Raw genomic sequence first — 576,716 nt, forward strand, 5'->3', positions numbered from 1 at the left:
GTATTTATTGGGAGAACCCCAGGGCCACAAGGGGAAGAGTCCGGGCCAAGGTGACCCAGCAGGCAGACGCACCAACAAGTGCACTCCGGCTTCGGGGACGTCACCGCATGCTCGCCGCCGCAGCCTCCCGCCCGCGGCCTCTGGCGACTCACTACTCCCGGCCCTCAAGGCCCTAATTTCAATTGCTGGGACCCAGTGGCGAGGGGTCGGCGGGCCGCCCCCTGGAAGTCAGACCGCCCCACCCACCTAGGCGCCTGCGGCCCCGCCTCCCAGCGCCAGCTCCGCCCCTCTCCCCGCCCCCTGACTGCGGGCCCCGCTCTGGAGACCCAAGCCTGGTCCCGCCCCGGCGGCCTTGCCCCAGCCTCGTCGCCGGCAGGCGCCAGTACTCGCGCGCCCCCTTCCCCCGCCCTCCCGGGGCCGCGCAGCGCGCACCGGCTCTGGGCGGGGCCCTGCAGTGGCAGCAGGGCTCCTCCTCCTGCTCCTCCTCGACCTCCCCCTCCGGCCCTCTCGCGCTGTCCTCCTCTGGGGCCCCTCCGCCTGGTCCCAGCCATGGTGGCCTGGCGCTCGGCGGTCCTTGTCTCCCTCGCTTTCTTCTTGGCCATCCTGGTCCAGAGAGGTAAGGCGTGCGGGGGACGCGTGGGGACCCCGCCCTGGGGGCCCTGGAGTCGTTCTGTGCCTGAGCGGCCCGGCCCCCGCCTTGCAGGCCTGCGGCTGACGCGCCAGGCTGTGCTGGGCGGAGGTGCGGGGTCCGACCCCGCCGCGGTCAGTGTAGCTGGAGATGAGGCATGGGGCCCCTCTTGGTGCTGAGCTACAGACAAGGAGATTGGACTCCGCTAAAATCCTGAACAAGCAGGTGTCACCACTGGTGACAACAGCTGTTCCCACGAGTTTACCTTAGGGAAAACCTTGGAAACAGCAGTCATTTTCAAAATTTGTGTGGGGCCACCTGCAGCAAAAGCAACTGGGGAACTTCCTGGGCAGATTCCTACACCCTTGTGTTGGGATCGCCTTGGGGCTGGGGTGGGGGTGGAGGGTGGAGGGCGCGACGTGTAGGTGTAACTAGCTCTCTAGGTGATTTTGGTGTCTGCTTCAGGTTTCGAGCCTTTGGTCATATTTTGCCCAGGAGGAGCAGAGAGAAATTTCGCTGAATCAAGGGTGCAAGTTTCTTAGACTCTGTACTCAAAGTGTGGTCCAGGGCCCAGCCACATTGGCATCACCAGGGAGATTGTTAGAATGCAGCATCTTATGCCCTGTTCCTGACCTTCTGAGTCAGATTCAGGGTTTTGTTTAACGTTTTAACTAGGTCCCTGGGTAATTTGAAGGCACATTCAAGTTTAAGAAGCATTGTCTTAGAATAAATGCAGTCTGTGGTTAAAAATAGGGTCCTAAACATGTACCAGCAGAATCTTCTTACACTTATTTATATCCCATCTCCACATCAGAAAAGTGGTCTAAGGGAAACACTGCAATTTCAGCACTGAATCATGCTTTGAGCTTCTTGACAATGAAGGTAAATCCAACGAGTGAAAAACATGAGCTCAGAAAAACAAAGCTTTGACCTGGTATTGGATTCTACTAAGATTTATGTTACATATTGGGAACACTGGAAATCAGTGGACAGTACTAGCCAAGGTAGATTTGCAAAAGATTTAGAAATGTTTTCTTGTGGTCTACCCTCCTGGAGTTGATACAAAAAACCATTCAACATTCTTCAAAGGTGGTAGGCTTGGTTTTAGGAACTGCTGATGCAGAAGTGAACAAGACTGAGACTGACTTCTGGAGCTGACCTCCATGTAGGAGGGAATAAACAAGTACACACATCTATAGAATATATGTTAGTGTTATGAAGAAAAATTAAGCAGGTTATAGGGACGAAGTGTTCTTGAATTTTCTCTTTCATTTTCCACTTTGAGAATGCAATCTATTCCATCTAATATGCATCTGTGAAGAAAAGTGTACAGTTGTGCCCCTCTTATCCTGGGGAGATAGATACATTTCAAGTCTCCCATTGGATGCCTCAAAGCACAAGTATTACTGAAGTCTGTATATACCACGTCTTGTACCGTATGCCAGGCAGCATTGCCATGGAGTACCAAGTTAATCTGTCTTTCCATGTCCTATGCCCTGCTGCCTCATTTTTTCTCTTTCTACATTTCTACATTTGTACATAATAGTTGCACTTAATGATGGGATTTGTGGTTATATGTTGGTAAATGCACACCATATAACAATATAATTCGACCAATATTACTCCCCAGCACTTACCCCCTGTCTCTACTCCTCCCACCCCTTGGTCCATTTCCTTTATTGCTCTCCCTTTGATTTTCACGAGAACTACCCCCACCTTTCTTTTCCTTTTTCCTCTCTAGCTTCCACATATGAGAGAACACATACAACCCTTAACCTTCTGAGTTTGACTATTTCACTTAACATGATGGTCTCTGGTTCCATGCATTTTCCTGCAATTGTCATAATTTCATTTTTTATGGCTGAATAAAACTCAATTTTGTAGATATGCCACATTTTCTTTATCCATCCATCCATTGGTTGATGGACACCTAGACTGGTTCCATAGTTTGGCTACTGTGAAATGTGCTGCTATAAACATGGGTATGCATGTATCACTGTAGTGTAATGACTTTAATTCTTCAGGGTAAATACTGAGGATTGCTATAGCGGATCATATGGTGGTTGCATGCTTCGCCTTTTGAGGAACCTCCATACTGATTTCCATAGTGGTTGTACTAGTTTACAGTCCCACCAACAGTGCAAAAGTGTTCCATTTTCTTCACATCTTCTCCAGCATTTATTATTATTTGTATTCTTGAGGACTGCCATTCCGACTGGTGTGAGATGAAATCTCAGTATAGTTGAATTTCATTTCCCTAATTGCTAATGATGTTGAACATTTTTCATATAGTTGTTGGCAATTTGTATTTCTTCTTTTGAGAAGTGTCTAATTCATTTGTCCATTTATTTGATTTTTGGTATTAAGTTTTTTGAGTTGTTTATATATTGTAGATATTAATTCTCCATCAGAAGAGTAGCTGGCCAAGATCTTCCATTCTGTAGGTTCTCTTTCCACATTCCTAATTGTTCCCCTTACTGTGCAGAAGCCTTTTAATTTGATGCATCACATTTATTAACTCTTGGCCACATCATTACTCTTCAACTTTTTATTAAGTAAAATAAGAGTCACTTGAACACAAGCACCACAATACTCCACTGTTGATGTGATAACCCAGGACAGCTACTGAGTGACTTTTGCGTGGGTAGTGCATACAATTTCAAACTTGAATCACTTATTTCTGGATTTTCCATTTAACATTTTCAGTCCACATTTGACCACCAGTAACTGAAACTATGGAAAGAAAATCCTCAGAAAGTGAAATGGTAGATAAGGTGTGTGAGAGGGAGACTATTGTAATCATTTGATTGAATTGCCACTAATAGCATGGAATTTTGAAAGATGAATATAAATGATCAAGCATTAGCTTTTTATTGTTTTGAGTTATACCTAGTTGATTTAGGAGGTACTGAAGGAGACAGAACCAGTGCAACCATTTTACAAATGAGAAAAGAGGCACAGAGAGGTGAAGTAACTTGTCTCAGATCATCCAGTAAGATTAATTGGCATAGTTAAGATTTTATCCCAGGCATACTTGACTCTACAAACACAGCCTTTAAGCTCTAGATATTGTAGCTTTATACCTGGAGCTGTTCCACTTCTAATACTTAGTTGCTTTGGGAAAATGAGTTCTCTAAACCTGTTTGCTCAACCACATAATGCCTAATAATTCACAAAGGTATCTTGGGATCAGGAATGTGTCACTCTTAGATCTGAAGCCTTGCCACCAGCTACCACCTCCTGCATGCTTGCTGTGTGACACAGATATCACATAACTTGTTTTTAATTGCCCCAATAATTTTGCAGGTTACATATTATCCTTGCCTTCCACATGAGGGGATCCTGGTCACATAGCTCAGAAGAAATAGACCCAGGATTCAACCCAGATAGGACTGCTACCCAGTGATCTTTTATTGTTGTTTAAATTAAGAATGCTGAACCAGATACAGGTTCGTTTCAAGGTAGGGACCCAGTTTTCTGGGTCTTTCTCCAAAATAAGATTTTTGCATTAGCAGTCTGCTCCAGAATCTGGCTGGTTAGCTTCAGCTGCTGTATGGAAATGAAGAGACACAAAGCAGGTGTTCAGTGAGGCACTGGCTGGCTCTCTTTGAGTGCAACTTCTTCTAGGTTCTAGTCCTCAGTAATGGGTACGACTGAACAACCCCAGCAGACCTCAGAGAGCTCACGGGACATCAGGGCATGATTTGTGAAAACCCTCCAGGCTCTGGCAAGTAGAGACAGGCATAGGCTCCCAGGAATTTAAAGGGCAGTTAACAAGTCATCCTGGTTCTAATTACAGAGGGGTATTCAGTTCACTGTGTATTTTAGTGCTTTGGTTCTTTTGAGCAGCAGGGAGTAGGAGCTCCATGGTGTGGGTGGATAGTATTCATAGCAGCTTCCCATTTCCATACGCACGTACAGGTGACATACCCATCCTCAGATCAAGCAAGCCTGCCTTGTGCCCTGGTGACTCTGTGCAATCTGCTTAACTGCTCTTTGCCTCATTATTCCCATCTGTACAATGAAAATAACAACACTATCCACCTCATAGCATTGTTATTAGTATTAAACAAATAGGAATACACAAAGTGCTCAGCATGGTGCCTGGCAGAGTGAGATCCGTGTTAGTGTTAGTGATTATTACTCATATTACCAAAGATGTGCCAGGCCACATTTTAAAAATGCACATTGCAAACCTTGAAAGCATCATTTATACAAAATGTCCATACTTGGCAAGTTCATAGAGACAGAAAGTAGATTAGTGGTTGCTAGTGAGTAGGGGAAAGGAGTGGGGAGGGACTGCTTAATGGGCGAGAGGTTTCTTTGGGGTAATGAAAATGTTCAGGAACTAGATAGAGGTGATGGTTGCACAACCTGTATATGTACTAAAAACCACTGAATGGTACACATTGAAAGGGTGAATTGTGTAGGTGTGAATTATATCTCCATACAAAAATTCACTATGTAGTCTAAGTAGAACAAATGTGAGAGGTGGCAGTATATGACCCTGGGTTGGGACTGGTCTTCGGGACCCTTGGCCTGTTCAGGAGGGGTGAGACCACAACAGGCCACAGGTATTGGCAGTGCTCATTTGCCAGACTGGGATCTAGGCACAAACCTGAGAGATGACTTGAGATATCAGGTCTAAGCTAGTTGGGCCCCTGGGGCACTGAGGGTTGGCCCTGAGCTGCTTATCCTGCTGCCTAAGTACTGGAATGGTCCAAAGGAATCCAGCATCATGGGGACAGGGAGAACTTCCCTTTCCTGGATGGCTTTATAGGTCAATATTATGTGTGTCAGTTTGTCACTTCACAGGGCCTGAGCATTCTTACCTTTTATTCTCACATGCTTTGAGTGCTTTGCTGTTAAGGTCACCTCCCCAGCCCCATCCTTTCCATCACACTAGATACCAGTTAGCTAACTAAAATGTCCTTTGAATATGTTTTAAAACATACACACACACACACACACACACACAAAGAGAGAGAGAGAGAGAGAGACCATCCAAGAGCCAGCATCTGCAGGCACTGAGGAAATGCCTGAAGTTGTCCCAGTAGAGGTGACACAATAAGTCCCCTATTTTTGGCTCTTCGGAGGGATATGAGTGTGAGAGCTGGGCTTGGTCCTGGTGAGTTCAGAAAAGATGCCTTCCAGATATGCTGACTTTCCTGTTCCCAGCTCTGTTCCACACCTGGGGTTTTTGCTTTTCTTGCTGCTTACACTCTTCCATTTTGCACTTTGCATGATATTCCTCTCCTGCTCTACATGCTGAGGGGCCTGGCTCAAGGGGTTCCTGATCTCCAATCCAGAACTGGCACTTCCTGAGGCCGACTGAGAGGTCGACTGATGGGTGAATTGTGGTTTTCATGTGAAAGCATTAAGTCATCATAAACAGTTTTGAAGAGCTGACAGTGAAATATTTCCCATAGTTAGTTTACACACGAAGGGGAATTACTTGAGGAAGCAGGGGGAATTAAGGTTGCTAGATGTCTGTCCTTAAAATAAGGTTATTCTGGATTATTCAGGTGGGCCCAATGTGATTACACAGGTTCTTTAAATATGGAAGATGGAGGCAGAACAGTCAGTGTCAGAGCCATGCCATGAGAAAGCAACTTGACCCAATGCTGGCTTTCAAGGGGCCAGGAGCCCCTTGAGGAATGTAGGTGGCCTCTAGAAACCATAAAGAGCAAGGATTGGTTTCTCCCCTGCAGCTTCCAGAAGTAACCGCTGGCATCTTGATCTTAGCTCAGTGAGACCCAGATTGTACTTCTGACTTCCAAAACTATTAAGATAAAAATGCATTGTTTTAAATCTTTAAATTTATTATATTTTGTTAAAGCAGAAATAAGACAAAAAAGAAACTAAGATTAGATATTAACATCCTCTTCATCTTTGAAAACTGAGTATGTGATGTTTCCTTACATTGTTGTAATTTCACATGTTTAAATCAATCACCAGTATGGTCTAACTTCAGGATTTTGAAATAAATGTTATTGGCACAGCAGCAAGTGTTCAGAAACACTTTGGAGAGCAGTTGGGTTTCTGTTACTTAGTTTGATTCAGAACTATTTAACAAGGAGACTAGACTGCTTTTTGCTTTGGATTGTGGCTCTTGCTGTAGGCTACCTGCAGTGGGGTTCTAGATCTGTGGTCTAGGGCCAGCAGACCATAGGTTTCATTTGTCTGAGCCATGCTTGCCAGAGGAGGAGGAGGAAGACTGTGTTCACCTTTCTGGCTGCCTATGTGGCTTTCCCTGCCTGTGCTGACTTCCTGTTTCCCAAGCCTGGTGAGGGCAGAGGACCAGGGCAGGAGTGTGTGCACCTGAAATCCTCTCTAGCTTCAACCACTTTTGAGCTCTGTTTTTTTTTTTTTTTTTTTTTTTTTTTTTTTTTTAGCTTCGTACAGCTATAAAATAGCTTTGAAAACTGTGGTAGTTTAATCTGCAAGTATGAGGCCTCTATTCAGTGAACCTCTGTTCAAAGAGAGACTAGAAAACACCTGGCTGGCATTGCTAAGTGGATCTATTTGGAATTCTTTTCCAAATAATAGGTGATGCCCTCTGCAGAAAGTATTGCTGCAGTGTGGAATTCATTACCACTGTAACAGTGCCAAGACCCAGCTGGGGCTCATTTTGATATTTAAAAACCTTTAGGGCTGGGGTTGTGGCTCAGTGGTACAGTGCTTGCCTAGCACATGTGAGGCCCTGGGTTCAAATCTCAGCACCACAGAAAAAAATAAATAAAATAAAGGTATTGTGTCTATCTACAACTAAAAAATATATTTAAAAAAACCCTTTATTCCCGTTTCATCTAGCCTGGAATGATGGAACTGTTAGGTATTTCTTTTGCCCTAAGGACACTTTGAGACACTGAGGGAACCTAAACCCAACTGGAAGCCGGGAGGCAAGGGAACCCACTGATGCAGCTCATACCAGTCAGACAGAGAGCCCACTACATATCTGCTAATGCCTGAATGAGTGGTGTTAAAGCAGGCCCCATGTGAGGTCTCCTCTGCGTTTCACCCCTCTACCACTCTGTGGGTGAAACATGGCTAAATCAGGCACTTGCTCCAAGAGCTTAGAGTCCAGACAGCTTTGGAAGCAACAATCCATAATAACTGTCATGTATGTCTTAAGAGACATGAGGATTCCACTGTTACTGCAGTGCTATCTGACTAGAAGGCCCCCTTTCTCTTTCGGTTGTCATCTGCTGCATAACCAACCTCTGCAAACCCAGTGGCTTGAACAATGCCCATTTTACTATGTCCATAGATTTCATAGGTCAAGAATTCAGAAGAATGCAGTAGGGATGGCTTGTCTTTTCTCTGTAGTGTCTGGGGCCTCAGCGAGGAAGTTGCCTCTGTCTTGCCAACCAAAAATGACTGCAGACATTGTTCAGTGTGCCCTAAAGGGCTACATCCTCTCTTGGTTGAAAACAACTGCTATAGAGAAGATATCTCCCTCTCTCTCTCTCTCTCTCTCTCTCTCTCTGTTTCCCTCTCTCTCTCTCTCTCTCTCTCTCTCTCTCTCTCTCTCTCTCTGTTTTCAGTGCTGGGGATGGAAACTAGGGCCTCTTGCATACTAGTCAAGTACCTACCACTGAGCTATACCCCCAGCCCAGGACAGCCATATTCTTTGTAGTTCCCCTGTCTTTTCTCAGTATTCTTCATGAATCACTTAAATTTTTTATCATGTTCGCTTTGCCTCAGGATAGATGTGTTGTAGGAAATCACAGGCAATCCTTGTGAACTGGCATCAGCTCCACAGACTCAAGGAATCTGCCCTAAACTCAATGAGCTTTGAGTTCCTCCTGGTTAGATCAGGTCTGTCACCAATCTCCTCAGGTAGTTAGTTTTTTTCTGCCCAGATTTTCACAGATGGCTCATCTCATCTGTTTCATGTTGAACCTTATTAGTTTCCATTTTAGATGACAACCTTGTCCTTTTTAATATGTTTGATTTTTTTTCTGAGAGCCAGAGAAAAAGAGTAAACAGCAAAATGAACCAAAGACATACTCAGGCAGTTCATAAAAGAAGAGATCAAATTGGACAATAAACATATGAAAAGATGATCAACCTCATTAGTAATTGGAGAGATGCAAATTAAACTATAACAAGATAAAATTACATGCCCTTCAGTAGGCTAAAAATTATAATAAAATCTGACAATACCAAATGTTTACATGATTACAAGGGTAATATGTGTTCTTTGTGGCAAATGTAGAAAATACAGAAAAGTGTGGAGAAAACACAAACCCCATAGTCTAGGGCTAACTCCTGGTACCATGTTGGAATTCAGTATTTCAATAGTTTTTTCTATGCAGAAAATATGTGTTTCAAGTTACTGATGTTAAATTGACTACTATATCCCTTTCTTCCTTTGTTGTGAAATAGAACATATAGAAAAATGTACAAGGCTTATATGTACAGAATAACAGAGAAGTGTAAAGTGAAAACCTGTATCACCATCAACCAGGTAGAAAAACAGAATGTTGAGAACACCTGGGTGACTCCTATGTTCCCCTCCTGATCACAGTACCTGTCCTCCCACCTCCCAGAGGTATCCACTACCCTGATTTTAGGGCGGTTATTTTCTTGATTTACTTCATTCTTGTACTGCCTATGTATGCAACCCTAAGTAATGTAGTTTTACCTGGTTTTTGTTGTTGTTGTTGTTGTTGTTGTGTGTATGGTTGGGGGATGGAATCTGTGATCTTGTCTATGGTCTTACTCATGCTCAGCAAGCATTCTACCACTGAGCTATATACCCCAGCCTCAGTTTTTCCTGTCTTTCATTTTAACTTTATAGAAATGAAATTCCACTGACTGTAATCTGTGTTTTGTGTCTTTCCCCCACTGTTGTTGATGATCTGTTGTATGTAGCTCTCTTCATTCATTTTCATTGCTATGTATTCCACTATTTGAACATACCACAAATTTTGGAGGTTTATACAAATACATTCTTTTATAAATGGACATTTGCATAGTTTCCAGTTTGGGGCCATTTCAAGCAGTGCTGCCAGCATTTTTATGCTGATGTGCCCAAGTTTCTCTTGGGCAGAAATTCTCAAACTGTGGCCTGGAAGCCTTCATGGGGATGTGTCCCCTTTCATGGGTCCACAAAATCCAACTATTAACTATTTTCATAGTAACACTGAGGTGTCATTTGTGTTTTGCACTTTCCTTCTCTGATGAATCTATAGAATATTTCAGAGGCTATGTGATGTGTGACAGAATTTCTCTAATAGCTGATGGAATGTGTGCTGTTCTGTGCTTTAAAAATATGTTTTAGAAGCCATGCACAGTGCTGCACACCTGTAATACCAGGGGCTCAGGTGGATCTTGAGTTCAAAGCCAGCCAACTTAGCAAGGCCCTAAGCAACTCAATGAGACCCTGTCTCTAAATAAAATTAAGAAAGGGCTGGGGATGTGGCTCAGTGGTTAAGCACCCTTGGGTTCAATCCCTGGTACCAAAAAAAATTAGTTTCTAATATGATAAGCAAGAGTAGATATAACCCACACAAACAAAGCTCTTTAAGTTCTTCAACAGTTTTTAGTGTAAGGGCAAATAGTTTGAAAATTGCTGCTCTAGGGATTATACCTAAGAGTGGAGTTTCTGGATTCCACAGTATTTGTAACTTTGGTTTTATTAAGTGGTGTCAAACTGCCTCCTGAATCGATTACCTGTTTATCTTCCCACCAGCAGCTTATCAATGACTGTTGTGCCACCACCTTGGCAACACTTGGTGTTGTCAGAGTTTATTGTGATATTAGTCTCCAAGTGGGTTTCTAGTAGTATGTTATCATGATTTTGTTTGCATATCTCTGATTACTATTTATCATCCAGTTTGATTTCTTCTTTTGTGAACTTCCAGGTCAAGTCTCTGGCTCATTTTCCAGTTGGCTCCCACTCACAGTGCTTTATTTTTTTGTGTTCTTGGTTGTAGTTCCATTGTTGTTGTTTGTTTCTTAGGACTGTGTACTGCTTATTGCCATTTGAATATGTACATAGGCAGTCTCTGAAGCCTGGGGTAATTATACCATCTTCCAGAGATTTGTGTTCAGTTTCGTTAGTTGCCTGTGTGACTAGTCTGGCCCACCTGAGTGAGACAGATTTCTTACCTTTTCCCTTGGTTTCATCAGGACCAGACAGTCTTCTTTGCAGTCCTCTGGAGTTGAACTTGGGAGGGTGAGGTTTGTTTCTGAGTCATGCTTACCCCACTGGTATAATATTTTAGGGTTCCAGTTAATATGGAAAGAACTTTATTACATTCCTTCATTTAGTGCCCCTAAGTCTGGACTTCAGTCCTCTTTGCCTGTCTTGGAATGTTTCTGAAATCAAAGTCATGGTTTGTCAGATGCCCTTATAGCAAGTGGATGGGTATGTGTGGGCTCCCACCTCTCTGAATTTCCTGCTGTCTCATAGGTTTTGTTGTGGTTATTTTTACCACCTTGTCAGTTCTTTAGCACTTTAAAATATTTTTAAATGATGCTTTAAAAATCAGTTTAGGCAGTTTAGGCAAGGTGTGGTAGTCCACATCTGTAGTCCCAGCTACTGTGGAGACTAAGGCAGGAGGATCGCAAGTTCAAGGTCAGCCTCAAAAACTCAGCAAGACCCTGAGTCAAAATAAAATAAAAAAAAACACACTTTTTTTGGTACTTATTCAAGATAAGAGCCCCCCCACAATTTTATTTTTAACTGATACAAATTATGCATATTTGTATTTATGAAGTACCATGTGATTTTTAATATGTATGTACATTGATTAAGATTCCAGTGAGTGTAAGCACATCTATCTCCTCATTTATTTCTTTATGGTGAAACCATTTAAAATCCTTTCTTCTAGCTTTTCAAAAAATTATACAGTATATTGTAGTTATCTGTGGTCCCCCTGCTGTGCTTTAGAGCACCAAAATTGCACTTGAGTTGTTTTTAATGGGAAAGTTGTTCCAAATAATCGATTTTGCCATTAATAGAAACACACACTGTATGTCTTTGTCCTGTTTATCTGTTTAGCCTTATGTTTTGAATTTTTCATTATATAATTAAAATTGCTTTGAATATATGATTTTGGTGAATATTTATGTTGACTCTAGGTGTTCGTTTTGTGCATGATATTTGGTTGAGTGTAAGCTATCTGGTTACAGGGTAGCAGGCAGAAAGAAGCAGGAGAGAGGGGGATCTAAGACCTTAGTTAGTATTTAATTAATGTTAACTCTTGTTATCATTATCATCACATGTGCCCATGGAATGGCTGAGGGGGTATGTGGTGCATTCCCGCCTGATGGCCTCAGCCTGTTCGGTGGAGGAGGAGACAGATAAAGGGAGCCAATTCAGAAATCATGATTGCCAAGAAATCCTGGGACCTGGCTCCAGTCACATACCCTGAACTAGAAGCTGGTCCAGTGCCAGTCAGCATAGTGATATGAGACTTTCTTCTGCAACACAGAGGATGTAGGACAGATGAGGCTGGACACCCAGGGAATTTTCAGGAAGCAGGTTTATTGGATGCAGTGTCCAGAGGGGCTGTCACCTAAAATTCTTTGGATCTTGAGTCTAGAAATTCTTGGAACTTTATACCCAAGGCACGGGGAGACAGGGCCTGGAGGTTTACATTTTTATAGGATATACATAAAAGCATTTTTTCTTGAGTTCACAGAAAGTGCTTTTTATCCCATTTTTTACATTAGTCAGAGGTTTTATGACAGAAGCAAAAAGAACATCATGAAGTCTGCAGCCAAACGTAGTTCTTGCAAGATGGAGTGACTTAGTCCTCACAAGAAATTGGAAGTCCTATCCCACACTGAGTTTTTTGTAGAAATTTTTGCTGATGTTCTGTTATAAAGCTTTCTGACAAGAAGAGGAACTTCTGTGTTACAAATACGGTGGAGTTTCTGCTTAATTATGGTAAGGGCCTTCTCGGTGGGGGGTCTCTGGTGTGCTTCTGTGGCACTGTTCCAGAATGTAGTGGGGCCAGTGGTGGGGTCCTTGTGTGCCAGTCAGTTCCCTCCAGGAAGTGTCAGTTGAGTTCTGCTTATGTGTCAGGCACCTTGGTTGGTGCTGGGACAGTGGAGACCAGGCAAGCACTGGCCCTGCTTTAGTGAACTCCCAGCCCAGTGGGGCGAGAGGATGGATTCTTTTCCTAGAGTTGGGGATTGACCAGGCATGGGTATAGACCATTGTGACATGGATTTACTAGAATATCTGTGGTGATCAATTGCATGGATAGACAATTACATACTGTTTATCTGTTCTTCACTTGATGGGCATTTGGGTTGTTTCTACTTTTGGCTGCTATGAATAATGCTGTTATGAACATTTGTGTATAGGGTTTTATGTGGAATTAGGTTTTGCGTGGACTTAGGTTTTACTTGGGAATTACCAAAGCATGTGGTAACACTATGTTTAACTTTGTAAGAGACTGCCTGTGTTACAAAACTGCTGCATCATTTTATAATTCCACTAGCAGTGGATGAGGGTTCCAGTTTCCCCACATCCTCACCAGCATTTCTTTTTCTTTTCCTTTTTTGATTCTTGCCATCCTAGTAAGTGTGAAGTGGTAGCTCCTTGCGGTTTTGATTCACATATCCCTGGTGACTAATGAAGTTCAACCTTCTCCATTCCTGTGCTTATTGGACCATGTGTTCTGGAGTGAAAATCTATCTAGTGCAGAGGGTATGAAACTAGAATCAGTAGACCCTGTCCTTACCCAACCTCATTGTGGGTCCTTCATGGGTTGTTTTTCTTTTTTTTTCTTTGTGAACTTGTTATTCTTCAATAGTAAGTCCTCCTCAAGAAAAGAGACTGATCAGATCCATCATGTCTGATATTTTTTGGGGGGAGGGTAATGGGGATTGACTACAAGGGTGCCTAACCACACAGCCACATCCCCAGACATTTTTTATTATATTTTATTTAGAGACAGGATCTCACTGAGTTGCTTAGGGCCTCACTAAGTTGCGAGGTTGGCTTTGAACTTGTGATCCTTCTGCCTCAGCCTCCTTAGCCACTGGGATTATAGGCATGTGCCACCGTACCCAGCTGTTCTGTAGTTTTAATCAACCCTCCTTCACATTTCCTTTCACTTACCAACAACTTGCTCATTTCCCTTCATCCTGCACCATCTCTCCTCTAAATACCCCATTTCTGTCCTTCAAATCTCCCTTTAGTTTCTCAAACTAGACTGTGGCTTCTGTGTTTGTCCCATTGGTGTACTGAAAGCTTTGAGTAAGGCCACTAGGATACAAGTACAGATTGAGCATTTCTAATACAACAATCTGAAATTTATAATGAACTAAAATTTGGATTTTTGATTTTCAGATTGGAGATGTTGTTATCTGAAATGTCTATGCACATATTCCAAAGTGTGAAAAACTCTGAAATCTGACACAGTTCTGGTCCTAAACTTTTTGGACAAGGATACTCAACCTATAATTTTAAAAGTTGATTGTTGCAGTAGTAGGTATCAAACCATTCACACCAGTGATCTCTCTGGGGAGTGGAATTGGAAGGAAGAGGACAACTCTTACTTCTCATTCTAGAGTTGTTATTTAGAAGAGTATATGCAGGGAGCCTCTTGAATTACCATAGTAGAGAGCAGGCAAAGGAAGTAATGGGGCTTTAGAACTCATTACATAGAGTTGGTGGCAGGAGATTTCTAGACTAGTGACATCCAAACAGCTCCAAGGACCTTTGATACAATATTGGGATGAAGCATTGTCTGCAAACCCAGTCAATGATGTAGATGGGTCATACATATTCTATAATTTTAAGAATGCATATAGATATTGCTCTTACTAATAATGAATTGTAGAAATTATGGATAGGCCTTTCCAAAGGTACTCTTATTTTTTGTGAAAATTTTACTTTCCCTCTGCATTTCTTCCTCATATACTTTACAGTTAAATTTCCAAGTACTTTTTCTTTTATGTGAAATCCATTTAGATTTCATGTTTGTGTGTGTGTGTGTGTGTCTGTCTGTGCTGAGGATGGAACTGGAATCCAGAGCCTCACATATCCTGGGCCATATACTCAGCCTCCATTGAGATTTTGATTGGAGTTGCATTGGCTGTATATATAGTTTTTAGGAAAATCACCTCTTAATACTTTTATTTATTTTTGACAGTATTGACTTTTTCCCACCTAAACTCAAGGTAGCTATTTCGTACTCTTATATTTGTGTTTTATAATGTTCATCTTCATTCTCTACATTGCTTGTTAGAATTATTCCCAAGTGCTTTATAATATCTATTCTTGATCTATTTCTGTTGTAAATGGAATCTCCCCCTGCCTCATTTTCTAGGTGATAATTGTTGATGTCTGAGAAAGCCACTGATATTTGTATATATTTTTAATTACCAACCACCTTACATGAACATTTCATTTATTTATTTATAGAGAATGGTGTCTGTCTGTGTTGCCCAGACTGGCCACAAACTCCTGGACTTAAGCCATCCTCCTGCTCCAAGTAGTTGGAACTATAGGTGTGTTCCCACAGTGACTGGTTGTCCAACCATATTTTAATTTCTCCTAGTTTTTCACTTGATTCTCTGGGCATTCCTAGGGATATAATCATATCACCAACAAATAGTGATGCTTTTGTCTTTCCCCTTCCTTTTAATCTCTTACCTTCTTCTACTGGCTACCACATCCTTGGCTTTATTAAAGTAGTAGTGGTCCTAATGGGTCTCCTTACTTTTCTGTTTTTTTTTTTTTTTTTTTTTTTTAGTACTAGGGATTGAATTCAGGGCCTTGCAAGTTAAGCAAGTGCTCTACCATGGAGTTACAACCCCAATCCTTTTTAAAATATTTCTTTTGAGACCAAGTCTCCCTAAATTACCCAGGCTGGCCTCAAACTTGTAATTCTCTTGCCTCAGTCTCCCAAGTAGCTGCATTATAGGCATGTACTGCCATGCCTACCTTCCTTGCTTGCTCTTGACTTTGTCTTGTGCTACACAGTGTTATCATGGTAAGGATAAATCTCTGTTCCTTTTTAGTAAGGATTTGGCTTTTGAAAAACTCAGATATTAATTTTTATCAAGGGTGTTTTGGTGTCTTGAGATGTCTCCACCCCTTTAACCTGTTAATATTTTGTAAATTTTAACTACAGAGTATCCAGGTAATCCTGTGTAAGCCCCCTATGGTTTAGATGTGTTGTTTTATTTATGCCTTTTATATCAATAATCGTGTGAATTTAGACAATAGTGTACTTTTTCTGTGTTACCTTTTCAAGGTATCATGAGAACAAGTGGGAAATTGTTCTTGTTTCTCTGCTCTGCAATATTTAACAGTAGAGAAATTAACTGTCTTTTGAGAATTGAAATAATTCTCCAGTGGATTGAGTCTCCTTGATTATTTTTGGACAACAACTAATCCATTTTTCCCCTTGACATTTGGTCTTTTTAGGTTTTCTCTTTCATCTTGACAAATTTTTGAAAATTCATATATTTGTAGAATAATATCCATATAGTCAAGTTGAATATAAACTCTACAAAGAAACAATTTTTGTCTGTTGTTGAAATTGCTATATCCTAAGGACCTAGAAAAGAGGAGAGTGCATAGTAGGTGTTTATAAATGTCTATGAAAAGGAAGAGGGATTCAGTTAATAAAGTCATATTTCTCTACTTATGAGCACAGAGCTATGTAAAGTTTTGTCTATTATTTTGATTTCCTTTATATCAGTAGTTACTTCTGTCTTATTCCTAACTATGTTGGTTCTTTCCTACTCTTTTTCTTGGTTAAGTTAGTAAGGCAACTGGCCTCTTTTTGTGACTTTTTAAAAAAAACTGAAGTGGAAGGAGCAAATCACCTGTCAGACAAAAATAAGTCAGTTTGCTTCATCCTTTATTGGGACAGTCTCTAGAGGAACAGTGTGTGATTTAAGTTGTCATTCTCATAGTGGCAACCCAAAGGGAAAATGTAAGACTTCTGTACCCAAACATTCACAGTAGCTTTATTTGTAACTGTCAAACACTGGAATGAGTCAACATGTCCCATACCATGGAATACAACTCAGCAAGGAAAAAGAACTAACTAATGATACTCACAATTTGGATGGATCTCAGGTGTGTTATGCATGAAAGAAGAATACAAAATGAATGATTCCATTTACATAGCATTCTTGACATAACATCATTATAGACATAGAGAACAGATTGGTGGTTGTTGGGTTAGGGACAGGTGCATGGGCATAGGAAGAGGAGAGGTGGAGACAAGTGGGTGTGCTTGTATAAACTGAGCAAAAGGGAGCCCTGTGGTGACAGAATTGTTCTTTTTCTGGACTGTGGTGGTGGTCATACTAATCTACATATGTTATAAAATTGTTTGAAACTTACTAAACACCCACAAATGAGTGCAGGTGAACTGGGGAGGTCTGAATGAGATGTATGGTTATATCAATGTGCACATGCTGATTGTGATAGTATACTCTTAATTTTGCATAATATGACCTTTGGGGAAAACTCAGCAAAATGTATGAGGGATTTCTTTGTATTACTTCTTGCAACTCTATGGGAATCTGCAATTATCTCAAGAAATTTAGTTCAAAATGTCCTTTAGGAGGTACATGTCACTCAGGAAGCTTGGAGATATCCACTTAATATCAAACAGCCAAGCATGAGGCAGTTCAAAATAATGTACTCAGAAAAGGAAAGCCAGGAAGGACAGAGTTGGCTGTGAACACTGTGATATTTAAATAGATCTCAGGCTAATAAATCAGGTAGAGAGCAGTGCCTGGCACGAAGCCCTGGGTTCAGAGCTCCAGAGCCACTGTGAGTGTGGGGGATCAATGAAAGCTGAAATTATAGGAGCATGTGGAGTTCTTCTGGGAGAATGGGGTAAATGTGAAGGCATTCTGGGGAACACCAAAACTGGAGACAGAGTCTTATCATTGAAGGAGACTGAGAAATGGTGATGAGTGAGATAAGGAGAGAAGGAAAATATTGTGGAGATTTGAGACGAAGTATTTCAAGGATTCTTGCTCAGGGGCATCAATTCAAGTAGAGGGATGAATGAGGCCAAAAGGATGAGAACTTCTGCCTGCCATGTGCAAACCCAAGTGTGCTGTTTCTCCAGCAAGCTAGCCTCTGCTGTGCTTCCCAGTTTGGTAGATGGTGCCACTATTCAAGCCCATGTGCCAAGGGACCATGGAGCTCATCCTCTTTACCATCTCACCCCTGCAGCCCCTCTTAACTAGGTCCCTTGCCCCTCCCCAGACTGGCTTTCCTCCTCCACCTTCCTCTTCTTCGGCCATTCCCTGACAAACACCGTTCTAGCCATACCCACTTTCTTTCCTCCTCACCTGGGCTCCCTGTGGGCTGTGACAATGGCATGCTCTTGAAGTGCTAAGGTCTGCTCAGGAGGTTTCCCCTGCCCGAAAGTCCTCCCCTTCTCCTCTTCATGAGCCTGTCCGGGCTGCCACCCATTCCCTAAGGCCTGTCAGGCAGAGCTGATCACTGCTGCTGTGGTCATAGATCCTCATTGTTCAAATGTTTCTGCCCCTTGGCTAAGGAAAAGAACTCTGGTTTTCTCATCCTTCAGTTTCCCCTAGTATCTGGTGCCTGGTAGGTCTTCAGTATTCGGTAACTAAGTCATCCCATGCTTGCTTTTTGGTTCTAGAATCCTATGAAGAGCACACACTGCAGAATTTCCTTTAAATGCAAACCCTTTAGGTCATTGGAAATGGGAACAGATGTGCAGAAAGTTGAATCACAGCAGCAGGACTGGGGCTTCTGTTGTGCTCAAGCAAGGTACACTAGTCCTTGGAAGTACACCCTGTTTCATGTTTGCACTGTCAGGCTCAGACCTTGGTTGGAGGCCAGGTGTATTTATAGTGAACAAGACATCTGACCTACCTCTCCTCTTCATGCTCTGGGCACTTGGCTGCTTCTCAAGACTCCTCCCATTTCCTATTATGCAGGCCAGACCTGCTTTTCCTTGGGAGCTAGCTGACTTCTGCCAGGCTCCCTGTAGTGTCTGATAGAATCTTCTTTATGAACATGGAATCTGGAAACGCAGTTTTCTTTTTTAAATGTCTTTTAAAAATGAGAGATAATTCACATATCATATGCTCACCATTTTAAAGTGAACAATTCAGTGGCATTTAATACAGTCAATAGGTCATGCATCCTTTATCAGTTCTAAAAGCTTTACCATCCCCCAAAAGAGATTGCACCCATGAAGTGGTCACTTGATGTTCTCCTTTCATCTCCCAACCTTTGCTAGCCCCAGGATACTACTAATGTCCTTTATCTCTATGAATTTGCCTATTTTGACCATTTTGTATAAGTGGAATCATATAGTAGGTGTTCTTTTGTGACTGGCACTCTCAGTTAGTATGTAGCAGAGATCAGTGTTTCACTCCTAGTTATGGCTGAATGATATTTCATTGTGCATCTGGACCACTTGCCCTAGAATTATACTCTGTGATGGCAACAATTGTAGCCACCTTGTTCCAGGATGTTTTCCAGGGCTGGCCACCTGGTCATGCTTACTGGTAACAGTTATGGAATGAATGAAAAGAGGTTGCTGGTCTTCCTCAGTGTCTGGTGGTTCTTGGTGGTTTTCCCCAATGGCAGCAGCAGGGAGTGAGCTGCAGGTTGGGAGGATGGGAATGGGTGCACTGTGGAGGGGCAGCGTGGGTGGTGAGGGGAACACTTTCTCAGCTACCCTCCTCCCTCTCCCCCTTTCCTCTTGTCCACGATGGAGAAGGGTGGGGACCTCCAACCCAGCCACCATGCCTCCTGGGAAGAGACTGTCTAAATTTGGCTCCTTCCCATCTTTCCCTGTTACAATTTATATTGGAAACATATCCTATTTAGAAATTAATGCAGAGAAATGACAGCAACCTCCTATCTTCTACCTAGTATGTCTTTCCATTTGTTGAAGTCTTTTGTATCTTAGGCATTTTTTTTTCTTTCCACAGCATTTATTGGTGCATTGTAGTTGTACATAATGATGGGATTTGTACTTATCTATCTTAGGCATTTTTTGAAGTGTAGTTTACATTCAGGAAAATGTTTAAATATTAGGATCTTCAGTAGTCTTTGGTAGTTTGTCACACAGTTCTGGTATGATTTTAAAATATTCTTTTATTGAGGTAAAAGTCACATACAGTAAAATGCTAAGATAGTAAGATCATTAGGTTCAATCAGCTTTGATGAGTGTGTATCAAGACAGACCATTTTTTATCTCCCCAGAAAGTTCCCTTACATTATTTCCCCACTGCCCCTACCCATGCAATCAGTAATCTGATTTTTACCACACATATTATATAACTTCTAGGTTTGTTTTTTCTTGAGCATGCTAGGGAAGCATTCCACCACTACATCCATGGCCCTCACTCCAAGGTTTTAATATAAATGAAACCATACCATATTGTTTACTGGCTTTTAACTACAGCATAATGTTTTCAAGGATCATCCATGTTTTACTGTTGCTCAACATCCCTTTTTATTGCTGAGCAGTTTTCCATTGTATGGGTGTATTCCATTTGGCTATCCATTCTCCTGTTGATGAACGTCTAGGTTGTTCTCAGTTTAGAATGATTATGATAAAGCAGCTGAACATTTGTGTTTGAGGTTTTTCATAGTTGTATATTTTCATTCTCTTGGACGCAACTCAGAAGGGAGTTGCTGACTCATGGAGTATGAATGTAGTTAACTTAGGAAACTGCTGGGTTGGGCATGGTGGTGCATGCCTGTAATCACAGCAGCTCAGGAGGCTGAAGCAGGAGGATCTCAAGTTTGAGGCCAGCCTTTGCAACTTACTGAGACCCTGTGTCAAAATACAAAATGAAAAGGCCTGGGAATGTAGCTTAGTGGTGAAATGCCCCTGGGTTCAATCCCTAGTACAAAAAGAAAGAAAATAGAGAAGGAAAAAAATTCTAAAAAAACAACAAACTACTGCTGGAGTTTTCCAAAGTGGTTGTAGCATTTACACTCCCACTAGCAGCAAATGAGAATTCCCATTTGTAATATTTGGTATTATGTCTCCTCTGACTTGATTGTTCTGTTGTTTAGATTTCATCCATCTTCATTCTTTGGGAAGTTCATCTGAATCTTTGCATCACTGATGTCCTACCCACTTGCTCCTGTGCCTAGTGTTTTTATGAATGTACTTGCGTGCTCCTTTTCTGAAATTTTTCTAGGGTTTTGAGAGAAAGGAAGTCAGGACATCATTTTTTAGTTATCCAAGTGTCTCTCATGAAGTCATAGCTTGTTCTCTCTAAAACAGGGCCAACTTTTCCCATCTTCTCTTTTCTGCATTTTGTTTGCAAAGCAACAAATAACAAAAATAATGATTCCTTTTTTACTCCAAGCCTGTGATCAAAGGATATTAACCTTTCAACCTCAGCCTTACTGCATGTCCAAGAATAACTTATAAAAGGAAATGGGATTGTTGACATTTTACATGATTTTAAATATTAAACATCTTTTTGGGGACCAAATGGAAAAAGTCTTGTGTGTGACACAGGATGGAGAGTGAGAGGTGGAAGTGTTTCACTGGTTCCCTTGAATGCTCAGCCCCCAGCCAGCACACCAGGTTGCAAGCGGACACTATAACTCCTCGAATTTCTCCCTCTTTTCCAGAATGTGCGCCCTGTTTATTCCATCTTCAGGAAAATTACTGCTTGATTCCTTTTCTTCCTTCCTGGAGCAAAGCAGGCCTTCCCCAGAGGGTTTGGGATAATCATGCTGGTAGGATGGGGGCATGGCGCAGTGGGGTGAAGCAGTGACTCTGGCTATCACAGCCCAGGTTAAAGGAGGACTGTAGAAGGTGGAGCCTTTCTGGTGGCAGTAGTGCCTGAGGATGAGGATGTCTTTTGTGACTGGGCACTGAATCATGCTTCATAAACAAAACCTGTCATTTGGGGCTCTGATTTTTTGTTTAAATGATATAAAGAAAGCTACAATGCCCCCGCTGCCCCAGAGCAGAATGCACACATTTGCATGGAGCTAAACTTTCAGAAAGCAGTTTCAGAAGCTTCCATGTCTCAAAGCATGGCTCAGAACCGCTGCACTCAGGAATTCATCCTCTTGTTGGCAGTCTGTTAGTCTGTCAGAGATGTGTGGTAGAAACAGGAACATGGTTTTGGAAAGGGACACTCCAGTGTAGGAGGGAAGCCAGACTAGGCTTGTCGCCTTTAAACATCCTTTTCAACCGAATTTATCATAGCCACAGAAGCTGGGGTGGGGGTGGGCAGAGTAGTGAAGAAACCTAATTATGCAAATTTTGATCTTAAAGCTTTTTTCCTATGTTTCCTGGCAGGCTGTTCTTTAATCTCAAGAGCAAGATTGCTCAGAATTACCATATATTCTTGTTAATTGCATTAAAATGATAGCAAAGGTTGTTTTTGCCATAATCAAGAGTGATTTTGATTAATACTTAGGAAATGAAACGCCTCACCAGTGGTGGGAATGAGAACAACCTTCTCAGTCAGCTGTCCTTTCTCTTCCTTCCCTCCTCTTCTTTCAAAAGGCCAAAGATGCAAACATATTTGAAATCATTTTTTAAAACCTATTTGCTTATATGGATTGTCATTTTGAAAGAAAAGTTCTCAAAGAGGGAATCTGATTCTTTTTCTCTCTCTTTAATATGAAGATTGTAGAATATCTCCTATTATGTGTAATAATAAGAATATCTCTTATTATGTGCAACTGTGATACACTAATAAAAACAAAAAAATATTTTCTCGCTGGGTGCAGTGGCTCACGCCTGTAATCCCAGCAGCTTGGGAGGCTGAGGCAGGAGGATCACCAAGTTCAAAGCCAGCCGCAGCAACTTAGCAAGGCCCTAAGCAACTTAGTGAGACCTTCTCTCTAAATAAAATATAAAAAGGGCTGGGGATGTAGCTCAGTGTTTGAGTCCCTGGGTTCAACCCCTGGTACACACACAAAAAAAAAAAAAAAAAAAAAAAGGATATATATCTCACTAGTTTCCAGAATTCAAGGTGTCAGCAGGGCCATGCTCATTTGCTCTTTTACACTCTGGGTAGAATCCTTCCTTGCCTCTTCATAGCCCCTGGTAGTGACCATCAGTCCCTAGCAATCCTTGACATGCTGCTGCATTGCTCCACTGACTGGGCCTCCACCTTCACAGGGAGTTCTTTCCTGAGTCTGTGTCCAAATTTCTCTCTTGTGAGGACACTAGTCATTGGGTTGAGGTCCACTTTAATTCAGCATCTTAGCTTGATTTTAGCTGCAAAGACCCTTTTTCCAACGAAGGTCACATTTGTCAGGTTCTGGTTGCACATGAATTTGGGGGAACCAGTACTATGATATAGGCAGATTTCACTTCAACAAATAGAAGTACACAGAAAACCACCCAGAGAATGTTGATGCCCTGTTGGTGAGTCAGTGTTGCAAGATCCAAAAGGAGGTGTGAGACAGAACCCCCAACTCTCTTCTTGACTCGCTGCCTTTGATTGCTTTGCGATTTAGTCTTCTCATCTGAAAATGAGAATGTGATCAGCCTACCTTTACATGAGTAATGTGATAATTTGCAAGATTTACAAATTGAATTCCTTATGGATGGAATTGATTCCTCCTGGAAGTTCCTTTCTGTGTTTGGTTTGGGGGCTATTTTGCTCAGGTAAATATAAGGCTCTGGTGGTTGGACTGCCATCATTTGTCACCTCACTGCACACAAGTGCCCCACAAGTACAATAATTGGGAGAAGCTGTGCAAATGACAGAGCCATGGTATAATGTTCACAAATGCCAACATGTAGCAAAGGCCTAATAATATAGTAGGTGTGAATTATGGGCCATAATTAAGGCCTTTGTCAGTCATATTGCCCAATTAGAATATACATAATTGTATGTAGGACTTGTTTTTTTTAAGAAAAAAGAATAATTGTGTGTTGAATGTCTGACATTAAAGAGTTAGCAGAATAGGATCTAGAAAGGTTTCCAAATGAATACTGCAAATCTGTTAAGAACAGAGTGGGTGCTTTGACATCATTCAGATGTCAGCTAGTCTGGAAACTTCTCTGATGCAGGGAATGTGATGTTCATGCTTTTCTCCAGACCTAGGATGGTGTCCGGATGGACAAGTACATAGAGGAAAGGAGTAAATAGTCACATTACTGCTATAACTAATTGCCATGAACTTAGAGGCTTAAAGCAATACAAAGTATATCCTTCACATTCTAGGTGTTGGAAGGCTGACAAGGATCTCACTGCTAAATCAAGGATTTGGCAGGATTATATTCCTTTTAGAGGCTTTAGAGGTGAATTTCTTTCCTTGTCTTTTCCATTCTCTGGAGATTGCCTGCATTCCTGGAACTGTGGCCCCTTCTTCTCACATGGCCTCTGGCCCTCTCTCAACCCTCTTTCTTTATATGGACCCTTGGGATTACATTGGGCCCACCTATGTTATTGAGGAGACTCTCCCCATATGAAGGCCCTTAGTTTAATCACATTTGTGGTCCTTTCTGCTACATAATGTGACAAAGTCAAGGTTTTGGGAGTTGGAATGGGAGCATCCTTGAGTTATTCCATCTATAGCAGGAATGCTGGGTATTATAATAGTACTTTTTGTACTGTCACATTGTCTTTTTAAATATTTTTAGTTGTAGATGGACACAATACCTTTATTTTATTTATTTATATTTATGTGGTGCTGTGGATGGAACCCAGGACCTCACACATGCTAGGCAAGCGCTCTGCCACTGAGCTACAACCCCAGCCTGTCACATTGCTTTTTAAAAATAGTTTTAATCTTGGGCTGTGGTTGTGACTTAGTGATAGAGCACTTGCCTTGCACACGTGAGGCACTGGGTTTGATCCTCAGCACCACATAAAAATAAATAAATAAAATAAAGATATTGTGTCCATCTATAACTAAAAATAGCTCCAATTTTGAATATGAACATAATATATTCCTAGAAAATGGACAACTACTAGTGACATTTTGATATGTATTATTCCAGGCTTTATGAAAACAAGAAATGGAAAAAACTCAAATAGGTCAGCAAGGTGGGGGGTAGATGGTGCAGATCCCCAGAGACTATTGTGTGGTTTAGGCCTTTTTTTTCTTTCTCTAAGAGGTATATAATTTGTTACTGTTTTTAACTTCTTTATTGAAGTATAATGGACATATAGTGAACTGCCCATGTTTAAATTGAACAGTTTGGTCAGTTCTGGCAAATGTATGCAACTGTGATATCATTACTGTAGACAAAGTCATGAACATCTCACTCAGCCCAAAAAGCTTCCTCACAACCCAGTAATCCCTTTCTTTCCTCCTCCCTATAGCAACGTAACCACTAATTTTTTTTTCTCTCTTGCTGTAGGCAACTTCACATTTTCTAGACTTTTGTAGAAATGGGATAATACATTATGTTGCATATACATTTTAGGGGGTGGGGTGTCTGACTGTCAATCAGCATAATTCTGAGATTCATTGATGTTGTATGTATCTATTTTTTATCCATTTCTCCCCTCAGATGGAATGTTTTGATGTTACTAAAAACGTGCTGGGCTGGGTGCCTTCATTTGATGGGTATGCTGAGTACACAGTGAGCCTGTGCTATGGTGAGCCTGCTTCAGTGTCCTGGCCTCAGGCTTTTTGGGTCTTCTTTGTGCAGAGAAGTTAGAATTCAACTTGCTGAGACATAACATGACAACCAGGAGGAAGTGATCCTTTGCCTTGAAGGGTGGGCACAGGCTTTCTGGAAGACATGATACTTGACTTGGGTGCTCTGGGTTCAGGAGGTGGCAGTTATCCTTCAGGAAATCACCCCAGATGGGGCATCCAGAGTGTATGCAGTGAGGAGCAATAGGGAAGAATCTAAAAGTGGTAGGTTGGGGCCAGTCTGGGGAGCAATTTTTGGGTCAGACATATGCTTTTTTACTCCAGTAGCTATTGGAATTTTCTGGAGCTGTCCTGATGAAGTACCACAAACTGGATGATTGCAAACAACAGAAATATACTCTTACATTTCTGGAGGCCAGAAATCTGATATCATGGTGTTGGCAGGGCACACTCCTGAAGCCTGTAGGAGAAAACCCTTCCTTTCTTCCTTTAGCTCCTGGTAATTCCAGTCTGTTTTCTTCCACACATGGCCTTTTTTCTATGTGTCTCCTGCTATTCCTCTTCCTCCTCCTCTTGCTCTTCCTTTTCATACTGGATATTGACCCAGGTCTCATGGATGCTAGGCAAATGTTCTACTACTGAGTTACATTCCTGGACCTCTCTTTTCTTCTTGTGAAGACCCCAGTCCTATTAGATTAGGGCCCACCCTAATAACTTCATATTAATTTGATTGCCTCTGTTAAAAATGTATCTCCAAATACAGTCACTTTTAGAAGAAGTGGACTTCAATATATGAATAAGGGGGCACACAGTTCAGCCTGTAGCAAAAGTATGAAGTGTCACTCTTTGCCTTTGCTGAGGAATAACTTTTCTCTGTAGATTAGCTACTAAAAAGTCTCTTTTTTTTTCAGCTTACACCCAGGGAATTCCTAAGCAGTGTGGTGTCTTGTTATGAGTGGCTATAATAAAATGACCCAAAATGGGGTGGAGGGAACAGAGAGATAACAGAGATGAGATAATTTCAGATTAAATTATTTCAAGAGTGGCATGCTATTGGGAAAACTGCTTGGTATGCTGCTTGTTTTATAAATCGAATGAGAGTCCAAGTGTGTGTCCCCCTGGACCAACCTGTGAGCTTAGGGTTAGAGACAGGACTGACCCTTTGCTGCTCCCATAGACTCATAGACTTCAGTTGTGGGGAACAGCAAGAGACCAAGGTGACGATATTGCACCCTGTGTTTGGGGTGTGGAGGGGCCACATCAGGGAAGGGCTCCTCACGGAGGCATATCATGGCTGTTGGGCTGTAACTTTTTGGTTCCTCAACCAACCTTTCTTTTGGTACTTGGGTCCCCTATGTACCTATGTTGGCACATCTCTCAGGCACATGCTTCTCAGGTGCATCTCCAGGCTTTGCAATAGCAGTGATTGCCAGGTTGAGGGCAGGGCCTAGGGTTGTTGTTAGCAGGTTGAGTATAGTGCCCTTGGTTGCTGCAGCTCAGTGGGTCTTGCAGTGATATGGGTACTATGGAAAAGGCCTACCCCTTCTCAAGTTGTCCTCAGAAGGGTTTTTGTTGTACTTACACCACATGTCATTAAAGAGATCACAGCTCTGAAACAGGTCCACCCGCTTGAGTGACCTGACTGGGCCTGCCTTTGCAGAGCTGTAAACTGAGATTTGGCTGACCTTGGTCTCTGAAGATCCTTGAAGGTCCTAGGGAAGGGAAGGACCCAAGTTCTCTTGCAGAACCCTTGCAGGAGCCCCTTTGGCAGGCACTGCATTATCACCCCCACATTCCAGGTGAGAAAACTGAGCTGCTGAGCAGTGAAGTGCTGGGGCCGGGGCAGAGGCAATTCTAACCCCAGTGTTCTGATTCTAGCACGCGTGCTCTTTGTGGCCCTATCCCACATAGCACGAATGTCAAAGCAGGTAAAAGTGTCCAGTGACCTTTCTCCCTAAAGAATATCCCAGTATGTGTGGGTAAGACTTTTCCATTTCTTGCCTTTATCCTTTTTTCCCTCCATAGTGGTGGGCATCAAACCTAGGGCTATGAGCATGCTAGGCAAGTGCTGTCACTGAGCTGCATCCCCAGCTCACTCTCATCCTTTATACATATCATTCTACTATTACTGGAGTGTGTGTAAGTGTGACACATCTCCACCTGGAGACACAGGTTGGGTGACATGGCCTAGTGGCTGTGAATGGCAGAATAGTGGTCCCCTGCCCTCCTGAAGACCAGGAGTTGGGAGGAGATGGTTGTAAGCAGCATGAGAGTATGGCATGAAATGAATTAGAAAATCAACTTGGTGATTGCTTATTGTATTTTATTGTCAAAAGTAATAATTCTATTCCTAGATACATGCCTAAGATGATTGGAAACATGTCTATACAAAAACTTGTACATGAATATTCATAGAGGTATTCATTTTCATGAATATTCATTACTATTTATAATATCAAAAGGTAGAATTGACCCAAATGGTCATTGACTGATAAATGGCCAAACAAAATATGTTCTGTATACTCAATGGGCTTATTATTTAGCCATAAAAGGAATGAATTTCTGACACATGTTTCTATATGGGTGGAACTTGAAGACATGTTGCTGAATAAAGCAAAGTAGTAAACCAGGTGCACTGGCACATGCCTGTAATCCCAGAAAATTTGGAGGCTGAGGCAGGAGGATTGGTAGTTCAAGACCGGCCTCCACAACTTAGTGAGGCTGTAAGCAATTTAGTGAGACCTTCTATCCAAATAAAAAATAAAAAGGACTGGGGCATAGCTCAGTTGTGAAGTGCCCCTGGGTTTAATCCCTTGTTTGTACCAACAAACAAACAAACAAGGTGGTCACAAAAGATTCCAATCATATGAGATATCCAGAACAGCCAAGTCCATGAAGACAGAAAGTAAATTCATGGTTTCCAAGAGGTGGGGGGAGGGGCAATGAGAAATAGCTGCTTAAGAGGTTCAGGGTTATGGTTATTTCAGTTGACGCAGAAAAAGCGTTTGACAAAATACAACAGCCCTTCATGCTCAAAACACTAGAAAAAATAGGGATAGTAGGAACATACCTGAACATTGTAAAGGCTATTTATGCTAAGCCCATGGCCAACATCATTCTCAATGGAGAAAAACTGAAACCATTCCCTTTAAAAACAGGAACAAGACAGGGATGTCCTCTTTCACCACTTCTATTCAACATTGTCCTCGAAACTCTAGCCAGAGCAATTAGGCAGACCAAAGAAATTAAAAGGATACGAATAGGAAAAGAGGAACTTAAGCTGTCACTATTTGCAGATGACTTGATTCTATATTTAGAGGATCCAAAAACCTCCTCCAGAAAACTTCTAGACCTTATCAATGAATTCAGCAAAATAGCAGGCTATAAAATCAACACGCATAAATCTACAGCATTTTTATACACAAGCAATGAAACAGCTGAAAGGGAAATGAGGAAAACAACTCCATTTGCAATGGCCTCAAAAAAAAAAAAATACTTGGGCATCAATCTAACCAAAGAGGTAAAAAAATCTCTACAAGGAAAACTACAAAACATTGACGAAAGAAATTAAGGCAGACCTTAGAAGATGGAAAGATCTCCCATGTTCTTGGATAGGCAGAATTAATATTGTCAAAATGGCCATACTACCAAAAGTGCTATACAGATTCAGTGCAATTCCAATTAAAATCCCAATGACGTCCCTCACAGAAATAGAGCAAGCAATCATGAAATTCATCTGGAAGAATAAGAAACACAGAATAGCTAAAGCAATCCTTAGCAGGAAGAATGAAACAGGGGGTATCACAATACCAGAACTTCAACTATACTACAAAGCACTAGTAACAAAAACGGCATGGTATTGGAACCAAAATAGACAGGTAGATCAATGGTACAGAATAGAGGACATGGACACAAACCCAAATAAATACAATTTTCTAATACTAGACAAAGGTGCCAAAAATATGCAATGGAGAAAAGATAGCCTCTTCAACAAATGGTGCTGGGAAAACTGGAAATCCATATGCAACAGAATGAAACTGAACCCCTATCTCTCACCCTGCACAAAACACAACTCACAATGGATCAAGGACCTTGAAATCAGACCAGAGACCCTGCATCTTATAGAAGAAAAAGTAGGTCCAAATCTTCACCTTGTTGGCTTAGGATCAGACTTCCTTAACAGGACTCCCATAGCACAAGAAATAAAAGCAAGAATCAATAACTGGGATAGATTCAAACTAAATAGCTTTCTCTCAGCAAAGGAAGCTATCAGCAATGCGAAGAGAGAGCCTACAGAGTGGGAGAATATCTTTGCCACTCATACTTCAGATAGAGCACTAATTTCCAGAATCTATAAAGAACTCAAAAAACTCTACACCAAGAATACAAATAACCCAATCAACAAATGGGCTAAGGATATGAGCAGACACTTCACAGAAGAAGATCTACAAGCAATCAACAAACATATGAAAAAATGTTCACCATCTTTAGTAAAAAGAGAAATGCAAATCAAAACTACCCTAAGATTCCATCTCACCCTAATTAGAATGGCGATTGTCAAGAATACAAACAACAATAGGTGTTGGCGAGGATGTGGGGAGAAAGGTACACTCATACATTGCTGGTGGGACTGCAAATTAGTGCAGCCACTCTGGAAAGCAGTGTGGAGATTCCTTAGAAAACTTGGAATGGACCTACCATTTGACCCAGCTATCCCACTCCTTGGCCTATACCCAAAGGACTTAAAATCAGCATACTACAGAGATACAGCCACATCAATGTTCATAGCTGCTCAATTCACAATAGCCAGACTGTGGAACCAACCTAGATGCCCTTCAGTTGATGAATGGATAAAGAAACTGCGGTATATATATACAATGGAATATTACTCAGCTCTAAAGAATGATAAAATTATGGCATTTGCAGGCAAATGGATGAAATTGGAGAATATCATGTTAAGTGAGATAAGCCAATCTCAAAAATCCTAAAGATGAATGATCTCACTGATAAGCAGATGATGACACATAATGGGGGGTGGGAGGGGGGCAAGAATGGTGGAAGGAGGGAGTGTATAGAGGGAAAAGAGAGGTGGGAGGGGTGGGGGGAGAAGAAAAAAATAACGGAATGAATCAAACATCATTACCCTATGTAAATGTATGATTATGCAAATGGTATGCTGTTACTCCATGTACAAACAGAAACAACATGTATCCCATTTGTTTGCAATAAAAATAAATTAAAAAAAAAGAGGTTCAGGGTTTCCTTTTGGGGTGATGGAAATGTTTTTAAAAAGTGATGTGTGTGATGATTACAGACCATTGTGAAATAGAAACCACTGAATGTCATACCTTCAATAAACATGTTTTAAAGAAAGAAAGATAGAATCTGAGGTGCTGGAGCAGAATTTGGTGAAGGGATGAGCTGAGAATAGTTTTCATGGAGAGGGACCCATGAAGACCCTGATGAGGGGAAGAGTCCAATGAGGTCTAGTGACCAAATGAATTCCAGAGGTCTGCCATGGTAGGGAGCTGCCACCCTGTGCTAAACCATTGTCCTCATAGGTTTGGCTGATAGCCATGACTCCCCAATTGACCTCCTGCAAGCAGATCTCCACACAACAGAGGGATCTTTGAAAAATGTCAGTCAGTTTTACCAGATGTGTTTGCCCAACTGAGTCTGCAGAATTGGTCCCTTTTAGTGAAAGTTAACCTCACAGACAAGTTCTCTGACTGCCCTACCTAAAGTAGATTTTCAGTGCTAAAGCAAGTGACATGAAGAGCTCTTGTCACAAGGGACTTGATAAGTCAAAGAGGTAGTCAGCAGAGCCACAGAAAGACACGTGATGCCAGAAGCAGAGGTTAGAGTGATGTACTGGATGCAGGCAGCCTCCAGAGCTGGAAAAGTGAAGGAGACACACTATCCCTTATAGCCTCCAGAAGAGACACAGCTTGCCGGTGTCCTGATTTTACCCTAGTGTGACCCACTTCAGACTTCTGACCTCTGGAACTCTAAGAGCATAAAATTTTCCTTTGAAGCCACTATGTGTGTGGAAAATTGTTATAGCCTCAAAAAAAAAAAAAAAAAAAAAGGTAATAAAACTGTCTTATCAAAGCACTGGACTGCTGTAGGGCCCTGTGGGGCAGAATCAGATCGACTGGCCAAATGACCTGGTACAGCTGTGCCTTTCTGAACCCAGCTCTGCTTTGTCAAAGACATTGCTCATCAGCACAATAGTAGCTCACTGACCTTTGGGGTGTTGTTGCCAATCACCTGCCATGAAGACTGGCCAATCCCAGGTCCTCAAGAAATGGTCATTTAGTTTTGTCACCTAATCCGATATCTTCCTTCTATAGAATGGGAATATGGAGGCAGAGGGTGGAAATAATTTGCCCAAATTAGGAGACACAGAAACAAGCCTAGAGTTCAGATGCCTGTACCTGGAGCGCAGAGATTTCTGGTATGTTTGGTTAGTCACAATAATCTATCATGCATTTTCTTTATAACTGGGAGAGAGGAACTTAGAGGTGCCAAACACAAAGAAATGATGAGGGGGAAAAAGAGAAAAAAGTAATTATGAGGAGATGGAAGTGCCAATCATTTTGATTTGATAAGTACGTATTGTATGAATGTATTGAAATATCATACTGTACATCATATGTGAGTACATTATATGTCAATAAAATGCTATAAAATATTTAAGGATATGGATATGCTATTCTGATCTGTATTACACACTGCATACATGTGTCATATTATTACATAGTATCTCATAAATTTGTACAATTAAAATAATTTTAAAAATTAGAAATTAAAAATTAACAAAAAATGCTTCTGACCAAAGTGTTTCTTCAATCTGGGCTTGGCTATCACTATAAAGCACTTGCTTCTCAGGCAGGGTCTCTACAGCATTGTTGCAGTTGGGTGTCCACCCATCAGTGGGCTGTGCAAGCAGCGTAGTGGGTTGCAACTAGCCTTCTTCACAGGAGACATGGTAGATTAGAAACCAGTTAGGTCCATCCCCAAAATAAGGGCAAGCATCCTTTTGTTGTACTGTTTGTTTCTATGACTATCACTTCATTGCAACATGTGTGGTGTTTTGTCTAAGTTTGTCAATGTGTGCTCATCTGCAGGTGCCTGAATGGACTAGGTGGCAATGTGAAATGTGGGCTCCACATTGGGGCAGCTGGGGGCTAAACATGCTCTGCTCAGCTGATGAGGTCTTTAATGGTGAGTGTGCACACAGCTAGGCTGGCCTTAATGATGAGGTGCCTGCTGCTAGCCTGGCTTAGTTCCTGTCTTAAGGAAACATTTGGGCTGAAAAGAGGCTTGGAAAATGAACACTTTAGGGCACACAGGAGACTTTCTTTGGGCTCCTTCCTCTTCCCCCTCCAAATTTATCAGGCACATTCAGTAATCTAGACTTTCAGGATTCTTGTCATTTCTAGTAGATTTCAAATTGTCTTCTTATATCCTCAAAATGTCTATCTCCTCAGCGCTTCCAATTATTACTCTTCTGCTCAGAGATGGAAATACAGAGTGCTAAAAAGGGGAAAGGGCAGCTGAGCATCAGTGACTTTATTTTGCACAGTATTAAATAATGCATTTCATTTATTTTCTCCTGTACAACTAGCTGATTTAGGGATTTAGTTGGCCAAATCTAGTAGGCACAAGCCTGGTGATTTTCTTTGAAATTGCTATCTAGCTCAAGACACTGATCTCTCCTTTCCTGCAGATAGGGAAACCATGGGGTCTTCCTTCCTTTGAGGATTTGTGTTGTGGGATGAACCAGGCTGGTAGCCTGCTCCAGTGATAAGCCAGCTCCAGAAGGAGGTTGGGGAGCAGGATGCATTTCTAGCCGAGGACTGGCTCATTCTCTCTTTGACCCTGTTTACCAAATCACCAAGTCTGTGTTTGTAGAGCACCATACAAGTGCCACAGACAGTGAGGACTTTGTCCCCTTACTGTGTACACAGGTATTGAATTTGAGTGTGGTTGTTGATAGAAGCCATAGTCTTCCATTGGTTGGGTCAGGGAAGTGGATTGAGCAAGCCACTTCCTGGCAGTATGATGCATGTGAACAAGTTCATAGAGAAAAGTTGCACAACTTGAAGGGCAGAGGGTTGAAGAAGTGGGAGCAGCAAGATCTCTTAGTGCTGGTGACCAGTGATGCTTACCACAGGATTTACATATTATGGGATAAACACAAAAAAAGAAGTTTCTAAAAACATGACTCTGCCAATGAATGAACTTCTTTAAATGCACAGTTTCAGAGAGAAGTTGTTCTAATCCTGGTCATCCTGCCCCCAAGTTGAGAATCTCTGCATTATGCATTAGAGATGAGTGTGTTACATTCTAAGGAAGGTTGATGACATTTCAGGTTGTGTCCAAAGTTAATGTGCCCTCTGAGAGGTGACTTTGTGAAGTTTGTTACTAAGAAGCCATTGATTGCTGCTGTTGTTTTAATTTGAAGAATAGTGAAAATCATGCAAAATTTACCATCTTGAACCATTTATCAGTGTACAGTTAGTAATGTTAAGTATATCTAGCTCATGCAATCAATCTGTGGAAAACTGTTTTCATCTTGCAGGACAAAAACTGTCCCCAATAAACAACCTCCCATGCCCTCACCTCCAGCCCCTGGCAACCCCTATTCTACTTTCTGTTGCTGTGAATTTGACTAGGCTAGGGCTCTCAAATAAGTGCAATCATACAGTATCTGTCCTTTTCATGACTCTTATTTCACTTAGCAGAACCTCCTCAAGGTTCACTGTGGTGTAATCGCTTGCTTATTTATATATGTATTTATTTGACTCTGAGACTTGAAACCAGGGTCTCATCTGTGCTAGGAAGGTGCTCTACCAACGAGCTACACCCCAGTAAAACTCTTTGCTGTTACTTTATTTCTTATTTTTTAGGATTTCTACAGTGGACATGCATTACTTGAAAATAATCATAAAAGTTACATGAAACAGTGAGAGGCCTAGTACAAAGGGGGCCTGTAGGTGCCACATCAGACAGGATTGGTGGCTTGGCAGGCCATAGTTAGGCATGTGCAGTTTATAGTCCATATAGTGAGGATGACTTTGAGAGCTTTAAGCAAGACAGGTGATGTACTAGGATGTTTGTTTAGAAAGGAGGAAGGTGTCTCCCTGCCTGTGGGCATGGAGAGTGGGTTGTGACCTACTCCCCACCTTACCCATTCTCCTAGAAGGCCTAGGCACATGGCTCTTGTGGTCCAGGGGAAGGATATTTGCTTCATGGGCTAGATGTGGAGAAGTAGGTGGACCTCAGGCATGTCGTGGAAGCAGAATTAACATTTTCTGGTGATGGGGTGGCTACAGAGTGTGGGAGAGAACATGTCCAGGATGGCTTGCAGGTTTCTGGCTTTAATGGTGGGTTGAGTAGCAGTGCCATTCAGTGAAACAGATGGGGAACTTGGGCTAGAGAGGCAAGCTTAGGCATTTGGCTGTGAGATATTGGGAAGTGATTCAAAGGGGGAGGGAATGGAGTATGCACAACCATTTTTATAAGTTTGCTCACGAAGAAGGGGAGAGAAGGCAGCAGTATTGAGATGGGTGTGCACAGTTAAAAGAGGGTTTTCTAGCTTAAAACGGGAGAGATTTGAGCATGTTTAAAAATAGATGGATGATACTTCCCAAATTGATCTACAGATGCAATGCAATCCCCATTAAAATCCCAGCTGCCTTTTTGCAGAAATGGACAAGCTGATCCTAAAATTCATATGGAAATTCAAGGGACCTAAAATAGCCAAACAGACTTGAAAAACAAGAACAAAGTTATTGGACTCCCACTTCCCAATTTCAAAAGTTGATATGACACAACAGTCATGAAGACAAAGAGCTGGAATGATGATTACTAGTGTGACAGGGAGATGGAAGCCAGTTCAGGACATGCTTTCTTGGAGGAGCTGTGAGACTATCTCCAGTAATAGGACCTGTAGGATTGCAATTCTGAAGAAAGGTCTAGTTCAGGGACATGTAGGAGGTGCTCCTAGTGCGTTTCTACCTTTGTAAGTGACCTGGCAGGGTGGCAAGACCAAAGTCTTTCTTTTAACACTAGAGATTAAGCCCAGTGTTTAACCACTGAGCCACATCCCCAGCCCTTTGAAAAAAGATCCTATTTAGAGATAGGGTCTCACTGAGTTGCTAGGGCCTCACTAAATTGCTGAGGTTAACTTTGAATTTGTGATCCCCCGTCTCAGCCTCCTGAGCCGCTGACATTATAAGTGTGCACCACCATGCCTGGCAAGACTGAAAGTCTTTCTGGGGCCTGGGAAGTGTATATTTGGATTCTACTTCTGAGCCGGCCCTTGAACACAGACAGGAAAACCCCTAGCTATTGCTGGACCTTGTGACATGATTACTTTACTTTGCCTTGCCTTATAAGCCATCTGGGTTAGTTCAGGCTCTGCCCAGGCTGGCCCGTTGGGGCCATGGGGCAACCCAGGCTTCGTCCAAGTACATCTGCACTGCAAAATGAACTTTCTTATAATAAAATATCCCGTTTTTGTTTAACCAATTTGAAACAGAACCTGAAAAAATCAGTCTTTTTTCATGGGTGCTCTGCCTACGTCTGATTTCTTTCTTTCTTCCTTCCTTCCTTCCTTTCTTTCTTTCTTTCTTTCTTCCTTTCTTTTTCTTTTTTTCTTCGAGAAAGGAGAAAGAAGGTTTATTGCTTTACTAGCAAAGGAGAAACTCCTGTCCCAAAGGCTGTGATTCTGCCCATCAGCAGTAACAGGGGCTTTTGAAGAGGTGATACAAAGGCTACATTCCACGTGCTCTTTGTTGGAGTTGTAATTCACTTGTTAATTTGGGAGACAGCCATTTCTGAGATCTTCTGGTACTGTCCCCAAAGTCTGGAATACTTCTTTCCTATGGTGGGTGTGTGCTCAAGGAGAGATAAATCTGCCTAGGATGAGGAAGAAAGGTAATCCTTTTTCCCCTGGATTAGGGAGGGGGAGAGATTAGGGAGGAGCAGGGAGAGAGGAAGAGAAAGAAGCGTTCATTTTAAAAATAAGTTGCAGGCTGGGGTTGTGGGTAATATTTGAGGGATTCCTATGTGTCAGTGGTAGAGCGCTTGCCTCACATGTGTGAGACACTGGGTTTAATTCTCAGCACCACATATAAATAAATAAGTAAAATAAAGGCACACCAACAACTAAAAGAAAATATATTTAAAAAAAAATAAGTTTCAGTGACAGAGCAGCAAGGGCTACATTCAATGCATAAAGTGGACCATTGTTACATTTCCCCACTATCAATTTCTACATTCCATTTGTATGGAAAACTGGGTGATGGCATCTCCAAACTGCTTCCTGCTGAAAGAAGGTGAAATTGGGGGAAATAATCCAAATTCTTGTTCTCTATCAGGTCAGGCATGGGCAGTTAAGAGCATTCAGCAGTCCAGAGGTCCACAGTGGCAGATGGCAGGTGACTGGACAAGGCATACAGAGGGCAGGAATCAGGTTAAGACAACAAATGACCAAGGTTGTCACAAATTTACTGAGTTCAGTTTCCTTTTTCTCAAAGTGAACCTTATTGGAGCAACCTGTCCTGTTCATGGAGAGAAGGTAGGAGTTCACTGAAACAAAAGGAGCTTCAACAGCTGCGGGGATGGTTCCTCAGTCCCTCCCTTTACTCATAGGAATCCCTGATTTCAATATATTCATGTATGCAGCAGTGACCAGACACAACTTCTCACCTTACCTAAGAAATCACACAGAAAGCCACTTGTTTAGGTTGGCTTCAGGAGAAGGAATGCCATATGTTATATCATTAGTTGAGAGACTGTGACTTAGAAGTGTTTGGGTATGGCTGTATACAAAGCACTAACATTCTTATTTGGTTTCCCAGGCTTATGTCACAACAATAGAATCTAAAGGTTCAACAGATACTGGGTGGGTTTATATAAGAATGTGTTTGCAAAAAATTAATTAAAAAATAACTATGGGTAAATGGCAGGGAGATCAATAGAGAGAAGGGAGCAGGGGGTGGGGAGAGGGAAGGGGAAGGAGAGGTCCTGGGGTCTGAATTAGAACAAGATCTATTCCATGTTGTGTAATTATGTCCAAATGGATTCTACTGTCATGTATAACTAAAAAGGACCAATAAAAATGTGTTTGAACATTTTAAAAGGATTTACTTATAAGCTATTTACTCATACATAATTGATGATCTTCTACTTACTAGTTGATCTATTAATACAAAATATAATAATAATAATAATAAAAACAATGGGTAATATTTGAGGGATTCCTGTGTGTCAGATACTATACTAAACCCTTTGTACAGAATGACTTACTTCTGACATCATTGCACTGCAGTAAGTTCTGTTACCTCTAGTTTACACACAAGGAAACCAAGGCCTAGAACCATTAAGTCCCTTGCCCAAGTGTCCCTGCTGGTGAGTGGTAAACTGAGATCTGCATCCAGGCTTTGGCTCCAAAGTCAGTCACCAGTACTGATATGCTCAGGTGTTTTCCTGGGACAGCCTTGGACCTGTTCTCCATGTGATAGCAGCATTGTCACCTTCAGCATGCTTAGTACTTGCACTGCTTCATAGAAACTGCAGACCTGAGAGTAGTGCACCTGTAGTCATGGGGCTATCATGAGACCTTAAGTCTCCTGAAGCATCATGACAGCACCTGGTTTATCCATGGTCGTTTATTACCATTATAACATCCAGCTTCTCCTGTAGGGGGAGGAGTAATCAGGTGTGATACCTTTATTTCACATATGGGAAACAGGTCATCCTATGGGGTCAAGTAATTGCTCTTGGGTTCTCAGGTACTGAGTGGAAACTGGGACAAATTCTCGCATCTCCTGGTTTGGGGGCCATTTCTATTTCTACTACCTAATGATTAGTTGCTGTGGCCCCTGGTGTCCCACCTATAAAAGGAACATCTGGTTAATGAGGTCCCAGGGAAAGTACATGGATATAGCTACTCCATATTTTGTTGAGATATAATTCATAGAACACAAAATTTACTATTTTAATTTCTGTAATTCAGTGTTTATAATAGATTCACTATGTCCTACAACCATCACCACTATCTAATTCTAGACCATTTCTGACACCCCCAAAGAAACCTCATACCCATTAGCAGTCTCCATTTTTCTCATCACAAGTCCCTGGCACCTACTATATTTTTCTTTCACTAAGGAGGTCCCTAGCTCTCAACTCTGACTTCTACATGAAAAGGTTATCCTTGTAGACATTCAAAGTGCATTTAAAGTTTCCTCTCTGAGCATCTATCAGACAGTTGGTTTCTGTGTAGAAAGGAAGACTTTTCATTACAAACTTATCAGCAAAGTGACTTCTATGATTCCTAAACAAATCCTTTCCCCACATTGAAGATCAAGCCACTGGCTATGTGAGACACTTAGATGGTTCCTGGAAATGTGTAAAAAGACTTTCAGTCCTGGTACCTGCATCTGAAGGATCCCTGTTTACTGAATTTCCCTTTCCCTAGTGGAAATGGAGGAGGACAGCACTGTGCATACTGGAAATTAGCTGCTAGCCCTGACTCTGCAGCGGCCACTGCAGTTGGATTGATGGTGGTGGTAGACTGAAATGCTGATTCCTCTCTTCACGTGAACTGCCTTTGTGTCATTATTGTCCTCTCTGGGAGTGCTTGGAATTTACTCATGAAACTAGTTGGAGCTCAGGTGGCAATAGCTAAACCATTTAGTAATTAGAATAAGAGGCAGGTCATTTTCGTGTTCCCTTGCGATGCTGCAGCCTAACTAAGCCAGAGGATATTAATTACTCAGCATGCTTTGAGGTGTAAAAGTATAAATTTATCAAGATAAATGTGTTCAGGTCTAGATTGAGGCAACAAGTTTAAAAGGGTGCAAAATTTCAGGGAAATTGGGAAATAATAGAACTAGCATTTTTGGTTACCTTCCTCTCTTGTGTAGCAAGAGTTGAGAGAGGATACCTACTTGTTTGCATGAAGGGAGAGAAATTATTTTCAGCAAGACACCTTTGGAAAATTGACCATGCATACCAGTTACTTTGCCACATAGATTTCTCACAAAGCAATTTTTAGTAATGTTTCCATAGTAGGTAGGGAGGTGTGAACCTGTTTCTCTGACCTCTAGCCTTTCCTTTTAGTAATTGTGGCCCCAGCAGCCCTTGCCAGAGAGCAGGGGGAACATCAGGCTTTACAAGCAGATGCACCAGGTGAGGGTTTTATGCCATTGTAGTGGAAAGTCTTTATCATATGGCTTATTTCAGGTTAAGTTCAGGTATTCCCCTTACCCCTCTATCAAGGCTTCACCTGTTAATAGAGGCCAATGTTATTCTTATTCCTTGAACCCAAATGAACAAGAGGTTTGGGCCATAGTTGTGTTCTTGTGGGTCATGATTTGATCCCTCAGGTCTGGTTTTGAATCTAGTCTCTCTTGTAATGGGCTTTCTTTGCATTGGTTGATGGTCTCCCTGTTGACAAGTCTGTTTCCTTTTTGATAAGTGGCTTCATGCCCTTGGAGTTGTGTAGACAGACACTAGCCCAGATGACAGACAGGTGAGTAGCATCATGGCCTTCCTGGGCACACTTAAATATAGTGTGGGAATTTATGGAAACCACCATGAAAGCAGATAAATTGAAAATCTGAGATTACACATCTACGATTTACCGGACTAAGATGCCCCTGGCATTCTTCCTTATTCACATCCTTGGAAAAGGGTCAAGATTTTAAAATTTGAAAACCGAAACAGTTCGGGTGAGTATATATTCATTTAGGATTTATACTAGGTCCTTTTCTGAAAGAACTGAAAACTGCTTACATGTATAAAGGAAAATGGTTGAATAGAAACCATCCTTAGAAAGCAGGAGAATGGATGTCAGTGGCCACATGAGAGGCACTGATCTCCCTGCTTGAATCCTGACTTTGCCTCTGAAATCTTTGTAGTTCTTCATCCAGCAGCAGGTAGCAGACATGTTCCTCTGCATATGTATGGATTTTGTCACAAATTATCTGTTACTATGTGCTGTTAATTCCTAGGAACAGATCAGAGATCCTGTCCCCACATGGAGCCAGAGTTCGGGTAACCCAAATGAACATACCTATAGGGAATGCTTCCTTACTTCCAGGTCTGTATTTGGCATTGACATGGAGATTACCAAGTTGCTGCCCTTGCTATCCTGTGGGACTTTTTATAAGGATGGAAATGCGCTCTATCAGTTGTTCAACCCAGTAGTCACCAGTCACATGTGGCTATTGAGCACTTAAAATGTGGTTAATGCAACTAAGGAGCTAAATTTTAAATATTTACTGGATTTTAATTAATTTTATTATAAATAGCCACATGTGGCTAGTACTTACCATGTTGGACAGGGCAGGTCTCGGGAGAAGATGCACCTAAACGCTTATCTGGAATGGGTATGTAAACAACAAAGGAGGGGGTGATTAATCAAATCCAAATGAAAGGCTACTTAGGGCCCATTAGATGGTGTCTCTCAAGGAACAGACATTTCCATCAAAGCTTTGGCAGATGCTGACTCACTGCCAGTTCATGATGGAATTTTCTAATAAGGACTGGTTGTGCCTTGTTTTACAGCCTTCATTAAAATGCACGCTTAGCTTCAGATGCCAGGAGTGGTGGGTCAGGTCACAATATGAGGTCAAGTTTGTGTTCCCTTCCAAAGTGACATAATCTTCTGAAGGCAAACCTTGGCCACTGGGGGTGTCTGTATGTGGAACCAGCACTTTTCTTATTCAATAGGTCTTCTCAAGGACACACACACAAGCCTGTGGGCAACATTTCCAAAGTTCTGCAGTATATGAAAAGAATTTCCAGACAGGTATCACCAGTTCACTATGTGACTTTCCCATGAAAAGAAACTCTTTGTGGCCCTCTACAGTGGAATGAGATAACATGAATACTGTCCCCTCATACAGGAATTGGAGGTTTTGAACTGAGCCAGGGATGAATCAGTTGCTTTTTAAACTATATTGGTGCCAGAGAGAGAACTTGTGGGATTCTTGTCTGCATCCAAAACTGAGTAGTTTGGGATGGCACAGGAGGGCTATAGAATATGAACCTATTTGAAAGAAATTTGAGTTATGGTATCTTTATAAGAACATTTTTTTCTTGTCTTGGATTTAGCAGCTGTGATTGGTTGTGAGATTATTTTCTTTTTTGCAGGTTTAGGGATGGAACCCAGGGCCTTATTCATGCTAAGCAAACACTCTACCACTGAGCTATATTCTTGATCCTGGTTGAAGGCTTCGAGGAAGTCTTAATAGCTCAGAATCTAGTTTGAGATTGAATGGTTTTTATCCATAGATTGTTCGTATCTGTTGAATCCAGGGTCACTGAAGGATTTATAAATACTACAAAATTAGATTATGTTGCTCTTAACTCTTTAGCTAATGACATGTAGCAGGATATTTGACAAACAGTAAAGGAATAGCTGGGGCTGTGAGCAAAATGTTGGAGGGGCATACTTTTATAATTTTGGAGGATTTTGGATTTCAGATTTTTGGATTAGGGATACTCAAATTATTTTGAAATCAGTGAGTATAATACCTCCATATTTGTTTTTTTTCCTCAAGATTGTTTTGTCAATTTAGGATTGTCTGTGATTCTATACAAATTATAGGATTTTTTTTCTGTTTCTGTGAAAGATGACATTGGAATTTTGATAGGAATGGTATTAAGTCTGTACTCTGCTTTGGGTAGTATGAACACTACCAATATTAAGCCTTCTATCAATGAAAATGGGATATCTTTCTAGTTATTTATGTCTTCTTCAATTTATTCCATTTTTTTCCCCGATTTTCCTGTATACATCTTTTACTTCCTTGGTTAAATTTATTCCTAAGGTTTTTTTTTTTTTTTTTGGTACCAAAATCGAACCCAGGGCCTCACTCATGTTAAGAAAGCAATCTGCTATTCAGCTACATCCCCAGGGCCTCATACATACTAAGCAAGGATGTTCTACTGAGCTACATATATAGTACTTCCCAAAACTATTTTAAAATTTATTTCAAGATAAGTTCTCACTAAGTTGCCCAAATTGACCTCAAACTTGCAATCCACCTTCCTCAGTCTCCCATATAGCTGGGATTGCAGACTTGAGCCACCATGCCCATCATCCTAAATGTTTTTGATAGTATATATAGGATTGTTTTATAATTTTTTAAAGCTTATTTTGGTCAGGCGCAGTGGCAAAGGCTTGTAATCCCGTTGACTTGGGCAGCTGAGGCAGGAGAATTGAGAATTTGTGGCCAGCCTCAGCAATTCAGAGAGGCCATAAGCAACTTAGTATGATCCTATCTTAAAATTAGAAAGGCCGGGGATGTGGCTCAGTGGTAAAGTACCTCTGGGCTTAATCTCCAGTGTCAAAAAAACAAAACAAACAAAAAAACCCAAAAAACACAAACAAAACAAAACATTTGGGGTATACAGAAATGTGACTGATTTTTTTGTGTTTATTTTGTAACCTGTAATCCTACTGAATTTATCGGTTCTAATTTTTTGGTGACTTTCAGGGGTTACTATGTGTAACACCACATCATTAGTCAAGAAAATTTCAATTCTTCATTTCCTATGTGGTTGCCTTTTATTTGTTTTTCTTGCCTAACTGCTCTGATTTTTCTGCACCCCATAATTTTTGGTGAGCTGTGTTTCCATTTTTGTTTGTCTCAAGATACTTTTTAATTTTCTTTTTGATTTCTTCTTTGACCTATTGATTGCTCAGGAGCATGCTGTTTAATTTTCACCGTTTGTGAGTTCTCCAAGATCATTACCATTATTGATTTGTAGTTTCATTCACTTGTGGTCAGAAGAGATACTTGATATGATTTCAGTGTTCTTAGATTTGTTGGGACTTGTTCAGTATCCTAACTTATGATCTGTCCTGGAGAAAGTGCTGTGTGCATTTGAGAAGAATGTTTATTTTGTTGCTATTGTATGGAATTTGATCTAAAATGTAGTTTAAGTCCATTGTTTGCTTATTGATTTTCTGTTTTCTTCCCAATGTCGAAAGTAGGGTTTTGAAGTCTCCTATTATTGTATTACAGCCTCTTCATATCTATTTATATTTGTCTTAAAATTTAGATGTTCTGATGTTGATTGCATGTATATTAGGATCATTGTAGCTTCTTGGATAATTAGCATTTTTTCATTATATAATGACATTTTGTCTCTTTTTATAGTATTAGACTTAAAGTCTATTTTGTTTAACATAAGTATAGCTACTCTCACTCCCTTGGCTTCTATTGGTAGAGACTATCTTTCTCCTCACTTCATTTTCTAAAGAGAAATTACTACATCAAGAAAATATTTCAGTATTATTTTGTTTCATGCAAAGATAATTAAACTTTTTCAATTCTCTTTTCATTTTTAGGATCTGGGGACTTTGATGACTTTAATCTGGAGGATGCACTGAAAGAAACTTCCTCAGTAAAGCGTGAGTAGTAAATCAAACCATTAAACCCAAACAATAGTGATTAATATGGACTATCCACTCAGAATATACCCTCAAGAATAACAATAGGTAGTCTGTATTATACTTGATCAGATTAAGTATGGTTATAAATTATATTATTTTGAAAATATGAATATTTAAATCCTTTGTTGAGAAAACCTAACAGTGTCCCCAAGAGGGAAGGAACCACAGCAGTCTGTGGAGTATGTTAGATTTTTGTGCTGTTCTGTCAATTTATCGAAAAAAATAAGTTGGTATTTTTTTGTTTTCCATTACATGTATAGGGTTTTCTCATATAGTCAGATATGTATTATTTTACAACTGGCTTTTTTCGTGTTATATCTACTGAATACCTAAGGGAATATCTCTCTATATTAGTTTGTTCCAGTGGCCATAACTAAGTACCACATGCTGTATGGCTTCAAAGATCAGGACTTCATCTTCTCACAGTTCTTGAAGTCCTGTGTCAAGGTGTCAGAAGGGTCATGCTTCCTCAAAAGGCTCTGGGGAAGAATCTGAGGCTTCGGTTGGCCCCAGGCCCTGCTTGACTTGTGGCTGCATCACTCTGATCTCTGCCTGTCTTTGCATGGCATTCCTCTTTCTGTCTCTTTTGTTCTTTTACAAGGACACCTGTTGCTCAATTTAGGACCCACCTGGATAATTCAGGATGATCTCATCTTGAGTTCTTTCACTTAATTGCATCTGTAAAAGTCTTTTCTCCAAATGAGGAAATATATATTACATATATTTATGTAAAATCTATAGTATATATGCACACATATACACATGTACATATATACCTGTTTCTTTTGTTGTTGTTGTTACCAGGGATTGAACTCAGGGGCACTTAACCACTGAGCCACATCCCCAGCCCTATTTTGTATTTTATTTAGAGACGGGGTCTCACTGCGTTGCTTAGTGCCTTGCAGTTGCTGAGGCTGGCTTTGAACTCAAGGTCCTCCTGTCTTAGCCTTCCAAGCTGCTCGGATTACAGGTGGGCACCACCATGCCGGGCCTAGACCTTTTTTGTTTTTGACTGCTGCTTAGTATACTACAGTATGTATTCAGCAAATATCTGCGTGCCAGCTTTGTGACAGTTATTGTTTTAGGCACTGGGGAGATAAAGCTATGAACAAAGCAGGCACAAACTTGTGCCTCTTAGAACCAGCATTCCAGTAGTATGGATTTGGCCATGGTCAATAATGACATTTATTCACTGGCAGATATGTAGTTTATTTCCTTTTTACATAATTACAAATAGGGCTGCAGTGAACATTCTTGTCCTTGTCCTTTGTACCTTTGTGTAATGAAACTGCTAGGGCAAAGTATATGTGTATTTTACATCTTAGTAAATTCTGCCAAATTGTATTCCAAAGTGGGTGTGTTGTATTACTACCACTGATATTTTCACAATAATAACGATTTTCTCTGACCTGCTACAACAACATTGGATTTTACCTATCAATATTTTCCCAATATGATGGACAAAATAATATCTCATTGTTTATTTTGCATTTCCCTGATTATACTGAGATAGAACATCATATCACATATTTATTGACCGGTTGCATTTCATCTTTGATGAACTATCTATTCACATCCTTTCCCCATTTTTCTGCTGACTGATTGTCTTTTTAAAATGAATTTAGAGGGTTTCTTTGTATATTCTTTGTTGAGAAAGTCAGGGGCTCCGAGGCAGACCCTTCCTAGGTTTGAACCATGTTTCTGCCATTCTATTGCATGTGGATACTCAGTTGGATTAGTCAACTGATTTCTCTGCACCTCCGTTTCCTCATATAATAATAATAATAATAATTATGATTATAATTATGATAATTATAATCATAATCCCTGCCTCCTGGGATAATTGTAAGGATTAGATGAGATGATCCATGTGAAGCATTCAGGAGAGTACTTGGAACAAGGTAAATAACAAGTGTTAGCCATTGTCATTCTTTGATTGGCTTGGTTGCAATGCCTGTGACTGGGCCTCAGGAATAAGAGGCAAGCATACACGAGGAGCACACACCTGCCTAAATCAACTGACAGACTCAACACAGTTCCTGCCAAGATTCCAGCTGGACATTTTACAGAAATGGAAAAGCTGATTCAAAAAATTCATATGGAAATTCAGGGACCCAGAATCATCAAAACACTCTTGGGAAAAAAAAAATGAAGGACCTACACTTTCAAATTTCAAAAACTTAATACAAAACCTACAATATTCAAGGTATTGTGACATGGGAGTAAAGACAAATTTAGAGATCTGTGGAAGAGAATTGGGAGTCCAGAAATAAACCCTGACATCTATGGTCAGTTAATGGTTTTTACACAAATGCCAAGATCATTCAAAGGAGAAAGAACAGTCTCCAACAAATGCTGCTGGGACAACTGGGTATCCACATGTAAAAGAATGAAGTTGGACCTTTACCTCACACCACATACTAAAATCAACTCCAAAGGATAACAAACCTAAAACTACATATCTCTTAGTAGTTAATGTTTGCATATGGTGTGAGATAAGAGGTTAGAATGTTCTCAGATCTTTCCTGAGCATACACACAGTCTTATGCATGCAAGTGGCCTCTTAGGTTCTCAGGAAAATAATTTATTAACCATGTTGATGTTAATGAAATCATTAAAAAATTCTAAAACAAAGAGGACAAAAAATATTAAGTGTAAACAGACTCCAAATTAATATTAATTTTTAGTGGGGCCTTTTTATGTGGTGCTAGGTATTGAGCCCAAGCCTTGTGCATGCTAGCCAGGTGCTCTATCACTGAGCTACACCACAGCCCTAAATGGGGACTTTTAAATACTAATACCCTCTTCTGAGTCATGTGCCAGGTCATCTAATTGCACCCCCTAGGTAACCATCAACCAGTATGTCTGGAACTCATAGGGTCACCAAATGTCATGTCTGTGGTTGAAAGACAGCTCTCAGAACCACATCATGCTACCACCTTTTGTTTTCTCCTTTAGCTTACATTTCATGTAATTGAAGTTTCAAAGACATGGGCCTGTCCACTTGTCCTTAGTCCAATCATTTATTCCACAGAGAATATTCCCCTTTGTACATTGTGCATTCCTTCTCTTGTTTAAAAAATCCACAAATCACCTAGCTTGGGGTACCCTTGTCACTGACCTTTGTCTATTCATTCACCAAGATTTCATGGATACATGCCTGCTACCAGACACAGTACTAGGTGCTGGGCATACAATGTGGACAAAGTCATTGCCCTTATGAAGTTGTTTTCTCTGGGAGGACACAGGAAGCACATAAAATAATTTCAGACATTGCTGATCACTCTGGAGAAAAGACAACAGGATGAGGGGAAGGTGGGGTCCCAAAGAGGTGGTAAGGGGCAGCTTCTTCAGATAAAGTGGTGAATGTTCTCAGAGGAGAGGTGTTGTGCAAGGGGTCATGCAGAGTGGGGAAAAAGCCTTTGAGGCTAAGGGATCAGGTGTGAGAACTCTGAGGTAGAAAGGATCTGGGCTTACTCTGGGGCCTAGAAAGCAGGCTGCATGGCCGAAGTATGGAGAGAGTTGGAGAAAATATAAAGTTGTCAGGGAACAGACCATGTGAGATCTTTCTCATAGGGCACAGTGGTGACTTTATTGTAAGTGTAAGAGGAAGCTCCTTGAGGATTTTTGAATAGCTTCATTGGAATATATTTCATATTCCATAAAATTTACCCATTTCAACGTGTACAATATAGTGACTTTAGTGTACTCATAGGATTGTGACCATGACTGTAGCCATTTATTCTTTTTTGTGGTGCTGAAGATGGTACACTAGGCTTTGCACACACTAGGCAAACACTCTACTATCAACCTACTTTTATAGCCCTCAGTCAGTTTTGGAACTTTTTTACAACATCATAAGGAATAAGCCCTGTACCCTTATGTTAATTCATTTTCTATGACTAACTGAATATACAGACTGGATAAAGGTTGATTCTTACAGGATAAAGGTTGAATTGGTTCATGGTTCTGTAAGCTGGGAAGTACAGGAGCATGATGGTGCTAGAATCTTGGGAAGGCTTCTTGCTGCATGATGACATGGAGAGACAAAGCGAGTCAGGGCTTGCTTTTGTAACAAAGTCACTCCTGCAATGATCATTATTTCATTAATCCACTCCTGAGGACAGAGCACACATGACCCAGTCACTTCCTAAAGATCCCACCTCTTAGCCTTGCTGCATTGGGGACCAAAACATGAGCTTTGGGGGACATCTTCAAACCACAGTAACCCATTAACTCACTGCCAGTCCCATGATTCTTCCTGATCCCATCCTTTACCCTTAAGCAACCACTAATCTCTGTCTCTGTGTATTTCCCTCTTTCGGATATTAATGGAATAATTTCTTTTGTGGACTTCATGTCTGGCTTCTTTCACTTAGCATAATGTTTTCCAGGTTTGTCTGAGTTGATTTCAGAATTTTTTTCCGTGACACAGTCTTTAGCTGTCTTGGTGTAATACATGTCTGCTTTTGTAAAATAAAATGTTTTATCATGTGGGCACAGTGGCTTGTGCCTTTAGTCTCAGCTACTTGGGAGACAGGTGGGAGGATCACTTGAACCCAAAAGTTCAAGGACAGCTTGGACTAGATAATGAATCCCTATCTCAAAATAAAACAAAACAAAAATTTAAAAAATGTAACTTTTTATGAGTGTCCTTGTTTCCTGGAAATGCCATGGTCCCTGCCTTAGTATATTTGGTTTATTGTAACAAAATATCTTGGACTGGGTAATTTATTTAAAAAGCAGAAATTTATTTCTCGCAGTTCTGGAGGCTGGGAGGTCAAGGTTCCAACAGATTTGATGTCTGGTGAAGTCTTCTTTTTGCTTCATAGATGGTGCCTTCTATCTTTGTCCTCAAAGGGTGCAAGGAACAAAATAGCTGCCTCAAGCTTCTTTTATAAGGGCACAACTGCCATTCAAGAGGTCAGAGCCTTCATATCTAATCAATTCCAAAAGACCCCACCTTTTAATACTATCACTGTTAGGGTTAGGTTTCAACACCTAAAAATTCAGATCATAGCAAGCACCATTATTAAAAAACACTGCAGGAGGATTCTCCCAGTTTTGTTTATTGTGTTGTTGCCACACCATATTATAGAGAATCACTCCTGATAGGATTACCTTGATGCTGGAAGCATTTGCTGAACAGCCAAGATTTTTTAAAGTTTGTAGTTTTAAGAAAGGCATCACAGAAAACTTTGTTTTGTTTTGTTTTAATGTTTAGGTGCTCACTGCTTTGAAGAAGTTGACCTACTCTTCTTAGTCCTTGATAAGTAGTTAGACTCTCCTTATCTCAATTATGGATGACAAAAAATCCCAAAATCTCATGACAACTCATGACAGAAAATCTGTAGTTAACAGTTTCTTTAGAAGTGCATAATTCCAAGCTCATGTTCTACATCACTACAGGCTCAGACTCTGACAGAGCAACTGGTTCCACATGAATTTAAGAACGGGGCTCTCTTGAAGTGGCACCTGCAGATCTTCAGAGAAACAAGACTTTTCTATAGACTGTGGCTTGGCAGGGTAGAACTCCACAAAACTACCATAATTAGACTGTGGTACTCGCATAATGTAGATAAATGGGACACAATTCAGAGTCCAAAGATAAATCTTCATATGTATGATCAATTTATTTTTAAAATTTTCTTGGTGCATTATAATTATCATATAATAGTGGGATTCACTATGACATACTTTTGCATGCAATAATTTGATCAATTTCATTCTCCAGTACCTTCCCTTTCTCTCCCATCCTCCCTCTCCCTGATCTCTTACTTTACCTTTCTGCCCTCTATTTTCATGAGACTCCCCTTTTTCCCCTCTTTTTTCTCTCTAGGTTCCACATTTGAGAGAAAACACATGACCCTTGACTTTCTGAGTCTAGTTTATTTCACTTAGCATGATGTTCTCTAGCTCTACCCATTTACCAGCAAATGAAACAGTTTTGTTCTTCTTGATGGCTGAATAAAACTCCATTGTGGATATGTACCACATTTTATTTATCCATGTATCTGTTGACTGATAGTTGGTTTTATAAAGATGGATAAAACCATAATTTTACACAAAAGCTGTTTGAGTCATTCAAATTTTAAACTAATATATACATAAGTGAAAATTGCTTTTCTAACACTTGTCCAAATAATGATTTCAGTAATGTAATTCTTCTCCTACCTGTGTACATCACTATAATATAATATATGTCAAGGGCCTAATTTAGATAGGTAGGCTACACTCCTTTATTTGACAGTAGAAAGTCAAATGGAAATTATATCATCTCTCAACCTATGATGAGCATTTATTATTTAAAGTATATATGTGTAGCCGGGCACAGTGGTGCATGCCTGTAATCCCAGTGATTTGGGAAGCTGAGGTAGGAGGATTGCGAGTCCAAAACCAGCCTCAGCAACTTAGTGAGTCCCTAAGCAATTCAGCAAGACCATATCTCTAAATAAAATACAAAAAGGGGCTGGGGAGGTGGCTCATAGTTAAGCACTCCTGGGTTCAATCCCTGGTACCAAATTAATAGATAAATACAATATATATGTGTGTAAACTAAAACCAGAAACAGATTATCAGTGTGGTTCTTTTGTCATAAAAAATCCATGCACTGGTGTGGTGTTCACCTGGGAGTATGTAGAAGGAAATGCAAAACTTCCTGCGGAGTACCATGCAAGTGTGAACACATTAAGAAAACTCTGTGTTAACCACTTCCATTATAAGCCTGTTACTAAAACTGAACTGTGAGAGAGTGTGCATGTAGTTATGTTATGGTCTCCCTTTGCAATCACTCTCTTTAAAAAATATTGAGTTATAATTCACATAATATAATATTAATCATTTTATTTAATTTTGTTGGAGTAATTTCTGTTTTTTATTTTGTCATTGATTTCTACTCTCAGTCCATTATGATCTGATAGAACACAAGGCAGTATCTCTATTTTTTTGCATTTCCTAAGGGCTGCTTTGTGGCATAACATATGGTCTATTTTCGAGAAGGTTCCATGTGCTGCTGAGAAGAAAGTGAATCCGCTCGTTGATGGATGGAATATTCTATGTATGTCTATTAAGTCTAGGTTATTGATTGTGTTATTGAGTTCTATGGTTTCTTTGGTTGGTTTTTGTTTGGAAGATCTATCTAGTGGTGGCAGCGGTACATTAAAGTCACCCAGAATTATTGTGTTGTGGTGTATGTGATTCCTGAAATTGAGAAGGATTTGTTTGATGTACAGGGATGCACCATTGTTTGGGGCATAAATATTTACTATCGTTATGTCTTCCTGATTTATGGTTCCCTTAAGCAGTATGAAATGTCCTTCTTTATCCCTTCTGACTAACTTTGGCTTGAAGTCCACTTTATCTGATATAAGGATGGAAACCCCCACTTTTTTACTGAGTCCATGTGTGTGGTAGGTTTTTTCCCATCCTTTCACTTTAGTCTATGGATGTCTTTTTCTGAGATGAGTCTCTTGTAGGCAGCACATTGTTGGGTCTTTCTTTTTAATCCATTCTGCCAGTCTATGTCTTTTGATTGATGAGTTTAGGCCATTAACGTTCAGGGTTCTTATTGAGAAATGATTTGTATTCCTAGTCATTTGGCTTATTTTTGGTTTTTAAGTTGGCTTGGTTTCTCCTTTGAGTGGTTTTTCTCTAAGGTAGTTCCTCCCTTTGCTGACCTACATTGTTGTTTTTCATTTCCTCCTCATGGAATATTTTGTTGAGAACATTCTGTAGTGCAGGCTTTCTATTTGTAAATTCTTTTAACTTTTGTTTATCATGGAAGGATTTTATTTCATCTTCAAATCTGAAGGTTAGTTTTGCTGGGTGTAGGATTCTTGGTTGGCAACCATGTTCTTTCAGAGCTTGAAATATGTTGGTCCAGGCCCTTCTAGCTTTTAGTGTCTGGGTTGAGAAGTCTGCTGCTATCCATATTAGTCTCCTCCTATATGTAATCTGATGCTTTTCTCTCGCGGCCTTCAAAATCCTATCTTTATTTTGAATGTTAGGCATTTTCATTATAATATGCCTTGGTGTGGATCTGTTGTGATTCTGTGCATTTGGCATTCATTAAGCCTCTTATATTTGATTTTCCATTTCATTCTTCAGGTTTGGGAAACTTACTGATATTTTTTCATTGAATAGGTTGTTCATTCCTTTGGTTTGTATCTCTGTGCCTTCCTCAATCCCAATAATTCTTAAATTTGGTCTTTTCATGATGTCCCATAGTTCTTGGAGATTCTGTTCATGATTTCTTACCATCTTCTCTGTTTGGGCGACTTCATTTTCAAGATTAAATATTTTGTCTTCATTGTCTGAGGTTCTATCTTCCAAGTGGTCTAATCTGTTGGTGATGCTTTCCATTGAGTTTTTTATTTGGTTTATTGTTTCCTTCATTTCAAGGATTTCCATTTGTTTTTTTTTGAGAATCTCTATCTCTTTGTTGAAATGATCTTTTACTTCCTGCAGGTACTCTTTCAGCTTATTGGCATTATCATTCATTGCCTGCATTTGCTCTCTTATCTCATCCTTTGCTTCGCAAATCATCTTAATCATGTATAATCTGAAGTCCTTTTCTGACATTTCTTCTAACATACTGTCATTGGATTCTATTACTATAGAATCTAGATTTGTTTGGATCATTTTCTTCCCTTGTTTTTTCATGTTGTTCATGTATCTTCCCCTCTAGCAATACAGATCTGGGGTATTGCAGATTTCCCCCTATAGGCTTATAGTGGCCCTATAGGTCTCCAAAACCCTTTCTTTAAGGGGAGATCAATATTAACAGTGCCCAAATCAGACACTATGCAATCCTAGACCAAATAGCCCCTATGAGGACCATAACAAAATTGTCATAATAAACAGAATGAGTTCAAATATTATCTTCAGTAAAACAAACAGGTTTGCAATAAGGTCTGCAGTTTCTAATGGAGGACAAAGAGGATGCAGAGGGATGTAGAATGTGGCTGTTAATGGGATAAGAAAAGAATATACAGAAGTTCTAGATAATAGAAAGGGTGAGAGTGTAATCAAAAGAAATTGGATGTTAGCATGCAAAAAAAGGGAGAAAAAGACTCTGAGGGAACAGTTAAACAAACGGAAAAGAGAGCAAGAAAAGTAAAGAAATAAAAACTTAAATATTTTAAAAAGGAGAAAAAAGACAATCTACAGTATAACAGTCATATAGTAATGAAACCTCCCAGTGTTCAGTAGCCTGATGCATGAGAAGTACCTGACAATGAGCTCCAAGCCTCCAGCAGGCCTCTCAGGATGGGATTTGCCCCATCCAAAGATCGGAGCTATGGCTTCCAGGATTATCCAAGATGGCCGCTCTGGCTTCAAAATGTGTTGGCAAATGGGGAGCTGCAGCTCAGGGTGTGGCCGTGCTCAGGCAGGGGTCCTGGAGGTCGGGTGTGTTTGGTGTGGTTGTGGGATCCTGGAGGCTGGTTGCAATCAGTCAGTCTGGGGTCCTCGTGATAGGGCGCAGTCAGTTGGTCTGGGGGTCCTGGCAGCAGGGAGTAGTCAGTCGATGTGAGGGCCCCAGAGGCAGGGAGTGATGGGTCGGGCTGAGGGATCCTGGAGACGGGCTCAGTCAGTCCGGCCAGGGGTCCTATGGGGCCTGGCTGTTGTCTCAAAATGGCTGCAGCCACATGTAATCAAACCTGCAGGTAACTGTAACAGTGAACTTCCAGGCAACAGCAGGCAGCTGGTGCTCCACTGGCGGTTGGTGATCAGTTTGCTGACTGTTGTTGGATGATTGCGAGGTGAATCTTGTGCATTGGGTGATGGATAGGTGTAAGGCAGGCGATGGACAGGCGAGAGGCAGGCAAATGGCCCATTTTATTTAATTTTAAAATAATTTTTGTGTATATGTGAGGTATACAACATAATGATGTGTGGATACTAAAATAGTTACTGTAGTGAGCCAAGTTAACACATCCATTATATCACTTTTTTTGTGGCAAGAACAGCTAAAATTTCATTTAGCAAAAATCCCTAATATAGTAGAATTTTATTAACTTTTGTCCTAATGTTGTACATTAGATCTCTAGACTTGTTTTATCATATGTATCTGCTACTTTGTATTCTTTTAATAAAATTAAATATTTCATTTAATTCAATAACTTATTTATTTCTTGTGGTAGTGAAGATTGAACTCAGTACCCTGCACATGCTAGGCAACCTCTCTACCATTGAGCTACAATCCCAGCTTTATAATTTTTTAATTTTTAATTTTGAGACAGGGTCTCCCTAAGTTGCCAAGCTGGTTTTGAACTTGAGATCCTCCTGCTTCAGGTTCTTAAGTATCAGGGATTACAGGTGAGCCCCACTGCACTTCTCTTTGATATGCATTTTGAAGGTAAGGATTCAGTGTGGCATTCTAGAATAGTCAAGATGTTGTGTAATCACTACCTCTATCCGGTTCCAAAATGTTTCTTACTCCAGAGTAAAATCTCTTAATGCATTTCACTGCATATTTAGCACAGATGTTATGCCACTTTTTTTGCAAAAAAAAAAGTGGAGTGTGACCATTATGTGAAGCTTTTTAAAAATTGTGCCAGTATTACTTAAAAGACATTTATTACCAAACTGTGTTTGGTAAAAGATTGGGAGGCGTGTAATACTCGTGAATATATGATAATGTGGTGGCAAGGATTATGTGGTGAAATCTGTTATCTAGTTTCTCCTCATACCTCCCTTGTCCCAATGTAAAGTAACCACCAGTCTACTTTCTGTGTTTATGAATTCAGTCTATTTTGAATATTTCATATACAATCATGTATCATATAAAGATGTTTTGGTCAAGAACACACCACACATACAATGACAATAGTCGCATAAGATTTTCCAGGAGTTGAAAAATTTCTATTGCCTATTAATATCTTAATGTCATAGCATAACACATTGCACATACAATTATGTACAGCACATGATATTTGACAATAAATAATTCTGTTGTTTGTTTGTTTACTATACTTTTTATAGTTATTTTAGAGCATAGTCCTACATTTAAGTTTATAGCCTCAGAGTACTAGGAGGCTGTCCCGTTTACGCTTGTGTAAGTACACTCTGTGATGTTCTCATAATGAAAAGATTGCTCAGTGACACATTTCTCAGGATGTAGTCCCCTCATTAAATCAAACCTACACATCTGTGTGACCTTTGGTTTCTGAATTCTTTCATGTAGCATAATGTTTTGGAGGCACATCCATGATTTCAGTGGAAATTACGATAAAAAATACTCAGGGAAAAATTGTGTCTTTACTGAACGGGTATAGACTATTTTTCTTGCCTTTATCCTTAAATAATAAGGTGAAACAACTATTTATTTAACATTCACATTATCTTAGGTTTTATAAATAATCTATAGATTATTTCACATACATAGGAAGAGGTACATAGATTACTAGTCACCCACAGATACCAAGGGATAACTCTATTTTGTTTCTTTCTGTGTCTGAGTAATAGTGGATTGTGTGGATATACCATATTTGTTATTCATCAATTAATGGATCTTTGGCTGTTTCCACCTCTTTGCTATTAGGAATGATATTGCTGTCAACATGCTATGTCCATTTGTTTGTTTGAACCCCTCTTCATAACCCTTTGGGGTATATATTTAGGAGTGGAACTGCTGGTTCTTCTGTGCTTAACTTTTTTACCAACTGCCAAATGGTTTTCCACATTGGCTGTGCCATGGTACATTCCCATGAGGAATGTTCCAGTTTTTCCACATCCTGGCCAACTTACTATTTTTTGGTTTACTAAATATTGTTTTTATTAGTGCATTATAGTTTATTTTGACATATTCACAAATACATATAATTCTTTTTTGTACCAGGGATTGAACCAAGGGGTACTTAACTACTGAGCCACATCCCCAGCCCTTTTTGTATTTTATTTAGAGAAAGGGTCTCACTAGTCACATAGGGCCTTGATAAATTGCTGAGACTGGCTTTGAACTTGTGATCCTCCTTCCTCAGCCTCCTGAGCCACTGGGATTACAGGCATGTGCCACCACACACAGCTGCATATAATATAATTTTCCCAGGTTTTAAAACCATCTTAGTGGGTGTAAGGAGGAGCCTTGTGGTTTTCATTTGCACTTCCCTGAAGATTGAATCTTCATGTATGGATCAAGTAGGGATTGCTACCATTTTGTAGATTCTTTTTCCTTTCTTGATAATTTCTTTTAAATGAACAAAAAGTTTTATATTTTGATGAAGTATAATTTATCTGTTTTTTCTTTTTAAAAAAATTTGAATTCACATGCTATGTGTACATGTTTATGGGGTATAGTACAATAACTCGGTATATGTTATACAAATTATACAAATCAGGATAATAGCATTTGCATCTAAAACATTTATCTTTACGTACATTAGAAACTTTGGTCTCTTTAATTATTTGTCATAGACTGTAGTTACCCTACTATGGTATAGGACGCCCAAACCAATTCTTATGCTAACGTATTTCGGTACCTGTTTTCTAACCTCTCATTTTCTCATTTGTTGCTCATGCTTTGGGTGTTAAAGTATCCATTGCCAAATTGAGGTCATGAAGATTTATTCCTGTGTTTTCTTCTAAGAGTTTCATGTTTTTAGCTCTTACTTCTAGATCTTTGATCCATTTTGACTTAATATTTATATATAATATAAGATAAGGGTCTGCAGGTTAATTTGGGAAATATTGCCAGTTTAACAGTATTGGATCTCCTTGGATTTTATTCATTTTTATGTCATCTTTAAGTTTTAATTATTGATGTTTTATAACTTTGAGTGTGTATGTCTTCATGCTTCCTTGTTTAAATTTATTTCTATGAGTTTTGTTCTTTTAATTGCTATTATAAATGGAATTAAGTTCTTATTTTCCTTTCTGGATTGATTACTGCTAGTACATAGAAATACAATTGATTTTAATTTTTTTGCCTTTTCTTTCATAAAATGGGACTTTTTAAAGCAGCAAAATTAAAGATTTACTTTGATTAGAATAGGTTCACATGTAAAAGGTAAATAAAATTAGAAGTGAGATTTTTAAAAAGTTAAAATATAGATACATTAACTTGTTTTTTATTATTAATGCATATTGTATGAATTGATTTTGTATTTTCCAGCTTTGCTGAGCTCATTTATTAGCTTAATCATTTTTAAATATTTCAATGTAGATTCTTTAGGGTTTTTTTTTTGTTAAATTAAAAAATTTTTTAGTTGTAGATGGACACAATAGTTTTATTTTGTTTATTTATATATATAATATATATTTGTATATGTGGTGCTGAAGATTGTACCCAGTGTCTCACATGTGTTAGGCAAGTGCACTACCATTGAGCCATAACCCCAGCCCTCTAGGGTTTTCTATATGTAAGATTGTCATTTGTTTTTAGAAACTGTTGGAGTTCATTCTTTTCAATATGGATGATGGTCTTTTTTTAAATCTTAACTAATGGCCCTGGCTAAAAGTTTCACTATAATGTTGAATACAAGCAATGAGAATGGATATCCTTGTCTTGTGACTGATTCTAGGAAGAAAGTGTTCAGTATTTCATATTTAATTTATACATTCAATTACACATTCTTTGTAGGTGTCCTTTGTCAAGTTGAGAGCATTTCCTTCTATTTGGAGTTTATTGCAAATTTTCTCATGCAACAGTGTTGACTTTTATCAGATGCCTTCACTGTATCTAGTGAGATGATCATGTCTTGTTTCAATTCCATTAGTATGCAATAATTACCTTGACTGATCTTATTATGTTGCACCACCCTTGTGCTCCTGTTTCCTCTTGGTCATCATGTATAATCCTAATATGCTACTGGATTTGGTTTACTAGTACTTGGCTGAGAATTTTTGCCTCTATCTCCAAAGGTCTCTAGTTTTATTGTGGTGTATTTGTCTGACTTTGATATTGGGGTACTACTGGCTTCATAGAATAACCTAAGGAATATTCCCTTCTCATAGTTTTCAGACGTTTGAGAACAAATTTATAAATTTATTTTTGAGCACTGCTTTCACTAAAACACATAAGTTTTGGTTTTTTGTTTTTTTTTTGCAGTACAGGGGATTGAACCCAGGGTCTTGTGCTTGCAAGGCAAACACTACCAACTGAGCTATATCCCCAGCATGTTTTCATTTTTGTTCTTAAAGTATTTTTATAATTTTATAATCTCCCTTTTGAATTTTTCCTTGACCTATTGTTGGTTATTTACAACTGTGCTCTTTAATTTCCATATAATTGTGAATTTCTGCAAATGCACTTCTGTTATTGATTAATAATTTTATTCCATTATGTTTGAGGAACATAATTCATGTTATTTCAATCCATAATTCATATGATTTCAATTGAGACTTAGGGCTGGGGATGTAGATCACTGACAGAACACTTGCCTAGCATGTGCAAGGCCCTGGGTTTGATCCCCAGCACCACAGAGACATTTAGTGAGACTTGTTTTTGTCATTCACATATGGTTGGTCTTGGAAAACATTTCATGTACACTTGAGGAGAATGTGTATTCTGTTCCAGGTTGGTTTATTCCGTGATAACTGTTAGGTCTACTTAGTTTATAGAGTTGTTAAAGTCTTTTTTAAAAATTGGTTATTTTTAGTTATATATGACAGTAGAATCTATTTTGATATATTTGTACAAGCATGGAATATATCTTTTCCTAATTAGGATTTCCTTTTTCTGCCTCATTATTTCTTCTATAATTGAAAAGAGGGTATTGAATTCTCTGCTTATGTTAAATTATCTATTCTTCCTTTCAGTATTGTCATATTTTGCTCCATGCATTTTGGATGGTTTTAGGTGCATATATGTTTAAAATCATTTTATCTCCCTGTTGAATTCATCCTGTATTCACTACAAAATGTCAATCTGACTCTGGAAACAATTTTTGTTTCAACATCTGTTTTCTCTGATATTAGTACAGCAACACCAGCTCTCTTACTGTTGTTTGTACAGTACACCATTTTCCATCCTTTTTGCTCTTAACTTATTTCTGTTTTTGCTCTTTGTCTTCTAAGTAATCAATACCCATTGAGTACTTGCTGTATACAAAGCTGAACTTGTTTTGTGTCTGCCTTTCCCAATACTTAAGTCTTCTTTTACTCTACTTCTTCTGACAGTACGGAAACATGCATCATAGTCTAGATTTCTGTGAAAAGAAATTATTAGAAAACTCATGCACATCGTGTAATTCTTGTGGATGATATAAATAATTTTAAACGAATATGCTTGAGCCCAAAGTCCTAATATTTATAATGGTAACCATTATAACCATTAATTAAATATTGTATTCATGTGTTTTGACTACTTTTGGTGTATGAAACACCTCCATATTCCATTAGGAACATAACCCCAGTTTGTCCCTGAGCAGTATTGTCTACAGTTAATGTGCCAGGATGACAGTGTGGAACAAAGGTTTGTTGGTTTCAGGGATTAACACAAGGAAACTTACTCACGATGTGGCTTCTCCAAGCCATGGAGTAGTTGCTGTGTTTGGTTACTAAACATGTTCCCCTTGATGTCCTCCCTCCCCCTTCTAGAGAGATGGGACCACCTGACCACTACCACAACCAGGAGGCCAGGAACAACCAGAGCTCCAGCATATCCTGCAGGTACCTGGCTGCCCTGAAGAGAGCAGTAAGGAGGGGCCTTGTCTAAATAAGCTGGGGCACTGACTAAATAAGCTCTGTGTACTTTTTCCCCATGTGTGCAAAGCCAACCAAGTCTTCTGTCTAAACACTGGGTTTCACTTAATAAAGTGCATACCTAGCTGATCACTGTGCTTTCTGTGTTTTATAAAAAGTTCTGTTATGGAAATTTTAAAGAGAAAAATGTATTTGTGTTTCTTCCCTTATTCAACCATTTCATAATCTAAAATCAGATAAAATGTATTTGTAATTGGTTAGGCTTTATGAAGCCCATCAGACTTTTTTTTTCAGGCAGTGAGAACATTTTGGAATGAAATTTATTTTATGGGCTTACCTTTTAGGAAAGGATTTTGGAACTCAGTGCTTCTTTATGACTTTTTTACAGTAATTGCTTGAGCCTTTATTTAGTTGGACCCTTTTGCCATTTGGACATCTTCACTGATTTAAAGAAAAGCTTGACTTTAGGAATTGTAGGCTCAGTCACTGCTTCTGTTTGGTGACTTGTTTACAGTACTTTGGGGGGCATGCTGATACCTTCCATTCAGTGGAGAGCTACTTTCCTTTCAAAGAGACAGTGATGACCCAAGAGAGTCACTGCATCATGTATCATCAATGTCTTCACATTTCTACATTCAAAGGGGTATTTTGTGACCATGTGATCTTTTTTTTTTTTTTTTTTTGGTATCAGGGATTGAACCCTGGGTGCTTAACAACTGAGCCACATTTCCAACTGTTTTTATATTTTATTTAAAGACAGGGTCTCACTAAGTTGCTTAGGGCCTCATTAAGTTGCTGAGGCTCGCTTTGAGCCTCCTAAGCCACTGGGATTGCATGCATGCACCACTGTGCCCAGCTGTGGCCTCCCTTTTGATTGTCCAATTTATGGACTCTGCACATCTGGTTTTGAATCTTGTTAATACCTATAATCAGTGAATATACTATTAAAATGATCCAACTGCTGGCCAAAGCAAAGCATCCATAAGAATCTAAATTAATTGCAAAATAGTAATATACTGCAGAATCAGAAAGCAGTAACTTGCTCCATCCTGTGGGTATTTTCATTATCAATGTCTATTCACAGAGATTTAAATTGAAGTTTATTTTTTTAAGTCATTGTTAGTTCTAATCGGTTGAACCCATGGGTATTGTTTTGCTGTTTTTGGCGTCTTGCAGTCCATTGTTAATCAGTTGGTTATTTCCTTTATGTTTGGGGCCCACTGAAGGTGATTTTGATTTGTCTGAGGCTTTGGGTGATGGAGATGATGGCCGCAGGAAACCAGGTGCAGGAGGAAGAGCTAAGTCCTAAGTGGTTGAAACCACAGGCCTGTTTCAGAACTCCATGCAGGATTCTACCCTGTGATGCTCTTGTGAAGCTAGGACACTTCAAATCACAAGAGAACCCTAACATAAAGTCATACCCCAACATTTTAGCCTTACTACTTCTTAAACTATTGACCTTAAGAACTTTTGTTAACATGGGTCATTTTTTATCAACATATATCATCTGAGAAATTAAATTAAAAAAACTATTAATCAATCCATAGTAAATACCATTAAAAACCATACATATTTACATAAATTAGTATTTTTGGTATTTCTTATTCTTGAGATTTGAGAGGTCTTTAAATATTCTAGATTCTAATCCTCAGATAGATGTTTCCCAAATATTTTCTCCTATTCTGTAGCTTACCTTTTTGATCTCTTAACAAAGTATTTTTTCAGATCTTACGTTTTAAATTTTGACGATGTCCAGCTTATCAGCTTTTCCTTTTATGGATCATGCATTTGATGCCATGTGTAAGAAGTAAGAACTTTTTGTCTGCTCCCAGGTCCCATTGGTTTCCTATTTTTTCCCTCAAAGTTCTCTTTCTTGTGTATGAATCTTTAATTGCCGCAACTGTTAGTTAAAAGACTATTCCTCCACTGAATTGCTTTTGAACATTCAAAAAAATCGAATGGAATATAACTCTTTTTGGATTTGGTGTGCTGGTATTTTTTGAGAATTTTCGCATCTATATTCATAATGGACAGAGGTCTGCAGTTTTTCTTAAGATGTCTAGTTTTGGCATCAAAATCATTCTGGTCTCATTGAATGAATTTGAAAGTATTATCTTCTGTTTTCTGGAAGACTTTTTGAAAGATTGCTATTTATCCTTTAAATGCTTTGTATAATATACCAGTGAATCCATATGGTCCTGGACTTTTCTTCATTAAAGTTTTTTGATTATTAGTTTTATTTACTTGATTTGTTTTACAATGCTGAGGATTGAATCCAGGGTCTCATGCATGCTAGGCAAGCTCTTTACCACTGAGTCACAACCCCAGTCCCTAGTTATGTTTACTTGTTATAGGTCTATTCAGATTTTCTATTTTTTCCTGAGTCACTTTAGAAGTTTGTATCTTTCAAGATTTTTTCCATTTCATCTAGGGTACCAATTTGTTGGCATACTTTTGTTAATAGTATACCCATTTTATTTCTGTTAGGTCAGTAGTGATGTTTGTGAATTCCCGTAATTTTTTCCATCATTATTTGTCATTGTTTATTTCTTCTTTTACCTTTATCAGTTTTTGATTCATGTTTTGGAGTGTTTCAGTGCCTGTAATTTCAAAATCATTACGTCTTCCGAGTGAGTTCATCCTCTTATCAGTGTATTATAACTTTCTTTTTCTGTAATTTATTGGCTGTGACATCCCCCTGCTATTTTTGGCACTGGGGATTGAACCCAGGGACACTTAACCACTGAGCCACATCCCCAGCCCTATTTTGTATTTCATTTAGAGACAGGGTCTCACTGAGTTGCTTAGCGCCTTGCCATTGCTGAGGCTGGCCTTGAACTCGCCATCCTCCTGCCTCAGCCCCCCAAGCGACTGGGATTACAGGCGTGTGCCACTGTGTCTGACTGACATCCCTTCATCTGATATGAATGTAACTATTCCTGTTTTCTCCTTTTAAAATTTGTTCTAATTCGTTATACATGACAGTAGATTAATGTTCACATGCAGTTCCCCAGACCTGAAAGTCGTTCTTAAGGTTAAGTGAATGTCACTGGACTCTTTTACCTCCTGAATAGATCATTTGTCCATTCATGATTTTGTTTTTGTAAAGTCTGTTTGGAAAATATTAGTGTACTGAGTTGCATTGGGCCTCTAAGTGATAACACGTTTCCTTGTGCAGTACTGAGTCACCCTTGTTACTATCACCAATCTCAAGGGGACAGATTTTATATCTTGAGAAACTGTCAAGTTCATGATGCTGGATTCATGTTTCATAACATTTAATTTTTTATTTAATTTCACTTTTTTTGAGATGGGGGATCTCTCTGAGGAGCCCAGGCTAGTCTTGAACTTGGAATTTTCCCACCTCAGCTTCCTCAGTAGTTGGGAATACAGGCATGCATCACCACATCCAACGGAAGTTCTGATTCTTTTGAAGGTTGAACTTATCTCAAATACTGTTAGTTGATTCCCTTGAAGTGGCAGACTTATTTCATTTTTCCAGAATTTTAACAAATATTCACATCTGAATAACTGTGGATTAGTTGTGACTCACTCTTTCAGGTAAACTTAGTTTTCCATGAAGGGAAGAAATTGTGATCACATCCACTCAAAACTACAATTAGGTGCTGGGGCTGGGCCCAATGGTAGAACACACTTTCCTAGCAAATGCAAGGCCCCAGGCTCCATCCCCAACACTAAAACAAAATAAAACTGAAATACTTACACCAGTGACTTTTCTTGAGTCACCTTTTATACTTGGGTATGCAACAGAAATGCTTTAAGCACCTTCTCATTTCATTATACAGAATGGTAAAAGAAATGTGTACTCGAGGTTGAGTTCTAATAAAATATTTTTTCCTGCTCCAATTACCATAAATTTAGTGAATTAAAATGATTTTCCATCCACTCCATTTTCATTTCCCTAGGATCAGGAATTTGGGTCCTGTTTAGCTAGATCCTCTGCTCAGTGTCCCCTTACAAAGGTGCAATCCAGGTGTCAGCTGGGGCTAGGGTGTCATCTGAAGTCTGAGGTCACATTAGCTTCCTACTCCTGGTATAAATCAATGACCATAAACTCGACTATGTAAACAATACAAATTTATCCTATAATCATTGAGGTCATGAATTCAAAATGGGTCATGCTGGGTTATGCTAGCAAGGCTGTATTCCGTTGGAGGCCCTAGGAGAGAATCTGTTTCCTTCCCTTTTCCTGTGTGTAGAACCACCTGTATTCCTTGGCTTCTGGCTACTTCCTCCATCTTCCAGTCCAGTAGAGTAGCATAGTTGAAGCTTTCTGATCCCCATCCCTGCTTCTGTTATTACATCTCCTTGCCTCTCCTTCCTGTCTCTCTCCTTGCAAGGGCCCTTATGATTACATTGGCCTGGCCCAGATAAGCTCCCTGTGTCAAGGCCCTTAGATTAATCACATCTGCAAAGCCCCTGTCTTTGTGTAAGGTAACGTGTTCAAAGATTCACAATTGTTAATAGAATTCATTTCCATGAAGCTGTGAAACTCATGGCTGCATATTTCTTCAAGGTCAGCAAGAGAGTGAGAGCTTCTGCTATCTGTGGTGTCACTCAGAGAAGGCCTAAGTGCACTTTTCATGAGCTCACCCGATTATGTTCAGATCACCTAGAATATTCTCCCTTTTGACTAATCCAAAGTCATAAAGCAAAATCCATTCACCTCTGTCCTTTAAGAGGATGACCTTACCAAGTTATATGGCATCAGAATGTTTTCCTTTGAGATAGTGATCTGGTCAGTTGGTGTGCAGTGAGCATGGATGGTGGTGTCGTGGCAGGCAGGAGGCTTGGTTTAGATAGGTGTCTTGTGTTGTACCAAGCTGTGCCTCTACAATTTCCTTTTGTAGACAGTAATATGTTTCCAGTCTTTTGGGAGGGATGTTTGACAGATTCTTTGAATAAACTGTTCTGATTCAAAGTGTTTTCTCCTCCAGGTACACTTATGCATATACATGTGCACAGAGGTACACTTGAAATGATGCTTGCAACTTTCTTGTGTTGTGTACCAGACCCAAATTAAACATCCTCAAATCCCACTAGTGAAATAGATAAATTCTCAACCATTCATACTCTGAATATGAATAGTAAGGTAGATTTCTGGAACTGACACAAATAAAGCAAGTCCCAGAAAAATGAATGAATTTCTGTCATATATAAGTAGATGTGAGCACAGGGACACATACAGAGCAACCTCCTCTGGGGATAGACTTGAGGCTGGCTTTGTTATTTCTTATAATTCTATACCATTGGTAAAGGTATTTTTAACACTCAGCATGTATTAACTTTATAGCAAATTTTAACTTTAAAATTAAAGCTGTTTTACTAAGGTAGAACTCCAGGTATCAGAATTGGAGAGGGACTTGTCCAAGGTCATGCTGCAAGCCAGTGGACAAATGGGCAGGATTCCAGAGATTCTAACTATCTGGAGGGTCTTTTCTTCTGTAATGTGTTGCCATGAGAAGTGTTTGTACAGAGAGGTATTGATGACACTGTAAGTTTAGAGTGGTAGTTCCTTATACATTTTAGATATTAACCCCTTATCAGATATACAGTTTGAAAATATACTCTTCCATTCTGCATATTATCTCTTCAGTCTTAAATTTTTTTTTTACATAGGGTAATGATGTCTGTCTTATTCCACTATCTTTCCTATCCCCACCCCCTCACCACTTCATTTCCCTCTATACAATCCAAAGTTTTCCTTGGTTTTTCTCTTACCCCCTGCTGTTATGTATCATTATCCACTTATCAGAGAAAACATTCGACCTTTGTTTTCTTGGAATTGGCTTATTTCACTTAGCTTGATATTCTCTAACTCCATCCATTTACCTGCAAATGCCATAATTTTATTATTCTTTATAGCTGAGTAATATTCCACTGTGGTATATATACCACCATTTCTTTATCTATTCACCTATTGAAGGGCATGTAGGTTGTTTCCACAATCTAGCTATTGTGAATTGTGCTCATATAAACATTGATGTGGCTGTATCTCTGTAGTATGCTGATTTTAAGTCCTTTGGGTATAGGCCAAGGAGTGGAATGGCTGGCTCAAATGGTGGTTCCATTCCAAGTTTGCTAAGGAATCTCCATACTGCTTTCCAGAGTGGCTGCACCAGTTTGCAACTCCACCAGCAATGTATGAGTGTGCTTTTTTCCCCACATCCACATCAACACCTATTATTGCTTGTGTTCTTGATAATAGTCATTCTAATTGGAGTTAGATGAAATCTTAGGGTGGTTTTAATTTGTGTTTCTCTAATTACTAGACATGTTGAACACTTTCATATATTTGTTGATTGATTGTATATCTTCTTCTGTGAAGTGTCTGCCCAGTTTTTTAGCCCATTTGTTGACTGGGCTATTTGTATTTTTGGTGTAAAATTATGTAAGTTCTTTATAAATTTTGGAGATCAGTGCTCTATCTGAAGTGCATGTGGAAAAGATTTTCTCCCACTCTGTAGGCTCTCTCTTCACATTGATTCTTTCCTTTGCTGAGAGAAAGCTTTTTAGTTTGAATCTATCCCAGTTGTTGATTCTTGCTTTTATTTCTTGTGCTTTGGGAGCCCTGTTGAGGAAGTCTAACCCTAAGCCAACAAGTTGAAGATTTGGACCTACTTTTTCTTCTATTAGATGCAGGGTCTCTGGTCTGATTCCAAGGTCCTTGATCCATTTTGAGTTGAGTTTTGTGGAGGGTGAGAGATAGGGGTTTAGTTTCATATGAATTCTCAGTTTACCCAGCACCATTTATTGAAGAGGCTATATTTTCTCCATTGTATACTTTTGGCACCTTTGTATAGTATGAGATAACTATGTGGGTTCATCTCTGTGTCTTCTATTCTACCATTGGTCTACCTGTCTATTTTGGTGCCAATACCATGCTTGTTTTTTTTTTTTTTTTTTTTTTTTTATTGGTACTGGGGATTGAACTCAGGGACTCAGGGGCATTCAACCACTAAGGCACATCCCCAGCCCTATTTTGTATTTTATTTTAGAGACAGGGATTCAGTGAATTTCTTAATGCCTCACTTTGGCTGAGACTGACTTTAAGTCTATTGATATGGTGAATGACATTTATTGATTTCCAGATGTTGAACCAACCTTCCATCCCTGGGATGAACCCCACTTGATCATGGTGCACTATCTTTTTCAGACTTTTTTTTTTTGTACCAGGGATTGAACCCAGGGGTGTTTTATCACTAACCTGTATCCCCGGCCATTTTATTTTTGATATTGAAACAGGGTCTCACTAAGTTGCTGACACTAGCTTTGAACTCCTGCCCCAGCCTCCCAAGTAACTGGGATTACAGACATGTGCCACCACCCCTGGCTGGAAGTACATTTTTAAATTTAAATTTCTGGGGTTGGAGGTGTAACTCAGTGGCAGAGCTCTGTCTTACCATGTATAAGGCCCTGGATTTAATCCCTATTCTGCAAATAGAAAAGGAATAAAATTTCCAATCATATGGAAGGATGATATTAGTTTTGTCATTGATTCATGATTTTATTCTACTGCAGCTCAATAACATGGTCTGTATGATACCAATTATTTTTCTGTTTCTGAGACTTCTTTTGTGGCCTAGGACATTGTGACAATATTTTAATAAATGTTTAAGGTGAACTAGAAAAGAATGTGTAGTCTCTATTTTGGGGATGCCCATGAAATTGGGCTTATTCAATTTTTCTATATTCTTACTGAGTTTTGTCTTCTTGAATTACCAATTCCAGTGAGATGTGGAGTAATCTATTGTGGAGAGTTTATTAATTTATTAAGCTTTCCTTTTACTGCTACTTTTTTTTTTTTTTTTTTTTTGCTTCACATTCATCTGATCAGAATGTTGAATACTTCTCAATGAACTATTTCTCATTCGGCAATCATACCTTTAGTTCCTAATAATGATCTTGGCCTTGAACCTGACTTTGTCCAACTTTACCTTCTCTCCATTACCTTCCTTTGGGGCAGTATTTGCAGGTGCAGGTATGTTTCTTTTCATCTTTGTGAACTGGGGTTTGGTGGCAGACCACAGATCTGTTCTAGCTATGTAAGTTTTTTTTTTTTTTTAAGCGTTCTGTTATCAGGTGAGGATGACTTCTATAATCCAGGGAACAAAACAAATCCTAACTTCAAAATGCCACAAAAATGTAGCTTTAGCCCCAACCGCAACCTGAGACCAAGCACCTCCTCCCAGGCTGTCTATACTGCAACTTCAAGCATCACCTGGCTGAAATCTTCACTCTTGATCGCTTCCTTTACTCTTCAGAAGTTTTCTAGTTGGATACAGTCCTGTGCATGTATTTTGCCTTTGTTGCCTATATTTTGGGGTTGTATTCCAAAAATTCTTTGCATAGAGCCGTGTTCAGAAAGCTTTTCACCCATGTTTTCCTCTAGCAATTTTAGAGTTTCAGGTCTTACATTTTAAGTCTTTAATCTATTTTGAGTTGATCCAAATCAGATGAGAGTCCAGTTTCATTCTGATTGTGGCTATGCAGTTTTCCAAACATCATTTTTGACAAGGCTGTCCTTTTGCCATTGTGAATTCATGGCAACTTAATTGAACATAAATGTGTGGTGGGCTTTCTTTTTTTTTTTTTTTTTTTTTTTTTTTTTTTTTTTTTTTTTTTGCGGTGCTGGGGATTGAACCCAGGGCCTTGTGCTTGCGAGGCAAGCACTTTACCAACTGAGCTATATCCCCAGTCCTTATTCTGGGCTTTCTGTACTGTTTGTTCCTTTGGTCTGTATTTCTGTTTTTATGTTAGTACCATGCTTTTTGATTACTGTTGCTCTGTAGTACACTGAAAACAGGTTGTGTGATGGCTCCAACTCTGGACTTCTTTCTCAATATTACTTTGTTATTCAGTCTTTGGTGATTCTAAACAAATTTTAGGATTTTTTTTCTCAACTCTGTGAAAAATGCCATTGGAATTTTTATGGGGGTTGTATTGAATCCATAGATCACTTTGAATTGTATGGACATGTTAACAGTGTTAATCCTCCAAGTCCATAAACATGACATATCTTTCTACTGCATCTTCTTCAGTTTATTTCAGTAATGTTTTACAGTTTTCAATGTAATGGTCTTTTAACTCCATGGTTAAATTTATTCCTAATTTGTTGTTTTTATTTTATTGCAAATGGGATTGTTTTCTTGAGATCTTTTTTTTTGAAAGTTCATCATTAAATATACAAATGTTACGTTTTCTTTTATTGAGTTTGTATTCTGCAACTTTACTGAATTTATTTGTTTTAACAGTTTTTAGGTGGGTAGAGTCTTTAGATTTTTATATACATAAGATCATGTCATCTACAGACACAACTGAACTTCTACCTTTCAGACTGGGATGCCTTTTATTTTTGCCTAATTGCTCTGGTGGGGACTTCAGTACTATATTGAATAGAAATGGTGAAAGTCTTGTTCCTGATCTTCTAAGAAAAGTGATCAGCTTTTCACTGTTGAGTATGATATTAGTTGTTGACTTGTCACACACAGCTTTTAGCATAATGAATTACCATCATTTTGTACTTAATTGGAGAGTCTTTTTTATCAACTGTTTTTCCTGTGCCTGTTGAGATGATCACATGAAGGTACACCTATGTCTGATGTGGTATACTGTGTTAATTGATATGAGTATATTGAACCATCATTGCATCCCACACATAAATCTAACTTGTTCATGGTGTATAATCTTCATGTGTTGTTGAATTCTATTTGCTAGGACTTCATCAAGGATTTTTGGTTTTGTGTTCAGCAGGAATGTTGGTCTCTAGTTTTCTTGGTGTCCTTATCTGGCTTTGGTATGAGACTGATGCTTGCCTCATAAAGGTAATTTGTAATTATTCTCTCCTTTTCAGTTTTTTTTGAAGATTTTGAAAATGGTTGGTGTTAATTTTTCTTTAAATGCTTGGTAGAATCCATTAGTGAAGCCATCTGGTCCAGGGCTGTTCTTGGTTGGGAGGTTGTACTTTGTTTAATTTATGAAACTGGGGTTGGAACCCAGGGGCTCACAGATGCTAGGCAAGCATTCTACCAGTGAGCTTCAGCCACAGCCTTTAATTTTTTTTAATATTGAAACAGGTCTCACCGAGACTTACCTTACACTTGTGATCCTTCTGCTTCAACCTTCCAGGTAGCTCAGATTAAAGGTGTGTGCCATCTGGCTGTTAGAATTTGGATCATTGTTTCAATTTCCTTACTCATTGTTGGTCTGTTTCTGCTTCTTCATGTTTCAGTTGTGATATGCTATATGTTTCTAGGAATTTATCCATTTCTTCTAGGTTACCTGATTTTTTGGTATATATAATTGTTCATAGTAATCTCCTATGATCTTTTCAATTTCTGTAGTATCAGTTATAATATCTCCTTTTTTCATTGATAATTTTGAGATCTCTCTTTGTGGAGCTAAAGGGTGCTCAATCTTCTTTTATCTTTTCAAACAACTCTTAGGTTTGTGAGTGTGTGCGAGTGCTGAATACTGAACCTAGAGTGTTGAGCATGCTAAGCATGTGCTTTACCATTGAGTTACGTGCCTAGCCTATCAACTCTTAGTTCTACTGATCTTTCCTGTTGTTTTTCTTGTCTCTATTTCTTTTTTTTGGGGGGGGTGTTGAACCCAGAGCCTCATGCATACTAATCATGTGCCCTCCCAGTGAAGTATACCTTCAGATACCTGTTTCATTTTTTCTTCTCTGATGTTTATAATTTCCTCCCTTCTACTGACTTTGGGCTTAGTTTATATTTGTTTTCTTAGTACTTTGAGCTATAAATTTAGATTGCTTAAAGATCTTTCTGTTTTCCTGAGGTAAGGATTCCCTCTTAGAACTGCTTTTGTTGCATCCCATAATTTTTGTTTCTTTGTTTCCTTCTTTTTTTTTTTTTTTTTTTGGCTACACTGGGGATGGAACCCAGGGCTTCATGTATGCTAGGCAAGTGTTCTGCCTCTGAGGTACATCTCTGGTCCTTCAGCTCCATTATTTAATTTTCCTTTTCATTTCTCATTTGACACATTGGTTGTTTGAGACCATCTTGTTTAATTTTCATATATTGGTGAATTTTTCGATTTTCTTCTTAAAGTTTCATGTCATTGTGTTTGAAATAACTGCTTGCTGATAGCTAATCATTTCTCCTCTGAACTTTCTTGCATTGTTTCACACATGACCTTTTAGGGGACACCTCATATCTAAACCATAACATATTTAATTATTCCAGTACCTTTTGCTGAGAGAACTTTCTTACGCTGAATTGCCATTGCACGTTTATCAAAAATCACTGGAGCATGTTGAGGTCTTCTTGAGTTCTCTATTCTGTTCTTCTGATCTGTGCTCATCTGTCCCCTCAGCCACGTCTCAATTACCGTACCTATAAAATAAGCCTTAAGGCTCATAAGAGTGATTCTTCTCACTTCATTTTTCTTTTTCAAGATTTTAAAAAGTTATTTTAGGACTGTGCCTTTCCATACATATTTTAGAATAAATTTGTCTATTTGTAGTAAAAATTCTTGCTGAATTTTAATAAAATGTGTTACACATATAGATCAGTTTGGAGAGAGTTGACATTTTTTTAATATTTGGCAGAATTCTTCAGTGAAACCATCAAGGTCTAAAGAAAACTTCAGTTTCAATAATAGCTATAGGAATATTCAGGATGTGTATTTCATCTAGATTGAGTTTTTTTCTTGTAGTAAACATATATAACATTAAGTTTTCCATCTTAAGTGTATATTTTAGTGCAACCATCATCACTGTATACAATTTCCAGAATTTTTCATCACCCAAAACATAAACTCTGTACCCATTAAAAACAACAACAACAAAAACTCCTCAGAGTGGGAGGTAACTTAGTGGCAAAGCATTTGCCTCACATTCACAGAGCCCTGGGTTCTATCCCCAGTTCCAAAAATGAAAATACAAAAAAAAAAAAAACCACCAAAAGAAGAAAGAAAGAAAGAGAGAGAGGGAGGGAGGGAGGGAGGAAGGAAGGAAGGAAGGAAGGAAGGGAGGGAGGGAGGGAGGGAGGGAGAAGGAAGGGAGGGAGGGAGGGAGGGAGGAAGGAAAACACTCCACATTCCTTGACCCCTCTCCTCCAGTAACCTGTTTTACCTTCTGTCATTAAGCATTTGCCCATTCTAGGTACATCCAAAAGGATAAATATTGTATGATTCTACTTATGCGAGATACCTGGCTTCCTTCAGTTACCATAATGATTTCAGGGTTTGCCAGTGTCATAGTATGTATCAGCATCTCATTCTTTTAAGGCTGAATAATACTTCATTGTACGTATATACCATGTTTTGTTGATCCCTATGTTGTTGGGTTCTTTCTACATTTTGACTGTTGCAAATAATGCTGCCATGAACATTGGTGTGCAAGTGTCTGTTAGAGTCTTGACTTTCAATTCATTTGGTGTATACTTAGAAGTAGAAATGCCAGATCACATGGTCATTCTGTTTTATTCATTCTGTTTTTCACATTTTGAGGAACTACCAAACCATTTTCCACATTGATTGTATTGTTTTACATTCCCATAAGCAACATACTAGGTTTCCTATTTCTTCATGTCTTCATCAACACTTGTTATTCTTCATTTTTATTTTGATAATAGTTACCATAATGGATGTGAAGTGGTATCTCATTGCAGTTTTTTTTTTTTTTTTCTTTTGGAATCAGGTATTGAACCCAGAGATACTTGACCACTGAGCCACCTCCCTAGACCTTTTTATATTTTATTTAGAGACATGGTCTCACTGAGTTGCTTAGGGTGTTGCTAAGTTGCTGAGGCTGCTTTTGAACTTGCCAGGCACTGTGCCAGGCCTCATTGCACTTTTGATTTGCATTTTTACAATCTCTATTGAGCTGAGCATCTTTACATTGGCCATTTTAATGACTTCTCTGGAAAGTTATCTAGTCAAGTCCTTTGTCCATTTTAAAAGCAATTTGGTTGTTTTGTTTTGTTTTTTGTTGTTGAGTTGTAGAAGTGTCTAATAGTGTATGGATAGTATTTTGTTTTTCGTATGATTTGTAAATGTTTTCTTCTATTCTCATGTGTGGTCTTTTTACTCTCTGAATAGTGTTCTTTGAATAAATCTAAAAATTTTTCATGATGACCAATTTATCCTCCTTTTATATTTTGTTGCCTGTGCTTGTAGTGTCATGTCCAGGAAATCATCCCCAAATCTAATATCAAGAAAAATTTCCCCGTTGTTTTCTTCTAAGATTTTTTAGCTCTTATATTTAGTCCTTGATCCTTTGAACTGCTACTATTATTACTATTATTTTTATTATCTGCAGTACTGGGGAGTGAACCCAGAGGCACTCTACCACTGAGCTACATCCCCAGTCATTTTCTTAGTTTTTATTTTGAGCTGGGTTTATGCTAAGTTACTGAGACCGACCTCAAACTTGTGATCTTCCTACACTCAGTCTCCCAAGTACCAGGGTTACAGATGTGTGCCACCATTCCCACCTTGAATTAATTTTTGTGTATGATATAAATGTCCAACTTCATTCTTTTACATGTGATGTCCAATCCCAGCATGATTTGTGTTTATTATTTGCTTGCTTTACTTTTGTTTTTCTAGTATCTCAGGTTAAGAACTTGGGTTATTGATTTTAGATCTCTATCTCTAATTTAAGCATTTAGTGCTATAAACTTCCCTCTGAGCATTTTTTAGCTGCATCCTACATATTTGTAGAGAGTGGGGGAACTACTTAACTGAAGTCATACTATAATCCATTTTGTGCATGCACATTGGAATTTTAACAGAAATTGCATTAAATCCTGAGCTCACTTTGGACAGACACTATGGTCATTTTAACAATATTAGTGTTCTGATCCATGCATATGGGATTTGGTTGTTTTGATAGTTGGTAGTTTTTGTGACATTGGTACATTTCTCCCAGGTTGTCAGATACATGAGCATAAAGTTGCTCATAGCATTCCATTTTCCTTTTTAATGTCCTTGAGACATTTTTTGGTTTTTATTTTATTTAGAAATATGCTGTTTAACTTCCAAGTGTTTATATATGGTCTTGGGTGTTTTCTTTTTCTTCTTTGTTTCTAGTTTGAATTCATATTGTCGGAGACACCTCTCTATACAACTTTAATACTTTTAAGTTCGTTGAGATTTTTTCTAGTCTAAGATATATCTGTTGGTGATTATTCGATGGGTGCTTAGTTTTCTGTTATGCTATGATTGAGTAGTGTCCTTTTATGCCAATTAAATCCTGTTGGTTAATTTTATTTACTTTTGCTCAGGTAAGTAGTTGAAGACCTGAGGTAAATTTAAGTCCACAATTACATTTTGGGACTTCTGTCATACTGTAGTATTCCCCTTTAATTCATGTTGAGAACTATTGGGTATTTTTTAATACATTGAAGAAGAATTTGACCTACATATTTTAATTTGTGCATAATAATTATACATAATAGTGGGGTTCATTGTGCCTTTTCCTCCCCTCCTCCCTCCCTCTGATCTGTTTGCTTTGTTCTACTAATCTCCCTTCTGTTATTATTTTAATTAGTGCATTAATTATATATGCATATATATTTATATACATGTGTATATACATATATTTATAGAATTCATTGCGGTATATTTGTACATAGACATAGTATAATTTGGTAGATTTCATTCCTGAGTACTTCTCATATCCCCCTCATCCATACCCTCTCCCCATTAATTCTCTTCTTTTGATCTGTATTTTTTTGATCCACAGAGAACACCAAGGCCCTATCCAAAAAAGATAGGCAATGTATTTTAAATGGCTATGGGAAGTTTGGGGATCTCATCGTTATTTTTTTGTGTGTGTGGCCCTGAAGATTGAACCCAGGGGCACTCATTCACTGAGCTACATCCCCTTCCTTTTAAAAAATAATTGTTTTTTAGTTGTTGATGGACCCTTATTTAATTAATTTATTTATTTCTATGTGGTGCTGAGAATCAAACCCAATGCCTCACACATGCTAGGCAAGTGCTCTACCACTGAGCCACAACCCCAGCCCTGCCCAGCCCTTTATTTATTTGTTTGTTTGTTTGTTTGTTTGTTTATCTATCTATCTATCTATCTATCTATCTATCTATCTATCTATCTATCTATCTATTTATTTATTTATTTAGAAAGGGTCTTACTAAGTTGCCCAGGCTGGACTTGAACTTGGATTTTCCTGCCTCAGCCTCCTGAGTAGCTGGTATTGCAGGCATGCACCACCATGCCCGCCTGGGGACCACATTTAATCTGCCTACTCACTGATGCTTTCCACACAATCATTGCTGTTTCTCTTCTGGTTGCTTACTTTGGACGGCTCTGTCAGTGCCTTTCCTCTCCACTGTCTTCAATAATAGGAACAATTATGACGTTGTCTTCTAAAGTGCAAGAGAAGAGAATATGGGAAAATTGTGATGCCATGCTGTATAACTGATGTGAAAGCAGTCCCTATTTTTAAAGGATCTGGTTGCATCCAAAGACCTAATATTTTAAAATTTATTCTATATAGTTATACATGACAGTAGAGTGCATTTGTACACTTTGATATATCATACATAAATGGGGTATAATTTCTCATTTTTCTGATCATACATGTTGTAGAATCACATCGGTCATGCAGTCATATATGTACGGGAGGTAATAATGTCTGTTTCATTCAAAGACCTAATATTTTAATAGTAACCATACTTGTATAAAATTGTGTGTATGTGTTGTAACCACTTTTAGTTAGTAAGACGCTTCCACACTTCACAGAGAATGTTACCATGGTCCATCCTTGGCAGTTGTCATCTCTGGTTCAGGTCCTGGGTGGCAGTAGTGGAAACCAGGGCAAGTAGCTCTCAAGTTCTAGAACTTCCTGGCCATGCAGTCATCTCCAGCGGATCTAAGCTCAAGTCCTAGCTCTCCCACTCACCTGGTCACTCCATTCATCTCCCAGTCCCCTTCCCCTGAAGTAAAGTGAGCAGAACCCACCATTTCTAAACCCCTTCCATCTCAGTGGGATTCTTTGGAGGTCATATAAGGGCCTGAAGGTCCAAGACAAGAGTACTTTATTCATGAAGTGACTTTATTCAAGAGTACTTTATTCATGAAGGTATGAAGTGGGTTGTATAAATGTGTACCCCTTGCTGTCTTCTCTCCTCTTCTAGAGAGATGGGACCACCTGACCACCACCACAACCAGGAGGCCAGGAACAACCAGAGCTCCAGCAGGTAAGTGGCTGCCCCGAGGAGGGCAGTAAGGAGGGCCTTAGGGAACCCTCTCTAGGGCAGTGTCCAAATGAGCTACTTATAGTTTAACCAGTAGACTGTATTCTTTTCTTTTGGGGCCTCCTGAAGTAAATGATTTTGACTTGGCTGATGCCTTGGATGATCGAAATGATCGAGATGATGGCCGCAGGAAACCAAATGTAGCAGGAGGAGGTAAGTTCTAGCCAATCAAAACCATAGACCAGCTTGTAGCTCCCTCTCTTGTTAACTACAAGAGCCAACAGTGCCACTAGTGGCCTGGTAGAGCCGGGCCACTTCAAGTCACAGGAGAACCCTGGAACAGTAGATCATATATGTCAGTAATTACCATCTGAGAACTTAAAGCTGAAATTTAAAATGACTAACATAGAGTCCTACACATTAACAAAAATAGCATATTTTAATGAGAAATAACTCTATTCAGCAAGACAAAAACACCATATAGTGACAATAGTGGCTTTATTTTACATTTTTGCAAATTTCCCTAATGTCTGGCTTGATAGGAGACAACTGGATTCTCACATCTAAATTTCTATTCAGTTGTGATATGTTGTGGTTAAAATATATGAAGAAAACCCATTTCACAAAGATATGTAGGGAAAGGGGAAAACACATTAATGGACTTTTCCAGATCAGTGTGGATGTTTTTCTTTAGTAGCATACCAAAATGCAATTCCTGGTTGTTTACTGGTTATGTACATTGTGAGAAACTGTATCTGTGAACTTTCCTCCCTCTCTCCCATTGAATCCCATGGGACTCCCTTGCCCTCTTAATGGGTATTTTACCCATTTGTCATTTTTTAACATTGCACATTGGTCATTTGGAAAATATTAATGTTCTAAGATTTTTCCAGGTTCAAATAATGCCACACTTCATTATTCAAAATCAAATTTGTTAATGTTACCACCTATGTTATTAGAAAAAAATCTTTGAGTGTTGGGAAGCTGTTAAATCACAGTGGTGGAGATAGGTTTTTCAGAATCCTAAATTTTACTTGAAACCATATTCTTAGAAAAAAATACCATCAGTGGCCTTCCCAAATTGACAAGCTCATTTTATTGATTTTAAAGAAAACATCAATTGGCATAACCATAGTTGGTCCATCATTCATTCTGTCCAATAAAAGTGGTCTCCTGTGACACAGAGCAGCTAAGACCTTAGAACTGAAGCAATCACACAACTGCTTTTGTGAGAGAACGATAGTACTTGAAGTACTATAAATGCTGTAAGCATTTACTGTAAGCATACTTTCCATTTCACCACGGAATATTCAAGAGGTGTATGCAATGGTTGAGCTATATATAATTAATTACTTTTTTGCTTCCTGTATTAGCTTTCTATTACTGCATGACAAATTTTCAGAAACTTAGTTAAAAAAAGTAAGAGTGAGTGAAGATAATCCCGTTTGCCATCTTGAAATTTCCTTTAGTCGGTTAGGAAGCTGAGCTTTTTCTGTTCAGGGTCTTGTAGAGCTACAGTCAAGGCTGGGCTCAACAACCAGGGCTGGGGTCTCAACTTCCAAGTTCATGTGGTTGCTAACAGTATATTTCCTTTCAGCTATTTGCTTCTTCAGGACCAGAGGAGAAAGACATAGGAAGAGGGTCGGAAGGGAGAAGGGAGAGAAAACTTGCATTTGTGCTTCTGATGTCTGAATTCAAGGAAGAATAAAACCTGAGTTTAAGGGGTTACCTGATCAAGTCAGGCCCACCCATGATAATTTTCCATTTGATTACTGGTTCTTAATTACATCTGTAAAATCCCTTCACCTTTGGCATGTAATATAACCTAATCAAGGAAATGATATCCATCCTCTTCATGGTCCCACTCACGCTCATAATGATTCACTGGTGTACAGGGCATGTACACCAGCAGGGGGCAATCTTGGGGTCTTTTGGGGATGTTGTCTACCATCTTCATCAGGGATTCTTTTTTTTGGCGGTGCTGGGGATGCAACCCAGGACCTTGCACATTCTGGGCAAGTACTCTCCCACTAGGCTACACCCCCAGCATTTTCAAGTGGAACTGACAAAATCTCCTATGAATGTTGGGTAATGTTAACTATTATGTTTCTTGTTGCTGAAAGGTTTTGTCATTGAAATGTATATTTTATTTTTCTAGGTTTCTCAGACAAGGATCTTGAAGACATATTAGGAGGTGGTGAATACAAACCTGATAAGAATAAAGGTAGACGTGTTGATTTGCTCAACCATGTTCCTTATTCTGGTTAAAAGGTGATTGTGCAGCAACCAGGCTAATTATGCCATTCTTATTCAGTCTCTGGGAAATGAGAGCACACCCAGACACCCCGGCTTGCAAGTTGGAGTTCCCTTGCAACAACATGGACCATGGGACTCAAAGGGGCAATTATAAGCCATTTTGGAAAAGCCACGCATTTCCCTTACTGCCATTTCAGTCAAGGTGCTGCCTGGGCTGACGTTTCCATGCTAGCAGCAGTCTGTTTGTGAGGCAGTGCCAATAATAGAATGACCAAGGGCATAACACTCATCCAGAATGACCCTCCCATGTGGAAAGCCTGCCCCTCCTCAGTGGTCAAAGCAAAGCTCATCATGACGCATTTTTTTAAAGGCCCCTAGCAAGTCAGATAGCTTTATAAATGTCTTTGTTGAAATAGTTTAAGATTCGCAGGAAGTCGTAACAATAGTTCAGGAGAATCCCTTCTTGTGTGCCCTCTACCCTTCTCCCCAAGGGTTCTGTCATACAGAACCCCAGAACATTGTCCAAGCCAGGAAGCTGGTATCTGTACAATACTGTGAAGCCATGGACAGGCCTTATTTAGATTTCCTGTGTGTGTGTTTGTGTGTCTGTGTGTGTGTTTAAATCTGCAAAATTTCATCACATGTATATTTGAGTAGCCATCATCACAATCAGAAAGCAGAATGGTTCTGTCACCACAGAGAATCTCCGTATTGTCCCTGAATAGTCACGCCCTCCCCGAGGCACTTTATTTTTTGTTCCCCACAAGCTGCCAATGATTTACTCCTTTTATCATACTGCATGTCAAATCTGATCCTAAGTATGGTGGGGATGTCAGCCAGACTTGTTGAAGTGGCAAAACAAGTTAGTGTTATAACTTGTTGCTGTAACTTGCTATGACTGTAACTTGCGGTTATAACCTGTTGTGGCAGTAACTTGTTGTGATCACATTAGAATGGCAGATGGTGGTGGTTGTAACACTTTGGTTCTAACTGGTTGTGGTGGCATGTTGTTGTAACAGGGTAGGGGTGTGACAAGTTCTGGGTGTAGCTGTAACCCCAAGGTGCCTGACAGTCCTGACTGTGGTACTGGCATTTGCGTGGGAGCTGTGTTCTCTCCTGATTCAGATGCTATAGTTAGATTTACCCTCAGAAATCCCTTTCCAGACAGTGTCATCTCTAGAAAAAAGCCCTAAGAGCCACTAAATGAAACTCACAGGTGTCAGGAGAACATGGAACATTTAAAGGGCAAACCCCGGAAATTAGCCAATTACTTCTGGGTGACAAATGGTATTTCCAGATGGGGAGATGAGGGCAGTAGTTGTGTGTGTAAGCATGCACGTGAAAGAAGATCTGGATGACATGTCAGGGGCTTTTTCTTATTAAAAGTGCTTGCTTTAGCAAGGAAGAAGTGTAAGGAAATTCTTTAATTGGTTCGTATTGGAACTTCTCTTGTAAAGAATAATCAATTGTTAGCTTCAGTTATATCCTCTGTCATTATGGGTGTCAGTAAAAGAAGATCAAGGGGTCCCACCAGACAGGACAAGTGTGAAACTGAAACATGATTATGCTAAGCACACAAAGAGCTTCTCAGACAGTATCCTTTACACAAAAACATGCTCGTGCTGGAAGCAAAGGTAAAGAATCACATTTAAATAAATTATAAACTTCAGCATAAAAAGAACCTCAATTAATGCATTTCCAGCCTCAAGTCCTAGGGACATGGATTCAGCTATATGTTAGTGTATTTGTAAAATAATATATTTCTTTTATGTATTTGTGCTCATGAATCCTTTTTCCCTGACCCTTTAGGAACCCCATATTTCATGTGGGTGAAAATGCCAGTCATTCGTCAATAGGTTCTCTTGCCTTCTCTAAAAGGGCGAACCCTCCTCCTCTCCCTTCACTCCTTCCCTGCTCAGCCTGGACTGGGAGTTTTCCCCATTTCCCCATTTCATAGCCTCTTTTGTTATTCCCCTGTCATTTATATTCGAGTGCATGTAAACTTCTCCCATTGTGTTTCCCAGTGACATAGTGATGGTTACAGCTTTCTGTCATGTGTGACCTAGGTTCCTGGCCTGTAGCTGGCTGCCCTCTCACTGTGTCCTCATGTGGAAAGCAGAGGAAGGAAGCAAGCTCTGTCTTGTGTCTTCTTATAATGCCCTAATCCCATCATGAGGGGTCCATGCTCAGGACCTAATTACCACCAAAGACCCACCTCCTAATAGATCACATTGGAGGTCAAGAGTTCAACATGTGGATTTATGAGGGGGATACAAACATGTGACACGTAGCACCAAGTATGCACACGTATCTATAGTTTCATATTTAATCATCAATAGTGATCTTAAGCTAAACATGACTTCATATATCTGTCTACTTGAATCTAGTGCCAAAAGGTTTATTTTGGTCTTTCTCACTTGCTTACCTGTAACTTGCCTCTCTGACCATAGGAACCTGGTTCCTACCATCTGTCATTCAGTTTGTTTCTTGCTTATTTCAGGTATACCTGCATAGCAATAGCAGAATTGTCAGCCCATGCCCCTTTGTTTCCCAGTTATTTAGACCATTTCCTCCCCTCCCATGCCTTCATTATGGTTTTTTCATGTGTTTATAATGGGTTAAATTCATTTGTCCGTGTTGACATTCCATCCTGGGATTCCTCCACCCCCTTAGTTCATGTTTTGTTTTGTTCTATTGTAAGTTCTTCCTACACATCCCCTTCTGTAATCCTCAGCCACTCCTCCCTCCTTCATACCTAGTCTGTCTTCTATTATTGTAATCACTGCTCTGCTTACCATCTCTCGAGATGTTCCCTTTCCAACATGCCATGTAATCACAATCATATAGAAAAAATACAGCCTTTTCTGACTGGTGTTTTCACTTCGCACTGAATAACATCCCATAGCAGAGATATACAACTGTTTCTCCATTCACCTGTTGAAGGACACCTTGGTGGCCTCCAGCTGTTGGTGAATATAACTCAAGCTGCTATAAATATTTAAACATTTACCTACAGGTTTTTGTGCAGACGTAAGTTTTCAGCTCACTTGGGTAAATACCTTAGGTGTGTCGTTGCTGAATCATATGGCAAGCCTCTGTTTAACTTTGCAAGAGACTGCCAAGCCTTTCTCTCAAGTGGCTGTACTACTGAACATTCCCACCAGCAATGAGTGAGAGTTGCTACTACTGTACAACTTTGTCAGCAATTGGTATTGTCAGTTTTTAATTTTTTTTAATTCAGACATTTGAATAGGTGTGTAGTGGTTTCTGGTGATTTTCTTTTGTATTCCCTTTGAGAGAAATAATGTTGAGCATTTTTTTGCAGTGCTGGAGACTAAAGGCAGGGTCTCACACATACTAGGCCTCACCACTGAGCTACACCCCCACCCATTTTTCATTTTCTTATTTTATATTCTTTGGTGAAGTTTGTTCATATTTTTCCCCAATTTAAAATTTGGGTTATTTGCATTCTTATTGTCGACTCTTATGAGTTCTTTATATAATCTGGATACTAATATTAGGTATATTATTTTGTAACTCTTTTTCCCAGTCTGTGGTTTGCATTTTCCTTTTCTTTCTGGGATTGTTTACAGAATAAAAATAGTAATTTTTTTAAAGTTCAACTCATTCATGTTTTTTTTCCTTTATAGATTATGCTTTGGTGACTCTTTCCTAAGTCTTTCAGCCTTACATTTAGGACTTTCCTCCATTTTGAGTTCATTTATCTATGGGATGAGGTTAGGATACATTTTTTCTTTGACACATGGCTATTCAGTTATCTTAGCACCATTTGTTGACAAAGCTATCCTTTTCCCCTTGGAATCATCTTGCCTTCTTTGTTGAAAACCAATTGACATAAATGTAAGAGTTCGCATGTGGCCTCTCAGTTCTCCTCTATTAGCTCTACGCTTGCCCTCATCCAGTAGTAGGCTCTGCTGGGCATGTGTGTAGCTTCAGGACCACTAGGAATATGTGAGGACTTTCTTAAGCTCTCTGCAGCTGCTTCACCTCTGCATCTCCCTATTAGATCCTAGTTAGGCGATGGGTTGGTGTCCTGCTCAGGTGAAGAAAATGGCTGGCCCTCCCTGTTCACTTGCCTCCAAGATTTCCATGTCAGTTGACAGTGCTCCAAGTCAAGTGAGTCCCCTTTGGCAGCTGCTGCACAGTTGCTAGGTTTTATGGTCCCCAGAGAACAATCTGTTGAAGGACTTATAGGGAGGAGAAATGAGGGCAGCCCTGAGCAAAAATGCCCCAGACTCAAGCTGCTCTCGCTGAAAGTAAATCATTTTCCAAGGAGAGAATTTGTTCATCTCCCCACTCTCTCATGCCAGAAGTCCTCTCCCTTTGTATCTTTTGAATCTGGAATATTCTTTCTTTTTACATCCCCTCAATTCCAGACCCTCATCTCCTCTCCATGGGTTGTCTCTTAACCTCTCATCTGGTCTCCTTGATCCAGTTTGCCCTCCATGCAGCTTCCAGAGAACCATCAAGAACATGAGTCTGATGATGTCATTCCTCTGTTTAATACAACTGAATAATAATGAGCAAATAGTACAGTTAAAACTGAGTTAAGATTTGAATACACACTTCACAGAGGAAATTATGATGTATAAAATCACTATTTTTCAAGGAAACGCACATTAAAATCACAATAATATACTACAACACAGCCATCAGAATAGCTAAAATTAAAAATACGCTGATAATATGAGATGTTGATGAGGGTGTGAAACAACTGAAATACTCATACATTGTTGGTAAAGTTTCTTAGAAAACTAAACATAGATCTACATAGTGATCCAACAATTATAGAAATGAAGCCTATGTAAAAATAAATAAGTCTATTGACCTCTGATCCACATTAGTGGTGGGATCCTGGCATGAAGCATGTGAGGTAGCCCAGGGCCCTCTATGTAGGTGGTAGGTTAGGGTGCAGTCTGAGGGTAGGTGGACCATGTATCTGACCTGTAAACCCAGCATTCTCCCAGTTGAACTCTGGGGTGACTGTGGGAGATGGGGGAGGAGAAGTAACAGGAAGTTTCTGTGTAGTCTCAGGCCTGTCCTGTAGTACACTGAAGTCCTGTCCTTAATGGTGCTGGTATACTTGTGTAGTCTCTTCATAAAGTGGTTACATTACCTTGACCTTCTTCTGGTCCTTGTGTGTGTTCTCAATTGGTAAAGAACCTAGCTGGGAGGAAGTGTGTCATTAGCAACCACAGACACACTGGTATGCGAATCAGAAACCTCTTGCTAAGTTGACACAGGGAATCAAATGGGGACAGGAGTGCTGCTGGGCTTAGGGAGAGAGTGGGCTGGGAGGGAAGTGTGGGTGGAGAAGCCATTTGCTACTGCTTTCCGTTCTCCATGGCAACAGTCTTCCTGAGAGTGTTCTTTAGGGGTTAATCTGGGGCAGTATCTCCATCACTGCTCTAGATGTTTTCTCCTCTCCTTCATTCTCCCTGGGCTTTTCCTGAACTTCTGGTCTGCTCAAGGTTAGAGTTTTGGTGACCCACTCTTTTAAGGGACAGTACTGGCAGTCTTGGATGGTGGGGACTAGGCCTGTTCAGGATGGGTGAATGAACCTTTCTTCTGCTTCCAGCGCAAACCTTCCCTCATGGCAGAGAACACCCTACAGGGACCCAGCTGCTCCCACTGCCGGAACTGTCCCTGTTGGGCCTAAAGCTGAAACTTTAGCTCCCAACACTTCACTGTGCTCATTCCTTTTCTTTGGGTCACCACCTCCTGCCACTGGCTTTAGCAGCTGACATACCAGTTTGCTTGGTTATGTATGCTTGTCCATAACTACTATCAACACTGCCTCATTTTTCTTAATCAGAAAAAACTATTTGAAAATATTAGAGACCCACTGCTCTCTCAGACCCCACTCTCTCCCCCAGGCCCCCAACATACATGCTGGAATGTGGCACAAATGTGGTACTTTGTCTGCAATAATGTCCTGGGGGCTTGGCATAGGAGAGTGGGGGCTTTAGGGTCCCATATCAGATTGAGGCAGGGTTGTCTGGAGGGTATTCTCAACCCTGAGGTGGAGAATGAACAGGACCCGATGGGCCTTGGAGACTTTCCAGAAGAGTGAGGGATGCCTTGCCCAGTGGTTAGCCTCAGTAGCTGTGTTTCAGCATATTTTTTCTGTTCAGTTTGATATGGTAACTGTGGGTCATTTGAAGTAACTTTTTTTCCATATCTTTGTGTTTTAGTCAGCTTTTTCTCTGCTGTGACTTAAAGACCCAACCAGAACAATTGTAGAGGAGGAAATTTTGTTTGGGGGCTTACAATTTCAGAGGTCTCAGTCCATAGAAGGCCAGCTCCATTCCCTGGTGCCCAAGGTGAAGCTGAACATCATGGCAGAAGAGTGTGGTGAACGGAAACAACTCATATGATGATCAGAAAGCAGAGAGACTCCACTTACCAGATACAAATAAATACCCCATAGCCACGTCCCCAGTGCCCACCTCCTCCAGCCACACCCCACCTGCCTCCACTTACCACTCAGTTAATCCCATCAGGGACTAACTCACTGATTGGGTTAAGGCTCTCACAACCCAGTCATTTAAATCTCGGAACCTTCTTGCACTGTCTCACACTTGAGCTTTTGGGGGACACCTCACATCCAAACCAGAACACTTTGTTTATTCATTTTTTAAAATTTATTTTTATTTTGCATTCTACCATTTGTTTTTAGATAATAAAAGTACATTTAAAAAATATCTGAAAGCCCAAAGTCTGTCTCATTGAAGTCTAGAATACTCACAAACGTACTTAAATACTGGAACATCTTCCTCTAACAGTTCTAGATACAGTCGTCCTATTGTTATATGACTCTCTGTGTCCTTGGCAACCAAATGTGTCATTCCTTATCATGAGCCAGAGGTTGGACTGCCATCAGAGAAGGCATTGTGTCCTTGCCTCCCCAGGTGTGTGACTGTGTAGAACTCAAGGCTGACGTGTATGTGTGCATTGTTGTCTTTGTATTTGAGATACTCAGGAGTCTGACACCTTTGTCAACAATGGGGCTTACTCACAATGTCTTAGTCCATTTTCTATTGCTCCCAGAGAATAACTAAGAATGGGTAATTAATAAAGGAAAGATGTTTATGTGCCTTGCAATTCTGCAGACTGGAAGCTTGAGATTGAACGGCCCCCTCTAGTGAGGGCCTCATGCTGCATTATAATGTGGCAGAAAAGCAGAGCGCAAGTGGACACCTGTAGATGAGTCAAAACATACTATAGCAACCTGTTCTCGTGCTAACTAATCCATCCCCAGGGCAAAAGACTTAATCCTTTTTCAAGACCTAATCATCTCCTAAAGGCCCCACCTCCCAACACTGTCAGTGGCAATCAGATTTCAACACCAGTTTCAGAGACGAACTGTGTTGGAAATCAGTGCATACAGCTTTCTCAATGAGGTACTGCCTCCTGTTCTACAGGGTCCCTATAGCTGTGGTGGTCACCATAGCTGTAGCTGTCCTCATAGCAGTAGTGGTTGCTACACCTACAGGGTTCCAGTAGGTCTGGGACCTGATATGGTAGTGATCACTGTTGCTACAGTGGCTACCATTGGAGCAGAGGTCCCGAGAGCTAGAGCAGTCTGTGCCACTATTTGTGTGCCTAGGTATCTGTGCTGGAAGCAAATCACAGCATGAAGTACACTGTACAGGGAAGTTCCTGGCATGATAGAAGACTACCATAGTCCCTTAGGTATGGAAATTATGAACTCAGAAGGCAGGTGGAATAAAATGTACTATATTAGAAAATGAAGAACTTGCCAATGACTTATGAAATAGCCTCTTGGAGCTGTACCTCCAGGTGTGGGGAAGAGAATTAAATAGATCAGCTTGGGGCTTACATATTTACAACTTTTCTAAAACTGTAAAAATTTACATATGTAAAAAATTATGTAAAAAATTGTTGTGTACCATCTAGGGAGAAGGGCCAGTAATACTTTGAAATACATGCTGGGAACTCTTTTCCTGTGCATAAATATGCATTTGTAAAGAAGTGTGTGGGGGATTAGTCTATTATTTTACAACCAGTTTTCATTCAACAATACTCTATCATTGAAATGTGTTCTAAAATACCCTGCCAGCAACTACATAATATTATGTTATATAGTCATTTATTTAATCAGCTACCTATTTTTGTTGAGGGAGGTCCCCCCAGCTTTTGCTACTGTGCACAGACAGTGCCATGATAAACATTGTCATGCTGAATATGCAAAAGCACAGTTGTTTCTGTCAAATTCCTAATAGTCATATTGCTGGGTCACAGGAGGTGTCCATTTTTAACGACGAGACTCCGAGTGGCACTGCTGAGTAGTATTCCATTAAGGTTGGACCAACTTGCATTTCCACTGTGGGGAAGCAAGAAGATACCTGTTTTCTCACACTCTTGCCTCCACCAACATTATGGTTTTGTAACCTCTGCAAATTCATTTGGCGCAAAACACTATCCTGTTCAAATCTGCATTTTTTTAATTAAAAACAAGGGAAACTTTTTTAATATGTCTTATCAGACAATGTACTTTGTGAATTGCCTGTTCATGTCTTGGCCCATTTTTCTCAGTGGTTTGTAAGGCCTCATTTTACATTAGGGGTTAGGAAGCCCTTTTGCATGTATTCCAAAAACATTTCATTTATCCACTCATAAACAACTTTGTGTTTTTTTCTACTTTTTAGCTTTTATGAATGATGCTGTTATGAATAGTGGCATACAAGTTTCTATGTGGACATATGTTTTCATTTATCTTGGACATATGTCTGTCTTGGTCTGTTTTCTGTTGCTGTGACTGACTAGCACAGATTGGGTAATGTATTAAGCTAGAGGTTTACAAAGGCTGAATGTTCTCTCTGATATGTGTTCACTAGAGGCTGGGGATATGGCTCAGTTGGTAGAGTGTTTGCCTTGCAAGTACAAAGCCCTGGGTGCAATCCCCAGCACCACAAAAAAAAAAAAAAAAAAAAAAGAAAGAAAGAAAGAAAGAAAGAAAGAAAGAAAGAAAGAAAGAAATATGTGGATGCTAACCCACGACAAGGGAGGCTAGGGAGGGGAAGAATAGAAGTTCATTGTATTAGTCAAAGGGGAATGAAGAGAAGGGAGCAGGAAGGGAATAGGAAAGACAGTAGAATGCATTGGAGCATCACTTTCCTGTATTCATATGTGAATGCACGACCAGTGAAACTCCACATCATGTACACACCCACACCCACAAGAACGGGATTCTAACTGGAATAAGTTATAATCCATGTATGTATAATATGCCAAAATACATTCTGCTGTCATATGTAACTAAAAATAACAAATAAAAATAGAGGTTTATTTAGCACATAGTTCTGGAGGCTGGGAAGAGCATGATGCTGACATCTGCTCACTATCTGATGAGTACTTTCTTGCTGGGACATGACATGGCAGAAGACATCATGTGGCAGGACAGAATAAGCATGGTAGCATGGGTCTCTCTTCTTTTTTAATTTTTTATTTGTTCTTTTTAGACATACATGACAGGAGAATGTACTTTGACATATTATACCTGCATGGAGTATAATTTATTCTAATTAGGATCTCATTCTTGTGGTTGTACATGATGTGGAGTTACCCTGGTGATGTATTCACATAAGAACATAGGAAGGTTATGTCCATTCATTCTACTGTCTTTCCATTACCATCCTCCCTCCTTCCCCCCATTCCCCTGTGTCCAGTCCGATGAACCTCCACTCCTCCCTTCCCCCTTCTTCTAATCAATCCACTAATGCCATCATGGGGGCCTCACCCTCCTGACCTCATCTAATCCTGATTACTGTCCCAAATACCCCATCTCAAAATACCATTGCCATATGACCCTGAGGATTAAGTTTCCAGCACATGGATTCCCGGGAATACTTTCAAACTGTTGAACGATTGTCCCCACAAAGGTATGAGAATTTCAGTTTCTCCTCATCCTTTCCTTTTCCCTTTCTTCCCTTGTGTGGTATTCCATTATGATTTGGGGTTGCCTTTCTTGAGTTACTTGGACTGATCTTTGAGGTGCTTATTGCCTATTTGCATGTCTTTTTGGCCATTTCCCATTCTGTGAGTTGTCTTTCACTTTCTTGATAATGTCCTATGAAACACAGAAGTTTTTAATTTTGATGCAATTCAATTTATGTTTTCTTTTGTTGCTTGTTCTCTTAATACTAAAGTTTTTACATTTGGTACACTCTTTCCTATTTCATTTTCTGCTTCACGATCATGTTTGAAAGTCATTCCTTACCCCTAAGATAATATAAATGTTGCCCTAAAATTTCTTTTAGTGCCTTTATGACTTCATCCATTTTATTTTTATTGGGAACTCATTTTCCTGGATGGTATTGAGTTGTATCACTTTATTTTATGCCAGTGGTTTTTTGCTTGTCCACAAACCATCTTTTGGGCAGAGTGCATTATGTAGAGGAGCTAGATTCAGCTTGAGCTCAGATAAAGTGACCAGAGCTCAGTAGCCAAACAGCCACCAAAACCATGACCTTGGCTTGGCTAACTCCAGTAACAAGCCCATGTGGCTGGCTTCAGTTTAACTTCATACAGCTCAACTGGACAGGATTCGGGTGATGGACTTTATTTTCCTGTTTTTCTCTTGCCTCACAGGATGTGACCACTTTTTGGAGGGGGGAGAATCACATTTTTGGTCAGTGTTCCCTGTAATCACCGCTTGGTGGTCAGGAGCCTGGAGACAGGAAGTACTGAGCACTTGGATCTGTTGACCATTCTCTCGATACACCTGTGGGGCAGGTGGGCAGGCTTGCGACTACTCAGCTTCATGCTCTCTTGATGTAAACGAATTACTTAAAGGGTTCAAAACCTGGAAATTTAGTCACTGGAACATGTTCACGGGGGTGCCTGTGTGGATGTCCGCCATTACCCTTGGCAATAGCCACCTCCAGAACAGCAGAGGGGACCAATGACAGGCCAGCATTGTGGTTCTGCAAGCACTCACTGGTGACCTCATTGCCACTGGCACATAGTGCACATAGTGACTCCTGCCTCCCTTCCTGTTCTGCTTTCTCCAGCAGCAGCAGTTGAGGTCTGTGAGAAATGCAGGTGCTGTTTGTTTTATGCATAGCCATTCCTAGCCAATCAGAGGTCTTCATCAGATGCATCTGACTCCAGAATTCAGCCCTAGGTAGGAACATACATCTCATTTTCCCCTGCCCTTTGACTCTTTTTTTTCAAAAATAGACTTTATTTTTTGGAGCAGCTTTAGATTCACAGAAAAAATTGAGTGGAAAGTACAGAGAGTTCCTGTATAGCCACTGTCCCTCACCACTTCCCCTGCTTCTAACGCCGCCCCCATGTTACATTGTTTACATTCCATTAGCCTGCACCCCCAGACTCTTCAACTAGTGAAGACTTGCCAGGGCCCATTGCCTCCATCACCACAGGATGGTTTCCCCCGAGAACTCAGGGACCTGGGAGCACCATCTCCTTCCATCAATGAGCATTTGGTCTTAAAAGGAAGAGGGTGACAAGAAGACAAACTCAGAGCTAATTAACGTCCTGAAATGGTACCAGTTGCTTGTCAGGGAGTGTGTGTGTGTGTGTGTGTCTGTGGAGTTACATTACAGGTATTGATTTGTGTTACCATTCCAGTTCTGACACCACAAGGATTCTCCCTGTCACTCAGTTATAAGTACAGCCAACTCCCTCCCCACTATCCTCAACCCCTATCAACATTCCTAGGGGACACATGGTGGTGTCATTCACAGTCAGGCTCACCTGGCCTGTGCTCAACCTCTGCTGCCTACCAGCTTCTGCTCCCTCCGTCACAGTTGGGGAGCTGAGTGCAGCTGCCCCATTGAACAGCAAAGAGAAAAACTGGAGAGCAAACATAATGGTGAACAGTTCCACCCTGAAGCCTGGACTTTGCAGGTAGCAGGCATAAGGAAGTAGGCCCTACCATCCATCTGGGTGCAGGGACCCACTAAGTGTTTTTGTCCTTTCTCCAGGTGATGGTGGCTATGGCAGCAGTGACGACCCTGGATCTGGTGTGTATCTTTGCCCTGAGGTTTTGTTGGAAACCTTAAAGAAAAATGGTGTTCCCACTCTGGTCTCAGGGTGTGCCCTGCCCTTCCCCTGAATGTTTCCAGCAGAGAATCATAAGGCAAATAGCAGAAGTGTGCAGTCTTTAAAAGGAACAAGCGTGAAGATCTAGCTCCCAGGGGAAGTGGTCCAGTGGGGAGCTGCTGGCTCAAGACCCAGAGCCCTGGCTGGGCCTCAGTAAGCGAGGGGACAGTACCATTTCCATGTCTATGTTTCAACTTTCTCCAAATGCAAGTCTTTATAGAAGACCAAAAGCACTTGGCAAATCCAAGGGGCACTGTGTCACTGTCATGCCTTGGACATACGTGGCTTAGCCTTCTTGCATAGTCTTGGGGGTTATGGCATCTGAACCAGGTTAGCTTGGGGCAAGTGGAGAAGCCCACTCCTGAGCTAAGCTGTGGTGCTCTACATCGAACCCAACTCAGCTCAGCTTTCCCTCTTTTTCTGTGTCCAGGCATGTCAACAGAGACTGGCACCATCGCTGGAGTGGCCAGTGCCCTGGCCATGGCCCTGATTGGTGCTGTGTCCAGCTACATCTCCTACCAGCAGAAGAAGTTCTGCTTCAGCATTCAGCGTAAGTGCACCTTGTCAGTGAAAGAGTAGGGCCAGAGTAGATTCACATCCCTTCTACAGCCTGCCTCACACCAGCTCCTAAGTGGACTGTCTGGGTCAGAGTATAGGGTACACTTTTAGAAATCCATAAGGACAAATTGAGGTCCAACTGAAGTGTACACCAGCCTGTGAGAACAGATGGGACTGTTCCAGGTGACCTTCAACTTGCAGGAACCCCAGCACCCAAAGGCATAGGGAACAGAGCTCAGTGACCACTGTGATATTTCCTTCCCATAGAATGGAAGGGACCCTGGGATATCCTTATGGCCTCTGATCACTTCCAAGAGGATGTGGGGCCACCAGAGGCCCTAGGTCAATAGCTCCCTCTCCTGCTGACCAGAAGGCTACAGTGAATGGGGGCTTTTAAACATAGCAGTGAGTGCCATTGGGCAAACCAGGTCTCTTATGGTTTCATAAACATCCCTTTCTGATCCTAAAAGGTTGCTACGGGGCCATACCCACTCCTGCCCTCACGTGCTAGACGATCTAAAATGTATGGAATTATGAATTGTTTTAAGGAATGGGAATGCAAGAGGGAGAACAGTATGTACCTTTTCCCTCAACCTTCACCTGCCAGGTTGGTGGAAGGTGGATTGCTTTATTTGGGGGCTGCTGCCTTGAGTGGGAAAGTAGCAGGTGAATTGAATAGTTACAAAGAGGCTCTCTTAGCAGGCCACACAGTACTGGAGAGCCCACGGGGATGCTGCCAACAGTGAATACACTTGGATTTATCTCCACAGCATTGACATGTTGCTGTCTACCAAGTGGAATATGTCTCTAGTTCAAGGCTGAGGAATTTTAGTTCAGTGACAGAATGTGGCTCAGCCATAGTTCTCTGTCCTTTCCTTCCTCAGCCCCTTTAATGTGATGCTCCTCAGCTTTCTACCACATCAGAGGGGCTCACAGGGGCTGAGGAACAAGGGGCCATCTCTGTGGATCTTGCCCAGCCTTTGTTCTGGGCCATTGCCCTTATTTCTAGCCTCGAGCTGCACTCCCCAGGGAACTAACCTGGGTCCTGGGACACTTTCAGTGTGGGTAACAGTGAAATCCCCAACTGTTTCTTCATTTGGCCATCACATTTGCTGGTTTTGTTCTTGTAGGGCTGCTACATACTGGTAACAGGCTGGGCACATCAGTACTTCAGGGGCAGCATTCACGTCTCAGTGCACAGCCCACACAAATGTTCGTAGCAGCCTTGCTTGTGAACCCATCTACCCACCCTGGAGCCAGAAGAGTTGAGGGGGACTGGGAAGGGTCAGGGCTAGGGGCTAGATTGTCCTTACAGCTCTCCATTCCCTCTCAACTCAAAAAGAGAGAAACCCTGTAACTGGTGAAAAAGATGGGAGTCCCCAACCCCTTATGACTTTGCCATGGTATTTGGAGGGAGACACTGGGCGAGGGGGCCATGTTTGGCATGGTGTAGTGGGGGCATGTTTATATCAACCTCCTGGTCTATGCCTAGAGCATGGAGCCTAGGGCAGGCAGGCAGGTAGTCATATCAGTCAATCCACAGCTTTGTTCTTATTGCCTTTGGAGAGAAAGAGCACCATAATATGGGGATTTCAGTCCCAGGGTGCCCCTTCTAGTGACTTAGAATGAGATGGGGATTCTGGAACATAGCTCCATCCATGTGGTCTTCTCTGTGGCCAGAGAATTATCATTTGAAACTGCTTTGGGGGCTGGTATCTCTCCTCACTCTTTATCTCCTCCCCATCTGAGGGAAAAGGGAGCAGGTCCTTGGCTAAGGGTTCTTTGAGAGAACAACTCAAAGGTTCCTACTAACCAGAGGAGGAGGCAAGATTTTGGATAAGCATCTTGGTTCTCAAGATGGCCTTTGGGAAGAGGTAAAGGATCTCATTTGGATTAACCCTGGGCTCCTGGGCAAAGGTGGGAATTCCTGAGAGAATAGTATATCATGTGCATGACTGATTAGTTGGTAAATAAAATTTCACTTATCAAATACCTGTTTATTAATCTCAAAAAACTCCATGGCCAGCAATGCTCTCACAGTCATAAGGTGTACTGTTTTAGTCAGTGTTTCACCTCTGTGACTAAATGACCTGACCAGAACAACCGTAGAAGAAGAGGAGTTTATTTAAAGGCTCATAGTTTCAGAGATGTCAATCCACAGATAGCCAGCTCCCTTGCTTGGGGCTTGAGATGAGGCTGAACATCATTACAAGAGTGTGGCAGAGGGAAGTAGTTCTCACATGATGATCAGAAAGCAGAGAGACTCCACCCTCCAGATACACAGATATACCCCATAGCCACACTCCCAATTCCCACCTCCTCCAGCCACACCCTACCACTTCAGTTACCACTCAGTTAATCCCTATCAGGGGGTTAATTCACTGGGTTAAGACTCACAACCCAATCATTTAAATCTCTGAACCTTCTTGCAGTGTCTCACACGTGAGCTTTTGGGGGACACCACATCCAAACCAGAACAGTGGACCCAAGAACTAGCTGGAGGTCTTCACATTTACTGGAGGTCTAGAAGTACCACATAGGATACTTTGTCTTGCTGGTCTGGTCTTTTTCCTTCCTATGTGGATGGGGAAGCAAGGAGAAGAACTGCCACTCTAGACTCGGTCCTCGGCAGTGGAGGATTTATGAGCACCTCAGACAAGAAGCCCTCCAACTTGGAAGGCAACAGGGTTCACCAGCAGTGTTCACCAAACAGGCCGTCCCGTCCTGCACAACTGTTGCAGTACCTGTGGCTGCTGAAACAAAGAACCCACAGGCTGAGTAGCTTAAAGCAACTGAGATTACTCTCATAGTTTTGGAGGCTGAAAGTCTGAAGGCAAGATGTCAGCAGGGCCATAATCCTTTTGGAGGCTCCAGGAAAAGATTCTTCCTTGCCTCTTACAGTTTCTGGGGGTTCCAAGTGTTCCTTCCTCTCTGCCTTCATCCTGAATTTAGAAAGAGCTCACCTTGAGAGCCTTAATAAGTAGTAGTGGTGTTCAAACTCTTCTCTTGGAACCCTGGGACTTATAAGAAACTGGTGGAACAAACCTAAGCTTCCCGGATGTATAAGGGCCTGTGACTGACTAGAGCAAGGAACGCCTGGTCAAGTTGTGTCTGTGCTCAGGAAAATGCACCTTGGAGTTAGGAATGGTAGAAGCAGCACTTAGCTGAGAGCTCGCTCAAGTCCACTCAGGTCTGTGCCCCAGAAGAACCCAGCCATTCTGTGTTGTTCCCACTTGAGGGTGAAGAGGTTGGACCTGGGAGATGAACTGATGGGGTCCAAGCCCAGGTGGATCCTGACAACCCTATTTTCAAAGGGCTAGAGTTGGGTGAGCTCCTGTACTCCTTCATGCAGATCATTCATTCACACCCAGAACCCTCCCTTCAGGCAGCTCTGTGGGTGAGAAGCCAGCCCTGTGGCCCAGCCTGGAAAGAGCCGACCAACAGATGACCAAGAGTCTTGGGTGGAACAGACAGGGTGGGCCCTCTGGACCTCAGCTCCATGAACACATCATGCAACCAAACAAGAACAGAGACAGACTTGAGACCGCTCAGGCAGGAACAGAGAGGAGGAAAATGGGTCAATTTCCAAAGCACAGAATAAATGTCTTGGTGGTATCTATTTATGGGGACACTAAGGTAAAAGGAAAATACATCGGTCTTCACACTTGTTTAACACATAGGTGTGAGGTCTCACACACTGAGTTAGCAGGCCAAGCAGACTGGCTCCGCAGGGAACTCACCCCACCCAGATGTTGATCTTGGACTTCAATGCCCTTCGTTATCAACCCACCTCTTGTCTCTCCAAGCTAAAGGCCTGGGATTCCCTCCTGCGCCCCATCTCCTGTCAGTGCACTCCCAGTCTAGGGACCTGTGCCACCCAACATGTCTCCTCTTGAGCCACAGCTCTCCCTGACTTTTGCCATGGCCACTGCCTGTCCAGGCCTAGGCTCTTCTTCCATCCCCCAGCTGGGTGGCCATACTTCACCCTCTTCCAGAAGGACCCGTTTAATGCCTGGACCTTGTGTGCCCCGCTGCCCTCAATGTCATATTCCAGGTCCTGAGCTTGGCATTTAAAGCCCTCAGTGCTTTGGCTCCTCCTCGCCCCGAAGGCCTTCTCTGCAGCCATACCCTTCCCTGAGTGCCCAGCTCCCTCCAGTGTGTAGCCCCTGCTGTTTCCTCCCCATCCAGCTCCTCATCCTTCAGGCCCAGGGCATTCCCTCCTGTGAACCCTCCTCCAGGACCATCCTGTGGCTGCACTGGCTGTGTTTTGGCGTGCTGCCACAGCGCCCCCTGCTGACTTTGCCGGAACCCGTGGGGCCGGTTTGGCCAGTGGGCTTGTGTCTGACTACACCCGCACCCTGCGTCTCTCTGGACTGTCCATTCCATGGGGACTGTGTGTGCTTCATGTACTGATGTGCCAATGACATCTAGCCCAGGCCAGGATCAGGAACGGTCTCCAGGATATTTGTAGGGTGGCTAACCTCATAAACACTGTTTCTGTGGAGCCTTTCTAGAGTCAGCCCTGGTCACCAGCATGAGGAGATTGGGGAAGCCCCAGGGAAAAGGCAGGTAACTGCTAGGAGGGCCTGTCCCCACCCCGCTGTGGGCCTCAGGTGCTCTTGGCCTCTATTGCTACCAAAGGAGCCCACGCTTTGGAGACTGTCGCTTCCCCTGTCTGCCTTCAGTGCCAGGGTCAGTGTATCTCACAGAAAGCCCAAGAGTTTGGTTGCCAGGAGCTGAGTTCTTACTCCAGGGTTCTAAGCTTCGTGTCTTGCCTTCAGATGCAGCGGAAGGTCAAGGTAACGATGCTGTGCTTTGACTTACTTATGTTCCTTGTGCTTTGTCCTTGGACACTCATCATCCCTTCCCCTCTCCCACCCCATCTTGCTCTTCCTCATGCTTCCCACCCCCTCCTCTTCCCTGGCACTCACCAACTTGGCTGCAACCACAATCATCTTTAGCTTTCCCTGATATATGTGTGAGGATGCCACCTGCCAGACCCTCTGTCCCCAGGACTGTTTTGGCTGGGGTCAGGGGTGGGGGGGAGCAGAGAGGACACTGAGATGCCTCCTAGTGGTCATCCCTGAGGAGCAACTACAGGCAGAAGGCAATCTCCCAGCCGCCATCCATCAGGGCTGAGTCCCTTACCTGCCTGGCTTTGCATGGGGACTGGCCAACCATGCCAAAGAGCAATGACTGCATTTTTTCAAAGGCCCTGGCTTCCACCTTGAGCAAACCTCAGTCTGGAATGCCAGCGTGACTTGTGCCAGTGCCTGGTCAGTTGGTCCTTTCGAACCATGGCCCAAGTTTCCTGCAGGCCGTGGGTTACCGAGAGATGAGGCAAGGTCCGTTGACTCTCCTTCAGCAGCAGCAGGCATGATGTCCACTCCAAGTCCTTGGATGAGAGCCTCTGCTGGCCTGAGGATGCTTCGTAGAGTCTCCACATTCCAGTCTACCAACTAGACCAGAGCAACTGCCAGCAGGCCCTGGGCCCTCCCAGCTTGGGTGGGGACAGCAGTTATTCCTGCTGCCAGGAGGAGACAGTTGGTTTCTCTGTGCAGGTGCTGCTGGGAAGGCCATATGTTGGCAGGAGGCTTTGTTGGCATCTCCACAGTGAGCCCCATTCAGCCATCTGCCCCCTCCCTGCGCTGCATCCATCAGTCACTCATGTGGCACTTGGTTCTCTCACCACCTCCCTGGCCCCTGGGTCACACATGGGACCCGTGGATGGTGTTGAGACCTGCTGTCTGGTGCTTCCCCTTCTGGGCAGAGCTGCCCTACAGGGACAGGGTGTCAGTGGCCTTTGATGCATGATATTTTATTTCTCAGACAGTGACAAGGACTCCTGAGCAGTGGAGTTCTAGATGGATAGTTTTAACTGAGATAAAGGATATCCAGGGGACCTAGGACAGAGGTCTGAAGTGGGCAGCTACTGTAATGGAGGACTTGGTCAGGAGTGCTCAATCACAGGGGCTCTTTATTTCCATGCCCATCACTAATTCTGCTGTCTGCCCTTTCCAGAGGGTCTCAATGCGGACTATGTGAAGGGGGAGAACCTGGAAGCCGTTGTGTGTGAGGAACCCCAAGGTGAGGACATCTTGGTCACTATTCCTTGCTGAAGGTCTTCTAGTTGGTGGCCCCAGCACTGAGCAGAACTGGGTTAGGGAAGCATAGAATGTCCAGCCAGAGCAGTAGGCCACAGATGTTCAGGTGTGCCTGATCAGCCAGCCTCCTGGCTTCATGAGGCTGAGGTTGCTGGAATGACAGCCAGAACATCTGGTGCCATGTCAGTGGCTTTTGGACACTCCTGCTACTCGTGCTCATGATTGATCTGAGCTGGAGCACCAGGCACCTCTGCTCCCTGTTGGCAGAAAGGGACACATTATGTCCTGGGCACATTTGGACAGAGCTGTGGGAAGACTTTTTGCCTACACCCATCACCTTTTGATTTGAAAATTGCCAAAGGCAGGGGTTAAAGCCCAGACCTCCATAGCCTTCCCTTCCTTGCTGAGTGAGCACTTTTGGGGTTCAGGAACTAGCAGCAATTTAAGGCCACATAAGAGCAGGCCACTGGCCTGGAGTGGCCAGCTTCTCCAGGAGGGTACAACCTGTGGCCCCAGAATGCCAATGGAGAGGCCTGGCAAGGCTTCAGGAAGCAGAAGGCAAGCCAGCTTCCTATCAGCTGAGGTTGGGACAGCACAGACAGGGAGACTGGCAGAGCGCAGCTGTGTCCAGAGCTGCAGGGCACCAGCTATTAGGATGGGGCCAGGGAGATCAGGAGGGACTTGGTCCCATGTGTTATGTAATGGGGAAGAAGGTTCCCGTGCCATCATCAAGAATGCTTATCTGGGAGCGCTGTACCAAATAGATTAAAATAGCCCAGAGTCCAATTGTGGAAAAATGGGTTCCGTGAGAGGTAGCAGTCACTATCAAGTTTAAGACTTTAGCTGCCATTGAGTGAGCGAACCCCTGTACAGACCAAGTGCTGTGCTGAGTGAAGCTTTATTTAAAAGAATCCAGTGACCCCACCAGGAGCATTCCAGATTGTAGGCAAGGAAATGGAAGCTGCCCACCTGGCTTCCCCTTTCTCGCCACCTTCACCCACCCGGACCACCATATCCAGGGCCCAAGGCATCTCCAACAGGGCAGGTAGTGGGCCCCAGAGGAAGTTTGCCTGTGTCGGGCTGAGCTACACCGGTTCCTGAGCCAACACACAGGAAGCACAGTTCTGTCCTAGCAGGGTTTCGGGTGCAGCTGTGCCTTCTGTGCAGGGTACAGGTGAGGCCGCCTAATGGGTGTCTTCTTCCCCTAGTGAAATACTCAGCGCTGCAAACACAGTCCGCAGAGCCCCCGCCACCCCAACTGTCCTGAATCTGAGGCCCCATTCAGCAGCAGGCACACATGAAGGGTGCCACCGCTTGCGCCGGCTCCTCATGCCATGTAGACCCCCAGCTGCTGTGCTGCACTTCCATGTCTTTGGCTTCTTATTGTTCTGAGTGTTCCCGACAAGCTCTGGTGTTCGTGAATTTGGTTTCTATGCCCTGCCTGCAGGGTGGGGCATCTGCCCTGCCCCACGTGCTCTAAGAGACTTGGTACTGAGACTCAAGACCCAGCTCCAGCAGATTACCAGCACCATCCTCAGAACCTGTTGGGTCACCAATTCCTCAGAGCCATCCTGTCCCAGCCTCAGCATGGGGAGGAAAGACTGGGGTGAGAGCAGGCAAGAGGACACTGGGGACACCATGGAAGGAGAGCATTTCTGCTTTGGAGTGGCTCATTGTGGCAGCAACCTCTGAGAGCTGTAAGTAGCTGGACCCTGCTAGCACCCAGTTCATTTGGAACCCGCAGGGGGCAGACCAGTCAACAGCAAGCAGTACCACATACATGGAACACCCTGGGCAGTGTTTTTCTTTGTTTTTCTTTCCAGTCCCAGATCTTACATTGCTGGCCTCGAGAGTTGGTCCAAGTGGAGTGCAAATGTGCATCTCATGATCATCCTTCCCTGAGAGTATAGGAGAGAAGTTAGAAGCTGCGACTTGCAGCCCTAATTCCCATCAGGTTCCAGAGGGGACTGGGGGTAGCCTTAGGCTAACCAGGGTGAAATTCTTAGGAGTCATTTCTGCATTGGAAATGAGTTTTATACTGGGTGGGAGGTGCTCGCTCTACCCTTCATATGAACTCATTTGGGTACCAAGAGCTACAGCCAGACGCATGCTCATAGAGCTTGCCTAGAAATGTATAGGAAGGCACACACCTGTAATCGCAGAGGCTCAGCAATCTGAGACAGGAGGCTCACAAGTTCGAGGCCAGCCTCAGCAACTTACACTAAGCAACTAAGCGAGACCCTGTCTCAAGGAAAAAAAAAAAAAAGACTGGGCATGTGACTCAGTTGTTAAGCATCTCGGGGTTCAATTCCTGGTACCAAGAGAAGAGGAAAACAAAGAAAAAGTAATGTATGGGAAGAAGGAGAAGGAGCGGCATCTGCCTGTGTAGCTCTGTAGTTGTCCTCCTTGTCCATTCTGATGAACAGCACTTGGGACCCTGATGACCTGTTAGACATGGGAACCCAAGGACTGGCCCCTAACCTGGCCCCAAGTTGCCTGGTTTGGGCTGGAGCAGAGCTGGCTTTGTGAACTATTCCTTTAGCCCTTGGCCCCAGTGGGCTCTGCTGTCAGAGGCTGAGCTAGAACGTAGAGCACCATGTGCTGGTTTTCATTTTCCCTGGTGAAAAAGCATGTTTGCTTTTTTGCCTCTTGCTGGGCAAGCCACACCCCCAGCCTCCCAGCAAGCACTTCTGAGAGCAGAACATAAGTCACCGGGCAGGCAAGATTCTGCTTACGACACTTCGACACTTCAGGGCCTCCTTGGACTGCATGAAGGCCCCACGCATTCTACATGCTGCACGTCTGCTCCTTTGCCGAGCTGGGAGGAGGCATTCCCATTTCTTAAGGAAACCACTGAAATCCAGGCAGATCCCACCCACCATCTAATGCATGCGTCACGTGTGTGTGTGCTGTTTTCAAAGCCTACTCACAGTGGAGGGTCTTCAGGGGTGATGCTGTGTCTCTTGGCAGTCTGGCGGGCCCATTCCCAGTGAGTGCTTGCGGGCTCCCACATGCTCCCTCTCCTGTTTGGCCTTTGGTCCCAGAGTCACCAGCACTGGGTCTGAAAGGCGGGCTGGAGCACAGGGGATGCAGCGCTATGAAGGAAGGGAAATGTGGCCTCAGGAAGTTAATTAGCGAGGGAGGCACTATTTGCAAGAGTTGCATGTTTCTAAGAACTCCCACCCTGCTGGTGAGAATATCATCAATTTTGTCGGATTTGTGCCTCCCTGACACAAGGACATCAAGAGATGATGGCCCCACAGCCTGGCCATTGCCGCGCTGGAGGTGGCTGAGAATTTTTGCATCTCTGGTCTGTTGGCACCTAGATAGGGTGACCTCAGGGGTGTCGTCCACCCTACCTTTATGGAGAGGACTATCTGATGACACAGACGTTGAAACCCTGCAGCCATGATGTAAAATTAATGCTCTCTGTGAAACCATTTTCTCAGTCGTACTGACTTCAGTGAAAAGAGCCCTGTTTTGCTCTCCTTTAGCTACCTCGGTGCCTTCTGCATAAAGCCCTCCTGCATAAAACCCATCACTTGGCCCACAGGCGCTAGCTTCAAGTGCCTGGACAGGCCTGGGCAGTCCCTTGGCCTCCTGTTTGCAGAGTCTCATTCCAAGGGCTCCTTCTTCACACTGCATTTGACAATTGCTGGGCGCTGTGGCCTGCAGAAGCCCTGGGGACTCCTCTCATAACTGTCTGTCTGAAGGCTGCACTGGCCAACTCAGGCCTGTCCTGGGTGGTAGAAGAAAGGGAGTGATCTGGAAAGGCCGACTGAGAACATCTGCTCCCTATCAGCCAAGCGTGGCAGGGAGAACAGCGTTTACAGTATCAGCTCTGAGTACATGCAGGGGAGCTCACAGCTCCACGCAAGATTGCCAAGAGGGCCCGAAGGTAGGGACCTTGGTGGGGAGGGGCGTCCTCCTGCTGTGGGGCAGGCCCACTGCCTCAGCCACTTGGATTGGGGTTAGTATCAATTCTCTGTGGAAGAAATGCTGGAGACTGATCTCAGAATCCTCTGTACATCCTTTCATGTGCTGTGTCCAAGTGTGAACTGTAAAATGTCTAGTGTGCATTAAACGAAGTGGAAACTCGTACTGGGATGGTGTCGAGGTGCTTTTGTCAGATGGCTCTCTTTTCCTACAATAGTTGATGTGGAGCTGGGCTCATTCCCTTCCTCCCCAAAGGTTCTCTCCGGGTTGAGAGTTCTTACAGCCTAGTGTCAGGGCTTCTGGGGGTGGCCTCCCTCCTACAGGAGCTGCAGTGTGATATCCCCATGTCCTGGGGCTAGGAAGGCGGAGGCAGGAGCAGAGCCTCCGGAGGCTGCCCTCAGGCTTCATGAGTTGCTGGGTAGCATCAACTGCTTTGGGAGGATAGACGACGTCGGCTACACTGCAGTCACCAGCAAAGCTTCTACTTATGTGCAGCTGTTTCAGGCAGAGAGAGCTGAGCAAGAAAAAGGGCCTTGTTCCTATCACTTGTTGCAGCCCTGTGGAGAGTGGACTGTTGGGGATCAAGTCCCAACAGACCTGTTGTCAACTCACAGCTTGGACTTGTCAGTGTGAACATGCAGCTGAACCCTCTGCAGTGTTCCACATTGATGTCATTTTTTTTTTCAGTTTACTCAACTAGTCTGGTAGTGAAACAGCACCAAATCCTCCAACTAAAGCCCATATGTGACTCCCCTGCACAGAAGCTCTATATGGCTAGTGGGGGCCTGGCACAGTGGCCTTTCCAGCCTTCTGCGCTGGTGTCACTGCTGGGAATAGCTGCCTGGCAAGTGGTCTCACTGAGCATTCTCTGCCCAATACCACCAGGTTCTCTCACTCGACACTGATTTGCTTAGAGAGGATCAGGGATGTCAGGACCTAATAAGAAGGTTGACCTGTAGGGGGCAGTGTGATCTCACCCGGGCCTTTATGGCGCTCCAAAAATGAAAGTCCTGTAGAATTGGCAGAGGGCCGATTTTAGGCCTTAACGCCTATGTACGAGGAGGACCCGTTCCTTGACTCTTCGGTGTTTCTGGTAGCTTTCCTGCCTTCAGCATTTCCTCAAGTTTATGAGCAAGGGGAATTTCTGATTTCAAAATCAGAGTACTTATCTGTTCCAGCCCAAATACTTAAGATTCCTAATGAATTAATTACATTTATGACTTAGTGAGTCATAAATTAAATTGCACACAGGTACTTTACATATATTATTTGTGGTTGGCATATAGTAAACATTCAAGACATGTTACCTTATTATTACTAATTTTCCCCAAGGGAAAAACCTACTGAAACACTTAGAGACAACGAAAAGACCAGGGAGCAAACATATTGTAATTTTAATTACAGATTGAAATACAGTGCATCAGATGAGGCAAATACAATATTGTACCAGTTTTTAAAAACCTGAACCGTAAAGGTTTTACATTCTAGTACACTTAAATAAAACAACAAAAAAAGATGCTTAGGTAATAAAACTATTCTTCAAGTTGTTTTAGAAACAGTTCTGTTCTAGGAACATACAAAGGGAAACGCTCTGCTGTGCTTTTTTAAAAATCAAATGGGAGTTTCTAGGGATCCTGCTGGCAGAGACCACCCAGGTGAGGGTGCACGCATGCAGCTTGGCAGGGGCCAGCTCCCATCCCACCCACACCAGGTCGGCCCACCTCACCAAGAAGCAGCCCTCCCAGCTTCTCTGGTTCTGCCAAAAGCACCATCCACTCCATAGTATGTTTAACAGTCCTAGTACTGCTGGGAAATTAAATTATATTTTTCCAGGGGAATAAAAATGGGAAATGTCTCTCTATTTTAAAAAATCAGTACATTAATGAATAATAGTTTATCCATAAATCAGCTTTTGGATATGTTGGGAACACAAATCAAAGCTAGCATTAATTAGGCTATGATTTAGAAACAAATCCCCCAGAAAATAAAAATGGAGAATTAATTTGAGGTTATCAAATTATCTTCAATAAATATTTCTAGTATCTTCGAAGGATAATTTTCTGTCAGAATCAGAAGATTGCAAGTTGAAAGAAAATCTATTCTCTATATTTGACCATAGAAAACCATTTTCAGGAATATACTTTAAAAAGAAAGGTCAGCATGTAGGACTGCACGTGGCATTCAGTGACTTGACACCACCCAGAAGAGGACACAAGGCGGCAGCTCTTGGGCTGGCTGTCTAAGCTTCTGAGAGCAAAGCTTACCACCTGCTGCAGGTCAGAGTCTGGTGACTTGCAGAAATAGGCACCCCACATGCAGGAGCTAAGAACTGATCATAAATTCATTCTTGCAAGGACTTAGAATCACAGAGCTTAAATTCATTAAGTGAAGGTGCAAAACCACATGGAGAAGCCTGCCCCACTGAGGCTGGCTCTGAGAAGGGAGAGCCAAGGGAAGTGTGTGCTCTGCTCAGACAAACCCCAGCCGCAGCACAGTGGTTGCTTTAAAATATGGACAGGCAGCTGTGTGAGTAAACTGATTTAAGGGATTGTGGTAAAATGACAAGCAGTATTTTGTACCAGCAAATCAAAGCAGCCTTGCTTTGACACAGATGCCTGGCATTTGTCAAGAGGTGGTGGGCTGCGCACACAGCCTAGGAACTACCGACAGGCGCTGCTCTTGAAGGAGCTGTTGGGAGGCTAGCACTTAGGCACAGCTGCCTGAGTCCTCAGCACTCCTAATTTGTGCTGTCCTGAGGCACCCACTGCTACCCCTGTGAATGGGCTGGGCCACCTCAGGAGACAAGTACAGAGTGTGGTTGAGGACAATAACATCGCCATTGAAATGACCATATCCCAAGACTTACTTTAAATGTACCACACAAAAGTTAGCATAAAGTTCATTGGGAGAAGAATTTATGTCATAGTCCAGTTAAGCAGTTCCCTCCTCAGGTGACTATTCTAAACATAAAAAAGGACATAGGAAAATAAAGGCATGTTTCTCTTTTAAAAAATACCTTATATGTACACAAGAGTAATTGGTGCAGGAGGACCCTTGCATGAAGATAACTGTCAACTAGATGGCAATGGTCTGTATTCCCCCAAATATTTCATTTAAAAACAGTTTTCAAGTTGTGGCAAAGAGCTGAAAGAAGCCACATGCCTGGCAGTGTGGTCTTTCAAGTAAACGGTGTTTTTTCTAATGAAGGGTTTAACTGGGAAAGAAGTGGCATGAGATGGTCTTAAGCCTAAGTGCTGTGTTGCATCCACTTGAGTTTCCCCCAAGCTGTCCACAGTAGGGGAAGGTGGTTCACAGGGTGTGTGTGACACGTGGCTCCCCCGTGAAACCGCTGATAGGAGGGTGGCAGGCTGTTCACAAAACAAAAAGCACTTACTGACAGTGGGAGCTGCCACCTAGCCACACAGATGGTCCCTGGGCCTAATCCTAAGAGACAAGATCACAAGCTACAGCCCTGACAGCAATGGCCAGGTCCTGGAGCCACCCGGGAGACGGTGGAGCAGCAAGATGGCCCGAGGCACCAGCCTTGCTCATCAGACTGACGTGTGGACAGGAGTGGCCGAGTGGGAGGGTGAGGAGCCTCGCTCGGAAGAGGATGAGACTGCACGTGTGGCCACCTCCCGCTGCAGGTCCTCCACCCGCTTCTGCAGCTCAGCCCTGACAGCCAGCAGCTCCTTGAGATTCTGATGAATTGGCATCTGGTGGCGAGCAGAGACAAAGCCGCGTTATGGGGCTGCTCTTGGAGCACCATTCATTTCAACCTCTGGGCCCTCAGCTTTATGGTTACCTCATCACCCAGAGTACTGTGCTCACTCTCCTGCCACTGACTGATCTTTCCCCAAGTGTACACTGATCCCACCCACGAGCACGTGCTTCAGCTGCCACCCAGACCACCCTGCCACTACTGGCATTGAGCCAGGCCAGGCTGGGCACTGTGGCAGGCCTTTCTTGCCCTGTGCTCTCCTTCCAAGGCTTCCAGTTCTCAGGATAAGATGCACAGGCTCAGGTGAAACCGCAGACCATGAATGAACCAAGGCTGCCAAGTGCAGCTTCAGCCGAGCAGTTTGCTCAAGTCGTCAAACACAGCGGTGCTTCCGGGCTGCCCAACTACACCATGTTCACCAGTAGACCCCCGCCACCTCCAGCAGCTCTGCATTTGTGCATTTTTATAAATAGTTCCCCTGACTGAAGATACATCTGTTAGATCAGCGCTTTCTACAACTTGGAGTTGTGTTTATTTGCATGAACTAGAGCATAAGGCCCCAGAGAGGGGACCAGCCCCTCACTCCCCACTCAGTATCACTGAAGTGCATTACCCCAGTTATCTTCTCTTTTAAACCCACTGCCTGGGAGTGGGGTAGTAAAGAAACTAGAAGGTTGCTATTTTGCAGTGATAGCACCTAACTCTCCAAGCTACCAAGATGGCCTCAGCACCTACTAGAAGCCCAGAGATCAAAGACCTGGACTTTCTCGGGCTGTGAGCAAAGCTGCCCAGGGAGGGAGGCCACTAGGGAGTTGAAAAGAGGCACAGGGTGGGGTCTGGGTGGGTCACAAGCCTCAAGCACACCTAGTGACACCATGTTAATACCCTCTAGTGGCTTCTTCCCCTTGCCCTGAGAGTGACATCCTGACCTTGGCCTCCAGGCACCAGCCTGCTTCTCCATTTCATCACTCATCAGGTCAAAGACTTGAAGCCACACCATCATGGTGCCCAGGTGACCAGCCCTCCTGGGAGGTTGCAGGGAGACCAAGAGAAGGAGGAGGAGTAAAGACAGGGTATCCACATGCTTCCAGTATCACAGGGTGCTCAGTAACCAGCACCAAGGAGGCTAAGGACATGCTTCCTTTCGCAGGCCATGGGAAGAAGGAGGTAGGGGACAGCAACATCAGGGTCTTACAGCCACGGCTGATCCTAGGGGCCACTGTGACGATGACAGTAGTTCTTTTCTTACCCTTAGGATCTCTCTGGGATTTTGCTCATCTGTGGAATTGTTTGATTCCAGTCAGATGAGGGAAAATTTTGCAGTCAAGCCACACACACAGACATGAGCTTTCCAGAGCAGAGCATGTAGAACAGGCTCCTGCACACCCAGGAAATGAGCCCTGAGCTGCCCCGGTGTGCAGCTATCACCTTATGGCCTCAGGGAGCTTTCTGTGTAATTTCTCATGTAGCAGTTTCATTTGCAACTAAGCAAGAGTGTGCCTGAAGAGCAGACAACTCAGGCTGAAATACAGGACTGTGTTACGAGGGAAAGGCCTGTGGCATCTGTCCCATGTGTGCTGGCATGTGCGAGACACAACCCGAGGCCCAAAGGAAAGAGGATGCCCACTGGCCCTTGGCCCCACTCTGCCATGCTACGATGGGTTCAAAGAGGGTGCCCTTCTCACAGCAGCCAACCTTGCCTTTTCCTTCTCAGAGCAGAGGCCCAATAGGCCTGTGCCCCCACCTTTCCTCCTGTCCCACCCTCTCCTCCCAGCCCACGTAACTGTTCCAATCACAGCACACCCACAGCAGCTGCTCACTGCAGGTTGCTTCCCATCCACCACCCTGCAGCCAGACGGAGGGAGCCTTCTCCATCACACACCTGGCCTTGTCTTGCAAATGCCCACCTGCCTCCCGAGCATGGGATGTCACCATGGCCCAGCCAGTGCCCCAACAGGCCATTTGCCCAGAATGTTGTGCTTGTGGCGCTGAGTATAAAAGCTGTGGCCAAGGAGATACAGCATAGGGGGAACACAAAGAACTGGACACCCACTTTCCACCCCTCCCAGCACTGTGGCACGTACTTGGCATGGATCTGCATCATGCTCACACCTTGCTGTGAGGCTCAGGAGTGAGTCACTGCCAGAGACACAATTTGGGCCTAGTGAGATATAGCCTTCCACAACTGCATGCACTGAGTGGAAGTCCTGGATGAGTTTTCTTACCCTTCCCTTCATCCTCTGCACTGTGGGACTGACATGAGCATCACAAGAAGTTACAGGCACAGTGCCCAGTGGCACACTAGAGGACCTCAAGTTATGGCAGCTATGGTCATGTTCCCTTGATCATCTTCATGCTGAAACTAAACGCACTTCCACAAGGAAGAATCAAGAACAGATCTTACAAAGGCTTTGGTCCCTGTCCTCACTCGTTTATAACGGAAAGTGAGCATAGCAGGGTGTGTGGCTGGGCCTGTGGCACCTGCAGAAGGAGCTAGGACAGTGCTTCAAAGGGATGCTGCTCACATTCCTTCAAGTCTGAGCCTGGGGTGGGGGTAGGAGTGGCTCCTGCAATAACCGAGAAACCCCTCTAACCAAAGGGGCACCAAATGCCTGGACCCTGGAGTCACCAAGCAGACTATTTAGTGGCTCTCTACACAATTTAAAAAAAAGGCATGATTTTCCCATTCTACAGCCACCCAGCAAAGAAGAACTCAGTCAAGTGCCTGTGGGGGCAGAAATACACAAAGGAGGAAGCTTCTGGAAGCAGGGGAGGGGTGGGGCTCTTAGGTACTGCAGTGAGGGTAGACAGAGTCATTCTGGAGCCTGAATTCCAGCGAAAGGATAGCAGTTCACCCTTTGCTTCCACGTCTGCAGAGCTTCGAGGTGCCACCTGTGCTACTTGGAGCTACCAGCCCCAGCCTGGGAGGAGGAGAGGCCACAGCAGAGGTGCAAGCAACAGGGAGCGCGGGGCCTAGCCCAGAGAACTATGTAAGTGCTAGGCCCAGCGAACCCTGATCACAACATTCTAGAAAACACTCTCAAGGTTATTATAAGGCAGCAGGGCCAACTCTCAGGACCTAGAGGAGGAGAGGGCTTTTGCAGCCAAAGCCTCATGGAACAAATGGAGCAAAACAGCAAACCATCAGGGAAACAAGCAGCAAGTATGACCAGTGTGGGCTACAGCATCGGAGCAGAAGATCCAGGAAGGAGATGGGTCGCAGCTGCCTGGGGCAGGCGAATGTGCATGTCAGACTAAGCCCACAGCTGAGGCTACATGTGAGTGCACTGCCAGCCCCCGGGGGTTAGTAAAGGGAGTTCCAGAGCTGAACAGCTGAAAGTAAAATGAACAGGTGGAACTTGCCCTGGTTTGTGAGACTTGGGGCTAAGATGGAGAGTGTGAGGACATGAGAGGTCCAGATGGAGGAGGAGCGCAGAGAGGGCAGGCAGGCCTCATCACTGGCTGGCGGAAGGAAGCAGTGGTGCTGCTTCCTTGGGCAGCATACTCCTGTGACTGCCTGCTAAACCTTGCTTGTGCTAATCTTAAGGATAAACCTCAGCACAAAGCTCTCTGTCCACAGAGGCGAGGGCTGTCTCCTTCCCTCTTCTCCACACCCAGACCCCACCAGGCCTGGCCACCCATGTAGAAGATATTGGGGTGGAGAGCAGGGCTGAGTCAAAACCCATGGTGAAGCCCCCCAGTTGGGGGAGTGTTTCAGAACAGGCCACGTGGGGCCTCAGCCACTAAACACAAAGGACAGGCACAGGCTTGGCTGACTGACTGTGGCTATGTACTGCTCTCTCAGTTTTTATAGCCTTGGAAGGAATTACTGTGAAATAGTCTGGGATGGTGGGGCAAACATTGCCCCTTCCTGGAGGGGGTGCTGTTCTGTGACTCAGCCCTCGCCCTCATTCTGATGTGCTACCAGAGCCTTTCCACCAACTCACACATGCATTGCTACAGCAGGTCTGCTCCACCCATAAAGCCTCTGAGCAGTTTATAAGACTCAGAGCCAAACAGTCAGAGAGGGTTCTCTGTACCTTCCTCAGTAGAGGACAGAGGGGTGAGGTTTTCAACTCTAACAGCTTGGGGCTGGCCTGGAGGAACATGAATGCAAAGAACTGCAGTACGTCAGCACCCACCATGTGCACACTTTATAACATCATCTTCACCTGGAAAGAGATGTGCTCCTATGAGGAGAATAAAAACAACAATACCTGTGGTCTCATCCGTGGATTCCATCGTACGTAATAGTTCACCCATAATTCCAAATGACTCAGACTAGCAACAGGATATAACACGTGGTTTTCATAATTCACAAAGAAGGGATTAGAAAATTCATCTAGCTGGCTATTGATATAAGACCATAAAGATACAGTCTTTGTATATATATCCTGAAAAACAAAAAAGGAATAATTGAAATAAGCTCTTATTCACATCCCAAGAATGAGTATTATGTAGAGAAAAGACTGGAATAATGAAATAAAATCAAAGAGTTACTAGGCCCCACCCCCTTCCTCCCACCAGGTTTGGCCTCATGCTGGGGACAACATGGGAACATGCACTGCTTTCTGTCCTGGAAAAACATATTGCTGAAATTAGGCAACATCCTCCAGCAACTATGCTTGTGGGAAGGCGGAATGAGAACTTTCTAACAGCCACAAGATGATAGGGCCCATCAATAATAAATACATTTTTTATTCTGGTTTAAGGTTTGCTTTTGTGACTGTTCATATTGAAGAATGTAGGTAGAATTTACAGTTAAGATCCCTTGCAATGGAAAACCACATGTATCTGCAGAATACTGTGCCATGATGGCAGACTGGAAAAGCTTCCTATAGAGAAGTATATACTTCATTAAGTCATATCTTCCCCTCAGTTTCACAGTACGCTGCTTAGAAATGCTGTAACAATTTGCATTGCTCATCTGAATGAAAGCACCCCAAATCTGTGGGCATGGGGACAGGATAGATAAGCATTAAACACAGTGAAAAATTCAAATGAAGAAAATAGGTCAAGAGAATGTTCTACTGTTTTTTGCTCATAAGAATGTTTACTTACTACTGAAACATTCAATTATGACCATTTAAGTTCTTACATGTTATATTTATATGAGAAATATCACCAATAATTCAAAGGATCAAGAATAGCCAAAGTAATCTTGAAAAAGGAAGAACAAATTAGGAAGACTCATATTTCCCCATTTTCAAAACTTACAATAATCAATACCAGTGTTGTGGTCATAAGGACAGACATAAAGATCAACAGGACAGAACAAAGAGTATACTGGGGAATGATACTGGCCAAATTACATCATGTACATGTACAAATATATAACAATGAATCTTGCCATTATGTACAATTATAATGGATCAATAAAATATGGGAGAAAAGAGTATTAAAGTAAACTCTTGCATTTATAGTAAGCTGATTTACAGCAAGGGAGGAAAGACACTTCAATGGGGAAAGCTAATCTTTCCACCAAATAGTGCTAGATACACAATACAAAAGAATGCAGTTGGACCCTTACCTCACAACATATAGAAACATTAATTTAAACTGAATCACAGACTGAGATTTAAAAGTTAAAACTGTAACATTTTTAGAAGAAAACATAGGATCAAATCTTTGTGACCTTAAGCAATGATTTCTTAGATATGATAACAAAAATATAAAGTACAAAAGAAAAAAATGGACTTCCTCAGTATTAAAAACTTTTGTGTTTCCAAGGACATCATAATGGTAGTAAAAAAAAAAAATCCACAGAATGAGAGAAAACAATGCAAATCATATATCTTATTAGGGACTTGTATATATAAAATGTGTTAAGGAACTCTGACAACTCAATAATAAAACTGACAAATAACCCAGTTAAAAAATGGACAAAAGATCTTAATAGACATTTCTCCACAGAAGATATACACATGGCCAATAAGCACCTAAAAAGATGCTCAAACTGGGCATAGTGGCACTTGTCTGTAATCCCAGCGGCTACAGAGGCTGAGGCAGAAAGAGAGCAAGTTCAAAGCCAGGCTCAGCAATGATGAGACACTAAGCAACTCAGTGAGACCCTGTCTCTAAATAAAATACAAAATAGTGCTGGGGATGTGACTCGGTGGTCAAGTGCCCCTGAGTTCAATCCCCAGTACCTAAGAAAAAAATTCTATCCATAGAATAGAATATTGCTCAGCCATAAAAATGAATGAAGTACTGGCACATGGATGAACCTTGAAAATATGTTTTCATTCTGAAAAAGGAAGTGAAGGAAGTCTGTCACAAAAGTCCACCTACCATGACTCAATTTACATGAAATGAAATCAAATTCATAGAGACAGAAAGCAGATTAGTGATTGCCAGAGGTTAGGGAGTATGGGGTTTCTTTTTGGAGTGATAAAAATTTTATGAAATTACATATTGGTTATGTTGTTCAATCTGTGGCTATGCTTAAACCACTGAACTGTACACTTTAAATGAGTGAATTTTATGGTATATAAATTAAATCATAAGAGAGTAGGCTTTTTTAACAGAGTAAATATTGTAGCCCCCCCAAAAAAATTAAATGAAAGCATAGTTTAAATTCTATATATGAACTTCATTCTGCTGCTGGGTTTTTCTTTGTTTTAAATACCTTTATTAAGATATGATTCACATGCCATAAACTGTATTCTTTATTTTTTCCCTTTTAAGTTAGCAGGGCTCAATCACACTGAATGCAGAGGAGTACAGATTTGTCTTACTCCTGAGAAAGTCATGGGCTCCCTGGGTCCCAACCCCTATGAAGAAAGAGGCTCATATTAGACATATTTACTGGAGCTGCCAGAACCCTGTGAGGGCATCTAGTACAAGCCCCCTACAGAGAGCAGCAGGGCCAGAAGTCAAGTCCTCCCTTCATTCACACTTTCTTCTATATTAGCCCTTTTTGGAAAAGGTGCCTGAGCAACATGGGAAGCAAAAGGCACTTACCTCTTTGAGTCGTTGTTGTTCACAGTTGCACAGAAAGGTCCCAAAGAGACAGCTATAAAGGTGATCCAAAATTGTAATCAAGAATAGTTCATTAAACTCGAATGCTGAAGGAAACTTAAATGGAGAGAAAAACAAGGTTGTCTTAAAGTCCAATTTCCAAAATAAAGTAATACCACTTTTTGTGAAAGACAGCTAAATCACAGTTGGGAATGTAGTCAAAGATTAAAAGGCAGTCCAATCCTATGTCTTAACTATCTAAGTTTCAAGTCCAAGGTGATCCGTCTAGCTCAAAAACAACAAAATTTGTTGCATTTTTCTATGCCTAAAATATTTTATGTTGCTTCTACTTCTCACAAGGTAGCACAGAGCTGAAGTTCACCCTTCTGACAGAAACAACTAGAAAACTGGATAAAATATATGAAACAAATGTTTTGGGATATTGGCAACAGGCAACAAGAGACTATGACCTTGAGAGAAGGCAAATAAGTGAGGGGAACAGTATTATTGTTCCAGCTTCCTATCTGGAGGCACACTGTAGCCCATATAGCAGGAAGGGAGACCCTGGGTTCAAATACACCAAAAGTGCCTCAAGAAGAAATAGAAGGTTTCAAGATGGCGGCCTAGAGGGTGGCTGCATTTCATGTTGCTCCAGGACTCAGGATTCAAAAGAGGAGATATTGAGACACTTGGGACCAACTCAAAGCAGCCGGGTGACCCTCACCCATTGGGAAGGCGTCCCGGATGGGACGGTGGTCCCGGAACGCAGGGAACTTTGTGAAGTAGAGCTGCCGGCGAGACGCCCCTCCCCCCACTGGAGCAGTGAGCTCGGACAACTGGGAGCGCCGTAAAGGAGGCCGCTGGGCACAGCGCTGGGATTCGGAGCAACCACTGGGGCTCCGGCGGCTGCCCAGGGGAGGAGCGGCGAGGAGAGCTGTGTGGACTCAGGACACCGGGGCCTGCCCTGAGGAGGAGGAGCGCGGCCGCTTGGATTCGGAGTAACTGCACCAGAGCTACAGGCGGTTGCCAGAGGAGAAGCCGCGCGGCGAGCTGTTTGGACTCTAAGCGACCGCTTCTGAACACCGGGGCCTGCCCTGAGGACGAGGAGAAGGAAGAGGAGCGCTGCCGCTTGGATTCGGAGTGACTGCACCAGAGCTACAGGCAGTTGCCAAAGGAGGGGCTGCGTGGCGAGCTGTTTGGACTCAGGCCACTTCTGAACCCTGGGGCCTGCCCAGAGGACTAGGAGGAGGAGGAGGAGGAGCGCGGCGGGTCGTTTGGACTCGCAGTGACTGCATTAGCGCTCCAGGCGGCTGCTCAGAGGAGAAGGTGAGTGATGAGTTGTGTGGACTTAAAGTGACAGCTCCTGAACACAGGGGGGCTGCCTGGAGGAGAAGCGTGGTGGGTCGCTTGGTCTTGAGTGGCCGCACCAGAGCTCTGGGTGGGAGGACCCGTGCAGCGGGTCACGTGGATTCAGAGCCACTCAGAGCGACCGCTCCTGAACACCCGGGGGGTTATCTGGAGGAGGAGGAGGAATGGGGAGGGTCACTTCGACTCGGAGTGATTGATTGCCCAGGGCTACGGGTGGTTGGTGGGAGGAGGAGGCACGCAGTGAGTTTCTTGGACTCCTAGTGACCGCACCGGAATACTGGGCGGCTGTCTGGAGGAAAGGCGTGTGGCGGGTCTCTGGGACTCAGAGCGATTATACGGGGCCCCAGGTGGCTGCTCAGAGGAGGGGCCGCATAGCCAGGCGATTAGGTGCCGAGCAGGGTCCCAGGATCTAGGAGGCTTCTTGGTGGAAGAGCCGCACACAGACAGGCTTAGGGCGGAGCGAAGGTTCCAGGCCTGCGGGCAGATTCTCTGAGGAGGGGCAGACTAAGGAGATTCATCTGCGAAGGGTGAGGCTCCCAGGCCCAGGAGGTAGGGCCAGGCCCCTGGGAACTTTGCAGAGGAAGGCAGCCCAGCCCAGGCGGTAGCTGTAAATTGAGGGGAACCTCTAGGAGGGAACTGACCAGCAAGACCTCCCCACCGGGTGAGTCTTCCCTGCCGGGTGAGGTTTCCCCACAAGGATGGTAAAACCAGAGACTCAGGCCCAAACAGGCCTTGCCTCAGCCTGCAGCCTAGGTCCCCTTTGGATGACCACTGGTCAAAAGTGGAGGCACCTCTGCCCACTAGCAGGGATTATACCCCACCTGAAGGCCACCACTCCTAGAGAGGCAGCTTCCTTGTGGAGCACCGCATTATCAACTTCCTCCAAGACTTCAGCATACCGAAGGCTAAGGGGGGATATATATAGAAATCTTCAGGGACATTGTAAGTCAATAGAGGAAATCTGCAATATCTCAGTGGTCCACTGATACCTGAACAATATGAGAAAACAAGGAAAGAAAATGCTGCAAACAAATCTAGATGTTACATCAATAAAACCCAATGACAGCAGGGCAGAAGAAATGACAGAAAAGGAGTTCAGAATGTACATAATTAAAATGATCAGAGAAGCAAACGATGAGATGAAAGAGCAAATGCATGCACTGAATGATGACATGAAAGAGCAAATGCAAGCATTGAATGATCGCACCAATCGACAGTTAAAAGAGCAAATACAGGAAGCAAAAGATCATTTCAATAAAGAGTTAGAGATATTGAAAAAAAACCAAACAGAAATCCTTGACATGAAGGAAACAATAAACCAAATTAAGAACTCCATAGAAAGCATATCCAATAGGATAGAACACCTGGAAGACAGAACCTCAGACATTGAAGACAAAATATTTAACCTTGAAAACAAAGTTGAACAAACAGAGAAGATGGTAAGAAATCATGAACAGAATCTACAAGAACTATGGGATATCATGAAAAGGCCAAATTTAAGAATTATTGGGATTGAGGAAGGCTTAGAGAAACAAGCCAAAGGAATGAACAACCTATTCAATGAAATAATATCAGAAAATTTCACAAATCTGAAGAATGAAATGGAAAATCAAGTTCAAGAGGCTTATAGGACTCCAAATACACAAAATTACAACAGACCCACACCAAGGCACATTATAATGAAAATTCCTAACATACAAAATAAAGACAGAATTTTAAAGGCTGTGAGAGAAAAGAACTAAATTACATTCAGGGGGAAACCAATACGGATATCAGCAGATTTTTCAATCCAGACCCTAAAAGCTAGAAGGGCCTGGAACAACATTTTTCAAGCCCTGAAAGAAAATGGATGCCAACCAAGAATCTTATACCCAGCAAAACTTACCTTCAAATTTGACGATGAAATAAAATCCTTCCATGATAAACAAAAGCTAAAAGAATTTACAAAAAGAAAGCCAGCATTACAGAACATTCTCAGCAAAATATTCCATGAGGAAGAGATGAAAAACAAACAAGCAAATCAGCAAAGGGAGGAATTATCCTAAAGGAATTGCCAAATAAAGGAGGAAACAAGTTGTGTCAAACAAATAAATAAATAAAATTTTAAAAATGAACCAAATGACCAGGAAACCAAATCATATCTCTATAATAACCCTGAATGTTAATGGCCTGAATTCATCAATCAAAAGACATAGACTGGCAGATTGGATTAAAAAGAAAGATCCAACAATATGTTGCCTGCAAGAGACTCACCTCATAGAAAAAGATACCCAAAGACTAAAGGTGAAAGGATGGGGAAAAACATACCATGCACATGGACTCAGCAAAAAAGCTGGAGTATCCATCCTCATTTCAGATAATGTGGACTTCAAGCCAAAGTTAGTCAGAAGGGATAAAGAAGGTCATTTCATACTGCTTAAGGGAAGCATAAATCAGCAAGACATAACAATCATAAACATCTATGCCCCAAACAGTGGCTCATCCATGTATGTCAAACAAATCCTTCTCAATTTCAGAAACCAAATAGACCATAACACAATAATACTAGGTGATTTTAACACGCCTCTCTCACCACTGGACAGATCTTCCAGACAAAAATTGAACAAAGAAACCATAGATCTCAATAACACAATCAATAATTTAGACTTAATGGACATTTATAGAATATACCATCCAACCAAGAGCGAATACACTTTCTTCTCAGCAGCACATGGATCCTTCTCTAAAATAGACCATATATTAGGCCACAAAGCTAATGTTAGCAAATACAAGAAGATAGAGACACTAGCATGTATTCTATCAGATCATAATGGATTGAAGTTAGAAATAAATGAAAGAGTAAAACACAGAAACTATTCCAACATCTGGAGATTAAACAATATGCTATTATATGATGAATGGATAACAGAAGATATTAGGAAGGAAATTAAAAAATTCTTAGAGGTAAATGAGAACAAAGAAACATCATATCAAAATCTCTGGGACACTATGAAAGCAGTACTTAGAGAGAAATTTATTTCATGGAGCGCATTTAATAAAAGAAGTAAAACTCAACAAATAAATGACCTAACACTACAGCTCAAAGCCCTAGAAAAAGAAGAACAGAACAGCACCAAAAGTAGTAGAAGACAGGAAATAGTTAAACTCAGAGCTGAAATCAATGAAATTGAAACAAAAGAAACAATACAAAAAATTGACAAAATAAATAGTTGGTTCTTCGAAAAAATAAACAAAATTGATAAACCTTTAGCCACACTAACAAAGAGAAGACGAGAGAAAACCCAAATCACTAAAATTCGGAATGAACAAGGAAATAGCACAACAGACAGGATGGAAATTCAAAACATAATTAGAAGCTATTTTGAAAATCTATACTCCAACAAAATAGAAAATTTCGAAGACATCAACAGGTTTCTAGAGACATATGAATTGCCTAAACTGAACGAGGAGGACATAAACAATTTAAATAGACCAATTTCAAGTACTGAAATAGAAGAAGTCATCAAAAGCCTACCAACAAAGAAAAGTCCGGGACCAGATGGGTTCTCAGCCGATTTCTACAAAACCTTTAAAGAAGAGCTCATTCCAATACTTCTCAAAGTATTCCATAAAATAGAAGAGGAGGGAACCCTCCCAAACTCATTCTATGAAGCCAATATCACCCTGATACCTAAACCAGACAGAGACTCATCAAGGAAAGAAAATTTCAGACCTATATCCTTAATGAACATCGACGCAAAAATTCTCAACCAAATTTTAGCAAATCGCATACAAAAACATATTAAAAAGATAGTGCACCATGATCAAGTGGGTTTCATCCCAGGGATGCAAGGTTGGTTCAACATCAGGAAATCAATAAACGTAATTCACCATATTAATAGACTTAAAGTCAAGAATCACATGATTACTTCAATAGATGCAGAAAAAGCATTTGATAAAATACAGCCCCTTCATGCTCAAAACACTAGAAAAAATAGGGATAGTGGGAACATTCCTTAACATTGTAAAGGCCATTTATGCTAAGCCCATGGCTAATATCATTCTAAATGGTGAAAAACTGAAAGCATTCCCCCTAAAAACTGGAACAAGGCAGGGATGCCCTCTTTCACCACTTCTATTCAACATCGTTCTTGAGACTCTGGCCAGAGCAATTAGACAAACCAAAGAGATTAAAGGGATACGAATTGGAAAAGAAGAACTCAAACTATCCCTGTTCGCTGATGACATGATTATATATTTAGAGGAACCTGGAAATTCCACCAGAAAACTCTTAGAACTCATAAGTGAATTCAGTAAAGTAGCAGGTTACAAGATCAATGCCCATAAATCCAACGCATTTTTATACATAAGTGATGAATCTTCAGAAAGAGAAATTAGGAAAACTACCCCATTCACAATAGCCTCGAAAAAAATAAAATACTTGGGAATCAATCTCACAAAAGAGGTGAAAGACGTCTACAATGAGAACTACAGTACACTAAAGAAAGAAATTAAAGAACACCTTAGAAGATGGAAAGATCTTCCATGTTCTTGGATAGGAAGAATTAATATTGTCAAAATGGCCATACTACCTAAAGTGCTATACAAATTCAATGCAATTCCAATTAAAGTCCCAATGACGTACCTTACAGAAATAGAGCAAGCAATTATGAAATTCATCTGGAAGAATAAGAAACCCAGAATAGCTAAAGCAATCCTTAGCAGGAAGAGTGAAACAGGGGGTATTGCAATACCAGATCTTCAACTCTACTACAAAGCAATAGTAACAAAAACGGCATGGTATTGGTATCAAAATAGAAAGGTAGATCAATGGTACAGAATAGAGGACACGGACACAAACCCAAATAAATACAATTTTCTCATACTAGACAAAGGTGCCAAAAATATGCAATGGAGAAAAGATAGCCTCTTCAACAAATGGTGCTGGGAGAATTGGAAATCCATATGCAACAGAATGAAACTAAACCCATATCTCTCACCATGCACGAAACTAAACTCAAAATGGATTAAGGACCTCGGAATCAGACCAGAGACCCTGCAGATTATAGAAGAAAAAATAGGTCCAAATCTTCACCTTGTTGGTCTAGGATCAGACTTCCTTAACAGGACTCCCATAGCACAAGAAATAAAAGCTAGAATCAACCACTGGGATAGATTCAAACTAAAAAGCTTTCTCTCAGCAAAGGAAACTATCAGCAATGCGAAGAAAGAGCCTACAGAATGGGAGAATATCTTTGCCAATCATACTTCAGATAGAGTACTAATCTCCAGAATCTATAAAGAACTCAAAAAACTTTACTCCAAGAATTCAAATAATCCAGTCGACAAATGGGCTAAGGAAATGAATAGACACTTCACAGAAGAAGATCTACAAGCAATCAACAAACATATGGAAAAATGTTCAACATCTCTAGTAATAAGAGAAATGCAAATCAAAACCTCCCTAAGATTCCATCTCACCCCAATTAGAATGGCAATTATCAAGAATACGAGCAACAACAGGTGTTGGCGAGGATGTGGGGAGAAAGGTACACTCATACATTGCTGGTGGGGCTGCAAATTAGTGCAGCCACTCTGGAAAGCAGTGTGGAGATTCCTTAGAAAACTTGGAATGGACCCTCCATTTGACCCAGCTATCCCACTCCTTGGCCTATACCCAAAGGACTTAAAATCAGCATACTACAGAGATACAGCCACATCAATGTTCATAGCTGCTCAATTCACAATAGCCAGACTGTGGAACCAACCTAGATGCCCTTCAATTGATGAGTGGATAAAGAAACTGTGGTATATATATACAATGGAATATTACTCAGCCATAAAGAATGATAAAATTATGGCATTTGCAGGCAAATGGATGAAATTGGAGAATATCATGCTAAGTGAGATAAGCCAATCTCAAAAAGCCAAAGGACGAATGATATCGCTAATAAGTGGAGGATGACACATAATGGGGGGGAGGGAAGGGTTAGTGTTAGGGTTAGAGTTAGGGTTAGGGAGGGGGGCAAGTATGGAGGAAGGAAGTACTGTATAGAGGGTAAAGAGGGGTGGGAGGGGTGGAGGGAAGGGGAAAAATAACAGAATGAATCAAACAACATTACTCTATGTAAATTTATGATTACACAAATGGTATGCCTTTACGCCATGTACAGAGAAACAACATGTATCCCATTTGTTTACAACAACAAAAAAAAGAAGAAATAGAAAATATCAATAGCTCTTCTATCCACTAAAGAAACAACTCATAACTAAGAACTTTCCCACAAATACAACCCCTAAACATATATCCGTGAATTCTTACTGATTTATGAGCAACCTGAACCTGGCAGCATATTAAAAGGGTAATACAGACTTGATGTGGTGGCACACCCCTGTAAATCCAGCTACTCAGGAGGCTGAGGCAGGAGGATGGCAAATTTGTCCACAGCCTGGACAACTTAGCAAGACCTTGTCTCAAAACAAAAAGGGCTGTGGATGTAGCTCAGTGATATAGCACTTGCCTAGCATGTGAGAGGGTGGTGGTGGGGTTTTTCTTAGGAATGCAAGGCTGGTTTAACATCTGAAAATTAATGTTACCCCAGAAGCCAAATATTATAATTTGTCATATTAACAGAAACTATACAACCAGCTCAATTATTTTAGGTAATTGATAATAGGGCTTTGCAGAATTCCAACAAAGACTATTAGCATTGCCAGCATGTTCTAGCCAGTAACTGGCATTTAGTAGCCATGACTAATCTGAAAATGATAATAATGATCCCAGCAGCAGCATGTACTGGGTACCTGCCATATGCCAGAATTCTAATTTAAAACAGTGAAATATTCATCACCTACTGAATGAAGCAGAGCCAACTAGAACAAAACCAAATAGAACTACCTAGTGTATCTGTATTTAAGTCAGTTTATATGAAAGACCTATTCTCCAATCGGAGTGATGTTTTGCACACTATTATGACTACTCCTGATATCTCTAGAGTGACAATGAAGATCACTGAAAGACAAGATTACTTTTAAATTTGGCTTTACTAATTTACTAGACTAGGAATAGGCTTTTCAATTAGAAACAACAGTCAAATCATGACAGTCCAGATTCCACCTGAAATTGTGATTTTCTTCACCAAATTATTATATTAGCTGACTTAAGGAATTAAGTATAGCTACCCTGAATAAAGATTTGCCTCTCTCCTTCTCAGGCACTGTTCTCATAGAAACACACTTCTTTCTCCTTAAGGAGCCCCAGCAGAATGTCAATTCTTCAGAAACTTCTGGAACCTAGCTCTGGTGATTATCCCTGTCCCTAGATTAATTAAATCAACAATGTGATGTCTCTGGCTGAAATACTAATAAAACCTACTAGTGAATTCTCTCCTGGGCCTTTAAGGTTGTCCACTGCAACTCTGATAATGGCCTCACATTCCAAAATGGCTGCTCTGTTGTTGTTGGTTTTTTTTTTGGTATTAGGGATTGAACCCAGGAGTACTCTACCACTGAGCTATGTCCCCAGACCTTTTAATTTTTTTTTTCTATTTCGAGGCAGGTTCTCACCAAGCTGCTGAGGCTGGCTTGGAACTTGTGATCCTCCTGCCTCAGCCTTTTGAGTTGTAGGGATTACTGGCATGTGCCAACTGCATCTGGCTGAAATGGCTGTTTTTATTGAAGGTCAAGCGTGTTGTGTTCATTTTTCTCATCACCTTGTAATTATACCACTTAGTTATGCCCTATTCATAAATTATTTGTACCACAAAATTCATTAATTTTAAGCAAATATGTGTATATGCATATTGATGCTTTATTAAATCAAGGATAGGAATGTAAGATCTAGGGTTTTGCCCTAAATTTTATTTTCAACGATTTAAGAATAAACATTCACTAACAGACATCAAATTACTGATACATTTTTAAGCCAAATGGTGCTACTGACTATTTGTGTCCCTCAAAATTCATATGTTGAAACCCTAACCTCCAAGGTAATAGAATTAGGAAGTAGGATTTCTGGGAGGTAGTTAGGACATGAGGGTATAGCCCTCAGGAATGGGATTAATGCACTTACAAAAGAGACTAAGAGTGCTCCTTTATCCCTTCCATCATCTAAGGTTACAGTGAAAATGTGTTGTCTATGAACCAAGATGTAGATCTTCATCAGACAGAATCTGCCAGCACTTTTAGACATCTCAACCTCCAGAACTTATGAGAAATTTCTGTTGTTTATAAATCATTTGGTGTGCAGTATTCTCTCATAACAAATAAGCATTCTTACTGATCCCCCAAGCCTGCATGCTGGATTTGGGAATGTGGGTAGGTATGTTTCAGTGCCACTGACAAGCCTTATTGTGGTCAACTGGGTACCAGGTATGGGAGGGCAAAGTGGGGAGGGTTCAATCCAACTCCACTGGCACCTGTTAAAACCAAAAAACAAAGGCTTCATCTATCCATACCCACTTTGGGTCACTGGGTCAAGATTGCCATTCATGCTCAAAGGATATTGTGGCATTAAGTTCAACTCAGAAAATAGCTCTCTGTGGGAAGTAGTAGCAGCTGGGGCAATACAAATAGCAAAGTTTCTGCCATTCAGTATGTTTTGACCTCTTCACCTGGAAGTTATACCATTTACACAAAAAGTACACTCTCAGAATATCCACAGTATTCTACAATAAAATTCTGCACCTCTTCAACACAAATTTATCAGTGACCTATCCCAAAGAGTAAAGGTGCTATTAAACTATGGCTATTATAGAAAATTGATGAGACTATAGATTCCCTTAATCATTTTCCCTCAGTTCCTTTTCTAACAGTTTGTTCAACATACAGACTAGTTCATTTCATTCTGAGATTTCTAATAACTTTACACTTACTTAGCTTACTTCATTTAACTTTGGGCAACCTAAAATAAGCCAATCTTGTAATATTAATGCATCATTTACTAACTTCCACCTACTTCAATCATTTGTTAATTAAATAATAAAGACTGATCATTTATTTCTCCTAATGTATGAGCAATACACACCTTTCATGAACAGAATACTTGAGCTGTGGGAGGCACCCAAAATGTTCTAATCCTAACCCCATATATTCTTTCTTAAAATCCAAAGAAATGATTAAGATTAGGAAGAGAAAGCCTACTGAATGGGGGAAAATCTTGACCAGCTACTCCTCCAATAGGGGATTAATATCCATAATATACAAAGGACTCAAAAAATTTAACACCAAAAAATAATAACCCAACCAACAAATGGGCAAAAGAACAGAAACTTTTCAAAAGAAGAAACACAAATGGCCAATAAATATATGAAAAAAGTTCAACATTTCTAGCAATCATGGAAATGCAAATCAAAACTACACTAAGATTTCATCTCCCTCCAGTCAGAATGGCAATGATCAAGAATATGAACAATAAAAAATGCTGGCCAGGTTGTAGGGGAAGAAGATATAACTTACATTGTTGATGGAACTGCAGACTATTGGAACCCTCAAGAAAACAGTATGGAGATTCTTCAAAAAACTAGGGATGAGGGCTGGGGCTGTAGCTCAGTGGTAGAGCACTTGCCTAGCACCTGTGAGGTGCTAGGTTTGATCCTCAGCACCACATAAAAATAAATTTAAAAAAGGTATTGTATTCATCTACAACTAAAAAGAATTAAAAAAAAAAACAACTAGGGATGAAACCACCATATGACCCAGCAACCCCCCCACTCTTTGGTATTTTCCCCAAAGATCTAAACTTGGCATAGTGCAGTGATACAGCCACCTCAACATTAAAATCAGCATAATTCACAATAGCTAAATTATGGAATCAACCCAGACACCCATCAACAGATGAACAGATTAGGAAATTGTGATACATATATACAATGGCGTTCAACTCAGCCATAAAAAGAATGAAATCATGACATTTGCTGGTAAATGGATGGAACTGGTGAACAGCACGCAAAGTGAAATAAGACAAACTCAGAAACTCAAAGGTTGAATGTTTTCTCTCATATGAGAAAACTAGATTAAAATAATGGAAAGGGGGAGGGAAGCATAGGATAATATAAAGAACCAAATATAAATTAATAGATGAGTGAAAGGAAGTCAAGCAGAGTAGAATAGAGGAAGGAGAACACAGGAGGGGAGGGAGGATGAGAGTTTGTTGGATGAATCTAACTACTATGTATCCCTATAAAGCTCTAATTTAAAAATCCAATAAATAGTACAAAACTAATAGATTAGACAAGAAAATAGGCACTAAGCAGTATGAAGAACAGAAATCAGTTTGTTCCTATAACCCCCAGGCATTCAGGAGGAATAAGCTACTTTACATCAACAAAACTGGATGCTCTGTGCTAATGGGTACTTATCCCATCAGTGGCATCAGAATTATTGTTTCATATGATGATTTTTCTAAGATGTGCTTTATACTTTCTTGTCTTAAACTGAATGTAACAATCATTTAATTCTGTTATTGGCTCAGCATCAATACAAATAGCATGAAGTAGGACTTGTAGCCACCTCCCTGCCTTTTGAGCCTGTCTTTGCTGTTGCCTGTCACTTGTACAGTCTGTGTGCGACCATTCTATCCCCCACCAGCTCTCTAACTGGCTACTTTTAATCTACTGTGGCCTGGCTCTCAGATAAACATGAGACCCCAGTCAGCATGTTGATGCTAGGTCTAAAAGTATATGATCCAGATATCCCACTCACGGGTATTTATCCAAAAAAACTAAAGTCAGCATCCTATAGTGATACAGGCATATCAATGTTTATAGCAGTGCAATTCACAATAATCAAGTGATGGAACTGGCTCAGGTGACCATCAACAGGTGAATGGATAAAGAAAAATGTGGTATATATACACAATGGAGTTCTATTTTTCCATAAAGAAGAATGGAATTATGGCATTTGCCAGTAAATGGATGGAACTGGAGAACATCATGCTAAGCGAAATAAGCCAGATGCAGAAATTCAAGGGTTCAATGTTTTTTCTGCTATGCAGATACTAGAGAGAAATAAAGGAAATTTTACAAAGGGGGGGAAATCCCACGAAAACAGAAAGGGAGATCAGTGGAGAGAATGAAAGGGACTGAGAGAAAGAAAAGGGATGGGAAAAGGGAGGAACTGCAAAATGAAATTGATCAAAATGGTCTGGGTTTTAGCTCAGTGACAGAGCACTTCCCTAGTCTGAGTGAGGCACTAGGTTCAATCCTCAGCACCACATAAAAACTAAATAAATAAATAAATAAAATGAAGGTTACATTCGTTAAAAAAAAGTAATTGATTAAATTATGCTACGTGCATATATGAATATACCACAGTGAATTCCACACTAATGTATATCTATAAAGCACCAATTAAGAAAACAGTAAGTAAATAGATGGAAGACCAAGAGTAGAGAAAAGGGAATGTGGGAGGGAGAAGGGGAAGGGAAGGGGAGGGGAAGGGGAGGGAAAGGGGAAGCACTGGGGACTGAAATGGAGCAAATTATATTTCATGCATGTATGATTATGTCAAAATGATGCCCAGTATTATGTATAAGTATAATGCACTTATAAAAACATTTTTAAAAAAGGAAGAGTCCATTTTAAGTGAGGATCTGAGTATTCTGTGATGTCTATCTTGGCTACTCAGAAATCCCCCTTTTGTTTCTTATCACTGAAGATAGGTCAGTGTTCGTCTAGACCCTTGCCACAGTGTAGTCTGTGAACCCACAACATCACCCTGTGGAATGAGCATTGCTGGCTCCACCCCAGACCCACAGACTCAGATTCTGCATTTCAACACCACCACCAGGGGATATGTCTCATTAAAGTTCCAAACTTAAGCATACATCAGAATCCCCTGGAGGGCTTGTGAAACCAGAGTGCTAAGCTCCACCCACAGAGTATCCTTGGTCTATGGTGAGCCTGAGAGCTAGCATGGCTCCCAAGCTCCCAGGTGATGTTGCCTGGGAGCAGTCCCAGCTAAGGGGAAAAAGGGCAGCCAGAGTAGTAGAGGTAGTGCAATGGTGCTCCATCTTCCTTCTGCCCCAACACATGCTCCAATCAGTAACAGTAGCTCACAATCAGAAACACAAGTGACATTTTACAACTTTCTGCAGTGGGGAGGCAGTTGTACTCTGAAAAGGCCCCAGGGTGACTGTGGTAAGGCTGCCAGGAGTATCAAACATGAGCATCGTGACTGCTGGAGGAATCCCTTACAGAATTTCAGCAGCTTTCTGGCTGATTCCCTTAACCCTTACCTGAAGCAGCCATAAGCCAGAGCTCCATGCAGGTGCACAGGAGGGACAGCACCCAGACCCTGGTTCTCAGTGCCCTAGTTTACTCTTCCTGACAGCCCCTCCTTCAGCCAGGCTGGACAGCAGGCACTGGGAAAAACGAATCTATTTTACCTCCTCCCTCACTTTCTCTGGTTCCAAGTCCATTTCCCTGACACTATCTCTTATCCCGAGGTTAAGACCACAAACTCATGCTTGGATACTGGAGATGAGGGGAAAAAAGTACTGCAAATGCCCTATGGTCTGCTCTGAACTGAAAGCCATGGGACCTAAGGGAAGTATCTATGCACAGCTTCCTTGCTAACCAAGGCCCTGTGCACTGGGGTTTGAAAACTAAGCAATAGCTGATGACAAACTACTACACAGTTTCCTCTCTGCCACTGGTTCTTGCATATATACTTCAAAGCCTCTGACTTTCAGGTATGAGGGCTGTTTTCTAGATTAGAATGCCTAGATTCCTAGAGTCTCTGGTCTACCCCATTTACTAGCAGTTCAACCACATCTGTATTGCTAACATCTGGTCACATCTTGGATTAAGTGCCCAGCAGGAGACTGAGCAGTTTTCCTTAATCTGACAAAAAGGGAGCACCAGAAGCAGAATGGACTTGAGGAGCAGGGCCCTGGTTTGCACAGCTGGCGTAAAAGAAAAAATCACTTGCAGAAGAAAGTTAACTCTGGGTGTGAAATTGTGAAATTTCTAATTTTCAGCTTATGTTTCTAAGTGAATAAGAATCAAACTGTGTTAAAGAACAATAAGGGGTCTTATTTTACACACACACATTCATTTTGAATGAAACAGCAATGGAAGTCTACCCAATTTTCACCTTAAGATATATGTGAATCAAGACTATATAGGTCAGAAATATACTTGAAATCTCTCACCTGTCTTGTCATTTGCCAAACACAATCAATAAATTGAAGAAATATAGGAGAACGGTCAGGATCAGCATGGTTGTCATCACCATGGCCCACTCGCTGCAAAGAGAGCAAAAGAAACATCTTCATGTATGCTCTCAAAAGTCATTTTAAATTTCTTTGGTGATAAAGTAATATCTTATCAGGCCTAACAGGATTCCTAGCACATAGCAGGCACTCAAAAATGTTTCCAAAATTAAACTGACTTCCATTTCTTTTAGGAAACCAAAATACAGCTTGCTATATTTTTACTTGTTGATTGCTTTTGTAATTTCTTTTTAATATAGTTGATTTCTAGAAATGATAACCAGCTGGCTAGTGAACTTTTCAATTCAAATAATGGGTTCAAGATCAGTTACCAGCAGGTGCTGGGGAAAGGGAAGGGAAAGGAGAGATACTGGTCTGAGTTAGAATAAGATATATTCCATGCTTGTAAAATTATGTCAAAATGGATTCTACTGTCATGTATAACTACAAAGACCCAATAAAAGAAGATCAGCTACCACATTAAGCATAGTTTTATCAACGTGGGAGTAAGTACCAATTAGCAGCTCACAAGCACATCACGAATGTCATTTTCTCTGTAAGTATAAAAACATTTTTTCCATTTTTCAGAAATGCCAGGAAGTCTGCATATCAAAATAGTGATTAATAATCTATAAGTTTTAACCAATTTTCCATCACTCAAGAACTCCAAAATATTACTGTTTCTTGCTCAAGGAAGTCTGGTATTACATTTCACCTTTTGATATTTTATAATAATAGATTCATACTTAAAGTTCTTACCCACATAAACATGACTGCCAAAAACACTGAAAATGTCATGAGTAAAAAGATAGCTAAAGAGTGAGCATTCTAAAAGAAGCTTAAAAGAATATATGACTAAACAAAAGGTGAGGAAAGACAAAAAACCACTGAGGACATAGAACACAGTCACCACAGTGGGAAAAAAAATACTTCATCTACGAAATTGCTATCAGGAAGACATAAAAACAAGGAAACAACCAAGTTCATGTCAACATCTCAGAGTAATAAAGTATTACCTTCTTTTTATTTTACATTGTGGTAAAATGGAAATAATAGTTACCATTTGGGCCATTTTAAGTGTGTAGTCCAGTGGCTTTAAGCACGTGTACACTGTCATGTAACCATCACCACCATGTGTGTCCAGAACTTTTTTATCTGCCCAAACTGAAACTGTTCCTGTTAATCACCAACTCCCTATTCTTCTTGCCCTCAGTCCCTGGCAACTACCATTCTGATGTTTCTATGATTTTGACTGTTCTAAGGACATCATGTAAGTGGAAAACATTCACTCTATATACCTTTGTGACTTGCTTCATTCACTTATCACATCTTCAAGGTTCATCCATGTTTTAGAGTGTATCAGAGTTTCTTTCCTATTGTATTCCATCGTATGGATAGACACATTTTGTTTATCCACTCATCTGCTGGTGGACATTTGAGTTGTTCCACCTTTGGGCTATTGTTAATAATGCTGCTATGAACACTGATGCACAAATATCTGTTTCATTCCCTGCTTTCTCTTCTTCTAGGTATATGCCCATAAATGGAATTGCTGGACCAGATGACAATTCCATTTTTAATTTTTTTAGGAACTTCTATACTGTTCCATAGCAGCTGCGTATATTGCCTTATTTCTGTACTTCCCCTACATAAAATAATTTGTAGTGCCTACTCTTCAGTATTTAAGGTACCTAGGGAGCAGTTCCTCACTGATAGTTCACAACTTAGGATTCGTTCTTTCTATTGATAGACAGCCACTGCACACCTATGGTGTGTGCAAGGCATCATGCCTGGCCCTCAGAATTTCAGGCATTTTCATGGAATGTAGTGGAGGCCTAGTCTTTGGCTAGGCACCTAGATACAAAGCCAAACTGTGCTTGATATTAATTCATTTGTGGTCCAGTCAAGGGAGAAAGGCTTGTAAATAACAAGGGCAATTAAGTATTATAATGGCTTCTATGTGTGCAATGCAGTGTGGGCTGAGAGGAACAAGTGAACCATCCTAGGATGGGGTTAGAGAGGGAACAAGGGGAGAAAGTCATAAAAGTCACAGTCACTCAGCCATAAAGAATAATAAAATTATGGCATTTGCAGGCAAATGGATGAAATTGGAGAATATCATGCTAAGTGAGATAAGCCAATCTCAAAAAACCAAAGGACGAATGATCTCGCTGAAAAGTGGATGATGACACATGATGGGGGTTGGGAGGGGGGCGAGAATGGAGGAAGGAGGAACTGTATAGAGGGAAGAGAGGGGTGGGAGGGGTGGGGGGGGGAGGAAAAAATAACAGAATGAATCAAACACCATTACCCTATGTAAATGTATGATTACGCAAATGGTACACCTCTACTTCATGTACAAACAGAGAAACAACATGTATCCCATTTGTTTACAATTAAAAAAAAGTCACAGTCATGGTGGAGGTCTCATTTAAACTTTGAATGATAGGGAGATGCCTTTTTCCTATTGGCCAGGAATTTATTATAAGCAGTGGAAACATGGGAGGATGCTAGGGGACTCATGTAACTGGGCATCACAGAGGCTTGGGGGACAAGCAAGGGGAGGGATTTGATGGATGAGGCCAGATTGGTGGGCCAGGGCCAGATAACCAAAGGGTTTGAGAGCCCTGCTGAGGGGTTGCCCATGATCCTGGAGGCACAGGAAGGCACTGAGGGATTCACACTGGGCAGTGGCAGCATCAGATATGTTTTTAGGGATGTTCCATCAGGTTACAGGGAAGATGGATTGGAAGGGGACAGGTTGAAAAGAGACTACTTAGGAGACTTTCTGAAGGAAATGATGAGACCTGAATTAAGAGAGCAATGGAGGGGATATGACAACTTTGTATACATGTACTCAAAATTGTGGGACTGCCTGAGATCACTCAGGGATTAAGCACACAGAGTAGGAATCAGCGAAAGACTGAGCCCTGATGTACCCCAACATTAAAAGGTAGGAGAGATGAGGGGAGGACCTGACAATGAGAGGAAATGTAAAAGTTTATAGAAGTCCAGAAGCCTAGTGAAGAAAGTGCTTCCAGAAGAGGGGAAGAATCAATAGCATCTAATACTCAGGACAAATAAGAGAAGGACTTAGCAAAGTGGCAGTCACTGACAACCATGACAAGACCAACTGCAGGAGACAGGGCACTGTGAAAAAGAAAGCCAGCTAAAGTGAGGTCAAGACAGACTGTAAGGAGAGAGGTAGAGATAGTACACATAATAGTTTTGAAGGGTGTTGTAAAGGGGAACAGATAATTGGAGTGGCAGTTAGAGAGGGTTGAGGTCAAAAGGGTTTTTTTTGAGGACATAATAGTGTGTTTCTATACCAAAGGGAATGATCTTGAAAGAGTAGGAATGGGGAAAGGATGGGGGGAGAACATTCAGTCCCATGATAAGGTCCATGAGGTAGATGATGGAAGCACGTGGGAAAGGGCAGGAACTGGCCTCAGGGGCTCAGATGGCTCATTCACCGAAATTCTAGGTAAAGCAGGGTACAGGGACCCAGTGGGTAGGTGGTTGCAGGCTTGAAACCACGGTTGAAATGCTGGCTCTGCCCTAACTAACAGTGTGACCTAGAGGAGATAACTCACACTTTTGAAACCTCAGTTTCCCCGTCTGTCAGTGGTAGCACCTGCCTATCAAGATTAAACAAGATGATGCATGTGATGGTGCTAGACATACACTGGTGCTCAGTAAATTGAGGCCATTATGAATCCTATGGTCACATCACCTTCTCTGTGGCCATGGTATGTGAGGCCAAGCATTAGCAAGGAGGGACAGGAGTGCAGAACTGTGGGCTCTCTGGACACATGCACTCCTGGCCAGCCCGGCTGTGTCTGTCATCGCTTGTGTCTCAACAGACAGCCCTTACCACTGCCCATGTGAGAGAGGTCACTTGCCAGCTTTACCTCATACATACAGTTTGGGAAGGAAAGGTGGAAGAGAATGGTTTCTGAATATTTAGAGAAGGCAAATTGCAAATATTTGGAAAGATTCTACACTCTTTCCTCCCTCCTGAGCCTAGCCCTTGATGAGGAGAAAGAAACAAAGGTGTTTATGATAATGTTTTAAAATAACCACAAGAGGTTAAACTTGGCTGGCATTTAGCAGGGACCCTTGTATCTAAGTACTTGATACACCCATGCTCCTTCCCCCATACCACTCCATTTCAGAAGGGAGGAAACCAAAGCAAGAGAAGGGAAGGAATGTGTCTAAAGATCTGACAAGAGTTCCCTGGGGCATGGGGCTCAGAGTCTGTAGACCTGCCCTTTCCCTCTGTGAGGGCCTCTCTCTGCTCTCTGCCCTGTGTGGGAACTGCTGGTACACTTGGCACTCCCACATGGAAGCCACTGAAATCTTCACACTGTCCATTCTACCTTCCAAAGTTAGTCTCTCTGGAAATCTGGGAGTCTTCCAATCCAATGCATGGTGAAGACAAATCCCCAAGACCTCAAAAGACTAGGAATTAGCTGCCAATTGGATAAAAACACAAATGGCAGCCCCAAAATGCCCCACTAGGTGACCCAGCAATTTCACTCCTGGGGATATGTTCCCCAAATTGAAAGCAGGTTGCTTTGGGGTGAATTACATAGCTTCCAAATTGAAGTCCTAACCCCTAGTACCTCTGAATATGGTGGTATTTGGAGATAGGGCCTTTAAAGAGATGAAGTTACAGTGAGGCCATTAGAGTGGGACCTAACCCAATATGACTGGTACTCTTATGAGAAAATTTGAACACACAGAGAGACACCAGGGGCACATGCACTGAGGAATGACCATGTGAAGAGGCAGCAAGAGGGCAGCCATCTGTAAGCCAAGGAAAGAGGCTCAGGAGAAACCAAGTTGTCCTGCTGGCAACTTCATTTTCGAGTTCCATCCTTTAGAACTGTGAGAAAATATATTTCTGTTGTTTTAAGGTGCCCAGTCTATGGTACTTCATCATGGCAAAAACTTGTACATCCATGTTCACAGCAACAGGTGGAAGCCCAAGTGTCCATCTACAGATGGATGGAAAAACAAAATGTGGCATATATACACACTGGAATACCATTAGCCATAAAAAAGAATGAAAATGTGATATTTGTTATAATATAAACCAACCCTGAAAACATCATGTTTAGTGAAATCAGGCCATTATGGGAAGATAAATTTTGAATGATTCCTTTTATATGAGGTACCTAAAATAGGTAAATTCACAGAGACAGAAAGCAGACTAGTAGTTGGTAGAGGCTGAAGGGAAAGAAAAATGGAGAGTGACTCCTTACGATATGTAGAGTTTCCATTTGGGATGATGAGTGTATTTTGGAACTAAGCAGAGGTGATGGTTACACAACATTGTGAATGTCCTCTAGGACACTGAATGGAGCATTTAAAAATGGTTAATTCTGTTATATAAATTCTACCTCATTTTTAATAAAAAGGCATAAGTATGCACCAAAAAGAAGCCCTGCCATATAATGTTGAGGTCCATGGTATTCTATTATGGCAATTCAGGTTTGATACAGAGGAAAAAGTTTGCACACAAGTGTGTGCACACATGTCTGTATGTGCTACACATGGCAGGTACATGCACGTAACAAAGCAAAACATTCAAGCATAGGCCACACCATCTCAACTTACCAGTGCAAACCTATGCCCGAAGCTTATCCACTCCTTTTCTACAAGAGTTTCAAATCCTTTAATGGTCCTGTAATAACTGTCCAACATCAGCATCGCCAGAGATGTGAGCTGGGCTGTTCGGTCCCAACCATCGCTGCAGTGCACCACCACAGAGGTTTTCCCAGATTCAATTTTATCAGCAATTCTTACCGCCCCAGCAAGAAGCATCTTCAGAAAAGGGGATATATTAGACAACACTACACTGAATTTCAATTAGTGCATAAAATAATTCTGAGGAGAACTTTGGAAGTTCTGGTCAATAAACCAAACAAGAATGCCATGCAGGGGCTAGGGGACGAAGCTCAGTAGTAGAACTCTTGCCTAGCATATAGGAGGGCCTGGGTTCCATCCCCAGAACCACACATACATACACAGAAGAATACCATGCAATCAATGAAGAATCACTAGGAAATGGTACCATGATTAAAAAAAAAGTTATACAAAGAAAAACTACAGCAGTAAATAGGGTCTTTTACTAAAGAGTCACAAACTTCTTTTACAACCTGCCTTGAGGCAAGCCTTATCCCCTTTTGATTATCACAAAAGCCTTCTACAAAGACCATAGTCAGGATGCTGCCTGTGAAAACTAAGAAAGCTCATACATGAAGGAAAAATGCACTTATTTGTGATACCAAAAACCACTTGGAGAAATTTATGACATGGATGGGGTGAAGTCTTAACTGGAAAGAAGATCAGACTGGACCTCTTTACCCTTATATATTCCAGCCAATGTGTCCCATCCACATTGGATAGCCACCGTGCCTCATCGATGGAAGGGTACACGATCTCTTTTAATTTACGTAGTGACTCTCTCATCACATGAATGTTGTGGATCTCCAAGAACACAAGCTCTGCGTTTGGGTAAGCACTTTCACTTTCATATCCTCCACCCTTTGCCTGTGAAAAATAAAAGACATACATCATTTTTCTGCAATTAACTTTTCTATCATTTCTAGTGCTACCAGATACAGACCACTAAAGAAGCAACAAAGTCTTTCATTAATAAACCTTGTATATACTGATCTGAGTGTCCCGAGGTTGCCAGAAAAAAGTATCACAAACAGTAACTCAAAATAAGACAAATACATCATCTCACAATTCTGAAAGCTGGAAGTCTGAAATCAAGGTGCCGACAGGGTCATGCTCCCTCAAAAGCCTCTTGGGGAGGATCCTTTCTTGGGCTTTTCCAGCTCCTTGCAGCCCCAGGCATTCCTGGTTTGTATACACATTACTCTAATCTCTACTTACATCTTCACTTGACCTTCTTCCTTTTGCTTGCATCTCCACCTCTTCTCTATTCTTATAAAACTACTTTTCATAAAAAATTAGGGCCCACCTCAAAACAATATGACCTCATCTTAATTATACTTGTAAGAACCCCATTTTGAAATAAGCTCACATTCACATGTACTAGGAGTTAGGACTTCACATCTTTTCATAGGTACACAATTCAAGTCATAACATTCTTCTTCATCCTCCATCAGTTTTTAAAATACAAACAATGACTTATTTAAGAATTAGATACTGGGTATGGTGGAGCACACCTATAATCCCAGTGACTCAGGAAATTGAGGCAGGAGGATGATGAGTTCAAAGCAAGCCTTAGCAACTTAGCCAGGCCCTAAGCAACACAGCAAGATCCTGTCTCTAAATAAAACACAAAAAAGGGTTAGGGGTGTTGCTCAGTGGTTAGGCGCCACTGGGGTCAATCCCGGGTACCAAAAAAAAATTAGGTTTAAAAAGGTATTCCTTATGCATAACTAAAAAGAGCCAATTATAATAAAACTCATTCAAGAAACTGAAAACAAACACAAAAAGGTATCTTCTGTTAGTGCCATCTATCTGAAAAGAAAAAAAGTTGCACTGCTATAAAATTTCTATGTAATAAAACAATTTGGAGGTCTCAAGACAAATTATGACATTTATCTAAGCAATTTAAGTAAAAAAATACAAATGTAACAAAAAAGAAGGATATGGCCCACTCCCTGGTGATTACTCAAGAAGTTAAACATAAAATTTCCATATGATCCAGCCATTCCACTTGTGTATATACATCCCACAAAATTCAGAATAGGTATTCAAAGAAAAATTTGTATACAAACATTCATAACAGCACTATTCACAATAGCCAAAAGGAAGAAACTATCCAAATGTCCATCATCAGATAGCTGTGTAAACAAAATGTGGTCTATCTATAGAATGGAATATTATTTCACCATAAAAAGGAATGGGGTACTGATGCTAAAATGTGGATGAACCTTGAAAACAAAGTGAAAGAAGTCAGGCATAAAAGACTACATATTGTATAATTTCATTTATATGAAGTGTCCAGAACAGGGAATCCATAGGAACAACACTAGTGGGTCCCAGGAGCTAGGAGAAGGGAATGGGAATTATTTGCTAAAGGGGATGGGTTTTGCATTTGGAGTGATGAGAATGCTCTGGAATTAATAGTAGTGCTAATTAACAACACTATGAATGTACTGGGAGTCACTGAATTGTAAACTATGGAATGGCCAAATTGGTAAGTTTTATGTTATCTGAATTTTATCTCAATAAAATAAATAAAAGTAAATATATCTGTGACCCAAAAACCACACTTTCAGTCTCCAATCATTTACCATGTAAATATGAATGCCCACTCCTGGGGCAACAATGATAAACAAGTAGGGACACTGGTCTTTCAGGTCCCCAAAATCTGGGGTTGATAGGGGAGAACAGGGTCAAGGGCAGCATAGGGCTATGGGTCTTCTGCTCTGGGAGAACCCAGGGGGCATCAGGAGCACTAGCCAGGCCTGTTCCACCAGAAAGAAGAAAGCTACAGCTCAGGGAGAAATGGGCAAGAACACCCAAGGTAAAAGGGCCATGGAGATGGACAGTGACACAGCTTCCTGAGAGGGGCATAAGAATTTCAGCAGACAGAAATCTAGGGCAGCAGCAAGAATGATGAACAACGAGACCAGAGAGCATGCTGGGACTCAATGCCAGGAATGAAGAGGGTTAGGCAATAGAGGAATCACTGGCTCTACTGGGAAGAAGGCACTGGAGGTGGGTGAGATCTTTCGTCACCTTCCCTCTCTGTGTCTATTTCTATATGGCCTTCTTATAAGGATACTGGTCATTGCATTTAGGTCCTACTCTAATTTGTTAAGATCTCATCTTAAGTGATTACATCTACAAAGACCCAATTTCCAAATAAGTTCTTATTCTGAGGTTCCAGGTAGACACATATTTTGGGGAAACACTGCTAAATCCACTAAAGAGGTTCAACATACAAAAATCAACATAATGTTGCACATTAACAGAATGAAGGCAAAAACAACCAAATGTACATCTCAATTGATGCAGAAAAGACCTTTGACAAAATCAAATATCTCTTCAAGATAAAAACATTCAACAATCTAGGAAAGGAGGTGTGAAAAACCCACAGTTCATATCATACCTAATGGATGAAAACTGGAATACTTTCTCTTAGATTAGGAACCAGACAAGGATGCCTGCTTTCATCTGAGATTCATCATTGTGGTACAGGTTCTTGATAGGGAATCAGGAAGTAGCTATGAAAAACATCCATACTGGAAAAGATGTGGTCAAACTCTCTATCTGCACATGACATAATCATATATGCAGAAGAGTTGATGGGGACTTAGACAAATGAACTAGACATGTAATTTGGTGTCCTGCTTCTATCTCTTCCAAACAGGGTAGAATACAATGAAGTGCCAATTAGGTATTCCGAAAATCACCTCCAAAAGATAGAAAACTATCCCATTCACAATTGCCTTTAAAAAATACTTGGGAATCAGTCTGGATTGCTTTCTCAGAGAAATGCACCACTCTCTTTGCAAAGTGAAAGATCTGCCACAAGAGGGCACTGTGCTTCCAGTTCATTCAAAAGGAACCAACTTTCCCAGAAACGACAGCTCTGTCCTGGCACATCCCGAAAAGTTTTGCTGTTGCAACAATTGTATGTGATCATTGCATGTGGCTAGAGATGGAACAAAGAAGCCATTGTGAGCTCAATAGTTCCAAAGGCAAGACACCAAATGTGACAACACTTGGTCAAATCTCAGTCAAATTTCATTCATGCCGCACGATGGCACATCTTTCTCAATTATAGTCAGCATGAGCCAGTTGTCAAATTTTTCAGAACTTTGTGTTGCCAGAAAGCTGTCATTTTGAAAATGGGGTAAATAAATTGATGCTTTATTAAGAAACTCTGTAAAAAAGATACTTGGGAATCAAGCTAACAAAAGAGGTGAAGGACTTCTAAAACGAAAACTACAGAACACTAAAGAAAGAAAGTAAAGAAGACCTTAGAAGATGGAAAGATCTCCCATGTTTTTGGATAGGCAGAATTAATATTGTCAAAATGGCCATACTACCAAAAGTTCTATACAGGTTTAATGCAATTCCAATTAAAATCCCAATGACATTCTTCTTAGAAATAGAAAAAGCAGTCATGAAATTCATTTGGAAAAATAAGAGGCCCAGAATAGCCAAAGCAATTCTTAGTGAGAAAAGCAAAGCAGGAAGCATCACAATACCAGAATTTAAATTATACTAAAGAGCTATAGTAACAAAAACAGCATGGTATTGGCACCAAAACAGACATGAAGACCAATGGAACAGAACAGAAGACACAAACACACATAAATACAGGTATCTCATACAAGACAAAGGTGCCATAAACACACATTGGAGAAAAGATAGTCTCTTCAACAAATCATGCTGGGAAAACTAGAAATCCACACGTAGCAAAATGAAATTAAACCCCTATCTCTCACCCTGCACAAAAATGAACTCAGAATGGATCAACGACCTTGATATTAGACCAGAGACCCTGTGTCCACTAGAAGAAAATGCAGGCCAAACTCTCCATCACGATGGCTTAGAAATCAACTTCTTCAACAAGAATCCTAAAGTGCAGGAAGTAAAATCAAGAATCAATAAATGGGATGATATCAAACTAAAAAGCTTCTTTACAGCAAAGGAAACAAGAATGTGAAGAGAGAGGCTACATAATGGGAGAAAATCATTGCCACTCACACCTCAGATAGAACACTAATCTCCAGGATACATAAAGAACTCAAGAAATTTAACACCAAAAAAACAAATAACACAATCAATAAATGGGCAAAGGGACTGGACAGGCACATTACAGAAGAAATATGAAGGGTAAACAAATATATCAAAAATGTTTAACTTCTCTAGCAATTAGAGAAATGCAAATTAAAACCACACTAAGATTTCATTTCACTCCAGTCAGAATGGCAATTCTAAAGAATACAAGTAACAATAAATGTTGGCAAGGATGTGGGGGAAAAGGTTCACTCACACATTGTTATTGAGACTGCCAATTGGTGCAATCACTCTGGAAAGCAGTATGGAAATTCCTCAGAAAACTTGGAATGGAACCATCATTTTACCCAGCTATCCCACTCCTCGGCATATACCCAAAGGACTTACCAGCATAGTACAGTGATGCAGCCACATCAATGTTTATAGCAGTACAACTCACAATAGCTAAGCTATGGAACCAACCTAGGTATCCTTCAACAGATGAATGGATAAAGAAAATGTGGTATATATACACCACGGTATATTACTGAGCCATAAAAAAGAATGACTTTGTGATTTGTGCTGGTAAATGGATGGATTGGGAGACTATCATGCTAAGTGAAATAAGCCAATCCCCCAAAACCAAAGGCCAAATGTTCTCTTTGATATGTGGATGCTATCACACAATAAGGGAGGGGGAGGGAAGAATAGAAGTTCAGTGGATTAGACAAAGGGGAAGAGAGGGAAAGGAGATGGGATAAGAAAAGGAAAGACAGTAGAATGCAGTGGACATAACTTTCCTATATTCCAGTATGAATATATCACCAGTGAAATTCCCCATCATGTACAACCACAAAAATGGGATCCTAATTAGAATAAGTTATACTCCATGTATGTATAATATGTCAAAATATACTCTACTATCATGTATATCTAAAAAGAATTTTTAAAAAATTAAAAATGAAGAATGTACCTTGTTGGTATCAGCTACACTGTTTTGTCGGGCATCAAAGATGACAAGTTTGTGGGACTGTGCATTAGCATCCATTATTGTTTGCAAGTATTTTTCATCTTCTTTGCAGCGTTTATCATTGGGACCCACCAGTGGCTGGCTGCAACGGGTAATCGTTGCCTGACTCTCCGGATGAATCCATGACAATACCTAGTGTTTTTAAGTAAAAATATTAGTATAATTCCTAAAGTAATATATTCTCTAATTACTTGGGACCCAAAGCATAGTGTCTCCCTAAGATTTTCCTCTCTGAGCACATTTTATTTTCCTTCATGCGACAGTGGATAATCACGTGGCAGCATGTGCAGCAGCTTGTTCAATATGTGTTTCTCCTAAGCCAGACAGTTGGCCACATCTATCCCCACAGCCTAGCACACACCAGCCTGGTACATGGTAGGTACTCAGGCACCAAAGGCACAAGGTACTCAGGTACTGAGGGCAGGTGGCTACTTATTTGAGATAGAAGTTAACAGATCTTGCAGAGACTAGGATTGGGGAGGTGGCAGGCTGGCTCATCAGAGCTGAAAGAGCAGTACAGTGGCCAAAGGTCCCACTGTTCTGGTCAGGTTGTAACACTTCTGACTAGATGAGCTCTACAAATCTCCTTTCACCTCAAACATTCTATGAGTCTAAGAAAAGCAAAACCTAAATCCAAATATCACTGAAATATATCCCCAATCCTATTTAATTGACTAGATACTCTTTTCTCCTAATTAAAAAAAAAAATCTTTGTATCTCTACAGTAACATATGTGGCAGGGTAAGGACAAAGTGAATACACAGTCTCTTATAAAATCTTAAATTCTGCCACCAAACCTCCCATTTTCCTCCAATGGCCAAGTGACTCAGAATTATAATGGATGCAAACTCCAGGGTAAAACCATCACTCCCTGCTGGCTGCAGTTGTTTCTCTAACAGTGTCTTTCCCATGCAGCTACAGCATTCCACTCAGAATGAAGAAAGAATCTTTTCCAGGACACTTTGGTGAAACCAGTGATTATAAACTGTTAATGCAACATCATGCCTTTTTTTTTTTTTTTTTTTTTTTTTTTTACTGTGCCTTTGTTAAGTTACCCTTGCACTTAGAATGGAAAACTCATGCAAAGGGGAGACACAGCACAAAGAATGTTTATATCATTAGGTATTTCTTTTCTTTTCTTCTTCTTTTTTTTTTTTTTTTTTGGTGGTGCTAGGGATTGAACCCAGGGCCTTGTGCACACAAGGCAAGCAGGCAAGCACTTTACCAACTGAACTATATCCCCAGCCCCTCGTTAGGTATTTCTTGAGAACCAAAGATATGTTCATGTTTTTTAAAATATTTTTTAGTTGTTGGTGGACCTTTATTTTATTCATTTATTTCTACATGGTGCTGAGAATTGAACCCAGTGCCTCACACATGCTAGGCAAGTGCTCTACCACTGAGCTACAACCTCGGCCCGTATGTTCATGCTTTTAACCTTTTCTTCTACTGTCCACTTGGCTAGATTGTTTTTGCTTTGCATCTTTCCATAGTACATCAAACACAGTACATGTTTCCATTGGAGTGAAAATGTTCATTCATTACTTACAGGGACTCTGCCTTTTGCTCGAAAGGCTGCCACTTTTGAAAGGTCATCATCTTTTACACTAGTTGGCACAACAATGATGGCAGGGTAGGTGTCACAGAACTCATAATTACTGTTTATTTTGGATATTTTCCAACTCTCATTTGGCAAGCCCTGCATGGTGTTAAGAAGAAGGGAAAAAACATACTTTCCCACTTTGAAAAAGTAATAAGCATTAATCACATCTGTTTCTTATTTTCAACAAAAATTCATTTACACCTGTTTATTGTTACAAGTTCATATGTGTGTGTGAATATATATATACACTTATATAATATATGTATTATATACATAAGAGTGTGTGTGTGTGTGTGTGTATATATATATATATATATGGTGTGTTTGTATGTATGTGTATAAAATCTAGTATAACGCATTTCCTAGATATCCTAAAAATCTAATGAAGCACGAGGTTTTCCAAATCATACTAAAAAATTAATACTCTAGAATTCCAGTTCTATATATTTCTTATCCTGTTTTCTACAAATAACAAGCTTAGTGTTGTTTCTGAAAATGCACCCAAAAATACCTTAGAAACATAACAACAAATGTTGAAATTCATATACAACATTACACCAAATATAAGGTCTAGACAAAGATTAAATATCATGAAAATAAGATCATGCTGGAATAACGTGAAGCTGACAATGCACTAAAGAGCTCCCAAACCCAGGAGCACCACCTCAGACAGACACAGTCTCAAACTGAACTTAATCCACTGCTTTAGATCCTTAGCCATCCACTCTTTAACAGGGCATCTAATAAAAACCATCTGGAAGACCTGGCTTTTAAGTCCCCATCCTTGACCCCTTGAAAAGGATGAACAACCAGTAACAGAGTAAAAGTTTTGGCAGAGGAGAAGATGGCATCACAGGAGATGGAGAACTGATAAGCTAGAGAAGTTGTGCCTATGTACAACTTACAGCAAAGTTTCTTTTCTCCCACTACATTTCTAACCTTTTAGAAAAGAAAAAGATGTTCAACTTATTTATTTTCAGTCTGATAAGCAACATTCTTTACCTGTCTCTTATATTCAGACACTGGATCATAAACTTTCCAGCCATTAATTGGAAATTTTTCTTTATAGCTGAATGCAAATTGTGCCTGGACACAAAAACAACAAAACAGATACATCAGTATATATATTTTTACATCGTACCATTATTAAAGCTTTTCATTCTGACATGAGCTGAATGTTTGAGTATTCCTACTCTCAACTTGGATTTTGAAGCAACAAATTGGTAGTATCTCTTAATCATTACAAAGAACTGACAAAGTCCAAATAGTCTAATATTAGATACCAACAGAAGAAAAAAGAACTGAACGAAACCTCTGGAAAACAGAATAATTAAGCACAAAATTATTAGGCCACTTTGGCGTACTTACCTGCCCATTGGAAAGAGGAAATGCATATTTGTAGAGGTTTTCAAATATTCCGAGTTTACGCTGTTCCTCCTGTTTATAAGCAAGTCGCAAGTTCCTCATATCCTGGTTAAAAAAAAAATTAGCAGAACTCAAGTTACTCAACATGTACTGAGGATCTATGCCATAAATAGATAAATAAAATATTTTATTAATCTCCCATTTTCTACTGTCTCCCCAACTAACAAAAAGCAATTTAACAAAAGCACCTCAAATGAGATAAAACAATTAAGTAGGGAAACTATAACACAGGGAACATACTATGCAGGCAATCACCAGATGTAACAAAGAATAAGGTTTGTACACAGAATTTGTGCCATCAAGTTCTGTGAAGTTACTGAACATGGTGTGTCATAGAATTAATTGTGCATTTTAAGCTACTGAAAAAACCATCTATACAATTTATACCATCCATAAAACAAAAATGCCTCAGATGCTTCCCCCATGCACTTACAGAAAGAATTCTATATCATGTAGAGACAGTGACGTACTTACAGCAACATAATGCTGTTTCTCAAGATCACAGTTTCTTGAAACACCTCCCCACAATGCCAGCTGATGGCCAAAGACCAAGCACAAGTAAATGGGAAAAATCCCACCAAGCCCAGCTCTGATGGTGTTACTTCTTCCCATGACAATGTTTTAAGCATTGCCTCACAACCTTTTTAAAATTATGTCCATGTCAAATATAAAAATATCATTCTCCAAGATTATATGAAATTTGAAAATAAATGTAACTGAAAACAAAGGAATCAGAATTTGGGAAGTGAAAAAGTTATTGTTGTATTATTTATAACAGCAAAAGCATGGGAATAAGCTGTCAGTAGGGGCTGTAGTTATATAAACTATAAAATACCTAATGGGACACTGAAGAGTTATTAAAATCAAGAAGTAACTTTGTACACTGATAGAAAGAAGTTCCAAGGTATACTGTTAAGGGGTAAAAGAAAGGAGAACGTTGTATATGATACAGTCCAATTTGTATCTTCAAAGAATAACTAGACATACATGCTTGAAGAGAGATACTTTAGGCATTGGTAACTAGGGTGCTAGCAGGGAGTGGAACAGGGACATTGGGAAGAGGAAGACTTACTTTTTGCTACATACAATTTTTGTACTTTTAAATTCTGTTCCACCTGTTAAAAATAAATCCCACAATTTGCATGGCCTTTATGCGTGAGCTGGGAGGGTTAAGAGCCTGGCCAGAGTGCTTTTAGGTTATAAAACATTTAAACTAGCTGTTAGTAAATGTCCAGTCTACCATAAAAATATCTTGGTAAAACAGTCACAGGACACCTGCCAGAGCAGCACAATTTCCTGACACACCCTCTTTCAGAGCTATACTGGCTACACACACACACACGCATACACAGACGCACCTTGGTAGCTAAGTGAGTTGGCTTGCTGTTTGGGAGTACTCAGAAAGAAAAGCCTCCCAAGCCTGGAGAAGCATGTGCAATGATACTGGTGTGGGGCTTGGGGTATAGCTCAGTGATAGAGTACATGCTTACCAAGTGTAAAGCCCTGGGTTCGATCCTCAGCAACACAGAAAAGAAAAATACTCTTGGTATATGTGTCAGGGAATGGGTTGAAGGCAAGCAGGAGCATCTAAAGGAAAGCCAACAGGACTGGGAGGCAAGAATGAGCGCAGGATGGCTCCATAGGAAGCTGCAGAAGCAACTGAGTCTGGTTCAGACATGTGGGGCCTTGACAAGGAGTGTTTCCCTTAGCCTGTGAACAATGGGAAACTACTCAAGAGTTATGAAAAGGGGAATGGCAAGTTTCAAAATCACAGAACAAGTTCAGGCTTCTGCTGTAAGTTCTACAGCTGCTTGCCACTGTTTGCATGTGGAACCCTAAGAGGGACAATTGCAATGTTCCATGTAGTCCCTAACATGAGTTCAGTAAGACAATTTGGAAGAGTAAAAGGCTCTGTGAAGAACCGTATTTAACTGCGGTCTAAGGCCAACCAGGGGTAGCCTTCCTAGGAGATCTGATCAAAGCAAAGAGATTGGCAGAAATCCAAACCCCAAATTTGGAAAGGACTTTGACAATTCTGCAGGCAGGATACTTTCTTGGTACTTTAGGCAGGTTTTTAGTATTATATGAGGTACACCCACTGGAAATAAAACATACCCATTAAGGGTATTTCTTAAGTGACTATTCATTATTAAATTTATCACATACAATTCTACTTAACTCATTGGAAGAAGGGTATAAAATAAAAAAATGAGCACTTTAAGGTGAAAATTAAAACATCACCAAAAATCTTTAATCACAGGATTTACATAACACTGCTGACCCTTTAGCAAGTTTTTGACCATCCACTATTCTCAAGAGTAGTCTTAAAACAATGAACAAACCAGGTGTGGTGGCGCACGCCTGTGATCCCAGTGGCTGGGGAGGCAGAGGCAGTGGGATCGAGAGGTCAAACCAGTCTCAGCAACTTAGTGAGACCTTGTCTCTAAATAAAATATAAAAAATGGGCTGGGGATGTGGCTCAGTGGTTAAGTACTTCCGTGTTCAATCCCTGACATGAAAAAAAAAGGGGAGAGGGGGCTGGGGATGTAGCTCAGTGGTTAAGCACCCCTGGGATCAATCTTTGGTACAAAAAATAAAATAAAATAAAACCTCCTGTCCTGACCCCCTGGCTTTCCTGGCTGAAGGACAAATGAGAGAAAACAGATTACCCAGGTTCAGTCCCTGGTACAAAAAAGAAAAACAAGCATGAGAAAAAAAAGTATTGATTTCTGCTTTCCATTTGCTTTCTCTGAGATATAACAAAAAATAAGTTAAAGGTTACATTAACTACGAATACATCAAAAGAGCTGGGTTTGGTAGCACATACCCTGTTATCACACCAGAGACTCAGAAGGATGAGGCAGGAAGATTCAAATTTGAGACTAGCCTAGGCAATTTAGTGAGATCTTGTCCCCAAATGAAAAAATTAAAAGGGGTAGGGATGTAGCTTGATAGAGCACACTTTCAATCCCCAATACCAAATAAAAAAGAGGAAGACAGAAATACTTCAAAAGGATTAATTTAATGAGTTACACAATGGTTGAAATCTGTTGATGTAAGATTCAAAGGGATCTCTGCCCTGAAAAGATACTGAGGATCTGAGATACTAACCGTACAAATGACTTTTACTAACCAAAGATCACAAAGGCTGAGTCAGAAAAAGTGCTGAGCCAACTGCCCCTTTTTAGTTTTCTCATGTGTTTGCAGTTTACCTTGCACACGATCTCTATACCACAGGAATTGTCCCCATGGCTCTGCACGCCAATCTTCTCAACTCTGCTGATCACTCCAAGGGGAACATCAAGGATGAAATGTGGATCCTACATTTAAAAATTAGGATTAATACCTATCAAGGTCAGTCACGTGAGTTTTCATGTCTTAAGTCTTTGAAGGGTTACAAAATATATTTGTTCTACATTTACTCTTTGTTCCAGCTAAGAAACTGAAGGGACAATTATGGCATACCTTCTGAGGTCTCCATTGAGACTACAGTGAAACTTCCCCTCCAGGTTTAAGTGGTATTTTAATAGCCTTTTGGTCAAAATGCAAAATGTTTGCAAATGTGATATCTTAAAACTCCCCCTCTGAAATTAAAAAATAAAAATAAAAAAATCATCCCTCACCCTCTGGTTATCTCTGGGTGATAGGATTTCAGGAGACCATTTACTTTCTTCTTTTATTGTTCTGAAGTATTTTTTTAAATAAAACACACTTTTAAAAACTCACTGTCTTGTACTAGGGACGGAGGTCAGCGGTAGAGCACTTGCCTAGCATGTTTGAGGTCCAGGGTTCAATCCCCAGTAGAGCAAAATTAAGTAAATAAATAAACATTAAAAACTCACCCTCTCTACATTTTTGAAGTACATCTTAAAGTCCGTCACTGTCAGGGTTCCACTCACTGCTCCCATAAATGGGCAGATATACATGACATCTTTCACTGAAAGAAAAAACTGAAAGTAGCAACTACTGCAATAGACTTGTGCTTTAATACATCTTAGCATGAGTTTCCAAAATATGTATGTGTGTGTGTGATTCCAATTTTCTAGGAATCTTAAACTCCTAGGATTTTATACATTATTATTTTAAAAAAGACAGATGGAGAGTCTTCTAATAAAGTTCAATTGTTTAAAACAAAACTCTGATTTGTTACTTAATGAGGTTTTAAGTAAAAGGTCTCATAATGTTAAATTTCGTGATTTTTTTTCCAGGTAGTTAACATTTTCCCTGGGAGATAAATTAATCACATTCAAAACATTAAATTCTGAAGACAGTGGGCTTTCCTTTCATGAATTACTGCTACTTAAATCTAGTGGAAGTTGAACACTAACTCCAAATGCTGTTCCAAGACAAACTGATTTACAAATGACAAAACTATAGTCACTTCAATGAAGCAGAAAAAGACTTGTTTCAGGGTTGAGGGTGTAGTTCAGTGGTAGAGCACTTGCTTACCAGGCATGAGGTCCTGGATTCTATCCTCACACTTGGAAAAAGAAATTCCCATTTTCAAATTCCTAACCAGCTTCCTTATCGATTTTAACTTTCTTTTTATTATCAATCAAGTATAAAACATTTTAATTCCTATGAGTGTTAAGAAGTCCACATCTACCATAAAGATCCTACATTATTATTTTCCAAAACATATCATTCCACTAGATTGACAAGAATATACACAGCTACAGATGTCTCCGAGTGGAATAATTAAAAGTACTAAAGTTAGCCTAGCATGGTGGTATATGACTATAATCCTGGTGACAAGGGAGGCTGAGGCAGGAGGATTGAAAGTTCAAAGTCAGCCTCAGAAATTTAGCAAGGCCCTAAGCAACTAAGTGAGACCCAGTCTCTAAATTAAAAATAAAAGGGCTAGGGATGTGGCCTAGTGTTTAAGTGCCCCTGGGTTTAATCCGTAGTAAATGAAAATAAAAACAAGGTAGTGTGGGGTTTTATAACATAAGTAAGAGTAAAATGGATGAGAATCATAGCATAAAGCCTGGGAGGAGACAAATGAAAGGTTCTTATCCTATACATGAAGAGATTTAAAATCAGTAGAAGTCATCTGTGGTAAGTTAAAGATGTGAAGCAACCAGTAAAATAAGAAAAAGTGTTATAGCTACAATGCAAACAAATGATATGAAATAAAATCTTAAAAAGTCTACAACTAAACTAAAAGATGAACAAAATGAGGGAAAAGGAATCAGAACAAATGGGACCAAGAGAAAACAAACACCAAGATTGTGCATTTAAAACTAATTATATTAATAATTATATAACGAGTAAGTGGTTTCATATTAATAATATATAACATGTAAATGGCCGAAACACCTCAATTAGAAGGCAAACTTTATCAGACTGAAGACAAAAGCAAGACCCAACTATATGTGGCTTAAAAGAAACCTACTTGAAATACAAATAGTTTGAAATTCAGATGAAAATAGGTATATCGTGTTAATAGTAATTAAAAGAAAGCTACCATATGTATAAAAATCTCAGACCAAGTAGATTTCAGAGCAGAAACTATTACCAGGAATAAAGGGGTCAATTCATCAGAAGGACATACTTAAAAACACTTAAATACCTATTAAGAGAACTTAAAAAATGGATGCAGCAAAACTGATAGAAGTGCCATGAGAAACAGACACATCCCCAATTATGTGAGATTTTAAAACCCCTCTCTCAATAATTGAGAGAAGTAGATGGAAAAGAGTAAAGGCACAGAAGACTTGAACAATGCTGTCAACAAACAACCTAAAGAAAAATTCACCATTATAAGGAAATTGAACAACACCCTCCAAAATAATCCAAGGTTCAAAAAGGAAATCAAAAGGAAAACTTAAGCATTTTCAATTGAATGAAAGTGAAAGCATAGCATCATAATTGGTGAGATACAACTAAAGCAGCACTTGAAAGAAAATCTGGGCTGGGCGCAGTGGCGCACACCTGTAATCCCAGCAGCTCAGGAGGCTGAGGCAGGAGGATAACAAGTTCAAAGGCAGCCTCAGCAAAAGCGAGGCACGGAGCAACTCAGTGAGACCCTGTCTCTACAAAAGAAAGAAAGAAAGAAAATCTGAACACCTAGAGTAGAAAAGAACAAAGGCCTCAAATCAATGACCACAGCTTCTACCTCAAGAAACTAAAAAACAAAGGGAGAATTAAACCCAAAGCAAGCAAGCAAAAGATAGGAAACACTAAGGATCAGAGTAGAAATAAAACAGAAGACAAAATAATGAAACCAAAAGCTGATTCTTTGAGAAGATCAATAAAACTGATAAACTTCTAACCCAAGGTTTAATTAATTTCTGAATATTAAATCTACCTTGAATTCCCAGGATAATATCTACTATTATATAATACCCTTTTTATATATTGTTGGATTATTACAAGTTTTCGGAGGGCTGGGGTTGTGGCTCAGTGGTACAGCTTTCGCTAGCACATGTGAGGCACAGGGTTTGATCCTCAGCACTGCATAAAAATAAAGAAATAAAATAAAGGTATTGTGTCCACCTACAACTAAAAAACATTTAGAAATGAAAACAATTTTTCGGAAGTTTTACATCTATATCTATGACATATTGCTGTGTAGTATTTTCGCAATGACCATCACATTTTCATATCCTTTCTACTGCTAAACAATCTTTCATTGTAAGGATACACGACGACAGCTTACTTATCCATTCATTTACTGATGGATGTGTGGGTTGTTTCTATTGTGACTGCTACAAATAAAGCTGTTAAAACACTTACATAAAAGTCTTTGGATGTGTATTTCCTTTTCCTTGGGTAAATATCTAAGGAATGGTGTGTCTGGGTCATATAGTAAGTGTACATTTAACTTTTTAAGAAACTTCTAAAAAGGTATCTATTTTTTAAAAGGTAAATTAAGTGTTGGCAAAGAGAAAAGCCATGCACAATACAATATATAAATGAGAAAAGTGATGCCACTCCAAATCCTATGGGTATTAAATGAATAATAAGGGGATGTGAAAAACAACTGGACAATAATTTGACAACTCAGATTTAATGGGCAAATTCCTAGAAAGACATAAACTACTATAGCTTACTTGAGAAAAAAAATACAACCAAGTAATCCTACAACTACTAAAGACACTACATTTTTACTTAAAACCTTCCTACAAAAAGACTCAAGATTCAGGTACCAAATATTTGAGGAAGAAATAAACTCTTACAGAAGACTTAGGAAAACAGAATAATTTCCAATTCACTCTACAAAGATAGCATTATTCTGATGCAAAAACTAATAGTCATTACAAGAAAACCACAGAGCAATATGTCATAAAAACTGATGCAAAGTTTCTAAAATTTTTAATAAAACAAACCCAACAATATATAAAAAACTATAATACATTATAAGCAAATAGAGTTTATCCTGGGAATGCAAGATTGATTTAACATTCAGAAATTAAGTAATATAATCCATCATATTATAAACTAAAGAAAATCATGATTATATTAATCAATACAGAAAATGCATTTGACAAAATCATTACTGATAAAAACTCTTAGCAAACTAGGAATAGAAAGGAACCTCAGCATGATAAAAGGCATCCAAAAGAAGCCTCACAGCTAACATCATATTTAACATTGAAAGTATGAAAACTTTCCCAAGATTAGGAACAAGACATGTATGCTCACCTCTTTAACATTATACCGGAGGTTCAAGCAAGGGAAATAAAGCAAGAAAAATAATTAAAAGGCACAAAGAACTGAAGAAATGAAATGCTCATATATTGCTGGTGAATGTACACTGGCTTAACCAATTAACAATTTAGCAGTTTCTGTTTTAAAAAAAATGTGTATATATATGTATATATATATATGTATATATACATATATATATATTAGATATTGATGGACCTTTATTTTATTCACTTATTTATATGTAGTGCTAAGACTTGAACCCAGTGCCTCACACATGCTAGGTAAGCGCTGTACCACTGAGCCACAATCTCAGCCCTAGCAATTTCTTAAATGGTTAAATGCACATCTATCATATGACCCTGTTACTCCATACCTTAGGGATATTTACCCAAGAGAAAAGGAAATATATGTTCAGACAAAGACTTGTACATACATGTTCACAGCAGCTTTATTTGTAGTTGGCAACCAACAGAAACAACCCAAATATTCACCAATAGATCAATAATAGATAGCCAAGCTGTCATGTATTCATATAATGAAATACTATTCAGCAACAAAAAGGAATGATTGTCAACCCGTGTCACAGTATGGATATCAAAATATGTACTGATTGGAAGAAGCTAGACAATAAAGAATATATACAATGATTTCATTTCTAAACATACTAGAAAATACAATCTAGTCTATAGTGCTTGAGGATAGGGAGGAATATGCCAGGAGTAGGGAATAACAAGGGGGCATAAGGAAACCTCCGGTGGTGATAAATACATTCATTACATTGACTGTGATAATGGCTCTCCATGCATATACTGTCTCAAAACTCTTCATATTCCAACAGTGACAAACTAAAATAATACTCCATGGGAAATATTTTACTTTACAATGACCTACTTTAATACTTTGCCTCCAGGAATATATTATATTTAAAAGTAGGGGTTAATTTACTTACCCTTTGAAAGCCACTGGAGGAATTTAAAGTATACTTAAATCACTTAAGGATATGCAGATATCCTTAACATATATTTCCAACAATTGGGAGACAAATGGGGCCAGGAGGGAGTATCTCTCTCCCAGAGTTCCATTTCCAGAGTGAAAGGAGAAGTAAACAGGAGAAAAAAAGCACCAGGACTTCAGCTGGATCCACTGAAGTCTTCTCTTCTTAAAAAAAAAAACTGCAAACTTGCAATCCAAGCTTTTATAACACTCTCTACTAATTTAAAATGTGTCTGTTATACAATGTGATCAATCACCTAGATTAGCTCTAATCTCTTCTAAGTAGACTTTGACCCAGTGATAAAGTAAAAAACCCCTCTACACATTGTATACTTTCAATCTGTTTGTTAATGTCTGGAGAAAAATCAAGGGCATGACATGATTAGCTCACATTTTAAACACATCACTCAGAAGGCAGCATGGAGCAGGGCTGGAAGAAGAAGCAGTCAGAGACCACCAATGGGGAATCGAGTTGCAGAAGCCAAGGAAAGAAAGAGTTTTGAACCAGGAATGGATAAGCCAAGAGTCACAGACTGGGATATTCAGCAGAAAGAGTTATTTGGAGACCCACGTAGAAGAGCCTGGCTACCCAAATGTTCTTGATACAAGATGACCATACTATGAAACTAAACACATATCTTTGGGAGGGAGCCATGAAGAAAGAAGGAACTACACAGTCTTGCAAAGCAGATTGTCAAACCTGACAAACTGATGGTAGGAAAAGGTGGCACCCACCAGCAATGTGTGAGTGTACCTTTTTCCCCACATCCTCACCAACATTTACTGTTGCTAGCTAAACTATAAATCAACTATATGTTGAGGTGCCCTTCAACAGATGAATGGATAAAGAAAATGTGGTATATATACATAAAGGAATATTACTCAGCCATAAAGAAGAATGAAATGATGACATTTGCCAGTAAATAGATGGAACTGGAGATGATCATGCTAAGTGAAATAAGCCAATCCCAACAAACCAAAGTCCAAATGTCTTCTCTGATATGCCAATGCTAATGCACAATGGGGGGGTTGGGAAGAAAAGAAGTACCATCCATTAAGCAGAGGGGAGTGTAAGGAGGGGAGCGGGTATGGAGGTAGAAAAGATAGTAGAAGGAATCGGACATTAATACCCTATATGCATATAGGACTGCACGACCAGTGTGATCCTACATCATGTACAACCAGAAGAATGAGAAGTCAGATTCCATTTATGTGCAATGTGTCAGAATGCATTCTACCACCATACATAACTAATTAGAACAAATTTTTAAAAAGAAAGAAAAGGTGGCACCCATTTGCCCCTCCCATCCACCCATAGCATAAATAACTACCTCCTAAAATGCCTGGCAAGCCAACATGGAGGGATACGGGAGCACTCATGCCATTAACTTTACAATCCCGGATGGTAACACATGATGTCCTTTTCTTGCACTAAAATTAGACTTTTTGGAATCCTATAATTCACTAAAATTTCTTTGCAAAGTTCTTAAAACTGTTATTAAAATACAATATAGACTGTCTACCAATACATTTTCTATATGGTGAAAGATTCCAATAAAGTAGTGAACTGACACTACATTGAGTGTCTAATCAGCTCTTGGTTCATCAGGAAAAGCTGGATTCCTCTTCTCTTGGTAATGCCAACTAATACTCAGTTAAATGGGATCCTCTGCAATTTTCTCTCTCTTAAGGTCAGGACAACACTAATAAGAATGAATAGACCTAGTTCACTCGTCCCCTAATTAATTTGGTCTGGCTGATATCCAGCATATATAAAACCTGTGCTTGCAAATAAAGTGCCATTTCATCTTAGGGATCTCTGTAAGCAAGGTATACATGTTAAACTTACCAACAGCCTTAATTGATTCTCCTGGAAAAAGCGGTGCTTCTTCCATCTGTGCCAACTTATTTCCATCCCTTAGAGCCTGGCCAAAAAACCAAACAGGAGTAAATCTTACTTTACATCTGTACACCTGAGAAAAACTTTGGTGTTCTGTGCTCTCTACAAGGCTATGTAAGCGTGCACAACATATGCCCCCTCCCTTCAAGACAATTTCAAAGCTCAGCATCACAGGACATCATGCTGCATATTCTAGCAAATTATTACAACATATTTACATTTCACAGTTAGAAAGCATTAATACAAAAGGGGCTTGACATGACAGATAGATACTATAATCACTACACAGACAGCTAATATATAAGATGCCTCCAGAATTTGGAAATAAGGTCAGAAAAAGGTTACCTTCTGAGCATGAAACTCATAAAAAAAAATTAGATGCAGGTGCTTAGCTTGCCATAGAAATAACCCAACCTATAGAGATAGTTTAGGAAACCCCGAACCCTAATCGAATAATCAGACAATGGTCTCAGAACATAACTAAGGAAAGTCCTAGTCTCTAGTACAGCAGCCCAGCCACATGTGTGTGTGCACACACACATATACCAAGTATAAGACAGGGGACATAGAAGGTGGGATTTTTCAGTTTACCCAATCCAGGCACAAGAAAGTACACTCATCTAGAAGAAAAGAGTATGGGTTGAGCATGTCTAATAAAAGAAAAATCCCCAATCTGAAATGCTCCAAAGTCTAAAACATTTTGAGCACTGACACGATGTCACAAGTGGAAAATTCTACACTTGACCTTATGTGATGGGTCATGGTCAAAACACAGGTACTAAAAATATTGTATGTTGCATAAAATTTCAGGTTATGTGTATAAGGTATACATGAAAGATAAATTTCATTTTAGACTTGGGAACTCATCCCCAAGATATTTTGTTACGTTCATGAAAATATACCAAAATCCAAAAATTCCCAAATCGGAAACATTTTTGGTTCCAAGCATTTTGGAGAAGAGATCCTCAACCAGCATTCCAGACTACACTGCGGAGCAGGATATGCTCATCAGGCATTCCTCAAGTCAATTCACTTTGGCACTAATTTCATGCTCACCAGGAAAACTGCTAATGACTTACTAGTTTCCTGTCTGGCTACAATGATACTAGAAGGATGCCTTGATGGCTGGCACATTTCGCGCCCACACTTTAAAATGAACAGACTGGCATTACAGCCTAGTAGCCAGTTTCTTATAAGCTTGGTTGGATGGTGCCAGATAGCTCAGGGAAGGTCCGAAAGCAGCGCACTCTTGGAGTACAGCGCTAGGAACTAGAGCCTAAACCTGGGGCCTATTCCAAGGCACCACCATCTCTGTGAGATGTTGCCAAGGAAACCACTCATTTTCATCTTGGCATATATGACATAATGTGTCATAAATAAGAATAAGGTGATCAAAACCCTAGCAATTCCCAAGGTATGCTTCACAGAGCTTTAAATTCCCAAGAAATGTGAACAGATCTTAAAAAAATAAAAGTTTGGGAAATGCTGGATTAAACAAAACAAGTTAAGCTATTTGTTTAGTGAGACAAGTCTTTAGTGTGTTAATGTACACCAAGGCAGCAAGAGGGCGCTACAGTATAATAATGCATGTCTCATACCTATTTGAACATGGGCTGCATTTCCAAGGAATACCTGTCAACACCGGGAGGCCACTGGTGTTCAGTGGAAAACAGGTTGAACAACACCAAGTTTTCAGCATAATTTTGTAAAGCAAAATGGATGTCTTTTATAACTCTAAACTAAATTATTGAAAATTTAAAAATTACTAATGATTTTTCATAGTTATAAGAATATTTCAATCTTTCATTAAAGGGACTGAAAGGTGAATTTAGAAACATTATGCATAGTACTTTCATGGATTTTTTTTAAATGAAGGAAAATGTTAAAAATAAATAGCAAATTCAATGCTAAAATGTTGGTTGGGTATGCCTTCTTTTCTGGGAGGGAATAAAATGACATGGTCCATTTTTCTCCTTATGTAAAGATATATAGTTAATATAGTATACATTAGAATCCAGCATTACCTCTAAACAATTTATTCCATTTAATTTTAGTATAGATTGGTTAAGACATTTTTCAGCCAAAATTTTTAGGGCATTAACACATTAAAGGGAACATGGAGAATCATTTTAGATTCTATGCTCACAACTGTATTAGATTATATCTTTTATGCAACAAAGCATAAGCCAGAATGTATACTTTTAAATGCCTGGTTTTAGAAACATTAAAATATCTTAAGGGATGCCTTAATTTGAAAAACTGCTTTAATTAATAGTCTGAACCAGTGACTAATTTTATAGCATAGTTACAAACTAGGAGAGATACTTTAATCAATGTCATATTTTTCAATTACTTCAAAAGATATCTTGCTAAGGCTTATTTTAATATATATTATACAGACTTAAATTTCTTAACTTATACTTAAAAACAAATGGGGACAGATTATTTTGGAATATATTTATGAAAACAAGCTGTTCTGATGAATACAATCTGAAGGGGATTAGGGAAAATAGAATTTCTGCTAAACTTTACAGCAAGCCACATAGAACACTGTAAAGTTCTCAATCCAAGAATAGCTAATGAAAAGTTGCAGGTGGGAGACAGTGGCGACTGAACTATTTGGAGAATGCACAATGCTCTAAAGATAGAGACTAAGGAGCAAACCTTTCTCTTCTTTTCCCATAGTCAGGTCAAGTGTGGCTGGAAACAACCTGTGCATTTACATGAGGCATAAATGTTTTGGTAAAACAGAGAGAGAGAGAGAACCCTCATTTGTGATAATTAAATCTAGGGCATGCTTTTTAAATGATGAAAAATCAAGTATCACAATAAAACAAAGAAATGACCCCACTGTGTCCGATTTCACCATAGGAGGTTCATTTGTAACAGGAACACATTTAGCTTTAGCATAGAACTCAAGAGAAGAGCAGTTTTTAAGGGTTTTTTTTTTTTTTCCGTTAAGTACAGTAGATTCCCTTTATGAAGCTGGTGTTAGGAGAATGGACTCACACTTGTGCTATATTAAGCTTTTGCAGCAACTACCAGGTTGCACAGGACATGATTTGATCCTTGATTTATCCAACCCATGTATTGTACAATCAAAGGATGGAGTAAATTTGACCTCATAATCATACCCATTCCTCTTGGTGCCTTTTGCACAAAGTGTTGGCCAGATAAGGAACTCCCTTTGATGACCTCATCTTAACCTTGTTCTTGTGACCCTGAAGGTCCAGCTGAGTTCTGCAGCTCCCTGACTTTGCCCTTGAGGGCTCTAGCTCACAGGGGTGACCCTGGCCTCTCCACTACTTTTCTTCTCAGCCTGAATCTAAGCTTCCAGGTGAACAGTTTATGTAACTCTTGCGGGCCCAAAACAGTGGTTTTAAAATTGAGCTCTTTCCCAGGGTCTCCAATGGAAGGTGGGGCTAGATGGTGGAGGACAAAATGCAGCTAAACACCTGGGGCTTGCTCTCCTATGGGTCTCACACATTAAGGCAGCAGGGAAAGGACTGCTGCCTTGAGACTCTAGAGAAGGTCCAGAGGCACTGAGCAAAGATGAAGTACTCCAACAGGAATGATTTTATATTCTGATTAGTAAATATAAAATTTAAGTACTCATTCCATAAACGCTCACAAGGTACCAGGTACTGTACCAGGCACAGCCCATGCAAATTTGAATAAAGCAAAGTCCACGCACTCAAGGAGCCCCACATCATATGTGTCTGTCCCCTCTAGGTTTCTGCAAATATACTTTAGAATCCTACAGTGATGGACAGTCACAAACCTCATCAATAACCCCTCTCTGGGGGAACCATGAAACACAGGGGAACAAATTTCTAGTTGACAAAATGTTGGATAAACCAATTTTTGCAAATAATGTCATAATGGAATCTACCAAATTTGGACAGGAGAGCGCTAATATAGTGGTAAGAGCATTTGGAAAGCTTTGCTTATTGTCTAGAAATCTAGTATGAAATGGCTTCTAGATACACGATCCAAACAGATGAACACGTAGAACTTGCCACCTGATCAGCTTCAGCTTCAGAAGGGTAGCCATTGTGTTCTTCCTGAATCTCCTGCACAGCACCAGGTGCATGGACAAGAAAAGGCAGAGAAGAGAAAGAGAAACACGTGCAAACAGACAGGTGAAAGGACAGAATTTCTTTTTTAAAGAGACAGTAAGCATGTAAAAGTTGACACAACTTTGTGGCTTTGCAAATCACAACATTTGCCCCCTTGGAGTTAAGAAAATAACATGTAGGCCATCTATAGCATCCTCGGCTTAAAATGGGAGTATCTATTTTGCTTGTGTTGGAGTAGAAAATGTAAAGCAAACAACATAGATTTCAAAGAATGCACTGTCTTTTTAAAATCAAGCAACACTATAGCATGTAGCAAAGAAATTAAACAATGGGAACATCATGTGCTCATAGAAAATAAAGCATACCACAGAAACCAGGTAAAGGGCAAAGTCAAGCCAAAATACAAAGGCAGTTCATAGACATCTAAGTGTGTGTACATGTTAGAGTATACTTACTCACGTACTCAAAAGAACTATTATTTGTCTCAAGGTACAATTCCACTGCACACATGTGAATATCACAGGCTTGAGTCTTTTTAAAATTTTTTTTAGTTTAGGTAGACATAATACCTTTATTTTAATCTTATGTGGTGCTGAGGATTGAACCCAGGGCTACAAGTGTGCTAGGTGAGCACTCCACCACTGAGCCACAACCCCAGCCCTCATGCTGGAGATTTTATATATACATATGTACATATATGTGTCTGTTTCTTACTGCTAAATATTGTGACTTATGAGTCGATAACATTAAATATTTCTAATCTCGGTATCAACAACATGCTTCCAAGAAATGAAAAGGTCACATATCCTTCAGTTTTTTCCAATACCTGTAAAGGTACACCTTTTTTTTTTTTTTGGCAGTGTTGGGGATTGAACCTAGGGCCTTGGGCTTGCAAGGCAAGCACTCTACCAACTGAGTTATATCCCCAGCCCTGGGTAGACTGTTCTTAATTTAATTTCTTCACAGAATTAATTACTTTTTGAAGCTTTAAAACTTAACTTTTAATTCAGTAGGCTAGGTATAAAGAATATGAATACTGAAAACATCAAAATTATAAAACCTTTTAAGAGTGGTATCAAATCCCTGAGACTAAAAATACTAAAGTTTAACATAGATATTTTTATTTCATGAAACTTTTGTTCCAGTGATTAGATTTCTTTGAAAGTGAAGAAGTAGCAAAGCTTTAAAAGAATTTACTCTTTCCTACCTTTCAATTTGGTCAATAAAGTACAATAACTACTTATCACATTTTATAATTTATCATCAGATTGAATTTAGTACACAGTTGGTATGGCTAACTATCAAGGTGGTGTAATTTTTAAATGTGGTCAGTTTGAAATTTCCATTTTTGAAATACAAAGAAATGGAATTATTCTTTGATTAGATTTTTAAAAAAAACAGAAAAAGGAATAAACAAAAAAAATACACAGCATTTCAAAATCCATGCAAGTGTAAAGGCAAACACTAATATTTAACAATGTGAATCAATGAAAGAAACGATTACCACATACAAAAGAAAACATGATGAAAACAAGATTAAAAAGGTAAACCAATTAAAAGAATTTGACTCAACTGATTATTTTTGTACTACTTCACTGGCTTCAATAAGATTAAAAATTTTAAACTAAAGTCAATAAATATATTGTCAAATTCACATTGTTTTCATTGAATGGCAATAGGTTAATTTTCAATGTCTGATGCTGAGTTAATTGCATGCATATTACCAATCTTTGTCTTGCTTTATGAATATTCTGAAATAAATGGAAGGAAAATCATGAGGAAAATATAAGCTATAATCTGTGTATATATTTTAAAAAATACTAATGGGGACAAATTTTACTACATTTTTTAAAGAATAGCATATCCTGCTTTTTTGATTCAACATGCAAACACAAACATGACTCAAAACTTAGTTAGAATGGATGGACAACATTTGACCATTTTATTTCATTTTATTGTGGGGGGGGGTGCTAAATTCCTTAGCATGAATCACATAGTAAGCAAAGTTAAAAGAGGCCCCTGTAGGTGGAGACTTAAGATCCCTGCCCTGAGCATTCATCTGGTCAGAGTTCATGTAGCACAAGGACCCATCAGTAGTGCACACTGGTAACAATTTTAGCATCCTGCCCTCACACACACTGGCTTTTACTGCACATAAAAACATTGTAACAAATAAAGCATTTCTATGAACACTTAAAGCTATAACACAGCACAGCAAATTGATCTGAGTGACTCAAAAACCAGTGAGAAGGTAAAGAACACTAAATAGACACACAAGGAAGAGGCCCATCTGCCGAAAGCCAAGTATCCTTACCCTTATATCAGGCCTCCTGAAAACCTGTTAGTTAAAATACAGAACATCATCATCATGGACATCTTACTATTGACCTGTAAAAGATGCCGTTAGGTTCAACAGCCCACTCCCTAAGAGACATCATAATCCTCTAAATAAAACCAGCAAGATCAATCCTAACACATTTGCCCTCCAAGTTTCATTCAATATCAAATCAATCCTAATATATTTGTCCTATAATTTTCAGAGACGTGTATGATTTGAATAAATGCATCACTCCTAGGCTAAGACAAACTACATTATCGTAAATACAAACCTCTTCTGTCAAGTGTTGTTATGAGTTATCTCAAACAGGCTGTGTTTGAAAAGTCCATTTGTGTTTCTATTTGGAATACTGAATGCATTTTCCACATAGAGGCAATGACATAAAAAGGCAGTTATGCTCTCAAACCAGACCACAAAAACAAAACAAAACCACAGAAACTCCCACAATGGACCCAGAGCACAGCTTGGCTACAGTATTAACTAACAGTATCATAAAACTGAGGTAATCACAAAGTTTAAACTGACTTCTATTGAAATAATATTTCCAATTCATACTTGGGACTCTAGAATTAAACTCCTCAATGTAGGCATGCCATCGAGAGTAGGGTGCCTGCTCTGCACTCCAGCATTGATGGACATGGATGGCTTATCTTAGAGGGGAAGCCACACTATTCAACTGAGACACTGATTTCAGCAACATTATTCCTGGGCCTGTGGTCTATGACTCCTAATTGAATATGCAACACACACATCTGGAAAACCCTGGTCAGAAGAAATGGCTCACAAATTGATGGAAGTTTTGAAAAACAAACAGTTGTAATAGTCTTGGGAAGACTTTATCTCTGTGTACCATTCCAAAGGCTGTAATCCTAGCCTCTAAACAGTGGGTGTTCTATTAAAAGCATAGCATCAAAAGAGACAATCACCACTGGTTATTAGCTTTATGGTTTAACTCAGAAGTGATAAGAAAATCACATGAATACAAATATACTACTTTAAAAAATCACTATATCATCATTAAAATACCTAGTGAAGTCAAAAAGGTATTCTGAATTGAGTGATCCTGTATCTCAAAAAGAATTAAAGCCCAAAAGTTCCTAAACAGACTATTTAGATTAAGAAGTTTAAATGTGAGCTGGGGTTGTAGCTCAGTGGTAGAGTGCTTGCTTAGCACATATGAGGCATTGGGTTCGATCCTAGCACCACATACAAACAAATGAATAAAATAAAGGCATCATATCCATCTATAACTAAAAAAAAAAGAAGCTTAAAAAACGTGGCTTTTTGGAGAAAGGGGAAGGGGTAGATGTTTATCTAAACTGCGATGATGGTTTCATGAGTGTGTACATATGTCAAAACTCATCAAGTTGTACACTTTAAATACATGAGGTTTATGGTTTAACTACACCTCAAGAAAGCTAGCAAAAAATAAAAACACATACTTATGGTAATAAACACCTTGAAATAGAAAGTCTCCCCTCCCAGAGCTTCATTCCACAGAGACAACCACACTCAACTAGACCTATTTTTAATTCTTCTATTTCCTCCATTACTACAAAATGGCTCTACTTCTCTTTCTTGATTTGTTACCTTTAAACAGTATTCACTGACTTCCCATTTTAAAAGATAAGAACATAAACTTTCTCAAACTACTACTTCCTGCTTCCTAGTCTCTGCTGATTCAAAGTTTAATTTTTATTTCTTCTCATGTTTTCCTTCAGCAGCAGCTGCATCATAAAAATAAACTCAGGGCTATTGTGTTCCAGCCACTCCTTGAAGCACTTTAAAAAAATAAACTCATTGTATTCTTAAAACAATCTTGTGAGATAAAAACTACCATTGGACCGAAAAACAAAACCAAACCAACACAACAACAAGACATTATTATTGGTCCATTTTTTTGGACAAGAAAACCATGGCATAGTTAAGTAATCTCCCCAAGTTCAAGTTAGCATAGCTAGTATTTAAACTGATTCCAGATTTGTGCCCCTAACAACGCTGCTCTTCTGCCCTGGTGAGGGGGTCTCTATATTTAGCCCTGAAACCCTGCTTTGACCCTTTAAAAGTACACATGCTATTTCTTATCTCCCTTTAGGTTTGCTGAAAAAACCAACACCACTACCCTTTCCTCCACCTCTCTTCCCCTCTCATTCTCCAATCCTCCACTCCTGCTTGATAAATTATTTTCACATTTGTTCTGTAACCACAATTGATACTTTATATGTAAATAGACAGTAAAAGTTGAAAACTAAAAAGCAGCATTCAATGTTATTTTATGGAAATAATATCCACTGCGGAACCAGGTAGTGCAATCGAGCCTCCTCCATGGAAGACATAGAACATATGGAAGACATATGAAAGACATCAAACCTTCACTATTAGTTTGAGACACTTAACTTCGAAATTTGGAAAGGGTAGCATACTTGGCCTTTAAACTCACATTCATTACCTACTACAGTGAAATCCTCAGTGTTCTTGGTATGAGAAGGAGGTCAGTGGTGGCTTACCACAAAATCTCATGTGTGAAACAAAGCAAGAAATTTTAGAGTGAAATGATTGGGTTATGAGAGCCTTAACCCAATTAGCGCATTGATCCACTTGAATGGATTATGTGGATAGTAACTGTAAGCAGGTATGGTATGGCTGGGGCAGGTGAACCACTGGGGGCATGCCTTTGGGGTATATATTTTGTTCCTGGTAAGTGGAGCTCTCTGATTCCTTGTTGTCATGCCCTTCCATCTTGATGTTCTGCCTCACCTTAGACCCAGAGCAATGGAGTTGGCTCTCTATGACAGAACTCTGACATCATGAGCCCCAAATAAATTTTTCCTCCTCAACGTTCTTCTCAGGTCTTTTCGTCACAGCAGCAGAAAAGCTAACTAAATCAGTTGTGTTTCTCTCTAGTTCACTCTTATTTCAGGCACACACAATTTAAATTGAGTCCAGTTCTGACGGAAGTCAGAGGAGAGGGGAGTGCTTTTGAATCAAGGCCAGGGAAGATTCCAGTGTCTAACTTCTGGGTCTCAGTTTCTACACAAAGAAAATGAGAGGAGGTTGTGGGATGACTGCAAGGTCCTGACCAGTTTAAAATCCCAGGAGTGGGATTATCTAAGCCTCCTTAGAAGCTTTCAGAAAACATCTCCCAAAGTGAGGTGCAGGGAGGCAAACCCACACAGTGGTTACAAGAGTGAGCCCAAGTCAAATCTTGAATCCACCACTTACTTACTGGCTACAAGACCTCGGATGAGCCATAAGCCCCTCAGAGGCTTAGTCTCTTCTTTAAAATGATGATGCTAAGTCATCTCCCTCACAGCTGTTGGGAAGGTTAAATCAGTTAAGGTAATTGTGCCCGGGGCAGAACAATTAGTTGATGGGTCTCAGCTGCCCAAACTTGTACCACAATTATCTCCATAGGGCCCACATTCCTCCCTCACCTCCTACACATGCCAAGAACCTATGTGAAGGCATAAAAAAGTGATTTTGATCTATTCAATAAAGCTAGCATACCATCCAAAGGTTAACTAAATTTTACCTGCCCTTACCAACTCTATAAATGGCTTTAACCAAATCAAGTAAGAGAAACAAATGTGTGTGAAAGTTTCTGTTAGTGGTAAACCTCCCTTCCTCTGTCCTTGGATTCCCTGTCATCCTTCCAGGCACTTCCAAGCATAAGGGCAAGTGCTTCCATTGATCATCCACTTTAGACAGATTTTGGAGTGGAGCTGCATGTTCCACATTGGCCCTACAGGATCTGTTTGCTAGGGAGACCCTGAGGGCACAGCCTGCTCTCCTCCAGCCCAGGGTGTTCGCTTGTGTGGGCCTTGCCCCAAGAGAGGCCCACAACTGTCCATGGCTGCATTTGGGTAATTTAACCATGGTGGGTGAATGAGGCAGACTACTCTGCAACATACCTAAGCCAGACCCCCTAGCCAGTTTTCACCAATTTATAAAGCTGATATTTTGGTCTAAATCTGGCTCCTGTCTTAATTCTTGACAAGGTAACAGCTGATAACCCTAGACCCCCAAGAGTGTGAAAGAATCTTAGAAAGTTTTCAACACAGCCAGTATTAGTACTACAAATGATACCAAGCAGTTGTTGAAAGCTTAAGCTACACTACTAACTGCTTCACATGTGTTTTGTCAACCCTCCAACCCACCCACCCATGTGACAAATGCAAAAACTGAGGTAGTTTGTGATGAGGCAACTTGCCCTAGCCATAAGCCAGCAACAGCAGAGCAGGGACTCAAACACAAGCTGGATGGCTTTAGTGCTCTTGCTCCTGACCTCAACAAGCCCTCACTGACATCTGTTCCCCTTCTGCAGGGTGCTGACAACGACCCTCAAGTCTTAGCTCCCAGAATGCCCTGCTCTGTCCCCCTTCTTCCTTCCACCACACCTGTTTACATGTCTATTTTAACACTCACCATGGTCCAACTTGTACCATAATTTTCCACGTCTCTGCCTGACTAAATTCCATGTAGCCCAACCCAGAACAGGTGCTCACATCATGTTTCTCAAAGTAGACTGGTGTTCATCAAGGACAATATACTCCTCTTGCATTTGTTTTCACACATAGAATTTTTTGTAGTGGCAGTATGTAGTAAATTAGCATTTGCATGTGTTGCACTATTATAACATTCATATGTTGCACTACTTAACACATTCAACCTCTGCTACAATACTATTATGCAGATGAGGATAGAGGCTCAACAAAGTTAAGCAACTTTACAAGCAGCTAGTCAGTTACAAAACTGGAATTCAGGGCAAGAAGTGCTCTGATTCCAAATTTTAACATCTTTTGCATTAATCACATAAGATTTTCTAAGCCAAAAAATCATTTTTTGTAGTGGGGATTGAACCCAAGGATGCTTTACTACTGAGTTACATCCTCAGCTATTTTTATTTTTTTATTTTGAGACAGAGTCTGGATAAGATGCTGAGGCTGGCCTCAAACTTAGAATCATCCTCCTGAGCCTCCTAAGTGACTGGGATCATAAGTGTGTGCCACAACACATGGCTTAAAAATATCAGTTTCTTATAAATGAATTATCATTCAGCTTATGCCTTAGATATTTCTTTTTTAAAAAGATTATAATGTTGGAATAAAAATACCACTGCTTTCTGTCTTAGGTATAAGGTTTATCAATAAAATAATATTGCTTTAGCAATCAGATTGCTACAAAATTAATTTTTTAAAAAGAAGTTTGAACCATTAGGTCAGGAGATGGTTCTTGCTAGAGTAAAAATGAGCACATTCGCTAAAGCCTCAACCATTAAAAGTAAATGCTTACCAGCTGGTCTGAGTCAGAGGCCAAGGAATGGTCAATACAAATCTCAGCTAGCTGAACAATCTTCCCCATGCAGTTTTCAACATCATCAAAATAAACCCTGGTCTCTGAGAAAAGCTGTACCTGAACCTTGCCTGACAGCCTCGGTCAAACCCTGACTGAAACAAAGATTGAATAAAGCCCTTTTAGAAACATGGCAAATGAGGTGTCCAATTCCATCCTGGCTTAAGTATGCCATCCCAATTTCCACTTACAAAAGAAATAAGCACATTTGTAATTTAACTAATAGAAGGATAATTGTTGACATATTTCCCTTAATTCTAACATCTCATTAGCATAATTATATTTTTCATTTAAATAACACTTCCAATATATTGAGTTGTTATAAATACTAATCAAAATTTTACATGCAGTGTAGCAGTCTTGAGATCATGTAGATTTATTCCTTCTGCTTTACTCTTTTTCAAAATTGTTCTGGCTATTCTAGTTCCTTTGACTTTCCATATAAATTTCAGAATAATCTTGTCTGCATCTCAAAGAAAATCTTTCTAGGATTTTGGTGTTGTACTGACCCATATATTAATTTGGGAAAAAGTAACATCTTTACTATATTTAACTGTCCAACAGAAGCTTGAGTTATATTTTGGTGTGGATTTTTTTTTTTTTTTTTGGATGGGGAATTCTCTTTGGAGTATACTCGGTTTCTTTTATCCATAGTCTTTTGTGCCACATTTGGGGACATTTTTAGTCATTAATTCTTCAAGGGACTTTTAGTCCTACACCCTTCTGTTCTTTGGGCCCTTGATGACACAAATGTTAGATCTTTTGTTATATCTCCACAGGTCCCTGAACTACTCATTTCTCCCTTTCATTCAGACTAGGTAATTCCTATTATTCTGTTTTCAAGTTCACAGATTCTTTGTCCTCTTTATTTTGCTTATTGAATCCATCCATTGAGTTTATTTTGGTTATTGTATCTTCCCATTTTAAAATTTCTACTTGGTTCTTCTTTATCTCTTGTATTTCCTTGATGAAACTTTTCTACTTCTTCCCTCTCACTTTCTATTTATTATTTCAAGCATATTTATAATTACTTATTGAAGAAATTTTATGGTTTCTTTAAAATCTTTTGCACATAATTCTAACACCTTGGTCATTTCCATTTTGACCTATGTTGACTCTATGGTATTTTTTTGTTTTGTTTTGTTTTGTTTTTAATGGTGCTGGAGATGGAATCCAGGTGCATGCTTGTGCATGCTAAGTGAACAGTCTACCACTGAGCTACATCCCCAGCCCACAATGATTCTCTTTTTTTTTTTTCATTACATTTGCAATCTTCCTCATTCTTGGTATGACAAGTAATTATCAATTGGAATTGGGACAGTTCAAGTATCATGCATGAGACTCGGTCTTATTTAAACCTTGTTTTAACTGTCCTTCTCTGACAGTGCTCCAGCAGAAGGGGTGCACTGCTTTATTATTCCCAAGCATGGTGGGAGTCCAGGTTCCCCACTCAGACCTCCACTGACATCAGAAGGTAGAATGATCCTTGTTGCTGCTGAATAGGGGCAATAGTTCTAGCTCCCAGCTAGACTTCTATAGAAAACTTTCTGATTGATAAAGGAAAGGATGCCTCATTACTGAACCCTAGGTGGCCTTCACTGATACCACAGTGGAGCAGGTAACCTTCTCATCAATGGGAGGTATTGAAAATTCTAACTCTTCACTAAGCATCCTGTGACATTACTCCTGCAGGGTGGTGTGCATCCTGAAAGCATGGCAAGTCTCCCCAACTGGCTTTGCTGGTGGGGTGGGCATGAGGTTGCAATATTTTTGGTTTGGCTGGAATTGCTGGAATACAGTGGTTAGTGTGTAAAGTTTTCTTTTTACAAGACTGCACCTTTCCTGGTCCTCTACTTAATCAGAGGAGTTGGTTTTTCTTGTGTGCACCTATTGGCTATTTTTTGTTGTTGTTGAGTCAATGTTTTCTTCAGCAATGCCTTTGGGATTTATGTGGTAAAAACAAAAGTCAAGGCACTCAAGACCATGACATTCCTTGAGTCCTAAAGTAACTAACCAGTTTGCTTTCACCTCTTTGTCTTTCAGACTATTCTTATGTTTATTTTATAGATAACATCTGGGGTTTTCAGTTGTACTTAGTATGAAGAACAAGAGAAGGTTCATTGTTCCATCCTTCCAGAAGCAGAAGTTCAAGGCTTGTCATTTTTAAGACATAATTCTTTCTCTTAAGGACCCTGGTAGTTAGAATAGCACTTTTTCATCTATTACAGTGGTCATAAACTTGAGGTCTACTGCTCAGACCAGCAGTAGCAGGATTTTTTAAAAATTTCTTTTAGTGGGGCATGATCACTATCCAGTTCTCTGCAGGACTCCCCTGTGTCTGACCAGCTTGATAACTGTCACATGTGGTACATGAGTTGGCAACCTCTGATGTAATAAGTAACAAGGTCAGGCAATACACAATGGATTAGTTATGGATTCTGAAAAAATCATGCTCAAGTTTCCCTTTTCATAGACTAGTACCCAATTTAAGAAATATTACTGGGCATGGTGATGCACACCTGTAATGCCAGCAACTCAGGAGACTGAGGCAGGAGAATCCTAAGTTCAAAGCCAGCTTCAGCAACTTAATGAGGCCCTGAGCAACTTAGCAAGACCCTGTCTCAAAATTTCAAAAAAAAAATTGAAAAAGGACGTTGGATGTGGCTCAATGGTTAAGCACTTTGGGTTCAATCCCCAATGCCAAAAAAATAAAAAAGGAAGAAGAAAAAGAAGAAGAAAGAAGGAGGAGAAGAAAGGAGGAGGGGAGGAGGAGGAGGAGAGGGAAGAGAGAGGAAAGAAGGAGGAAAAGAATGAGAAGGAGAAGAAGAAATAGAAATATTAACCAAGATCTTGCTCCAGATTAACGCAACCTTTCCCATATGTTGCTTCCCCCTTCCCTCCAAATTCCTTCTGTAAAATTTTGTTGAGGATCCAAAATTTAATTACTGTACTATCTTGTTCAGTGATTAAACTTTGTGTATCACATCTTTCCCATTTTCTCCTTTTTCTTCAGAATGTTTAGAGAAGACTTCTAGCTTCTGGGTGTATATGGTGAGGAGGTAAGAAAGAGGGGCAAAGGACCAGAGAACAGTGATAAGAGCGACAGAGTCAAAAGACAAACACATTAAATCTGTAGTGTCCTAATTTCCATAAGGTGGCCAGAATCAAGTCTTTCTGGACAGAGTATAACTGAAGAATGTTCTAGATACAGAGATATTTAGAGGCTTATAATCTAACTTAAAAATGTTCATCCTTACAGATAAAGAAACTACCCTCAGAGATTATACAAAGTCTCAAAGCTAACCAGTACTGTTTGTACTCCTCCATCAGGCTCCCTCTTCTTGGCCTGGTTCTGCTTTCCAAACAATGGAAGCTTTGATCAACTGTGTCCTTTCTACTAATAGTTCCTAGAAATGTTTCATTATAATCTGCGACTATATTATTTCACCTGATCTACAATTACATTCAGATCTTATTCTTATATTGTTTAACAAATTCTAGAGAGAGAGTGTTTAACTTTGTTAACATAGTGAAAATGAAAATAACTGAGTTGGTGTGGGGGAAGCAAAATATTTTATTACATTTCTTCTAATAGTCACTTATTGGACTAATCTTCAGGATGACTTGGTATTAAAGCATGCATTTATTAATTTAGTTGACCTACAATTCAACCTAATAGCTGTCTACTCTTTCAGCTGGGACAATGATTGCCAAATTTCTGTCAACTCACAATACCAACTCTACAAGTTTGGCTTGTTCTGTCTTCATACTACTTGCACTGATATTAATATTTGTCCATATATTGATATAAAAATCCACTCTTTTTGTATGTTTTGTTTGTTCTAAGCAATAATGTCCATTAAATCATAAGCTTGATGGGCTCCTTTTTCTAATATATAATAAAATAATTACATAGCTCTTAAAATACATCCATAGACACACCATCCAAACTCATCTCATACAATACCAGTGATATTCTTACCACACTTTGGGTGATCTGATCCTGGGCTGACTGACAATTGAAAATATAAGTAAAGAATAAGTAATTGTTCTCAACATCAAACATGAGTTGTTAATTATTCCACTGTGTAGGAATGTATTGGAAATGCTTGGTCCCATCACCAACTTAAACAGATATAAACTTAGGAAGCCTAGGTTGTCTGATTTAATTGTACACAAGAAACGTGGAACACTTAGTTCCTTTCCCTGAGATTCTGGTTCACTAAGTTCAGGTGGGGACCAGGGAGCACTGGTGCAGGAAGGCAAGAGTGCCGCATTTTGAAAAACAGTGGATGGGAAACAAAATTTTAAATTACTTTAGCTTTTCAATAATGATTTTGGTTCAAATTCCAAGCTAAACTGTGTGCCTTTAAGCAAGTCACTTAACCTCATTAGGCCTCAGTTTCCTGATCTGTTAAATGATGATTACAATAACAGCTAAACTACTGGGCTGTTTGTTGACTTAAACAGATGACATGTCAAAAAAGTATTATAAAATCGTAGATCCTTATATGTGCTAGAGTGTGATAATGAGGATGATGATGATTGTTATGGTTTTGGATGTGAGGTGTCCCCCAAAAGCTCACACGCGGGACAATGCAAGAAGGTTTGGAAAAAAAATGATTGGGTTATGACAGCCTTAACCTAATCAATGAATTAATCCCTCATGGGATTAGCTGAGTGGTAACTGGGGGCAGGTGGGGTATGGCTGGAGTGAGTGGTTCATTGGGGACATGGCTATGAGGTATATATTCTGTACCTGACCACTGGAATCTCTCTCTTTCTCTCTGCTTCCTGATCAAAATGTGAGCTGCTTCCCTCTGCCATGCTCTCCAGCCATGATGTTCAGCCTCACCTGGAGCCTGGAGGAATGGAGTGGGTCTTCTATGCCTTCTATGGACTAAGACCTCTGAAACTGTGAGCCCTCAAATAAACTTTTCCTTCTTTAAAATGGTGCTGGTTGGGTCATTTAGTCACAGCAGCGAAAAAGCTGACTAAAACAATGATGATACAGAACCTCTCCTAGCAGCCTACAACTCAGAAGGCAACAGCCATTTCAAATAAGATGGAAGTGGCCGGGCATGGTAGCACATGCCTGTAATCCCTGCGGCTCAGGAGGCTGACACAAGACAATCACGAGTTCAAAGCCAGCCTCAGCAACTGGCAAGGCATTAAGCAATTCAGTGAGACCAACTCAGTGAGACCCTGTCCCTAAATAAAATACAAAATAGGGCTGAGGATATGGCTCAGTGGTTGAGTGCCCCAGGGTTCAATCCCCAGAACCAACCCCCAAAAAAGGATAGAAGTGATCTGTTCCACACAAACATATGTTTCCATTTAATTCTTGACTTGAGTTTAACCTGTAATGAGTTAACCCACAAGTTAAGTGTGTATTTCAAAGATGAAATTTACATAATACATAATTTCAAATATTATCAACTAATGACTACAACTTAAACACTCAAGAAACTGTCATGCAATGGCTCCCAAGCCAGAGGGCTCTCAGGCCCAGCTTGGTTACCCTGATTTTAAGAATGGCTTTATAAGGAGCATGTATAATTACCCTTGTGATTTAGAACTACTTTATGCTTCTGCTATTTTTTTTTAAAACTCTCTTTGAAGAAGCATAACAACTCCAAATTATAAATTTAATATCAACTTTGTAGATTTGGCTACAGGGCAAATATAACAGAGACAGTTATAAAACATGCTGTCTTACAATAACTCATCAAAGGCTTTAGCTATAATCTGATGCAGGAGCAAAATTTTTTTTCAGTCTTTTTTTTTTTTAATACCATCTGTTACACCATCCCAATATGAGCTAATTCTGTTACAGAAAATTTGTAAATAGACTAAAATTGATAAACCTTAGTTGCTTCATGCTAAAGTACAGATTCAGTTTGACCTATTAATATATAGTTTAGAAAACTATGCACACAGTCAACATCAGTCTTTTACAGAAGTCACACAACATAACTATTCAACCATAATGAAAACATTACAATTATCTCATAATTGCACATAAAGAAAATCACCCCAAGGTCAGAGTTTTCCTCTGTTAATAAGGGTCCTTGAGCGTCTCCTTCAGTAGACAGTTTCTCAGGTAAGATGGGGGCAATTGGACAACTGATCTGCAGATGCTCAGTGGCCAGCCACCCAGGCATTGGTGATGCAGCAAATGCTTCTCCCAACTGGACACTGTGTTTGCCCAGCCAGTTTTTGAAGACCAGGAGCTCCAGCTACCCTTTTCTGGGAAAACATGAAAACCAGGTAATAGGGGACACTATTAAGGGATATACTGTCACTCTTCTGATGGGAAGATTATCCAATTTCCACTAATCCACTGCTATGCCTTCCCCTGATAGGCATACTCAACAGCATCTTCTGGCTTGGATGAAAAAAGAGACAGCACCATAGCCAAATCTCAATTACATGGCCTCTTGAGTCAATTTCTGTACTTGCTATGTTATGAGCTAAAGAGGAACTGAGGCAATTAAGAATTAATTAGCATCTTTATTGTATTCTTAAACTATTTGTAAGATTTGATGTCTGGCAAGGATCATGATTTTGAGAGACTGTTAACTGATTGGAGTCCAGGATACCAAATTTATTTTGCACATGCTTATACAAAATCAATCACATCTTCCTAGCAGGCAAAAATAATCATGGTAAACTGAAACCTCAATTCAAATAAACACCAAAACTGAATGTAAACATGGTTTCACTCAGTGTACCTGTTAATAGTTTATTGACATTAAAATGATGGGGCAAGATCATAATGATCATCATGAACAAAGATGGAGCAAGTGATTTGGGGCTTGTTAATTGATTCAATAAGTATTTACTGAGTACCTATTCTGCTCCAGGATTATGCTGGGAAACCAGTGGTGAGCAAAGGAGCCCTGGTGTCTGCTAATAAGGAACTTACCACACTTAACGTTAGAATAAGTGAAGAGATTAAAATGAACAAGCGAATTTAAAGTAAATTCAATTTTTCACTTTAGTAAGGACTGAAAAATGATGCTGCCCATACAACCTTCTTTTGAATTTTGTAATTGCTTTTACATTCTAGTTACACATATTAATGATGCATACTCACAGATAATACTGAAATACAAAAACAAATTGTCAGCTTAAGAATATCTACATTTTTTGAAATAAAGAATAGTAACGAAGAAAATATATGCATTTCTTTTAATAAAATGGAACTTGAGTTTTAAAAGAATGATCATAATCTAAAGACTGTTATTTCTTTCAGTTATAAATATATGACCATATATACTGGATACTGGTAAAACTTATAAATTTCCAATTGAAAAACAGAGAACCTCTGTCCCCATTCCCAGTTTAACATCAAGATGTCAAAGTCTCACTTGAAATAAAACCGCAAAGCCGCTTGGCTGCTTAGTTTACTGAAAATGAATTAAATACTCAATGTCACTTACCTTATAATCTCTGGATACATTTTCTGATGTCACTGAACCTGAAATCTGACTAGAAATTGTAGCAGCTATAAGCTGTTTACACCATTCAACATGTGACCCTGTAGGACTAAAAAAAATAGCATGATTAAAAAAAATAAACAAAGGCTCCTGTAAAAGAGCACTGAATATAGATATATACATAATTTTAGAGGAGTGAATTTTTGTTAAAATATTTGGTTATCTCTACATTTACTGTAAGAAATGAAATACTGACTAAAAACTAGGAAGCAAGATTAGGTACTCGAACATTTTTAAATGAACCAACCAAATTTTTTTCAAAAATTTTAAGATTCTAGGTGTTAAGCATGCTATTCTCTAACATTTAATGGAATTTTATGGTGTTACAATTGTATGGAAGCAAGATTCTTAATGTAGCCATTTATAGAAAATTCTTAGGTGAGATATTTATCTTGCAGCATGTTTTTCAAAAATTCAATTTCACGTTGGCAGTTTTAATCTAAAAACTAGTGTACTCTTGAGTGAACCAAAGAAACTATTAATGGAGGAAAGCTGATTGTGACTTTTAAGAGAACAGAGTAGAAAAATGGCATTTTGTGTATAGTAATAATGATACCTTGCATTTCTGCTAAGTGCTCTGCCAGAACATTTAAAAGATGTGTTTCCAGTTGTTAGGCCAGAGCCCCATAACCACTGTGTGATGAAAAGGCAGAACAGGGACTAGCCAACTGGTTTTTGAGAGGAGAAAATGGAGGCACAGAGGTGTCATGCTTTGTTAGGAAGTAGTCATCCTTCCAGAACATGGCACAACTGACAGTGATCAGCTTACTGAGCTAAATCCAGTACCACAGATGCTAGCCAACTGCCTTATGTGAAAACATAACAATGTGGAAAAAATGACATCTTCCACTTCCTCAATGCTCTATCATGTTCGAAGCCATTTCCACATATGTAGTCTTACCCAGTGTCAAAGTGACCCATTTTACAGATGAAAAAAAACTATCCTCCAGTTTGGTCCAAGGTCATATGACTGCTAAGTGGCTGGGCTATGCTCACCTGACCTAAAGCACCACAATAAGCAAACTAGGCAGTGGTAGAATTACAAATTGTCTCCAGAAACTGTGTTCCTCTCCTAATTTGTCAAAACCAAAGAAATTAAACAAGATGGCAAAAGATGCTTATGAAAGTTTACTGTGCAAAGTTTACTTTCACTGACTATTCTAGATCTTTAGAAAAAACCCACATGACTAATTAAATCCACACTCATGTATTAAAGGAAAAAAACACATGAAATCACCAGGAAATATGTAAATAAGCTAAATAATAAAGATGCTGTTCTGTCCTAATGATCTAAAAAGCAGTTTCTGATTAAAACAGTCCAATGGTTTAGCTGTGTGGTTGAAAATAAAAGCAAAAACACTTGCTAATTGGGCAGAAAGTCCTATGATACCCGAGGAATATACCATAATTTCTAAGAGGGAGGAGGGGAAAGGAGGGATTTTTGTTTCCCCTTTAAAAGCTGTCATCTTTATTGCCTGCTTTTACCCAATTTTTTGTCATTGCGCCTTTTTCTCTGTCAGCACCCATCCCTGATTGCAAAAACAGGGAAAAAAAAAAAAAACTGTAGAAACCCAACTATTGACCATGAGTGACCTGGTGCTACCATCTGCCCAGCATCCCTTTCCCTATTCTTCTGATTAGAAACTTCTCTTTATGGAGGAACTGTAACCCCTGCCCCCTTACTTCAGGGGATTCTATGGGGGAGAGGAAAGGGACGGGCTGATCCCTTCTTCCTCCTGCTCCCACTTATAGGGGAATTACTCAGCCCCACCAATCCTAAGTTTGCTCTTAGATCCTGAGCTCTGTGGATCTTCCCCAAAGCTTCTAGAAACCCATGACCAACTCTACCTCTTAAAAGAACCCACAGAGATAAAAAGCAAGGCAATAAAAGAAACAAGAGATGGGCAGTCCTGACAGCACTGTTGCAACCCTGGTCCCACCTATGTGCATGGGCATCTCCCCCCATCTGGAGCAGTTATGTGAACCAACATACCTCCTCTGTGGCTTAAGCTCAACTGAGTTGTGTTGTCACCCACAAGAGGAAGAGTCCTGGCCAGCGCAGTCACACACAAAGTGGTATAATGGTCTAGCCTGGATTTCAGTCATGATCTGTCACCAGCCAGCTCTGTGACCTTAAACAAGCCACATCCTCTCACAGGACTGCAGCTTTGTTATCAAGAAGTACAGTATTAGGAAGAGGGGTGAAGGTTCCATGTTCCAAGAAGCATGGCCAAGCCAAGCCCATAGAGCCAGGTTCCACTCTAGGGATCACTCTGCAGAGAAAACCATGAATGGAAGCTTGTGGAGATGGCAGAACTGAGATTGGAGGCCACACTTCCTCTTCCTTCTCTCTTCCCTTTAGTCTGTGCAACTGCCTTCCACACTCCTGGCATCAACAATCACTTGCAGGCTGGAGGCTCTGGTTTGCCAACCTGTTCTTTCCTGGTCTCACTGACCAACCCCACATAGCTGAATGCTCAGTAGATCATGTCCCTCTTCCCTTCTAGGTAACTTGAAAATCCTCCCTGTCCTATTCCTACTCCATTCCCTTTCTAGAGCCCCATCATTCTGTGTTCTCTTCCTGCCTCATGAATCAAAGCCCCATCTAGATGTCAAAGACCCACCAATTTAGGTCTCCAGCCCAGGTGCCACCCCTGAACTCCAAGGTCATGTAAACCAACTGCCTTTTTGACATCTTCTCTGGGGTATATAAGTGGCGTTTCATAATTGATATGTCCAAAGATGAGAGCCTGCTCTTTCCCAATCCTGCCTGCTTGCAGACTTCTCCATTTCAGCAACACAATTTTCCCACGGCTGAATACATTGGAATCCTCCTTGATTCTTCTTTAATACTCAGCAATCAATCTTCAGCAAACCTTACTGGCTTTACACTGCCAGGTCTTCTTCATACCACATACAGAATCAGACCACTTCTCTCCTCCTCTACTCCATGACCCTAAGCTGTCATCCTTTCATGTGGACTAGTACAATGGTCACCTACCTGCCACATCTCACATGAGTGAGGGAAGGGTTAACTGCTGGAGGATGGTGTGCTGGCAATAAATCAATTAATTACCAATAAACCTATCTAATGAATAAACACACAAGAGCCAATACTCTTCTCAAATGGGATGGGGTGTGATGGATGGGGCCATACCAGATCTGGCCTCTAACAAAATGGACTAGCCCACCTCTCCTATATTTCATAGTCACACAAGTAAAGTGTGCCCTGACCAGGAAGGGCTTCTTCTGTAAGGAACAAAATGGGGTGGAGCTAGGAAGCCATTTGCTCAGGGAACTACCATATCAATCAGATGGTAAGCCACTTCCCCACAGGGCCACCTATTTCCTAGGCTATCTGGAACAGTCTAATATGGCTGCCATTTCCTGGAAGTCAGGCCTCTATATTCCATGGCTCAACCAAATCTGATTCTGCTATACATGGATGACTTTCCACAGACTCCTTCCCCCCTCAGCCTACTGTCCACACAGCACCATGACAGCCTACTGAAATATATAACAAATTATGTCACTCCTCTGCTCTGAAGTCCCCAGTGGCTCCCTATGGCCTCCAAGACTCTCCACCCCGTGGCCTCTCTGACCTCATTCCTTAGTTCTCTGCCAAGTTCCCTTCTTACTGTCTCCTTGCTGGGCCTTGAATATTTCCCTCAAACTCCCACCCTAGTTCCTCTGCACAGGCTTCTGCCTAGAATGCTATCTTCCCAGACATCTATATGGCTGGATCTGCCTCCCGTTTCAGGACATTACTCAGATGTCACCTTTCTCAGTTGGGCTTTTCTAAACATGCTACCTAAAATTCCAACCACTGCCAAAAGCACAGACCCCAACACTTCCTAGCCCCTTCCCAACTTACTTTCTCCCTAGCACCTATCACCATCTAACAGAGAATATATTTCACTTCCTTTTTGTCTCTCTCCTAACAAACATACTCTCCCTAGGGGCAGAGATTTGTGTTAGTTCCTTGCTATATGCACAGACTCAATGCATTACTGGACATAGAGTAGGCATTCACATTTGCAGAATAAATGCATACGTGATTAAACATTTTGACAATCCACTGACTAGACTTCCAGTTCCTTTGCCACACCACTACACAGCAATCATTCTAAGATGTCAATGGGATCTCATAGTTCACCTGATTGAAATCCTTTTGTGGTCCTCAAAGCTAGGATGACCATATAATTTCTTATCCAAACCAAGAAAAAACTGAGTTTTGAAGAAGTATGTTAATAATTATACTGGCCCACCAGTATAATTATGAGAAAAACATCCTTCTAACTCAGATGTGAATAGACTAGATTTAGGGTGAGGCCCAAGAATCTGCACTTGCACTTGAGATGATTCTGATGCAGTGATTCCTAATAGCAGGATAATGGCACAGTTCCTTAGGAAGGCTATCTTCCCACAGGAAACAGGCCTTCTCACTTACCAGGTCCCCACATCCCTGTATTACCTACATGAATGCACATTCTGTTACATGGCCAAAAAGCCCTCTCCACCCTGTGCCTTGGCTAACTTCTACGCAGTTTTCACTATTCAGTTCCAGTGTCAGGTTTCCTTGGAAGAACCTCACTTACAGCCTAAAAGACCTGGCAAAATAATTCAAGTAGCTCATCTCCATGTACCCATAGTACAGTGAGATCACTACTGAGTCTATAGAGCTTTTGGAAAATAATAATTCCTGGGCCTTCCCCAAATCTCCTGAAGCAGACTTCATAGAGGTATGGGGCCTGGTCAATTTTAGTTCTTAAAAAGCTCTGAAGAAGTCAGACATGGTGGCACATGCCTGTAATCCCAGTGACTTGGGAAGCTGAGGCAAGAGTTCCAGGTTAGCCTCAACAACTTAGTAAGGCCCTAAGTAACTTCAAAAGATCCAGTCTCTAAATAAAAAGTGCTGGGGATGTGGCTCAGTGGTTAAGCACCCTAGGTACAAAAAGGAAAAAGGAGGGGGGAAAAACGCTTTAAAGGAAATAAGAATGTTATATCTTAGGGTAACACATTTTGGCTCCTTCGGCTCCTTAGATGATTCAGTCACAGGCCCCATCCTGAGTATGCTTTCAAGTTCACCTCTAGCAGAGCACTTAATCACATTCAATTTCAATTGTTGGTTTGTATTCTCAGCAAAATGGTAAGTGGGAGAGCAAAAGATATCTTGTATTACTCTCTGAATTGCAGAGACCTCAAACATTGTTGAATATTTGCAGATAAGTGAAGTTCTAACCATTTCAAGTGCTGTCTGTGTTAGCTGTGATTAGTTTTCAGTGAAGCTGATCTCTTGGGTGATTAATTTATTAAAGTATACTGTAATTACACTGAGCTAGAAGCAAAGTGAGGGAGTGTTTCCTGTTGTTCCTGTGCCTTTGGAAACTCCCAAAACTTCAGTACACTGGGATGACTAAGACAGGCAGGAATGAACATCTGAAACTGAGCTACATCACAACAGTGTCTGTTGCCTAAGCCACTCCAGCATCAGGGAAATGGTCACAAAGTGGGCAAACTAGATGTTCAGGCCACAGGACAAGCCATCCCTTGTCCTCAGAATATGGGGTGGACCTTACCAGGTGGACATGGTGGGTGGGTTTGTATCCTTCTAACAGATTTCTCTTAGTTCTGCAACTGCCTTAGAAGCTGTAAGCTCATGCATTAAAGAAAACAATGAGTGGGTCCCGCTGAAGTGTGAAGAACTGAAGGATTCTGTGTTCTTGCCGCATGAGCAGTTTGGAAGTTTTCCAGTCCAGTTTTTCAAATCAGGGTATCTTTGCCTTCATCTGCACCAGATCCCACGCCTAGGGGATCTCCCGTCCCACAGTCCCCAACTCAGACATCAAAGACTCCAAGGAGCGGCAGCAGGATTTGTCTTAAAACGAGGCAAGGTGACTCAAAAGAGCACAGCCGTGGTGAAACTGCCCCAGAGGATTCGTGGCCCCAGCAGTACAGACCAGGGGTCGCCAAGGGAACCTTAGTAGGTATCTAGGGAAGCGGTCTGACAGCTCCGAAGGCCGTCAGAGGGCCGGGAGAGCTTGGCTGGTAAGGCGGAAGTGGGCCAGGTGCACAGCTTGGGACAGGTCCGAGGGTGCGGCCCAGGATGGGGAGCGGGGGTCTTCTGGGACGAGAAGGGGACAGTGAAGGGGCCCTCCGTCCGCGCCTCGGCGGCGAGCGGTAAGCGGGAGGGGTGGTAAGGCCCCTGGGAGTCAGAGCGGCCCGGGCCCCTCTTACCTGTCCAGGGTCTCCACGCTGGGTTGCCGGGAGCCGGCAGCGGCGCCCCCAGACGCCCGAGGGGGCCTCCTGCCACTCGCCGGCCCCGGGCCCGGGCCCCCAGCGCCCTCGCAGCCCGCCGCCGCCGCGGCCGCCGCCACTGGCCTATCCATGGTGCGCCGAGCCCCGGCGGACCCCTGCCACCCCGGGGAAGCTGCAGTCGGACGGGAGCGGCGGCCCGGAAGGTTCCGCCACGCGCCTCCTGCAGCCTGGCTCCGGCGCCCGCCTCAGGCGGCCGTCGCCATTAACTGTCACCTGGCGGCCCCGCTTTACCCACAAGGCCGCGCGCGCGGGGGCTGGGGAAGGGGCGGGGTCGGGACAGGAGGGCGGTGCGCAGGGCGGGCGTCTGGTCCCCCCGACCCCGCCCAGGCCCCACCTGGCGCCCGCCCCCAGGAACCTGAGATCTGGGGGCTGAGACGTCCTGCCTGAGAGACTGGGCACATGCGTAGGGGGTGGGAATCTTCAAGCGCTTTAAGCATAACGTGCTTTGCTCTGTAATCAAACCAGGTTGACTACCGAGATGAGGGGTATAAAAAAACACGTTTGGGGAAATTCAAGTGTTAAAAACTATTTTCTTCCTCAATTTTGTGGTGCCCAAAGAAGTTTTTGAGTGGGGACTGTCCAGGCTCCGTGGGTGTACCTGGTCTTGCCATCTTGAAGCATGAGCAATTGCATGCATTTTAGCAATTATTCCTCACTCCCTTCTTCCCTCTACCCCCTCCCCACACGCAAATCCTCTTCCCTGCCATCTGTACGGCAACCAAGTGTCCGATGCCACCTTCGGAACTTCCGCCTTTGGTTTATGGTTTATGTTAAGAGTAACATTTAAGCTCTGTTGATTTTACAGTGCCACTATGAAAATTATGATAAAGGGATTTAGGCCATGTTTCCTAGCTACATTTATTACCCCGCTCATTCTGCTCGGGTTCAAATACGCAGTGGCTTATCTCGTCTCAGCACTCCCCTGATTTTGTTGATACTAGATTTGGGAACCCTGAGCCCTTCTGTCTATGATTACTCTGGGTATGGACAATAGACCTCTGACCCAGATTTGGCTAAGGACATATAAAGGGAACACTTCCTTAAAGGTCTGTTAAAGGCAGACCTGCAGACAGTAACCCACACCCACCCCAGACTCATTCAGTTCTACTTTCTTAATAACATCACACTGAGCCTTGACAATGCCATGCCTGGAGCCCCAGCAACCATCTGATATCAAAGAATGGGGGAGCCTAGGGTAAAAGGTTGACAGACTGAGGAGGGATGGAAGGAAATAAGGGAAATCTCCCAGGACACTGGAAAACCACCTCCTGCAAGATTCTTGTTTTCTAAAATCATTAAATAAAGTGTTAAACCCAGTGTTAGGGATTGAATGTTTGTGTCCTTCCACCCAAATTCACATGGTGAAAGTCCTAACTACCAATGTCATGGTATATAGAGATGAGACTTTGGAAGGTAATTAGGTCCTGAGGACAGGGTGTGGGTTTCACTGAATTAGTGCTATTACAAAAGGAACACCTGAGAGCTTGATCCTATGCCCTCACATGCATGCACCAAGAAACCCATGTAGGGGCTGGGATGTATAGCTCAGTGGTAAGAGTGTACGTCCAGCATGTGCAGGGCTCTGGGTTCAATCCCCAGCAAGAGAGAGAGAGAGAGAGAGAGAGAGAGAGAGAGAGAGAGAGAGAGAGAGAGAGAGAGAGAGAAGCTCATGTGAGGACACAGCCTGAAGGCAGCCATCTGCAAGCCAGGAAGAGAGCCCTCACTAGAAGTCAAACAGCTGGATCTTGCACTTTCCAGATCCAGAATTGTGAGAAAATAAATGTCTATAATTTAAGCCCCCAGTCTGTGGTATTTTGTGATGGCAACCTGAGCAGACTAAGACACCCACTTTCTAAACATTTTTTTTTTTTTACAAATAGTTGTGAATATCCTACCTGCTCTGAGATTTGTCCAAAAGAAAATAATTCAATGCAATTTAAAGACTACTTAAAATACTGCAAAGAGGATTAGGCCAAAGAGGAATTTGCTGTGACACTATTAGTCTTTCAAATTAGTTAAGCATACATAGGTTTAGGTGACAAAGATTAATCTGATATATCCCTGGATATGACGTTCACAGTTAAGTGAAGGAGACAAAGAAACATTGGTATTACAAGTTGGTAAGTGCTCTGCTGGAGGCAATCACAAGTACTATGGGAACACCTACCCCAAACCATGGGAGAAGAGGAAATTAGGAAGACTTTCTAGAGAAGGTGACATAATGCTGAATCCTAAAAGATGAGTAGTATGTCCTTGGCACAGTGATGTCAAGTCATTCCAGGTAGAAGGAACAGTTAAGGACACAGGTATGGAGTAGGTTAATTGCCTGTGCGAAAGGGAACTTCAAGAACTAAGTGTTGCTGGAACATAAATTCAGACGAGTGAGGTGGTCAATGAGAAGTCAGCAGGGCCAAGCCATGGAGGATTTGGAATTCTGAGCTAAGAAGTCTGGGCATTGTTCGGTAGCTCAGCAGAGGGCTTCTCAAATGTTATTGTGAAATGTTATTGCCTCCAATCTGCATTTCCAGTAGGTGTTACAGGGATTCTGATGCAGGGCTCACTGCACTTGGAGAAATACTACTACAGTATATTGTGTTTTCAAAGCCAGCTGCAATAATACTTCCCATCCCACATGCTCTTTTGCAAGGTGACCGTGCCTCTCATACATCAATAGATGGAGTCTATTTCCCCTCCCCTTCAATATGGAAAGAATGGGGGTAGAGGTGATGGTGCACAGTTTACAAGACTAGGCCATAAGGCATCTGAAATTTCCACTTTGGTTTCTGGAAATAATCCTTCTTTGGACTCAACTGCTGTGTTATAAGGTAGCTCAAGCATCCACACAGAGTCCCATCTGAAAGAGAACTAAAGCTCCCATCCAACATCACCCAACCAGCACATCTAGCAGCCAACACTGTCAGTCATGTGACTGAAGCCATTTCAGGTCTTCCAGTCATCCCAGTGGCTTATCCAACACCATGTGAAGCTGGACAATCATTCAGTTGGTCCAAAGATTTTTGATATATAGTAAGCTGTTTTTTTAGGCCAATAAATAGGTTTGGGGGGTGTTTTGTGCAGCGACATCCAACCTAGAGAAGTAAACTTCCACTTCCTTAGTTCTAATCCCCACTCAGCTAGGAATCCAGGCACAAATCACAGCCACTCTCTAAGAAGTGTGCTCTGCATTATTAGGTCAGAAACTCTTATGGGTCTGAGATTTATCCCACTAGCAGGCTAAAATTATAGTTGGCCCCCATGCTCTAACAGAAAACATGAGTTCTCAGGGTCAGAAAGAAAGATGGTTTATTATTCACAGCAAAAGATGCAGCCAGAGAAGTATCTTGAATCTACACTCCTGGCCCCAGTCTCCATGGGTAAAACATGCTCTTTTGTAATGCAACTTTGCCACTCCCACAAGAGGTGTTATCTATTTTCTATCCTCCTGAATAGGCTGGGCACATAACCTCTTTTGTCCAACACTGGAACCGATGGTATCTACCTGCATCACAGGAGAGGAACCACAGATTTAGCGAACTCTGATCTTGTATTGGGTTTCTAGTAAACTGTGCATTCTCCTTTCCAGAGAGAACAAATACTCATCAACTTGGGCTATAAGCAAATCTCTGAAGGGGAGAAGGAAAGATCTTTACCTTTACTGCCCTGCACTGACTTCAGGGAGGATGATAGCTCTAAGGTCTACTATTTTTGAATGTTTCCTCAATTTTCTTAACTGGGCTTTTGTTTGTTTGTTTGTTTTGTACCAGGGATTGAACTCAGGGGTGCTTAACCACCAAGCCACATCCCCAGCCCATTTTTATATTTTATTAGAGACAGGGTCTTTCTGAATTGCTTAGGGTCTCGCTAAGTTGCTGAGGCTGGGTTTGAACTTATAATACTCTTGCCTCAGCCTCCCCAGTTGCTGTGATTACAGGCATGCCCCACCCTGTCTGGTTAATTTGGCTTTCTTAACTTGACTGCTTAATACATTCATTCAGAGCTGACCATGCAGAAGTCTGAGATATTTATGGAGAGTTGTCTCCCAACACACATGGACCCCGCCTCTCCCTTTTGCCCTTCAAGGTTCACGTGAGAACTTACCCATAGTTGTTGGATTGATTACCCTGCATTCCCAGGAATCACTGTAAGGGAACTGGCACATGGCTCCCAGATGTCCCCCTGGAACTGGAGTTGCATGGTGAGGGGCAAGGTGAGAAGTAAATTCTTACACTGGTGCTCACCGGGCCATAGGCAAGGTCTCCTGTGTGCTCCCATCTTCATTCTGAAGTTCCTGCTGGGGAAGTGGAAAATGTTTATGTTACATATTGCAAGTTTATGAAATGTTTATGCAGTATACTGTAGAATGCAGTAGTTGTCCAAAGTACATGCAGAAAAATGATTTTGGGTATCCATTAGTATGCAGATTGATGAGTTTCACTGCAGACAATCTGAGGATTTAATAGCTTGGTGAGGCAGGTGCTGAGAATTCACATTTTTATAAAGAAACTCAAGTGATTTTGATATGGATGACCTGAGAATCACACTTTGGGAAATAGTGTTAGAGGTGACAAGGGGCTGCAGAAGAGCTCGGAGAGGGATGAGTTGATCATATATACACTTTGGAAAGATAACTGGGGTTGCATGATGGAAGAGGAATTGAAAGGGGGAAATGTAGTGGTGGGAAGGTACTGCTTACCAAGATTTATAATGTGTGAGGGGGCCAGGCTTTGGGCAGTTCTTAGTAACTGATGAGCTGTTGGGAATGAATAGGGAAGGAAGAGAGATGGCAAGATGGGTTACAGTTTTCACTGAGGTTTCAGACTTAGATAACAGGGTAAAAGGAGATATCAGTCCCTTAGATAAGGAATTCAGGATGATAAGCAAGTGAAAGAAGTGAGTAAATGGTGAATTAATTATGAACATGTTGAGTTTAAACCATCCCAAGTCTCAGTCCATATAGTACCATTGTGTGCAATAGAGAAGGCCACACTTCACTTCTTTTTGCCATAAAATTGTCACAATATATTTATTTTGTTAGAGCTCAACTCTTGAATGCCAAGAAATTGCCATAATAGATCTAGAAATTTATGAGGATGTTAGTAGAATGGTCCTTGTCTTAGTCTGTTTGTGCTGCTATAATAAAATATCACAGAAAGGGTAATTTATAAATAATAGAACTTTATTTCTCACAGTTCTGGAGGCTGGGAAGTCTAAGATCAAGGCCCCAACAGGTGTGGGCCCAGTCTCTCTGCTGAGAGAGAGAAAAAGAGAGAGAGAGAGAGAGAGAGAGAGAGAGAGAGAGAGAGAGATTGAGATCAAGAGATTTTTAAGGAACTGGCTCATTTGATCGTGGTGGCTGACAAGTCTGGAATCTGCAGGAGTTGATCTTGCAGTCTTGAGTCTCAACACAGTTTGGAGAATTACTTTTTCTTTGGGGGACCTTAGTCTTTTCTCGTTTTCTGTTTTGTGTTGTTTTGAGGTGCTGGAGATTGAACTCAGGGCCTCTGGCATGCTAGAGAAGTGCTCTATCACTGAACTACATCCCCAGCCCATCGATTCCTCTTAATGACTTCCTCCAATTGGATGAGCCCCATTCACATTATGGAGAATAATCTGCTTTACACAAAGTCTACTGATTTAAATGATAACTAATCTCATTGCAAGGGTTTCAATCCTTCCCCCCAAAAGTATGGTTTGGGAACCTTAATTTGCAGTGTAACAGTGTTGGGAGGTATGGCCTAACTGGGGACATTTAGGTTATGAGGCCTCCACCCTCATGAATGAATTAATGTCATTAATATGAGGGAAATTTATAAATAAAAGAGTTTAGCCCTCTTTTATCTTTCTCTTGCTCTCTCTCTTGTTCCTCTACCTTCTGACATGTTATGACACAAGCTTTTGCCAAATGTAGGCCTGTCTGTCTTGAATTTCTTGGTGTCTAGAATGATGGTCCAATATATTTCTGTTAATTTTTATAATTACCCAATTTGTGGCATTTTGTTATAATGGCACAAGTGAACTAAGACACTCATCTAAAATACCTTCAAAACAATATCTAGAATGGTGTTTGACCAAACAACTGGGCACTAATGGCCTAGTCAAATCGACATATAAAATTAACTACCATCACAGAATCCAAGGGTCCTTTGGTGAATTGAAATTCTCAATGATACTTCAAATAAGTACACCTGATTAAGTGGAATTATTAAAAGGGTGCCTCCATCAGCTCCATAGAAAACAACATAGATGACTTAAGTTTGCCTTCAGAAGTTCTCTGGAAGGTTCTTGGCTACAGGTTCAATTACTTTCAAGTTTGAAAACTGGGTTGGGAGGCTATTGCCATTATTCACCATCGTCTCCACTATCTTTTTTGACTTTGAAATAACCATATCCTCAGTCTTCTGTCAGGTGTTCTTCAAAGGCAGCATCAAGCTGTTTTGCACACAGAAATTGCTGTGCAGGGACCCCAGATTCCCAAATCTTCAAATGATCTCCTTGCCTCAACCTGCCAAGTGGGGTCTGGAGACACACATTTTGTCTCAGTAAACACGTCGCTAAGTTCCCCAAAGATAAACTCCCATAAGCAGCCATATTTAAGCAAGAGGCTGAGGTACAGTGATCTGCAAAGGAGTGAGAACATTCAGAAACACAAGGAGGTCTAGGAGATGAGATTGCTGTGGAAGACGAGGGAAGAGCAAATACCATCTTCAGATCGCCAAGGAGCACCAAATCTAAGCTGCAATAGTTCCTCTAGAACTTCCATTAGGCTCCACGCTCCAGTCCCAGGGTACTTTGGGAAAGTGATTTCTCTGTGCCTCAGTTTCCTCTTTTGCCAAAGTGGATGTGGGCAATGCTGGGTCCCTGAGAAGATTCATTTTATCAGCTCTTCCCCATCCTCCAGCTGCTGTGAATATTGACTGTTAATCCTTCTTTAGAGGAATACCCTCTGTGAAATGGGAGCTATTTTTCTAGAGGGTTACACACACTCACCACTCACTTCCACCCTGGGCAGCTTGTAACCAGTGACTAACAAGGAAGAACAAAATTCTACTCAAAACAAAACCAATCATTTGGTGGATTCCCATCCATAGCTCCTCATAGGAGCAGGTAGAAGTAGGATTCCTGCTGCCACCATGTCCTAGGCCAGTTCCTTCCTCTGTTCTTCTGTTGCCTCATTCCTTCTCTCCTGAGAGCCCTTCAATACATAACATGTCCTTAGTCCCTGGTTGGGTCTTTATATCTAGGAAACCTGATGAAATACAGACATTAGTAGTTAGTGCTTTTGGAATTGGAATGAATTCCAATTGGAATTCCATCTGACTGAATTGGAAAACCATCTGACTCAAATGCTTAACTGCACCTCAGGGAGGAAAGGTATATATTGAAGAAATACCTACAGCCATGCACTAAGGCTACAACCAAGGTCTCAACTCTGTGTTCCTTGCTCTTCCTACTATACACTAAGGGGCTTCATTTTGAATACAGTGCTAGAAAATACTAATATCAATATAAAAATATGAAGTCCTAAGGAAGTCCTAACTCAAGGAAATAAAACTGCAAAAATGAATTCAAATTTCAGGATCTCATCTCTTTCATTTCCTTCCTTCCACCCTCTCCTTCTTTTCTCTCTGTCTTTCTCTTTCTGATTCTGGGGATCAAACCCAGGGCTTTAGGCAAGGGCACTACCACTCAGTTACATTCCCACTCCCTGAATTTCTTGCCATTAACATAGTATTATTTTATGAGAACTTCAGTACTGTAGCATTTTTAATCTAATAGAAAAAGGTAGAAAATTATGCATTCATTCACTTAAATGTTATTGAATAATTAGTATATGACACACATTTTATTAGATTCAATGGATATACACAGATTACTTGTTTTCAACTGGACAGAAATGGAACTTCAGGAAATCCAGCGGTCTGAGACTCACCAAGATCCTTACGAATGAGAGAAAGCCACTCTGGTTTCAGTATCAGGAATCGATGTTTTTCTCATAACCACTGATTTAATTTGTATCATGGGGAACACTGAATTATGTAACCAATATCATCCGTGCTTTGCTGAAAGCTTCAGAGACAAATACATGGCACACTACTGGGGAGGCTGCAGAATCTTGAAGCCTGAATTCTAGCTGATTACCTCATCTATTTTCCTACTTTCATTTTCCTGATTAACTCGTTTTTTGCTATCTCATTTGTATTTTGTAAGTTGCCTGAAATTGTTTTTCTTTAATTATTTTGGAGATCATATATAAAGAAGTAAAAGTCAAAGGTACATAGTCTCTGTTTTTTTTTTGTTTTGTTTTGTTTTGTTTTTTTGTTTTTGGTTTTTTTCCCCCAAATCAGGAAAACTCCATTCTAAGATACAGGATACGGATCTAATACATAGACTCTACAAATAGCGTGCCATTATTCAGCTTTCAGTTAATCATGTGTGGCAAAGATGCAAATCTTCTTATGATAATTTATACTCAGTTTTGGATTGTTTTTAATTCAGGAGATAGAAGCACATCAAGTTCCACAGCTTTCTACGATTCTTTTGTGCTTTGTACTACATTCTGGTACTATAACAGAAAATTGGTTTCTGCTGCAAACCACAACTTCCTCCTCTCAAACACTCCACAAAGAAAAGATGATTAAAATGATTATGAGACCTAGTAGACTCTCAGTCAGGGCTGGATCATGGGACAGAGGAGTGACAACATGCGTCCTTTCTGTGCTTGGCTTATCTCAATATCCTCCAGTCCCATCCATGTTGCCACAAACGATATGATGATTCCATCCATTTTGTGGCAGAATCATATCCAATTATGCATATATACCACATTTTTGTTGGTGCTTATTTATTTTACAGATGCTGGGTTTTATTGTGGCATCTTGTTACATGTATATAACATAATTTTATCAATTTCACTCCCCAAGACCTCTCCTTCCCTTCCCCCATGTCCCTGTTCTTCTACCTTATTGGTATCCATTCTACTTTCATGATGTCCTTTCCCCCCACTAGCTTTCACATACCAGAGGAAACATACAATGTTTCTCTGAGTCTGGTTCACTTCCCTTAGCATGATGTTCTCCAGCTCCACCTATTGTCCTGCAAATGACATAATTTTGTTCTTTTTTTATGACTGAATAAAACCCCATCATGTATGTATACCATGTTTTCTTATCCATTCATCTGTTGATGGGCACCTGGACTGGTTTCAAAACTTGGCTATTGCGAATTGTGCTGTGATAAACATAGATATGCTTGCATGTATAATTCTTTTGAATAAATACCAAGGAGTGATATAGCTAGATCAGATGGTAATTCTGTTTTTCCTGTTTTTGTTTTTGTTGAGGAACCTCCATACCGATTGCCACAGTGGCAGTACTAATTTACATTCCTACCAACAGTGTATAAGTGTTCCTTTCCCCCTCATCCTCACCAGCATTCATTGTTATTTGTATTCATGATGATTACTGTTCTGACTGGAGTGAGCTGGAATCATAATCTAGTTTATAATTTTCATTTTTCTGCTGACTAAAGATGTTGAACATTTTTTCACAAAATGGTTGGTCAATTGTACTTCTTTTGAGATGTGTCTGCTCAGATTATTTGCCAATTTACAGATTGGTTATTTGCTTATTTGATCTCATGTTAAGTTTTTTGAGTTCCTTACATATTCTGGATGTTAATCCTCTGTTAAGAAGAGTAGCTGGCAAAAAATTTTCTCCCTTCTGCAGGCTCTCTTCACTCTGCTCACTGTTACTTTTGCTGTGCAGAAGTTTCTTACTTTGATGCAATCCAATTTGTTGATTCTTACTATTACTTCCTGAGTTTTGGAGTCCTATTCAGAAAGTCATTGCCTGCACCTATATCTTGAAGTGTTTCCCCTATGTTTTCTTCTGACAGTTGTTAAGTTTCTGGTCTCATATCTTTATGCATTTTGAGCTGACTTTGTTACAGGTATACCACATTGTTTTATTTATTCATTTGTTGACGAAAATCTTGGTTGATTCCATATCTTGGCTGTTGTGAATAACGATTGCAATGAACATATGAGTGAAGGAACCAACACAGAAAATGATTTTTTAGGAGACTTAAATGCTAATTAATCTGATTTGATTATATATTACATACATGCTTTGAATTACAATAGTATGCTCCATAAATAAGTATTAATAGTACATTCAGCTTTTTTTTTTAGAAAAGATATAGAAACTACATGATCACGTGAACAGGGGGAGTTTATCAGAAGATGTATTAAAAGATTAGAATAACATGAGTTTGAATAGTAAGATGTAAAGAGACCTCAAGAGAATACAGCAATAGCAGATATAGGAAGCAGCACCTGGGGCTTAGGTAGAGTGACTAAGGAAAGTTCTCCTCCCAGCCTCAAGCCCACGGCCTGGAATTCTGTGGCTTGCTGGAAGGTGGGAAAATGCTGACGTACCTGTATGATGGGACTGTGGGAAATCTGCTCTCTGATGTGCAGCAAGGGGCCAACTACAGGGAGGTGTTCTCCGTGGAACTCATAATAAAGTTGACCTAGGGAATGGCAGGGAAGGATACTCACAGAGCGCTGCCTCACTGGTGGCACATCATTGGAGACTGTCAGAGGAGATGGCAGGGGAAGCTGCTGGCCAGTAGGCACTGCTGGCTGCTACCTGCGATAGAAACTGAGAGCTGGAGAAACCATCCTCTGCAAAAGCCAAGTGTTAGAAAAGCCTCATTCTGCAAGAGCCTAGTGCAGGACACACTGAGTTGCATCCTACGATATTTTAGGTTTTATGGTTGTTTAGGTCTGGTAAGGTCAACAGATCAGGAAACCATGGCCATGGAAGACAGTTTGTTATGCTCACAGATCCCTTCAGAAGGGGACCTGCAGCACCACTAGGGAACCACATGGGAAAATACTTGGTTTAGTCAGGCATAGACAAGGGAACTGTGGGCAAGAGCCTTTATCATGATTTTGGTGGGAAGGAATACATGAGGCAGGGTAAGCAGGCTTAGTATTGGCTATTTTGATAATTACACTTGGCTTTGGGCACAGGTCTTTGGTTGTCTTGCATTTGGTCCTGAATGACTAGAGCAACTAGAGCAGAGGGATAGTGGCCCAGAATGTGAGGGCCCAATTAAGGAGGTGGTTGGAGAAGTGGACTCTGGACTGGTTGGTTTACATTTTTAAAGCCCTTGCAGTTCAGTTATTTACCATCACTAGGAATTGGCTAGTCCTTAGAAGGGCAGTCGCTCCAGGATCAGCAAGGCTCCAAATGTCCAACCATCAGAACACAGACAATACAAGACATGGTTAGTATATGTAGAAATCTTGCACAAAAGAAAATATGTGCTTAGGAGTCCAGCACTGCTGTGCAAGAGGCAAACAACCCTTTTTACCCCTGGTGTTTCTCCAGCACCCCCTACTGACGAGGATTCACATTTGCCAAGTGGTAAGGGAGAAATACTCACAAAGCCCACCTTAACTATCACAGAGCAGTTGAAGAAGAATGGATTTGAAGCAGAGATGTAAACATTGATAACTGATACAGAGTTCCGCAGACTTACAGGATTAGAAGACACACTGAGGGGATTAAGGTGTTTTTGTGTTTCCAATCCTCACTCCACTTGATTGACTTTCCTGTGTAAGATCCTATCACACACTGCTTCTACAGGTGTAGATGCAAAGAAAGAAAACTCTACATTTCAAGCATATTTCTATTCAAAGTCTCAATAATATAACAAGGCTTTCTAAACAAACATGACTCAGGACCACTGAAAATTTCAATGACATCTTTCTAAGGATGTCATTTGACCACTATACACGTATTGTCTAAAACAGTCATTTCTAAACACTTGGTGCTGGACTAGGTGCACAAAATTAACCTGGGTGCCTCTATGAAAATTAATATTCCTTTTCAGAAAGACAGCAGAAAGTACAGAGAGTTTTCATATACCCCATGACACCATCCCCCTTCCTCATAGTTTCCTTATCATCAAAATCTTGCAAACCTTCCCCTAAACTTTTGGCAGTCTCATATCTTTTTACTGCCTTCATAGTTTGCCTTTTCCAGCACATCATGTAGTTGGGATTATATAGTGTGTATCCTTTTCAGGCTCACTTCTTTCACTTAGCAATATGTATGTGAGATTTATTCATGTGCTCTCATGATTTGACAGCTCATTTTGTTTTAGTGCTGAATAATATTCCATTATCAGGATGGACCACAGTTTTGTTTATTCATACCTACTGAAGAGCATCTTGATTGCAATCAAATGGTGGCAACTATGTACAAACATGTGCCAACTGTCATAAACATTTGTGTGAAGGTTTTTTCCTGGGCATGTTTTAAATTCATTTGGGAAAATACCAAGGTGTATGATTGCTGGACCGTATGTTAAGACTGTATTTAGCTTTGTAAAAAACTGCCAAACTGCCTTCCAAAGTCGCTGTACCATTTTGCATTCCCACCAGCAATAAATGAGAGTTCTTGCTCCGCATCCTCACCAGAATTTGGTGTTGCCAGTGATTTGGATTGAGCCACTTTAATAGGTTTTAATTTGAATTTCCCTGATGACATATGAAGTGCAGCATGTTGTCACATGCATATTTACCATCTGTATAGATATTTTTAGTGTCTGCTCCAAACTTTTGCATATTTAAAAATCAGGTTGCTTTCTTATTGTTGAGTTTTAAGAGTTCTTGGTTTATTTCGGATAACAGTTTTTCATCAGACATGTGTCTTGCAAAATTTTTTCTCCCAGTCTGTGGTTCATCTTCTTGTTCTCTTAAAAGTGTTTCAGAGAAATTTTCATTTTAGTATGGTCTATCCTGCCAATTTTTTCTTTCAAGGACTATGTTTTTGGTGTCTTCTGAAAATTCATTGCCAAATTTAAGGTTATCTAGGTTTTATTCTTCAAATATAATATGCATATTGATTTTATAACCTGCAGCCAGTGATGTTCTGGGGGGTTTTAATTATCAACTCTCTGAAGGGAAGCATAAAACATCTTGTAGCACTTTCTGATTTCCGTGGCATAAATCTACCTACCTCGGACAATTTCAAACTGCCACCTTGATATCACCAAGTACAGGATTGTTTTTCTGTGAGCTATTCATTTTTTTCAGAAAATGACTAGTGAGAATTTTTAGAGGGCTGGGGAGAAGGTGTGATACTCTAGAAAGCATCCGGGGGCATCGTAAGTCTGGTGCCAGAGGGCTTTGAACTACTGAGGTCAAGTAAATTTGGACTACATGCCAGAGAGCTCACTCCCCAGTGAGTACTACTTCTTGGGCACTTTAATCTTCTACCCTCTCTGCTATGCAAATTTCCTGTAGCCCTCTGGCTTTGGAGCGTGCCAGGAGATATGTAAATAGAACATTGAGGTCATAAAGTCTGAGCCTGCTCACATTCTCTAACTATTGCATTAATTTCTATGGATGCTTTAACAAATTGCTCAAACTCAGCAGCTTGAACAACGAAGTCAGGAGTTGGGACACAGGTCTCTGTGCTAAAATGCAGGTATATTCAGGGCTGCATTTCTTCAGGGGGCTGTAGACGACAATCTGTCTCCTGGATTTGCTTGGCAGCTAGAGGCTGCTGTGCTCTTTGGCCCATGGCCAGGGAAGTCCTCACATGGCAAGACTCTGACATGAACTGCCTTCTGCCTCCCTCTGCTACTTCTTTCTCACCTCCCCTTCCCAGTGACAAACTCTCACTCATTGATTTTTCAATTTGCCTCTCAACTTGTCTCTACTCCAGATTCAGTCCCCCAGCTTAGTCAGCTCCAGTAGCCTCAAACTGGCCTTTGGGTCTGCAGCTTGCTGCTCTGACAAGCCCCTGCCTACCTCTTGGTCATCTCCCCAGGCCCGGGCACATCGCAATCCAGGAGCACCAACTTCGTTTGTGCTCTACACACACTGAAGCTCCTTTAATGTACAGATGCTTCTGCTCATACTGTTCCCTTCTCCAGTGATGGTTTCTTTGCTCTTCATTGTTGTTTTGCCATGCATACGTCCATAAATGAGAATTCGATTAATGTTTGAACTTAGAGGAATGGAATACTATTGAATATATTCTTTTAAAAATATTTTTTAGTCGTCAATGGATCTTTATTTATTTATATGCAGTGCTGAGGATGGAACCCAGGACCTCACACATGCTAGGCAAGCACTCTACCACTGAGCTACAACCCCAGCCCTGAATACATTCTTTTGTTTCTTATTTCTTTCAATCAAATGCTTTTATCTGTGTTGTGTGTAGCTGTGGTTTAGAGATTTTATTCCCAGTTGTGCAGTATTCCATTGTCTGAATATGCCACAGTTTATCTGTTCTACTGTAGATGGGTATGTCCAGTTTGTTGTTGTTACCTATTACAAATATGCTACTATAAATATTTGTGTACATATCTTTTGGTGCAGTTTCTCATTTCTCCAGGCTCTCTCTATCCAAGAGTACAAATGCTAGATCATACGGTAGGTATGAACTTCACTTTTGCCACATCTCAAATATTCTCTGAAGAACTGTACGAAGTTACTATGGTCTACAACCTTGCCAATGCTTAGGACTGCTGGACTTTTAAAAGGCTAGCAGTATATGGATGTGGGGTCGTATCTCATTGTGGGTCCAATGTATATTTCCCTAATGACAGAAGTGACTGAATTCCTATTTTTCCTCTCTACAGAACCTTTAAAGTTATTTTGCTCTATATATTTGAGACATATCTGATATTTTTGGTACACACATAGGGAATGTTATATTCAAGCAAATTAACATATCCCTCATCTCATAGTTACTTTTTATAAGAATACCTAAAATCTACTATTCAAGTAAAAATCCACAATACAATATTTTAAATTATAGTCCTCTGGACTTCTCCATCCTATAACTTTTTTGCCCTAATGCAAGGCGATGTAAAGCTCCAGAACATCCCTGAGTTTTCACAGCCAGCCAGGGTTTCCTTCAGTCACTTGAAGTGGTTACACAACACATATACATACACGATTAGAAACTTCTTTGAAGTGACTAGACAGGAATGATCCTGTCAAAGCGAGAAAACATTTTCTGTCCTCAGGTTGAGGTGTCTGTACTAGGTCAGCTGTCACCAGAGTGCTTTTTCCTGAGGGTCCCTACTTCTAAAATAAAGATACTGGGTCTGTCAGTGGACAGGAAATTCAGCTGGCCAGTTACCAGTCAAAAATGGACACAATGGTTGCTAGTAAAAAGTGTGTGAAATAGATCAGAACATAAGATGGGAACCATGCACATTTCAAACACATACACAGTTATATTCCTGAAAATAGAGCATTAGGTTTTAGTTAATATATTTATTACAGCAGGTCTTTAGTCATTTTTGCCATGAAAATGTTTTCATGAAATTTCACAAAATCCTGTAAGCCATTAGTATTAGCTTTCTTCTTTGTATGAAGTGACACTTTGTTAATTTATGAAATATTTACAGCGCTTACAAAAAGCAAGAGAATGTCTAATAAAATTGCTTATACTTACAAAATTCATACATTATACCACTATATTTGAGATGTCTTATTTGGTAGACCAATTAAGCTATGACATAAAATAATTTACAAAGATATATTTAATCTCTCTGTATCATCGAAAACAAACCATATTAGCTATAAATAGTCCTTTACAAATCATTGTAAAACACATTGTTTTATCTCTAGCCTTAGCTTTTACAAATATACTTACTAAATGAATTAGTTCATATATCAAATAGAACTGTGCATTTAAAATTTTACTTAATACAACAAAATAAAACAAAACAAAAAACCTGAAAAAGCAAACTGCCCAGTACTTCAAGTAAAAATTTGTAGAACCAGTTTTTATGCACACTTGCAGGGAGGGAAACCCAACACCATTTAAACCAAAATACATAAACATAATACTTTGAAGAATACGCTCAACAAATGTACATCTGGGGCATTTATCTCAAAGAATGATTCTCTAGCAGTAGCTATCCACATCCAAGATAGTGAACCTACATTTTGGCAGATCAGCTGCATCAACTAGAGCCATGTTTGCTGAAATATTCACCTAAAGCAGCAGAATGCACCTGGCATCCTTAAACAGAGTTATATATAGGGTCTGCCACAACCTGAAAACCATTTCAGAATTTTAGGCAAGCTCACGAAAGAATTCACAAAGTAGAACTGGCAAAGTGAAGGAAAATATATTTAACTGGGCCTCACTAGTTTTTTTTTTTTTTTTTCCAAATATAAAAATATGCTTCTCTTGAAAATTAGGGGAAAACCTTTAATATTTCAAAATTTCAAAATAAGGAAAAACTCATCTACACAGCTATTTCTCCTTAAGTCACCATTTATTATGGCATAAAAGTTGGCAATTATTTAAACACCTTACTTCTGAATAATGCCGAGGAAGCTGAGCTCAATTTGGTTTTGGCAGTAAACCCATCTTTCACATTTGGATTCATTTTAGATAATCCAAAGCAACTATTCTAAGCAGCCTGAGGAAAATCCATTTCACCAACATATTCTCCCCCTCTGATGAAAATAATGTTATCTCAATTAAGCCCACAAATTACATGTTGTATATGTAGTATTTCTATAAAGGTAAACCAAATTTAAATTTTATCTTTCCAAAAACTGCTTTTTAAAGGTGTCAGGATTTTCCAGAACCTCCTCTTGGCTCCTTTCTTCTGATTGCCTTGTGGACACTGTAGTTTCTTGTAATATGTATTCTAGAAGGCACATATTCAAGAGTTTAAGATAATGTTAGTTTAACTTCTACATGGAGGCAAATACTTTAATCTACTTTGTACAGATGCCCCAAATGAAAGTCAACTAATTCCTTTATTTAGAGCTCAAAGGCAGTGCTGGGGTTCCCCCTCAGAAGTGAGTCTGCACATGGGACATCATTTGTGAAGGACTGGAAGGTGATGTTGGGGGATCAGAAAGCTTGGCAGAGTTGGCAAGCTGCAATTCCTCAAGCCGCTTTATGTAATCATCACGCAAGGCCAAGAGCTCCATGTAACGCTGCTCCACCGGATTTGGCTGCTGGAGAGAACCACAGACACTAGTTATGCATTAGGCTGGCTGCAGCACAAGAACACATCTGCCCATATATCTGCCACAGCCACTGCCTTCTGAAGAAACCCTTCTGTCAAGGGTTAACACTACATCATTCACACGTGCCCCAAAGTACCCAGAATCCTAAAACACCTAGCTATTTACCACCAACACCAAAAAATAACTAATGTACACATCTCCTTATAGGTGAATTGCCATTTAAAAAAATCAACTTAGACAAAGTTCTGGTCTCCATGTTGCTTGTCCCAGACCCACTGCCCTCTTTTGCTCTGAGTGAAAACTGTTCTCAGGCTTGCAAGTGGCCTGCCTTCCTGTACAGATTTGTGACACATTTCCTCTAAGTGAGCATCTTGACACAAGATGCAGCAGGCATTACTGTATACTTGTCAAAGGTTACATCACTGGTATTACTGTGTATTTATCAATTAACATTCTGACCCAACATTGTGTTTTTTTGAATTCAAACTTTACTGAGTCCCTTTGAGGGAATAAACCAGTAGATCTATCATATCCCCATGCTAATGATCATCAGTAATTTCCAGGGCTCCTCAGTAGTACACGTGATGCACACAAACAATTGTTTTTCTCAGGAATCTTTATAGGTGTGGGATCCATGAGAAATAGAGTATAGTCTCCTCAACTTCACTGCCCTCAAGGTGGGGATATCACTTCCTTCTTCCTTTGGTCAGTGATACCTGGCAGTTCTACAGCTCAGGTTCCCCATCAGAACTTGGGAGCATAAATTATTTTTTTGCCAACATGGGGGCTAGAGCATGGTATGCCATGGTATTGCCTTGCTCTGCTCCACCATCTTTCCATGTGCTTATTGCCCGTGTTAATCCATGGCTGAGAGCTACAGCTCTGATGCAAGGCTGTTCCCAGCAAAGCTGTGAATCCTGTTGACCTCTTACCAGCTGTGTACCTCAACATCCTGTGTGGCTGTCCACCTATCTATAAAATGGAGACTAAAAATAGCATGGTCTTCCAGCATTGTTGTGAGAGTGAAGTGAGTTAAATACGGTCTGTTTTGCTATATTTTCTCTGGTGAGTCAATAGGGGATTATGCTCATATGAAGGTGGAAGTCATGCTGAAGCATAGTGTGATTCTCCCCAGCATGAGCATTTTTGAAACTTTTCTTCTGAGCTATATATCACACACAATGCACAAATCTTAAAATGTTGAGCACAATGAATTTCTACACAAGTATACACTTAAGCAATCAGAATCCAGGTCAAGATATACAACAGAAGAGCTTCCCACAAAGTTAATGTTTTCAAGCAATTGCAAACAAGCTTTCTAGAAGGCTTGAGCAACATAGGAACACATCAAGAAAAAAAGCCCCCACAATCTCTCAAGTGCCTTTCTTTAGCACATGTACTGGCTTCCAGAACTTCGCTGCATTCGAATGCATTCAACTATGTGCTAAAGCTGTGAGCACCAATGAGAAAGCTTCGAAAGCAATGCGATGACAAAGGCTGAGGAGAGCGGTCTCTAAGAGCGGCACACATGCCCCCGGCCCTGCACTCAGAAGCAAGCATGGGTCTTGGGCTTAAGGGTGTGGTATTAGTTTCCTGTAGATGCCTCAACAAATTAATATGAATGTGAGGGCCTTAAAACAACAGAAATTGATTCTATCATTGCTTTGCAGGACAGAAGCCAAAATTACAGGTGTCAGTACGGCCATGTTCCCTCTGGAGGCTCTTGGGGACAATCCTTCCCTGTTTAATTCAGCTTCTGATGGCTCCAGGCCTCTGGAGATCATCACTCTCACCTCTGCCTCTGTCTTCACATGGCCTAGTCCTCTCTGTGGTTGTGCCCCAAATCTTCCCCTTTGTGTTATGAGAACACCATCACTGGATTTAGCCTTCATGGTAAACCAAGGATGGATCTCATTCTGAGATACTAAACTTAGTTATAACTATAAATACCGTAACACGAATAACGTCACATTCGTATTTTCCTGGTGGATATAGCTATTTTGGGGTGAGGCGTCATTCAGCCCACTACTGGCCGCCAAAGTGTGGATCCACTCAGGTCAGGTCCAAGTGTAACCACACCCGCGTTTCTATTGGGATGGTTACCTCCATTAGTGCTCTGGTTACAAAGGTTCAGAGGTTTGCAGAGGTCTCCTCCTCCTAATCCTATTCTTCCCATAATCGTTGCTATTTTTAGTGAGGTACTTTGAAGTGTGAGGTTTTTCAGAAATGCACACGTGGCCTTAGAGTGAAAATGCTTTGCTGCAGCATGTAACACCCAGTAAGTGCTGTTCATTAAAATCCCTTGCCCACATTTCTGTGTTCAACTGAGGGTCAGATGCTGTTCTAGGTGCTCAGATCAGTGAACTAAGACCGTTTTCGTGGCATTTATCTTCCAGCAGGGGGAGACAGACAAACGAGGAACAAAACAATCCCATGAATTATTAAAGAGACAATGCTTGAAGGCAATCAATACTAGGGGTGAGAGTGTACATAATCAATACTAGGGAAAAGCAGAGCAGAATAAGAGCATGGGGAATGGATGGACCACTGGTTCCACCCTAAATTGGGTGTAGAGAGTGAGTCACACTGAAGAGAACTGGTGATTTTGGGGAAAGGCTCGGGAGAGATGAAGAACATAGCCAAGTAAATATTGGAGTGTCTGGGTAAGAGCAGGGGACAGTGTGGCTGAAGCACAGTGTGAGAGAAAAAGATCTTGTTGAGGAGACTGAGAGATCAGAGAGGTCAGGGGTGGGGAAATGGGGGGGTTACTGTAAAGACTTTGGCCTTGACAGTAGGTGAGGCGAGCAGCTATCTGACCAGTTTTGAATAGAAGAATGGTATAGTCTGATGTCTGCTTTTCAAGGACTGCTTTGGCTGCCACATGAGGGCGGAGTCAAAGGAAGCAAGGGTAGCCTCAGGGAGTGCAGCTAGCTGCTAGGAAGCTACTGCCCCCGTGTGGCCGCACCAGGGTGGTGTTTGGACTCCAAAGGTTTTGAAGGCAGAGCCCAATGGGCTCTCCTGACAGATTGGACCTGGGTGGGGTGTGAGAAAGAAAAGGAGCCACGGATGACCCTGAAGTTTCCGACTAGAACAACTAGGATGGATGGAGCTCCTATAAATTGAAACGGGGAAGATAGGAGGAGATCTTTGCAGGGAGGCTTCAGGAGCTCTGGATTGTAGTTTTTGCAGTCTCAACACCATTTACTGAATAAATACTCCATCCTTTCCCCTGTGCACTATGGTGCCACCATCTTACTACACCAACTCACTATATCTACATGGGTCTGTTTCTGGACTCAATTCTGTTCCATGTTAACTCTTGATATATAGTAGGACAAGTTCTTTCTCAATATTTTGCTCCCAAATTGTCTCAGTTTTATTATTAAAACCTCCTCTTTTCATATTAATATTAGAATTCAGACTTAGAATTTAGTCAGTTTAAATATTAGAATCAGTATGTGACAAGAATTAGATAAGAAAAAGAAATCAGAAGTAACAGTCATTTTAGATGGCATGAATGTATAAACCTGAGACAGTAAGCAGAAAAACTATTAGAAATCAAAAGCTAATTCAGTCAAGTAATGGGTACAAAATATGTAGAAGTCATTAGCCTAGCGATAAACAAAAACCACTTAGAGGACATAACAATTTAAGGACAAGTGACTTTAAGTATTACACCTCAACTTTTGACCTGGAAAATGACTTATGAAGCAAAGTATGCCAACTCAGTGTGGTAAAGAAGAAAGGTCATCAGCTAGTTATGGAAGTAATTTTAGGCTTCAAAAATTTTTCATTTTCCTTTTAAAGTCCATATGCCTTTTAACTTTTCTATCAGAAATTACTTAAATACTATATAGGTCAGCCTATTAATATCTGACTGTTCCTGTTCTCATCCTTCAGTTCCCTCTACAAAATCTGAATGTGTTCAATGGAGCACAGATTAACAGCTACATGAATGCAGTGGTTCCTAAAGTGCTCACTGTATGAGGCTCCACTGGAGCCTAAGTTCCTACTCAGGTTTATAATGTGACAAACATAAACTTTTGCTTTCGGCATGAATAATTTTCTCACTTCAAAAGTATCAAATCTGCTTATGATAGCTCATCAAATGGAAGCACTGGTCTTTCCATAAGCTCTGCTGAGTTGTATATCACAGCAAGGGCTGGTGAATTTTGCTTTTAGAGACATCCTAATCCTGTCTTCATCAAAGATAACAGCTCATTATGGGGAGGCGCTGTATATTCTTTTGTGTCTTTTCAACACTGATGGTATACCATTGTGTTGTAACTATTTCAGGTGTCCAGTAATTGTTGGCATCCCTCTGGGTCACACAATTGCATAAAGATTTAATTTTCAAGTGCTTAAGTACATTCTTAGAAGTTTACATTATATGATTTCAAAAGTCGTAATTTTACTTTGATCTACTTCTGTATGCAGTACTATTCTACACCAGCAGATCTTTAAGAAAATCTAATGTACTTAGTTCACACCTCTATTATTGAATTCATCCTTGTGCATTACAACCATCACCTTAGGTTACTGGCTACCCCCACTAACCTGGGGGCTTCTTGTGGGTGGGGACCACCTCTTCCTAATCTCTGTACTACCCCAGTGATGGACAGGTAGGAATATTCAGTACTGGGTCGATGGAAATATAATATTATATGCCTGAGGACATCAAGATGTATGTAGGACACTTCACATTTAGAAAATTACATAGAGAGGATATTTTATTTTTGAGTAAATGTCAATGGATCATAATATAAAGTTAAAACCTCTACCAGAGCATGAGCATTTCTATCTGGCCCAGTTCCATTTTACTAAATCCTATGAGAATAAAGGGAATGAATACATTACAAGAAGTTCTAATGATGTGCCTTCAAAATTGATCTTTCAGAAGGAGGAAAAAATAGCACCCAGAAAAACACAATTATCATCATTACCTTTATAGTCAGAAATGAATTTCTCTAAATTTCTTGAATTTGAAGAATTTTTCCAAGTACAAATAGATCAAAGAAGACTGCAGATTTTGTACAGAAACTGCCAATGCTTTCTAACTACCAATGATTTTTTTTAAAGTCATGATAAGTACAGAAAAGGCTTTTTTATAGGACAAACAGTGCTCATTGATTAAAAAAATGATTAGGAAAGGAACGTTCTCTGTAACAGCAGTTAGAACCCTAGAAAAATCCCCACCTACTCTTTACTTTCTATTCTAAAGTCCAGAGCTACTGCTTAGTAAAATCCCTCAATATGCTTCTCAAATCCCAAACTAAACAAGTCAATGTTGTCAAGCCCTGGAACCTGTCTCTTTCCAAAAGTATACACATTTCAACCATTGCCAAACTACAAAGGCTCTCATGCAGTGGCAGAGACCTTGAAATGAGGGTGTTTTCTCCCTGAGAAGAGAGAGAACAGGCTGGTGCACACCCATCGTCTGAGTGGAATGAGCAACCTGAGAGATACTGCAGCCATAGGACCCTGCTGCCACCGGCCCCACTTCTAGCTGGATTAAGGTCAGTGCTCATGCCAGGCTGCACTGTGACAACAGGTAGTGGACCATTCTAACCCAAAGAAAAAGTGAAAACCTTTACCAAAAGCCATCACAAACACTGAGTATTTATAATGCTTAGAACAAATCAGTGAAGGTACTACTGAGCCTGTACAAACAGACTGTTTTTTTCTTTGGATTTTGGATGGGGTGGGGGTAGGAGAATGGAAAGCCTAACTAAATGTCTTTAATAAAATACACAGCATTTCCTTCAAATACCTTTGTTTCTATTTTATGATCGACAAATGGCCAGCTGAATTTCCTCTCCACTGACAGACCCAGTGTCTTTATTTTAGAAGTAAGGACCCTCAGGAAAAAGCACTCTGATGACAGCTGACCTAGTACAGACACCTCAACCTGAGGACAGAAAATGTTTTCTCGCTTTGACAGGATCATTCCTGTCTAGTCACTTCAAAGAAGTTTCTAATCGTGTATGTATATGTGTTGTGTAACCACTTCAAGTGACTGAAGGAAACCCTGGCTGGCTGTGAAAACTCAGGGATGTTCTGGAGCTTTACATTGCCTTGCATTAGGGCAGAAAAGTTACACCATTCACATTGGCAGAGGGATTTCATTTCAAATTTCATGGTTTAGTAATTAAAAACAAATTAAGTTGTATTTAAAAACAAGTGATTTTTCAGCTTTTTTTCCTCATAATGCTTAAACAAACATACAAAAAACATTATCTAAGCTCAGAAGTAAACATTCAGTTTCCATGGCTGTCTTTGAACAGTGCTACTTCACTTACTTGTTGCTTGATTCTGGGGTTCCATCTAATGTAGTAATTTACCCAGAGTTCCAAGTGACGCATGCTGGCAACTGGATATAAAACTCGATTTATTTCTTTTGTGTAGAAGGGGTTTTTGAATTTTTCTTTATTGACATTGATTAGTGACCATAAAGAAACTGTTCTTTCTGTAACTTTCTAGAGAGAGAAAGAGAAAGCAGAGAGCCTAAGTAAGCATGCACACAATCACATAAACCATTTTGTAGCCTGTGACAATCCAGTTCAGCATCAACTTGAATCACATATTTACATTATCCCCATAATAGCTCCAAAAGCGTCAAGGGCCAGTGAGTGCTCACAGCCACTTGCAGACATTTGCGTAGATAATGGCCTAGCTTGAGAGCCACTATTTCTGCCAGAAGAGAGGGGTGTAGGATGCTGCACCATTAAATGCAATTCACTGACCTAAGAAGACTATTTCTGGCTAGGTAAAACATTTATGAACAGATGGGTAGTACACTCTTTTTAATTCAAAGAAAAGAAAAATAATCCTAAGATCCCACTGACTTTTAAAATTTTTGTTTGTTAGAAGTACAAAATCTTAACCTGTGTCTACTTGACACCAGACATTTAGACAGGAAGTCATTTTATTTTAATCAACCATCCAGATGCTTAATCCACCTCATATTGACATGCAGATATTTGAAAACATCTGGATAACTGACCACAAAGTCTTCACTTTTTAACCTGGTATCCATTATCTTATAAAAATATTCATATTTTCATTGTTTTTTATTATAGCTTTTTACCCAAATTTGATCATCAACTTGGGAAAAAATGAAGCTGGGAAATTAAAAATTTAAGAATTCAAATTACCAACAATGAAGTTTTAAACAGTTCTTAGTAATGACTTCAAATAAAGAAGGAGCAATAAACTAAACCTGAAAACTAAAAAGAACACCCCAAAACAAGTGACTTAAGATTCCTTGGTATAGGTGTTTCATTAATGGGAATGATAATAACGATAGCATCATTTTGCCTTCCTCTGATAAAACTAAAACTTCATTTGTGTGTTTCTGGTACCAAAATCTATATTGTATTGGTTTATTTGCATTTTGCTTTTTTTAAATATATGCACATAGTTTAAAAAGCCAAACGGTATCGACATAAATACAAGTCTCACACATTTTTCTAGAAGCAATTTTATTTTTTCTCAGCTTTATTAAGGTATAATTGGCAAATATAAATTGTATCTATTTAGGTTATGCAATTTATATTTGATTTTTAATCTTTTTAGCAGTACTGGGGATTGAACTCAGGGGCACTCAACCACTGAGCCACATCCTGGGCCATTTTTTATATTTTATTTAGAGACAGGGTCTCGCTAATTTGCTTAGGCCCTCGCTGTTGCTGAGGCTGGCTTTGAACTTGCAATCCTTCTGCCTCAGCCTCCTGAGCCACTGGGATTAAAGGTGTGTGCCACCACGCCTGGCTGATTTTTAATTTTTTAAATTTATATTTTTGAGACAGGATCTCACTATGTTGCCCAGGCTGGTCCTGAATCCTAGACTCAAGTGATCTTCCTGCCTGAGCCTCCCAAAGTGCTGGGACTACAGGTGTGTGCCACCTTGACCAACCAATATAATGTTTTGATATATACACACTGTGAAATAATCACCACACTCAAGCTAATTAACATATAGGTCACCTAACACAGTTACCATTTTTCTGTGGTGAGAGCAATTGAAATCTACCTTATTAACCAATTTCAAGTCTATAATATGGTATTATTAACTGTAGTTACCAAGCAGCACATTAGGTCTCTAGTAATACTCATCTCTTAACTGAAGTTTTATACCTTTTGACCAGTATCTCCTCTTCACCCCTACCCACCTAGAGCCTCTGGTAATTATCCATCCACTATCTGTTACTATGGGTTTAACTTTTGTTTAGATTCTATACATAAAAAAAGATCCTACAGTAATTTTTTTCTGTGCTGGTTTCTTTCACCTTACGGGATCATCCATGTTATTGCAAATGTAGGATTTCATTCTGTTTTATGGCTGAGTAGTATTCCACTGTGTATATATACCACATTTTCATTATCCATTGATGGATACTGAGGTTGTTTTCATTTCTTGGCTCTTAGGAGTTGTGCTGCCTGAACATGGGAATGCAGATGTCTTTGATATATTGATTTCATTTCCTTTCAATATATACTTAATAATGAGATTGCTGGATTATATAATCATTGTATTATTACTTTTTAAAAAATATGAATCTTTACATTTTTAACTGACACATAAAATTGTACATATTGGTGGGGTTCCATGTGATGTGTTGATATACATGTATAAAGTATCACCACTGAGATCCCCTCTGTCTTGCTCTATTCAGGTTTACTGTTACTGTGAAGTGTATAAACTTCAGTTATTCCAGAGAAATGGTGTAGCATGGAAGGCATTCATGAAGCTATGTGTGTCTAAGAATATTTTTATTCTACCTTCACATTTGGTTGATAGTTTAGCAGCTATAGGAAGCAAGGTTGAAGTCATTTTCATTTAGAATTGTGAATGCAATGCTCTACTGACGTCTTATTTTCAATACTGCTATTAAATAATCCAAAATTTTCCTGATTTCTGTTTGCAAATACAGGTTGAATATTACTTATCCAAAATGCCCAGGGCCAGAATTATTTTAGGTTTAGGATTTTTTCTAGATTTTGGACTATCTACATATACATAATAAGGTACCTTTTAGTGATGGAATTCAAATCTAAACATTAAATTCATTTATGTTTCTTATGTACCTAATAAACAAAGATTAAAGGTGATTTTTTTTTACAATATTTTGCCCATACTTTGACTATGGTCAGTCACATGAAATAGGTGTGAAATTAAACTTGTGTCATGTCAGTGCTCCAAAACTGTTTAGATTTTGGAGCATTTCAGATTTTGGATTAGAGAAGCTCATCTCATAACTCATTCATTTTCCCTGAGGGAAAAACTGTGGGATCTCGTCTTTGTCCCTGGTGTTCAGAAACTTCACTAAGATGTGCTTTAGTATGGGTCTCTTTTCATCCACCCTGTTTGGCACTTGGTGAGCCTTTAAAATAACTTATCTATTTCAATTCTTAGAAATAGTCTTATTTATTTTAGTTAGCTTTCTTCTTTCTGGATTCCCTATTTTCTCTTTTCCCCCTATTTCTCCTATTAGTTGGATATTGGACCTTCAAGACTAGTCTTTTTTTCTTATCTTCTCTCCCTTTTCCCTGTTTTTATTTCCTATTTTCTTTTTTTTCATAGTTGAATAACATTTTTATTATATCATTATTTCAAAATTCCATAAAAGGTTATAAAAATCAAAATGACAAATTATAAACAAATAAACCTTAAAAGCATAAAAAATACATATCCATGATAATGGGAATGAAAACATTCCCTATTTTCTAGGAGATATTTTTCTTTCTTTTTTTTTTCAGTTCCTTAGCCCATTTATTGATTGGGTTATTTTTTTGTGTGTGTGTTGTCTAAGAGATATTTTTCAACTTCATTTTCTACCTCTTCTGAGTTGTCCATTTTTGTTGATAGCATAAGGGTTTTTTGTCGGGGGGGGGGGGGAGGCTAACTAGGGATTGAACCCAGGGCTGCTTAACCACTGAGCCATATCTCTAGTCCTTTTTATTCTGTATTTCGAGACAGGATTTCACTAAGTTGCTCAGGGCCTTGCTAAGTTGCTGAGGCTGGCCTTGAATTTGCAATCCTCCTGCCTCAGCCTCTCAAGTTGTTGGGATTAAAGGCATGCCTCACCGTATCTGGCTATTATCATGTTTTTAATTTCAAAGTTCTTTTCTGATCTCTAAATGTTTTTTCCAGGTAATATCTCCTTATTTTCTCCTTCTCAGTTGTCTGCTATGATTCCACATTAGAGGAGTAAATAATCCTTTGGGAACTCTGAAATCATAAGGCTTGTCAATTGTGAGCTTTATTGTAGGGATCCTCTAGTTGTTGGTATTTTTAGGTCCTCCTTCCGAGACTCAGAGATAATTTTTTTATGCTGAGATAAAATTCACATACCACAAAATAAAGCATTTTAAAACTGTGGAATTCAGTTCATTCACAATGTCATACAGCTATCACTTCTACTGAGTTCTAAAACATTTTCCCCATCACCGCAGATGGAAAGCCCATGCCCATGAAACAGGCACTCCTCATTCTCCCCTGCCTCCAGCCTCTGGCAACTAATGTGCTTTCTGTCCCTATGGGTTTACCTATTCTGGAAATTCCAGGTTATTTTATGTACTCTTTTGCATCTGGCTTCGTTTTCCTTAGGACAATGATTTCAAAGTTCACCCTAATTGTAATATGAATATTTCCTTCCTTTCTATGCTGAATAATATTTTATCGGGTGCATAGACCACATTTTGTTTTCTTCATTCATCTTGAAAGACATTTGGGTTGTTACATTCTTTTCTCTATTGTAAATATACACATGTGTATTTTTTGTTTCAACTCTTATTTTCAGTTCCTTAGAGTATATCCTACGAGTGAAATTACTGGGTCATAGGATAATTCTATATTTTGCTTTTTGACGAACCATCAGTTTCCCATAACAGCTGCAGCATTTTCCATCCCAATTAGCAATTTAGGGGAGATGCATTGTCTCACATCCTCACCAACAGAGATGGTGCTTTTGTGCTCCCATCTGAATGATGAAGACCTGGTTCTAGAACACAGGGAGTGAGTGAGGGAAGAGGTGGGGCTGTCATAATGCAGCACTTCTTTATGCACCCTCTCTTGGCAGGAAACCTCTGCCAGAGTCCTTAGTTCCAGAGAGGGATGCAGGGAATCTGGATAGCTTATTCTAAACAGATCTTCAAGGTATCTTCCTTCCTTTGCCACCTGGTAGAGTTCATCCTGGAGTTGTCCAAGGTTCCTGCAATTCAAAGTGGCTTGGATCTTGGTTTCTCCACTGCTGGTTTGAGATCTTGGTTTTCTCAAGATAAATTATTAATCACTTATCTATGGGCTTTCCAGCTTTTAAAAGTTTATTGTTGTGTCTCCTTTCTCCTTTTCCCTATTCTTACAAGTTTATGACCTTTCCAATTCATTTTACCAACATTTTCATGGATTTTTGGGAGGGAAAACCTGCATGCCTTTACAGTCATTCCTACTCCTGTGGGCAAAGTCAGTGTCTCACAAGCTATCATATTCTTCTTCTTTTTTTTTTTTTTAAGTTGTTGATGGTCTTTTATATTATTTATTTATATGTGGTGCTGAGAATCAAACCCAGTGCCTCGCACATGCAAAGCAAGAGCTCTACCACTGAGCTACAACCCCAGCCCCTATCATATTCTTCTTAATGCATGGCAGACTAGGTACGTTTTGGCAAGCCTTTACAAAAAGATAAGCATTTTTACTCACCTGTCTTTCTCGAGCAGATTCACAGTTGAATAGGAAAGTACCGAATCGGCAACTGTATAGATGATCCAAAATTGTAATCAAAAACTGTTCATTGAATTCAAAAGCTGTAGGGAACTAGACAAAAACAAATAAGCAAGCAAGGCATGAATGCATGAGACTAATATTTTATAGAACTGAAAAGATGCATGTAGGAGGGACTAAATGCTACTATACTGTTGGGTTCTGGGAAGGAGAGCAGGGGCTGCATTTTATACAGGAATGAGAAGTTTCAATATGTGTCAAGTAAAGGCAGAAGACAAAAAGGTGTCAGGAGGTTCATTTTCTGGATTTTCCTGGGCAGAAAGGATACCTGAATCCTTTAAGGGATTAGGAGTTAGCAGACATGCCTACATCTAAATGCCTGTGTAGAATGCATAAAAAAGACAACTTGGTATTGTTAGTTATATTGATCCACTAGCAGAAATAATGCAGATAAAATTTAAACTTGAAAACTTTATTATGGGGGATTTCAGACATATGGATAATAGTTGCAATAAAAAAGTGAACCCCTGCATATGCATCAGTTGGATTCAACAATAATTCACACGTGGCTAATCTTGTTTCATCTCTATCTCTGTCTTGCATATTTTGGGGGTAAATCCCAGGTATTGTGTAACAACATATTTAATTTAAACATTAAGTTGACTGTATTTTAGTCTCATATACTCCTTACCTGTTTTGACATTTGCCATACACAATCAATAAACTGAAGAAAAATAGGAGATCGGTCAGCATCAGCGTGGTTTTTATCACCATGACCTATTCTCTGAAATGAATTGGTGAAGATGACTTGTTTAATTCACAGGTATAAAACTGAGAAAGCATATGAGCCACAAATTCTGACTATACAACTCAGCAATCTGCCTTCTAAATGCCAAGTTTATCAGATAGTTAACAGTATATATTTCCATGGAAATATAAATAATAGAAGGTTCCATTATAATGGAAATTAGGTATATAAACTATAAAGTACCACTAAAAACTGGTGAAACATCATAATACTATGTTATTACTAAAATTATTCTATATAATTGCAGTTTTGTAGGAGTTGTAGATAGCTACAAATAGAAGAGAGGACTGGATTACCCTGAGCACTGTGGTACAAGATATGTAATGTAGTTATTTCTGTCATAAAAGAACCAAGTCCAAAGTTTAAAGGCTTGAAATCATGTCCAAAAACTGTGATCATTAGAATTAAAACTTTTTGCTCTTACAGACAAAACCAGCAACTTCACAATGCATTCATTTGCTAAATCACAATGCTTTCTACTTGAAGATGTTATTCATACTACTGATAAAATGTGGCTGAAGGCTAAAAGGTGACAAAACAGGGTTCTGAAAGTGGGAACTCTGGGTTCCCTTCCTGAGAATCAGAAAGGAGCTGGTTAAAAACACTTATTCAAAGACATCATGAAGAAAGACCTGAGAATACGAATTTTAAGAGATTCTCTTGATGATTTAAAATGTATATCAGAGAATAATAATAAAAAGCCTCAACTAAAATGTGGCATTTCTATAAAACATTTGGCCTTATTAGCTATAATATTAGTTTACACTGTCATCATATCTTCCCTCTTCTGTGAAATTTCAATTTAAACATTTCTATGTAGACTCTATTACTTTCAAGTGAAACTATAGAGTGCAGATGGATAAACATGTCTCCTAAAACAACTTTTATCAATCTAAGGCATCACACATTTTCAAACCTGTAAAGTGTTTTTTATTTACTTTTCTCAGATTTTCATTTTTGTACTGAATACATGGCTAGCAATTAGTGTTTCAATACCAAATGATGGTGTTTGATTTTGTAAAAATAATTAGTTTTATTGGCTAGGCATGGTAGTTCACACCTATAATCCCAGCAGCTCAGAAAGCTGAGGCAGGAGGAGTGCAAATTCAAAGCCAGTCTAAGAAACTCAGCAAGGGCGTAAACAACTTAGCGAGACCCTATCTCAAAATGAAAAATAAAAAGGGCTGGGGATGTGGATCAGTGGTTAAATGCCCTGGGTTCAATCCCCAGTACCCCTCCCCCAAATTAGTTTTACTGTTAACTTACAGATGCAAATTTATGTCCAAAACTGATCCATTCTTTTTGCACCAGTATTTCAAAGCCTTCGATGCTCCTGTAGTAGCTGTCCAACATCAGCATGGCCAGGGATGTCAGCTGAGCAGTCCTGTCCCATCCGTCACTGCAGTGCACAAGCACTGAACTCTTCCCTGAAGAAACTTTGTCTGCAACTTGAATGGCTCCTGTCAGAACAAGCTGTCAGAGAAAAATATGTGAGTGAGTAGGCAGCACTAAGATACTGCTTAAATTTAAAAGTATTATGTTTTAACTATACACAAAGTTCTGCTTTAAAATATCCGTCAGTGTCTAGAACAGAGTGAAGAAAATGGAATCCTGGGAACTGTGGGGTCTGTTTATCTTCCTCTGTCTACAGAGACTGCATTCGGGTGTGTCTAGATGTTACAAAACAAAGCCATACTGCATTTTGACAGTATTTCCACGAATGTGACTGAATAGTTTACCAAGGCTGCCATTACAGAGTACCAAAAACTGGGTGGCTTAGACAATAGAAATTGGTTGTCTCACAGTTCTGGAGGGTGGAAGCCTGAGATCAAGGTGTTAGTAGGGCCATGTTACCCTCTGCAGGAGCTTGTTGCATGCCCCTCTCCTAGCATCTGGGAGTTCCTGGGCTTGTGGCAGCATAACCCAAATCTTCACCTGGCATTATCCATGTGTGCATGCCTCTGTGTCCAAATCATCCCTTTTTATAAGGACAGCAGTCATGTTGAAGTAGGGACTTACTCCTTAAGCCTCATCTTTTAAATCATCACAAGGCTTTACCTCCAAAAAAGGTTGTCCTTTGAGGTATTGGGGGTCGGGACTTCAACATATTGCAGGGGTACCACTCAACCTACAATAGTGATGGTATTAAATGTAAAGTCTATTCTAGACCTTAAAGGTCTGACACAATGGAAATAAGCTCTTGGCCTTTGAACTGACAAAATATGGCCTCTTATTTGGCTTAAAAACAGAATACTTATTCTAAAGATAAATATTTAATTGAAATTTAAGATATGTGTCTTAAAGATAAAAATTTGAGACTTAAAAGCACCACTAAATTTTATGAATTATTGCTATGATGTCACTTTTGATGATGCAGGTATTTAGAGAGAATATGACAAGAGTTGGCAAATTCATACAATTGTGCTATTGTCACCACAATCCAACTGTAGTAGTCCATCACCCCAAAAGTTTCCTTGTACCATCTGAGGTCAATCTGTGCTCCTGCCCTCAGACCCAGACACCCACTGATTTGCTTCTTGACTCTACAGTTCTGCTTTAACAGAAATTTCATGTACATGGAATCATATGCTATGCAGCCACTGTTGTCAAGGTTCATCCATGTTGTAGCATGGATTGGTGCTTTTTTCCTTTTTATGGCATATAATATTCTATGGTATGGAGAGACCACATGTTACTTATCCATTCATCAGTTGAGATACATTTGGTTATTTCTCATATTTATTTACTACAAATAATGATGTTGTGAACTTCTCCAAACATGTTTTTGAAAGGACACAGCATTTTCATTTTTCTTGGGTAAAATAGCTAAGAGTGTGATGATTGGAATCTATGGTAAATGCATGTGTCATTTTCAAAGAAATTGACAAACTATTCAAAAAATTGTTATACTATCTCACATTCCCACCATTGTAGAAAGGTTCCATCTTTTTATGTGCTTATCAGTCATCTGCATATATTTTGTCAATTTGAGTTGTTTATTTGTTTGGTATTTTGTAGTACTGGGACTGCAATACCGGGTACCAGGGACTCTTGGCAAACACTCTACCACTGAAGTACATACCTAGACCTTTTTAAATTTTATTTTCAGACAGGGTCTAAGTTATCCTTGCTGGTTTTGCACTTGTGATCTTCCTGCCTCAACTTCCTGAATAGCTGGGATTAGAGGTGTGCACCACCATGGCTGGCTTAAGTTGAGTTTTTAAAATTTTATTCCACAGAGCTCCCAAAATTCTAACAGTCATGCTTAGATATGTATCACTGTCATTTTTAACTAATTCAAGGAAATTGAAATACTCATTTTTAAAACTAATTCAAGGAAAAGTTGGACCATGTGAAAGATCTGACATGCAGAGAATTTTAAAAGAAATGTAAACTTATTATTTTACATAAACAGGGTTATGAGAGATAAGTGGACAAAGTGGTGCTGAGAAGGAAAGGTTAGGGGCTCTAAGTATGATAAGCCATCAATTACTTGTACAAAACTCATTGCTTCTGAAATGACTAGTGCAGTTCATTTCCTGAAGCATATTAAGTGTTGTTCATGCAATCCTGTTTACAAATTTTAATTTGAGGTACTTCTGAACAAAGGGCTGTTGAGAAGCATTTTTACAGAGTGCAACTCTCACCCTATATACTTCTCTCACAATAAAAAAGGGACTCGATCTCCGTTATTTTTTTAAATGAGATATTTTCCAATGATGTATGAATTCCCAGAATTAATTATGACAGGAATAATCAAATTTCAATTTTTAAAACTCTACCACTGAAAATGTAAATAACCCAATAGACTTGTGGCTGGTGGGAAGAAATGACAGGCATCAAGCAGTACGTGTGGCTCTGGGGTCACAGGACTGTCTCTGAAACTTTGTTCCACCACTTTGGAAACTCAGTCCTTAGTCCAATCATCCAGCTGAGGTGTGTTTCCCACACAAGAAGAGGAAGGGTACCTGCACTTAGTTATCTTGGACTAAAAGGTAATCCCTCCCAAAGTGTTGATGTTGCACATTCATTCAATGACTACTAGTGGCCAGATAGCTGCCATCCAAGTAGCCCAGTTAATGTGTCACTTTAAACTAGGAAGGAGCACTACAAGCAAAGAGCACTGAAAAGGAAAAGGGGAAATACAAGCTCCAGACACCACAGACTCCTCCTTCCACCTTCTGGGGGTTCTGTCAGTGGAATGGAATAAAGATTTGGGAGGTGTGTCAAGGGTGGTGGTCTTCTCACTGAAAAAGGCTTGTCCTGAGGACCTGCACTGAGTGGTGGGACCGTTTCCCCAGAGTGCAGGTCAGTGATGGCCTAAGCATGCCTGTCACATTCCCAGCATGGCTGGAGCATAGAGTGGAAGCCTGGATGATGTCCAGGTCTTAACCCCTGGAACCTGAGAATACTACCTTACGTGGAAACAAGGACTTTGTAAATATGATCAAGGTCATGATTTTGAGATGGAGAGATTATTCTAGACTATCCAGTTAGTGAGGCCTAAATTACACAAATTCTAATAAGAGGGAGATGAGGGAGGTTTCACACACACAAAAGAAGAAAAGGCAACATCACCACAGAGGTGGAGGTTGGAGGGATGCAGCGGGAAACCAAGGAATGTCAGTGGCCACAAGAAGCTCCAAGAGGCAAGGAACACATTCTCCCTGAAAGCTTACAGAGGGAGCACAGCACCCAGTGTCCCACCTCATCACACTGCAAGGCCTAGCTAGCCCAAGGCGACCCGTGTGTCTGCTCCACTCTCTAAACTGCTATGATTACACTGATGCCACAGAAGCTGCACTGGATGTTGTTACGCATGTCCAGCTGGGCTCCATAGAATCCTCAGATCTCCTCTGGTTTTGTTAATGGATAGTGATGGTTTACATTTTTTTTAATCCTCCTTACTGCAGATAAAACTACAGGAATCTTTTACAATATTTTCCACATTTCTGAAGTCCTAACTTCCCATCTTCCTCTTCTGCAGATGGCCTTCCCACCTAATTTCCTCAGGCTCCTGAGCTGTTGAATGGTACCTACTGTGAAAAATACCCTCTTCCTTCCCTCTAGCTTAGAGTACAGCTTACCCACTTTTCCAGTAACTCCCGTACTTGGACTTTGCCTTTTAAATAAAGTCTTTCTGCCTTCTTTACTGAAGTAATATATAAAATCATGAAAAATGGAGCAAACAAAAGGACACAAAAGAAAAGAAAAATGATCATAATCTTATTAGTCAGAAAAATAAATTTTACATGTTGCTTGACACCTTTTTAAACTTCTCTATATACAAACGTATGTCCCCCCTTTTGGCATCAGGGATTGAACCCAGTAGCGCTTTACCACTCAGTCACATCCCAAGTCCTTTTTATTTATTTTTTTTATTTTGAGGCAGGGTCTTCCTACATTACTTAGGGCCTCGCTAAATTGCTGAGGCTAGCCTCCAACTTTGGATCCTTCTGCCTCAGCCTCCCAATCTGCTGGGATTACAGGTATGTACCACCAGGGTCAGTCCTATCTTTGCTTTATTTGGGGTTTTGAAGCATTTTCCACTTTTATATACTAAGCATTTCCTCATGTATTATATACTATATTACATAATCTTTAATGGTCATACAGTATTTAATTACATAGATATAACTTTACCTGCATATTTAATTTGTTTCCAATGTTTTTCCCACTCCTATAAATATCCTGTCATAATCATTGTTTCAGACCTGTGTGATCATTTCCTTTAAAAATGCCTAAAGTGAATCTTTTCTTTTGTCTGCAAAACAGACTGAAGCATCCCAAGACTTGAAATGCCCTTCCCATAGTCACATGATCCTCAACCCCCAACTATTTAGCTTTTTGAAAGCATAGTCTACTAGTCAACTGTTGCCTACACTTCATTGCTAGATACCCATGAAGGTGTACTTTCAAAGTCATCAAGGATCTCCCCAAACTTTGAAGTATCACTGACCATTTCTTCTTAGGTCTGTTCTTGACATTCCAATACCTTCTTTTGATTTCCTAGTATCTCTCTTGTGCCTCCTACACTGAGCTCTACTTCTCACTTCTGTCCTGGATAAAGATATAATCAAGGCACACTGTTGCAAGGATTCTGATCTTCTCATTCATCCTCTCCCTCAACATCCATACTAGAGGCCTTGGCTTGAGTACATTTCCCCACAGCTAATTCCCAAACCCACATGTCAGTCTTAACCCTTGAGTTCCACTTCACTTGAAAACCTGCCTACTACTAGACATCACCAGGGGATAATCTGCCACTACCCCAAATGCACAGATGCTGACCAAGGTCCTGATCAGGACTACCCTTCACCCGCAAATGGTGGCATCATTCTCTCAGCTAGGCTCACACTCTAGGCATCATCCTCCATTTCTTTAGGTCCTGCATTCAGTTAATCATCAAGTATCACAAGTCCTTCCTTAGTGTTATGATTTAGATAATAGGTATCCCACAAAAGCTCATGTGTGAGACAATGCAAGAAAGTTGAGAGGTGAAATGCTTGGGTTATGAGAGTTGTAACTTAATCAGCAACTTCATCCCCTGATAGTGATTAACTTGGTGTTAACTGTAGGTAGGTAGGGTGTGTATCAAGGAGGTGGGTCTTTGGGGGCATGCCTTTGGGGTATTTATATTGTTCTAGTGGAGCAGAGTTCTCTTTCTCTGCCTCCTGATACCATGTCCTGACCTGTTTTCCTTTGCCACATTCTTCTGCCATGGCGTCCTGCTTCACCTTAGGTCCCAAGGAGTGGAGTCTGCTATGGACTGAAACCCCTGGAAATGTGAGCCCCAAAATAGATCTTTCCTCCTCCAGTTGTTCTTGCCAGGTCTTCTGATCACAGAGGGGGAAAAACTGACTAAAACTCTTGGCAACACCTTGTGTCTTTGTGCCCTTTTGTAGTCCCCTCATCCCTGCACTGGCCATTATTACCCCTCATCTTTGCACTCTTGAGATGGTTCTGTTTTCTCTGTCTCATATTCTCCCCTCTCCTGTCTATTCTATAAGCAGCTGCCAGAACATTTTCCTAAAGTACACTGCTATTCCCAAACCTCATGGGCCTCTGCAGAGTCTACATTGAGAGTCAAGGCTCCTGACCAGGTCTCTAGATCACCTGCATCCACAGAAACCCCCACTCTTGCTAACTCAGTCTCAGCCATTTCTATTTCTGGGCTTTTGTCTTAGCTGTTCACTTTTTCTAGGATGCATTCCCTTATTCCTCTGCTTTCTTCAAGGACCAGATCAAGTCCCACTGAATTCCAAAGGGCCTGTTCCTTCCATTGACTTTGATGTGAAGGCCCATTTGGTATGGAGCGTATGGTACACTAGAATAGTTGAATATTATGCTCCTCAACCACATATGAACCTTCTTAGAAGCACAAAATTCATCTTCTACTTGTTCCCATTAACAGGGTCTAAAGCAATAAGCACATGATCCCTGCCCCCACCTTTTTTGTTTTTGGACTGGGGATCGAACTCGGGCACTCAACCACTGAGCTACATCTCCAGCCCCTTTTCATTTTTTAAATTGAGAAAGGGTCACACCAAGTTGCTGAGGGTCTCACTAAGTTGCTGAGGCTGTCCTTGAACTTGTAATCCTCCCGCTCAGCCTCTAGAGTCCTTGGGATTATACATGTGCACCACCACATTTGACCATATGATCCTTTTTCTAAAATAAACATTTTAATTTTAGAATAGTTTTAGGGTCTGGTGATGTAGCTCAGTGCTAGGGACCCTGCCAAGAATGCCAAGGGCCCTAGGTTTGATTCCTAGTACCTAAAAAAAATAACAATAAATAAGTAAATAGTTTTAGATGTACAGAAAACTTATAAAGGTACTATAGAAAGATGTACTATTGAGCTGACTATATATTCAGCTCAATTTCCCATCTTATTGACATCTTACAGTACACTTGTTACAACTAAAGTATATCATATAATATCATGTTTGTCACAACTGAACCAATATTGATATACTGTTAACTTATTATTAATAAGCTTATTAACTTATTATTTTAAAAGTCCACATTTTATTCAGATTTTCTTAGTTTTGAACCTAATGTGCTTTTTTTTGTTCCAGAATCTTATCCAGGATACACCTTACATTTTAGTTGTCACAATTAATTATTTTGCAATTCATGTTTTAGAATAAATTCTAAAAATTGAAAATTAAAGAGGTAAAAAACAATTGATATTTAAGTAGGGAAATTTAATTTCACTAGAGAACAATTTATCTTAATAATTCACCTATTTGAAGTAGGTTTTTAACTTCTTTGTTTACAGAATTAAAATGGTTTCTAAAAATGTTAGCTCCTTTAAAGAGCTTCAAATACTTTTAAGAGTAGAGGATTTTTAGGGCTGCCAGAGTAGCTTAGTGGTAGAGCACTTGCATACCATGTGTGAGGCCCTGGGTTTAATCCCTAGCACTGAAAAAAAAAAGTAAAGGATTTTTGATGCTCTATCATGATGAAGAATTGGACACAATAGAAATATAAAACAAATTCTTTAAAATTAGTCAATTTGAGATTATTTTTTTCAAAAAATTACCTCTTTGGAAGTCCATGGGGGACATACCCAATAATGGTTAGATAATAAACTGGTTATTCCTAAATAAACCTGCATGAAAGACTGAACTATTTACTACTGACAAAATTGAAAGACACATCTCTCCAAACTCTAAAAATAAGCTGAAGTGATGTTATAAAACCTTTAATTTAGGTAAGCAAATTATAAAGAAACATAAAACTGTCAAATGTAAAGTCGTCTACTATTTATAGTTTCACTGTTCAATTTTTAAGTACATAAGGAAATATATCCTGTTCCACTAAATAATTATTTTGTTTTACATACACAAATTTTTAAAAATATACTTGCCTTGATATGTTCTAACCAATGAGTAGACTCCAAACTGGACAACCAATGAGATTCTTCTATATTAGGATAAACAATGTCTTTCACTTTTTTTAAAGATTCCCGCATAACATGAATATTATGAATGTCTAAGAAGGAAAGTTCTGCATTATGATATGCATCATCACTTTCATATCCTCCTCCTGTTGCCTAAGAAACAAGACATACAAAACAATCAGTTATTTATATTCTATTAGTAACTTGTACAAATATTTCAAGAGTTATTTTTCTTCTAAATCTCAACCCAAACCTCTCCAGTTTAAATAAATAATTGATGTGACTTGACTTCCTAACCAATAGTAAGCCTCAACAGTAGTTGTACTTTGAGTTAGAAAAACAGATGGAAGGCAGGCAATTTTCTGGGTACTCAGTATTCATGAGTCAAAATTCTTCAAAGTACACTGTAATTACTGCCTGCCTTTCTAGATATGGAAAGGCAAGAGCAGGTTCTGAAAGGTCTTACCCCTCCCCATCAGCTTTGTAGCTATAATAGTACTTACTCTTCTGGGGAGGTAGAAGCAGCCAAATTGGGTGGCAGCAGGCACTGCTGGCTATGTCGCAGTACTCACACAGGACAAGATAAGTTAGGGGAAGATGACCGGCTTTGGAGTCAAACAGACCCAGGCCAATAATGAGAAAACAAAAACTCAAGAGATGCTATTTAAAGCCAGTGGAATTTAAGTCTAATGTACCTTCAAAGCTGCACCTTTTCTACTACATCATGACTACCTCTCTACTATGCAAACAGGAAGGACAGAGCACTGCATGTAGTATGCCCTCAAAAAACACAAAGTTCCCAGAGGTGACAAGATCACCACTACTCAAATGCAGCATCTGCAAATATTAACTTCCCAGGGCAGGTTTTGGTTCACTTCTACAGTGTGGTAGAGAATGTCTGTTTTCCACATTGACAGAAAGAGATATGGTGGTTTTGTTTAGGAACCTGGATGCGCTCTGCTTAAATGTTTGCAAATGCCATAGGACACATGGCCTCTGGCCCTTTAAGAAAAAGTTAAACAGTTCTGAGACTTGCAAAGAAAGCAACAGTTCAGACTGCTGGTAGGAAGAAAGCAGGGAAACACCTGCATGGGACTGAAGAGGAAAGCGGAAGTTCGAAGAGAAATGTGCATTCACTACAACATGACTCTTTTCTTTTTCTTTGTAACAGTGGAATGAATATAGGCTTCTATCCAGGTTGGGAAGGGACAAAGCAACCTACAGTTTTGTTCTGGAGTGGGGGTAGTCACAAAGAAGGTTTCCTACAGTAGAAGGAACTTACAACTTGGAGACCTATGTGGCCAGCCAGAGGCCTTGGTCTCTGGACTTCAGGTGAGAAAATATATTAAGGCAAAAATATTTCATTAGCACTTGCTCTAAACAGTGTTGGTAGTAAGTAGGCAGTAAATCTTCACTTTGGTGTTTTTAAAGAGCTGTTAGCTAATAAATAATAGACAAATGGACCAACTTCCTGGCCTATTGGTTATCCAGGCCTCAGGGAAGAGTGCCAGCAGAGGCACCCCTGTCATCCTGGCAGTCACTTTTGCAAAATGCAGGCACAGAATCTGGAGGAAGGGGCCAGCCTATGTTTAGATAGCTTTGCAAGCGTGTAATGCAATGACACATGTCAGCTTCCCAGCAGAGGACCTGCTTCTCTGCAAGTGTGCCTTTTAAATAATTATGGTGGTTTTCAAAGAGATCCTTGACACTGGAGTTCCTTTCATAAAAAACTGAAAATGTTATATGAGAAAAGGAAACTACACTTTTTGCTCATTGCCAAAGTTTCTGGCAAAAGACATTAATAAACTTCTACTTTAATTCATCATGTCTTGCCACAAAAATAGAAGTGGCTTGGTGCTACATCTGAGTGACCCCTGAGTTTTGTTTGTTTGTTTAATTTAAAACGATGTCATGTTGTAGGCTAGATCGTGGGTTGCAGATTTCTAAATATTCACAAGGGAGGAGCAATTACGGTCAAAGAGAACTGAAGTCAGGAAGGGTAAAAATCAATTAGTCAAGCACAGTCTGAGTTCCCCAAAGTTCAAATTCTCCAACTCTGGTTACTTTTGAAATCTTCTCTTTGGTTTTCCTTTCTTCAACAGAAACAATCCAAATACCTAGTATAATGGCATGAAGGTTCAAGGGCCTATTACAACAGATGTATACAACAAGGAGACAGATATGGTTGGGGGAGGAGGAGAACCCAAATGTGGTTTCTGAAAGAATGATCCAGAACTCTTTAAGGCTTAGTTTTTTTCTCCTTAATATTTTGTTTCCATTCATTCCTAGGAGGACTAGAAACAGAGGCTCATTTCCCAAATGTTGAAAGGGCACTCAAGAATTCTATTGTCAAAGAGTTAATATAATGAAGGCATTCATCTCACACATTTTACTATCTTAAAATATTCTTTTTTCCATTTTATTTTTTATTTGTACTAATTAGTTATACATGACAGTAGAACACATTTATGTATTTTGATAAATCATACAAAAATGGAGCATAATTTCTCATTTTTTGATTGTACACATTGCAGGATCACATTGGTCATACAGTCATACATGTACATGAGGTAATAATGTCTGTTTCACTCTACTATCATTCCTACCCCATACTCCTTCCCCTCCCTTCACTCCCCTCTCCTAATAAAGTAACTCTTCTTTCCTATCCCTCACCTTATTGTGAATATGCAGATGCTAATTCAAAATTTCTTTCTTAACACTCATTTTAATGTTACATCATATGTATTTCAGACTAAATACATGGAAATATTGCATTTACACATATACTCAGTCCAAATTATATATGAAAGTTAATAGAAGCATAACTATATGAAATTAAGGATAATCCAAGAAAACAGAATTAACTTCCTAAATATTTTATTGCAATTCTTAATTGACTTATTTTAACTTCCTGATTGCTTTCCATATAAGTTCAAAATAATTTCTGGTGTACTTTTTGGGTTTTTTTTTGGTGCTGGAGATCGAACCCAGGGCCTTGTGCTTGCAAGGCAAGCACTCTACCAACTGAGCTATCTCCCCAGCCAGTTCAAAATAATTTCTAAACAAAAAGCAACTGTGGTAATAGCTTGTCTAAAAGTACACATGTGGTGGTGGAGGCTCTCCAGGATTAAATGTATATGGCAGATGATCCATGTGCAAATAATGCAGAGCTGAGCGCTACACTCAGTCTGACACACCCTAGTGGAGACAGACATCACAGATTCCATTTAGGAAGATGCTCCATCTATCTGGGCTGATCAAGGACTTGCTTTGCTTTCAAGTTCTTGTCCTGTGTTCTGAATAATTGAAGATGTCATATAAATGACCTTGTAATAAGCAAAGTATTAAAGATGATGAAATTTAAGTGTACAGCTGATGAGAAACAATGAATCTGAAAGGCAGAATGAGAGTGAGAAACTCAGGGCAGGCCCACTGTAAGCATTTGGAAGTGACAGCTGACAATGATAGGAGTAAAAAGTAAAAGTAAAAAGGAGAAATCAAAGATAGAACGACCATTTAGTGCAGAGGCAAACAGCCTTCCACCATGCAGCAGCTTCTGAGGCACTATCAGGCAGTCACTGATGTTCAGTGATGACCCTAATCAACTTCAAGTACATTTGGCTTATTCTGTTTAAGCAGGTAAAAAGACAATTGACAAGGATTTGTTTGAAAACATTAAACTTCTGTGTATGAGCGACAGGAAAATTCACTTGTATGGATTTATATATTTCTAGAATTTTATTAATAAGAATGCACATTTGAGTGTGTGTGTGTGTGTGGTTTCAATAAAGCTACAAATTTATGATTTTAATAACTGCATCTTTCCACAATTCCTTATAGATGCCTCACTAGTACAATGAGAGTGATAGACCACTGCCAAAGAGCTCCAAAGACATTCTAACTTGCCTGAGATCCCAGACAAAACCCAAGTTCATTATAGTTCTAGATGCGCCTATTTACCTAAAGTTTATTTGATTCATTTATTTATTTAATGAATTTATTTAATTCATTTGATTATATATATGCATATATATGTGTAGATATAGATATAGTTATAGATGGACTCAATGCCTTTATTTATTTTTATGTGGTGCTAAGGATTGATGTGCTAGGAAAGTGCTTTTCCACTAAGCTACAACCCCAGCCCTTTCATTTGATTTTAATCTAATTTTTTAATTAAAACTATTTTCTATTTAAGAACACTAGTTTTCTTAACTATTAATTTAAATTCAGGTGTTTATAGTCCCAGCTAATTGGGGGACTGAGGCAGTAGGATCATTTGGGCCCAGGAGTTCAAGGCCAGACTGGAAAGTATAGCAAGACCTCATCTCAAAAAATAAATAAAAGTAACAATAAACTCATGTATTGATATACCATTGCAAAATCCTTCAAAGAAGACACTGCAGTCGACATGTGAGCTAAGTTTCCATCATATCATCAAATGCACTCACCTTGTTGGCCACTGCGTTAACACTGGGTCTTGCATCATAGATTGTGAGTTTAGAAATCTGTCTATTAGTCTCCCTGATCACATCAAGATATTTCTCATCATCTTTATTTCGTTTACCGCTCATACCAACAAGAGGCTGACTGCAACGCACAATGACCGTCTTGTTTTCTGGATGAATCCATGACAGCACCTATGGTTAGTGTAGAAAGTTCAAACTGTCAAGAAACCAAGTCTCAAGAAAATAATTAAAATGAAAAAAATAAAATACTAACAATCGCGAAGAAGTGAGTCTGTTTGCAATTTCACTGTGTGAGTGCCCAGAAACACATGTTGACACTGAGGACTACCTGGAATCAGAACAAGTTAATTAGCACCAAGAAATCACATGTTTATCTCAAGAAAGTTTTATCACCTAAAGGTAATAGAAAGCCTCTGATATTACTTTAATTCCATAGTTCTTACCAGATTTGTTATCATATTGAAATATCTTCAGCAAAACGTGACAGGAAACAGTCTCTGGTATAATGTGTATAATCTCATGATACTAATGCACATCTACAGGTCATTTCCCCAATAGTCTCAATTGCAGGAAGAAGAAAACTTCAAGGAGCAAAGATCTTGGACTGTCAAGAGAGCTGCCAGTCTCCACAATGAAGTTTGGCAGACTTCTCTAACCTTTTTGATACCCAGCTTCCCAGCTTACAGCACATGAGAAATGAAACATGTGAAAAGAGTTAATAACACAACATCCTGAAAACTACTGGGTTGTACACCTAAGCTGGGGAATGCTCAGAAGGAAGTCAATCTCAAGAAAACTGTTGAAAATGGACAGGCCTAGTTTCTAATATTTTCTAGGAACACAGGATAAATATAATGAACAAGAACTAATCAAATATTTCAAAACAGCTACTAGAGAGGATATCAAATATTCCCAGCACAAAGAAATGATAAATGTCTGTGATGGCAGGTCAATTAACCTGATCAGATCACATTCTACACACATATTGAAATATCACATTCTATATACATATTGAAATGTCATACTGTATCCCATAAATGCATATAATTACTATGTGTCAATTAAAAAGGATGAATTATATATATACATATAGATGTATATACACATATTTGTATCTATACATAATACACATGCACATATGTGTGTATACATATATATAGATACAAATATGTGCTTATTTATATATATGTATATATAAAAACAGGGAGCTGGAGAAGTATGGCATGGTGGGACATAATATGTGGGCTTTGTGAGCACTAAACTCAGGCATTTAACTCACATCCTCTCTGGCTTCCCACTCCTCTTTGGTCCAATGGGGAGAAAAACAGTGACCACAGAGGGCTACTGGGAGGACTGGAGGAACGGCCTTAAGGTATGCAATAAACACAGATTCACATTAGCTTTCAGAGGTACGCTCAGCAGCTAATAAAGTCATTCCAAAACCAAAATGCAGTCGCAAGAATGAAAGAAGCATAACCATTTGGGCTCACTTAATATAAAATCAAATACCCTGACATTTCTGAAGTCACCTCCCTATGATGGCAAGTGGCAAAAACAAATGTTTATAAAGACATGTTTTCTTATGACAATGGGCTTCTGAGGAAAGATTATGATAATAAGAATATTCATTCATTCTCAGAACAAAAGGCTAAGACCTTCCACCATGCTAGAGACCAATTAGACACCATTGTAGCCTCTGCCTAGAAGTGCAGAGGCTCAGGACCAGGGAGTCTCAGGAAAGGCACTGACCAGCCCTAAACCTCCCCCTCTTAACCTAAAGTGCAAACACGAGCCCTGTTCTGCCTCCTATGGCCCTTATATCCAGAGATGTGAAAGACATGAGAACACCTGGAGAAAAGCCAATTGCTCCATACATGAGAAATTTACTATTTGAGAAAGTCCCTCATAAGTTTGAATTTAACTCGGTCAAAGGCAATAGCACTGTTCTCTGCCAATGCCTGCTCTTCCCCCATCATACTTTCTCTGTGGTGCAATGTTAGGAAATGCCACTCCCAAGAGTTGTTTCATCTCATAAATACTTTTGGGGGCATTCTGATTAGATTTTTAAAAGGATGCTTATTATAGAGATGAATGGGTACAAATAATGCTCATTTTACAGTATCGCCTACTATGAGTTCTCTTAAAGTGTATGGTACTATATTATTCTTATTAAAATTAATATTTAAAATCCACAGACAACTAAGGAATTTACACAAAAACTTAATGACTAAAAGATGTTTACCACAGCACTGTTTAAAAAGGAAAGCATTAAAAAGAATGTAGATATCTCACAACTGAAAACCAATTAAATAACTCATGATAGTTCTATGCACTAGCATATGAGCAGATCATATTTATCAACATGGAAAGGTGGTTACAAGATATTGCTAGGCAGAACAAGTAGATTGAGATTCAAAGCATGGAATAATTCCATTTTTTGGATAAATAAATAAATGCAAGGAAGGAAGCCTGGAACTATATGTACCAAAATATCAGTGCTCTCACTAGGTGGCAGACTCCCTTTTGCTTATCAGTATCTTCTAAAATTTCTGAAATCAACATGTACTACTTATAAAGACTTCCATAAAATTAAGACAAACCTGTTTGAGAACAAAAGAATATACATCCACTAATGGAAAAATTAATGCATTTCTACTGTTTTGTTACTCAATGATATTTTGTACTGTATATCTTATTTATATGTAAAATAACAAGCTATTTTTTAAATCTTTTTTGTATTTTTATATGGACTTTAAAAAAGAACTTCCAGGGCTGGGTTGTAGCTTAGTGGCAGAGGGCTTGACTAGCATGTGTGAGGCACTGGGTCTGATCTTTAAAACCTCATAAAAATAAATTAATGAATTAAATAATTATATAAAAAAAGAACTACCAAAAACAATTGATTTCACACTAAAGACACAGGTCTTGAGAGAAAGCTCTGAGACTTACATTCAAGAGTCAGGTAGTTAGTGAGAATATTGGAAAGAGCATATTACCAGGTTTAATAATATCTAATAGTAGAGCATTATAAATATGTAGCAGTGATGGGCAACATTGCCTTAATATTGGTTTTTAGAAAAAATAAATTGGTAGCCACTACCCACAAAGTTAGAATAATTAACAAAATAGCTAGATAAAAAGAAGATTTTATTTGCTCTGCAGTAGAGTCTAATTCATTCATTACAATGGGGACCACTGGATCAAGATGGCAGAACAGGCACAGTGGCATAGACACAGTTGTTTCCTTTCCTCTCCTGTCCCACCTCCCATGAAATGCACACACGTATGTGCACACAAATCTTTGACACAGCAGATGTACAATGAACACTGAATGAATAAGTGACAAAAGCCATCCACACTACCCTATCCCTGGTTCTTCCTATGGGTAAAGCATGTACCAGCAAGACAACTGGCTAGAGCAGGGATGTGGTCTGTGGTTCTGGCACAGGACAACATGTCGAAGCAGAGCACAAGCCTGCAGAACCAGTAACCTTAGCTTCATGAGCACTGATTTTCTAATGAACTGAATATACTTCCAAGTACAACATATAACATGAAGATATGAATGGACACTAATAAAAAAACAAAGAGAATTTTAAAAGTTACAACTCATTTTAGGTTGCCAGTATACCAAAGTTTTGCACAAATATCCTTTTAAGGACAAGAATGTCTAGACTTGGGAGGTAAAGGCAAGGTGACATCAAATCTTAATTTCTTCAAGCTGTTTTTAAAAATCTGTTTTGAAACAAAACCCAAGATAATTATTATGACAGATCCTGACAAGTATCTGAGAAAAAATCTCTAAATTTTTAGTGAACAAAATGTATGTAGAATAGTCTGACATATTCATAAATATTTAAGGACTAAAAGGAAACTCTGTGAGGAAGGTTCAATGACATGGTACACAGGAAGTCTGGAATAATCTGTACTTGACTGTAGTTCCATAAGGTTATGTGCTGAGGCAGCCTGCACATGTGATGAGGACAAGCTCATCCTAGCGACCACGTGGGTATGTAAAAGCCCGTACTTATATACTCTACAACATAAGATAGTGTGCACTTTCCATCATGATTCATCTAGCATTTATAAAGAGCCTGTGACAGGTCAGGTATCATGTCACAAAGAAGGAAATCACAAAGGGCCTGTCTGGTCATCCTTCCTTCCTTCCACACAGCACTTGGTTCAGGTGTGGCAGCATTGCTTGTGCCCTCTCCCACAGAGAGCTCTTTACCTCAGTTCCTCTCAACCCTTGATTTGCAGGTGTTGCCTTATATCTTTTTCCTGTTTGACAAGGTGCTTTGCACTCAGAAGGCACTTGGTAATTATTAAATGGAATGAAATTTCAAAAAGAGTGTTTCTCTGAATTACCTGACTACTGTTCTTTCAGAATAAAAGGCATGCATTGAGAGAAATGTTAATCAAAGTACTCACTGGAATTCGATTTCGGGATCTAAAAGTTGCAACCCTCCTGAGGTCATCATCTGAGGCACGATAGGGAACCACCAAAAGAGCAGGGTAAGTGTCACAGAGCTCATAACATTTATTCACAAAAGTTATTCTCCAATGGTGATTGGGCAAGCCCTGGGAGGAAAAAAGAAAGTCTCAGTCAGCATGGCATGACTTCATCTCTGGAGTTGACTTTGGATATCTTTTCTCCCGTCTAGAATTATGTAGACATGCCTCTTTGACTACAGGGTGATGATGACCTACCTATTATTGTAATAAGGGTGTCAAATCAAGAATCCAGACAACGTAAGAACACGAGACAACACACTGGTGGTTTCCATGATTCTAAACTATCTTTTGTAAATACAGACGTTTTGAATTTGAGGTCTTCCTTTATTTCATGTCAATATATTCATTATTACTTGGAGAACACAAATAAACCCAAGTTCATCCCCCACCCGTGCAACTACTGCCCCAAAGAAAAGTACCATATGCAATATTAATCTGTGTCTAACTGATGATAGAAAAGAGATCAGGCAACTTCCTCGCCCTGCTCAAAACAGAGAGAAAGCTTCATTCTGTTCCCAAGAAGAAAGTGGCTAGGCTCATGAAGAAAATCACAGAGGGGAAGTAAAGGAAAACCCCTCTGGGGAGGCTCATTTCGCCACCTCCAATGAGTTTCTTAAATCGAGTTGTTTGGGATTGATGATCGCTCTATATAGGTCATGTGAGAAACACAGTTATCTGCATTTTAAGCACACTGCTAATGTGATAGGGAGACTCAGAAGACACCTTTCATCCTATCATCTCCCCGCAAAATTATGTCTACTATGGACAAGATGCAGAGGTGGTGGAATATTCTCTCCCCATACTCACAAATGCACAAATACACACATGAAAGTGAGCTAGGTGGGTGTTTGCTTTGGGGACAGACATTGTACCTTTTCTTTAGGTCTGGCCCTACGTACCACGGACCAAACAGATGCTGAGTCTGATGCTGAGTCCAATTAGAGTTTTAAGTCCCATCAGAAAGTTATAAGAAAAAAAGATTGAATATAATGGCAGTCTAGAACAAAATATCTTCAACAGTTCATATATGCATGCAATCTTAAAAACAGGAACTGTTTTATTTTAAGCTACAAGTTTTGAACTAAAGAAAAGTTTTAATATTATCAATAACGCTCCAGAAATACAGTAAATTGTTTTTATATTTAATGTTAAAGAGGGGTCCAAAACATGCAAAATGTTTTAGTGGTCTTCCTTCTACCTCATTAGGTGGTCTAGAACAGAGATCATTAAATTAAGACGTGTACATAGCCTTCCCAAACTCCAACAGTCTCAAACTGATTTATGGAAGCAATAGGGCATACTATATCACCTGAATCCCAAAAAAATGGAAATCAACTCATGGTGGGGGAAATAGTAGCTAGAAGGCTCTTCTCAAGCCTATGGCTCTGCAGTTTTATTTTACATTTATGGCCTTTTCAAACAAAGCATGGGGGCTTGATCTGATTTTTAAAGTTCATTCAACAAAATTTTCCAATTATGTGAAGAGCTTTATAGAAGAATTATGAAAAAAATCCATTGTGAAATTCCTAGTTGTCCTACAGATTTGGTTATACCAGAGGTCAAATTGTGACTTTTGTTACATTATATGCTACTGATCTTCACAAAAATACTGTGAGAGATCTTTGTCCCTGAACAGCAGCAATGTTATATCTTGCCTCCTTATTATAGAAAATAAACATGCATGTAGGTGAGATTTACATAGAAGAGCAGTAAGATAATTATAACATCCACTCAACAGTGCTCTCATGGAAGACAGCCTTATAGGAAGATACTCTGAGTTCATTTGAATCTTCAATTCAGAATGAATGTGATTTAAATTTCATGGCCAGTAATAGTTAATCTCCCCAAATTAGAAATACATAGCAATAGGAACCCAAGTAAGGTATAGAGGTTTGACTTTTCTAGACCCTAAGCATTTGATTCATAAACAACACAAAACCAATGGTCTTCATTTACGGAAAGAAACAGTTGGAATGTGGCAGTGGAACAAGCTTATAAGTTACACAGTGATAGAATGAGCTACACGCCATTAAAAAGGTATTTAGCACAGGCTGGAGTTGTGTCTCAGTGGTACAGTGCTTGCCTAGTATGTGTGAGGCACTGGGTTTGATCCTCAGCAAGCATTGCATATAAATAAATGAATAAAATAAAGGTCTATTAACAACTAAATATATATATATATATATATATAAAATCAAAAAAATATTTAGCAAGGATGTTATTGGTTCTTAAGAGGGCATGACTGATGACACTGTGCCACTATGCATGTTTGAGATTCAACACATACCAGACAACAGTATTTACCAACTTACCTGCCTTCTGTATTCTTCCACTGGATTATAAACAGTCCACCCATCCACATTAAACTTTTCTTCATTTAAAAATGCAAATAATGGCTAGAAAGGCAGAAAACAACAACAAAAAAAGAATTTAAAGTTCAGTGTAAAGGAGCAGTCTATTAATAGTACATCCTTTGATTTTTTTTCATGAAACAAATTTCACCAGATTTGCTGACCATGAAATTACAACCCAAACTGAGACATATAACAAAGAAACAACCATGGAAAATTCAAACCAGGCTTACACTATTTTTATCTTGAGTAACAATTACTTTTGAAACTTCAATTTTCTATGGCTTCAAACATCTTTTTTGTTTTTTAAATGCCACTCCAAAAAAATCAGATTTCCAGACCAAAATGTGCATATTGATTTTAAAGAGTATTAGCGATTGATAAGCAAAAGAAGAAAAGGACATTCAGAGTGAATTTTAAACAGTGCAACTGTCTCAAGAGTACACTGACACATTTAGCTATTTAAAGAGAGACAGGACATTAGGAATGCTCTTAATTAACTGCTCTCTGAATTCTGAATCAATGTGCTGGTCTCTGTGAAATGAAAGGACACAGACCTCTCATCACCTCTCTCTATGCTCACTCTCAAGGTGCTATTGATGGATTTCCTAGCTTCAAATACCATCTGTACCCTAGCGAACACTGTCTATTGCTCTCTAGCCTCCCCTCTGAACTCTGGACACAGCTATCCAAATGCCAACCTCACAACCTTTCAGACTGTCCTGAGGCATCTGGGGAACTCTGAAGCTAACACACCCAAAGCCAAATTCTTGACTACCCATCCTGCTCTTCCCAGTTTTCCCCATTGTAGTCAATGATAGCTCCATCCTTCTAGTTGACTGAGCCAAAAACTGTAGAGTCACTCTTGTCAGTACCCAGCTACCAACCTGGTTTAAGCCTAAACCATCTCTCACTTGGTTTATTACAATAATCTCTGTATCTATCTTTACACCTCTAAGGTTAGAGTAATAGTGTCATAAGTCAGATCAAGTCATTCCCCTGCCAAAATCCTCCTGTGGCTTTCCATCTGGCTTAAACTAAAAGTGGAAGTCCTTCCAATGGCTTACATGGCTGTGTGCCATCTGGCTACCAACGCCCACACCATGTCTTTACTCCTGACACCGCTTACTCTACTCCAGCCACACTGACTTCCTGGGCCACTCCCTTGAAGGAACAAGCACACATCAGTCTCAGGGCCTCGGTACCTGTTGTTCTACCTGCCTGGAATCCTTTTCCCTAATGGCTTACTCTCTTAATCCTTTCACAGGTCTGATCAAGAATAACTATAATCAGGGCTGGGGAGATAGCTCACTTGGTAGAGTGCTTGCTTTGTAAGCACAAGGCCCTGGGTTCAATCCCCAGCACCCCCCCCCAAAAAAAAAAGAATAACTATAATCAATGACCTTCCCTGACATATTACAGAAAACCAACATACCACACCCTTACAAGATCACCCCCTATTATCCCTCCCCTGTTTTACTTCCCTTATCACTTATGACCATTTGACATATATGTACTTATGTACTATTGGACTCCACTGTCCCCTCACTAGAACATGGGCTCCACACAGGCAGACACTTGCTTTGTTCATCTCCTCTATATCCAGTAATAAGGCAGCACAGAATTTGTTGAATGAATGACAACATGAAACCCTTTCTCCAGAGGTGCCAGGTCTGCTCACTTTTCCACTAAGTATCTCCTTCCCCTACTAGCCTATTGCTTTGCCTACCAGCATCCTCTCCCCTATATCACAGGGGCTTTCTGAAAAACCATTACCTAGTGGCAATAGTTTTGAGTATTTGAATGACAAGTTTAAGGTAAAAAACTGATCAAGAACGTGCTGGGACATATTTTCTTCTCAAACACTCCCAAGCATGCAGCACCCTTAGCAGGTCTCAACTTGGTCAGTGCTAGGCCTGAGTGCTGTGTGCTCCACTAAGGCCCTCACCTGACACTGAGTCTACAGCAAAGCTCAACTACTCAGTGCCGCTGGGGAAAATAAAAGATTCCTGTTAACAGAAGCTTAACTCAGTGACTCTTGGTGAAAACAGCACTAAAATGTTAGGTGTGCTTTTTTATACATAAATGCAATCTATGCAGCATTCCTAAGCATTCTCTTGGTGACATCACTTTGAACATCTGATACTATACTGGTAAGTACCTGGAACAAGTAAATGCTCAGAATTGCTGAATGCTGTGTTGTTGACATAGCTGTAGATGGCAGATGGTTTGAGATATAAGGATACACAGTCACTCACTTTAGCAGACCTCAACATGAATATTTTGTTCCTTTGCTTTTTAGTTATTTGCATCTTTGGCATGGAACTCAAGAGAATATTGCCACCTTTTAAAACAAAGAAAAAAAAATCCTGTTCCTAAATTAACAGCCCAGATAAAGTTTTTCTCCAGCAAAATCATGAAGTATAGTAATAGTATCACCGTCCTTCAACTTGCCAGCAGTTTTTTCAAGTTAATTTATATTTACCGATTGCTTATATTAAAACACTTTTTTGTTTTTGCTTCAAGCTTTCTTTCTAGTATTTTGTAAGACACTTACCAATAGGTTTACAAAACTGTTATCAGAAGATGAAGGCTATATGACCCAAATCAAAGTTATCTCCATAATGTCCTCAATATGCTTAAGAGAACTTAAACACAAACAACATTAATTGTTTTTGTCATTAGCATGAGAATGAGACAGTGTCCCCATGGAAGCTATGTATCAGGTGGTCTTCCTCATGAAACTACTTCTACAATGACACTTCATACTATAAATGAGGTACAGAGGAGGCAATGAACTGGCATCCTTTATCCTTGGAACATGCCTATGACAACTTGGTGACAAAACAGCTCCCAGTTGACTCTTCAGGCTTGGACCTTAAATATTCCAGGAAAATTTGTGAATCACCTGTCAAATATTTTTCATTGTCAAATAATATGCAATACATCTAACATTGCATCCAAATAAATTCACTTCTAATTACAGAAAAACATATTTCAAAAGCATTACTGGTAAAGGTTTACATGGTGGTTTTTCTTTAAAAACTAGGCTTTCCATAAACTACCTGGCTCAAATGAAGCAAGCATTACCCAAGAACTAATGCTGATATTTTCTAAACTAAAATGTACCAGATATTTTGATTTTCCCTCTTTTTCTTACTCAGAAAAAAGAACAAAGCAAGAATCTTCAAATATAAGCTGTCAGTGGAGTAACATAAAGATGGATTATTACAAAAAACAAAACAAATATTAAACATTAAAGCAAGGCTAACAATATCCATTCATCTGCACCTCATTATTAAACAGTGCAAAGCTCCCTGCAAGTGGTGACTCGTGACAAGCCTAATTAAAGCTCCTGTCTGAAAACTATTCAAACCTCAAATTAATGAGTTACATGTCTTGAAGTTTTTAGCTGCTATTTATTTTCTTTCCAGACAAGACATTTTTAAGGCTTTCCGTTCTTTTAGTACTTTATTAGTGGTTTGACATTCCAGCAATTGTTCCTAGATGTAGCCTCGGGTGAATCTGTTTTGACCCTCCATTCTTGTGGAGAGAACTGGTTGTGGAGTGTTTTCCATTGCAGTCACCAAGCAGGGAGACTTACTTGCCAAGTGGGTAATGGTAAAGTCCACCCATGATCCCTCCAAGTGCTGATTTCATTTCTTGCCTACAGAAAACTCGAGAACAATCCTTCCAACCTAGCAAATCTAACTTAGAACAGCGAGGGTATTCTGCTGAGTGCTGGCAATCAGTAGATGATCAGTGTCCCCTTTGTGACTTCCTTCTAGGGCTTGCTCCTTGCCCAAGTCTCTTCCTCAGAATTGGACTGGGCTGGGCCTGGGCCCTCTTTCAAGATGCCATAGGACACCTGTGCCCCACCTCACCTGTACTGAACCAGAATCTCTAGGGGATGACCTACCTGCGCCCTGGACCTTGGATATATCAGAACCCTTAGGAGTCTGTAATGAAGCTATTGGGATATTGGGGGGTACCACTTTACTTATATTTAAAATGATTTTGAAGTAATTGCTGATTCATAGGAAGTTGCAAAGAAATGTATGAGGAGAACCCATGTACCCTTCAGCTAGCCTCTCCCAATGTAAACATCATTTATAACTAGAACATGTATTGAAACTAGGAAATGAGCCTATTATATCAGAAAACATACTCTCAAATGCTCGGCCCTGGCTTCCCTGAGTGAGCAGGTCTTTATTTTCCTATTAATGTTGGGGCATGTCAAAATTTTGATACTGACTAGTCAAAGAGATACCACGCATGGAGACTTAAAAAAAGCAATCATGTACATTTTCCCCTGATTAAAAATAGCACAATGTAACATTTGAAAAATGTTAAAGGACAAAGTTGAAATGAAAATCTCTGATTTCACACTAGGGATAAAAACAGCTCTGACATAGGGAATGTAACTTGTCATTTTAATTTAGCTACATTTAGCATTGTTGTATCTTGTAGGGAAAAACTCTGAAATGTAACAGATTTTACTTTTCACTTAATTAGCTATTATTTTTAAATAGCACCTATATAAAGATGCACTGATTTGTTTAAACATCTAGATTGGTGTTTTTTTAATTTAGCAGAATGTATAAATCTGAAACAACTCCTGAGCAAGGAGAGCTTTCCGTCAACAACTCAGGATTCCTCCATTTCACACACAGCCCCTTCCTCAAAGACATGCAGTATGAGGTTAAAACTGGAGGTTTGAGAGTAAGATTGGTAACCATTCAATATCATTTCAAATGGGAGACAGTTCAGAAGAAAAAATCATTTTTATAGTATTCAGAGGAAGAAACTGATCAGTTATGTACATTTAAAAGTGTTTTCTTTTAAAGGATGTTACTATCACTCAGTAGCTACTCATCAATGGGCATGATTTTCAGGAGCATTTCCCATATTTCATGAAGAAACAAACTTGTCTTTGAATATCTAACCTGAAAATTTCAGAGAAACACTAACTACTTCTTTTCTAATTGATCTCTTTCATATCTGAAAAAGAATTTAAGTGAGTGGTTTTTTTTTTTTCCTAACTAGTTGATCAGATTGGAGACATTCACCTTTTTAAAAGCTTTCATCTACAATTTAAAGGCGTGGCAATGTATAGTTACCTCATTTTCATCTTTTAGATTATGCTTAAGAAAAAGAACATTTCATATAAGAAAAAATCACTTTCATTAAAGTTGGAGAGGCTAAAAGTTTTAAGAACCATAGGAGATACTGAAATTTGACAAGGTATAATTCTAAGATCTTATTGCAGGATAATGCCATTGGTATAAGTATTTCACATGACTTGACATAGCAAGGTCATTTAAATTAGTTTGATGCAGTTATTCCAAAATCTGATAATAGTTTCATAGGTCAAAAGTAGTAGCACCTAAATTATCATTTATACTTCCATTTGCATAAATAATTCTCCTGATCCTATTTCTACCACTGACTAAATCCATAACCCTGGGCAAAGTGGTTTAATATTCCTGGTCAGTTCCTTTATTAAAAAAATACACACACACACACACACAATTGAAAGGACCACAAAAGGATGTTTGAAATGTCACTTGAAACCATCTACAATCATAATCACTTAAGGCTGACATTTATCAGGGTCTACACATTGCACCTCTTCTCACTGTAATTCTCTCTCCTGGCAATTTTGACCACATCTATGAAAATGCCAATGATCACATTCAATCCTATCAGGTAATCCTCTGCCCACCCCCGAGCCCAGGGTCTATAGAGTAACCTGCCTCTTAGATCTCTATACCTGGTTGTCCCACAGACACTTGTGGCTCAGCAAATGTGAAGGGAAACTCACTATATTTCCCATCTTGATCACTGGCCAAACTATCAGCCTGGTTATCTAGGCTGGGCTCTTCCCTCTCTATCACTCCATTCCTTTTCACAACTACATTCAATCATCAAATTCTACTGATCTTAAAATCTAGATCTTTCTGAAATCCAGTCTCTCCTGTTCCTCTTATTGTCCCATTTCATCACAGAACAAGGTGATTAACAATGATCCCCAGAAATGGTCTCTTTTCTGCCTCCATTTTTGTCCTTTAACCAACCACCCCTGCACACAGCAGCCCACCTAATCTTTTTGAAAAAGAAATATAATCATGCTATATTCCAGCTTAAAACACTTAAAGAGCCAGGAGTAGTCTATAATCCTAGCAACTCGAGAGGCTGAGGCAGGAGAATCTCAAGTTCAAAGCCAACCTCAACAACTTAGCAAGGCCCTAAGGAACTTAGCGAGACCCTGTCTCTAAATAAAAATAAAATAAAATAAAATAGGGCTGGGGATGTGGCTCAGTGGTTAGGTGCCCTTGGGTTTAATCCCTGGTATCAAAAACCAAACCAACAAACCAAAAAAACCTTAAAACGTTCCCCTCACATTAAGATAAAAAGCAAGACTTCTTGATAAAGCAGGTTAGGCTCTGCAAACTTTGGCCAGGCCTTTCTCTGCACTACTTCTCGCTCCTTCCCCACGCACACATGTGCCCTGGGCACCTTTCTCTTTGCAGGTCCACTCTGGTTTTTCACATTTGCACAGACTGCTCCTTCAGTTTGGCATGTCCATTTCTGCCTAGTGAATGCTCATTTTTTTTTTTTCAGAATTTTCCTCCTCAAAGAAGCCTTCCTTTAATACACCAATGACATCACATGTGCCACTGTACCACATGCATCTGTGTGCCCACATCACTCAGGAAAATGGGGCTCCTAGGGGATAGGCAATAGGTATCAACTCTAGATCCTGGGCCTCATCCTAATCAATGCATTCTGTAAATGCCTCAGCAAAATTAGAGATGAAAGAATTGAAAAAGAAGAGCAACAAGGGGAGGTGTGCCCTACCAGACAGTGCAACATCTTATAAAAACTTCAACAGCTGGAATAGAGCACGAAGAGAAACACCTAGACGTCAGACCAAACCAAACCGGCAGAGGAATTGAGTGTGAAATACAGGTGTATTTTATATCAGTGAACTAGTCAACAAATGGTGTCACAACACATAGGAAGAAAGGCACAGATCCACATATACACTTTAACCCTGGATAAATTTCAAATTGAAAATAAAATTAAATCTTTAATAAAAAGAAACCAGAATACTGCAGGAGCACAAGATAATTCTTTTATAGCTCAGACTGGAGAAAGACTTTCCTAACTCGTATACAAAACCCAGAAGCTATAACAAAAAACTGTACATAAAAACAGTAACATCTAAGATTTATTCTGTATGTTAGTTCATATTTGTAAAGTGCTACACAATATCTAACACATACTAAGCCCTCAATAAATGTTAAACGATTAAAAAAAAAAAACAGTACCATCACAGGCCTGGGACTGCTCTCCTTGGGAGGGCCTGCTTACATGATTGGCCCTTGGCTGACACCTGGGAATCTGGATTTTGGAACTGTTCCCTTCATTCTCTGATAAGAGTGGTTTACTGTGCCTGAGCTGCTCATGTAAACAATGTGATTCATGATGAACCCTGCATTCCCTTCTGGAACTTTGGAATTCAGGTTACGTGCTAGGCAGTGGGAGCCTATGTAACTAACGCCCAACAGAAAACCCGGATGCGCTCGAGCGTGTTGCCACAACTTGTTCCCAGAAGGATTAAGTGCATCTTGTCTGACTCCACTGAAAGGGAATTCTGGAAGTTTATGCCAGATTTCCCCTTGACTTTGCCCATGTATCTTTTCCCTTTGCTGGTTTTGGTCTATAATCTTTTGATGTAATAATACCTGTGAATTCAACCATATGTTGAATCCTGTGAGTCTTCCCAGTGATGCAATGCACCCAGGGGTGGTCTTAGGGACCCCTAACACTAACATATATATCCTGTCAAATAATTATTTCAAAGATTTTCCATGGGAAAACCACCATTGTGTATAGTCAAAAAGCATATGGAAAAATATTTGCAACTCATATTGCAAGTCAATGTAGCTATTATCATAGAATACCCAAAATTAACAAGAAAAATACCAAAAAACCCTAAATAAAAATAGGCAGAAGATTAAGAAAATGTAGAAATAGAAATACAAATGTTTTACACCAAAAGATATTCAATTCTACTCAAATAAGATAAAAACAAAACTATGAATCTACATTTTCATCTGTTAGACTGGCAAAAATCAAAAAAATTAGAGAACAGCCACAGATATGGTGGCGCATGCCTGTATTCCCAGTAATTTGGGAGACTGAGGTAGGGGAATTGCAATTTCAAGGCCATAAGCAACTTGGTGAGACCCTGGCTCAACATAAAAAATAAAAAGGGCTGGAGATGTGGCTCAGTGGCAGAGCACCCCTGGGTTCAATCCTCAGTACCAAAAAAAAAAAAAAAAAAAACCCAAGAAAACATATTGAGTTGGTATGGTAGGCAGAATAACAGCCTCCCAAAGATGCCCAGGTCCTAATACTTGGGACCTGTTATGTTACTATATATAGCAAAAGGCATTGAGGTTCCAGGTGGAATTAAGATTGTTATCAGTTTATGTTAAAAAGGGGAGAGCACCAAGGATTAGCTGGGCGTGCCTTGTAAGGTCCTAAGAGTGGAAAAGAGAGGCAGAGAAGTCAGAGTTAGAAAAGGAGAAATGATGATGGAAGCAAAGACTGATTTAGTGTGAGAAGGACTAGACCCACTATTGCTGACTCTGAGCATCGGGGTAAGGAAGGCAGGTGGTCTCTGGAAGCTGGAAAAGACAAGGGAACATTCTCCCCTAGAAAACATATTGAAGGAATATGTTTTCCTCTGGAAGGAATGCAGCCCTGTTGACACTTTCATTTTAGCCTAGTGAGACCCATTTTGGATTTCTGATCTCTAGAACTGTAATATGATAGACTGAACCACAAGTCTGCGGTAATTTGTCAGAGCAGCAATAGGAAACAAGTACCTTGGAAAGGCTGTCTGGGAAGAGGCACTGTGACTGCAATGGCAAACTATGAACAAGGTATTAAGTGAAGAGAGAGAAAAGAAAGATGTGGTTAAACTCTCGAATGAGCTAGAAATTCTCCCAAGGAAAGAGACAAAGAGGGAACAACTAAGAATCATGTTGAGGAAAGGTAGTTAAGTGTCACAAGTGGGAAAGATAAAGTACACTGGGATTGTGCCAAGGTGCTTCCTGACAGACAGGGCTAGAGGGACAATGATGACATCTGAGCTACTCTGAAAGATGTCATTACAAGAACTAAACAATAAAGAAGAATAGTTTTAGGGGGAGTATGAGAGAGTAATTTTAAACAAGCATTTAGTGTCACTTGAAAGTTACACAGCAGCTATGGAAAAACATAAAGCTATAGATTTGGAAATCATGTTCACAAAGGCAATACTTGTAGATATGAGAGTGAGAAAGATTGTTGTTTCAATTTGGTGGTAAAAAGAAGCAGAGGAACCAAAAAAGAAGTGAGAGGTAGAAGGAACATGAGATTTAGGTCTCAGAAGCTACAGGGAAAGATAAGTTTCAAAAAAAAAAAAAAAAACAGAAGTATCTGGGAATATGAGTCTAGATGGTACCTGAAGACTTCTGCTTAACACGTTCACAAGCGCCAAATGCAACAGAAGCATTTTTAAAAATGCACTAATGGGCCCAGAATCAGGAATGCAGAGAGCAAGAGAATGTACTGGCTTTCCCCTTCAGGGTACTCACAGAACTGGATTTGATGGCCTCTTGGGGTACTGGAGATAAGACATGAAGTCTCAGGCCTACCAAAGACAGAATCAAATTGGAAGCCTGGCCTTTCAGGTGTTACCACTCAGGAAAGGGATGAATGGGAAATAACCATCTTGAAGCTCTAAGAGAACTCACCTGTCTAGACTATTGGGGCTGAGCAAGGGAGGAAACAATTTCTCCCACTGTCTGCTACCAGGAATTTATAGCCATAAGTCAGCCTTTAAGTAGCTTGTAGCCAAAATCACAAAACCCAGATGGTCCCCCAAAACATCAAGTGGAGAGTTAATTTATAACCTGGTGGTGCCCCAAGATGTCTGGCAGATAAAAATACTGATTTTTCAGTAAAACTGCCTTCAATTTCAGCCTCTGAGTATTCTGCAGATAAAGTTCCAAGGAACAGGAGTTTTCGGGTGATAATCAAAAAACACACCAGGAAACAAAGCACCACTCTTTTGTAGGAAAAGGCCACAAAGACATTGGGTTTTGTACTGATTAAATGCCTACTATAAGCTCTGTTTAATATACTTAAGGAATAAAAGAAGGGTGAAGATAAAGAATTTGTAAATAATGGACAAACAGGTCTGAAGAAGAGAACCAAGTAGAACTTCTATAACATAAAAACATAATAATGGGCCAGGTGCAGTGGCACACACCTGCAATCCCAGGGGCTCAGGAGGCTGATACAGGAGAATCACGGGTTCAAATCTAGCTTCAGCAAAAGTGAGGCACTAAGCAACTCAGTGAGACCCTGTCTCTAAATAAAATACAAAATAGGGCTGGGGATGTGGCTCAGTAGTTGAGTGCTCCTGACCTCAATTCCTGGTACCAAAAAAACCCATCACCCCCCAACCCCCGCAAAAAACAAACAAACAAAAAAACATAATGGAAAGAAAAACTCACCAAATCAGATAAAGTTGCTGTAGATGACAAAACAGAAGAAATTACCCAGCATGCATCCCAGGGGTCAAAGGGAAATTCCCTCAGTCAGTATTCTTTATATTTTACATATGTTTTGTAAATGTTCTTTGATGTCCACTCAACATTAAAATGATACAACTTTGAGAGAAAGGAGTACTTGGAGTCAAGTAACTGTGCAGTTGAAAAGGACAAGGCCTAAGGGACAACCAGGTTTTACAAGTTGCAAGGTATGAATGACACTCAGAATAGTTCTCCTTGAGTAGGAAGGCTAGAGTTCTGGTTCAATGCATTATGGAGTGGATCCTGTGGGGGTGACAACAGGCAGGGATCTGATGCTTCTGAACCATGCTGGGGGGAGGGGAGATTAGACAAGAACTCCCTGAGACAGGCAGTGGGGAGAAGGACCAATAACATTCAAAGGCTTAGAGGGACATGGCAGAGCACAGAGAGAAGTCAGAAAGAACAGAGGGCCAAGTCTTGAAGGGGGCGGGAAGAAGATATTCAAAAGCATGATTAATTCTTCAATTAGCCAAGTTTACTGCTTATTCAAGAAAAAAGTCCTAACCCAAAAGAGAATAGACAACTAAGACATGCTTTAGTCCTAAGGCCTTATCTAGGTGGAAAGCAAGGAAGCATGTGCAGGCACTTCGCATTTCAAGCCCCACATGAAAATGAGTTCTTTTCCTTTTATCTATTAGTTTGTTAATCAGCCCCCAAAGTAAGGGTACACTCAAGTTCATCCTCATTTAAAATGTCTACGCAACTTCTAATACTTTTCCCATTTCTCAGCAGAGCAACAAAGGCACTGGAGTTGTGGAAGATTTCACTCCCGTCCTTTGGATGGGATATGGTGCGACGCCATCAGTTCCTGGAGGGCTACTTGGCACAGCAAAGACCTTGCAACCCAGTTACTTCTCTCCTGAAATTTGAGTCAGCAGAACAAGGCCCCTCCTAGTGCCCATTTCAACCAATGTAAAAAGATTAAATGTACCACCCTCCCAAACAAAAACAAAAATAACAGTTTCATGACTGGAACCACCTCATAGAAGATAACAAGCAGGAAACACTGCAATACTAAGGAACTTAATCCAGAATTTCACTGAAAAAGGCAAAGTGCCTAAACACAAACCTGACCAAGCCATGTTCCCCTGAAATCAGTATGCCTGAACAGTCAAAGATGGAAGAAGAAAATGGAAAATTATTTCTGGAGAATTCTGTCCATTACATAGCACAGATTTCCACATTTCCCATTTCTAGTTCAGTTGCTTTCTGGACTTAATATTGTGAAATTGAAAACTTTCAACCAATCCTTTATCAAAGTACAACCTGTAGTTTATTAATAATACTAGTAAACTTCATGTAGCATCTTTCTTTTAAAGGGCTTACTGTTCCACGTATTATCACAATTACTTTATTAATAGTCTTGGGGGAAAGTGTGTTGGGGTAATCATCCTTATTCCTTATACTTGCTGGGAAAATGGTGTGTTAATAATAGAAGAGCTGATATTTATTGAGCACTTATCACATGGCAGTCAGTATCATAAGCATTTTACAAACCCTATGGGATAAGGACCATTATTATCCCCATTACAGATAAGAACACTGAAGTACATAAATACGGGACTTCCAAGGTTGCAAGTAGGGAAGTCAATGAGTCGAATTCACACATGGGCCACTGGACTCTGTGACCCACACTAGTAACCACACACTGGACAGGTTCTCAAACATGTCCTTCGGAAATCTCCCAGGCAATAGCTACTATGAACCTGAACCTAGGTCTCGGGCTTCATTTCTTCTAGCTCTCGACTTCCTGTGAGTGTGCATCCCATGTGTTTATTCACAAACACAACCTTCACTTAAAATTCAAGAAAATCCATGTATGCCTACAGCTGTAAAGATAGATTTGAGCTTAATAATGCTGATGTTAACTCGAAATGTATTTTATTCTACCATTACCTAAAATAGTGTTTTTCAAACTTTCTTGACTATGATTAACAGTAAGCAATGAATTTTAACACTATGACCTAGTACACACACACACCCGTGAAAGAAATGTTTCATGAAACCATACGTACCCATATTAGGTTATGCTCTTCATAGTTTCTATTGTATTCAGTTTAAAAGTGCTGGTTACAACCTAAGACCCTGATTCAAAAAAACCTTTTTTTTTTTGGTACTGGGGATTGAACCCAGAGGGGCTTTCCCACTGAGCCACATCCCCAGCACTTTTTGTTATTTATTTTGAGACAGGGTCTCACTAAGTTTCTTATGGCTACATTACCTCTTGAGGCTGGCCTTGAACTTGTGATTCTCCTGCCTCAACCTCCTGAGTCACTGGGATTATAGGCAGGCATCACTGGGATTACAGGTGTATGCCACCATACCTGGTTGTAGAACACTGATTTTATGGTTCACTAATAGAATGGCATTGACATTTTACCAAACTCTCATGTAGAATTTACACTATCTCTGTCCCATCACAGTACAAAATGAGAAAACTATAAGGAAAGCAACGAAAGAATTTTGCTGAACACATCATCCCAACAAACTCTTTTTCTGTAGTGTTATCAGGTCCTGCTCCTATGTGCACAACTTTGGTTTCTACCTTTACAAAATGCCATAAATCAGGATTTCAACATTTCTTTTATCTAAAACTCTTGTTGAATTATATGCTGTATATGAGAATTCAGTACAATTTCTAGTGACTGAAAAGCAAAGCAAAGATAATGAAAGAAAAGAAATACTTTGGTTGAAATAGAAAATGTTATAGGAAAAATATGCAACAATCAAGTTAATGGTTTGGGGTGGATTTTGTGTTGCTAAACAACTCAAGTTCAATTTGGAGTTTAAATCCTGACTCAAACACACTGAGTGGTGAAAATACTAATGGGGAAGGAGGCAGCAAGAGCCAAAGGGGTGGTCTGAAGTAAGAAAGCCCACTCACAATCCATTCATCCCAAGGTTGGCTTTGGAGCCCAGCTCTCTTGGCCTCCAGACACCATTTCATGGATACAACAGCAAGTTTACTTCTGCCTTCAACTGGCAATGAAAATCACTTCAATAATCTGCAGCTGGTCTAACAGTTGCAATAATATTCATGGAGTGATATTTTTCAAGCAGGGACTTTTGTATTGTTCAATGCAATCGGGCTTATAGCATGCTTCCAGGAAATCCCTTTTTGGCACACTCTCACATTCCCCACTGTGGCAGTTTGGAAACTTTTCTTCCCCTCCTGTCTCAGAGGAATAATTGTCCCTTCTCCTTTCCAAAACTGCCCTACAAATGGGGTTTAACCCCATCCCCCTCTGCCTTCTCCAGGATCTTGTTTGAGAAAGGGTCCCTTCTCTCTTGCCTTGAAAAGTGGCAAGACTTCTTTCCCCTTTCCACAAATACAGTCATTCACTGTTCTCAGATGTTAGGGGAGAAAAACTTCCTTGGCTATGGCTGCCACCCATACTTTTATTTTGTTTAACCACCTACTCTTCCTTTAAGCCCCTGCAAACCGTTTGGCTTCTGTTCCCTCCACTCTGAGATCCCTTCCTGGAGTCCTAAAAGTTCAGCAAACTTAAAACAGGCAATGGCCGATTAAAAATAGCAATAAAAAATGATAATAAAGGAACATTTCTCCTCCCTTCTGTTTCCCCAGTGAAACCCTTTTCTGACTTCTCTACTGTCAACAGTGCCTCATCTTTCCCACCACTCAAGCCCCAAACACAATGACCAAGGCAAATTCATCCCTCTTCCCTGACCTCTCTGATGAAATTGCTACCCAAGCCTGGGAAGTCCTTGTCCTACCCCTTTCCACCTGCATGCTGCTTCAGGCCCTGTGACCCTGTTGCCTGGATTTCTCACGCATCTCCCTAGCTTCCTTGGCTCTTCCCTCCTCTGGGTTCTGCATAATGCTGTCTTCAACACCCACTATTTCTGAAATGTCAGTAAGTCTCCTTCACTTCCTGAGGCACAAGCTCACCACCCTTGCACAGCCCTTCATCAGGTGACCCCAAACCTCCCACTTGAGCTGAACACCCTGGTTACCTTCTTAAACCCCTTGCAATATTGTGAGCTTTCCCTCCTCTATGTTGAGGGTCAGTTCTTGTCTCTACTGGAAATTCTACTTCCTCCACCTGCCCGATCCACTGGAAATTATATCCATCCTTCAAGGCCCAACATTAACTATCAATTCCATGCAGGTTTTTCCAGTCTCCTTCCTGTGAGCCCCCACTGGACTTCCTCTGCATTTCTCCCACACAACTGAATGCAGAGTATCCTATATTGGGCCATGCATATCTGCCATATCACTTCCCCTATACCGTCACATCCCCCCAATGCAACTACTTTCTCAAGTGCCCTCACTGCTCCCTGACACAGCCGAACACAGAACTCTGAAATGAAACTACATTTCTGAAACAGTTGCATACCTGTTCACTCATTAATCAAGGACTGGGATTCCTAAAGCAGTGTCAATAGCTGATCTGTTTAGATTTTCATTTTTTATTGTTTTGGTAACTGATTTGAACTTTTTAGAAGTATTATTTTAGTGGTTAAAACTTAAGAGAATGCAAATTTCCAAAACTTTGTATGAGCAAATTGGTTTACATCTTTTCTTTAGTTTGTTACTTTATTGACATCCTAAAGGAAGATGCAGGGATTCTTAGCCTAGATAAGAAAAATATAGTCAAGAGCCACAGCCTAGAGGAAGCAAGCCCTCTATGGAGGACTGCACTAACAGCAACACAGAATTCCAGGCTCTGGTACTAGATCCACGATACTCAGAAACATTCATCATCTTGTTTCCATATAAAGATTTTCCATCAAATTCTATTCAACCTGAATCAAAAGTCATCATTATAAAATTCCTATGCAGTGGCTAGGTGTGGCTCAGTGATAGATCACCTGCCTAGCAGGTATGAAGCCCTGGGGTTGTATCCTCAGCACCGCAAACAAACAAAAACACCAAAAACAACAGCAAACATTCTTCCCATGAAGAAGTCATTATGCTGAGGGTAGAAAGATAAAAGGTGATCCCTGCTTTGATAAGCTCACAGTATAGTGGCTGTTAGTGACAGCAATTACAACATAATTATTACATAAAGCAAACTGAGGCAAGTGCTCCAACAGAAGGACCTGCAAAGTCTAAAAAGTGAGAGGTTAAGATGAATCCACCCAGGGGGTACACACATGTCATGGAAAAAGACCTTGTACAGAGCAACATGTTGAATAACAAGTGTTTGGAGAATGGGCATTTAGAAGACAAGGGGGATGCAGGCAAAGGTGATAGCAAAATCCAAACTTGGAAAGCACTGTGTGTGCTAGAGGACCACAGGGCAGTCTTGCATGGCTGTAGTATACGGCACAAGGCATGAAGAGTCACTGAGTTTTTGGAGACAGTGGGGTGGGGAGGTAGGAACATAGAAACATGATTGTTTAAATTCAAAACAAAACAAAATGAAAAATCCACTGGCAGGATTGTATAGGATGAAGTGGAAGAGGAAGAAACTGAAAAAGGGAAGCCAGACTAAGAGTATGGGAAGCCCAAGGAGAAATGGGAAGAAACAGTTGAATTACTAATGTGCAGAACCTCCAGGAGTTGGAATTGATGTGCCTATGGGGCACAAAGCAGAGCAAGAATAAAAATAGGTGACTTCAGGTTATCGAACTTGAACAATAAAGGATTCTTGAACTTGCACGACACAGGACAAAAAGCAGGCTTCCTGAACTGCAAATAGATTAGGGCACCAATGAGCCTGTGATTCACATGGACTTCCTAAGGAAGATGTTTGAAAGTTAGACTAGTTATACTCACTCAAGGACTCTATCAGGGCTAATTTAGAAGTCATCTACACAGCAGTGCAACTTAAATCTTAGGAGTAAATGAAGTCTTTGAGGTGAAGTGGGTAATTCAAGAAGAGGGCTGAGAGTGGAACAGACAAGATGTTTACATTCAAGAAAAGGGACAGACAGTAAGTAAACTCTAGGAATAACAGTTAAGATGGTATGGGAACACAGAAGCCAAGACGTTTAGGAGGGTATTCAAATTTGTTAAATGCTAAAGAGAGATGAGGAGATGACACAGAATTAGGACGGAAATGAGCCAGTAGATTCGGCCAGTAAGAGGTGATGAGCTCCAAGAATGTATCAGCAATACAGATGGATACCGGAGATGAGAACAGGATAGAATATCCTCTTCAGAACTTTGTAACTAAAGTGAGAGATAAGATAGTAGTTTAAGGGGAAAGCTGGCCTAGCAGTGGACTTTTTTAGGGGAATAAATGCTAAAACAGACAGAAGATGCCAGAGAAAGAGGATAGCTGATAATGCAAGATCTTGTGGAAGATGGAAAGGAGCCTCAGCACTTTTAAACCTGCTATGAGAGCCAGTCCTGCAATTTCTGATAATGTAGGGCCGAGTACACATAAACCAAGACAACATATTTACTAACTGAGCTTTCATAAATTTCATTCTCACTTTCATTATAATTTAGAAGATATGTTTCCATAAAACCATCTTATCCTAATAAAGTTAGAAATATTTCATATGGAAATATTTTTAATATGCTAAATCAGAAACTTAGAAAAGGCTAAAAATGAATTCAGCGATATGGTATCAGTGAATTTATTTTCAAGCACTACATTTTCGTGAGATCAACATGAGACTCATGGTGAATATTTCATATCCTCCTAATCTCTACAGCCTCATGAAAGACTCCTTCTCTCCACCACACATGAACCTCCTGTGATTGGAGCAACTGCTGGTGAAATTCCAGGAGAAAGAAACCTCATCTCATTAGATGGGATAAACCTCAGATGTTTATTGCAAAAAATACGACAACAAAAACTTATAACAAAAATCCCAAAACATGTTAAAAAGACAGCTACAGGAAGAAGAGCTAGAATACAAAGCAGTTCTTCTGCACAATCTCTGTCATCACATTCAGTTTAGTCTGCAGTAATTATCTTCTACTTAGAATATAGGTGTTCATATATTTTTTAAAGAATTATGTCCTTGCCCTCTACTTAGCAGGCATTCACATCCAAGGCTGCTTAGCATCAACCACAGGAGGAGTGGGATAAGATGAAAAGCTGACCAACACATTGGATTTCCTTTTGTACTAAGTCACAGATTATAACTAATTAAATGTGTAATAAATCCATCCTGCAAACATATACTAAATGTTATGAAATGATATTTGAAATGTCATTATTTTACAAAATAAAACTGCTGGCTTATTGAGGTGCTGACTGTAGTACCTATATAACACATTTGTATTTTAAAAGTACATTTGTCTAAATGGCATTTCAGCTTGGAGGATTGGTTCCCATTTATAATGGGAGCCACAAAAGCCTGACATACATCCTCTATTAGTACCAAAGTGAAGAACAATGATCTCCAAGAGCAGACCTCACAGTGATACACATGGCCACCACATCCTCTCACTATTCCCTACATTTTAAAGGGCATAGTCAGGGCTGGAGAGAACAAGGCATCCTGGGTAAAGCTCCAATATTCAGGCAGGGCTCCCATTGGCCTCCCAGCATGTGGTTCAGTCACCTGGGTCATTTCATCTTGCAGACTAGCAGGAGAGAGACTTACTCCCTCTGGAAGTGATTAAATCATATTTAATAAAACACCCCCACATACACATCACACCAGGAAACACAAGGCAGTGAGTGAGTAAAAGAGAATCACAGCCCACAGCCAGTTTACGAAGAGAAGACTTGAGAACCTTCTGATGCTTAGGAGAGCCCTGGAATTTACCAGACTGTGGGCCAGAGGAAAGGCGTATCTTGTGAGGATCTCAAACATATCTCTTCTGCTGTGGCCTTCCTGTTTCAAAGCAAACCTCAGGTTTCTCATATCCTAGGGGGCAAAGGAGAAATTTGACAGTTCAGTCTATCAATAAAGTCACATTAGTTAGCAAAAAATCTTCCATTCAATTAAGGAAATAGAAGATTCACTTACCTAAAATGGCAATGAATCTACACTACTAAAAATCACTTTGTTTTATGGGGTATTTTGAAATTACTGGTTTAAGAACACCTGAAAATATTCCCATTGTAGACATGAAAGTAAAGACAAGACAAAGAAACAAGCAGTAGAGAGAAAACACAGCTAAGTATCATTTGATTAAAAGAAAGAAATCAAACTACCATGTCTACATTCAGTGGTTTCCAATTTTTAAATTATCAAATGACATTCTATTCATACAAATTTTCAAAAGAGTATCTGCTATCAATATAATCTCAACACTCTTAAACATGTCATTAAAATACATGTTTTTAATGACATCTCCCTAAATGATTGGCATTTTAAGCTTTCATCCAAGTAATGGAGTAATGTAATTGCTTTCACACAGTTTCTATATAAACCACACTAAAGTATCTCATATTAGTAATAACTTTACTTTCAGGAATTAATGATGAAAACCAGGTTTTAAAGGTAGCTTCCCACTATTATGTATGTATAATTATAATATAATGCACCAATAAAAAATAATTAAAAGTATCTTCTAATACACATCTCTTTAACAGGCAGGAAAAACCTTTTCTGAATTCAAATGAAATGCGCTTCTTTAAACATCAATTTGTATTATGTATAAAAACACAATATTCTTATTGTCAAGGCTGAAGTTGTTTTAAGGTTGTCTCTTCTAGAACAATCAATCATGGGGCTGGGGATGTGGCTCAGTGGTAGAGCGCTTGCCTAGCATACACAAGGTCGTTTAAACCTTAGTACTAGGAAAAACAAACAAACAAGAAATAAAAAAAAAAAAAAACAACCATCAGTCATGGTGCTGTGACTTGTGACTGAGTGGTAGCTAAGCACTGAAAGCATTATACTTTGCAATGCACTCTCAACTGTCATTTCAGAAAAACCAGCACTGTGCTATACCCTGCAGCTACCTCAGGAGTGAGACAGCCTCAGTCCCTGCCCTCTTGGGCAACACAAACTTTATATGGTTCAGAGTGCTTTTTTGTTAATTATCCCTAGGTACTCTTAAAGATTCTTAAGTATTTAGTCAGAAGGACCAGAAAAGGCTTTGCCATCTAGAAGACATCCCAAAGGGCAAATGAAGTATGAATGGGACTCTCAGATTTCTATGAATACCAAGATCCAGCACTTTGTATATAGATAACATCTATTAGGCCTTGCCAGCTCCTGGATTCTGGCCCCCCCCGCCCCCCGCTTCTGTCATTCTGGGGATGGAATCCAAGGCCTTGCACATGCAAGGCAAGTGCTCTACCACTGAGCCACATCCCAGATCTCACTTTTATTTTTAATAAGCCTGTAACTAAATAAAATCCAACAACCAATTTAAATCATGTCCCCAATATACTGGGATGTGATTGTCAGTTCATGACACAAAGCAATAATCAGCTGAAGGGAAAAATCATCTTGATGGGATGAGATATGCTAAAAGATACAGCAATGGAGAGTTGCAAACTCTGGGCTCAAGGACCTGTGAAGAACTTTCTAACAGCCATGGGTCAGTGATAACTCTGCGGCATCATTCTTTTAACTGTGTGGCCCAAAATTAGACTATCTTTAAGTTAAATATTTATTCTGCTCTATCAGGGATTCAAACAAGTACTTTTCATGTGCCAAAACACAAGTGATTCAAGCAACTTCTTTTTGCCATCTGATTCAGATGCAATTAAAGACAGAACAATTTCTTGCCAATAAGAAAACTGAAGTGGAAAAGGCAAATGACTCACAGGTGGCAGATCACCAAATCTGTAACAGAAATAGAAGCATATACTAACTGCTAAGTTCTACCTGGTCTCCTCAGAGTTTGACTCATCAGGGAAGGGCACCTAGGAAAGATGCTGCGGCACAAGTCTCCCAAACAGACCCTCAGCCTATTTATTAACTAAGTCTTGTGGCGATCTGATTGATTTAATAAGGCACCAATTTCTAGAAAGCATTTCTAGAAATAATACATATCACTGCTGACTTCCAAGTACCACGCTGTGAGCCAAGTAAATGGGAAAGAGGAAGAGAAGGACAGAGAAGGTTCTGTGACAGTATGGTTTTGCTCTATTATTTTTTAAAGATTCCAAATGTTGAACAGGGGCTACTATGAGTCCTGCAGGGTAGAAATTCCTACAACCAGAGCTACCTTCTCCCCTGGTACTGGACAAGGTCCCCCGGGGACTTAAATCTACAAAGTAAACATTGGTACTGGCAAGCATAAACCCTCACATGCACAGCTGGGATAGCTAAATGTGTAGGGGTTGTTACTACTTGCTTTGGAAGAGAAATGCAATTGTACTATTACTGAGTGTGAGAACAAGAGAACCTGAGAGACAGGACAGTGAATCTTTATCCCGCTGCACAGTGCCCTTGTAACAACATAAGATCTATTCCTGACAATATGGAATATGATTCTTGTGACTTTGGTGTATCTGGGGAGATTATGTAGTTAAAAAGCTGTGCTACAACATTGCATACATATGTGTATATGTATGTATATATTTATATAAGTAAATATAAAAATATAATTTATATTTTATAAAAATATAAATGTTTATTTATACATATGTAAGTTTTGAGAATTATGCCTGATGAGTTGTTCCTAAGTCTTTTGTTCTTATAATAAACTATCAAAGGGTGAGAATGTGCTTTTGTCTTATTAATTTGGGGGATTCATATTTAAGTAAGTTTTCCTATTGATAAGGCAGCAAATGGGATTTTTAAAAACCCTCCTAAAATTAGTCACTCCAAAGTCTTCAAAATACCAACCACCTTTTCCCTTGAGTGCTTTAATGCACCACTCTACTCCCCAAACTCCTTTTATGCAAAACTCAAAAAACATCCATCAAAGTAAATCCCCATACTTCTGGGTTCCAAAGGGTAGACAGTAACTGGGATAACAGATGAGGCACAAAGGTAGTTCAGATTAAAACAAAAATTAAAAAGTTAAGGTGGGGAGTAGTGGAGAATTTCAGTTCAAGTTGGTTTGTGATAGAGTATACTGGCCTTAATCATTTATAAATGACAGAGGAAAATACTGTACTGGATTCATAATCCAAACCTAAGGAGAAGAGGTTGCTTTTTAGAAATCACAATGCACAAGCCTTGGAAAAGGAGACTTGGGTTTTAATTTGGGCTCTTCCATTGGCTCCTTGGCAACCCTAGGCAAGTCGTGTTGTTTATTAAAGGCCTCATTTCCCAATTCATCGAATAAAGAACTTAGATTGGCCAGGGGTCAGCAAACTTCAGCCCAGGTCACTTTTTGTATGGTTCTCAAGCCAAGAATGTTATTTTACAATTTAAAAGGGTTGGAAACAGAGAACACAAAAAAGAATAGGTGAAAGAAATCCTATGTGGCCCACAAAGCCAAAAATATTTGCTATCTGGCCATTTAAAGATAAGACTTACTGACCCCTGTGCTAGAATGATGGTTCACAGTCACCTGACATACTTGGAAGTGTCCCAACCTTCCAGGTTCCAGCCTTCAGAGAGCACCTTACAGTAGGATATGGGGTAGAAATCAAAGACCTACATTTTTTTAAAGTTCCCCAGATTGTCCTGATGCATATCTAGGTTTGGGAACTACTGGGACAGATGAATTCCAAATCCCTTCCAGCTCTTTCTAGAATTTGGCACTATGCTACACATATTATTCTTCTGATACTCAATACCTGGAAAGCAGGTTTCCTTGCCAGAGGATTGAGCCTGTTGTTTACGAAATGATTACCTCTGGAGTCCAGTTTTGGCATTTTTTGGGGCAATTTTAGCAGTCCCCTAACTCTTTGAGCCTCAGGTTTGCCATCTGTAATATGTCCACCTCGATGTGCTGTGCTGAGGACTGAATGCAGTATTCTTGCATATGTATGGATGGATATAGCTGCTCAATAAACAGTTACTATTTTAACTGATTTTATCATCACTGAATTTCTCCTACTCACCACCCTAAAACACAACAGACCACCACCTCTGAAAACTAAGCAAAATTAACAAAGATTATTAGAGGTAAGGGCACATCTGGTTCAAAATCTCTTCTATTCTTTCTTTCTTTCATTGTACAAAGGTGTCTAAGCTAGTAACACATTCAGAGCAGACCAGAGCAAAATCCAAAAAAGGTTTAGATTTCATCTATGAAGTTTTCTTCCTACTCAGTCAAGCTAACAAACTGTCTGGTTCCTCTAGTCCTCATGCACAGTGACCACAAAGGGTCACATATACAGGAACTCACACTCAAGGTACTTTTGGAAATATCAAATCCTAAGGGGAGAACCATTTCTAGAACCTTAGATGAATAAGAAATTTTGATTTTTTGAGTACACGTTAAATTTCTACTATCATTCAACATGAATGTCTCTCTTTCTTTGTTTAAGAAAAGTACTGAATCTCTTACTTTACAAGTTATATCTAGACCATAGGAATTTTCTCCTCTACTTGTCGCGCCTCCCATTTTTTCAATTCTTGAGATCACACCCAGAGGAACATCAAGTATCAGAGCAGAATCCTGTAATGGACAAAATACAAAAGTCATTATTTCTTTTGGTATAATTAAAACATCAAAATCATGTAAAAATAACCATAAGCTTTCAAGGTAAGTTTTGTTTTTTAGAAACTTGGCCCTTTTACCACTTTATGAACAAAAATGTGATATAGATCATACATGAAAGAATAAGCATTAAATAGCCATGTATGCAATCAAAATGCATCCTCAAACATTCTCCATTGTGCATTACCTGTGGAACAGAGACTAAAATCCTAGGCACATAATTCCAGGGCCATGACATTACTCAGCTAGTTTCTGTAGCTTCTCTCCAACAACATTCTGCCTCCAGCTAATTAAGCCCCTCCCCCATTATTTAGACACTCCATCTATAATCGAGACATGTGCTTTGCTTAAGGCATTTCCTTTGCCTAGAATGATCTATCTTCCCCAGCTACTAAAATTCTCCCCATGGATACAGGCCTAGCTTAGCAAGCATCACCTCTAATGAAGCCTTTCTTCCCAATTAGATCAGGCACAGCTTAACCACTTCCTCCTCCAAAGTTCCACAGCACTTGAGTCAGACTCCCATTACACCACTTGCTTTGCTCTGTCTTGTTACCATGACTTTATATGTCTTTATTTCCCCATTAGAACTCAAGCACCTGGAAGCAGCACTTGTCTCAAGCATGGGTGCACTTCCTGAAGCAGGAGGACCTGAATGCACAGCAATGCTTCCCCAGTGTTTGCTAACCAATTCTGCATGCAACTGGTCCATAACACTGTGGGCATGATGGAATCAGGTTAGTGAAGTAATACCACAACTGTAATAACAGCAGCAGCTGCCACCAATGAATACCTCATCTGTGCCAAGTACTGCCATAGGGGCTGTGTGTGCATTGTCTCATTTTCTCCTTACAACCATCCCAGGTTGAAGGTAGTAGAACCATGTTTCTGGCCACGGCAACCAAACTCTTAAGAAGCTTCAATAACCTGCTTAGTAAATATGGGGTAGGGTTGAGATTCAAGCAACAGCTTGGGAACACTCATCGAAAGAGTCATAAAAATAGTATTACACTTTGACCCAATCATTTCACTCCTAAGAACTCATAGCTATCATTCAACCGGAGGAAAACAGATATATGCATGAAGATGCTCTATGGAGCCAGAGGTGGCTATCAGGGTAGAAAACATTAGTCAACATGATGGAACAGGTATGCAGCTATTAAAACAATTGTGGTACATGATAAAAACAAGTCCAAGTGGAAAAAAGCAGCATACCAGCTCACAAAATTCACTGTGACAACAAGAACATAAAATCTATATTCATATGGATGAAGGCAAGAAGGGCTACACAGTTTTTAATCCAAAATTTTGATGTTAAGATGACTTTGACAAAAAAGAAAAAAATTAAAGTGTTTAAATTTTTGTTTCTTAAAGTATTCTTTTGTGGGATATAAAGAAGGTATTTCTTTTATTTTAGATGCTTGTCCTTAAAAGATGATACAAACATTAAGTGTTTATTCATTAAATATAAATATAGCCCTAGATAACACGAATTATCTAAAATTCAAAATGTATAACATTAGATTGTGCTGTATCCATACTTTGAAATAGTATTCAACAACGAAAATGAATGAATTAGCCAGGTACAATGGTGTACGCCTGTAATCCCAGCAACTTGGGAGGCTGAGACTGGAGGATCACAAATTTGAAGCCACCCCGGGCAACTCAAATTTGCCTGTCTCAAAATAAAAAAAAAAAAAAAAAAGAAAAGGGTTGGGGATATGGTTCCATGGTAAAGCATGGGTTCAATCCCCAGTACCAAAAAAAAGGGGGAAGAGGGGGAGGGGAGGACCAAAGATATATGCTTCCTAGAAGTACTTTGGGGACATCAAGCTGAGTTAATAAAGAAAACTGCATTTTGTACATAAAATGAGTACATTAAAAAAACTAGTAAAATTCAAGTATGGTCACAGTCTAGTTAACTATACTGTAACAAACAATTTCTTGGTTTTGATAAAGCAATATTGTTATTGGGAGAGCTGGGTAATAGGTACAGGTAATCTCTCTAAACTATTTTTCCAAGTTCTTGTGAGTTCATAATTATTTAAAAATAAAAAGTCAAAAAAGTATAAGTAAGTATAGTTATAATGTAAAGAAAAGAGCACAGCTCTTAACATGGACAAAAATTGGAGTTTTGACATTTATTAACTGCACAATTCTGGAAAGTTAGTACCATCTCAAGGCCACATTTACCTGAAAAGTAGGGATGATTAGAGATAATGGATTTAAAGTACCTGGCACAGTGCCTCTCAATAGAAACTAGAAACTAGAAATCGGTGGAAGTCATTATTATCATCATCATTACCAATGATGTCAAAGAACATTTTAGTATTTGGAAGATGTAACTGTGCTCGGCAAATACAACAGATTGGTATGCTCTAGCAAGCAACTGACAGATCTCTCTGTACCTATAAGGAGGCACTTTTAGCTGTTGTCATGGGGTCAGACACTTCACCACATATCTGAAATTGAAATGCCCAAAAGGAAAAACACTACTTAGTAATGGTGTGCATACACAACTGCATATGATGCTATATTTACTTCTCACTACAGTCTAGTTATTAAAACATATTATAAGATACTCTGCTATTATGCTTAGATTATATTAAGATTTATGAGTGTGAACTGTGTCAAATTTACACACTAAATACATAGACAACATGCTAAATAAAAATCTGACTCTTTAATATCAACACTGAAGCAAGATTGTTCAAAGACTGTTTAGAAACGAGAGGAAAGCTTGCTGTCTTGTCCTTATGTAGAGGAATTTTAGCTCAGACTGTTCTGGCCCTACACAAAAGCAGAGAACCAGACTGTGAGGAGAACCACCCAGCTCCTGACCAAAGGCACCCAAAGTCTAATGAGGCTACTTGCCACATTTTCTCTGAATGACGCATTCAGGATCTGATAACTCAGCAGGCCAAACAGGAAGGTCCAGGAATAGGAAAATCAGCCTCTCTGGAAACCTGAGTCATCACTAGCAAATATCATTAAATATTGAAGGAGACTCAGGTCCACTCTAACTTAAAATTCTGTGCCTCTATACCTGTAGGTCTCTAAAATAGTTGAGAAACAAGTATAACAAATGAGCTAAAACAGTGCATCAGTTCCCTCCCTTCCTTTCACATGTATAGTAACAGGAATTGGGCAATACGGTTCATGAAGATAAGCTGCAGAGTGTTATGGTTTGGAAATGTGGTGTCCAACAAAACTCATGTGTGAGAAAATGCAAGAATGTTCGGAGGTGAAATGATTAGATTATGAAAGGCATAAACTAATAACTGGATTAATCCACTGATATGGATTAACTGGGTGGTAATGTAGACAGGCAGGGAGTGGCTGGAGGAAGTAGGTCACTGGAGGCAATGGCTTTAGGATTTATATTTTGTCCCTAGTGAGCAGAGTTCTCTGCTTCTTGATTACCATGTCCTGAGCTGCTTCCCTCCACCACATCCTTCCACCATGATGTTCTGTTTCACTTGGTGCACCGAGCCATGAAGTGTGCCAACCATCGGCTAAACCTCTGAAACTGAGCCAAAACAAACTTTTCCTTTTCTACATTGCTCTTGTCAGATATTTTGGTCACAGTGACAGAAAGGTAACTAAACACAGAATTGCTGTCAAGGAGCTCAGGCCCTACATCTCCTTGTCATTTCAACAATGTTACATAAATGGAATCAAACAGCTTGTGACCTTTTGAGATTGGCTTTATTTATTGAGCATGATGCCCCTAAAGTTCTACCAGGGAGAGAAGACACATGTATCCAAGTAGCCATGATGCCAGTTTTGTATCCACACAAATTCCCTGGGGAGGATGGCAGGGTTAGGCTCACAGTGAGTGAGATCCACTGAATGCTTTTTACACCTTTTTCCCTGGTACTGGGGATGAATCCAGAGCCTCACAGAGGCAAAGCATATGCTCTTGCACTGAGCTATATCTCAGCTATACCTTACAGAATGCTTTTTGAGAAGAGGAATGCCAAGATCAAATGGTGTATTATGAAGATTTATCTAGCAGCACCAAGCATTCTGGGATAGTAGGGAGAGGGTGATGCCCACTCCTTGACATCATGGAGACTCATGCTTGAGTACAAGTGAGAGACTGAGGATCTTAAAGTGGAGGGCAACCCAGGTAGAAAGCAGAGAAGGGGATTAGCCTGGGGAAGAATCAAAATGACTGGAATTAGGCCCAGATCTCTGGGACAGATGAAGATAGTTCTGCCAAAGATGTGAAGAACACAGGAGGGGGTTTGGCAGAAAGATTGAGGCAGTCAAATATAGACACACTGAGTTTGAAATTGTGATGAACTGACCAAATACAGACAATTAGGAGGCAGCTGAAACTATACAACTGCAGAGATCCCAAGGGCACCTCACAAAGTGTCCAGAACTAAACACATGATTTTCCTCTCTTCAAAGAAGATTTGGAGAAATCTCCTCCAAGGCATTCTATCTCAGTGGCTGGCACTACATTATCTACCCTGACAACCACTGTTTCAAATACTACAAACCAGGGAGTCATCCTTGACATCCCTTTCTTGACTAGCCTGGACCTAATCACTATGTTTACCTTGAATCAATCTCCATTCTGTGAAACTTTCTCCAACTCTGCAAGTAACTTCTCTGGACCACTGCAATAACCACAGTGGTTCCTGAATCCATCATGGTTCCCCTTATGGTCTGCCCTGACAAAGTAGTCAGGGTGATCTTCTCTAGAAGTACATCTGATGCTATCATTACTCTGCTCATCCCCTTTGAAGCTTTCCATTGCTGAATTCTAAAAACCTAAACCCTGGGTCAGGGGAGCTATTGGTCCAACGATTCAAAAATTCCACTAGGTAGGAGAAATAAGTTCAAGAGATCTAATGTACAACACAGTGACAACAGTTAATAACATTGAATTCTTGAAAAATCACTGAGAGAATAGATTTTAAGTGTTCTTACCACAAAAAATAAGTACGTGAGGTAATGTATATGTTAATTAGGTTGATTTGGCCATTTCACAATATATACATACATGTTCCAAAACACATTGTGCATGATAAAGGCAATTTTGTCAATAAAAATTAACCTAAAAATAAATAAAAACAAAAATGCAAATCCTTAAGATGCTTGTTTAGACCTAGGTCATCTGGCCACCACCTACCTGTCCTGTCTCATGCCTCTCTGTCCCCCCTACCAGCACAGCCACACTAATATTTACATGTTTCCTTTGGCCTCAGGTCCTCCAACATGCTGCTCTCGTTTCTTCTCCCCTTTCCAGACCTTGCTTTGCATCTAGGTAACTCGCATTCAGTCTTTAGACCACAAGTCAAGTACTGTTTTCCCTAGAAAATTTCCCAGGCTCCTCAAACTCATGTGTTTCTATATTACTTTCACATGTCATGCTCACAGCTGGTTATTAGGCATTGCTGTGATTAAATAACACCTATCAATCTCACTGGAACCAAAAGCTCCATGACAGAGAAACCACATCTGTTAGGCTCCCCACTATATCCTAGTGCCTGGCACAGTGCTCAACACTTAGCAGGCTCTCAAACATTCCATTAATAAAGAATGAAAGAGTGGGACTGGAGCTGTAGGATAGGAAAGCAAATGACAATTGAGAAAGAGGAGGAAAAGGACAGGACTTAGGGGAACATATAAGTTTAGGAGGTAGGAAGGAAAAAATGAGCTGTATAGAAGGTAGAAGTGGGACAAGAACCAAGCATGCATGGATAAAAGAACAAGGAAGGAGCAGAGAACTCAATGGAGCACTGCAGAGAAGTTAAAAAGTTGAGTACTCAACCAAGACCTTTGGAACTGAGCAGTGAACAAGTAGTTTCAAAAGAGAACAGAAGCCAGAACATAAGAAATTCAGGAGTCAACAGTCCAGAAGTGGAAGTGCCATGTGAAGATTCTTTTTTCTTTTAAGTTTGGCAAAGAAATGGAAGAAAGAGGACGATCTTATCAGAGGTAGCAGGGATACAAGATGTTGATATAAAATAAAGAGACTTAAGCGGACCTGCAGAGTCGGGGGAAGTCCAAAAATAATGGAAAACAAAAAGTATAAGACACAGAATAACCAACTGGTACTACAGCTCCAGAGGACTTAAAAAGGACAAAGGTGGGCTGGGGATCCAGCTCAGGAGAGACTGCTTGCCTAGCATATGCAAGGCTCTTGGTTTAATCCCTAGCACTGTGGGGGTTGTGGGGGAGGAAAAAGGAGAAAGATTCAAAGAAAGGGATTTACTTTGGAAAAGAAGATATCTAGTTTCTCCCTCTCAAATGGGAGGGAAGAAAATATGGAGGCAAACAGACATCATTAGTTGGTGATGAAGGAATTTATGGAAGCTCAGAGACTGACTTGTTCAATAGCACAAAGACAAGGTCAGCTAAAGAGCAAGGAATGTTTGTCACTGAAGTGATGCAGATGGGAGCCCACAAACTCACAATTGGGCAGAGGATAGGAACAAGTGGAAAAGGAATCTACAGTATTGACAGGAACTTCTTTTAAAACTGAAAACAGTATTAATTTTGTGACAGCAATATAAAGAGATGACTTAAGACTAAGTTTAAAAGAATACCTATACTGATCAGGTATCCTTAGCTACACTGTTTGGGACTGGAAGTATTTCATATTTTGAAGATTTCTTTTTTTTTTTTTTTTTACTTTAGAACACTGGCATAGATCTTACCAGTGGAATATCCTTAATCAAAAGCTGAAATTCTCCAGAATCTGAAACTTTCTGAGTATCATGTCAGATTTCAGAGCATTTCAGATCTTAGATTACGAATGTTCAATCTATAGCAGGGATCCTGTTCTCACAGTGAAGTTCCCATTTATGGACACACTAGGATGTTTCATTATTATAGTCCACCTAGCATTATTTAACCTCCTTTAAAATGAAAAGAGGTACCAAATCCACTAGACCAAAGAACCTAAAAAAGAACAATCTTAAAAAAGCTTCCAATGTATTTTTGAAAGAAAATTACTACAGGAATCCTTTTTGCTTATAATGAAATGAGCTGGCCTTTCTCTGGGAAAAAATGTAGGTCTGGCTTTGAAATTTCCACAATGGAAGGTAAACTTTGCCTCCCCTCTCGGTGTACCCAACCAAGGTTTACAGCTCTAAAGGCAGCCACTAAAAGATATAAAGTAAATGAAGCTCTACTGTACTTGTTTGATGTTCTTAACTAGCATGATTCCCAGCACCTGTCTGAAGGCTATTTCAGAACCAGATATTTTAAAGATAGAGTTTCACAGATATACATGCTGCCCATCTTGATTCTGTAAGTTCTATCACTACACTGAAACTCAATAGAAAAGTGAAATAGTACACATTGCCCTAGTCCTTCACTGAAGTACCTGTAACAAGCAAAAAATTGTTATATGATCTGTTTTTATTGAGGGTGTGTTATTCAGCTCTTCATCGCTGTGACCCAAACAACTTGGAGGAGGAAAGGTTTATTTGGGCTCATGGTTTTAGAGGTTTCAGCCCACAGCTGGTTGGTTTCATTGCTCTGGGCCAGAGGTGAGGCAGAACACCACGGTGGAACAGGGAAGAGGAAAGTTTCTCAGCTCATGGCAGCTGGTAAACAGAAAGAGGGAGGAGAAGAACCAGGGATAAGATGTAGTCCCCCATGGCATGCCCCCAGTAACCTAGTTCCTCCAACCTGGTCCCACATGCCTACAACAGTCCATTCAAATTATTAATCCATCAAGAGATGAACCACTGCTAAGATTAGAGACCTCATGATACAGTCATTTCTCAAGTGAACATTGGTTGAAGACTTGCCCCTCAATGTGCAATGGGGACAAAGTGTTCAACACATGATTCTTTTAGCGACATACCATAACATAGGGTCAACAAAAGAACCACATAATTGAACATGATTTGAGAATCTTTGGGTAACACTACCTAAAGAATTGACTCACTGTTATCATCCTTTAAAGAGAAGTCAAACAAATTTCTCCTTGAACTTAATCCAAGAAGAAAATTCTGTTATTGACTTGTTGTCAGAAAGTAAAAGCTGTCTACTCAACACGTTTCTCATCTCACCAGCAGTCTTTAACCTAAAGGCAAATTCTAGTGCCCAAGGGTAATGATCTGCTCATCTGGAATGCCCCCAGTCCTTTTGTTTCCTACACATTCCCTATATTCCATTTTAATTTCAAGAGATATGTGAAATAAATCCAGAGTGAGAAACACCAACTTTAGGAAGGTGATTCCTTCAGGAATAAATGGGGAGGAGGGAATGGGAGTTCTTCAGCTTCGTACTGGATCTTGATAAAGAATCCTGCATGGGTGGGGCAACAGCACCAGAAAGCATGGGGCAAATGTGAAGAAGGGTACAGAGAAGGAAGGACCAAGAGACAGATTTAACTCCAGGGTAACTGGATAAAAAGCAGCACTATTAAGATAAATAAGAACACCAAGTGAAGGAACTTGGGGAGGGAGAAAGAGTTGAACAGTTTCCACTTGGCCATGAGAGTGGGATGCCAGGAAGAAAGTCAAGAGAGCTCTAGTCAGTGGTAAGAAGTGAGAAATTTGGGTACAAAAGGTTAGCACCAGGGGGAAAAGGAAGCCAGAGGAATGAGCCCAGGTAGCATCTACTTTGCCTGCCTGTTGTCAGGCTCAAATGAAAAAGTGCACAGAAAAGGGCTTGGTCAACCCTAAGGAGCTTTGTCAATGCAGTATTTCATCTTCAGAGAAGTGACTGAAACCAAGGGCAGAGATGAAGCCATAGGGAGAAGAATGGATGGAGAGGAGCTCCCTGATGTCTGGAAGCTGCAGAAGCTTTATAGCCAGGACAGGTGGAAAGGGGAGAAAGAGAGACCAATCAGATTCCCTTCTGCAGGATCTTTTCTCAGAGTAGCTCCTTTGGGACATCCTCACTGACCTAGTCTCATCCTTTACCTTACTGACCCTTGCTCCATTTCTGCTCCCTTCCTTCCTGAGATGTTACTCTCCTCCTGACTTCTACCACAGCCTGTTCTCAGGAGCTTTTCTATGGTTGTCATGCTCCTGCTTTGTTTTCTCCAGGTGCTCTTCTTTTTCTCCTCACCATGGAAAACAAAAACAATTTCCTAGTGGGTCTTCCTGCCTTCAGTCATCCCTGCCACTAATCCATTCTCCATGCTTCAACCAGAATTCTCTTTCTGAAATGAGTATCTAGTACATCATTCTCCATACAAGATATATACTGCTTAACTGTGACTTATGCCAGGAATGGTGGTGCACATCTGTAATCCCAACAACTTGGGAGGCTGAGACAGGAGGATTGCAAGTTTGAGGCCAGCCTCAGCAACTCAGCAAGACTTTGTTTCAAAATTAAAAAAAAAAATGGACTGGAGATATAGCTCAGTGGCAGAGTGCCATGAATATAATCCCCAGTCCCAAAGGGGGAAAAAAATATCTGTGACTTATGAGACGCCTGAGGCTGCCTCTTCTTCTAGCCACATCTCTTCCTGTCTCCTACTACTCCCCCAACTCCTGAGGTTTCAGCCCCCACAGATCACTCAACCATCTCCACAGCACAGACGCTCATCTGTTAACAAGGAGAAAGCCTGCTATGCTCCTCCTGTCCAATTGTTCCCATTTTTCAATATCTCAGTTCAAATGCTGCCTCCTCTAAGAACACTCTATGACTCATCATACTGGAGTAACCATCCTCTCCATTGTATCCTCATAGCAGTATGTGTACCACTGTGGGCTGTTATATTCACATGTCATCTCTATGTCCGGTGAGGCTGTGTGGGCCTCAAGGCATAGTTTTATTCACCTGACACCGTATATGATTTCTCATGGTGCTCGGTGAATGTTTCTGGTTAAAGATGTGAATGTGTGAATGAGTACAGGGTTGTCTTTTTCATCCACCTCAGGGCCTAGACCCAGTGTGTTCCTGGACAGGAATCTAGAAGCAATCTTTTTCATGGCAGTCTTCCAGATGGGTATCATGTGTCCACAGTAGCCCCTTTTGTGGTCACAATATTAACCCAAAGTCAAGTTTCTTGGCACCTTCAAGGTGAAAAAATAGCTATGGGATTTCTGAACTCCAGAGGTAATGCTGGTATGCAAGATACCACAATTTAGTAAGGTCCACACTGTGGTCAACCCAGTGACTAGTCCTTCATGAATGTCTTAGGAATACCAACAACTAGAGCTTGTTCCCTCCTGTGTTCACTTACTGAATACACTTTTATGACCACCTGCTCTCTACTACATGCTACACTAGCTAGGCATGGAGGACCAAAAGAATTAAGCATTTGGTAAGACCACAGACAGAGCAGCAAGCAAATAGAGACAAAATTAGTTTGTTCAAAACATCCTGACTGAGAACATATGCCAGACTTTATCCTAAGAGCAGGGAGAACACAATGAACAACAGGTAAGCATCCCTGTCCTCAGACAACAACAAACAGGATGAACCAGAGAAATAAAAAATAGGAGGGAATAACAAGTACTCAGGAGAAAAGCCAAAGATGAAAAAGGGTATTAAAAATGTAGCTAAGCCCGCTAAGAACTGGAACAAGACAGGGATGCCTTCTTTCACCACTTCTATTCAACATAGTCTGGAAACTCTAGCCAGAGCAATCAGATAGACCAAAAAAATTAAAGGGATATGAATAGGAAAAGAAGAACTCAAATCATCACTATTAACTGATGACGTGATTCTACATTTAGATATTCCAAAAAGACACCAGAAAACTTCTAGAACTCATAAATGAATTCATCACAGTAGCAGGATATAAAGTCAACACCCATAAATCAAACACATTGCTATATATCAGTGATGAATCCACCAAGAGGAATTAGGAAAACTACCCCATTCACAATAGCCTCAAAAAAAAAAAAATACCTGGGAATCAATCTAACAAAAGAGGTTAAACACCTCTACACTGAGACCTACTGAACACTAAAGAAAGAAATTGAAGAAAACCTTGGGAAATGGAAAGATCTCCCATGCTCTTGGATAAGCAGAATTAATAGTCAAAATGGTCATACTACCAAAAGTGCTATACAGATTCAATGTAATTTCAATTAAAATCCCAAAGACATTCTTCATAGAAATAGAAAAATCAATCATGAAATTCACTTGGAAAAATAAGAGACCTGCAATAGCCAAGGCAATCCTTAGCAAGAGTGAAGCAGGAGGCATCACAATACCAGATTTAAACTATACTACAGAGCCATAGTAACAAAAACAGCATGGTATCGGCACCAAAGTAGACATGTTGACCAATACAACATAGAAGACACAGAGACAAACCCACATAAATACAGTTGTCTCACACTAGACTAAGGTGCCGAAAATATACATTGGATAAAAGATAGCCTATTCAACAAATGGTGCTGGGAAAACTGGAAATCCATATGTAACAAAATGAAATTAAACCCATATCTCTCACCCTGCACAAAAATCAACTCAAAGTGGATCAAAGACTTAGGCACTAGAACACAGACTCTGCACCTAACAGAAGAAAAAGTAGAGCAAAATCTTCATCTTGTTGGCTTAGGATCTGACTTCCTTAACAAGACTCCTAAAGTGCAAGAAGTAAAATTAAGAATTAATAAAGGGGACGAATTCAAACTAAAAATCTTCTTCTCAGCAAGGGAAACAATCAATAATGTGAAGACAGAGCCTACAGAATGGGGAAAAATCCTTACTACACGAACCTCAGATAGAGCATTAATCTCCAGAACATATAAAGAACTCAAAAAACTTAACACCAAAAAACAAATAACCCAATCAATAAATGGGCTAAGGAACTGAACAGACACTTCAGAGAATACAAAATACATTTGATCAACAAACAGATGAAAAAATATTCATCATCTCTAGCAATTAGAGAAATAAAAATCAAACCTACTCTAAGATTTCATCTCACTGCAGTCAGAATGGGAGTTATCAAGAATACAAGCAATAATGTGTTGGCGAGAATGTGGGGGAAAAGGTACACTCATACATTGTTAGTGGGACTGCAGATTGGTGCAACCACTTTGGCAAGTAGTATGGAGATTCCTAGAAAACTTGGAATGGAACCCCCATTTAACCCAGCTATCCCACTCCTTGGTTTATGCCAAAAGGCCTTAAAATCAGCATAGTACTGTGACACAGCCACATGAATGTTTATAGCAGTTCAATTTATAATAGCTAAACTATGGAACCAACCTAGATGCCCTTCAACAGATGAATGGAAAAAGAAAATGTGGGGTGTATGTATGTGTGTGTATATATACATACATATATATATATATGTATGTATATATACACACACATACATACATATATATATATGACGGAATATTACTCAGCTTTAAAGAAGAATGAAATTCTGGCATTTGCAGGTAAATGGATGGAACCACAGAATATCATGCTAAGTGAAATAAGTCAATCCCCAAAAACAAAAGGTAGAATATTTTCTCTGATAAGTGGATGCTGATCCACAGTGAAAGGTGGGTAAGGAAAAATGAAGGAGCTTTGGATTGTTCAAAGAGAGGGGTGGGGCAGTGGGGATGGAAAGGATGGTAGAATGAGACAGACATTAAGTTTTTGAAAAATATCTATCACTGTCCAAAAATAGGATAATGAAAAAAATTCCAATACTACATATTCTTTTACTAAGATTACTCTGAAATGTCCACATTTTTCCTATTCCCAAATGAAGCTAATGTGTATTTACTAAGAACAAAAGAGAAGGGGCTGGGGTTGTGGCTCAGTGGTAGCAAGCTCGCTAAGCATGCGTAAGGCCCTGGGTTCAATCCTCAGTACCACATAAAAATAAAATAAGGTATTATGTCCACCTACAAAAACTAAAAAATATATTTAAAAAAACAAAAGGTAATGTGAAAGAAAATGTAGCTAAGGTGGCCAGGGAAGGTTTCCTAGCAATAATATTAATGGAGGCATGAGGGGAGGGGCTGCAGGGATGTAAAGAGGAAGTGAGTTCTTTAAGAAAAGCTGGAGAAGGTTCCAGAGAGGACAGGACTTTTGAGGTGGGCTCTCAAGAACAAAGAACAGCTTTTGAAAGGGACAGAGAAAGGGGCGTCTGGGTTTAGTGAGAACAGGACATACACGATGGGGAAAAGGAAGGGTTGCAGAGTTGCAGAACAGAGTGTCTGGGGAGGAGGGATGCGAGTCAGAGCTGGAGAAGTGAAGAGGCTTTTACACCATACAAAGAGAATTGATTTTATTCTATGGACAACAGGAAGCCAATAACAGTTTCAGATCTGAGAAAGCAGCTGGTTAGCCTGGAGGCAGTGTTCAGGGCAGACCACGCAAGGAGGGCCAGAAGAGGGCAGCCACTGTGGCAATTAAGGCTGTACCACCATTCCTTGACTTCCCAGGGGAAAGGGAGGCAGGGAATCTGCCCTTTACACCTAACAAAATGGGAAAGCTGACATTGAAATCAGACTGCACACATCTGCACTCATCTCTCCTACTATGGTGTTTACATACCTGCAACAAACAGGTGTCCACTTCAAAATGCCAGTAAGATGACAGCTTTTTGTCAAACACACACACACAAAAATGTTCACATTTTACAGCAGAATCCACAATTAACATTCTTGCTTAGGACTTTAAATGAAACACTATGTCAACTCTTTTTAGGCTTCTGAATAACCATCTAAGTAGTATTATTTAAATGATGTTTTCTGCTATAGGCTGCTTTCTTCTGTACTTGCACTGTTATGGCCAATTGCTTAAAATGTTCATGTTAAACTTAGTGGAAGAAGAAATATGTTAGCAATCACTGTCAGACAGCCATTTGATTTACCCACTCAACGCTAATCCCTATCCTGAAGGGTGCCATATGAAAACAAAATAAACAAAACTTGCTAAGTTATTTCACAATTTAAAAAGTGATACATACTCATTCTAGGTATTTTGAAAGATATTGACAAGTAAAAGGAAGAAAATGAAGCATGCATAATTCTACTCTGGATATCCCAAGTGCAGAGACTTTTGGTATATTTCTGTTTAGATTCTTCTAGAGGTTATTTTATTTGTTTTGTGTAGTTGAGATCACACTATATTCATGACACTGTCATAGAACCACGGTTTGAATTGATTTTCTCAGTTTGTCATCAGTGGCAGCATGAAATGGAACCAGGCATTGCTCATTTTTCAGTTCCTTCATTAACCTGGTTCTATTTATCTGAACTCTATCTAGTAAATCAAGGTCCCTCTGAAAATGTGGACTATGAATTTGAACCCATAACTTCAGATGGGGTTACCATCTCATTTTGTGCCACCAATAGAGTATGCTTCTGTTAATTCAGCCTCCAGGTATATTAGTTTTTAATCAGTCATATCCAATTACTGGTTCAAAATCACTTAGACCCATGTTGTGAGAACTCCTTCACCCTTTAATGATACAACTGATTTTTACTAAGTAAATGTTATCTATGCTGATTTTATATTATAAATTTTATATAGTTTTTCTCTAATATCCACAGCCTGATCACTTCAAATTCCAACTCTGTCATCTACCACCTTGAGTAGTTTGCTGCTTCTCACATATTGGCCATGCATTGCATTAGGGACACTGCAGAAGAAAGCCCCTACACAGCAAGATGGTAGTGACCACCCTTCTTGGCTGGCATTAAGTCTTTAATATACAGTCTTTAACTCCACGTAAAGTGTACTGCCACCACTTGGCCCATGACTTTACCAGGGACTGTTGTATGCCTTGATAATATGTTCGTAACACTCCCATTGGTTTCTTTCTCTTCCAGGTACTTAAATCATCTGTTTAAAATGATCAGCTGTAGAATTTTTACCAGTTGTTGTCAAAGGCTCACATCCATCTCAATGCTGGGAATTTCCAGAATCTTCTTTCCCATTCTGGAAAACTGAAATGTTCACTTATCTCCAGTGTTACCTAGAAGTCTGACCCAATTCACAGAAATAAAATGCTCAATCCCAGGACCCTGTGGCTTGCTCCATGTATCCATCCCTATGAGCACCTTGCTCACAGGAGATACAAGAAGGCTTTACAAGTAGGCTTCCACAGCTAATGTAATAGGGGTAAGAAATAGCACTTTTCAGAATGCACACATAATAACGAGCATAATCAAAGAATTGAAAGTTACAAACTAAACTAGATATGAATTATCTGAAAGAAAAAGTAGGCTAAGAACAAGAAAACAAACGCTTGATTTGCTGCACTGATGGACTGTACTTCCACGTACCCTGAACCTATGTGCCCTTAGTCCATCCCATGGAAATATACCTACCCCTTCAGGCTGACATGAGCAATGACAACCCTCCTCATCTAAGACAGGTTCTGTGACAGCCACAGCAGCTGCTCATTCTCTTTTCTCTGGGGCATCTGTGTTCCACATCATTGTTCCATTGGTGGAACATTCCTTGAAGCTTTGTGGCCATGAATTGAAAAGGTACGAGTGGCAGTCATCCTAGTTCTACACTGCTGCTTAGTGCTTGGCAACTCAACGCTTGGAAATCTCCACTGTGGTAGGCCTTTACCAGGGATCCATATCGGCATGCTCCTCTATGATGTTCTAGAAAATGCTACTATTCCTACACCACAGGTCTAGATATTCAGAGGCAGTAAATCTGAGGTATCTTTACTACTTGTTAAGCTCCATAAGTGGTTCCCATCTGTGCCCCTTGTAAAAACCTCTGTTATACACCAAACTAACTTCTGGAAACTATGGAAGGGTAATAGCCAACCTCTCCCCATTACTATAAGGGAGAAGAGATTAGTTTTTTAGAGACAGAAAAATTTTTGAACATGTAGTATGAGTTGAACATATGCAAAATGTTTTTGCATAAATTTTCCTATTTAAACCTCACAGTTACTCAATGAGGTAGGTACAATCCACGTGCTAAAGAAGGGGGAATTGAGGCAAGGAAATTAAAAATATGCCCATAAAATGTATTTTTAATATTCATTCTATTCCCTACATAAAAAGATGTTAGTGTTTTGCATAAGCAAAAAATTAAGAGTTGAGAAGCAAATCTATCCCCCATGTTAATCTGATCCACAGTCAATCTTGCAAGGTAGAAGAGAAACAGTTTAGTATTATCTTTAACAGTTAGGGTCATCTTTATGGTCTTATATTCTACTTACCATTTCCAAACTTCTTAAATAAAGACGATAATTTGTGATGTAAACTCTTCCCTTAATGGGGCCATTGAAAGGACATATGTAAATAACTTCTTTGTCTAGTAAGATAAAAAAAGTACCCTAAAATAATGGAAATATATACCAAAATACACAATAAATGGTACTAATTTAATATAAACTATTTGGCTAAGAATAACTACTGTAAAAATTACTGAAAAGGTTGAATGTAAGCACTGGCAATGTTTCCACATTACCATGCTAGGTTGTATAAGGGCAGTTGGGGAACTAGTGAGGCCACATCACCTCCAGGCACTAGTAGTGCTTCCCTAAGCTGGTGAGCAGAACTAAATAAGGGTACCACTGCTGCAACCCACAGATGATTATAAAATAACTAGCCATACCACTTCAGAGACTGGCTATTCATGTAGGACAATTTCATGAAACTACTTCTGATCACAAAAACATGTCTTCAATAAATGAATGCTAATCATAGAAATCTGTCTAGAGTCTTCCTCTTTTTTAATAGTTCAGAGAAGAGTTTAGATATATTCTTTCCAAACATTTAAGTCATATAAAACAGATGGACAGAGGAATAGCACATCTCCAGGAGAATTAAACAAGGACAAATTTAATCAGGAGAGTTAATTAATTATAACAGAAATATATCATTCTCTTATACTTCAAGGGTGTCCCTGAATGTGTTAATGATCTTTAATTTTTTAATGACTTTAAAGTCCCTTTGGCCTCAGGTGCTAAATGAAAAATACCCAGAAAGGTTACTTCATACCAATTCAATTGGTTACTATCTTGGTTAAGGTTTAAGCACTGATATTTAGCACCAAAACTTCATTTATGGAGACCACTGAAAGTAAAAATATCTTCTTTGCTCTAATCCCAAAATTGGAATGGACACATCCTACTGGTTTCTATTTCAAGACTAGAATTATATGTGCAAGTCTGTGGACACAAAATAGTTTCTCATGGTGCATGGCTAATTCAGAAAAGTATTTTTTGTCTAGGTCCTTCATCTAGTTAGTACCATGTTTTAGCTTTTTAAGCTAAACACCTTGATCTTAATAAATTGAAAGGTTCCTTGAAACAATGATAACCTATAGGTGCCACATACACTGAAATGTGAGAGGTGAGTATCAACCCTAACATACATTAGCACTTGGCTCAGAAGATGCCTATGCTTGTGCATTCTTATGTTAGAATGACCTGACCCTATCAAAGTAGATACCTTCCCTCTTGATATAAATTTATCATTAAAAAACCCACATATATCAAAATGTTACCTTGATATTACTAACATCTATTTTCTGACAAACAATTTTTTTTTTTTTACCAAGGATTGAATCCAGGGGTGCTTAACCACTGAGCAACATCCCCACCCCTTTTTTAAATTTTGGGACAGGGTCTTACTATGTTGCTTAGGGCCTTGCTAAGTTGCTGAAGCTCCTGCCTCAGCCCTCCAAGTTACTGACTGGGATTACTGGTGTGCATGGCTACAAATGAATATTTTAAAACATTAAGATCTACTATCTCACAGAGGAGAATCCATAAGTCTTTAAGGTCATTATTTTGAAACAGATTATCAAAGACTGGAAACCTTAATATTATTTTGTTCTTATAACTTTAAACCACGAAAGCATATAGCCTGGGTAAAAACTTTCAAGATATAATCCATGTTTCTTTTGTTCTAAATCATTCTTAGTCTTTGGTACAGAGATAAGAATATCACTATCCTGGTGAACACAAAACTCCTGAAAGAACTCTGAGAAAGGAATGTGGAGCATTCTCTGTGTTAACACTTCTAAACAAAGCTAGCCTATTTGTCTCTGACTTGTACAGAGTGAACGGGACTGAAGCCACCTGATCCTGCCACACTGCTCATCCAGTTATGTAATCCTAGCATCAGAGGGTTCTTACCAGTAATTAGCGTTTCTCCTGGGAGTCTAGGAACAGTCTCACTGATATCCCGATTGACTCCATCTCGAGATGTCTGGAAAAGAAGCAGAGGAATCAGAAGTAAAGACACTGTGTGTGTATACAGGGTCTTACAACATCCAGGAATACAGCAACTAGAAATATTCTTTTCAAAGAAAAAAATTAAGAGATTTAGCATGTGAGAAAATTAGTAGAGAAAATTCAAACTGTAGTCTGGGTTCGGGATGTGGCTCAGTGGTTGAACACTTGCTGAGTAAGTGTGAGGCCCTGGTTTCTATCCCAGCACTGCAACTAAACAAACAGAACAACCAAAAAGAACCAATCTGGTATCAACATTTATTACATGTGTTAACTCTCAGTATGCATTTATATACAGTTAACATGGTGTTGAATAATACTGATTTTCAATTTTTAAAGTCAGCATTTTTTCAGGAAAATGATAAAATATAAATATGAAGTGTTAGTTATACACTGTACATTGTGGCAGCTTTCTTTTTTCATATACAATATTCAATCACCTTGGTCACTGGGCTTGCTCTTAGTTGGTAGATCATGAGACTCAAACAGTTAGTCATCTTTTTTGAAGAGTAGGAATGAAAATTTTAATTCCAGGGGACCCTAACTGAACCAGAGGACAGTGATTGGCCAGAATCTTATTATGATGCCAGAAAATAAGAACCATGACCTATTGGGTTTCTTGTTTTACTAAGACTCTGTCTCACCTTTACTTCCTCATCTTCACTAAGAGCCTTATCCTAGGCAAGAAGAATATTCTGTCAGAGAACTTTTGAGCTGGTAAGGGTCTTCAGAACCATTTATAAATTCTCCAGTGACTTTCCTACTTCTCTAGGCCTCCCGTTTTACAGGTATTCCCAGGCACGTGCCTCATTCAATCACTTCAGCTCTTCCAGGCAAGGAAATTATTAAACTAAACTAAAATTCACAGGCAAGTTCTACAAGTCCAGTTTACCAAAGATATCCACTGTGACCCAGTTGCCAAGGAAAGGTACCTTTCAAGGTATTCATGCATCCTAGTATAATGATCCAATGATGTGTGGCATGTGTTGGTTGTATTATGTATGAGGCACACTGCTAACATTTGTTTGGGCAAAAGGTTTTTTTACTACTATTTTTCATTCATTTTTTTTCTAATTGTTTTCTAAAACCAAATGACAATCATTTCACGGGTAAAATTAGCTGGGCTTCCCCCAGAGGCCCTCACCTTAGAGGTGTTTTTTCTGTTTTTGTTTGTTTTTTGTTTTTGGCAAGTATTAACTGAAACAAGGCACCTCCATGAATAATTAGGGGCTATGCAAATGGAAAGATTTATTATGAAATAGGAGAAATGTGAATTGTATATTTAGATAAGATAGAAGCTGTCAAAGTGAGGTGTTTGCTGGATTTTTAATGGTTCTATCTTTTTCATTCACACATAAAATTAAAATTGCTAGCCATTTTTAAACATTTTTACTGCTTGTAAGTTAAGTATTTTAATTGGAGGGGGCAGGATAAATTGCTTCCTCAGTGAGAAACAAAACCACACACCTTACATAAATGATAAAACTGGAAAGAAATTATATCCTTTAATACTGCCTCTAACTAAAAACAAATACAAGGGGCAAATGTTCCACTCAGTATGCGTTTTAAATACCACAGTTCAGGATCAAGAGGAGAAAGCATAATCCAAGCCCAAAATGAGAAAGTGAATGTTTGATTAACACAGGATAACATGGGATTAATGTAGGATATACTTTATATCAGAGCAGCATTACCTAAGGGCTTATAATTATATTCTTGAAGTCTACTCCTACAGTCAGAACTGATTCTTGTACCATACAAATACCAAAAGAAGATATGTAAAAATTTATATAATCTGAGGGATGAAGAATGTCCTTACAGATACCCAAATTAGAAGACAAAGGAAAAGATTGACAGATGTGATTACATAAAACTTTGAACTTCTATATTTCAATATCAAAACAAAATACCATAAATTAAAAGGCTGACAATAAACCAGAAAAAAAGACTTGTATATTGTAAAGAGAGAACTATCATAGTATTAACAACACTTATAAATCAGTAAGAAAAAAATCTTCTGAAAACACCCCACAGAGAATAGGCAAAGGGCACACTCATGTCACAAAAGAAATACAAATGGACAATAAACAGAGTTATTACACAAAAGACCCATCCTGTTAGTAATAAAGGAATACAAGTGACAAGACAGCCTTTGATTTCCTCTGATTGCTTGAGCAGCCTTATACACTGATGGATGAGAGTAGAAATTAACCTTTCTGGTAGATAATCTTAAAGGCTGACAGGGCCACGAATAAAGATGTTTTTAAATTCACTCCCTTTCTTTCAATCTATGTTCCCAAATCTCCCACCAATTGTACACTTTTTCCCTGGTTACTTTGAACCATTTTCTGTCAAAGTTATATTTGCTTTGGTTATGCAACTCTTTCATCATCATAATTAGAAAATAATGCCAATATTTAGGAAGGTTAGGCAGCCTGCTCAGTGGGTCTTGGCCTTCTGTTGCCTCCTTCCGAAAGCTTCCTGGAACAGAGGATTGCCTGGTATGTGAAATGTAATGTCTGGCAGCAATTCATGAAATACAGGTTCTCAAAAATGAAGTACACTTATGGACTTAAAAATCTAAAAATTACCAGGCACAGTGGTGCACACTTGTAATCCCAGTGGCTAGGGAGGCTGAGGTAGGAAGATCTTGAGTTCAAAGCCAGCCTCGGCAACAGGGGGGTGCTAAGCAACTCAGTGAGACCCTGTCTCTAAATAAAATATAAAATAGGGTTGGGGATGTGGCTCAGTGGTCAAGTGCCCCTGAGTTCAATTCCTGATACCCCACCCCACCAAAAATGCAAAAATTACTTGACACACAGAAGTTGTTCTATGTCAAATCTGTCCTGGGACGAGGTGGGATAATAAATAAGACCATATTTACTAATGTACTTATAGTATGTGAATGAAGAATGAAATTCATAATTCAATAAACCCCAAATGATTATGTAATAGTTAAATATGAAAGAAAAGAAATGCAAAGAAAGATACAGATAAATCTAGAAACTCAACTTACCCTCTTAATGGATTCATTCTCCAAGGAGTGTGAATTATACTTAGAAGTTGATGCAGAGGCCATAATGGATACTCTATAAGAAAGAAACATTGTCTGTTAACTGAATTTATATTATAATTTCAAACATATCTGATATCAAAGATTTAATATTTCAACCAAGACAAAACAGTACTACTTTACAGGTCCTATTTCCATTCTAGGCCCCAGTAGAATTAAGCAGAGCACAGGCAGTATCGGAAAAAGCTCAATGAGGGTTCAGGAAACTCAAAAGAAGAGAAAAGTGGAGATAAATACAAAAGGGTGAACTTGATGGAATATATCACACATACTCCAGGAATTTTTGTTCACAGTGCTCAAGTAGTTATAAAAAATGATTTCTGGGTTTTTTTTTTTTTTTTTGTGGTACTGGGCATTGAACCCAGGGTCTCATGCATGCTAAGCAAGCACTCTACCACTGAGTCACATTCCCAGCCTGCTCTGATGTTCATCAATGAGTAATAGGCCTCGGATTTCCATACTTTTTAATTTTGAAAGATAATTTAGAGACAGCCAAGTAGAATGATAAAATGGTGGGAAATTTAACTCATACTATTTTCCCCTTCAAGAATTGTTTCCCCAAATTAAAGCAATTTAATGTGGCATGGATTTGATCAAAATTAAATTTACAAGATTTGATTTAATCAGTATTTTCTAGGGAAAGAATACCCTTCATTTAAATAATGAATATTTATGACAATTCAGACATAAATGAAAGCATCAAATTCAGAACATACACAAAAGCATCTTAATGCAAGTATTTAATTTAGACTTTTGAAGATTATAGCAACAACAGGAAACTAAATAATGTTCTGGTTATTTATCAAAAAAGGTTTTTTTTTTGGTACTGGGAACTGAACCCAGGGGCACACTACCACTCAGCTACATTCCCAGTTCTTTATATTATTTTGAGACAGAATCTTGCTAAGTTGCTGAGGCTGACTTTGACCTTGAGATCCTCCTGGCTCAGCCTCCTGAGTTGCTGGGATGGCAGACCTGTGCCACCATGTTTGGCTTTATTTATCCAAATTAATGGCACATAGATATGAAGTGACTCAGAGGTAATCCATATCCAATTCAAAAAGGTAACTGTGAATATCCTAGGTCAGACTGCATTAAAATAACATCACTCCCTAAAAAACTAAGTATGGAAAATATAAAAACACTTCAACACAAATCCTAGTAATTTGGTAGCTTTACAGTCCTCAACACTGTCCTTAAGAATGGCCTGCAAGAGGCGACCAAGATGCAGGTAAGGCAACCACCAGGATGTGGAGCAGCAGCCGCCTGAGAACCATCTTATTATTAGGACTTTGAGGCTGCCTCCACAACAGATCAACTCTACAAGGGCAAAGCTTGTGTCCATTTAGTTCATGGCTGTACCCTAGCACACAATGGCACTCTTAACTATCTAGTGAATGAATGAGTATGTGAAAAAATATATGATATCATGGAACATCAAGATAGGGTCAAGTTCAATACTGGTTTACCCAATCCTAGAATACTGGTACTAGAGAACTACTATCAAGGCTTAAAATGAACAATTAGCAGGGCACAGCGACCTATTCCTGTAGTCCCAGCTGCTCAGGAGTCTGAGGCAGGAGGATCAATTGAGCCCAAGAATTCAGGGACAGCCTGAGCAACACAGTGCGACCCTGTCTCAAAAAAAGGGTGGGGGGGGAGCAGGAAGAATGAACAATTGAGGCAAGAGATACTCAAATTAAAAAATTTGCAACTGCTATGAGATAGGTCAACTTAAAATAACTTTAAGAAGAATTAGGAATGACTCCAAAACGAATTAAATTCAGACAAAATAGTTTATTATCTTTTGAAAACCCCCTCTAAGTTCATGTCCAAGTAAAATAATAAATAATCCATTATTCTCAGAGAGAGCAGAAATGGATGAGATGAACTAGACAGAGCAGGTTTTATATATATATATATATACACACACACACACAAATTATTATATGCACTAATTATTATATGCACTAAACAAGATTATATACTGGGAGGGGTTCTTCAGCAATGGATATGAAATTAGTTTTTAGCAAAAAATACAGTAATATCTAATAAGTCAATGTTTTAAAACCAAAGTTGTTACTGTCAGGTCAATAGAGAATCTTTAAAATGCAAGCTTGTGTGGTCCACTCAGTCTTACCTCCCTGTTCCTATTTGTTCATAAACCATAAGAGAATGAAGACTCCTGTTTTCTTCAGTTCTCATGAAAAATTTCAATTGAAAACAAATATAAAAGAAGCCCTCATTTCCCCTTCATTTAAAAATGTTTTCTTGAGATATAACTCATATACCATCTAATTCATCTTTTTACAATGTATAATTTGTTTCCACTTATCCAGAATTGTACAACTATAACCAAAATCAATTTCATCACCTCACAGAGACATGCATACCCATTAATTGTCACTCTTCACTCCGTAATGTCCCAGACCACCAGCAACCATGGAATTGCTTTCTCTCTCTCTGCCCATTCTGGGCATTTCATATAAATGATATCATATAGTGAGAGGCCTTTCACACTTCTGGAGTTACACCAGACACTGTTACCATTAAAAGAATGATCAAATATGAGCCTAAGAAATTGAGGGTCCAGGTTAGATGTGTCAGTTTCATGATAAGTCATGTTTTCAAATCTCATTAATGAGCCTTTCTGTTGAATGGTTTCAACTGATTCCTGAAGTCTGCAGAAGCATGAACTACTTGATGTGGATAGCTAGATGTCAGGGCTGGCTCCACTCAAAATCCCAACTGCAAACCACGAACTATATGACCCTGGGCAGTTTATTTAACTTCTCTGAGCTTTTGTTGTTGTTATCCCTATTTCACTTCATTGTTTGGCAAAATGAATGAGTTAATACATATTAAGGGCTTAGAGCCACTCCAACTATCCGTTAACAAAGTACCAGCATTTTTAAATTATGAAAGGATAATTTTTGAATACATACACCATAACCAACTCTTCTGCAAATTAATTCTGACCTTAGAAATATTAGGGAGAAAGTCGACAATTACAGGAATTTTGCACAGCTGATTGTTACTGTATTATAAAGCTTTTTAAAAGTACAATAGTGGCTGAAATAGGACAAGAGGCAGCAGAGTGGCACTGTGGCAAATGTGCCAGGCAGCTGAGCACAGGCCCTGGGCTGTCTGTAACTTATCGAGCAAGGGAAGTTCATCAGTATCTTCATCTATAAAACAACTATGTTGTGCTAAGTGTGGTTTGATAATAATTAAAAACTATAGTGAACTTTAAAAAAACAGGTGCCCTTTGGTTTATAGAGTATTTTGTCCCAAACCCCTAACAATCAAGTTTTAATCCATTTTATTTAAAAAACATTGATTTTTCGCTACCCTGGCTTTAAAGCAAAAATTGAAACTTAATTCTCTATATATATGCTAATTACAGGAGCCTAAGCAAAGGTAGATTTCTATTATTTTTGATCCTCCCCCAAAACACCTTTGTGATGATTCAAGCACAATTCTCTCCTGTGACACAGAAGACAAGACCCTGACACAAGTTATTGGCAGGGTGAGTTCTGGAGATCTCCTAATGCTCCAGAATCCTTTCCTCCTAGAAAAGTCTTACAACCTTTCTTGCTAGAAAAGTCTTCCAAGCATCCTCTTGAAAGAAACCAGGTGCAGGTTTGACTGGTCCCAATCTCAGCAGAGGAGTTTTCAACAAAGAAACATGGACACGAGAACTCAAGTCAACCAGCCAAGCAATCCTTGGGGCCTCTTAGCCCCTTCAAATAAAGCTATATAATAATGCTATATTAAATAAACCAGATTTTTGAAACAGACAATGTGGGAGCCCCTCTAAAACTGGGCAGTTTCCTCCTGCTGAGAGTAAAGGCTGAGGGGCAGCCACTTGACCTGGGAGCTGCCTGCCCCCTCCAGCAGACTGTCTAGCACAGACTAAACAAATCTGCATATGTACATGTCCTGCCTTTTGTCTCACTTTGCCACCTGACTCCTCTGAAAGCTTTGCTTTGCCTTCTGCCTTCCTTCAAAGCTGGCTTGCGATAAAAACTATTTTCCTAACAATTTCACTCTGAATGTTTCTGTAGCAGTGAAAGCCCTCCTCTCCTTTGCAGGAATTAGTGCCACCCAGTAACATTTTTAAGTCACAGCATGGCATTCATTGTCTCTCTTTAAATTCAAGACCACCTCAACCTTGGTGGGCCTTCCCTCCCTCCTTCTAGCACTTAGTGCCTTTCAGATAGTAATTGTGGTTACTGACTACTTCCCCCACCAGGAAACAAGCTCCCACAGGAATACAGGCCCCATCAGGATGGATACTGCAGATAAGGATTCCTGTCTATTTTATTTACTGCTATATTTATAACACCTGTAGCAATGCCTGGCACCTAATACTAAATAGGTATTTGTTAAATAAATGAAGAACTGAGCATAAAGACTTCACCAGGGAACTTAGTGGTTGTTTACTTAATATTTCAGTTGAGACAGGAATTCAGGCAAGCTTACACACACATGCATGCACACACACACACACACACACACACACACACGCATATGTATGTATGCATAAAGGTACAAGTCCTTGGCTAATCAGGATGTTCTGGGCATGGTGGCTCTGGGCAGCTGAACTGCAACATTCTTTGAAACAATTTGCATCAAAAATAACTAGAACAATACTAGCCTCCAGGACAGATTTTTCCCTGGAAGCAGACATTTCAAATTAAGGTACAAGAACATCTTCCCCCGTTTCCATCCTATAAGAAACACGGATTATATGAAACACCTAGAGCGGACATAATTAGAAACATTTTTAAAAATGCAGGCCTATTTAGCCTTATTTTAAAAATCTAAAAGCAGAATTAGAAAGTCATTTTGACCTCTGCCTCACGGGGCCTTTGCTAGCAAAATCTAAACACCCAGGGTAGCTCTATTTTCCATGGTCACCTGATTTGAGATCAATGGCCCTTGCTGAGTGGTTTTGCTGAACTTTCTTGTGTACAGACAAAACAGTGACAAGAGGTATGCAGGCTTTCTCTTTTGATCCTCCTTAACGTGGTTTATTAATTTAAATCAATTCAAACATCCTCTTTCTCTTGAGGCTCCCGTGATGGCTGTGGAGAACTAACCAGTCTTAAAGCCCAACTTCTAGAGGCTGCTGGAGAATAAAAAGGTATGAATGAGCTGCTTCTGAGTTCACAGATCTCTGTCCTTACTCGGAAATCTATTTTGAAAAGAAATATGCCAAATACTTAGGGCAGTGGTGCTTAATACAATCAGGCCCGATACTCACTTTGTAATAAAAAAAAAAAAATCTGTAAAACCCTTTTTGCTATATTGAAATAAGAGTCATAGATACTATCAATCCAAACACAATTACTTAAAAATCAATATACTGCTTTAATTCCAGCATAACGGAGAAATAAAAGGATAGTGATTTTTTTAAAAAATGTCTTTTTCAATGCATTACACTAAAACCCAACACCCTCCCATTTCCGATTTGGCCTCTAGGGGGAGCGTTACCCCCAATGAGAATCACTACGCTCTGTTCTGTTCTCAGGGTGCCAGTAAATGCAGGATTTACTGGATTCAATGTATTCTGATTTTGTGCATTAAAGGCACTGTTGACTGTAGCTCATCTAGAAGGCAAGAAAATGAAAACGTACTGTGCGATGTCCACAAGCAAACCACTCTCCGGATAAAAAAGAAAAAAAGAAAAGAAATGCTCAATATCCCAGCCATGGTGAGATCCTGAACACCATCAATTTAGTGTCTACATTTGCTTAGTTGAGGGGAGGGGTGTTTAGCACACATGAAAATAAAGTATGATTTGCAAAAGTGGGAGTGTATTTCATTTTTTAAAATCCATATTCCTCTGAAGCAGGGATTGGGAAACTTACAGTGAGGGCCAGATGGTAAATATTGTAGGCCTCAGTGGGCCATACATCTCTGCTGGGACTACTTAAGTCTGAACTGTAGCACTGAATCAGGGACAGAGAAATGAATGAATGTGCTGGATTTCAATAAAATCGTATTTGTAAAAATAGGCTGTTACCCCCTGCTTTAAAGTATTAAAATGAATTATTTCCAAATGAACTTTCCTCAGCCAAAGCAAATAATAATCATGTCCTAATAACTTCAAAATAAACAATAAACTCCACCATTCATAGCTCGTTAGAATGTCATTATGCCCAGCTGTAAAATGGTGTGATCAGACCAATTTGAGTTTCCAATCCTAATTCTGTTACTTAATAATAAAGGTCCCACAACCCTGGACCAAGTACAGTTCCCTGTCTTTGAAATGGGCATGACACTACCCACCCTGATACAATGTTGAGTGGGAACATGCAAAATGATAGCACAGCAAAACGTGTTCAAATACCAGTTCCCCTCCTCATACTATTAAGTACTTTTGATGAACTCTGAAGTCACTTGTCAAACTAGTGCTAATACCCAAGGCTTGACTGCCTGGAAATGGCATGGTCTCTCCAACTGCCCAGCCATTCTACAGACATGCTTACTAAGATGATCAATCTAAACTTGGCAAGGCCCCAAGCAGCCCTGAAGCACTTTATCTTCAAACTATGCCTACTTCCACTAACATACACACACAAACTCCCACCCTACAGAAACTTTCCATGGGATCCCCATCACAGAGATCTCATTACCTTTTTCTCGGGCTCAGATCACCTAGATATAGGTTTACTTTAAGAAACTTCTATCCACCTGTTCAACTCAGTGTTTTATTGTCCAAATAGACACATATAACCCATAAGCACTAGAGTCTCTCAATTTGTCTTGGACACTTCAAATCTCAGGGTTGAAGATATTTGGTTTGATGTTTCTTTGGAAGTTATAAAATTTTAAATTCTATTTCATTTAGAAATTCATTTCATATCATTTTGATGTTTGTAATTTGTCTCAAAGATACATTGACTTTCACTTCTTTAAATGTTGCAAAGACCTTTGACTAAAACCAGTATAATCCAGACCCAGTAGGGAATGTATTTTGAATCATTTTTTCCTGTGGTTAGTGATGGGTTTGGGATGATCCATTCACCCTATTTCTTGGTTCCCTCATGATAAATGGCACATCTTCAAGACAGCTAATTGACTTTAGTGCATAAGCTGTGGCCAAGGAAGAGGATAACTTTAGAAATCCTTCAAAAATTGAAATTGCTATCACAAACAAACCATTAAAAAAGTTAACTACCATCAGGTTATTTTTGTAATGTATAAAGGCTTCCTAGTGATATGCCATACATTTAAACAAATCATTAAATTCACCAATGGATTTTGTAACAAATACCTGCCAGTAAACAATTTTAAAATAGGAACAAGATCAAATTTCCATCCACCTGTCAATTTCAAAACCCATAAACCCCGCTGATATGCTCCATGACAAAAAGTATTGTTGTTTTTCCCCAGTGAGAATTACTGGCAAAAAGGACATTTAAATTTTTAAGAGGTACCTCGTTAAGCAAAAGTTAAAATAATAATTGTTGAGGAGTAAAAATGTAAAGGTGTAACTAATTACGATAATGAATATGCCAGTTCAAAACATCTCCTTATAGTCTAAGAGCATTCATCAGCTCTGGGCTAAGGGATCCCCAAAACCCAGGTATTGGGCAGTAACGACAAATATCCTTCTGGAATTAGTGGTGGTGGGGGAACGGATGAGAGAGGAACCCTCGAGTAGATGTGCAGAGTTTCTAAAAAAAGTGGGGAGGTGGGAGGTTGCAGATGGTAACCTACCATTTGAACTACTTCCTTTAGGGACTTTCCTTCAAAGGTAGAAGCAGGCACACAGGAAGTTTTCTCAGCTTACTCATGCGTGTGCACGCACACATACACACACTTCACTTCTCTGGATGCTGCACACATTGCAATAGTTCATGTCTCATGCTGTATGACACCTGCACATTGACACTGTATGTGTTGTTAGAATTCTAGAGCTTTCTAAGGGCAGTAGCTATGTTTTGTTATAACACCAGAACTGAGTTCAGTTTGGGCCAGTGCTTGGTGAAGAAATGAATCTAGCATTATACCTCATAAACTGCGATGACTATGGAGAAATTCATCTTCAGCCATCAAGGTTATTCCAACCTATCTCCCTAGGACTGATTTGTGTGTAACTCCCGTGCATGTTTTTATCATTTCTTTCATATGTCCACATCACTGACTAGTAAGATTTTACTAGTTTCTGAGCTTTTATGTAAATGGAATTGTTCAACATTCTTCTGCCCCTTGCTTTTCTCGGATTGCTGTGTCATAAAGGTAGATGCACATCATTCAGTTCCACTTATTTCCGCTGCTCCATACTTGTTTCTTTTTCTTCTGTGGTCATCTGAACTGCTTCCAGGTTTTGCTATTATACATAATGCTGCTATAAGTATTCTTAGAAATATCTCCATTCCTAACACAAAGGTGTAAGAACTGCAATGGCATTTTGGGGTCAGATTTTCCTATATCTTTGCCTGATCTAGTAGCAAATATATTTTTAAAATCAGAGTATATGGAGAAGATTGATAATAGATTAAAATGTAGACAAATCCACTACTTGAAATAAAAATAAATCACAGGCTTGTCAACATTCTAATCCAAGCAGTTGGGTAGTGTGTTAATTCCCTAGGGCTGCTATAACCAAGTACCATGATCTGGATGGCAGAGAACAACAGACATGGATTCTCTCATGGTTGTGGAGGCCAGAAATCTAAAAGCAAGGTGTCAGCCAGGCCAAGCATCCTCTGAAGTGTCAAGGGGGAGACACTTCCTAATCCCTCCCAAGTCTTGGTGGTTGGCACTCCTTGGCTTGTTGCTGCATCACTCCAGTTTCTGCCAGTGCTGTCACACAGCCTTCTCCCTGTGTCAGCTTGTTCCAGCTGTTCTCTTCTGACAACACCAGTCATGTTAGATTAAGGAACCCATCTTTCTTCACCATGACCTCAGCTTACTAACTACACCTGTAATAACACTAGTTCCAAATAACATCACATTGTGAGGTACTGGGGGTCAGGACTTCAATACAGCACTTTGGGGACCACAATTCACCCTATAACAGGGCAGGAGGTTAGCTACAGAAATAAACAAACTACAAATAGTCATGTCAACACATGGTTAAATTCAGAACAATTTAGTTTGACCATGTATATTCATTCAATGAGTACCTTAAATTTAAATAGTATTGATATACTAATATGGTTTCTTAGAATAATGAAATGACACCAGGGCAATCATTTCTTTATTGAGTATATGTTATCATTTAATCCTGTTTCCAAAAGAGTTTAAAAATCAGCCAATAAATGTGTCCTGGACAACCACTTTGGACCACAATGGGAGATTCCCAAAAAGTTGAGACAGGTTTTCAAAGAGCTAACAACTGAGTTGGGGAGATAATGAACAAATACAAGTTAGATGGCAATAAAGATAATGAATAAGCATAAGAAAAGATGATAACAGATGTGGGACATGATGATTGAATCAAAACAGATCATCTGCTTAGGGATCCTGGTCATAGTTCCCATTTACTGAATATCTGGGGAGTGGTAATTGATAATGGGTATGGAGGTGGTAACATAATACAATCATCTGGACTATGAATGCCATCTTCCTGAAGACTGCATCTGAGACATGATTTCTATAAGCATAACTCAACATCTAATCATGATAATAAAAAGCTTTCAGTAAATTAGAGATGACAATATGAAAACTTATAGCTGACATTACACTTAATAGTGAAAAATGAAATGCTTTCTCACTAAGGTGTAAATAAGGATGATAACTTTTATCACTTGCATTTAATATCTTTTAGAGAACCTAGCAAGTTCAGAAAAAAGAAATAAAAGGCATAATATACTGTAAGGAAGAAGTAAAACTGTTTTTGTAAACAACATGATTATGCATGTGAAAAATCATAAGAATACTCTAGGAAAGCTACTAAAATCAGCAAATTTATTAAGGTTACATGCTACAGAAGATCAAAATAATTATAAACTAACTGTCAACAATGAACAAACAGACATAAAATGTTAAAATGCCACTTGTGATAACAGGAAAAATGAAATATCTGGGGATATATTTAACAAAATATAACCAAGAAATCAAATCGTACACTGAAAATAATAAAATACCACTGAGAGAAATCAAAGAAACCCAAATACATGGAGAGATATACCATGCTCAAAGATCAAAAGATTCATGATTGTAATGTCAATATTGATCTACAAACTCAATGCAGTACCTGTCAAAATCCCAGTGTATTTCGACTGTAGAAACTGAAAAAAATGATTCTAAAATTTGTATGACATGGCAAAGGAGCAAGAATAGTTAAAAACATTCTTGGGGGGAAAAAAAAGAGGACAAAATTGGAGAGTCCTTCCAATACCTGATTTCCAGAGATACATAATACCTCAGTAATCAAGACAATATAGTATTAGTATAAGAATACATTAATGAACCAGGACAAGTCTATGATTAAGCCCACCTTTTGGAGGTCCTAGCAATGGCCAATTAGCTTTCAACAAAGGTACCAAGGTGATTCAGTGGGGAAAATGATAGGGTTTTCTATGAATGACGTGGGAACAATTTAACGTCCATTTGGAAGAATAAATGAACTTTGACCTTTACTTCACATGATACAAAAGTTTAACCTGAAATGGAACACAGGTATATTAGCTGTATGCTGCTGCATAACAAAGTTAGTAACTGTAAACACACATTTATTATCTTACAGCTTCCATGGGTCAGGAATCAAGGCCCAACTTTGCTGGGTTCCCTGCTCAGGGTCTCACAAGACTGCAACTGAGGTGGTAACCAGGCTTCATTCTCGTCTGGAGGCCAAAGTGGGGAAAATCTGCTTCTAAGTTCATTCATATGGTTGGCAGAATTCATTTCCTTGAGGCTGTGTGGTTGAGGGCCTTGGCATTTTGCTAGTTGCAAGTCATTGGCCGTTCTTAGACACCATGAGCAGTTCACTTTCCCAACATGGCTGTTCACATCAACAACCCTTTGAGGAGACTCTTTCATGTCAGAGAGAACCAATTAACTCAAAACCAACTTCGTCTGATCTTAGTTGCAGAATCCTTTCCATGTTCTATTGGTAGAAGCAAGTTGTAGGTCCCACCCATATCAAGGCAAAAAGACACACAGTAGGAATACTGCAGGCTGGAAATCAGGGCAGCCAGCTAAGCTCAGTCTGTCACATTAGATCCAAATATAATCCCTGAAAAAAAAGTTCTAGAGGGAAACTCAGGGGAAATTTTTCTGTGAACTTAGTTAGATGAAGATTCTTAGAAGACACAAAGCACAAACCATAGGTCACAGAGAATAAATAGGCCTTCACCAAAATTAAAATATCTTTGGCACAGTTAAGAAAATGAACCATAGTTGGAGAAGAAAAAGTATTTATATATCACATATCTGATAAAGGACTTAGAACCAGAATATGTAAAGAATTCTCACACCTTAATAAAACAGATAATTCAATTTAATAAAAATCAGGCAAAAGAACCTGACAGGAACTTCACTAAAACAAGATAAGTTTAATGGTCAATAATGGCTGCTAAACAAATGAAGACATGGTCACTATAATTAGTCAGTAGGAATATTACCACAAGGCAATGCCATTTCCACAACTACTCAAACAGCTAAAATTTAAAAAGACAATGAGTGGGAGATTACAACACTGGTGGAGCAGTTGCCTAGCATGTACAAGGCCATCCCCAGTACTGAAAAAAAAAATCATACCTCCAAAAACAAGACAACAACAGGTATTGATTAGGACATTCCAGAGGAAACCTCTTACTTGACCAGTGGGAATGCAAAATGGCACAATGGTAGAACCACTCTGGAAAACAGTTTGACGATGCCTTGTAAAGTTCAACATATACTACACATATGACCCAAGAATGTTTTGCCTAAGTACAGTATTTACACAAGACAAAAGAAAAATTTGAGTCCACACGAACATGGAAATGAATGTAGTAGCTTTACTCTTTCTTAATGGCCAAAAACTGAATCAAATCAACTGTTCGTCAACTAGTGAACATTATCACCATACTATGGAGTATATACTACTCAGCAACAGAAGGTCAAGAACTATTGATACCTGCAACAACATAAAGAATATAAAAAACATTATGCTCAGTGAAAGAAGCCAGCCATGAAATACCATAAATCTCTTAGTGACAAATTTGAAAGAATGCCTTGCACTGACCCTCCATTCTCTGGCTATGATGAAGTTAAGTGAGGAATTAGTTTTGAAAATTTCTAGAAAATGTATTTGCAAACTTAAAAATTATGCTTCTAACAGCTCACAGGTGAATGAATTAATTACAATGGGGATTAGAATATACTTGATAATAAAAATATTAATGAAAACATTTATGTTTTGAAACATCCAAACAGTAGAGTAAGTCCAGACAAGAGAGGAAGAACAAATGAAGAAAAGTGATTTCTGGGAAATATTTGAAGTGAAAAAAATCAAGAGCCTGAATAGTCTGTGAAGTCTGCTTTTCTGTATATTAGAAAAGAGGGGAATGCAAATACGTACATGTGTTTTTATGCTTGCTCAAATTTGCAGAACAACACACAGAAGTATGAATTAATATACGGCTATCCTGGGGGAGCAGGATGTCTGGCCAGATAGGGAAGCAAGACTTTTCTGAATATATCTTGCTCTAAATTTGACTTTAAAGTCACATAAAGTCATTAAATTCTTATTTAAAAACCATAAAAAATGGAAACAAATGGACACAATCATTATCAAGTTGATCCCATAACCACAAATGATAAACCTGTGGTAAGAGTAATTAAAAAGAACAAATTAAAAAATGAGAAGGCACAAATAAACCACAGTAAGATGCAGGAGTGAAGACAGACATCACTACAGATATGGCAGACATCAACTGGTAGTTTCAACTCTTCCAGGCCCAGATGGATCTATGAGCAAGTTCTATTAGTGTTCAAGGAACAGATAACTCCAGTCCTACAAAAACTTCCAGAGAGTAGAGAAGCACTTACTTTATAAGGGTAGCATAATCATGATGCTAGGCAGTGACAGTACAGGAGATTTAAAGCCAAATCTTACTAGCAAATACAGATATGAAAACCCTGAAGCAAACTGTCTCGATCAAATCCAGCAGTTAAGAAAGTTCATGAACACAATGGGTTCATCACAGTGATACAAATTTAGTTAATGCAACAAAGTTGTATTAGAGAACCCCTTAAAATAGCCCACATCAAAAACCGGCAGCATCAGAAACCCGAAGCATGATGCCAGGGAACTCACGGAGTTGCACAAGGACCTCAGGTGGCTCTGATATGGCTTGCCACTCCAAGTGCCACTCAGAGCAGCTGCCTGGGCATCAGCTGGAACTCAGACATGAGCACTCCGCTGCCTCATCCCAGACCCACTGTCATACTTAACCCAGTGAAGCTGGAGGAGTGCTCCTAAAGTTGCTGCTCTCAGCTTGAGTGGCAGGCCACACTCACCAGGAAGCCTTTTTCAAAATTCCCATGTCAGTTTCACCCCAGATTAATTAAACACAAATATCTGTGGGTGGGGCTGAGACAACAGGTATTTTAAAACTCCCCAGGTGGTTCTAATGAGCAGGCAGCATGGCAAACCACTGGTCTGTGGTATTCCCAAGAGGAGGAAACTTCTATTTAGATACTCTGCACCATCTCCGAAGAGCCAGGAAAAACACACACTCCTCGAGGCCTATGGCTTTACCCCCAAGAGAAAGCACACATTTGTCACACGTTATGCCAACAGCTCCGCCCCCATCATGCAGTTTACAAAAGTGACATGGGAAGAAAAAGTACCTGTAGTCCTGAGCTTTGCGGAAGCTACAGCCCAGAAGTCAGACTCACCTGGTTTCCATCCTCAGGCAGCTGCTTCTTAAGCATGTCGCCTTAGACCTAACTTCTCTGGAAGAAGTTCTGTGGGAATGCTAATACTTTCTACCTCAAAGTGATATTTAGGACTTAAATGAGACATCATGTGGAAGCAGTGGGTTAAGGCCCTCACAAAGATTATGCCTAATGTTCATGTATGTTATTACTGAGGCAGCTGGTCAGGTATTGGCAGTAACTCTGATGAAATCACCAGCAAATCCAGGCCAAAAGGTAACTCTCCACATCATGCTAATATGGTAGCAACTGGTCTGTGCAACTCCTAAACACATGTGATGCAACTAGTGTACATGGAGATGCGAGGTCACGACAAAATACATGCAGGATTTGGACAACTTATTACAAAAAAGGGGGCCATCTCATTAATAATGTTGACTACCTGTTGAAACAGTATTTTTCACCAACTGGGTTAAATAAAATATATTAAAACTGACTTCACCTGTTTACTTTTTTTTATTGTGGCTACAAAAAACTTTCAAACTATACATGACTTACATTCTCTTTCTCAAAGGCTCAGGAAGCCAGGATGTGAACTGGTACTCTTAGATTAGATTGGCCTTTTCTAACTTTAATTTACATACAGTCACCTGAAGGTCTCATTAACATGCAGATTTTGATGGAATATTCTGCAGGAGTTCTAACTGGATGTGGGACCAGACCTGAGATTCTACATTTGTTACAAGCCCCCAAGAGTAGCTACTGAGGAGGAGTAAGGGCATCTAGACAACATCAACAAAGAGAAAATATTTCATGACAGAAGTGATGGGAACCTCTGGGAAAATCGAGTTGATAACAGGAAGAAAGTAAATGTCCTGCCTCTTACAGTGAGAGATCCAAAGAAGTGGGGGCCCAGTCCAACAGGACTCCCTGTGAGGGCAGGGAAGGTGATGCAAACTTTCTCTCCCAGATCACCACCAACTGATGTGTGCAAGAAACACTTCAGTCAGGAAACTCAAAATGGAATACTAGCTGGGGTTCCCTTACATCCTGTGCCACATAAGCATTGTCAATGGCAGCACCCTTCCAAGGTCTTACTGAAACCAAGAGCAATTTTTCCTTCTTGCTGCTGCCCACAAATAGTAATGACCACCTTTGCACCACAGCCCGGGTCACTGCCATACAGGTACATTTATTACCTCAGTTAAACAGCTGGGGCCAATTCCAGGCCAGGCTGGAAGTGCGTGCAGTCCCCATTCTCCTAAATCCCCACCTAAGTAATCCCAGAGCCATAAAGGAATTTAAAGCACCGCCCGATGCTAAGAATGTTCTTTATAACCTACCTCTGCCCCAGTAGCTCCCGTGGAGGGGAAAGGATGACACTGACCTGATGTTGCAGCCCATGTTAACAGGCTCAGGGAAATGGTGTGTTTTCTTCTCACAGAAAGTCCAAGGACATGATATCAAAATATAACAATTATCGCATGCTACAGAAAGGGCACCACTGTGTGTTGTGAAGGTTTGTACAGGGCCTAAGAGCTGAATGTGTTACAAAAAAGTTCACTTTGTTCTTCCTTTCAATTATTACTCTTTGACTTCCTCCTCTACCCTCCTCACCCCAAACATAACAGCAAGCAAAGCAAAAACCTATACTCAAAGCGTTCATGACACAGTCCAAAGATCCAGAAGTTGGAAATAAAGGGGTGGCAAGATAATGTGAGAGACCTCTCCCATCCCTGGCATCCCTGGATTCTAAGAACTTTCTTATCCATTTGTTATTTGCCCACAGAGAGAAAGACTAAGTACAAGCTCTACTTCATCTTGCAGACAAGGAGCACAATCTCCAGAATGATTAAAGTGAACATGTCCAAACAATTCTAACCTGTGCCCTCCCCCCATCCAGTGCAAGTCAATGAATGTTTACTAACTGTTTACTGGGTGCACTGGGCCATGTTCGGTTTCACACACCCAGGAAAATATATCTGACCTCAGACTTCTTTATTACAAGTTTGGAAGATGAAAAAAATTAATACTTAAATATGTAGGAGTTACCTATCAAGACAAAGAATCAAGGAACAACCATACAAAACTAGTTTAAGTACACAGAATTGCAAAGAAGCCCTCATGGAGTCCTTTCAAGATACTGAGGAACGAATTCAAGGGCACTCGACTCCAGTCCTGAGGTACTGACCTGGTGAGCAATCAAGTCTCTGGATCTCTTCTCCAGAGCCCGGATCACTTTTCATCCTAACCTAGAAGCACAAGCATCCAGGCTATTACGGACTGAGGAATGCAGCAGGGCCTCAAGCTGGCTGAGGAGCCAAGGTTGGGACTTGATCAGAAAAAGGAAAGACTTCCATTCTGAGACACTTGGGAAAGGGGCAGGTAAAATTCCCAGAAGCAGGAATCACCTTGATATCATTCTATAATTGCTGGTTTTATAGAACTTTTAAGAAAAAATAAAATGAAAACTCATAAGGTACACAAATGGCTTCAGGCCATTTGCACTAGGCACTAAAACACCTGCATATTTCAATGCTGACAGCTGTGAGAGACTGAGGCAGGCAGGCCACACCTATGGTTAAGGGAAAGATGAGCCAAGAACAGGAATGATGGCTGCTCTCACACACAGGTTCTCTAAACAACTATGGCTTGTATAATACTATAGTGCAATCATGATAATGCTGCACAGCTTACAAAAGGCTCTGATGCACATCTGATTCTCGGAAGAACTCTGAAAGCTTGGGTTTTCTAAGCTCTATCTTACAAATGGAACAGCTACCAACAGTGAGGTAAAATGACTTGTCCCGCGTCACAGAGTTAAAGCAGAAAACTGGGACTTGAAACCAGCTTCTGGAATCCAAATGTAGGAAGTTTCTTATCATATCACATGGACAACATGTTCATTTACCACTTGTTCCTCTGGTAGAAATAGGAAGAAAGCACTTGTACATGATGCGAATTTTCTAAAGAGATGCTTCAAATTCATAAAAAGGATGATTGTCAAGGTACTCACTATGGGAAAACACACATTATATATTTCCAGTGAAAGCCCTTCCTCCAACTACAAGAGAGGGATTGCAAGGAGGCATTCTTTCTCTATGGTTGTTTGTGGTGATGAAAAAAAAAAAACACTTGGCCCCAAGTAATCAACTAATTTATTAAATCCAACCAGTAAAGGGAATTAAGCATTGCAATATCTGAGGACACTGCTAACAACGTCACCTGAAATTAAAATCTCACACCAACAATGAAATGCAAAGGAAATGTCTAGAAAATCCAGCATACTGGATTTGTAATAGTTTATTAGGACATAGCTAGGATCATTGTTTTTCTTGAAAATAAGACGTCCAAACAGTTGAAGTCAATGACAGCTAAATTTTATCGAGTGCTTCTATGTGCAAGACTATTCTAAGCATTATGCGTGCATGCGCATGCACACACACACACACACACACACACACACACACACAATCTACTCAGTCCCCCCAACATTCCTTTGAGAAGATAGTATCATTATTTTCATTTTACATATAAGGAAACCCAGGAGCAGAGGTAAATCCCTTGTGCAGGATCACATAGGTAATAATAATGCCAGGATTCAAATCTGTGAATCCTGAGCAATAGCAACCCCCCAATCTGAAAAAAAGTAAAAAATGAACTTAGAAACTAGAAAATAAAGAGAGCAGAACCCCGAAGAGATTAGAAAGAGGGAAGAGAAATTACCAAATGATGAAAACAACCTATTATTCTGTTATAAAATTGAATAAACCTTAGAAATAAATAGAAACTCAAGCCTTTGTAATCCTCTGGCCACTGGTTAAAAATGTCACCTACTGAGCCTTGAAGAGTCTCTGCTTTTGTCTTTATTTTGGAGCCCTCAATAAAACTGAGATTCATGTGTTTTCAGTGGTTTCTAAAGTAAGTACATTTTGTTAATCCTCTTCTCATTTTAGAGAACTACTGGAGTATTTTTTGTAACTTTAATCATTTCAGAATCTACAAATTTAAAAAATTGCTTTGAAGACATTGAACTTACAGAACTTGGGAGAACTGAATGGTACTAAACAGATGAACTTTTACAGTGAGTTCTCACTGATACCATTTTATTAGTGAGTGCTCTTGTTCCTAAGATCTTGAGTACTTCTTTACTCTGGAGCTAGTTCAAAATGAACTAGTTTGTCTTTACAAGTCACACAATACAAAGAAAGACAATTATTTCAGATAACAGGTTCACAGTACAAACCAGCATGCAGGAAGAGGAACTCTGGTGTAAGGTGGCCTTAGAGTCCAGCAGAGCCTTCTATAGTTAGTCAGTTATCTACGGAAATGGAGATTCGAAAACCACCTTCCCAGGTGTTCGGAAACACTGTTTGCATGTAAGAAGGAAAAAAGTTAAGATTGTAATGAACTTATCTAAGAGGCATTAGTGGGAGAAATGATGACTCCACAGATCTGTTGGATTGCTGTTGCTTTGGGATTTATTTGCTTTAGTGGAGCAGCAGCTGACAATCTAAAACTAGCAATTCAAAGTGATGTCCAAGTCACTCTCAATTATGCCTGCTTGTTTTATTGTCATTGCAGAACTTCAGAGGTTTTTTTTTTTTTTTTTAAACAACATTCAGCTCTGCTGGAAAATATCATTGCTTATTTTTTTGTTGTCTGCATCCCCACACAAATTCCAGAAGGCCTCCTCGATAGTGCTCTCTGCTTAGGATACTGTGGGATCTGTGTTTAATGAATGAAACCACTAACAACTTGATAAATATTTTATAACTTTAGGGTATGGAGACCAATCATATAATAACCATACTATAAGCCCCAATGAATGCTAATCACCTTGAAACACATCAGGAGCGACACTAGTTTGAATTCTTATCCAGTGTGTGGAAACTCTTAAGGGTTTGATTTTGTTAAACAGTCAGAAGTCATTCAGTCAAATGTGATGAATGCCTGATCTGCCCAATAGATAACTTGGATAGAAAGCAAAAGGTGTCTAAAGTAACAATCCCAATTATCTGAGCTGGCTAGTACACTACTTTTGAAGGAAAATGATCTGAATCATCGTAAGACTTGTGGCTCAGTCTCAAGACTGTAAGTTAGATACGTCCCAAGGAATAACAGAATTGTGGGACAAGAACCCATATTAGACCGACAACCAATATACTCCCAGACACCTGGCTTGTGATACTAGCTTTGCCACATTAGTTAACCTCTCTGGGATTCAGTTTCCCCATTCAGGAAACAAATTATATGAACTTCAAGGTCTCAGTCAATTGTACAATGCCACGATTCCGCTCTTGGGAAGATCTGCTTTAAAAACTAGTCACAATCCACTTAGTTTGATACGTTGTATCCATCCATGCAGTCCATAATATAATTTTGTGCAACAGATCAACTTCATAACACTAAAATATGTTTTTCACTTCCTGAGCGCAGCAAAAGACAACCCGACCAAGGGCGCTTGCTCGTGCCTGTGCATACTTCCGACTGCGTATCAGGGAACTAACCGTTCCTTCTCCGACCTTCCCTCAACTGTTGCAAAAGCAGATAAATCTCCTGTGCATACACAGAAACACTGGACCAGAGCGACGATTATGGTTTCTCAGCCAGTGCCGGGTTGAGTCCACTCCGCAGGGGCACGGGGGATGCAGAGGGTGCCCACCCCGCACAGAGGGCCAGGGCGAGGACCAACCGCAGCGCGTCGCCGAGGAGGCAGGACAGCCGCCCGGCCCGCTCTCCTCCCCGGACAGGGAAGCAAAGTACAGGCAGCAGCTACGACATCTGTTCCCCGCCTCCGGGCGCTCCAGCCTCAATTCCCGTCCCGACCTTCGTCCGCCGCCGGCCGAGGACCCAGGGTGGGGAGAACTAGGGGAAACCAGAAGCACCTGTCTGCTGCTCCCCGGCCTCAGCCCTGCCCCGCGGGGACAGAGAAGACGCTCGGGCGAACCCCACCCCCACCCAGCGGGTGCGCTGAGGCCCCGCGCGACCCGCCGGTCCGTGGAGTCCCAACTTCCCCCTGCCAGTTCCCCCATCACAGGTCCCCGCAGCGGCCGGCTCCCAGCCAGACCAGCAGTGAGCACTTACCCACCTTGGGCTCCCGGCGCCACCGCCGTTGCCAGGCTGCTCAGCTCCCGGGCCCTGCTCCGCCCCCTCCGGGGCCCGCCCCGCCCCCGTGGCCTCCCCGCCCCTGGCCATTGCCTGCTGCCCTCCTCCGCGCACCCGTTGGCGGGGATGGGTCACGTGACCGAGGCGGCGGTGGACGGAAGGCTCTGTGCAGACCTAGGGAGCCGCTCTGAGGGGCGGGGCTCTTCGACCCCGAGGCTGCTGGGAAGCCCTCTATGCTGGGACTTGTAGTTCGCCACCTGGTGCCGGGAATGGGCAGGGCCGAGATGCCAAGGGCCACCCGGTAAGGGAAGTTGGAGTCAGCGCCCTGCGGAGGCAGCTGGGAAGCGTAGTCACAGGACTCTTGGCTGGGTCTCACAGTTTTCCTACAATAAAGGGGAAACTTCTCTAGATAAAACTTTTGCAGATGTCACTGAGGTAAGTTATTATGGGGTACATTGGGTTCGCTGAGTGAAGTGAAGATACTGTGAGGGAAAAAGGAAATCTGCACTGCTGCAAGATCTGCAGTTCACAAACTCAGCTAATATAAGCATTTCAAGTCAAAATTTCTTCTACTTTTTGAGATTTTGCCGAGGTGACCATTAATACAGTAAATAGAGACAGGAAAAAGAGAAGGAAGACAAAGTTCAAGAAGACAATTAAGTGCGTAATCAAAGAAAACTATCACATAGAATAATGAATATAATGTCTCTTGTGTGGTTTAATAGAGTAATTATATGTGAGCATGTTGATTAAATAAGATCACTATATTTTGACCTTTTTTCCTCTTATATTTGTTAGTTCTCCATTACCTAAAAACAGCCTTGTACCAGTCAGTCTAAGACACACATACATACTCACATACAGCTCACATACAGCAGTCCCCCCCTTATCTTCAGTTTCACTTCCTGTAGTTTTAGTAACCCATATTTAATTATGGTAAAAATATTAAATAGAAGTTTCCAGAAATACACAATTCATGTTTTAAATTTCACAGCATTTTGAGGTAGTGATATTTCTCAATGTCCAGCTCTTCTGTCCCACCTGAGACATGAATCATCCCTTTGTCCAACATCTCCACACTGTGTAAACTTCCTGCCTGTTTTTCACTTAGTAGCTGTCTGTCTACCTTTCTTTTTTTCAGTGGATACTTGAATCCTGAGCTATGTCCCTGGCCCTTTTTATTTTATTTTTTTATTTTGAGACAGAAGCTCACTAAGTTACTAAGGCTGGCCTCCAACTTGTGATCTTGCTACCTGATCCAAGTTGTAGGGATTACAGGTGCATGCCCCTGCAGGTGGCTAGTAGCCATCTTGATTATCACATCAACTGACTTGGTATTGTAGTACATGTGTGCAAGAAACCCTTATTTCATTTAATAATGACCTTAAAGCCCAAGAGTAGTGATACTTTTCACTAAAATTATTCTATTTTATTTTTCACTATTATTGTTAATATTTTACTGTGCCTACTTTATTAAGTTAACTTGGTGATACCTGTGTATATATAGGAGAAAACATAGTATGTGTAAGGTTTGGTACCATCCAGAGTTTTAGGCATCCACTGGGGTTATTAGACAATATTCTCTAAGGACAAGGGAGTCTATTGTATATATACATATATACTCTACTAAGGAGCCCAGACTTCTCAGATGAGCAAAGAGGCCCTTCTGAATGCAACCAGACCCATTCATCTCCCAGTATACCTCTTTTCTCTCTTCACCCCATGTTCTGGTCTAGTCACAGGGAATTTCTTTCTAGGCTCTGGCTGATCCAGGTCCTTTCTTTCCTCCAGCCCTTTCCATTTGTTCCTTTCCCCACCCCCCAACACTACACCTGGAGAGACAGCAGAATAGTGCTTGCTTCTGGCCAGGCAGTCTTAGAAGCTCCTCCCAGAGCCCTTCACATTATACTAATGTTGTCATTTGCTTGCATGTCTGCCCTGCCAACTTCCCTCCCCAGACCGTGAACTTCTTTGAATAACATTCACGTTTGTGCTGGATTTCAAAGCATGCTCATTAAATTTGCATGCCAGAGAGACTCCTGGGGGCTGCTGAATAAATAGATTCCCAAAATCTGTGAATTTGGGGGCAGAGGGTTAGAGAAAAATCTGGATGGGTGGAAGAAAGGCAGCAGCTGGGTGGGAGATCTTCTGTATAGTAACTGTACAAGTTAAGTGTTGAAGAATGAAGCTAAAGCCCTTTGCTCAGATTGGGGGTTGGGTACTGAGTAAAGAACGTCCTTCTCCTAAGGAAATATGTGTTAGTCAGCTTTCCATCCCTGTGAAAAAATACCTGAGAAAAATGTCTGAGAGGAAAGTTTTATTTTGGTTCACAGTTTCAGAAGCATCCGTCCACTGTCACTTGTCTCATCACTTTGGACCTTTGGCAAGGCATAACATCATGGCTGTGAGCATGTGGTGAAGCAAAACTGCTTACCTTGGGCAGCCAGGAAGAAGGGGCCAGGAAAAAATATAGTCCCTAAGTACCCACTCCCTCCAATGAGGCCTTACCTCATAAGTTTCCATCACTACCCAATAGCCCATTACATTATGAATCCATCAATGAATCAATACATTGATAAAGTTAGAGCCCTCTTGATCCAGTCACCTCCCCAAAGGTCCTACCTTTGAACCTTGTTACCTTAGGGCCAAGCCTTCAACACATGAGTCTTTGGGAAACATTTAAAATCTAAACCATAACAAGATAGTTGCTGGAGACAACTTCTCCAGGGTCCATCTGGGTCCAGCCCCGGCACAGCCCTATATGTGGAAGGATGGAATCCAACCAGAAAGGGTCAGTAGAGAAGACTGACCTCTGGTCTGTGGGACAGAAGTAGTGACCCCTCCTGTGCCTTATAGTGTAGGTGTATAGATCAAATGAACTGAACAGATGTGGAAGCTCTTTAAAAACTGCAAGGGTTATGTGTTATACAAGAGTTACCCCCTTTCCCTTTGCAAAATCACTGTATTCACAACCACGTCCCACCCTCCTTCACGCTAGGGCTGCATCTTAGAATTCAGTGTGTGTGTGTGTGTGTGTGTGTGTGTGTGTGTGTGTGTGCATGTGTACGTGTGTGTGTGTGCGTGTGCATGGGTTGGGGGATTCTTCAGGCTTCCATGAACTTTACACACATGTGCACAACACTTCCCAAGATGCAGGACACCTGGCCTCCTGGAGCTCATGGACAATAGGGTGAGGTAGTAATGGATGTGACATGAGGCTGATTCTTCAACAACCTTTCTGGGCTGCACATCCCACACCTAGTACCCCCCTCCCTAAGGTTTTTCTGCTTCTGCTAAGATGGACTGGAGTAGACTCCTGCCATTCTTGGCTTTATGCTGTTCTCTGAAATTGGAGGACTAGAGTAGGAAGGATCAGGAGGAGCCTCCACAAAAATTCTGGCCAGGCATACCCTTCCCTTGAGAAACTGACCTGAGAGAGATAAAGCCAACTTCCTGTTCCTTTGCCTTAGCATGCCTACCACCTGGGCTCCTGGGCTCTAGGTCTCATCTCTCAGTCCTCTTACTATGTCTTGGAAGGGCTCCAGGGGTAGGGGAAGGTGGAATAAAGGGAATGGTATCTTTATGGAGGAAGGAGAAGACGGGAGAAACAAGTGTTTGGGAATAAAGACAATAATGTAGTTGCAAAGCCCCATGCCCTAGGAGGCTGCACTTGGATTTGGGAAACCAAACTCAGTTCTCAGAAATTCTACTGGCCAGCTGCTGAACATGGGAAAACCACTTCACTTCTCTGACCATTAGCTGCTTTCTCTGAAAAGAGAGGTTGAATGCCATTTCCCAGGGGTGTTATGTCCTTGCACAGTGAGGATAAATGTGTGTCAAGTTGGCAGCATTTCCATGCTACCATGATGGTCACTGGGCAGAGAGTGGGAGAAGGCAGGAGATAAGTTTCTGGGCACTGGCATGAAGTCCCTAGGGTTCAAATCCTAGCTCTTCTACTTGATAGGTGTGACTGTAAGAAAGTACATATCCCCAGGCCTCAATTTCTTCATCTATGAAATGAGGATATTAGTATCTACTTCATAAGTTTGTGATAAAGAATGAACAATGAATGCCAGGAATAGCTCTTGCTTTAAGGAGAACAGTAAGAGGTCCTACACTTCCTCATTTCAAAACTTATTAAAAATATATGGTAATCAAAACTTTATGCCAGATGAGTGAAACGGAATAAACCCTCAAATTATATAGTGCAATGATTTTAGATATGGGTGCCAAGACCATCCAGTGGGGAAAGGAGATACCATTTCAACAAATGGTGGTGGGGAAACTAGATATTCACATGCAAAAGAAGGAAATTAGACTCTTACCTTATACCATATATGAAAATTAACTCGGTGTTAGAGTGCCTACCTAGCATGTACCCAGTCCTGAGTTTGATCCCCAGCAACACACACACACATTAACTCAAAATGGATAAAAGACCCAATACAGGAGGAAATCTTAAGTTTGTTTCTTTTCTTTTTGTGGTGCTGGGGATTGGACCCAGGATGCCCTACCAATGAGCTACATCCCAGCCATTTTTATTTATTTGTTGATTTTTAAAAATTTTGAGACAGGGTCTCACTAAGTTACAGAGTCAAAAAGTAAACAGCTCAAATTTCCATTACTAGTGAATGGCTAAACCAACTCTGGTATATGCATAAGATGGAATATTGCATATCAATATAAAGGAAGAACTATAGATCTAGGGGAGAGCATGAATGAATCTCAAAATTATCTAAAAAGTATAAAACTGATGCTATAAACTAAAAATAAACAATACCCAAATTATTATAGACTATATGAATCCACTTATGTTACATTTTGTATTTGCAGTACTGGGAATCAAACCAGGGGCCACAGCATGCTAAGCAGGTGTTCTACAACTGAGGTACACCCCCAGCCCCTTATGACATTTTGGAAAAGACAAAACAATCATGATAGAAAGCAGATCTGTGGTTGATTCGGGTCAGAAGCCAAGACAGAGGTGTGGAAGAGAATTGACTCCAAAGGAGCAAGAACAAAGTTTTGGGAATGATGGAAATTTCTATATCTTGATTATGATGATAATTATACAACTGTATACAATTGCCCAAACTCATTAAGTATAAACATGATATGAGTGAAGTTCATTGTAAAGAAGCTTCACTTCAATAAATTGAGGTTAAAGTGTATGTTGAGGGGTAACCTCAGTTAAGGTTCTAAAGCTACCTAGAATTGCCAATTTCTTTTTGTTTAGTTGTTTTCTAAGAGTCTTGGGATCTTGATGAAGAAAGGATGGTGAAGCTTGCCCCACACATACCACCAAGGATGTGCTACACAGCAAGAGTTGGAGTGAGGCTAGGAAAAATACCCACCAGGAGAAGAGGGAGTCCAGCCACATAGGGCTGGAACAGGGAGTGCCTACCTGAATGAAGGAGGCCAAGGGACTGTGTCCAGACAGAGGGAGTATCACCCTATTGGTCTCCAGGGACCAGAAATTTCCCCTACCTTTTCACTGGGCTCCTGAACGCCATGGAAGTCAACCTGGACTCTTCACCAAACAGGTGGGAGCACTACGGCTTCTCCTGGTATTTCACTTGTGTTTTCTCATAGAACTGATGCTGAGTGGGGGCCTCCTTGGGATGGCCCTGCAAGTCAGCAAGTTCTCTTTTCCCAGGTACTAGGTGGAAGTTTAAGCTAAGTAATAAGCCATGAAACTCTCCCACCCAGAGTGAAACCCCGGTTCCTTGTACCAGGCATTCTTGTAGCCAGGCTTGTTGGGCTTATTGTTGTGACATCACAATGTGAACAAAGACCCGCCCTGGTTGCCTCCCTCATTGCTAGGCAAATCTAGGGTGTCCATGGAGAGCTTTGAGGTTTAGTCTCCAAGCAGAAAGGGGAGAAAATTGCCCCAAAGTTCAGTCACAAACCAAAGCCACTAAGAAGAAAACTCTCTCAATATCCCCTCCCTGTGCCTCCAATTGTGAGGTTTTGGTTTTTAAATCTCAATTTCTTACACCAAATTTTTTGAGGAAGTAAGCCCTATGAATAAATGTAGAAAACAGATTTGTATAAAGACTTTATATTTTTATTTCACTGATTTCATAATAATGTGTGTGTAGGATGCTACTTCCCAAATGCAGAACAATTTGGGGACTCAAGATTAAAATCAAAAGAGAATAATGAAACAGGGAAAAAATGAATATGAAAAACCCAAATGTCAGTAGATAGTCACTGAACCTGAGTGAAACTGTTTAAGATTAATTAAAAAGTAAAATAGGAATAAACTTGATTAAGGAGGAAAAACCCTTGTACACTAAAAGCTATAGATGTTTAAAGAATTTTTAAAACATAAATAAATGGAAAGGCAGCCCAGTTCATGGATTGGGATGTCCAATATTGTTAGGATGCAACTACTACCCAAAGTAATCTACAAATTCAATACAATCCCTATCAAAATACCACTGTTTCTTTTAACAGAAATAGGAAAAAAAAACTATCGTAGAATTCACATAGAAATCAACGGATCCCAAAGAGTCAAACAATCTGAAAACAAAATAAACAAACAAAACAACAACAAAACAAAGTGAAATAAGCCAATCACAGAAACACAAATACTTATGATTCTGTTTATATGAGGGACCTGGAGTAGTCAAATTCATAGAGGCGGAAAATAGAAAGTTGGTTTGTGAGGCTTGAGGGAGGGGAAAGGAAATTTTTTAGCGGATATGGTTTCACTTTTGGAGGAGGAAAGAGTTCTGGAGATTGATCGCACAATTATGTGAATGTACTTATCACGATTGAACTGTATACTTAAAATGGTTAAAATGCCCATTTTTTATCTTATGCATGTTATACCACAATGGACAATTTAAAAAGGACTAAACCTTCACATGAAGCTGGAGCTAGGGGGACCAAAGCCTCAGGCCCATTGACAAATGTTCTCTGTTTTGTGTCAGATGGGATTGTACCTTTCAAGGTCAGCTTGTACCCAGGACAGGAGGTCTCATGTCCTGCTTCAGAAATAAAGCCTCCCACCAGGAGCCAAAGTAACTAAGACCCTAAGACCCAGGCAACCAGAAGCATGAGGGAAGCCAGAACATGTGTCCTTTCCAAAACAAATACTACCCCCTCTTTGTTTCACTGCCAGAAACTCCTGAGAGTTGTAAAGGGGGGATCCTTTCCCAGAATATCTTCCCAGACCCTCCTCTCTCAGGAGAACAAACATGGGAGAGAAGGCCAACAGCATGTGCTGGGGGGCAGGGGGTGTCAGTGGAACTGCCCTAGAAACCGCAGGCTAAGGACCTCACCTGGGCAGTGAGTGCTCCCCAGACAGTCTGACAAATGTTCTCCTTTTCCGGTTAGAGCCTCCAGGGATCACATCAAAGAGATTATTGACCAATGGACCACATGAGCACCCCTCAAAAGAAACATATTAACCCTATGAGTTTTCATGTGGGAGCCTCCAGGGGTAGCTTTTTGGGGGACGGATACTGTAGGTTGGCCCCAAGGGTGTTTTACATCCCCAATCCTATTTTTTATTGTGGGACAGGGTCACTCCAAGTTACCCAGACTGACCTTGAACTTGTGATCCTTTTGCTTCAGCCCCCATGAGTTGTGGACCCTGTGCCCCGCAGGGTACCTGTTTTTAAAAGAATAGAGTCTCAGCTGCCTCCTGAAGCCCTTACTCTGCCCTGTTGGGGCCCTAGGGAGTAAAACGTGTGTGTTTAGTGGCAGTATTTCTACTGACAGTTGTATCACCACCCACTAACCCTTCCTCACACTGTGGGGGCTCATGGGAACAAAGCTTAAGTGCTGGGGAGTGGGAGTATTAGCAACTTTTCAGACTGCTGATAGAGTTCCAGCAGAGCCTGGGGATCCAGGAGTGCACCTGGAAGCACACCTAGGCCCAGCTTCCAAAGCTGCCACATCTTCCTCCTCCCCTGCCCCTGTCACAGACCATTGTTTGAGCCCTCATTTTTAACAGCCTTATTGAGATATCATTTACACAATATGAAATTCACTCGTGTAAAGTGTACAATTCAATGGTTTTAAGTACATTTGCAGAGCTGTACAGCCATCATTATATGTATGTCTAAAACATTTCATCATCTACCAAAGAAACCCTGTATGCATTAGTAACTGCTCTCCATTTCTCCCTCCCAACTACCCCCTGGCAACCACTTTCTCTGTGGATTTGCCTATTTTTGACATTTTATATAAATGCGATCATACAATATACAGAGTTTTATACTTGGCTTCTTTCACCTAGCATCATATTTCTGAGGCCTATCCATACTTTAACACAAATCAATACTTCATTTGTTGTTATGGCTGAATAATATTCCATCATGTATACATACCTACAATCTTTTTTTTTTTGGTACCAGTTATTAAACCCAGAGACATTTAACCACTAACCACATCCCTAGCCCTTTTATTTTGAGACATGATCTTGCTGCGTTGCTTAGGACCTAACTAAATTGCCAAGGCTGGCCTTTAAGTTGTGATCCTCCTACTTCAGCCTCCTAAGCTGCTAGGATTCAGGCATGTGCCGTTGCACCCAGCACCTACAATCTTTTGTTTATCCATTTATCTGTTGATGGAAATTTGGGTTATTTCTATCTTTTGACTCTTATGAATGATGCAAATAGAGGAGTATTTGTGTATAAGTTTTTGTGTGAACATGGGTTTTCATTTCTCCTGGGTATGCAGCAAAGAGGGGGATTACTAGGTCATCTGATAGTTCCATGTTTAGCATTTAAAGGAACTACCAGAAATTTCCACAGTGGCTGTCCCATTTTATATTCTCATCAGCAATATATGGGGGTTCCAAAGTTTCAGCTTGTTTACCAACATTTTTAATTATTCATCTTTTTAATTATAGCAATTCTAGTGGGTGAGAAATGGCACCTTATTGTGGTTATAATTTGCATATCCTCATGAGTAATGAAGGTGAGCAAATTTTCATTTGCTTACTGGTAATTTGTATATCATCATTAGAGAAAAATCATATAAAATATTTGCCTTTTTTTGTTAAACTGTGTAATTCATCCTTCATTATTGAGTTGTAAGTATTCTTTATATATTTTGGATACAAGTGCATTATCAGATAATTTGTAAAAATTTTCTCCCATTCTGTTGTTTTGTTGGTTTTATTTTCCCTTTCTGGATGGTTTCTCTTGAAACACAAAAGTTTTTCATTTTGATGAAGTCCAACTTATCTTTTTTCTTATTTCATTTTTTGTGCTTTGGGTACCATACTTAAGAAACTATTGTCAAATCCACATTCATGAAGATTTATTACTGTGTTTTTCCCAAGAGTTTTATAATCTTATTGAGGTCTTACATGTTGGTCTATAATCTACTTGGAATGAATTTTTGTGTCTGATGTGAGGAAAGGGTCTAACTTCACATTTTGCATGTGGATGTTCAGTGTGTCAGTCTCATTTTATGAATGTTCCTGCATTGAATTGAATTGGCATCTTTGTCAAAATTTGACTGACCATAAATGTGAGGATTTATTTCCAGATTCTCAATTTTATTCCTTTGAGCTATATATCTATCCTAATGCCAGTACCAAACTTCTTTCTTCTGAATTTACTAGGAAAGCCACTTTGGGTACTCCCAAGTATATCCAGTGTTTTCAAATTCCCAAAGCAGTTTCATCCCCTCTTCTTATCTGATCCACACAATAACTTTACAAGACAAATAGAGTCATCATCCCTCTTCTACAGATGAGGAAACCAGGTCTCACAGAGACTGTGAGTAGCTCAAGGTAATTGTTCTATGGGTGGTGGCACTGGGATCAGAGCCCCAATTTTTGACCATGACTCCCTCCTGGAAAATACACTTTTCTAATTATAAGGTACGATTTAGACATACATGAGATGCTGGGTTGGATCCCTATCACCAAAAACATGTATGACTTTGTGTGTACACAATGGAATACTATTCAGTCATTTGTGCAAACGTGGATGGAACTGGAAATCGTTATGTTATGTGAAATAAGCAGATGCAAATACTGCATGATCTCATTCATATGTGAAACTAAAAAAGTTTAACTCAGGGAAGTAAAGAGTAGAAGTAGAGAGTGGAATGGTGCTTATCAGGGAAACAGTCATGGCCCCCACTGCCACTGACCAGAAACAAGTGATTAATTGGTATAATGGATACAAAGTCCTCCAAAAGTTCATTGCAGTCCAGGTTATAGGTCATGAAGGGAGAAGAGTCCAGAGTTCAAAGAGAGCAGTGAACAGAGCCCTAGGCTAGTGAGGAATCCAGGGAACCTCTCCAAAGAAAGTCCATTTGAGTTGACATCATGAGTGCCATAGGCTACAGGTGTATAAACTGCTGTGGAATACAGGGAAAGAACTGATGAACTTTCAGGTGAGGTAGGGTATTTCTCACAGCAAAACTGATGTTCAGGATGGGCTTTTACCAAGGAATAGCAGGTAGAAAAGGAGGGGAGGGTCCCTCTAAGCTGAAGTTAGCAGAGACAAAAATCATAGTGAGGGCTGGGATTGTGGCTCAGTGGTAGAGCGCCTGCCTAGCACATGTGATGTACTGGATTCTATCCTCTGCACCACATAAAAATAAATAAATAAAGCTATAAAAAAGTCACAGTGAAGCCAGAAAGGTGGGGCGTGCCTATGATCCCAGCAGTTCAGGAGGCTAAGGCAGGAGGATTGTGAGTTCAAAGCCAACCTCAGCAACTTATCGAGGTGCTAAGCAACTCAGTGAGACCCTGTCTCTAAATATAATACAAAATAGGTCTAGGGATGTGGCCCAGTGTTCAAATGCCCCTGAGTTCAATTCCTGGTCCCCACCCCGTTTGCAAAAAAATAAGTTAAAGTGACCACAGAATATATAGTCTAAACTAGGGAAAATAGACAGAAGCTGAGGTGTCCCTGGCAAAGTCCTACAAGTGATCACCGTAGCAAACACACACAATGGAGGGTGCAAGAAGCATTTAGGGAACAGAGAATTGGGTGGGAGGAGGGCTTAGGATAGAAGCTGAGTGTATTTGTTCACTGGGGATCTTCAACAAAGCACCCCAAACAGCAGCTTAAGAATAGAAATTAATCTTCTCACAGTTCTGGAGGCTTGAAGTCAGAGATCATGGTGTTGGTAGCAGGCTCCCTCTGAAGGCTACTCTCTCAGCTTCACGTAGTTCCTTGTTTTACGGTGGTACAACTTCTGTCTTCCCGTGGTGGTCTCTCTATGCCTGTTTCTCTGTTCAACTTTCACCTTTTTTCATTTTTATGTTTTATTTTTTGAGATGGAGTCTGTTTCCCAGGCTGACTTTGAACTCACGGTTGTCCTAAGCCTTCCATGTAGCTGGGATTGCAGGCCTGTACCAGCACAGCTGGCTTGAATTTCCTTTTTATGAGGACACCAATCACTTGGCATTAGAATCCACCCTAATGACCTCAGCTTAACTTGAACATCCCCAAAGAGCCTATTTTCAAATAAGATCACACTCTCAAGTACTGGGATTAGGACTTCAATATCATTTGGGGAGACACAATTCGAGCCTTAAGAGTAAGGCAGAAGATAGTTATAGCTGTGAAAGAAGGCGACACTGAAGAGTCTAGACTACCTGGAGGTCAGGGGCAGTTGCTACCAGTTGATAAACTGGAGTGCAGCAAAACTCGTTCTGAAACAGTCACCCTGGTAGCCCAGCCCTTCCATTTGGTCCAGTTAGACAAGGCTGATTTTTTGTTTCTTGTTCTCTTCTTGTTTGCTCCTCATAGTTACAAAAAATACCTTTTTTGTACTTCCATTTTGGAAATCAAAGAAGGCAAAATGTACATCCCCAAACAATGGGATCCCTCCTCACTCTAGAGCCATTTGCAGCATCCTCGCCTGCAGGATGACAATGCCTTTCTCCATTAGTGTACACAGTGCAGGCTGATTTCCAGCAAGGGCTGTTTCTGCACACTCCCTGGCACTCTCCAGCACCACAGCTGTGGGAGCACAGCAGTTTGCTGCTTTCTTGCTGCTTTGTCCTCTTTTTTACCTACTCAGCAAGGGCTGACCATAAGCTTGAGAATGCCACTGGGAGAAGTCTAGACAAGAAGGGGCAAGTCTGACCATTTCTGCTTCTCTACCTTCTTTCTCAAGGCCAAGATGTCTCACAGTGGTTACACAGTGATTACAGTAGCAGCTCAGGCCCTTCTGCATACCCTACCCTGGTCTGCCAGGCTGAGCAACACAATTTTTGTGGGCAAACATTAACCAAAGCAGCCCCTGCTCCATGCCTTCTTCCCTACATCAATTCTGCACACTCTCTGGTATATTCTCTAACAGGCCAGCAGGAATTTGGGTGTAGTAAAGCCCATGCAGGTGAGTCTTGGTTGCTTCAACTCTGGGAACCATTGTTGGGTAACCCCTTTTGATAAGTCCATCTCAGGGCAATTGTGTGAGTGAAAGCCTCAACCTGACTCACCCTTAACATTCTCAGGGCCATTTATTTGCTCCCATTTTCCTAAGAGTGCCAATTTCCTGGGCACCAAACATACCATATCTTCCCATATATAATCTTGTTGATTCCTCACAACTGCCCTGCAAGACAAGGATGATTATTATACCCACATCAAAGATAAAGAAACAGAAGTTCAGAGATATTTGTGGACCTTCCCAGCACCACGTGGCTCTTAAGTGGCATAGCGATTTGAACTCAGGGCTGATGGACTCCAGAGCCTTCATGTTCCCTCTGTGCCCTGCTATGCCTGTGCTTTGCAGATGTGTGTTTAGAGGATGAGCTTCAGCAACAACCACATCAGCCCAACCCAGATCCAGCAGCTGCTCCTCCTCCTCCTCCCCCTTCTCCTCCTCCTCCTCCTCTTCTCCTTCTTCTTCTTCCAGGGATTGAACCCAGGGGTGCTTAACCAACATCTCCAGTCAGTTGAAAAAAATTTTGAGACAGGGTCTCACTAAGTTTCTTAGGGCTTAGGCTAAGTTGCTGAGGCTGGCTTTGAGGCTGGCTTTGAACTTAAAATCCTCCTGCCTCAGTTTTCAGAAACACTGGGATTACAGCAGGCATGTGCCACTGCACCTGGCTTTTGCATTCATTTCTTTTTCTAAGACCAATGGGCTGCCTTCCAAGCCCTCTAATTCCTACAGGAAATTTATGGACACTGAAAAATTGGCATTCACTTAACCCTCCTACAGGGGCACGGTACCTGTTTCTCAGAGCTTAGTACCTTAAAATAAATTTCCCCAAATGCCTCTAACTTATGTAAAAGCAAACAAAAGCATTGCTAGTTTAAAATTTACTTCTTATTTACAGCATTTTAGGCCAAATTAAGTTCTGGTTTTCTGTGAACTGTGTACACTTTGTGTGTCTGGGGCCCTTCATAATCCATGTCCACAGTTCCTTGGTGCTCATTGATGAGCCCCAAAGCCCCTTCTCCCTGTTTTTGGTGATTCTGGGATGTTATGATTATAGCTATGGTTTGCAGATGCTAGACTCTCAATGGAGGAGCCCCAGTGTGGGAAAAGGTCAGGCAATTCTTTCATAGACTGGCCTTCCCAGGTTGCATTGCTGTTCCTTCAGATGAGTGCTTCTAGGGAAAGCCTGGTGGGGTTTCTCCAGCTGTCCTCAGAAGAAACAGGTGATGAGGCCCAAGAACCAAGCGAATCTTCCAGATGGAACTCAGCTTCCAGTAGCAGTTCTTGTGGGCCACACTTACTCCTCAGGAGCCCTGAGAAGCTGTCTGGAGTGAGCCAGTTGAGGTTCCCCTCTGCTGAACCCACCAGGCTCCAGCTGCACCCTTCCTGTCTCTTTCCTTTGTCCTCAGGTTCTTCACAGCTCACTCCCATGGAGAGGCAGACAGGCAACCACCACCTTCTCAGACTGGGAAAAATGATGACTTCCACACCTGAGGGGGTTCTCAGGGCACTGTGTCTGGGGGTAGCCCCTGAACACCGTTTAGAATGTCAGGAATCTTTTGGCCACCAGCCTTTATTCCTTTGGTGGGGGACAATCCTGGTTCCTCTATTCCCCTTCTGCTGGAGGCTTCCCTCCTTTGTGACACAGGTCCACCCCTGCAGCACGGTTGAACAAAGAATAAGTTGAACACAAATTGCCTACCCCAGACACCGAGACTGATTTTCATCTGAAGGGAATCAGGACTGGGGAAATCTAATCAACAGGGCTCTTGCTCTTCCCAGACAAGTTCACCTCAGCCCATTCTCACCCCGCAAGGTTGCCCAAATTGGAAAATAAAAACATAGGATGCCCAGTTACATTTGCATTTCATGTAAAAAATTAGTTTTTTTGAATAAACATGACTCATGCAATGTTTGGGTTATACTTATACCAAAATGATTTTCTGTTTGTAATTCAAATGTAACTGGGCATCATCCTGTGTTTAATCTGGCAGCTCTCCTCCCATGCCCAGCCCAGCAATTCACCATGCTCTGGTGTTTGCACAGGACAGCAAGTCAGAGTCCCAGCCTGGCCCAGCTCAGACTGGGAAGTCCTCTGTGCCCACAAAGTCATGCCTCTGTCACAACCTTACTGCCTTCCAGTATAATTATGACTTTTCGCATCTCATTCTCCACTGGGCTTTGAGGTTTTTTGTTTTTTAGTTTTTGCAGTACTGGAGATTGAACCCAAGGGTATTCTCCCATTGGGCTGCATCTCCAGCCCTTTTTATTTTTTTATTTTAAGATAGGTCTTGTTAAATTACCCAGGCTTGCCATCCTCCTGCCACAGCTTCCTGAGTCGCTGGGATTACAGGCGTGGCTGCTGCCCCAGGCTGCCTTTGAGCTTCTTGAGGGCTGGGAGTGGGACTGATTAATCTTTTCTCCCCCTCTTTGTGGTGTCCAGCAGCATTCAGGACCCAGGATAGAAAGAGGACAAAAATAGCTAGGTGAGTGAAACATGCATAAATAAATGAGCAAATACTTTGGATTGCATTTAACACAAAGGGCTGACTTGTGAAAGGAAAGTCCTGATATGTCTTGCTTTGGCCACAAGGACTGCAGGTTGTGAAGGGCAGGGTTTTGCTCCCTGCTGTACCCCCATCAAGTGCTCAACCTACACTCATCGCATGAATCAATCACGTTAGTAGGTAGTTGACCCTAGAGTGTGTCCTACAGTGGATCTCTTTTCCCACCTGCAGGAACATTTCTTTCTTTTTTTTTTTTAAAGCTAGATTAGATTCATCAATATTTTTTAGTCATTGATGGACCTTCATTTTATCTATTTATTCATATGTGGTGCTGAGGATCGAACCCAATGCCTCACACATGCCAGGCAAGCATTCGACACTGAGCCACAGCCCCAGCCCTCTGTGAACATTTCTGAGGTGCCTGTTACTCATCTCCCACAGAGTCAGAGTTGAATGGACACTGAATGGGGGACAGGAAGTCCAAAGGACAGGGAGGACAGCAGGAGAGAGTTCCACTGTCTCTATTGAAGGGAACTACAAGAGTGGCTGGGGGAAAGATAAGAGGTCACTTAGGAAGCAAGTAGTGAAACAGGCCAGCAGCCAAGTGGAACCAGGGCTGGGTTTCACAGCAAGGCAAGGGTATCTGCAGAGTCAGTGAGCCTGGCGTGGATGCCAGGGAAACAGCTACAGTCCAACTTTCTCAGGTCAGCTTTCCCCAGAGGTAGGAAAGGGATGGAAGACATTTCATTCCAAAGCTGGTGTAGAGGATACCAAGAACCCAGGCACAGTGGTGGGTCGGTCACTGGCTGGAACTGGCAACTGAACTCATGAGCCACCTGGTTAATGGGGTAGGATGGCTTGGAACCTCATGTGCTGCTGGAATGGCCTGAGGTCTTACGGGATCCCTGCAACCCCTCAGGTGCTAGGGAAGGCATCTGGGGGCCCTGCTTAACCTCTGGAACCCACCTGGGTTAAGTCCTAGCAGGGGAGGGTCAGAGTTTTCCACCGTTCATTGTGAGGGTGGGAACCAGGAAGGTGGTGACTGCCAGGAACCCAGCTGAAACTCCCCCTAGAGTCAAGTCTGCGGGGAACAGGACACTCCCTCAGGCCTGCCCAGGGGAATTCTGGGATGGATACCTGCTACCTTCAGGCTGCCACTGGCCAAGGCTCTGCATTCCTTCTCTTTCCAGGAGCTCTAATGGCCACCCTCAGATTGTGGCAGGCACCAACTTCTGAGCACCCCTCTTGCCCTATTCCACATGTCTGGAGCCTGATGGGCAGTTGGAGAGATACCCAAATCCTGGAGGAGGGTTACAAGGGGGTCCCAATGCCATCTGCTGTGAGCACCAGGTTATTTCATCATCCATCCACCCACCCATGGCCTAACATGGTACCTCATGGCTAGCAAGTGCTTAGGAAGTGTTTGCTGCTGAAGAAACAAATGGATGAACAAATGGTGCTTGGCAGTTGTTGCTGAGGGTGAAGTCTGGTCCCTTGGGGGTTACCTCCTAACTGTAGGTGTCTTCATCTGAGAGACTGTGACAATTCTCCAGTGCAGGGCCATGTGAGAGGAAAGCTATTATCCTCTACTAACAAAGTGGGGTGGGCTTCGTGCCAAATAAGTACAGTACCCACTTTGGGAAGATGTCACAATTTTGAACAATGTGGTAAATCAATCTTCTTGTCCCAAGTCCACTTCTTCTAGTGCCTTGTCCCGTAGCAGAGCTGACTTGGTTTCCATTCTGGGAGCATGCCTTAGGCCTCCACTCACATAGCTCACACCTCATTGCTGTAAAGGTCCTTCAGTTCCACAAAGGAAACTGCTTGTACCTCTTTTTGCCAGGAGTTGCCCACCTCCTTGTACCAAAGGCAGCAGTTCCTGCCCTCCCCAGAATATTCCCTGAGTATTGTGTTGTGGTTCCACCCTCTGGGCACTTCCCATTTCCTAGAGACTGAGGAATGTGGGTTGGAATCCATCCCCACTTCCTAGCTTGTATTTTTGAGCCTCTTTATCTGAATCTGTAAAATGGGATGACCCAAATAGCACTAGGATTACTATGACACAATGACTTGATTACTGAGCACAATGACTTGTATAAAGTGTCTGGCACAGAAGTGGTTCTTGATGAATGGCAGATTTACAGCTCCAGGAGGATAGAGGCTTGCTAACCACTGTATCACTCTCTGGTGCCCAGCAGACAGCCTGGTGTGTGGTAGGCATTCTAGAAAAATGCATTAACTGAGCTGCTGCTAAGAGTGGTTCCCAAATGGGCAGAGCTGAGCTTGTAGGCTACTGATTGTGCTGGGGAAGGAGCAGGGGCTGAGAGTCTGGAGATATGGTTCAGAAAGTACCCATTACTGAGATGAATTGTTTTCAAAATAGGGTGTAGAGAGGGATCAGCTCCCTTCAGCTGCCTTCATGGCCCAGCACTGAGAAGGCTTACTGTGCTTGGCTGCCTCCCTATTTAGTGCGCTCCACAAGATGGCTGCTTCTGGAGGTCTGGGTAGAGCATGGCAGAGCCAGGCTGAGCTGGGCTGAGCTTAGGCAGGCTTTGCCTGCCCCCCTACAATTTGCCTAGTAACCCAGATTTGTAGCCAGGCACCAGTATAACTCCTGCCTGGTTTGGCTAGTGCTAGGGTTTCCAATTTTAGCAAATAAAGATACTGGATGCCTGGTTATATCTGAATGTCAGCTAAACAACAAATAGTTTTGTAATATAAGTATGTTCCATGCAATATTTGGAACATACTTATAGTATGAGATTGTCTGCTGTTTATCTGAAACACAAATATAACTGAACTCCCTGCCTTTTCTCTGGCAAGCCTAGCTGGAGATCATCCAGTCGCTGGGGATTGTAAGGGAACCAACCTTGGGTGATGGAGTGGGAGGGAACTGCTCCCACCAAAAGCACTTTGAATTGATGTCAGAACAATGGCATGGATTGTTTTGTTTTCCTTTGCACAGAAAAAGAGCATTCCGTGTCACTCAAAAGAAAACAGAACCAGAACGGTGAATTTCAGCTCTCTGCTTACTCCGTTGATGTTGATGCGGAACATACCTGGGTTCTGAAAGGGATATTGACTGTTAGACAAGCGATTCTCATTTTTCTCTGCAGTGCTCCTTCTAATGCTTGGTGTCTACCACCCTGTGTCCTGTTTGCAATATGCTGGGGATGAGATGTGTAGTGGCCATTTGCCTCTCCAGAGAGTACTGTTTGAGGCTGGGGATATAGCTCAGCTGGTAGAGTGCTCGGGTTCAATCCCCAGCACTGCAAAAGAATAAAAAGAATACAGAGGATACTGTTCTACTTCAATATTCAGATATTTCAGGTACAAAAGCCACTTAGTCAAAGTGGCTTGATGTGTGAACTAGGGAACAGATATTGTAGATAGTTCATTTTCCCGATTTCAGTTTTCCATATTTCACAACCTCTAATACTCATAATGATTCTGACTGACCATATTATTCTTCCCATTTTATAGGTGGGAAACTGAGGGCCAGGCAGGGAAATGTGCATTGTCATAGAGCAGCTGAGTAGTAAGGTGGCAGTGCAAACTGTTCTCTTTGAATCTAGTGTCTAAATGCTTCCCCATTGTTATTCTCTGTGACTTTTGCACCAGGTGACTTGCTCAATCTCGGCTCATGGTCCTAGTTTTCCCATTCGTCCATTGAGGGGGATAGACAAGGTGATCTCTGAGACTCAAGCTTCATGACTTCCCCCTTCCCTTTTTTCCCTGCACTAACTCCAGTCCATTCTTCAAAACCCTGCTCAGGAATCACATAGTCCTTCTCTGTCTTCACTGGCTCACACATACAAAGTTCAGCACCTGCCAGTGGGTTCTCACATGCTCTGTGCCTATCCCTCTGGGAGCGGTTATTTTGCAGTCTCTCAGCACATCTGTCTCCCACACTGTGCTGTGAAAATTTCATCCACGACTTTTGCATCTTGTCAACCTGGAGTGCTCTTTTTCCTGCTCTTTGCATGACTAGCTCATTACTTCCCAGTCTTAGCTTAAATGTCACCTCCTTGTCTAGGCCTTTATTGACTTCCTTGGCTAAAACCAGCACCCACCTCGCCCTGATTATTCTCTTCCAATGTTTATATAGCAATGGTCACTGTGAAAATCAAGTGATGTGTTTGCTTTTATTGAAATGAAATTCACGGAACATAAAATTAACTATTTTAAAAGTGCAACCAGTGACAGTAGTTTTCCAAAGCTGTACAATCATCATCTCTATCGACTTCCAAAACATTTTCATAACCTCAAAAGGAGACCCTCATGCATTAAGTATCACTCCACATTCCTCCCTACCTCAGTCCCTGGCAACCCCTAATCAGCCTTCTTTTCCTGTGGATTTGCCTTTTCTGGATAACCCAACATAAATGAACTCATGTAATATATTTTCTTTTGAGTCTGGCCTTTCTTGCCTAGTATAGTGTTTTCAAGGTTCATCTGACTTATAGTATGTATACGTATGTACTTATTATTCCATTGTATGGTTAGAACACATTCTATGCATTCACCAGTTGATGGATATTTGGATTTTTTTTACCTTTTGCTTCCTCTGTTATGACTGCTGCTGCTATGAGCATTGGTGCACAAGTTGTGCTGTGAACACATTTTCAGTTATTTGGGGTATATACCTAGGAGCAGAGTGGCTGGTCAAATGATGACTCAATGTTTATTTAACTTTTTTAGCAATCACCAAACTGGATTGCATAGTGTCCAATGCAGTCTTTTGCTGTTGCACCAGAAAAACACAAGGGTTCCAATTTTTCCACATCTGTGGCAACTTTTGTTATATTATTTAATATTTTGATTTTAGACATTCCAGAGGGTGTGAAGGGATATCTTGTTGTGGCATTTGCTTTTATTTATTCTTGTTCCTCCCTTCTGAATATAGGCTTCATGAGATCCAGCCTCTTCTGGGCTGTCCATTATCTCTCTTGGTACATGGTAGGTTTTCCATACATAGAGATTGAGTCAACACCTGGATGAGTGCATTCTCACTGAAACCTTGGCTCCCAGCCCAAGTCCTGGTGCAGTGAAAGCATTCTGTGGCTGAGTTGTGTGTCCCTATGTAGTGGTCCCAAGGGGAAGAGGTTATTATGACCACCCAAATGGAAAGACCTCAACCCTGTGGGTTGGGGCTCAGAGCAACCATCCTTGCTCCATGGGACCCAGAGCAGAGGCTCAGTCCATGATAAGGACACCCACTCTGAGAGGGGCCTTGGAGAGAGATGGGAAAGCAAGGTCAAAGCACCCCTCAGGACCACTGGTTCCCCCTGTGTGGCACTCCTTATAGCAACCCATTGAGAGGTTTCATCTAGCCTAGCTGTGCTGTCTCACTTGTCCCTTTGGGATTTTGAGACAAGGGACTGGGCTAACAACCTAGAGACTAAATCTCTTCAGATGCAACTGCTGGTAATTGGCCCTCAGTTGCTTAACCATGGAGGTGGGAAAGGGAACAATTTGGTGGGGACTGCTCGTGCTGAGATTCTTCCTAGTCTGCCTGGCTTGGATCTTCTGTGCTGTAGTATAGGGCAGGGTAGAGCCTGAAGGCTGCAGATTCCCAAGTCTCTGGGGCTTTGTTCCCTGGACACTGCAGCAGACATCACCACACAGTCTACAGAACATTTTGGTGTGTTCTCAAAAAGTTAAGCATGGAAATACCATTTGACCCAGCGATTCCACTTCCTGGTATAGGCCCAAAATAATTGAAACAGGTGTTCAAACAAAAACACTGATGTTCATAGAGGCACTATTCACAGTAATCAAGAGATGGAAACAATCCAAGTGGTCATCGACTAATGAATGGATAAACAATACATAGTATTGTCACACAACAGAATTTTATTTAGCTATAAAAGGAATGAAGCAATGATAGATACTAAAATATGGATGAAGTTCAAAATATTATTCTAAGTATGTAAGTCAGCTTTTTGTCACTGTGACAAAATATCTGAGGGAGGAAAAAAAAACTTAAAGATTTGATTTGGCTTATAGTTTCAGAGGTTTCCGTCCATGCTTAGCTGGCTCCATTGTTTCTGGGTCTGTGATGAGGCAGCACATCATGGGGGAAGGGCATGGCAGAGCAAAGCTGTCCACCTCATGACTACCAAGAAGCAGAGAAAAAGGGGAAGGGGCCATTGGGAAATCCCCAAGGACCCACTCCTTTCACAAGATTCCATCTCCTACAGTTTCTACTACCTCCCTACAGTCCATTCAGCTATGAATCCCTCAATGGATTCATCTATTGATGAGATCAGAGCCATTGTAAATCAATCATTTCCCAAATCCTTACCTCTGAACATTGCCGCACTGGGAATAAGCCCTAAGCATGTGAGTCTTTGGGGGGGTCACTTCAGAATATTAGGTGTCCCCCAAAAGCTCACATGTGAAATAATGCAAGAAGGTTCACTGGAGAAATGATTTGGTTATGAGAGTCTTAACCCAGTCAGTGAATTAATCCCCTCATAGGGATTAGCTTAACGGTAACTGAAGGCAGGTAGGGTGTGACTGGAGGAGGTGGGCATTGGGGCCATGGCTTTGGGGTATATATTTGTATCTGTCAAGTGGAGTCTCTCCTGATCATCATGTAAGCTTCTTCCCTCAGCCACACTTCCACTACGATGGAGCTAGCTGCCAATGGACTGAGTCCTCTGAAACTGTGAGCCCCCAAATAAACTCTTTCTCCTCTACAATTGTTCTTGTCAGATCTTTTAGTCACAGCAGTGAAAATGCTGACGAAAACAACTAAGAGAAAGAATCCAGATACAAAGGACCACATATTACATAATTCCACTTATAGGAAATATCCAGAATAGTCAAATTCATAAAAACAGATTAGTGGTTGCCCAAGGCAGGAGGGTGGGACTGGGTGTTTTTGATTAATGGGTCCAGGATGTCCTTTTGGGTGATGGAAATATTTTGAAACCAGGTATACATGTTAGTTGCACAATGCTGGAATTGTACAAAATGCCACTGTTATACACTTTAAATGGTAATTTTGTCATATGAATTTCACTTCTATTTTTTAAATAAAATCAATCCTCTCTACTTAATGCCTGTTTAGGCCTCAGGGATCAATATCAGGCAAAGGCAGACAGTGGTGTCTTGCTCATGTCCTGTGTGGGTGAGGGAGTGGATACCCATCGGAGGGATGGACTGACTGTGAAATAAAAGAAATGAAAGTAATATATCAGAAAATAGGACAAAAAGACAAGAATCTTTTTAAAGCAGGGGTGTTGAGCTGTCCAGAAGGGTCTAGATCTAACAAAAAGGAAGCCTATGCTTGCTTTATTTATAGTGGTATACATCAAAGGGGATTGGTAGGTATAAGGTTTCAGTGTGGGAGGAGTCTTGTTTCAGTGCATGTGGCAGGGGTCTTGTAGTAAGCATGTTATTGGGCATATGGTTCTTGGTGGGTCACTCCAATCCCTGGGGCTTTGTTAGAACTTGAGCTGTGAGCTAGAACAGGGTGCCAGCTTGAGATGGGTATTCTCGCACCAGGGGGTTTCTGCCTGGGAGTTCCCAAAACAGGGCTTCCCTAATGGCTCAAACATGGCTTGTTTCGCACATGGCTCATAGATGGCTTCCTGCAATGGTGGATAGCTTTATGTTCAGAATCACTGAGCCTTGGAATAGGAGCACTAAGTTCACCTAAGGGACCACTGTCCAACTCCAATAGATTTCCTTGGTACTTTCTCTCTGGAGATTGATAACCAAAACAATATCATTGAGTGTACCCCTTCTGAGCCATCATTCAGAACTTAGGTGGTTAGAGATATTCTGTGTTCTTTCACATTTGGGTAAAGCCCAAGAGACTTCAGGGGCTGGCATTGAAATTTGCAATGGAAAATAGCAAAGGAGAGCTTTTCCTGGAAGGTGGACGAAGTCAATTCAGTGAATAATGTCTGTTTCAGACCCACAGCATGGTGAATAACCCAGAAACCTGGTCTCAACTGCTGGGTAAGTATTCAGATGAGCAGCGTTTCTGAGTTATGTCCTGCTGCTCCCTAAGCTTCTGGAAGTGCAGGGAGCCTGCAGAAGACCTCAAAAAGAGCAGTGAGGCTTTCAGCAGTCACACTACCTTTCCAGAGAAGGTCCCAGGACATTCCTTCATTAGAAACCTAAGCCCAACAACATCCTCAGGTCAGCCTGAAGCTAGAATCTCACAAGGCTGTGCTGGTCCTTCTGACCTTCTGAGGACAATAGGGACCCATTCAGCCCAAGTCTGCTCTGATTCTGGAACTCTGCTTCAAATCCAGTTTGGAAGAATGTAGGGACTAATTTGTATGTTAATTAGCAAGGCTTCAATCATACCTCTAACGCCAGAAAGGTCTTTCTAACACACAAATCTGAACATGTCTTGAACCTGCTTAAAATTCTCCTGGGCCTATTCATTGCCTTCTGGGTGAAATACAAGGTCTCTACTTGGCACTTTAGAACATTTGTAGATTTCAGGTCTCTGACTGGCTCCAGCATCATTTCCTACCACTTGCCTGACACTCTGGCCAATGCCTCCTTGCATGCCTCCCTTTTACCAATTCATAGAGTGTGGTGATGTTCCAACCAGAGCATACCTTCCAGAGTGGAGGGTCAGTAGTTGGCCTTGGTGAGCCAGTTCCTGGAGCTCAGAGGGGACAGTACAATATGAAGCTTCTGGGAGATGCCACCAGTCACTCAGACACATGGCCCAGGCCCCAGGACAGGAAGCTGGGTTCCCAAAGTCAAATCAGTCTCACCTGGAGCATCCCCCAGTGGGCTGGAGGTATCTCCTGGCTTTTGCTTTGCAGCATCTTAAAATTGCCACCCAGGCCCCGTCATACAACTGAAAATCCAATCCCAGAGAGTCTTTCTGGATCTTTGTCAGAGTATCTTTGCCTTTGTGTGTCACCCCAGTTTGCAATGCCTTTATGTCCACTTTTTAAATTTTAAAAATAATATTGAAAATTATTGACTTGTATAACTGAAAGTCCAAAGGTAGAGCAGAATCAACTACCATCAAGCACCCAGGGGTTTCTCTGGCTCTTTCCTGCCATTCATCTAAAGATGGAATTCTCTGTATGCTAATAAGGCTCCTGGTACCAATTCTGACTATGTAATTTTTTTTGTTTAAGTCTTCTGGACAAGAGAGTCAGTAAAGGTCTTGATGGGCCAACTCTGTTCACCTTGGATCAAGGACTGTCACAAAAGGAAATTCTGTGTGTCATTCAGCTAAATGTGGGTTCCTGCCCTTCATCAGGAGCTGTGTGTCAATAGGCCCCACTTTTTCCTGTACCCCTATGCCGAGTCGGGTAGATCTTTTCACAGCTCCCCCGTCCCTGTGCTTCCTCTGTCACAGCACTTCTGCCACTACATGGTCACTGAGGTATTTTTACTGTCAGCTCCAGGAGGACAGGGCCTGTTTTAGGTGTTCTGTGACCTCAGAGCTCTCTGGCTCAGAATAGCTGCTTCATAGTTACTTGTTGAATGAAGAGAGGAATGAGAGAATGAATGAGTGTGTGGATGCAACAGCTGAGTTGTGTGGTCAAGGGACCAAGGGTCAGATGGGGTGGGTTGGGGAAGCCATTTCTACAGGCAGGCTCCTGTGTGCAGAGGCCGAGTAAAAACAGGGTGTGCCTGCTTTTGAGTGCCAAAGCAACCCAATGTCCTAGCTCCTCCCCCTAGTGGGAAGCTCTGACATCAGGCACAGGGAGCCAGAGGTAGGTTTGCCAGCTCCTTTAAGCAGCTGGGCTCACACCAGGTCTGAAGTCTCTTCCCTCCCTCATGCTGGCCTTTCCTGGTCACTGACTTCATTCCCCTCTGCCTGTCTGTCCTTGCCTCACCTTCTGGATTTTGTACATACTGGTGCCCTCTGTCTGGTTATCAATAGTATTCTAGAGTCATGCTAATAGTGCCTGCTCCCAGGGTGCTTTCTTAGTGCCAGACCCTGGACTGGGGCTACACTAGGCATGGATCTCCTCCCCATCACAGTGAGAGGAATCACCCACATTGGCTGGGGTGGAGGCAGACAGGTCCTACCCAAAGAATTGTGGCATCCTTGTTGTGCCAGGGGAGGCAGGACCTTAGCTGAGGCCCATGTCAGGGTATAGTGCAAAAGCAGCAAATCCATCTTTCAAGGGAAACATTAGGTCAAGTCCCCATAGATGAATGAGTCACAAGGAACTGTTCTGGCTGGGATTTGGGGACAGGAGCCCTACCTGCTCACCTCCTCATCTCCTGCTCAGTGGACCCTGAGTTGTAGCCTGGGCTTAAATAGCAGTTTTGCCACTTAACCTGGTGACCTGAGTAAGTGACCTTACCTCATGGTCCCAGTTGTCTGTACTGAGGGGAGGAGTAGTAGGAGAGGTCTCACCTCAAAGGATGCTGTTGGGCTTTGCATGCTGAGATGCTGAGGCATGAGGCATGTGTAGGCCCATGCACAGGAAGTGCTTGGCATTTGCCTGGCACCCAGTCATTGCTCAGTGGGATGCCCACGCACTCTCCTGCCTCCCAAGGACCCCTGCAGAATGGAAGCCCAATCTGCAGCTGTTCTCATCTTTCAACATGCCCTTTATTGCCCCAATTCTTTCACCACATTCACCTATCCATTCATTTATTCAAGGGAAAAGTATGTTGGGCACCAACTATATGTCAGGTACCATGCAGAGACACTTTTTTTTTTTTTGTTGTTGTTGTTGTTTTTGTGGTGCTGGGGATTGAACCCAGGGCCTTGTGCATGCAAGGCAAGCACTCTACCAACTGAGCTATATCCCCAGCCTGAGACATGGTTTTGATCATTCAGTGTCAGGAAAGCTAGATTAGGCAAGCATTCCCCCATCCACCACCAAACACCATGAGATAAATCCATTCACATCTCCCCAGGGACCTATTCAACTGAGGATTTGAAGATAGCTCCCATGTCCCTTCTCTTTCTGCAGGGGAGGTTCTGGGGTGCTCTCTGATGATTCTTGAAGAAGGCTCACCCTCCATGACAGACTTCTCCCAGAATTCTTCTGGAGCCTTCAGACATTTAGTCATGGAATGGGCACACATGCTAGACAGTCCTGAGCCCAGGAGGCCCTCTTGGGGCCACTGTGGGCAAACTATTTGGTACTTGATTCAGTTAGCTGGAAAAACCCTCTCTCCACCATGAACCTAAATCTCTCTGAAATTGCAGTCACTGTAACTTAAGGGAAGAGAGTATTTGAGTCACAGAATCCCACATATACATAAGCTACTTTCTAGGAACAAGGCACACAGCCTTGAGTCATTTTCCGAGCCATCCATGGCTTGTCAGCCTCTTCTGCCACAGGCATAGGTCTGGGTGGAGGAAAATGCCCCACCAATGGGACAATCACACTCCCTCTTCTTCCCCCAGATCATTTAACTTAGGTTACGGGATCCCTGCTGTAACAAGCGGGTTCATATGCTCACAGGTGCTTACTCTAGGATGCCAGGGCCACCTGCCTGGTGGAGCTTCTTGAAGACCCTTAGTTAGAAAGAGCAATGAATTCTCTGATTGTTAAAAATTCTGGCAGGAGCATGTGTTTATAGCTTCACCTGGGATGTTCTTCCTTCCCTAGGGCCTCTCAGGCCTCAACAGAGACTTCACTTCCTCCAGGAGTGGCACCTCCCTCTATAGCCCCTGCCCCTGGTCGGGCTTGGTCTCCCTCTTGTGGTCTCACAATTCCCAGAGCTCACCTTGATCATGGCACTTACCATTCTGTGCTATCACAAGGTGAACACTTCTTGCATCACTTACACGTACTTGGCATATAGAAAATACTCCAAGGAATGAATGAGTTAGCGATTCTTGATAGAGAATATCAAGGGCAGGAGAGACGAGTCATGTCAATCCCACCCAAAGCCTCTGGTCTCCCACTGTCCTAAGTGGCGGTAGGCAGGGCTCATTGCCAGGTACTGGGGCATGGAGCAGGCTGCATACTGCATGGCAGAGCGATGTGAGATCCTAAGGGGCAGAGAGCACACACACAGCCTGCCAGGGATGGCATGGGGCTGGCCGGAGAAACAGGTGCCAGCCCTGGGGTGGGGCAGGATGGGAGTAGAGTGAGCAGTGACCTTCTTGGCTTAAGCCCTGAGGGCAGTGTGCAGGAGGCACCTCCTGCTCCTTGGGAAGGGTAAGTGGTGAGCACTTGTTAGTGCTGAATGACAACTTGGTAGAACGCTAGGCCTCTTCAGCTGGGATCCCCACAGTCTTTTACTCATATTCCTGGAGGGTTAATTTTACTCTAAAATTATGGGGAAAGAATAACTTTACCTGGTAAATAACATAAAGATTATTCTATTGTTTCAACAAGCATGGATGTTTTGTGTATTAGAATGCAAACTTCACATGGATTTTTAAGCTCAAGTATAAATTTTGGGCTATAGCTCAGTGGTAGAGCACTTGCCTGGCATATGTGAGGCCCAGGATTCAATCTCCAGCTCTGTAAAAACAACAACAAAAAACCCCCAACAACAACAATCAGGCAACTTTATCTGTACCCAGACTTTATCTGCATCTCACTCTTCTTCCCTGTTAAGGAGCCCCATGCAGAATAACTTGGGAAGCAATAGCATGTTAGAGAATAAAGGGATCTTTGGCAGACAGATGTGAATCCCCATCCAGTCCCTCCATAGCTGGTCTCCCCATCAAGGAGCTAGCTGAGATCTTGAGCTTTGAATACTTGCAGGTGATGGCTCCTGTCTTGGAGACTGGCATGAGGACTAGAGATTAAGGAGGAAAGGAGGGTCAGCACAGACACCTGCCTCCTCATGTGGAGAGCAGCATGCTGGTGTGGCCTAGTGGTGGATGTGGACTGGAAGTTCCTGTGGTTCCGGGCAGTGGCACTTTGAGGTCCTGGTTGTGCCTGCTTCTCTTGTTGGATGGTAGGGGTGGGCATTCCTGAGCCAATCTTCACATGGTATGCTCTCTGTATCTCTGTCTCTGTGTCCAGATTTCCCTTTCTTATAAGGCCATTAGCCATACTAAAGGGCCCAACCTGCCCGAGTAGGACCTTATACTAACCTAACTAATTTTATGTGTAATGACTCCATTTCCAGTAATTACCCATTCTGAGTCACTGGAGAGCTAGGACTTTACCATATAAATTTGGGATGGGGGACACAATTCAACCAGTAAAAGAGATGACTTTCATGTGAGGCCAAACTCCAACATGCTCATTTTTTTCCAGTTTTGCTGCTGAGTCTGCCTAAGAGCTGAAGACAAAGAAATGCAGTCTTCTACCTGCATCCACGAGAGACCATAGAGAGAGGAACTTTGAGCAATTGCCTCCAGTGCCACCATCTCAGGACATCTTTGCTGAGGTCACTTACTACTTTTTGCATACCTTGGTCTGCTTCCTATAAGCTTCCTTCCCACACCCCTGGCCAAGTCAAAGGTGGCTTTAAGCTAGAATCCTAGTCTTGGTATTCCAGGCTTTCTCTCAGAAGGAAGCCTGAGAACCCCATGGAGAAGATTCCACATTGGTCTGTTCCAAAGAGCCCCAGAGTACCCTGAGTGGCACCCAGGTTCTGTTGCCATGGGTACCTTTACTCCATGTCATTGTCCCAGCCATTTGTGGCATTCTCTAGGCTGGGAAAGATTTTACTTTGGCTTGGGCATCTGGATTTGTTGGCAGCCTCCAGATTGCGTCTTGCAGAATGATCGCTTTGGGGACCACGTGGAACCTCATTTGCCACCACCAACGTCAGTCAGAGCCTGGGGTTTCTATTATTGCTATTTCTGCATGCTAACTGCACACTTATTTTAGACTCCTCTCAGGAAAGCCTGCTCTCATTTAGTTCCTTTCAGCCACACTTTCATATTGCACTAACCTATTTATATTTAACAGTTTGAGCACTGAAGTGCCTTGATTAGAATAATCAATTCTGTATCAAGAAACAGCCTCCCGGGGAAGGCAGAATCCAGCCAAGTGCCCAGATGCTGAGCAAACAGCCCTCTTATTCCAGCCACATCCTCCTAGACTTCAGGAAAGCTATATGGGGGCTCTCCAATCCCCAGGTCCTGCTGGCATGGAGAATGAAATCGATTTTGATTGGATTCTTCTGAAAGGAGTTGTGAACGGGAGACTGCCCTTCCTGCACAGCAGCTTCCAGGTTTATTTAAGTTTGTCAGCATTTGTAGTGATCCTGGTGGTGTGAGGTACATTTAAGGACAAATCAAGAATGTGTGCAGGTAAGTGGCTAATAGCTAATGCTCATTGAGCACTGACCTCTTGTCAGGCCCAGGAGCAGCTACTTTTCCTGCAGAAGGAATTCTCACTTGATCATCACAGCCACTGTCTGGGGCAGATCTTATTATCATACTAGTGTGTCAGTCAGCAGATTGGGGTTTGGAGGAAGTAAGTAGCTCTGAGATCATGCAGTTAGTATGTGGCAGCAGTCAGATCTGAACTCAGGCAGTCTGGCTCCAAAACAGAACCACTCTCCTGAGCTAAGTGCTGTCACTAGAAGGAAACTTGAGGATTGAATCAAACCCCTTCATCTTGGGAACTGTAGCTGATGCATGGGAGGAAAGAGCCATACCCAAGTTCACAGAGCAAGTTGGAGATGACCAGAGCAATTTTACAAGTTACTGCTGCCTGGGGTGGGGGCATGGGTGTGCTGACAAAGGGCCCTTGTGACTACTTTGGTAGTGGACTCTACTCCTTTGGTGAAAGTCCATCTCGCTGATGTGCTTTTCTGTCCTAAGAGAGGCCCTCGCTGCTGTTCCTTGAAGGACACCTGCCTCCTACTAACCTGTAGTTTTGACATGAAGTAGGTCATTGGTGACTTCTGTAAGAAGTCTATGCCATGTTGGACTGGCATGAGGGGGATGGAAACCCAGTTACAATGAGTTGGGGAAACAATGGGAATGCAGATATGGTGATGAGAGCCTGTGTAGATAGTTCTTCAAAGAATTTGGCCGTGAAGGGAAGTGGTGAAGTGAAGGAATTAGCTTGGGGGAGGGGATACGATGAGAATGATCTGGAGAAGGCAGGAATGAATCCTGCAGCAGTGACTGGGCAGAACGCAGGAGCAACCCCCCATGCTGGTCGAGTGTCTGGCAGCCAGGATGCATGTGGAGGGGCTAGCCTTCTGAAGGTACAAGGTCATGTGTTGGGTGGCTATAGGAGGGAAGGCAGGGTGAGGGAGTCTTTGATAGGTTTGGTGACCTGCAGATAAGACAGTTCTGTTCTCTTTTTACTTTCTCATAGATGGGTCAGGGAAGAGTTGGGAGTTGGCAGTGGAGCAGGGAGGGAGGTTTAAGGAGAGATGAGAAAATGTGAATCATGTAGAGAAGTTGAAAAACACTTGGACTGTAGTAGGTACTTGGAGTGTAGTAGGATACTGGGTGGTACTGAGTGCCCATTTAGGATCTGCAACTGAGATTATGATGGGAGACCAGTCACCAGAGTAGAAACCCACTCCTTCAGGCCCTTCCAAACTGAACAAAGCCAATTTTCCCTTCTTTCTCTTGTGTCTTTTTGCCTTTCCTTTATTGGATACTTCCAGATGGCTCAGTTCTGTACCTTTGACTCCATACCCTCCTCCAGCTACCATCTCATCTCATTTCCCCCACTCATAAACTTCTAGAAAGAGTTGCCTACTTTTTCTGTTTCCACTTTGCCATCTCTCACTCACCCCACATCTCACTTGAGTCAGGTTTTTTAACCGTGTACTCAAATAGGGTACATTTATGTTATTAAATCCAACAGCCATTTCCAGTCCCAATTCTACTTAACCTCTTGATAATATTTGAATCAAGACTCCTTTTTCCTTTGCTTCCACAGTATCACATTCTCCTTGCTTTCTCCCTTACTCTCTTGGAACTCTTTTTCCTCTGCTCTTCTGGCTTCTTTTCTATTGGGTCATTACATTCTCTCAGCAATCTCATTCTCACCTAGCTTTAATCCATGTCTATATGTGGATGACTCCCAAATTCTTATCTCCAGTGTGTACCTTGAAGACAAGGCCTACAAGTCTATCTGCCTACTTAATATCTCATATGCAATTTTTCACTGGTACTTAAAACACAACATGGCCTAAACAAAACTCATGGTCTTCCTCAAATTTGGTTAACTTCCAGCATTGCATCTTGGGTGAATGAATACTAACAGTCTTGCACTTTTGTAAACAGAGCCATCATGCATTGTTCTTACTCATCCACTTATATGGATAATAACTAAGTTAAGCTCATTTTTCTCCATCGTCTCGCTCAGATGAATCCACTTCTCTTTCTCCACCCTTTTCATTGAATACACCCATGTCTCTATTTAGAACTACTCCCACATCCCTTTAACTGATCTCGGCTTCAACTCTGGTCCCTCGGGTGTTCTTTTATACTATAGAGAGAATACTGTTTTAATATATCAATATGATTATGCCACCCCTTCTTGCCTGAAACCCTTCAGAGGCTTCCAGTTGCTCTCATGATAAAGCCAAACTCCCTACCATGGTCTGCCAAGCCCTGCATGGTCTGATCCAGCCTCATTTTGCACCATATCCAGCCTTGCTTTATCTGCTCCAGCCATACTGGCTTTCTTTCACTCTCCTACACTTTCCTACTATACTTTCCACTTTCTTTCACTCTCCTACTACCTTCATACCATAGGACCTTTGCATATATTCTAGGAAGAGTTCTGGAATGCATGTTGGTTTCATGTTCTAGGTAATTCCTCCTCATCCTACATAGTACAGCTCAGATGGTCAGCTCCTCAGGGAAGTCTTCTTGGATGTCCCCTGAATGCCATTGGAGTGCCTGCGCTTCAAATATTGCAGCTTCACTCCAAGTTGTACTAGACAGCTCATTCTGGATGGTGAAAATGTACATTTTTCTCCCTAGTAACCTGCCAGCTCTGTGAATATCAAGATCATGTTTGCTTGCCTACAGTTTTGATACAGCACCTAGCACAGTGCTTGGCCTGGCCCAGAATAGGCACTCACTATTCATTGAGTTTGGTTTCGTACAATGATTTTACATGTGCACACACACACAGATCATACACACCTAAGTATATTTATACATAATCACACAACACAGATGCGAGTATGTACACATACCATCCAATACCTATGTATTCTAAATTTATGAGTCAATTTACACCAACTTGGAGGAAAAGAAAGGAAGAGTGTCTTGGACTGGATAACTGGGTCTAAATATATGGACAACATTTTGCCTGTGAAGATATTACCTGCTTACCACTTCTTCCTCTTCTTACATTTGACCTGGGGCACTCCCTCTGCCCTGCTGGTAAAATTAACTCTGGATAATGAGGCCTTATCACCTTGTCTTTCATGCCTTGCCACAGCTCCACAGATTCTATCTTTTGAATGGCTTATGAGGGATGCTGGGTTTCTTTTTACTAAGGGGTTGTAGGTGGACCCACTATCTCTGCTATCAGTCTTTTCTCAAGGAATTGGGATAAGGAAGATAATGGTGTGTGAATATCACCAGCACCTCTCTTGATCCTTGTTTTACCCTTATGGAGAGAGGTCTGGACAACAAGTTCTTGTCTTTCAGGACTCTCTGAACCATGTACCCCTCTTCTGTGGGGCATGTAGGAGGGGTCCCCTTCTCATATTCTCCCTTTCTGTGTTGAGACCTCCAGGTACCTATCCTCTGCCTTCTGGCACAAAGCAGGCACTCGTGCTCTTTTCATTCCATAACCCTAGGCTGGGGGCATAGCTCAATGGAGAACACTTGCCTACTATGCACACGGCCCTGGGCTCCACCTCCAGAATGCACCCCCACAAAGATTCCATAACCCCATTTTCTAATGGATGAATGAATGAATGAATGAATGAATGAACAACTGCCTGTCTATCACACACACAGCTGCATTTCTTCTGTTATGGTTTTTGAACCACAAAGTGTGCCATTGCCTTATAAGCCCTGGAGCCAGGTAGAACCAATTTTGAGTTCAGGCTATGCCACATTTCAGCAGTGTGACCTTGTCAAGTTGCCTAAATTCTCTGTGCAGTGTCTCCTCTGTAAAGTGAGATCTGTTGGGAAGTTTAAAAAAGTAATATTGGCTAGTGAGGAGCCCAGGTCTAACATGTACTTCAAGAAGTAGTTCTTTCTTCACAGCTGGATACTAGACACTCAAAGAGGCCTGTTGTCTGTGCTTGGCATTGTGGGATGATGGTTAAGAGCATTGGCTTTGAATGTTTGATTCTTGGATTGGACCTTCCTAGCTGGGGAGCCTTGATCAACTCCCTTAGGTTGCCCAGGATCACACAGCCAGAAAGTGCTGAGTTGCAATTCAGACCCTCAGCCTCTAGCCATCCTACTGTACCATGTGGCCTCTGTTGACCTCTGTAAAGTATCAAGAAGAAGCCACAGTGCACCTGCCATTAAGACATTGTTTGGGGAAATGTGACTTTGGGGGACCTGCAGCTTGCTGCATGTTCATTTCTGTCTATTCCAACCTGGGTTTAAGAGACTGTGGAATGCTCCCTGGGCTGTCTCTGCCAGGTTCCCAGGCTCTGCTTCTGTCCTCTGCCCAACCCTTGAGCAGCTTGTCCCTGGCACCTCCCAGCCCCTCTCGTGGGGCCTGGAGCCCAGCCCAGTCCAGCTCAGCTCTGTGCATCAAGAGTTCGAAAGAGAGGCAGCCTTTGTCAGGCTCTGCGGGATCTCCCCTCACTTCCCCAGAACCAAGAGGGGCCAGGCCTGAGACTCTCCCATGATTAAAAAAGAAAAGAAAAATAACTGCTGCAAACATCTTGAAGAGGCTGGCAGAGGGTCACAGTTTTCTAAATTGCATCTTACCAGGCGCTCATTAAAAATGCTCAACTGGGGTCTGCTCTATATACACAGAGAAAATGGAGCATGCATTAATGATTAGCATTAAGGAAAACTCCAGAGGAAAGGAGTCTTTAGTCTAAAGACAAAAATCACCCAGAATTTTCCTTTTTTAAAAAATGGTGACAAGAATTCTAAAGAGAAACACATCAAGTGTCCAGGGCCCTTGTTCTTGTTATAGTGTCATCCCGGCCCAAGTCCCTTTGGTGGCATCTCAGGAACCAGAAGAATCACGGAGGGCTTGTTTGACCTCAGGGGTGCAATGGAGATGCCATTTTTCAGGGGAGGAGAATCACTGGAGACTGCCTAGAGTCATCCTGATGCTCTAATGCCTCTCGATCTCAGCAGAATTCTGACGTGCTTCTATTGACGAGCATGATTCCCACAGTGCACTGCGGCTGTGCGAGTGCATGTCTGCTGGGCACTGTTGCAATGGACGCTAAGGTTAGAGCAGGAGACTTAATACCTGCCCAACTGGGATGACCTTCAGCAATTGCACTGATCAGCAGCAGACAGGAGGCCCTAGTGCAGCTTGATAAAAAGCTCCCCCCCCCCCCCCCCCCCCGTTTTTGGTTGTGTTTCCTGCTGTGGAACTTCTGACAACCTGGGACTATCCTGAGGGGAGACAGAGGTTATGCAGTGACTCTGTCTAGCTGTCCTGGAACTGAATTGGTGGTTGAAGACTGATGTTCCCAGCAATGCTGTCACCACAGCGGGTCTGATGGGCTGGGGCAGAATATGCGATAGCCTCTTAAGTTCCTGGCCTAGTGGTGCCACTCACTCATCTTAGGGTAGGGCAGAAGCCATCCTGATCTTGGGCTGGCAACACCATGGCATACTTGGAGGACACTTTGGTAGGACCACTGCCCACTCCTCATCTAGGTACTTAGCACATCCTGACACAGAGGTTGTACTCCCTTAGTGGTCACCGTGGTTTGACAGAGACTTTCACAACTGCTGTGAGCTCCCACATTTTCATTTTGCAGCTTCTTTATTGTTAACAAAGGAGTGCTGCTTACCATCATGCCTTGAGAGCAATGCCCCAATGTAGACATCCTGAATAGGAGTGGGCAGGTGCACATAAGGCTGTGAACTTGGCATCTGGGGTTAACCCAGGCAAATGTTCACATTGCATCTTCATGGTCCATAGTGACTCTTATCTTGCTCACAAGTCTCTACTCTGTGGGGGGCAGCCAAAAAATCTTTAATGACTGAAGATGTCATGGTCTCTGGGGCTTGAAGTATCCTTATCAGAGTCTTACCTGGGAGTCAATTTGCCCCTTCCCTGCCTTGCTTTCCTAGATAGCAACTTGAATCCTAAGGGGAGTGTGGAACCAAGTGTCTTGCTTCTCCATTTTTATTTCCTTTTTCCACTCCCTCTTTGGCCTGAAGTGGTGTGGGAAGGGGGAAGGAAACAGGAGTGCTTTCCACCTTTTTATGGTGTCCTATGTTTCTACTATCCCTAGGATGCAACAGAGTTGAACTTGGTACTTGATATATTGATGGCCTCTGTTATCCATTCATCATATAATAGTGTATTATTTAATCTCCAGGTATTGGAGAAGTTTCTGTTTTTTATTCTGACATTTATTTCTAATTTCAATCCATTATGATCTGATAGAGTACAAGGTAGTATCTCTATCTTCTTGTATTTGCTAACAGTAGCTTTGTGGCATAAGACATGGTCTATTTTAGAGAAGGATCCATGTGCTGCTGAGAAGAAAGTGTATTCATTCTTTGTTGGATGGTATAATCTATATAAGTCGGTTAAGTCTAAATTGCTGATTGTGTTATTGAGATCTATGGTTTCTTTATTCAATTTTTGTTTGGACCATCTATCCAGTGGTGAGAGAGGTGTGTTAAAATCACCTAGTATTATTGTGTTGTGGTCTATTTGATTTCTGGAATTGATGGGAATTGTAGCAGTCAGGGTTTTATCAAAGAAACAGAACCAGCAGTATACACACACACATACACACCCATATCATATATGTGAGTATATTCATGCAAGTATGTGATATGTATAATATATATGACATACACATCTATAATAAGGAATGGATTACATGATAGTGGGGGCTAGACATAGGATGGGTGGCAGGCTGGGAACTCAGGCAGGAATAAATGCTTCAATCTTGAGGCAGAATTTTGTCTTCTCAGGGAAAACTTAGTTTTTGCTCTTCAGGTTTCTCACCTGATTGTTGGCCCGTCATGTTATCAAGGATTAATAATCTTTCCTTAAAGCTGACTGATTGTAGATACTAACAAAAACTACCAAACACTTTCACAGTAACAGACTAGTTTGATGGAATCACTGGGAACTAGAGCTTGGCCAGGCTATCTCATAAATCTGGTCATCATGAAACCAAAGGTGTTTAGGAGAAAAATCTTTCCTCAGTAGTCACAGCATGGCTTTGTTTTTTTCTTTTTTGGTACTGGGAATTTAACCTAGCGTTAGTGCATCCTCAGTCCTTTTTTATTTTTTCATTTAGAGAGAGACAGGTTCTTGCTACGTTGGTTAGGATCTCGCTGGTTGCTGAGGTGGGTCTTGAACTTGCAAGCCTCCTACTTCAGCCTCCCTAGATGCTGGGATTATAGGCATGTACGACCACTCCCAGTCACACAGCATGACTTTTGAGACTACTGTCTGGTCAATGGACACAAGAAATATTTTCTGGATATTAAAAGCTGACTTTGTTTCTTGTTATGTCATTCCTGTGTTCATTTTAGCCATGCAGTTATCATGGAAGATTGTGGGGAATATTGCCTCTGGAATATTGTGAACCGAATATTACCCACAAGGAAATGTAAATGAAAAAATGTAAAGATTAATACATTTTACTAATACGTTTTGCCTGGGAGGACATTGTTGTATCTTCATAATTATGAATCATCCCAATGAAGAAGATAGTAACAACTAATGCCAGCAGCAAGCTTCCATGGGAAACAGCACATACAAAGGGCTTATCCCTAACCGTCCAGCATGGTGGGTATAGACTGTTAGAAAAGCCCAGGAAGGGCTTTTCCATGACTGGAAGGCCAAAGCTGAGGAAGAGATGAGTGGAGTGGAAGAAGGCAAGGACATAGCAAGGGGCATGCCGTCAGATCTGCTTGACATTAGGTGACTCCAGAAGTGATAGACCTGTTCCTTGAGGAGGCAGGTCTCCTATGACCAACTGCTAGAGGTAGGAGGAACTACCCATTACAGTTTTGCTTTTCATCCAATAAGTAATTTTACATTGCAAAGGATCCAGCTTATCACCAGGTGGGCACAGGCATCTGAGAAACAGAAGGTGGAGCAGAGGGTCTGGACATCAGCCTCCAATTCCCCTCAGAGATTCCTGCTTCTAGGATCAGGCAGACCATGGGCATGATCACATGTTCCTGGAAGGTTGCAGGAGGAGTCAAGAGGGACACACAGCCATGAGGTCCTCTGTGCACAAAAAATTGATGTTTGAATCATGGAAAGGGGATGATTTCTAAGCTATTTGCTCAGTGGATTCTCCCTTGACCCATATTATTCTCTACTCTTGTGCAGACCTCTGTGCCTCAAACTGGTAGTCCCTTCTGAACCAAGGCTTCAGTCTAATATCTTGATCCTCACATCCTCACAAGGGGCAGGGTATATCTGGAGGTGGGGAATTGGGCTCTGCATTGAAATATCCTCATGGGTGAACTTGCTCAGGGTGCCCAACTCGTGCGAAGGCAGTGACACACACAGGAGAGGAAAGCAGCTAGGATTAGTGAGGGCTGTTCTACAGGCCTTGCATGGATTGAATCTTGTTAAAAGTTAATTCAATGCAAAGTACATTTGTTTTATTTTTTGATGATTGGCTTATTTCAAGCAGAGTAAAATTTGTGTTTTTTAAAAAACAGTTTTATTGAGATATTATCACACAACATACCCATTTAAAGTGTACAATTCACTGGTTATATTCATAGATATGTGCAGCTATCACACCACCATTTTAGAACATATTCATCGCCACAAAAGACCCCTGTATGCTTTAGCTATCATCCCCTTATGCCTCCATGCCTCTCTGCCTCTCTTCCCACTCATCTAGCTTCTGTCTCCATGGATTTTCTTATTCTGTACTTTCAAATGAATTAAATGAGGTGAAGTTTTGTGTCTGGCTTCTTTCACTTAAAACAATGATTTCAGGGTCTATCCAAGTTGTAGCATAAGTCAGTACTTCATTCCTTTTTAAGTCTGAAGAATACTCCATTATATGGATAGACCACATTTTGTTTATCTATCCACCAGTCCTTTAATGGACCTTTGGGCTGTCTCCCCTTTCAACTCTTATAAATAGTGTTGTTATGAACAGTCCTACATGTGTGTCTGTGTGGCCGTTTGCTTCGTTTCTCTTGGCTATCTACTTAGGAGTGTCCTAGGGTAACTCTTTCTTTACTCTTCTGAGGAATGTATTTGTTTTCTCACTCCTCACAACAGCTCCATGAGGTAATACTTGTATTTTCTCCATTTGGCAGATGGGGACACTGAGGCACAGAGACACTAAGTAGTTTGCTGACCTGCATAAGGGCCCAGCAGCTAACAAGTTGTGGAGCCATGCTTTGAGCACAGGGGCTCTGGCGCCAGACTCCAGTGCTTAATGGCTGCCCTGTGGTGCCCCTTGGCTCACAGACTGTGTCCAAGTCCCATGAGGCCTTGGGGCAGCTGGGTCTTTGCCTTTGGCCTGAGTCCACACTTGCTGAATCCTCCCACTACTGCTTGCAGGCCAGGGTGGTCAGTGTGCCAAGTCTGTTCCCTTTGTCCCCAGAGGAGCTTTGCAGCCACAGCCACTCAAAAGGGGCAGGGCTCTGGGCAGGCAGCATGTAGGGTGGGCCAGTACTCTGCATGACATTTTGAAAGGACCACACATTTCCTCATTTGTTGCTGACCATGGGCCACATTATTGAGTGTGAGGAGATTGATTTATCAAATCCAAAGCAAAGCCACCCAGAAAATAGAAATGAAAATGCTGCATTTCCATGAAGGCTTTGTTACACGTGCCTCACATCTTCAATGACCACAGAATTTCAATTTCCAGAAAACTAGTGGATGCTTCAGCCACCAAGGCCAAACTCCCAGTCTTCTGATGCAGAAGCCACCACCCATGGTCATAGAGGGGGAGTGGGTTAGAAAGAGGAGAAAAATCCACTTATTTGTTTACTTATTGTGGTACTGGGGATTGATCCTGGGGTACTCTAATGCCGAACTACATTTCCAGTCCTTTATATATTTTTTTTCAATTTTGAGACAGGATCTTGCTAAATTGCCCAGATGGCCTTGAACTTGCAATCCTCCTGCCTCAACCACCCGAGTAGCTGGATCACAAGCTGTGCCACTGTGCCACACTGAAAAATCCACTTTTAGAAGGAAAAGAATGGAACTGGCCTGTGTAGGTGGCTTGTGGGTTGAGGTGGAAGTCAGGCTGAGGGGGATCTTCTGCAGTCTGGGATTTGGAAAGATTCTGCCTAAATCAGCAAACAATCCCAAGAAGGCCCAGGTAAGTCTGGGTTGAATAAAACCTGTTGGGGGAAAGAGCTCCCTGATTTTAGGAAGGCAGAAAATCAAAATCAGGAGCACTCTTCACCCCAACTCCAGGAACAACTTCTGCTAACAGCCTCAGTTCCATCTTCCATTGAGGAGACTATATTTCTACAGATGGCAAGGTTTCTTATGATAATACATATACATTACCTTCACCCGCTATTTCAAGCAGGATGCCTGGCCTACCATTTTCAGGCACCCGTGCCTCAGAAGGAGATGACTCATTGTCCACTTTCCTTCCACTCTCTGGAAGATAAAATGGGGTTATGGTGAAGGGGGCTGAGTGGGTGGGGCCAGTGGCCTGTGTCCAAGAAGCAAGGAAGAAGAGAGGCCTTGCTTACACTTTGCTGGGTCTCTGGTGTGTGTGTGTCAGGGAGACTTAGGCAGCACACTTCCTTTTTTAAGCAAAACTGAATTTTAATGATAGTTTCCTCTAAGTACATTAACTTTGTACTAAAAATTTTTATGGAAGAGGTAAATATTCACCTTATTGCAATTGTGTTTTGCCTAAGCAATGCAAAGTAAAATCACGAATATCCTTTTGCTCCCAAAATGTTTTGCTTCATACTCTTAATATGGAGTCTCATAGTATTGACTTTAAAATCTAATAAACACATGCTGTGTGTCAAAGAATGGACAATCCAGAAAAACAAACAATACGCATTAAAATTCCAAGGCAACCAAACTATGTAATTTTGAACCATAGATAACATGGAAGGGAGAGTGACAGATCTGAAGAGAGAAAAAGACAACTTCCGTCTTGGAAACCTACCAGTTTGCCCCATAGTGCTCTTCAGGTCCCTAGTGGAAAGTCTTGGTGCTGGCCCTGAAATCAAATCAAATCTGCTGCCAGTAAGATCCTTTGGTGTAATTCTGCATCTTGTTGCTACTTGCTGATTCTCTGTTGTTTTCACTTACCAGGAAGAATCTTGGCAATGCAATATGGATGTTCATACCTGTATTTGATTTGATCTCTATGAGCAAGACAAATTTTTAACCCCAAATCTTAGGAGCTTCGAATTTCTTTTATGGAGAAAGGCCCCGTCCCATTTCTGCTGCCTGTTTGGTTGCATCTTGTCTCTGAAAACTGTTTTTGAAGCAACTCTTCTAGCAGAGGGAAATGATAGCTAGTTAGTACCAAGGCTGATAATCAAGTCCCTGAGACTCTTATCCTGTGTTCTTGAGGAAGAGGGATGAGAGGGTACTTTCCTCATTTCAAGATTCACAGAACTATTTATAAAATGATGGCAGTCAAAATTAATATCAATTAATTCTGATAAAGTAAATGCTAGGGAGGGTTAAATGCTGAGCATTTGCAATGTCCAAAGTAACAATGTCTCCTCTGAGGGCCTCTTTTGTTCAGTCTCTTATTCACTGTCCATTTTTGGAGCAGTAGAAGCTCTGGTTACTGAGGCCCCTTACTCAGCATTTCTGTGGAGCAAGGATAAGGGCTGTTTTGTCTCCCTGAGAATTTTCAGGCAAGATTCTGGAGGCAAGATTAGGTCAAACTTTTGTAGTAGGTTCATGGAGGCTCCTCTTGGATCTTTGGGTCTACAGAGGAAGGTGATGCTCAGGGTTCTCAAATGGGGCCAAATTGGCTGGAAAATGTTGCCAGACTTTCAAAAATGGAAAGTTCCATATTCTTTCTAATAGCTGCCTAATACTCCATTGAAGGCTCTTGCTCGGCCCTATTTTGAAGAGTTGAGAATTTTCCAGTTTGGTGTGAGATCAAAGGAGGTTGTAATCAACTATTTTGTACACACATCTGTGAATGACCCTACCACTTTTCCTATGACAGATTCTTATCATGCCAAAATTCAAAGAAGTTCTCCTTGATCCTGAAGCTTTATGTGCAAATTCCTGAGCCTTATCCTAGTTCTACTAAATGATTATCTTTGATGTTAGGGCCCAGGACAGTCATATTTTTCAAAAGCCCCACAGGTGGTCTGGTGCACAAACTGAAGTTGAAGCTCTCCTGAGACTTGCCAAGCTGTCTCCACAAAAGTTGCATTGATTTGCCCTCCAATTAGCAGTGAAGGAGAGAGGACCGGGTCCCTGTGATTCATCTACACTGACTATTATCAGTTCTTACATCTGGGGCCAACCTGACAGAAATGACACAACAGAGTGTCATTGGTCTTATTGGCATTCCTTTCATCTTAGGGAAGGTTGGGGATTCACTACATGTTCATAGAAAATTTGTATTTATACTTTTATTTGTTGTTGTAGTGATGGAGATGGAAGCCAGGGCTTTGCACATGCTGGGCAGGTGCTCTACCACTGAGTCCCACCTCCAGACCTGTGTTTCTTCTATTAATGATTATTCATGTCCTTTTCAATTTCCTCCTCAATAGGTAGTTAATCTTCTTTTTATTGATTTGAAATAATTTTTTTAATTTTTTGCATTTAGTAGGTACAAGAGAATAAATGTGTGCTGGGGTTGTGGCTCAGTGGTAGAGCACTTGCCTAGCATGTGTGAGACTCTAGGTTCCATCCTCAGCAATAAATGAATGAATGAATAAAATAAAAGTATTTTGTCCATCTACAACTAAAAAATACTAAAAAAAGAATAAATGTTTATCAAGGTAAATCACTTAGCTAAGAAGCTGAAAATAGAAACAATTGAAAACAGAATAGTTTTAAAAATGTTGAGAACACAGGGATAATTTAAGTGTGCATAACATCTGGGCAACAGTTCAGGTGGTTAGTTTCTGCACAATGTTGTCACACTAGAACGAAGACCAATCTGTTTGGTTGCTTTGTGTATTGAGGTCCTCCCACTGCCTCCTTGCCCCAGTTTTGGACTAAACTCTGTTGGCTTTTGGAAAAGCAGTTGTAGGAGCACTGAGCACCATTCCTCTCCTCTCCCAAGTGCAACTTAGTTTCTGGTCTTTTTTTTCCACCTCAGATTGCTGGATTTGTATTTTAAAAAACACCTTAGTACATTTGAAAATTATCTCCCCTTAATATTGTGAAGTTTTTCAACTATTCATAAAAGTTTGAAGAAATACACAGACCTACCTCACAGATTCAAATATTAACATGATAGTCTGCTTGCTTTGTCACATATCTGTTCTCTACCCTTTCCTCTATCAACCCATCAATCATCTTTGTTTGTTTATCTTATGGGCTTCAAAGTACACAGCAGGCCTCAGTACACCTCACCCCCAAGCACTAAAGCAAATCATTAACTAGAGTTCAATGTTTGTTTAAGATTCTTCTATTGCAGGTCACATTTATTTACAAGGAGATGTTCATATCTTACAGAAGCCATTCCCTGGGTTTGGGCCAATGCATACACCTGTGTAACCTAACCCTATCAAGGTATAGAACCTACAAGCACTCCAGAAAGTTCCCTTGTGCCTTTTTCCAATCTACCCACAACCCTGACCAAAGGGTTGCGTTATTGATTTTTTCACCATTCATAATTTTGCCTATCTTAGTTCTTTATATCAATGGAATCATACCATATATATGCTTTTGTGTGTTGCCTCCTTCTTTTAGCATAATGCACTTGAAATCCCTCTGTGCTGCAGCCTGTATCTATAGTTCATTTCTTTTCATTGCTGAGGAATATGACTTTTTATTGATGAGTAGGAATGCATTGTATAAATATATCAGAGTTTCTTTATTGATAGGCACCTGGGCTGTTTTCAGTTTTGGACTATTGTGAATAAAATTGCTATGGAATTCATACTCATCTCTCTTTCAGATAATTTACTACTTTTATTTTTACATATTGGGAAAATTAGCTGTTGAGTGTCATGTGGTGTGATTTTTTTTTCTAATTTTGTCATTTATCTTTTGACTGATGTGTTTTTCTTTGAGCAAGTTTCAGAAATTTTATATAGGCAATTTCAGGAGTTTTCCCTTAATGTCTTCTGGGCTTAATGTCATGACTAGAGACATTTTATCTAACTTGATTATAAAAATATCTACTCTTTATTTTAAAAAAAAATTTAAATTTTTCTTCTTTCCATGTTTTTATTGGTGCATCATTGTTATATATAATGCTGTTATTTGTTGTTACATTAGGAGTACATGGACATAATGTAACAATGTAATTTGGCCAATATCATTCATCAGTATTTCCCCTTGACCTCCTCTTCTCCCACCTCCTGGTCCCTTTCCTATGCTTTACTGAACTCCCTTTAATTTTCATGAGATCGTACACCCTTTCCCTTTTTTCCTCTCTAGTTTCCACATATAAGAGAAAATAGATGACTCTTGACCTTCTGAGTTTGGCTTCTTTTGCTTAACATAATGTTTCCATAGTGTTAGGATCCTTTCTTTATTCTTCTTTTTTAGAAATTTCCTGATATTTTTGCTTTGTTGAATCTCCAGATGAATAATTTCACACTATTTTGTCATATTCAGAAAATATTCCCATTGGGGTTTCATTGTGATCACAGAGATTGTGCAGATCTGTTTGGGGGAGAAACTACATCTGTCTGGGATACGGAAGGAGCAAAGGAAAAACAACCATCAAAGATAACTCCCAGGTTCTGGACTTGGAGACCAAGTAGTTTTCAGGCATCCATAAGTGAGGAAGGGGAACAGGAAGACCACCTTTCACTGAAGAGGAGGATGCCCAAGCTTGGGGGAGGCACAATGAGGAGTTTATACCTTCTGAGTTGAATGGTCCTTGGCAAGCCCACAGGGTGAAGCAGGCAGGCAGAGACCCTCCTTACAGCTTCCCTCATTCATTCTGAGGTCTAGTCTCCTCGTGGGCACTGAAGTGACCCAAGGCTTCCCTTGTGGAATCAAGACAGCTTCCCCAGTGCTCTTCTGCCTTCTTCCTTGCTCACCAGGCTCTGCCCCATGGCCTCCTTCCCATTCCTCCTGGCATTTGTGTTTGCTGTTTCCTCTGCCTGTTCCTAGCTCTTTGCATGGCTTGCCTCTTCTCCCTCTTTAATCTCAGCTCAGATATCACCCCCTCAGAGATGTCTTTCCTGAGCACCCTATCTAAAGCATGCTGTTTCCTGCTTCCCACTAGCCCCACCAAGCTGAGGTCTCTCCCTCTCTCTGCCCCTTTTGTGTTTCCTTCATAGATCTTGACACGACTTACTACTATTGTATTTGCCCATGTGTTTGTATCATTTGTCCCCTCTTAGTGGGTCATTTTATGCATAAACTTGGCTAGGCTTTGGTGACTAGTTCATCAATCACACACTAATATGTTTGCTGTGAAGGTATTTTGTAGCTGTGATTAACATCTTACAATCACTTGAATTTAAATAAGGAAGATTACCCTGCAAAATTTAGGGGAGCTTCAGCCAGCCAGTTGAAAGAACTTAAGAGCAAAACTGAGGTTTCCCTGAGAAAGAAGAATTTCTACATGTGGACTGCAGCACCAGCCTCTGCCGAGTTTTCAGCCTGCCTATCCGGATGCCCTGTCCTGTGGATTTGGGTTTGCCTAACCAGGTCCCTGCACCCCCCCCCCCCACCGTTACATAATCCCCTACGCCCCCTACTGGTTCTGTTTCCCTGGTATCATCCTGGTAGATGTATTCCACCCCCCCCCCCCCCCACCATTCCCCAGTCAACTCTGTGAGGTTGGGGATGATGTCTACCTCCCCATGTCTGGCATGTACATGTCAACATTTCAGTTGAATTGCAAAATGGCCACATACTAGGGAAGGCAACCACATTTGATTTTTAGAACATCTTGTCCACTGGGTGAGGTGGTGCACACCTGTAATCCCAGCAGCTCGGAACACTGAGGCAGGAGGATCTCAAGTTCAAAATCAGCCTCAGCAACTTTGTGAGGCCCTAAGCAACTTAGTGAGGCCCTCTCTTAAAATAAAATACAGAAAAGGGCTGGGGATATGGCTCAGTGGCAAAGTGCCCCTGAGTTCAATTCCTGGTGCCCCCTCCTCCAAAAAAAAAATGTAGAACTACTTCTCTGGACCCCCTGGCTTTCCTGGGTGGAGGACAAATGAGAGACAACATTTTACCCACAGACCTTGGTCTCAACACTCCATTGGGCCTAAGCCTGCTATAAGGGAGGAGGGAAGACCTGGTGGTCTCACATACCTCCCTGGGAACTTCTGGCAGCTCCCCTGGGATTGGCCTCAGGGATGGAGGGGAGATCGTGGTTCTTTCTGCCTCTTTAATGGGAGTCCTTCAGGCATCTACCCGTAGCTCCTCAGGAGTCATGAGCAACTGAGTGCCCCACAATCCTCTCAGAGAAAAACATGCAGCCAGGAAGGAGGTCACTGAGGGACTCTAGACCAGGCTACTGTCAAAGGAAGGATGAAGACTCCAAGTTCTTTCACCCTTTCAAGGTGCCTGGAGGGCTTTGGCCCATTGTGAGACCTAGTCTGGCAACATTCCCAGGAGAGATAATTAGGGCCCTGACCACACTCTTTTCAGTCAGAATGTCCAGATGCTGAGCTGCTGAGATGTTGGGATGCAGGATACTGAACCAGTTTGTCTGCCCAGGAGAAGAAGCCAGAAGGTAGGGAGAGGATGAGGCCAAGTTAGAAGAATAATGACTGAAGTGTCTCCTTGTAGAGAGATGGGAGAATGTACATCAGTGCAAGAGAGAGAGCCAGGTGCAGGACAGAGGGGAAGAAGGGTCCCAGGACACCATAGGCCCCAGGATCCAAGGGTCAGCACATTTCTGTGAAGGAGTGAATCTGCTGAGGATTGAAAATTTTCATTGGTTTTATGGCTAGGAAGAGGTTGTGTTTTGACCAGACTACTTAGGGGGAAGGAGATGACACTGGATTTGCATTTCTCTGGGTTGGGGGTGGGTAGGAAAAGGAGGCAGGGCATTGCCACTCACTCCTTGGCAAGGGCTGCAGAGAGCTGGGGTTGGCACTTTATGGGTGCCCCTGGGAGGAATCCTGCAAAGGAATGGTTGATGGTGCTAGTGACAGAAGCAGTGAGAACAGATGAGAGGGAAGGCACTGCTGGGAGGCTGGGAGGTCAGGCTGGGATCAGGTATCAAGAACAGTGTTCAGGGAACTGTCTGCACTGTAGCCCAAACTGGTTCAGCCTTGAGGTCATTCATGTGGTTGGTTTGGGAAGTTAGACCCTCTGTTACTGGAAGACAGAATCAGCTCAGTGGGACACGGCCATCTTTTATTTTGGGTCTGTGGAGACTGGGAAACTGAAGTGGGGACAGCTCTGACCCATAAGGCTCTCAGGCAGGCTGAGGAGGACATCCGGGAGGGCTGGTAGGGGGATTTACAGGGTATGGGATACAGCTCCCTGACTGGCAGGTTCTGAGAAATAGTCACTGGGTGCATGGTCCAAACCTTGAGAGACAGGGGACCTGACAGCTGAGTCCTATGGCTCCAGCATAGCTGTACCTATCATGGATAGGACACTTGAGTCAGATGGATAATACTGATAAGGAATAGATACCTATTACCTAGACCTACAGGAATGCTCAGCAGGAAGTGGGAGGGGCCTGTCTGAATGGGGGATAAAAGCTGGGGCTTTTGGATAATGGCTGTTTCCATGACTCCTTTGGTCGTTGGACAGGTAAGGCTTCTTCCACCCTGAGGTTTTTGGCACTAAGTCACAGCCATCAAGTATTGGATGTGGACATCTTATGAGAGTATTTTTTGGCTTTGTTGAACATGACAGGGCCACCTCAGAACATGTTTCAACTACATTTAATCCCAATTGTTGCTTCAGCCATGCTATTATAGCACGTGTGTGTGTGTGTGTGTGTGTGTGTGTGTCCCAACTAGCTTCTCCCCACCTTTGGACAGATGTGGCTCCATTTGTGAATGTTTGCCACCTACTGGTTTGGTCCTTGCCACCTGGAGGGAGAGGCAGAGGTTCAAGTCATCTTATTAGGGTCCCCTTCAGAGGAGGCTCAAATGAGACAAAGCACTGTGGAAGGCACTTTGTTGCTGTGATGTTGGTGGTCCATGGGTGAAGCACATGGGAGTCCCTGTTGTTTCTGCAGTACTTTAAAGAAAACCCACCACTCTTAGCAAAGCCTTTGGATGCATGTGTGGCTGGGGAAAGGAGAGGAGGGGGGCGGGGAAAGCTGGTGGGCTTCCTGGGCTGCTAGGATTGACCAGCTAGTCAGGGTTTAAGGGGGCTGGGCTGGAACTTCAGGGAGCAGAGCTCCTCTGGAGGTGGAGCAAATCTCTGTAATGCCTTTTCTTCCACTGACATCCTGGACCTGAAGGCAAGCCAACTTTGACCTTCTACCTGCACCATTTGGTCCCCCAACTCCCGGCCCCCGCCCACTAAACTCTCCTGGCTCCACTCAGAATGAGCAGGGCTGCATATAGCCCAGGCTTTGGGCCAGAGCCATGGGAGAGGGAGGCAAGGGGACCCTTCTTGCTGCATGCTGCAGGGGTACTGCCTGTCTGTGTCACTAGATTCTTTTAACTGCCTTTTCAAAGTATGGGTATATTTCTCTATGCAGCTGACATGTCACCCACCTCAGGGTCACTTCCCTACCCAGCCACTCTTTTTAAATTTTTTTATTAGAGCTTTATAGTTACACATAGTAGTGGGGTTCATCGTGACAAACTCATGCACACATGGAATTCAATTTCAGTTCATAATCCCCCTTTTTCTCTCCGGTCCTTCGTCCTCTCTCCCATTCTCCTTCCTCTATGAGGCTTTCTTAACTCACCTATTATTTATATTTGATTCTTTTATGCATACATAAAGATAAGGTTCCCTGTTATATACTTATATATGCGCATAACATGGTTTTCCAAGAACTCCTTCTGCATTGGCTCCCCTTACCTGTCTCTCCACTCCACCTTTCAATCTCCTTCCACATTCCCTAATCTTCCCTTTATCTTTACATTATCCTATGCTTCCCTCCTCTTTCCTTTCCCCCTCTCTCCACATAGGAGAGAACACACTGACTTTGAGTTTGAGTTTGCCAGCCAGTCTCTGTGGGTGCCCCTAAATGAGTGGAGCTGAAAGCCCTGGAGTAAGGCCTCACTGCTCTTTTGCTTATAGCCTGCTTTATTATCTCCTTTGATTTTCAGGGCCACACTTGGATAGCAAATTGATATAGTCATGTGCTCAATTCGTCTGGATTCACTCTCACTTCATATTCAAGGGTGGCAGTGTCTGAGCAAAGAAGGGCAAGTGTGGTCTTCAGCAAGGGCAAGAGGATGGAGGTGCAGAGTCTGGACTCCTGAGGGAGACTCCCTGCCCCTGCCTTCACTGTGGAATTACCTTAGGGGCCACCCACCCTGTTCCTGCTCTGCAAATTAAGGATCTAGGGTCAAAAATGATATGCTTCTATGCTACGATGGTCAATTACCATCATGTGTGCTACCCAGACTAGTTACCCCTTTGCCCTCACAGTGGCAGCTTTCTGATGCACAAGACATCAAACAGCCTCTGAGAACCAGAGACACTAGCAGGCTAAGCTGACCTGGGTTTGTAGGTACTGAACGCTCCCTGGAAAAATGAAAACATAGAGGCACTTTTCTCCTGGCTGTTTATTACAGAACAGAAAAAAAACACACCGGCTTGAAATAGATGCCAGATTTTGATGTAGAGGCAAAATACGAGGTGGCAATTAAAATGTGATTACACAAAATCTGGACACTGAGAAAAGTTTACAGGACAGTGGGTGTAGATTTTTTTTTATAACAGACACTTAAATATACATGACAATAATTGCAAATAGAAACCATCAAAGACAAACTCCAAATCAACTATTAATGTTTTTAGACTCTTCACCTCAAACCACAGAGCCTTACACCAAAACGAATGCTGAAGGACTTGAAAGCAGATTGAAAGCAGGACCGGCTCACCTTCACCCTGGGATGGTGCCCTGAAGCTGCACGAAGTGGGGACTTTCTTTGAGGTCTGAATGACAGAAGGAGGAGAATGTTCTAGTGCCTCAAGGTGGACAGCTTGAACAGAGTTCAGCTTTCTCTGCACCTCTCCCAAATCTAAAGGACATCTATCTTCCCTGCAGTATCTCAGGGGGCACTTAACAATAGAATAGCTTCAGCTGTAGATGCTCATTAGGAAAGAACTAGCAGGAACAGAAAAGTCTACAATGAGGTTAACAGTCACACCAGGCAAGTGACAGAATTTTTAGTGAAAATGGAAATCAGTGACCAAGTGGTTTTCTATTCAGCATTTGTCACTTTGTACAACACCCATTGGCCACATCCACATCTCTCATTGCATCAGAACCACAGCATCAAAACCATAGCGACTCAGTCACCTGGCTTAACAAGGTGTCACTGGAGTGGACAATACTGTCTGCATATTTGTATAAAATGTATAATAAACACAAAACAAGGCATAATAAACACATCTCTATTGAAACAAAAGCCGTCACTTTATTTACAAAGTCACAAAACCAAGTATAAATACTTCTGTCATTCATGTTTAGGAAAACCATTTACAAAATTTTTAAATATATACAAGTAGCTTGAAAAATCTCCAGCTTTCCATCATTTTGGGTAGAGAGAGGGATGGGCAAGGTTGACACCACTAATGAGGAGCCATGTGTGACTGTCTGGAGCCAGTTGTGAACTTGCTGTGGATTCAGGCCACTCCTTAGAGCGACATCAACATGGGGGCTTTTGCGGGCATCCTGCTCTGATCTAAAGCACCCCAGCACCCTTGGTGAGTTGGTTAGCATTCTTGGCTGTGGCATTTTGGACTGCAGCTTGCTGTTCCAAAATGTCATCGATCAGCCTCAAATTGCACACCCAATCTTCATCTGGGCCCTCGCTGGAGCCTTTCAAGAGAGCTTCAATGAAATCCACCTCACTATCATCAGGGGGTGAAATCAGATCATTTAGTGGGGGCTGGGGATGAGATGGGGGCAAAAGGTTGTCAGGTGGCAGCTCAGTGGGGGTACCTGTTCTGTTAAATGGACCCAGGGACTGGCTGGCAGCTATGGCAGATGCAGCAGCAGCAGCGGCAGCGGCAGCCACATAGCTTGGAGGCTCAATGCCCTGAATGGGACTCATGGGAGCCATGCTGGCCATGCCCTGCTGGAGGGACTTGGTGTTCAGCACAGGCACAGGGACCCGTACAGGGCTCTGTTGGAGGCTCTGGTTGCCCAGCAGGCTGAAGCTGGGGTTGGCCAAGACATCACTAACCTTCTGGTCAGCTGGGCCTCCTGGGGCAGCCTGACTAGGGGGCACCACCAGCTGCTGAGATGGAAATGCCGAGGCTGCTGGGGGCACTCCCATGGGCACCTTGGCAAAGACTGAGTTGCTATCAAAATGATGCTTCATGCTGTCATCTCCATGGCTTGGAGGGGGTTCCCTCGAAACTGCTGTGGTCACAGCTGTTGCTGCCACCACCCAGGCAGCATTGTTGAACACAGTAGGCATTCTGAGCTGGTGGGGACTCAAGTGCTGACTGTCCAGGGAGTGAGAGCAGAACCTGGGCAGTGACGCTCCTATGGGGGTGGCTTCGGGATTCTGTGGATGCTGGCAGCCAGAGCCAAGACTGCCCTGGGGGTTCTGGGCCAAGTGTGAGGGTGTGGGACACTGGGGGCCAGAGCTGAATATTCTTTGCTGCTTCTTCAGAGGTGGTGAGATCATGCTCATGCCCTCGTTGCTCTGGTGTCTGGTGGGTTGGATTATTTCTGGACTCACACTGTTCTGAAGGAGCCCAGGTGTGGATGGCATCATATGCTGGCTGGACAGGGGGCTTGCCTTGGTCTGGCTACACTTGGAGGTGACTTGTTCTTGGACGGCTACAGAAAGAGAGACATGGGGATCAGTTCCAAAGGCATCCCCAGCAGGGACTGTGGCCACTGGACAGGCTATGGGTTCAGCATGAATGTCTTCTCACCTCATGTCCCTCACTGAGCAACCCCAGCCCCCACTGACTCCTCTCATTTCCCCTCATTTCTCTGCCCTCAGCCTGGACACAGTTCTTCTGGGAAGCCCTCCCAGACCTCCTACATCTGTACTCAGAGCACCCCTCACCCAAAGCAGACCATGCTGGTTGGAAATGCCAAATGTCCACCTTTTCAAATAGATGGGAATGTCTGTGACGCCAGGGGCTGTGTCTGCGGTGACCCTCCATGCTTGGTATTCAGGTCCTGGTCCTGAATATTTTGCAGAAGAAAGGAAAGGGTGGGGTGGAGTGGGTTGGGCTGTGGAAGATGGCTCAGTCCTTAGACTAGAGAGGGTGTGGCTTGCCTCAGGTCTTCACCCAACAAGTGTGATAATAGGAGTGTTCCCCACAGCCTACAAAGCCTCTGAGCCCCATGTTTGAGGCACATATGTTTGCAGACTTGAACTGCAGTAAGCTTCCTTTCTAAAGGCTTTGTACCTTCTGAGCTTCCCGATTCCTGCAGAGCTTGGGGGTGGAAAGAGAGAGAGCAGAAAAGGGGAGGTGGGGTCCAGGTGCCTAAGTTTGAGAATGCATCCTGAGTCTACTGGTACCATTGAGCAGTGCAAACTTTGGAAACTGAGGCACGTGACAGTCTCTCAGTTTGTCTGAGGTCAAATAGGAAACAGTGCAGCCAGAATGCCAGCCCTGGGTACTACCCATCTTCCAGTCCTTGCTCATAATCACTCATAGTTTTTCTCTCTCTTGTAACTCTGCCTAGGTTCTTTTATTATCATGGTACCCCCACATTTTTCATCTACTTTAGTACACTCCAGCCTCAAAAAGTTAACCCTCCTGAGGCCACCAGCCTTCTTGAAACTGGTCTGTTCAGTCCCTGTAGCTGAAACCTGCCTGACATGCCACTCCAGCCTGGGCACATAGACACAGACTTGGCTGGTATCAAGCTCCAAGGGACAGTGGTTTTTGCATGAGGATGGAAGATCAATGGTGTGGAGGTGGCATTGGGTAAAATGAAGATGCTAACCCCTCTCCAAGGGACAAGTGCTGCGTGTTCCCACGAGTACCCTTGGCCTGCTCCAATCTCACCTCACTGGCTCGTAAGGACTGCTTAACTCAGTTCCGCCTGCAGTCTGTAAATTCCACAAAGAAAGGACCATGCCTGGCTTTTTGCTAACTGCTGTATCCTAAGCCAGTATATATGAATTATATTCATAATTGCCATGTAGGTGGGGGACCCCTGCTATCTGTAGAGGCTCTGGGAGCTGGTAGCCCTGGAACTCATGAGAACTGGAAGACCAGTCCAGCTCTGCATGAATGTGTGGGGAAGTGAATGGCCAGGGTCAGAATTCATGTTCTACTTAGCTGACTTGCTTTCTCGGAAGTGGGATCCTGCCCCACCCCCACACGTGCATCCCCTAGCTGGTCCCCTTGGGAAGACTGACCTTGACTGCTTACCTTGAAAATGACTCATCTGCTGAGCGATATACACACTCCGCTGTTTAGGGGTCATTGCCATAAGACCTGATCTCTGCTTCTCTTGCTAAACAGAAGATGAAAAAGACACATTAGATTACAGCTGCTGAGAAATGTTAGTCTTGGGATCACTGTGTGGGGACCTAGGACTCGGCTTTGGTGCAGCGAAAGCATGAGTGAACACACCAACACACGCTCACATGCATGTCCCGCCCTCCCCAGCAAAATTCCACAGGTAGAAAGAAAAGTAGGATTCTGCACCTGGGTTAAAAAACCAACTGCAACAGCATAGGATGGGGCAAGAGGCAGAGCTCAACAGCAAGTGCACAGAGAAAAAACTAAGGCAATTTGAATGTCTGTCTGCTCAGAATGGGTCAGCAGTGAGATGTGGTCACCAAAAGAACAAATGTAACATTAGGCTGCATTAATAGAAGCAGAGTATGTAGAAGGAGGGAGGTGACAGTCCTATGCTACTTTGTTTTGGCCAGACCATTCCCAGTGTGGACAGGAATCTGGCCATGCCAGTTTCAGGGAGACCCAGACAAACTGGCTGCATTCCAAGGATGCAGTGACTGGGGCAGAGCAGATTTGGGTCTATTTAGTGGTGGGCGTCCAAGGCTCTGCAAGGCTGTCATGGGGAAAGGACCGAGTTTGTCTGGGTGGTCCTGACATGAAGGCTGGATAATCAAATGGTCACATGGACACACTGTCTGAGTTCAAGAGTTGGCAGACAATGTCAAAGTCCCTTCCTTTTCCTGATTGGCTGTAGCATGGACAATTGGGAGGAGCTTCCTGTCTCCATTTCAAAGTTGGCTGAGTGGGTGGGGGAGGAGCCAGGCTCTTGGACCGCAGCGAAGCCTTGTGTTCCATCAAGTATCACAGTTGTACCCGGGTCAGAGCAGGGGCAGATGGGGGTTAGAGAATGTGACCCAAGAAAAAGCAGGGGGGTGGGCAGAAAAGTGCAAGGGATGTATGTGCAGAGGAAATCTTCCCAGGAGCATGAAAAACAGCAAATCAGTGTGGGATAGGCCCACAGGCAAAGGGGAAGAACACAGCTAGGAGAGGATCAGATGAACACCCCGAGGCAGGAAAAGGCACCAATCACTAAGCCTCTCAGCCAGCCAGGGTCAGGTGGTGACTGTGATCCACATCTGACCTCAGTCCAGGGCTCACCCTCTGCTCACCTGCTTCCATCTCTCCCCCTTTCTCCAGAAGCCTGTCTGCAAGTGCGTCAACCAATACCTTCTGACCTGTGTCCACCCCAGTTGACAGAAGTCTCAACTGTACAATATGAGCTGCCTACGTAGTGTCTGCTTTCCTAGCAAAGGGCTCCCCAGGGCAGCCCCTCTCTGCATTCAGTGGGACTGGCATGGGAGCAGGCGGGGCAGAGGGCTGGCGCTTGGGAGTGTGCCCGGCTCTCAGGCCTGGCAGCAGTTCCTGGCCTCAGCTCCTGGCAAGGCAGAGAGGACAAACACATGGCACCGGGAAGACTACACCAGCAGCGATTTCCCCAGCCTGGGCTTTGCTTTTCCATCCCACCCTTACCCTGCTTCCTGTCCTGGCTCTTGTCTCCTCCCACAGCAAGGGTTGCTGGGACATGGGTGGAGGGGGCTGCTTCTCAGCTGACCCATGGTTCTTCCTGCTAAAGAACCGGTGGGGCGGGGTTGGGTACATTTACTTTTGCAAGTGCTCACTGTCCAGAGCACTTCACACCCATTATTTCCTGTCATCTCAGAAAAAAATGCTGCATGGGTACACAAAGGCGCATAAGGGTCACATGACTGCCAAGTCATGGCCTCCAGATCTGCTTGAGATGCTCAGGGTGGTAGGCATTTCTGAAGGCAGTCCTTCACTTATGTTCTCATTGCTTCTTAGATCAGCCTGAGAACATTGGAATAGAGCCAGAGTCCCCAGCTTACTGATGTGACATTGGAGGCTCAAAGAAGGTAAATGACTAGACCAAAGAGACTTGGACAGGAAGTGCAATGCCTCCTAACTGCGGACCTAATCTCTATACCCACTGGTTGCTGCATCAATTTCGTCTAGTATCACAGTAATACAGGGGCTGGGACAGGGGCAGATGGAGGTTAGAGAATGTGACCCAAGAAAAAGCAGGGGAGGTCGGAAAAGTGTAAAGGGAAGGATGTGCAGAGGAAATCTGCCTAGGGGCATCGAAAACAAGGAAAGCCAGGGCTGGGCAGGATTCAGAGAGTGGAGGTCCCCAGTACCACCTGCCGGATGAGAGTGTGTTTCACACCAAGTCCAGGGTTATAGGGACAAAGGGGATACTGGTGAATCTTCATCCACAGAAGCGAGAATTCCAGTGCCTCCAGAGTTTAAGGAGAAAATCTGCTCAGCTGCATTGCTATAGATACTGCCAAGGTCAAACAGTGCCCTTGCCCAGCCAGCCATGCTGGCAGCAGCTCTGCAGGAACCCTGTGCCTATGGGGACCCCCCAGCAAATTAGGGGTTCAGAAATATTGCCATTCCTCTTCTCCCTGGTAGAGGGGGCCAGGGCAGTCTCTCCAGCCCTCCCAAGGAGGCTACTTCCTTGTTTTGCAGATGGAGGTTCCAATCCTTTGTTCTGAATCAATGTGCTTCAAAGATAAGCCACAAGAAAACAGTTGTTGCCTTTTGACACTGACAATTAGAATCGTTGGAAAATGGAGAAAACAGGAAATGACAAATGGTTTCAATGACCAGGAGGAAATGGTGGCTGAAAATTGCTGCTTAGTGACAGGACACTCACATTCTGCCTTCTTGTGAAGGATGGCCCAGGTCGTGTGACTTTTTATAAGCAAAGTTATGGAGACAGTCATCAAAGGACTCAATTTTCTAAGGATACAATTGTCATACGCTTGATCCTATTGTTCCAGGGACATTGATAGTGGGCCCTGTGTGCCTCTCCCATGTTGGCCACCCTGGTGGGCTGGAGCCAGCAGGAAGTCTCAGAGTACTAAGGCCACCTCCTTCCTCTGTCTCACCTCCTCTCAGCCTCACTTAGCCAACTCACAGACAGGTTCAGGAAGCTTCACATTGATGCTCAGGAAGCTGTACAGCCCCACCAGTCTCTGGGGGCTCATCGAAGGGCTAATGCCTTAAATTCTGTGCCAAGCAGGAGCAGAAGGCAAAAGGCCAGGCCTACCCAAATCCTGCAGCTGCCTGCTGGCACCACTGAAGCCAGCACAGGGCATGCCAACAGACTAGGCTGGGCACTGTACCAGCTTCACCCAGCAGCCACCACATGCTCATGTCTCCTGCGCACCCCAATACAATCACCTGGATGCTTCCCCGATCATGGCAGAGGGAAAGGAATCTCATTAACAATTCAACCACTTAATCAGAAAAAGGAACTCTCCAACTGGGGGAAGGCGAGGACAGCGGGATCACACAAAAACAGATGCCCACAAAGGGTTCCTGGGTTTTGTTCCTATTCAGGTTGAAGTCACTCACACCACGATCCCCGAGAGGAAAGCATTCTGACTCAGAAAACAGAGTGAGGGAGAAAGGGGGAGAAAGAGGGAGAAAATCAGGAGAACAGGAGGGACAGAGAGAAGGGGGAGAAGAAAAAAGGGGAGAGGGAAGAGAGGGGGAAGATTATTTCCCCCTCACAGGGGAATTCCCACCTCATCTGCCTTGTGCCAGCCTGCCGCGCAGGGAAGGTACGCGGCTGTGTGTCCCATAGGTTAATGAGCTCTAGCGTGGGTTTGTTTATTACTCCACAAGGAAAGGCACCTTCTTTTGTAGATTATGGAAGTGAGAACTGGCAACAACTCTTGCCCTTGGGACTTTTCCTTTGACATGACAGGAGGATGGCATACTGCATGAGAACTTCCACATCACTGACATCTGATTTCTGAGGGCTACCATGCCCCTATGGGTGGGCACTCCTGAGACCCATGGGCTCTGGCCAGACAGGATCCACAGACAGACCCAACTTAGACACAGCTGCCAGAAGCCCAGTTCGAGGTAGTATGGGTGCTCTTAGGCAAAAAATTCTTTCCAAGCATCTTTTGGAAACTGGGGGCTTCATATAATGAATAGTAGGCAAGTTTACTAGGCTCCTCTTAACTCAGAGCCTATGACACAATTTCTCCAGAACACAGGGAGTGATGGCTACCTATCAGATCACTTCTTCTCCCTGTGTATTGCTGGACCATGATTTGGGGTGGAACTTGCTTAATATCTGCCCTTGTGTGTGGCCTTGGCTGAAGGCCTTCCTCTGCCAGAGTGTCACCAGAAGGACATAGGACTCAATGACTCTGGGGTCCCTGAAGCTAACTGTGCAAAGATTTGATGGACTTACAGGGCAGCCCACTCAGTCCCTCTACCAGTCATCTGACTAACCTTATCATGTGTGTGCTATGGGCCAGGCTCTGCTTCCAGCACAGGGTTGTCACTATGCACCTCTGCTCTTATGGGGCTTACAATAGACAGGCTGACAGGATGCAAGTCAATCAGTCAAAGAGGATCGTGCTCTACAGAGACACAGGCAGAACCTTGGGTGAGGCATGGGAGCCTGTGGGGGAATGAGAACCTGACACACCATTCTCTATGTAGGCAAAACCCGGAGCAGCATTGGACTGCTGGGGTCTTTCCCTGTGCCTTTGGACAGTGGTGCGGGAGGTGGAGCCCTGCCCCACAGGAAGAGTGCTGCCCTTGGGCTCCAACTAGTTGGAAGCTGTCATCAGGGGCGTCACAAAATAAATACTATCAAAAGCGAATGGTTGAGCTCCATGTAGGTCATCTTTATACTCTCTCCTCGACTTACAACTGTGTAAACCATTCTGACTCCTCCTCCATCTTGGTGGTTTTGAGGCTGCCTGGTCCTGGCAGGGCTTGGTTCAAATGCTGGGATGATCCTTGGGCAGAGGAAACGAAATCTTTCTTATTCCTGTCTCGCTCAGACTCACAGACTGTAGTGACAAGTGCTGAGGGAGGTCCCCCTGCCCAGAGTGTCCAAATTCTAAAGTTCCTGGAGAAAGTGTTGGGGACACACGTCTTCCTTGCCCTCTGCTACTTGGGCAGAGAGATAATGAGGTGGGGTAAAGGAATTCTCCAGGCAAGCTAGCTGGGATCCTCTCATTTGTGGCTTCTGAGGCCAGGGCAGGGCAGGACAGAGCAGGGTGCAAATGGTGACATATCGAGTGGACGACATCTCCATTCTTCTTTGCTCATTTTGTTTCCCTGGCAGCTTTGGGCTGGACGATATTCTTCTGGTTTCGTTTGATGAGTGAACAGCTGAGGAGTACTGTGACTCTGAGGGAGGGAGAAATCAATAGCCCTTGAATGGAAAGCACTGCTTGTTCTGCCAGGCCAGGGCGAGCAGGAGAAAGAGAACGAGGCTGTATGTACCAAAGACGCATTGCCATTAAAGGCCAGAATCCCAGGAGGCCCTTTTGGCTTGATGGCCATCTTCTGATTACTATCACTTAGAAAATGCTCGCGTCTCCAGCTCTCTCTGCAGATAGGGCAGACATCCTGTGCACACGGATATTTCATGCACTGGAACAACAACTCCACCATCCCAATGAAATTCTCTGTGAAGGCTGGTATGCATCATCTTGCTCTCAGTTAATGCAACTCTTTGGGGCACACAAGCCATTCTTTCTAGACAATCGAATCTACAGGTTGATTCAAACTCTCAACCATCTTGGACAGGCTTGGCTTGGATGCCTTCTCCTTGCCCTCTTGGACTACCAGTCCTTCAGCGGGGTTAGAGAATACCACGCGGTGCAGAATGCTGGCAGGAGAGGTGGTTCCTGAGCTCCTGCTCAGTATCAAACAGGTAGGGGACTTGGAGGTACAGAAGCACAGCCCCTGCTCCCCTTGGGCTCCCAGTCTGGTAGCAGGGACGGGCAGGCAGGGAAGGAAATGGGATGCCAGAAGGTGTCCAGCAGGGGGAGAGAGAAACTGCACCCTGGGCATTCCCCCACTCATTTCCCTGGAGGTGAGGCCGATATACCTGGAGAATTCTGCTTGCTTGGGTTAGAGAAAAAGGAGGGCCAGAAAGTACTAGAAATCCCTCAGAGGCACACAGAGCTTTATGGGTTGCCTTCAGAGCTGTCACCTCCTGTGTTCCTCCCAAATAACCCTGTGAGGCAGGCGGGCAGGCTGAGCAGGGTGCTGTGGCCCAGTTGACAGATGAGGAAAGCGAGGCTTGGGGAGAAGTGACTTACCTGCGGCGTCGCAGCTAGGCAGTAGTGGAGCGGGCACCTGCCTCCAGGCCTTCGGATCCCAGCCGCCCCAGGGCGCTGCCTCTGAGGTGCTGTACGAGGAGGTGACTCTGGCCAGCTCATGAGCAAAGGAGCTGCCGGGCAGGAAGGACTCATTCCCCAGGGCCTGGCAGGATGGGGGCTGTCGCCCGAGGCTGACCTGAGGGGACCTGGCTTCCCCAAGCTTGCAGGCTTTGTCTACATGGGTCTACAACAACCGATTGAACAATCCATCAGCTGCTTGGCCACGAAAAGTTTCTGACTGATTTTGTCACTGCCCTGACCTCCTAGGTGGGTGGTTTGGGTGTTGTGGTTATACACACCAACTGGTTTGGGGAAAGAAAACCAAATAGCTTTGTGGTCTTAGCTTGTCTTGGGTCACAGACTCCTTTGAGGATCAGTCAAAGGCTATGGTCTTTCGACAGAAAATGTCCCTGTAGTGTCTTCCCCCTTCTCAGAGCATCATATTTTACATATAATTTTAGGGGTTTTTGGACCACTTAATGCCCATCCATGGAGTTTGAGCAATTACTATTTTGTGGAAAGCTGGAATAAAGCTAAGTCAGATACCTGGTTCATGGACCAAATCCCATCCCTCCCCACCTGCTCCACCCCACCCACCCTGACAACAGAGCACACAACTCCACTGGTTTGTAGTTCTGTGTGGGCAGACACGCTGCGGGGTCTGAAAAACCAAATGGTGAGTGCGAAACCAGTCAAGTGTACATCTCCCAACAGCCAAATCCTGAACTTGACCGTGCCAGGGCCTTGAGGTTTCAGGATTGAGTGGACAGGAACTCCCTTTCCATCAAGCTTCAGAAGGGAGGCATGACAACAGCATTGAATATATGACCCAATTTCTTCAGCTGAGGCAATTAACATAACCTAACACTTTTGATATCTATGCCAGTAAGAGCTTCAAAACTCAAGATGAGTAGACGTTCGAGACTTGACACCCTGATGAGCACACCAAGTGTTTAGCAGTAGTGGTGTCCAAAAAGACCAGGCCAAAGCCTGCATGATGAGAACATGCTGTTTTTACATGAAGCATCATCTTCATTCTGCTACTTTTAATACTGAGCTGTGAGTGATCAACTGGGTCCAAGAAAAGCCCAGTGGAAAAGAAAACACTCACCTCCACATCTAAGCTATACACTTGGATTCCATTCAATTCCCTGCAACGAACACATATGAGGCACCTACTATGGGCAAGTATTTCTAATGGATGATAGTCAGTAGATATTTGGATGTATTATTTGAAAAAAAAAAGCAATAAAAATTGCAACTGCCATGAAATTTACTAAGCATTTGCTCTACTTTAGGTACTAACACAAGTGCTTGAAATATTTGGTCTTATTCAATTCTTATAAACAGCTGTCTCTAAAGTAGGGACTAATTACAGTCCTTACTTTACAGATGAAGGCATTGAGGCCCAGAGAAGTTAACTATGTTGCCCAAAGTCACACAGCTAGCTAGCAGCAGAACAGGATGCAGACCCAGGTTTGCATCAGTCCAAGACCCACACATATGTGTTCAGGCACTACCATGGAATATGGAAAACAAATTTTGAAATAGAGAAATTGTTATAATGTGCCATTAGGAAAAACACAGGCACAGAGTTACAAGCGAGGCTCCAGACAAATACTTAAGAGCAAGTTATAAATATTTAAAAATAAGCATAAGAAGATACCCTAACCACCTGAAGAGTTTATAGATGACACGCACTCCTCCAAAAACAAATGAATAAACAAAAAACAAAACCAAAAACCTACCCAAAGCCAAAGATAAAATTAAAAAGAACATGAAATATTCTTAGCAAGTGAACTCAATGTACTCGTGAAAGAGATTTCTTTGCTATTCTGATGGTGTTAGTACCAACCAGAGAATTCAGTTCCCTTCCCCATGGGGTGATTCATTAGCACAGAGCTGGGCTCACTGGCCATCTGCAGCTTTGTTTCATCAAGCTCCAATTTGTCCTTGGAGCAAGGTCATCTGGGTGGGATAAGTGCAGAAATGTGGCTTTCTACAATTCACAATCCTTTATTCCTGCACTTGTAGTTCTTGATGATTTCAAACAATATTCTATAGCCACATTGGTTTTTAAAACCCCATTATACACATATTCTGATGACTTGCCTGCTCCATGATGACGTAAAAGCAACGGATGGGGCTTATTTGTAGAAAATAAAATCTTTTTAAGTGTTTGCTCAGGAATCCCTGGAAGCTTCATGTACTTGCAAGATATTAGTGATGGGTCAAGAAACATGACCCCCTATCAATATTAGCATACACTTGCAGTGCCTCAGTAGTTCATCAGGCAGAAATGTTCAGTGGCAGATGCCCCAACGGTGTGGGAACAATCAAGAGTGGGCCTGGAGCCACTAATTCAAGTAGCAGGATGGGAGCAGGCACTTTGCAGACCAATGCAATCCCCAGTTCTAAGAAAACGGAATAAAGAAAAGAAAGAGATAAGACCCTATGAGTATCTATCCCAAAGACAGAGATTGATTTACCGAAGTTAATTATGTTTGGAAACCTGTAGAAGTTACAATGTCCCTAACAACCTTTTATTTTGGTCACACACTTATAGGATGTGTGATAAGTAGTTTCCTTTCCTAATTAAAGACAGAAAACACGCCCATCAGCCACAAAGTTCTCACTTTGTCAGAGTCAAGATCAAATGACATTTCTTTTTTGATGGTAACTAGCTCAAATTCACTTGATAGGTAAGTGGCAGAGCTGGATGCAGAACCTGGGTCCGACTTTCAAAAAAGTCAGGCTTTTAGTCACAAATACTAAAGATGGTACTCCCTACCCTTGTCTCCCTTCCCAGTCTCACGTTCCCCCAGTGCCACCTTGCTGGGTACAGTAAGTACTGTTGATAGGCCCTAGGGTTCCAGAGAAGCCATATAAGTAACCAACACGTTCTAGAAACCAAGGAAGGGAGCGGCAGGATTTCCTTTGGAGACTTCCGGATTTAGACAGCAGATTTAATGCATGCATTTAAATCATTCCTTCTCAAAGCCCCAATAGAACTGCAGTAAAGGTTTATATTTTGCTTTGTTTTTAACAAAAGATCCCAGAGAGCAGAAGAGGAAAGAGTGCCATAATTTATGAAGCTATATGTACATACACTTAGCCAGGCATGGTGGCGTGTCCCTATAGTTCCAGCTACTTGGAAGACTGAGACAGGGGAATTGCTGAAGCCCAGGAGTTGAAGGCCATCCTGGGAAACACAGTGAGGACCCATCCCAAAAGAAAAAAAAGTCAATAGAGCAGGGTTTCCTGACTACACAGCCCCAAGGAATCTAAATCACAAGTGGACAGAACAGGAAGCTGAAAAGAAATTTGGTCTATATGGCAGATTCTTCATCAAGCTCAGAACCAGGAGCCTCATTATCTCTGGAAATGGAAGGTGAAGTGGAAAGGGGTGGTGGCCGATGTAATAGGGGTTAGTGAAAGCTGTTTAAGGAACAGGTAGATTTCCGAACCCCTCCTGACTCTGTGTCCCTGGGTAACTGCCTCTCCCCAACTCTGGCGGAGATCAGAGCTCCGATTTGACTTTTGCTGGTGAATTTTGCACTGTGCCTTTAAGCTTCCTGCTCCCTGGATCAGCTGATGTTCTGCATATGGGAGCTGAAGGAATTGAAGGCAGGCTGTGGCAAGCATGAAGGTAAAACCCAGAAAGTGGCCAAATCCCTCTGACCCTATTTCTTTTTCTTTTCTTTTCTTTCTTTGTTTTTTTTTTTTTTTTTTTTTTTTTTTTTTTGGGGGGGGGGGTCCTGGGGATTGAACCCAGGGCCTTGTGCTTGCAAGGCAAGTACTCTACCAACTGAGCTATATCCCCAGCCCCCCTATTTCTTTTGTATGTGTAGCACCGTGTCTATAACTCCGCCAGGCATCCCAATGGTGGTGAGCTCTGTACACTCCCAGGTTCAAGGTGCCTTTAGCTACTGACATCTCTAAGAGACAATGGGAATGGATGGTCAGAGGCAGCTCAGCTTTCCTTCTTCTAGAAGCCTTGTACCCCTAGCTTGTGTTTGTCACTCAGTTTTTTAAAAGAGTCCATTTATAAGCAATGAAGATATGTAGAAAATCAAGAGAATGATGATCTTAGAATGAAGATAGTGGCTATCTCCATGACAGGAGGCTGTGGCAGAGGGCCATACAGGGTCTACTTGGTGGCTGTCAACATTTTATTTTTCGACCTGATCAGTGCTAACTTGGGTCTTCACTTTTCACTTCTATGTTACACTATACATATGGACCTTCCACACTTTTCTATATCTGTTATATTTCCCAGTAATGGGGAAAGGCTATATACACAGATTAATACCAACAATGTGATATACATTTCTGTATAGAAAAAGTTAGTGAAATACTATATTCCAACATGTTCACAATAGCTATCCTTAGATTATTTATATATTCATCTTTATATATTTTATTACAATATGAGGTTTGTTTTCTGCATTTTTTTTCAAGTTGAGTACAAAAAGCACATATTAGTCTAGCAATCAGAAAGTCATAAAATGTAGTCTAAAAGGACAAGTTCCCTGTGTAAAACTGAAACTAATAAGGATCAAAACAAAATTGTGGGGACAAGCCATCAATGGAAGTCTATGCAGAATATAACTACCTAAAAGCATGTGGCAAAAGCATAAGGACTAAGATGAGCTCAAAGCTCCTCAGAGTCTAGGGTGTATTTGTAGAGTCAGCACTTGGAAATCAGTATAGGTTTTATCTCTTGACCTGGTAGATGGGTTATGTGGGTATTAGTTTTAGTATTATATGCTTTATCATTTCATCTGTATGTACAGTATGTACTCCAAAGCAGATCCCTTTAGAGAAAACCAGGAATCGTGATAGCAGAAAATATGATGCTATGTCAGAGAAGCAACCCAAGTTTAGATAAAAGCTTCATTCCTCTGGAAAAGGTTGCTTTGGAATTTTGGGCTCATTGACATGTTTTTCTGCTACAAATCATAGTTCTTTCCAGGACTGCTCCAGGCACAGGGAATTAGAGTGGGTGAAGGCTGCAATGCCTTGACTCAGTGTGCTCCCAGCAGATTTAGAGCATGCTGGGTGTCAGCTGTCTTGAGGTTTTGTCAGGAATACTTTCAGGGTTTAGGATTTGGGTCCTGTCTTCTCCCAGGTTTGTCCACATGGATATTCGAGTTGCTGTTTGGACCACAAACTACCCCAGGCTTTGCTGCTACTCCTCTCTGGTGGCCACCTGTGTACTCATCTTTCTTTCTACCTTTATGGGGAGGAATATTGCCTGCTCTCCTGCCAATGGAAGCCTCACCTGCCTGTTCCATGGAACCCATCTGTCTCACTGGGGCCAGCTCCTCTCCTTACCACCCTAACACTTTTATGACTTGGGCAGGGATCACTTGCTCAAGTCTTCATTCTCTGTGGATGAATCGGAGGTCCCAGGTTTGCTCCAGATCACCATACAAGTCAAAGAGAGAGTGCCAGAGAGTCTGAAAGAACTAGTGCCACTGTTTGGCAGGGAATCAGTCTCTGGGCATGGAGCCCTGGAGTGCCACCCCATCTGAGAAACACTGGCTGCTTTGAATACCCCATTTGCTATGTGGTGCTACAGTATGGATCTGGAATGTTCCCCCAAGGCCCATGTAGTAAAGTCTTGGTCCTCAGCTTGGTGTCATTGGGAGGTGGTGAAACCTTTAAGAGGTGAGGTCTAGTGGGAAGTTTTAGTCATTGGGATGCCTCTTGCTTCTTCTCACATTTTACAGTCAGCCATGTGGTGAAAGGGCCTTGTCTTACCACACAGAGTCACCATGAGTGTACTGTACTGCCAAGGCTGAAAGCAGTGGGCACAATCAGTCTCTACCTGAAACTTCCCAAACTGTGAACCAAAGTAAACATCTGCATACAAGCTGATTTATGGCAGGTATTTGTTACAGTAATGGAAAGCTGACTAACACAGTGGGACACGGAGGCCCTTGACTGCCATATCATAGGAGATTACAATTTAGCATTCCTCGTTATTAGTCCAGGACACCTTGTTTTGACCCATTTATCACAAAGGCGTCCACTTTCCATGGTCAGAAACTTAGTGAGGGAGAAAAGAAGGGCAGAGTTAGAATATGCAGCTTTGATACACAGCCCAGTAAAATGGGTTATAAAATAAGAGTAGAGAAATGCCATGAGTAAGATGAGAAGAAAGTGTTCAAATGGAGCTGGCCTCTTTTAACTTCTCATTGAGAGTAAATAAATGGGGATATGCCTCACTTCTGAGTTCAACAGGCAGGCTGGTGGTGGGAAAGCCATTGTACCCCCACCTTCACTCCCAGGGTTGTGATCCAGCAAATGGCCCATAGCTTATGTGCTTCACTCTAGAGTGAACCTCTTCAGACTGGATTTTGGAAGAGAGCCCAGAAGCTTTTGGAGGATCACATTAGTAACAGGGGAGCAGGATGGGTGAGGTGAAGGATCCCTAATGGTGAATCACATAGAGGCATGGTAGCTCAGTTACAGGCCTCCTTCTCTTTGGCTCCAGTCCAAAGACTCTGGGAGTTCTTTTGGGGCAGAGAGAATCAGTCATACTGTCCCCAACTTTCCTCAACAGTGAGAGCAGTGCAGTCTCAGGAAGCTGATCATTCATAATGCAACATCCCAAATCATGACAGGAGAGACTCCTTTGGGGTTTAGTAAGTCCCCTGTGATGTACATCCAGAGGAAGACAGACTCAGTAGACCTTCAGCAAAGTTCTATCTGAGATGTCCAGGTCTCAGTTCCAAAAGGGAACTCTGGGTCTTGGACCTGCTGCATCTCTCTCCCTTTTAATCTCCAGTCTGTCTGTTTCCTCTGTCTTGTCCCATCAGGAGCCAGGAGCTCTCACTGGGCCAGGTTCTGCAAGACCAAGCCAGGTTCTCCCGGAGTGAAGAACAGCCTTGTTCTTCCTCTCATCTCCCCACTGTCTTCTACCTTCCTTCCATTTGACTGCTGGTTTCCCTAGTGTTGCTTGCTTATGGTACTTTGGTCCTGGCACAGATACTCTAGTAATTAGCAAATCTAAATGATCACTTAGCCAGGATTATCTCAAGGTGAATAGCCTAGGCCCTGAGATTTGTCACACATTGGTATAGGGGGCTATTCCTCAGAGAAGTTGCAGGACACTCCCATCTACTTTCAGGGAAAAAAAAAAAACATCTACTCAGTTGGGCAGTAGGTAGTCTGAGAACTATTACAACCATGTGAAACCTGTGATGATGTCAGTGAAAGGAGCAGTGAAGGGCACTAGAAAATGCTAGATGGAGAGGCAGGAAACCTGGGGTCTAGGCTTAGCTCTTCAACATACTTGATAGCTGTGCAACCTCAAGCAAGTAGCATTACCACTCTAAGCCTCAGTATCCACATGCAGAAAGTAGAGACAACAAGACAGCCATTGTGAGGACAGCATGGAATGACAAAAATAAAGCCCTCGGTACAGTATGGGGCTCAGTATAGTGCACATATTTTGCAAGGGCTGGTTCCACCCCTGTACTCATTAGTATGCTGGCCTGGAGTCAGGTGACCTGAGCTGTATTCTGGGATTTGTCATTAGCTGTGCAAACTTGAAAAAAAGTCTCTTTTACATTCCTATTGAGAATAGCATGTGTTTTTTGTCTTTTAATATGGTGAAATACATTGATTTATTTTTCAAAGGTTGAACCAGCCTTGCATTCCTGGGTTAAATCCCACTAGAGGTCATGGCATTTAATTATGTTTATATGTTGCTAGATTCAGTTTGTTAGTATTTTGTTGAGAAATTTTCCAACTGTGTTCATAAGAAATATTGGTTTATTTTTCCCTTTCAGAACCAGTTTCCCTAGCTAGAAAACATCCAAAGTCTCTTTCAGTATTTCATGTTCTCTAATTCTGTGACACTAAGACAACTGATAATTAGTGGATCTGCGGCTCCAAACAGACAAAAATTTGACTCTCTATTGAGGAATTAAGAGAACAAATATTCAGTTCAGTTATATTTCAAATAGCTTTAGTCTCTCCAGTCTCTCTCCCCTTTAAGGTCTGCAAAACTTTAAATGCTTAGGATGGAAACTAAAGCCTATCAGTCAATTATTTTTAAACTTCTAAGTGTATATAGTTTTGCTTCTTAGACAAGGGATTAGAGGGGCAGGGATGCAAGGGTGGTTCATCAGAAATCAATAAACATAATACATCACATCGATAGACTTAAAGACAAGAAACATATAATTATCTCAACAGATGCAGAAAAAGCATTTGACAAAATTCAGCACCTCTTCATATTCAAAACCCTAGAAAAACTAGGGATAGTAGGAACATACCTCAACATTATAAAAGCTATCTATGCTACGACAAAGGCCAACATCATACTAAATGGAGAAAAATTAAAAGCATTCCTTCTAAAAAACTGAAACAAGACAAGGATGCAATCTTTCATCACTTCTATTCAATATTATCCTTGAAACTCTAGACAGAGCAATCAGACAGACTGAAGAAATTAAAGGGATATTAATAGAAAAAGAAGAACTCAAACTATTGCTATTTGTCAATGACATGATTCCATATTTAGAAGATTCAAAAAGTTCCACCAGAAAACTTCTATAACTAATAAAGAAATTCAGCAAAGTAGCAGAATATAAAATTAATATCCATAAATCAAATGCACTTCTATACATAAGCAATGAATCCACTGCAAGAGAAATTAGGAAAACTACCCCATCTACAATAGCCTCAAAAAAAAAAAAAAAAACTTGGGAAACAATCTAAAAGAAGAGGTGAAAGACCTCTATGATGAAAACTATAGAATGCTAAAGAAAGAAACTGAAGAAGACCTTAGAAGATGAAAAGATCTCCCGTGCTCTTGGATGGGCAGAATTAATATTGTCAAAATGGTCATACTACCAAGTGTTATACAGATTTAATACAATTCCTATTAAAGTCCCAATTACATTCCTTATAAAACTAGAGAAAGCAATTATAAAATGCATTTGGAAAAATAAGAGACCCAGAATAGCCAAAGCAATTATTAGCAAAAGGAAAGAAGCAGGAGGCATTATAGTACCAGACCTTGAACTATACTACAGAGTCATAGTAACAAAAACAGCATGGTATTGGCAACAAAATAGATATGTCTAACAATGGTACAAAATAGGAGACACAGAGACAAACCCACATAAATATGGTTATTTTTGTCTAACAAAGGTGCCAAAAATATACATTGGAGGAAAGATAGCCTGTTCAACAAATGGTGCTGGGAAAACTGGAAATTCATATGTAACAAAATGAAATTAAACCTCTATCTCTCACCATGCAAAAAAATCAACTCAAAGTGGATCAAAGACTTAAGCACTAGAACAGTCTCTGCACCTAACAGAAGGAAAAGGAGGCCCAAATCTTCATCTTGTCGGCTTAGGATCTGACTTCCTTAACATGACTCCTAAAGTGCAAGAAGTAAAATCAAGAATCAATAAATGGAATGGATTCAAACTTAAAAGCTTCTTCTCAGCAAGGGAAACAATCAATAATGTGAAGACAGAGCCTACAGAATGGGAAAAATCTTTACTACATGAACCTCAGATACAGCACTAACCTCCAGGAAATATAAAGAACACAAAATCCTTAACACCAAAAAAAAAAAAAAAAAAAACAATAATCCAATCAATAAATAGGCTAAGGAACTGAACAGACACTTCACTGAATACAGAATACATTTGATCAACAAACATATGAAAAAATGTTCATCATCTCTTGCAATTAGAGAAATGCAAATCAAAACTAATATTTCATCTCGCTCTAGTCAGAATGGCTATTATCAAGAATGCAAGCAATAATAAGTGTTGGTGAGGATGTGGGGAAAGAGGTACACTCATACATTGCTGGTGGGAATGCAGATTGGTGCATACTATGGAAAGTAGTATGGAGATTCCTAAGAAAACTTGGAATGGACCCACCATTTGACCCAGCTATCCCACTCCTTGGTTTATATACCCAAAGGACTTAAAATCAGCATACTACATTGACACAGCCCATCAATGTTTATAGCAGCTCAGTTCACGATAGCAAAACTGGAACCAACCTAGATGCCCTTCAACAAATGAATGGATAAAGAAAATATGGTACATATACACAATGAAATATTATTAAGCCTTAAAGAATGAAATTATGGTCTTTGCAGGTAAATGGATGGAAGTAGAGACTATTATGCTAAGTGAAATAAGCCAATCCCCCCACAACAAAGGCTGAATATTTTCTCTGATAAGTGGATGCTGATCTATAGTGAGGGGGTAGGGAAGAATGAAGGAACTTTGCATTATGCAGAAGAGAGTGAGAGGAAGGTTGGAGTGGTGAGAATGGGAAGGATGGTAGAATGAGGCAAACATTATTACCCTATGATTACACTACTGTGGTGACTCAGCATCATGTACAGCCAGAGGAATGAGAAGTTATGCTCCATTTGTGTACAATGTTTCAAAATGCATTCTACTGTCATGTACAGCCAATTAGAACAAATAAAAAAATTCTGAAAGTGGAAAACAAAAAAATAAATAAATAAAATAAAAACAAGGGGAAGGGGAAAAACCAACAATCTAAATGCTTAGTGGAAAAACAACAAAGAAGTTCAGTCTACCTACACACCAGTCAAGCCAGTTTTGGCTTTGCTTTTCTAAAGTGGTTAGTCTAATTCTACATCCTACCTCTATTTCTGTAGCTGACTACTGCCTTCCAGGGACTCAGGGAATGCTCTTCCCAGCCACAACTACCGAAGATAGAATGTGGTAACCATGCCAAATAGGCTCAGATCTCCTGCTTATGGGTGACTTTGGTTCAAGGACCCTCCACTGGCTTGTCTGAACTTTTCTGGAAATGTGCTGCTGTTTGAAATCCTTCTTACCCAATCCTGCTTCTGTTCCCCAATCATCACAGATTACCTGCACTGTGACCTAAGGCTCTCCCCATCTTCTCTCCCCACCTTCACAGGTGTTCACCCCAAAACATTTTCAATAGCCTAATCCTACAATGCTACATACCTTTAGGTAGACACTCATGCTACAAATAAGTGTTTGGCTACCCAGTTTTATTTTTGTCAAGAATATAGAGGGAATCCTTTTCTCCTCACCACTTTGCCAGGCCCACACTATTCTAGTGAATGACCTAGGAGAATGTTATAATCAAATAATTATATGTCCCCAAATACGCATGTTGAACCTAATCCCAATCTAGGTGGAACAAGATGATGGCTGAGAAAGATCCTCTGAGGAGGTCTCTTCCCACAGACATACCAAGTAGATCAGCTATGCGCACGCCAAACTATCTTCATAAGAGTTAAAGAAGCCAGGTGACAGAGCATAGCACCTGCTTTTAGTACAACAAACCAAAAAGACACATTGAATATCTTCACCACCCACCTCTCTTCCAACATCCATGGCAAGCATGGAACAGGAATCCACCACTAGGGGAACAGGGCAAGAAGGCTAGCTCAGGGTTTGTCTTGGAGACCAACATTAGGCCCACTGTTGTAAGACCCCCCAGCACACGATAGAAACTATTGATCCCATACACAGGTTAAGGCTTGAAGAGTTTCTAGACCAGTTCTATCATTAGGCAGAGATCTGTAAGCTGGTGGGACAGAGCCTAGTTTCAGCACCAGCAGTTCCAGCCTTGGAGTGACCCTGATACCTACCAAGGCTGTGCAGGACCCCATGCCTATGAGACTCAAATGCAATCCATCTTAGTATCAGCCTTGTTAGACAAAAGGAACTGCCTTCACAAACACTACCCCAACCTCAGGCAACACAGATGGTACAAGATCCCATCTGCTGGAGGTACAACAGTGCAGTAAGCACAACTTTGCCCTGTAATTTAGTGCTGGGCAAGGGAAACCTAACATTGGATAGATCCTAATAGCCCCTATAACTAGTCCTATGTATGGTTGGAACCTTTGGAGCAGCTTCAGTGCCAGGGAACATATGTGACCCATATTTTAATGGACTTATATTCCAGCTAGTATCTATCTGTGTCTAGTTAGAGTCTGGGGCTGGTGCATCCACAGTGATTCTGATGAACAGAATCCTATGGTATCTGATTATAGGCCAGTTAACGGTGAATAAGACATTTGGGCCTAACCTGGTCCCAGGGAGAAGCCTGTGGGGACAGACTACTATTCCTAAGTACTCTCTTGTTTCTTTTTGAAAAATACACCAGCAGTGTATCTGGGACAAACCTGGGCTTGGATTGCCCTCTACTACAGAAACAGTGACAACTCACCAGTAGTGGTGAGTAAATCTGAACTTGGGAACCATCCAATGCTGAGAAAATGGAAGTGACTGTAGGTTCAGAGAAAATAAAGCAGCTTTCTTCAAATTTCTGAAAAATATAGGCAAGTCAAAGTCAGATTAGGAAGTCTGGAATACCTACCTAATCCTTCAATGCCCAGAAGACACTGCATGCCAACAAGCATCTAGAGTTTTCAGGAAACTATGAGCTCATTTAGTACTCAAAATTAGATCCCAGAAACTGACCAGTCAGTAATCAGTATGAGAGAAACCTCAAATAATTTAAAACAGTTGTTTTAAGGAAATTCAATGAACTTAAAGAAAACAGAATAAATGTTTCAATAGTCTAACAAAGAAATGTAATGAAGAAATGGAAGCAATTAAAAATCAAATAGATTCTTGAGCTGAAAAATACACTCAGTGAAATTTTAAAAAATGTGACAGAAGTGTGACCAAAAGGCATAAATAACAGGGTAGATCAAACAAAGAAGAATTAGTGAATTTGAAGACAGGCTACTTGAACATACACAGTTGGAGGAGAAAAAAAGAGCGAAGAGGAACAAAGAATGCTTACAGGAAATTTGGGAAAGTATTAAAAGAGCAAATATTTGTGTTACTGGGATTGAAGAAGGATTGAGAATGTCAAAGAGGAAGAAAACTTATTCAAACAAATAATATCAGAACACTCCCCCAAATCTTGAGGATACAAATATTCAGGTACAGGAACATAAAAATCACCAGTCTAGTATAATTCAACCAAGTGTACCCTAAGAAATTGTATAATCAGCTTCTTCCAGGTGATAGATTAAGTGAAGATTCTCAAGGCTTCAAGAGAAAAGAAACAATACAGATGGGTGTCCTAACTCTCCAAACAGCAGACTTCTCAGTAGAAAACTTATAGGCCAGGAAAGAGTGGAATGAGATTTTCATGGTACTGTAGGAAAAATAACTGTCAATCAAGAATATTGTGCCCAGTAGTTATCTTTTAAAAATGAAAGAGGGATAAAGACATTCCCAGACAAATAAAAGCTGAGGCGATATATCTCCACCACACCAGTTCTACAACAATTACTAAAACAGTTTCTTTGCACTGAAAGAGGCATTAATGAGTAAGAACAAAACATAAAAAGATGTAACTCACTGGAAGAATAATTATACAAACAAATGCAGAATGGTCTAAAAGTATGTGATGCATAAAACATTCACATCTTTCATATGAAGACTAAAATGTTAAAATAATAAAGACATCAATATGTTAATATATAAGCAACATAGAAAGATGCAGAATAAATACCAAAAATTCAAAATGCAATTAGAGTTTTCTTAGTATATTTTCTCCTTTTTGTTTTTATTCTTAAGCTTTGTGATCATGTTAATTTGGTATCATTTCAAAATAACTTTTTGAAATCAAAATTTCTTGTAAATCTTATAGTAACCACAAAGAAAAAAAAAGCTGTAATAGATAAACCAAAAATAAGCAAGGAATCAAAGGAATCAAAACACACTATTAAAGCAATTCACTTAACCACCAAGGTTAGGCTTAAGAGAAGGAGAAAGGAACTACAACAAAACTAGAAAATAAGTTGTGCAATGGCTGTAGTAAGAACTTACCTATCAGTGATTACTTTGAATGTAAATGGATTATATTCTTTAAAAGACATAGAGTGACTGAATGGACAAAAAAAAGACCCAATTACATGTTGTTTTTCAGAAACTCACTTCATCTCTAAGGACACACATAGACTGAAAGCAAACAGATGGAAATAAGATATTCCATGCACAAGGAATCTAAAAGAAAGTACGAGTAGGCATACTTATAATATATGAAATGGATTTTAAATTGAAAGCAATAAAAAGAGACAAGAAAGGTCATTATATATTAATAAAGGGAGTCAATTCAGCAAGAGGGAATAACAATTCTAAATATGTAGGCATTGTATGGTTTGAATTTGAAAAGTTGTGCAACGCTTGTTTTTGAAAGCTTGGCCCCCAGCTCATTGTGCTATTGGGAGGTGGTAGAAACTTTAGAAAATGGGACCACAATGGACGAAGTTAGGTCATCAGAGACCCTGGCCACTTTCCCTCTCTTTTGTCCCCTTCCTTTCTCTTTGTTTCCTGGCTACTATGATGTGAGCAGCTTTGCTCCTCACCATGATGCTTGATCTTGCCACAGGTCCAAAGTGATGGGGCCAAATGACCAAGGACTGAAACCTCTGAAACCATGAGTCATAATAAGTCTTTTCTCCTTTAAAATTGTTTATCTTAGGTATTTTGTCACAGTGATGGAAAGCTGATTAACATGTGCATCTAATATTGGAACACTCAAATACATATAGCAAATATTAATGGACCTAGAGAGAGAGAGAGAGAGAGAGAGAGAGAGAGAGAGAGAGAGAGAGAGAGAGAGAGAGAGAGACCCCCCAGCACAATAATGGTGACTTTGACATCCCACTTTGAGCAATGGATAGATCATCCAGACAGCACAGTCATGCTGCACTCTAGACCAAATGGACCTAACAGACCTCTATAGTACACCTATAGTACACTGCATCCAGCAGTTGCTCAATACACATCAGCACATGAAACATTCTTCAGGATAGATTATATGATAGGCCAGAAAGCAAGTTTCAACAAATTTAGAAAAGCTGAAATCAAGGATCAAATACCTTTTCTGACCACAATGCAATAATGCTAGAAATCAATAATAAGAAAAAAAATTGGAAAATATACAAGTATATGGAAATTAAACAACTTTTGGACAACCAATGGATCAAGGTAGAAGTCAAGAAGAAAATTTTTAAAATTTTTTATTTTATTCATTCATAAAGAAAAATGAAATTATGGCATTAGCAGGAAGATGAATGGAACTACAGAACATCATCTTAAGTGAAATAAGTCAAACTCAGAAGGTCATGGGTCATATGTTTTCTCTCATATGCAGAAGTTAGAGAGGAAAAGGTAAAAAAAAGGTGTGGGTGGGTCTTCTAAAAAAATCAATGGAAGATCAGTAGAGGAAAGGGACTAAAGGGGTGGGAGGTGGAGTGGTTGGGGGGAAGTGCTGGGGAGTGACATTGACAAAATTATATTGTTATATTGCATACATGTACAAAAATGTAACAATAAATCTTATCATTAAGTACAACTATAATGAACCAATACAAAATGTGGAAAAAAATCTTGAAAAAAAAATGAAAATGGAGACATAGCATACCAAAACCTATGAGGCACATCAAAGCAGTACTATGAGGGAATACATAGCTATCAATGCCCACATTAAGAAAGCAGAAAGTTCCCAAATAAACAACCTAGCATTGTTTCTTATAGAACTAGAAGAACAAGAACAAACTAAACTCAAATTTAGTAGAAATAAGGAAATAATAAAGATCAGAGCAGAAATAAATGAAATGGAGACTAAAAAATATACAGAAGATCAATGAAACAAAGAGATGGTTCTTCAAAAAGATAAACAAAACAGACAAGCCCTTAACTAAGAAAAGGAGACAGAAGACTTATAAAATCAGAGATGAGAAGGGAGATATTACAATTGACACAATGGAAATACAAAAAAAATCATTAGAGATTATTATGAACAATTGTATGCAAAAAATGATTTCAAATAGACAAATCCCTAGATACATACCCCTTGCCAATACTGATTCACATAGAAATAGAAAAACAAATTCCTAAACATCTACCCCTAACCAATACTGATTCATGAAGAAATAGAAAATCAGACTAATATCAAATAATAAGATTGAACCAGTAATAAAAAGTTCTCACCAAAGAAAAACCCAGGATGAGATGGCTTCACTGCTGAATTCTACCCAACATTTAAAGAAGAATTAACACCAATTCTCCATGAGCAATTCCAAAAAAATACAGAAGAAAGTAATTATTACAAACACACCAGGTGGGCATGGTGGCACACATCTGTAATCCTAGTGACTAGGGAGGCTGAGGCAGGAGGATCTCAGTTCTAAGCCAGTTCAAAAAATTAAAAAAAAATATCTGGGGATGTAGTTCAGTGGTAAAGTATCCCTGAGTAAAATCCCCATTATTAAAACAAACAAAAAACCGAAGAGCATATTCAACGAGGATAGCATTACTCTAGTCCTTGAACCAGATAAGGATGCAACAATAATGAAAACTACAGGCCAATATCCTTGATGAACATAGGCACAAATATCCTCAACAAAATAATGGCACACTATATCCATCAGAGTATAAAAAGATCAGTCACCATCATCAAATGAATTCATCCCAGGAATGCAAGTGGGGTTCATTTCAATAGATGCAAATGAATAAACAGAAATCAAGAAACCAATAGAATTCAAGAAACCAATTCAATTTATAATAACTATGAAAGTAATAGAATACTTAGGAATAATTAACCAAAGAGGCAAAAGATCTCTACAATGAAATTATAAGTCATTGATGAAAGAAATTAAGGAGGACACAAAATGTAGAACAATATCTGCTGTTCATGGATTGGAAGAATCCATTGTTAAAAATGTCCATAGTATCCAAAGTGATCTACAGATTCAATGCAATCCTTGTGAAAATACCAATGACATTCTTTGCTGAACCAGGGAAAACGATACTAAATTTTATATGAAACTACTAACAAGCAAAACTATGCCAAAGCCATCTTGAGCAAAAAGAACAAAGTAGGAAGCATTACACTACCTCACTTCAAAACATTCTGCAAACCTGCAGTAATCAAAATAGCATGATACTGGCAAAAAAAATGGCACATAACGAATGGAACAGTACAGTATGGAAGTAAACCTATGAATCTATAACCAACTGATTTTTGACAAACATGTTAAAAATATGCATTAGGGAAGACAGTCTTCTCAGTAAATGGTGATGGGAAAATTGGATATCTACATTCAGAAGAATGAGCCTAGACCCTTATAGGTCACCATTTACAAAAATCATCTCAAGGGTCTAGGGTCTAGCTCAGTGGTAAAACATTTGTTAAGCATGTGCCAGATCCTGGGTTAGATTCTGAGGGACACACACACACACACATACACAAATTCAAAATGGATTAAAGACTTAAGTGTAAGATCTGAAATAATGACATTATTAGAAGAAAATGGGAAATGCTTCAGGCCTCTAGAATGGACAAGAATATTTTGTGGAAGTCCTCAAAAGCACAGAAAACAAAAGTAAAAATAGACAAATTGAATTAAATAAAACTGAAAAGCTTCTACTCAGTGAAGGAAACAATCAACCAACAGTGAAGAGTCACCTGGTGTGGTGGTACACACATGTAATCCCAGTGGCTCGGGAGGCTGAGGCAGGAGGATCCCAAGTTCCAAGCCAGCCTCAGCAACTTAGAGAAGTCATGAGCAACTTAGTGAGAGCCTGTCTCAAAATATAAAGAAATAAAAAAGGGCTAGGATGTGGCTCAGAGATTAAGTGTCTCTGGGTTCAATCCATGATACTGAAAACCAAAACCAAAATCAAAACAAAACAACAAATACAAAAAAACCCAGTGAAGTGTCAGTGTACAGAATGGGAGAAAATATTTGTAAACTGTATCTGACAAGGGGTTAATATCAAGAATATATCAGGAATTTCAAAAACTCAGTAACAAAAAAGTTAAAAAATCAGTAATAAATGTAGACATTTCTCAAAAGAAGATATAAAAATGACCAAGTCTATGAAAAACATTAAACATTCACTAATCATAAGGGACATGCAAATAAAAGACACAATTAGATATCACCTCACCCCAGAATGGCTCTTATCAAACAGACTAAAGATAAGCTGGTAAAGATGTGGAGAAAACAGAACCCTTGCACACTGTTGGTGGGACTGTAAATTACAATGACCAGTACAGAATACAGAATACAGTTCCTCAAAAAATAGAAAATAGAACTACCATATGATCTGGCAATTCCACAATAGGGTATATATCCAAATGAAATGAAATCAGTATGTCAAAGAGACATCTATATTCTCATGTTCATTGCTGCACTATTCACAATGACCAATAAATTGAAATAACCCAAGCCCATCATTTGGATGAGTGGACAAAGAAAATGTGGTACATATGCACAATGGGGTACATGTACACTCTTCAGTCATAAAAAGAATGAGATGCTATAATTTGTAGCAATATTGATAGGATTGGAGATCATTCTGTTTAGTGATACAAGGCAAGCACAGTTACCACATACTCTCATACGTGGAATCTAAAAAAAGTTAATCCCATGGAAGTTGGGAGTAGAACGGTAGTTACTAGAGGCTGGGAAAAGTGGGGGGTGGGGAGAGGTTGATCAAAGGTACTAATTTACAGTTAGAGAGGAGCAAGAAGCTCTGGTGTGCTGCTGCACAGTAGGATGACTAGAGATAAGAATAATAATGCACTATAATTTTCAAATAGCTAAAAAGGATTGAGTTTTCACCATAAAGATGATAAATGTTTAAGGAGATAAGTGATGTTTATTGAATGTAAATGATGTGAATGATGTTTATTTAATGTAAATGTTTATTTAATGTTTAATGATAAATGTTTAAGGAGGTTTATGTAAATAAACCTGATTTATATAAATGTATACATAAATAAACCTGATTTAAACATTGCACAATGTATACATGTGTTGAAGCATTACATGGTAGTCCATTAATATGTCTAATTTTTCTTCATCAGTTAAAATCTTTAAAAAATTAAAAAACCAAAAACTGAATCCCCTATGTCATGTTACTAGGAGGTGGGGCCTTTTAGAAGTGATTAGATATGAGGGTGGGACCCTCATGAATGGAAGTAGTGCCCTAGTCTGTTTATCCCTTCTACCACGTGAGGACACAAGGCACTTCCAGCTTCCAGTACTGTGAGAAACAAATTTTTGTTGTTTTGAAGCCACCGGTCTTTGGAATTCCATTATAGCAGCCTGAGCTGACAATGAGTGCACAAGGAGAGCTCATTTGTCTCCTCCCTTAAGCACTTGGCTCAAAGCTCATAGAGTCAATTTCTGTCTAAGCTTTATTAGGGTTTCTAAAGATTTCTTAGGCTACATATCATTTTCTGTTATTCTCCTTCTCATGTCTATCATTAATTGGTTGTTTAAAAAAAGATAATTCAAGTCATGGGACCCCCCAACTCACAAGAACCCCACTCTCCCAGAGTTCGGGGGAAGAGGGTTTAGTGGAGCCCTTTGAGTGTGTACACTTGCTGAGGTGCAGACTGTGCCATGCAGAGAAGGTTCTGGTCTCCCAACATGCTACTTGCTATTCTGCATGGGGGAGGAAGGGCTGGCTCCAGGAACCAAAAAGACGGGCTCAAATATAACCTGCTACTATGCCTGAGAAAACAGACTTTTCTGATGTATTGAGTATCCAATGAGAATGGGGTCAATCAGTTCCAATAAACTTAGGTTCAGCCACCAAATTCAACATATATGGGATATACTTTTAAGTTAGGTTGTGGAGTTTATTATCTACCTTCCCTAAAGAAATTTTTTCAACTGTGTAGTTTGGTTTGATTTAGTCATAAAATTATATATAATGACAGAAATTACAGCAGTAGTAATAGACTGTAAAGTTTATAAGCTCCTGTCCTATTCCCAGATTTGAAGTTGTCTGTAGATGCAGTCAAGATGCAGAACGCATGAGCCTGACTCTGAGCCAGCAGTCAGGAGACTCGGGCTGTTACTTGGGGCCAGTCATTCCACAGTGAATTCCACAGTGAAACAGACTGAATGTGGGAGTCTCTCTAAAACTACGCAATTTCTTCCTGCTGGGAGTAAAGGCTGAGAGGCAGCCACCTGACCTGGGAGAAGCTTGCCCCCTCCAGCACAGACTAAACAAATCTGTGTGTGTGTGTGTGTGTGTGTGTGTGTGTCTCCTGCCTTTTGTCTCACTTTGCCACCTGACTCCTCTGAAAGTTTTGCTCCACCTTTCTGCCTTCCTTCACGCTGGCTTGCAATAAAACCTATTGCAATTATCCTAACAATTTCACTCTGAATATTTCTGTAGCAGTGAAAGGCCGCCCCCCCACCGACCCTCAACCCACTTGCAGGCATTAGCACCATCCATGTCACTGCATGGCCTTCATTGTTTTTCTTTAAATCAAGACCACCTCAACCTTGGTTTCCCTCCCTCTTTCGAGCACGTGGACTCCTCTAAAACTTTGCTCCACCTTCTGCCTTCCTTCAGAGCTGGCTTGGAATAAAACCTATTTTCCTATCTATTGTTGGAGCAGCAAGCTACAAAGCCTAGTTCCTTCCTTGGCCTCCAGGTAACAACTGCTGGAATACCATTTCCCCCGGGGGACAATGTGAAATTGAGTGAAAGTGATCCAGATAAGCTCTCCAGCCCTGTTCTGTTGGGCCTTCTTCAATTCTAAGAGGTTAACCTTCCTGAAGTCCTAAGGTGTCCTTCATTTTCAGCCCCATTTGTTAAAATTAGGTTATAAACCAAAGCAAGAACTCCAAGTTGTCTGCAGTTGTTCACAAGATAGAATTGGGTGTGTCCCATTTATAAAATATTGTGTTAAATCTCAGAGTTCTAAAAGTCAGAATTTGAAGAGTGCATAGGGATGTTCTGCACCAGAGGTTCTCAAAGAGGGGAGCCTTGGAGCAGTGGCAGTAGCACCCCTTGGAAACCTGTTATACAGAACACTGAGTCTCAGAGAAGCAAGAATCACTTGACTCCCTGCCACTCCTGTGTGGCAGAATATGACATGGATACACACTTGGAGCTGAAGCCCTTCAGAGAGGGGTAAATAGGGTTTTCATAGGAGAGACAGTTTGGGGAGGCATGTGCAAGGGAGGGAGAGTATATGGATGAGAAGGTCTGAGGAGCATGCCTGCAGCAGTGAATACTATTGGTGGTCTGGCCAACACTGAGTCCTTCTCTTGATGATGCCACGCGTATGCTTTGGTTAACCTAGCTCTACCTAAAGTCCTAGAGATGGGGCACTTAGCATCATTGACATGAACTTCAGCACAGTAGGCATGTGATCAGTGCAGGTCAGTAAGCTCAGAAGTCCCCAGAGGCTTCTGGGAAAGAAGCTTCCTTGCTCTTCCAGCAGAGATTCTAGAAGCAATGCCTGCTCTCTGAATGGGGACAGGAGGAAGCCTGAAGTCCCTGGAATTGTTGGCCGCTATCGTGTGCCCACAAGGGGGAGCCAGCTACAGGATGAGGTCCATACTATGGAAGGCAGAGCTAGCCAGAAAGAAACAGCTTCTGGCAACTGCTGAGCTGTTGATTAAAACTAACCTTGAAGTCTGCCCAACTGCTGGACTTTCACTTACGGGAGTTAGTAAGCGTCCTTTATTGTTCAAGGCAGTGTGAACTGGGTTGTCTGCTACTGGCAACTGAATACATTCTAACTGATAAGGAATTCAGACTGGCCCCTCAGACCTCTGAGTTCATAAGCTCTGCTCTATGCCTCCAGTCTCACATTAGAGAAAACCTCATTTCTAATGATGAAGCTTGGGATTGTTGAACCCTGCTGAACCCTAACTCGTGTTTCTTTATCTGTAGACCAGTTCACCTAAAGAGACAACTAACACACCTGAACTGTCCAGCACACTGTAGCAAATCCATCTAGTGCAGATCAAATATTGCAATATTAGGCTTTTCATTCAGATCTCAAGTGTGGTACTCAAGCTCTTAAATATGCATTAGTTGAAGGTGATACACATTTTAGAAGAAATAGTTCAGCTTAACATTAAGAATGTCTGGATCATATTCAATTTCAATGCAAACCTGAATATGTACTTTGTGGGTTTCTGCAAAGAAAATAATTGGTGATTCAAACTGGAAGTCATCTATAGGAAATAGGCAGTGCTAGTTCCTAAAAGCAATTATTGGCACCAAGCTCCTGAATTTTTAAATCCTTTGAGAAGTCTTAGGACACACCAGAAAGTTGAGATTTGATTTTCGAGGTAATAACTAAACAAAGAACCTAATAGTCTGTAAAAGGTGTTGCTGAGTAGGATGCTGATGCTTCTAGAAACAATTGTGAGCATTGGCTCATTCTCCTTCTCTGTATTACGAGGAGGGTGAGAAATAGACACAAATGATATACAGAATTACAGAGAAATGCTGATAAACCTCAGCATGGGGAGGTAGTTACGAGTTGGAGTTGGCAGGAACAATGGGCTTAGACAGGGCACGTGGGGGATGTGACTATCACCCATGTAAGTGGATTGTAGGAGGGCAGGAACAAAGCAGATAGTTGGGAACCTCATGCTTTCTTGTCCATTGGGGGTCAAATGGACAAGAATTTTTGTTCTATGCAGTAGAGCCTTTCTCACCCAGAGGGCCTCATGTCAATGCCCTGGGCTCAGTTCAGAAGCAGGCAGTCAGGATCTGGGCAAATAATTGGGTGGGGGTAGAGACTCAGTAGGAATAGTAGAGTTGTCTTCAAATCTGTGAAGTGCTCTTAAGTTTTCATGGGTGTATAGGACTACAATGTTGACCAATATCAAGATCATGCAATTCGTTTTAAAAAATGAGGCATGGAGAAGGATGCTAAAATCTAAACTGAATGTCAATCTAGCTCTAACAAGTCACAAAATGATTTACTGCTTGTAGCAAGGCCTTGGTAGATCCTTGTAAATTCCTAAGGTTAAGATATTATTTCAAAAGCAGATTAACTTAGTTTTTCAACAGATGAGTCCTTGGTTATAGTCTTGCCTTTCACAGCGTGGGGTAACCTCTGAGCTTGGAAAAGCAGTACTTCTTGGCAGCTGCTAAAGAAAGAGGCAGGCAGAACATATCCCCATGAATTCAGAGGGAACTGACATTGTCAAGGCCATTGCCAGAGGCTGCTCTTTCAACCTCATTCTGCTCTTTCGATCTGTATCAGTATTGAACTATGGCCACTAATAGAGCAACAAAAGAAGTCAGGGGACCTTTCCAGGTAGGGTCATAGGGGAAGAAATCTCCTAGTGATATACTTGTTCTGCTAAAGGAAATATTTCCAAATTAAAAGCTAATAATGAAAATAGAAGAAACTACTAACATAGCTGTCAAACTGATAAAAACAAAAACAAAACCCCAAAGACAGAATTTCCATAAGGAAAGTAGAATCTGTACTCACAAAGAAAATAAAATAATAAATTTAGAAACTATTTGTGGGAATTTGCTATAGTTTGGAATTTGAGTGCCCTTCAAAGGCCCATGTATTATAGGCTTGGTAACCAGCCTATGCCACTTTTGGCTGGTGGCAAAACCTTTAGGAAGTAGGGCCTTGTGGGAGGAAATTAGGTTACTGGGGGTAAGGCCTTGAAGGGGATATTGGGACCCCAGCCCCTTCTTCTTTCTTTCTCTTTCTCCTGAGGTGACATAGCACCCCTATGGTGTTCTGCCTTGCCACAAGCCTAAAGCAACAGAGCCAACAGAAACCTTTTCTCCTTTTAACTTGATTATCTCAGTATTTTGTCACAGCAATGAAAAGCTAACAGAGCTTATTCAAGTGCAGTCAAGTGTTCTTGTAAGTTACATTTTAACTTGTAACATATGATGAACACCTTCGAAACATGCCCACTTGATCCTTTGCTAGTCAAAAAGAAATAGCAGAGTTATCAACACACTGTACGGAAGTGTAGACCACCCACTGCTCACATGACTGACTGCAATTGAATGGTTTATGTTAGGAGTGTTAGTGCTGCCCAAGAGTGGTATGAACGAATCTTAACTCACAAAAAGCAATGAAATTGAGTGGTCTGAATTTCTAAGCTAACTCTTTTTTTGGTTTTCTTATCATGTGTGGCTGTCATTGTGGTATGTGAAATGGCAGCCAGAAGTCTTGTTCTGTCCTTGTAAATTGTATTAAACGATGACAACAGCAGCGGCAGCAACAACAACAGAACACCCAGTACAAGTCATCACTGGAAGTATAAAACCACATTTTTTGGAAGTTGAAGAAATACATATATTCAGACATTGCATACTTGCCATAGAAGGACAAGAAACCCAAATGGTCCAGAAAAATTGCACTGTAGGCAGTGGCCTTACATTCAGAGGCCAAGTTCTCCCTTCTCCCCTGCTTCAGACTACACAGGTCATCAGGCTCTTAAGCTTTGAAGACTGAGTTTCTATGGACAATTACCCTTAAACACACAAAAGTCTCCAGAGCCTAATATTCTATGAAGGCTGGAACTCATTCATTCATCCCCCCCTCCATTTTTCTGCTCATTCATTCAAAGGGTCCTTCAGCTCACATTTACAGAGCTAGTAAGACATCTTGCTGTGACTGAGGCACTTACCACCAAGTGGGGTAGCAGATAAGACATAACCAATTTAGAAGTGCACACCACTAAACCCTGAGAGGCAGAAAGCGAAGGTCTTGTGAGCTGGGGCATGAGCAGGACATAAAAACCAGGTATACAACTTTTCCCAAGTCACTTGATCAGGGTTTTCTCTTCCTGCTTTGTATGCCAGTATTATAGCCCTTAAGAGCTGGTTCTCATATGGTTGAGAGACTTAACATTTTCCAGCACTCTGTTCCAAGTACTTATTCCAGAGGGACAGTTTGCACAGAAAAGCATCATTCTCTCGACTCCTGTATTACTCAGCAAACTGTGACTCATCCTGGTGTTTCCAGACTTGTGGATAAACCAGAAAACCATTGAAGCAAGTGGGGTTTATTTTCCCATTCAAAAGCAGAGATGATGCCTGTCCCTATTTACAGCTACTTCTTTGTCCCTCCACCTAACATGTTTTTATTTCTCCAAAATGTGTACAGAGGGACAGCCATTTTGTTTAATTTGCCAGAGAAGTTATTTCTAAGCACTGGCTATGCCTGGTGACTCTATCCTGTGTGTTTAACCTACATGCACCTCACTAAAACATGAAGAAAACCCAAATGGACCACACAAAATGACAAGTGGACATGCAAATAATTCTTCTCCCTAAGATGGAAAACAGGCAGCTCAGCTTGCTGCCCCTTTTATAATGCACACTATTACTAGAAATGAAAATATTGCTTTCGATTAGGAGAGGATTAGCAAGCATTTTAAAACTGCAATTTTTGTTTTCTTTTTTTCTTTTGGTAAGACAGCCAGTCAGGTGTCACTTAATGAGACACATTCTGGGAAATGTGTTGCTAGGTGATTTTGTCTTGGTAGGAATGTCCTAGAATACACTTATAGAAACCTAGGTGGCAGAGGTCAACTACTCCATGTGGCCTGTTTTTAAATTTTTGGTACTGGGATTGAACTCAGGGTTGCTTTACCACTGAGCCACAACTCCAGCCCTTTTTATTTGTTATTTTAACACATGATCTCACTAAGTTGCTGAGGCTGGCTTTGAACTTGTGATCCTCCTGCCTTAGCCTTCTGTAAGGCTTTGCCACCATGCCTGGCTCCACATGGCCACTTGACACAATCAACAGACTTGGTAGACATAAGAAGTATGAGGCTACTGCTGGCACATTGTTTCAACAGTAAATGATTTTGTTTATAAGCAAAAGGAATACAGTTTAAAATAAAGAGAACAGTACAGTAAATACATAAATCAGCAACATAGATATTTCTTATTATCAAAGTATTCTGTACTGTATGTAATGATTTTGGTACCAGGGATTGAACCCAGGGTGCTCTACCACTGAGCCACATCCCCAGTCCTTTCTTGTATTTTATTTAGAGACAGGGTCTCACTGATTTGCTCAGTGCCTTGCTAAGTTGCCGAGGCTGGCTTTGAACTCTCGATCCTCCTTCCTCAGCCTCTTGAGTCGCTGGGATTACAGGTGTGTGCCTACTGTATGTAATTGTATGTGCTACTCTTTCATATGACTGGCAGCACAGAAGTTTGTTTTGTTTTGTTTTTAACAGAAGCATCACTACCAACAATGCCATGTGCTATACTATGAATGATAGCTATGGTGATAGTAATTTTTCAGTTCCATTTTAATCTTTTTAGTTTGTAAATAGATTTTTAGTTGTAGATGGACACAATACCTTTATTTCACTTATTTATATGTGGTGCTGAAGATCAAACCCAGTGCCCCACATGCACCAGGCAAGGGCTCTACCACTGAGCCACAAACCCAGACCACTCCATTATAATCTTAAAAGAACACTTTCCTATATTCAGCCTGTTGTGGACAGAAACTTCATTTCATGGTGCATGACTGTATATAGCATAAAAGTAACCATTTTGATCTTTTAAGCATATAATTCAGTGGCATAAAGTTCTTTCACAATGTTGTGCAACCATCATCACTGTTCATCTGCAGAACTTTTCATCTTGCACAACTGAAACTCTGGGCCTTTCATCTCTGAGTCCAAGCTTCACAATTTCCAATCTAACATGAAACTTGCCTAACATGGAATGAAAGAACAAAGCATTGAAGAAACAGATAAACAGGGGGCCTACAGTCCTCTCACCATCTTAGAAACTGTTATTCATATGGGATTCGGGAGTCAGTAAAGTTCCAGGACACCTGCAGAGGTGGGACTGCAGGTGGGGTGGGGTGACTTTGTTGGGCCTCCCTGTTTTCTGCTTTCAACAACCTCAGTACTGGGGAGGAACCTTCATCCATGGTAAGTCCTCACCTACAAGAAACAAACAAAAACACTCTCTGGAAAACTGGCTATCTACATGTAGAAGAATGAAACTAGATAGCTATCTCTCACCCTGTGCAAAAGTCAACTCGAAGTGGATTAAAGACCTAGGAATTAGATGAGAAACTTTGCAATTCTAGAAGAAAACACAGGCTCAACACTCCAACATACTGGTGCAAGCACTAACTTCCTTAACAAAAATCCCTAAATTTCAAAAAATAAAATCAAGAATTAATAAGTGGGATGACATCAAACTAAAAACCCTACAATACAGTCAGGTGCATGGTGCATGCCTGTAATCCCACTGGCTCTGGAGGCTGAGGCAGGAGGACCACGAGTTCAAAGCCAGCCTCAATAAAAGTGAGGTGCTAAGCAACTCAGCGAGACCCGGGCTCTAAATAAAATACAAAATAGGGCTGGGGATGTGGCTCAGTGGTCGAGTGCCCCAGAGTTTAATCTCTGATACCAAAAAACAAACAAATAATAACAAACCAAAAAATCCTTCAACAAAATAAAACAAGCAAAGCAGTGTTTGTCATTGTGGGCAAAATAACAAAATCAAATACAATTGCAAAGTGTTTCAACTCCTTAGGACATAGAAGAAACTTTCTTTGGGGCGGGGGAGGTGGGATGCTTTAACCATAATAAGTACAGATATCTCTCCATATCCATATGGGATTAGTTTCAGAATTTCCCTCAGATCCCTAAATCTGTGCCTGGTGACAGCCCTCACTTCAAATCATCTCCACATAAATTACAATAGCTAATACAATGTGAATACTATGCAAACAGTGACATTGCATTGTTTAGGGAATAATGACAAGAGAAATGTTTGCATGTGTTCAGTAGAGATACAAATTTAAAAAATAGTTTTGATCCATAGCTGAATCTGGGAATAGAGAAAGCACAGCTAAGGAGGGCCAACTGTATTCTACCTCCTGCTGTCCCTTTCAAGCTCAAAAATAACCAGGTCAGAGGATACACAGTTTACAAAGCAGGCCCAGGTTGTGGGATTTGTTAAACTCCAAGGAACATAACAGGGTCTTCAAGTGGCAGACGACCCCAGCCTGCTGTAAGAGGCTGTGGTTGGGTCCTTAACCCCTCCTTCTGCCCACCTAAAGTTATACTGGGGTCACATTTGTCACTCGGCATCTGCATGGCTCCTAGTCCCTCAGCTATTTGTGCTAGGAGGGAGAACTTGGCCTTGAGCTCTGCCTCAAAACCTGCTGGGGGCCCCAAGGAAAAGGTCCCAGTGTCTGCTGCCCTGTGCCATCTCCCTTCAGGACTTAGTGCTGGGAGCGCTAGATTTCAGAGGGCTAGGTGTGCCAGGGATCAGACAGGCCCATGGGTGAGGGTTGTGAGGGGCTTCCCCCAGGTCCTACCTCAGATGAAGTTGCCCAGACTCCATCATAGACCTAGCTCCTTAGGGAGGGCAGGTGGTGAGGTCCTTCCCAAATGCTGGGTGCTCAAAGCTGCCTAAGCTAAGGAGACATGAGGATTCTTGTCAAAGACAGAAAGCAGGGCCAACCCAGTAGGAGCTTAATCTAGCCTTGTCCAAGGCAGGCTGGATTCCCCTCTCTCTCTCAAAATTTGTCAAAACAACATCATGTGCCTCTTGGTCTATTTCTCTGCAGCTGCCCTCTTCCCCCTGTGCCTCTCGGCCTGCCTCAAGGATCAGATTCCAGGATTTTTTGTTCTTATTCCAACTGGCCACCATCCACATCCCTCCTCCCCATGAAGCCTCACTTGCAGCCCTGCAGATCTGAGCAGGGCTCCAAAGCACGTGCACTGAGGGCCTCTGGCTGGAGGCGGCCTCCTGCTATCCTGCTAGCCACGCTCTCATGCCGTGCAGCTTCCATCTCCTTGAAGATCTTATTTTCCTCTTTAAGTAAATGAAAGTTCCATTCTCCAGTAGCCGATGGTAAAATTGAACTAAGCCCTAACCTTGATTCTTGCAACACACTAAAGTATCTCTTACAGTTTTCAGATTGAAGGGGCATTAAATCATGTGAACAAAATTCATTTTACCTCACTTCAATTAAAAACAGATATGTCATCTAGTTTGAGGGTAAGGAGGGGAATATAGTAAGGTATTGGAGTGGAACAAACTTGGCCTGGATATCATGGGAGAGAATTAAAAATCCATCTTTCAGTAATTCCATGTCCATATCTCTTACTGTAATTTCAAGTTCAAGAAGCTCTGAAAGTAAAATTTTATTTTCGTAAATGTGGTACCAAATTTTACTTGGAACAATATTTGACCTGGACTTAAATATGAATGCTTATCTACAAAAATAATAAAATGTTTCTCCAGATCTCACTTGGAGGGTTGTGTGTATTTGGGATTTGCACCATATTACTGTTATCAAGCAGTCTCAAATATTCTCCATTAGACCATCAATGGCCACGGGGGCTTAAGATCTAAGGCTATAAGCCTGCACTGGTCCTGGTTAAACAGCCTGAGCAATTTCATCTTCTTTACCTTCCCAATACCTATGTGTTGGAGACTGTTTTTTTTCCCATTTGCTGCTGAGGCTCATAGGGGTTCAGGAACATTGCTCAGTGTCTACAAACAAACTGGAACCTACTTCTGTCTGCATCCAGTACCCTTGTTTAACCTGCCACACTGAACCGCTTCCCTGAAGCCAGATGACACTGGCCTTTTACCTGATGTGGATGTTAATGGTTCAGTGAAATTGAATCACTCTTTCCACTGGTAAAGTGAGATCCCCCAATTTGAGAAATACTAGTCTGCAAATAAGAATGAGCCCCTACGATAACTGGATTTCGCTTTTCTTCTTATCCTGGAGTTTGTTGCTCACCTTACATTTAGAAACTATTCCTTTGTAAACTACAATCCAGCTGGGCACAGTGGTGCACATCTATAATCCCAGTGAAGTGGGAGGCTGAGTCAGGAAGATTCCAAGTTTGAGTTCAGCCTCCACAACTCAGTGAGGCCCTCAGAAACTAGTGAGACCCTGTCTCAAGATTAAAAAAAAAAAATTAAAAGGGCTGGGAATTAGCTTAGTAGTAAAGCGCCCGTGGGTTCAATCCCTAGTGTGGTGGCAGGGGTGGGGGGGGGGTGAGAGGAGAAAAGCTAAGATCCAGATTCAAACATATCTATTGTAATCCAGGAGAAGTGCCCCAAGCTAACAAACGCCATGTGATTAGCTGACACAAGTTGGGTTCTTAGGCCTTCAAATTACTGGGGAAAGGCCAGGAGAAGGAATAGAGGGAACAGGGGGCTGGAAAAGAGCCATGTAGAGATAAAAGTGCCGTGGAGAGTATAGGGGCAAGAGTCAAGACAGCTCAAGAACAAGCAAAGCAGGGAGTCCCACCAGAAAAGTGAACATGGCTCTTTTCCTTTTTCCACCAGCCCTGGGTTTCCTGTGTGGGGAGCGCAGGGCCTAGAACAGGAAGGTCCTGCAACTCCTGTCAGCCTCATGGCAGGCACAGAGCTGGAGAAAGCACTTCTCACGTTCTGTCCAGACAAAGTTCCTGGTCTGAGAACCATACCTTACCCCAAATAATCAGATCTGGGGGCTCAGAGTCAGGAGTTGAGTCATAGTGGTTGAAAACCCTTTTGCCAGGCCTTGTTCAAAATATTTTAGATGTCTAAACATATTTAATCCTCAAATGACCTCTCATCACCCAATATTGTAGAGGAGGAAACAGGTAAGGAGTGAAGGTAAGAACAGAAAATTCCAGAGGCAATGCCTCATGCACGGGAGTATGAATGTGGGTTCTGTATCCATGCTCTCTATTGTATGACTTGCTGAGTGACCGTGGGTTACCTCTGAGGATTCAAATGAGAAAAGGCAAGTGAATCACTGAGTCTCATGCTTGGCCCTTGAGTACAAGCCGGCACTGTCTGGGAAAGCAACTCCTAATGACAACAGTATGCCATGAAGGGAGCACAGACTCTCACCTCTGCTGTCAGAGGTCTCTGAGCCCTTTTGGACTTCTAGAAGGCTTACAGAGCAGAGCTGCTTGGTCTTTCTCCGGAACACTTTCTCCAGTTCCATCTAAGTATGGTTGCTCCATGTGATCTGGCTCTGGAGCAATGCAACAAGCCTATGAATGTACCCAACTGCAGACAAAACAAAACAACAATGGCTCAAAATGTTAGATGGTGACACATCTCCAGGATAAGGGGTCATGCCCACTACTGAGAATTCCAGTGTGGATGCCACTGCTCCACCAAGACAGCTGCAGAAGTTCATGTAAACAGATGGCAACAGCATATGGTGAAACCAAACCATACTGCTCCCGAGCTGCAGACAAGGGCCTGAGTCCCCAGGTGGCCTGCCCTGTCCTGCCTGCTTAGTCAGTCCTCCCTCATCTGCTCACCAAAGCCACCCCCTTGGGAGCTCTGTGTGCCATGAACTAATATTAAATAGTGCATTCTCTGGTGTCAAGCACTCTGCTTGTTTAGGCTCCATGACACTTGGATGTAAAATTCTCTCTCTTTAGGGGGCTGCCATGGTCATCCTTGAATAAGAGGTCAGTCCCTGATGGGAACTTTCTTTGGACTATGTCCCCGACCAAGCACTTTAAAGACATCTTCTCCTTGAATGCTACATAGAACAGGGAGGCACAGTGGGAAATGGAAGCATTGAAGGTGGTCAGGAGAATGCTTCCTGATGGCACAGTACCTAAGCCTTAGGGAACTGCAGGAGTTGGACAGGAAAGAAAAGGCAAGAAGAGAAAGCTAGGCATGGGGAATAGCAGGGATCAAGGCTAAGACTCTATGGGTGGACTAAGATCTGAAATCACCTGAGGGTTACTGAAACAAAGTACAAGGCAGGGCCCCATAGGTACTGGGTCTGAGAAGGTTGGTAAGGCTATGCTATGACACTCTGGGGATTTTTGAGCAAGTGGGAAACATGGTCAGGGCATTGTTTTAGCAAGGCAACTTTTAGAACCATGGAAGTTTCTTTGGGGAAAACTAGTTAAGAGCCAACTATATGAATTCACACTTTGAATCAAGAGGATCCAAACTTGGGAAAGGATAAAATGATGGAAAGGAGGATCATGACCAATAGTATTCTGTGCAGGCAGATATATGACATGGCCCCCATTGAAACCTGCCTCCCAGTAGTCACCCTTCATGAAATCCCTCTGGCTGACATCTAATGAAGAGAACACAGACTGGATTATAAAGACCGTGGCTTCTGACTTGCTAGCACCTCTCTCTTGCCCACTTGGATGAAGCCAGCTGCCATGCCATGCTGTGAGATGCTCTATGAAGAGGATATATGTTAAAGAACTGAAGGAGGACTGGGGATATAGCTCAGTTGGTAGAGTGCCTGCCTTGCATGCACAAGGCCCTGGGTTCAATCCCCAGAACCACAAAAACAAAAAACAAAAAAACTGAAGGAGACCTCTAGCCAGTAGTTTGCGAGGAACTAAGGACACAGCACAATAGCTTGCAAGGAACTATTTCCTGCCAACAGTCATCTGAGTGAGCCTGGAAGCAGATCATTTCCTGTGGAGTCATAACATGACTGCAGCCTTCTGAGAGACACTGAGTCAGAAGTCCCAGGTAAGCTGTGCCAGGATTCCTGACCCACAGAATCTGAGCTAATGTATGCATGTGGTTCAAAATTGGTGCTTTGGGGTAATTTGTTACACAGCAGTAGATAACTAGTACAGGCAAGGATCAGAGCAATGACAAGTGGGAAATGTAACAGACACCACCAAGGAGTTACCATGAATGAATGAAAAAACTAGGAGATGAAGGGGCAGGAGAAGTCAAGTAATTTCAAGAAGAGCACAGGTTCTGAAAAAAGACTTCCTGGCTTTAAGTTCCTGCTCTGCCCCTTGCTATCTGTGTGACTCTGGGCAAGTCATTACAACTCTCTGAGCCTCAGTTTCTTCATTTGCAAAATGGAGACAATAAGAGTTAACTAACTTGCCAGTGCCTGTCTTTTTTCTTCAGCCTGCCTCAGTGCCCAACACAGTGATGAATGGCACGCTGAAGCTGCTCAGCAAGTTGGCTGGGGCATTTCAAGAAGGTTTAGTGTTCATCCTCATCTTAGCAATCAGTGCAATTTCCTTGCATCTCAAGAAGACTTCACGAGTTCTGCTGCACAGCCCAGTGCCGGGGAAACCAGTGCATTTCTCCACAATGCTGACTTGTCCTCCCCACTTGCCTTCCCCTGGGAGCAGCTTGTGAGTACTGCTTTCCTCCCAGGGAACTTGGGCGACATGAACAGGCACTGAAACCATAGCCTTGACCTCATTAACACTGCTTTAATCATGCAGAATTAGCTGACTTACATAGACTTTGCCAGAGTCAAGTCCAGCCTCTGAGAGGAAGATGGCCTGGATTTGTCCTCCAAAGCCAGGTTTTGATTGTATGAAACATACTTTTTATTTCACAACAAAGGAAATACCACCAGATGTGAGATCCTCTTACCTGTCTGGGCAGAGCAGGCATGGAATCTGAGGCCACTGATCGCTGAAAGCGCTGGGGTTGCTGCATCATCTGTTGTAGAAGGAATGAAGAATGGTCAGGCTGTGGTGGTGGCGGTGGGGGCAGTGGCGGTGGTGGCTGCAGCTGTAAGGTAGCAGTGGCGGTGGAGGAGGCAGTGGCTGAGGAGGCCTGCGCTGGTGTAGGCTGCTGCAAATAGTGAAGCAGGGATGGCTGCCTGGAGGGGGCAGGCATGGAGGGCATCTTCTGGGGGCCTGGCTCAGAAACAAAATGGGACAAAGGCTTGGTGTTGCCAAAGGTAAATGGCTCAGGGGCTTCTGGGCTGGAATTTGCCAGCCCCTGTGGCATGATCATGCTTAGGCTTTTGGATGAATTGCTGGTCATGGATTTGAAGATGGCATTTGCTTGTTGCTGCTGCTGCTGCTGCTGCTGCTGCTGCTGCTGTTGCTGTTGCTGCTGTTGCTGCTGCTGCTGGCTTAGCTGATTACTGCTGGGAGTGAGGCTCCGGATCAGAGAGTACTGTGGTGTAAAGGACTGCTGTGGCAAGCCTGGGCTGGAGAGTTTCTCTGGGCGATAGGGCGGGGATGGCCCAGGATTGCTGGTGGGTAGAGCAGACATCAGGTGTCCTTGAGGACTTTTGATTGTAGAGGACACCAGGTTTGCAAGAATGGAACTCTGTTGGCTGAATTGTGGCTGCTGATTGAGAGCCAGGCTAGGGAGCTTCTCAGGAACATAATGCAAGGTGGGCCCCAGAGCAGCACTGGTGCCAGACGCCATGCTGGAGAGTAAGGCATTGGGCGAGCCTTGCAGAGTGCTGCTCGAGGAACTGTTGGATGACATGCAGGATACCATGAAGCTCTGAGGGCCAAAGGGTGGTGGTGGCGGTGGTGGTGGTGGTGGGTGTGGTGATGGCACAGGACGGTAAGGTGGGGAGATGCCTGTAGGAGGCAGGCCAGACCAGGCGGGGCTAGGCCCTGGCTGCTTTGTAGCAGATCCCTGCTTGCTGGCTGCCAATGCTTTCAGCTGGTGGGCATGATGCCACTGCGGCACTGCTAATGGGGGCAAAGTGACAGGTAATATGGCCTGGGCCTGGTTCTTGGCCTGTGTTGTTGAAGGACTGGCTGAGACCATCTGCTTACTGGTGGAAGGAACAGAATGGCCGATCCCAGTGGAGGAGGGCAGGATTGGAAGTGACACGCCAGTAACTTGGCTGCAACTTGAAGCAAAAACCTTGCTGGAACCAAGGCTCTCCATTTGTGGCATCTGAACTGGAAGCTTGGGAGGCATGCCTATGGTTGCCGGGGGAGGACGTAAGACCAATGGCTCTTCTGGCTTACTCCCCAGTATCTTCTCAAGATCTAATTCAGTTGAAGAAGGTTCCTGAATTTTGGTTAACTCTTCCAGCAGATCTTGAAGTTCCTGGTCTTCGGCAGGTGTGCTGTTTTTCTCATAGCAAGAAGCAGAGGGTCCTTTCAGCCCCATTTCAGCAGTTGGTGGCACCCCAAAGGGTGGGCCTGTGACACTGCCATTCATGGGATTATTCTCAAGTAGTAATGACTGATTAGCTACTCCCATCGCTGCAGAGCTAGGATTCATTGTTAACATGGGAACCTGCATCTCTGTACACAGAGTACTGGCATGGGCACCTGGACCCATAGAAAGGGTGACATCTTCAAGGCAGGGCCTCTTAACTTTATTGGGATAACCCCCATCAGCCATGCCTGGAAATTGGTAATTGTCTCCTTCCTGCCTCCTCTTAATGGTTCCCTGTGGCTGAAAGAGAAGGAAGAAAGAAAGGGATGGGGAGGGGGAAGAGAAAAATGTTTATAAAGGCTTGGGACATTAAAGCTAATGAGTAGGAAACCTGCAAGATAAAACAGATCTCTCAGATTAAGACTTATAGTTGTCAAAACTATAAAATCTAGCCTTTAAAAAAACATAATGCTTGTTTCTTTGTTCTTGTGCTTGATTTCAACGCCCCTGTTACATTTCAAATAATGAGTTATGCTACTTGGATACCAAACAGGATACAAAGTCCCACCAAGGGTATTCTTTACCCATGTAATGGGGAGCTCAATAAACCTATGCCCAAATCACTCAGTACACCTGTTGCCAAAAGCAAGTGCTTGAAAGCAAAGGAGAACTGGCTGAATATTTACAATTCCTACTTGTCTGTGGACAACCCTGTCTTGGTGTAAATGCATCAGGCCGCACTGATAGACCAAAACTCAAAAAGAATGAAGTTGATCTGGGAGTGTTCTTGTGGGCAGCTGTCTAATATATATTGTTTAGAAAAAAGTACAAGTTTCAGAACATTGTAGTTCTCATTCCATTTATTTTTATTTATACACACACACACACACACACACACACACACACACATACACACACATTGCTTATGCATGCACAAAAAAATAACTTCGAAGAACCTATACCCAAACATTTGGAGTAGCCATTTCTTGGGGATTACTGGCAATTCCTTTCTATTCTCTACACTTTTGTATTGTTTGTTTTTAATGAGAAGGACTTGTAATCCAAGGAGGGAAAACCCAAGTATAAAGTTATTTAAATAAGAAATTCCTCTCTGCAGATGTATCCTCAGGTTGGGGAGATATGAAACAGCCGGAAAAGGCCCCACTGTGGGATCTGTACCATGGGAGATCTGTTCCCCACATATAAAAGCACAACCTTTAGGAACAAAGCAAAACTGCTAGTAATGCAGTATTTCCTACTCTTTCAGGGCTTTACACACTCATCAATGGCTCTCATGTAAATGACCACGAACTGCCTGTTGAAAGGTAAAGGGGGAAAGGGAGTTGGGTGGAGCAGTGCATGTGGGAATGATCAAAATAAGAAAAGGAAGAGAGGGACTTGGCAATCACTTGAATGTCAACAGGTGAAGAGGTATAGTTCTCCTAAAGCACTTTTTCGCATAAGAACTCCCCATTTCAGCTTTGGAAGTCTGTCTAGAACATACAGTGCTGATATCCCCTCTTTCACCAGCATGATAGAGTCATGGCTCTTCTGGCCATATGAACAAAAAAGTAGATCCCCCAGGGCTGTGAGTCTCAAGGCTATGCCAAACACTCAAATCACTCAGAAACACCCAGATTCCCAGGACCTCCTATCACAAATCAATTGATTTAATCTCATCTAGGATTAGGGCTTGGGCATCAAGAATTTGTACATAGTCCCATGGATGATTCTAAATGGACAGCCTGGTTGAAAAACCCCTGGCCACAGGCGTGGATGGAAGCAGGAAAGCAGAAGGCCCTGTTTCTGTGGCAGACACAAAGAGCTCTTTGCCTTGCCTCTTAACCTCTCTGAGTCTCAGTTTCTTCAGTTGCAAAAGGAGTAGAAATACAGCTCTTATGCCCTTCTGCTGCTTTGACTATTAGGTAAAATGGGGCAGATCTTGTGGGACCTAGTAAGGCCTCACCAACTGGTACCTGGAATTACTAAGACAGATCTGGAAGGGCCCTGGTAGGCTAATCCCTTATTATTACTGACGGGTACCTTGAGACCCAGAGAGTGGGCAGGGCTTGCCTGCAGTGGCTCATCTATAGGACAACAACCAAGCCCAGAGCAGACACAAGGCCCCTCCACAACCGCTCAGCTAGCTCCCAACCCACTGTCGTCATCCATCCCAGCAGCAGAACACTGCACTGCCCCCAACAGAAGGAGCAGCCACTTTGAAAGAACTCACATACTTTGTCTTTTCTTTTGAGATGCTCATGACCCAAATGAGGGCAGTTTGAGAGGTAGCTCTGCCACCAAATTCATCTGAGGCCTGAACACTCTGATAAGGCAGGAATGGTTGGGGATAGGCAGAACAGGCACAGGAAGAGGCTAAACCAGTTATCTGTGCCCCCTTTTCCATCTAGGAGCCTGGCTGGTACAGCAACCATGGTGTTCTAGAGCTGTCCAGGCAGCAGCTCAGAGAGTATTTAGCCTACAAAAGATGCTCAATGAATAGCAACTGAATGAAGAAGGGACAAATGAACACAGATGGTTCATCACACAGGGAGCTTGGCCATTCACTCAATCAATTATGGAGCAGTACACAAACAAGTCACTGGGTCCTAATCTGATATTTGGCCCCTTCTACATTCTCCTGAAGAACCCAAAGAAATTTGATATGTTAAAAATAGAAATGTATGAAATGGATCCATCAATATTAATCGAGTGTGCGTTTTTCATAAGAATTCCTTGCAGGGAGTCTGGGCTGGCAATGGCTGAGCCCAAAGTGCCATTCATCACATTTTGAATTATAAGACAGTTTTAATGATAGTAAAATCAATGCATGCTCAGACAGGTAAAGGATGGGGTGGGATTGGGGGAAGGAGAGGAGGGTGGAGATGTTAGTGGTAGCAGACTGCAATCCTGACCAGGTGGGTTTCTGAAGTATTTGCTGGCAGACTTCATGAACTTCCGGGCCGTTCACTTAATTGTCAATCTACCATGAACCTGCTGGGACTATGGTGGTAGAGGATGGAGAAGTCAGAGTCCAATAGACACTGAAGGTAATATTAAGGACCACTGGTGAAGGAAAGAAGGTTGTGCTTCTGAGAGAGCCTGTGTGCATGTACCTTTTCAGATACTCATCAATTGTACCCATGCAAAGGGTCCCCACTTAATTCAAAGTCAAGAAAACAACTGATTGTGCATACATGATTATACAACCTGTGTGATTCTACATCATGTACAATCATAAGAATGAGAAGTTATACTCCATTTATGTATGATGTGTCAAAATGCATTCTACTGTCATGTATAACTAATTAGAACAATTAAAAAAAACAACTGGTTCCTCTGCAACAAAGCAGATCCCAGGCCACCTCCTTGGGTGGGGGTGGGGGGCAAAAGACAGCTCATTCTGGTTGTATCTGATTTCCTGGGCCAAGTGCCACCTTTGCTATGCCAAGTCTACAGCTGGACAGTTGCTGGCACTCATCACATTGAAAGTTTCAGTAGGATGTCTAATGAGAAGGCAGATTCCCCTTGTGTGTCCCCCTAGGAGTCCCCAACTAGGTTGATGTTTCGGCAGAGGGGCAACCACAAGCTTCTCCTGAGATTTCTTTTCTCAGTGGATGTAAATGAGACTGCTTGTTACAGGATGTGCAGCTCCATGTTTTGGATTTGATGGTAAAAGCTATCAGTGATCAGCCTGAAGCACCCTGGCTGAACAGTGAGAGCAGCAGCCAACCCACATCAAGGCCAAGGATAGGGATCTGTGCTCAGCCTCGCTCACCTAGCATCTTCCTCTACCTGGAATCAGTGAGACATGGGTCTCTACTAGTCACAGTTCTGCCCCTAGATAAGGCTTGCTTCAGTGCCTCCTCTTTCACAGTTGCATCATTTCTTATTTATTTCCATTGTGAGAGGCTGGCTGGGTCTTCCCCATGCTCACTGCCACCTTTGCCAGGTCCCCTGGGCCAATGGGTGCTGCTGCTGAGGGTCTACCTGCCCAGGTCATGTGTTTTGTACTGAGTCCCATGGAAAAACTTCCTTTCTCAATTTCCCCAATCAAGCTTCCAGACCTTTCTAAACAAACCTTCCCACTTTCCATGTGTGCTCTTTTCCAGTCTCTGTGATCCCAGTGACAGTGCGCTATTAGTTCCAGCTACCAGCCATCCCTTGCTTCCTTCAGGCCACATATTGCACATGATCCTGCCCTCATTCTGTGACAATGAGTGAAGCCATAGATGCTGGCAGGATTCCTAGAGAGCAGATCTAAACCCTCCATTCCTACAGAAAACAGAAGGGGATATAATTTGCATTTGGTTACACAGTCAGTTAAGGGATAAGGATCCTAGACCTCAAATGTCCCATCTTCCAGTCAGAGCCCTCATGAGTCCAGGCTTTGAAGGTAGAAATGAATTACTTTCTCTCCATACATAAATGCCTGCAGAGTCCCATTTCATAATCAGGCAGACAAAGCCACCAATGTGATCCCATGACCTTATAAACATTCATTAAAATGCATTTTGAAGCATGTGATGGCTTCTCCACCCCCTAAGTCATGAGAAAACAAAGGCCATCCTTCTGATTGGGGCCAAGTTCAGCTGTGAAGTCAACATTATTTCTGGTTCTGTCTGAACAATGACATATGGCAACACTTTCCTCTCTACATTTTTAGTTCAGAATGACAAAAAGGACAAAAATTTCTTAGAAAAAGGAATAGAGTATAAGAATACAGTCCAGGCTCATAAAATGGAATAAGCAAAATAAAGAACATAACTTATGAGCAATACTCTTTCCAAATATGTCTGGCAGACTGTTTTAAATGTTTAATTTGGGACTCTCTTGCTGGAAGTTTCACATAGATACCAACAAAAGGTCAGCAAAAGGTATGCACAGTTCCTATTGTCTATGAAGGTAAAAGGTCAAAGGTAGCCAGGGAGCCTCATTCCCCCTCCAGAGGTCACTGGGCACTTAGGCTTTGTGTAAGGTTACTGAAGGTAAAAATTGCCTGTGGCCTCTTCAGTCTCCTCATTCTCATTGTCTCCACTGTTTAGCTCAGGCCAATTTGCTTCCTGGTTCTCCTGGTGTCTCTCCTACAAGTACATTCATACGCTATCAACAATTTAATCAATACTGTGACACTTCCCTCCTATGAGTTTCCAAACACTTGGTGTTGGCCAAACGGACTAGATTTCCAGCCCTCTGAGGACAAGGATGTTCCCCAGTAGACCCGCTCAGAAGAAAGTAATGAAAACGTAGCCCGAGAATAGATAAGACAATGGTGCATCATGACTGGGTTAGCAGGGAGGGGGTGAAAAGTATGAGAATATGCCTGGATATATGCATGGGCTCAGATGAATATCCATTTTAAATGCTTATATTTGGGCATATGTGTCATTTGCATGTTTGTTTCTCAGTGGAATGTTCCAAAACACTGAAACTGAAGTTTGTGTAGGATGACAGGACTCTCAGCATTTCCAGAATTGCAAGAAATGAGACTCTGGAGAATCAGGGTATTTGGCATCGGCAGGGAGCCTTGAACGCTGACTGGCTTCGAGAGGAGTCAGTGCTGTCTCAAGAACCAATCTCCACTAATGATGGTTTGGAGCAAGAACCTCGGCCTACCAATAGAGGATTTCCTGGTGCACTAGACTTCCCTTGAGCTAGCAGAAATTCCATGCTCAGCACTAGGTGCAGGGAGAGGCTCCTAGCGCCAACTCTGACTACAGCATGCTTCCTTTTCTTAAAATGAGGGTGGAGTGATAAGATACATGGTCTCAGCACGGCCCAGTCATACCCAGTTCAAGCCAGTGGCAACAGCGAGAGCCCAGTAGGCATTGGCAGACACACTGACTCCATGTGTGCTTTCTGACAAGTCCCTCTGCAGTTGCTGTGGGCTCCTCTGTCACACACAGTGCTTCAGCAAGGGGACCAACTGAAGGTTACAGATTGGGTGGAGCCTCCTGACTGCAGTCCCTGAACATCTGCTACTGGAAAAATATAACTGGGGCACATTCAGGCCACACAGTCAAGGAACCAAGAAAAGATCCTTTTTCTGGAATGCTCCAAAGAGGTGGAAGACTTTAGAGGTGAGGAAGGAAGTGCTCCTCCAAGTGCCTGGGCAGTTCTTACAAATGCCGGACTTCCCTTCGTCTGGTGAGCCAACGAGACCAGTGGAAAACACCCATGAGGAGAATGCTTAGACACCCCGCTAAGCAGACAGGCCCAGATATTTCATTGGCTGGTGGGCTGTGAAATCCCATCATTATGCTGTAAGTAGTTCCAGGCTGCCCTGGGCTATGATGGACCCTGCCCCCAGTTTTCCATACCTCCACCTGCAGCCCATGTGCAGATGAATGAATCATCTACGCAGGCGGAGAGTGTAGACTTGCATCCAGAGCAGCCAGGGAGATGGAGGACAGCCATGCCAACAGCCCTGCCTTCACACTACACAACACTATTTGAGGCCTCAGATTTGGCTGATGAATGTATATCAGATGTGGAGCACTTATCTCCACCTCCCTTGCTCCCTGGATACTCAGGCCTTCCTCTCACAAATGTCACCTTCTTGGCTCTGTCTCTAAATTCAGGATGCTTTAGGCAGTGGAACGCTCCTTGCCAATGGTGATTTGACAGTTGGGGAAGTCCCTGGACTGATCCCTGATGGCATGAGAGGATTTTTAGAGGGGCTACTGGTATATTTCAGGGATATAATATAATGCTTGGCAGAGTTAAACTGCAGCAATAAGGAGCCACTAGTTAGAATGGTTTAAGCTGTGTAGAAATCGTGTGACATATGGGGTAGCCATGCTCATCATCCATATCATTTCTAAGACTGGTTGTGATTGGATTAATGTAATAGCACCAGTTCTTACAGCGAGACCCTACCAGCCTTGCGTCCATGCCCCAGTTCCCCTCATGACCCAACCCATGCCAGGCTGCCCTATTAAAATTACTTTTGCACTAGCAGTTCTTGGGGCCTGTCTCTGCACTGTCATTTAGACCTCAAAGGGTCATCCAAACCCAAGGGGTTCTATGGCTGAATACTATCCCATCATAGGATAGACCACATTTTATGTAGCTATTATCAGTTGATGGATATGTGAATTATTTCTTCCTTTTGGTTATTATAAATAATGCCGCCATGAACATTTGTATGCAAGTTTTTTGTTGAATATCTGCTTTGTTTGTTTTGAGAGTGCAATGGCTGGTTTATAGGATTTAATTCTTGACTTTCTAAGAAACCTCCAAACTATTTTCCATAACCTAAGTCCTCTTTGAAAAGTCCACCATTTGTGGGGGGTTGGAGGTCTCATGAAAAGGGAAAGCAGCAAAGTAGAGGAAAGGAATCAGAGAGAGGAGGGAGGAGAGGGAAAGGGGAAATATTAGGAAATGATATTGTCCACATTATGTTGTTATATTCTTTACATGTATGAATATGTAACAATAAATCCAACAATTATGTATGATTATAATGCACCAAATCATTTTGAGCCTGTTTTCTTACCTACAAAATAGGGAGAGAGATGCTACTTTACATATTTATAAGGATTACATGAGCTTAGAAATGAAAAGTTAGCATAGTGCCTGGTGTGGTTGTAGCTACCAAATGAATATTCTTTCTACTCCTGAAAATGCAAACACATTCCTGGTGGTCCTAAAAGAGCTGTTAACATGACATACTCAGCAGCATTTGCTGTTCAGGGCACATCTGTCTTTAGTCACTGGCTGTGCTTCTGAACAGCTGTGTGCAAGGCTAACTTTTGTAAACCAAATCATAATAAAATGCAACAAGAATTTGCCACTGAAAGGAAATCCTCAGCATATCCTTTTATGAAGTGAAAGATCCCTCATCTAAGCTTATTGTATTTTTTAAGAGTATGCATTTACCAATATCACCCTTTCTTACAGTGAACCTTAATTCAATGTTCACCACAAGTACATGCTGATGTTCCATAGCCCCAAAGCATAGAGTAACAAGAGTAGGTTACATATTGGAAACAAAGACAATTAAAAACATGTATTTAATATATGATATGTGGGCAGTGTCTATGATTGCCTAATTAAGTGTCATATAGGCAAGGACCTGTATGTGTGTGCGTGTGTGTGTGTGTGTGTGTGTGTGTGTGTGTGTGTGTGTGTGTGAGAGAGAGAGAGAGAGAGAGAGGAGGGGGGAGAGAGAGGGTGGTCATGATAGTGGTGAAGGTGGTGATAGTGATAGTAGGGGTGCTTGAGTGGGGAGATGATAACAGTGGTGATAGTAGTGGTGGGAGCAGAGGTAGTAGTGGAGATGGAGCAGGTGATGTAGGTAATGGTGATGGTGGTGGTGGTGGAAAAGGTGGCGAAAAGTGACAGAGTTGATGGGTAACTGTGCTCTTGGTCATGGTGGTAGAAACATGATGGTGTGCCAGTGCGAGGGGGAGGTGTTCCTATAGGATATTCCACTCTGTAAGAAGCTCCACTGACTGGGCCTGAGGAAGAAGCTTGATTTAGAATGCATTATTAACGGAAACCTCAAAACAGCTTGTCTCTTGCATTCATTCATACTTAATGTTTTTCCTTATCTGGGAAATTGAAGCTGAATTGCTGGGGAAACACAGGAGATTTGTGTTTGTTAACGTGATGCCAGTAAAATAATTTTATGTCAGGAAGGGGCAAGGCAATTTAAGTTCCTTAGATGTCATGTGATAAAAAAATGAGAGTGGTTAGCTACTGTACACTTAGCTGTGTGAAGTCATTTATTCAGAAAGCAGGTGTTGGGTGTTGGTGTTTGCAGACTGACTTCCTGGAGGAATTTTATCTAGGCCAAGTCCATTGTTCTAAACCCTAAAGGCTTGACTTGAGGGAAGATGAGAGGCAAGAAAATGTTTAGCTCTTTTGACAGTCATACAGGCAGCCCTAACACTAGACATCAGCACCTGAAGCTTGTTCTAGAAAAAGAGGCAGCTAGAGTAGTAGTGGACTTCCCTCCATCACAGAGATGGAGATGTCTGAAAATGCAAGGCAAGGCTGCTGAGTGGTCCAGAAGAGACCCCACCAGAATGAGCATGTGCCAGAGAAGAGGGGTGCCAAGCAGACAGGAGCTGGAATTCTAGTGGGGCGGACAATGAGAACAACAGGAACAAGACCAGAGCCAGCAGTATTGAAAAAATAGTGATGTGATAGGTGGGGGTGGGGGGTCTTCTAAGGAGGAGACATTTAAGGGAAGGAGACTAATGCAGAAAGGAGCAGGCGGAGAAGCACAAGGACACAGCACTCCAGGCAGGAGGATAGCATGTGGGAAGGCCCTGGCCCTGGAGGGAAGGCTGTTGGCCTGTTCAGGGATGAGCAGGCGGCCAGCATGCCTGGCACACAGCGAGCTGGGGAAGTAGCCAAGAGCTTGCAGAGGGCCTTGCAGGTCATGAGGAGGGGGCTGGATGATACTCTGTTTGCAGCGCGAAGCTGAGGAAAGATGGGTTTGATGCTTGTGAAACGTCTCTGGAAGCCAAAGGGGGGAGAAATAAATGTTATAGGAAGAAAAAGGAACAGCTGCAGATGTAAGAACTCTCAAGGAGGATGGGATTCAGAGTGTGGGGTCTGGGCCAGCTGTGGCATGGTGGCACGGGGTGGAGGGAATGGAGAAGCCCTGTGAGTTCACCTTAAGTGAGTAGTGAAGAGAGTGCCCATGTACTGGGGGCAACAAAGGCCTCAGGAAACTCAAACCACATGCCCAGTGACCTGAATCATGCTTGGCAAACTTTTCCTGGAAAGGCCAAGATAGTGACCGTCTGAGGCTTTGCAGGCCATGTGGTCACAGTTGTGAACTCTGTGGTAAACAGTACACTAAGGGTTCGAGCAGCCATGCATTAACTCAACTGCATTTACCAAAGCAGCTGCATGTAGTTCCAAGTCCACAGTGTGTGAGCTGAGCCTCTTCCCCTGGGAAATAAGGTATTTCCGAAATGCCCTCACTACACTGCAGGGGGACATGCAGGCCTATTGTTAGTAGAAGAGTTGGATAAGCAACCTTTTTGGAACTGAAAAACTTAAACATTTCCACTATAGTGCAAATTAGGTGACCATTTCTGAACTGTGTTGGTTATGCTGCAGTCCTAAATGCTTTGCTTCACCTACACTAATGACACTTATTATTGTGCAACCGTTGGCTAGTGTTCCAAGGCAAAGGCCATTTCCTCCCAGATCCCCTCCGCTGTTGGACAATTTGCATATTGTCTAGTGGATTAAAGCATACCCTCCTCCCTTGGGCCTTCAATGGGCTTTCTAATAGGCCTTGGTTTCTACCCTTTCCTCCCCCATGCCAGTTGCTCTGACTGACCTTGAGGCCCCTATGATGGGCCTACACATCTTTCAACCCCACAACATGCTCTGTGAAGATCGGACTGCTTCCTACTCATCTCTGTATCCCTAAAGCACCTAGCCTTGCTGACAGGGCTCAGCTGGCATCTGCAGACTACAATTACCCATTGGAGCAAATGGCGTTCTGCAGGGTTATCCTGTTCTCTTCCAGTGTAAGGCTTCCAGAAAACACTTTTCAGAAACTGTAACATTGGAGGGAGTCAGACAAAAGCACACCTGTGCCAAGGGGCAGGAGGCATGAGGGAGGCAGGCAATGACAAAAACAACTTTGCCCAGGTCTGGGGTCTGGGACCTCAATGGTCAAGTCCACTGGCTCAAGGATCATGTCTGTCTTCCTAACTTTGGAATCTAGGGGATGACCATCTATGAGAAGGGAGGAGGGAGATGAGAAGGGAGGGGGAAAAGGGAGGGGTGGACAGTTTTTTTGATACATTATTCTATATCGACTGCAGAAATCAAAATATGCAGCCCAAACCTGAGAAGCACATGCTCCCCCCACCCCCATCCTGTCATTGCTAGAAGTGTGGAATGCAGTCCCCCAGGGCAGCCTAGGATCCATATATCTAGCTATAAAAGAACAGACAATGAGTTCTCCATCTGGAAAGGTCCTGTGAAAGCAAGAAGAGTCCATCTGCAGAGGTCTGCCCACAGTTTGGGGTGCCACAGGCCCACACTCCAGGGCATGTCCCCTAGAAGGCAATTGAACCTGAGGCCCAACTTGGCTGTGCTCTCCTGTCACCCTTGCCCTGGGGGATCCAACAACATCCCCTCCTCTCCCTGGTACCATTCCTCCTCCAGACACCTGTTACCTTGGGCCTAATATTAAGGAGACAGGGGGAAGGAACTAGGCAGGAATGTAGACAAGGCCGGTGTGGGCTTCTGGAAGTTCAGAAATAGGCTCCCAGATGCCTGTGGAAGCCAGCTGCCAAATGGAGCTCCCCTAGCAGCATCCTCCCCCTCCAATAGACTGCAATTTGCAGGTCACCAGTTTGCTGAGCTGGGCTACCCAAGCTCATCTGGGGACCCAGATGCCAAGCCCAGTGGTATCCTGCGAGCTGACTGGTGCTCAGCCCTTGAGGAAGAGATCTGTTTGCAGGCAAGGCTCTGCCTGTTTCTTGCCCTGGTGAGGTGTTTGTAACAGGAAAGGGCCCTTTGCTGCAAGAGAAGGAGGAGGGAGCAAAGGGAGAGAACAGTTGCGTGCTCCATGGGGAGTATCCCCAAAATAGCAAGGCGCAAGCGCACTGTGGGCCTTGACCCAGAATGTTGAAAACTGCACCATACATACAACTCTCCTCAGTGCAGTGGGCCTGCTGATGAGGCTGCCGTACCCTCAGGGGTCCTCTGTGTTCCTACCTGAGCACCAAGGACACATTTACTATTGCCCTCCTGATGGAAAAACAATTCTGAGGCAATGCCATTCTCTGATCAATTGAACAAATGCTAAGATCAGTCTACCCTGTGTGCTTTAGAATGCATCCACATCCATGTCCTGCTTATCATCCCTGAGACCTTTACGTAGACAGAGAGCAAAATTATTAGGCCTACTTCACTGACGTGCAGACTGTGGCCCAGAGGCTCGCCTAAGAGCTCAATAAGTGGAGAGACTGCTGCTTCCTCGATGAGATGGTGCCTGGGCTCACCTGGGTTTTGACCATACACACAGAATACCCTCTTTGGGGGTCAGACTTGTACCCAGAACACACCCTCAGCCTGTGTGAGGGATAATGGCAAGGACCCCAATCCCTTAACCTGGGTCTCCCATCCAGACTTCTAAGAGTTGTTCCAGTTCTTAGCTGGCCAGTCCATATCCTGGGATCTTCATGTCTGGTTTGCTGCCAAGTTGGAGAGTCAGTGATGCTGGTCACAGGCTCCAGGGAACCACTAGGTAAAGATACTTCACCTGTTTATGGGATGAAATCCAGGGAAGAGGGGCTCTCTTTTGTCCACTGCACTAACCTGAACACCCAGAGTTGTGCATGGCCTGCCAAAGGCCCCACAGATATCTGAGTCCCTAAGTGGGAGAAGGGAGGCAGCAAAGTGGGGGGAGGAGATCTGAAGACAGGCAGGAAAACCTCTCATCTCTGTGACACTGGGAAAGTCCTTGTCATCCCTGAGCCTCAGTCTCCTGTTTGATGAAGTGGAAGTTGCAATCCCTCTGTCACAGGTGCAACTGAGGTAATGCATACAAAGTACCTTGCACAACAGTCACTCAACCATTCTCTCCTCCAGATTGTACCACAAACTTCAGAGTAGTATGGATTTGTTCCCAACGGGGGAAGACTGAATAATTTGCTCCTAGACTGTGAACTCCTGGATATTAGGGAGGGTATTTGTTCAAGGTCTCAGAAAGTGCTAGTCACAGTACTAGGATATAGTCTGAGATCTGCTTCCAGAATCCAGAGCTCTTTTGAAAGAAAAAGCATGTGACTCCAAAGCAGATGGGCACAAATCTTGAACAAGATCACACACTACAGGAAGAGGGGAATACAGCGCCTCCTACTGGGTTTTTCTAAGGTCACCAATCTAAAGAAGAGGAACAAAGGGAAGGTATTTTTGTAGTCATCTGAATCTCTATACTGTTATACCAAGGACTCCTCTCTCCTGCCTCAGCCCCACTTTCATTTAGGGGAGAGGAGACAGGCTGGGAGTTGGTTTTGGTCAGTCTGTAGGTAGGAAGCACACTGCACTTGAAGTCACCCAGATGGGAACCCTAGATGAAACTATCTACCTTCTAGATGGCCATCCTTCTGTGAGTCTTTGGATTTCTCAGGTTTAATTATCTTCACCCATAAAGGAGAATGATAAGAATAATCTGTCCCTTCCAGCCCAGAGTGGTTGGCAAGCTTGGAAGGACTACCAGGCATGCCAACACCTGGGACCTATAGAGCAAGTTATTAAGTATCATTAAGTTACTGAACACAGAAGATAAGCAAAGAGTATGGTATCCCTTTCTTTCATCAACTGTGCATGTAATGCCCTTAGTTCCTCTTTTCGTCCAGGAGCTGCATTATGAATGGAACAGGTGACTGCTTGGAGCTGAGGGAATCTTTGCAATTTTAGTGGGGTATAGACTGAGAAGGAGTTGGCATGTGACATGTACCAGAGTCCCAACTCCATGCACACTCTGGAGGACTCCCAATTTGTAGGGCTAATGGCTTTGAGATTCTCACACCAGTAATCAATCGACCTAAAGATCTGGGGAAGAAATCCAGATCTTAACTTCAAAGGGAAGGACCAACTGTTCTGCCTCCTGTTGAAACTCCGCACACGAACTGCAGACTGGATGCCTTATTAATCTTGGATAGACGCCCAAATGTGCAAAAGCAAAACTCCTCTTTTCCCCACATCACAAGTCATTAAGCAATCATACTACTAAAGGAACAAATAAATGGTGCTGAAAAGGTATTTGCATTGCTAAGACTTCTGATGACTACTCTTGCCTGATACATACTCAGTGTTTTGTGGTTTTCAACATGCTTTAGGTCTAAGAGACACAGAGAGTGGTGATGAGGATAGCAGGTGCTGAGGTCTGCCACTTTCCTAGGTTTGTGGCTTTGGTCAAATTGCTTGAACTCTCTGAGCCTCAGTTTCCTGGAGAGACTAATATCCTCTTCTGCTCGGGGTTGTGGTGAAGATTACAGGAGGTAGTGTCTTCCACTATGTATATTTGCTTATCAAAGTGCCTAGCACCAAGTGAATGGCAGGTATTCTTGCTGTTAGATCATTTTAACTTTGTTCTCATAAAGAGCAGAGGATGGACAAAAACCCTGGAGCTACTTTGGAGCAGATGGAAGACCAGAAACTTGGTTTCATGAGTGCTGGTCTTAGGCTAGAATAGCTGTCACATCAGATACATATATTCCTGCAATGGGACTCTCAATTTACTTACATGTAAGTCCCAGAGCTGTTTCAAAGGAACTCTCCTCTGGGACAGATAGAACTTTATTTCAAGACTTTGATTTGAGATGTGGATTTTTGGTTAGTTTGTTTTCCAGGAAAGCACAAGAAAACCAGTTCAGCCGAACGCCTGAAGCAGGTATCCATGTTAAGGTTGCTTTTGGGATGAGGGGTTATGTTTCTAGATATTCATGGTTTTGTGGATGCAGGGTGCAGATCCTTGGATGTTGGGAAGTATCAGAAGGAGAACACACAATGGAAGCATCTGAGATGTGGCTAAGGCCACACTCTGGAAATGTACATCCAGACCCTGCAGAGGGCCTCCCTCTGCTACTCACATTCTAGGCCCTATAGCAACTTATTTGGACAACAGGTTTCTTGGTGAACTCAGAGGTCACTCTCCTTTTAACCCATCAGTGGCTGAGATCCTCAGTGTGTGCAGAGTTCACAATTAGTGCAAGATACCTTCCTGAGGTCCCACAGATTGACCAAACACTAAAATTCAGCTGCTCTCACACCTCATCAAGAGCTGTCCTGGCTTCTCGGTGAAGGAAGCAGCAGTACTTGCCCAGCACAGTCAAAGGTGTGGGCTCTCTCAATGTCATCCCCTTTTGAGACCGCATGTCTTCCAGGAAGACAGATGTAGTTTCAACTGTGAGGAAGACTTGTCTGAGGGAGTTGTTTTCTGAGCCCGAGGCATATTTTTTGGATTCCCTCAACAGGGGCAAATCTTGCATCTTCTAGTACAGCTGGGTATTTTGAAAATAGGTCACTCAGAGCCAAGGACAGAGAACAAGGTGTGACATGGAAGAGGAAGAAGGGCTGATTCTGATCAGATCCAAGGTGTGACTTTGAAGCAATGAAGTGAAATTTTGGCAAGGTTTACAAAGGGCACTGGAGGCTGTCCACCAGGAGAGGCCAAACCTGGAAATGGCATGGCAGCTTCTCCACAGTGAGGGCCTGGCTGGCTGCTCCAAGGACCCATTCTAAGGACAATGCTCCCTGGGCATTGTCTACACTGCTGAGACCAAAGTGGTTACTTACCAGTTATACTTTTTAAAAGAATGTTGGTGGAGTGGAGAAGAGAAGGGGAAGACGACCCTACAACTACAACCCACTCACTCTTTTCCCCTTAGATTTGGCCCAAGTGGATGGAAACAAGTATGAAATGAAGGAGGAGTCTTAAGTCATGCTGAAACCAACCATGGACTCTGGGGCCACTACCAGAGACTGGTCCCTTACAGACTCAGTGATTGACCATGAAAGGAAAGTATGAAATAAAAAGGGTAGTTAGTTAGGATGGAGGTTAGAGATTTCCTTCTAGAAGATACCTCACAAGGGGCTGGCAGTTTGGAGAACAGGTTGTTGGCCAAGTCATAGCTGCTGTCTTATCTGACTGTCATTTCTACTAGAGTTGGGATTCCAGTAAACACAATTTTGTAAACATCTACATGTTTAAATTCATAGCACATTCTCAAAACATCGTTGGCAATGAGGGGGAAAAAAAGGAGAAGCACGATTCAATCACCTGCCCCCCCACACACCTGGGCACATATCAGAATCCTAAAATAAACAAAGTGGATTGCCCTGGGAATTGGAGAAGACAGGCACTCTAATTATGTGAAAAAGCATTACCTCAGACCTACGGCTCCCAGTTCTATGAACAGGAAGGAAGCAGACCCATGGCTCTATAAGAGCCATTTCCTCTCTGCTCTATTAATTTCAGAGATTAAGCAAGCCACTCCTCTGTGGGCCCAATACCCTGAGATAACAGCCATTGTGTTTGCAGCAACTCCTGCTAACTGAGTTAATCTCAGTAGACTGGTGATGTTTCAGGCTTTTATTGTCAAATTCAATCAACCAATGACTCTCATGATCTAACATGTCTTAGCCCCACAGAACTACAACTAGAACTGAAATGCTGAATTTCAGAAACTTGGATGATGTCTGAATTCTTAGGGTGGAAAGCAAAAGTTTGTCAAATAAGTTGTAAAGAGGACACCCAGGGACAGAGAGTTGAGGAGAACTCCTTTGTGTTCCCTACTCACTAACTTCTTTCTTTCATTATACTAGGAAGTTAATGTAAGATTTCTAATGCTTGCTATTGTGGCTGGATTTTTTTCATTTTTTTTAATTTTAATTTTTATTTTTTGGAACCAAGGATTGAACTCAGGGGAACTTGACTATTGAGCCACATCCCCAGTCCTATTTTGTATTTTATTTAGAGATAGGGTCTCACTGAGTTGCTTAGGGCCTCACCATTGCTGAGGCTGGCTTTGAACTTGCCATCCTCCTGCCTCAGCCTCCCTAGCCATGGAAATTACAGGTGTGCACTGCAGTACCTGGCTGCCCTGGCTGGTTTCTATCAAAATAAAAAGGAGGATTTTCTTTCTCTCACCTTTCATCCTTTTTCTCATTGAACAGGTTTAGTGCAGAGATCGCTGGACTGAGAAGCCAAATGGAGTCTTTGACTATATTTCCTGCTTTTCCACAAACCCATAAGGGGCAGGAGCAGCTCACTTCCTAGATCTTTTCTACATCACATATGTATTTCTTATATTTTGAGTTGGATCCCCACCATCAAGTTTGCATAGAGAATTTCAATAATACATCTCATGTTCAAGTTTAAGATTAGAAGCATTCAACACCCCCCGCCCCCCATAGCCCATTTTCTGACCGATTCCTGGAGCTTTCTGGGCTCCTGACGATTTCCCACCATGGCGAAATGGGGAAGCATGCTCTTGATTACAAGCCGACTTTTCCAGTCATCCATTGTTTGACCTGCAATTTTATTCTTGACTCTCCAAGGCGCTTCCCAAACGACCTAGACACAGGGCTTAGGGAGACAAAAAGTACACTGTCTTTCAGATACGAAGATGAGACCATTGACCCCGTGAATCACAGACTTCCACTCTGAGGACAGGTTTGTGTGGAGTCAGCCACATTCCTTTTCCTGTCTCTCTCCCCACCCGACCACCCTTGTTGAGCACCCCCACCCCCAGTGATGAAGGGCACTTCTGTGAGGCAGTTGGTAGGGATGAAGTGGCAGTCTCTGGCCATGGGGCAAAGCAAGGTACTGGAGAGCAGGGGATGGGTGGAGGAGCAGCCTGATATGAGTAAAAAAACACAGGGCACACAGATGAGGAATGTGAGCCCTAGGTCTGGCTTTGCTTTTGAGTGGTATGCTACGGCACACAGAGAGGCACTCTTCCATGGTCTGGGACACAGTTCCTTTGTATGAAGAACATGGTGGTTCAATCAAGTGATTGCTTAGGGTTCCTTAAGCTCTGTGAGAGTCAGCCTTAGGACCCATAAAGGAGCAGATACCAACATGGCCCTGCTGGTACCTGATCAAGTGTTCTCACCAACAGTTCAAGGCCCAAGTGATACTGGAAGGAAGCAATGGGTGCTGAAAGGAGCTCAAGAAACTTGGTGCACTGGTTTACAGGAAACAAACTGAGCAGGCTGTGACCTTAGCTACTCCAATGTATGCCCTCTGTGATGAATGAGCAGATATGCAAACCTGTAAAGATGTCCTTTCTTTTTGTTTTCCACAAGATAAACATGTAATAAGAGCTGTGCTAAGACATTCCTATATGAGGGCAGCCTGTTTTACTCATAGGTCTTCTTGGCAATATATTATGAGGCTCTAAAATCTCTGTCTGAACTTCTACCTCTAGAAAGACTGTGATTTCTTCCATTCTCCCATTGAGTACAATTAAAATCTCTTGACCTTAAATATAAAACAAATAAAGAGTCTTAAAAGTAGAGAGCAGGTAGACTGGAAAGGAACCTTGGGATTTGAAGAGTTCCTGGGTTTTCTTTTGCCTCATGTATTCCAGACTTGTTACTAAAGAAACCAGCAACCCAGAATACCAACAGGTACAGACAAAAAGGTCCCAAGAAAAGCCTGCTCTTTATAACCAGAGAAGCAGGAAAGGGATAACTTAGCAGGACAGAAAATGTTTGGATAACACTGCTCTAATTCAGTTGAAAACCAGAGAAAACACTGCAGCAAAGACTGATCAGGGTTTCTAGACTCTACCCCAACTTAGTGACCTGGGATTTTCACCATTGCCTAGCAGAAAGGAAGAGCCCTACCCGTGCTGATGTTAATGAAGGTTAAACTGGGGGAACCCAGTCTTCTATATCCAACTGGCAAAAATAAGATGATGCCCCTCTTTCCCTGTCAGAGGCAGTATCAGAAGAATTCAGTTAAAACAGAAGATTGAAATAAGATCCAGTTTTATAACATAACATCCAAAAAATGTCCTGGTTTCAAGAGAAAAGTACTTGTCATACCAAGAAACAGGAAGATTTTAAATGGAATGAAAAATATTATCAACAGATGTGTCACCAAGATGATGCACAGATGTTAGAATTATCTGGCAAGGATTTTAAAACGGTAATCATTTAAATGCTTCAACCAACAATTACACCATGCTTTAAACACAAAATAATGTCTCAATAAAAAACAATTTTATATATATGTGTGTGTGTATATATATATATATATATATATATATATATATATATATATGAACCAAATAGAATTTTTGGAACTGAAAAAACACAGTGTCTGAAATTCAACGCACGGGATAAATAGGAGCATGGAAAGGACAGAGGAAAAAAATTAACATGAAACAACAGAAATTACCCAATCTGAATGACAGAGAGAAAATGGGCCAGAAACAAAGTGAACAGAGACTTGGTGACATCTGGGATTATAAACAAAAGATTTCAAAAATATGCCATTAAAATTCCAGAAGGAGAGGAGGAAGGCAGAATAAGAGTGAGAAAGTATTTAAAGAATTAATGACTGAAAACTCCCAAAATTTGGCAAAAGACATAAATGTGGAAATTCAAGAAGGTGAGTGAACCCCCAAAGTATAAATTCAAAGAAATCCACTCCAAAAAATATGTCAAAATTTATGCAGCATAGGTAAATGCATGCTAAGAGAGAAATTTATAACACTAAATGCTCACATTACAAATGAGGAAAAATGTGAAATCAGTAATTGAATCTCTCACTTAAAGCACTAATAAAAGGAGTGCAAAATAAATCCAAAAGCAAGCAGAAGGAAGGAAACAATAAAGAGCAAAATAAATGATATTTAAAACAGAAAAGCAGTAGAGAGAAACCCAATGGGGAGTTAGTTATATGAAAAAAAATAATAAAATTAACAGACTCTAGCAATCTGACAATGAAAAAAAAGATGAAATACAAATTACCAATATTGTGAATGAATAACTAAATACTACCATAGAACTTGCAGGTACAAAACAGATAAAGGGATGCTATGAAAAGCTCTACATACAAAAGTGTAGAAATTTAAATGGAATGGATGAATTATTCTGAAAGTACAAACTATCCAAATTATCCACTATCAAAAAAATCTGAATATCCTGATATCACCTTGCACTCACTAGGATAAAAAAAAAATGCCACATTGCTCATGGGAATGCACAATGTTGCAGCTGCTGTGAAAAACAGTTTGGTAGTTTCTCAGAAAGGTAAAGAATGACCATTTGATTCCATAATTGCACTCCTAGCTATATACCCCAAATAATTGCAAATGGGCACTCAAACAAATACTTCAAAGCAGATGTTCACAGCAGCACTATCCACAATAATCAAAAGTGGAAACAATCCAGTCTTCATCGGAATAAACAAAATTTTGGAATATCCATATTATTCAGTCATAAAAAGGAATGAAGTGTTGCTGGGCACTGTGGTGGACACCTTTAATTCCAGTGGCTTGGGAGGCTGAGGCAGGAGATTCAAAGTCAGGCTCAGCAATTTAGTGAGGCCCTCAGCAACTTAGTGAGAACTTGTCTCTAAATAAAAAATAAAAAGGGCTGGGGATGTGGCTCAGTGGGTTCAATCTGTGGTACCAAAAAAAACAAAAGGAATGAAGTGTTGATATAAGCTACAACATGGAAAAATCTTGAAAACATGCTAAATGAAAGAAGTCAGTCACAAAGGTTACATATTGTATGATTTATTTTATATGAAATTTGTAGAAGAGGTAAATTCATAGAAATAAAAGGCAGATTGGTGGTTGTTAGAGGCTGAAAAGAAGAGGAACAGGGAACTAATTGTTTAACAATTAGAGTATGGTGTTTTATTTTGTGGTGATGCAAATGGCTAGGAACTAATGATTGCATAATACTGTGAATATTTAAGTGCCACTGAACTGTTATGTGAATTTTGCTTTTATAAAAAAAAAATAGTCACAACACCAAATGCTGGTGAGGATGTAGAGCAACTGGATCACTCATTTGTTGCTGGAGGAAATGTACAATGGTACATCCACTGTGCAAAACAGCTGAGTAGTTTCTTAAAAAAAAAAGGTGCTACCAGTAACTGCACTCCTGGATATATATCCAAAGACATTAAAATTTAAACACAAAAATTTTAAACATAAAACGTTGACTATAAGAGTTTATAATTTATATACAAAAAACCTGTATTAATATCAATTTGGTTTTGATATTGCACTGCTGTTACCTAAGATGTCACTTTGGGGAAAACTGGGTGAAGAGTATAGGGCTCCTCTCTGAACTATGTTTGCAACTTTCTGTGAATATCATTATTTCCCAATAAGCACCTGGCTGTTATTTTAAAAAAGAGAGTTCAAGATTCATATCCAGGGAGATCATTGATTCTTCTTAGTATTTTTGGGACATTTTCTACATAGCATTCTTTCTTCAAGCCATTTATAGACATTTTGAACCCACCTTTTTATTTTAGAAAAAAAACAATTCTCACCCGAATCTTCCCTGGCTGTTTCAGGGGCCAACCATGAGACCTCAGCTGTGATCTTACTCCAATATTATGATCTAGAGACACCAAAGTGAAGAGAACATGGCACATAATATACAGCACACCCAAATGAAGAACGGAAAACAAGACCACAGATACTGCAGAGGCCATCATGAACTCCCTGGCCTGGGCAGGCCCAGCATCTCCTGTCTGTGGGGGATGGAGTCCCAGATCTCATTTCAGGGCTGGCAACACAAAACCTATCAACATCAAACAAACTGCCTATTCAGCTCTAAAGAAAAAAGGCCAAAAAAAAAAAAAAAAAAAAGCTGCCTTGGCTTTTAAAGACTCAACTCTATTGATTTCATGTCCTGCCCCTTTGTGGCCCCCAGAACCAATGCGCAAAGGGAACAGGTGGGGGGTAGTGGCCAGAGCTTCCTGAACAAAGAGCCAATTCTCTGGCCAGAAGTAGCAGCCTATTTCCTTACTGTCACAGTCAACATGTTTGGATATTGACTGGGCCCAGAGCTTGGGAGTAAGGGAAGGAAGATTTGTAGGGTTTGATGACTGGATGCGTACAGAACAGCAGGCTAAGGCTACTCCTACCCTCCAGGTTTCCAACCTGGAGGGTAGGAGGAGGTATAGAGCTGCTGACAGGCAGAGAAAGCTGCAGGAGTAGTAATAGACCCATTAACCCATTGTCACAATCATGACTACTTTGGAATCTAATTACAGCAGATCACCCTGCTCTACAAGGGATTAATTGTCACTAATTACTATTTGCTCTGAACAACCTTGGTATTATGCTAGGGCATGGGTCAAATACGATACCTTGGGCCAGGGACTGAACCTGGGAAGGGTGGAAGAGTAGACTAGAGACAGGTCAAAGGTTAAGAAGGTCAGACTTCTAGATGGCAGCAGAGCTGGGGCTTTGGAGCCCAAAGAGGAGGACCTGAGGCAAGAAGGTGGGCTTCTTAGGAGTTATGAAGTTCTGGGAAAGCTGCTTGAACTTTGATACTTGATTTCCTCATGAGTAACATGCAAAGTTCTATACGGAAATTTAACAGAGCCAGCGCTCAAAGGTAGCCCTGAGAGACATTAGGCTCAGCTGTTTACATAGAGCATTTCACTGGTTCTTCAGTAAGCTATAAGATGAATAGGAAGAACCCATTGTACACTTGCTCCTTCTGTGTCTCCCCTGCCCTTGGCAGAAGATATTTCCACTGTGTGGGGGAAGGGAGTATGTCTTTTCTGTGGTGGTATTCAGAGACCACAGTAGGTTCTCAGGAGCTATCTGCTGAATGAGTCTATAGAGTAGATAGGAGCGTGAGTAAAGGGCTTCACCATGAACTGATACAGTCACCCAGCACGAAGTGTAGCAATACAGAACACAATGTTCAATATTTCTGTGCATTTGAAAGGTCTGTTGACACCATGTAACAGCTGCAAGGCATATAATTATAGTCTTATGTTAATAAATATATCAATATTCTAAAATATCACTTTTTGTTTTGAAAAGTTGACTTTAGAACGCTCCAAGTGATGTAGAGAAATTAGAACCCTCATACATCACTGGTGGGAATGTAAAAGAGTACAGCTGTTATGAAAAAGAGCAATTTCACTCCTGGGTATATACTCAAGAGAACTGAAAACATGTATTTACACAAAAACTTGTGCATGAGTGTTCAAAGCAGCAATATTCATAATGATCCAAAATGGAAGCAACTCAAATGTCCATCAATGAATGACTGGATAAACAAAATGTGTTCTACTCATATAATGGAATATCATTCAGTCTCAGAAAGGAAAGAAGTACTGACACATGTGACTGTGTGGATGAACGTTGTAGACATTGTGCTCAGTGACAGAAGCCAGCCACAAAGGACCACACATTATATGATTTCATTTATTAAAATATCCAGAATAGGCAGATCCACAGGGATGAAAAGTAGCTTAGTGGCTGCCCAGACTCGGGGAGGCAAGGAGAATATTACTGACTACTGATGGGCACAGTGTTTCTTTTGAGGGTGATGAAAATGTTCTAGAATTGATTATGGTGATGGTTGCACATCTTTGTGAGTACACGAAAACATACTGAACTGTACATTTTCAATGGATGGATTGATGATATGTGAATTATGTCCTAAAAGTTGTTTCTAATCACGGTCAACTTGTTATCACTCCTTACTGTAATTCAGGATTTCAGAAGGATGTTCCTTGTAGAGAAAGGATGAAGCAATCTCTTTTAAGTTTTAGGAGGCAAACAATGTTTATATCCTCCACATTAAGCAAGATTGTCTCCTTTCAAACTGGAACATCAACATGCCCTTTCTGTTTTGCTGATGACACAGCACTGCTGGAAACCTTCCCTAGTGACCCACATGATCACAGAATGACTTCAAATTTCTCAGGCTCTAGTTGATCCTACTTTTGGCAATGCTGCTGCTGCTCCCTAGGAACCTCCAATCTCTACACCTTGGTTTCAGCATTTCTTCATGCTGCTGAGGTTACAAATGACACACCCTGCACACACCTCTGTGTGTTAACTGGCACTCAGTGACAAATCAGCTCAGCTCAAGATCAGTGCTTCCTGGCAAACAGAAGTGTCCCATGGTCCCACACAGTGGTCAGACAACAGAATAGGGTTTCAATGAACCAACTGTATAAACCAACAAGCTGGCTAGAAAACTTATTTGACTCTAAAGCTGAACAACATGCGTTACTCATCCATTATGGCCAAGAGAGAATGGAGTTTTTTGGAACTTGGGAACGCCAAGAAACGAGGGCAGACCAAGATCATCTTACAGCATTGATGACAATGCTGTTCATCATGCTCTACTGAAGCTGAGAAATTTTAATATCTCATTTCTGAAAAAGAAACCAATTGTTGGACTTGTTTAGCATCATCTTTTCTGTGTCATAAACATCACACACTTTGAGGATTTAAAGATTTCAAGTAGTGAGCCAAACTGGAAGGCCAGACCAACTATGCGCTAGTTTTCCATGTGATAAATGCCTGCAAGCTTCTTAGTTTCTCTAAACTTTTCAGTAGCTAATCATCGAAGTTGGGGCTGTGTTACAAGGTGCTGGGATACTATTCCAGTGTCCCCTGTAAACCATCCTACTCATAAGTAGGTACACGTAAACACACACACACACACACACACACACACATATTCTCTCTCTCTCTCTCTCTTGCTCTCTGTCCTCCCTGCCTCCACTCCTAGAAAGCACTAAACATTAGAGGCCCTCGGGGAAATGGCTCCTCTTTTAAGTTTGGGGTTATTCTCACCAGTAACAGTGGGTATTTGGCTCTACTATCTGCCCATCTATCTGGGCTTGCTGCTTAATTGGTCCTCAGTAGGTTCCATAGTTGACCAGCAAAGGAAGCAGGAACAGTAGTTGGTCTAGTCTCCCCTGCCACTACCCACTACTCAGTTGTGACCCCACAAAGGCCACAGTGACTCTCCTTACCCTGGAAATGATTTTTTAAAATCTAGACTTGTCATACAGGAATAACTGGAAATGCTGAGCAAGGAAGGAGAAAAATGTTGGAAATCATTTGACTTTGTAGCAATTTCAGCTAGCAATCACCTCAGTGTAGAAACAGTTTGTAAACATGCTACACTTGGGCCCAGATGCCAGTCCTAACAGCAGGTGGAGGCAGGCAAGTATAGCTTTGCAAAGTGTTTTTAGCCAATGGTCTAGAAGCAATAGCAGGCTGAATATGGGTTTGGGGGACCAAAGACACCAGGGTCACTTCCATCAACAAATCACTTGACCTCTTTAATGCTCATGTTCCTCATTTGCTATATAAGGCTGATCCCCTTTGCTTTCTCCCCTCACATGGCATATGTAAGGATCAAGTGAGAACCTGAATCTGAAAGACACTTGGACAGAGGGGGTGCTGTGTGCATGAGAGGTGTTGGGCAAGGGCAGCCCCTTTGGGAATAGAAATATCACCCCCTTTTTGTTCTCCTCCTCTTCTGCAGTAAAGTTCAGTTAGGATCCTGGAATATGTTAATATTGGAAGAGTAAACTAGAGATTATAGGGTCTATCCCCCTTTGGTACGGATAGGGAAACTGAGGCAGAGTCTCACCCAGTAGTGATAGATGGTGAGAGCTGACTCAAGAATTCAAGTTCAATGAACCCCAAGCCAGGGCATGATCTCAGCAGGCTGTACTTGAAGACAGACCCTTGATGCAATATTTCCTTGGGTCCACATTCTGAAAGTGCTGGGCAGAAGAAGCATAATAAATCTGCAAGGCAGCATCCCGGGCTGCCCAGTGCCTGCCTCTCCTCAAAGAGGTGCTGGCATCCTTGAGGTTTCAACTTCTCCTGCCAAGGCTCACAAGCAAGTCACTTCATCTCTCCGAGTTTCACTTTCTCTCAATATACTAAAGAGCTTGGCCTGAAGGACCCTACAAGGCTAGCCAGCTGGCACAATCTCCACATTGGTGACTAGCTTTCCTCTACAGTCATCTACCTATTATGATTCCCCAGTCAGAGTGCACAAACAGACTTCCTTTCAGTGGCTGCTGGAAAGAACCTAGACTGGCTCCAGATTCCTAGTGGGGCTAGGTGGAGTCTGAGGTCCCCTCTTTCCACATCAAACCAGACACCACTCCCTGATACTAAGTAAAGCAATCTCAGGGGATCAGAGCCCTGGATCGTTAACTAGGACAATGCTCAAGAATTATTCATCAACCTCAGAACTCAAAGTATTCTAAAAACAAAGTGGGAAAAAGCAAGGCCACAACCAAGAGGGATATGTGGGCCATCGTCACTGGCACTGTGAGCATTGTGAGGTGTCCCCATCTGATGAGAGGAAAATGGGCTTTCACTTCTTAATATGATGAAATAATTTCTCTCCATTCTTGGAAATACTTCTCTGCAAATATTTTAGATATTATTTCCCAAGTGAAAGAAAACAGTCAAGGCAGCTACCATCAGCTTGAAGGAAACAATCTAATTTTCAAGATATTTATCCTTTGCAAGTTGGCAACAACAGCTTTGGTTTCCAAAAAGAGTGGGAAATTTGCTGTGTATTTCAGAAATGGTTTCCAGACACTTCCCTTTGAGAACACAGTCAACAAAATGCATGCAAGCAGGCACTGAAATCAAGTGTGAGTTTACAGGGAGCCATTCAGCTGCATGACATGATAAATAGGCAAGATTGATGTTTTACACATAGCCAGCTTTGGGCTTCTTGCAAGAGAAAACTGACATAAATATTTTCAGTAGGCTACCCTGGTTGATAGCAAGAGCTGATTTCCCAAGTAAAACTATATAAATCTTTCTATTCCCATTGCCTATTGAATTCACCTATTTATCAGGCATGAAGTTCTACCCCTGTGCTCTATCCTGAGCAAGGGAGAATCTACTAAGTCCTGAGGAGATTGTAGATGCAAGTCACTTGATCTACAGCTTCAGTCTATTCCATCCCATAAGCCAAATGCTAACACCAAACAAGGTATTAGCAAATAAGACATCTTTTCATGCTCAAAACTCTTTTCCCTGTGTCAGAAGGGAAAACATGCTGTTGACTGGCACTTGGAACTGTGGAGGCCACCTATGTAGCGTGCTAGGAAGAGGAAGTCATGCTTCAGGCTTATTCTGCTCAGGGGCTGCTCATCAGCTTGGTGCACCTGAGTCAACCAGAAAGCCTGCAGACTTAGTTTCTCCTAAGCTTGACTTTGCCCATTATGTTTACTCCTTCTAGATCCAAACCACTACCACTTCTATAACTTCAATCATCCTTCTTGCTCTAACTCCTTCAAGAATAAATACTTAACTTCCCTTTGGGTCAAATACAAACAATTTCTGTGGTGGAAGGATTCCAACAGATAGATCTTGAAAGGCATGTTATTTTGACACATTTCACACCTACAGAGTGACAGCTCTTTAATGGAATGTCATCCATTATCATTTCTCGGCTGTGGGCACAGTTGATTATGAATTCAAAAAACACCCCAAATAAACACTTTTGTGCCAAGACATTGCAGTTCATTCACCCAGTCAAGCTGCCTGTGTCATACCGATTCCAGTACTTATCTTTTCTCTTTATTCTTATACAAAGCAACTATGAGAAAGTTGTAGATAAGGCATAAGAAAAAGAGACAAACTTTCCATTGTGTATTGTGGCAAAGTTAAGGTACAGTAAAGTCCTGTTAGCTATGTAACTTCTATGCATAAAAAAGGTATTGTTTTAATAATGCTTGTCTTTTAAAGTGGTTAAGAAACCCCTGGTGGTTTATGAAATTCATTTCATATTCATTGAAGAAATGGCTTATGAGACAGCATTTATGCTGAGTTGCTTCTAGGCTGTGGAAGTTAGAAGGTAGGGCCCACATATCAGAAAGGCCAGTAGGATCTCTGCTTTCTGTTAGTGTTTACCAACACTCAAAGCATTTTTCCACATACTCAGAAGAGTCAAAATGAAATGAATCCAAAGCTTGATATTCAAAATGCAGCAGACATGCTGCCTATGTGGTCTTGCACTGACATTCACTAAAAAGTTCTGAAGTTGGCATCTGCAACCTTGGGTTCAAGCCCCAGCTCAGGGAGATCACTGGCTTCATGCCTTTAATCATAAGCCTCCTCATCACCCCAGTCTCTTTCTTCTTGGAGACCCATTAATCATGTGACTGAGGTGAAAACTGGGCACCATGCTTCAGTGGCAAAAGCAGCACCTTCAACTTCCCACCTAACAGGCCATGGCTTGCAGTGTAACCTAAGTTGAGTGGCAGGCCCAGCTCGCTACTAAGTTACACTGAGATAGCTATCAACTCACAGCCCCTTGTTTGTTCTCAATCCACCATTCTTCTGTGCTACACTTGGACAGATGGGTCCAGGAACCAAAGGTAACATTTGCCCTGTTAAATTCAATCTTGAGTTCATCAAGATCCCTTTGGATCTCAATTTCATGCTAGAGAGAATTCCTCATTTTCTGGCACTATGTTGGAGGCAAATCCCGTTAGAGAAATTTCTCAGTCCTCATCTAGATCATTGGGAAAAAGGGAAGCAGGCCAGGAGGGAGCCCCAGGACTTGCCTCTCAACTTCTCTAAGGGAAGACATTAATCCATTATCCATGGCCTTTGGATTCAGTCCTTTAATTGGTTACACAATCACATAACTGAGCTGTAAATGAGGATTTCACAAAAGCTGCTGCCAAATGCCTTGCTGAGATCTAAAAATGCCTTCCTGCTTTGCTCTGATCTACCTGCCTAGCTAACGTTTCCAGTAAAAAAGGATGCCATTCTAACCCAGCGAGCTACTCTGAATGAGCCTATGCTGGCTCTCAAGGATCCCCACTCCTTCTGCTTCAGCTAAGGCTTTAGACTCACTTTTGACTGGCTTCCTTTTCTAAGCCCTTACTCACTAGTCCTCTAAAGGTATGTTCTAGAATTTTTCTTAGAGCCACATCAAGCAAACCACAGCTACATGAGATATTTAGTTTAAGGAATTGCTTTGTGGAAATGTGGATGTGCCTGCCCATTTGATGGTCTATGGTTTTGTTTTACAGTTCTGCGTGAATCCTTCATGGTCTGTACTGAAGATTCCAGTAGGTACTCTCTCACTCCCTCAATGCCCTGGCCTGTCATTCTCTGTCTGCAGTGACCACGTAGCCCTCTCAAAATCACTTCACCCATCAGAATCATCTATCACTTGCATGTTAAAGACTATTCCAGAGCAACACTCATATGATGCTTACACAGAGGGGAGGAATTCAAGAAATACTGTGGAGGAGAAGTCAAGGGCCCCAAATGAGTAGTTACTGAACCAAAAAACTAGAAATGTTCCTATGTAAGTGGCACCAGCAAATGAACGCCTCAGATGTTTCAAAGTCAGGTTTGTGATGTGTCAGGTAGTTAGAGGAGTGTTGTGATGGGAATGTAAAAGTATTCTTCTTAGCTTACAAACAAACTCATAAGGCTATTTGAGAGAAAGAATGAGCAAGAGAGAACGAAATTTGGCTGTGAAATCAAATCAGCTGAGGAAGTTGTCACGACTCCATAAAGGCTTGAGACAAAGTCCATCAGTTCATGTGGAATCCATTGGTCTGAGCTTGAGATGCCAACAAGATGTACAGTTGGAGCAATGGAAGAACTGGCCAGAGGAATACAGAAGGGCATGAACTGTCAGGGAGCTGGCCAAGAACGGAACCCATCTTAAAGGACAGAAGAGGGAAGTGACCAATGGAAGTGAAGAAGTGGATTGCAGCAGGTGGTTCTTCCATCTGTTTGGATGGCTGAGGGTTTAAGAGATGCCAGGAAGGGTGGGAGCACAATGCAAGGAGGATTGGGGAGAGCTTCCCTTGTTCCCCAGTTAATAATGTGTTAGTGGAGAGAACAGAAATCGTTCCTTCTCACATTCATGGTTGTTTTGATGTGTTCTGTTGTCTGGTCATGAGTCTCAAAGCCTCCACATATTGTTAGTAGCTGACACTTGGACTGTTTGCAATTCACTGGCAGCCTGCCCACTTTCCCTATCGATAAGTTCAGTTTCTGCTCCTGGGGCTTCCATAGCTCTCAACAATCAGCTTGCTGGTACCTGGGAAAGAAGGAAATAGGCCAGTGAGTAAGATCTGTGTGTTTGGGCATGGTGGCACATGCCTGTAATCCCAGTGGCTCTGGAGGCTGAGGCAGGAGGATTGTGAATTCAAAGCCAGCCTCAGCAACTTAGTGAGGCCATAAGGAATGTCACTCAGTGGTTAAGCACCCCTGGATTCAATCCCTGGTACCAAAAAGAAAAGAAAAAGATCTGGGCGGCAAAGGAGCCCACTGGGAATATTTGTGAGGCAATACTGAGATTGGGGCAGTGTTGGCTGTGGTGACAGCATCCCAGAGGTATGACAGACAGCCTCTAAGCAACCTCTGCTCTATCTTGTACACATGTCCTCTCCTCAACACAGGGTTCAGCCAGAGCTCCTCCTACTGCTTCAGGCTAAACTGGCTTTGCAGCTAACAAGAGTGCTTCTAGACATAGGCAGTGGTGGCAAAGAACTTACTAGCAAGGCAACGAGTCACCATTTTCTGCAAACCTGATGTTGTCCCAGCTCAGACCCAGGAGTGGGGATGGGGGTGGGAGTTATCAGTGCTGATAACTGTGCAAGGGTCAGGGACTGATATGATTACAGTCAGGTCCTTAGAGCCTCAAAATTTCTTTGAAACAAAGGAGGTTTGGGGTTCTCTCCCAGAGGAAGGAGCTTTGAGGATGGTAATGGGGCACTGCTCAGGCCAAGTCATACCCATCTAGCACATGGCTGTCTCTGACTTTCTTCGAGGGCGAAGGTGCTCCTCACCCTTAAAAGGGAGGACCCTGTTCTGACTCTTGGGTTTTCCTTGAATGTGAGGTCTGTGCGTGCAGGAGATTTAGACTGCACCATCCTGAGAGGCAGTGTAGCCACACAAGCATGGACTGTGGCACCCAGTGGTCTGAGTCTTAGCTTTGCCACTGATTAGCTGTGTGGCCTTGGGGAAATTAACTCAACCTCTGTTTTTTTGCTTCCTCATCTGTGAAACACAGATGCTACTAATAGCATCTACCTCATTGGGCTGTGGTGACAATCGAAGGTGAGATACCACTAATGTTCTTACAACAGTTGCTAGCACATAGTAAACCGCACCAAATACTGGCCAGGGGCACCCTCTTCCCCAGTATCCCCATTTGAGTCCTGGCAGCGGGTATCCTGGCCCCATGACCACAGCCACTGATTGGAGTGCAATTTTGTCCACAAAGCAATGTGGGCTGTTTTCCTGTTCTGTCTCTCCTGATTTCAATAAGAGCCCTATGCTGAATGTCCCATTCCTATAAGAAGGCCTGGCATGTAGCAGGTAAAGAGTGACAAGTGAACGAGTGGGTACAGGCATTCACCCCTTGTAGCACATGACTCTGGAAAGAATGCCAACTTTAAAATAATACTTACTTCAGTGCAAATGCAGTTGGGTGCCTGGGAGCAAAAGAGACATAAAGAGATATGAAGTGGCATCAGATATCCCACTGGGAGAGTGATAGGAGTTAGTCCAGGAGTCCAAAGTGAAATTTGGGAGACTGTGCACACACCATTTCTATCTCCATTATAGGAGCCAATTTCTCTAGCTTAAAATGTTCATTGTAAACCACACCCCCACAAAAAATGAAATTTATATTAAAAAAAACATTTTGGAAAACAGGTACATTTTGACAGGAGCAGGCTGAAATTGCCATAGGCATAAACACACATAAATGGATACTATTTGGTTTGCATCTGAGAGCCACAGGCATCTCAGCCAGCTACAGCCAACTATTTTATCTGAAGTGCATCTGTCATGCTGTATCCAAGAAAATGATGAACCTGGACCAGTCAAGTAGTAAGTTTACTACCTTTGCTTCCAGAAACCAGAACTCATTTTGGCAGCAATGGTCCCATCCCTGACTCCTTATCACCTTTGAGTAATCATGATTGGTGTCCCAGAGCTCCACAAGCCCTTCATGTCATGTCTCGCTTCAAAACCTTTTGCAGACATGGAGTAGACTCCCAGACAAGAGACCAGAACTGATCAGACAGGCAGGTCTACCATACTTGGCTTCAGACTCTTAGCCCTCTGTTCTCCCAAGTCTGGAAGACAAGACTGGCCTGTCTCTGTCTACCTGATGCTGGGTAGCCAGCCAGCCACAGGCCTCATGCAATTGAATGGGTTTTTGTTTGTTTCTTTTGTTCCTTTTTGGGGGGAGGTTACTGGGGATTGAACTCAGGGGCACTCAACCACTGAGCCCCATTCCAAGTCCTATTTTGTATTTTATTTAGAGACAGAGTCTCACTGATTTGGTTAGTGCCTCACTTTTGCTGGGGCTGGCTTTGAACTCATGATCCTTCTGCCTCAGCCTCCCAAGCCTCTGGGATTAGAGGTGTGTGCTACTGCACCCAGCTTGAATCGGGTTTTAACAAGATGAAAAGTCATATTCATGAACTGGTGCATGGAGTACAGTAATGCTGAGTCCCTGGCAAGGGAAGGTGTGGGATCCCACTAATTGATTGTGCCCATTTTTCACCACAACCAACACCATCCAGGAAAAGCTGAACCCCACATAAGGAAAACATCAAACCAAGAGCTCAGAATCTCACCCAAAATCTCCACAGAGCACCTCAAGGCCAGATTTTGTGGCATGTCCTTGATCCTGGGGCACCCCTATGTAGCCCCTTCCAGTACTGTGGGCACTCACAATTCTATCACCATGCTTCTCCACCACATTCCATTTCCCCATAGCTACAAGTTCTTTCACTTGCTGCTACTTATGCTAACACACAACTGAGGAAGGAAATATGATGGAAAGTGGAAAGAAGCCTATAGAGTGGCTTGTAGAGCAGCAAGATAGCAGAGATGCATTAGAAACAGCTCGTGCAACCAAATGCCAATGTCTGAGCAAACCACCACCCCAGGACTGACTCCCCCGTGTTGGCCCTGCAAATTGAGCTACTCAGCGCTTCCATTTGCAGACACAAACATCCACTTACGAGTTCTGAAAACACTATCTAAGCCAACATTTGAACTCAAGTAATGCTAACAGGACTGCATAATCAGTAAACTCCCTTTTCCGCTCTGTGCCTTTGCAATATTCTCAGAGAAGAATGCACTGCAGTCTTACAGATAAAAACTGACATGGAACTAAGTTACTAGTACATAGAAATATTGGATTTTGAGTAAAATATATTTCACTCTGCAGATAAAGAGAACAGAGTTTTTTTTTTTCCTTATCTGAAAACAGAACCTTGTGCAGAATTGCTGAAATGGAAGTAATTATCAAGAACTGAGAACATTAATCAAGAAAAACCTGTTCTTCCCTTGTTCTGAAACTTTGTAGATGGAAAACCAATAAAGAGCAAACGAAATGAACTTGGATCACAGGGATCATTTGGTTACTTTTCCCTGAAACCCATCTGATGTTTCACATCTTTCCCAGATATGGTATAGTTTGTCCTACCAACATTTTGATAAGAAAAGCTCCCTACCGCCTCTAACCATCCTCTCCTACTGCTGTGCTGGTGAATGTCGCAACAGGTGGCTCTGGTGTTGGGGGAGTGGGCTCTGAAATAGTGTTTCCGAAGCACTTGATGATTTCTCTTGTAGACATTCATTGTGAAATATTTCAAGCTACTAAAATGATGTCAACTATTGTACAAATTTTCTAAAAATGTAACAATTGGCTTTCAGGAACCAGTATGAACCAGCTTAGCCCATCTCAGTCCATCCCTGTCTGTGTGCTACCTATGCTTTCTACTGTGGAATCATAGAGATGGCAAAGAAATAAATTATCAAAGAATAAGGTTGACTGTTTAATGGTCAACACATGCATGTTCCCCTTTGGTTTATAAACTGTTATCCATAAATAGTTATTGTAGTTAACCTTTTTGAAAGCACTAACTTGCTGCTCGGATGTTTTACAAGCATTATCTCACTTATTTATCATGTCAACAGTAGAAGGTAGGTACCACCATCACCTCCATTTTACAAAGGAGAAAACTAATGTTCAAAGAGGCCTTAATAAGTCATCCAAAGCCACCTACCCCATAAGTGGGGGAGCCAGGAGTGGAACCTAAGCTTCCTGGTTTGTGTTTTGGCAGTAAGAAGGAAACATAGTAGAAGAAAATGGTGTAAGGATAACAACAGCAGGACTTAGACAAAGAATCAGGAGGGAAAATCCCAATCAATCCAATGGGTTTCAATGTTGCCTTAGCATGTTCATTTATCCTACAATTCATGGATAGAATTATGGGGGAAATTACATTTCTATTTTCACTTATCTCTAACTGAAATTTAGTACTTCTTCAATTATGAATGTTGGCAACAAACCACAGAAATATTTACAGAACTCCTGACTTTGTCACCAAGAGAAATCACAGATATTTTTACTTCGCATTACAGTCATAGCAGGAATCTCCAAATATCACCACCATGAAATTACAGTAATTATAAGACCTACTGCTAGATCTGATTTAATGTGTTAAGTACATAAATTAATATCTCACAGGTTTGTTATAACAAAACTATCTTGATTTAATTAGTATTCTTTCTGATCCCATTGCTTTATTTTATGCATTTAAAAACATTTGTTTTCCTGAGAAGGGGATCTAAAAATTTCATAAGAAAGTCAAGGGTATCCATGACACAAAAAAGGTTAAGAATCCCTTCGTTCCAGAGTAATTTCCCCAGTACCCAGGACTGATCTGCTTCCATTCTTAAAGGCCTCAGGACCAGTTTGACACCAAAGAACGCTAAATCAACCCACTGCAAATGTCAGAAGGATCCTCTAAACTCCAGATGCTCCTGTTCCCTTTCCAGGCATGATGAACCTTTTGATAGCAAGCTAGGTTCTCCTGAGACAGACAGAAAGCTGGCATGATTGTTTATTTAGTATGGTTGTACTCATTCACACAGAGGATGTGCCCACGGCCTGTAATTTTTGATGGGCACTCCAGCATTTTCCCCCAGTGAGACAGCTTGGGACCCATGAGTCAGTTCTTCCTGGAAAATGGTTGAAGAGCTTTCACAGATGAAAAAATAGAGGGAGAAAATAAGGGAGGGGCAGGGGACAGTCTGAATCAGACCCCCAACCACTCTTTCAGGGCATGCTATAAGTCCACTTCAATGAAAAAGGGGAACTCTTCTGAGCTCCTGGGGCTGAATCATGCCAGGGTCACTGTTTCTCTGCCTGTGTCTTCATTGGTGAGGCTACAGGACTTCATATTAGGCCAAAATAAAGGGCCCTGAACCCAGCCAGTGTCTACCACAGAGAAACTCTAGAACAGTGTGTTATTATCTCGATGGAAAAGTACTAATATAGTGTGGGTCTTTCAAGGGCCATAGGACACATCTTATATTGGCTTGAGTATCAAGGAATCTTGAACCCAGGGCCACCTGTATTTTAACAGATTAAGGAAATGAAGCTGCAGTTGGGTTGTTCATTTCTACTTCAGACTGGAGGCTCTTTGAAGTGATGGGGTCAAGGACAATGTGTCTTGCCTTCCTAACTTGCACCTTCAGAGTCCATCTTGTTGAGAAAGAATTCCTTTTCTTCTTACCAGCTCTGCCATTTCCTGGCCATGTGATAGAGAGCAAGAATTTTACCCTTTTTGTGCTTAAGTGTCCTTCTTCCAAGATCAGGCTCATTCAGGGTGGTATGGCTATAAGCCTAAGTGACTTTCTTTATTAAATGGAGGCAGTAAATATATTTTATCCATCAGGTACTGATGCAAGGGTTTAAAAGAGACATTGTAAAGTCTGGAGCACCATCTCTGATCCAGACAGTGAACTCATTAGCTAAGGATCAACTGTTATCATAGTTCTTCTCAAGATGAAACAAAAAGCACCCAGCATATGCACTTGATAAGGAGAGCAGGCTCAATAAATATTCAAGAACTTTCTCTTCCTTCTCATCCTGTCCCCGCATCTTATCAGTTTAAACTCAAGGATGGTCACAGGGGACTGTACCAATGAGTATTCGGAAAAGGAAGGCTGAAAATGTCTATGCAGAGAGGGTTGCTGGCCTTCTGGGTCTCATGCCCATTGTGCTCCCCCTCAATATCAAATCCAATGCCCAGGAAGAAAAGACTCCATTAGTGCTGTTAGTGTAAGCTCTGAGATGCATAGATGAAAGGTTTGATGTCAATATCTGCACCAGCTCTTTTTTTTTTTTTTTTTTTTTAACTAGGGCAAAACGATGAGTCCCCAGAGGTGGGCTCAGGTTCTCATCCTTGGAGTGCAGTGCTGGAGCATCCCTCATATACCACTTCATCTTAGCCACATCCTGAATAAGGGGGAAACTGAGGCCTGGAAAGGGGGCAGCTGACAACTCTGGCAGAGCTGGCCCTAGAACAGAAGTCTCCCGTCTCCAGGTCTTGCACTCTTTTGGCTCCCCCATGCTGGCAGTTCCCAGACACTTTCTGAACTCCCCACTAAGAGAATTAGAGGAATGCCCAGCACAGAGGCCTGTCTACCAGGAAATCTCTGTGGGACGAGAAATTCTCTGATGAGATGTGGTACTAACCAAGCTGCTTCTCCACCCTACTTCTCTCTAATCAACCTTTACAGAAATGATACGAAAGACAAGAACTATATAAAAAGCAGTTCAGTGCTCAAAAGGTGGAAAACACAACTGCCTTCTCTTTCCTCTTATTCTAAGTTATAGGTCAGGTACATCTGGTCCCATGGCTATGGGTCGCAGATCCAGGCAAGTATATGGCTGCACAGTTGGACTACAAGACCTCAGGGTGGGCACCCAGAAAAATGCCCATTAATTCACCAGGGAATTCTGGATCCTCCAAAAGATATCCAGAGGCTCTGGATACTTGACCGTCTCCCACATTTCCTCAGCCACCTGCAGCTGTCAGCCTCCCCTTCAAAAGAAGCCAATTTGACTTCTGAGGTTCCCCTATTCCAAATGCATCTCCATCTTCCACATCCAGTCTTCCTTTCACAAATCACCCCTACTTTCAATCATGTTTAATAATATACTCCCCAGAACCAAATCAAAGGTTATTTCTGAATCCAGGCCAATGACTACTTACTGCCAAACATGTGTAAAAACCCATGAACTTCTGCCAAACCCCTAGAGAGCCATGGATTGTTAAAAAGTTACACAGCTCAATAAGTCACACATATGCTTTCTGAGCCAAGCATGTTACTACTGAATATTTACCTAAACTATATGGAAAATTTATGTTCCTGCAAACACCTGTATACCGAAGTTGATGGCAGTTGTATTTATAGTTGCCAAGAAAATTGGAAACAATCCAAATGCTCATCAACAGGTGAATGGATAAACAAACTGTGGCATCATCCACACAATATAATACTTCTCAGAAATAGAATGGAATGAATAATTGATATGCACACACAACATGAATGGGTCTCGGCCATTATACTGAATGAAATAAATACACAAAAGTATCCTGATTGCATGGTTACATTTATACAAAACTCTGGAACATTGCAAACTGTACATTAGTGCTTGCCTGAGAATGATGGACAGGGGTCATAAGGAGGAACCATCAAGGGTCATAAGGAAAATTGGGGGGCCGATGGATATATTCTTATCTTGACATGTCAAACTGATCAAATTTTACTTTAATGTCTGTGGTTTCTTGTGTCTCAATTGTACCTCACCAAAGATGTAACACAATTTCAGTTACACAGCGGCTCATCTTTTTGATGATATCCCCAAATATCAGAATCTGGTAATATGTGCAATTTTTGACACCATACATGGTACCAACATTCTTTGCTCATTGCTCTATTGTGTCTGTTTTTTCTTAGCTTTCTGGATGACAGCCTCCAAAATACTTTCATCTGCAATTCTGGAGGGCTCCTAAGAAGCCAATGTTCTAGAGAGAAGCAGTTTATGAAGGAAATTGTTCTTTAATTGCTTTGCTACAGCATGGAGGCACAGGCCTGTAAACCCAGTTACTCAGGAGGCTGGGACAGAAGGAAGGCAAGTTTGAGCCCAGCCTGGCAACTTAGTGAGATCCTGTCTTAAGATTAAAGGGCCGGGGATGTGACTTAGTGATAGAATGCTTCCCTAGCATGCATAAGGCCCTGGGTTCCAACCTAAGTACCACCAAAAACAAAAACAAAACTAACAACAAAAAACAGCCTACAATCATTTGCAATACCTTTAGTTGAGATTAAATGAATATAAGGAAACTTGCCTCCTGGCACTTCCATTGTTACCTTTTCTTTCCCGCCACAAGGTGCAGTTGATACATTCAGAAGGAAGACAGACTATGCCACGCCCCAACACATGGGTAGCTAAATGTAGCTCTCTGGGATAACAGGTCCACCTTGCTCATCATACCATATTGGCAAAGGGCAGATAATGTCAGCATGATTGGGCTCTCTGCACTGCCCACTACTTAGCTGAAATTGAGACTGCCCTGCCTCCTTAAGGTCACAGACAGGAGTACTGATCTCCAAATTTTCATAAACTCAGTCATAAAACATTTTCAAGCCTGCAAAATTCATAAAACATAAACAAACATTTATTTTTGGTGCCAAGGATTGAACTAAGAGGTGCTAAACCACTGAACCACATCCCCAGCACCCTTTCTTATTTCAAGACAGGGTCTTTCCAAGTTCCTTAGGGCCTCACTAAGTTGCTGAGGCTGGCTTTGAACTTGCCATCCTCCTGCCTCAACCTCTCAAGCCACTGGGATTATAGGTGTGTGCCATCACTCCTGGCAAAATAAACCATTTTAATATGTACAATTCAGGGTCATTTGGTACATTCAAAATGCTGTGCGAACATAGTTTCTAACTAGTTCTAAAGCATTTTCAACAACCTAGAAAGAAACTCTATATCCACTAACAGTTACTCCTCATGCCCCACTTTTTAACCAGCCCATGGCAGTTCATTTTTTCTCTCTTCTTATGAATTTACTGGTTTGGGACATTTTATATAAATGGAATCACACTCTTGGAAGCTAGAATTCTGAAATCCAAGTGTTGGTAGGGTTTCTTTGTGGAGGCTTTGAGGCCTCCAAGGCTGCATGGTTGTTTCCTAGCTTCTGGTTGCTTCTAGAAATCCTTGATATTTCTTGCCTTATAGATTATCACTCCAATATCTGCCTCAGTGTTCACAAAACCTTCTGCCTGTGTATCCTTCTGTGTCCAAATTTCTCTTTTATAAGGACACTACTAGGCATAGCGGATTAGGGTTCACCCTAATAACCTCCTTGTAACTTGATTACGTCTGCAAAAACCTTATTCCACAGTAAAGTCACATTCATGGATTCTGGGAGTTAGGACTTCAACACATCATTTTTGGTGGGGGAAGGTGGGAGTCAAAATTAAACAAACACAACACCACCACTCAACTCTTCAACTAAACACCCTGCATAGTTGTCGACAACAGTATTTCTATCATGGATTCTAGTCCACATCTCTGTCCTAGTGAAACACCAGTCAGGGCTGTCTTCAGAGTAATAGCCATCTGTTGATTCTGCCTCTCAACCGTCTGTCAGGTCTGTCTCCTTCTACTGCCCTGGCTGATCTTCATTACCACTCCCCTGGATTCCTGCCACAGCCTCCTCCCCCAGGGGACCTTCTGTGCCTCCGGTCTGTGCTTTCCAATTTTTCCTCCAAAGAGCAGTCAGGACAACCTTTCCAAAATATTGATCTCGCCATCTTCCTGGCTCAAATAAATGGTGGCTCCCTACTCCCTCCAGAGAAAAGCTCCAAAGCATGGCCTTCAAAGTACTCCACAGGTGCCAGTCCTCCTCTGTCATGGTCTTCAGTCTTCTGGACATCCTGCTGCTCCCAAATTCATTAGATCAGGGCCTAAGCAAAGGCCTAGGTGCTTCAGGATGATGGCATCTTCCGGTTGCCGAGTAATCTCTGAGCCATAGGTATCCCTCTACCTTCCCTTTCCCGAATATCACTTAGTTTTGACCTTTCTGGTCTCTGTCCATTCACTGAGAGCTTACTTGGGGGCTGGGCATTAAACTTGCAGTTCAGCAGGAAAGGTGAATGTATGGCATATGTCAGAGGGTACTAGACTCTCGAGGAAAACTTCTTGATGATGATAAAGCCTGAACTGACTGTAAGTCCCTACAGGGCAGAAATCACTCCTGACCAGCAATTCATACTCAGCACAGCACCTGATACACAGTGGGTTCTCAGGAAATGCTTGAGGAAACCATTCTGACTATGGAGTCCTGAGAACATTTTTCCAGAAGAAGTGATAACATCCAAGTGGAACCCTAATGAATAAATGGGATTTTGACAGGGGAAGAAAACAGAGTGGGAGATGCAGCAATGGGCCCGAAGGAACTGCTTTATAAGAACTAATCTTCTAGAAACAATTATACTAAAAGTTTGCAAGCAGTATCTCCAGAAAACAAATGCCCCATAGAAGTTCATGGGGAAGGCAGTATTCTATACTTTGTTTTGTATTTATAGTTCTTTGGTATTATATTTATTGGTCTGTCTCTCCCATTACCTTAGAAGTCCTGTGATGGCATCATGTGTCTTACTAAACATACACATTGTATCAAGTGCTTATAGGGTCACACTGAAAATTCCCCAGTGTAAGTTTTATTATCACTGGCAGTCATTGTTCTATATATACCAGTGCTGCCTGGTTTTTTTTTTTTTTTTTTTTAATCCCTACTGATGGAGTAGGAAAAAAGGAATACCTACAACAACTAATGTTCATATGGGCCTTTAGAAAGCTACTGGATTCTTGAACCTTTCTCTTTCTTCTCCTTCTCCTTCCCCCTCCTCCTCCTTCTTCTCCACACCCCCTCTCAGAGTAGTTGGAGATGAGGTGGTAGAAGGCAGGCCACAGCCAGCATCACAAAATGTTCTGGATGTTGGGCAAATAAGCTTGACCTTCCATCTCTGTGTGCTGGATCCTGGCAAAGCCAGGACTGTGTCATAGGGGAACCCCATAAGAGGTTATAAATAGCCATTATAACCTGGAGCAACAGCCTAGACTGAAGGTAAAGATCACTGATGCAGGGGCTTACTGAGTAACCATGGGGTGTTAATTTTGCAAAGGAAAAGATAAGAAAGAAAATTAGCTGCCTCATAAAAGAGCAAGTTTCCAGTCCCTGGAAATATATATCCAAGTATATGCCAGGAAACTCATTAATGGGCACACTGAATACAGAATTCAGGCATCAAAAGTGAGGTTAGGCTAGATGACTTGATGATTCCATCTAACACAAATGTTTCACGTCCACAGCTTCTAAAATGCTAGAGAATTATTAGAATTGAAGAAATAGCTGATGAAGTACATAAATGGTTAATGATTTCATATTGTCTATAACATAAGTGTCAACATTATTGGAGTGTGGTTTGAAATGGTCAGAGAAGAAGATAAGTTGAGTTTTATACACATTGACTTGAAGGCAAAAGAGGGCTAGCCAGTTATGCAGTGGAATATACAGTTCCAAATTTGGTCAGGTACTCAAATGATAAGCTGGAGATCCAGATTTGAAATTCACTGGTATACTTCATATGCTAAACAACCAAGGATGGGACATACACAATAGAAAATAAAACCCCATTTACAAAAGGAACAAAGAAGATAATATCCTTAGGAATAAACATGGCAAGCAATGTACAAAGTTTCCATGAGGAAAATTCTGAAACTTCTGAAAGTGAAAAGGCATCTCTGGCTCTTGAAAAAGATGATCTCAATATCATCATGATGTCAGTTCTCTATAATTTAACTTATAAATACCATTAAATCCCAATAAAATGCCAAAAGGTTTTTTAATGTTGCTAGATAATTTGGTATTAAATTCTATATGTGAAAAGTAATCATAGAAGAAAAGACAAGAGAACATATTAAAGGACACTTTCAGTTCTAATCAAGGTAGGGTAGCCCCATTTCACCCAGGTCCTCCCTCTTACAACTAAAACACCAGGACACATGGCAATATAATATCCTTAACAACACTGAACTGTACATTTACAAATGATTAAGATGGTGAATTTTATGTTCTTAAATATATATGTGTATATATTTCCAATTAAAAATATTTTTGAAAGCAAAGTGCAGTACAAAGAAAAACCAACGCATAATAAACAAACAAACAAAGGAAGACTCTTGAAGGTAGAAAGAAAACATAGTATTGAGTTCCCGGTGTTTCCTTATTGATTCCCAAATAATTTCAGAAGGGTACTGCAGAAACATCCAACCTAGCAAAGGTAAAAAGAAAATAAAAAAGCTTGCAGGCAGAAAAAAGGTAAAGGCATAAGTTAAACTCAACACCACTAATCAACTGGTTGTAACCAACATCAATAGACTACTTTTTTCAGAGATAGCAGATACACATACTTTTTAAGCTCACATGCAACATACACCAAGGTAGATCACATTCTATGCCATAAAACACACATTAACAAGTTTAATAGAATAGAACTCATACAATGTTTCCTCTCAGACCACAAGAGAATTACACTAAAAATCAGTGATAGAAAGGTAACTGGAAAATCCCCAAATTCTTAGAGATTAAATAACACATTTCTCATTAATGTGTTAGAAATGTGGGTCAAAGAAGAAATCTTAATAAAAAGTTTAGAAATATTTTGAACTAAATAAAAATGAAAATACAACTTGTCACAGTTTGTGGAATGGATAAGAGGGAAATTTATAGTATTGAATACATGCATTGGAAAAGAAGAAAGGTACAAAATAACAATTTACATTGTCTTAGGAAACTTAAAAAAATTAAAAAATAAAAATGAGCAGGTTAAATCCAAAGTAAGCAGAAGAAAATAATAGTAATTTGGGCAAAAAAAAAAAAATCAATGAAAGAAAAAGTGGGATATAAATAGAGAAAAAATCACTGAAATCAAAAGCAGATTAATAAAATTGATGTCTCTAACCACATTAAGGAAAAGATAGCGAGAGCCCATATTACCAAAGTCAGAAATAAGAGGAGACATAACTACAGAATCCATGGAGACTAAAAGGATAACAAAGGAATATTAAGAATAACTCTATGCTCAAAAAGTTGATAACCTAGATAAAAAAGAACCCATTCATTGAAAGACAGTCTGCCAAATTCATGCAAAAAGAAATAGACAATCTGAAGAGACGGGTAGGTATTAATAAATTGGTTAATAGTCAATAAACATCCACTGTGGAAAGCACCAGACCCACATGAGTTCTTCTGAAAATTTAAGGAAGAAATGACACCAATCCTCTACAATCTCTAAAAGGATAGAAGCAGAGGAAATATTTTCTAATTTAATTAAATGAGGCCAGCATCACCTAATACTGCAACCAGATAAAGACATTACAAGTAAACCATATGAACATAGATGCAAAAAATGCTAAAAAATATCAAATAAAAGGAATTATGTACCATGACCATAGTTACACAAAGGCGGGTCAACATTTGAAAATCAATTATTGTAGTTCATCATCAGACTAAAAAAAAAAAAATCACATGATCATATTGCCAGACACAGAACAAGCATTGAACAAAATCTAACACTCATTCATGAAAAGAACTCTTGGTAAACTTGTAAGAGAAGGAGATTTCCTCAGCTTGATAAACATTATATATCCAAAGCCTACAGCTATCATCATATTTAACACTGAGAAACTAGATGCTTTCCCACTAAGATTTGGAAAATGGCAAAGTTGTCTCTCACCACTGCTTTCCAAGACCATTCTGAAAGTTCAAGGTAATTAAATAAGAAAAGGAAATTAAAAGTATTCAGAATAGGAATGAAGGAATAAAACTCTCTTTGTTCATAAATGAAATGATTACCTATATAGAAAATCTGAAAGAATCATCAACAATAACAAAACTCCTGGAACTAATAAGTCATTATAGCAAGGTTGCAGGACACAAGGTCATATACAAAAATCAATCACATTCCTTTATATCAGCAAAAAACAAGTACACTTTTAAATAAAATATCATAACATCATTTAAATTAACATATCCCAAAATGAAATATTTAAGTATAAATTTAAAAAGTGTAAAAAAATCTATGAGGAAAATTCCAATGAAAGATATTAAAGAAGAAACAAATAAATGAAGAGATATTCCATGTTCACGGGTAGGAAAACTCAGTAGTGTCAAGTTGTCAGTTCTTCCCAACAATCTATACAGTCAATTCAATTCTAACAAAAATTCCAGTAAGGTATTTTGTGCATTCTAAGGTTTATATGGAGAGGCAAAAGACCCAACATAGTCATCACAATATTGAAGGCAAGTAACAAGGTTGGAGAACTGATGATGCTACCTGAACTTGAGGCTGACTATAAAGCTACAATAACCAAGACAGTGTGGTGTCAGTGAAAGAACAGACTAATTGATCAATGGAACAGAATAGAGCTCAAAATTAAAGGAACATATATAGAGTCAATTGATGTTTGACAAGGGAGCAAAGGCAATGCAATGGTGCAAAGTTAGTCTTTTCAACAAATACAGCTGGAACAACTGGATGTTCATATGCAAAAAATTAACTAAAAGACCTTAACCCTTTCACAAAAATTAACTCAAAGTGTAAAATAAAACTATAAAATGGTTAAAATATAAAATAAAAAACCCTAGTGACTATAGGTATGTGACTGACTTTCTAGATACAACACCAAAGTCACAATCTATAAAAGAGAATCAATAAGCTGGACTTCATTAAAATTAAGAACATCAGCACTGTGAAAGGTTAAGGTGGAGTGAGGAGGAGTGAATAAGTGGAGTACAAAATATTTGTAGGGCAGTGGAAAGTACTGTGTATGAATCTAGTCTGATATACATCTATTATTATACATTTGTCCAAACTCATAAATGTACATGAAGAGTGAACCCTAAGGTGAACTATGGAGTTTGGGTTATTGTGCAAATCCATCAATTGTTATCATTCAATAGATCATTCAACAAATGTATCTTTCTGGTGGGGAAGCTCTACATTTGTAGGTCAACAGGTATGTGGGAATTTTGTATCCTCCTTTCCATCTTGCAGTGAACTTAAAATTGCTCTAAAAATAAAGTCTTTTTTAAAAGCTCCAGGAAAAGCCTTTCCCCACAGCCAAAATACTGTGAAAAAGGTGGCCTAAATAACAGAAGTTCTGTCTGAAAATATCTGCCCTACTCCAGTCAATACCAACAGAAAAAAAAATTCCCTTCCTGTGGTTTTAGCTGGACAAAGTGGAAAGCTGATATTCCACTTACCCAGCTCCCTAGCCACATGTATATAGATGGCAGCTTTCTGATTCCCCTGCCCAGAGTTTCCAGGGGTCCCAGCATGCTCCCTTTCTCCCATCAGGGCAGTCAGCACACTCAGGGGAACTAAGCCTTCACCTTCACCTGAAAGACTTAATGAAGTACTGCGAGATGGAGTTAATCATTAGAGTTCAGCAAGCACCCCTGTCCCAGTATTAGTGAGGTAGAATGGAAAGCTTTACTTTTATCCCTCCCCAGCATTAACAAGTCTAAATAAGGTCATGCAAATCAGGTATGGTCATTATTCTACTTTCCACCACTAAATAAAGACTTACAGGATATATAGATGGCACTTAGAGAACACTCCACCAAACAACAGCAGATTACACATTTGTTCCAAGAGTTCATAAAACAAAGATAGATCATATCCTGGGCTCTAAACAAATTTAAAAGAAATGAAGTCATGTAGTGTGTTCTGTAATTATAGTGGAATCAAATTCAATGAGAGAACAAACTCAAGAAACTCTCCAAACACTTGAAAATTTAAAATGTATTCCTCTAAGTAAACCATAATGAAAATTAAAAATGCATTGAACTGAACTGAATGAAAATGAAAATGAGTTACAAAAATATGTAGGACACAACTAAGGTAGTGTTGGGAGAGAAATATATAGCACTAAACACATATATTATAAAAAAGGAAAGGTCTCAAGTTGTCTTAGCCAAACCAATAAATCCTCAATGACTTCAGAAAATAAATGCAAAGTAATTTCGAATCAGCAAAAGGTAAGACATAAAAAAATGATAAAAATCAATGGAATTGAAAACAAAAACCACCAGAGAGGGAATCTATGAAATAAAAATCTAGTTCTTTGAAAGGGGCAGTAAAATTTACTTCTAGCAAGAGTTAAAAAAGGGAATATACAAAATAACAACACCAAAAATGAAGCAGGAAATATCACATACAGTCCTGGTAGACATAAAAGGGACAATAAGGGAATATTTCCAAAAACTCTACACACAAAAAATTAATGGCTTAGATGAAATGGACCTATTCCTTGCATAGCACAAACTACCAAAATAAAATTTTTAAAAGACCCATCACTGTTAAAGAAATTGAATTTGTAATTTTAAAAATTCTCCCCAAAAGTCTCTAAACCTAATGGTTTCATTGGAAAATTCTACCAAATATTAAAGGAGAATTAATAACAATTCTACACATTCTCCCCCCAAAAATAGAAGGAGGTAACACTTCCCAATTCATTTTATAGAATTAAGTATTACCTGGATATAAAAAGCAAATAAGAATAGTACAAAAAAAGCTACAGACTCAAACTCCTCAGGAAAGTAGATGCAAAATTCAAGAAGTTATTAGACTATGACTCAGACAATGTTAAATATATAACTGTAATCACCCTATAATTCTTAAGTAAATGTATTTGTAGCTAAAATCTCTTAAACAGCAATCTCTAGAACGACTCCAAGGTAGTTTCATTGGAGAATTTTACCAGATGTTGAAAGAAAAATTAGTGCCACTTTTATACAATATTTAACAGAAAAACTAGCAAAAAGATTTCCCAAATAATTTTATGATTTCCAAATAATTTTATATCAAATCCAGATGAAAATGGCATAGGAAAAGCAAATTACAAATCAATTTTTCACAAATTAAAATTTTAATATCAACAAAACACTACCAAATGAACTCCAGGAATATATAAAAGAATAACACCCCGTGACCAAATGGAGTTTCTCCTAGATTACAAGACTGGTTCACCAATTACTTGAGTTCAGGAATTGGAGACCAGTCTAAGCAGCATTGTGAGACCTAATCTCAATCAAAAACACAAACAAAACAGAAAAAAGGGAAGAATCAAATTATCATATTTGATGCAAAAAATGAAGTGTTTAACAAATTCAATATCCACTCATTACACAAACTCTCAGGATATGTTATGGTTTGGATGTGAGGTATCCCCCAAAAGCTCATGTGTGAAACAATGCAAGAAGGTTCAGGGGAGAAATAATTGGGTTGTAAGAGTCTTAACCCAATCAGCGAATTAATCCCCTGACAGGGATTAACTGTATGGTAACTGAAGTGGTAGGGTGTGGCTAAAGGAGGTGGGAATTGGGGGCTTGGCTATTGGGTGTATATTCTGTATCTCAGGACTGGAAACTCTCTGCTTCCTGATGATGTGAGCTGCTTCTCTCTGCCACACTCTCCCGCCATGATGTTCAGCCTCACCTAGAGCCCTGAGGAATGCAACTGGCCTTCTATGGACTAAGACCTCTGAAACCGTGAGCCCTCAAGTAAACCTTTCCTCTTCTACTATTGTTCTGGTCAGATCATTTAGTCACAAAAAAGCTGACTAAAACAGGACACTCGGAATAAAGGAGAGCTTCTTCAACTTGATAGAGAATCTACAAATCCCTACAGCTAACATTATACTTAAGAATGAAAGACTGGTTGCTTTCACTCTAAGACTGACAACAAGGTAAGGATGTCTGCTAAAACTACTGCTACAAATACCTGCCATTGTAGCTAGTGTTATAAGGCAAGAAAATGAAATAAAAGGCGTAAAGATCAGAAAGGATAAAATATGTCTGTCCCTATTTTCAGATAATGTGATTGGCTACATGTAAAACCCAAATGAATGGCCAAAATAAGTCCTAGAACTAACAAGCATGTTCAAAAACCAACTCACAAAAATTGATCACATTTCTGTATCAGGGAAATGCCAGCGAAAAATCATAATGACATATCGCCTCACACATGTCAGGATGGCTATTATAAAAAAGACAAGCAACAAGTGTTGGGGAGACTGGGAAGGAAAGGGAATCCCTGTACACTCTTGGTGAGAATGCAAATTGGCGCAACCAATCTGAACTGAAAACAGTTCAGAGGTTCCTCAAAATAATTAAAAAAAGAATTACCACACACCCAGCAATCCCACTTTTGGCTATAGAAGCAAAGGAAATGAGATCATCTGTATTACAATGTTCATTGCAGCATTGTCAATATATTTCCTAAGTGTCCTTCAAAAAATGAATGAATAAAGAAAATGTGATATGTCTTTGAAATGTGAATACCATACACACGAAGAGAGAGATAGAGACACAGAGAGAGACAGAGAAGGAAATATTCAGCCATAAAAAAGGAAATCATGTCGTTTGTGACAACACGATGAACCTGAGAACATTATACTAAGTGTAGTAAGACAGGCACAGGAGACAAATGCTCTATGATTCCAGTTAATGTGGAAGTTTAAAAAAGTCAAACTTGCAGAAGCAAGGAGTAGAATGGTTACCAAGAGGCTGGTAGGGGGATGAGAGGATGCTGTTCGAAGTATACAAACTTTCAGTTATAAAATAAATAAATTCTAGGAATATAATATGCAGCATAATGACTATAGTAAACAACACTATTATTTTCTTAAAATTTGCTACGAGAGCAGATTTTAAGTGTTCTCACCTCACACATACATTCACACAAATATGGTGACTATGAGTGCTGATGCATGTGTTAATTTGATTTTGGTGATCATTACACAATATGCACATATGTCTAACAATCACATTGTACACCTTGATTTTTATACAAATTTTATTTGTTAATTGAGTATTTTCAGATTGAAATACTTTAGAATGGAATATAGCCTAAATGTGAGAAATAAAACTATGCACTCTTAGAAGAAATATAGTAATAAATCTTTGTGATCTTAGATTGGCTACTGGTTTCTTAGATATGATACCAAAAACACTATTGATGAAAGAAAAAAAAACTAATTATGCTTCTTCAAAATTAAAATTTTCTGTTGCAAATAATTCTATGAAGAAAAGTAGAGAAATGAATCACAGAATGGGAAAAATAATAATCCTGAGTCTAGTACTCCATATATATAAAGAACCCTTACAATTTAATAATAGAAGTAACTCAATTTAACGTGGGTAAAAGCTCTAAATAAATATTTCTCCAAATATATACAAATGGCCCACAAACACACAAAAACATGCTTAACATTATTAGTCAACAGAAACATGAAAATTAAAACCACAATGAAATGCCACTTCATACTCACTAGAATGACAGTAATAAAACAGATATAAAATTACAAATGTTAATAAGAATACAGAATAATTGGAGTCTACATGTTATTGGTGAGATTGTAAAATGGTGCAACTACTTTGAAAAACAGATTGGCAGTTCCTCAAAAGGTCAAACTGCATATAAACTGAAAACCCACTTTGTAGGAATATACCCAAGAAAAATGAAAGCATATGTCCCTATAAAACTTTTTACATTAATTTATTATTAGTCATAATAGCCCCAAAGTGATAATTCAGATGACTATCAATTGATGAAAGAAAAGACAAAAAGTGGTCTGTGCATACAATGGAATATTTTTGGCAATATATAATGAAGTACTAAGACATGCTACAACATGGGTAAATCTTTAAAAAATATGCCAAGGGAAAGAAGTCAGCCGCAAAAGTTAACCTATTATGTGATCTCATTTATAGAAAATATCCAGAATAGGCAAATGCAAAGAGACAGAAAGCAGATTAATGTTTGCCAGGGGTAGGGTGTTTAGGGAGTATGAGGAATGGTTGTAAATGGGTAATTCTTTTTGGGGGTAACCAAAATGTTCTGAAATTAGATATTGGTGATGGTTGCACAACTCTATAAATATGTTTTGAAACAATGAATTGAACACTTAAAATGGGTGAATTTTATCCATTAAGTTGTGCTTGAAAAACACAACATCATATACAATTGCTCCATAGAAAATACAATGCTTAAGATACTAAATCCAAGAAAATGTATATAGGGTCTATATCCATAGAATTTCAAAATACTTTCATATGAAATAAAGACCCAAATAAAATGAAGAGATCACATTTATTGATTAGAAGATTCAACATAGTAAAATGTCAATTCTCTCAAACGGACCTACAGTTTTAATGTAATTCCTATAAAAATCTCAGGAGGGCTTTTTGTAGACACAGACAAGCTTATTCTAATATTTATATGGAAGGGTATAGGTCCCAGAATAAACAGTTATGAGAATATAGTAGGAGGAATCCTTCTACCTGATATTAACATTTATTATATGGCTACATTAATCAGCACTGTGTGGTATTGGCAGATAAAGATAAATAGATCAATAAAAAAGAATAAAGATCCCAGAAAAAGATCCATACAAACATACTACATTTTGACAGAGGTGAAAAGGCAATTCAGTAGAGATAAGGCTTTTTCAACAAATATTGCTAGAGCCATTGAGCATCCAAGGCAAAAAAAAAAAAAAAAAAAAAAACCAAGAAAACCAAAAGAACCTCAACCTAAGTTTCATGCCTTATACAAAAAGACATGAATAGACATTTCACTGAAGAGGATATACAGATGGCAAATGAGTTCCATAAAGACATTTGATATCATTAGGCATTAGAGAAATGCAAATTAAAATGACAGTGGGATATCACTACATACCTATGAGAATGGACCTGTAATATTTTACTACACTACTATCAGAATTAGGTTGGGTGAAAAAAGCCAATCTCAAGAGATCAATCTCAAGAGATCTCATGCTGTATGACTTCATTTATAATATTCTTTTAAAAAACATTCTTGAAATTACAAAATTGTAATTTGTAATTATGAAGAACAGGTTAGTAGTTGCCATGGGCTTGGAATTTGATGTGGGGCAGAGCAGGAGGCAATTGGGTTTGGATATAAAAGAGCAAGATGGAGTATTGAGCTTCCTTGTAATGATGGAAATGTTTTTTATCTTGACTATGGCCACATGACTCTATACATTTAATAAAACTATTTTGAATTTAATACCCACCCCACACACAAATTAGTGCATGTAAAACTGGTGAAATCTGAGTAAGGCAGGTAAACTATCAATGTCAGTGTTCTGGTTGTGCTATTGTTATACAACATATTATTGTTAGAGGAAACTTGTGCATGGTATATGGGATCCCGCCTGTATTATTTCCTAAAATTTGATATGAATTTATAATTATATAAAATATATTTTTTAAAAATCATACTATAAAGTCTTTAATGAAAGCTGATGAACAAAAAGATAAAAAATGGTCTGTCTTCAATGGAATATTGTTTAGCAATATAATAACAGAATAAGAAGGTAGACAAATCAAACACTGAAATAGCATATACATCTAGAAATAGACTGAGGTATACATGGAAATTGAATGTGTAATAAAGGTGACCTTTCAAATGACTGAAACAAATGTAGACTTTTTATAAAATGGGTTCATTTAACTGGACAGTTCTCTGAAAAAAGGTAAGATCCATACCATACACATTCACAAGAATAAACTGGAAATGAATTAGGAATCTCTACATTAAACATGAACCCATACAAACACTGAAAGAAAATTTGGTGAATTCCTCCACAACCTTGCTGAGGAAAGTCTGTGACTTAATGTCCAAATGACATCAAAGAAAGGATTGATATCTGATTATACAAAAACCCTCTTGCATGTCCAAGAAAACATCAGTATCAAAAACCAAGAACCCAACTAAGAGAAATTACCTGCAACATATATCACAGATAGAAAACTAATATTTCTACCACATAAAACTCCTAAAATTGAGGATAAATTACCAAACACCCAATAGAAAAGGGGAGAACGAACTTGAACAGATAATTCACACACACACACACATACACACACACACACACACACATGCACACAATATCAAAAAGGCACTTAAGCATATGAAAAGATGTTTCAAGTCATTCATAATTGGAAAAATGCTAATTAAAGTGCACTGAGATATCATTTCTCACCTATCTGATTTGCAAAACTTTAAAAGTATAGCAAACACTTTTGTTAGTGAGGTTTTGGGGAAAAGACACTCTCACACATTGCTGATGGGAATGCAAATTGGTGCAAGCTTTCTGGAGGGGGGTCTAGCAATACATAACAAAACTATATTTGTGTTTACTTTTTGATATGCCAATTACACATCTAGGAATAAACCTCGAAGTAACAATTTTAACAACATGAAAATGCATATTACCAGGCTGTTGGTTGAAGCATTCTAATTACAAAATATTGGAACCGACCTAAAATGCCTATATCTAGGAGGATGTTTGAAAAATCTATGGCACAACCACAAAATACAGTAGTATGCAGCTGTAATGAAAAGGTGAGGAAAATGCCCTTTATGTAACTAAGGGCTATACCAAAATATACAGATACCTATTTATTTGTGTAAAAAGAAATAGACTAATGTTTTCTATGTTAATAAATGAATACCCAACCAGTGAAACTCCACATCATGTATTATCAGAAGAATGGGAAGTTATACCCCATGTATGCATGATATGTCAAAATGGATTCTACTGTCATGTAGAACTAAAAAGAACAAATGAAAAATTAAAAAAAAATCTAGTGAGGTTGGTTGTTTACAGATGAGTGGAATGAGGTAGAAAGGATAGAAGTAATGAGACGTGTCACCTTTCTGAGGATTCTTTGTGTACCGATCTCATTTTTTGAACTTTGTTATTATTTCACATGCTCTGAAAAGGGAATCAAATTAACAAAGATGGGGGAACCAAAGAGAATCTAAACAGAAACAAGTGAACTAAACCATATTTAAGTGATCTCACTGGGGATGAAGGGATGGAGAACTAGCTCAGGTAATGTTTTAATAGTGATGGACAATATACTCACAGACCAAAGAAAAAAGAATTCTAAACAAATACTGTACTCCAGTTAACAGGCCTTTTCGTAGAGTCATGGGTTAGTGATTCTGAAACCACTTTCTGTGTATTCTAGGAATAAGTGACTAAATGTACTATGAATAATAGCAGAGATTTCTCACTGTCTAAAATAGGAATTATACATATGGAAAAGGGAAAGGCAGAATCAATGTTATGTTGGATCAGATTTAGAGGAACCAGCATGAACTCATGGTTTATAGATAGGTAGGTAGATAGAGAAACAGATATTTCCCAAATACTAAAACTAACTGTAGAAAAAGACACAGAGTTAATTATTTTCCTAGTTTTGTGGCCTGAGAGGATTTAATAGCAAAGACACATCTGTAAAAATGATCATATACCTAAGTATCCAGATCATGGTTTCTAAATGCCATTCACCACTGAAAGAATAATCAAAATGGAAAAATGGCTGAAATTAGGGCCAAGACAAGGAAAAGACAAGATGAGCCTGAAGGAACTTGTGCCAGAAGTTAAGGCCAGGTTCAGAAATTAGACAAAAAGATGAAGGAGCCAGTTTGAGGGAGCTCCCACTGGTCAAACCTGGACCAGAAGACTGAGGCAGGAGGATTACAAATTTGAACCCAGCCTCAGCAATTTAGTGAGATTATCAGCAACTTAGCAAGACTCTATCTCAAAATAAAAAATAAAGCACTCCTGGATTCAATCTCCAGTTCCAATAAAAAATAGAATAAAATTTAATAAAATAATGATAGTAAAGGATTATGACCAATTGAATAAAAAAAGTCAAAACTCTACTTAATAAAAACAAATGTGTAAGTAAATATATTTACTTATGATGGGGCGAGGGAAAGCTCTTTAGAAAGTCAAGCGATACAGAAAGAATGTCGGGATCAGAAATTCATTATTTAGCAAACAGCATAGTAAACTTGCCTCAGGGAAGGATCATGAAAGGCTGCTAAGCTATTCAGTTAAAATTTGAGGAGTAACAAGATATTAACATAGCTTCAAAACATGTTCCTTCCCCTAAGATATTCCTTAATTGCAAGGGGAAGAAATGGTATTTTCAGAGTGGAGACACCTGGCACACACCACCTTAACCATGTGATCAAAGTGCCTATCACCACTGATGAGATGAAGTGACCTCATGTGGCCCCTGATATGTCACACCAAGAGACACAACATCATGTCTGTCCTGATCCTGCCCTAAGAGTAGAACCTGAGTCTAATCATGAAGAAACAGCAGACAAACAATCCAAATTGAAGGACATTTTGCAAAATAGCAGGCCTGTACTCTTCAAACATATCAATGATACAGAACACAAAACACTGAGAAATTGTCCCAGATTGAAGAAAACTAGAAAGACATTCAGTTGTCATGTGACAACTGAATTCACTGCATGATTCTGAATTTCCTTTTGCTCTAAAGAACATTATTAGGACAACTGGAAAAAATCTAAGGTCCTTAGAGTAATAGCAATTTTAGTTTCTTGATTCTGATCAACTCTGTGTGCTTTTAAACAGAATGTCTTTGTTTGTCGGAAGATAGATATGCATACATACATACATACATACACACAAGTACATACATAGTTATCTGCAGTTTGTTCTCACACAATTTGCAAAAAATGCATAGAGGGGGTGGTACATAAAACATAAAGAAAATGTGGTCAAATGTTAACATTTGGAGAACTGAGTAAAAGACTTTATTTTGATTACTCTCACAATCATTCTGGAAGTCAGAATTTTTCAAGCAAAAATGTTCAATTTTAAAAATGGTTAGAATTGGTGGCCTACGGAGAAGGTGTGCATAGCCAAAAGGAAATGCTCCTGGTTGCTGGGTGGCTTTCCAAGAGGCAACAGAAGTCTCCAGGTACATGCAGGCATTCAGGAAATGGTAACTGTCATTTGGATAGACTTCAAGGCAAAATGGAGCCCTCCTTCTGACAAAGGGTTCATTAGCAGTGCTCCTCAAGGCCCTGCTTGGTGTGACAGTTGTCAGGTGGTCTGTTGAACTCCTTCCAGATCTGCACTCACAGGGAAAATCACTTGAGAATCAGAGGACTCCTTTTTGGTAGGGACACTTGGGAGGGTAGATAGAAGAATGAATGGACAGGACAGATGGATGTATGAGAGTCACAGTCACCAAGTAAAAGACTACTAGATACCCATGGTGAAAGAACTTATGCAAACCAGTGATGATTAGCATATTCATTATTTTTAATATTTTCAACGCACTCAACAAAGAAATCCCCCTGTAATGTACAGTTTATCAGGAACATGCTAAAGGACATTTAACTGGAGTCTAGTTAATGTGCTTGCTGATATGATGGCTACTTAGTGCTAGTAATGTGGCTAGTCCACATTGAGATGGGCTGGAATTGTAAAACTGAAATGTGAAGACTTAACATGATTTACAAAACACTGTACAACCAGGTGTGGTGGTGCAGGCCTGTAATTCCAGTGGCTCAGGAGGCTGAGGCACAAGGACAGCAAGTTCAAAGCTAGCCTCAGGGGCTGGGGTTGTGGCTCAGTGGTAAAGTGCTCGCCTAGCACATGTGAGGCACTGGGTTCGATCCTCGACACCACAAAAATAAATTTAAAACAAAGCTAGCCTCAGCAACATAGCAAGACCCTGAGCAACTCAGCGAGACACTGTCTCAAAGTAAAATATAAAAAGGGCTGGGGATGTGGCTCAGTGGTTAAGCACCCAGGGTTCAATCCCTGGTACAACGGGGTGGGGGGAAACACACAAAAAACAAAACACAAATTTAAAAACCCTCTGTACAACATCTCACTAATTTTTATGTTGATTACATGTTACATGTTGAAATAAAATATACACTTCACATTAATTCCACCTGTTTCTTTTTTAATGTGGCTAGTGGAAAATTTAAAATTACATGTGTGGCTTGCATTTGTAGGTCCTGTTTTATTTCTATTGGACAGCACTGGCCTAGTTGATGAATGGCTTTGCAAGGTTTTGCTCAAATTTCACCTTCTCAGCAAGGTCCTTGCTGTCCATCCTATTGAAAATTGCACCCTTCCCTGGCATCCTCCAACTACCCCCTTGAATTATTATGCCTTACTTGCTACATATTTTACTCACTAATTTGTCTATCGTTGGTCTCTCCCACTAAAGGAACTTTTATGTGTCATTTTTTTGGTATTGTTCATTCTTGTACTCCTGACATATTAATTTGCACATGTTTTCAGCATGGGTATTTAGTAGCTTTTTATATCTCAACTCTGGTGCATCTACTTATCCATACATCTGTCCATCCACCCGTCCATCCATCCTCCAATAGTTCCTGATACATTGCTGACAGATATAAATCTTCATTGAATTCATTTTCTAAATAACTTTTGACCAGCTCCTGAATTGACCAGCACCCAAGTCGCAGTTTTGGATTACTTAGGGCTCCAGTTTCATACCAACCCCTCCTTCCACATTGTCCAAATAGGAGTGGAGAGGCAGCCCAATGCCAGCCCCAGTGCCAGAGAGGGCCCACACTGGAGAAAAAGACCTGGGACAATGCCCTCTTTCCTCAATTTGCCTTCATTTTCAGGTCACAGATTTTAATAAACATGAGTGAAAGGGAGGGAATAAATACATCTTTCCAAAAGGCTGACAGTCATCAGAAGCTCTGTGGTTAGGAATGCAGGTAAGTGGCTGGGCTGGAAGGGAAAGAGTGTCAGAGCTGGTGGCAGTGTGAGCATGAGCGAGGTGCACTTTGTAAGTGCCTCCTGAACTATGGGTGGCTAACACTTTTATGTGATTAAGAAAAGCAAATAAACCAAGGCTAAACACTCTGGATGCAAACAGTTGAGAAACTAAAAGCTTCTTTTGGAGCAGACAAACTGTTACTCATTACAAAAATAAGGGTGGAGTGGCTTGGGTTTGTTTTTTCTTTCTCTAATGAAAATTAGCAAATATGAAGTCAAATCTAAAATAGCCCATCTGTTTAAAGTAAAATAATTTCAAATAACAGGCCCCGCAAAACAACCCCCCACTATTATTCAGAAAAATATGTTTTATTTTAAATTGGGCATTGGTACATGACCAACAAAATAAAATATTTACTGTTAACTGAGAATAACTCATGGATGTCAGGGGTAGAGGCAAGGGACAAAAATTCCTTTCTGATAGCTACCATTTGATAGCTAGAAATTCTTATCTCTTATTCTAAGCTCTTATCCTGCTGACTGCAGGCCCACATGAAGCTAGGGGTCTGAAGGTTTCGTCTGTCTGGGCTTAGCTGAGCTGCAAGATGGGACTCAGCTCCTAGCAAGTCACTGAATGACCCTTGGTGAGTGTGGGTTTTGTCCAGTCCCAGCATCTTCATGTGTACAATGAGGGGGTCTCTAAGGGAATTTCCAATTTTCATCTTCTTCAGTCCTACATAAACTCTCTTTTCTTTTTAGAGAAAAAAAAATTTTGATTCATTTTACACAAATGGGGTACAACTATCGTTTCTCTGCTTGTACATGAAGTAGAGTAATACCATTTGCATAATCATACATGTACATAAGGTAATGGTGTTTGTCTCATTGAAAGATAACTCTTTTCTTTAGTCCAAAGTTCTAGGACTGTTTTTTATATAAATCTCAGTCCCTGCCTACCCAAACAAAACCAAAACCCCTATATTTCAAATCTCCAGTAATTTCAAAAAGAACAAATTATTATGTGTTTTTTTTCAAATATCTTAAGTAACTTAGAGCTTAACTTGCTCTAATCATGGAGAATCATCTAATCATGGAGAATCATGGGATGCAGAGTGGAAAGAGCCCTTTAGATTCCCCTAATCCATTCCTTCATTGTACACATGGGAAAACTGAAGCCCAGAGAGGGGCAGTGGCTTGCCCAGAGTGCCATGGCTAGTTGATATCAGAGCTAGGCCCGGAATGCAGGTGGAAACTTTGCTTCTATAGCACCAGGCATTCCTCCCAGATTTGGAAAGCTGGTCCCAAACACTGCACCTTCCCAAGGGCAACAGTTAACTGCCCAACTTGCCAATTCACAAATCACAAATCTTTTTGTTTTTTTTTTTTTTGTTTGTTTGATCTTGTGATGGTGACTAAAATGGCTAGAGGGGATCTGCTTTCAAATATTTTGCATGTTTCCTCCCCCTCCAGATAAATAATGAAGTTAAGACCAAGACACTCCAGCAAAGGATGGGAATTAGAGTCTCTCTCTATCATGCCCCTGTACTAAAGGCTCATTTCCAACGGGATCCAATTGCTCTCCACTTAACCATCCTTGGCAGATCTGGCTGGTTTAACAGGAGAAAGAATGGGTAGGGGAAAGCCAGGGGTGATCAGGAGAGGGCAGAGGAGGGAGGGAGTGGGGAGGAGGAGGATAGGGAAGAAGCCTGAAGGGAAACTCCCTCATGAAACAAGTTGGGCCCTGGGCAGGCTTCTGGGAGGCTCCAATTTGATAAGAGCCTCACCTCCCTCTGTGGGAGGAAACCTCTCCACCAGTTCCATTAGTGGACAAGGAAGGATTCCCAGGCTCCACTACTGCTCAGGGCACCAGTCACACTCCCAAAGTAATACCTGGGACATGTGCCAGGAAGCTTCTGTGTCTCCCTAGGGATGCTGGCTCCCCAGCCATATTAGTGTAATGATACTCCTTGATATTTTCAGGACTCATTTTGAGGGTTGTGGCTACCCATAAGGATCATGCTCTTTACCCCATCGCTAGAAACAACCAGATTGTTCACTTTAATTCTAATGTCAACTTAATTATTTTAACACCAAGTTTGTCTGATTTGACTCCATATCCCCAAAATTAATTTTGGAGCAGCAGTGAAATAAAATGGCTTACTTCTTTGAGCTTTGTTACAACATGTTCATGCAGTAAACAGTGAAGAAAATTTACTAATTAGAGGTTAAATTAATCCTTGACAGACAAGTGGCTTAGAAATGCTGCACCCTCCTCTCCAAACCTAGCATAATGCATGCCAGTCTCTCAGAATTAGACACGCAAAGCATGTGACATTGGCAACTGCACTGAAACTACTGTACCACTTAAAATTCCAAGGTCGGCGCTGGAACTTCCAGAGGCAGATATTAACACTGGGATCTCATTAAGAAGGAAACCCAAACAACCTTCTGCAACTGCCAACAGAGCCCACCCAGCTGATCCCTCCAAGGGGCTGGCTGCTCAACTCTCAGGCAGCAAACTTGGAAGCAAGATGAGAGACAATCCCTTCTGAGGTCCTAGTGCCTGACCCCAGTCTGATCCTTCACTTTCAGCCTCCATTCTCTAGTTTGTTCTAGCCTTGGCGTTCTGGATCCAATATACCCCTCTGCTGTTCTGATAATGCCGAGCACAGCACACATAGATACAGGGCAGATTCTATTCTGCCACACTGAAAAATGTTCCTCCATGTGCTGCATTTCCTCTCACCATATTTGCTCTGCCTAGAAAGGATGTCTGTCTGCCCACACATGGGTGCAATATGGGTGTTCCAGAGCTGACTGAGAACTGGAGATCAGGATTCTGTCTACTTTGGGCTCCTTTTACTATGTTCCCTTGGGAAATCTGGGCACCTCTCTGGACAGCAGTTTCCTCTTCATAAAATCATTAAGGCTTTAGTAGTCCTACTCTAAAAGTCCATTTGTCAGCATCCGAGTTTGTAGGAGAGTTGCAATTCTCATGCTAACAATGTGCAGGAACAGTGGTCAACCAGCTAATGGGAACCAAAAGAGGAAGGCAGAGTTGGGTCCTTTCTTCCTCTGCCACTGCTGTGCCTGCATGCCACCAAAAGAAGCAGAGAGTGGGGATTTCAGGATCAAATTATGGGCAAAATTATTGGGGGTGGGACTGGGGACCAGTAGAAAGAGCATTTTGGATTCCCCACAGCATTGAAGACCGCTCAACTTTGCCTGCCTTTAGTCCCTAAAGACTCACACTTCCCTCCAAAGATTGAAAGTACATGCCAGAGCCACAAGACCCTCTGACCCAGATGCTACTCACTAGCTCAGGCCCTGCAGCCTCCAGTGACCTCTTCTAGAATCAGCAGAAATGTGTCCCTCTGGCCCAATGTGCAGGTACTCCTCCAGGTGGAAGAAAGGGGAAAACACAATGACTGGCTGGCTAGACCCCCTTTCAACAAAATGGAATCCTGTGGCCTCCAGGATCTTGCCTTCTGAGCCCTGGGGAACAGTTCTGAGCCTTGAGAAAATGGCATTTACCAATCCTCACTTAATGGTTATTTAGTGGGTAGATCAAGCAGCAGAGTACACAGAAAAAGTAAGGTGGCTGGTCACCCCCAAGGAGGGCTCCGATTGGGCTGTGCAGAAAGGGGTACTGGTTCCTCAGGGGTCAGAGGGCAGCCAGGGCAGGACTGAGTGCCACCGAAGGGACTCTCTTCCTTGGGGCAGGCAGAGCCCCCTCCTTGCAGGCCAGGGAAGGGATGGGGGAGTCAGAAGCTGGCGTCCCAGCGAAACCTGGGAAAGCCCATGGGACAAGGAAAGTTCTCAGAGTTTGCAGAGAAAATTCTCTTTCTTTTGCCCAAATCCTCCTTAGGTCTCTCTGGATGACTTTATTCTGGGGAGGCCCCTTACTGTTGCTTCCCCGAGGGGATCTTTTGGATTGTGACATATCCAACTGCTTGCTGTGGAAATTATGAAAAGGTCAGATTTTAGGAGGAAACCTGAGGTTCCAAGGAAACCAAGGAGGCTCCATGAAAAGGAAGAAAAAAAACTAACTAGTGGGGGGGGAGGGGAAGGAAGCCAGAACTCAAGTCTTTCGCTTCTCCTTCCCCTCCCCTTGCAGAAATTCTCCAGGCTACAGCAGCCCTGGGCGGTTATTTGGAAGGAGGACCCCACTGGAGGCGCCTTGCAGTGTTCTTATGTAAATACCCTCTAACACAAGCTCTTCCTCACCTCTGTGGGGAACCCCCTGACTAACTGCCTACAACTCCAGGAGGTCTTTTCTTCTTCCTTTGCTACATTTATAGACTTAAGGACTGCAATGACACAACACAAATAACAAGCGAAAAACATGTGCAACAAAATTCCTTCAGGTCCATTCCCATTTAGGAAGTCTCCCTCCGAAGTCCTAAAGATGTCGAAAAATCAGAGCCGCTCCAACTGAGCTTTGTGATGCTTCTTTCCTGCCATACAGTTGACTGGTGCTGCCTAGGTTACTCCTTGGTGGCGTTGTGAGAGGTGTATGATGGGAATTGGTTTATTGTGCTGATCCATAGTAACCGGCTCCTGTTCCTGCATCATTTATCTCCCTCCCCAGCGACATCTGGGTTGGTCTATTCACACTCTCAGCATTCTATCTGCTCCAACAAACACTCAGCTTTTTCTGCTTGGATAAGGAGATTTTTTAGTTACATCCATTATATGTGTATCAACATTTATGGCAGCAAGATAATTGCCAAAGAGCTCAGAGGATAAAAGGTCCTTCTTCATAATGTCCACCCCCGCCCATTTCAAAAATCAATATTAACAACAAGCAGGACAGTGGCAGATTCTTGCAGGCGGCTACGTCCCCAAAGTTAAAAATGTGATTTTTAGAAAATATTCAGCAGGACTAGAGAGGAAAGGAAGGCTTCCACAGTGAGTTCTGAACACATACCCAGTGGTGCAGTGCATATAGAAGATGCAAGGCTTTTTTGTCCTTATAACCTCTGCTAAAGAACTACAAGACAGCAAATCTGCTCTATATTTGATGAGTCCTTTGGAAATATGCCAATCTAATTTCAAAGAGTTTAGATCCTGTTATCTGTGGGCCAACCCCGTGATTAGGAAGGCCTTCCATCAATAGTCTAAGATGTCTGGATTAGCAGACCAGAGGCCCTCGAGGTTGCCTCCAGGGGCCCACCCATGTCTATGATTTTGAGTTAGAATTTTACACTTGAAATGATACCCAAAAGCGCACACTTTCTACTCCAAATTGTTTTAATTGGCCTTCTACCAGTTTTTATTCCTTCCTCTTTTCCCTGCCCCTGCCCCTCAAAATCTCAGCCCCATTTCTTTATCTATCTAGCTGTTTTCTCCAGTGACAAGATTGATCGTGGTGTTTCACTTCCCCAGAAAATGACTATTTGTTCACAAATCATACTGCTTTAGAACTGGAAGGGAATTAGACTCAGAGGTAATGGGAAAAGGCAGGGAAGGAGAAACTTGCTCACAATCTCTCTGCTAATCAGTGGGAAGGGTTTTCTAGAACACAAGTTTCCCAGTTCCTAATCTAATGATCTGTGCAAGTCACCACTGCAGGAAAAAAAAATCAGAATCCCTTTGAAATAGAAGTTTACTACATATGCAAAGCCCTTTTAAAGTAGTTCAACTACTGTCAGAAGAACCATTTACTTAAGATGAGTTTCCATCCATTTCATAAGCCCAAACAGTGATTGAGTTTCCTAGAGATGATCCATTAACAGGTGCATTTTGAGCCTAGGTGATCATATTTAAAAGGGAAAGAAAGATATTAAACATGCTAGCCAAACTTAAAAAATCTTTTTCCTTACAGAAAAGGATGGAGAACAGTAAATCTCCTACCTTAAGATGCAAAGAATGTGTAGCCCTCAACCCCCACCCCAGCAACAGGCTATTTCCTGGTTGAGTTTAAAAATCCAATGACGTTCCTGTTTCAACCCACACATCTGTGTCACTGTCAGCGTCAGTGGCAGGAAAACAGACGAAGTCACCCTTTGCTAATGATTTCCTAACATGGAATTTCCTTGTATCTCCTAAAGCCTTTCTTCTTCCAATGCCAAACTGCCCCCTCCCTCTTAAACACATTGTACCAATAGATGGAAACTGAAAATGGTCACTGCCGGAAGAGGATGGTTTATAAGGAGAGCTTGTAAGGAAGAGCTTCGCCGCTTTAGATATTTTTAAAGTGAGAAGAGGAGAAGGACTGCTAGTGTTTCCATGCCATTAGGAACAAAACAGTGAGATTTCCTTCCAGGACATCTGGAAATCTCTCAGCTCCATCTCTTTCTTTCCCTCTTCCTTCCTCCCCCTTCCCAAGTTTCACTTTGAGCAACATTCTCCCATCAGTACTGGAGGAAACAAACTCACGTCCCACAGAGGTAGACAAGGGCAGAGGATGCGGCAGCCCCAGAGCTCGGAACAGGCGCTGGAGAACCACCAAAGCACAGAGCAATACAGGAACCCACCACTTTTCCCCTGTGGAGAATATCCTATTTAATATGTAAACTGGATTTCAAGAGAAAAGAGGGCTGTTACTTTAAGGGGAAGAAGCTGATTAGCTGCTCTGGCTGGCAGCAAACAGCTGGTCTGTCCGGCAGGTTCAAGGCCATTTCAGCTTCTCTCTTATGGAGGCACCATATGTTCCATCTCGCACATCAGCAGCTTTATTTTCCAATGATCTTGCAGCAGAAGAGAAGCACAAAGGGGGGAGGAGAAGGTAGAACCAGTAGTTTACCCTTTGATTACTTTCTGGTGGTTTTAGATGCAGTTGGTGTGTGTGTGGGGGGGGGGGGGGGAGAGTGTTCAACACTTTACCTTTTACTCCAAAGAGCAGAGAGCAAAATGTTCAACTGACACTTTTAATAACCTCCAGAGATGGGAGTGGAATTGGAGTTGGGTAAAGATACCGGAAAAGGCCCAAATGAAATATCGACATCAGATGAGAGGCAGTGAGAGGTCCTAAACCCACCAGCCTGAGCTGATGTCCCTCCCACTTCTCTTTATTTGTCGTTTTTTTCTGAGTGTCAATATTCCCTTCCCGAACTAACTTTGGGAAAAGATAAGTGGACCATTTGGGGAAGAAGCAGGCTGATAGGATGTTCCCATTCCTCAGTGCAAACCCTGGTTCCTCCAAGTTTTGGGGGAAAGCAGGTGTAAGGGAAGGGTCCCACTAAGTTGTAAACGCAACTAAAGCTGGCTGCCCAAGCGTCTTGGATACCCCCAGGCGCCAAATTCTGGATCCCTGCAAGAGGCAGCAGGCCGGTGCGTGGTCCAGAGCCAGCATTCTAGTCCGCACTGCCTGCCCAGGCTGCAGGAACCCTGGAGGCAGCCGTTCCTACTCCCTCCGCGCCTCTAAACAAAGGGCACCCGCGAAGAGTTTCAGCCGGGGGGTGGGGTGTGTGTGTGTGTGTGTGTGTGTGTGTGTGTGTGCGCGCGCGCGATGTTGGGGGCGGGGGGGATAGGGTGCGGCAGAAGGGCGCGAGAAGGAATGAGGAGTGTAGCTAGATGCGGGGTGACGAAAGCCTACAAGCCGCCGCCGCCGTCTCGGCCGCAGGCGGGCGCGACAGCCGCCCTGAGCTCGGGTAGATAGGGACGCCCGCTGCAAAGCGAAACCGAGGAAACGGCGCCCCCTATGCCCGAGCCCGACGAGTGCAGTAGCCGGCAGCGTTTGCCCACTTCACTGAGCTTTGGTCGCCTCGGGCCCCCGCGTCCGCGGGCTAGCTGTGCAAGCCCGCTGTGCCGTCTGGGCCGCCGGGATTTAGGGTGTCCAAGGCTGGCAGACTGAGCGCGCAGTGGGCACCAGGGGCTAGAGCTCCCCACGCCTTCCTGGGTTCCTGCAGAGGGTCCTGGAAACACAACCCCCTCCCCCATCGCCTGCATTTGCCCTCGGGTCCCAAGCAGCTCCAAGCCGCTTGGAGGCAGCCGCCCCCGCCCCCTGCCTCTGCGTCCCTTTCCCCTTCCCTCTCTGCAGCCTCCTGGGAAACAAAGGGGCTTTTTATAAAGCGGATTGTTGGCGGCGGCGGCGGCGGCGGCGGCGGCGGGGGTGGGAAGGAGGGGGGATCTATAAAGACAAGAAGAGGTGGGAGGGAGGGAAGGAAAGAAGCTGCGAGGCCTCCAGGGGCCCAGGGCTGTGGTGGTGTCTGGGAAGCCCCGGCGGGTGCACGGTAGACCCCGCCCGGCCGGTGGGCACCAGGGCGGCAGTAAGCGCCTGCCAAGAACTGAGCGGCAAGCCGTTGTGATGCTGCCCGCCGGCTCACAGCAGTCAGGGAACACATTCCCCTGCTGTGGACAGGGGCTGATGGGGGTGGCGTGATTCCCGAGGTGGTCTCCCCTGGGAGACCTAGACCCTCCACCTAGTCAACTCTTTCAAAATCGCTTGGGCTCAGGGAGACTTCGCGTCTTTGTTACAGCGCGGTTATCTCTTGCAAGCTCGGATCGCTAGCCCTCACAATGTCCCGAGAGCCGGCCTCGGTGGGCTATGCAAAAACAGCCCTGGAGACAGCGCCCTGAGGGGTTTCTTCTGCTGCCAAACAACGACAAGCCACCCCAGCAATGGGAGTCCCTTTTCCCTATGTCCCCTAGCTACTCCGTGCTCCCGCCCGCGCACACACCCACACTCAGGGTGCCGGGGCTCAGCCGCACCCAGCTGTAGGAACGCGGTGGGTAGTGAATCTCTCGGCCAGAGGCGCGTCTGTTTGCTCAGGTTCCGACGGCTTCGGGGCCGAGTTTTCCGGCAGGCTGATCCTATTAGAGTCCGCTCAGTCCAAATTTAATCACGGATCAGAATCAGACATCAATCCCAGCTTTCCAGGAGGCTTCGGACACAGTGCATCGGATGGAGCCTGGACCAAGCCAACTGGCGGAGAAAGTATTTGGCGGCGCTCCCGGGGGGCTTCCCGCCCGCCCCAGCTGGCGCCGGGCGCCCAGCTCTGCTGCCGCGCAGATACGGGAGCCCGGAACGCTGAGTCTGGCACAGTGGCGGCCGGAGCGCGGGGTGGAAGACCAGTAGGGGCTTCCTCCAGCCGCTAGATCCTCTCAGGGCTGCTCTCCCGAGGAGGAGTTGGCAGGGGAGGGAGCACCGGGCAGCGGGCTCGGCGCGCGCACACTCCACACTCCCGCTCCGAGGCGGCAAACCAGGTTGGGGCGGGAGAATGTTTCCCTCAGTGCCCACTGCCCACCGCCCACCGGCCCGGCTTCGGGACCTGGCATGCAAAGGCAGAGTAGCCAGTGGCACCTGGGCTGTGAGCGGCCCAGGGGTGCTGCTATGGAGTGGGAGCCTCCCAGTAGCCCAGCGCAGCCCGAGGAGCCCGCGCAGTTTGCGCTGCTCAACCTTCCCTCCCGGGTATATAGCTGCCTCCGCGGGATTTCAGACGCCCGGTGGGCGCCGAGGAGCAAGCAGAGGCCGAGGCCCCAGGGCGATGCGAGCTGCGCTCAGCCTGGTTGGGCTGGTCTGAAAGGGGGATGGCCACCCTCAGCGCCAGGTGGGCCGTGTGGTCAAAGCAAACTTTGGGGTCCCCCAGCTCACAGCACCCCAGGGTCCCGTATCTTTAACCACGAGGACTCTTAAGTGGGGGCCCCAAGTGTACCCTGGAGCCCCCAGAGCAGTTGGACCTCCCTAGCCCGTCCTCACCCTTACCGTGTTGCGGAGCTCCGGCGGCGGCCAGGGCAGTGCCCGAGGGGCGGGCGGCCGCCGGCGAGGGCAGCCTGGCCCCAGGCGCCCGCCGAATGGCCCAGCACGATTGCAGATCACCCCCTGGCTAGCGGCCGGTGCCCCCGCGCCCGCCCGCCGCCGGCTGCTTCAGCTCGCGGCCAAGTTCATGCTGGCGGCGCTGCAGTGGCGGCCTCAATCTGCTCGCTCCATTCCCACCGCCCGGCTCCGCGCCGCGCGCCCGGAAGGTGGAGTTTCGGGGGTTTAAGTTACTGATAGGCATTTCTCACTGCTGTGTCACTCGAGGAGGAGGAGACACGCACGCCGCACACTCACACACCCTCACACTCACAGCGACGAGCGGCTTTGGTCTTAAAGGAGAAGCTGCGCTGCCCTGCCCGCGACCCCGCCGGCCTCGAGCCTGGAAACACTGGGTTTCCAGGCCGCGATGAGGCTAAAGACAGCCACAGAGCAGCGGTTTCTCAAGGGGCCTCCCAGGACCTCCATTCAGTTTTTAAAAAGGGAAAGTCACCACAGACAGGCTGGCTTCCCTGTGGCCACCTCATTTTTCCAGTTAACTCGAACTGGGGTAACATATATGTGTGGGGAAGACCAAAGGGGTGCAAGGGGCTCGGGTGCACTCACCTCAGCGCTTCTCACGCTGTGGAGGATGGCCTGTGCCCTCGGAGTCAGGTGGCTCGCCTAGATGGTGTGCTGATGGGGACAGGAGACATCAGTGTGACCGAGCACCCCTGGGCGCAAGCAGACAGAGCCTACCCGAGGGTCGCGGAATCGGTCCGGCGCGCTAGGAAACCCAAGCCTCAGGCAGACTCCCCGCGTGTGGGAAGAGCGAAATCGTGAGCCCTGGGTGCTCCGCACTCACGTAGGGAGAACCGGGAGAGTGGGAGAGCAAACACTCACCAGCTCCGGGGCGAGATAATGCTTCAGACTCACAAGAGACCAAGAGAGACAAAGGGAGAGCAGAGACTGAGAGACAGAAACCAAGAGAGGCACTGACATAGAGAGGTAGAGAGACACGTGGATGGAGAAGGGAGGGGGCAGAATCCACCAGAGAAAGGGAAATGATAGATTACTGGAGGACTCCTATGCGTCCCAGAGACGGGATTCTCATCCAAAAGTAGCGCATTTACACCCTTTCCCCATTCCCCCTCTCAGCAGAACCAGACTCAGGACTAGTGTCCCCGCTCCCTTGGAGAGAGGTGCTCACCTGCAGTGGGTGGCTACTGGGTGGGTAGAGGCTGTCCCTCTGCCCACGCGTCTGTCCTCTTGCTCACCGGCTCGCGCCTGGACGGCCAAACAAATCGACCTACAGTGGTGGTAGCAGGGACCAGACTTCTCAAGTGGTGGATAATGAACTGCACCCACCTCACCCCTACTCCGCCTGTCCGGTGTCCCACTCTCCACTCCCTGATCCCTTCCTCGCGCTCTTGGCACGGACGCTTTCGGTGTTGCCGGCGGGTGAGCTTATTCAGGAACCCAGGCGCACAGGGCTGTCCCGGTCTCCACCACCCTACTGGCTCAGAGCAGGAGAAGCTCCTGGCCAAGCTGGACTAAACTGGCCCTCTCTGTGGGGCTATTCCGGGGACGACACCTGTGGCTTTTGCAGGAGCACGGGTTCCTTGCAAGCTGCTTGACCAGTCAGTGCGCCCTATCTGCCTTCTGCCATGGAGCGGAGGCTGGTGAATCCCCTCCCCCATCCCTGGGTGCTGGGTTGCACCCCTTCTCCATGGTTCCCGCCACAGGTGCGTTTACTAACCTGGACTTCTCTGGGCGGCAGCGGCGGCAGGGGTTGAGAACCAGGGAACGCCTCCTCCACTCCGACAGCAGCAGCTCTCTGCTCTGGGTACCTCTGAGTAGAGACCTGACGCTCAGCCGAGCCGCAGGCCATGAATAAAGGGGTGGGACAGCCGCCCGCTCAGCCCCTCCTTCCCTCCACGCCCACTCCCTAGGCCCTCAGAGAGCGCCGGGGGGTCCCCTCCAAGAATCCAGCAGAATCCCTTGCCGGGCTATGTAGGCTCTCCTCCAAGGGTCTGACGAGTTCGCTAGTGGAAGAGTGGCGTCTGGGCCCTACCTCGAGGTACAAGTGCCCCACGCAGCAGGCGCTTATCTCCCGACTTGGTGAGGCGGGGTGCGATGCTCCACCGAGCGGTTAGGAAGGAACCTACCTTGGCCTGACCCAAACCTGTCTGCTTTGGAGCAGCAGGCGACAGGAGAGGATATTGTTCTCTGATGACTGAACTAGTTGAGCTTCATACCTTCAAGACCCCACAAGACAGAAAGTCATCCCAGGGCAACTACCAGCGCCCTCCTGGAGCTGAGAGAGCTTTGGAGTCTCTTGAAAAAAGTGAAATGGAGGTTGATCATGTCTATCACGGAGCATTGGTCGGAGGCTTCAGATTCCACTCCCTGAATGTGCATTAGCCAAGGAGGTGGAAGATGGGGATGAGGTTCTGTTCCCAGTGCCTTGCCCAAGCCTCATGCCACTCTGCTTCCCCAGGGAGGCAGTGATGCTCATGACCTCAAGTGTCCTGGAAAGACTGAAATCACAGCTGCAAGCCTGGCACCACCACTTCAACGGTCTCTAATCATTTCAAACTGAGCTGAGCTCCTGCCTTGCCTATCGTCCACCATCTCTGCTCCTGATAGCAGCATCCTCTGAGATACCCAGGCCAACACTCTGGAGTGTTCTGTGGTTCTTCTCTTTTGCTCACGTGCCCTATCCAGCCCAGCAGACAATTCTATTGTCTTCATTTTCAAAACACACCCACGGTTTCAGCCTTCTCTGCTGTTCCCCAGCTACCCACTGCTCCCAGTCTCCAATATCTTCTGCCTTGTTTACTCCAGTAGCCACCTAGCAGACTGCACTGCTTCTTTCTTCCCTTCAGTTCTCCCCTTCCCTCTGTACAAAATCATGCAGTATCTCTCCATTTCACACTGAATCAAACCAAAATGCTTCTTTTGGCCCGTGGGGCCCTGCAGGACATGCTTCCCTGTCTCCACCATCTGGAAGACATCATAGTCCCACTTGCCCTGTTCACCCTGCTTCAGCCACACGGGCCTCCTGACTCTTCCTCACACACTAGGTACATTCCCACCTTAGGGCCTTTGCACTAGCTGTTCCCTTGAACTGGAATTCACGGGCTGGCTCCCTCATTTCCTTTAGTCTTGAAACAAATGTCACCTGGCCACCCTGTGTAATGTTTCAAAGCCCACACCCATCTCTGGCACTTCCTCTCCCCTTCCCTGCTTTGTTTTCTCGCCAGTACTCACCAGCAGCTGCCTCTTCTGTAGGTTATAGTGGTGCCTTCAGTGCCTGCTGTATTCACTGCAGTGTTTCCAGCTCCTAGCACAGTGCCTGGCAGGGAGTAGCTGCTCAATGAATGGTAATAGATGCTGTTTTCCTGCAGCTTTTCAGGAGACTGTGGGGGCCACAGGATTATGCACACACTGGGAAAGGGGTCCTTAGCTGTCATCACATTTTAAGGAGATCCCAGACCTAAACAAAGGTTAAGAGGGAAGGAGGCAAGGCAAAGAGCTTCATGTTAGCACCAGGAAACCAGCCTTGGACCACATTACCAAGGAACACTGTGGACCAGATCATGCTGGTGGCAGTCTCACAGATAGCTGCCCAGGTACAAAAAGAGACTGTCAGTTACTGTTGGAAACAAAGATTTCCTGTAGTTGTCACCTAGCACACTCCAAGGTTGAAGGAGAAATGGGAGAGGAAGACAGAGAAAGAAGCCAACTGGGGCTTTCTCCTTACTCAGTAGACAGGCTAACAGAGCCAGGACCCTTTTTCATCCAAGATGCAGGACCTCATCTTGTGCCAACAGTATATCTTCCTCCCTTTCCATAGGCCTCACCTGCATTTTATCTGCGGGAGTCTGCACCTGCCAAGGTATAAGCAACAGTCATCTCCAGGCTGTAAATGAAGAAATGGGAGAATCAGAGAGGTGGAAAAATATGTCCAGCAGCACACAGCTCCAAAATGGCAGAGCAGTAACCAATTGGGCCTCAAAGCTTGGACCACTACCACTTGCTACATGGCCACCTGTTTAATGTGTATAGTTCTGGCCTTAGTGCCCTGGTGAGGAGAGGATATCCCGTGTGGGGTCTCAAGGAGCTGCCCTTTTCCTAGGGAGTCTCCTGGCCCTGTTGCTGAGTGGGTGCCAAGCAAAAGGTTGAAGCCTGAGCTACTGGGGTTCAGGGGCACCATGCCAAGGCACATATGGGCCCTGTCTTTAGTCTGACCCAAGCTTGGAGCTCCATGGATTTGAAAACAATCAGCAACCACCTGTCATTTGTAGTCATATTCCTGTGAACTTATGCCAACTCTTCCCAAGTTCATATGACAAATGCAGAGAGCTTAACTGGGTAGCCTGTGGAATTCTGTGTGTGGCCTACACAGGTAGGGGCCCATGGAGAACACTCATGCTGACTGAAAAGATAAAAACACCTACTGGCTCTATTCATCATCACTCTCTTGCTCCCAAACCTCCTGTGGCTCCCTACTGCTGACGGAACTAAATCCAACTCCTCAGCTTGGCATTCAAGGCCCTCCATAGGCAGGCACCAGCCTCTATTTCCAGATTCTTCTTTTGGTGCTTTTGAACATGACCCTGGGCCTCCTGCCTGGCTGAATTGCTGTCTGGACACCTAGTGATTCCTGCTTCTTCCCACTTGTGCACCTTTATGCTTGCAGTTCTCACGCCAGCTCTTCTGCTGAAATCCTGCCTGTCCTTAGGGGTGCATCTCAAAGTCCTCTTCCTCCTGAAGCTGGGTCCAAGTTCCATCACAACACCAGCACCCTTCCTCCCTTGAACTGTCTGGGAGGTCCTGAACTGTCTTTTTCTGATTCTTCTGTGTTTAACAGTTTGACAGTGTTTGGCAGGAGGGTTCCCCCTACAGACTCCATGTTGAACTCATGACTGACCTTCAGTGGGGGCAAAGTGGGACTTGGGGTGCCCTCTAGATGGTGGAATTAGGACCTGCAGAGGGGAGGTAGGCGTTACAGGACTCAGCGCATGCTCAGATGCTCCTGGTTGTACCCACAAGAAGGTCACTACCTCCCCCTGCTCCCCTGGCTCCCAGTCCTGCAGCCACTCAAGCAACAGCATAGCCACAGCCCCCAGGCTCTTGAGCTCCAGGGGCCACTGCCTTGGGTCAGGTGGTTGGGTCCTTGTGTGCACACAGCCCAGGTCCAGAGAACTGTGCTCAGTGACCACAGTGGGCTGGAAGCTACAACCGAAGGGAGGATGTGCACAGGCCAGTGTGGAGGAGGCACAGGGTGGCCACTACCCCATGCAGGGGCAGCATGGGATCCTGATGTGGGAGGCAGGAACTGCTGGTGGATAGCCAGGCTCTGCTGCCTGCTGGCTGCGTCACCTCCTGAGCCTCCTGGGTCTCACTGGTCAAATTGGGTCATGATAGTGCCTACCTTATTTGGGCACAGACAGGGTCACAGTTCCCCCATGTGCTGGACTGCTTTTGGCAGGGTGCCTGCCCATAACTGGTAATGTCAAAGAAGAGGGTGTGATTATCCCAAACACCCCCAAACACCCCCAGGAACAGGAGCCAGGCCTTGAATCTTACCAAATGATATACATTTAAGTGAGTTCAGGTCTGCATGTAGGGCCAGACAACTTTTGATTCTGGACAACTCTGCAAGTGCCCCTCGAGAAGCCAGACACAAACACTGTAGCGGATGCATGGCATTTTGCCCTGGTGAGAGGAGGAAAGCCTCTAGGAAATGAGTTGAATGATCTCTCTTTGGTGTTTTCTTTAACAATTTTCATTTTCTTGGGGATGTTGTCGGTTGTAAGCATTTCTAACAAGCACAATGGAAACAAATGGGAAATTGTTAAAATATTGATTGTAATTTCCTGGCGACTTCACTGATTTAAAAAATAGAAACCTTTAAGAAAAAAGCCCTCATTAGCCAGTGAACAGTTAATTAAGGGGCTGTAGAACTGCTTGCATCGATTTCACCATGAAACCAGAAAACTGTGGATGCAAGTCCATTTTTCCATGCATAGCTCCTTGCTTACCATGAATACTGCTTCCAGAATGCCATGGGTGACACCACCAAAGTGTACATAAATATAAGGAATGGCCATTTAAATAGAGATGGATAAACAATTTAGGGAATTAATGTAAATCCAGATGGCTGCCAGTTTTCCTCTTGTACCATACATACAATTGAAAGATATTGTCAAAGCCCTTATCGACACAAAGTATGCAGATGGCTTGCTAATTATTACTCTTCATGCAATCACATTGTTCCTGATAGCACAGGCGACTCAGGACCCACATGGGAAGAGGCTCTATCTACTGCTCTAGGACCCTTCAGAACATTTGTGATTTTGTGATTAAAAAAAATAAAACAAAACAATGAAACTCTGGCCTGTGGCTGTCCTAGCAACCAGCTGGGCTGCTGCAGCACCGTGACCACAACCATGCAGAAGGTTAATATGACCTAACACCAGGAGACTAGCCAGGACTGGTATCCCGCAGGCATACTGGCTAGGACATCTGGAGAAACACCCAATGTGCTCTAGGTGATCTGGGTTTCAAAAACAAATTCACATTAACAAAAAATAAAGCAGCTAATACTTGAGAGCACACCAACTTGTGCCAGGCTCTATGTGCCAGGCTTCACATTTTTGAGTTAAATGAAGCCAAGTAACAACTAATTTCAGAGCTGAGTAAGGTGAGGCTCAGAGAGGTTAAGCAACTTGTTGGAGATCACACAGTTACTCAACATGCAATCAAGATTTCAGTGTCCTAGTCAATCGGAAACTGAGCAGCCTCAGTAGCAAACAGTAGCACAAAGCTCACCAGGAGAGGGAAGTACCATGCACTTCACACTTTGGGCTCTGTGCCTGTACTGTCTGGCTTGCATCAGCTTGTGAGAAAGGACTGTCACATTTTCAGAAATTTTGTTGCCCTGCTGGTGGCACATTGGTAGCTTGAAATTGGCCATAGTGGGAGCAGTTACACCATAGAAATGGGCAAATGCCACAAATTTGAATTGGTTGTTAAACATTTACCAACGCATCATTGCATGCAGTTGTCAGAGTCAGACTGTCTGATTCAAATCCTTGCCCCACTGCTTACTAACCATGGCCTGAGCAAGTTTACTAGTTTGAGAAACAGAGAAAACAATATGCCCACCCCATCAGGATGTTGCAAATTGTTAAATATAATAATTCACGTAAATCATCTAGGATAGTAAAATCATGCCCCGTACGATAATATTTCAATCAATGACTGACTGCACATACATATCCCATCAGATTATAAGGGAGTTGAAAAATTCTCATCACCTACTGATGCTATAACCATCATAACCTTGGAGCATAACATACCTCTCACAGTTATCTGCTTCCAACATGTAATGGTGGGACAAGCCTATGATACACATTCCCATTGCAAACAGGAGAAATGGGAAAGATGATAGGGGTCATGGCTGTAGAGAAAGTCTAAAACATAGCATGGAAAATCCCATTGGATTTCAAGGCTTCAGAATGAGCCTCTTTGATCTGATGCTTCGTCCTCCAGGTTTGTCCCCAGCCTCCACAGGAACATCCCTTGTAGTGGACACAGCAAACCACTCATTGTTCTGAAGCACTCTGTACTTTCACACCTCCATGCTGTGCACATGTTGTTCCCTCCAGCAGCAAGAGGCCTCCTTTCCCCACCACTTGGCTGTCCATGAGTCCTCATCTGTGAGGCCTTCTTTGACCCCTCCTCCCTGAGGCCCAGGAGTAGGAGCTGTCCTACTTGTAAAAAAATAAAAATAAAAATAAATACCATCTCTAGCACTCATATGACCACCAGTGCAGCCTTCACCATCCTGGCTTGCGTCCGTTGATCCACCTGTTCTCTCAGTAGACTAGGTACTACCTGAGCTCAGGCACCAGTTCTCCTTTTATCATGTTTTGGAAGCACAGGGTCCAGCGCAGAACTGGTGCACAATATATAAATGCCTTCATATGCACATGATCAAATGCACAAAGGAACCTTTCTAGATTACCTACTGTGTGTAGAGCATTGAACTTGGGCTGTCCACTCTTGGGGAGGGAAGAGGAGGGAGAAGGACAAACTATCTCAAAGTCAGTCATGACAGCACCCACACTTATATGTTGAACTCCTGAACACTAGGACTTCAGTTGTGTGTCCTTAGAAATAGGACCATTGCAGATGGAATTAGGATGGCGTCATACTGGAATAGGTTGGGCCCCACACATAAGAGCTGGAAGGGCCCTTAGCTGCAGGCACTGACACCTGACATATATTAGCTTGTGGCATCATCACATTGGCCCTATGCAGGACAACTTACCATGGTGTAAAAGTCAGCACTTAGGAGTATGTAAGTGTGGTTTGAATCCAGGCTTTGCCACTCACTATCTATATGACTTTAGGCAGCTTACTCAATCTGTCTGTGCTTGTATTTCCTCAGCTGTAAATGGGGCTATGATGGTACCTACCCTTAGAATTAGTGTGGGGTTCAATGAGTTAGTATCTGCCAGATGTTAGCTATCATTCAGATATAGCCAATGCCTAACTAGATAGCCTAGTATCTGCTGCCACTGCAGAATATTGCTGTAATCAAAACATGCTTCTCTGCCCTGGAACAGGTATGGGCATAGGACCACTCTCGCTCTCAAGTGAGGCACTTCTATCCTGTACACAAGGTAACTTTGGTATATCAACAAGTAACATGTCCATAAGTACAAATGAACATGTATACATGAGCAGAGGGCAAGCCCTGAAATGGCTAGTGATGCTAAGTGTCTGGCAGCGTCAGACCTATTCAATGAGATCTCTGGCCTGGGAGGCAAGCTCCTGGATTTTTTAAAAACTTTTTTACTTGTAGAAGGACACACTATCTTTATTTCACTTATTTATTTTTACGTGGTGCTGAGGATCGAACCCAGTGCCTCGAACACATGCTAGGAAAGTGCTCTACTCCTGAGCTACAACTGCAGCCAAGCCCTGGGTTTTTGACTTTGTTCTGCAAGTGGCTTGTGTGGGACCTGGGACATGAATTTCTGCTCTCCCACAAGCTTGAATCTCCTCTCTCAAGCATTTTCCAAGGAGTCCCTTTGCCAATCTACCCTGGAAGTCAAGAGTTTGGTCCTGGACTGTGAGTGGTCACCATTTTTGTTGGTTCTATAGTATGCCTCCACCATCCTGCCTTACTGTCACATAGGGTGGCTGCCAGCAGGGAAGCCCTGATGCCTTGGGGACTGAGTGTAGATGCCACTGGGTGCAATTTAAGTAACAAAACCAAAGGACAAGGAAGTGGCTTGCTACTCTTTCCAGTCAGCTGGGGCATTTGTCTCCCTGGCACTTTCTCCTGAGTTGAGAAGTGAGTAAGGCCAAAAGATGCTTTGCTCCCAAGTGCATTCCTGTGAGAAGGGCACACATTACCCGCTTAGTGCCTCAGGAGGCAGATGCAGAGTGGTTTCCTGACCTGGAGATGCTGCCTGAAGCACTTCTAAGATAGCACTATATGGAGAATTACGGTACTGGGCAGTTGCCAGGAGGAAGAGAGTGTGTGCTTTACATGGGACTGAAATGTCCCTGCTGTTCACAGAAAGGAGATTCAGAGAAGAAGGTAAAATTGGGGCCTTTTGCAGCAGCCAAATTTCCATCTCATTGCCGTGTGCTGGAAACGTGATGCCCAGAGCTGGTGATGCCCAGAGCTGGATCACTCAGCCTGGTGTCATATTGCATCAACTGCAAAACAAACAGTTTTAGTAATCAAATCCCTAGGACCTGGTAGCAGATGCCTGGCTTGCTAGGAAAGCCATGGTGCCTGATTTTAGAACTGTGGAGGTCCATGTAAGCTACCTATGGTGACACCCTGACCCTTATAGTGGACATCTAGAAGCTTCCCTCAGGTAGCCATGCAGGGCTCAGCTTCTTCCCTGCCCTGACCCTGTTCCTAGCTTTGCCCCACAGAAGCCATTTCAGTATGCTGGCCTATCCTGTAAAGCCACAGTCACGCATTGACTGCTCATTTCTGAAGAACCAGCATGGCAGCATGCCACTTTACAGGCACCTCCTTGCCATGCCACTCTGTGGGCTCAGTGAGGCTAGGAGAACCAAGAACAGAAGGCTCATGAAGCTTCAGGCTAGGCAGAGGCTGGGAAAATCAGAGAAGAAGCCTTGAAGAAGCTTCTATAACCCTAAGCAACTGTGTTCACGAGGGGCCACGTTTCTCCAGTAGGATAAACAGCAAGTAGAACATTTCCTACCCTGACAGAGGCCAGAACTAGCTGTCCCTTGCCAAACTCCATGCCAACTCCATTGCTCTCCGCTCAGGGCTTGTTCCTGCTAATGAAATGGCTATTCTGCCAGTGTAACATTACTTAGCGATTTATTAGTAATTATTGATTTTCTATTGTGGTTTTCTGGGACTGTGGGACGGAGCAAATCAAAGGCATCCTGCCTGTAGATCTCCATCCATTCGCTCCAGGCCAGAAGCTCAGATGAAAGTAGCTTAAGCACAGCCAAACACACTTGGAGAGGTGAGCAGTGTTGTTCTGCTGCTCAGTGTCCACTCACTGTTTCCTGAAGAACCCTCACTCTGCTTCCCCTGAAGCCCCAGTTGCAGATGCGAGCAGTTAGGACTTTGAGTTGAGTTTTTTTCATGGCCCTAACTGATACTGTTTCCACCTCCTAAGACTTACCCCTGTATCCTTGCTTCCCAAAGGCCTCCACCCTTTTCTTCCTCTTAAAGGATGGCTATTTCTTCCTGATGGTCCATTGTCCCTCAGCTTGCAGAATGGTAGCCTCCCAACTCTGAATGGATGCAGGACACTTTGAGTCAGCTTTGTCTGTATTATCTTGTGACTTTGCTTAAAGTGTGAAAGAGTGGGGGCTGGGGATATAGCTCAGTTGGTAGAGTGCGTGTCTCACATGCACAAGGTCCAGGGTTCAATCCCCAACACCACACACACAAAGAGTCTGCAAGGGTGGTGATTCGCATCACACCCTTGTTCAACCCATCTGTATGGCTCCAGCAAAAACCAGATGGAGCATGGCAGATGATGGTGAACTGCTATAGTAAACAAAACCTGGCAGTTGCCTCAGTTGTAGCTGCACTGCTGCACTGATGTGCTGTCTTCACTGAAACACACCAAACACCCCTTGGCACTTGGTCTGGAGAATGCATTATTTTAATTCTCATCAATAATTGGGATTACAAGCAGGTTGCATTTTCCTGAGAAGTCCAGAGGTATATAGGTACTCTCTTACCCTGAGGGTATAAGAAGTTTGTTTTTTGCTCTCTGCTAACAAAGTAGTCTGTGAAGATCTTGATCTTCTTGACATCTCACAAAACATTGCATTAGTTCATCATATTGAAGAAACTGCTGACATCATGCTAAGTGCACCTAATGAGTATCAAATGAAAAGTAGCCTAAATGCCTTTATAAGACACATGCAAAACAGAGTTGGAGGCTCCTGTCATGTCAGTGAAATTTCGGGGGTCTGATTATCCATGGCACCTCCTCTAAGTAAAAAAGACAAATAAATAACTTTATCTTGAACCATCTTTCACTAATTGAGACACAGCACTTGGTGAATCTTTTTGGATTTTGGAGATATAGACTTCAGTTGGGAATTATGCTCCAACATATTTATTGGGCTAATCAGAAGCTTGTCAATTTTGAGTAGGACTTAGAACAAGATAGGACCCTGAAGTGGATCCAGGCTGAAATATGAGCTACTCTCTGACTTGAGCCTAGTGACTCATCAGATCCAATGGTGGTAGAGAATGCTGAGTTGAGTCCTTGGCAAGCTCCAATAGGAAAGCCAAAGAGCAGGCCTCCAGGACCTGGTTTGCAAGGTCATGCCTTCTGTGGCAGAAACCTGCTCTGTTTTTCCCCCCATAATGGGAATTGAACCCAGAGCCTTGTGCATGCCAGGCAAGTGTTCTTTCACTGAGCTACATCCCTAGCTTAAGCATTGTTCTCCTTTTGTAAAACAGCTCCTGAGGTGCTACTGGACCCTGGTAGAGAATTAGTGTTTGGTCATGAAACCCCAGATAATTATAGGACTATAGTTCACAGAAAATACTGTCACAACAGTGAGTGAACTATCACAACAGTGAGTGAACTGTCACAACAGTGAGTGAACTCCATCATGATGCAGGTATATATTAGACCTATTAAATTATAAGGTCAAGAAAGCACACCAGCGATCCATTGTATAATGAAAATGGTAATTTGACTTTGGATCCATTTTCCTGGATTTAGCGTATACATAGATTCAATGGCTGATGTATGCTGCCGTGTCCCCAAAGCTGGAATGCGTAGATCAAAGGGTATATATAAGAGTTGGCCTTCTCACCATCACTCCAAGATCTGCTTTTGGACTTTTTGCTTCCTGTCTCTAAGACCTAGTGTCTGCCAGATTAGAGGTTCTTGTTTGATAGGTGAAAATGCTACCACCAAGGGCCACAGTAATGATTCCATTGATCTTGAAGCTACAGTGACCCTATGGTCAGTTTGGGTTTTTCATGACAGTAAGCCAGTAGGAGAAGAAAGAGGAGTTAGAGTTACTGACAGACAATGAGTGCACACAGGAATATATTTAGAGCCCAGGGAATTCAATGGTGGGGGTGGTTCTTAGCACTTCTATGTCCAGTGCTAAAGGTGGATGGGCAGGAACTGTAGCTCAACCAAGGGCAAGGCACCTAAGGTTTTAGTTTCCTTTGGGGATATAGGCCTAAGCCACTTCCATGGGCAAGCAACACAGACCAATCAAAGTGCTGGCCTAGCAAAAGACTTTTCTAGAATAGAGGGTGGAGGAGGGAGATAGTGAACACAAATTGAGACCTAGGTACCAGCTTTGGTACCAGTCATCATCACTATTTCATTAACCCTCTGGCATTAAGTCTTTGCAAATATTGCAGATGGCCACTACCTTGAAACGGTTCTGGGATAGATTGGCTTGGGACCTCACATATCTTAAGGAAGAAGTGAGAGCATTTTTTCTTCTCAGATATGGAGGCCCCATATTGTAATAATGGAGCTGGGCATAAATAAATTTGAGTGGTACAAGGAATGGACTATATCAGACATCCTTTGTGACTCACCTCAGACTCTCTTGGCCTCACCCATCCTTTAGTTCACTCACTGTTGTGACAGTATTTTCTGTGAAGACCCCCACTACCTCCACACTGATGCCATGCCCCTGATAACCGTTTCCCTCCTTCCAGTGGGCTTCTCTCACGTCAAGATGGGTCATTGGGGAACTTATTCAGTACTCATACATGGAGGCATTGACACCCCATAGGATGGTTGCTTCTCTTTTCCTTCTCTCATAGATGATCCTGAGATGCACTTCATATAACTTTGCAGGTAGTCCCGGAAATTTAAGCAGCCAGTTGCCTTTCATGGCAGCCAACTTGATAAACACATTCCCGTATTGGTTTCTGTTCATTACTTTCTCACCACTCACCTTGCTCCCTGGAATCACTCACCTACAAGTGTACTCACATGTAAGCCTTTGTCTTTGAGTCTACTCTCTGGAGAGGTGTAGATTAAGAGAATAAGCAGCTGCCTGTCCTCACTGAGTTCCCGGTCTGGATGGGGGAGATAAACAGGACATTTAAATATTGGTATGGTGTGTACCATCCAGGACTGTGCCCAGTGCAACCAAAGTACAAGGGAGCAGAGCAGCCCTCAATAAGCTGTGGGGAGGGCTTCCCTGAATTAGGCTGGTTCAGGTGACATATGAAGCATGAGTAGAAAGGCAATCAATGGGAAGGGGTGTTGGTCAGTGTTTTTTTGTAGGGTAAGGGATGCATCAAAACTTGCTGAACGTTTCAGGTTTGGAAATAGTATATGGCGTGGTTTTGAGGTGAGGGGACATGGAGGCAGCCAGAACAGAGCACACTTTCTAGAAGAAGTGAGGCTCTGAAGGGGATGAGATAGGATGGAGTCTAGAATCTAGGGGTACACATTAACCATCCCCAGGGGAAGGAGCAACTATTATTCCTAGGAGATTGAAAATAAAGAAAGAATAGAGGGAGAGGAAGCATATGGGCATTTGGAGATGGTGAGAATGATGGAGTCCTGAAGTTGTACAGCTTCAGTTTCCTCAGCTAAACCTGAGTTAAACCCACTGCTGGCAGAGTCAGGGTGGGGCTGGGGCTGGAGGAGGCTGGTGGTGAAAGCTCTGGACAGCTGCTGTGGGGGAATTCCAGAGGGATTGAGTCGGGAGCTCTGCCTGCCTACCTGCCTGTGGGGCCAGACGAATGCAGGGCTTTGCATAGAGGAAAGCCTTGAGATGTTTGCTGAACAGAGAGCTGGTTTGCCATTTGTGGCATGAATTGCTGCAAGTTCATGCTTACCCTCCACTTGACCCACACTTGACTTTCCTTCTTACTGCCACCCCCACTCTCTCAAATGTACCCCCTCTCCCACCCCCAAACCTCTTCCCAAGTTGTCCCTCATGCAGGCAACAACTGGTCTTAGATCCCCCCAAGCCACAACCCACATTCTTCAAATTGCAACCCAAAGCCCCACCTCTAAGAAGCTATCTTTGTGATTAATACTGACCATGCTCCAACCCTTCAGTAGAAGCCCCAGACTGGCCTTCTTGTCCAATGCACTCCTATAATTTCTGTTTATATCTGAATTCAGTCAGAGCCAGGAGTTAGCAGGTACCTGTCCCAGGGTCATGTTAGGATGTCCACTCTAAAAGCTAAAAATGTTAGAGGTAAGCTTTATTCAGGAGTCCCAAGACCATTCCAGAACTTCTTCAATCAAGTTCAGACATCCCCAAGAACTCCAGGGAAGGCTGCAGTTTAACTATGTGAACATTGAATTTGGACACAGAACATTATATGTGCATGTGTGTGTGCTTCTCTGTGTTCTTCTCTAGGTAGAAGTTCCATAACTTTCCTTGACTCTTTAAAAAGAACGACAATTCCCAAATAGCTCTGATCCACTGCTGCAAACCTTTGTTGGTGGACACAAGCCTGCAGTTGGTGTAACCCCTGCTCCATGTGCAGAAATGGACGAGTCACTGTGCAGCTCATTAACCATCAGTGTCAAGTCTACACATTTGAATGGTTGCTACTCCACATCCCTGGATCACTGCCAAGGCTGTTGTGGCCATAGCTACCTGCATCCAGTTAGAATCTAGTCTGTGAACCAAAGCATCCCTAATGCCACAATGGATGGATGGAATTAATAGGGAATCATTCAAGTTTATGAGTGTCATGAAAATTAATAAAAACCTAACCTGTTGTATTTGGAAGGCCTTTGAAAGTCTTTCAAGTCCAACATTTCTAGAAATGTGTTAAGTAGAGCATGAATTTTGCCAGATGTGAAGAGCTATTCCAAGAAACAAGGATTCTGAGATCAAAAGTGATTTAGGAGATGGGGCTAGGAATGTAACTCAGTGTTAGAGCACTTGCCTAGAATGCACGAGGCCTTGGAGTTCATCCCCAGCACCACAATAATATTGGGGAGTTATGGGGTTAAACAAATGTTAAGTAGTTCTTTTTCCAGCAGGACTTCTTAGCACCTTCATTATGTAATACATGCATTGAATTTTCAGAAGGGAGTTAAGGTGAACTGTTATTTCTCAACTATATTGAAAGTATCATGAAATCCATTTGCAGAGTATCAGGCAGAAAGAAGATTTCAAAGAGTCCTCCAATCCACAGGACTAAACCAACCTTTTTATTTTATAAAGGAAGAAATGGAGGCTCAGAGTAGTAAAAGGTCTTACCCAAGGTCATCTAAAAAACTATTCAGTTCTTAAAAGGAACCATAAAGGTGAGAAGGTTGGTACAGGTCAAGGTACAAACAGGCTGCCAGCCCAGTTCTGGAGGACTGAGCAAAGGCCAGGTATTCTTAGACAGGGTAGTTGTCTAGGACACAGCTACACAAAGTGTAGTCCAGGGACCAGCCTCACTGGTATTCCCTGAGAGCTTGTTAGAAACGCACAATCTCAGGCTCCTCCCCTGACCTTTCAACTCAGAATCTGCACTTGAAGAACCTCACCAGGGCATTTGATGTCACATTCAAGGGAGATATGAGGGAGTCCCCTAGTTTATTTCCAGTTTTCTGTTAGCAGGGTTTGGGTTAGAAACCGTTTCCTGAGGTTTGGAAAGTTCTCTTTAGCCCCCACCTAAGTGGAGAACTTGTTTGGATATATTGAGCCTCTTTGGGGAGAAGTAGAGGCTTGGGATACTGTCCCTGTCCTAATCTTTGGTCCTGCCCAAGCTGGCCAGCAATGATTCCATGGACACTGGTGTCTTCTTTATGTGCTGGGTCCTATCCCAAGTTCTTTATGCTTGCTCACTGTATCAGGCAGAGTTCTCCAGGGAAACTGAGTCTTCAGGGAACATATACAGATATATTGAAAGGAATTAGCTTGCAGAATTGTGGGGATGGCAAGCCTGAAATTTGTAGGGTGGGTGGCAGGCTGAGATCTCAGGCAGGAGAAGATGCTTCAGTCTTGAGGCAAAATTGTGTCTTCCTTGGGGAAAACTTAGTTTTTGCTCTTAAGGTTCCTCAATTGATTGATGGCTGAGGCCAATGATATCACTGAGGATTAGCAATCTTTCTTTAAAGTTGACTAATTATAAATGTTAACCACAGCTACCAAACACCTTCACAGCAACACCTTGACCAGCATTTGATGGAATCACCAGTGACTAGAGCCTGGCCAAGCTGACACATGAAACTGGCCATCATACTTGCCATGCTCTTACAACAATCCTACAAGCAGTTCAATTTTGCTGTTGAGGAAACTGGGGTGCCCAGGAGAAAAGTGACACACCCAAAGGTAGCCAACTAGCCAGTGCCAGAGCAATGTCTGAACACAGGTAGCCTAGCTTCTGGTGGTGCTGTTCCCACCAAATTAGGCTGCCTCTCTTGGCGACCTGCCCACTGACAATGCCAGGTCTCAGAGTGGCAGCTCCCTGGCTCCCCAGACTGGTTTTGTGGGCTAGAATGTGCCCCCATCCCAGGGTTTTCCACCGGCAGGAGTTGCTTGTACAAAGACAGCAGAAACTTGGCACTTGCCTGAGCCAGGCCTGCAGGGCTTTATTTGCCTGTGTGTTTGGAAGTGGCTCCAGGTTGTGTTTCCTGGGCATGTGTGTTCAGGCCTGTGGGAGTGGGGGAGGTGGACTCTGTTATTTGATGACACCTTGAGATCCATTTGCTTCCAGCACTGTTCATGAGCATCCTAATGCCTGCAACCATAGGCTCATGGCCATTTTGGACTCGAAGCCAGGACTATGAGGCTATGCTGCAGTCCCTGTGCTCTGATGGGGATCCAATAAGATGAGGCTGCACTAGGGGCCAATGAGGTGGCTGTACCTTTGGGCCAGATTGTGTTTCCTGGGTATTTCCTCTCTTCCTGCTTCCATTCTTCCCTTCTTTCTTTCCTCCCTCCCTTTCTTTCTCCCTCTTTTCTTTCCTTCCTCCCTCTCTCCCTTTCTCTCTCCTCCTTCCTTTATTTTCCTTTTCCTTCCTTCGAATTCCCTCTCTCCCTCCTGGCCTAACTTTCTAACTTGCCCTCAGTCATCTGACCCCAGGCACAAGGCAGCTCCAACAGCTGAACAAGGACAACAGGCATGCTCTCTTGGCCCATTTGGGGAGGGGGCTGAACACCAGCATTCTTCCCCTACCTCCCCCTCACATTAACACACACTCTCCCATTATTCTGAAAGAAAAATTCTAGGATTCCAGGAAGCAGTACATATGTGTGTTGACCTTGGAGCCCTAGATCCATAGTGGCAGCTTGTCCTCAAAGCAGACAGCTAAAGATTGGTGTGCTGCAATGCTTCGGTCTCTCCTTCCTTCTGAGCCCCAGTGACTGACACTTGGACCTGCCTTTGATTGCAGGCAATGCAGGTGATGTCCTGACCAACATTCGTTTAGAGAGAAGAACTGGCCTGACTAAGGCACTCTGGGGGGAAATCATTTTGTTTGGCTGCCTCAGGAAGAAGAGCCTATAAGCCCAGAGTGTTAGTCAGCTTTTCTTTGCTGTGTCCAAAATGCCTGACAAGAACAACTTAGATGAAGAAAAGTTTGTTTTGTGATCATGGGTTCAGAGGTTCAGCTCAAGGTTAACTGACTCCATTGCTTTGTGATCAAGGTGAGGCAGAACATCATGGAGGAAGGGTGTGGTGGAGTGGTGGAGGAAAAACTCCTCAGCTCATGGCAGCTCGGAAGAAAGAAGGGAGAAAGATATATACACACACACACACACACACACACACATACATACAGAGAGAGAGAGAAAGAGAGAGAGAGAGAGAGAGAGAGAGAGAGAGAGAGAGAGAGAGAGAGAGAGAGAGAATATCCAAGGCCAAGATATAGTCAAAACATAGAGTGCAAGGTCATGCTCCCACTGACCTACTTACTTCAGTCACACCTCACCTGCCTACAGTTACCGCCCAGTAATCCATTGAAATTGTTCTTCCATCAAATTAATTAATCAACCAATGAGGTTACAGCTGTCATAATCTAACCATCTTATCTCCAACCATTCCTGCATTGCCTAACACATGAGCTTTTGGGGGGACATTAAAGATCCAAATCATAACACCTAGGTCCCTGCTCTGCCTTTGGGCCACTGGACCTCCTTAAGATGGCTCTTTTGGGTTTGCACATTTTTTACAGACTACCAAACATGCTCTTGTCCATTCCATTCATCTACTCATCTGTCAAGTCTTATGTCCACTACATATTTAACAAGTGTTGGTTGTGTGATAGGCATTGGAAGTGGAGACCAAGATCAAGCCCTTTGCTACCCTCATAATGCTTGCCATCCTGCAGGGAAGCTACACAAGGAATACAGAACTCCAAGAGGGATAGATGTTCTACAGTCTAGGAGGCTCTATTATAACTCGAAATTGGGGCAGGGAGCACCGTTCTTAAAATTATGTGCTTACAACAAGGTAGGTGCATTTGATCCCAGGTGCCATACTTCCCAGGTTACGATTTTCTCTACCTCTTCCCACTGCCCTTCCCTTATGTCTTCCACCTACCCTCAGTTGCTGTCAAATGTATTGTCATTCACTGCCATTTATCCAAAAAGTATGGCCAAAGAGGAGATCCTGCACTGGTTGCCTTTACCCAAACCACATGTCTAAGCAACTGAGGGCTTTACCAATCTGGAGAGAAGACCAAGCCATGGAAAACCAGGACAGCTCGTCAACCTTCCTTGACTTACTGCTGTCAGTGGTACGGCCAGGTTCCACCTTGGGCTCCTAACACCTGAGAATGGGGAAGGGTTAGAGGAACCTGCAGGGGGTATGCTCCAGGTGTAACTGTGCTTAGGATGTATAGTAGAGGGAATTAAATAACCCCAAGTCTCTCCTGTGTGGAATAAGCTTGCATTACATAGGTATTGAAACTGTAGTTTAAAGTGGGTAGGAATGTGATTTCTCTTGTGTCACTTGGCTTCAGAGATTTTAAAAGGAAGGGGAACTGGCATTGACTATTCCTAGCATAAAGGAGCCCAGAGAGCATCAGAGTGTCAGAAAGAAACAGGGAGGGCAGAGTCACCTTGGTGGCAGATTGATTGGTCTTCCAGCCTTGGGTAAGGTAACTGTTGAGGGAATCCCTGGAAAGTCATCCAGTTGTGGATGCCAATGGTATTCATTACTGTAGGGTTCAAAGTCAATTTACTATACCTATATCCTCTTTTCTCGCTTTGTTCTCTCTGCATGCTCACTTTTGATATTTGGGTATGGAAGTCAAGGCCCTTCAAGAGCTAGCCTTGTCTCCTGCCCAGCTCTGTGAAAAGGATTTAACAGATTGTGTCATGCAGTCCCCATGACCGCTCTATGTAAGATGTCGGCTTGGCAATCTCGTGGCCCAGTGTGGAAGAGATGTGCCCCAGCCCTCCTGCTTCCCTAGCCAGATTCTTGTGCCTCTCTGCTGTGCACTAAGTTGTGTAGGCCTCTCCTTTTTATAAAGTGGGGCTTAGCTCACGATGACTCAGATGCACTCCTAGAATTTGCAGAAGAATCCTCACCTCTGTGACAGCTCTCTCACTAAAGGCCTGCTCTTTTTGCTGCAGCATGGATTCTGTCCTGCTAGCAGCTTTCTCTGCCATCCACTCTCCACCAGGCCCAGGAATCCCTGACTTCAGCCATGCAACTACACCCATTGGACTCTTCCCTTTTTGGGGAGGAACTAACAGGCAGTTCATAGGCCTTTCTCTGTGATAAACCTGATGATTTTGGCCAGAAGGCCAGTCCCTCCAGGAAGTTGTGGCCCATTGTCATTACACAGAAAATCCCAGCGGCTCCACCATGAGTTGTCCATGCCATTCCAGTGCTAAATTTGGCAGGGAAGGAATCCAAGGAATTCTTTAGGCTCTCAAATTCCACCTTGTTATTTTGGGGTACAGAGAAGAAGGGGCGGAATCTATGAAATTGTATCCTCAGCTTTAACTCTAGACCTAAGGAAAAAGCAGAGCTGGGACCCTTAGGGAGTGACAGTCCCCTCCCCAAAATCTACTGCAAACCCAACCTTCAGCACCAAGGCCACCAGGACCACACAATAGTTTAAGCTTGACCAGAATCCCAGGAGCCCTATGCTGGGGGCTTCTGGGCCCCTCTGCTGCTCTGGGGGCTTTGCTAGGGGCCCAGAGCAGCCCACTCCTCATGGGCCCAGGGATGCCAGCCAGCCCACATCACTTTGTGACTGTGTCTCACTCCCACAGCTCTGTTCTGGTCATGTGGAAGACTCCTGTGCAAGGCCTCCCCTCTGCCCCACTCCACCTCCAACCCCAGGGGCTCCCGCTCCTGCTCGGCCCTCCACAGACACCCAGAGACAAGCTCAGCAGTGAGAGGAGCAGCCTGGACTGCAATGTTGCAGCTCCCCTGCCACGCTGGGGACACAGAGCCACCTGTGTGCCACGGCCGGGTGGGCTCTACCACTAGAGCCACGTGCCAGGCCAGGAGCCTGCCTGTGGGGCAGTGGTCATCTCTGCCTGCTCTCCTTTGCATGGTGGTGGCTCAGCCCCAGAGGCCGCTGACAGAGCCACAAACCTCAAAGGGCAGCAGGACCCGCCTCCTGCTTCCAAGTGGGAGGAGCCTGCTTCTTGGAAGGGCTCTGGGAGACAGACAGATGTCCAGGCAGGAGGTCAAAGGGATCCCAAGAGCCAAGAGTCCCTGTATCTCCTGCTGGCCTGGGAGGGAGGGAAGGATGGTGCCCAGGGCTCCCTGGACACCTGCTGGCAAAGCCCCATCAGTTGCCACCAGGGCCAACTCAGGGCCATGGCAGCTGCTTCAGAGGTGTGTCCGGTGGCCTCGGGGACTGTGTGCTTGGCAGACACCACCTTCACCGGGCGGACTCCAGAGGAGGCCTCTGAGAAACCCAGGCCTGGCCAGCAGGGTCCCTAAGGAGAAAATCTCCCAGTTGGCCCCAGCATTAAAAGGGGTTCCTTCTGAGGCTCTCGGACAGGCTGCTGGGTCTTGCAGAGCCGGCCAGCATCTGGGGATGACCTGCAACCAAGAGCCCTGACCTAGACAAAGGGACCCTCACTGGCCCTGATTTGCATGTGACCTTGGGTCCAGCTCTGTTCTCTGTGGGCAGGGTCTCCCCCAGTGCCAGCAGCTTGGGCTGGGAGCCTGCCCTACTTGAGAGGCCCTGCCTGCCTCTTCCAGGTTTCTGGGGATAAACTGGCCCTGGACTACCAGGACCCCCAGGGACACCCTGGATCAGTTATTGCTGCCTGCTGCACAGGGACAAGAGGCCATACCTATGGAGGGGATGAGAGAGGTAGATGCTGCTTAGGGGTCTGCAACCCATTCCTCCAGGGTCAGCTCCAGAAACAGGGTGCTCTCCCAGTGCTGCCCAGCAGCCAGGTCCAGTACAGACAGTGCCAATTCTGGCAGGATCTCACGGGGCAGCCAGAGTTGTGAAAAGTTGTATCTCTGGATATGGATGGAGCAGCAGAAACAAGGGTTAGAAGGGTTCTCAGGCTTGGGCTGAGGCTGATCTAGCTCCTTACCTCTAGCAATTCTCACAACAGTCCTCCCTCTGAGGCAGGTGAGCTCTGTCTCTGTGTTGTTCTGATAAGGACATGGTGGCTCAAGGCACACACTGCCTAGCAGGATGGCACCAGGATCCAGCATTCCATCCTAGGCTTGTTTGACCACAGAGATGAGAGATGAGTCTCAAACTGAATTATGCTGCCTCCTGGTCATGCTCCAAGAACCCTGGAAGTGGAGACCCTCTGTGGAACCCCCACCCCACACAAGGCCTAGACACAAAGGTGACATCCAGTTGACTTCTTGAAGAATGGTCTGGATAAAGGAGCTCATGTCCTGTAGATATGGAACAGTGCCCTACCCATGTTAGTCCTGACCACTGGGGCCTGGGATGAGGAAGACCTGTTTCCCCAAAGAGCCTGTCTCTTGCCACCCCTAAGCCTGTTGCTGTAGGCTGTAGGGGCTGGTTTGGGACAATTGGTACTCCCTGTTTTTTCAGGTGAAGAAAGCTGACTCAGGTCTCCAGCTCTGTGAATGAAGGAACATGCCCGAGTGGGCTCCCAGTACCAGCCTTGAACACAGACTAGGTCCGCAGGGCTGGCCTCCCTCCCCAGAGGAGCTCTGATTCCAGATGAACCATTGGCAGGAGGAGCAGGAGAAGTGAGATGGGGGTGGGGTGGGGCGGAGAGGGATCCAAAGAGGAGGAGTGGGAAGGGAGCAGAAGAGGAAGGGAGGGGACTCAGAAGTTGGGTGGGGCCAGGAGAAGTACCTTCAATGTCTTCCAGGGAATTATAATTCTAGAAATAAGCATACATTATAATCAATTTCCAGATAATACATGCCTTGAAAGACAGATTGGTGGCTTGCATGTTCATTGTACCCAAACTTTAATTAAAGCCTTTAAAACGAAAACTTACCCTGCATTATTCTGCTAATTGACCCGACCTGGTGAAAGAAGGCCCTGTCTGGGACTGTGGTGATTGTGTGTTAATAAAATTTATTTCTGCAGTCTCGCCCAACTCCCTATTATGTATTCAAGAAATGTGTGGGCTCAGAGCCAGTCATCACAAAGCAAAAAGTAATAAAACTCCAAAGACTGCCCCTCACCCCCACCCCCGCCTGCCACTTCTGGTCAGGCTCTGTCTTTCCATTCTCTGTACCAGGAGTTCAGGTAGGATGATTTGAGGTTTTACCCCTTTCTAGCAGGAGATTTGGAGGTCCCTGTGCTTGTTGTGGTAGGCACTTTGAAGGCTCCCCAAGTTAATCAGGAACATGGCTGATGACCAGTGGAAATAGTAGTTCTCAAGGCTGGTAATATTCACACGGCTTGTTAAGAGATAGGTGCAACAGTCATGGTCTCATTCTTTACCACTCCCTTCAGAGACATCAGGGGTTGTGACCAGATTTGTTCCTTAGTCTCATGTCCTTGGCAGGCTGAAGTGCCTGAAATTGCCACAGTGCTTCCCAGAGTCTCCTCTGCTGAGAGACTGTTCAGGTCCTGTCCCTCTGGGCCTTGTCCCTATCAATCCAGGAAACGGCAGTCAGCCTTTGGGCCTGTGATCACCTCCATGCTTATGGAGACTTCCTACTTTTTTGAGTTGCAGCCTCCTGGCCAGGGGAGGGAGGGGCTCTCTTGGAGGATATAGAGCCTTGTACTTCCTCTGTGGTGGTTGCTTGTCTCTAACCCCAACCTGCCTCTGTGAGCTGTGCTGCTGGTAGAGGGATGGGAGTGGGCACTGGCCTAATAGAGAGAAAAACCAAATGGAGCATACCTTCCTGACAAACTTAGTCTCTCATGGCTTCATTTCACTAGGGATTTATAGCCAATGAAAAGAACTGGCCAGAGAACTATGTCTCCCTGGACATGGCCCTCAGTCTTCATGAGACAATAACATGCACTCTTTCAGTCACTCAAAAAAAGGGCACTGGGTACAGCAAAATGAACTCAGCACTATACCCTAACTTGGTAGTTATGGAAACATACCTGAAGTACCACTTGGTAGGTGCAAAGAACTGTGGGAACTCCAACAAGGAAGTGACTAAGCTTTCTGAGGTGTGAGCCCTAGACAAGCAAGGCTTCACAGGGAGGAGGCTTTGAAATTGGGCTTTAAAGGAGTTATAAGGACGTGCAAAAAAAAAAAAAAAAAAAAGCAGTGAGAATGACAGAAGGATAAGGAAGCTGCCAGTGGGCTCTGGGGTCAGAATACTGCCCTAGATGTGGAAGCAGCCAGGGACCTCTGACCTTGTACTGGTTTACCAATCTGACACTCATACCAAGAAGGGTGATGGTAGGGTGTGGTTAGGACTCAACAATGCACAGTCCCAGAAGCCTATCTGGAGAACACAGGAGGCAGCTTCACTCAGGAAATCCAGAGGAGCAAGTGTGGCAGCAGTCTGGCAGAGCTGCCAATTGTCTCACCCCACCCCTATACACATGGGTACACATGTAGACATGGACAGACACAAGAATACATGAGCACACAGGCACACATGGGCACTCTTATGGATTATGGACTGGATGCCTGTCTTTACCTCAAAAGTCATATGCTGAAGTCCTGACCCCCATGTGAGGACATGGCAAGAAGCTGGCCATTGGCAAAACAGAGTCCTCACCAGGAACCAAATTTGCTGGCAATTTGATCTTGGACTGTTCAACTGCCAGAACTGTGAGAAATATATGCTTGTTGTTTTGGCACTTTGTTATAGCAGCCTGAACTAAGACAGCTACTGTGCAGACACATGCACAGACACACATCCTGGCTCATATGCATACATGGGCATATGTGCAACACATATACACATGTACACCCAGGCACACATGCATGTAAAGACACGCATGCAGACCCATGCACATATGTGCACATACTAATAGATGGGCTCGCCCAGAGATATGTATCTGCACACACAAGCATACCTAAGGTCACAATCACACACAAATGCATGTGCTCAGATACGAGCATGCAGTGGGCATACAGCACATGCCTATTGATCCACCCTGTCCCCAGAATCATAGAGCTCTTTGCTCCTGGGTAAGCAGTCGAAAGATTCTACTTCATGAACACAAGCAGTCTAGAACAGACTTTTAGTGTCCTATTCATTGCACAGTCTGAGACTCTGAGTGGCCTTTCAGAAATGGGTGGAAAATCCTATTCTGGGACTCAGATGAGACAGGCATTCCTGATGCGGACAGATCAAAATCTGTTCTTTCATGTTTGCTTGCATTTCTCCACCTTGACTGCCACCACCCCTGGAATGCCAGAAAAGAGACACATGGTAAGGGCAGAGAAGGCAGTAACTACAATCCTATAGTAAATGGAGGGTAGAAAGCCCTGAATATGGCCATTGGAAAAGGCATTTGGCCTCTTAATGTGTGGTGTGTGTGTGTGTGTGTGTGTGTGTGTGTGTGTAGGAGTGTGTGCATTTGCATGTGGGATTATGTATGTGAAAATGTAAGTATGTAAGAAAGTGCATGCCAACATATGCTTGTGTGCATGCATATGAAATGAAGGTGGCATGTCTTGCTGAACCCTTTTTGGAGATTCAGAGCCACTACCACCTGCCACCTGGATCCATTCTATTGTGGGAATGACAGGATGACTGTTGGAACCTCAGAACCCATCCATGGGGATGGGGATTAAAGAACAGTAGGGATTTTAGCCCTCAGGTAGGCAAGTGTGCTCCTTCTTTGTTCCAGGAATGGAGGCCTAGGGGGTGCTGGAAGGTAAGGGCAATCCTTGGCAGGTTTCCCTGTGCTTTCTTGAGGGCAGTCCCAAAGTTGTCCCTCAGAGGAAATGCCTGGGGGCTATTCACTCTGACTCTGCCTGCCTCTGAGCCTTGATTGAGGTGGCAATCAATAACTTTTTTTGACCTGTCCTGAAGACCCCTGCAGGCCATGTTGTCCATCCATTCTCTCATCTGTGCCCAGTTTCTCACACATAAACCCTTCCTTGCAGCTTCCTGGCCTTCTGAGATTCTCCCTGGACCAGTATCTGCCTATGGTCCTGGAAGCTTCCTGCCTCTCGCCCTTGGTCCACTGAACTCTCCATCAATCCCAGCTTGCCTGCTTGCTTAGTATCTGCCCACTCATTTTAATCCACCTTATCATCAGATGCACCTTGCCCTCTCCATTTTGCAGCTAAGGAAACTGAAACCAGAGATGGGACATAACTGCTACAAGATCACTCGAAGAGGCAGTGGGAGAACTGAGAACTGGATCATGGTTTTTATGAACCCCAGGACTCTTGGAATCTCAGACACATAGTGTTGCAGGAGGGTGGAGCCCAGGATGCCCTCTGGATGTGTCTGCCTCACCTCCTGAGCCTCACAGGTCTTGTCAAATGGTGGGTCAGTAGGAAGCACAACTTATATTTGAGTCCTGTGCTGGATGCTCACTCCATCCCTGTGTTACTTTGGGCAAGTCTATTCCTCTCTCTGGGACACAGTCTCTCCATCCTGGGAACTTTTAAAAAAGAAAATAGGTAAAACAGTCCTATCCTTGTTAAAAGGAAAGAACGAATTTTCAGGATCAAGAGGCATCTGCTTAGGATCTTCCACTGCATGTAACTGGCATGGAGGTATCAAGTTCCAACTCTAAGTTCCAAGCTGGGGACGGGGTGTGGGCTTTGTACAGTTTACATGAACAGCTTGTGTCTGTGTCTTCAGGGACTGACATTCTAGCCAGGGACCTGGAACAGTCAGAGCTGGACACAATAGGTGGTCTTTAAGGGTCCTTCTGGCTCTGAGGTCCCTGAATTAGCTCCTAACTGGCCTATGGTCAGGGACCTGCTGTTGGGGCAGGTTGAGAATGGGATCCTCAGTGTAAAACTGGGGGTGACAGAGAGAGGAAGAGAAGATGTGGTTGGCAATACAAGACGCTCTTCCAAAGTTATCAACACCTCAATTCCCAGAGCCTGGCAATGTGTTACCTAAAGTTCCTTAGAGCCCACTCAGATAATTCAGGATGATCTCCCCATCTTGAAAATTGTGATTTAATACCATCTGCAAAGTCCCTTTTGCCATGGAACTCTTCTGTCCTCGCATAACCATCTATATATCTAACCCTTTTTAGAAGAGGGTTGCAGGAAGGTCAGAGATACTCATAGAAGATGTGAGATCAGCAGAAGTAAGAGGCTGGAGTGATTCGAGGAAGGTCCAGGAACCAAGGAATATAGGTGGCCTCATAAAGCTGGAAAAGACAACAGATTCTTCCTTAGAGCCTCCAGAAGGGACACAGTCTGCTGGTGCCCTGATTTTAGCTCACTCTGACCCACTTCCGACTTCTGACATGCAAAACAGTAAGAACATAAAGTGTGTTGTTTTGAGCCACAAAGACAGTGATCATTTGTTGCAGCAGCCCTAGGAAACTGATTCAGAAAGGAATTGGCTCTTAAGCCCTTGCCATGTGCCAGGCACTGTGCTTGGGGGTTTCCATCAATTGTCTCATTTGGTTCATACAATGGCCCCTGTCATTGGGAAGCTCTTACTATAATGTCCATTTTACAGATGAGACACCTGGAGATACAGTTTGCCTCTGTTCACCCAGTGTAGATATAGCAGCACAAAAGTTGGCCCCATCTGAGCCTGCTCGACTCTGGGCTCTCTGCTCCCTGACAGCCACTGAGGGAACTGCCAAGATTGGAGAGTAGATTCATAAGCAGCCACTGTATTGCTGAGGAAGAAAGGGGCTGGTCTGGATTAGGCTGGACTCCTTTTCATCACTGGATCCCCCAAAAGCCTGGGACTGGCCTTAGTACAAGGTCCTCTGGTGGCCTCTGTCTCCAGCAGTGGTGCCCTTTCTAGCATCTATGCCCAGGCTTTGATCCAAGCTTTGGATCTCTTGGCTAAGATCATTGGCCCTGATTTAAGAACCAGAGACCTGATTCAACAGCTGGTGCAAGCAACACCCAATTAGCCTGCTGGCATGGTAGCTGGTAGGGTGAAGAGAATTTCTTTATTGGTCTTTATAGGACCTATGTTAACATTGATTCGGAGTCCTCACTTCCCAGCTGCTTGAATTAACACTGACAATTTTCCAGTCCAAGACCAGGGCAGTGGCTGAGAGGTGACCCAGCTCACATGGCTGATTGTATCATCTTCATATATCCTTGGGGGAAAACAGTCATAGCAGAGGAGAGATGCATGTGCTTCCAAGTTCTCAGATGCAAGTCTGGTGGGAGGGAGAAAAGGATGGGGTTGGTTAGGAGAGTGACCATCTCACATCTATGATGGGTCCTTTTCTCTTGCTATCAGGACCTTCCTTTTGGGCAATGCCGTTTGTGAATTCATAGCACTATTCATAACAATGACACATAAATATGAGAGTGGTACCCTTTCCATCCTGGGCTTATTGAGAATGTCATAGATGATCCTAGGATGGGCAGAACCTTCCTGGGAGTTACTAGCAGCAGGAGAACTCTGGTGTGGTGAGAATTGGTTCTACCACTTCTGCTTCCCCTCCAGGGCCTTAGTTCCAACCTCAGGAGCCTCTGAGCAACTTGAACTGTAGTGGATCCCTGAGGCTTAGAGCTGTGGAGGGTGGGGGGCTGTTCACAGCAAGAACACAATCTACTGGAGAAGAGATAGAGGAGCTGAGGTCCTCCAGGAGCCGTAAGTCCTCAAGAGCCATGAGTTTGGTTCTCAAAGCCTTCAACTGTCACCCCCAAATTGGTCTTATTATACCATTTCAAAAGGGATGAAAATTAGACCAAGAGCAGCTTGCCCAATGTTGCTTAATTGGAAAGAGCTGAGCAGCCATAGAAAATTCAAAGGGGTGAATCAAGACCAGTGCTAAGCTATGTGCTGGACAGGTCACTAGCCTCTGAGGGACTGATTGTCCTCAAACCATAGGTTGGGCTTCCTCATTGACTTACATTCTCATTTGGGGGACACTATATTTTCATTTCTGACTGATCTTTAGTATATTTTCTTTATTCCAAAGTAGTTACTGGCCTATACACACATTCTTAAATGCATTTGGAGCTATTTTGTTAGTGCAACCTTATATTATTATCATTGTTATTTTTATTATTATTGTTATTATTCTAAAGCTGTGATTCTGTGAGTATGATCCACAAATGAGGAGTATTGGTATCACCTAGAACATCTTAGAAATTCAAAGTCTCAGACCCTGACCAAGACAGATTGAAGCAGAGATTCTAGGAGCAGAGCCCAGCCAAGACTGGTTACATAATTGTGGGGCCCAGTGCAACATGAAAATGTTGAGTCCCTTGTTGAAAAACTATTAAGAATTTCAAGATGGTGACAGAAGAACTTTAAACTAAGTACGGGACCTGTCTATGCATGGGACCCTGTGTGACAGTATGACAGGGTGACCAGCACCCCAACAGAGCAGGTTCCTGGGAAAATTAAAAGTCCAAAATGATCAGTAAGAAATAAGACAAAGCCAAAGATTATATTTAACAAGTGGAGCACCTGATAGGTATTCCAATCCTGATAGGAACTGGAACTGAACAACTGAAAAAGACCCCAATTCTTTATTTAAGGGGGAGTACGTCAAAGGCAGGGATAAGCTTTCAGTGGGAGGAGTCTTGTTTCAGTCCCTGTTTCTCAGTGTGGCAGCTCTTGCAGTGAACAGGTTATTTGGCATTTGGCAGGCTACACCCATGTCCAGGAGGCTATTTGATCCTAAGGTTGTGAGCTAAGACAGGGGCCAACATGATCCAGGCATTCTTGAACTGGAGGATTTCAACCCAGGAGTTCCCAGAGGAGCAGCCTCCCTGCCTTAATGGCTCAAACAAACCAACCATAATTCATACATATATATAAATAAATATATGGCCTCCAACATGACTGTGTGTGGCACACCCATGATGTTGGCCTTCTGCCCATCAACTGTTTCCACAAGCACTTCAAGTGATTCTGATGCCCACTGAAATGCAAAACTGTCTCACTAATACCTTTTCAATTTAAAAGTAACACCTGTTTGCAAAAGAAACTTTAGGAAATGTAGAAATATGCAAAGAATAAAACTTTTAAAAAGAACCACATATGATCATATTACCTACTTCTCTTCATCATATTTATTTCCTGTTTTGTATGCACAGCTTTTTGATTTTTATGTATATATGTGATACCACTGAACATACATGGGTGTACCCTGTACTCTTCCACAATAGAGCATAAGTATTTTTTCATGCAGTGACATCTGTTATAACTATCATTGATCTTCATTTCTATAGGTGGTTCTCAGGATATACCCAGGGCCTTTTGCATGCTAGGCAAGTGCTGTGCCACTGACCTACACCCCCAGTCATTATAACAATCATTTATAATAGCAGCATGCCTGTGTCAGCCACATTTTGTCCTCATATCCTCTGCTCACACCTGCTTTATTGCAGTGGAATTCTGTTCACCTCACTTTCTGCCCCAGAGCTATTTATCTGTGGCAGCCTACTTAGTCATTCTTGGCACATGTGCACACCTGGAAACATGAGAGTCAATACCTGCTGGGGCATCCCTTCATGAACAGATAAATATTCTTCTCTTCCATGTCTTGGGAAGATAATTCAAAGTACATTCTATTGGTCCTCAGTGGATCTGGGACCCAATTGCCTGCAGCAGTGACCAACTCAAATGAGGTACCTTGAATTGGCTTTTACTCCTTTCCTGTTTAATTTTTCTCCTAGTCCCTCCCTCCTATTCCCTGGGGACACTTTCTAAAAGAATCTTGTCTCTGATGCTCTTTCTGGGGGGGAATGCAAGCTAAGATGCTACTTCTCTGATCAAGTGGGTGGGGCATTGTTGCCTTATTTATTCCCACTTCTTGGACTGAGACAGATCCTGGCTTTTCTCTATTTTACACTGAGGTGGATCTTTCTTCACGTAGAAGTCTTCTGTATGTAGGTAAATTCTCCTGCACAGAATCACAGAGATAGAATTCCTGGGTCAAACGGTTGAGCATTGTTCTCAGTCCTGGACAGTCTAAAGGAGATCAGGTTGGCTCCTGGTTGGTCAGGCCAGCTGAACTTGATTGAAAACCTCTTGGCCAAGTTCTACTGGCCTGAAAGTGCTGAAAACACATACAGAACACGGTCTTTCCATAATTTATTGAGTGAAAGTGACAGAGAAAATTTGCAATCAGGGGATGGGGACATAGACATTTATGTTTTCTTGGGATGTCATAATAAAATACCATGCATTGAGTGGTAACCTCCCTCCTGGAGGTTAGAAGCCTGAGTCAAAGGTGTTTGCAAGGTGGGTTCCCTTTGAGGTCTGCTCAATTCATTCCCTTAGATTCTGGTAGAATCCTGGCAATATTTTATGTTTTCTTATCTTATAGAAACATCACCCACATCTCTGCCTTCATTTACACATGGCATTCTCCTTAAGAGTGTGTCTGTGTGCAGATATCCCATTTATATGAGGACACCAGTTTCATTACATTATGAGCCCACCCTATTCCAATATGACCTACTCTTATACAATTACATATTCAGTGACCCTATTTCTAAATAAGGTCACAATCTGAGATACAGGAGGTTAGGACTTCAACATATGAATTTGGAGGGGACACAATTCAATCCCTAACAATGACATCCAGATCCACACAGTAGGTCTTGCCTTGAATTCTGTCACTCCATGAAAACCACAGTTCTGTCACTCCACTTCAAACCACAGTTCCAGAAGCACTTGGGAAGTTGCAGGCAGAAAGAGTCACATGGAAAAGGACACAGAGTGGAGCTTGTACCAAAACGCAGTGTTTGAATAAGGGTCCTAAGGCCCCTCCAATTGATGACCACTAGCAGAAGCAGAGGAACCACAGATCAGAGCCCAGATGGCTCAAATCCTCATGTTTCAGAGGAGAAACTGAAGTTTAGCAGGGGTGAAGGGCCTGTCACAGAACGAATAAGTGTCAGGACTGGAAGAAACTACACTGGACACCCATGCATGCACCATGGTTGACCGCCTCCTACCTTTTCCTCTTTAGCACACACTCTCAGAACTGAGACCTAGTGGAAGCCCCAACAGGAGAGGACTTGCTCAAGGATGCCTAGCGAATCAATGATGGTCTCTGGACTCCTAGCCCTGTGCTCCTTCCTACACTCACATGTGTAGCATCTAGCCTTGTTTCCCATATCACATTCTTTGAACACATATTTAGTAGGAGTGACACACCCAAATGTCCTAGTTCAAGTACACTTGGGTGATGTTAAGTTAGACTGCAGGACTTCTCCGGGTCTTTTCTGCACCGTGTACACTGGGATTCTCCAAGTAAAGATATAATCTGCAGGGTTTCCCCACCTGCTTTGACCTCAGTGAACCCTTGTCTACAAGACCTGGTTGACTTTTCTCTAGATCCCTTGGGTGGGCCTCTGAAAGCCATGTGAGCATGGATGTCTCCATAGGGCAACAAGCAGAACAGTATGGATCATGGTAAGATCCTGTTCAAGCGACATGGGAAATGAAGTAGGGGAGGGAATGAGAAGGTCTAGGTCTTCAGACCCAGGCCTACCTTCTGTGGACTCAAGAACTAAAACCATCTGCGGCCTTGTTAAGAATCTCTCTAACCTTTTCTTGACAGAACCCCTTAAAATTCCTCTAATTTATTCTGTGCGTATTTACTTCTTTACAGAAACGTGTAGTCTTCTTTTCTGTTCTCACCCACACCTACCCTGGTGCTTAATGGCACTTGTACCATTTAGTCAGCAGCCAAGAATAATACAGGTCACTCCTCAGGCCAATTTCTCTTCTCATGGCAGAGCTCCAAAGGGAGTCTGACACTTTCCACCATGGAGGGAAGGGGATTTGGATTATCTTGTAGGACAGCTGTGGTGGCATCCACGTCAGCTCCTCAGGGAAGAGCCAGGCCTGGACGGGCATCTGCAGCCTGTTCTGAATTGCCTATCTCTGGTGCTAAACCCTTTGCCAAGAGGAACCAATAGTTGGAAAGGAAGAGGGCTTCTCTAGAAATTCTTGAAATGGCTTCACTCTCAAGTCTGACTCTAAGGATTTCAGTGCCAATAAGGCAAACATGTGGAGATGAAATTTCAGTTCTGACACAACTTGTTTCCCAGGCAAGAGAAAGTATGTCTGGCAAAGACCTTTATCTAGAGCCCAAGCTTTGCACCCCCAGGTGGATATGGGTAACGACTCTCCACCTCTCAAGACAGAAAAAAAACAAGGCAGGAATCCCAACAATGGGCTGATCTTTGCATACAAGAATATGATGGCATCTCATGGTAAATATTCTCTGATGCAGCTGCTCATGCCTCAGCTCTCAGTGTAGCCCAAATAGATGGTTACAGTAGTTTTATATAGGCATTATGAAGCAATTCAATTTGAAGCCAATGGGCGGGATTGGGGTCCGTGTGCCCAATGAAATCTTATTATTCCACAAAAGCCTGTGAGGCAGGTACTTCCTCCCTTTTATAGATGAGAAAATGGGCAAGAGAGGTAAAGTCTTTTGTCCAAAGGCACATAGTCCATTAGGGGCAGAGCTACACCAGGTTCTTAGAAACTCTGCATCTATCAGAAGCAAGGGGAGGCTCTGATTTGGCATCCCAAGCTGGTGAGACGAGGGAAAAGGAGCCAGCCAGGGGCTGTGGGCACCACCAAATAGCCCAGATCCCTGCTCCCTGTTCAGTGCCCAGGAGAGGGCTAGAAGTCAAGTAAGCAGGAAGGTGTGTTATCAGTGTTCAAGTCACCTATCATCGAAGGAAGTGTGTTGTCTGCCCTCACTTCAGGGGAATTTAGGCTCCACGCAGCAGGTCTACTAGCTCAGTGACTTCCTGCTCTCTGCTGGGTTGGAGCTGGCATATTGCTGATGCAGGGGATTTGGGAGAGGATGGGCAAGTCCAGCTGACCTCGAAGTGCCTGATGAAAGGTGTGTTCTGAAGTTGGCAGAATATCCTGATTTATTCATGAAGTACCTAGCTCAAAATAGAGCGAGAGCGCTTACATGTGGAAAGCCTGGTGAGCTTGGAAAGTGAGAAATAAAAATACTTCAACCACAACATTTCCTAACTCAACATCAAATGGGAGACTTATGTAATTGTCACTTAGTCATACTATTAAGAATACGAATTGCCAGGCTGATAATGGGGCAGGGGAAGGAGGGGGAGGATTTGCTGGGGTGAGAGACTTACTTCCTGGCTCCTCAGGAATTGGGCAGCTGGCAGCATCCTAAGATGCACAAAGTTTGATGAGCTGGAGGTTGGGAGACAAGAGATCCAGGTCCCTGTTTCATCCAATCTTGAATTGCCCTGACAATGGCTGGAAACAGGAAGCCCTGCCTAGATCCCCAAGATGTACACTTTAGTCACAAGCCAGGAAAGCAGCTTTTCCTGAAACCCATTGCAAGAGTCAGCTCCAGGGCTGCCTGAAAGGTAGATGGGCTTGAGGCTTGGGAAATCCCTAAGGTTCTGGAGGGGCTACCTCAGAGCAAATCTGATGCAAAAGCTCTTATTGACCTGGAGACTGAGGGAAACTGGGGTTTGGGCTGCCCCCTCCAAGGAGTCTCACCCAGTTCCACTGCCACCAATAAGCTCCACCTGGCTTCTGGGCCAGAATCCTGCTTGTGGTAAAGGATTAATCTGGGGTGACAACTCTAAAAACCTCAGCACCAGAATAAAAATGGCATTAATTGTATTTTACATCCCTGAACTTGATTTAGTTGTTGATCTAAACAATGAGAGACAGGAAGAGGGGGAGGAAGGAGAGAAAGAGATCTACTCAGAAAATACAAACCCCCGTTGGGAGGATAAAAGCTCCCCAGAATATTCCTGATCACTAATGGAATATTGATAAAGCCAGTCCTGACCACACAGGGGCGGCCCAGTGTCTAGAAGAGAATGCCATGTTGGCATTAGCAGTCTGGGGCCAGTTTCTACTCTGCCACTTATTGGTTGTGTGATTGCAGGCCAGTCACTAAACCTCTCTGAACCTCAGTCAGTGGCTTCAACCAAAAACTGAGGACAATAAACATTCCCACCCCATGGGACTACTGTAAAGATCAAAATCAGCTAGTGATAGTGAAAATGCTTTGGAAAGCATAGGGATAGGGAAGATAGTGAAGCATGGGACAATGTTAAAAACCCAGGGACCCACAGACAAACCCCTTTCTTCTTTCCCACCTGAATATCTTATCATTTCCTTTGCCAGTGAAGTCTGATCTTTCAGGTCTCAGCTTAGAAGTTTGGTCATCGGGCTAAGCCAGGTCCTTGTTTGGTCCCTGCATGTCCCCTGCAGAGCATTTGCCTCTGTGTAGTTGGCATGACCTTTTGCTGTCCCTTTCCCCAGACTTTAAACCTCATATGGTCAAGGGCTTGTCCTTCTTCACTGTTGAATGGCCAGCATCAAGTCCAGGGTTTGGCACAGAGTTGGTGCTCAATGAATGCTGAAAGAAAAAAAATGAAGGCATGAACAAATGAATGACTGCTGCTCTCCACAATTCTCAACTCGCCTGAGTTGCAGTTTCTTTGTCTGCTAAGTGAAATGATGATGTTGATGATGGTAGTTGTAATAGTGGCAGCTTGTTTGTGGCTTTTTGTAGGGATGGTCTCCTATTGTCCCTGCAATAACCCTGTTATTACCACCAATTAATGAATTGAGAAATTGATGCTTAGCAGGCAGGCAAATATCAAGTAGGTCACACACTTTTAAGCGGTTGATTCATTGCTGGCCATGGCACAATAAAGTGCTCAGAACATTTTCTAGAGTCCTATAGAAAGTGCTAGAGGAATATATAAGGGGCTTTGGGGGTGAAGGTGGAGCCAGAAGAGGTGGTAATGATGGTGGTGGTTGTGGTGGTGATGGTGATGGGTAGGGTAGGGGAGGTGAAGGTGGTAATGACAGTGGTGGAGGAATAAGAGCTGGAGGTGGCGGAAGAGATGGAAGTGAGGGTGATGATGTTGGTGAAGTTGGAGGTGATGATGGCAGTGGAGGTGGCGGTGGTTGAGTTGGAGGTGGTGATAAAGGGGAGGTGGTAGAGGTAGGGGTAGTGATGATAAGGGAGGCTTTTTCTTAGTCTCTGAGTCATCTCTATGTCTCTGAGGTCCCTGATTTTGGGGGGGGGGGTGAATAACTTGAGGGAGAAGGCAGAAGGAAGGGGAAGATTAGTGGGAAGAAAGAGAGATGGAGGTAGAATAAATTTACTGAGCCCCACTGTGTAAATTTTGAGTAGAATGTGAGTGGCATTTGGCATTGGTAATCATTCTGCTCTGGGGAACACACGGTAGCCTGAGGGTTCGGACTCCAGTATGTTTCTCATCTATCTTTGACCTGTTTCTCCAGAAAATTGATTTTGGCCAGACAATCTAGCCTCATCTGCTCCCTGAACCCAGCTAGTGGGAATGTCACCATATGAGGTTCTCATACTGTGTTAGCTATGGTCTTTCTAGGATCAGAAGCTAAACCAGGGTTATTATCCATGGATTTTATTCAAGGAAATGCCTGTGAGAGAAAACAGGAAGGAACCTGCGAAGAGTCTGCAAAGCCACAGACCACAGTGCAAGTGTGAGCCCAAGTGAAGGAGAGAGGGAAGGAGGGCTGTGAGAAAACATCTGGGCCACTCTGTGCGCTAAGGATGGCTTGGCAAATCCATAAGGGAGACTTGAAGGAGGAGTTGAGCATTAGAGGAGGCCTGTGTCTCCCAGGAACAGCTTCGTTTAGTACCCTGTCAGCTCAGCAGTTGGCTGAGAACAACTGAGTGAAACATGGCCTCCGCACAAACATGGGGATGGATCTCAGAGCACAGAAGCTAGGGCCCCAGGCCAAGAATTCCTCCTGAAGTTGAGGGTCTGTGAAGTACATTCTCATACATTCCCTTCTTGCTCATTTCTCTCCACCAGCTTTTAGGCAGCTCTGGGCAAGTTGAAACTAGGATGTGGCAGTTCACCTTCTGGACTGACTTTGAAACCTTCAGCTCCTTGCCCAGCCTCTGGCCCACAGTTCATGGCTCCCTAGACTGGAAGTTGTGCTTTATTCCTAGCAAAGCTAGTTCAGTTTGGGTTTAGAGTTTGCTTTCTATTTTAGGGCGTAATGGATCAGCCTTTTCCATAGCACCTGAAGTAACCCAGCTGCACAGAAACCTCTTTTGAATGCACTGTGAGGGATTCTTTGACAGAACAAACCTCTAGCGAAGCAAATTCCCATTTTCTTAAAAGGGCAATGACCTTACTACCTTCTCTTTGATTTCAGTCCCTAAGTCCCAACTCTTTCTACTTTGCTACTGGCCTAATGGACACTTTGCCTTGGATACTTTCCCCTAATCTGACTTCCCGGCGTATCTTTGGAGTCACTCAAATCCCTGCCTATACTGGTCCATCTACAGAGGATGGAGACACACACACACACAGAAACAAAGAAAGAAACAGACAACACATGTTGTGTGAGAAAGAGTCAGAAAGGAAACAGAGAGAGAAAGAGAGAGAGAACATACTTATAAGAAAGAAGGAGTATGCCTGCCCAAGAGATTGAGTATTATATGAGCCAGTAAGGCCATGTCTTAGTACGAAAAAGAATGTGGTTATATTAGTAGAGAGGAGTGAAGGGAAGGGAAAGTGTATGGGGCAGGAATGATAGTAGAGTGAAACAGACATTATTACCTCATGTACATGTATGACTGCGTGACCCATGTGATCCTGCAATGTGTACAATCAGAAAAATGAGAGATTGTACTCCATTTATGTCTGATCTATCAAAATTTATAAATGCATTCTATTGTTGTACAACAGATTAGAACAAATAAAAAATCAATTTAAAAAGATATGGTATCAGAGAGTGGTGGAAGGAAAAAAGAAAATGGGTTTGGTTGTAGTGGAGGTGAGCAGGTGGTGAGAACAATCGAATTATTTTTCATACTCTTCTAGAGGGAAGCCATACTCTCAGAAGAGGAAGGATAGAAAAAGGATTGCAGGAAGATAGAAGGACCTTACTTAGGCTATACTAACCCTCTGGGCCCACCCTCATTGTGAACTGAGGACCGGCTTAGGTGAATGTGTTTGCAGTTAGCTTAGGCTTCAGTAGAAGCACTGTGGTCCACACGTGCTTTGCCTTCTATTATGCCATCTGACAAAGACAGAAGACCCTTGGGAACCCTCCTGGTAAATGGTGACTCACTCACATCCTTCATAAGCTCTATAGACTGGTCACACTGGGTGCCTCCATCCTTATTGATTTTGTCCTCTGTTTTCTCATCTTTGTGATTTTTTGTCACACTGTTTCTACAGTTTGAAATGTCCTCCCCAGTTCTCTATACCTATCTATCCTTCTTGGTGGCAAATCAAATGCCACCTCCTCCATGAAGTCCTCCTAAATTCTCCTAAGGGTAGTGAATCACTTCCCCCTCTGTTCTCCAAGAAAATTTTGCTTTTTTCTAATTGAACGCTTCATTGGTCTACTGTATTCATTCACCCTTTCTAATTCTCAAGCATGCTTATGGAGGCAGTTCTGACAACAACAGAAAAGCATAAACAAAGAAATCGAGGGGGTAAACCACCCATAATTCCCTTGCCCCAAAATATCTGTTGTTAATATTTTGTCATATTTTTGTACACTATATCCCATATTATGTATACAAATTTGCATCTTCTTTTTTTCATGTACCATTTATTTGGGTGTCCTGAAATCAGCCCAAGATATTATTTGGTACAGGTAGATATCATGGCTAATTTTATACATCAACTTTGCTGGGCTATAAAGCTCAGATATTTGGTCAAACATTACTCTGGCTATTTCTGAGAGGGTGCTTTTTGGATAAGATTAACAAGTAAATCAGTGAAATTTGAGTAAAGCAGATTGCCTTCCATAACGTAGGTGGGCCTCCCTCATCCAATCAGTTAAAGTTCTCAATAGAAGACTGACCCCGACAAGCGAGAGGGAATTCTGCCCGTACATAGCCTTCATATGTCATCAGCAACATTGGTTCTTCCATGGGACTCCAGACTGCTGGCTTACCCTGCAGGTCTTGGCCATGTCAGCTTCCATTATATAGTGAGTCCATTCCTCAAACCTCTCTTTATATAAGTGTAAACATCTTACTGGTTTTGTTTTTCTGGAGAATCCTGACTAATATAGGAAGTGAGCCCAGGAAGCAGGTATGAATGGGGCAGGGAGCATGAGACAGGAAAGGAAAGAACATCAACATCAGGGTGTTTTATTGAGGGGGCTGCTGCATAAATGAGAACTTCATTCTGCTAGGGCTTCCTGGGAGGTGTCCAGAAAGCCTCCCATCATTGCCTGGCCACCTGGAAGGCGGGAGGCTACAGTATCTATCCATCAGTCCCTGGATCCATCAGCTAAGAATTGCTCCTAGGATTATTAATAACTCTGCAGTTTCAGATTGTGCTTGCAGATGAGCTGGGAGGGCTCCTTTCTCTGAGAAAGAATTTGGAGCTGACAGTGGAAAGATATCAGGTCCAATATCCAGGGGAGATGCTGTCAGTGGTAGATGAGTCAGAGCTTGCATGGACGTGTTCACTGTATTGTAGCTGAAACCAGAGGGGACATGATGGGAGGCAGCAGATGTGTCTATTAACCCATAGTATCAATCATATTGCTCCATATTATTAAAAATGTTTTTAAGTAGATGCACAAAGCTCCATTGTATAGAAATGCCAGTTAGATGGTTTCTAATGCTTTATTCTCCTAAATAGTGCTGTTATGAACACCTCTTGTACTAATCTGCTTGGACTCTCAAAACAGATAACCCAGTCTGGTGGTTTAAACAACAGAAATTTATCCCCTCACAGTTCCACAGGCAGGAAGTCCAAGATCAAGGTGGTAACAAGCTTCGTTTCTCCCAAGGTCTCTCTCCTTGCTTTCAGGGAGAATCTTCACATTGTCTTCCTTGTTTACGTGTCAGTGTACTAATCTCTTTTTATGGATTGGGGCCCACGCTAATGACTTCATTTTAACTTGATTATATCTTTAAAACTTTTATATTCTGGGGCTGGGGATATAGCTCAGTTGGTAGAGTGCTTGCCTCGTAAGCACAAGGCCCTGTGTTCAATCTCCAGCCCCGCAAAAAAAAAAAAAAAAAAAAAAAAATATATATATATATATATATATATATATTCAAATACATTATAAGGTATCAGGAGTTAGGACTTCAACATATGAATTTGGGGGCATGATTCAGCCCACCAATCCCCTACACAAACAGATTTGTGTTTTCAGTTATTTGCCCATCACACAAAAGCTAAAGCTTTTGCTAAATCTATTTCTTCCACTTGACTGTGATCTGCTTAAGGATAGGAATGGAGTGTGATTTAACCCAGTTTCCCCAGGGCCCAGAAGTGAGCTACTTTTGTGTAGCTTTGTGGACATTAACCATATTAATGCTGACTGCCACTGATGTTGATGGAGTACTTGCCATGTGAAAGATACTTCATGGACTTTCACTCTCTCTTTTTAATTAAAAGAGTACACTTTATATACCCATAATTAATTGGTAGTCTGTTTATACTGACAACACTTCATGCCCCTTTACCCTCCCCTGTTTATAATATGATTGTCTTAACGATTTCCTCTGTGTACATTGAGAGCTACATCAGAGGGTATTAGGATTTTTGCTGCAACCATCAACATAATTCAAAAAACCTAAAAGGAGGAGGAAAGTCTAATGTATTCATCCATATTTTTACTCTTTATCTTCTTTTTTCAGTAATTAGTTCTTTATTTCCTTCCTCTAAACAAATTTTAAAAGAGATATACTTTTAAACATAGATCAATTTTTATAGGTTCTTTTTGTTGGGGGGTACTGGGAATTGAACTCAGGGACACTCGACCACTGAGCTGCGGCTCAGTTCTGTTTTGTATTTTATTTAGAGACAGGGTCTCATTGAGTTGCTTAGTGCCTCACTTTTGCTAAGGCTGGCTTTGAACTCACGATCCTCCTGCCTCAGGTTCTCGAGCCATTAGGATTACAGCCATGTTCCACCATGCCCGTCTTATTGGCTCTTTTTAGTTATACATAACATTAGGGTTCATTTTGACATAATTACAGCAGCATGGAATATAATTCATTCTAATTCAGTCTCCCTCCCCTCTTTCCTCCCCCTGTTTCCTTCCCTCTACTCTACTGATCTTTCTGCTATCTATCATCTACCTGTCTATCTATCTGTCTGTATGCATATTAAATTAGTGTTTTGTGGATGTACATGATGGTGAGATTCACTGTGGTATATACATATATGTACTTAGGAAAGTTAGGTCTGATTCATTCCACTGTCTTTCCTTATTCTTGCCCCCCTGTCCCCACTGGCCATATACCCTTCATCTAGTCCACCAATTTTTCTTCTATTTTGATGGAATTCCCTCTTTCCCCTTATTTTAGATTAGTTTTCATATATCAGTTACTCATTGTCTTCTTTCTTGATGTCCCAAGATTCATTCTTTTATCATTTTCTTTCTGTTTAGGTTCCCTTAAGTCATTCTTTTAGGGTAGGCCTCTTAATAACAAATTCTCTTAGTTTTCCTTCAAAAGGATATTTTTTAGATATAGATTTCTAGATGGACAATTATTGAAAAATGTGTCAATTCCTTGTGGCTACTGATGGGAAATATGCCATCATATGAATTGTCTTTTCCCCATGTCACTTCATCCAAGGCTTGTCCCTTGTTTTCAGGATTTTGAGATTTGTTTTGGCATGGATTTAAAAAAAAATTCTCTTGGGAATTCAGTTTCTTGAAATTGTAGTTTTCCATCTTTTGACATATTTGGAAAAATTTCAGTCATTATTTCTTTAAGTACATTTTCAGACCCACACCCTTTATCTCTCTCATCTCAGGACTTTGATGGCATGCATATTGATCATTCCTGATAGTCCCACAGGTTCCTTAGGCTCTATTAATTTTTTTCCAGTTAATTTTCTCTCTGTTTTTCAGATTGAGCAAATTGTTTTTGTCCTAACTTCAAGTTCACTAATTCTTTCTCCATGGTCTCTGATCTACTATTGAGTCCATCCAGAAAAATGTTCATTACTGTTATTGCATTTTTCAGACCTAAAATTTCATTTGATTCTTTTATATATCTCCCATCTCTCTGCTGTGATTGTCTGTATTTTTTTTTTTTTGTTTTGAGCATATTTGTAATTTATTGCTGAAGCATTTTTTATGACAGCCGCTTGAAAATTCTTGTTAGGTAATTCCAACATCTGATTCATCTTGGTGTTAATATCTGTTGATCATCTTTTCTCATTCAGGTTGTGGTTTTTCTAGTTCTTGGTATGACAAATGATTTTGATTGTATCTTGGACATTTTAGGTATTATGTTGTGAGGCTTTGTATTTCATTTAAATCTTCTGTTATAACAGGCCTTATCTGAAACCATTTGTTGGGTAAAGGGAAATGCTGTCTTGTTATTGCTAGATGGGGTTGGAAGTTCAGGTTCTCCACTTAATCTCCACCAGGGAAGTGGGGAGTGGGGAAGGGAAACTTGTAAGTGCTAGGCAGGCAGAGGTGGGAGTTCAGCTTCTCCACTGAGTTTCCTATAATACCTTTATTGCTGAAATGGGGTGGGAAAACTCCTTATTGTTCCCCACACAGCATCTATGACACTGAGTAGAAATCTCCTTAGTGCTGAGTGGGAATAAAAATCCCAGCTCCCTGCTTGACTTTCTCTGATACCACCCTGAAGGGAGGTTAGTCTGGTGAAAGTGGAAGCTTACACTTTCCATTCAGCTTTTGCTGAAAAGGAGGGAATGAGGGTCACGGTTTGTTCTGTGATGTTTAACTGGGGTAAAGCACTTAATTTGCTAAAATATTTCTTGCTAAGCAGTCCCTTCCTGCTCCTTTGCCTAGAGAGGGCAGGATTTTCATGGGGCTTATTTTGTCTGTGTCCACTGATGTTCCTTGGTTGCTGGCTTTTCCAGCACACAGTCTCTGATATATAATGTAAAAATAAATATCTTGATATCTTGCCACTGTGTTGTTCTTCGCACTCCATGGTCCCTAGATTGTCCACTTTCTTCTTTTGACTTTGCAGAGTCTTCTTATGTTTGCTTTAAGAAACATGTCCCATGTCTGGGTATTTTAGCTTTTATTTAGTGAGAGAAACAGGAAGAAGTATGTCTCTTCCATCTTGTCCCAGCTGGGCTTTACCTTTTTAATTCCTCATAACACTCTTATGAAGCAGGTATTAATGTCATCTCTATTTTATAGATGAAATAACTGAGACCTGGGGAGATCACATAAATTCTAAATAGTAAATTTTGATCTAGAACCAAGAGCTGTTGACTCCTGGTGCAGAGTTATTTTTTTTCCTATGACATGAAACACATCTCCATATGCCCCATGTTTTCTTGATGCCCAATAAAATACCAACAGGACACAGCAAGAGGCTATCAGCTTATCATGAGGCAGCCAAAACAACAGATGTAAAAAAACAAAAACATAAACAAAAAAGAACTAGTGGACTTGGTGTCAGAAAAATGGGCTTGGGTTTGCCAGCAGGTATAGGGTTTCAAATCAGGGAATGTTTGTCACTGACATGTGGGTTTTCTGGTAGGCAATGCCCTTGCTTGCCCATGTCCTTTTGGGCAGGGAATGAGAATCTCTCTCAAACTTATCTTTGTGGCCCTTGTATCTGTTATCCGAGTTTATCAGTAGAGGATCCTAATTCGCAGGCTGAAAAGACAGGGATCGGCAGGCATTTTCAAAGACCAGATGAGTGGCAGAATGTGTAGGCCCCTCTATTTTTCTTTGGTCACTGGTGAGCAGACATTGGGCATGGTTAGAAATGTGCAGGGCTGACCTGTGATGTTCCCTGCCTCTTTATGTTCTTGGAAGCATGTGTCCACTCCTTTTCTGATTAGAAGCTCCACTTCTGTCACTATTATTGTTTACATATGAGGAAATTGAGGTCCAGAGAAGTGAAGTGACTTGCTATAAGTTCTGCAGCTCCTAAATGTTTGTGCATCTGACTCCCTCATGACTGAGAAGCCCCTCAAGGCTTCAGTTCTAAGAGCCGGGCACAGAGTAAAGGCAGAACTTTCATTTTACTCATATTCCTAGATCAATAATGGATGGGATCCAAATGGGGACTAGAACCAACGAGGGAGTCCCAACTTGTGCTCTTGTGTAGAACACAAGCCTGGGATGCAAGCCAAAGGCAAAGATGAAGTGGGGGAGGTACTCTAACCAGCTCATATGACCTTGAAGATCATTGACACCTGCATTCCTACTTACAGAGAGATCAACAGATAGGTAGCCCAAGGTTTGGCATTGGCCCGAAGGGGTATGGATGAAATAGCAGTGGGATCTCTTGCTACCTTCTGTTTAGTGCTTAGGAAATATTTCCTGTAGATGGGCCTTTAGCAACCGTTTCTTCCTGTCCCACTTGATGCCCTTTGAGAGGGACCAAGCAGGTGACTTCATGCTAATTACAAGGTTTCAATTACAGGGCCCAGACAGTGGCTGAACAGACATATCTCATGTCATATCTTTTTAGAGCCAGCCGAGCTTATATATGTGCTGCTAAATAGAAATATTGTTATCGGATAAGGTTCATAATAAACTGCTGCTTAGTCTGAGCAGGGAGCTGCTCAGGAGACAGGAGGAAGACGATTCATCTGGCTCCTCCACAATGAGGCTCTGGGTAGCATCCAATAACCCCAGCAATTTGTTGCACATGGTCTCTCTCTCTCTCTCTCTCTCTCTCTCTCTCTCTCTCTCTCTCTCTCACACACACACACACACACACACACACACACACACACATACACAGAACAATTCTCTGACGTTTTCCTCCATGACTGGGCAGGAATGGAGCTATTTTATAACATTCTAGAATGACTGGTGAGTTACAGGACTCATTGTATCTCCATGGTGGGCACTGTAGGGCAGAGGATTTAACATCAGACTTGAATAAATGCAAGAAAGAATTATCAAAATTGTCACATAATTATTAGATCAAAGGAGAAAAAAGTAAAATGAAACCCTGAGGGAAGGGTCCGTCTTCACTGAGTAGCCATTCAGGCTTGTCCTGAGCAAGGCAGGTAGCAGGGTTCCTCTTGCTGATCAAAGCAAGTCAGGTTCTTCTGTCTGATCATCTGGCCTAAAGCCCATCCTCCAGGGCCAGGACTCTAGGAGCAAGGCCTGGAAGGTGCTGTGTCCCTCTGGGGGCTGGCCAGGTTGGTGAAGCAGCATACGAGACTAAGGCTATCCTCACAGACCACTCACCCTGACTCTCTGGGTGTGCCACCTGAAGATGGCTAGGCTTACTGGCTCGTGGCTTTAGGAAACCTGAGTGATAGGAAGTCTAGGAGAAAGGAGCTGGTGCTGTGATGACAGCAGGGCATCGCCTTCATTCAGCTAAGTTACCACTCACTAAGTATAGGCCACATGCCAGAGCTTGCATAAGTATATAGGGTTTTCTTGTGCCTTCATAACCAACTCGCCAGCAAGATTTCCTGTGACAAATCACCACATACTTGGTGACCTACAATAATAGAAATTTCTTCTATCACCTTTCTGGAGGCCAGAAGTCAAAAATCAGTATCACTAACCTGAAATCAAGATGTCAGCAGAGATGGGCTCCCTCCAGAGGCTCTAGTAAAAAAACCTGTTCCTTACTTCCAGTTTCTAGTGGCTGCTGGTTTTGTTTGGTTCAATGACTGAATATTTGTGTTCCCCCCTTACCAATTCTCATTCGTATGTTGCAATCCTCACTCCCAGCGTGATGGTACTAGGAGCTAGGGCTTTTCCTAGGTGATTAGGTATGGGAGCAGAGTCCTTAGAGAGCTCCTGTGTCCACTTTCTGTCATGTGAGGATACAAAAAGTCAGCTACCTGCAACCTGGAAGAGGGCTGTCACCAGAGTCTGACCTTGTTGGCACCTTGATCGTGGACTGCCAGCCTCCAGAACTAAGGACACTTGTAATTGTAATTATGGTCCATCTGGACAATCCAGGATAATCTCCCTAACTCGAGATCCTAAAATTAATATTTTTTCCATATAAGGTAATGTTCACAGGTGCTGGGAATTAGAGCCTGATATCTTTTGAGGGACATTTTTCAGAGGGGCTGTTGCCAGTTCTCTGGGGGGTTAAGGTGGGGAATAGCTTCCAGGCAGAGGTATAATGGAACTTTGTACAGTTGGGCATTGCTGGGCTGCAGGGCTTCACTCAGAGATGTAGTGAGAGAGTGTTGTGCTCTAAAATCTGAGTCCATGTTAGATCCTTCTCTGTGCCTCCCACCAAAGAGCCCAGCCCAGAGTCAGGACTCAGGTGGGCTTGGAAGGAGAAATGGAATGGAAGATGAAGGAAAGATGGTGGATAGATGTGCAAATGGAGAGCTGGTGAGACCCAGGAACATACTGGAATCCTTCTGCCATTCATCTGCATTTCCACAGATCCAGATGGCTCCGTTATTTCCTGGTCACTTTTGTCCTCATTGCATTCTCATTGGTTCTGCTTGTTACTTCTGATTCTGAGCCAAAATGCTTTCAGAAAGCAATCACCAATCTCCACAGCTCTACTTACCAAACCAGTAAAGATGGAGTCAAACGTGACTAAGGGGCTGTACTCTCCTTCTGCCTCTCCCCAGGGCTACAGGGCAGCTTCCCAGACACTTGTCTCCCTTCCTTCCTCCTTCTCTTCCTCTGTAAGACAAGGCCCCAGTGCTTCCTCCTATAGAGAAGCCTGGCTTCCAGGGGAGCCACCTCTCTAAGTCTTTTGCATTTCACTTCAGTGTGGTTGCAGTCCTGGCAGAACTGAATTCCGGCTTTTCTTTTCCCCAAGAGCATGTCCTGGTCTCCAGGGAACCCTCGCCACCTCTACTGAAATTCAAACTCAATGGCAACACTGTCATTGGAAGAAAGTCCCTCTCATTCTTAGATGCTTAGTTCTGTTTAGACTCCCCTCTTGGTCAGAGGAGCCGAGGTGATCTGTCTCTCCTGCTGGCAGAATCTGCTTCTGAAGGGATTTCTGTGTTTTGAAAATCTCCTGAAGCCATTATCCCTCAGCTGTACCCAGACAACCTTTGCTGATCAGTTTCACCTTGTGGATCTGAGCCTGAACCCCATATGTCCAAGGGAGGCAGAATATGTTTCTAGAACAACTCCTCTAGGAGTCCATGTTTCATTCTTTTTTTGAAAGGAAAATGAAGTTTTACTGCTTTGCTAGCAAAGGAAGCACACAGGGGACTACTGTCCCAGAGGTTGTGATTCTTCCCATCAGGGAGAACACCATGACTTATTCTTAATAGCAAGCAGGGGTGGCAGATATAGCTGAAGGAATACAGGCTCTAGAGCCACACAGAGAGATGCTTGGCTCAGTCGTCTCCATGCTTGCTGTGCGATTTCACGTAAGTCACATACCTTCTCTGAACCTCACATTCCTCATATGAAAATGGGGTGCAATGGTTCCTACCTTACAGGGTTAATGTGAGAACTGAATAAGGCAATGAATGTAAGTGAATGCAGAGTCCTTCTCTGTCCTCCTCTTGAACTTCAGCTCCTGGCAATGAACCTTCAGAAGGGTAAGCTCCCCAGGGCAGAATCCCCTTTCCCAGGGACAACTTTGGAGCCAGCCATGGAGGGGTATGCACAGCAAGAGTGGTAGAAGGAACAGGGCAGAAGGCTAGGGAGAAGATGGGCTAATGATAGGGATGAGTGGGAGTAGGGCCCAAAGGGCACATACCTCTGGTGTCATGTCACCTTCTTTTCCTGCATGGTAACCTGGAGTTTGTATCCAGGGTCTATGAACTCCTTCCTTAGAATTCATAAATCCTCCAAGACCACATACACATTGAATTAGCAGGGTTCTCCAGAGAAACCAAGCCAATAGGTGCTTATCTATCTCCATCTCTCCATCTATCTTTCTCCCTTTATTTATTTTAAGGCTTTGATTCATGTGATTATAGGCTGGCATGTTTGAAGTCTACAGAGCAGGCAGGCAGGTTGGAGACTCAGGTAAGAGTTGATTTTGCAGTCTTGGATCGAAAGTCTCAGGTCAAAAAAAAAACAAAACAAAACAAAGAAAAACCGTGGGCAGGGCTTCTATGTTGCAGTCTGGAAGATGAATTCTGTGGTTGGGAAGCACATGCTTGCTCTTGAGGTCTTCAAATGACTGACCAAAGCCCATCCACATTTTGTGCAGGGTATAGTATCCTTTACTTGAATCAAATGATTGTTAACATTAATCACATCTGGAAAACACCTTCACAATAACGTCTAGGTGGATATTCCACCAAACAACTGAATACCATAGCCTAGCCAAGTGGATGTACATAATTAACCATCATGGGATCTTGATGTTGGGCCATTTCCCAATGTTCCTGGCTGCCTGCAACTTGTCATCAGATAAGTGTGGACAGCAGTAGTCTAGATGCTCCTTTCTCTTCAGATACGAGTCACATCACCACAATGTGACTACACACTGGGGATTGAATTCCTGTTTATACTTGAAACCCCATCTTCCTGACCATGTTTTTGCTATATGGTAGGGCACAGGAGATGGAGGCCAGTAAGAGAGTTGTGTTCTTACACTCTCAATACTTCTCTCTCTGGAAATCCCCTCTTGCCCCTTGACCTGGTAAGTAACTCCTAACCTTTCTCTTCGCCTCCTGCCCTTGGTATTCATTCAGTTGGGTCCAATCAGTTTCCTCTGATGCACACGCTCAGTGTTTCAGCCATGTTGGTTTGTGAGCAGTCCTGGACCTAGAATATGAAGGGTTCCTTGCAGCTCAAGAAACAGATTGACATCCAGAAGCTCAGGGTTTTTAAAAATGTCTCTGCAGGTCACTGTCCCTTACTCCACCCATATAACACATATAACACACACACACACACACACACACACAAGAAGCTCTCCAACTGCCATGAAGAATGTTTTCAGGCCTTCAGGGTGTTTGGACTTGTATTCTATGACAGGTGCAGGGGGCTGGGTTCCAAATGGAGGGTACATTCCACTGGGTGAGGTCTGAAGTGGACCACAGGGGATTTTTGTCTTAATATACCAGGACATGGCAACGTGCTAGATGTGGGCAGGGAGTTCTGGGTGTTTTTCCACTTGCTTTTGGCAGCCAAGAGCAAGTGAATCCTGCGAAAACATTTGACTCAACACAAGAGGGCTGTAGAAACACCAAGAAAGGCCCAAATGATTGTATAGTAAGATGAGAAAATTATCCCAAAAGATATCCATAGAATCTGTGAATATCTGTTATGTGGCAACAAATGCTGTGTAGATCACATTAGAAATCATAAGATGCAAGATCACCCTGAGTTTTCCAGGGGGGTTCCAAATGTAATCACAAATGTCTTTATGAGGAAGAGATGTCACAGTCACACAGAGAAGCCAAAGGGAAGTTGGAGACAGAGGTTCTTGTGATGCAGTTTTTAAAAGCCAAGGAATGCCAGCAGCCACCAGTGACTGGAAGAGGCAAAAAACAAAATGTCCCCTAGAGCCTCCAGAGGGAGTGTTGTCCTGACAGCAACTGGATTTTGGCCCAACGGTGCTGATTTTGGACTTTAGCCTCCAGAACAGTGAAAGAATATTTTTCTGTTGTTTTAAGTCACCTAGTTTATGGTATTTGTCACAATAGCCCTAGCAAACTAACATGGGTGATTGATGTGAATATCCTTCTCTGGGAGAAAGAGGGAAGAACATGAACTGGCCATACCAGGAGGGCCCATGACAATATTCTTCATCAGGCCTCTTTTTTTGTGTGACTATTAGGGTATTTTTTAAAAAAAATTTGTTTTAATTACTTATACATGACAGTAGAACACACTTTGACACATCATATGTAATGGAGTATAATTTCTCTCTCATTCTTCTGGTTATACATGATGTAGAATACCACTGGTGGTATAGTTATACATGTACATAGGTAATAATGTCTAATTTATTCTACTATCCTTCCTATCCCCCTACCCCCGCCTCTCCCTTCAATCCCCTCTACCTAATATAAAGTAACGATTCAGGGCTGAGGTTGTGGCTCCGTGATGGAGCGCTTGCCTCTCATGTGTGGGGCACTAGGTTTTGATCCTCAGCACCACATAAATGAATATAAGAGGGACATTGTGTCCATTGACAACTAAAAAAAATTTAAAAATAAAGTAACTATTCTCTAGCTCCCCACCCCTTATTGTGAATTAGCATGAGTATATTGTGAATTAGCTTCTGTATATCGGAGAAAACATTTGACTTTTGTTTTCTTGGGATTGGCTTATTTCACTTAGCATGATATTCTCCAGCTCCATCCATTTACCAGCAAATGCTATAATTTCATTTTTCTTTAATGCTGAGTAATATTACACTCACACACACACATATATACCACACAAAGAAATACAATTAAACAACAAATATAAGAAAAAAATGTTCAACATCTTTACAATTAGAGAAATGAAAATCAAAACTTCTGTAAGGTTTGATCTCACCCCAGTCTGACTAACAATTATTAAGAATACAAACAACAATAGGCGTTGGTGAGGATGTGGGGAAAAAGGTTCATTCACACATTACTGGTGGGATTGCAAATTGGTGCAGCCACTCTGGAAAGCAGTATGGTGATTCCTCAGAAAGCTTGTAATAGAGCCACCATTTGACCCAGCTATCCCACTCCTTGGCCTATACCCAAAAGACTTAAAATCAGCACACTACAGTGACCAGCCACATCAATGTTTATAGCAGCTCAACTCACAATAGCTAAACTATGGAACCAACCTAGCTGCCCCTCAACAGATGAATGGATAAAGAAAACATGGTATATGCATCAGGTCTCTTGATGGGGAAGTTTGAACAGAGAAGAGAACCACCTCTCCAAGGGTCCACAATGGGGCAGTGACTGACTGAGGCTAACTCCAGTCTCCTGCCTCCTGGGACAGGCCGGGGTGTAGCATGCATGCTTTTTTTTTTTTCCTAGTGCTGGGGATCAAACACAGGGCCTCAAAAAAGTGTGTTTTATATGGATCCAAAACCCCAGCCCTATTCTTTCCAAGAGATTTGGCTTCCTGACTTCTCCTTATCTTACCCTCTCCTCTCCCCAGGGGCTACCTGTGGCTTCCCCAGCATCAGTCTTTACTAGAAGGAAATGCCTCTCTAATTTCTGTCCTTCTGAGTGTCAGGGTCTTCTAGCTTCCTGTGCACAAGACCAGGATTCCTCATTCTCCCAGTCCACATGCTTCTGCCTGACTTCCCCTTACCTGGCTCCCTGGCCCTGCATATTCTGCTCCCACATACCATTTTTCTTCTTACTGGCTGTTGCTTTCTCACCAGCAATCTCTTGGTTGCCACAAAGAACACACTTCAGTACCACCAGCACTAACACAAAAACTGACTTCTGACTGCAGTTTCCAGCCAGGCCAATGCCAGACTGCCATTTTGTAGGCTGTTGTCTTGGTGGATATTCTCTCTCTCTCTCTCTCTCTGCCCCTTCACTGCATTGCTGCCCACTGGGTGGTATTCAGCAGGCTACATAATGAAGTGTTGTTCAGTCAAGAGTTGGCCACCGGGGAGACCAAGGCACTAACATACTGCCAAAGACCACTGCCTTCCAGGCCCTCACCACCCAAGTGCCATACCAGTCAGCCATGAAGAGTTGGAAAGGGTGCTGCTATTCATTTAAAAATAAAAGCCATTTCCTAAGAAAGATGCCAGTTCTCTTGTGGAAGATTAGCATTTATTTCTGGATTTTAATGAGTAAATTTCTAGAAAAAACAAAGCCCAGACTATGAATAATAAGGGTGACCTTATGCCCAAATGAACTCTGACTGACTCTTTGGATTTTTCACATATAAGGTTCTTATATGTTAAAAAGACACACTCTTGTCTGACACCCAGCCTTCTCCACAGATGCCAGAGCAGCTGTCAGGAAGACCCTCTCATTGCCTTCATTTTACAAGGGTGGTCTGAGCTACAGAGGTGAGGTTGCTTCTCAAGGTACTCCAGCTTGGAAGGCCACAGTGGGGACTCCAAGTCAGGTGCTCATGGTCGCTATTCAAAACTCGTTCTGTTGCCAGTCTGGTGAGGCTCCTTTTAGTACTATGGTAAACTCTGTGCTTCCAACGAGTACCCCAACCCTACCTTTCAAAGCACTGAGTTATGATTAAACCCATGGTCAACTTGGTCTTTGTAATGGTTTGGTTACAATGTGCCCCCTCAAAAGCTTATGTATGAGACAATGCAAGAACATTTAAAGGTAAAATGATTAGATTATGAGAGTTGTGACTTAATCAGTATATTAATCCACTGATTTGGATTAGTTGAGTTGTAACTATACGCAGGTAGGGCGCAACTGAAGGAGGTGGGTCACTGAGGGCTTGAAATGGGGGTTTATATTTTGTTCCTAGGAAGCTGAGCACCCTCTCTGCTGCCTGGTTGCCATGTCCTGAGCTGTTTTCCTCCACCACACCCTTCCAACCATGATGTTCTTTCTCACCTCAGGCCCAAAGCTATGGAGACAACCGACCTTGGACTGAACCTCTGAAACCATCAGCCATAATATGTTTTTCTTCTCTTACGTTGTTCTAGTCAGGTCTTTTAGTCACAGTGATGAAAAAACTAAAATAGCCTTGAAAATGACCTGTGAGATAGCAGAAACTTCCACCTTTTGGCAGTTTGGCTGCTATCAAGTGCTTCCATGTAAGGAGTGTCAATATACTTCTGCATGCTTCTATAATTAGTCTCTTCTGGGCCTAATGGTATAACTCTGGGCCCACAGTCTCAGATCTGACCTCTGGAGAACTGAGAGTATTATTCAAGATTCTCATGCCCACCTCAGATGCTATGGGCTCAGGACCCCATCCCATCTAGTACCTGTATTCCAAGAATAGTGGTATTTGTCCCCAGGCCTCAGTAACTCAGAGAGCACTGACCCATACACAGCCTGAGTGGTAGCAAGATTCCCACATCTTTCATTCTGGGGACTCTACCTCTACTAATGTGTGCTTCTTCAGTTAGGCTCTCCACAATTTTTTTTAGTTCATTCCCCAATCTCCCACACTGACCAGACTGGCTGAATTTGAGCACTTGTCCCACATGTGAGTCCTTATTCCTGCAGGTCTCTTCCATGGGATGACTTCTGCTCTGCTAAGTCAAATTTTTTCCTGGTCTTTATGAACCAGGTTTGGGAGCTGCCTTTCCAGATTCTTTAGAGTTTATTTTATCTGGTTCCAATCCTTTAACAAATTCCCCTTGCATGATTTCGTATCTGTTGCATGTCCATGTGTTTGTGTTGATTCTCCTACAAGCTTGGAGAGCAGAGACTAAGCCTTCCAGCTCTTTCCAGCCAGCTCAGAGCATGAAATGCTGCAGGTACTTAATAAATGATAGCAAAAATAGACTTGACTAAAGGTTAGAGTGACCTTTCTCAAATTGAGCTATGCCCAAATGAGACACAAATGCAGGTTTCTCAGACTGAAGATGAGGCTTGGGGTCAGGCCTTGAGTAGCTCCCAGGTCCTGCTTCCCTCCTCACTCAGCTTTTGGGGCAACTTGACTTAGACCTGAAGGTCCCAGCTTCAGGAATATGTGAGTCCCCTATAAGACCCAGAACTGTCTTGATTGTCCAGCCCAGATTATTCCATGTCAGGTCACACACTGGATCTCTTCACGTGCTCCCTGCTTATGCGCGGTTGCCTGCCTCTACATAACTGCTTTCAGTGAGGCCAGCACCTTTTCCTACTCCACTAGGCCTCCTTATGATGATATTTGGAGGCAATTGGGATTAATGACATTAGAAGAAGAAGTATGAGAGAGCTTGTATTTGTTTTTGGTTTTTTTTTTTGGAACTGGGGATCAAATGCAGGGCTTTACAAATGCAAGGCAAGTGTTTTGCCACTGAACTACATCCCAACCCTTATGTTTGTTTCTCTCTCTTTCTGTCTTATAAAGTGAGAAGACAGTCATCTACAGGCAAGGAAGAGTACCCCTCAACTAGGAACCTACTGGCACCTTGACCTTGGACTTCCATCCCTGATCATTATGAGAAAATAAATGTCTGTTATTTGAGCTGCCCAGTCTATGGTACTTTTTTATGAAAGCCTGAGCTAGGATAGGAGCCTAATTGCTCCATGGTCCCAGCTACTCCCAGCCTGCAGTAGGCTGAATAATGCCCCTCTCCTCTAAAGTTGATCATGCCCTAATCCCCAGAATCTATGAATGCCAGTTTATATGGTAAAAACAGAATTTTTTTAAAATGATCATTTTTATTGAAAACACTTCCTTGCTCCTTACAATCAGTTGATTTCTACTTCCATCTTCTCTCTTTAGTCCTGCAGACTGTTATAAAACATAAACTCTCGAATAAACTCTTTTTTGTATTTTTTCCCACATTTTTATTATAATTGTACATATTGATAGATTTGTTGTTACATATTGGTGCAGGCACACAATATAGCAATATAATTTGACCAGTATCACTCCCTCGCATTCCCCTGTCCCTTCCTCCAGCCCCTGGGTCCCTTTCCTCTACTGATCTCTCTTTGATTTTTAGGAGATCCACCCCACCTTTCTCTTCCTTTTTCCTGCCTAGCTTCTGCATATGAGAGAAAACACACCACCTTAACCATCTGAGTTTGACTTATTTCACTTAACATGATGGTCCCCAAAGAATTAAAGGCATATAACCACAGGGATACATGGATACCCATGTTTATAGCTGCACAATTCACAATAACCAAACTATGTAGCCAATTTAGGTGTATGTCAACAGATGAATGGATAAAGGAAATGTGGTATATATACACAATAGAGCTTTATTCAGCCATAAAGAAAAACGCAATTATGGCATTTGCAGGAAAACCAATGGAAATAGAGACCACCACGTTAGGAGAAAGGGAATTTGCAGATGTATTTAAATTAAGGATCCTGAGATGAGGAGATTATCTTGGATTATCTGAGTAGGCTCATTATAATCACAAGGGCCCTTGAAAGAGAAAGAGGGAGGCAGAGGGGTGCAGTCAGAGATTTAAAGACAGTATGATGCTGGCTTTGAAGAAGGAGTAAGGGCAGGGTGGGTTGGGGAGAGGCATAAGCCAGGAAGGTTTTAGAAGCTGAAAAAGGCAAGGAAATGGATATTCCCCTGCAACCTTCAGAAGGAATCAGCCCTGCCAACACTTGTGTTCAGACTTCTGACCTCCATGATGGAAGAAAATAAATGCGGGTTAGGGTTGTTTTAAACCACGAAGTTTGTGCTAATTTGTTACAGCAACCATAGGAACCTGGCACCCATCCCCTATGTCCGTCTTGCTCTCTGGCACTGGCCTTCTCTCCTGAGAATGTGTTGGCCCATATCTCCTCTCTGACACCAGTCTCTCTCCCCAGCTAGTGCAGGGAGCTAGTGGTCAGCTAGCCTGTGGTTCAAGGACATGTAACCACAGCCATTTATGAGACAAGCACCCAGAGGCAAGAGATATTTAGCTTCCTGGTCCTAGTTGTGGAACCTCAGGGAGTAGACAGTTGGGGGCAGAAGTATGCAGGCCAGACTATTGAATGGAGTTTGGTAGTATCTTTCTCAGGAGAACTTTCTTCTATCTTGCCTGGGGCCTGGGCCCTGGTTCCAAGGAAGTTTCCACATCTAGTGATGCTGAGTGAGCTACTTTGGGACCCACCCTCCCACAGATGACAACTACAGATTCTGGAAAAACACATACAAATAAAACAAAATGCACCTGAATGCAGTAGAGAGCTACAGAAGGCTGACAGATTCTGACATGGAGTCAACCCCTGGAACCAGGGAAGATTCCTATTTGCATAGCTTCTGGCATGGAGAGCCCCACTCTGCACCTCAAAGGGTGCCTACATTTCCTAGGGAAACTGACAGTCTTTCTGGTCTACACAACAAAAGAACCATGTTCAGGACAATCCCAAGTACTACAAAGCGAGGGGGAATCTCATAGCCAACAGAGGCAGATTTTCTATATAAATACTGTCAAGTATCTAACTGACCCCTGAGCTGTGCATGCATGAGAAATGCAGGGTGGGGTTTGAGGAAGTTTGCTTTTTTTAGTATACCTTGCCTCTCTCTGACAGTGAACACCTACCATGAGTCAGGCTTTGTGACAGAATGACAGGAAGTTTTGGTCCCAATTTCATTGGAAGCAGAGTCTCACAGCAATGTGGACTGTCCTGGGCAGTGAGATCCCAGAGAGCAGGGGTGAAGGAAAAGGGTCATGAAGCCAGAAGCTTGTATATTGGGAAGGAAGGAGAAAGGGGAAAAATGAATCCAGGGGCTCCTAACTTCCATTGTTCAAGGACTTGCCACGCAGGGCCTTCCCTCCTCCTCCTTTCTGGGTAGGCACAAATAGCAGCAAGCAACTGAGCCTGTTGTCATTCATGTGGATGCTCCCTCCCCCAGGGAAAAGATTTAAATTGGTGTTAAGGGGAGCTTACTGGGCAATTCTGGTGGGCACTCAGAAGACCAGAATGCCCACACAACTGTGGACAGTAAAGACAGGGCTCAAGAGGTTTCAAAGCAAAAGGAAACTCTAGTGGTGATTGGACTACAGGCCATTGGTGTTATATTCTCAAATGTAGAAATTTTTTACATTTGGCCTGTGTCCTGAAACTTCCTTTGAGGCTGATTTTAAAAAAAATAATTTTAGTTGTGGAAGAATGCAATACCTTTATTTTATTTATTTTTATGTGGCACTGAGGATTGAACTCAGTGCCTCACACATATAGGCAAGTACTCCACCACTGAGCTACAACCCTAGCCCCTTTGAGGCTGATATTAGAAGTGATAGACTTACTAATCTGGTGGAAGAAATTTCTAGACAGCATAGTATTAAGGCGTTGGCATGGTTATTGCTGGAAACTTTTAGTCAAGTTTATTGTGCTATTGTAACAGTGGTCCACTTTATGCTTTGAATGTAGCCCTTGCTGCTCTCACTGCAACTTGTTTTTGAAATGGACATGTTTCCTTCTCTTCCTCTCTCCCTCCTCCTCTCTGATCTCTCCCTCTCCCTAATCACAAGGGAAACAGGGTTACCTTTCTTCCCCATTTTAGTCAGTATTATGTCTCCTTGAGCACACACCCAACATAGGAACGAAGTAATCCAGACTTTGGGGATGGCACCAGAAGAGCTCAGAAATGACTGTCTCCCAAATTAACAAGTGAACTACAGCTCCAACAGAGAGCACGTGGAAAGTAGCCTTTGAATCACCTCTTTAAAAGCCCCCTGTTCCTGCTGATGGGCAGAATCACAGCCTCTGGGACAAGAGTTCCCTTTGTTTCTCCTTTGCCAGCAAAGCAATAAACCTTCTTTTTCCTTTTCCTCAAAATCATGTCCTCATGATTGGATTGGCATCAGGGATAAGGACTGAGCTTTTGGCAACTATATTCAGGAGCAGAAAGCAGAGAAGAAAAATTCGAAAAACTTTGACATGAAAGGTGGGAGTAAATCTGGGGCTAAGGAAGTCACGGTTGTTGAAGACATTTATGCCATTAAAGAAATGCTAAAGATATTGCTGAAGACAATATAGCAAAGACAAAAAGACCACATCTATCTCGGGCTCAAGGGAGAAAAAGTAAAATTTCCTTTGAAAAGAGACTCATGGGGTACCCTACCTGCACAAAAGGGCCTAGGAAGTTGTCTCACCATGCTCAGGCACTCAGAGGCTGCTACAGCCATGGTCCCTGTAGGCTTAGTTACTATTCGAGATGTAAATTAGTTTTGATTTTTAAAGGAGCTCACAGTGCAAATCTGTCTTGAGTCTTAGAGGAGACTTTGAACTTGAACTTTTGGGCAATGCTTAACTGTTGAGACTATGCACACTCTTGGAAATGAACTAAATGTATTTTACATTGTGAGAAGAGCATGAGCTTTTGAGGGCCAAGGAAGGAAAGTTATAGTTTAGATATGAGGCATCCTCCAAAAGTTCATGTGTAAGACAATGCTTGAGAGTTTAGAGGTGAAATGATTGGATTATGAGAGTCTTATCCGAATCAGTGAATTAATCCCCTGACAGGGATTAACTAAGTGGTAACCAGAGCTGGGTAGGGTGTGGCTGGAGGAGGTGGGCATTAGGGGCGTGGCTTTGGGGTATATATTTGTATCTGGACAGTGGAATCTCTCTCTCTCTGCCTTCTGATCACCATGTGAGCTGCTTCCCTCTGCCACATTTTTCCTCCATGGTGTTCTCCCTCACCTTGTTCCCTGACCTGGCTGTCTTTGGACTGAGACCTCTGAACCTGTAAGCCCCCAAATAAACTTTTACTCATAAAATTGTTCTTTCTAGGTATTTAGTAATAGAAGCAAAAAAGTGACTGAAAAGTGCATTATAATTACACGTAATTATGGAATTCATGGTGAAATATTCGTATATGCACATATCATAGTTTGGTCAAATTTGTTCTCCAGAACCTCCCCTTTCCTTCCTCTCCTTCCTTCCTCTGGTCTCTTTCCTCTATTCCCCTGGACTCCTGAGAAGTTTTATTTGTTGTGTGTGACTTTGGCACATGCCTTCATCTCCTGAGCATTGCTTTCTTGTCTATGATTAGGAGACAAGCGGCTTTTTCTGCTTGTTCTAGAAAAATCAGGATCCAGAGCAAAGGGTCAATAGCTGTTTTAGCTCAAGTCCTGCCTACCTGACTGCACTGACTGAATTTGAAGGCCCCTTACAGGGTCTACCACTTATGCAACCTGAAGTTAGGCCTCCTCTGTCTCACAGGCCCAACCCTAATCTGTATCCAAGACCCAAATTCCAGTTGATCCTGAGAGAATGTTCCTCCATCAGACCTGGGGCCTCCAGCTTTCAAGATGGCCCAGTTCCTCAGTCATTCCCTCAAAGGCAAAGCATTGAGAGTTGACAAAATACATTGACATTCATTGTCATATTGGGTCTAATAGCCTTCTTTTAATGGAGGCAAGGCAAAGAATTTTACCTACTTGTGGTAGATCAGGCAACTGAGGTTCAGATGTGTTGAATGGTTCAAGGCCATACAGCCCACAGGTGCCTGAGCTGTGACTTGAACCTAGCCCTTCTCCCTGCCCTGTCTCCTTGTCTCCCAGTCCTGTTCCTTGGAACTACTGTTTGCCTATATCACCAACAGTGACCAGGCAAAAACTCTTGAGCTCAAGGTTTCCAGGCACACTTAGGTGCCCTTCCTCCCACCCTGCTAGACCTGCACCAGTGCCAGATACTGTTCAGCAAACCAAAATGGTTATAAGACTGAAATAAATGTCCTCATTTTGAATCTCAGAGTCTTTTCAGATAACATCATCTTGTGTGGCCCCAAGAGGCTCCCACTTGCTCCTACATACTGGGACGGAACAAGCCCAGGTAATTGCCTCTTCTGGGTAAAGACCAATTTGTCCAGGGAAATGAGCACAGTTGATGTAATCAATTAAAACCTGAAAGCAGCATAGAATATACAGGAAATGGAAACGAAATTGAAGCTCTCTGCCTCACCTCACCTTCCCAAATGCCTGTATCCTGCCTGACCAGGTGACAATTTCTTTCCTCCTGGAGTCTCACTCCAATTTGTCAAAAAGAGGTCCAATTTGACCCCAGCTAGTCCAGGTCACTCTGCTGGGCCTAACAGAGACATACAGGCAAGGGCTGTTCTGGAAAAAGAACTTCAAGGAATGCGAACTACTCCTAGCCTTGTGCCAAGTATTGGCTTACACTGGGGGAGGCGAACTCTGAGCCACAGACACACCAGGGTTATTAGGTTCTTCACAACTGGGTTATTAGGTTAAGAGTGGATGCTTGTGAGGAGTTGGAGACCAGAATCCAACAGGGACACTGTTGTGAAACCATGCCATCACCAAAGCCACCAGAATCTGGGCTAGATCTAGAGTCCCTTTCTGGCCATTGTGCCTCATTTGTGAGCCCTTTCAGGCTGCATCCCTGGCTCCTGCAGTAGGAGGAGGCTTGGGTTGTTAATGCCCCCTGGTGTTGATTTGATCACTGGCTTGCAGTTTTGTCTTTCTGACCTGCAGCCTACAGCTGTGACACAGCTGCCCCTGGGGTCCCTGCCTGCTGGGAGTCCACAATCTATGGGAGGCAGATGCATATACAATGCTGTGGGAAGTGAGGTGAGGCCCCAGACTGACACAGTTGAACAGGCTTAGTGCCTCTCTGCACACTTACCTTTAAGTGGTCTGTAAAGTGGAGAGGATGAGACAATAGCAATGGCAGAGATGGCTGAGACCGAAAAGATGAGAAGCAAGACACAGCTCTACTCTGTTTTAACTGTGATTCCCCCAGCTAGGGCTCCTTTCTTATCCTTCTCAAGTATCTCATTCATCTTTCAGAAGAGAAGCAACCAACACCCACATAGGCAGAAACACCACTTGGGGCTTAGGGGTCTAAATCTGGTTTCAGGAGAACCTATAACAACAGTCTGGGGAATTGTAAGAGATCCTCTTGGGGTCAAAAGTGACCTGGAGAAGGCTTGACTATACTCTTGGGAAGGGATGACATTCAGGGGTTGACAAATTTGGCCAGGGGACAGATGCCTCTACTGCTTCAGGAATGACTGGGCTCTTGAAGCCACTTGGGATTTCAGTTTTTTTTTTTTACCTAGAAAGTCAAGGTTTCTAGATATGTCTCCTTGACACTTGAACTCATTGGGACATAGAGCACTTTGGATTCCTGGTTGAGGTTTCAGAGACTGTATTCTATTACTCAGCCACTCCCAGATTTTCAGGTTTTAAAGTCCATGCTGCCCAAAAAACTGGGTGGTAGAGGACTTGGGAGAACAGTTTGTTCAACTCATTTGACCTTGGTTGTGATCTGGTTCCACTGTGCCTTATCCTTGAGGGAGTGTGTGGCAGAAAGACCATGTGGAAGGCATCTGTAGCCCTTGTATACTTAGAAGGCACTTTTGTGTGCTGACAGGAGCAGTTCCTCTGAATGACCAAGGCCTTCAGACTCCAAGACAAGACAAGGAAGGAAAGAGCTTCTACTTGTGTTTCAATGCCCACAGTTTGGAAGTGGGTGAGTCCAGGCTCAGTGGGATAAGCATTGTGATTGATTAGCAATGTCTGCCAGAGTAGCAGAAAGGAGGGGTGATGGTATGTATTTAAGTGTCTTGCCATCCTATTCAGGGGGATTCACAGAAATGTGCAGGTCATGTCAAGGATGGAAGTGGGGGATGGTGCATGTTTTACTTAAAAATCTCAGTAGATTTCCCTGGTCAATTCACCTTGGTCCCTGTGTTTCAAACCATGTTCATTCTGTCGTGATAGCAAGTGGGTAACAGGTGTTTGCTGGCATTGCTGTCACTTCCAAATGTTCCAACCGAGTCTTTGTTTATATTGCTGTGAAATGGCTCTGGGCCTCAATGGCTTAGTAACATCAGCAAGATATCTGGTGTTTTCTTGGTGGACAGAAAATGAAGTTACCACAATATGATACTCTCTTTGTATCCTGATGTGACTTCCATCTTCTACAGCAACCAAGGTTGAAAATATTTCTCAGAATTGAAAGCAAGTCAATATTTTTTGAGAGAAACCATTGGTTTTCCTGATTGAAAGCCTTTCAATGTCTGTCAGTACTGGTTTTTAGCCTGGTGACTCTGCTGTTAACAAACAGTCTAGTGCTCCAGAAGGCCCTACAGTCCCTGGACACCTCTAACTGACTAGTCTGGCCTGAATGTGTTGCATTCAGTCTTGATCAAGTGCTGGCTCTGCAGGAGCAGGAGAAGTTCTTGAGATTAAAAAAAAAATCTTTTTCTCTTTCTAGCCAAACTCTTGTCCTTAAGAGTCTTGTGTGGAGTGCTGGTTAAACACAATGAGTTAATCACTCATGTTTCCCTCTGCTCCCTCTCCAAAGCCCACTCAAATGACAATAAAATATAAAGGCCCATGCCCATAGGAGCAAAAGAAGGGGAAGAGAGACACATACACACAAAAAAGCAGTTTTTACAAAGTGAATGATTGGTGAGGGGATTATTAGAGTGAAGAGAACAGAAATTTAAACCTGTGTAAACCAGAAAGTAGCAAAGAAAACTATAAGGGAAACTGAGAAGACTCAAGAATTGGAGGAACCATGGTCTTCTGAAAGGCAGATGGGGGGTAGTGTTGAGGAAAAGAAAACGTGGGTTCAAAATGTATATCGAGAGTAGTAGTTAGTCCTCTTTTCTCCTTCATGCCTCAGAGCTCAACCACCCTGAAGGAAGATGGGACGTTTACTTGCTGGAGAGGTACCCAGTTGAACACACTGCTGAAGCAACTTACTAAAAACAAAAGAATTAATTGAAGAACCTCATAACTTATGGTGAGAAGATATCCACCTTTCTTCCCAACTTGGATTCTAGAATGCCAACAGCTAGGTTTATAGTCCCCCAGGCAAAAGCTGGGAGGACACCTCTGTGAGGAACTGGCCAGCTCAAGAAAAAGATCAGCAGGGACTGGGGTTGTGGCTCAGTGGGGAGCACTTGCCTAGCATGTGTGAGGCACTGGGTTCACTTCTCAGCACCACATATAAATAAATAAATAAATAAAATAAAGGTCTATCAATAGCTAAAAAATTATTTAAAAAAGAAAAAGATCAGCAAAAATGACACTTGGGAGCCCCCAATAAATTAACTGAGTTCCTATCAGATCACCCTACACAGTAAATCCTGTCATGTGTCTCCTACACATAGAGCTTCTAACAGCACATCAGTGCCCCCATGAATGGATAGGCAATGGGTCCCCGGTATTTGATGAAAACTTCTTATATGAAAGGCATATACTGAAACCAACCAACAAGGAAAAAGGAACTTAAAGGAAGCAAAGACAATGCAGAGAGCTAGAGAAAACTTCAAAAAGACTAAAATAAATATCCTTAGCAGGAAAAGAGAAGGAAATGGATTTTCCCTTAGAGCCTACAAAGGTAACACAGCTCTAAGTTTTAGCCCACTGAGACTTATTTTTTTATTTACTCTATTTAGACTTATTTTTTATTTCTGACCTCTGAAATTGTATGATAATAATGTTTTGTTGTTTAAAAATATATATTAATATCTTTAGAGAGATAGGAGAAAGTGTATGTCAGAAACACTGCATGCTATGTGATTCCAACTATACATTTTGGAAAAGGGTAAAACTGTGCAGACAATAAGATCAGTGGTTGTAAGGGATTAAAGGGGAGGAAGGATGTATAGGCAGGGTGGAGAGATTTTTAGGGCAATGAAACTACTTTGTGTGATACTATGATGGTGGAAACATGTCCTTATCCATTTGACAAAACCTATGGAGTGTTCAACACCAAGAATGAACCCTAATGTAAACTATGCACTTCAGGCGACAATGATGTGTCAATGTAGGTTAATCAATAATAACAAGTATTACAAATGCACCTCTCCGGTGCAGATAGTGATAGTGGGGAGTCTGAATTGTGTGGGAACAGGAAGTATATGGGAATAACAATGGGGCAAGGGATGCTTTTAAGATCTTCTCATTATTCCTGATATTTTGAAATCTTGTAATGATGTTCCCTTATGTCAAATGTAGTTGTTGTGTGGACTCACAATGGACCCTGTAAAGCTGTAAGCTTCTATATCTGTGCTTCACCTTGAGTCCAAAGGGAGAGACAGACATCAGATTCCAATTATCTTGGATCAGGAATGTCTTCAGCCTTCTGAGTGGCAACATGAGGAGCTATGTGTCAGTGGGAAAATTATTTCCACCTCAAATTTCCATACTCACATAATTTATCCATCAAGTATGTGTACATGATAGACATTTTCTCAGAAAGATAATTAAATATGATTTCCATCAATATGAGGAAGAAAACTCAGAAAGAGAAATATGTGGCATAAGATATGGAAGAAAGGGAAAAAGAATTCCCAGGATAACAGCTGTAATTATGTGCTCCATTTAACCATTCTGATAGCATACTGACTCTTCAGAGTTTAGGAATGAATAAATGACAGGTACGCTATCTAAAAAAAGGAAGAAAAACAGACACAATGATTAGTTCCATGTGGGCAAAGAGTTTATATGAGAGAGAAATTGAACACAGTTGTAGTGTACTACCTTGCTCTGTTCTGAGGTAGATTCACATAGTAATAACTACAGAAACACCAAATCCCGACTTAAGTAAAAATATTGATATGTTTATACTGGGAGTTTGGAGTAGGGAAGGATTAGACTATGTAGGGGTGGTCCAAGAAGAGTTAAACCTTCTCTTTTTGTATTATAAAGTCAAATTATTTTCTAAAATGGTAAGTTCCAAAAACATCATAGAAACAAGCCACATAGAAATATATAGAAGTACATACATAAAAAAGGGAGCTTACATTTGGAAAGTGGCTTCCCTGGGATGTAGTGATTGAGGATAGGGAATGATGGGGCAAGGGATGTCATTCTATATAACTCTAGTGTTCTAATTAGCTTTTAAAACTATTTACAAGTATTACTTTGATAAAAATAGTGCTGTTGAGGAAGAGAATTTTTAAGTAAGGGTTAAATAAGGGGTGAAGGTGGGTCAGACTTCCATGGATAAGATTTCTGGAAAGGGATAGACATGCAATGAATGCCTTAATTATACTTTTTCTTTTGAGATAATCATAGAGTTGCATGTAGTTGTAAGAGAGATCCCATGTAAACTCTACTCAATTTTCCCCCAATGGTAACATCTGTAGAAACTTTAGAACAATATCACAACCAGGAAATTCACATTGTACAGTCAAGGCACAGAAAAATTCCATCACCACTAAGATCCTTTTTGTTGTTCTTTCATAGTCACATCTGCTTCCCCTGGCTATCCTTAACCTTGGGTAACCACTAATCTGTTCTTCATTTCTATAATGCTGTCAGCTCAAGAATGTTGTATAAATGAAGTCATACAGTAGGAAACATTTAGGGATTAGATTTTTTCACTCAGCATAATTCTCTTTAAATCTATTTAGGTTGTTGTGTGTGACAATAGTTCCTTTCTTATTATTTCTGAATAGCGTTCCATGAGAATGGGTATAACGCAATTTGTGCATCCATTCGCCCCTTGAGGAGCTGGATTGCCTTGTTATGATTTAGATATAAGGTGTCTCCCAAAATTTCAAGTGTGAGACAATGCAAGAAAGTTGAGAGGGGAAATGAGTGGGTTATGAGAGCCTTAACCTAATCAATGAATTAATCCCTTCATGGGCATTCACTGAGTGGCAACTGAAGACTGGTAGGGTGTGGTTGGAGGAGTTGGGTTCCTGTTGGCATGCCTTATGGTATAGATTTTGTCCTCGTTGAGAGCAGTCTCTCTGTTTCCTGGTTCCATGTCCTGAGCTGCTTTCCTCCTCCGTGTGCTTGCCCCATGATGTTCTACCTCACCTTGGGCCAAAGCCATGGAGTCAGCCGTCTATGGACTAAGACCTCTGAAACCATGAGTCCCAAATAAACTTTTCCTCCTCTATGGTTCTTTTGAAGTCTTTTGGTCACAGCAATGAAAAAACTGACTTAAACACCTTCGGTGAGTCATTAAACCACCATTGCTTTGGGTTCCTTCCCCATAGATCTGGATAATAATAATGTTTATTGCCTAATGTTGCTGTGAGGATTATATGAGTTTATATTTGAAAAGGTCTTTGAATGGAACTGTGAATGTAACAAGTACTGTGTAAGTGTTGCTTAAATAGAACATAAATAAATGGGGTGAGTAAGTCACCTTGGATTTGGAAAAAGTAGCAAAAATTCTTGCTTTTCTGATCAACAGAAAGATTACCTGAGTTTGGTTTGAAAACCAGAAAGTTGTATAAACCCTCTCTGAGGTGCTGTGTTGTATGTCCAGTCTATTAAGGGCAAATGGAAAGACACTTGTAAATGTTTCCCGTTTTTCAATCTTCCTTTGGTTTAGAAGCAGGGACTTTGTTGTCAACTCCTTTCCAGCCTCTAAAGCAGGGGTCTCTCCCCATATTCTTGTGCCCAAAGCTGCTCCTAACAGTATAGCATTGAAAGCTACACTGCTGATCTTTCAAGCCCTAGTCAAAACATCAACCTTGTTTATAGCAAGCATTACCAAATGGCCAAAGCAAATGCCTACCTCAATGCAAGCAGGCTGAACTTTTTCCTGAGTTGTGCTGCAACTCAGCCTTCTGGGGCTCAGGTTCCTTGAGAAACGTGTCATCTGAGATATGAGATCCACACAGATGAAGGCTTTGGCCAATCTGACTGCATGGTGTGAAGTGGAAGGCAACATTTGCCAAGCTCAAATCCACCTTGACAACGCACCAATGCCTGATCCAGAAAGCCCGGTAGTCCCAGGAGGGAGAAAGAGCAGCTATTATGTGTCAGGGGTGGCACTTAACTCACTCCTGCCAAGCAAGAACCAAGTAGAGGGGGACCAAGCTCACAGAAAGTACCTTTCCTATTCTTGCTCCTGTCCCAACCCCTTCCTGAGATTGGGATTTGAAGTTGGAAATTTGCAAGTTGAGTTGCACAGAGGAAAAACTGGGACCAAATCTGGGCCAAAAGGGTTTGTGGTGCAAATTACATTTCTCTGTTAATTGTCATCTGTTAATTACATTATAAAAAAGGGTAGAAAGTGCTTCAGCCCTGCCCCCATTTCATCCTGAGGAAACCAAATGCTCTGTGTGTGTACTGGCTCAGTGAGCCACACACAACTTCAAGATACAGGGAAACACATTAAAACACATCTCTATATTTAGAGATAATAGAGTTTTTCTTTCTTGAGGCTTGATATAAACTTTGATTACATAGCATTTCTTTAATTTACTGGTATTCAAGAAAACCCTGGGAGCACCGTGGTGAGCAATGCCTAGCTTTTTTCATTTGCATTTTTCATTTGCATATTTTAATTTCCCTGACTACAGCTCCAAACACCTACATGGACAGTTCCCATGGGAGGGGAAGAGAGTATTTTAGATGATAAATAATATCTTTAATGGTTGGGGGGTGCTGGCCAACTGAATTTAGTCATTCAAGGGATTGGAGAAAGTATTGGCGTCTTCTCATGTCAGGATGAGAAGCCAGGCCACTCCCAGCTAAAGAATGGGGACCTTGTTGAGAGGGCACTGATAGTTTTCAACTTCTCTCATTTGTAGGGTTTCTAGTGGTGAGCAAGAGCAGGGGTCCTAGGGGAGGACATCATCACAAAAACTTCAGAGAATCACCCTGGAAGGATAGGAAGGCCCTGGAAATCACTGTATCCTTCCTCTGTGGGGGAGGGATGGGACCATTTAACCAGGAGCAGGCCAGAACCCAGGGCTCCCTCTGTCTTCTTCCACAAATGGACCATGCTGCTCTGATCCCTGGGATAGAAAGAGTTTTGGTTCCATGCTACAGCTTTGGGAGATCTCTTCTCTGCTTCCTATTTCAGTACACACACACACACACACACACACACACATAAATAAATAAAAATATATAAATAAACCTAAGATGAACATAACTGGAAATTGTGTCTTAATTTCATCTCCCAATATAATGCTGTATAATAATATGGAAAATTTGTTGGGCAATCTTTAGATTCTCTACAATGTATTCTCTATATAAAGAACCAAGAATTTCTAAAAAGATGGTTATTGTGAGGAGCCGAGTCTTCAAGCCTTCCCTAGAGTTATGAAATGTCAAGTTTGCTACCTGGAGTCCTATTTCCGTAAGGGCTTCTATATTTCTTGAATGAAATACCAATAGTGACATTTGGTTCCTGCAACACTGGGATAGAACCTTTGAGAACAATGTTAAGACTGGTAGGACTAAGAAGAGAGGACAGAAATGCTTTCTCATCTAAGAGAGGGCTGGGGGTGGTGTGGCTTGTCTTGGACCCTGGTAAGAAGATACATAGTGATGTCATCATAATAATTTCTACTCCAAAACCTGTGGCACTGTCTTTAAGTTTATTTGCTCAATCAATATTCCTGCGTTCAATACCTGGTACAAAAAAATATTCATTGAGCATACCACATGTCCAGCATGTCAGACATTGGGGTACCAAGGTGAACATGGTGCCTTTACCTAATGGAGCTAGAGAGGAGCTGAGAGGAGACTGATTCAACAAGCAATCATAATAAAGCCAAGAAAGTTAGTCTTCATTACAGAGAGGCCAGACACCCATGGACTCATGGTAGAGCTACTCGTTCATTCAGGCTTCTACAACAAAAATCCATAGACTGGGTGACTTGAAACCACTAGAAATATTCTCATCTGAGATCAGGATCCAATATGGTCAAGTTCTGGTGAGGGCCCTCTTTCAGGTTGTAAACTGTGGAGTTCTCAATGTGTTCTCATGTAGCATGAAGCAAACACACTCTGCAGCCTCTTTTATAAGGGCACTAATCCCATTCATTATGGCTCTGTCCTCCTGACCTAATCACCCACCAAAGGCTCCACCTCATCCTGATGCCATCACCTTGGGAAGTGGTACTTCAAAAGATGAAAATTAGGGTAACGTAAGCATTTAGAGCATAGCAGAAGCCAAATAAATCTTTACATATTTAAGGAAACAAATATTGGTACCAGGGATTGAACCCAGTGAGACTCAAAAACTGAGCTACCCAGCATGCCAGGTGAGACTTCTGCCTTGGGAAGGCAGGCCCACAGACCCAGGTCCAGCACAGACAGACCCCAGCCTGCAGACTAGTGCCCGTGCTATGGTCTACCATCTGGCAACATGTGGACTTGCCTCTGCCCACTAGCAGGGATTATACCCCACCTGGAGGCCACCATCCCTAGAGGGGCAGCATCCTTTTTGGGTCACAGCTTTATCAAGTTCCTCCAAGACATAAGGCTACAGAAGACTAGGAGGTTTGAACAGTACTGCATAGTTTTATTGTACATTTTTTATTAATAGTAATATCACAATTACTCTATTGTAATATCACTCTATACCTACTATTATTCCTAATTTTCTTTTCTTTTATTAATATTTTCTCATCATCTCTATTTTCCTCTTATCTGTCTCCTTGGAGACTCACTCTTCCTTTTCACATGCTAACAACCAATTTCTTTTAATTCCACTTTCATTACTCCTATGACATAGTGCTTCTATAGACACACTTCTTAACTCATTAAGGTTGTATCCTACACCCCTCCATCTTCTTTGTCCACTTTTAGAAATCATAGTCCTTATTCCAAACCTATTGGCTAAGCTGTAGATAATAATCAAACTCATAATCTCTGTTTATTAAGACAATATTGTTAATATCTTTAAAAGAGACTATTTGAGTTAAGGATGCATATTGTTTGTATGGTGTGCTGCTAATACTGATCTCTCACTTCAAAGTGAGTTATTGGAAACCTGCAGGGACTCTATAAGTCTATAGGGGAAAACTGCAATACCTCAGATTTGCACTCCTAGAGGGGAAGACACATAAGCAATATGAGAAAACAAGGGAAGAAAGTGTCTCAAACAATCCTAGATGCTACATCAATAAAACCCAATGACAGCATGGCAGAAGAAATGTCTGAAAGGGAGTTCAGAATGTACATAATTAAAATGATCAGAGAAGCAATGATGAGATGAGCGAGCAAATGCAGACATTGAATGATCACAGCAATCAACAGTTAAAAAAGCAAATGCAGGAAGCAAACAATCATTTCAATAAAGAGAGAGAGATTCTGAAAAAAAGAAAAAACAAAACAGAAATCCTTGAAATGAAGGAAACAATAAGCCAAATTAAAGCTCCATAGAAAGCATAGCCAATAGGATAGAACACCTGGAAGACAGAACCTCAGACAGTGAAGACAAAATATTTAATCTTGAAAACAAAGTTGACCAAACAGAAAAGATGGTAAGAAATCATGAACAGAATCTACAAGAATTATGGGATATCATGAAAAGGCCAAATTTAAGAATTATTGGGATTGAGGAAGGCACAGAGAAACAAATAAAAGGAATAAACAATCTATTCAATGAAATAATTTCAGAAAATTTCCCAAATCTGAAGAATGAAATGGAAAATCAAATACAGGAGGCTTATAGGACACCAAATGTACAAGATTACAACAGACCCACACCAAGTCACATTATAATGAAAATACCTAACACACAAAATAAAGATAGAATTTTAAAGACTGTGAGAGAAAAAAATCAAATTACATTCAGGGAGAAACCAATACAGATATCAGCAGATTTCTCAACCCAGACCCTAAAAGCTAGAAAGGCCTGGAACAGCATTTTCCAAACTCTGAAATAAAATGGATGCCAACCAAGAATCTTATGCCCAGCACAACTTACCTTCACATTTTGTGATGAAATAAAATCCTTTCATGATAAACAAAAGCCAAAAGAATTTACAAATAGAAAGCTGGCACTACAGAACATCGTCAGCAAAATATTCCGTGAGGAAGAAATGAAAAACAACAATTTAAGTCAGCAAAGGGAGGAACTACCCTAAAGGAACAGCCAAATAAAGGAAAAACCAAGTCAAGTTAAAAACCTAAAATAAGCCAAAATGACTGAGAATACAAATCATATCTCAATAATAACCCTGAATGTTTAATGACCTGAACTCATCAATCAAAAGATATGGACTGGCAGATTGGATTAAAAAGAAAGACCCAACAATATGCTGCCTTCAAGAGACTCATCTCATAGACAAATTACCCACAGACTAAAGATGAAAGTATGGGAAAAAACATACCATGCACATGGACTTAGTAAAAAAGTGGGGGTATCCATCCTCATATCAGATAAAGCAGAATTTAAGGCAAAATTAGTTAGAAGGGATCAAGGAGGACATTTCATACTGCTTAAGGGAAGCATAAATCAGCAAGACATAACAATCATAAATATTTATGCCCCCCAAAATGGCTCATCCATATACATCAAACAAATCCTTCTCAATTCCAGAACCAAATAGAACACAACACAATAATACTAGGTGATTTTAACACACTTCTCTCACCACTAGACAGATCTTCCAAATAAAAATTGAACAAAGAAAGCAGAGATCTCAATAACACAATTGATAATTTAGACTTAAAGGACATATATAGAATATTCCATCCATCATTGAGCAAATACACTTTCTTTTCAACAGCACATGGATCTTTCTATAAAATAGACCATATGTTATGCCACAAAGCTACTCTTAGCAAATACAAAAAGATAGTTTACTGCCTTGTATTCTATCAGAACATAATGGAATGAAATTAGAAATAAATGACAAAATAAAAAACAGAAACTACTCCAACACCTGGAGATTAAATAATACGCTATTGAATGATGCATGGATAGCAGAAGACATCAGGGGGGAAATAAAAAAATTTTTAGAGGTAAACAAGAACAAAGATACAACATATAAAAATCTCTGGGACACTATGAAAGCAGTACTAAGAGGAAAATTCATTTCATGGAGCACATTCAATTTAAGAAGAAAAAGTCAACAAACGACCTAACATTAAAGCTGAAAGCTCTAGAAAAAGAAGAACGGTTCAACACCCAAAGTAGTAGAACACAAGAAATAGTTAAAATTGGAGCTGAAATCAAAGAAATTGAAAGAAAAGAAATAATTGACAAAATAAAAAGTTGGTTCTTTGAAAAAATAAACAAAATTGATAAACCCTTAGCCACACTAACAAAGAGAAGACGAGAGAGATTACTAAATTACTAAAATTTGGGATGAAAAAGGAAATACCACGACAGATACTATTGGAATACAAACATAATTAGAAACTATTTTGAAAATCTATACTCTGGCACAATAGAAAATCTTGAAGACATCAACAGGTTAATAGAGATATATGATCCACCCAAACTGAATCAGGAGGGCATACACAATTTAAATAGATCAATTTCAAGCAATGAAATAGGAGAAGTCATCAGAAGGCTACCAACAAAGAAAAGTCTGGGACCAGATGGGTTCTCAGCTGAGTTCTACAAGACCTTCAAATAAGAGCTCATTCCAATACTCCTCAAAGTATTCCAAGAAATAGAAGAGGAGGGAACCTTTCCAAACTCATTCTATGAAGCCAATATCACCCTGATACCAAAAACCAGACAGAGAAACATCAAGGAAAGAAAATTTCAGACCAATATCCATGATGAACATAGATGCAAAAACATATTAAAAAGATAGTGCACCATGATCAAGTGGTTTCATCCCAGGGATGCAAGTTTGTTTCAACATCCGGAAATCAATAAATGTAATTCACCAGCCACATCAACAGACTTAAAGTTAAGAATCATATTATTATTTCAATAGATGCAGAAAAAGCATTTGATAAAATACAGCACCCTTTCATGCTCAAAACTCTAGAAAAAATAGGGATAGTGGGAACATACGTAAACATTGTAAAGGCCATCTATGCTAAGCCCGTGACCAAGATCATTCTAAATGGAGAAAAACTGAAAGCATTCCCCCTAAACACTGGAACAAGGCAGGGATGCCTTCTTTCACCACTTCTATTCAACATCATCCTTGAAACTCTAGCCAGAGCAATTAGACAAACCAAAGAAATTAAAGGGATACAAATAGGAAAAGAAGAACTCAAACTATCCCTATTTGCCAATGATATGATTCTATATTTGGAGGAGCTGAAAAATTCCACCAGAAAACTTCTAGAAATCATAAATGAATTCAGTAAAGAAGCAGGATATAAAATGAATGCTCATAAATCTAATGCATTTTTATTCATAAGTGATGAATCCTCTGAAAGAGAATTTAGGAAAACTACCGGACTCACAATAGCCCTGAAAATAAAATAAAATACATGGGAAATAATCTAACAAAAGAGGTGAAAGACCTCTACAGTAAGAACTACAGAACACTAAATAAAGAAATTAAAGAAAACCTTAGAAGATAGCAAGATCTCCCATGTTCTTGGATACGCAAAATTAATATTGTCAAAATGGCCATACTACCTAAAGTGCTATACAAATTCAATGCAATTCCAATTAAAATCCCAATGATGTACCTCACAGAAATAGAGCAAGCAATCATGAAATTCATCTGGAAGAATAAGAGACCCAGAATAGCTAAAGCAATCCTCAATAGAAAGAGCGAAGCAGGGGGTATCGCAATACCAGACCTTCAACTGTACTACAGAGCAATAGTAACAAAAATGGCATGGTATTGGCACCAAAATAGACAGGTAGATCAATGGTACAGAATAGAGGACACAGAGACAAACCCACATAAATACTGTTTTCTCATACTAGACAAAGGTGCCAAAAATATGCAATGGAGAAAAGATAGCCTCTTCAACAAATGGTGCTGGGAAAACTGAAAATCCATATGCAGCAAAATGAAACTAAACCCCTATCTCTCAACCTGCACAAAACTCAACTCAAAATGCATCAAGGACTTAGGAATCAGACCAGAGACCCCGCACCTTATAGAAGAAGAAGTAGGTCCAAATCTTCATCATGTCAGCTTAGGACCAGTCTTCCTTAACATGACTCCCAAAGCACAAGAAATAAAAGCAGGAATCAATAATTGGAATAGATTCAAACTAAAAAACTTTTTGTCAGCAAAGGAAACTATCAGCAATGTGAAGAGAGAGCCTACAGAGTGGGAGAAAATCTTTGCTGCACTTACATCAGATAGAGCTTTAATCTCCAGAATCTATAAAGAACTCAAAAAACTTTCCACCAAGAATACAAATAACCCAATCAATAAATGGGCTAAGGAAATAAGCAATCAACAGATATATTAAAAAAATGTTCAACATCTCTAGTAACAAGTGAAATGCGAATCAAGACTGCCCTATTATTCCATCTCACCCCAATTAGAATGGTGATTATCAAGATTATAAGCAACAATAGGTGTTGGCAAGGATGTGGGGAGAAAGGTACACTCATACATTGCTGGTGGGGTTGCAAATTAGTGCAGCCACTCTGGAAAGCAGTGTGGAGATTCCTTAGAAAACTTGGAATGGGACCACCATTTGACCCAGCTATCCCTCTCCTTGGCCTATAACCCAAAGGACTTAAAATTAGCATGTTACAGTAATGTAGCCATATCAATGTTCACAGCTGCTCAATTCACAATAGTCAGATTATGGAACCAGCCTAGATGCCCTTCAATTGATGAACGGATAAAGAAACTGTGGTATACATACATAATGGAATATTACTCAGCCATAAAGAAGAATAAAATTATGGCATTTGCAGGTAAATGGATGAAGTTGGAGAATATCATGCTAAGTGAGATAAGCCAATCGCAAAAAACCAAAGGCTGAATTATCTTTCTGATAAATGGATGATGATACATAATGGGGGATGGGAGGGAGGCAAGAATGGAGGAAGAATGGATTGTAGAAAGGACAAAGAGGAGTGGGAGGAGTGGAGGGAAGGAAAAATAACAGAATGAGACAGACATCATTACCCTAGTACATGTATGATTACACAAATGGTATGACTGTACTTCATGTAGTCAGAGGAGCAAGTTGTACCCTATTTGATTACAATGAATCAAAATAAATAAATTATTTTAAAAAATGAGCCACATCCCCAGCCCATTTTTATTATTTTTTAAATTTTGAGACAGGGTCTCCTTAAGTTGCCTAGGGCCTCTCCGAGTTTCTGAGGCTGACTTTGAACTTGCCATCCTCCTGCCTCAGCCTCCTGAGCTGCTAGGAAGGATTATAGGCATGTGCCACCAGGCTGGGCTGCAAAAAAAAAAAAAAAAAAAAAAAAAAAAAAATTGAACATAAAAATCAGTCCCTACACGTCAACATTAAAATGGAAACAAAAACCAAAGTAACATGAAACTGTGAAACTGTGTAGAGACTTTACATAACTGTAATTGGAGCATTTTAATTGGATTTGTCCTAGGGTGAAGAAAGAACTGGAAAATATTTTATATTTGTATTAAAACATTGTAGTTATATGTAATAGTGGTAGTGGTGCTTATTTTAACAGAATTACACATGCATGAAGTATAATTTGCTTTATTTCAATCCCTAGTACTTCTTCTTCTCCCTTGCTTCTCACTCCCTCTGCTTCCCTTTCTCTATTCTACAGCTCTTCCTTTTTTATTCATTGTTTCTTTAGTTGGTGCTTAGATATACAAATGAAGGTGAAATTCACTGTGGTTTATGTACATATATATATATATATATATATATATATATATGTACATAGCATAATTTAGTCAATTTTTTCCATAAGAACTGAAAAAGTATTCATAAAGCATTTTCTGGAATTGTACTCTTGGTAGTAATGTTAGTTGTAACATTCTGAGACTGTTGCACATGTGTTGTAGGATAAATTACTTCAAACGCTGCTTTTATTCAATACAAGAGGTGAGATACAATACTCTGTAGTCCTAGCCTGTTGTGGTGGCTCATAACTGTACTCCCAGTGGCTCAGGAGGCTGAGGCAGGAGGATTGTGAGTTCAAAGTCAGTCTCAGCAACTTAGCGAGGCACTAAGCTACTCAGTGAGACCCTGTCTCTAAATAAAATACAAAATGGATTAGTGGATTAGTGCCCCTGAGTTCAATCTCCAGTAACCTCTCCCCCCCCAACACACACACAAAACCTGTAGTCCTAAATCTCCTTGAAGAAGTGGTTCACTCCAGGACTGGAACTAGAAGTGTACCAGAGAACTCTGGAACATCTTGTCACACCAGAAAGCAAGAAGCTATAAAGGGTTGCAGGACCATGGCAAAAGGACCAGGAACCAATATTTATAAGTTCCACTTCCCAAAGGTGTATACTTTGAACATCAACAAGTATAATTACTATAAAAGATTGGGACACAACAAATATTTAAATTTGTGAATCCTAATGATTCTAAAAATTAAAAACATTTGCTCTCATTTGTCCTCATGTTTGGAGACCTTTAGGGAACTAACTTCTTACTTTGAAAACAGATAAATAAAAGGACAAAATGAAGAATTTCTTCTACCTTCCCTGTACAAACTGTACCACGGGGTAATCAAATAGTTGGTAATGAGAATTGCTTTTATGAAAGTATTCACAGATAATAAAATGAAGAAGGAATGAGAAAAGTAGAATATCATGATTTTCAACCCCAGTGGGATGGATACTGATATAATCTACTGTTTAATCCTATTTACTCAGCTTTACCTGTTTTCATTTGTGAGTATGTGCTAGTCAGAGTTCTACAGAGAAACACAGCTAATATATATATATATATATATATATATATGTATGCTGTGTGTTTTTACATGCATCGGTATGTGTAAATAATAATCTTTAAATGTACATCTGTTATTGTGTACACGCATGCAGAGAGAGAGAGACAGAGACAGAGAGAGAGAGAGAGAGAGAGAGCGAGAGAGAGAGAGAGATTGCAAAGTTTCAAGTTATTGGCTTACACAATTATGAAAGTCGGAAAGTCCCACAGTCTACCATTGGCAAGGATGAGATCCAGGAAAACTGGTGGTGAAATTCAAAGTCCTGAGAGCCAGAGAGCTATTGTCGTAGGTTCTAGTCTGGATCCAAAGGCCTGAGAACCAGGCAATTTGATCGAGGACTTTTATTCGGAATCTATAACAAGTTCTCAAAACTCAACACATCCACATCTGTGGATTATCTTCCAGGAACCATCTCTTTATGTCTTTTGCCTAATTTCTAATCAGGTATTTTTTTTACTGTTGAGTTTTGAGAACATGTTATAGATTTTAGATACAAGTCCTTTGTCAAATTGTGCTTTTCAAAGATTTTATCCCTATCTATATGTTGTTGGTTCTTCCTTTTCGTGGGGTCAGCTGCAGAGCAAAACATTTTCATTTTGACTTAGTCTAATTTATCTATTTTTACTTTTATGGAGCATGCTTTTGGTGTCATGTCTAAGAACCTCTTGCCTATCTCTAGATCTCAAAGGTTTTCTCCAAGTGTTGCTTTTTCTAAGATTTTTATAGTTTCCCATTTTCCATTTAATTAATGATCCAATTTGATTTAATTTTATGTAAGAATTTAAATATTTTATCATGTTGAGTCTTCTTATACATAAACACAGTATTTCTTTTTGTTTAGGTGTTCTTTGATTTCTTTCATTAATCTTTTGTAATTTGGGGCATACTGAAACATGTTTTGCTAGGGGTATATCTAAGTATTTTATTTTCTTTGGCACAATTATAAATGGCATTATGTTTAAATGTTAGTTTCCCCCTTATTTATGGGAAGTGTACAGAGATATTATTGATTTTTTGGTATATGCTGATCTTGTCTTCTGCTTCTGATACCTTGTTGAATTCACCCATTAGTTCTTGGAATTTTTTGGCAATATTTTGAGATTTTAAATATAGACAATAGTGTTGTCTGACAGTAGAGACAGTTTTAGTTCTTCCTGTTCAATGTATACCTTTTATTTCCTTTTCTTGCCTTATTACAGTGGCTAGGACTTCCAGTAACATGTGAGTGAAAGTGCTGAAAACAGATAACCTTGCTGTGTCAAGGGGTGGGGGAAAACATTCAGTCTTTCACCATTAAGTCATTATAGATTATTTTAAGTGTGCTAATGGTAATGAGATTGTTTCAGAAAGAATCGACAATATCATTTTCTACTATACTATTCTATATTTCTATAATAAAAAGTTTAAGGAGTTAAAAAGTGAAAGTGATGTTATACAATAAAAGACAGCAGAAGAACTTTGGATTGATTGAAAGAGTTTTAGTGTGGACAGAGCATTTGATGATAATAAGCAATCACTGTTAATTTAGTTGTAATTCTAATGTGTTAAACATGTTTTCCAAAATGTCCTTATCAATTAGAGATACAAACTGAATGTAGATCTTCAGAGTCTCAGTCTAATATCCTTTCCTCATCTACTGCCCCTTATCTCATAGCAGCCAAAGAGAGTATCTGTGAGTTTGGCTAAAGCTTAAAGAAGTGGGGGTGGGGAATAGGTCTTTGGCCACAAAAACTCACAGGAAACTGCCTGTGCCATCCAGCGTATCAACTGGCTTTGCAAGCTCCCAGCCCAGATGTGTAAGGCCTATGGACACAGACCCTTTTATGAGCCTTGCTCAATGGTTGTCTGTGAGCCCAGGGCTGCTCAGTACCTCCTGGCCAGGAGCGTGCTGGGTAACTGCCAAACCAATGACAGAGTTCACACTCTCCAGTTTTGCTCCCCCTTCATGTTGACTGGAAAGTCTCTATCTTCCACAACATAAGTGGGGACACTGCAAGCACAGTTGCTGGCTGGCAAGGATCAGAGCACTCTTTATTGTATGCAAGCTGTAGGCATTAGGCATTGATTCAGCTAACATTTACTGAGAAGCCAGTAGATGCCCATGAGCTCACCAGCTTAGGAGACAGGACTCAAGGAAGCATGAAGATCCATAATCACCACTTGGTAAAACCCAGCCAGAGGACTGGAGGAGGGAGAAATAGCTGATAGGGGGAGGGCTTAGAAGGAGGAGGATTTAGCCATGTGAAGAGCATAATGGGAGTAGAGAAAACATTCTGGAGCTAGGAAGCAAAGTGGGTGAAGTTCTGGAAGGAGTAAATTGTGGAAAATGGAGTAGTTCCTTTTGTCTAGAACAGAGAGGAGGAATAACAGTGGATGGAGGAAGGCAGGTTTGAGCATCAATGAGGAAGACCTGCAAGGTTAGGTAAAGGGCTTCTGAAGAAAAGTGGTACTTTTGGGCAAAAGTAGGGTGAGGGAAACAACATGACCAGATTAATGAAGTAGGATTATCTTCCTGCCCACTGAGAATATCTTTCATTATGCATTTCCAGGCAAGCAATTTGAAGCCCAGTCAAGACATTTGAACAGAGATTCTCAGTAAGCTTGGGGAAACAGGTGTTTCATGTAAAGTCGTGTCCATGTCTCAGAGAATGGCAAGGCCTCTGCACTCTAGAGCCCCTTAACCTTCACCTGGTTGAATATGGCTTGTCTTTACCAAAACTCGTGTTGAGGCTCAGAGTAGTGGTGGTAGAAGGCGAGACCTTCAAGAGGTGGGGCCTTGGGGGCTGGGGCTGGGACTCAGTGGTGGAGCACTTGCCTAGCATGCGTGAGGCACTGGGTTCCATCCTCAGCACCACATAAAAATAAATGAAAGAAATAAGGGTATTGTGTCCATCGACATCTGAAAATTTTTTTTAAAAATGAGGTGGGACCTTGTAGGAGGTACTTAGGTCATAGGGACAACACCCTTTTGGATGGGATTGATGTTCTGTCTCACAGGAGTGGGCTAGGTCTCATGGGACTGGATGGGTTGCCATGAGAGTGGGTTGTTATAATGCAAGTTAAATCCCTGGGGCAAGTTTAGCCCCTTCCACATTTGCCCACTTGCCACTCTTACATGCACACCAAGTGATGTCATCAACCATGATATGATGCAGCAGGAGGACCTTGTGAGATGCAGCTGTAAGATTTTGGACATTTTTGCCTCTAGAACTGCAAATTATATTAACCTACTTTTTCAATAAAGTTTCCAGTCTCATGCATTTTGTTGTAGCAATGCAAAATGGTCTAAGACAAACAAGAATTAAATTTACATGATGAAGGAGCCACACTGGGAAATGTCTGAAGTCTAGATCCCTGTTGGATGGGACAAGAGGCAGGACATGGACTATTGTCTAGGAAGCAGTACACAAAATCAAATGGTGGATACTCACTGCACCTTAGGTGCTTTTTGTCTGGCGGTGAGAGATGGCCCAGGCATCCACATGTTTTCATATGAGGACAAATGAAACAAGGGCCAAGTAATAATAAATCAGGCTGCCATTAGGAAGCTCAATTCCTCGAACATTTATTATAGTCCAGTCTTGAGCCAAGCATTTTCACATACATTGTCTCATTGAATCCTGCCTTTAAAGGGGGTTTCAAGATGGCAGACTAGAGGGTGGCTGCATTTCATGTTGCTCCAGGACTTAGGATTCAAGAAGAGGAGATATTGAGAGACTTGGGACCAACTCAAAGCTGCTGGGTGAGTCTCTCCCATTCAGGAGGCGTCCTGGATGGGGCAGTCATCCCAGAATGAAGGGAACTTTGTGAGATAGAGTTGCCCAACGAGACACCCCTCTCCCCGCTGGAGCAGTAAACTCGGACAACTGGGAGCATCGTAGAGGAGGCCGCTCAGCACGACGCTGGGACTCGGAGCAACCCACTGGGGCTCCAGGCAGCTGCCCACAGGAGGAGATGTGCGGTGAGCTGTGTGGACTCAGAGTGACTGCTCCTGAACACCGGGGCCTGCCCAGAGGAGGAGGAGGAGGAGCGCGGCAGGTCACTGGGTCTCCGAGCGGCCGCACCAGAGCTCCAGGCAGCTGCCCAGAGGAGGAGGCGGGCGGCGGGTCGCTTGGACTCAGAGTGATCACTCCTGAACACCCGGGGGGCTGCCAGGAGGAGGAGGAGGAGTGCAGCGCATCACTTGGACTTGGAGTGACTGTATGGGGCTCCAGGTGGCTGCTCAGAGGAGGGGACGCATAGCCAGGCAATTAGGTGCAGAGCAGGGTTCCAGGACCTAGGCGGCTTCTTGGTGGAAGAGCCACACAGAGACACGCTTAGGGGCGGAGCGAAAGTTCCAGGACTGCGGGCAGATTCTCTGAGGAGGGGCAGCCTTAGGAGACTCGTCTGCGAAGGGTGAGGCTCCCAGGCCCAGGAGGTAGGTTTGGGCCCCTGGGAATGTTACAGAGGAAGGCAGCCCAGCCCAGGCGGTAGTTGTAGATTGAGGGGAACCTCTAGGAGGGGAACTGACCAGCAAGACCTCCCCACCGGGTGAGTCTTCCCTGCTGGGTGAGGTTTTCCCACAAGCACGGTAAAACCAGAGACACAGGCCCAAACAGGCCTTGCCTCAGACCGCAGCCAAGTTCCCCTTTGGATGACCATTGGTCAACAAGTGGAGGCACCTCTGCCCACTAGCAGGGATTATACCCCACCTGAAGGCCACCACTCCTAGAGAGGCAGCTTCCTTGTGGAGCACCGCATTATCAACTTCCTCCAAGACTTCAGCCTACTGAAGGCTAAGGGGGGATATATATAGAAATCTTCAGGGACATTGTAAGTCAATAGAGGAAATCTGCAATATCTCAGCGGTCCACTGATACCTGAACAATATGAGAAAACAAGGGAAGAAAATGCCCCAAACAAATTTAGATGTTACATCAATAAAATCCAATGACAGCATGGCGGAAGAAATGACAGAAAGGGAGTTCAGAATGTACATAATTAAAATGATCAGGGAAGCAAATGATGAGATGAAAGAGCAAATGTAGGCATTCAATGATGAGATGAAAGAGCAAATGCAGGCATTGAATGATCACATCAATCGACAGTTAAAAGAGCAAATACAGGAAGCAGAAGATCATTTCAATAAATAGTTAGAGATATTGAAAAAACAAACAAACAAACAGAAATCCTTGAAATGAAGGAAACAATAAACCAAATTAAGAACTCCATAGAAAGCACAACCAATAGGATAGAACACCTGGAAGACAGAACCTCAGATATTGAACAAAATATTTAACCTTGAAAACAAAGTTGACCAAACAGAGAAGATGGTATGAAATCATGAACAGAATTTCCAAGAACTATGGGATATCATTAAAAGGCCAAATTTCAGAATTATTGGGATTGAGGAAGGCTTAGAGAAACAAACCAAAGGAATGAACAATCTATTCAATGAAATAATATCAGAAAATTTCCCAAATCTCAAGAATGAAATGGAAAATCAAGTTCAAGAGGTTTATAGGACTCCAAATACACAAAATTACAACAGACCCACACCAAGGCACATTATAATGAAAATTCCTAACATACAAAATAAAGACAGAATTTTAAAAGCTATGAGAAAAAAGAACCAAATTACATTCAGGGGGAAACCAATATGGATATCAGCAGATTTTTCAATCCAGACCCGAAAAGCTAGAAGGACCTGGAACAACATTTTTCAAGCCCTGAAAGAAAATGGATGCCAACCAAGAATCTTATACCCAGCAAAACTTACATTCAAATTTGACGATGAAATAAAATCCTTCCATGATAAACAAAAGCTAAAAGAATTTACATAAAGAAAGCCAGCATTACAGAACAATCTCAGCAAAATATTCCATGAGGAAGAGATGAGAAACAAAGAAGCAAATCAGCAAAGGGAGGAATTATCCTAAAGGAATTGTTAAATAAAGGAGGAACCAAATTATGTAAAAATAAATAAATAAATAAATGAATTAAAAAAATGAACCAAATGACCGGCAATACAAATCATATCTCAATAATAACCCTGAATGTTAATGGCCTGAACTCATCAATCAAAAGACATAGACTGGCAGACTGGATTAAAAAGAAAGATCCAACAATATGTTGCCTGCAAGAGACTAACCTCGTAGAAAAAGATACCCATAGACTAAAGGTGAAAGGATGGGGAAACATATACCATGCACATGGACTCAGCAAAAAAGCTGGAGTATCCATCTTCAGATAATGTGGACTTCAAGCCAAAGTTAGTCAGAAGGGATAAAGAAGGACATTACATACAGCTTAAGGGAAGCATAAATCAGCAAGACATAACAATCATAAATATCTATGCCCCAAACAGTGGCTCATCCATGTATGTCAAACAAATCCTTCTCAATTTCAGAAATCAAATAGACCACAACACAATAATACTAGGTGATTTTAACACACCTCTCTCACCACTGGACAGATCTTCCAAACAAAAATTGAACAAAGAAACCATAGATCTCAATAACACAATCAATAATTTAGACTTAACGGACATTTATAGAATATACCATCCATCTAAGTGCGAATACACTTTCTTGTCAGCAGCACATGGATCCTTCTCTAAAATAGACCATATATTATGCCACAAAGCTAATGTTAGCAAATACAAGAAGATAGAGACACTACCTTGTATTCTATCAGATCACAATGGATTGAAATTAGAAATAAATGAAAGAGTAAAAAACAGAAACTACTCCAACACCTGGAGATTAAATAATATGCTATTATATGATGAATGGATAATAGAAGATATTAGGAAGGAAATTAAAAAATTCTTAGAGGTAAATGAGAACAAAGAAATATCATATCAAAATCTCTGGAACACTATAAAAGCAGTACTTAGAGGAAAATTTATTTCATGGAGCACATTCAATAAAAGAAGTAAAACTCAACAAATAAACGACCTAACACTACAGCTCAAAGCCCTAGAAAAAGAAGAACAGACCAACACCAAAAGTAGTAGAAGACAGGAAATAGTTAAACTCAGAGCTGAAATCAACCAAAATGAAACAAAAGAAACAATACAAAAAATTGACAAAATAAATAGCTGGTTCTTTGAAAAAAATAAACAAAATTGATAAACCTTTAGCCACACTAACAAAGAGAAGACGAGAGAAAACCCAAATCACTAAAATTCGGAATGAACAAGGAAATATCACAATGGACACAATTGAAATACAAAACATAATTAGAAGCTATTTTGAAAATCTATACTCCAACAAAATAGAAAATTTCGAAGACATCAACAGGTTTCTAGAGACATATGAATTGCCTAAACTGAACGAGGAGAACACACACAATTTAAATAGACCAATTTCAAGTAAAGAAATAGAAGAAGTCATCAAAAGCCTACCAACAAAGAAAAGTCCAGGACCAGATGGGTTCTCAGCTGAGTTCTACAAAACCTTAAAGAAGAGCTCGTTCCAATACTTCTCAAAGTATTCCATAAAATAGAAGAGGAGGGAACCCTCCCAAACTCATTCGATGAAGCCATTATCACCCTGATAGCTAAACCACACAGAGACACATCGAGGAAAGAAAATTTCAGACCAATATCCTTAATGAACATTGATGCAAAAATTCTCAACAAAATTTTAGCAAATCGCATACAAAAACATATTAAAAAGATAGTGCACCATGATCAAGTGGGTTTCATCCCAGGGATGCAAGGTTGGATGAACATCAGGAAATCAATAAATGTAATTCGCCATATCAATAGACTTAAAGTCAAGAATCACATGATTATTTCAATAGATGCAGAAAAAGCATTTGATAAAATACAGCATCCCTTCATGCTCAAAACACTAGAAAAAATAGGGATAGTGGGAACATTCCTTAACATTGTAAAGGCCATCTATGCTAAGCCCACGGCCAATATCGTTCTAAATGGTGAAAAACTGAAAGCATTCCCCCTAAAAACTGGAACAAGGCAGGGATGCCCTCTTTTACCAGTTCTATTCAATATCGTCCTTGAAACTCTAGCCAGAGCAATTACATAGACCAAAGAAATTAAAGGGATATGAATAGGAAAAGAAGAACTCAAACTATCCCTATTTGCTGATGATATGATTATATATTTAGAGGAACCAGGAAATTCCACCAGAAAACTATTAGAACTCATAAGTGAACTCAGTAAAGTAGCAGGGTACAAGATCAATGCTCACAAATCCAATGCATTTTTATACATAAATGATGAATCTTCAGAAAGAGAAGTTAGGAAAACTATCCCATTCACAGTAGCCTCAAAAAAAAAATACTTGGGAATCAATCTCACAAAAGAGGTGAAAGACCTCTACAATGAGAACTACAGAACACTAAAGAAAGAAATTAAAGAAAACCTTAGAAGATGGAAAGATCTCCCATGTTCTTGGATAGGCAGAATTAATATTGTCAAAATGGCCATACTACCTAAAGTGCTATACAGATTCAATGCAATTCCAATTAAAATCCCAATGACATACCTTACAGAAATAGAGCAAGCAATTATGAAATTCATCTGGAAGAATAAGAAACCCAGAATAGCTAAAGCAATCCTTAGCAGAAAGAGCAAAGCAGGGGGTATTGCAATACCAGATCTTCAACTCTACCACAAAGCAATAGTAACAAAAATGGCATGGTATTGGTACCAAAATAGAAAGGTAGATCAATGGTACAGAATAGAGGACATGGACACAAACCCAAATAAATACAATTTTCTCATACTAGACAAAGGTGCCAAAAATATGCAATGGAGAAAAGATAGCCTCTTCAACAAATGGTGCTGGGAGAATTGGAAATCCATATGCAACAGAATGAAACTAAACCCATATCTCTCACCGTGCACGAAACTAAACTCAAAATGGATTAAGGACCTTGGAATCAGACCAGAGACCCTGCAGATTATAGAAGAAAAAGTAGGTCCAAACCTTCAACTTGTTGGCTTAGGACCAGACTTCCTCAACAGGACTCCCATAGCAGAAGAAATAAAAGCAAGAATCAATAACTGGGATAGATTCAAACTAAAAAGCTTTGTCTCAGGAAAGGAAAGTATCAGCAATGCGAAGAAAGAGCCTACAGAGTGGGAGAAAATCTTTGCCAATCATACTTCAGATAGAGCACTAATCTCCAGAATCTATAAAGAACACAAAAAACTCTACACCAAGAATGCAAATAACCCAATCAACAAATGGGCTAAGGAAATGAACAGACACTTCACAGAAGAAGATCTACAAGCAATCAACAAACATATGCAAAAATGTTCAACATCTCTAGTAATAAGAGAAATGCAAATCAAAACCACCCTAAGATTCCATTTCACCCCAATTAGAATGGCGATTATCAAGAATACAAGCAACAACAGGTGTTGGCAAGGATGTGTGGAGACAGGTACACTCATACATTTCTGGTGGGGTTGCAAATTAGTGCAGCCACTCTGGAAAGCAGTGTGGAGATTCCTTAGAAAACTTGGAATGGAACCACCATTTGACCCAGCTATCCCACTCCTTGGTCTATACCCAAAGGACTTAAAATCAGCATACTACAGAGATACAGCCACATCAATGTTCATAGGTGCTCAATTCACAATAGCCAGACTGTGGAACCAACCTAGATGCCCTTCAATTGATGAATGGATAAAGAAACTGTGGCATATATATATACAATGGAATATTACTCAGCCATAAAGAATGATAAAATTATGGCATTTGCAGGCAAATGGATGAAATTGGAGAATATCATGCTAAGTGAGATAAGCCAATCTCAAAAAACCAAAGGACGAATGATCTTGCTGATAAGTGGATGATGGCACATAATGGGGGGTGGGAGGGGTTAGTGTTAGGGTTAGAGTTAGGGTTAGGGAGGGGAGCAATAATGGAGGAAGGACTGTATAGAGGGGAAAGAGAGGTGGGAGGGGTGGGGGGAAGGGAAAAAATAACAGAATGAATCAAACAACATCACCCTGTGTAAATTTATGATTGCACAGATGGTATGCTGTTACTCCATGTACAAACAGAGAAAAAACATGTATCCCATTTGTTTACAAAAAAAAAAAAAAAGCTTACAAAGGCAGGATTATTTTGAGAGTTATTTTTAATAATCTCAATGTTAAACTTGTTAAACTGAAATTAAAGTTTTATTTAAAGTCAAAAAAAATCCTGCCCTTATCTCTTTAGAGCAGGTCCCACTATTTATTTATTTATTTTGGGCGGTATTGGGGGTTGAATTCAGGGGCACTGTACCAGCTCTATTTTGTATTTTATTTAGAGACAGGCTTTCACTGAGTTGCTTAGTGCCTTGCCAGTTGCTGAGGCTGGCCTTGAACTTACAATCCTCCTGCCTCAGCCTCCAGAGCTGCTGAGATTACAGGTGTGCACAATCACACCTGCCTGTAGGCCTCATTATTATCCCCATTTTGTAGAGCAGAAAATCAAGGTTCAGAGAAATGAAGCTACTTATTCAAGAAGTCAAGACAGGTTTCAAATCCAGGACAAGTTAACTTCACATTCGTACTCTTTCAACTATAACCCAACTTGGATTCTACTATTTTTGTTTTAATTTTTAATTTTGAAATAATAATAGATGCACAGGAAATGGAAAAGTGACTAAAGAGAGGCTTCCTGTATTCCTTATCCAGTTTCCCCCAATTTTAACATTTCATATAAATGTAGTACAATATCAAAACTAGGAAATTAACATTGCTTCAACCTATGAATACTTCTTTGTCATGTGGTCACTTGTGTGGATTCCTGTTATTAACACTGCCATCAAGATATACAACTGTTCCATCATCACGATTTTTCCTCTTCTATCACTTTATAAACACACATACACACACCCTCCCACTTATCATCCCTAAGCCTTGACAAACACGTTTTGTCCATCTCTCTATTTTTTCATTTTGAGACTGTTACATAAAACTGATTTTTTTTCACTTATCATAATAACTTTAAGATCCATCTGAGTGTTTCACATATCATTGTTTCATTTTTGGTTATTGCTGAACACTGTGTCATGGTAAGGTACCATTGTTTAACCATTTCCCACTGAAGGACAGCTGGATTGTTTCCAGTTTGGGGTTATTATTGCAAATCGAAGGTGCTACAAATATTTGCATATATTTTTTTTTTATTGTAAACAAATGGGATACATGTTGTTTCTCTGTTTGTACATGGCGTAAAGGCATACCATTTGTGTAATCATAAATTTACATAGAGCAATGTTGTTTGATTCATTGTTATTTCTTCCCTTCCCCCCACCCCTCCCACCCCTCTTTACCCTCTATACAGTCCTTCCTTCCTCCATACTTGCCCCCCTCCCTAACCCTAACTCTAACCCTAACACTAACCCTTCCCTCCCCCCCATTATGTGTCATCCTCCACTTATCAGCCATATCATTCGTCCTTTGGCTTTTTGAGATCGGCATATATGTTTTTTGTGAAAATGTTTTTGTTTCTCTGGAATAAATGGCTAAGAAAGCAATTGCTGTGTTGTATATTAATTGCATATTTAGTTTTACAAGAAATTGTGAAACCGTGGCTGTACCATTTTACATTACAGCCAACAATGTATGAGTGATCCAGTTTCTGTATATCCTCTCCAGCGTTTGGTGTTGTCACTATTTTCTTTTATATTTAAACATTCGAATAGGTGTAAAATTGATATCTCACTGTGGGTTTAATTTTTATTTCCCTGATGGCTAGTGAGGTTGAGCATCTTTTCATTTGCTCATTTGCATCTGTGGATTATCTTCTATGAAATGTCTCTTCATGTCTTTGTCTATTTTCAAACAGGATTTTTTTGTTATTGTCAATTTCTGTTGATTTTTGACAACTCAATATATTTGAGATACAAGTCCTTTTGTTGGATACATAGTTTGTAAGTACTTTCTTCCCAGTCTGTAGTTTGTCTTTTCATCCTCTTAACAGGATCTTTCATAAGCAAAATATTCAATTTTGAAGCTCAATTAATCTATTTTTTCCTCTTATGGATCATGGTTTTCATGTCAAGTCTAAGAATTCTTAACCAACTGCCAGGTACTGAAGGTTTTTTTCCTGTTTTCTTCTGAAGGTGCTATACTTTTGTGTTTTACATTTAAGCCTGATTCATTTTGAGTTAGTTTTTGTATAAATTGTGAACATTAAGTTGGTATCCTTTTCTTTCCTTTCCTTCCTGCATCCCTCCTCCTTTCTTCTTCCTTCCTCCCCCCCTCTCCCTCCCTCCCTCCCTCCCTCCCTCCCTCCCTTCCTTCCTTCCTTCCTTTCTTCCTTCCTTCCTTCCTTTGTAGTTATGAATATGTAATTGTTCCAGCACCACTTGCTGAAAATATCCTCCCTCCATTGAACTGCTTTTCAAGCTTTGTTAAAAATTTGGTGGGACTAGCACCTGTGGTGTCACACACCTGTAATCCCAGCATCTGGGGAGGCTGAGACACAAGGCTCCTAAATTTGAGGCCGGCTCCAGCAGCTTAGCAGGCCCTAAGCAACTTAGTAAAACCCTTTCCCAAAAGAAAATATAAAGATGACTACAGATGTGACTCAGTGGTGAAGTGCCCCTGGGTTCAATTCCTGTAGGAAATAATATATATATATATATTGGGCATATTCATGTAAGTCTATTTAAGGGTTCTCTGTTCTGTCCCATGCATCTGTGTAATTATCCCTCTGCCCAAATCACACTATCCTGATATTGTTGGTATCCATCAAACTGAGTTATTCCACTTACTTAATTTTAATTTTTTAAAATTGTTTAAACTGTTCTAGTTCCTTTTCTTTTTCATATAAATTTAAGGATAATTTTATCTACATTTGCAAAAATTTCTGCTGGGCTTTTGATAGTACTTGCAGTAAAACTATATATTGATTTGGAGAGAATTGGCATCTTTACTATGTTGAGGCTTTTAATCCCTGAACATGATATGTTTCTTCATATATTTACCTCTTTTTTGATTTCTTTAGCATGCTACATTTTATAGCATAAAATGCAGTGCAAATGCTTTTAGATTTAAAGCTAGATACTTCCTTCTTTTTTGGAATTATTGTAAATGGTATTGTACTTTTAATTTTGGGTTTCACTAAGTTGCTCATGCTTATTCCTAATATATTGAAGTAGAATTAACTTCTGTGTATTGATCATGTATTTTACAACCTTGCTGAACTCACTCACTACTTTTTTGTGTGTGTGGTGCTGGGTATTGAACCCAGGGCCTTGTGCTTGCAAGGCAAAGCACTCTACCAACTGAACTATATCCCCAGCCCTTCACTACTTGTTTTCTAGATATTTTTGGATTTTTTCAGTGCTGGAACTCAAACCCCAGATTTCATATGTGCTAAGGAGGTGTTCTACCACTAAGCTACACCTCTAGCCCCAAGCCTTGGAATTTTTAGCATAAACAGTATTTGATTTACAAGTAAGCACAGTTTTATTTTTTCCTTTCCAATCTGTATTCCAGCTACTTCCTTTTTTTCTTCTTATTGATCTATGTAGGACTTCTAGCACTAAGAGTGTTAATAGTGAATATTCTTGTTTATTCCTGATCTTAAAAAATTCTCAGTCTTCCATCATTACATATAATGTTAGTTGCAGGTATTATGTAGATGCTCTTTAACCAGTTGAGGAAGGTCCCTTTGTCTTAATTTGCTTTGGCTACCATAACACAATATCACAGACTAGGTGGCTTAAATAAGAGAAGGCTGACAGAGGGAAAGATCTGGTGTTCCTAGCTCTTCTTATAATTCTATTGCTTAGGAACTGAACCTTATGACCTCATTTAAATTAATTGTCTCCTTAAAGGTCCTACCTCTAAATACAGGCACATTTGGTTTAGGACTTCAATACAAAGGGGTTGGGGTACTACAGTTAATTCTATAACAAATGGGGTTGAGGTACTACAGTTAATTCTATAACAAATGGGGTTGAGGTACTACAGTTAATTCTATAACATCCTCTGTTTTTAAATTAGAGTTTTGTTGTTTTTTTTTTTTTCTAAAGAAAACATCACAAATGGCTGTTGGATTTTGCTACATGGTAATTTTTTTGTTGATTAATATTATTCTTTGTTAATCAGTTGAAATGATTGATTACATTGCAAATATTGAGTCAGACTTGCGTGTTGCAACAAACCACATCTAGTCATGAAGTGGAAATCTTTTATTTTTTAATTCTATTGCTAAAATATTTTAAAAGAACTTTTGTATCTATATTCATGAGAAATATTGGTGTGTACATTTTTAATTTTTTGAACTTTTTTTTAGCTTTGACATCTGACATGACTGGTGTCAATGGGATTGGAAATGTTTTCTCCTCTTCTGTTTTCTGGGAAGAGATGGTAATATTGGTCTTCCTTAATTGTTAAACTTTTGGTGACTGCTTCAATTAAACCATCTGGGCCTGGATGTGTCCTTTTCAGAGTGTTTTTAAACTAGGAATTTAATTTTTAATCATATGTCTATTAAAATTATGGTCTTTGTATTAGGTTTTGGTATGGTTTATATTTTTCAAAGGCTCGGTCTGTTTTATCTAAGTTTTCAAATTTGTGTGTGTAGAGTTGCTCACAGCTTTATTCTTATCTTGATGGCTTCAGGGTCTTTAGTCATATCCCTTGTTTCATTTCTGATATTGGTAAATTATGTATTCTTTACCTTTTTCTTTGTCAGTATTGCTAGATATTTGTCAACTTTATTGACCATTTTAGAAAATCAACTTTTTGTTTCATTGATTTTTGTCCTGTTTTCTATGTTCAATTTCATTGGCTTATGTTCTTTATTATTTCTCCTTTCTGCTTGCTTTGGGTTTACTTTGTTCTTATTTTTTAAGTTCTTAAAATAGGAACTTAGACTTATTGACTATCAATTTGCATAGAAACTGCCTTTTCTGTAATGTAAATTTGTTGAGGTATTATATCCTAGGATATGATCTATCCTATGAATGTTCTGCAGGCACTTGAAGAAAATTCCTATACTACTGTTGCTAAGTGTTCAAAAAATGTCAATTAGATCCTGTTAGATGATGGTGTTTTTCAGTTCTACATCCTTGCTTATTTTCTGTGTAGTGCTATATCAATTGTTGAGAGTGGTGTTAGAGTCTCCACCTATAATCGTGGATTTGTCTATTTCTTCTTTTGATTTTGTCAGTTTACTTCATACACTCTGCAGTGCTATTGTTTGGTTTATACACATTTAGGATTGCAATGTCTTTTGGTGGATTGACTCTTTTATTAATATATAATGCTCCTCTTTGTCTCCAGTAGTTTTCTTTGCTATGAAGTCTACATTATCTGATATTAGCATAGTGATTCTTGCTTTCCCTTGATAAATGTTTGCATGGTATTGTTTTTCCATCTCTTTATTTTAAATCTAACTATATTATTATATTGAAATAAATTTATTGTATATAACATGTAGCTAGGTCATGCTTTTCGAACCATTCTGCCAATCTGTCTTTTAAGAATTCTATTTGAGATATCTAGTATTTGGGAAGCATCTATTTTTTTTTTTTTTGGTACCAGGGATTGTACCCAGGGGTGCTCAACCACTGAGCCACATCCCCTTTTTAATATTTTATTTAGAGCCAGGGTCTTGCTAAGTTGCTCAGGGCTTCACTAAATTGGTGAGGCTGGCTTTGAACTCGTGATCCTCCTGCCTCTGGCTCCCAAGCTTATGGGACTATAAGTGTGAGCCACTGTGCCCAGACTATTTGCATAGTTTTTATTTTGGTGGTTGCTTCAGGCATTCTGAGCATGCACATAACTTTATTGCAGTGTACCAGTGTCACACTTTACCAGTTAGTAGAATGTAGAAAGCTTACCTCCATTTGTGTCCTTTTGCTCCCTCTTATTTCTTAGTAGAATCATCTCAAATTTTTTTCTCTCTATATATTTAGACTTCCATTAGACCATGCTATAACTTTAGCTTTGATCATCAATATAGTGTAGAAAACTTGAGAGAACCTCTTATCATTTTTGCATATACCGTTACTCTCAATTGTTCTTCTTTCCTGATGTTCCAAGTTTCTCATTTTAATAATTTATTTCTTGTTTAGGAAGCTAACTTCTCACCACCTGTCTTCCCCTTCCCTTTCTTCTTCCTCTCCTCCTTCTCCTTTTTTCTTCTTCTTTTTGTAGGTAGTGAATCTGGTGTGCACTACCATTGAGCTACACTCCCAGTGTTTGCATTTTTTTTTTTTTCAAATTTTAAGAAGTGTCTGCCTAAATTAACCAGGCTGGCCTCCAACATGCAATCTTCCTGCCTCAGCCTTCCAAGTTAGGATTATGGGCACATACCACTGTGCCTGGCTAGAGAATTCTTTTCAGCCATGTTTTAGAATAGGTGTATTCATGACATATTGTCTTGGTTTTCTTTCATTTGAGACTTTGTTTATTTCTCCTATCCTGAAGGGTATTTTCTCGGAGTGTAGAATTCAAAGTTAATTTCTTTTTTATCAGCACTTGAAAAATGGCCTCCTTGCTCTCTGAAGAGAAATACACAGGCATTCAAACCATTATATCTTGTTATGGACTGAATGTTTGTATCCCCTGAAATTCACATTTTGAAGCTTAATCCCCAATATAATGATATTAGGAGGTGCAGTCTTTGGGAGGTAATTAAGTCATGAGGTTAGAACTCCCAAGAATAAGATTAGTGCTGTTATAAGAGCAGTCATTGAGGAGTTTGTCCTCTAGATTTCTGCCATGTGAGGACACAGCAAGAAGATGGATATTTTCATACCAAACAGAGGGTCCTCACCAGAACCCACCACAGTGATACCACCATCTCAGATTTCTCAGCCTCTAGCTCTGTGACAAATTATTATCAGTTAAGCCACATAGTTTATGTTATTCTGTTAGAGCAACCTAAACTGATTAAGAAATACCACTACAGGTGATTTAATATTTTCCTTTTAACTATTCTTAAAATTTTTTCTTTGTCTTTAGTTTTATGAAGTTTATGATGTGGATTTCTTTGAGTTCATCCTGCTTAGGTTTTGCCCTGATTCTTGAACCCATAGTTTTATATATTTCACCAAATTTGGGAATTTTTCATCCATTATTTCTTCCAATAATTTTTGGTCTCCTTCTCCTTCTCCCTTCCCTTCTGGGACTTCAATGTTAAATCTTTTTATTGCCCTACATGTCCATGAGACTCTGTTCATTTTTTCTATTTCTCTCCATTCTTCAGTTAGGCAATTTCTCTTGTTTTATATTTGAATTCATTGATTCTTTACTCTGTCACTTTCATTCTTCTTTTGTGTCCATCTATTGAGTTTTTATTTTTTTTAAAAATTTTCAGCCATTGTATTTTGTGGTTCTAAGAATTTAATTTGATCATTCTTTGGCCTTCTATTTCTTGATTCTAACTCTCTACTTTTTCATTTTATTCAATAATATTCATACTTGCTGTCCAAAGCATTTTTATGATGGTTACTCTAAAATGTTTGTCAGATAATTGTAACCTCTCTGCCATGTAAGTGCTGTCAACTGTTGATTATCTTTCCTTATTTAAGTTGTACTTGACTCTAAGTAAGACAAGAGATCTTTTAATGTTTACTGGGCATTTAGAGTAAATTGAGATTTTTGGACCCCATTTAATTTTCATTTTGGCAGACAATCCTCCTTTTGTAATGCAGTATGCATGTTTAGGTAGTGGTGGATACCATGCTTTCTACTAGGCTCTTCTAAAGCCACCCCTGCAGATGCAAATTGCCAAATTGCTCCACCTTGCGCAGGTGTGTTGCCAACAGGTAGGGGTACAAGTTCATATTTCCACTGGACCCTGTTGACCCTATCCTGTTTTGGACAACAGAGTCCTACTAGTACAAACTTTCAGTATCCTGTTCCACATCTTACTAGGGCAGGGCAAGAAATCCAACTCCCTTCTTGATCTTGCTGACAGTGTGGGCTGAGGGGGAAGAAGTTTTTTCTTTCTTGTTTGGTGGAGTAGAGCTAGAAATATATATAAAAAATGCTTTTAGTTTCCACAAATGAGTGAGAATATGTGGTATTTGTCTTCTTTTTATTTTTAGTTGTAGATGGACACAATACTTTTACTTTACTTATTTATCTATTTTTATGTGGTGCTGAGGATGGAACCCAATGCCTCACACATGCTAGGTAAATGCTTTACCACTGAGCCACAGCCCCATCCTGGTATTTGTCTTCTTTTGCTTTACAATGAACTTTAGTTCCATTCATGTAGCTGCAAATGTCAGAATTTGATTTTTTTGTGACTGAGTAATATTCCATTGTGCTTATATACCACGTTTTCCTTATCCATTAAGAAGAATAGAGTAGAAAATCGTTTACTAGAGACTTTGAAGGACAGGGGAACGGGGATGAAAAGATGTTAGATAAGAGGCACTGAAACATGATTAGAGAACATGAATTAGTTCTGATTTCGTATAACCTAGTAGGGTAACTATTGGTTATAACAATCTATGATACTTTTCAAAACAATCAGAAAAGAGTACAATATTCACAACACATAAGACTAATTGACATTGGAAAAGATGGAAGTGCTTATTATTGTACTACTATGTACTATTATACTATTGTACTGTTATGCATGTAGATGTACAAAATTATCTCTATAAAATAAAAATAAATAATAAATAGTTTAGTCATGCTATGTCAACCTTTCCTTAGTCCTTTGGGGGAAAGGTGGGAAAAGGCATTTTATGTTTCTTTGCTTTTTTAGAAACTGCCTTTCTGATGTTCCAGGTTGGAGTATCTCAAATGCCACATTCAGAGTATATGAAAGGCAACAAGAAAAACCCACAAACTCACCGTCATATTGTACCTCAAGTACCAAGGTCCCTAGAAAGTTCTTTCCACATTTTTAAGCCTTCCTATAACTTATTTTCTGTATTATGTCCAGAAAGCTAATTGTCAGAGAGAGGACTAGAAGGAACAAGGCTATTCCATCATGACCAGACCTGGAAGTTTCCATATATCATTAGAGTAACAATAATAGAAATAATAAGAATAATAAGCCCATATTTATTGCTTATTACATCCCAGGTGCTCTTTATTCCCCAAACTTCCTATATATATTTCATTCTATTCATGTAATAATGCTGTGAAACAAGTACTGGCATACCAATTTGATAAATGAGAAAACTGAGTCTCGGGGTTGAAATTACTCACCTACATTTACACAACTAGTGTGTAATCAAGAGCTATCTGACTCTTGAGCCGCATCTTGAACCCCAATAAGGAAAGGCTCATTTGATCTAAAAACAAGCAAGCTGCAGTGGAAACAGAAAAGAAAGTGAGATTCATAACTCCTAGAGAATGAGGAACTGTCAGTAAAGAGAACGGGCACAAACATTTCTTGAGTATCTCCTCTGGTCCAAACACCATGTTAATCAGTTTATGTGCCATGCCATGAAGAAAGGCCTCCTAGAGGACTTGGCATTGCATTAGGCCTTAAAAGTTAAGTGGGATTACCAAAAATAAAAAGGTGAAAGGAATTATAGGTAGATGGAATAGCAAGAGGCAAGTCAGAGAGTCTGGGGAAAGCACAGGGAACTTAGAGAATGGTAACCCATGCCCCCATCTGGAGGCAACATGGAGAGATGGAGTTTACAGAAGAAGTCAGGGCCAAGTCACATAGGGCCTTGATTGACAGGCACAGGAGTTTGGGCTGAGTGTACCTGAACAGCAGGAAGCAAAGACAGTGCATCCTGGTCAGAAGTAAGGTGAAGATGGTCTGTGGGCAGTTGCATGGCTCTCTTCTCACCTGTGGCTTCTGGGAAGTGCAATTTTGTTCAAGTTGAAGAATTTACTGGCTGGACATACAACATTAAAATTTTGACTAGATCTCATGTTTTCAGATTATTAAAAGAGGAAGACCAAACCTTGGGGATAATGGTGTTCCTTCAAAAAGTTGTGTGGAAAAGGACTGTGAAGCCAGCTGGAGGGTGTGTGGTCATCCATGCTACTTAACTAAGTCCTACCCAAGGATGAATTTAGCTTAGCACCAGTGCAATCTCTTGTATGCTGTCACACTAAGAAAGAGATAGACAGGGACTTCAAAGAACTCAAAGTCCATGTCCAAGCCAAAGGTTTCTCTTTGATCCTGAAAGAGTAAGGCAGTCATCCTCAACTCTGCTTCAAATCTTCTACCTTTCTGGTCAGGGAAAGGTCTCCTCATGTAGCCCAGCTAGTGCATATAGCAGGGGCTTAAAATAGGTTCCTTGAGTAGCTGATTGGCTATGCCCCTTAAGAGTGGCACCGTGTGTTCCCATGTACAGCACATTTCTGCATAATTTGACCCCTCCCCACAAGCTTGCCAAACAGGGTTTCTAGCCCCATTCTGGACAAAACTGGTTGCAGCTGTTACTGACTTTTGAGTTTTTTCTGCTTACCTACTAGGACTTCTAGCATATATTTTGATGAATCTCTATTGGGCACCTTAGCTTACATACCCACAATGGTCTCAAGTCTCTGCTCTCATTCCTTTTATTCCCCCTAGTAAGAGCTCCTTTAGACTAATCAGGGGAACTGGTTTCCATTGGTGCTGTACTTGTCTAACTCACATTTATTTGTTTCTATCCTCACCCATTATTCTCACTGTCTCCAGAGGTGTTTGGTGCCATGCATGCTGTTCTCCTAGCTTTTAGAAGGCCAGTCCAGTCTTCAAATAGACCATGGCAGCTATTCTGTGGCCGCCAGCTCCCAGCTGTAGTATAGTAGAATATATCCAGTTTAGGGTATCAGACAGATCTGGGTTTGAATCACATCTTAGCACCTTACTTTGGCCAGGCCCTTAGTCAATCACTATACTCTTGTTTCTCTGAGTGTGGTTCTCAAAGAGGACCACAAACAGCACAGTATTATGGGACTGTATGAGGTCTCTCCTGGCTGGAGTCCCACACCTTGCTGGGCCACTTAGCAGAGAGAGTACCTGATGGAAAACACAACTGTTACCAGTGATGACTTGTTCTACCCTCACCTCTAGAAACCAGCAGAACTGAGTACCGAGTCCAACTGATGGAACCATGTAGCATATGCTTTGAATAGTATGCTATACATTTGATCAAAAAGTTAGCACCATGCTCTGTGTCCATCTGTTACCAGTTTGGGCACTGTGGATAGTAGAGCCAGCAGAGAGATCCAGATTCCTTCTCAGATCCCGTGGGCAAAGGTACTGAGATCTTGTGCCATCCTAGAGGGCTAGGAAGGTGTATAGGGAAAGGAGCTACTGCTATGGACCAACTTGTTGGGAAGCAGAGTAAAATGAGGTGAAGACTGGAGGAGGCTGCATTACCTTAGAGATGAGGCCCACTGGGTCTCCAGATCTAGAGAGTAAGGTGAGTTATGTCACAGCCCCTCACTCTCCCTAAGTGTAAAGCCTCACCAGACTCCTTTTTAAGAAAATCATCTTTCTCCTGAGTCAAACAGGAAGATAATCCATCATTCTAAAAGAACAGCAGAAATTTCCTGAAGGAAAAGAAATGAAATCTGGATGGGAAGAGATTTTAGTAGATCTGATATGGGCTTTTTAATCTGCTAGCTGATATCTCTAAACTAATTTCCAAACAAAGAGAACAAAGAGCCAGCTGGGCCTCTGGAGACACTCATATTTTCTAACTGAAAAGTGCATCAGGTTGGATGAGAGTAAACAGACCCACACCCGTAGCATTGTCCTCTGAGATAGAGGCACACGAGGGGCAGACTGGTGGAGTAGGGCACAATGGAGCCCCAAAACAAGGTGGGGACCAGTGGCAATAATGAAACTGCCTTGCACTTTGCCTTTAAGAGCTATTTATTGTCTAAGTGCTGGTTCCCCAGCCTTTTTGGTTTCACACTCATAGGTATTTCCAAGGAGAGGTCTAACACCCAGTGATAGGGCATTGTGGGTCAAAAACTTAGCTGAGATGTCTGAAGATCTGGAAGTGAACCATGGCTCCATCATCTCCCTGCCCTGTTCTAATGATCTTTGTGGCTTGGTAAGACCCTTGCCTTCAGTTTTGAACACTGACGAGCTGATCTCCCAGGCCTTTTATAAGGAGTTGGACCAAGTGGCACATCTTGGTGAACTGAAAGTTCTGTGCCCATGGGGTTTGGAAGTCTCAGGGCAATTGAGGGCTGCCTAAGGCAACCAGCAAAGTACAGCTCCAGCCCACATAGGCATAGTGCTGCCCTTTTTTTCTCCAGCCACTCAACTCAAAGAATACCTGCAGTATTTGCAAAAACTCTTAACATCTACTCCAAGATGTCTGCTAGATATCTTGCTTCCTCCAGCTTGTATTGCATATTACAGCCAAAGTGTGCCAAAAACATTGTCTTGACGATGTTGCTTCTCTCCTCAAAACCCATCCATGAGTTCCCATTGTTCTCAAGACAAATTCTTTGTCCCTTAGAAGGGTCAACAAAACCCTGCAACATCTTGGCCCTTATGGCTTGCCACTACCTGCCCACAAACCCCTTTAGTCATTTGACCCCCATTCTTTCTTCATGATTCTTCACGTGTTTTCCACCACACTGCTAAGTGTCTACTCCATCTCTGTGCCAGGAAAAGATGGGTCCAGACATAAATGTAGCTAGTTGTTGCCATCAGACTTCACAGTCTATTAAGACACTCAGAACAGCTCTATGGAATCGACCTCATGAACCATGTTTCTCTGTGGATACAGATTGAGTGGTACAGGAAAAAAGCCCATTACATGCTTATGTAATCAAGAGCTTGCTCTTCACGTTGCCTCTTTAGCCCTGGGCTTAAGAACTCATTGGCACACAAGACATTTAGATCCCTGGAACCTGGATTCTCTGGGCCCTGGGCATGTCCCACATAGAGGACATAGAGGTCTGCTATCATGATCTGTGAGGTGAACTCAACTCTGAAGGCATGATGAATGAAGCCTTGCTTTCTATCCTGGGGTGGAACTACTGTCAGGCCCTGTTCACCAACCAACGTGCTAGGTAAAGTGTTGTCGATGTGTCTGACACCCTTTCCTTTCCTCTCAGTATTTTGTCAGAGTTGGATTGAGGAATCTTCTCCTTGAGTCCTGACCCCATGTCTTCTATCTCTCTTAGCCTATGGGACTTAACCCAGTGCTCACCCTGGATCAAGCACTTCATTTAACTGAAGACTGACCCCAGTCATTGAAACCAATCACCACTAGTTACCAGGTCAACGTGAATGGGACATATTTGCCAAGGGGAAATAATTACTCCATTTTGGGGCACCACACAAAGTTAGCCATATTCCAACACATTTGACCCCAAGACAAAAGTGCTGGTGAGCTCACCGTCTTAACCCCTGGCAGAAGTGTACCTGTGAAGTTTGGTGAATCCTGAACCCTAGAGGTGGTCAAAATTGATTTTAGAAGTAGTCATATGAATACTTTCTGAATTTGCTTTGAAACTCTTGACTAGTGTTCCACTGAATGTCTTAGTTCTAAGTTCTAGGTTAAAAAATTGAATTTGGGATCAATGAGGGAAAACATGTCTCTTTGAAAACAAAGTCTTTTCTTTTTTCTGATGATGAAAACTCAGGAGTCTTGTGTATATATTTTTTCTGTTTTTGTCCTGGCTGTTGGTTAACTGCTGGATAAATGTTATGTTTAGTTCCCAAATTATGTTAATTCTTTGACTTATAAAATTTTTTCTTCCTTTTCCAAGTAATTCTTCATTTTTTCTTATTGTTCCATTTTTTTGAACTTAGGACAATGCCTACTCTATCAACAGTCCTTTATAGAGTTAAGGTTGAAATATGCAAATGGTACTTAAATTCTTTCTAGAATAACAGTAATAACCCACCTGTGTGGCTGGATTACAGAGTGTTGTACACCAACTCTAATAGTATAAGTGCTCAGAGATGGATCCAAGGGAGTCTCCTAAAAGATATGACTGACTGACCGAATCTCTGTGCAGGCCTGTGGCATTGGGCAAAATCCCTCTTCCTTTCTGCAGCTCAAGAGAAGGGATAAATAAGACTGGCCCAAGGCTGTAGCCCAAGGTGATATCAGAATTGGAATGAATATCTCTTGACTTAATTACTACTCTATCTCATCAAAGCCCATTTCATCTTCAGTTTCACAAATGGGGAAACTGAGGCCCAGAGAAAGCATGCAGCTAAAGGTAACTTCCCTTGGCCACAGAATTCTTGAGACCATCAAGAAAGTTTAATTTCTTCATCTAACTCAGTTATAGCACTGATGTGTGTATTGTTAGACAGGAGGAGGGAATATGTTCTGTTCTGTAGCAGACCACGCAGTGGTTTTCACTGTATAAGTGCAAACATGGTTTAAACTACAAAATAGTCAAATATGTGACCTAGTGAAGTGGTTATAGCAGCTAGATACAAGCAGGGGATTCTGGAGAAGTATAACAGCAGATTGAAGGCTACAATGTAAACCACTTGGGAACCACCACCTGAATCAGTCTTCTTGTCTGCCTTGGTACTGACTAGAAAGCATTCCAGATTGCCTTTTCATTCATTTTAGAGCCTATAGCATCTCATGCTTATCTAATCAGATGCCATGCACCCCTAGCAATGGCACTCTGAGCATTGTGGTAGGCTGTGCCAACACCCATCTATCCAGTGCTGCGTGACAGACCTCAGCAACATAGTCTAAATACTTTCTGGGATTCTAGGCTAGACTCTTTCAAAGGAACAAATGTCCTCCCCAGTGTCCTTGTCCTAATACTTGCTGAAGAGTATTTAAGTCTGTGGAGGGGCCCAAGTAGAGGGAAAGATACCAACAAAATGGGAATGGACTCTGCCACTGGAAAATGGAGACTCTGTAATTACTCCATTAGAATTCAAGAAATAAAATATATTTCCGGTGATTAACTGGGTCTATTTATAGACCATGAGGCCTGAACTGTGATATTTATAGAATGTCATTGCATTTAGCAGTAATAGCACAATTACATGTTTATGAAGTAATGGTTTTGCAATTTTTCCTAGAATTCTCTGACATTTAGATCTGGAAATTTTACATTTTAACAAGCAAGAACAGCAGCTATTTATTTAAGGATGAACAGCAGAAATTGTCTTCTCTGTAACTCCTTTCACTCCAAGAGACTGAAACCCCCCAATTCATCTTGCTTTTACATAAGAAATGAGATGATGTATAACAAATAATATACCTATTTTTGTAGAGCTCTGAATTCCTTCTTAAATAGTGCCTTTTATTGCTTGGAATTTCTATAACCTGGAGTCTTCCTTGGGACTTTATGTGATATATTTCTCCTCTTTCCCTAATGACCTAAGTCAGGCCAAAAGGCTAAGGCATATGTGTTCAATATCCAAAAAAATATAGTAGAAGTGATATGAGACCCCATGCCAAAAAGGCCCCCTTCTTTCTAACTGGCAATTTTGGACAAGGTTTGGGGAGGTAGAATTCTCTTTGGGTTATTGATCACAGCAGGAAATCAGCACAGCCTGTTGGGTGGGTTTGGGTCAGGTGCTAGAAACATTTTTAAGACTGAGTGCTGACCCTCACAATCCTTTTATCTTCTAACTTGGAGGTGGATATTTTTAACATACAGTTACTGAACCATAAATCATAGCTCCTTGACTTTATGGGTACAGCTCTTGGTGCTAGACGATGGGTCTTCAGTGGCCTGGGCTAGTGGTGGCCTGGTAGCATTTGCTCACTTCACTGGTGTAAATACTCACATCATGACTGATTTTAAACTACCAACATGCTGTCAACTGTTCATTGACTTCAAAATTTTAAGGATTGTCTTTGAGAACTGATGGAGACTAGCTCTGGTATTCCACTCCCTGAGGCCAAATGATGAAAGAGAACCTGCACCAGGTTGTGGGGCAGGGATTCTGGGTCTGGGAACAGTTCTATTGGAGTTGGACTCCTTGGACCACTCTTCACCTATCCTACTATGAGCCTCAATTTTCCCAGCTACCAAATGATAAGAATAGATTGTTCTCTGCCTGCCTCCAAGGCTTGGGATGTCAAGAACCAGTGGCCAGGGACTGGGGTTCTAGCTCAGTGGTAGAGTGCTTGCCTAGCACATATGAGGCACTGGGTTCCATCCTAAGTAAGGCATATAAGTGAGTAAATAAACTAAAGGCATTGTGCCCTTCTATGACTAAAAAATTTTTTAAAAGGAGCCAGTGGCCAGAAAACTGTTTAGAAAACATAGTAGTGGAGGCTGGGGATGTAGCTCAGTGTTAGAGCACTTGCATAGCATGCTTGAGGCCCTGAGTTTGATCCCAAACACCAAAAGGAAAAGAAGAAAAAGAAAAGAACCCAGGAGAAGCTTGAAACACTTGTTTCAACAGCCAGAAACTTGAAAGCCATTGTTGGTTCCTGTCTTTCCCTCATTTGCTGATTTTCAGTCTATGTCCTAGACATACCCAGAATCCACCCACTTCTCTCCACCTCCACTGCTACTACCCTGCTCTAACCCATCATCATTTTGCCTGAATTATTGCTAGATCTCCCCAATTTTCTTTGTATGCTTTGTAGCTGCTTGCATGCTCTTAAAACATAGATCTAATGCTACTTTTGCTTAAAAAAATGTTCAAGAGTGTTCCATTACCTATGTGATAAAGGAATTTGCATACATTAGCTCCATTCTTTCTAACAACCAAGCCAAGTAGCTATTATCCCAGGAAACTGATTCTCAGGAAGGAGACAATAACCATGTCAGGGTATGAATTCAGCTCTGCTTGGCTGTAAAGCCCATGCTCTCTCCCAATAGCACATGAACAGGGAGCAGTAGGCATGTGAGGTTTGTAAAGTAATTTCTTAACTGCATTCAATCTGCCACATCCCTCAGCATTCCTGCCACGTATGCATCTTTCAGTTTGGACAATCATGAACTCCAAGACTTGGGAGACCACATGTCTGCCTGTTTATTCTCCTTGAGGCCTATTTGCAGCTTCTGCTACTATTGAGGCATCAACCTTTCATAATGTAACATGAGTGCATGAATAGAAAATGCACAGTCAAGGAGATAACTACCCTTGGCCTCACCAAGTGGGAAGATAACTGATTCCTTGCTTCTTTCCATCCCTGGGTGGTTGGGTCAGTCAAGGGAAAAGTGAACATGAACATGCTTTGCACACCATGGAATGCTCCATACCTGGGTATGTGGGCTAACTAAGCAGAACCCACTTTAAAAATATATCTTGATTTTATTCATTTAGTTTAAAGTCACGCTGAGGTTCAAATGCAGTGCTCCAATGAGCTACAACTGCAGCCCTGAGAACCTTCTTATTTTCCTGTTGGCACTGGGTAAACAAGAAGCAGCTCCCTACAGCGAGAGAGAAGTAGTGAAAATCTCTAGCTCTGTGTTGAGGCTATCCCTTCTCACCTGATGCTTGTTAACTTAGAAAGGCTAAGGGCCTGGTAGGCTATTTCACTAATTGTTTTTCTCCCTAAACCTCAAACTACGAGTGCATGGCAGGGTCACTTCCCTGATGCATGCTCCAGGGAAACAGTGGTCATCTCTGACCCTGAAACCTTACTGCTTCTGGGTATATGCAGCTCTAGAACCCTGGGTAGGAAGCAGGTTGACCTGAATTCTAATCCCATCTCTGTCTTGCACCAGTTGTCCAGCCTGGACTGTTTAGCCACCCAGCATCTCAGTTTTACCCATAAAATAGATGTAAAAATTATTTTGGAATGGGAGAGTTTTGGCTTCATACTAAATAACTGAAAATCATTTCAATATGTGATGATTAGGAACCTACTCTGTCAGTCATGTGAGCAGGTAATAATCACGGGCATTGGTTGGGTTCCTCTTCTGTGCCAGATACTTCATGTGTCCTCACCAGTATTAGGAAGGAGGCACTACTGATGTCCCATGTTATGTGTTAAAAAAGGAAACTGAGTCTCCAGGAGTTAGGATGACTTGCCCAAAATCACACAGTGAACAAGGGGAAGAGTGGACCAGAGCCTCCATCCATACTGCCTGTTTCTGTTTCTGCAACACCATGGGGCCATGGGAGGTACAAATTTGCCAGAACTCAATCACCATGGCATCCTGCCAACTTAACAAGAAAGCTGGCAGCATCTCCATGCCAAGCCTATGTGTAACCCAATGGAGAGAGCTACATGATCTTTCATGACACTTTTGAGGACCATGGGTAGACTTCTGGGTGGCTCCTTGCCATCCCTTTCTCCCATGGCTCCATTCTTAGGGTTCCATGTGGGATCCTCAGTAATAACTAAAAAGACTCTGAGGCAGGTTCTACCCAGCCCATCCCCAGCCTCACTCCTGGCTGCCGCCTGGCAGAGCTGATGTCCAACTTGGTGTTAATGATTAACGTGCAGCAGTGGGATCGCAGAGTTGCCGAGAGTCCAGTGTCCAAGCATGAACCGCATTGCTAAATCAGTGAAGACAGTTGCCAAGGTAACCCCCATGTAATCTATTTAACCGGCTCCCCAAACACCAATCAAGGTCAGATAATGCACTCGAGCACCATATGAACACACTCAGACGGCATCAAGCTTTGTAGCAAGACAGCAGGGAAGGAAGAAACCTCATTAGGAAGAAGGATAAAAAGCACCCTAAATTTCATTTTGAAAAGTGTTAATTGGGAATGCAGTAGGATTGGGTGGGGGCAAAACCCACTACTCAAGGCCATGTTCTGGCCACAGAGGAAGTCATTGCGGGTCGGGGGAGGCATTTGTTAAGATCTGTCACAATATCCCACTCAGGATCAAAACAAAAGACCTCATTGGACTAAATTATTCATTTCATTGTGTTTATTGATGTCAAGGTTTGTATTTACATTTTAGCCTAACAGGGTGGGTTTTGCTCTCTTTAAGGCCCCCCTTCCTTGCTTTGTCCATTCAACCAGTAGTCCCCTCCCCAGTATTTCTTAGAAGACTTTGAGGAGCAATTGAAATTGCATTTCCTTTCCCTTCACCCTGCCAGTCTCTTTAGAGAACAGCCGGGGGGAAAAGACCGTTTTGCAGAATTGCTGTCTCATGCCATCTTGTTTCCTGCTGCTAAGGTGTTCATAGTAAAGATCCTGGACAGAAGGTAAGGAGGGAAAAAAATGAGACATGGTGTACAGGTTGGGCTTCTCCTTCTCCAGAGGAAACTCCCAACAGCAGGCTAGAGACATGCTGGTTGGTTCTGTCTTAAACTGGCACTGGGACCAGAAGAATAAAAGTAGTTGTCCACAAAGGATAAGCCTGAATCAAATCTCCAGGGGTTGTTTTCCCACCTTTGGGCTGTCTGGGACCTCTCCAGAGTCTCTGATCTATTATAGCATCAGAGTTCCTACCTCACTCAATCATCTTCCAGTCTTCTTCCCATTCTTCACCCAATCCATCATGGTAGCTTTGTCTGCTACAATCTCCAACATGGCTCTAGGCCCACAGGAGGGTCCCTGGAAATGAAACTGAATTGATTGGTCCACCTACTCACAGAGCACATCAAGAGACCTGGCTTCCAACATTCTGGCTTTTAGTTTATCTTCCAGCTTCTAGTTTTTTTCTATGGAAGACAAAACCATCTGGCTCACTAGCCATGGGGGTACTTGATGCAATCATCAAATACTTTCTTTGAAGGAAATAATCATTTAAAAATATCAGAAGTAAAGCCTAGTCTAGATTTGCCAAATTTGTGTCTTGAACCCTCATTTTCAAGCATGATTAGCTCAAGAAACTCCATGTGGAGACTCTGAGAACTAAAAGAGCTCTTAGTACTAGTGGTTGTATCAGAAAATTAATAGCTCATGCCTGGGTTTGATCCTATCAGGCAGAATGCTAATGCCACTCACAGTCCATGATAGAAAGTTTTCCCAGATGAACTGAAATATCCTCAGGTAGAATAATTTTGCCTTATGAAAACATGTGATGTAATCTTGAGAACTTTGAGCCACCATTTGGCCATCTGTCTTGAACATAAGAAAAGTAGTCATAAAGCACAGGACAGTATTGATGAGAGATGCTCATGTAGTTTGTAGATTGTCAGTGAGTGCTTCAGAAGACCCATCAATTGCAGGTGTAGACATGGGAGGCAGTCACTATGCTGGAGGACAGGGAGATAAGAAAAGAAGGGAATTTTGTAGGCTCCCCACACAATGCACATATACATAGACACAGTCAAGATCCTGGGCAAATAGCTTTAGATTAGGCTGTCCTTCAACAAAAATACATAGAATCAGATACTTCAGATTTGACCAATAAATTACATTCAAGATTCATCACCTACTTTGCAATGGCTGTGGTTGTACTTAATATGCACTAATACTAGGAAGTCATTATTCTTGACCTTTTAGCCTCAGCATCAGCCTAGCAGCTTGCTAAGCACTAAAGAATTTTGCAAAGGAAGGTGCATGTAATGGTTGTGCAGGCCATTCTCCCCAAAGCTTCCCAGATCAAGGATTGAAGGGTGAATTTTGGTGGAATTGCTTTCAGAATGGGCAGGATCATAGTGGTCATTTTCTAGGAAGTTCCCCAAAAGAATTACTGCTACTTGGTTGAAGAGAAACATATGAAAGACCCTTAACCTCTTAACTCAGCATCCTTCTTTCCTAGGGTCACTCTGTATTCCTCCTTGGCCAGGGCCAAACTGTAGGGGGAGACTGAGAGGCAGGTGAAAGTGTATGAGTCCCTGCTCCCACCCTTCTCTTGCCTGTGACTGGCCTTCTCTCCTCCTAGTATTGGACTGCTTGTATAAAATAATTCTATTTTGGAGGAACCCAAACATCCATTGATGACTTACTGGATAAATAAAATATGGTATAGTAAAACAATAATACCAAGAAATGCTACATAAAACTGTATAGCAACTCCTCAAAAGTAAAACAAAAAATTACTCTATGACCCAGCAATTCCATTCCTAGGTTTCTATCCCACAGAAATGAAAACAGATATTCAAACAAAATCTTGTGTATGTATATCCATGGCAGCACTATTTGCAATTGCCAAAAGGCAGAAGCAACACAAAAGTCCTTCCACAAATAAATATATAAACAAAATATGGCATACACATATAATGGAATATTATTTAGCCTTAAAAAAGAATTAAATTATGACGTATACTAGGACATGAATGGGCCTGAGGACTTTATGCTTAATGAATTGAACCAGGCACAAAAGGACAAATACTATATGATTCCACTTATATGAGGTTTATACAGTAGTCCTGTCTCTAGAGACAGAGAGTACAATGGTGGCTACCAGGGGCTGGTGGAGAGTAAATAAGTTAGTGTTTAATGGGACAGAGTTTCAGTTTGGGATTATTGTGGAAGGATGGTGGTGATGAATGCACAATAGTGTTCTCGATGCCACTGAACTGTTCACTAAAAAATGGTTGAAGTGGTAAATGCTATATGTATTTTACCACAATAAACAATTTTAGAGAAAGAACCCATCTTGGGCCTGCTTTCCAGCAAGAAGAGATTCACAAATCAAATCATATCTAGGTCAACCCTCTGCATACTCACTTCAGTTAGGGACAATTTTTTTTCTGAAACACTTTGAACAGGGCCCAAAAGCACTCTTCTGTTGTAGTGAGAGGTTTCAATGATTTCTGGGCTGGGTAAAATAGGAATGCTCAGATAAGAGCTATATAAGTGAGCTCCTCATTATAGATTAGAAATAAAAACAAGTAAAAAGGCTGGCCCACAGTGAGACTTGGCTGTATCTTCAGTATGTCCTCCCCATGTAAAGGAGCAGTGGCAAGAAGGAATGAGGGCTCCTTCAGAGAGGAGTTCTAGAAGTTTGAGTTGGAAGGGCTCTCCACATCATTTAGCTTGTACCCCTCTATGAACAAATAGGAAAGCTGAAAGCATGCCCAAGACCATGTCCATGATGGACTCAGGACTTGGGTTTGAGGATCTTTCCAGAAGTGGGCCTTTTAGGAAGTGGTTGGTTCATGATGATGCTAACCTCATTGGTGGATGAATTCATTGATATATATTATTTTTTAAAAATTATTTTTCTTAAATGTTGATAGGCATTTATTTTATTTATTTATTTTTACGTGGCACTGAGGATAGAACCCAGTGCCTCACACAGGCTAGGTAAGTGCTCTACCACTGAGCCACAGCCCCAACCCCATTGATATATATTCTTAAACTGAATGAACTACTGGGAAGTGGTGGAGACTATGAGGGGTGGGACCTAGCACATGCTTACATTTGTGATATTTTTTTGTCCCAGGACCCTTTCCCCCTCTGCTTCCTGGTGGTCATGAGCTGAGTAGCTTTTCTCCACTACATTTTTTCACTATGATGCTGGACCTCATCTCAGGCCCAAAGCAATGGAGCCAGCCAATCATGGACTGAAATCTCTGAAAACATAAGCTGAAAAATACCTTTCCTTCCTGAAATAGTTTTTCCCAGGTATTTTGTCACATTGATGAAAAGTTGACTAACACAAAGATCAAGTTCTAAGAGGCCTTAGAAAGCAAGGTTTAGAAGTTAGAAAAGGACCAAAAGATACAGATCCCTGGATCTCACCAAGGTTAGTACCAAACATAAATTTTTTTAATTGATGACTTAAAATTATGCATAATAGTGGGATTCATTGTGATATATTCATACATATGCATAATATAATTTGGTCAATTTAATTCCTTGATACCTTCCATTTTTCTTCCCTCTTACCTCACTGGCATTTGTTTGATAGGAGTCACGATTTTTGCTTTGTTCATTGTATTTTTAAAAAATTAGGTATAAATCACATACTATACAATTAATCCCTTGAAAATGTACAAGTTTTACTATATTCCCAAGTTCGTATAACAACTATATTCTAGAACGTTTCTGTCACCCCCAAAAAGGAGGCCTACACCCATTAACAGGCACTCCCCACTTCTCCTCCATCCCTAGCCACTGATATGCTTTCTGTCTCTATGGATTTACCTGTTGTGGAGATTTCATATAAGTGGAATCATATAATACATGGTCTTTTAGTCTGACTTCTTTTACTTAGCATTATGATTTTATGTTCATTTGTGTTGTAGCATGTATCAGTGCTTAATTCTTTTCATTGATGAATGATATTCTACCCTGGGGATATACTACATTTTGTTTATTCGTCTGTTGATGAAAATTTTCATTGCTTCCACTTTTTACTATTATGAATAATTGTGCTATAAACATTTATGTACAAGTTTTTTGTGTATATATTTTACAGTTCTTTTGCATACAAAGCTAGGAGTGGAATTTTCTGGTCATACAACAGATTCCATGTTTAATGTTTTGAAGAACTGTCAGATTGTTTTCCAACGCTACTACGCCATTTTACATTCCTACCAGATGTGTATCAGGGTTCTGAATTCCTCACATTCTCACAGCACTTGTTACTTTCTTTTCTAAAATTATAGTCATCTTAGTGAGAATGAAGTGTGATCTCATTGTGATTTATTGGCATTTTCATTTCCTTAATTATTAGTGCTATTCAACATCTATTCAAGTGTTCATTGGTATGTTAGTCAGCTTTTCATCACCATGTCTGAAATACCTGAGAAGAATAGCTTAAAGAAGGAAGATGTCATTTTGGGCTCAGTTTCAGAGGTTTCAATTCAGAGACAGTTGATTCCATTGCTCTGGACCTGAAATGAGGCAGAACATCATGACAGAAGGGCTTAGAGGAGGAAGTTTCTCAGTTCATGGCAACTGGGAAGCAGGGAGAGAGAGAGAGAGAGAGAGAGAGAGAGAGAGAGAGAGAGAGAAGCCAGGAACAAAATATAATCCCCAATGGCATGCCCCCAGTGACCTACTTCCTCCAGTCACGCCCTACCTGCCTACAGTGTCCACTAGTGAGGTTACAGCTCTCATAATCAACTATTTTGCCTCTGAACATTCCTGCATTGCCTAACACAAGAGATTTTCAGGGGACATTAAAGATCCAAATCATAACAATTGGACATGTATACATCTTCTTTGGAGAAATGTCTATTTGGGTCTTTTGCCCATTAACAGTTGGGTTATTTGTCTTTTTATTGTTGAGTAGTAAGACTTTTATATATTTTGGATCCAAGTCCTCTGTCAAATAACTGATTTGTACATATTTTCGGTTACTAAGTGATTATTGGTTCCAGAGCATCAGACCTGGGAGAATCCTCTGGGATCACCAACTGCTTCAGAGTTTTCCAATTTTCAGGCTTTGCATATTTTCTATAGATTATTGCAAATTTTATTTATTTTGACTATTTTTACTTAAATTTATTTTTATTTTAAAAAAGGAAACATCCCATCATTGTATAGCTGAAATAAACATCTCTTGTCATAAAATGATCACAAAGAAAACTAAATCATGTTATTAAATTCAAGTGAGAACCTGGTGCCTGACTGGCTCATGCTTGAGACATTTCTCTTTGAAAAAAATGGAGATGAGAAAAGTTTAGTAGAGTGTTCCACACAAGTAGCCTGGACACAAAGCAGACTTCTTGCTGTTATCAGAAGACTGAAAAGCAGCAAACCAGAGATTGACATCCTCACACTGTGTCTTGTTGACCATTAACCCCATACTCCATGCCACCTGAAGCCCATTACCAGTATGCATCACTAACTTTGACAATTTATTCTCTTATCTAACTTCATTGTACTTTCAGGGAAAAAAAACAAAACAAAACAAAACAAATAAGTGAGTCAGACTATTGCCAGGTCAAGCAAGAGTCTGTACCCCAAACTGGTCCCTTTCCATGATGGTACAGCAAACATTTTGAAAGATAAACAATCACTTAAGTCCCTTCAACTCAACTCCTACCATCTTAGGTGTCTATGTAAGACTTTAATCTAAGAAGTATATGGATGGCAAAACATCCTCTATATTCACTATAACTATCCAAGACCCTTATTGCAGTGATGCTGTGGGATTCTTAGGAATGAATTCATTTTCCAGTCCTCAGTTGTAGGAGAGAGGCACTGTAGGACTTGGGGCATACAGATCTGGGCAGTACTAGCCATAAGCCTGGTGAATGGGACATTGCTCTTGAAGCAAAGCAAGGACCTTGGAGATGCTTCCTCCTGGGTGGAAGTCACTTCCCAGAGGATGGCCAACTGTTGAAAGTAAACACTCAGGACAGGGAAGAGTTCTAGGATCAGATTATGACACTTCCTCACTGCTTCTTTTTGGATGCTTCAGATGATTCTGAAGTCCAATCTGAGACAACCAAATGCCTGTAACTATCTGCCTGCAGCTCCCTCTTGGCATAGGCAAATCCTACAGTGTGATCGCTCATCTCTCACAATTGAAATTGAAGGATTTGCCCATTGCTGTTCCAAGGTTGCAGAGAGAGGCCCTGGGGCTACTGTAGTCCTTTGATCCCCAGCAGAAACAAGTGACCTCACACCATCCTCTTGAGGTAAGCCCCACCCACAAGGGAGCCCTTCACCCAGGGAGTTCTTGCTTCTTTATTGGAGTTAGAAGCTGTTCCAGCTGACACCCGGGGGCCTGTTAGATTAATTCATCTCTTTTTAATAATGTGACAAATAATGTGACATTTGAGACAAAGTACTTTATTTATTTTTTGTGCTAGCGTTACCCCCATCTCTTGATCCCCTGTACCTGAATGTCCCTACAAGAATACTGGCTGCTGTCACAGCAACCAGGTGGAATCAGGACACAAACTTATGACAAAAGCAATTGGGCTCTTTAATATTTTTAGTCAAAAGCACTCTCCTCAATCTGCTGTAAAAGTATATAAAAATGAAACAAAGCAAGCATCCTGGAGGCAGCCACCTTCAACAAACAACCTGAGTCTGAAACAGAGTAGCAATTACGTTTTTCACACAGAGTATGAGCTGCCTTGTTTATCTCTTTATTTTTGAAAGTCTTACCCCCTGAGACTTTAAAAATTAGATTTCAATTTAAATTAAACCTCATCCAAAACACATGCCTTCAATCATAACAAAGCCCCAACAAATTGACTTGGTCTATTTAAACAGTGTCAGTTCCAACTGGGCAGTGTCCACCCAGCATTCATTCCCCATAGGCCAGTGCTAGTTAACTGACTCAGAAGTGCATATGCTTCCCAGCAGGGCAACTAACTGACCTGTGATGAATCCTACTTGAAATAAAGAATCACCCCTGTGTTGAAAGCGAGTTGCTCACCAAGGCCCTGAGTTGAGAAACCACAACAGTAGGCTGAAGATAACAAGAAGATACCAGCAGACTGTGCCTAAAGCTTAGCCTCTGGTTAATGTCCAGGTTAACTAGCAAACAGGACTAGATATTGGGAGAATGGACTTATTTCTCTGGCATTGTGTTGCAATCTGAAAGCACCTAGAGTACCTGGGAAGACCTGTCTACCTGAGCCGCGGTTGCTTATCTGCCCACACGTGCCTTTAGCCATTTCTCCCTGGTTGATAAAATTGGGTAGCTATGGTCCACATCAGCCAGAGGATTGGGCCTTTTGTCACCATAGACATATTATGGTCTGGGTCTGCTCCTCAAACGTGCACAAATATGTGTTTGTGGTTTGAAGGATGCTGAGGCCACTCTAGTCTCTTCCAGATGCCAAGGCACATTAGAGCTGATGTTTTGCCAAAGGTAAGCCACACATCCTCCACCCTGAGCCATCTCTCTGTCACTGAAAAACTATGCCTACTGGTGTGATTTTTCAGCCACATGTAGGGGCTTTGGTCATCTTGTGTCATGCCAAATGGCCAGATGGGTAAGAAATAAAGGAGAACAGTGCAAATTCAGCCCCATCCTAAGAGAATGAAGAGAGCATCTGAATGAGTTGTTCCCAAAGGGAAAAGCAAGATAAACTTTAGGGTGAGAGCTGAGTTGCCACTAAGGCCACCTATCTTTTGAATTTAGACACAATTTTTGTCCAAGGCATCTCAGGATTGCTATAGGTTAGGGGAGTGGGGAAGCCATCTCAACTACTGGGAAACAGGATTGGGAGAAACATTTTCAGATTTATTTGCAATAACTGAAAACCACATTTCATTGTTGCTACTTCTGTGGTTTGGGTTCTAGTATATGGGCATAATGATGTAGCAACAGTGTACATTTAAGTCACAGAAAGAAGCCATTTTCTCTAAGGAAGGGTTAGCTGTCTCAGAGAACTCATTTCCTGTTTTCCCTGTATCACTAGGAGGAGACGTGCAATGACTTCTCCTCTGTGGGAAAGTAGGCCAGATTCCAGGTATGCCTATGAGATGGAGCAGCAGGTTCTGTTGAGCACCTTACTCAGCTCTTTCCCAATGGGTAGACATTGCAGCAAACAACTCACTCAAACCAAATCCATCCACCCTGGCTAAAGAGCACAGGAACACCAACAAGTTCTTCAGATCTTTCTTCAAATACATACAAAGCATTCAAACACAAAGGAATTACATTGAATTTTCCAGAATTTGACCCAATATCACCCCATCTTTCTCTTGCTCCTAAGATCTTTTCTTGCACTGCTGTTGGACTGATCCACCAGTCTGATCCACTGTTATGAATAGACCCGTGTCCCCCCCCCCAATTCATCCTAAAAGGATATGTTAGGATCCTATCCCTCACTATCTTCCATAGTAAGTTAATACAGCCACTTTGCTTATAACAGTACTTAAGATGGGAATTATACATCTAAAGGAATTTTCTGGAATAAATGTCAAAATGTCTCTCAAACACAGTGCAATCTCATTCTCTTACATTCTCTTTTAAAAGCCATCTGAGACCATCCATTGCTTTTTGTCGGAAGAAGAATAAGGAAAAATGAGAAATATGTATTCATTGAGACATATGGCAACCTAGATTGGGGGCCCAATCAGGTGAGGAATGGGAGTAGAGCCCCTTCATTTGTATTGGGTCTGATGCTAATGCTTGTTGTGAGGACTCCACTGGGTCTAAGTGGATGAGGCTGGGGACCAGAGGCAACTAGCATAAGAACTTGGTGGGAGGGAGCTCAGAGCAGTAGATTAAGTATTGGGTAAAGTCACACCTCTTACATGGGTACTGCTGCTTTTTGATTGTAGTGTACCTCTTATATCCCTCTACAAAGTTCCAAGGAGTGGAGACCCTGGGCCTTTATAAGACTGTATGGACTAAAATGAGCTAGGCACCTGATGGAGTGGGTTTTGCCTTCTCAGTACACCCTATACAAACAGTCTCAAATTTGGGGAGTTAGGAGTTTAAGTGAGCCAGATCAGGATTCCTGAGCAGCCCACTCAAATGAGACAGTAACCTAGGATGAGTTTCATCCCCAACAAGAAACATGCTCCCTCTGCATGAATGTAGCAGAAGGCTTATCCTGATGGGCCCCAAAGAACTGGACCCCAAACACAGGCACTTCACCTAGTGATGAGGACTACAAAAAATGGGTGATAACTTCTGGTTCATAACATTATTTTACCCAAATTCTGTCACTCAGTGCTCTAGGAGCTTTGAGGGTGGATACTGTCCATTCCCTGGCTTCTCTGTGATCATATTATCTCTAGCAGAATTGTATTAGTCTTTCTCATGGTGTTCAGGTCGCCAAGTAACATGTCTTCCAAAACCCCAGAAAAGTGAAGGATGTTACTATGAGCTTGGACAAAGACCCAAAACAAACTAATCAAAACAACCACCTCCTACCACTCCTCCAAAAAACAAAAAATCAAGAAACAAAACCCAACCTTTTTTTAAAAGGTTTCTTAAAGACAGCTGTAGGAAAAGTGTTTGGTTTTGGAAACTGAAATATTTTTCTAAGCTACGCAAATCGAAAGACCAAGAATTGTGGGTCGAAATGGGCATGCTGACTACATTTCCACAATGTAGGGTGACAAAATAGCTTAGGATTTGCTGAACAACTGGCCTTCTTGGCTCCCCTTGGATGGGCAACAATGAGGGTAGAAGCAACCTGCCTTTTCCAGCCCATTTCCTGGGCAACAAGCTGAGTGCACAGCCCTAAGCTTTCCCAGCAGCCTTGGGTCTTTGAAGCAGTCTCCAGGGTCCAGACTCAAAGGTGACACCAAGTGATGAAAAAAGGTCACATATTCAGTAAGGCCATAAGAACATATCAGTCAAGAAGACCCCTGATTCTTTCCTGTAGAGGTCTATGACAGAAGTAGAACAATATAGCTTATAAAAGAAAGCAAACAGAAAACAAAGCCAAGGCCAGACACTTGGAGTGGACTGTCATAGACATGGAAGAGATCATTGTATCAAGTCCTCCTGGGGAATGGAGGGCTGGTCAGGGAATAGTGGATTTAAGGGTATAGAGAGCTATGGCTGCCAGTCCACAGAGTCCAGAGCTGCAAAACTTAGGCTGGCTTTGTGTACTAGCATGTGTGCCTGAATATGTCCCTTTTGCATGTGTGTGTACATGTGTGCATGTGCATGTGTACCTGTGTGAAAGTGCATGGCTATGAGAGTACATGCACATGTGAGCATGAATGCTTGTGTATGTGTATGAGTGTGACTCTCGGTGCACATTTGTGTGTATGTGCTATCACATACCCTACCATGCAGTCTTCCCTGGGGTTCCTGGGCACCTCCTTTCTAATGCTGCCCATAACCCCTCCCCCTGGTCCACAAAGCAGCACTTTACACCTGAGCCAATTTCATACCACTGGACTATAGGAAGTAGTATAAGGCCATGGGCACCCCAGAGGAGGGCAGAGCAAGCCAGTAGAAGGGAAGAAGAGGAGACAAGATTCAAGACAGGGGTGGGAGTGACCTGGAGCCCAGGGATCCAATGCCATTGACCTTCAGCCTGGCTTTCAATGGTTCCACCAAGCAGGTTGCCCCTTCAACTTAGTCCACTGTCTTGTTAGTGAGTACCTGCCAAAGGGCATCAGGGGACCTGGGGAAGAAGGGAAACAAGCCATGCTTGCACATGTGCTTGTACTGTCCCAGGAGATCTTCCCAAATGTGTCTGCCCAGCTACATCCCTCATGGAATAGCCATTGCATATTTCCTGAAGCATCAGCCTTCTACAGTTTTCTAGTAGTTTCTGCTCCATGGAAGGGGGCAGTTCTCTTGCCAAGAGACTTCAGCGAAATACTGGACTATGGGGGCTGGTGTATGATGAATGAATTGAAAGTATTCGCAATGACAGAAGAAGGTCTGACTGTGTGCACAGGTAGAAGATGAATTAACAAAAATTCAGAATAAAGGAAGGAAACAAACAAACAAACAAACAAATAAAATCCTCCTTGAGTCTCAGTGATTATTCACCCCAAATGGTCCAGGAAGAGAAAAGGGCCATGGCCTCTGTATGGAAGCTCTATTATTGTATTCTAGATTTCACAAATGAGAAAATAGAGGAACAGAGAAGGAAATTAACTTGAACAGTTCCCCCTCAACATCCCCCAACCTCTAGATGTTAGTTGTAGCATGGGAGTTAGAACACTAGACGTCTGGCTTCTAACCCAGGGCTCTTTTTTTTAACCCATTGCATTGGGACTTTCAAACACTTCTGACTGAAATTGTAATGACAAATAAAGGAACAATTCTGAAAGAGCTGGGAGGGATATATGGCTTTGCTGCTGACCTTAGTAATTAGATTGGGTCTTCTCCCTGGAAGGCAAGATGGAGAACAATCATGGTCCTAGTGCCCCGTCTGGGTGGAAGTCACAGGAGGTGCTGAATTGGGGCAGCCCTGTGAGTGACCATGGCTAAAGAAAGTACCTGCTGCAAAGAACAGAGGAAGTAGTGGGTATAGTCTGGCTGGCAAATTTATGGAAACTTGGTCAGGGAGAATTCTCTGTGGTAAGTTTATCTTTTATGCCATAAATAGTGGGGAGCAATGGAAGGGCTCTAGACAGGGAAATAACTCAGGGATAGGAGGGTTCAGGAAACCTTGCTCTGAAAGTGCCAGTCTGGACAGAGGGAGACCAACAAGGATGATCAAATGATGGAAGAGACAAGCAATAATGAGGTCTCGCCTGGGATAATAGTGGTGGGGCTGGCTGTAGGGGTAGTAGGGAGTCTAGGTTCTAACCCCCAGCAGAACCCACCATCCATGAAGCCAAATGCCACTTAGAAATGGCACTGATAATATTGCTGTATACTGTCTTTTCTAGCTATTTACATAAAACAGCCTCTTCTCCTTCACCGAACAGGTGTCAAAAATATAGCAAACTCTGTTGTGCTAAAAATCACTTTGACAGGTCTAATTTACTAAGGCTGAGTCATGTGAGAGCATAAATAAATCTTTTTTGTCAAAGTCAATATTGAAAATGGAGAAAATGTATTGTAGAGTCAAGCACACTGATAATTTGAGAAATATTTCTATCTCTTCTGGAAAATCCTAGCACTACTCATATAAATGTGGCCTCCCACCCCCCAATCTGTATCCCCAACAGTGCATAACATTTGGATGTATGTCCAGAAATCTGGGAGACTGCATAAATGCCAACATTATGGGGGACTTTGGAGACAAATATCCAAAGGAGGATATAGATCCTCTGACAAAATAAATCACTTTAGTTCTTCACTATGTGTGCTAGTTTTTCATACTTTTTACAAGTCCATTGGCATTTTAAGATAGAAGGAAACAGCAATAGAAAATCTTAGTGTCCATATTTCCTTTGCAACCTTTATGACCTAAATCAGCCAGGACACGTTCTATTTTACGTACTACTTCTGCCATATCTCTTTCCTCATTCCACCCTTTCCAGTGCCCTCTGGCACTGAAGGACTCTGTGCTGCCCTCTTGGTTTCCCCACTATGAAGGCTCATCTTTGGTTCTCCTGATGGACACTGTGTCCAGGCCCATGTGGTGCTCTCAGGCTGTATGCTGCCCATTCCACTTCGGGCTGGTTTGGCTTTGCCCTCACATGTCTGCCTCTACCTTCCTTGGAATCTCACACGAAAAAGAGTATCAGGGGTCTTAATATCACCCAGCAACTTGTAGGGAAGGTTTAGGTTCCCACTTGGGGTTACAAGTTAGGAAAGTTCATGAACTACAACCCTACTTTACCTCCCCACTCACCCCAGGGTGAGAGGAGATCTCCAAGATGTCAGAAGCCACCATTTAATACAGAGCTTTAATTTGCTGTGTGAAGCAACTTAGAGACACGTAAAATAGGTAACAACTGTTGTTTGTACAGGTGATCCATTTGGCTTCAAAAATTCAAAAGTTTTGGAATCTCATCAGTTTGGGTGTTCATGCCTTTAACCTCAAGTCTTCTGACCTGGCCAGCTGAGTATCAACAAGGTGTTGCTATCAAAAGTGATATGTACAAATCAGAGATGAGCAAAGCACACTTTGAATATACATGGGCTACACTGAAGTGCAAACCAACCTGCCTGCAGAGCAACCTCCAATGAGGAAGTAGGGGATTCTGAGCTCCAAAATCAATACCACATCTCTGAATTGGCATTCATCACTTTACAATACTTTTCCTTTACCCCCTGATTGATTAAATCAAGGATGGAAAAGAAATGTTTTGTTTTGGTTGCAGAAATCCCCATTTGTCCATGTCATGGACCTTGCGTGGTGAGACCTGAGGCAGTGGAGGTGGCCCACAGTTGGCTGAATTCTTGAGCAAAGAGATTCATCATTCCACAGTTGGAAGGAAGAAGCCAGGTGGGAATGCAAAGTGTCAGACACTTGTCAAGAATTGTATCCTTGCTCAATGACACTGTAGTACAAGCAAGCTACTCCCAACCCCTGCCTCCCCCATAGCAGCTAGCTCAGGACCCCAAGCCAGCAGCCCCAAGTCACCTCAGTTAGTTCTTTCTCCAGTATGTCCTGCTTCTTGCCTAGAAATCAAATGCCAGCTTGCATCCTCATCAATTCCAACTCCACATCAGGTCCCATTAAAATAAACATCTGCTGAACAAGGCAAATGAGTGTCTGAAAAGCGAGTGTCCCATAACTTGATTTAAAAGAGAGAACTTGATTTCAATTGAGGTTTGTACTGAATAAGGAAGAAGGATGCCTTCTACAGAAGGTTTTGGTCCCCAAACCAAAACCCCCAGAACTCCTTTTACACTCATAAGTTTTGAGGACAAAGCATCCCTGGAGAAGGGAAGTTCTGCTCTCCTGGGGGCATATGGGCAAGGGAGAGGGACTGTCTTGGACAAGGTAGTCTCCTAGGATACTACAGCTGGACATTCCTCTGAGGATCACATGCCTTCATTTTTGAGCTGAAGAGGAGAGGTTCAGGATTATTTGGATTCTATCCAAAGAAACTTTGAAGGCCAATTGGAGTGAGGAACATTGACCTAATGAGTGATTGCTAGGCTCTCTGGATGTTTCCACCCACCTCACTGAACTTGCTCTCCTTTAGGCATGACTGAACTCTTTGCCCATTTGGTTGGCACTTGGAGGTTCCTCCTGAGGACTCTGGCTGCCATAGGGAGTTGGAAGTAAGTGGTCCTGAGGGAGTCTATGACTAAGATGCTGCGCAGGACTCGGCTGAACATGTTCTGGAATCCCAGCCTCTCTCTACCACTTCCTAGCAATATGGCACATGGTGAGAAGCTTGGCCTCTCTCATGTAGAATGTAGGTTTAATAACCTTTGATTTGCAGGATGGCTTTAAGGCTGTAAGGATGGTAAGGTCCTCCACGTGTGGCTTATGGGTGTCCACACTGAGATCCCTGAGCCCATGCCTGGGAATGCATGGCTCTCAGGGGAAGTCCCTTTGACTGAATGTGGAAGTGGTGTGCATCAAGGTAGGAACTGCTGAGACTATGCTGGAAGTGCTGGGCAAGGCTAAAGAGGAGGAAGGTTTGAAATGGCCTCCTGCACCCTTGACCCTGTTGGAGGCCTGTTTCTTGATCTTTGAAGTGCACCCACATGGGAGTCAGTTTGGACAACCCCCACTCCTTCCTACCTTGGTACCCTGACTACCTAGGTCACTGAGTTCTGACTTCACACTGGCGATCTGGCAGGAAGTGAAACCACCCAAACTCTTCCTATTTGCTCCTTGTATTCTAGGCTCTCACCATGCTGTGAACTGGGGTTTCCCTGCCACCCTGAAATCAATTCAGTGGCTGTGGGAGTTGGGTACCTCATATCCAGCAAGTACTTAACACGAATATGTGTAAGAGATAAAGCACCCAGTTCTTCATGTTCTTTGGGCTCAAAGATTTTGAAGTCAGCTTTCCTAAATTCTTCAGAAATGGCTCCCCTCACTCAATGACATTGTAGTGCAAGCAAGTTACTCCAACCCCTGCTTCCCAGAATGCTTTGTGGTCACTCAACAGCAGTTGGGGAATGCAAACTAAATGACAGAAGCTTGAGTAGAATCCTGACTATGTGGCTCACTGCCTTCCCTCTGGGCTTAGCCTAATTATCCCTAGAAAGCCCTTCGGACAGCAAGCCCCGTTGGCAGGGAAGGTCTCTGGGATGTGGTGCAGGATCAGCCCCTGTAGCCCAGGAGTCCCAACCAGGAACTGAACCTCCAGACCACAGAGCACACCCACAAGAAAGGCTGAAACTTTTTCCCCAAAACATCGAACTCCTGAGAGCAACTCACACCCACTTCTCCACACAAAGGCTGGTGGTGAGCAGGAGGTGGGCCTCTCACTTGACTCCTGCCTACCTCAGTCTGTGGGACTAGACACTAGATTAGAGGACTGAGTCAAGAAGGCACATCCTCTTCACAAACTCAGGCAAGACTTCTGTCCCCAAAGTCACATTCCTCCCGTTGTCATTTGCAACTCTAGCCCAAGAATCCCCATCTCCTCAGTGACTCAGGCCTGTGCCTTTGAAGAAGTGTGCTTCTCTTGTTGTGTTAACGAGTTTAAGACCTGGTGGATAAGTGACCAGGACCCAGTCCTGCACAAAAGTCCCAGCAGGGGTTTGGGGGATGGGAAAGCACTGTGGCTGGTGACTAAAACCGTGTTGCCTAATCCAGTAGCAACTAGTCACGTGAGACTAATTAAACTTAGATTAATTAAGATTAAATCAAATTGAAAGCTGAGTTCCTTAATTCAACTCCTCACATTTCAAGTGCTCAAGAGTAATATGATATTTACCATATTAGATACTGCAGATAAAGGACACTTTCATGATGGAAAAAGGTTTTATTGCTCAAACAATGCTTGGGGTGTAGTAGGCACTCACGAGATCTCTCCAGAATGTGAAATGAGTAAAAGGAAGGATATGACTTCGACCAATAGTAAATGGGACAAACAGTATCTCAGGTCTTTGGAACAGCACACCAAAAGTTTTATTGATTTCCATTTCTAATAATGGGTTGTGTAATTTGAATCATTCCTCTCAACAGAAACAACTAGAAAAGCAGGATATATGGGCAAATTTATGAGCAAGCCAATATGAACACAGACTGAATAAAACAGTAAGAATGATATCTTATAGGGCTTTAAAATATAAAGAAAATTAAAATATAATAGTGCAATAGCATGTAAGTTGGAAGAGGGAAAGTAGAATAGGCTCATTTAAGATTCTTTCATTGCCTGGGAAGAGGATAAAAGTGAAACTTAATATTACACTTTGGTAAATGGAGGATGAATGTTAAAATCTCTAGGGCAGCAATTCTTGAATGAGGCCTGAATACCCCAGGGGTCCTTGAGAACATTTTAGTGGGTCTGAAAAGTGAAAACCATTTTCATAATAATACTAAGAAATCAGTTGCCTTTTGCACTTTCCCTTTCTCACAAGTGTGCAATGTAGTTTCCAGAGTTTGTGTGATATGTGATATTACAACTGATTGAATGCAAGGGAAGTTATGAGAATCCAACTGTCTTCTATAAAATCAGACATTAAAATCAGAGTTTTGCAAAAATGTAAAATGATGACAGTTTCTTCAAAACATTTTTGTTTAGAAGAATGTAATTTTAAAAATAAAAGCAAATGGTATTTGTACGAACATGTAATGGTATTTTAGTGTTCTTTGGAGAACAAAAACAAGTTTGGTTTCACTTATTTTTCTCTCTTTCTATTTCTATTGGTATAGTTCAATCCAGAGTCCAAAGGTCCAAGAACCAGCAGAAACAATGGTGTGGTTACCATCTGAGGGCTGGCAAACTCAAGTCCTGGAAAAAATCAATACTTTAGTTCAAGTCTTTTGGCAAGAAAGAACACACTAGTTTCAAAGTCTTCAGGAAGGAATTTGCTCTTACTCAGTCTTTTTGTTCTATTCAGATCTTCAACTGATTGGATAAGGCCCACCTGTATAGGGAAGGCAATTTGCTTTACTCTGTCTACTGATTCAAATGTCAGTCTCATCCCAAAACACCCTCACAGGTATATGTAAAATGTTTAACTAAGTATCTGGGCAACTATGATCCAGGTAAGTTGACATATAAAACAACCATAACAAATGGATTTATTACTTTTAATATTTTTAAAAATTGATAAATATTTAAAATTATCTCAGTTTTAATTTCTGACATATTAGATTCAATAGATACAATGCTCATAGGAATGTAGTGGGAAACAGAGATCAAATATTTGGGAACCTCTGCTCTAGGGTATATTATTATATGAATAAATCTAATAATTGACTAGGGTCGAAAATATATGAATAAATCTAATAATTGACTAGGGTCAGGGAGAAAGGAAGAATGGAATAGTTTTTCAAAATCAGTCCAAAATTGCTGGGCACTATGGCACACTCCTGTAATCACAGCGACTTGGAAATCTGAGGCAGAAGGATCTCAAGTTCAAGGCCAGCCTCAGCTACTTAGCAAGTCCCTCAGCAACTTTTTGAAAAAAAAGGTGGGCGGGGGCTGGGGATGTGGCTTAGTGTTTATGTGTCCCTGGGTTCAATTCCAGTACAAAATAAAATGACTTGGGATAGATATGGCTATATTTTCTCTTATTAGATATATGACTTACAAATATCTTCTCCTAGTTTGTGGCTTATCTTTGCTTTTCTTTGCAATGTCTTTTAATTTTGATGAAGCTCAATTTGTTAATTTCTTTGCATGTAAAAAGATTTGTGTAACCGAAGGTCACAAAGTTCTTTTCCTGTTTTCTTCTGAAAGTTTTGTTTTAATTTTTAAATTTAGGTCTCTGATTCATTTTGCATTAATCTTGGCCCATGGTATGAGATAAGAACCTTGTACCATTTGTTGGAAAGGCTAACTTTTCTCTAATCAACATGTTTATTTGTTTCTTTATTTATTTATTGAGACAGGGTCTCACCATGTTGCCTAGGCTGGTCAAACTCCTGGACTCAAGTGATTCTTCTACCTATTCTCCTGGAGCTGGGTATAGATGTGTGTCACTGTCCCTGAATTCTCTATTCAAAGTGTTTATTTTGGGGTCCACAATTCAGTTACATTGATATATGTTCATATCCTTCTACTACTCTGTCCAGATTACTAACATTTTTTTTCTATGTTTTGAAATCAGATAAGTTCTCCAGCTCTGCTCTTGTTTTTCCACACTTGTTTTGACTATTCTGGGCTTCCGTATTTTCGAGTAAATTAAACATTATGCATATTCTATCCTGTTTGGCGGACTTTTATCACTTTTGTGGATTTTTTCAAAGAGCCAAATTGTACCTTTATTTTTCACTCTTGTTTTCCTGTTTCTCCTTCGCTGATTCCTACTCTAATCTTCATGAGTTCCTTGTGTTTCCTTTGGGTTTGGTTTACTCTCCTTTCTTGAAGGGGAAGCTTAGGTTGTCAATTTGAGAGACTTATGATTGTTGATGTAGGCAATGGGTCTCTATAAATTTCCCTCTTGGCACTGCTTTTGTAGCTTTCCATCAATTCCATATGTATTTTCATATTCATTGGATGCAAAACATTTTTGGAAACTTCCTTTGTGATTTATGTTTTGACCCATGAATTATCTTGGAATTTATTGCTGAATTTTAAATCTTGGGGTAGTTTTCCCAGGGTTCTTTTTGATGTAGTTCTTTAATTCTACTGTGGTCAGAGAATAGACTTTGTGTGATTTCAATACTTTCAATGTATTGAGTTGTTGTATGTGTGTGCCCAAATAAATTGTATCGTTTAGTGATTACCCATGTGAACTTGAAAATAATATATATTCTGCAGTCCTTGGGGTGAAATGTTCAAATATATATATATCAGTTAGATCACATTGGTTGATAGTGTTCTTCAGTCTTCCACATCCTTGTTGATTTTCTGTCTGATTGTTCATCAATTATTGAGAGTAAGGAATTGAAATCTGCAACTATGATTGTTCAGTTGTCTATTGATTCAAGTCTCTCAAATTTTGCTTCATGTATTTTTATACTTTGTTGTTCAGTGCATATATACTTATACTTGTCATATCTTTCAGATGTATTGAACTTTTCATTATAATGAAATGTCTCGCTTTGTCTCTGGCAATATTTCCTGTCTTCAAGTCTATTTTAAGGATGCTGTTACTATAATTGTGTCTGTGCAATGTGTGCATTAGTCTTTCTTATTTTGGCAAGAATACTTAAGATCTATACTCAACAACTTTTAAAGTTTATGGTACAGTATTGTTTTCTACCGGAACAGTGTTATACATGTTATCAGATACCTAGAAATTATTCATCTTTTTTTTTTGTACTGGGGATTGAACCCAGGGGTACTTAAGTACTGAGCCACCTCCCCAGCCTTGTTTTGTATTTTATGTAGAGACAGGATCTCACTGAATTGCTTAGGGCCTTGCTTTTACTGAGGCTGGCTTTGAACTCATAATTCTCCTGTTTCAGCTGCCTGAGCAGCTGGGATTATAGGCATGTGCCACCACACCCAGTAAAATTATTCATCTTGAATAATTGAAATTGTTTATATGTTAATTAGCAATTCTTTATCTACCCCCAGCCCTGGCAACCACCATTCTGTTCCTTGCTTCTATGAGCCTGATTATTTAGACACTTCATATAAATTGAATCATGCAGTGTTTCTCCTTTTGTGACTGGCTTATTACTCTGAGCAACAAGTCCTCCAGGTTCATTCATGATATTGGATGTTGCAGGATTTCTTTCTTTTTTTGGGCTAAATAATATTCCATTGCATGTATATACTACATTTACTTTAACCATTCATTTGTTGATGGATAGTTAAAAGATTTTCACATCTTGGTTATTGCAAATAGTGTTGCAATGAGCACCAGAGTGGTAATATATATTCCCAAATTTAATTCCTTTGGATACATATGCAGAAGGAGGGTTTCCACATCATTTGGTAGTTCTAATTTTTTTCCTGGTACCAGGTATGGAACTCAAGGGTTCTGAACAACTGAGCCACATCCCCAGCCCTTTCTATTCTTTATTTAGAGACAGAGTCTCACTGAGTTGCTTAGGGCCTCACTGAGTTTCTGAGGTTGACTTTGAACTTGTGATCCTTCTGCCTCAGCCTCTGGAGTGGCTGCGATTATAAGTGTGTGCCATCATACCTGACTGTTAGTTCTATTTTTAATTTTTTCAGGAAACACCATACTTTTTCCCATGGTGTCTGCACCATTTTATATCCCACCAACAATGTACAAGAGTTCAAATTTCTCTACATCCTCCCCAATACTTGTCCTTTTTTTTGTGATAACATTCATCCTAAATAGGTAGAAAGTGCTCTTGGTATTTTTTTTTATTTTTGATTCTGTGATGATCAGTGATGTTGAGCACGTCTTCATGTACTTATTGTTCATTTACATGTTTTCTTTGAAGAAATGCCTATTCAAGTCCATTGTCCAATTTAAAATATTCCATTTTATTTTGTAGGAATATCCTATGTATTTTGGATAATAGTCCCTTATTAGATATCTGGTTTGTAAGTATATTCTCTTCCTCCATAAGTTGCTTTTTCACTCTGCTGAGTCTTTATTTCATTTCGCAGAAGTTATAATAATTTTATTTATTCTCATATTTCTTGCCTTTGTTTCCTGTGCTTTGCAGTCATATCCATGAAATCATTGCCAAAACTAAAGTCATGAGGCTTTCCCTTGCCTTTCTTCTAAGAATTTTATCATTTAATATCTTATGTTTAAGTCTTTAATGCATTCTGAATTGATTTTTGTTTTGTCAATTTTTTGAATAGTTTCTTTTGTTTCAATTTCATTGATTTTAGCTCTGATTTTAATTATTTCCTGTCTTCTACTACTTTTGCTGTTATTCTGTTCTTCTTTTTCTAGGGCTTTGAGCTGTAATGTTAGGTCATTTAGTTGCTGACTCTTCATTCTTTTCTGGAATGCGCTCCATGCAATGAATTTTCCTCTTAGTACCGCTTTCATAGTGTCCCAGAGATTTTGATATGTTGTATCATCATTCTCACTGACCTCTAAGAATTTTTTAATCTCCTCCCTGATGTTTTTTGTTATCCATGTTTCATTCAATAGCATATTATTTAGTCTCCAAGTGTTGGAGTAATTTCCCTTTTTTAATTTTGTCATTGATTTCTACTCTCAGTCCATTATGATGTGATAGAACACAAGGTAGTATCTCTATTTTTTTGCATTTCCTAAGGGCTGCTTTGTGGCATAACATATGGGCTATTTTCGAGAAGGTTCCATGTGCTGCTGAGAAGAAAGGGTATCTGCTTGTTGATGGTTGGAATATTCTATATATGTCTATTAAGTCTACGTTATTGATTGTGTTATTGAGTTCTATGGTTTCTTTGGTTGAATTTTGTTTGGAAGATCTATCTAGCGGTGCATTAAAGTTGCCCAGAATTATTGTGTTGTGGTCTATGTGATTCTTGAAATTGAGAAGGATTTGTTTGATGTACAGGGATGCACCATTGTTTGGGGCATAAATATTTACTATCGTTATATGTCTTCCTGATTTATGCTTCCCTTAAGCAGTATGAAATGTCCTTTATCCCTTCTGACTAACTTTGGCTTGAAGTCCACTTTATCTGATAGAAGGAAGGAAACCCCCGCTTTTTTACTGAGTCCATGTGTGTGGTAGGTTTTTTCCCCCTCCTTTCACCTTTAGTCTGTGGATGTCTTTTTCTATGAGATGAGTCTCTTGCAGGCAGCATATTGTTGGGTCTTTCTTTTCAATCCATTCTGCCAGTCTATGACTTTTGATTGATGAATTCAGGCCATTAACATTCAGGGTTATTATTGAGATATGATTTGTATTCCCAGTCATTTGGCTTATTTTTGGTTTTTAAGTTGGCTTGGTTTCTCCTTTGAGTGGTTTTTCTCTAAGGTAGTTCCTCCCTTTGCTGACCCCCATTGTTGTTTTTCATTTCCTCCTCATGGAATATTTTGTTGAGAATATTCTGTAGTGCAGGCTTTCTATTTGTAAATTCTTTTAACTTTTGTTTATCATGGAAGGATTTTATTTCATCTTCAAAT

The 576,716-nt window shown here is 41.6% G+C and overlaps 4 protein-coding genes and 2 long non-coding RNA genes across 28 annotated transcripts; 2 read left to right on the forward strand and 4 right to left on the reverse strand.

Annotated features, from left to right (window-relative positions):
- The first annotated feature begins 366 nt into the window (after positions 1 to 366).
- Positions 367 to 100,631, forward strand: CD99L2 (CD99 molecule like 2). 6 transcript variants are annotated; one of them, XM_079124318.1, is made up of 12 exons: positions 376 to 616; positions 43,543 to 43,605; positions 59,185 to 59,256; positions 60,516 to 60,591; positions 75,446 to 75,504; positions 75,631 to 75,714; positions 77,660 to 77,725; positions 89,751 to 89,789; positions 90,299 to 90,418; positions 95,208 to 95,225; positions 96,448 to 96,513; positions 97,739 to 100,631. In XM_079124318.1, the coding sequence occupies exons 1-12, from the start codon at positions 550 to 552 to the stop codon at positions 97,795 to 97,797; spliced, it is 789 nt and encodes a 262-aa protein (XP_078980444.1). In that variant the 5' UTR covers positions 376 to 549; the 3' UTR covers positions 97,798 to 100,631. The 6 variants fall into 6 exon arrangements, with proteins under 6 accessions (XP_078980446.1, XP_078980447.1, XP_078980444.1 ...); XM_079124320.1 differs by lacking the exon at positions 60,516 to 60,591 and having other exon boundaries at positions 367 to 616; positions 75,442 to 75,504; XM_079124319.1 differs by lacking the exon at positions 95,208 to 95,225 and having other exon boundaries at positions 385 to 616.
- Positions 100,632 to 101,836: 1,205 nt separating this feature from the next.
- Positions 101,837 to 176,873, reverse strand: MTMR1 (myotubularin related protein 1). Of its 10 annotated transcripts, none has more exons than XM_079124297.1 (18): positions 176,542 to 176,872; positions 170,248 to 170,353; positions 157,427 to 157,450; positions 156,837 to 156,863; positions 155,056 to 155,106; positions 150,983 to 151,058; positions 144,330 to 144,424; positions 143,700 to 143,807; positions 140,431 to 140,532; positions 140,065 to 140,148; positions 139,009 to 139,158; positions 137,403 to 137,591; positions 132,080 to 132,265; positions 131,330 to 131,536; positions 125,648 to 125,740; positions 111,151 to 111,264; positions 108,405 to 108,581; positions 101,837 to 104,182 (listed from the first exon to the last, which is right to left on the reverse strand). In XM_079124297.1, the coding sequence occupies exons 1-18, from the start codon at positions 176,691 to 176,693 to the stop codon at positions 104,018 to 104,020; spliced, it is 2,106 nt and encodes a 701-aa protein (XP_078980423.1). In that variant the 5' UTR covers positions 176,694 to 176,872; the 3' UTR covers positions 101,837 to 104,017. The 10 variants fall into 10 exon arrangements, with proteins under 10 accessions (XP_078980423.1, XP_078980421.1, XP_078980429.1 ...); XM_079124295.1 differs by having other exon boundaries at positions 155,053 to 155,106; XM_079124303.1 differs by lacking the exon at positions 139,009 to 139,158 and having other exon boundaries at positions 155,053 to 155,106; positions 176,542 to 176,873.
- A 15,036-nt stretch (positions 176,874 to 191,909) lies between these two features.
- MTM1 (myotubularin 1) lies at positions 191,910 to 296,654 on the reverse strand. Of its 5 annotated transcripts, none has more exons than XM_079124309.1 (15): positions 296,129 to 296,654; positions 270,650 to 270,722; positions 267,538 to 267,610; positions 265,612 to 265,706; positions 249,378 to 249,488; positions 244,775 to 244,876; positions 226,386 to 226,469; positions 223,990 to 224,139; positions 219,541 to 219,729; positions 215,057 to 215,242; positions 207,448 to 207,654; positions 206,065 to 206,157; positions 205,353 to 205,466; positions 199,951 to 200,127; positions 191,910 to 193,636 (listed from the first exon to the last, which is right to left on the reverse strand). In XM_079124309.1, the coding sequence occupies exons 1-15, from the start codon at positions 296,152 to 296,154 to the stop codon at positions 193,472 to 193,474; spliced, it is 1,845 nt and encodes a 614-aa protein (XP_078980435.1). In that variant the 5' UTR covers positions 296,155 to 296,654; the 3' UTR covers positions 191,910 to 193,471. The 5 variants fall into 5 exon arrangements, with proteins under 5 accessions (XP_078980435.1, XP_078980434.1, XP_078980436.1 ...); XM_079124308.1 differs by having other exon boundaries at positions 191,910 to 193,639; positions 296,129 to 296,649; XM_079124310.1 differs by lacking the exon at positions 296,129 to 296,654 and adding an exon at positions 290,625 to 290,696 and having other exon boundaries at positions 191,910 to 193,639.
- LOC306651655 lies at positions 290,899 to 340,007 on the forward strand. Of its 2 annotated transcripts, XR_013761170.1 has the most exons (4): positions 290,899 to 291,076; positions 295,890 to 296,184; positions 329,584 to 329,829; positions 338,852 to 340,007. It is a non-coding gene; the product is annotated as an uncharacterized lncRNA (long non-coding RNA). The 2 variants fall into 2 exon arrangements; XR_013761171.1 differs by lacking the exon at positions 329,584 to 329,829.
- Positions 340,008 to 340,149: 142 nt separating this feature from the next.
- Positions 340,150 to 451,564, reverse strand: MAMLD1 (mastermind like domain containing 1). 4 transcript variants are annotated; one of them, XM_079124292.1, is made up of 7 exons: positions 451,548 to 451,564; positions 450,999 to 451,097; positions 450,416 to 450,484; positions 400,967 to 401,125; positions 382,558 to 384,345; positions 343,107 to 343,191; positions 340,150 to 341,547 (listed from the first exon to the last, which is right to left on the reverse strand). In XM_079124292.1, exons 4-7 carry the CDS (start codon positions 401,060 to 401,062, stop codon positions 340,439 to 340,441), a joined length of 3,078 nt encoding a protein of 1,025 aa, XP_078980418.1. In that variant the 5' UTR covers positions 401,063 to 401,125; positions 450,416 to 450,484; positions 450,999 to 451,097; positions 451,548 to 451,564; the 3' UTR covers positions 340,150 to 340,438. The 4 variants fall into 4 exon arrangements, with proteins under 4 accessions (XP_078980418.1, XP_078980417.1, XP_078980419.1 ...); XM_079124294.1 differs by lacking the exons at positions 450,416 to 450,484; positions 450,999 to 451,097; positions 451,548 to 451,564 and adding exons at positions 349,304 to 349,547; positions 449,759 to 450,018 and having other exon boundaries at positions 341,410 to 341,547; XM_079124291.1 differs by lacking the exons at positions 450,416 to 450,484; positions 450,999 to 451,097; positions 451,548 to 451,564 and adding an exon at positions 449,759 to 450,018.
- A 3,485-nt stretch (positions 451,565 to 455,049) lies between these two features.
- LOC306651377 lies at positions 455,050 to 459,580 on the reverse strand. Its single transcript, XR_013761141.1, has 3 exons — positions 459,227 to 459,580; positions 457,159 to 457,572; positions 455,050 to 455,618 (listed from the first exon to the last, which is right to left on the reverse strand). It is a non-coding gene; the product is annotated as an uncharacterized lncRNA (long non-coding RNA).
- Positions 459,581 to 576,716: the final 117,136 nt, after the last annotated feature.

Source organism: Sciurus vulgaris (assembly GCF_902686455.1).
Source record: "Sciurus vulgaris genome assembly, chromosome: X".
NCBI classification, from domain to species: Eukaryota; Metazoa; Chordata; class Mammalia; order Rodentia; family Sciuridae; genus Sciurus; species Sciurus vulgaris.

Bases quoted from the DNA above. Each gene is read 5' to 3' on its own strand.
- MTMR1 (XM_079124295.1), bottom strand. From the start codon at position 176,693: ATGGATAGGCCAGTGGCGGCGGCCGCGGCGGCGGCGGGCTGCGAGGGC. The intron at 170,354-176,541 runs GTAAGAGGGGCC...TATTTTTTTTAG, and splicing joins AGCGTGGAGACCCTGGACAG to TCCTACAGGGTCACATGTTG. The intron at 137,592-139,008 runs GTAAGTAATGAA...TAAAAACACTAG, and splicing joins GAGCAAAAGGCAGAGTCCCT to GTATTGTCATGGATTCATCC.
- CD99L2 (XM_079124318.1), top strand. From the start codon at position 550: ATGGTGGCCTGGCGCTCGGCGGTCCTTGTCTCCCTCGCTTTCTTCTTG. The intron at 59,257-60,515 runs GTACCTGGCTGC...GGCCCACTGAAG, and splicing joins AGCTCCAGCATATCCTGCAG to GTGATTTTGATTTGTCTGAG. The intron at 75,715-77,659 runs GTAAGTTCTAGC...TTATTTTTCTAG, and splicing joins ACCAAATGTAGCAGGAGGAG to GTTTCTCAGACAAGGATCTT.
- MTM1 (XM_079124308.1), bottom strand. From the start codon at position 296,154: ATGGCGTTCAGGAGCCCAGTGAAAAG. The intron at 244,877-249,377 runs GTAAGAGATTCA...TTTGCCCCCTAG, and splicing joins GTCTAGATATAACTTGTAAA to GATATGAGAAACCTGAGGTT. The intron at 215,243-219,540 runs GTGAGTGCATTT...CTTGTTTCTTAG, and splicing joins TTAACGCAGTGGCCAACAAG to GCAACAGGAGGAGGATATGA.
- MAMLD1 (XM_079124292.1), bottom strand. From the start codon at position 401,062: ATGGATGACTGGAAAAGTCGGCTTGTAATCAAGAGCATGCTTCCCCAT. The intron at 343,192-382,557 runs GTAAGAGGATCT...TCTTCTGTTTAG, and splicing joins TGCCTGCTCTGCCCAGACAG to CAAGAGAAGCAGAGATCAGG. The intron at 341,548-343,106 runs GTAAGCAGTCAA...CTCTTTCTGTAG, and splicing joins GCAGATGAGTCATTTTCAAG to CCGTCCAAGAACAAGTCACC.